This window comes from Bactrocera neohumeralis, chromosome 5 (genome assembly GCF_024586455.1).
Source record: "Bactrocera neohumeralis isolate Rockhampton chromosome 5, APGP_CSIRO_Bneo_wtdbg2-racon-allhic-juicebox.fasta_v2, whole genome shotgun sequence".
Classification (NCBI taxonomy): Eukaryota; Metazoa; Arthropoda; class Insecta; order Diptera; family Tephritidae; genus Bactrocera; species Bactrocera neohumeralis.
In genome coordinates, this window is record NC_065922.1 from 54,716,835 (window position 1) to 55,293,550 (window position 576,716).

Here is a 576,716-nt window from a genome sequence, read left to right on the forward strand (position 1 = left end):
CTATTTTTCATTTTTCATTTTACATTTTCGGAATTGTTTCCAATATTTGAACATCGTTGACGCCATCTCGAATTGCCAGCGCCAAAGCGTTGTAGTTGACGCTTTGCTGCTTACGAACGTTGTTGTTATTGTTGTTTTACTTGACTGCACGCTTAATGTTTCACAATAAATGTCATAATTGACGACGCTATGTTGTCATTTCAGTTTAGAAGGTTGAAAACGTATTTTGTTGTACAACAACATTACCATATTAATTGCCGATGCCGCAATGTGGCTGTCGATGAACTTCAGTATGCATGCTGTGTGTGTGTGTATATGTATATATAACGTTATATACAATATGTATGTGTATAAGAATGTAATGTGATATTGGACGCCCTACAGTTATGGAAATCCGGGGGACTTGCTGCGTCCAAAGCGCATTTATGCCACTGGCTTATTTGATGACTTTGTTGACGTTATTGTTGTTGCATATTGCCAAAAAGTAAAACGCCATAAATACGAGTACAATTCACATTGGCCGTTTATTGGCTTCGAACGAAGAGTCAGAAACGTCTGCAGCCTTTGAATATTAGTAAGATTGCATACATATGGACCCAAGTATATAATCGTATATGTATATGTACTATACATATGTAAGTTTGTATATACATACATACATATATGCCTCTATATCATTTTTAAGGGTGTATCCATTGATCTTCGAGTTAAGTATAATTAAGTTTCTAATGAGGGTTAATCAAATTTGTGCCGTAATTCGATTCAGCTTCTTCATTTCAGTCACTTTTCCTTCATTATAGTAATTTATTGTATATTGTTCCCTTTATTCGGCTCATTTACAGTTAGTGAGTGTGGAAAACAAAATTAGTAGTTTCGACAAAAATTCGATGTTAAGTATAGCAACGGCACGTTAACGTCCGTAAACTGTTTAATATGCAATTATTTCCGCCTTCGATCTACTTCGGTCGGACGACGAGTCTCACATTGGTGAGAAAGTCGCTGAGCGCTCATAATTTATAGTACCGAATTTCTAAACTGCAAGATAAATGTTTATGTAGTTTCTTAGTAGAAAACAACTTCTGTGGAAAATGTCTTTTTTGTGTGAATTTTCAGACCAATACAGCTCAGAATTGGGCATCGCAAGCGGGTCTGGGCTTGTATCCAGAGACAATGGAACTGCAAAAAAAAAAAAACATACCGCCTTGGAGGATCGCTTTGATAAACAGGACAGAACGCTCTCGCAAGGAACACATCAAGTACCTTGGGATAGTATTGAACAGCAAACCGCTGTGGAGGTACAATGTGGAAGAAAAAGTGAGAAAGGCCAGCAATGCAGGCACATGCTCAGCCCAACCTGGAGACTTTCTTCCCCTCTCATGCATTCACAGCTATCGTAAGACCAATTTTGTTCTACGAAGCAGTACTATGGTGGTTAGGCGGACGGAAATCTATCTACCGGAAGCCAATGGAGAGGGTTCAGAGGCTTGCTGCGCTGTGTTTAACGAGAACTCTAAGCATCACTCCAATCGCGGCGCTCGGACTAGTTCTCAACCTGTCATTTATTAACCTCTTCTCTGAAAAATGTACGACAAAACCGGCAGGGCGACTATTGGCTGCAGAAGAATTTACATATATGGAATCTTCGGGCATAGCTTGGCAGTCTGGTAGGCGCCGACCACCTGATTCTACTTTTCAACTGCGAAAGAAGATTCAAAGTAAAAAATGGAAAAATATGGTTGGCATAAAGGTATGTTAGCTTCGCGCAACACATTGCACATTTATGCAGATGGATTGAAAATGGAGGACGGAGTTATTGTGATAATATACTGTCCAGCGTTAGTTATAAGGTAGCACTTTAAACTGCGGGACCACTGCAGTATATTTCGAGCAGATGTCATTGCTATTGGGAAAGCTGCTGAGCTAGCTTCTAATGTATCAGCAGGATACTCCAGAGTTAACAACAACGTATACAGCCAAGCAGCAATCAAGGCAGTCATCTCGGTTCGCATGTCGGCCAGAAATGTCTTGGGAAGCTGGGCAGCAGTGGAGAGTGTTGTTAAGAACCAGCGATTTCATTTCCACTGGTCGCCAGTTTTTATAGCATCCAGTGCAATGAGATGAGATAGTGGACGAGATTGAAGAAAGTGCAGTATGACCCATGCATTGTCTTTACGTCGATCTGAAGAAGAGCATGGAATGATCTATCAGCCTGCAAAACTGCAAAGATCGTTTGGGAAAACAGCAGATCAAAAATGCGCAAAGTTCCTGTTCACTTTTGGTAGAATAGACTATAGGAACATGATTTGAATGATCACTGGTCATAGTGTGATGGCGGCAGACGCTTGCAGTATGCGGCTGACAGATCGAGATGACTCTAGAATATGTGCAGAGCAAGGTACAAGGGAAACAGTGGAGTACCTCTTGTGCACGTGTGCCGCACTAGCAAGGCAACACTTCAATCTGTAAAGAGCCCCACAGTAAGAGACACTGAAAGGGGTATCATTCTTCGTTCATTAATCAATGCTGAGGCCGCAGAAACTAATGAAATTTACTTCAAGCGCTGGCATTCTGAAAGATGCCTGTTTCTCATGAATTAAGTAACCGCACTCCATCTGGCATCGCTAAGGACCAAAACTGGTTTCTTCGTATTTCATGAACCAGACTAACCTAAAATGTACGAGTACTTTATATTTAATGAACTTTTTTTTCTAAGAAATAGTTGCTCTTAAAGCTTTCACTATATCTATTGGTAAAAGTAAAAAAAAAATTTAATTAAAAATATTTTAAAATAATTAAAAAAAAAAAATTAAAAAAAAAATTAATAAAAAAAATTAAAAAAGTCGAAAACTTTGCGAAAAAAGTTTCGTAGAATGAGGCATGAATTCTAAATGAAGATTTAGAATTTTTTCATTCAGACAGTTTTAATAAAGAATAATAATTAAACATCATAAATTCATATAAAAAGGGTATAGAACAAAAAAATCACATTTTTTGCTTTACTGAAGTCTACGCACCTGAAGCACTGACACCCGGTTAAAGTGCAAAAATACAAAATGAAGCGGAAAAGCTAAAAAGCACACACACACATACAAGCCTACAAATGCTACACAACTTTAATGCAGCCAAAGTGCTCGAAATGATATAATAAATGTAGATATAAAGTGTTATAAAAATAATGTAATAACCACAAAACCAACAAGCCACATTTATTACGCACACTACCGGTGTTCACTACGGTGGACAGTGAGAGTTGAAGCCAAATAAAAAAGCGCGGAGTAGTTAACAGCATCCGGAGGTGGCGTGAATGCACGCCAATGGCCTGCGGTTCATTGGAGCAGTGGAGCTCAAGGTTAAGTACGGCTGTGTAGGCACCTGTGGGCACACACGCACACACATACATGCAAATACACACTATCGCTTTATACGTGATGATATATGCTTAATCGGACGATAATAAAAATCATTGGGCGCTGCAATTAAATTCCATTTACAAAGTGCTGCGAGCGCATATGGAAATAAATATTTACTACTTTTTGTTGTTTTCTCTTTTTTTTAAATTATTATTTTAGTTAAATTGCGGTGTGTATTAATGTGGAAAACAAAGCCGCAGAGAATTTTTCAATCGCCAACACTTTTTCTTGCGGCTAATAAATTGCTTGCATATACTTAAATACTTATATATAAATACACACATATATATGTATGTATATATGTTTATATGTATATATATGTATATACAATATATGTGATTTTCACCACACGTGCTTCATTGCAAATATTTTTTCGCATACAAAATTGCTTTTGGGTTGAAAGTTCAAAAGACTTGGATTCGCATAATGCTGCAATTAATTACAATTAAGTTATTTATTTGGTTATAAATCCAAAAGCGCTAATTTTGTGTATTTTTGTTAAAGAGCAAAAACTCATAATTTATAAACAAAAGTATGCCTTGTAGAAAACACAGCTGTGATGGATGCTTCCAGACTGGTTTTGGAAATAAACTTTCAAGGTTTCTTAGACGAGTGAAAACATGTTTGAAAATTTTAAATAAAAAATTTAGGAAAGAAAAACCTTATAACGAGAAAAATTTTAACTTTAGTTGCTATACCACAAATATGAAATATTCCTTACAATCCAATTCAATCGTTCAGTTCGTCGTTATAACCAAATTTCCTGTTCGGAATCGTTGCGAATGTTCGAAAAGACTTGCGGTGATTCAGTTTTATTAAAAACACAAGGCCTACGAGTGATACGAAGCCTTTTGAACGACCTTTGACCTCTTCAAATGATGAAAATATTAGAAAACTGACGGATATGGTGCTTGAAAATCGTCAGGCAAGTGTTAGAGACATGGCAAGGGATCACCGACAACAGACTCGCGTTCGAATGATTTTGGGTACGAAACGCGTTCTTGCTCGACTCGTACTGATAAAGCTGAAATTTTTTCAAAAAGAGTACAGTAAACAGGTGTCTTTGGACACGCTTGATCGTGCGAATTCCGATCTTATATTCATGGATAGTATTATAACAGCCGATGAGGCATGACATGGGTTTATGAGTTTGACATGCAAACAAGTGAATAATCATCGGATGAAGAGAAAAAATGAGCCGAAATCAAAAACACCACGCCAAAGCCATGATGAAGGTGATGCTCCTTGTTTTTTTCTAGATATTCGTCGTTTGGTGCATCATGAATTTGTTCCGGAGGGACAGACAGTCAATAAGGGGAACTATTTGACTGTGTTGAGGAGTTTGCGTGAGAAAATCCGTCGAAAACGGCCGAAATTGTGGAAGAACAATTAATGGATTTTACACGATGATAATGCACCATCGCATCGAGCCATCATTGCGACCGAATTTAAAGCTAAAAAAACGCAATGAATATAATTGTTCAACCACCGTATTTAGCAGATTTTGCTCCGTGTGATCTTTTCTTGTTCCCCACCACGTAAAAAATTGGAAGGAAACAACACGATTGCCACTGGAGGCAAAAAATCAGGAAAAATTATTACAGGGGATAAGCCTTGACTCGTATCTCAAAACTCATTTATTTAAGTCAGTAGAGACGATTTATCGAAAAATTATCAAACTTTTTTGTTCATCGTTGAAATAACATTATTTAGACATTCAGTGACAAAGCGAACGAATTTTCGGCGAAAAATGTAATGTAAAAAATTTGTCAAAAATTAAAAATCGAATTTTTTCTGTCGTCACATAACGAGATTTATTTCTGATTAAGGGGGTATTCTGGTCTAGGATTTTGAAAAAAGGAAAGGAAGGATTTTTCAAAATTCGACTTATTTTCGGAGATACAGCCAATTTTGTGACGTGGCGTCCGTGTTCGCTAGATCATTTTTTTTATCTTAGTTTAAAAAATGCCTAAAATTCATGCGTCTAGACCAGAATACCCCTTAAAGAAATATTCTTAGTTTTTTTGATTTTTGATTTTCGATGAATCAATACCAACTTATGCTCACAGCGGCAGGATCATTTTTGAGACATCGAAGGAGATGAGGTACCATCATCGGCTAAGTTTTCGGAGTTTTTCAATCAAAAATTCACAAAACACTGCTTAAATATGGTAGTAAGCTTTGATATGCTTAATTGTTTAAATAATTAATATTAAAAAATAGTAAAAATACTCTTTTTTGAACCTCTGAAACCAAACTAATCTCTTAATGAATTAGAATCATGAAACTGAAGAATTTATTTTATACACGTCTTGTTTCTAACAAATACTTTCAGGTATGAAGGAAAACCGATGTAATAGAAACCTCTCAAATTAAAAGAAACTTGAGTTTTGGTTATAAAATAGTTATATATTAGTTATATATTGGTTATATATTGGTTATTTATTGGTTATGTACTGGTTATATCTGATTAAGCAAGCTCAAAATTTAATGCTGCATAGAAATAATATGATGTAGTGAATCGTACGCAATAAAGAATTCAATTTCCTTTTTTTTTGATACGTTGTTTTGCATTTTAGGTGACGGTATGTACATTGTCCCTCGTTTTTAAAACACCATTTAAGAAAAGATTCTGCGATTTTTTTCAACTAAAATATTTTGACAAATTTTCGTGCGTTTTATTTCAGTTTTGCCGCTGGCCAAAACCAAGCAGAAACAATCACAAAAAGTCGCAAATTACTTGTGAAGTGGAAAAAACGAAAAAAAACCAAAAACGCTAATTTAAATGAAGCAGTTTTGCCAAACATTCAAGTTGAATGACAATTTGATGCCATCTTAATTTGTCAAACACTTACCACTAATTATACAGTGTGTCACTTAATTACGTTGTGTTTGCCTTTTGGTCGGTTTTCCACACTTTGCAGCTTGCGCTTCTGCACGCTGCTGGTGAGCGCCTCGGTCTCGGTTTGGCTGGCTTGGGGATCTGGCGCGGTGTCATGTTGTATTATGGCAAATGAGCGCCGTCAACTAAAGTGTCATTCGTAACACTTAATTATATACGTATGTATGTATGTGTGCGTATAGGTGTATGGCAGTGAGTGTGAGGCGCTCACGCTGTGCGCTTTGCTGTCAGCCGTCTTTTTTGCGTATTTGGCGAGGTGACATTGAAGCGCTCAGCGTTGCATTCGGCGACACTTTAATTGCCGCGATATGCAAATTATGAGAGCTTTGCGAAAAAATCATTTTAATTTCTGCATTGAGAATGATTTCATACATTTTTTTTTTAATTTTTTCATTCCAAGATAATGCTTTTTCTCTCCGAAGGTATTTTACTTGTAGAATAAAATTTTGAAAGCAAATAAATGTTTTCCTACTTATAGTCTTGTAAAGCTGTGTAGCTTCTAAGTAGGATTATGTTTCAGTATCATCAGACTGGAAATGGGGTCGACCTTCGCTGTCCTAGTGCGGCTTCGCTCGAAAAGCACTAGCCAAGGGTAAAGACTTGCGCGGCTGTGCGACTATTTCAGTCTAGAGTACATCTCAATAGTTTTTTGAACAATTGCTCTTAAGAAAGCTCTATCCTGCCCCAGTTGGTGGATACTGATTTTGACGTGATGCCAATTCTCCAAGTTGTCTCTCTCCCCTCGGCTTTCCCGCTGAAGGTTGAAACATCATCTAGTTTAGCCAAACTTTGAAAAGCCGTCTGAATTTAGCGGAACCGATATTAGACATGAAATGTACTGATTCATACTTAAGAATTCTGGCATTGCAGAGAACCGGAGTTTCAACTGTCCTAATGAGATCTTCGTGATCTCTGTAACCCCAAAGACTAACCAAACTCAACTCTGCTCTACTTATTTATTCTCTTATAGTTTGCTCCCCGATTCCTTGTCAAATGTTCTCCTAAGTTCATATTTATAGTACTATCTGCATCGACATAGACATTGCACAAAAACTGGGCATCGGTTGGACACTAAATATTTATACCTTGAACAGGGTACTAGCATCGGTATTCCAGAAAATATGTCGAAAACTCTTTATATTTTGTACATACGTATATAACTGATCAGCGTGACGAGTTCAAGTCTGTCCGTCCGTCTATACGCGAATTAGAATCGCAGTTTTTGAGAAATCGATCTGAAATTTCTGAGATGTCTTTTTATCTCTAAGAAACTGCTTATTTGTTGAGACCACCAATATCGGACTACTATAAGATATAGCGGCCATTTGAATCGAACTTCGAAGTCCTAGATAATTTCGTCTATCTTGGAACCAGTTTTAACACCAAGAACAATGTCAGCTTCGAAATTTAATGCAGAATAATTCTTGACAACAGGCGATACTTCGGACTAGGTAGGCAATTGAGAAGTAAAGTTCTCTCCCGACGAAGAAAGACTAAACTCTATAAGTCACTCATTATTCCCGTCCTGCTATATGGTGCAGAGGCATGGACGATGACAAAATTTGATGAGTCGACCGAGGGAGTGTTCGAGAGAAAGGTAACGACGAATACCGCAGTGGATGGAACGATGAGTTGTACGAGATATACGACGCATTGACATCCAGCTTTGAAAGTATTCGACGCAGTACCCGCCGGGGGAAGCAGAGGAAAACTCAATTGGAAAGACCAGATGGAGAAGGACCTGACTACACTCGTAATCTCCAATTGGCGCCAAACGGCAAGAAGGAAGAACGATTGTAAACTCGGCTATAACTGTGGAGCGGTATCTGGACGATCAACATGAAGTTTTTGTAAGCAATTTTTTGTATTCGTGAAGGGTATTATAGCTACGCTGGAATCGAAGTTAATATTTTTTCCTGTTTCCATCTTTTTTAAGATTTTCAACTAAACTAGACGATCTCAACGTCTGAACATGCAATTTTTCTGCTCGCCACTGTACAAATTGTTGTTTATATGCTCACTAGTTGTGATTTTAATACGAAATTTATATAAAACATTCACTTTCGTTTGCGAATTAGTGCGAACAGACATTCAAAATATGAAAATGTGAAATGATTTTGTGGTTCAAGAGCGTTCACACCAACCGCGCTGACTTGCATGACGCATATCACTCAGCACTAGGCCTCGGCCATTATGTGCCACATACATGCTACATACCTATGCTTTAGTATAACGGTTCGGTAGAAAAATTTGCAGTTCGCATTTACGCTTTATGCGTTCGCAACAAGTTCGCCGTACCACGCCACTCACCACTCCCCACATAGTGCCTCCGGCAGCATTCGTTAGTCGCTTCGCAATAATATTTCATTATTTCTGACAATTAACACCTGCTGCGTAAATGTGCACACACGACACAGCGACACACACGAGTAGCGCGACATGATGGCGCACATTCCGCAGAACGCATAATGGCCGACACGCGCAGACACACAAACAAATTAAATAAATTTAGCTGTGAATATGCGCGTGTGTGACTGTGTGTCTTTGGCCAGAACTGCACTTGGCAGTAGTACTAGCTTTAATTTCGCACTAGTCTAACGTACAGTCAGTGTGTCGGCATGAAGGCGACTGCGAATTTCGCGCGAAAGAACGCATCTAGCTCTGCAACTAGAAGAAGACGAAGCAAAAGAAATGTACAAAAAAAGAAAAAAATAAAACAGATTTCAGCTGCCACATTTCTCGCTTCGCCAATGGCAACGAACTTTGCTGTTAGTCTTTCTTTGAATTTCTTTCTTTTGCCTTTGTTTTTGTTGCAGCTCAAAACTCAATGCTAAACACCTGACTCGACTTTCAAACCTAAACATGACAGCTACAACAAAACGCCTCTTAATGGTTACCATCCGTTCAGACAAGCGTTTATCCGCAGCAACACCCTTTTGCACCAGCAGCGGCGGCTGAGTGAAGACACTTTTGATTTCGCCGGCGCGCATTAACCTCTAGGCGGCAGCAGCAACAAGGGCGCAGTTATATAATTAGAGGCAGAATAATGAAAACGGATTACAATCAAAAATTAAGAAAAAGCCACTATACAAACAACCGAACGAGCACACAAAATAGTTGCGCATAACCTCAAAAATAAACTCAACAAGGCAGCAATGCGAGTGCATTGAACTATACGCTCATTTCTCTTCTAAAAAGTGTACGCCCAGCTGGTCAGTGATATTCTTTCTTGACGCGTTCTGAACTTTTATTGAATAGTTGCCCCCCAGTTATTGAAAAATGGCACTAAAATGGCCATGGGCTTTGAGGTGTATCGAGATGTGAATGAACACTTTGTTGCGCTAGAAAGAGGGTACATAACCTCAATCTATGTATGTATGTATACTGCTTAATATATTCCTATGCGACGGCTTTGATATGTTTATTTCATCAAGTTTTTAGTTTTGCTTTACTTTATAGCATGTTTTATGCTAAAATATTTTATTTATTTACAGAGTTGCCACCTATTACCGAATTATTTTAAATTAGTGGTAAAAGTTTTTTATATAAGAACGCTTTACAAAAAATATTTGGTGAAAAATTAATTTAAAAAAATATTTTTGAATAGAGTTGCCACCTATCACAAAACATTTTAAATTAGTGCTAAAGGTTTTATACTAAAGAACGCCTTGCCAAACATTGTGGGAAGAAATTAATTTCGACAATATACATATCTGATTAGAGTTGCCACCTATCACAAAAAAATTTAAATTAATGCTAAAGGTTTTCTATTTAAGAACGCTTTACAAAAAATACTTGTGGATAAATTAATTAAAAAAATATTTTTGAAAAGAGTTGCCGCCTATTACAAAATATTTGAAATAAGTGCTAAAGGTTTTCTATTTTAGAACGCCTTACAAAAATATTTGGGGAGGAATTAATTCAAAAAAATATTTTTGAATAGAGTTGCCACCTATCACAAAAACATTTTAAATTAGTGCTTATTATCCATTGAATAAGGCCTTACAAAAAATATTTTAGAAGGAATAAATAAAAAAATGTTTTTGAATAGAGTTGCCACCTATTTAAAGACCTAACGCTTAAAAGAGTTTTGTACAAAGTAATTCTCTTTTAAACATGTTGCTTATGTTCCAACTTTTTCGTAATTTCAGGTCATGCTTCAAGAAATGTGGCAACTTTCTTTTAAAATATGCTCAAATTAAATATTTGTAAAATATTTACTTTTCATATTTACATAGGTTGTGGTAATACACGCAGCAAAGAAATTGGCGAGTTTTCAACGAGCAGCTCTCATCAGCATGTGCACTATGAAGCAGATGTAATACCATGATACTCAAAAACTTTGCTTCATTAACAGCCGTGCACAAAGTCGAAAGGTGTATGACCACGAAAATTGTCTTCAAACTCAAAGAAGACTTAGGCGACTGCAAGACTGGTAACTCTGGAATCGCCGAACACTTTGATTTCATTCGAATATGTTCGGATTACTAGGTCGCCGAATCTTTTTTTTTGTCTATTTTCGGATGTCATACGTCCGAAGGAGGTAGGGGGGGATAAGGTGTTGATAGAGAAGAATTAGGGCGAACTGGTTTACAGATAGATAGAAGCATGCGGAAACTATTAGTGGAAAAGTATACTGTAGGGAACTGACGGTTGCAGAGTCTGTCAAACGGAAGTGGCTGCCATAATTGTAACAGGAGATCTACTGCTTCGGAATCCAGCCTCCATTATCAACTCGGATAGCAAGACGGCGATTGTAGTCTTAAGCTCGCTGACTGTACGGTCCAAATTAGAGGTGAGACTCCTTATCTCTGGCATCGAGTAACTTCATGGGCTTAGGTCCCACAGCGGTATTTTAGGGAAATGCAAGGCAGCTGCACTTACTAGATCAGATACTTCAGTTTCACTAGCTAAATCATAGAATGGGAATGGATAGAAGCTCCGTTGGGTACTTGCAGTTCACAACTGGATGTTTGGCCTTGGTCAGCATTGGTAAGCTGCTAGCAACTCTAGAGTCGCAAGGTTCTTTTGACCCAAGGTAAATCGTAAGCAGTCCAGTGAGCTTTTCTTCTCAGCAAAGTGCACCTTTAAATACTTGTGGGCATTATAAGTGGACCCTGTACGATCGGGATGTAGGCGGTAAGATAGAAATTTTAATCGGTGCTAATTGCATAAGCTGAAGAAGAATGAAAGAAGATGAGAGAGAACCATATTCTTCTCGCATGTCCTACCTGTGCGGGATCAAGACTAAAATTGTTCGGATCTCATTCTTTAAGACATCGATATCAAATAAAGGAAATAGAAATAGAGCAATTTTTTAAATATTTTTTCAAACTCTTTGTAAACTGATTTTCCAGTTCACCAGTTTCTGTTCACTCGTGCATTCGCTCTACCTGCGCAAAGTCATCTAAAAGCAATTGAGAATTAGGTTTACGACTCTCAGTGGGTCACAAGGTCAAGCAACAACTGGAAAACAATTAAAGAAAAATGCCAGCGGAATTGGCAAAACTGCTGGAAAGAGGACGGCAGAATTGACGATAATAGATGAGGCACTTTATGTTGCCAACAATTGCAGAATCATTTTAATTAAAACGTAAATTGAATGGTGAATGGCGGCCGCTGCGACGGCGTGCAGCTTGGCCACTGGCGGCAGTTCGATGCACTCGCTTGATTTGCAACTTAATTTTGAAAGTGTGGCAGTGCGGTTGCTAAGCCAGCAGTGAGAGTCAGAGCTGGAGCTGGAGCTAGCTGCAAAGCACTCGGTAATTTATTGGCTTACCGGCGCTAAATGCAAATGTGTGTGAGAGTGTAGTGTGACCGCTTAAAGCTGTCAAGTTCAAAGGAAGGCTGGCAAATCTTTATGACTACCGGCATGTGGGCAATAGATAAGTGCTGCCACTGGTGTAAAGGTGTGTGTGATTCTATGTTTGTGTTTACAGCCTGGTTCTCTAACCTGCCACTGCAGTCGCGCTGACTCAATTAAGCGCCTGGCATGACTTCTGTGTGCAACTGCTGCACACACACACATACTTATGTATATACACTTGAAATATTCAAGCTTGCCGCATAGATAACGATTCTCCAAATTAAATTTGGTGAAAAGATTATTGCTGCCACTTTGGTTAATCGCTTTATTTATAATAAAACCAGCAGGCAATAGGAACAGCTCAGGAAAGTGTCGGTGTATGCCACACTCACACACGCATACGTAGGCAATATATTCAAGCTTTGTTCTCTAAATGTGAAGCTGCGAGGGACTCAAGTGAAATCTTCAGAAAATTTATAGCGCACAGAACGCATTCAAATGGCTGTATATTTGTATGTATATATACGTATATAAGCATCTAAGTACTCGTGCAATCGTCTGCAAGCGCATTCATACACAACTACAACAACAATATATTATATTATGGTAGCCTATAATGCTTAAAATGCGCTCTGTGACTGCTGTGTGCGTGAGGCCGTGTGGTCCTCCTTCAGGATGAATCACGCGCTGCAAGGCGACGCATACAGAATAAGCGCGTTGTTGTGCTTTGTAATTATCACAACAGCATAGGGGCAACAAGATCAGCGCCAGAGTTGCCATTATGCACATGTTAGCACAGTTAGAAAATTCCATGTTGCCCGCACATATATAAATATAAAATATATTTATGCATGCAAAAGGTATGCAAAAATATGCAAGAAATCACGACTCTGGCGGGAGTCAACGCTATGCAAGCACACATATCAATCAAACATATGTACATAAAAAAAATATAAATACACAAAATCTGCAATGAGTAAGTGCGTTTGACATAGGAATGTTGGGAAGAACAGGCTTTCATACACTAATTGGTAACGAAGTCTGCTAAGAATTCTGAATCTGAATCATATGTGTGTATACAGGTACTCCATAGACGCAGTGTGTCATTTTAGGAACGGTAGTGGATTTAACTGTACCCTGAAAAATGGAAATATAGACCTGTAGTTTGCACACATCATTTTCTTTCAAAGATGCTGCTCATTTACTGGAACGGCTGTTATCGCACCACGACTATATATATAGTATATATAGTTGCTATACAAACTGAACAATCGAAATCCAGTGCTTGTATGGACAACTTTTTCATTTAACGAGATATCTTCAATAAATTTGGCACAGATTACTGTCTAAGGCAATGCTACAATCTTCGAGGAGTTTTTTTTTTCGATCGGACCACTATAGCATATATAGCTATCATACAAACTGAATTTTAAAATTCATGACCTTGTATGGAAAACTTTTTTATTTGACGAGTCTTGGTTATCGCCATAAGATCCGGATCGAACCAGTTTTGCATAAAGTTGCCATACATACTGACCGATTAAAATTAAATTCTTGTATACTAACTTGTTTATTTATGAAGGCTATTCTTTTTCAGCCGCTTTTATTTTTACTAGATATCTAGCTATCTCTTGTTATTCGTACATCTTTTACTTAGACCTTAACTTCGGTTCCAGTACCTTAAGTCCTTTTTTCCTCATTGCAATGATCGAATTTCTAACAATTTTGGCATCGACTTAATAACTAACCGTAATATGAGTTATGGGTTACCCATTCAAAAAATTTACATCAGCTCAATTTAGTATAATAGAGAGTATGATTCCAGCATAAGATAATCAGCAAAATAACTAAACTAGCACTATTAATAGCTACAACCAGTTGTTTGTTCGATTCGCCACCACTTAAAAAAGATTTGGCAAGTTAAAATCTTTAAGCGAGTGACTTGATTAACTTATTCAGAATAGACTCGGACATATCAAACAAATGGATATATAATAAGAATATTTTGAAACATGTTCTCAGACAAAATCTCAGACACAATACAACCATCTTAGGGATACACCAAGTGTGTTAAAAATTTGTCGAGTTACGATCTCCGATGACACGCTAAGAAAAAGGTCCTCTACTACTGCAGCTACTATTTCGAGCTTCTTTGCGGATGAAACCTAAAAACTAACAATTCTCTACTAGGAGATATTGCCTGTACAATAATCTACGGTCGAATAAAAGTAAAAAATTTACAAAATTGCGACTTTATTAAAACCAAAATTGAATTTTTCCCGCAATACCGGCCGTTCTTGGTCTGCGATAATTCGCTGTTTGGTCAGATCAAAAAGACTAGTAGATCATTGTATGGAGAGCATGCAAAAATGCATAAAAAATTCTTAGTGATTGTATCTTTGTCTCCGATTAATCACTTAAGCAAAATTTGAAAAATGTTGTTTTGAGAAGACGAGTTTAAAAACTGTTTGACTGAGCGTTTTCGATTTTAGCAGGCAGGCAGCAAAATGATTTGAGCTATCGATTTAAAATTTTATTTTATTATTTTTAATCGAAACATATCGATTTTTTGAAGCCACACTCGGTGTGCAAAATGAAATCGAATTTTTGTTCCAAGCATGATTGACTTGAAGAACTCTTAATTTATGTTGTTCCTTTACGTGGACTTTGCTATTTTGGCGAGTGTTCTTTTTTAGCTCGTTTAGCTAACTTATTCAGTTTTTAAAATAAGTGGTTCAGTTTTCAAATGAAACGGCGCAGATTTCATAACAAGTGCGAGTTTGAAAGGTTACTTAGAGCCTCCGCTTCATAAAAGAAAAATGTTTTTAAACTCAGAGCTTGCTTTTAGTGGTCGTAGTAACATTTGGTAAGATCTCGTGGAGAGAGTGAGCCTAAGTCTGAGAAAATATACACTTACATAGGTGCTTGGGCATTCGAAAGAATCAATGAAGAGGTGTATGTTATGAACACTGTTCAGCTTTATTGTGATCCAGTAGTTGAGTTGGTTAGCTCATTTGTAGAAACTATACAGATCGCTGAGACAGCCTGCTATAAAGGCGGTTAATTGCAATAGCACTAACTTGACGGTTAGGAATTTCATTTTCGAAATAAGTATAACTTACTGAGTTTAAATAAAGAAGCCCTTCACTTCTCATTCAACTCTCTTCAGCCATAAAATTGCTAACTCTAATTCTAGTGCACAAATTGACTCCACAATACAGTCAGCAATATCAGAGATTTATAGACACCGAGATTTCTTCAAAGAAATATGTTGGCATAATATATGTAAATATATATGTATATACATATGTATCTCTCTATCACATGCACTTCACCTCAGCGGCAGTCGAGCGGCGCAAGGCGATAAAGGTATGAGTGCCTTGCCGTGTATAACAATAACTCAAGTATATCAGCGCGTCTATCTATATGTATTACATACATATACAATTTATGAATATACATAGGTATGTGTTATGAGTAAGCGCAGTGGTGAGATTTATGTGCAGACATCACTTGCCGCATGCAAAGAGATAAATCACCCAAAGAGTTGCCACAATTACGAAGACGCCAAGCAACCGTAAGCGCAGTGAGTGACTGCAGAGTGGATAACGCATGTACATGCAACAGCAACTACAGCAACAAGCGAAAGAATGGAAAATAATTATCAAAGGAACAGAAAAGAAATAATAACTTAAATTGAAAATAATGCAGCAGATCAACAGCATTATCACGTGGCAGCCGCCGCCAATGCAGACGATGTCGCAGATGCGAGAGATAGGAGAAATGTACATGTGTATATATGAACAGTTATGTTGCTGCTTCTCATTGGGTAGGTGTATGACTTGATGACATGGTATGCAGGCTTAAGTTATGCTGTTGTTGCTACTGTTGCCGCGGCGATAAGCTGCCACAAGCAATCGTGCCACATTTCAATTTAAAAATTCAACAAACCACACTTTCGCATAATGCGCACTCCTCTCACTGTGATGACTTACTTAAAATTGCACAAATGCTTATATGTACATACATACATATACCCCGCACACGTATGGATTTATGCTTACACAATTATTGGCACGTTGTGCGGTCGCACAGCTCGCGCTCGGCTCACTTACCTGAAATGAGAAAAAGGGAAATTGATTAATGAAAGGTTCTTACGTGTGTGGCATGCAGCAGAGAGGACTACAAATAAATCTGTAAATGTATATGCGTGAGTAAGCTTTATATAAAAGGATAAATGTTCGTACATACATATACATTTGTTATATAGTATGTACTATATATACATACATACACACATCATATGTGAACATAAAGGCGGCTTTCATATAATCAAATATTTTGCCGGCAATCAAGCGCTGCCAGTTAGTTTTTTGCTTTCCAGGAAATTTGATACTTTTGCGCATAAATAGAGGAGTCTTCAAGATTTCAATATAAAATTCCTCTTCACAAATGGAAACATGTAAATTAAGTATGTTCACATGTTTCTGTCAAAAGCTAAAGATTTATTGCTGATTTTGTGAGAAAAATAAGTATATTGAAATACTCGTATCAAAATTATAGGATACAGTAGTGGAGAAAAATATTTAAAATCATAGCGAAGTAAGCGAAAACGTAGTAGGATTGGGAATAATATCAAATGAAACTGAAATAAAACAAAGTAAAACAAAAAGTACAAAAAGTGTAAATAAATAAGATATAGTGGTTCGATTAAAATAAAAAATGTTCAGAAATTGTAGCAATGCCCTGCACAATAATTTATGCTAAATTTCTTTCAGATACCTTGACAAACAAAAGAGTTTCACATAGACGGACTTAAATTCGATCGGCCAGTTTGTATGGCAACTATATGCTATAATGGTCCGATCGGAATAATTTCTTCGCAGATTGTATCATTGCCTTAGACGGTAACTCGTGTCAAATTTAGTGAGGATATCCCTTGAAATGAAAAAGTTTGCTATACAAGCACTCTATTCTGATCGGTCAGTTTGTATGGCAACTATGTATATGTTATAATTGGTCCAATCGGAACAATTTCTTCGGAGATTATAACATTGCTTAGTATAAAATCCTATGCTGAATCTGTCAGTTTGTATTGCAGCTATAGGCTATAGTTGTGCGATATCGGTGGTTCCGACAATTCTGCAGTGTTTTGGGCAAAAAAGTCTGTTACAGATCAGGATTTCCAAAACTGAGAGACAATTTCGCTTATATGTAAGTATATATCAGACCCACAGAGGGACATGGCTATATCGACTCTGTTCGTCACGCTGATCATTAATATACACACGATGTCTCCTTTTGCGCATTACCAATTTTGTGGTAACCTTAATATATCCTGTTCAGGAAAAGCTGTTGGCGGTTTTTACTGAACTGATTTTGATTGAACCACGAATTTGTTTAAAATTTTGTGTTTCAATGCCATGACGGCTATGGAATTATTCAAAATGTTGCAGAATAGTTTAAGGAAATATGCTTTATCAGAAATACGAGTATTTAAGTGGGGAAAAAATGCAATGAAGATCTTGAAGTCAACGAAAACTTGCCTCCTGTCTATCCCCAATCAAGAAAACATCGAAGAAGTTAAAGAAGCCAGGCTGAAAATCATAGTGTTGGCATCGGATAGTTAGCAAAGGATCTGAACGCCTCCTATGCATTGACTCAATATATTTGGGTAATGTTTTGATTATAAAGCATGGAAATGCTGGATTTGCACCAAAAATAGAGATTGCAAAGGAGATGACAATGGTGCTAAAGACCACATTCAGCAAACGCATCATTACTGGTATCAAGTGGAAGTGAATGAAGGGTTTGTGATGGGTTTGAGTCGTTAAAACACCAACAATCTAACGAATGGTGTCTAAAAAAGAGCTACAACCGAAAAAATCCAAATTCACTGAAGGCACGATAATTCAACTTTGCTTTAAAATAATAAATGAATAAATAATACATTTTTTTGTCAGTCCGAGTCATGTTTGATCATATGATATAAATTTATTTTTGTTGTCAGACTGAGTCAAATTTGATCATGTGGTATGAATATATGTATTAAGTATGTACTTTTTGTCAGTCCAAGTCAAATTTGAATATATGATATGTACATAGAGTATATACATACATACATATATTTGTTTGTCAATCCGAGTCAAGTTTGATCATATGGTATTAATATACTTTTTTTGTCAGTCCGAGTCAAATTTGATCACGTCGAATGAATATACTTTTTTTTGCTTCTCCAAGTCAAATTTGATCATGTGGTATGAATAGGCTTTTTTGTCAGTCCGTGTCAAATTTGATTAGATGGATATATGTACATTTTTCTTACCAGGTTGCTTCAGATCCCTGTCAAATGTAAAAATACAGCTCATTTGGTCCTCTTGCTCAAGTCTAAGGCGTTGCTATTTTTATTTTAGTTTCCTATTTTGTTAATGTGGGAAAATTCTCCAATTTTTTCTGAAAAAAGCTCCTTGTTTCAAAACTATTTTGTATTCTTACAGCTGAGTCTTTGTGTTTTTTGAATCACTACGACAAAGTACGAAGGCTTTACAAGCCACATATGGCAAAAGGTGCAACCATCATAATGAAGATACCACAATAAACTGTTATACATATGCATATACATACATATATATATATATTTAATTATTGGTTATATATAGTCACTATGTGTCACAGTAAATCATTATGAATGTCAAACAAAATAATATACCAACAAAAGCAAACAAATGCATAGCAGAAATACGCCAACTGCAGAGTATTAAGGACGCAAACATACATACATACTCATATATACATATTATATGTAACTATATACATACATATATAAAAGTATAACAAAACAACAGTAATAAACCGGGCATATGTACACGTAGAATCACAAATCAATATAAGTAGCTAGGGCAGAGAGCAATATAGTCGCCATGTAGTTTTAGTTAATGTGTATGTGTGTGTGGAAAAACATTGACCCGAATTTGCGTGCCGTTGTTAATTTTCTTGTCGCTGCTTTTTTTGACAAACTTGCACGCGAAGTAGACAGTAGCTAACAGCTAGCAAATGTTATCGCCTAGCGACAAACTAAGTGAATTCAAATGCTAAGCGAGTAGTTAAAATTGTCAGAAAAGGGATGGTTCAATGAAAATCCAAAAAAAAAAAGGAAAAACAAAAAGAAAAAATTATAAAATATGCATAGAAAAACTAGAAAATTGCTAAACCATTGCCTTACGTGGTAAAATTTATTATCTTTCAACATCGTAAAAGTGTGACGGGGGCGTATGAGCGACCTGTGGATTTTTAAGCAAATTAATACAGTGGATGAAAAAATTACAGTTACAATAGTGACGCTATTAATGACGTTAATGGATAATGTTTCTAAATCAAATATAAGGTTAAGGACAACAACTAAATTTGACTCAGATCCACTGTAATTTGACTCCACAAGTTCTAACCGCTACACGCAGGGCAAAGGAAGATGGGTAGGGAAGTTAGCAGTGCTTTTAGTACAAATTTAATTGCGTGGAAACCATTGCGGAAGTTAAGCAGCCGCCAAGCAGGTTATTAAGGGATAATTAAATGCGGTAAGTAGTTTAATTAGACACGAAGCGTAATTTAACGTTGTTGTGTAAGAATTAAAAGCAGCGCTTTTATCCAACATTTATGTATTTCGAATGAAATACTGAATCAATATTAAAATTGCATCATCTTTTACAATTTTAATTGCGTAATATTTCTTAGAAGTCGAAATTTTCAAAAACCAATTTCAGCTGAAAATTCGCATAAACTCGCATGTAATAATATTTAGGTTTTGGCAAAAACTCGAGTTTAAAATTAAGTGTTTACGAACAATTTTAGTGTGTTTGAGTTTCATTTAATGAATTTCAATACATATGAGAATTAACTGTCCAAAAACTCAATAAGGCGAATAAGTAGAGTTTAAGAACGTGTTTATGAATAATTTTGAGTTTTAGAACTTGTATTTTAATTTAGCATATTTTATTGTTAAACTGAGAGAACGGTCTAAAAAGCCAATATTTTGACCAATAACTCGACTTTAAAATTTCGTGTTTATGAACAATCTTCATGTTAAAGAAGTTTGGAGTTTAATGTAACTTAACTATTAAAAATTTAGTGTTTAAGAACAAATTTGGTGTTAAAGTAACTTGGAGTTAAGCGTAGCAGAATTTATTATAAAGCATAGAGAATGGTCCAAAAAGGCAACATTAAGACCACTAACTCGAGTTTAAGAACGTGTTTATGAAAAACTTTCAAATTTAAGAGACTTAGAATTCCATTTAAAATATATTTAATACAAAATAGGGAAAACGATCTAAACATACAACATTGTGGCCAATAACTCGAGTTTAAAATTCCGTGTTTATTAACCATTTTCGTGTTATGCAAACTTGGAGTTGAATGTCTTATTAAAAAACATGGAAAACAGGCCAAAAAGGCGGCATAGGACACTGAACTCGAGTTTAATATTTCGTGTTTATGAACAAATCTGGTGTTAAAGTAACTTGGAGTTAAGTGTAGCAGAATTTATTATAAAACATAGAGAACTTTGTTCCCAATAACTCGAGTTTAAGAACGTGTTTATGAGAAATGTTCAAGCTTAAGAGAATTGGAGTTCCATTTAACATATTTTGATATAATACAACATTGTGTCCAATAACTCGAGTTTAAGAACAACTTTTATATTTGAGAAACGTTGAGTTTAGTGAAATTTATACATGTGCGAATGAATTGTAGGAAAGTCAATTAGACGGCGATTTTCTCGAGTTTAAAAACGTGTTTATGAAAAATTTGCAAGTTTAAGAGACTTGGGGTTTACACCAATAAATGAGACTAATAACTCGAGTTTAAGATTTCGAATGAAGACAGATTTTGGCATAACTTTCATGAATTTATGTCAAACGCTTACGCTACATTCAAACTCAGCCATTGATAAACAGTAATGTATTGGAATTTTTAGTAAAGACACTACTATATCATCATCATTGCTTTAGCATTAAAGCATTTCGAAAATTTCACAAACTCTAGAATTTAGCACAAAGTCGAAAAATAAGAATTATAAACAGCATTAAAAAAATTATTTATCAAAATAGAAAAATATGCAACAAAATAACAAAAAATAGAAAAAAAAGATTATAAAGAGGGCAAAGTAAAAATAAAAAAAACAATATCTTAGCACGTTTCTTTCCGAATTAGTTAAGAAATAGCGCAAAAATAATTGCAGACCACACACCTTTTTAATTATCTAACTCTATGTATCTTTAATTATATACCAGTCCACATATTCAACTATATAAATAATTGTGTCCGTACCTTTTAGTATTCATGTCAGGGCATGCTACACATACTGGCTCTGTCAAAATGAGAATAAATAAAAACAGCTCGATAATAAATTTCACATTTGACACTTGTACGAGTATCGACAAGCGCACGACGACGCGGGGAATCGGCGAATTTGTTGTGTCATCTAATGCCCGCTTGACATTACAAGCCATTGGGAATTGTTTTGATGGAAGTATGACAGCTAATAATAATAATTGAAGGCAAAAAATAACTATGATTTACACAACTGACGTGTATAATGACAACAAAAACACAGATATGTACAAACATTTACCGCAAATTAAGTGAAATGTACAATTTCTCTAGGGTTCAAATGACGAGTTCAGTGCAAAATATATTTTCTCTCACATATTAGCAGCTATTTTTAGTGAAACTGGTTGCTTTATTTCGGGAATTAGCAAAAATAACTGAATGAATAACTGAATTTTTAACTACAATTTCACCGAATTCAATTCATAATAGTCAGTTTTCATAAACTACCTATTATCAGTTAGCAGGTTTACACTGGTGACCCAAAAGCTAATATCGGAACACAATATCACCGATATATAATTGAAATTCAGAGAGAATCCTTTTCTGCTGATAGTATGTCTATGTGCTACAAATGTGTTGATTCGGGTTAATACTTCCCTTAGCCCCCATATACCTATTATAAGAATTTTCGAGCTTCCGGCTGACTTTATACCGCATATATCGGTCAATATGTGAGTTATCTTAATAAAATTGAGAGATCTGATAATTCATTCGTTCTAAGAGAGAACAAAATTGGGTAAAAACTCGTTCTAGACCCCATATATGTAACTAACAAGCCTTATATACCCGAAAGTACTTCTCTGGCTTTAATGATTGCAACTTTCAAGAGCATAAATGTTCAATTACACCCGAACTTGGCCCCTCCTTACCTGTCACATTATTATGTTTAACCTGAATAATCCAATAATATCCAATAAAAAGCGATGGATCTTGAACTGAACTGGTAACAGAACGCTTTGTAGTATCTGTTGGTTACAGCACACTATTTGATAAACGTAATTGATAAGTATTTATAAAAGATAAGTCTCTGGTAATATGTAGGGCATGTGGGTATTAATAAAGGTAAACAAAGAGCGAGAGCTGGAGCCAGGCAACATAAAAAAAAATATATACAATATGGACTCTACATATCATATACTTATACATATTTATGTATATAGTACAACCTTTTCTTTGGCTATTCGCACAGCGAAATTCATTTATGACATTAATATTATAATTGAGAAACCAGTTTTTGCCTTGAGCACAGCTGGCTACTCGATTAACGATAGGCTCGATTAATGATTAGCTGTTATACTTGCTTGTATTCTTCGTTTTGTATTTTTTCTAATGAATACACTTCATCAGCTGTTTGCTAGTTTATCAATGCACACAACCAAATTTACAGCAAGGACAACAACCCGCTGAGCTCCATTTCAGTTTCAACTTCATTTAATTTTAATTTGGCATTAATGTAGTCAACTAAGGTTTTTATTTTGTTTGGTAAAACGTTCTAAATTAGCGCTTTAATCGAGCAAAGCCTGGTTAATTGTTGAATTAAGACTGTAAGTTGCGAAAAAGCTATAAACAAGCATAATTACAGGCTGAAAGTTGCGATTTTAAACACAACTTAAGAAAAGTTTTTGAAGAGTGCGAATATTTAGCATAAAGTCATATTGAGAAGATTTGTCTTACGAATATTCAGTATAAAGTCGCATTGAGAAGAATTGTCTTCAAATTATTCTAACCCCGTAAATACTACCAACATTTGATCCCAGCAATGCACATGCTCGTTCTATTAAAATTTTTCTACCTGAAATATGACCGCACGTGTGCTGATCAACCCTTCCACTAAGTCAACCGTTACTTTGACATTTGGACTTATTGCACAAATGTCAACATTTAAGGCCGACTGTAGTTTAAATACAATCGCCTGCAAGTAATCACCCTTAATTACCTCTACAGATAACGCATGGCACTGTTGTGGTCTCCTTAGTGCCTTCAACTGCTGTCAAGCAGTGTTTTGCTTTTGGAATCCGCTTAACCATGGAGACCTACGGGTATGAACCGTCTTTGGATTGCATATATTTAACGATAAAAATAACCAAATATAAATAGATAACCTTTTTTAAAAGCGATATACTTAACTGTTGGAATTATTGTCATACAAAGTAAATATTTACTTACACATACATACATGCATATGTATTTATGTGTGCACAATGTTGAGCGGAAGTTAATATGGACGCAGGTGTTGCAGAATTTCTTATCAACAATATCTTATTTATGGAACATTATCTTCACCATATAGACGAAAAATATTTTTCGACGATTCCATAATAATGTACAATGCATATTTTCTGTCCTTGGCACAAGCCAATTCGTAAAATTATTTGTTTTGACTTTCTAATGATAGAGAGAACAGACAGACGCGGTTTTTCACCCTCAGGGATACCTACACAGACAATCTTATATCAAATAAGACAGAACACGTCATAGAACTCAAATTGAAGTTTCCCTTTAACCAGAATCGCTCTCTCGGAACAAGGGTGAGTATTTCGAGTCTTATAAATAGACAATGATCTGGTCCGTCAGTACTTGCTAGTATGAACGAAAAAGATTCACCATTATGGGACTGTTTATCTTGTAAGACAGATCTCCAAAACTGCACTCGACTTTATAAGATTACAGACTATAGGATCGGCAAACTCTCTCGAAGAGATTAGACTTCAAATTGATGTTTGGTGTTAACCTATAAGAGATAACTCCTTGAAACAAGGATGACTGTTTCGATTTGTATAAATGGAAAATGGCAGTCTCATAAGAGAGATCTCCAAAACTGCTTTGCCAACCATCTCGACTGTGTAGGATTCCAGACTATCGGATTGGCAGACTTTCTCGAAAAGAATAAACTTCAAATTGTTTTTTCCTTTGAAACCGCATCGCTCTCTTGATACTAGGATGAGTGCTTCGAGTTTTATAAATAAACAATGGTCTCGTCATCAGTACTTGATGGACATTGTCCGTGCCCAAAAAACGTAAAGCTTTACTTTATAAATTTAATGTTTGAAGGAGTGTTAAATGATCGGGTGATTTTTTTGAGGTTAGGATTTTCATGCATTAGTATTTGACAGAATTTCAGACATGGTGTCAAAGAGAAAGATGCTCAGTATCTTTGACATTTCAAAATGAATAGACTTTATGCAAAAGATTACATGTGTTTCGCGCTATAGTCCGATTTATTGGCTCATTTCTGGTTGAACTTTAAGCAAAATTCATTTGGGGTGAAGAGCAAAGAATAAACTTCAAACTGTTTGGTGTGGTTTGTACGCTTGGAATCATTGGACCGTATTTTTTCAAAGATTGTTAAACGTTACGGTGAATGGCGATCGCTATCGCTCTTTTTGTTCTTGATGACATGTGGTTTCAACAAGATGGCGCTACATGCCACACAGTCGCGTCTTGGCCATTTTGAGTTTTATAAACCCGTAAACAAGAATGCGTAACGCCTTTCTATTTTTTGTGGGTTTTTTCTACGTCAAGTAGTCTTGCAACTATTCCAGCTTTGGAAGACAACATTCTATTCGAAATGTGCCCAAAAACGTAAAGACGCTTTACTTTATAAATTTAATGAACCAATCTAACGTTTGAAGGAGTGTTAAATGTTTAAAATCTAAACTACAAATCAATCATTATAACATCTGCTGTAAACCCTTTTATTCTTAAAAGATGTAAAAATTATATTCCATCTATTTCGGCTACCTGCATCTAACCGTCTTTGGAAGGGTTTTTAAGAATACCTAAAGATTCCGATTAAAGAGATTTCACACATCTAACATGACATTTCTATTTTTAGAGACGAGTTTCCGTATATTGTAAGACGTGAGTTCGTTAACAGCTACTTTTTAACCCGTTTCGATTATTAACGGCGACCTTGAGGAAACGAAATGCCAAAGCAAGAAAAGGTTTTGTAAAATGAAACAAACAGACACATGATTTACACTTTTATTTACATGTCGTCTTCAGTCAGTAGAAGCATAGAAGCATAAAAAAGTTAAGCGGATTACAAAACCTAAAAATTTTTACACCGAGACCCAAAGTAAATATCAACAATATTTTTCCCAACGCTGTGAACAAAAGCGCTCCTAAAACAAAACTTTCAATGTCAACAACAACAAAAGGTATGAGAAAATATGAAATCAATGATGTGTCCATAAAGGCAATGAAGACAGCACATCAATTCAATAAGAATTGTTACAAAATAGTATAATATAAACAACAATAACAAAAATAGTGATAAAGTGGATGTAAATGAATGTCAATCGAACGGCTAAACTTGCAGGCAAAGTGACAACTTTATAGATACATATGTATATTAAAACAGCAGTGTCAAAAAAGCAAAAATACACGTCGATATGAAAAGATAAGTTGTGATGTGATCAAGCTATGTAGTTGGAAATATGCATGCCCAATAAACGTTTTGGTTTGATTAGAGATTAAGCTCAAGAGAAATGGAGAGCTACTCAAATCAGCAACGCTGTTTCTCAACTGGACAAGGATACTTAAGATTATACTCTTTAAGAAAACTATAAGTCTCTTAAAGTCAAAAAACGTTTCAAAGCCTCAGAAAAACCTTAAAAAAAAAAAAAAATATGAGAACTTATAAACAATAATTGTCAAGGTTTGGAGGATAATTTGAAACTAATATTGGTTATTTACGTGAAAATGTTAAGGCTTCAGGGATATAAGAGGTTAAATTGATAGCTAACATATTTCTCAAGAGTATCTCAATCAAAGTCTTTTCAACAAAAAGTGATTATGACTATATTAAATTGGACCCAACTTGAGAAAACTAAGTTTCCAAATTTAATTTCATATTAAGTGATGCTCAAAAGACCAGAGAAAATTGAAAAGCATTTTTAAGGATTGGTGAAGTGATTCTCAAAAGTTCAGAGAAAACTGAGAACCGATGAGTGTTGAGAACTTGAGAACTATACCATATATTTTCAAGGATCGGCGAATAATTGCACAAAGATAGTGTATATATTCAAAATTTGTAAAACATGGTCACTTTACCCTCGTTGCGGCACGTCTTCCCATTATCCAATCGCCAAAATTTTTTGCAGAACATAATATTATACTCTAATGCAACTTTTGGGGGGGTGTGATGCCCTGTACGCTATATTTTTTTTTCTCCCGTATAGGTAAGGTGCACCCTAATATTCACAATATGATTATGCAGTGTTTGTTGGGTTATCTGGATCCACATGTCGGCACTACGTAGGTATGTTGCCCATTTTGACACATAAAATATTTATAGAAAGCAATAAGCTGTGATTTTGTTCGAAATGACAGGAATTTGCATCCACGCAAAAGGCGACAATCGACAGGCGATGGAGCTGCATAAGGTGTGCATATGATATACCATATACATATGATGTAAGTATGTAAATCTGTTATATGAATACTTCAAGTTTCACGGATGAGGCGACAGCTTATGCATATCCAATGGCTTTGACGGTTCTCCTCTCTATCTCTCTCTGCATAGTTAACTCTCACTACCAGCGGGGTGATGATACGCCATAAATGAAACATGATTGATCTGGGTATGTGGATAGTTAGAATGTAATGCATAAATACATATTATCAAAGTAAATGTGTTTATATAATCATATGCATATGAGTGCATGCATATTTTTCCTGTTTGGCCACTTGGCATGCAGAAATCGGAAACACGGCACAGAATCGAGGAATATTATACACTATTTATTTTATATATTTATATACAGACATGTGTCAGTAGATATGACTAAAGGAACTATGTACGTATGTGGCGAAATGTCCATAATCTTGGCTTGAGGAAACGCGAACAGCGTGTTTCAAGGAAATACAGTGGAGGGTGCGGAAATAAGAGAGCCTTTAACTGGGATTTAGCGAATCGAACACACTATAGTAGATGTTCAAAGAAACAAGTTGATCTTACGGGGAAATCTAGCGCTTAGCTGTGCTCTAACACAAGCGCATCTGAGTTTCGTTTGTTTTTTTTAGTGAGGAAATTCTTCTTTCGGTTCCAAAACCTTTTTGGTCACCTCTTGCCTTCCCTTTTTTAGTTTATCAATGCACACTACCAAATTTACAGCCTAGACAACAACCAACAGAGATGCTTTTTAGTTTCAATTTAATTTGTTCTCCACTCGGACTGACGTATGGAACGACTTGGGATATTTTACGTCAAAATCTTAAATTGGGAGCGTACAAAATACAGCTTGTGCAAGAACTGAAACCTCTCGATCTTCTCAAGCAACATCGCTTCGCTCTATGGTTTTCGAGCCAAATTTTCTTCAGCGATCAGGCCGTTATCTGTCTCAATAGGTTTGTAAACAAGTAAAATTGCCACATTTGGGACGAAGGGTAACCTAAAGAGATTCAAAGCCGTCATTTCATTCCGAAAAAACAACGATTTGTTGGCCCGTTGGAACCATCGGGCCATACTTCTTCAAAATTGATGACGGTGAGAATGTAACCGTTAATGGCGACCGTTATCGCGCCACCTTAACTGCCAATTTCATGTCTGAAATAGAAGCTCGTGACCTCGGCAACGGCGTCACTTCCCACACATAGCATAAATCAATGGATTTATTGAGAGAACACTTCGGTGAGCAAATAATTTCATGTTTTGGGACGTTTAATAGGTCACCAAGACCGTTAAACTTTTTCTTGTGGGGCTATTCAAAGTCTGAAGTTTATGCGGACAATCTCGTTGCGATTCAGGCCTTGGAGCAAAACATCACGCGTGTCATTCGACAGTTACGAGTCGAAATGCTCGAACGAGTCATGGAACATTGGACTCCACGGATGGATCATCCGTAGCCTCGGCCAACATTTGAAACAGATAATCTTGAAAATATAAATACCAAAGAATGTTTTTTCGAATGATAACAAACATTTTACATTAAATTTGAAGTTTTTGCGTTTTTTCTTTAAAAAAAAAGTAGGGAACCTTGAGGTGCTTAAAAAATTATCTACTTTCCACAAAAAAATCGCAAAACTCTCGTGCTAAAAATGATACATTCAATGACCGTACCTATATCCACGGCCAACGCTGTCTATCTTCGCACAAAGTTATGGTGAATGTATTTTAGCAAACCAACAGCGGCGCTGACGGCATATAACTAACTAATGCCTGATTATTGGACACTAAAAAGTTGTGCTTTTTGTTGTTCTCTTTCTATTGGAAAGCATTGGAGGCAGTGCGCAGACGGTGAATGCCTGGCTAAGTGAGGCATACAAGATTGATGATGTCGATGGCGCGCGACAACGCATCATTAGGTGTGAGCAAAGCTGACTCATGATGCGGTGGGATATCAATAACATAAGAATTTGTATAATGGTTAATGGCATACAGGTGGCAGAGCTGGAAAAAATCTAACAGTCAGCGTCGCCACTCAAAGTTGTGTGTGTGCGTTTTGGAGCTGTGGCGGAGCATATTATTAGAAATTAAAGCGTGATCATGTGATTTTTAATAATAGAAAAGTGGGGAATAAAGTAAGTAACAAAATGCAAACATAATTACGAAGAGTTTAGAAGTAATTATGGCCTGAAGTTGTGGTTAAGCTGAGCGGTAAGAGAGCTGGTAGGTAAATATATTTAAATTTTGAAATATTGATGACTATAGGTATTATCTAATAGACGCCAACGGTTTATTAAACCGCGAGATGTCAGTATGAATTACATTTTTTCCACATTTTAAAACTTTATTTGACAGTATCAGCCATCAGCTATGTTGTTTAAGTGCAGCCCGCAGCCATTTTAATGAGGCATTTTGACTGATGGCTAGAACGGCTAGAATAGTACAATCATCTTTATATTGTAAACTTAAGGTATTCGAAGTAAACAAGTCTTTGAAAAATTCCCATGCGGCACAAGCCTTACTTAGCGCGCAACTGGCCGCGACATGGAAGGTCTTTCAACCCCACCAACCACGCAGACAGGTATGTACTATACATACCTGTGTATGTATGTAAGTATATCAAAATGTCAGTAATGCTACTCGCTGTTGATCAATTTGATGGGCGCTATTTCGCTATCTTCCTGTTTCTGCCGATCAATGTCTCATTTTCTTGTTATTCTACGATCACTCGCCACTGCAGACATTTGAGTTTACATTGCCCATTTGTAATGGTTCTTCGAAAAGCGCCGTCCACTGGCGCTTGCTGGCGTACAATAAAGCAGCGAGTATGTAGTATACATTACAAAATAACTTCGAGTAATTATCTTGTCATTTGCAATTGTTGCTGCGTCAATTGCCGCTATTATTGCTGATACACTGTTGTGTCGGTTGTTGTTTGTTTGCTGCCGCAAAAAGACTATTTTCGTGCTATCGAAGCGTTCCACTTAAAGCGTAGCGCTTCACTTAAGCATATATGTACGTATATATGTATGTATGTACATATGTGTGTATGTATAGTACATAAAGTGCGTCTTCTATAAAAGATCTTGATCGATCGTTTGGTTAGTTCAGGTTAGGGAAATACCGTAACCGAAGCAGCGTGTGTTTTGTGCTACCGTTTATAATCGAGCTGCGGATGAGTGGTGCTTGAGGCAACTTTCAAATGTTAACTGGCGTTATTCAATGGGTACTTAAGTTCCGTTACCATTGCTGATTAATGTTAAGCAATTTATATTCTGTTCTTGAGATTTGGTTTGTGATTAATATTGTATTTCGGTGTATTCAATAGACGTGACAAACTTCCAAATAAAAAAAGTTATTTCTATTAAACAGAATGTTACAATCTCTGCCGAACACCACCGCCACTTGTTACATATTAAACTTTGGAATTATGATTTTTTTGTCAAGAACAGGCCGATAGTGCCTGAAAAACAGCATTTATATTCTGTTCTTGAAAAAAAATTTCGGTAATAATTTTCAGCAAAAAAACTTAAAAAAATATTTCTATTAAAGCATAAAATTAAAAATTTTAGAAAAGAAGAAAGAAAAACTTTGACAGAATTATAATTTGTAGAACAGGCCGATAGTGCCTGTAAAAAAAATCCGAAATTTTCAAACTTAAAATAGTAAAAAAATTACTAAACATATGTAAGTTAAGCTTATGCTTTAAAATGTGTATTTTTGTTTTGCCAGAAGGTTGCCAGCTGCTCGAAATTCGTAAACAAATTTCTCTTGAAATTACGCTAATACTTATAACTGAGATTAATGCATCAAAAATTTTCATGAGGGTTGCCACTTTTTTTTTTGAAAAAATTTTAAAAGAGTAAAAAATTATATGAATACTAATAAACTAAAAAGGCTTACGTTTTAAACTATATTTTTTTGCTGGAGGGTTGCCATCTGTTTAAAATACGTAAAGAAATTTTAACACAATACCCACTAAAATATTAACTGAATAGATTAAAAAGCTTAATGCTTCAAAAAATTTCATCAGGGTTGCCACCTATTTTTTTGAAATAATGAAACTAATATAATAAATAGTATTTTACATTGTTGATAAAGATCTTTACAACAAAAGTTCTTGCTTCAAAAATTTTCATCAGGGTTGCCACCTACCTTTTTTAAACAATGAAATCTATAAAATAAACAGTACTTTACATTTTTGAGAAAAATCTTTACAACAAAAAGTTCTTGCTTTAATAATTTTCATCAGGGTTGCCACCGGTTTTTTTGAAATAATGAAACTAATATAATAAATAGTATTTCACATTGTTGCTAAAGATCCCTACAAAAAAAGTTCTTGCTATTATTTGCATCGGGGTTGCCACCTTTTTTTGAAAAAATGAAACTAATATAATAAATATAATTTTACTTTGTCGATAAAGATCTTTACAACTATAAAATAAAAGTTCTTGCTTTAAAAAATTTTCATCAGGGTTGCCACCTTTTTTTAACTTAAACTGACAAAATAAATAGTATTTTATTAGGGTTGCCACCATTTTTTTTAATTAAACTGATAAAATTAATATTGTTGATAAAGAACTTTTCAAAAAACAAGTTCTTGCTTCAAACATTTTTAGCAGGTTGCCACCTGTTGCAAAATTTTAAAATAATGAAACTAATAAATAAACAGCATCTTGCATTAAATAGTTAAAGATCTTTACAAAATTATACAGTTGGGATTAGTTTTTTTTGAAATGTTGCCATATGTTTTAAAATTTTTTTGTTAAAAAATTTAAAAGATAAAAGATTTTTAGAAAAATTCAAACCAAAGAAGTTAGAAAACAAACTGAAATTATTTGGAGAAGCGTTGCCAGATGTTTAGATTTGATCTATGAAATGTATGAATTTGTTGAAATCTTGCGTAATGAGCATAATATTTATTAAATTGGTTTAGAAAAAACTACAGATGAGCATATTTTTATGGTTGCCATCTGTTTAAAATTTTCATAAAAGGCAAAGTGAAAATTATACACGATTTTCATACTGTGAAAATCAAGCCTTAAACTTTAAGATGCCTGAAGGATATATTTTTAAAAAGAGACTACCAGCTTTTGAATTTTTTAATGAATAAGCCTATCAAATAAAGTAAAAAAAGTATACAAGTTGGTTATCAAATTAAAGAAAAACGAAAGTGTATAGAAATTTGTAGTACAGGGATGCCAATTGTTGAAAATTTATATAACATAAAAATTTAAAAGATAAACGTTTTTGAAGGTAAAGAAATAACAACAAATATTACAAGCTATTTAGAAATGTACAGTTGTAATAATATTTGGGAAGAGTGGCCAACTGTTCAAATTTTTTTTAACATAAAAGTTGAAGAAATAAACGTTTTTATGCATATCAAACTAAATGTTTAAAAGAAGACAGTTTGAAATATGTACCTTTAAGAGAGAGTTGTCACCTGTTTCAATTTCATATCCATATTTTTAATAAAATAAATTAAATATTAGAAATTTAAAACTAAGAAGGTTTAGAAATAAAAATAAATATTAGAAGCTGGCTATCACATTAAAGCGATTTAGAAACGAGTACAATTGAAATTATGTAAATTTAAGGAGTGTTGCCAATACATTGAAATTTTTTTTAAATATAAAAATTGATAATATAAACGATTTTTAAAATATGGATATCAAAGGTTTATAAGAAGGCAGAGTATGAAATACTTTCGAGAGAGAGTTGCCACCTGTTTAAATTTTATATGCAATAATATTTATAAAATAAACAGAGTATTATCAAATGCGTCTCGAACCAAAGAGGTTTAGAAACTAAAAAGGTTAGATATAACTTTTGGAAAGGGTTGCCACTGTTTAAAAATTACATATTGTTAAAATTGAAATTTAAGAAAAATGTTTTTGGTGTGGTTATTAAACTAAATAAGTGTAAAAAGACAGTCGGAATTGTTTTTGATAAAAATTGCCAGATTTAAAAAATTTTTAAGTATTGAAACTGGTAAAATAAATGATATATATGTATGTATGTATGTATGTATTAAAATTTGGGGTAAAATAATAACTTCAGAAGAGAATATATATTATTTTTTTCGAAATTTGCTTAAAAATATCAAATATTATTTTTAATATTTTTTTAATTTTAATTTATGCAGATTAAATTTTTGGTTGAAACTTACATACACATACAAAGCTGCAACATTTCAAAGGCATAATTACAAACATAATATTCAACAACGGCATTATATACAATATACGCATTTTACGGTTAATTAACAAACTACCGACAATACTTAACGGATTAAGTCATTTCAGAAAGGTATGAATTTATGTATGCTTTACTGCGAATCTTTTGTCGGCATTTGAAATTTCAATGTAAGTTATATGCATAAAACGATCTGGGAAAATAATTCAGTAAGCCGAGCTTACTACCCACTCACACACACTCGCTACGAGTGATGAGTGAGTAATGCCTCTAAAGTCTAATGCATAGCCATCAAAGCAAGGTTAAATGGGCAAATATGAAGCAAACAAGTGTTTACCAGTTCATTGCAAATAAGTCTGTGCTGCGACTTTTACACGCGCACTAATTGAACAAAACAATAAATAAACAAATGAAGCAGACACACATACCCAAGCGGCTTATCTGATGCGCAAAAATCAAAGCGGTCGAGTGAAAATCGCCATTTCGCGTTGACTTCTGAGAATGGCGCAGAAAATGCGCCGATTTATATGAGAAAGCACGTACTAAGTGTAGCGGCAAGACACTAGCGCGGAGTTAGACTTAACTAGAGCGGCAGGCGGGCAAGTTTAGAAACAAAAACTCAGCTACGGAGCTATGATTTTATCATTGAAGCAGTCACACACATAAGCAAGCAAAGAAAAATTAAGCGCTAGAACAAAGCAAAGACGAATCTTGGACACAGACATACATATGTACATACATATATACACTTGTCATAATTGAGTGAAAACTTTAATCTTTATATTTTTTATGTAGATGTGTATAAATATCTTTGTTTTTATGTATGTACATATGTATGTATGTGTGTAGCCGCATAGTTCAAAAACCTCCGCTGTGTTGCATTGAACACGCTCCCACGCTGTCAGTGCCGCTGCGCAGCCGTGAAACGCGCAGCGTATATCGGAAGTGCCATGAAAAGCATCACACTAAAATGTGCAAACACATACATACATACATATCCGCATAGCACAGTTGAAGATATTTTCATGTTTCACCCTTGTGGAAATAGTGCGTCTTTAATTAATTTTATTACTGAACGATTTTATTAGAGATCGCTAAGCGCTCCTGTCCGCCAGCTGCGGCTGCAGACAGTCTGGTTATACTGAATACATACACATATGTTTAATACATATAAGCATATATCTACATATATACATATACATATATATGTTTGTTACATATTGCCGGGATAAAGGCGATTAAACGCTGTGCGGCGGTGATCTCTGCATGTGAACTTTTTATTGGATGAGCGGCGGCGGAAAATAAATTGCAAGTTAATGAGCTCAAGTAGCGATGACTTTGTATTTACAAACATGCATATACATATGTGTAGATATATGTATGTGTAGTACATACATACATATGCCGCATAGGGATGCTAGTGTTGTTGCGTTGATTATGGTCGAACGCAGTGGCGTAACTATTTATCAATCGATTAAGTGGCGGGTATTGGCATGAAAAACAAGCGATGTGTAGAATATTTCTAAGTTGCGGGTAAATATTAAGGAAACGTCAGAGACCCTATAAAATGACTCATAAATGATCAGCATGACGAGCTGAGCCGATTTAGTCATGTCCCTCTATCCGTTCGTCTGGCTGGCTGTCCCTATATACGAGTACTAGTCTCTCAGTTTATGAGATATCGATCTGACATTAAGCGCACGTCCTTCTCTGCTTAAGAAACTGTTCTCTTGTCAAAACCGTCGATATGGAACCACTATAGCAAACACCACTATACAAAATGATAGATCGGAATGAAGTGCTTGTATAGAAAACTTTTTCACTTCAAGGGTTATCTTCACAAAATTTGGCATGGGATATTACACCTAGGCAATGATGTAATCTCCGAAGAAATTGTTTAGATCGGGCCCTTATATCATATAGCTGCTTCACAAACTGACAGATCAACAGGTTTAATACCATTAGGAAGGAAAGATTTTAACGAAAAAAGGTTAAAAAAATAATATTTTGATGTGAGAATTTTTTTATTAAAATCAGTAAATTTTTTAAATTTAAGTCGAAATAAGGCTACCTCCTTAATATTTTAAAAACAAAAAATATAGTGTGTTTGGAACATAAGAAGATATGTTTATATCAAATTTCGTGAAATATCCTAACTTTTAGGAGAAGATTACAAATAAAAACGCAAAAACTTGGTGATTTGAATTTTCACATAAATTTTGAGGATATGTGAATAAAGTCCATATACAAAAGTTATAGACATTTTCATTACCTACAACATTGCCACATAATTTTTTTCTAAAGGACTTGCAGCTTGGACGAAAATTGAGATAAACTGTTTTTAACGCTTAAAAATTCAAACATTACTATTCCGGAACTCAGAGAGCCTGTTAAATAGTTTTCCTTTAATGTTTATTATTCTATTTTTCGTTTCCGATTGGTTTCATCCTACTATGAATTTTTTGTTTTGAAAAATTATTTACCCTGGGCTATTTTTTCTTGTAAAATCTTCACTTCTCTTCACTCTTTTTTGTAAAAATGTTTACTTTTTTTTGTAAAAACATTTTTACCTTTGTTTTGGAAAAAATTTTAACTTTTCTTTTGTAAAAATGTTCACTTTTTCTTGTAATATAAATTTAACTTTTTTTTTAAAAAAAATTTTAATTTTTCTTGATTCTCAGTTATCAAAAGTTTTCATTTTTTTTGTAAGCCATTTTCACTTTTTTCTTGCAAAAAAAATTTTCACTTTTTTTGTAACAAAAATTTCCAATTTTTCTTGTAAAAAATTTTACTTTTTTCTGGTAAAAAATTTTCACTTTTTCTTGTAAAAAAAATTCACTTTTTTTTATAAAAAATTTTCATAAAAAATTTTTACTTTTGTTGTAACAAAAATTTTCACTTTTTTCTTCTAAAAAATGTTAAGGTCTGTTTGTCAAAAATTTTCAGTCTTTTCTTGTAGAAATTATTTAATTATTTTTTGTAAAATTTTCACTATTTTCTTGTAAAAAATTTTCACTTTTTTAGAAATGCGACAATTAGCGGAAAACAGTTTAAAGCTACAGACGTAAGTAATTAAGTATTCAACAAGTTTTATGTAGACTTAGATTTCCTCTTTTATATACATATGTTTTAAGAGCATGCCTTAGAAACGCCCAAAGAAACTCTTTATAGATGTCATTCCTAAAAATGAAGGTTCAAAGATCAAAGTAAGATATTTTGTGAAGGCTTTAGACCAGCTAGTTATTCATAAAAGTTGGAAAAACTGTTCGAAAGATTTTAGATTTTGGTTGTCTTGCGTCAAAGAGAGGTATTGTTGTGCACACTAGAAATATTCTTGATTAAATTTTTTATTCTAAAAAAGAAATTTCTTTTTTAAAAAATTGTAAATAAAAAATTTAAGTTGAAAATTTATATAATATAATAAATATATAAAAAAATAAAAAAAAACAGAAAATAAAAAAGAAAATAAAAACAAATATAAAAAATTAAAAAAAAACAGAAAAAATAAAAAAAAATTACAAATAAAAATAAAAAAATACAAAAAATTAAAAAAAAAAATCTAAAAAAAAAAATATTTAAAAAAAATCACACTCCAAAACCTGCGGCCAACAAAACAGCAATCATAGTTCAATTATAGAATCATGAAAAGCATGTTCAAAATTGAAATTCAAAAATCAAATCTAAAATTATACGCATTTTCAAAATATTCTCAAATTCAAAATTGTATCAAAGTCAACTTAACCCACGAAATTGGAATCCGCCCCTGAGTTATGACCGCAGCACTAGCGTGCTGATAATGATGGGATATTGCTGCTTGACATTAAGCTGCGACGCATTTAATGTAATAAAAGAGAAAAACGATCAAATAAATAAACAATCAAGAGCAATAAAAGCTGGAGCACCGCCGGGGAGGAAGCCTGTGACCGGGGGGAGGGGCGACGCGCATGTGTGAACGATAAAGTGCTGAGCCCTAAAGCCAAGCGTGATAAGTGAACTTCAACGTTGTAGAGATGCTACGCAACATGCAGTTCCAATAATTATACACCAACACACACACACAACTGCATACGGTCATTTCAAGTTACATCGATGCAAGCGTATATGTTGCATGTACAATGTAAGTATGTGAAGCATATGACTGCGTGTCTGTCGCTGCAAATGCGTGCTGCACAAAGCGGCTTAGAAAATCGAACACTCTCAAAGTCCAAAGCTGGCATCGGCAGACACCGAGCTGCACTTACCCCCATGAAGCGCGTTGCATTCAACACATCGCCGCTATTATCTACTTAAGCTGCAATCTAGCGAGGAGGATGTCGTTGTTGTCGGCTCGCCCCGTAATCTTAACCCATGGCATGGCATTTTGTTTTGTACATTTCGAGTGCCGTTCGTTGGGCTTAGCCCCGCAACAACAAAAGTCGATTGTTTTTCGGATCGCCTATTCAGCTGGACGGCTCTTCGCGCCTAGTGGACTCCGGCCGCTAAGCGCTCCGTAGTTAAACTGTCAACAAGACATGTGCATAACAAATGTGGGGGGAGGGGGGTTTTGAGCTAGGCATTTCTACACTTGCAGCTTTATGTTGCTGGCCTGCCTCCTCGCGCGTTGACAGCTGAAGTGTCAAAATACACACAACGCTTGTCGACTCGAAGGTGCGCGATGTTGTAATTGTTGCATTTAACCTTGATTTTCGTTGCAACGAATTGAATGGGAAACTTGAAGTGACAGTAAGAAGATGCTGTAATTATGACACACAAACACACACACACACAGCGAGACATCGCACACATGCCACGAAGCAAAAGTGTTTCTGTGAGTGCTCGGCTCGGCTCGGCTCACTTTTGTCTTTGTCTATTTACCCGTTACATAAGCGTCGTCGCGCCAGTTTGACCCTTGTCAGCGCAAACATCTAACGGTTATTTAGGCCATTTTCGGCTTAATTTTATTGTAATTGTTATGTAATGAGATTAACCTAAAAACCGAAAATGATTGCACAAGGCGTTTCGTGGCGCGCTGTGTGGTGAATATGGGAAATATTTGGCTTGATCGAATGCGCATTTGTAACGAGTGCATATTTTCGCTCTTAATTTAATTCAGTTTAACTAACCGGCAGTTAAATGTACTCAATTGAATTTTGATTTAATATTTGCTTGTAATTAATTCTCATTTATAGTTAAGCAATTCGTAAGCGACTCCGCCCAAGAGCAGGGAGGGGCGATTTAATATTTGAACCTTTTATAACCTTTTATTGTGACTATAGTAATCAAATGTGCTAATTTACGTCGTCATTTACATAAATTATTCATAATCGCGATTTCAATACTTTCATAGCGGCAAAAAATAGGCGCCTAACAACATTCTCGTGAACCGCACAGATTTCAAAATGTTACATAAACTCATGTTAAGAATAAATTTCTCACGGAATTATAATTAAGTTCGCTAATTAATTAATGGAGAATGGAGTCATGAGTGGAAACTCTCGCAAGTGAGGAAAGTTCTCCGAGCGCCATTCACTTGGGAGCAGCCAGAAAGATTCTTTTGCATATGGCTCAAGTAGCTCACGAAATCCGGTCTTAGACCAAGTATCCTCTGGGTAGCCAAAAAACATCCGTTTGAAGGCGAGCTAAAAGTGAGAAGGCGAAGCATCACTCCCCTCCTCCCCGCTGGGTTTGTTACCCGCTACGTAAAAAACGCCCCATGAAAGATAAAAAACAGCCTCGGATGAGAGACCCTCCCTTTTGATGACGACCATTGCAAAACGCATTAAGGATTATGATTTAAGGACATGCACCTGGAATGACCGGTCCCTTAATCGGGAAGGTGCCGCTGTCCGACTGGTTGACGTCCTCGTAACAGTAAAGGCTGACATCACCGTCGTCCAAGAAGTGCGATGGACGGCACAAGGACTAAGACGAGATGGTCCTTGAGGCATTTATTTCAGTGGCCATACAAAGGAGCGCAAATTCGGTGAGTAATTCGTGGTTGTAGAGAGACTCCGCCGCCGAGTTGTGGTACACATCCCGACGGAAAAAAAGGACGATGTGACCAAAGATTTCTTCAATGAGCGCATGGAGCGCACCTGTGAGAGCTGCCCTAGCAACAATGTCAAAATCATGCTTGGCGACTTTAACGCCACGATGCGCAAAGAAGGTACATTTGACACAACGGTCGGCAAATTCAGCCTCCATGATGACCCAAATGGGTTGAGGCTGATCGATTTCACCGGCACCCGAAATATGGTTAACTGTAGTACTAGATTCCAGCATAAAAAATTCATCAAGGTACCTGGCTCGAAAAGCCACCAACCAGATCGATCATGTTGTGATAGACGAAAGACACGCCTCCAGTGTTTTAGATTTGCGTACGCTCTGAGGTTCTAAAATTGACTCGGACCACTATTTTGTTGCAGCCAAAATACGCACCCGCTTCAGTGCAGCAAAAACGCATGTCAGCAAACACAAGGAAGGTTCCACGTCGAGAAGCTGCAGTCACAACAGACAGCCGAACGATTTTCTACTCGACTTGCAATCCTGCTCTCTGAGAGCACTCATTAGCAACTCGGTATAAGGGAACTGTAGGACGGCATTTCAAGCTACTTACGTACAGCTGCAAACGAAAGCATTAGTTTTCGGACAAGGCAAAAGAACAGCTGGTACAAGGAGGAGTGCCGTGTCGTAGGGGAGAGAAAACAGACTGCCAACCTCGCAACGTTACAATCGACGTGCGGGTTAGGATAGATACCGAGAGTTGAAGAGGAAAGCGAGACGTATTTGCAGACAAAACAAAGAGAGCCCGAAAACCATAACTCTTCATTCCATGAGAGTGTTTTTTTTTCTGTTACAATTTTGTGAACTTTTTGAGGTTATGGAAACAATGCTTGGAAGAAGTTTTGATACATAAAGCTGAAGCACAAAACCTTTTAAATAAGAGAAGAATTAAGAGTATTTCTTAGCTAGATATTGAGTTTACAGTTTTTGTTGATAATTCGTGTGTGGTTTCCCTGAAATAATTCCCAGAAACCATACACAATAGTTTCCGAAAAATACTCGAAAAGGTCTGCATAAATTATTATTCCACACAAATTTCGCACATTGAAACTCTTAAGCGATTTTAAAATCTAAATCGCTATGAAAATTCAAAGTACTCATGCTAGCCGACAGCAGCTGAAAACATATTTGTAGGCGGACGTTTCATTTTTGCCGCAACGAAACGCATGAAATTCCTGTAAAATCTTTAAATACCAGAAAATTTCGACCGAACATATGTTTCGTATTATCTAACGCACACACATACAGACACACGTTTTCTGCTGGTAATAACAAGTACCATGGGGCTTAAGGATTTCGGCACACACATAGCAGGTGATTGCAGTTCAAGTGTAACGCGAAGCGGGTGCCAACTACGGATGAAAACTCAAGCGACGGAAAAGAAAAATTGGTGAACAGGCAAGTAGTTGATGTGTGGCACAAATGTACTCGTATACTTGCCGCATGGATATTTACCAAACAAGCGTACGAAAATTCCAAGAATGCGCCTGCCAACACACCCTGTATGGCGGAGAATGTTGAAGACAGCAGAGCAAATATTTTCGAGGGATCAAATGACACGACGCAGAAACTAAATATCAGAGCAAACAATTAGAAAATGACTGAAGTCATATTGACGTAACCCCATGGAGGAAGGTAGAGCAACAACAACAATAACAGTAACAAAAACACAAAAAAGCAAAAACAACAGCAAAAGCAGGAGCAAGTACAAGGCAAATGTCTAATAATCGATAAACAATTGTCTGCGTCTGCCACACATCAATCAACAACAAAATACCAATAAAAATAGAAACGACGCCGCCGCTCGGCAATAAGAGAACGACTTGGTATGTACCATGCAATTGGCAATCGATCAGCCACGGAATGAGCTAGAAAAAAATATGGACGCAATGCAGGTGATGGCGTCGGAGTTTGAGGAGGAGAATTTCAAGCTTTCAACAGATTAAAGAATTCTCAAAAACAAAAAAAAGGAAAAATAGTATAATAACAAATAAACACACATACATACTAACATATGTACGTGTATGTACTTGTATGTATGTATGTTTTGGTAAATGCTAGGCAATGTGCGCGCATGCAGTTGGAAGGCCATTGATGGATTACTTTATGGGAAATAGGATTTGAAGTGAAAGCGAAACCATTGAGTTTCGTCATGCAACGGCAAATTGCAACAGAATCCCATGAGATGCAGCGCTGCATACATGGAATTATATGTGTAAGATATGTATATGTATGTAACTACATGATTTTGTGTATCTACATGCATTTATGATTTTGTATATTTATATATACATATCTATATATGTATGTATATTAATGTGTTCAGTTAGTTTTTTTAGAAGATTAATTAGTTTCGAGCATTTTCACAGTTTTACTTACAAATACAGTACAAACTAAACTAAAAATAAGTAAAAATGCTAACTTCGACTGGAATGAAGCTGGCATACCCTACACTGGTGCATTTCTTATAGCAAAAAGGGTATAAACAGACCTTTCACTTGATTAAGAGCGATCAGTTTGTATGATGGCTATATGTTATAGAAGTTCGATCTGAACAATTTCTTCGGAGATTAAAGCGTTGAGCCAGATAATAATCCGTGGCGAATTTCGTGCAGATATCTCATCAAATAGAAAAGTTTTTTATACAAGAACTTGTTTTAAATCAAACAGTTCGTAGGGCAGCTATAACATATAGTGGTCCGATTTGAACAATTTGCTCAGATATTATAATATTGCCTTGGAAAATAATCCATGCCAAATTTCATGAATATATCTCATGAAATAAAAAAGTTTTCCATACAAGAATTTTAGTTGGATTAGTCAGTTTGTATGGTAGCTATAATCTATAGTGGTGGGATGTTAATAATTTCTTTTGAGATTATAGCGTTGCCCAAGACAATCACCCATGCCAAATTTCATGAAGATATCTGGTCAAAGAAAAAAGTTTTCTATACAAGAACTTATTTTTGGTTGATCAGTTTGTATGACACCTATAAGCTATGATAGTGCGATATCAACGATTCTGATAAATGAGCAGCTTATTTAGGTGAAAAAAGTGTGCACAATTTCAGAACGATATCTCGTAAACTGAGTGCTAAATCGACTTAGCTCGTCGCAACAACCTTATCCTATTCAGGCTATAAAACGACCAAAATTAAACCAAAAAACCAATAAAATACTAGGAAAAGCTGTTTTAGAAAACTGTGTTCCACATATAAAATTGGCCGGGAGTTGAAAAGTGCGGTAGTTGCAAGTAGAAAATAGAAATTTAAATAATAAAACTATTCATTGCTTTGCGAACGCCAAGCGGCAGACCGCGCCACAGCTGGTTTCTAACAAATAAATTGAAATTTACATACAGTCACACACACATGCATATATGTATATGTACATATATACATGTGTCTAACGTAGATTGGATATCCATTTCAATGCAACGTGCAACGTGCAACGTCGTCAGTGATCTGTGGCGATATAAATGACAAATTGAAAAAGCGATGACGGCAAAATCTACAATAGCTGAGCACATATACACATGCACACATGTATAGATAGTTATAAACATACGTGTGTAGATATATACAGGTAAACGAATATGACAGTGTAGTGGCAAGCAATCGGTTGCATGATGGAACTGCCTGAAAAGCAATTGTCATGGCAAAGGTTAGCACACACACATATACACAGCGATATTTTCAAACAACAGCTGTCATATACATACATATATACATATGTATGTGTATATACCCCCAAATATATTACTTTCCTGCATGCATTCAGCCAAATGCAAGCATTCTCGCAACGCTAACTCTCCGCTCCCACCGTCATATTCGAAATTAAAGCAACAAACTTGGAAATTCATTCATTTTCCTCTAGAATTTTATTTTCTTTTAATTTTGTAATTGATTGTATTGACTCTTCAGCAGCCCGAGTAAAATACTCAATGCCGCTCGCGCACTCCTTGCACCGCAGTTAATCAATATTCACACACACACACACATATAGCCTTGCATTTTCTGCATAAAAATGGAGGGAAATTGAACCGCCGGCAGCATTTAAGCGTTTGCTGGCATTTTTCTGCAGCCCCGCAAATTGGTAAATTAGCACAAATTCGTTGTGCGCCATTTACTTCGCAATCATTCACTGCCTCCTCTTCGGGGCACTCGAGAGAGCGCAAAGAAATAAGCAGAGAATGCGGCGCCATTTATCAATGCACAAGTGGAAGCGAGCTTAATTTAGACGGCTTTCTGGCGACGTCGCCCCTGCTCGGCGGCTATCACGAGTTTTCTTCTTTCTTTCTTATTTTTGCTTTCGTGCTTGTTACTGTTGTAGTCTTAATTAATGCTCTACTTTGCGTTTGCATTGGATTACAGAAGTTTGGGAGAACTCTATTAAATTTAAAACAATGAAAAAATTAAACCAATATACATATGTACATATTTATGGATTAACATATCTCCAGTGGTTAAAACAAAAATATCTCGAGCACTTCCTTTGCAGAGCAGGATTTGAGTGATTCTCTTATGGAAGTGCCCTAGCAAACGACAAGAGAATAATAAAACTCCTCGGCTTTCCTCCTTTCCACTTTGATAATGAAGCTAACACTTCTTTCTAATCAAGATCTTTTATGAATGTTGGAAACACTATAGTTTTCGGATTCGAACAGTTTTAGAATAAGTTGAGATCGCTTTGTTTCTGAATTTTTTTGGATAATTTTTTTTTGGAACACTTAATTGGATATTTCTTTGCAACAAAAACCTCTATTGATTCGGAGAGACCAAATTATTTCTTTACTTTGGTTGTGAAATTTGAGAAATCTTTTTCATATTTGAAGTTCTTCAGAACAGTTAGTTGCATAGACCATGTTAAGATTATTTTGAATTTACATATCTCGATACTTCCTCCGTAGAACACATACGAAATTAATCGCATTGTTGGATGGACACGTATTTGAAACAAACAAGTTTTTTTTGGAAACAAGTTTAGGTTAAGATCTCGCTGATTATGAAATGTTCGAAGAGTTTTAAAAACATCTTTGAAGTTCTTTCAAGTCTTGAACTTATAACTATTTGAAAGAGTTACTTCAAAATAACTTGCTTGGCAGATTATTTGAAACAAAAACCGGCAACGTTTTTTGGAAACAAATTTTGATTGGATTGTGTTGGGATCGCTCTGATTCTGAACTTTTTCGGAATAGTTTTAAGAAGATCACTCAGAAAACATCTTTGAAGTCATTGAGTAATAATTTGCTGAACATTTATTTGAAACCAAAACCTTTATCATATTATGAGACCAAATTTGCTTTGATGATGTTTGGATTGCTCCATTCAGAAATTATTGGATAATTTGAAAAGCACCTAAGAAATTCTGCGGAATCGTTAGATTTGCAAATTTACAGAGATACTAAATTTTTCCAACAGGGCTTGTGGTTTAAATGTTAGTGCTAGAGTTATAAGAAAAAAAATTTACATAAAATAATCAAACGTCAACTGTTAATATCTTTTAAACGGTTCTGTTTCCGAAAAGTTCATAAGAGAACATTTTGTAGAATATTAATTTACCTATAAAACCTATGAAATTTATATTTGATTATAAGAAAAAAATATATATTATACTCTAAGGCGGAGGCGAGAAGACTGCAGGAAATGTCTAGATCAGGGCTACTGGGAGTCATAGGCATCCTAAAGGATGATTACTCCTCTTGGACCTATCTGGTCTATACGTGGCTTATTGGCCTACCGGATTAACCTAACCTAACTTAAGACGGAGGATCTTCCCGTCACAATTAAACTTGGGGAAATTTCATAGATGTGTATAAAAACCTAAATTTCAAAGTGCGAAGCGAAATGCTCATTTTATATACTTTCAATAAACTTTAAAATTTAATTCACTTAGAATATTTTCTTACTCATCGTAAATAATTACGCTGTAATTGTCTTAGCAAGCTGATTTATGTCTTTAGAGCTTCTTTTATATCTTCAAAGCTCTAAACAAACGGCGTTAAATGCAAATTAAAAGTCGCACTCTTTGCAAAATTCATTCGATTAAAGCAAAACGTGTTGAATTAAGCGCTGAGTTGGTCAGCATAAACAGACAAGTATAAGTATGTGCATATATACATATGTATATAGATATGTATTGCTTAATACAAAGTTGAGACACAAAGATGCCGCTGAGCTGCGTCCACACAACGGTGATGTCATGCTGGCGGGCGAACCAGATTAAAACAATAATAATAATAATAAATAAAAGTGAATTAATACAAGTGGCTGGCGAAAAAGCGCTAAACTAAACTTTATATATATGTACATAAGTATATGTACATATATGTGTCTATGTAGATATGCATGCATGTATGTTCACATATTTGTATATTTTAGCTTCAAATTTAATTTCTGCTTTTCGGCAGTTAGCATTTAACTAAAGCTCATTAGAATGTATTTAAATTTTATGTGGAAAAAAGACAGCGAAGAAACTCAAAAGCTAATCAAATGTCCACTGAAAGTGTGAGGAACTTGAAAAGTGAAGCGCGAATGCTAAAGACACTATTTGTTGTTATTAAATTCATTCATATTTATAAGTAGATATATTTAGCATTAGACTATATACTATAGCTGTATGTATGCCTAACTCTTTAGCAGGCACAGGCATATATCTGCTTGATTAAGAGTTATGTAATATGTATTGGTATTTGTTTGTTAACGGCTTAAATGTTGGCCGACAGTGTTAACTTGCTGGATCCACATGTTTGTGCTAAGATTTCGGTTTACATACATTAATATATACATATATATTTTGTATATATACAAACTATTCATACTCATGCATAAGTCGGATTAGCCATTGCTAAGCAAGGGGGGAAAAATAATGCCGAGCTGGCTTAAAATTTCCTTGAAGAAATTTTCCATCAGAGCTGTGAAAACATACATATGTATATTCTATTTACTTTGGAGTGTTTGTTGTTGTTTGTTGAGATTTCAGCTTTGGTGTTTTGAAAATAAATCATCAGTGTTTATACTTTTGTACTAACTCAATTGAAGTCGTTTATTTTTAACAAAGTGTAGTCATACAGACTAGTTTGCAACTAGTTGCAATTGTATAAAAATCTCATTTGTAATGCCAACATTAAGAAATTATATATGTATTTCTTAATTCCAATATCTGATTTTCAATCCGAAATTTTTTAATAAAAAATTCGCGACCCTGAATTGTGTTTGTATTTTGATTACTTTGGAAGGGTATCACCCAGGTTTAAGGGGATATAGCCACTTGTGAATTTGAAAAAACAAATTTTTGGCATGTACATGTATGGAATGTAAATACGTTGAAAGTTCTATTAAACGGACGCTCTGTTAAGCGGACATTTCTACTAACCGGACGTTCCATTAAGAGAACATTTCCATTAACCGGACAGAGAGACTGGTTCTGCCAGTGCCCGCTATTGGGAGATTTCATTGTATATATATGTATATGTATATATATTTGAAAATATACTTCGAAAATATGAAGTTGATTCAGCAGATAGTTTCGGAGATCTAAGCTTATTTGAAAGAATATTTTAAGTGACTGTAATCGACTTTGAAAACGTTAAACGGAATATTCAGAGTCGCTGAGGAAAAGTACTTCGAAATGGCTGTACTGCTATCTTGTAATGATATTCATACTAGGAATTCATGGCCTCCTTATGGGGGTATTCTGGTCTTTTTTTTATTTTTTTTTAGTTATTTGTTAATTTTAGAAAAGTACAGAAAAAAATTAAAAACTAAAAAAAGTAAAAAATTTCAAAAATTATGAGCTGACGAAAAAATTATTTTAAAAATTTCCACGTGACCATACCCATGAATTCAACCCTCCTAGTTATCTAAAACCAAAAAAAAGGTTATTAATCTAGAATAATGTCGCAATGGCCGGAACTACGGAAAAGTGGGAAAATTTTTTTTTCACTAAATGGCGACTGACGGAAAAAAAAAGTTTTTTTGGATCACTTTTTCTGACTATTTCCAATTTTTTAAAAATAAAAAAAATAAAAATTTGGAGATGGGGCTAGTTCCAACCATAGACAAGCCTATAAAGAAGACGCCAAAGAATGTTCTTTCGACTGATAATAAACATTCGACGGATGTAACATTCAATTAAAAAAGTATGGATTACCCTTTATATATAAGACGACAGAGTTTGGCTACACTTTAGCACTCAAAACTGTGATAAAAATCTTCGTTGTATTTTGCTTTCTTTTTCTTTGGATTTTTAAATTGACGTCAATATATATAGTGACGTTTGTAAGTTCCCAAGTGTTCGCTTATGCATTGTTGTTATACCAACACGAGGCGTTTCTTGTTGTGAATTGCTTTATCAAAGGGAAACACTGTGCATTATCAGCTTCAAATTTTAAACATTTTTAGTTTCTGTTTTTGATAATCTAATATTGCAAACTCATTGCAGAAGTTGTTAAGTTCAACACAGTTATATTATAAATTTATGTATGTATGTACTTATATACTTCAATTTACAATTTAGAACATCGATAATTTACATTTTGAAGAGTCGGTAACCTGTAAGTAACCGATCAAATTTAAAAATTTTTCATCACTGACTGAAAAAAAAAACGAAATAAGGAAAGGTTTCTGGTTAGTCAAAATGGACAGCTTGTACTAACGTCTTCAAGCCGCCAAATATTTTGCTGAAAATAAATTTTTGACTATCCAAAATTCTATCGGCTACACCTAGAACCACTAATTCTTATCTTTCCATATTACTTTCACAAAACTCAATGAAACAGCAAGAACCTACAAACAAATAAATAGCTCTAACCAGTTGTCAGACGGCTGTTAGAAGTCTCGTACAAGGTGTAAATAGCCAAAAAGGTGCGTACACAAGCAGGGCGCTACATACATATGTATGAATGTATATTTCTTTGATTGTTGTGGGTACATACCTACGAAAAATAAATGTTAATATTTATCAAACATGCGTTGGGCGCTGTTGTGTTGGCATTAAGTGGCGGCGCGGAGGTGACCATCAAAAATAAACGGCGAAAAAGTCGAAATGTTTGCCTTTAGCCGCAAGTAAGCAGCGTTGTCTTTTTATATCGAAAACTTTTTTCACCTATTTCAATAATCCGACTGGGCGTCGTACGTTGACACAAGCTGCTTGTTGCTGTTTTTGTTGTAGTTGCACTTGGCGCTCGCACTTTGGTCAATTATCTGTTTGCTCGGGTGCTCTACGGCGCGTTTTTTGCTTTCTTTTTGGCGCTGGCGCTATTTGCGCAATACTTTTGGGTTCACAACTTGATTTTCTTTTATTTATTATTATTTACTTTTATTTTCTTGATTTTATGGCACTTCACTTTTCGACTACTTTTATTTAATCTTTACACGTTGTCGAATGCTTGGCTACTTTTGGTTTAGCATACAAACACCTTCTTCTTCACTGAATTTGGTCACAGCTATTCACGATTCTTGTTGCGCCAGCAATATGCTTGGCTTGCCTTCGCGACTTTTAATTTACTTTTTTAGTTTCTTTTGTTGTTTTTGTGTTTGTGTTGCAGGTTTATTTCCAGGAAAAAGTCATCAATGAATGCAATGAACTTGCTGTGTGCCTGTGGCCTGCCTGCCAGCCAGTGTCCGCTGTCCGCCTTTTTGGCCTTTTCGGCTTTCTGACAGTTTCGTCGTTGTTGTTGTATTGAATATTTGGCTGAAGAATTTTCTTCGTGGCTGCTTGCGCTTTTCGATTCTTATGGCTTTTTAGTGGCCAGTGCGGTTGATTTAGTTGATTTAGACACAAAGTTGCAGACAAGTTTGACTTTGGATTTTTTTCTTTTTGTTTTTGTTTCACTTTTTCGGTTTGTCGGCGTTGCTTGCCACAGCTGGTTAGTTGCGGTGAGAGGATTAGTATTTCTGGGCACGTCTGGGTTTTGGGGAATTTTTCGTTGAGACAACTTTGATGGCGACTCCTGCAACGAAGTTGGCGCAAAGTTGACAGAATTTTAATGATCTGGGTTTTTTTCGAATTTTTCAAAAATTATGCGTCTATTCTTTTTGTGTTAATAGACGCGCGAGCACTGTAGTTGTTATTGTAATTGTTGTAATTAGCACAATTTTCGAATTTTAAATGGTTTCTTTAGTTATAGAACATACTTTTCAAAATACTTGAAGGGTCAGAGTTCACACAATTTTGCTTAAAAAACATTCATATTAAGCTCTTTTATAATTTTTAAAATTTTTTATTTTCGCTTTTGGTTTTCACTTCCTTTTTTAGTGAAAAATAATATTTTGCAGTAATTGAATTTCTTTTTATTTTTGTTTCCTGCTTATTCGAGTTATTATTATTATTTTTACTTCGTTTCAGCTAGAAACCCCTTTTATGTACAAAAATATTTAAGCACTATTATTGCACTATCGCTTTTAATATTCAGAATTATTTCAAAACTCACAATACTGTACTCGAAAACACACTTTGCACTTACATATGTACATATGTACATATGTATGTATGTATATTCTTTGATATGTATGTACCTTCTTTTGCTTTTTATATTTAGCCACTCACTTTGTGCTGTTATTTCTATTTTTATGCTGCTTCTGGCACAACAACACTTTCCACTTATAAAAAATACTTTATTTTCACAGCATAAACAATTATTTTCCAACTTTTCACTTCCTCTTTTGCTGATTCGCAACACGCCACTGTACTCTAGGTAAGCAAATAGCTAAGTGCCTACTTCTATATAACTATACACATATATAGATGTGTGTGTGTGCATTCAATGTGCAACAGGCTGACAATCAGCAAAGCAGAATTCTTTGTGCTCACTCGCTTTTTCTTTACTGCCTTTTCTAATTTACAATTCTACAACACTTCACTGCACTACTGCTGTTGTTGTTGCTTTGTTCACTGCGCTAATATGCTAATATTTTTATTATTGCAAATTAACTGCAAGTTTAAGTAGTTTCTTCAATTTTGCCGAATTTTATTTGCATTCTTCACGAAATCTTCGCTTCACTCACTATTCACTTCTGCACGTTTAAGTAGTTGCTTAAATATATTTTCGAATATTTATTTCATTTAATTTGGAATTTTCAATAATTTTTGGTAACTTCTTCAATTTACTTAGCACTTCGACACGTTTTCATTTATCCGCGTTATAACATCTTATTGGGGAAGTTGATGTCTTCAAACTGTTCGATTGTTCAGCTATTTCGCTTTGTGCTTCCACTGTTGCTTTGCGTTGCTGTTGTGTCGGCGCTGGTGGTGGGTTCTCTCCGCGTTTGTTTGCCGCGCGCTCTTTGCTGCTTTTCAAGTTCGAATTTCGAAATTGCAATTTTGTTGTTGGTTTTATATGAATTATTTGTTGCTCTCAGTGTTTGAGTAAAGTAAAATGTAAGCTCTTAAGTTATATACAGTGGCGGTGAAGAGAAAAGGTAACTTAAAGCAATAATAATAGTACGAAATTTTTGATATACATGTATGTATATCATAGTTTTTGTAATATTTACAATAACACTAAAATAATTTGATTGGAATGGAGAGAATAACTAAAAGCCGAACACTTTTTTATGAGATTAACAAAATAATTTTAAATCGATGGCTCAAAGTCTTTGAGTTACAGTCTTCTAAAACGTAGTGTTTATACTTATAGGACTCACAGCTTGTCATAGCGCATCGTAAAATCATAAAATCATAAATTTTTACAATTGTTTACAAAAATATTGTTGGATTACATACACGAATGAGTTTACGCAATGTCATTTCTCAACGCTATGTTTTCGGTTCGTTATAACTCATAACTTTATGTGACTATATGAAACCCCTAACTATGTATATAACCAGGCCGATCAGTTTATCTTTAAACGAGTTTTTCTTAAAACTACTTTTTTCGATTTACTCATAGACAACTCATCCGAACAGAATAAAATTCTTCCGGTTTGTTTTTTTTTTTTTAAATTGAATCTAGCCATTTTGAAAAATCAATCAACTTTTCCTAAATACGCCATTTTGTAAATTTTTCGACCACAGTTCATTGCGCAGACAATATATTCCAATAGAGAATTTTTTTATATTCCTTATTTGCGTCCTCAGAGGTCGCATGTAACTCAAAAAGTGTTTACTTTTCATTATAATTTCTCCTCAAGTAACAAAATCCCTTTCTGCTTCGTGAAAGTTGGGCTTAAAAAAAAGCAAAAACGTGAGCTATTCAGACGTGATTTATAATCTGGTCTTTTTACTTTATTATAGGGAAAATCGTACGACTGAGTCTGCAAGGAACCTCTTGAGAGTAAGTAATTTTCTAATTTCGAAACAACTATTAACAAAAGTTATAGAAAAGGCCTGTAGTTGGAATACTTTGTAGTTGAACTAATATCATATTATTCTTGAGTTTCTATAATAGCACAGAACATTCTCTGAAAAGTTCTGTAACTGGAGTGTTCAAGAGAGAGGTTTCGCGAAAGATTTATGGTCGTTTGCGCATTAACAACGGCGTATACCGCAGTCAATGAACAATGAGCTGAACAAGATATAAAGCGAATCAAGCGATAGCGGCGGCGCTGGCTAGGATATGTTGTCCGGATGAAAGAGAACACTCTAGCTTTGAAGGTTTTCAATTCAGTACCCCCCGGTGGAAGCTGAGGTTGACCTCGAATCCGTTGGAATTTAATGTACTTTAATAATTGGAAAGATTTGGTATACCCGTGATCCCGTCGCCGATATACAGGGGAGACTTCGAAAAAAGTGCCTGGAGGTAGGAAGATTTTTCTGCTCAAAATTATCACAATTACAAAAATTGTTTATTATTACTATAGATGAGTATAGGTAATGATCGAAGAGGTGGTCATATTGTTTAGCATTTCATCATGGAAAGACTTACGCCTGAACTTTGAACTTGGACGAAGGAAAAAAAACTGATAATTGGATTCTTGGCAGACATTTTTACAAAAAAACTTTCGTCCAAGTCTTTAAGATTTGTATCTCAAAGACCTGTGAAAAACTTCATGAAGGTCGGTTGAGTAGTTCTCGAAAAATCTTGCCAATCGACTTCAAAAACACTGTTACGGAAAAAAAGCGTTTAAAGACGGCGCACTAAGCCTAGCTAGCCTCGCGGACACAAGTTCTCAACGCTGTATCTCCGAAACTATTACTCGGATTAACTTGAAAATTTAGGACAATATTTTAGAGGTGTTGTAGAATTACTACAATTTAACATCTTAATGAAACGTAGAGTTCGTGGTAATGTTCATTCATCTAATTTAGAAAAAACCAAAACTTTATTTTTTAAATGAAAACAACCTACCAATTTTCAACAAACCTTTTTTAAAGGCCATTTAATTATCAGCAAAACTTATTAGATTTGAGGGAGTTCAAATGGACTTGACTGCACAGTAGTAGTATCTACTGAGTTTGTCTGATCACAAATGCTTTTTGTCGTGAGCAGCACAAGCCCTGTACACTCCAACAGCAAACGCACTTACACTTATCAACAAATTCTAAACACAACAACAAAGAAGCAACAACTAAATTACCACCATATGTTGGCAATACATATTTACATACATACAAAAGTGAAGGCGTCACCGGACAGATGTTTATGCCAGCTAACTGTTATACCAGAAAAGAGCATACCAATTCGTATACAACTACGAAGCTAAGAGAACGGGCGCTCAAGAGCGAAAAGAGCGCAACGGTATTGCGTGTTCGAAAATTCGAAAATGCACTTTGGAATGTGCAGCTGCTGATTGCAATGCTGGGGACTTGCTGTATTTGTTGCTTTGTTCTTGTAAAAAACATCATGCAAGAGACAAGCACACACACACATACACAAACACATTTAATGTTTACACATTTGGCAGCAACAATTCGCATGCACTTGGAAGATAGCAGAATGGCGAATAAGTGAAATGACGGAAAGCGAAACTGTTGTGTGAGATGAAGACAGTGGGCAAATTGAAATAAAACAATTTACTCTAATTAAAAGAATATAAGTACGTATGTATGTTTGTATATACATATGTACATATGAATTAAAAAAGTACATAAGCAAGGCAACGCGACTGACGAATTGACGGATAGCAATCAGAGTTGGTAGTACATAAGGCATATCGAGGATTATGTGACATCGATTGTAATTGTAATATATTTGATCAAGTCTTGTATCCGGTGCTAGTTTCATTAGAGACATGCGTTTAAAGACTTGTCAGACCTAGACATCAATTACAGAACCTTGTGGTTGAACGTAAAGTCGGTCTTAAACTCTTATACTGATTATCAGTCAGGATCAGGGAGGACCTCTCCGAGCCGTTCGATACCAAACGAGCTTTCAGACAAGGCGACTCTTTATTGTGCGACTTCTTCCATCTACTCTCGGGGAAAATTCGAATTGCAGAGCTAAATAGAGAAGGTAAATACAACCTTCTATAGGAGTGATATTGATATGATTAGCGTCAACAACAACGTCGTTTGTTCTGCTTTCTCCAGACTGAATAAGGAAGCGAGGCGTATGGGTTTAATAGTGAACGAGAGCAAGACGATGTATTTCCTGACATCAAACAAAAAGCGTCGCATTCGACTTGTCTCCCACGCTACTGTTGACAGACATAACTTCGAAGTCGTAGATAATTTCGTCTGTATAGGTACCAGAGTCAACACCAACAACAATCACAATATCAGCCTTGAAATCCAACGCAGAATAACTATTGCCAACGGGTGCTACTTCGGATTGAGTAGGCAATTGAGAAGTAAAGTCTACTCTCGACAAACAAAGCCCAAACTTTACAAGTCCATTCCCGTCCTGATATATGGTGCAGAGGCATGGACAATGATAAAATCTGATTAGTTGGCCTTTTATTGTTCGAGCGAAAGGCTCTGCGGAAGATCAATGGTCCTTTGCGCATTGGCAACGGTGAATATCGCAGTCGATGGAACGATGAGCTGTCCGGATGGAAGAAAACACTCCAGCTTTGAAAATTTTCGGTTCAGTAATCGCCAGTGGAAGCAGTGGAAGAGGAAGACCTTTATTCCGTGGGAGAGATCAGGTGGAGAAGGACCTGGCTGCACTTGGTATCTCGAATTGGCGCCAAATAGCGAAAAGTAGAAAAGACTAGTCTCAAAAGCGGCGAATTTGGTTCGAATTAGATCTCTCGGAGTTATAGATTTGTATGTGTGACCGTTTTGTGAGCTAGCTTACTATAAAAATCCACATAGATCTACCGCTATTACTACCTCTCTAATCTCTAATTCTCTTTTACGAATTAACTCGAAACAAAATTATGAAAAAGGCGTTGCTCAATGTGTATAGTCCGCAAATGAGGCTGGGAATGGTCATCCCAGGTCTGTTGCTCATAAATTGGAAACTTAATGACTGTGACAAGCAAACCGATCAGCGGGAATAAACGAGGCGCCATGGGAAATGCGCACACAACAACAAAAAACCTTTAAAGACCGAACATGGGTAAATACATACACACCTCGAAATACATACAAATATACATACATAGGTACATATGTATTTAGGCACTGTCTGGAATTATTTAATACTGCCTCATAGTGGAACCTTAATAAAACCAAAACACCGAACTGCTGCTGATAGCCTACAACAACAACAATAAAATCGGTCACAGCAGCGCCAGCAGCTGATAGGTCCGTAAACAAGTGTAGCAAACAAGCGCACCAACAACAACAATAATGAAGTGCAGCTCATCACGTAGAACAAGTACAACATCAAAACACCGCTTGCATCACACAACCAGCAACACCGACCGCACCGCACCGCACCGGGCTCTACCCGCAATCAGTACCATCGCTCGGCAGCCATCAACCGCCAGCGTAATAGCCCAGCTCTGGCTGTCAGCGGGACGGTGGCGCTCTTGTCTAAAACGCTTCATCGGCTTCAGAACCGGAAATTATTGCATCTGCTGTTATGTGGCTGCCACATTTGTGCCACTTCTCCTGTTGCTTCATACTTTTTTCGCAGCGGCCGCTGAATTATTATTATTATTACATACATATATACAAACATAAATATATTTGTATATAGTTTTCTTACTTTTTATGTTGTTTACTTTGTTATACACACACTCACATACATTTGCTTTTCTATTTTCATTCTATGCCATTCGCTTTGTTTTATTTTATTTTCCTTTTGCATTTTTCCTTTCCAGAATTGTCTTAATTCCTCGAATTTTATTTCCCCCGTTTCATTCATGGAATCAAGAAAAATACATACACACACATACACCCTCTCATATATGCATGCAATGTGGCTGTGGTTGCACTCGAACGCCTTGCAACGTCAATATGTATGTGCAACACCCGCATACGATGCATTGTTGTTATTGTTTATCATAAATGTGTATATGCAATTGATACATATATATATACACATACAAATATAGCTTTGTAATACTATTTAGTGCAACGGAAGAGGCTGGTCCGTTCTGCTCCGCAAGCGAGGGTAACAACTTGCCACTTCGGTGTTGCAGCAGCTACGTCATGTGTCCTTTTCAAGTGCATGTGCTGCAGTTTACTACCGTCAAGACAAAATATATGTATGTGTGTGTGTATAGCGCGCTTGAGTCATGTGGCCAATTCAAAGCGAGAGATTAGGTTTCTGCTGCATAAAGCAGGATTATGATTTGCACTCTTGATTATTATTGTTGATTTGCTGATTGTGCATTTTTCTTGGAAGTCCTTGGTTTGGAAATCGTAAATTTACCAACACTTAGTCATAATACATTGTAAAAACATATATTTGTATATATATGTATGTGTTTATGTATTGATATAAGAAAAAAATACATAAGTATGAACATATCCCGAATAAAGAGTTAGAAGACGCAATGATTTACATCTTGTTTAAGAAGTCTATAGGCAGCCTACTACCATAGATCTCCCCAAGCCCCGTCAACGAACTGATTGGACCGTATCAATGTGGCTTTAGGGCTGGAAAATCCACAACCGACCAGTTATTCTTCATACGCCAAATCTTGGAAAAGACCCTTGAAAAGAGTACCGACACAAACCACAACTTCGTCGATTTCAAAGCTGCTTTTGCCAGCACGAAAAAGAACTGCCTTTGTGCCGCGATGTCTGAATATGGCATCCCTGCAAATTTAATACCGCTGTGTAAACTGACGTTGACGTCCTGACTCCGTCCGGAGATCCCTGAGACGTTCGATACCAAACTAGGTTTCAGATAAGGTGACTCCCTATCGTGCGACTTTTTCAATCTACTGCTGGAGAAAATAATTCGAACTGCAGATCTGAATAGAGAAGGTAGAGAAGGCATTCTATAAGAGTGTACAGCTGCTGGCGTACGCCGATGATATTGATATCATTGGCCTCCACAACCGCGCCGTTAGTCTCCAGACTGAATAAGGAAGCGAAGTAAATGGGCTTGATATTGAACTCCAAGACGAAATATCTCCAGTCATCGAACAAATAGTTGTCGCACTCACGACTTGACTCCCACGTTACTGTTGACAGTCATACCTTCGAAGTCCATTTCGTCTATCTTGGAACCAGCATTAACACCAACAACAACGTCAGCCTCGAAATCCAACGCAGAATACGTATGCCAACAGATGCTACTTCGGACTGAGTAGGCAATTGAGAAGTAAAGTCCTCTCTCGACGAACAAAAACCAAACTCTATAAGTCGATGGAACGATGAGCTGTATGAGATATGCAATGACATTGACATAGTTCAGCGAATTAAAAGACAGCGGCTACGCTGGCTAGGTCATGTTGTCCGAATAGACGAAAACACTCCAGCTCTGAAAGTATTCGACGCAGTAGCTGCTGGGGAAGCAGAGGAAGAGGAAGACCTCCACTCCGTTGAAAGGACCAAGTGGAGAAGGACCTGGCTTCGCTTGGAATCTCGAATTGGCGCCACGTAGCGAAAAGAAGAAACGACTGGCGCGCTGTTGTTAACTCGGCTATAATCGCGTAAGCGGTGTCTACGCCAGTAAAGAAGAAGAAACAAGTCCGTAACTTTCGACTCCTTACATACGTCGACTTCACAACTGAAGATACTTTAATAAGAAATTTCTGTTTCTCTAAAGAAATCACTGAAAAGGAGACGTTACGAGAAAAATATATTATCAGACGATGCGTCGAAGAGGTACATACTTTCATGAAAATCGGAAGTTTATTTAATTCCATTCTTTTTCTGCTTAATTTGAATTTGTTTTGCATATTTTCTGCTAGACACCATTATACATTGTAGTCTTTACTGCATGACTGATTGTTGCCAGCGAATACGAAAACATGTGCAGAGGAGACACTCACTCAGAAAAGTGTTCAATAATCAAAACAAAAAAATTTGAAAAATCTTTTCATAGCAGCCACATAACAAATTTAATAGAGTCATATAGCTGGTCGCCTCTATTACCGTAAGGTTTTAAACAGTTTGCAAAGGCTGATCTTTACAGAGCTTATCAATAAAGTGTGTGCTATAATATGTGAACCCATTTTGAATACGAGACAATTGAGCCGTTCCCACGACGGTCGGGTCTACGTAACCGGAACGGACCCGTATTTTTATCCGGAATTCTAAACAAGAAACTCTGCACTCAGCGCCACCTATCGAATTGATAAAATTTGGTGTACTAGTCAACAAGTTTCCATTTTACGACACTCTCTGAATTTTTATTTTCACAGTACTCTCGAGATCATCGAAATCATGTTTGATTTCTCGACTCTTGAAGCTGTCCACCCATATTATAGAAAGTGGCGAGTTTCAAATTCTTAAAATATTTTCAACTTTTAACTACCGAATTCGATCAAATCTGTAATTATGATTTCCTCATGAAAGTTCGCCACTCCATGAAAGAATTTGTTCAGTTTTCCCAGTAACTGTAAATAGCTATACAAATGCACGAGCAGGAATGATTTTTGCATACTCATATGCAAATCGCAAGTATAGCTCTTGAAATACACAAGAACATCTTGCATGCGAATACAACTTCCGGTCGCGCGGAAATCATAAAAGACAAAGCAAAAACCGACAAATTTATATATAGAAGCTTTGCTGGAGGTATGTAAGTACTATATATGTATCGAAAAACCCACGAGGAAATCTCAACTGCTGAGTTGAATTGAGAAATTCATAGAAAAGAACGACGCTTAAGTAGACATTTGTTTATTTTGGAGAAGTTATACTGTTTGAGCCTATATTGGACTATGACCTGTTATAATATCTAGTACAGCGGAGTACGAAAAATGTCTTATAAGACATCCTCTTTCTACAACTAGAATTTTTGGAGACCAGAGAACCGCCTTGATATTCTACGCTGGATAACTTGTGCTAACAAGTGCTATTTTGGACTGAGTAGGCAATTGAAAAGAAAAGTCCTCTCTCGACGAACAAAGACCAAAATCTACAAGACACTCATCATCCCTGTCCTGCTATATGGTGTAGAGGCATGGACGATGACAACATCTGAGGAGTTAACGTTGCGAGTTTTCGAGAGAAAGGTTCTTTGGAAAACTTATAGTCCTTTGCGCATCGGCAACGGCGCATACCGCAGTCAATGGAACGATGAGCTGTATGAGATATACGACGACATTGTCATAGTTCAGCGACAGGTCAGGTCGTCCGAATGTGTGAAAACATTCCTGCTTTGAGAGTTTTCGATGCAGTACCCGCCGGGGAAGCAGAGTAAGAGGAAGACCTCCACTCTGTTGGAAAGACCAGGTTGGAAAAGGACCTGGCTAAACTTGGAATCTCCAATTGGCGCCAAAAAGCGGAAAGGAAGAATGACTGGCACGCTGTTGTAAACTCGGTTATAATCGCGTAAGCGGTGTCTACTCAATTTAGTTGATTCCCAGAGGTTACAGTTCAAATCGGTTAATCTATTATTAAACTTAATTTTAAAGTTGGAGAAAATTTCGGGTCATTGCGCTCTACCTTATAATTTCTGATCTAATCCATAACCATCTCTAAGTCATGTTGGAGCATAGAAAAGTATTTATAATTAGAGAAGCTGTAGATCGACTGGTCCGAAGCGGAGTCTTCTTTAGAGAATTGTCGCCGATACAAGAGCTCACAACAAGTGAGCTCGACATTAGTTAAGATATGCTCAGTCTCAATATGAGCGACATCGAGCTACAGCGGAGCTTTCAGGAAAGGTACTTCAGTTTCACTACCAGTAGAACGAGGACAAGTCGGAGCATCACTGCCTTTCAACGGCTTACTTTTGGATGGTTGGATATCATGGGAGCTTGCACTTGTGAAGTGCAGATCTTTCTGGATCCATAGTTTCTAAGGAAAGTTTTAAGATCTTCAAGTTGGCCTTTTTACATTTTAAGAGTTTTAACTCGGGTTTCAAGCAGTAAGCTGGACACTTCTACTTGGTTGCGCCGCCTTTGAGAGATCATTGCTAAAACACCTTGAGCCTCGCATCTTCAGACATCCAGGTGAACTAACAGGAAATATAAATAAAATGTCTAAGTAGAGTTGAGATTAATACAATATGTTTTGTCGAAACACGAGATACAACAAGAGTGGATTTCTGCCTTAAAATGGACTGTCTTCAACACTCCAAATAAGCTCCACTTCGTTGGTAGCCAACCATAGACGTAACCTAACTCAATAACTGTCAAGTTAAGTTATACATTTGCCGCTGCTTTCTAACCGAGAACCAACTCAAACACAATCGTTTTACCCACAGGGTGGCTTGTTCACGCATGAATTCGCGAATCTACTGTACTCGTACATCATTCAGTCGGTTAGTGAAGTCGATGAAGTTAACACATTTAATACCGATGTCAGCAATGCTTGGCGGACAATTATTGTTGCGCGACAAGAATGCGCATACACATACGCACACACATACAGACATGTCTGTACATAAAAAACTATTTACTTTTTGCAAGCATGTTGCAAATGTGTGGGGCGCGTGGCGGAAATGCGAAAACAAAGTGTTTTATTAGTCATCCAAATGAATTGCTCTCACAGATCTTCCATTGCTCACATTTGTATGCCGCCCTGAGGGTAAGTATGTACACATCGTGACTGTCATGCTTAGTGCAACAGATAAAACTATTAAATTCCGGCAACACTGTCACTTGTCTTACGCCCATACGCCACCGTAGCCACCCACAGTCGCTATCTAAGTATGTGTCGGCAGTTATTTTGAGGCAACAGCTGTAAGTGATTACCGCAAGGACTACCCGGCGTCCGGCTGAGTGGGTGCCGTAAGCGAGTAATTTCATTGAAAATAATGAAATTTCACAGCTCATTGGTGTTTCGGTATTTTTCGGCGTGCCATTTGCCAGCTTTTGTAGCCGCCGCGTGCCTTGCTGAAAGACACGAACAAAAAAAGGTATTCCTGCCATTTCCTTTCAAATCCACAAACACACACATCCCCACTTTGGCAACGTACACCAAGTGAATTTGCCTTGCGTGTGCTTTATTCGTTTTCGTCTGCACGTACGCGATACGCTCGGCACTGGGTTGTCCGAGAACTTTGCTGGCGCTGTTGGCACGTCTGCCGCGGCCATGGACCCTTACGCAATCACAGTCGGCAGCAGCACACTATTATCACCAGCAACAGCCTCACGCGCTCCAACAACACCAACTCTTCGAACGCGCACAAAAATGGCATTACATCAGCTCCGAGTTTTCGCCAAAAGTGCTACGTGCGCCTTCAGCTATGCCGAGCGCTGTGCTCCTGTTCCACGTCGCACGTCGTTGTGCTTTTTTGCTCTCAACAGATGTTCGTCAGGCGCTCCATGTGCCACGTGTATGAATGTGGGTGTTTTTGTGTTTTATTTGGAGTTGTTTTCAGGAAGATGTGTTCGTCGTGCTCGTGGGAGGATACTTTAGAGGGTGGGTGGCTCTGCTTAGAATAATTAAGGAGTTTTCCGAAATCATTAAGTAGGCAAATTTGGGTTCCAATGTGCGCAGTGAATAATCACAACTCGCAATTATCTTCTTCTCCTCTTACTTCACTCCTCTTAGCTTGTGAGGGGTCGTGGTACTCGTCAAGGTCATCAAATCATAATTAAAGCAAAAATGAGTCTTCAAAAAATTATCGATTGCAGGCTAACGTTTGCAGAGCACAGCACAGGGGACAATTTTAGGCCCAGTCCTTTGGATCATTAGTTATGACGGAATACTAAAATTGTAAATGCCAGACGAATCATAAGTAAACGGCTACGCGGACGACATAGCAGCAGTAATCACAGTCCGAGAACCAGAGGAAACCTGAAGAAAACTGAATCAGGTCATGATTTGGACGGATTCATGGCTTAACTCGCATAACCACCAGCGTGCTACAGAAAAAACAGAGCTACTACTGTTGACGAACAAGCACATTCCTCTCGTGATAAGCATACAAACAACTAAGGATATTGTAAGGAGATAAAAAGCTGTAAATCACCTGGGCGTAAGACTGGACCTCAGATTAACCTTCTGGGTACAAATCCAGCCAGACGCAGGAAAGGAAGCGAAAATCACTCCTATCTTAGCAGCCTAATGGCCAACATAGGAGGGCCCACAGAAGAAAAGAGAAAGCTCTTAATGCTAACAACAACCAGCGTCTTAGTATATGGAGCAGAGAATTGGGCAGATGCGCTAAAAAAAGAAAACCGGCGTACAGTATTGGCCTGGGTGCAGCGGATCGCAGCCCTCAGAGTTGCAGCAGCTTACCGAACTGTGTCAGCTGATGCAATATTAGTCATAAGTGGTAATGCTCCTATCATTGACCTTCTAGCCCAACCATAAAAAGTGAAAATTAAAGGAATAAAGAAAGTCACGATACTTGCATGGCAACGAAGATGGGAGAATGACAGTCGCGGTAGATGGACTGCCAGACTTAAACTTATGGACAAGTTGTGAATTTGAGGAAGTCGACGTCTACACAACACAGCTGCTATCCAGACGCGGATACTTCAGAAAGTACCTTCATTAATGGTTGAAGTCGAAAAGCCATGATCGTTAGTGACCTGCAAATGGCGCATACTGTTGCTGTAACGGCAGCTCTAATGATACGGAAGACATTTTCCACCCCCTCATATTTTCGAATATATATTTACATATATAGTATACTAGCTGACCCCGCAGTCGTTGTCCTGCGTGAAATTATGTGTTTAGAAGTGAAGAAGTTGAATTTATTATTTCACTTTTTTTTCAATGTATCGCAGCTTGATAAACAACATTTTTTGGTTTCTGTTCCGGTGTATAGAAAAGATGGTTTTCCAACTCGTGAGCAGGCCACGTATATCTGGCCGAGTGAAAAACATAGCATTTCCAAATGTATACCATACACTATGCGACTATCCTTGTGTCTCAAACGCAATTTTCACTGGAAACTGAATACGTTTGAACTGAAATGACAAATCGTTGGAACTCAGAGGAATTCGTAGAATCAAGCATTCTGCCCCTTTGTATTCGATAGCTGCGTCACAATCAGTCAGGTTCCATTACACAGTTTCGTCGCCTGAAGATTGTGGAACATAATAACGACAGATCCAACTTTGAGACGCAAATGATGCGGTGGCATACCAAGCCTATTCAAAGAATTTAGAAATTCCACGATCGATCAATTTGTATGAGCGCAAGTCTCCCGGAATTTGACTTTGAATCTTCCAGTTTAAGTCAACAACATCGGTATTTTTGGCAGCTAACATTGCGCGTGCACTTAAGGAATTTTAGTTACGATAATTTGTCCAATGTCCGAATATTCGGGATGAGTTCATCTTTGGTGAATTGGAAAAGGGAAGATGGAATTGATATCAAACCATACGATGTAAAATGTCTTCGGCAATGTCATTTTTGTTCGTATTCCATAATTGACGCTAATTTGATGGCTGTTCATCTCGAAAAGTGTGCGAACTTCATTCCAGTGATTACCATGTTCCAGCAATTGTAATTGTAATTGTATGTATAATATCAAGATATTTCCGAATAGAGCAAGTTCTCGCAAACGGTTCACTGACGAAAGTTGAGAAAAACTCGTAAATGTTAATTTTGTTGCTGGGGGTGTTTTCTCTGTCTGTACTGTATTCTCTGTGTTGAAATAGACTATTTGGTCATTCTCCAAATTAACTGCGAGACGCACAACAGTCGGAAAACGTTCATGAATCGCAAAAGTAAATATCATACAAAGCGCTTTATTGCAGTTCACGTAACGACCGTATCGTTCAAGATCAGTAACCGCCCTGTTGCTTCCTTTGGTGACGTATTTACACACGTATTTTATCGATTACACCAAACTGCAATACGCAACATTGACATGACTTTTGAATGTGAATTAGACAACACTTCGATATGTTGTCGACTTCGATATTCACGCCTCTAAATTGAATGCTAAATGTTCTGCCATTGTCATCTGGTGAGCGACGCTGATACATTGGATATCCATCATTTCTAGTTTGTGTTTCCGAAAGAAAAGCACCTGGATAGTGTTTCGTACATTTATTGTCAGACATACAAACCGAAGTGGTATTGTGATGAACCATATTGGTTTCGTATAATTCTGCTTCTATCTCTGGATCAGGAATTTCCGCAAAAAATGATTTCATCAATTTGATTTGGTGTAACCACCATCCACCATCCAAAGAAGAATATGTGCGTGCGGCAAACCTCTCTTTTGCCACTCAACAGAGTACATCCAGCATCTAACAGCACCATATATATGTACCATATGTTGCTTTAAGATAAAGTTTACAAAACATCGCAACTGTTGTTTGAAAAGTTGTCCTCTGACATCGTGACGATCGCTTGCTGATTGCCCGCGATCCATAATTTCATTCGTATGTCATCGCATCCTGGGAATACTCGGTCATGTGCCATGGGCTGTCAATATACATACTTACGTTGGTGCCAAAACGAACGCGACCTCTTCGTGGCATCGTAACAAATTTCAATCTGTAATTGAGCACTTTGTGTGAAACACACATAACGTTTTCACGGAATAAATTTCAATAATTTTTTTTTGAATAACCGGAATAAAGAAAGCAAACGACAAATTTGACAATTGAAAAACAAAAAGAAAAAAGTTGAAAAAAAAATTTGTGTATGAAAAAAAGTTATTTTTTTGGAATTGTCCAACTTTCCGACTTTTCCTCACAAAAAGCATACGGTTTTTTTATTTCTAAACTTTCCTCGATCCACAGCGAACAACCTCTGAAAATTTCATCAAGATTGGTTCAGCTGTTCTCGAGCATTAGCGTTACTAACAGCATTCATTCGTTTGTATGGGAAAAAGAAAAGGGCTCTTTTTAGGGGTTTTCCGGCAATTATTCGAATTTTTTTCGCCATAAAAACCATCCTTGAGCCTCAACGAACATTTTAAAAAAAGAATTGGCAAAATTGGTCTAGGCGTTTTTGAGTTATGCGCCAGCATTTAAAATCATGTTCGTTTTTATTTCCTTTTTAAAATCGTATTTGAAAATTTATTTTCTTCATAATTTTTTTTTCGGAAAATTTTCCAGAATTTTCTTAAGTATTCTCCTTGTTTGGGCGGAGACCTGTCCGAGTTGGTGGTAATCACCGAAATCGGTCCAGGCGTTCTCCAGTTATAAGCGTAGTAACTAACGTCACTTTCTTTTATATATATAGAATAGATAATTCTCAGGGTTCTCATAATACGTTTTGAAGGGGAATACGTTGGTCATGTTTTCAGTAATTTTCACGGCATTCTACTCCTATTTTGGTCCCTGGTGATGATAACTTGCTAATGTAAGAATATTCGTAGGTAGTATAAGATGGAGAATTAATGGTCAGATCAGAATTATAGCTGATGCATATGGAAATCCGTATATATAACTCCGTAACTCTAGTGGTGCTTAAACTTATTTACTTACTCAATGTTCGAAAAACCTTGAAAAATACTCTGTCATTTTATTTAATTTCAAAGTAATGAACCACTTACCTGAAAGAAAAAAGAGAAAAAACAGACATGAAATATACGATTATTTTCAAATGGTTATTCATATTACATAAAACCCTCTAGACCAGAATTTTATCAAGAGAAATTAGTGATAATTATTATAAAAAAAAACTAAAAACAGAGAGTAGTTTTTAATTGTAGAGAAAAGACAATAAATACAAAAAAAAATTAAAAAGAGTAAGACCCTCTAAAAAGAAGACTGGCACTGCTCATTCATGCAACACGAAGACATCAAAAACAACAATGAACCAAAACAAAAATTGTATCTTTCAAGTACCACGGGTAATAATAGGTAGTTGTAGTTTGTAGCGGAGATGCCCCAAATGCGCGCACCTCGAAGATACACAAAACAAGATAGCGGCGAACAAATGAAAAGAACAACCACGACACACTCGTAGAGACCTACGAGCTGCATGAAGTGCGGGAAGTTAGTGAGTGTAAAAATATGTATTTTGTTTTTTTATTAAAAAAGAGAAAAAAGAAAAACAAATAGAATGGATATAAAAGCAAATCCTCAGCAAGACACGAAGCAGCAAACAAAGAGAACGAATAAGGGTTTGTATTATGTGTGAGAATGAAGTGCTGTTGGCGAAATGAATGAAATAAAGTAATATGATGAAAAGTGATAAATAGAGGTAAGCAAGAATGATGTGGCAAGATGCAATTGTGGGTAAAGAAATGAAAAAACAATAAAAATAAGTAGGAAAAGAAAAAACAAAATAAACAATTTTAATTTTTTGTTACAGAACAACAGTTGTAAGGTTCTATAAATGCACTTAAATGCAAACATAGACCTATATATCTTATATACATATAGATACTTGCAAGGTGCGTTCCAAAGTAAACAGGACTTTAAAAAAGAAACAGAACAAATGGTTCTTTTCGGCAAAATCAATTTATTTTATTCAAAATAGTCTCCTTCTGCTTCAATACAGCTTTTTGCACGGTCCAAAAGCATGTCGAACGAGTGTTTTAGCTAGTTGGCCGGTATGACCGAAAGTATGCGGTGCAAGCCTTTTGAATGGCCTCTATGTCTGCATAACGCTTTCCTTTCATGGGCAAATGCATTTTTTCGAAAAGGAAGAAGTCGCACGGTGCCATATCAGGTGAATACGGGGAGTGGTTAATGATTAAAATGTGATTTTTGGTCAAATAAACCTCTTTAATGATGTCCTTCGTATGTTGGATTCTGAGCAATTTTGGGTCGTCAGTCAATTTGTGCGGAACAAACCGTGCAAACATCTTTCGTAAGCCCAAATGTTCGGTCAAAATGCGATAAATCGATGTTTTGGAGATGTTCAATTCCATTTCCTTGAATTTCAATAATGATTTCGGCTGATTTTTGATGAATTCACGAACAGTTTCGATGGAATTTCCGGTGATCACGGATTTTGATTGGCCCACATGTTGATCGTCATTTATGTCCTCACGACCACTTTGAAAACGTTGAAGCCACTCGTGCACTCTGCTACGGGATAGGCGATCATCGTCATAAGCTTGTTTCATCAATTGAAACGTTTCGGTAAAAGTTTTACCAATTTCAAAACAAAATTTAATGTGGGTTCTTTGTTCTAATCTCATTTTCGCACCAATAATACAAACATGCTGACACTTAAAACGCAATAACTCTTCCAATCCATGAAATGTCATGAATTTCTCACTGGACAATCGATAAAGATAGCAGATTCTAACGCACCAGTCGACTATAGATGGCCACCACATTCAAAAAGTCCTGTTTACTTTGGAAAACACCTTGACCTATGTTAGTCATGTAAGCTTGTAGCAACTCAATGAACATGATTTGATGATAATTCGGTAAGAAAGCTGCAAATTGCCGCTACTCAAGTCTGTTGGAAGCAAGAAATCTTGTTGTTATTGTTTTAACATAAAGGCATATGTATGTATATATGTATCTATAAGTGTGTAGAGCCGTAAAAATATAGCCCTGATTTACAAACCTATAATTACTATGCAACCTGTTCTTGCACTTTGTATCCGCTTGGCGGTAGAGGTGTGAACTGAAATACCTGAAGGAAATATTTATTTTGAAGAAATCGGTTGGTCAGAGGATGGATGAGTGTATTTGGTAATTAGCAGGTGTGAAGTAGTAACAATATATGAATACGGTTTGAACTATTTGAATATGGAGACATTCTTATTGGCGAAGCGAGAAGCAAAGGTAAACGTAACGATTTCATTAGATCACTAAGAGAATACCTTCTCATCTTAAGCTTCAATTCTAGCAAGCCTTATGAAGTTTTAGCTTCACCTGTCACAAGTTTTTAGAATCACTTTGATTTCTAAAAACAGTCTTCAAATGGTGATACCGAAAATTGGCCCTATAAGCCGCACTTTCTTCTACCAGAAGCATTATTCAATGAAAGTTGTTGCTAAATACAATAAAAGCTCACAGAATCTTTGGGTGTCACCCAAGCGGATACATTCAAAAGCAAAGAAATCGGGGGCCATACGAATTGGAACCAAGAGACGCTGAAGGACGAGTTTGTATGCCAGATATGCGGTTAGAACGATACAAAACGAAGTCCTTTTCGCAAAGAATTGTAACTGGATATGAATGGATCCATTCGAATATCTCTGACGCCATGTTAATGATCTGTATTTGGTGAGATCAGAAGGGATTACGTCTAGCCGCAAACGAATAATTTTCCATCATGACAACCTCATTTTCCAAGACCGGTTACAGACTAATATAGTGACTAGAAGTTTCGTCTCGCCCTCCTTATAGCCCAGATGCTGAACATCCTCACTGGAATACGGTTCACATCACAACAGGGTTTCAAAAATTGGCTTCAATCATTCTTGGCCGCCAAGTCGGCGCAGTTCTTTTGGGATGGATGAATCAGTTTCAAATATCGAAACTTTAGATTCAAATGCAGAGGTATGCAGGGTTATCTACCGATATCTTGTAATTTCATATCGTGGTTATAGATAGTATGTGTGAAGTAAGTTAGGTTAGGTTAGTCTATAGGCTCATGAACCACGTTTTGGCCAAATTGGCCCTTAGCGATGCCAGATGGAGTGCCGTTACGTAGTTCATGAGAAGTATTCATGCTTTAGGATCACAGCGCTTGACGTGAATTTAAATAGGTTATGTCTTTATGACCTGGCACCCAGAACTGACAATTTTAAAAATTTTGGGTACAAACCTAAACAAAAGAATAAAATCGCAGTTTACTGGAGCCTATCCATGTGCCTACATCTACCCTCTTCCCTCAAATTGAAGGGTCTATAGGTCATTAGTCAAATCCGAATGGAGTTTATAAAAAGCTCTTTTATAGTGAAAATATGCTCTGAGCTTTGTCATTGCCTAGAGAAGAGCAATCGCTCAGAAAAATACCTTAGAGTATTGGTCGGAGCCGGATTTACGTACAGATCTTCGGAAGAGAGTGCGTATTTTGTCTTACCATTATTTCATGAAAGCCGCTTCGTGGTAATTAATGATACCCGATTGCATTCTTGTAAATATAATTATTTCATATTTATGAATCGTGATGGGGAGTGATCAACCACAGAGATAATCTTTATTGCATCTGTGCATTATATAAAAACGGTCATGGACTGATTGCTCAACATTTCTTGGAAATGCTTACAAGGGAACTTTAATGGACGAATGTGAGTGGCTTTTCATATTCAAATTGAGAAGATTCTACAAAATTTCTATATTTACAACAAAATAATGCCACACAGCGTATTCTCAAGGGCAATCTGTGTGAAAAACGAGAAGTCTTCTGCTTGCAAGTCATAGGCACATGTAAATATATATATATGTATGTAAGTAGTTTCCATGCCACAATATAATTTCTATTGTTTCACTTCAAATTGATTTATCACACGCATTTATTGTATAATAAGTGCGTCATGAGTTCTATCCTTTCAAGGACTTGTCTCGCACATAATTTATTACACGCGATCTGTGCCGACAATACGAAAATTGAACAGAATCATAGCGTCGCTGTCTTTTGTTATTGGTGTGGCTATATACTATACATATATATAGATGGATAGATGGATATAGAGAGTTTATAATAATAGTATTAAATTTCTTTGATTCTCCCCTCCCCTCAACAATTATGCATAATTTCTCGTCTTTGTATATTTCCGCGGATAAATAATAACCTTTTGCAATTGGTAGCGTGGCGCATGTTGCATGTGCTGCATACACATCTTCTTGCAACGTGCCGCAGCTGGAAATGGTAATTAGTACAGCTGTTCAACAACGTGGGTAATACCCTGTAGGGATGAGTGTGAGATGAAATGATGGCAATCGAAAATAGGATAAGCTGCATCTTTTTCAAAAAAAAGTTGTCGGACCACAGTAGCATATTTGGAAGCTGTGGTCTTTGATATTCGAAATTCATGGAGCTGACCTACAATGCATCTTTAGGCAATTTCAGAGTCAAAATCTACGTGTACAGCCAAGCAGCATTCAAGGCAGTAACCTTGTATCGCATTTCGGCCAGCAGTGTCTTGCGAAGTAAGGCAGCAGTGGAAAGTGTTGCCAGAAACAAGACCCTTCATTTCTACTGCGTGCCAGATCAGAAAGGCATCGAGGGTAATGAAATAATAGACGAGATTGCCAAGAACGGTGTACGGCTAACTCCCGAAAACGTGATCAACATTGGGAAACCCGTGCATTGTCTGTATGACGATCTGGACAGAAGCATGGTAAAATATATTTAAACCCGAAGGAACGAGCTGCCTGGGTAGAAAACTGTAAAAGTCATGAGTAAAATGGTGATTGGAATACTAACTGGTCACTGTATGGTGGCGCAAAATGGGGCTGACAGATAGAGAAGACTGCAGGAAATGTCTAGAACAAGCTACCAGAGAAAGAACTTGTGAACTTGTCCTTCATTGGCAAGACGACGCTGTAAGCAACTGGGCTTCCACGGTATGATACGCTGGATTGAGACCACAGGGTCTGTTAAATTTCGCGTCAAGTGCAGATATTCTAAAGGATGACTACTCCTCATGGATCTAGTAACTGAACTCCACCAAAGGACCAAAACTGGCCTACTTAACCTAATAGGACGTTACCGCTTTCTGCTGTCTTAACTTAATAATTCATCTAGTCCCTGTGTATCACTAGATATCTTAGACGAGTTCAAGATAGTGCTGTTCCTGGGACTCTCTCAAGCCAACTATCCTGCACTTGTATCGTCGCTACTTATGCTCTCATCTGTTTCGGATGTAATGTCAGTAGATTGTGACCTATCATAAGCTCTTGTACATGAACTTAGTGATCCTGCATGTCCTTAAGGATTCCATCTCGCCCTGATCCGTCTATCAGCCTTTTCGGAAATTTCATTGTATATCGTTTTTAGTGACTTACTTATTTCTATGTTGGTTCGGTAGCCAGGCGGTTGACAATTTTAAAAAGTGTCATCAGCTATTTTATTTCGCGGAGTTCCTTTGGGACCTTGAACCCAGTATACCATATATGCAACCGCTTTCAAATAGCTGCTACATGTACTGTCTCTCTACTTCTAAATTATTTTTCTACTTCAGACATTCTCTTACGAAATGGTATGTGAGATTATTGGCTTAATTGTCCGCTGGTTATCGACGTATGTAAATCATATATTGATCTTCTTATGTTGTTTTCTGCGTTGTACTATCTCAGCCGCTTTCTGACCGCGCAAGACTAGCCGCCATCCACCATTTTCATGTGACTTCAAGCCTTCTCTCCTAAATAAATATTGAGGGTATATGGCCAATGACTGCGTAATATTTTTAGCTCCCATTGCATTGGTAATTTATCCGTCTGTATTCCGATTTTTTTACGAATAGTAAACGATGCATAACACTCGTAATTCCTTGTTGCCAGTTTGGCTGGACGGAAGGTTTTCGGAGTGCCCCACATCTCAATAATCAAAAGAAACTGTCAACATAACCTTGATTTTTCACCTTGCTTTGACGTGTTTTTTCGGCTCCGGCTCAGCTTTGTCACCGTTATACGGTCGATTGATCGTCTATTTTCTGGGTCAGTGATATCGCCAGTAATAATACCTTTCATGACATCCTGGTAATCGGAAAGCATTGTTTAACAGACGTTAATGCGACGATGTTTTTCGAAAAAATTAGTGATTTTGGAACCAATCGTACTTTCACTTTTCTTAAGCCCAAATGATCTTTCAAAATGGTTTTTATTGATCCTTCCTATATTCCAACGATGCCAGTAAAATCTCTGACTGTTATTCTCAAGTAACAATTACTTTATTTTATTGACGTGTTGATCGTCAGTTGATGTTGATGGCCGTCCTGGACGTGGTTCTTCCTCAACGGATTTTCGACCCTCTTTGAGTAATTTTTACCAATCAAAAACACTTGCTCGCGACAAACAATTATCACCGAAGGCCTTTTCCAACATTTTGAACGTTTTTAATTAATTTTATGAAAGAAATATTTTTATATTAAGAAGAATGCATAATACAGTAAAAATTTCCTAAAGGTTGTTACTATAAGGTGCGTTGCATTGCTGGGCCACTCAATGAATGAGCGAGTGTATTGAATGCAAACGTGCATGGTGTTAATTGCTAGAGATTTACATTTTATATTGTTGTTTCTGTTATTGTCGCGACATTGCGCGAGTCCATTAAAATCCTGTTTTATCATTCGCCAGAATGTTTTAGTGCCTTATTCGCTTGTGTCCTTGCCGCTGACGTCTGATTTACGTGGTTGGCCATCAATAGTAAGAGCGCAGTTTGGCGTTTCGCTGCTTTTATTGCATTTCCTATCATGTCATATGCATATTTGGATATGTATGGATATGTGTTCATCCCACTATGGAACGTGCGCGCACTTTGTAATTACACACGTGTCTTTCCCCACACTCCGTTTTTTATGTTCTGATAGCAAAGTCACTTTGCCTCTTTTTTTATCTATGAGGCATGCACCAATACCATTTATTTTATTGCTGTTTTAATTAAATATGCAATTTCCTCTGCTTTGGCGGCGTATCATAATCAAAGCAGCGCGGCTTTATGTAATTTTCAGACGCCTCCAATCACCTACACTTACAACTGTATCTGCGTAGACTTGGAAGATATGCAAATGCATTGTGTATATTCTAATGTGGCGCTCTATGCACAAAGTGTGTTGCATGCAACATGCCTAGCGATATGGTAACTTTGAAGTGCAACACTTCAAAATCTATTAATTTTAAAGTGAGTTGTAAAGTAAAGGGTGTTTTGATAGGTATTTTTTGTACTTGCTTTACTAATAGAAATGTTTAGCACCTGCCTCAAAGCCGGCTTATTCCCGGAATTTTGGAAAAAACAACAGCTCGTTTTAATTGGTAAAGAAGAGGGAAATTCAGACCGTCCAACACCACATCGGCCTCCCTACATGCTTGACAGCTGGTAAACTTCACGAAAGATTGTTAAAACCACGGATAGCAAAAGCAATTACAAGGACAAGCGTCTTATGATTCAAACAATACGGTTTCAGATCTTGTAGGACAACAGTGGGGGCGTTTTAAAATGTCATGATGAATGTGGAAGGAGCTCAAAGATGATCCAACAAACTCAGACGAGTTTTTTTTCTCGCTACTCTAGATGTACGGAGAGCCTTCAACGGCCCTCAAAGGAAAAATATGTTTGAATCTTTGGCAGAAAATTTTAAAATACCTTCTTCTCTCTCTCTCTCTGAATTGTGGTGGTTTTTACGTGGCAGATCGCAAACCTTGCGCAAAACTCTGGGGAGGGATGTTTCACCTTCTCACTTCAAACGGATGGTTTTTTGGCCATCCAGAGGATACTTAGTCCAGATCGGAACTCGTGATCTGCTTGAGCCTCACTTAAAATAATCGTGACTGTTCCGTTCCATCTCAGCAGGCTGCTGGCGAACAGCTGATGACCGACATAGGAGAAACGGAAGCTTCTACAGTCGACCGCACTGAATGTCTAGTACTCTATAGAGCTTAGTTATGTGCAGACTTATTGAGGAAAAATAACAGGCGTAAAGCCTTAGAAAAAGTGTATCGCACAGCTGCTCCAGTACCCGACAGTTTCAGGCGAAGCGTTGAAGAAACAAGAAACAAATGTCGTCACTACAAATTAAGAATGATGGAACGATGGCTAAGTCGTTGGTAATGGCGACGTCATGGTAGATGGACGGCTTGGCTTATTAAAAATATAGAAAATTGATCCAGTAAGAATGATTATACCACACATATGATATTCGGGCGTGAATGCGGCTATTTTTAAAGGTATAATCTACTGAAATATGAAAAAACCTTTATTACCTTTAATTTTATACCAAGTGAGTCCCTTAAATACAACTCATATAAGTCTTATAAATTAAGATTAAAATTATAACCAAACAAACAAATCTGCACACAAATTTGGTTTTCTTTTTCAACAAAACAATTTAACTTCCATTAGTTCTCTTGGATAACCCTTTATATTGAACATATTCATACATACATATATATGTACACGAGTATCTCCTGCGCTTGCCTCGTGCTATTTGCTCTCAGGTATGTAGTAGGTAGTCATGTGCTTTTCTAATTCATATATCTTTACCATTAATCTTTGAATGACTATGGACTTTGTTCTTTACTCATTAGAATATTATTTGATTTTCCCCATTTACGAGTACATTTGTATATGCGTGCAAGCATTACATCTATAAATCTATGTTTAAAAGCCTTCAATAAAATCAATTAACATGGGTGCCTGTAGTATTTAAGACACTTATTAATTATATACATATGTATATACATATATGTATTATTTATGTAAGTACTCACTTCAAAATTTGAATGGGTTACCTATTCTTTCTTAAGTATACATATTTTTTTACATTTGCATATGTAAATCAGAGCAAACTACTTTAAATAGAGTTTGAGGTTTGCTGCGGAGGTTAATGAACTTCTATTCAATAAATTTTACACTCAATTTCGTGTAACATGTTCACACAGTTTAATTAACGAAATCGATTAAGATGTTAACTGACTCTATTAAGGACTTAAATGACTCATCAAGGTTGTTGTTCAGGCACCCAAATTATTGTATTATTCACGATTGAACCGAGTTTCAATAGTTTAAAACAGAAATATTGAATTTTTGAAATCAACTACAAAAAAAAACTGAATTTTTTATTTAAAATGATGAGAAGTTTTGAACTTATTACGATCATTCTTTTACGAAGCTTGAAAAAGAACTTCAGTAGTGGGGTTTTAGCGTCAATAAAGCGCCTAGCAAAAACCTACTACCTATGGTATTTTCCGCCAGTTCGCATTGATGTCTAAAGGTATGAGATCCAAGGTGTTTTAGCCAATAAGACAAGTATCACTAGGACAATTATGGAAATTTCAACTAGTTCTTTAGTTCCCTTGCGATTTATTTTGGGTTAGAAAGATTTTTCGACAGCATAGAAACCGAAAGATAGAGATAATTGAGGTTTTTCACTGCGACCTATGGCTTATTGTGCTCTCTCCTATATCACATATGGTCACAAACGTCCGGATCTTTGAATAATTCCAGGAGCTTCCTGGGGGCGATTTTGGTGATGCCATCCCTTTCCACGTAGATGGATCCCAGGGCCTTGAGCCTGCTTCTACAAATTGTTGAATAATCTAGAATCAGGTGTTCTGCAGTTTCATGTTTCATATCGCAAAACCGGCAGTTAGCGCTTAAGACTATGCCAGTGTTGGACAAGTGTTTCTAGAGCTTGCAGTGCAGAGTAGAGATCCCGACAAGGAGACGGAATTTAAATCGGGGGAGGTTGATCATATCTCTAAACCTCTAAACCTTGCTAGGTTGTAACCTCCCTATAGTAACTTGGCGTGACGCATTCCTGTTGCCTGCTGTCAGTGCCGTTCTCTCCCCATCTCTCCTCCTGTATGGTATGGGACCCCACCGCAATGCATGGTTGTGACCCCCATTATCCAGGAAGCCGCCATAGAGCGGGCCAGTTCGTCGGCCAGATCATTGCCTGCTACCTCTTTATGCCCCGGCACCGAGATCAGGTGTACATTGTTCAAAACTGATAGGCTTCAGCCTTCCTATACACTCCTCTACTAATAGCAATTGGATCTCATAAGCTGAGATCGCTTTTAGTGCCGCTTGACTATCGCTTACAAAGTCCGGCACTCGAAGTGTAACCAACTTCAGACCTTTCGCGCAGCTGTTGCACTGGAATCAGCTGTTTATAAATTTGCTGAATGACAGTTCGCAGTATTGTTCACAAGTGTACAAATGCGTTTTGCCAAAAGTGAACGCAAAAAAAAAGTGATCAGCGATGGAATTCAAACGTAATAATGTGATTGCTTTATATTTAACTGGAAAATCACTGCAAGCAATTGATCGTGAGCTCAAACACCTTAATGTGAATAAAGTTTTTGTTTATCGCACGATCACTCGTTACGACGGAAACCACACATAATGGTTTGGGCCGCTGTCACCGCAGATGGGCGCTGTCCAATTGTTTTCATCGAGCCTGGCGTCAAAGTAAATGCGACATATTATCGGGAAAGTGTTCTGGAGGCTGCTTTGAAGCCGTGGGCAAACAAACATTTCTGTCGCAAACCATGGACGTTTCAACAAGACTCAGCACCGTCTCACAAAGCGCGAGTGAACCAAGAATGGCTGAAAAACAACGTTTCGAACTTCATTACGACCACACAATGGCTCTCGAATTCACCAGATGCGAATCCAATGGATTATTCTCTGTGGGCCATTTTGGAGAGCAAGGTAAGGTAAGTAAAAAATACACCAGTCTCGACATGCTCACCAAACCCATTGTCCGTGAGTGGGCCAAAATACCGGCAAGTCACATTCGGGCAGCTTGCGATTCGTTTTTTGATCGTCTCAAGGCCATAGTTAAGGCAAAAGGTGGTCATATTGAGCAAAAGTGAATTTAAGATTATTTTCACACATTTTGTACTTTAAAATTAATAAAGATAATTTTCCAAACCGAATTTATGGCTTTTTTAATTGGTCGAGTGCCGGACCCTGTAGTATAGCGATACACTGGTTGCGATAGTTGCGTTGGAGATTGATTTATGCACACTGACTAATAGCAAATACTTCTGCTTGAAATATGCTCGAAAAATATCCCATTTGTTTGGATAGTTTGGTTTCTGAGTCGCTAATGTACTACTAGATGGTACCGCTACTCAATAGTAGGTTGAGCGTGGAATCACTCCACTCCTCCTTACTGCCGAGTGTAACTTTAAACTTCTTAGCGAAGTTACCCTCTTCGTAACGCTGACTCTTGGAAGAAAGGTCAGTGGTATTCCCTCCACTAAGGTTGCATTTGTTGAGATGACATTATCTTCAACTCTTACTTTGATGGCATTAACCTCGACTTAAAAAAGGCTACAATAGTCAGAGAAGAGAGAAAGAGATAGAAGTTTGTTGAATTGTACTTTACTTATGAAATATTTTTTCCACGATCATAAAACAAAAAGGAATGCAATTCACTCCAACAAGTCCGATACAATTTCATGTGAGGTTTAATTTTTCCATTATTTTAATTTCATTTTAATACGGTTTTTCTGTTTCCTTTTACACTTGTTTGAAATATTCTACATATATTTTATTTTCTGCCGCTGAGTTTCTGTGGAAAATTTCTTTCAAAATTTCCATGTTCCGAAAATTTCTATGTCTATAGTTTAGGTGTATCTTTCAATGATGTACAAAAGTTATTACACAAAATGTCCAAGTGTGTTATTGAAGTAGAGGTCAAGCTCTTATTCAACTTGCCTTTTGCAACTTAATATAATTCGAATCTCAAGGATCTCCGTTTTAGTACGTATGTATTTTTTACGACATTACAGACATTCATACATATGATAGTAATGTGAAGTTTCCCTTGAAATAAGTGTTTTCAATTAGTTTTGTGTGAAATCCCACCTGCCTGAAGTTGGATACATAAATCACCATGAAATTTCGCACTTCAATTTAAGTACTTGATTGAAGTCCCAAATGGCCATAAAAAACACAAAAGGATAAATGATTTTATTGCTTTTTGAGAGTCGTAAAGGAATGGTTTTGAAGAGTTTGGAAACTGAAGTACGCATAAAAACAATAAGTAATTTAGATATACATATATATATCTACATAAGTATAAGGATATCCAATGTATGACATAAGAACAGCAAAAAAACCTGTATTACTCTTATATTAAGACAAACGAGGTTGGGCTCATCTGTTTCTCCGCTGAATAGCCTGAATTTGGCTTGGTGTAACTTTTTTTTTGTTCTTAGATTTCTAGAAAATTTTAGTATCTGAATTTATATTCTATGTTGATTAGAGAGTATAATTGTTTAATGCAGATTGCAGTTCTTTATCCTATACTTTGTACTATAAAACTATTGTCAAAGATTATTTTGTATAGGCATTTGGTATAGCGACTAACAGAAGGTTTCAAGACCGGAGCATACTCTTGTAGAATCCCCTCAGGGGTGATCTAGTGACTGATGCCCATAGCATTCTGGAATTATGGAAAGAACACTTCTCAACCATGCTGAATGGCAGTGAAAGCATAATACCAGGAGATGGTGAGCCCAATTCTCTAATCGTTGACGATGGAGTAGACGTGCTATTGCACGACCATCAAGTTGTTCGAATAGCAATTACCCATCTGAAGAAAAACAAAGTTTGGAGCCGATGGATTGCAGGCTGAGCTATGCGAATACGGTGGCAAAGAACTGATAAGGAGCATTCATCAGCTTCTTTGGTAGGAAAAAAGTAAGCAAGTATGCCCGACGATTAGAATTTAAGTGTGCTCTGACCAACCAACAATGAGGGCGACTAAAAATTTGCGCCAATTACCATGGGATAAGCCTACCCAATATCGCATATAAAGTTCTATCGAGCGTACTGTGTGAAAGATTAAAGCCCACCGTCAACAAACTGATTGTACCTTATTAGTGTGACTTTAGGCCTGGAAAATCAACAGCTGACCAGCTATTCATCATGCGCCAAATTTTCACACACACCCATGAAAAGAGGATCGAGACATCACCTTTTCGTCGTTTTTAAATCTGCTTTTGACTGCACGAAAAGAAGCTGCCTTTATACGGCTATGTCTGAACTTGGTATAGCCGCAAAATTAATACGGCTCTTACTTTGCGCAATACCAAAAGCTCCGTCAGGATCGGGAAGGATCTCTCCTAGCCGTTCGATACCAAACGAGGTTTCCGACAAGACGACTCCCTATCGTGAAACTTCTTCATTCTACTCCTGGAGAAAATAATTCGAGCTGCAGGTCTGAATAGAGAAGGTACAATCTTCTACAAGAGTGTACAAATGCTGGCGTACGCTGGTGACATTGATATCATTAGCCTCAACAATCGCGCCGTTAGTTCTGCTTTTTCCAGGTTGGACAAAGAAGGGAAGCAAATGGGACTGCTAGTGAACGAGGTCAAAACGAAATATCCGCTGTCAGCAAACAAACAGTTACACTTGCGATATGGCTCCCACGTCATTGCTGACAGTCATAACTTCAAAGTCGTAGAAAATTTCCTTTATCTTGGAACCAGTAATAACAACAACAAGAATGTCAGCCTCGAAATCCAATCCAATGCAGAATAACTCTTGACAACAGTAGAGGCAATTGAGAATTAAAGTCCTCTCTCGACAAACAAAAACCAAACTCTATAAGTCACTCATTATTCCCGTCCTGCTATATTGTGCAAAGGAATGGACAATGACAATGAGTCTGCGCTACGAGTTTTCGAGAGAAAGGTTCTGAGGAAGATTTATGGTCCTTTGCGCATTGGCGACGGTGGTACGAGATATACGACGACATTAACATAGTTCCGTCCGAATCGTCCGAATGGATGAAAACACTCCAGCTCTAAGAGTATTCGATGCAGTACCCGGCGGGGGAAGCAGAGGAAGATCGCCCCTCCTTTGGAAAGACCAGGTGGAGAAGGACCTGGCTACACTTGGAATCTGCAATTGGCGCCAAACAGCGAAAAGGAAGAACTGACGACTGGCGCGCTGTTATAAACTCGTCTATAACCTACGCAAGTAAACAAGAAGAAATAGTTATCACTTGCAATCTAGATTTTTCTAGGAAATGTCAAAGCTCTGTCGAAAAGAGTTGTCCATGATTTCTGTCAGAATTACCAACTCACTGTCAAAGTTTCCGTCCCGAGAAGCATTATCTCTAAAATGTTTAATATGGTAAAAAACGATAATATGGACCACCCTATATATAGATTAAGTCAATTTATTGTTTATCACAGCCTACGTCTATTTGTAAGTGGTTGTAATACATAAAAACAAGCGGTCACAAAACTAGTAACCGCAGTTGAAATGAACGAGTGCATCAAAACGAAGTTATAATTAATAGAACGAAGATAAGAATGAATGGCGAGAACACAGTTAAGTAAATAAATTAATGAATGAATGAATAACAATTTGGATTTACTGAGGTGCAACAAGCAAATGTGGTGCCTTAAACGACCCAAACACATCCGGGAACGCACAAAAGCAACAAGAATCAGAGACCACACAACACGAGAAGAAGGGGTAATATATTGCAGTTAGCGAGACAGGAATAATCAACGTCAGTCGGCGAGTGTGTGTGTGCATGAGCTAAAGTGGTTTATTGGTAGGTGCCGATGTTTGAGGACTTCATATGCACTTCTGTGTGTACATATGTATGTATAGGATATACGAGAATGTGCTTAGCTACACACAGTAGACTGTAGACTCGTCTTCCCGCTTGTGGTGTCTGGCTGCAAGCCATTGACCACCGTTGCTGTTGTGTCGCCACCTTTATGCGGGTGTTTTGCGACCAGCAGCGCTGTGGACACTCGAGCATACCAGCATGCTCCGATGGCAATCCTGTGCATAGCTCGTAAATATTCATTCGTTCTACGTATAAACCGAACGTACTGCGTGAGGGCAGAGTGCCTCGGTGATACTGTCTCTGACGCTGGACGCTTTTCGTTCGTGTTGTGTACTTGTTGTTCCATACACATACATACAAACTAGCGTGTGCATCGTTAGCAGTGCTAAAATATCAAGTTTAATGCGGTGTTTAGTATGCCGGCGGGCAACTCTTGCTTTATGGATAGTGGGTATCAGGAAATGTCAATCGCAAAAATCTGCACGAGATTTATGGCGAAATCAAATTGCGGCGATGAAAAAACTGAAAACCGAACTGAACTGAACTTTACTCGTAAAAATATTTAAAAAGTGAAAACACAAAGCTCTGACATTTCAAGTTGCGCTCGCAAAAAGTAAAATTTTTCCGCGCTGCTGTCATTGGCAGTTAACATTGGCATTGTCAGGCGACTGCTTTCATCTTCGCTGCTCATTGATGAGCTATTTAAACAAAAAATTAAGCACAAAAACTCAGCTCAACTCAACTTTTGAAGCCTTCATTGGAGCTGTCATTTGCTGCAAGTGCAACGGCAACAAAAAACTGCACAATGGCTCGGCACTTATCGCCATTGTGGCTGGCAGTTGTTAGTGATGATGGCTGTGCCGGTGGCATGCCACACCAAAGCAATATTTATGTTTATCGGTTTATGTGTGGTTGGATGAAAGTGAAGCGGCAATCGATCTTGTGATATATTAGAAGGCGTTAACCTGTATGCTGCACGATCTCACTCGGTCGCCTCGGGCGCTGACGACATGAGGGCAAGTTGGTTGTGTTTGGCTGGCAAGTGAGGCATGCGTGGTGGTCTCTGTCGTAGCTGTTGCACCAATATCACTGCGGATGGTAGGTGTTGGTGGCAGATAGCTCTTTGAAGCATGTGCGGGTGAGTGGTATATACCACATAACTGTTATACATGTGTATGTACATATATACAGCTGAGCGATCTACATTTATGCGCTTAAGAGTAATGACTTTTGTAACAAAGGATTACGCTGTGCCTGAATCTTTAACTCGCGCATTCAGTCAATCAATTTTTTTTAACTTTTTTCGGGATATTACTTTGAATCAGCGATGCCATGTATTCAATATTTTTTGATTTGTGGTTTATGAGTATTATATTTAAGAACTAATCCAAATATAGTATATGTATAGTATATGATCTCCCACAAAACTTGACACCTCTAGTATTATCGCTTTTAAGTGTAGCCAAGTTCTTCTCCTCCTGGTTTTTCCAAAGGAGTGGAGGTCTTCCTCTTTCGTATTGCCCTCGTTCACTACCAGACTCATTTGCTTCGCTTCTTTGTCCAACCTGGAGAAAGCAGAACTAATGTCGCGATTGTTATAGCCAGTAATATGTATCAATGTCATCGACGTACGCCAGCAGTTGTATACTCTTGTAGAAGATTGTACCTTCTCTATTCAGATCTGCTGATCGATTTATTTGCTCTAGCAGTAGATTGAAGAAGTCGCATGACAGGGTGTCGCCTTGTCTGAAACCTCGCTACACATATTCAAAAGATTCGAAACATGAACTTGATTTTGATCGGTCAGTTTATATGGCAGATACGTTTTATAGAGATCAGAACTGAACAATTTCCTCGTAGATTTCATTATTGCCTTAGACAATAACTCTCTTCAAATTAAAAAGTTTTTTCACGCAAACACTAGTTGCGATGGTTCTATTTGTATGGCAGCTATATACTATAGATTTCCTATCTCGACGGTACCGACAAATTAGCGGCTTCTTGGAGAGAAAATGTGCAAAGAATGTAATCATATGAAAATCAAACAAAAGAGATTGATCTTGTGGTGAACTCTGGGCAACACAAAAAGCTGAATGTCGTGATAACTGTTGGTAGCTATAATTTTGAAAAAGTAAAGGATCCAGAATCTAAACCCGGAGATCAAGCACAGAAATCTTCTTGCCAACAAGTATTACTTTGGGATCAATAAGCAATTGGTATGTAGGTCCGTCACACGACAAATAAAAATTACACTCTATAAGTCTCTCTCTATTCCCCTCTTAGTATACGACGCAAAAACAAGGATGATGAAAAACCGAAATGAGAAAGCACTTCGAGCATTCGAGAGAACGCTTCTGGGCAAGGTCGAAGAAGATGAAACCATGAACGGTATGAGCTCTGCGGCAATCTGGATATAAGCACAATAGGTATCTAACTTTCAAACGAATGCGTTAGTTAGGGGATATATCGTACGTATGGAAGATTATGCTTTAGTGACAAGCTCCATCGACAGAGACCCTTGGATGGACAATGGAAGCAAGGGCGCCCACGTATCCAATTGAAGGAAAAAGTGCATAGAGACCTGTCTGCACTTGTATAACTGGCCTGACCTCACGACGGAAAGGGGCAGCTGGCGAAGTGTTCCCGGCCCAGACCGATCCAAAGTTTTTGTGCCAAAGAAGAAGAAGAAATCGGTATTTGCATACTGAGGAGCAACTGTTATTAGAAAATTCTATATTTTTCCTTAGAATATATAATACCATTAGTTCGGATTATAAAAGAGAGAGTGAGAAAGAGAGTAAAAGTGAATTAGCGAGATATAGTACATCTTCAAAATATTGTGGTTGTATGTACTTATACATCTTAATCTAATATGTAACTATGTACTAATTTATTATATATTTACATATATGATTCTATATAGTCAAATTTATGTACGTCTTCTGTGGAAACGAAACCAAATCTATTGTTTTCAGTAGAGTGGGTTATCACTGTGATAAGCCTATACACTAATTTAGTTCTATTTTTAGTGCAATTTTTATAAATAAATTATGAAATAACACTTTTTAAAAAGCTTCCGAAACTTAAATTATACAATCGACTTCGGAATAAACTTATAAATAACTAACATACATATGTGTTCGACAATCTTACGTTATCAGTAGAATTCTTTCATAGCACATAGCTTGCCGCAAACAGAAGTACATAATCGGTTTAGCTCGGGTCAAAGTTAAGTTAGCTCAGAAATAAAAGCTCTGGCCTCGAAACAAAAACGCTTCCCACAGTACTCAGCTGCTTGAGTACTTGCTTACCTACTTATCTACTCATTGCCACTCACACGCTCAGTGGCATGCATCACAAAACAGCTGGAATCTTCGAAATTAAACGCTGAACTTGCCGCTCGTTATAGCGCATTAAAAGCTTGTGACCCGTGTGTATACAATTATGCTTAGTGCTCCAGAATTCCATGAAATGCAGAGGCTTCTGCTTCTACGCAGCACTATGTGGTAAATCTTTGGCCCTCAAGAATAATGTGCTATAAATAATTATAATCTCATTTGTGACTTATCTTAATGAGCAAAGCTACTTAATGCACGCACACTTGACTTAACTTTGCTTTGCCGCACATTTTCTATGCTCGAGCTGCCGCGCGGCACGTTGTTGGGTATTACGTCGGACTGCGATGCCTCAAATTTGGGACAAGACCGCGGAACAAGCAACTGTCATGCCGGCTGTGTGTGCTTGGCGTACATCAAAGCTTATCTGTGCTCTGTTCATATTTGGTATGAAGTTTCGAAAATTAGTTGCGGAGCTGAAAAGTTCTAAGCCTTTAATTCTAAAATTACCCACTTACTTAACTATTGTTTATAACATATGTTTGTATGTTTGTGTATATGTGGTGTGTGTTTATAATTTAAATGATTTAGAAAGCCGTGACGAAGTTAGCGGAGCTTTGCTGCAGCTTGAAAATGGGTTGTGCTCGGGTATTACACCCAATTTACACCTTTTCAGATTATTTTCACGGTTAACCTTCTAAGCCGCTGTTAATAACAACAATTCTGATCCTACGAGGGCGGTCGCATCGGTACGGTACTTAGCCTCAACTGGCGATGGCGCCACTGTCGCAAGAGGAGTTTTCTAACGTAGATGGCTACTAATACTTCGGTTGCGGCCGAATCAGAATCGTGCTTCATTTGCATCGTGTGTTAAAGCGGGCGTGTCATGGATTTTAGAAAAATGGAATATCAGTTAATGAGCTTCAACATGGTTGTATATTGGGTTTTGAGGAATCACGGTCAATCTTCCTGAAAAGAGCTGCCATCAAGTATAACAAGAGAAAAGTCCACAATATCGTATTTGCATTTGCATATTGTAAAAACCTGAGATAGTAGGCCTCTCAAGAAATTGCGCGGGCCATACAAGTATACTGCATGAAGTATTGGCTATAAGAAAGTTCTGAAAACACTTCATGACAGCATTTGACCCTAGTTAACTATAAATCGAAGGAGTTTCTCCGTCATTTTGTGACCGTCGACTAAGCATGGATCTACTGGTAGACACTAAAGGCCAAGGAACATTCGAAAGACTTTACTTGGAGAATCTGCTCCGAAGAAAACTATTTTATCGTGCAAAAAATAGATGAATCCATTGGTATACTCAAGAACCCAAGAAACAATCAAAACAGTGGACTTCCTCGGAGAACCTGCTGAGAATAATGCGAAAACTGTCCTATTGTCCCAAAAAGAGAAGACCACCTTTTTTTTCTGGTTTAAAAAGGTGTGATCCACATCGACTACATGGTCCATATTGGGCGCCGGATTGCAGAAAACCGGCATCATTTGACCAAAAAAGCTTTGCCAAGAAATATTTGTACTCCTTTCAGCAGAAGCTCCGAAGAAGGCGAAATCTGCCCTATGGGCCGGCGTGTGGTTGACCACCAATTTCAGAAATTCACAATGTGTGTTATACAGCCTTATACTACCAGATTGGGGCCCGAACTGTATCAAAAACGACACCATTTAGCGAAATAATAACTGCTTTTCCACCATGACAATGCACCGAGTCACACCTCCGAAATCACTGCTGCCAAAATGGTTGAACTTTTGGTTCAGTCTTCCTTCGGGTAGAAATTTTGGTCGAATGACCAGGTCATCGCCGCCATTGAGGTCTACTTTGCAGACCTCCAATAAACATTTTTTCAGACGGACTGAGGAATTTGGAGCATCGTTAAGTCAAGTGTATCAAGCTAAACGGAGACTATATTTTTTGTTCTTTTATAGGCTAAGAACGGCACCCCTCGTATTCTTGAGTGTTAATGTAAATAATGGCTTGTATGACGCTTTGTTGTAAGCATGAAGCTTCGCAATTAAAGCTTTTTTACGAGTTGAAACCTTCCGCTGTCGCTTCGTGCCAACATACTGTCCAGCGCGTGGAGTTTGTGGCGAAAAAAGTTTACAAAATTAATTAAGTTCTGTTTTCAATTTGCAATACGTACTTAAGTAAGTATGCTTGTGTGTGTGTGTGTGAACATTTATTTATGCACGCCTGAGCTAAAGAATCGCTTCTTATTTGCCACTTTGCTACGTGGACACCGGCAAGCGGACGCCATAGAGCAATGGCATCTTGTGATCATGCCACCTCACCCCGCTCGTAACCTTAACTAACGAGCTGCAACACATAAGCGCTTGTAAAGGCGTAAAGCGTAGCCAAAACGATTTGCGATTATGCGGAACGCATGCCCCGACGCAAATAAGCCACAAGCAACTGGCCGCGGGCAACAAGTCCGACAACTCACGCTTACACGACATGCACACACACATTCTTAATGCTTGTAATTTCATTAAGAATTTCATTAAATAGAATTTAATCAATGATCCGCCGCCAATGTAAAGGAGGCGGACCTCCGATTTCGCCTGCGGCGAAGCGATCATCAACGCGTACGCGGATTGTGGTATTCATTACGCGATTAAATTATAATTACATGTCTGTGTGTGTATGTGTGTGTTTTGCATAAAAGTGCTGGCAATTAGAATGAAGAAGAGCTAAAGTGTGCGTATTGGCGCCAGTAATGGCGTCTTCTATGCGTTTTATTGCACAAGTCATGAGGCAGATTGCTCGCAGATATGTTGATATCTTTGTTTGTGTGTGTACAGTTGTCTTGTAAAGAACACCAACCGCCTTATAAGATTCTGGCTCGTGGCCATTTATTGCAATAAAACCATTTGCGCTGCGCTTAAACCCGAGATACTAATAGCTGTTAATGAGCTGGAATGTGGCGCATAAACATATGAGTATTATATAAGTAGATACATACATACATATATATGCAATTTGGCAGATAACAATCAGAGTGGGTCAATTGCAAGAAGCGGCAAAATCCAAGCAGCCAATAATGGGGGCGTTTCAATATCATAAATTTGACAACTAGATACAGTGCTCTCCGTTTAATTAAGTCTGGATCTAAAAAACGCCCGACAAACTTAAAATAATTCCCGATGTATGTATGTATATTGCAAGGTTATTATTATCTTAATTTGATGCGGGTTCAATGTTCCTGGCTTCTGTTGAATTTATAACTTGCGAAGGTTTAGCAAGAACTAAACATGTAAATGCCTCACCTCTACATTTGTTGTTCCTTATAGTCAACAGCAGTTTCCCGGCAAACCTTTCTGATATGAATTCCTTGCGCTATTATTATTTCTACACCACAATGCATTACTTAACACACACAAAATGCTCATCAATATTGCTTACAATACTGTTCCACAATGTAATATTTTTTAAACACTTTTACACACTTCACACTTTCTTTTCTCCCTTTACACTTTTTTCACTATTTTATAAGAAATTTAGCACATGTTTCTTTTCACATTTTCACACACCTCTGTTTCAATTTAAATTCTTTCCACACTGAGTATTCAAATATTTCCACACATTCGCACTAATTATTTGCACAAATTTTTACTTTTAATCGCACCAAAATTGATTATTTCTTTGAGTTATTAATGAATTTACAATTTTGTCCAACGATGATATGTAAATTTTTCTTAATGAAACTTGTTCATAACTGCACAACACACAAGTAACGGCGCGCACTCAGTGCATTTGCATGCATTGCCTACGGTTGCGCTGAGAATCATTCTCCTGCTCTCATTTGTTCTATTGCATTTGATTGTAAACAGTTGTGATTTTTGTTTTTTTTCTTTTCATGCTTGTGCCAAAGGTGAATGCTGCAATAGAAATTTACTTGACTTTGTTATTTAAAAAAAGAGAATATTTGCTTTAAGAGCAAGCAAACATATTTTATTACTGTATTGTTTATCGATTTAAAGTAATATTTAAGAGATTAAAGGAAAGATCAGTTAGGAAGTATGGAAATTATGAAATGAGAAAAGAGTCATGAGAGGATAAGTAAGACAAGTAAAGAAAGAATGAATAGAGAAGTGTATGTTGTTGGTAGTGGAGGTGCTAGCAAATGACTATATCAATTCAATGACAATATTTTCGCTGGCACATACTTATGAATGTGAATTACACATGAAAATAGAACAAAATTTAATTAGCAATGTAATTATTATATTAAATACGTACATAACTAGCAATCAAGAGCTGTAAATTATTTATTTCCTATTGATTTTCAATCCCACTCTTCAGCTAGTATTCCTGAAATGTCATAAATAGTGTTAAGAAATGGGAAAATGTATGTGTAAGTATCCGCAAAATTTTAAAAGTGGAACCTTTTATTTGGTTATAACCGTTGCCTGGAACTATAATTCGCGTGAAGATATCTCATTAACCAAAAATGATCTTTATAAAAAATTAGATTTTCATCGTTCAGCTTGTATGGCAGCCGATCTGTACCATTCCTTAGAACATTGCCTAATTGCTTTAAACAATAACCCATGACAAATGTTGTGAATATGTCTTGTCAGATGAAAAACTTTTCCTTCACTTGATTTCGATTGTTTAATTTCCATGGCAGTCAATATACATACATACTTATATGCAAACGATATACATACATAGTATTCTATTAAGAAAAGGATGCGTGTAAAGCTTTAGGCCGTTATTTTGAAACCTGAACGAGAAGTGCGCATATATATAGAGGTACAGACGGACCATTAGTTAAAAAAGAAGGCCTTGATATAGTACAGCATTTCTTCAAGAATCGTTGAAAGGATTCGTATTTTCTTGAATTCAATGACAAAGAATAAATTATATGATATTTGCACTAAGAGGTTTTTTAGTACGAAATCTTTTGCATAACCCGATCGCGCGAGATACATATTTCTATCCATACATATATTGGTAATATTAGGTATTTTAAAAGAGTAGTTTATTTATGTTAGTTATGTTTTTTAGTTTGGTAAAATTCACTCGAGTTTTTCTTATTGAGAGTCGAGATTAACTGAACCCAATGTGGCTATACCGTCACCTCTCTTCTTCTGTAATTATGTTTCAATCAACGAAATACAGTATGCCGACAGATCACGCGTGAGTCGTGTCAAGCTGTCATTTTATTTTTATTTATTTTGTCCAGTGAAGAAAATATAGCATCCGTAGCTGAAAGTGTACACGAGGACCGTGGAGAGTCGATTCGGCGTCGTTCGCAGCAACTCGGACTGACGTATGGAATAACTTGGCGCTCGACCTTCCCAAGCGACATCGCTTCACTCTATGGGCTCTTGAAAAGTTCCAAGAAGATCCGACGTTTTCGAGCCAAACTTTGTTCAGCGATGAGGCCCATTTCTGACTCAATAGCAACCTAAAGAGATTCAAGAGCTGCCATTTTATACAGAAAAATAACGGTTTGGTATGGTTTGTGGGCCGGTGGAATCATTGATTCATATTTCTTCAAAAATGATGCAAGTGACAATGTAACCGTCAATGACGTCCGTTATCATTCATAAGAGCCGACTATTTTATGCCTGAAATTGAAGCTCGTGATCTCGGTGACATTTGGTTTCAACAAGACGGCGCCACTTCCCACACATCGCATCAATCAATGGATTTATTGAGAAAACACTTCGGCAGATAATTTCACGTTTTGGGCCGGTTGATTGGCCACCAAGATCGTGTCATATTACACCGTTAAACTTTCCCTGTGTGGATATGTAAAGTCTAAAATTTCGGCGGTCAATTCCGCTTAGAGTCAGGCCTTGAAGCAAAACATTACGCGTCATTCGCCAGTTACCAGTCGAAATGCTCGAATGAGTCATCAAAAATTTAACTCAACGGATAGGCCATTTGAGAAGTAGCCGCGGTCAACATTTGTCTTATCTTTATTTGTTTAATCTTCAAAAAATAAATGTCAAAGAATGTTCTTTCGAAAGATTGTAAACATCGCCCATTAAATTTGAAGTTTCTGTATTTTTTCTTTAAAAAGTGGGGAATCTCGAAATCGATCGCCCTTTGCAACTACTATGTAAATATTGAATAGGTATAATTGGAGAATGGAGCTATGTGTAGTGGAGAATGTGGCAATGTATAGAAGTTCACGCAATTGAGGAAAGTTCTCTGATTCCATTCAAAAGTGTGAAGTGGCCAGACACGATTCTTTTACATATGGCTCAAGCAGCTCACGACTTCCGATCTTAGACTAAGAATTCTCTTGTTAGCCAAAAAACATCCGTTTGAAGTCGAGCTAAAATGAGAAGTTGAAACATCCCTCCACAGAGTTGTGCGCTGGATTTGTGACCCGCCACGTAAAAAAACACACCCAATGAAAAGAACGAAACAGCTTCGGATGAGAGACCTCTCTTTTTACGACGACCACTGGTTAAAAAGATTCTTCACCGAAAGAGGGCGTCTTGGTTATGTTAACCAGAACTTAACTGACAGATACGTGCTAACCAAACATTGAGGAAGTGAACAAATTGATCAAGCATTAGAGCCATCATCGGCGATTGAACACACAACAAATTGAAGGCTGACCTACACTGTCACATGCAGTAGAATTGCTTTCCTCAACGTGCACAAACTGTCTTCCGTCAGTGAAATGTGTAAAACATCACGTTTTATCGCAGATTTACAACCCCACATTGCTTTCAATGATATTGAATATTATTTGCTGGATTTTACCGGAGATAATATTTGTGCAACGCATGTCCTCCATTGTCAATGCTATCATGGACAACATCAGCAGAAACGTGCGGAACCGCAACTGGCTTTTAGCCAGCAACATTGGACGCTGGAATGCGTCACGGAATGTCACGTGAATGTATAAACGGAAAGCTTTACGAATGTGTGTATGTCTGTGTGTGATCGAAGTCCTGCCGGCGCTGGCAAAGTCAGCATAGTATTTACACATATACAAATAAGTACAAATGTATTTGTGGACTCATGATTGTTATCATCACTGTCAATTGTGCACTTTGTCGATGATCACAACAACTTTATTTGTAAACAAATCCTGTTTTGCTATTTTCCATTGAACTTGTACACATATTAACGCACATTTATTTAGAAGACAGTTGCGACTTCTTCTGCGAAATTTTATTGTATTTTTATATTTTATTTTAAATTTATTCCTTTTGCTTAGTCGCATTCATATACATATGTAGACAGGTATATACATACATACATGCAGCCGTATTGAGTACTATGTAGTGCAGAGGTTGTAACTATTTGCACAGCAATGAACTTGAATTGAGAAAGGATAATAACGGATTCAAGAAAATTGTAAATAAAAAAGAAAAAAAAATGAAAAGTGAAGCTCGGCGCTTTTCAAAGTCACAAGGATAAGCTATTGATTGAACTCTAAGTATATTGCGTGCACAATTTCATTCGTTCATTCAATACATTATTTGCCTTACGTTGCGCTTTTTATACACTGGCATGCTATTCAGATAAGCTGACAAGTGGCTACAGTTATGTGCATAGGAATAAGTACTCTTTTGATATTATTTAAAAATTGAGAAAATGTCAAAAAGTGAAAAAGTTAATGATACAGGTGAAACGGATTAAAACAAATTGAAAAGTGTACACTCTGTAGCAACATATTGCAAAATTATAAAAACAGCAGTCACTCTTTATTCTTGATTTCATACATAGAAATATGTATGTACATATGTATATGTATGTAACTTACTTGGTATTGTTGTGATTCTGCCTACAGAAAGGAATTCATTCGCGCACGAATTCAGCAGCAATCATTTACACTCTCTTTCGTACTCGCGCATAATCAGTTCTTTTAGCGCACAACCAGGAATAAAGGGATAATTAACTTATTCCAGTGTGAGAGCGCTTCAAAATTAGCGCTTTTTATAACATTTTCCAATATGGCCAGATTGAACAAAATAATAATTTTTGGTCATTTAAATTAAAACACCCAACATTTAGTACGAAAAAATTACTATATAGTGGTTATTTATTATATGGAGAAACTATTTACATCTTTTTAAAGTATATTCGAACAACTGACTTTTGACCTTTCAATACCCAATAACAGGATTTAAGCTTGTTAGCTCTCAATTATTAAATGTTTTTAATCATTTTCCAATGAAAATAATGCTATGATGCTTCAAATTACAAAACGTTTCATCAAATACCTTTAAATTTCACAAACTTATTTAATTTTCATTGTTTTACATTTTTTATAAGAGGTCTTGAACGATGCAACAAATCCCTCCGTTTACATATTTTTTGGTACGATTTCAATCTGGCCATCGCTCGTTTCCAATTGCTAAACGTCAAAACCTCCCCAATCCAGTCAACTGTCAAAGTTTAGGTGGTTTTGACGTTTAGCAATTGTGCTCTCACTTCCAGTAAGAGAGGAGTTGGCCATCTCTTTATCTCTGGCACAACTTTATCCAGACACTCAATGAATTCCAGTTGCTTTTGTTTTGTCTCATTCTCATTTCACCTGTCAATTATAATCATTAACAAGGGCCTTTTCAAAAATACATTCGCATACATACTTAAAGAATAAGTCGTCGTTTTGTTGTTGCCTGTTGCTAATTCTCTTTCTTGAAAGAAGAAAAAACGTTAACTTCGGTTGCACCGAAGCTAAATACCCTTCACAGGTGCATTTCTGTTAGTAACTATGTGTTCAGTTTGTATGTATGTATTGTAGCTATATGCTATAGTTAACCGATCTACACCATTTCTTCTGAGATTACATTGTTTTGCTTTAGAAAATAACATATACCAAATTTCGTAAATATATCTTGTCAAATGCGAAAGTTTTCCATACAAGCCCTTGATTCCGATCGTTCAGATTGTATGGCAGCTATATGTTATAGTGGTCCGATTTCGGCCGTTCCGACAAATGAGCAGCTTCTTGAAGAGAAAATGATGTTTGCAAAATTTCAAAACGATATCTTGAAAACTGAGGGACTAGTCCGTATATATACAGTCAGACAGACGGACAGACAGACAGACGGACGACAGACGGATATGGCTAAATCGACTCAGCTCGACATACTGATCATTTATATATATACTTTATAGGGTCTCCGACCCTTCCTTATGGGTGGTACAAACTTCGTGACAAACTTAATATACCCTGTTCAGGGTATAAAAATCGTTTAAAATACTTTTGTTTCACTTTTATTACTTCTCGAATAACTTTAAATTAGCTCATAATAGAAAAAAAATTAAACATTGCATATTTAATATAAATTCACGAATTCCATTGACTACCTTTGAACTACTGATTCACTCGTTAGCTGAAGCGGAACTGACGAGCATCAACGTCAAACGGATGTAGGGTTGCATATCTTTTTTATACTCTCGCAACAATGTTGCTAAGGAGAGTATTATAGTTTTGTTCACATAACGGTTGTTTGTAAGTCCTAAAACTAAAAGAGTCAGATATAGGGTTATGTATACCAAAGTGATCAGGGTGACGAGTAGAGTCGAAATCCGGATGTCTGTCTGTCCGTCCGTCCGTCTGTCCGTCCGTCCGTCTGTCCGTCCGTCCGTCTGTCCGTCCGCCCGTGCAAGCTGTAACTTGAGAAAAATTGAGATATCATGATGAAACTTGGTTCACGTATTTCTTGGCTCCATAAGAAGGTTAAGTTCGAAGACGGGCAAAATCGGCCTACTGCTACGCCCACAAAATGGCGAAAACCGAAAACCTATAAAGTGTCATAACTAAGCCATAAATAAAGATATTAAAGTGAAATTTGGCACAAAGGATTGCATTAGAGAGGGGCATATTTAGACGTAATTTTTTTGGAAAAGTGGGAGTGGCCCCGCCCCCTACTAAGTTTTTTGTACATATCTCGGAAACTACTATAGCTATGTCAACCAAACTCTACAGAGTCGTTTTCTTCAAGCATTTCCATATACAGTTCAAAATAGAAGAAATCGGATAATAACCACGCCCACCTCCCATACAATGTTTATGTTGAAAATCACTAAAAGTGCGTTAACCGACTAACAAAAAACGTCAGAAACACTAAATTTTACGGAAGAAATGGCAGAAAGAAGCTGCACCCAGGCTTTTTTTAAAAATTGAAAATGGGCGTGGCCTCGCCCACTTATGGACCAAAAATCATATCTCAGGAACTACTATACCGATTTCAATGAAATTCGGTATATAATATTTTCTTAACACCCTGATGACATGTACGAAATATAGGTGAAATCGGTTCACAACCACGCCTTCTTCCATTATAACGCTATTTTGAATTCCATCTGATGCCTTCTCTGTATAATATATAGTACATTAGGAACCAATGATGATAGCGGAATAAAACTTTACACAAATACGGTATTTGCAAAATATGTAAATGACGCATAATGAAATATCGATCATCACTGTATCATGCGAGAGTATAAAATGTTCGGTGACACCCGAACTTAGCCCTTCCTTACTTTCTATAAGTATATTTCTTAAATCAAGTAATCAGTTCATAGTTCCCAATGCAATATATTTGTATTTTTAAGAAAATAAAAGAAATTTCTCACAAAAACCTTTAAGTTTTAAATATTTTAGTGGAAATGCATTCATTTTCCGTTTCCCCTACTGTTCTCGCTAGTTCCGTTTCGGCGAATGAGTCAGCTGTTTGGCAATGACAAGTAATTTTTCTTTGTGACATTTAAAATTTGTAATCTGGAATAGTGCGCGCAGTTAAATGTTCAAAAAATCAATTATGTAATAAGTAACAAGTGCAAGGGGGGAGAAATTGGAGTACTACTAGGCCGGCTTTCCATATAACACAATATTCGTTTGCATATAGTTCTTATACTTTCCAGTGCGCAAATCAAGCACTAATGAATTTATTCAGTTAAAAGTTTATACTAATAGTGCCTTTCAGATATGTCGTCTCAAATCTAAAAAATTGTGTAAATTGAACAACAACTGTTCAAGCCCCAGGTACCAAATATGGGGACTCCAAAGACTGTTGCTAACTTTTTAGCGGGAATATCGGTCAAATTGTGGGATAAATTATTGTAAATCGGAGGAAGTACCTTTCTGATAATATTATAGTATGTGTTTATGTTGAAAATTTATTGAATCGGGTTTAATATTTTCCTTAGCTTCTAAATCTAATAGAAAGTTTTCGAGCTTCCGGTTCACTTTCTACTGCATACAAGATCGATCAATATGTGAGTTATTTGTATATTATATAAAATCGAAAGAAAATTTGTCCCAACCTTTTTACAACTAAGTAATATCAGAATTTTAGAACATCGGACTGGCTTAACACTCTTCTTCTTCTTAATTGGCGCAGACACCGCTTACGCGATTATAGCCGAGTTAACAACAGCGCGCCAGTCGTTCATCAAAAGGGGGGTCTCTCATCCGAGGCTGTTTTAACATTTTCATTGGTATTGTTTTTTTACGTGGCGGGTCCCAAGCCCAGCGCACAACCCTTGTAGGGATCGCCTTCTTTAGTATCGAACGATGTTCTTAGGCTAAACTTGGTCAAAGACCGGAAGTATGATGCTTAGCCATGTGTAAAAGAATCGTTTCTACACAGTGAATGGCGATCAGAGAACTTTCCTCATTTGCGTGAACTTCTACAATGACTCCATCCTCCTTAAATCGGCTTAACACTCATATAAGGATTTTCGAACATCGGATCGGCTTTACACTATTGAAGGTGGTACATATATACATATGTATATATGTAAAGTAAGGAAACTGAGAGAATATTTTATTCAGAGTGGTATTGCCAAATATATTTAACACTTGATCAATAGTACCCCAGGCCTAAAAAAGATTTTTAAATTTCCGCTTTGCCTTGTACCTAATATCAATATGTAATATATTTTGGCAAAATTTACTTGAATCTTTATTAGATATGCTATAATTTAATGCCGAAAAAATTTGACTTTAGTTCACGTTTATCATTGGATTCAAACTGTTGGTCGGTTACGTGTTCAGATTTAGTTATATACTTATATATTATAAATGTAGTTGCTATCAGTAAGTATACCTGTGAATCACATTGTATTATAATGATACGGTTTAACTGAATGTCATTTAAACATCATTTAAATTCGGGGAAAAAAATGTTCGAGTGAAAATTGTTCACAACATTTGTTTTTGTATGCAGACGATGCTGTATCAGTTCGTGTAGGAACAATTTTGGAGAAATTTCGCCTGATGGAATTGTCTCTAGCGGAGAAATGGCAAAAAGTGGTCGACCGTAGTACATATTTGTTTATTTATTTATAGATCACTGGTCATAAATAAATAGATTATAGAAAATACTTTTTCGACTACCCAATGAAATTTCGAATTTCGAATTCGAAGATGGAACCAACGTTTTACAATAATTGTTTTTGTAATAAATTTTAATTTTTTTGAAAAATTCTTAAAACAATTACAACATCCGGTGTGTTTAACGTGAGTCCCTGCCGGCGACGGCCTTATCCTACGTTGCTCAAATGATAGTGGATCAAATCAATACGTTGATCAGCGCCCCGAAAAGTGTGGAAAGGAAAATGCGATTCGAGTACCTTAACGACAAGACCACCGGAATTTGGATTTACTTTCCGAGGAGCCAGTCCGCATGAGCAGGTTAAAGCAAAGTTCCCTAGTGGTACCGGAATTAAGTCATCAGTCTACTACCAATAGAACTTCCATACTGCTTTGGACTGGTGATCAGGATATAACAATCAAAGCAAAATTATCATTTCCGCCTTAACCTTACTTTCTTGGTATTGTAGAGCGCTATCAACTCTAATATTTTTAATTTTTTAACTGTTACATTGTTATTCATTGTTTACATTGTATTTCCGATAAGTTCTGGGTTCATGACGTCATAATATTTAACATATTTAAATATTATAGATTCTTACGAATATATTCGCAGCAAACTAGAATTCTTGCATCGAAGCATAAAATTAAAAATAGCTCTTTCTTCTTCTGCATCAGTAAAAATATTATGTGTAAACAAGTAATGTTAGTGGTTTCGACGTAAAATTTCTTTGCGATTTTCTTTAACGATATTGCCGCGTGTTAAGAGTCAACGGCAATGCTATTTCCAACTTGCTTGCCACATGTTGCAAGCCATCAAATATTGGCCATTGATTGAATGCGCCAACATAATGGTATCGATTAAGTACGTTGTTATTGTTATTGCCGTTAAGCACATAAACCGTTAGTTTACCCTCTACCCTTTGGCAATGTGTTGCAAATAGACCACGCCACACAACTCGATTGTTTTGCGCCAAAGTAGATGATAAACAGCACCAAATGCCCGAGCATGAAGCAATGTGTAGACGCGAGCGTCATAAGAGAAGCATTAAAATTATAGCAGATAATCGTTTACAGAAACAACAACAATGGTCGCTGCTGTAGTGCCGAACAATGGCAACAGGACAGGCGAACGGACAGTGGAATGGGCAGAGAAATGTGCAACATCACGTTGTAAATGCAAGTTGCAAGCATTCAAGTGAAGCGAACGCGATACGATATTACACCGCTAATGCCAGCAGCGGCAAAAAAGACTAAGAGCGTAACAACAACAACACTATCAAAGAAGTAAGCAAACAAAACGCTTTTGGCGGGACTAATAAAAGACGTATTAAGCGGCCGTTTCTGTGCGTGTGTATGTGTAGTTTCAACCAATTGTATATATGTTTGTATGTAATAAATCGCCACAGGAAGAAAATTGAAAAATATGAGAAAATATTGAACGTGCAAAGCGTGCAACACGCTGCTTGCAACAACGACCGTTAATACTTTCCTATGTAGCTGACGGTTTACACCGAAGTGTGGTAGAGAATTGTGAACATAACTCACGGTTAGCGCATAAATACATACATACATACAAACATACACAGAGTCCAGCTTGCTTGGTTGTATTTTACCATAGGAAAGGTAAATATGTGTGTATGTGTGTATATTAATGCGGGTCGATCTCTAATTATTGGAAAATTTTAAGGACAAACTTCTCGTTTGGGAGGAGTTTCTTCAAAACTATCTTATACTTTGCTTAAGCAAGTCGTCTATGGTTAAACCGAAGCTTCAATACCCTTTACGAATACAAGAGATTCCATACAAGAACTTGATTTTGATCGTTCAGTTTGTATAGTAGCTATATATTATAGTGATGTGATCTGAACAATTTCTTCAGAGATTGTTCCGTTGCTTTTGACAATAATTTATGTCAAATATCGTGAAGTTTTCTCGTCAAATAAAAGAGTGTTCCATATAAGGTCTGGATTTTGGTCGAGCAGTTTTGTATGACAGCTATACCATATGCTGCCGGTATCGGCAGTTCCGACAAAGGAGCAACTTTTCGGGGAAAAAAGGACATGTGAAAGTCTCGGATCGATATCTCATAAACTCAGGGACTAGTTCGCGTATATACAAACAGAGGGAGAGACGAAAAGACTGACGGAAAGGCATACGAAACGACAGACGGAGTTGGCGAGAACAACTCACCGCATCACGCTGATTATTTATACTATATATATGTATATACTTTATGAGGTCCACGACGTTACTTCTGAGTGCTACTATTCAAGGAATAAAAATACTGTACAAAATCAATAATTAATCGTAAAAAAAAAACACAACTTTCGGGAAAACTCATTTAAGGAACTCTGAATAACTGGATCTGGAATAGTCAGTGTGGTATGGTGTGAAGGAACTCTGAATAACTGGATCTGGAATAGTCAGTGTGGTATGGTGTGAGTATATGTACATAGTTATATCTACATTAGAAATATATAGAAATATATTTTTTTTATCACTTAAGCAGATGATCGCCTTAAAGAGTTAAGCCAATCTAATGCCTTTAAAAAAGGTCTTAACTTTGACAATTTCTTCTGGGAGAGAAGCAACCCGAATCTGAAAGTCTATTGATCTCTCCTTTTATCGATCCAGCGGGCTTGGTATTAGCTCCGCCTCGGATCATGAGGAAAGCTCCTGCCTTTGCCAACTCGTCTGCTTTTAAATTTGACGTTTAGCTACAAATGGTAACATATATGACCACTCTTCGAGGATCAATGCCTTTTAAAAAGGTCTTAACTTTGACAATTTCTTCTAAAAACTCAGGACGCATCGTTTCTATTTGTGGTATCTAAAAACTCTTATAATATCAGGTTGAACCCAACAACTCATTACGCCATTTCTTTGTTGTATCTAAAACTCCTATATAATATCTCATGAAACCCTCACAAAACAGCAAAGTGCTTTGAACTAATAACAAATTTGTTGCCCCCTACGGATGAAACTTTAAAAGCCAATGGATAAGTGATATTTGTCTCAATACTCCTAGAGGAGATACATTTTAAGTAAGCGCTTCTAAGCTTACACGTGGGGTTCTTTGACTTCCAAGGATAAGTATATGTAAGACAAAAAAATCTTGGAGTCGCTATTCTTCAAGCACATGCGAGGTCCATTGGTCCAGTGCTAAAACGCAGATGCATATAAAGATCCAACTCAGTCCTATTCCGATGTAAGCAGGACAAGTGCGCCCCCAACTGGCCGATGGTGAACATTTATAGTTAGAAGGGACACTCCTTGACTTGCTTTGAACGCACAGTTAGCGAGCTCAGCGCTAGTACTTTACCCCGGAAAATATCGAATTTTTGTAAATCCGAGACTGACATAACTTCTAATTTGCTTTACATTTATGAAGAGTGAATGTAAAGTTGGGCCTAATTGAGTTTTTGGGAACAGGTCAACATCGTAAAATCGAGAATTTTAATTATGAGATTGTCAAGAATTAGTTTTTTTATGACGCTCCAATAATATATGTATATTTTTGTGTCTCCAGTCTTTCACTACACAAGTTATATATTATAACTAAACCCCGCCTAATGTTTCCACAGTCGCGGTCAACATAATAGGAATAAGAAATAATAATATCTAATTTTCTTAAAAGATAGAGCATTTCATCCACTTTTACCCCTCTTTGAGTTAATAATTTGCTTATATATTCGGTTGAGGTTGACACTTGAATGAAATTTTAAAGTAAAAATTCTAAAAAAAGCAAATACAAAAATTTATAAGCAAATTATTACTTTATGCAACCCTTCGCATAATATCCTCACCTGAACAGCCCTTCGCAAAAATATCTCTTACTTAAATTTCTCTTCTTTGATTTTCATAATAATATTTCATTATGCTCTGAACAGGGTAGTTTGCCACGATTTTTGTAGCACCCAAAAGGAAACGTTAGAGACCGCATAAAATATATACCTAATATCTAAAATATAATGCATATACCTGAATTATCATGACGCACTGAGTCCATTTAGTCGTGTCCAGCTGTCAGTCCGTCTGTATATATCCGAAAAAGTCTCTCATTTTTGAGATATCGGTCTGAAATTTTGCATTCGCTTTTTTCTTACCAGGAAGCTGCTCATTTGCTGAAACCATCGATATCGGACTACTATAGCACATAGCTGTCTCACAACTTACCGATCAAACTTAAATCTCTGTAGGGAAAACTTTTAATTTGACAGAGATATCTTCACGAAATTTGACAGCTCTTATTATCCAAACCATCGCTACAATATCCCTTGAAATTATTCAGATTGGACAACTATATCATATAGCTGCCATATGAATTGACCGATCCAACTCAAGTCCTTCTTTGGAATACGCTTTTATTTGACATGATATTCAGGAAATTTCCGAACATATTGTTTGGATCGAAATACTATAGCTTATAGCTGCCATTAAAAGTGACTGATTTTATTAATATATTATTATATTAAAGCTTAAGCGCAGCCGCAGTTAATGTTTTTTCACGTTTTGCAGTTATTTGATACCGACATTCCCATTATTTTGGCCACAGCTGTATTAGTATACACACAGCTAGCAGAAGACACAACCTTCCTTATAGACAATTTATGGCACTCCGTTTTCGGTGTTGCAATTGGAATCGTTATTGTTGTAGTTTTATTAGTTTCTAGCACTCAATGACACCGCGAACAACGAGCAATGGCATAATGTGAAATTGCAAATAAAGCGGCAGGATCATGGTCAAATATGCATATACATACATACATATGTACAATTGTTTATGAGTACTTTGCTTATTTCTATATGTTTCTGTTTATTCGAAATTTTGTAGGTGTGCGTTTGATTGTGGCTTCTATTTATTTGTACCTACAGGATATCCGCTTATGGCCCTTAAAGTGTAGGCGCACACATTTATCATTTATGCACATATTTGTGCTTTTTAATGTCCTCTCTGCGTCGGCGAGGGTGCGAAGGCGTTCAAGCTTGAAAAATCCACATAAATTATTTAGAGTCCAGACAATATGGCATATGCATCGTTTTTTATTAGAAGCCAGGCCGGCGAAGGCAACTGCACGTACAAGTTCATGCATGTATATATACATATCTACATACATACTTATATATATATGTATGTATGTATATAAATTAAGTAATCACCTACGCATTGCCGGCATTCAGTAGCAGTGCAGTGTACGCCCTCTTGTTTGTTGTACCCTTCTTTGCTGCAACGCGGTTGCAAGTTCATTGACAGCAGTAATTTGCATAATTAATTAACGGTACACATAATGAACAATTTCACGCCTGAGATAATTCAAATCTAATATGATGTCCGTTTAACACGTTACATGTACTTAATGGCTATATGCTTAAGTACATAAGTACTTACGGTGTGTGTTTATATAATTTAGACAAGGATGCAATTTTGAGTGCGTGAGAACAACTCATTTAGTAGATAAAATTATATAGTAACATATGTATGATGAACACTAAAATATAGCTGTATATAAATTATATCCGAATATGTGCCATTAAGAGGCAAATTTAAAAATTTCTTTAAAAAAATTGATGTTAACATTTAAAATTTGAAGGGATATGCTTGATGAAAATTGGCTCCGAGAGACAACGTCAAATTTTGTAAATATTTAAAAGTTTTGATACATTTTGATACTCGGAAATTGTAAATAAAACGTAAATATTTAATTTTTCATCGATATTTATGTTGTCGCCTTCAAAATAGTCCCCACCAGCTGTAATACACTTATGCTAATGATTTTTCCAGTCCTCGAAACACTTTTTAGAAGCCCTTTTTGGAATGGCCTTCAGCGAATTTTGTTTTATATCTTCGATCGACTGAAAACGGGTTCCACGGAGCGGCAATTTCAGTTTGGGGAACAAGAAAAATCACATGGAATCAAGTCTGGTGAATACGGTGGTTGATCGATGGTATTCATTGCTCCCTTGGCTTTAAGGGGCTATACCAGTGTGACGCATGAAAAATTAGGCGATTTTCGTGAATTTTTTTAAGGGAAAGTACACAATTGAATATTTCGAACTTTTGAGCGTAGTAAGGTATATTTGCAGCCATATTTCAAGATTTTTTTTTTTACAAAAATGTTGGCTGTCTTCGAAGGTGCCAAGAAAAGTGCCCCAACTGCTGACATGATTCCGGCCAGACGAGTAGCTGAAACAAAAAACTTCAAAAAATTTATTAAACTTAAAGATATTTCCTATACAATGACCTACGATCTATGAAAAATATCAAAAATTAACAAAATGGTGTAATTTTGAGAAAAAAATCATTTTTTTAGGTAAAAAATGGTCGTTTTTTTAATGCCAAATTGACAATTTTCAACAAATCAAAGGTCATTCAGATCGTAGGTCATTGTATAGCAAATGCCTTCAACAATACTCAGTTTGAATTTGAAGTTGATCGGTTAATTTCTCGTTTAGTTATGATGCCAGCACTTTTGAAAAATGTCGTTTCGAGAAAAACGCGTTTAAAATTTCACTCATATATGATTATACCTGCGAGCGGTCCCTCTTTAGAATGCTGCCATCTAAAAACTATTCGATAGGACTAGCAAGAAATGTCGGGCTTACTTGCCTTCTCTCTAACAATGGTCTGACGATTTTCAGAAACCATATCTTTCATTTTTTTAATATTTTCTTCAGTTGAAGAAGTCGAAGGTAGTCCAGAACGAGACATGTCTTCAACAATCTCTCGGCGGTCTTTGAAAGCTTTGTACCGTAAGCTTGTGGGTTTGATAACGAATTTAGCGGTAATGCTTATTGCCGAAACTGAAGCCCATCGAAAACACATACATATAATACTCTTTGCTATTCGCTTTATTGTTGTGTTCAAACTATTTGAAGCCCTCCATGAAAGTATTTATACTTTTTGTAGACAGACATTCAAGCTTTGATACCTGATGCATTCCAAGAGATCTTTCGTTTGTTTATCATAAAGCTCGCAGAAAAAGTTTAGAGCCGTTTCCGTATTAACTTCGACTTCGCAGTTGCGGCAAATATTGTTATAGAACATTTCCATTTTTAACGAATGTTCTCCAAATGGTCAATGCGGTAAGTCTGTATGTACTTTTCCTGGACCTATTTAATAACTTCTTAGTTCTTGTCTTGCCATATTTTGGCCATGTCTGCTTCACAATCTTGCATTTAGTTATAGACTTCCATCTGTTCTGAGCTAATATGATGTTATTTATTCAAATTGCGTATTGAGCTTCCACTTAGTCATTCTTAGTGAACACGGTTTTATCTCTGCCTCGGATATGTCTAGAGAGGCTTATGATTTGGCCAACTCGTCTGCTTTTTGTCGAAAATGTTCCTATGTCCGGGAACCCAAATATAGGAGTTGACCTATCATCGAACTTCACGCTTTAGTACTTTATGCTTAGTACTTTCCCTTTAGAAGATGTTAGCTGCGTGTGGTAGACGGCTGGAGAGGGAATGATATCAATATCCTTGAAGTATTCATTTTTGCCCTTTATGTATACTTGTATTTGAGATAGCATTCTCCTTCCCTATTCACGCTTAGAGGGAATTCTCAGTACTGAAATTAGGACTTTAGGAGGATAAATTCCGACCCATTTAGATTTATTTTGAGCTGGTACAGAATATTGCTATGTTTATAACTTTTCCTGTCCCAACTACCTATATCCATGATTCCTATAGTAGTAAATGTTGCTACTTTTCTTATGAAAACGTCTTTGGGCATTTGATGCTGGAGTATATTTAGCGCACATTACTTCATAGCCCAATTAACTCCTACGCCCTTTGCATTCTATTTAATTTTCAGATAGTACATTGCCCCTTAGTGTTAGCCACCAAACTAGTACTCCACATGTAAGAATTTGAGTAATGACGACTGTCTAAATTCACATCATAATATTCGGGTTTTAGGCTCCACTTCTTGCAGAGTAGCCCCTTGTACGTTTAATACGCCATATTAGCTTTTGTAATTCGTTGCTCAATATTCATTTTCCAAGTCAGCTTGTTGTGATTTCGAATTTTGGATATTTGCTTTAGACTATAGTGGTTCAATCTGAACCATATGTTCAGAGATTGAACCATTGCCTTAGACAATAATATACATAAGTATGTAGTATGTACGTTAAGCTTCGTTACCTTCGATATCTTATCGAATAAAATAGTTTTCCATACTTGAGTTTTATCTTCAGAGTTGTTTCGTAGCGACAGCAGAGTCGAGTCATCAACATAACGTATATTGTGTGTATATGTTTCAAATGTCTGAAAAAATTGTATGTATGTAAATTCTAGAATCTAGATGAAGCGAAAACTTGTATTTCCCCACCAGAAAGCGCCTCACCGCAAACACATGCCACAAAACGACCAACGTAAAAAAATCCAACTACATTTAGTTGGAAGGGGTAATTTTCGGAACAAAAAACAAAAAAGAAAATACACACCCCAAAAATAAGGATTGTTTTGATTTGTACATTTTATGTGATTTTTTGCGGCAACGTGGCTCTGTGTGCAAACATCTTGAACTGCGTAATTGCGGAACAGCAGGAAATGTTTATTGCAGGCTAAATATGCGCTGAAAAGCAAATCATTTCATAATAATTGAAAGCACGCGTTGAGTATTAAATGGGCGCATTAAAAAACACACGCACACAAACATACATACATATGTATATACATGCATTCATTCGAATCCCAACCCCCAGACTCTTTCAACGCTACCAAAAGGCGGACGTGCGTTCAGCCTTTAGGAAAACTGAGCAAAAAGTCAAGGGGAAAAGTTAAATTGCGGAGTTTATTTGCTTTGAGGCAAGGTGAAGTAGGGAATCGGGCGTTAGATTCCGCACTTTTTTTTTACTTTTTGTCACAAGGATTATGCGCGGCCAAATGTATGCAACAGATTTGCAAAATTAATATTATTCAAAAGCAGGATTTGTCGCACTTACTGGTTAGGGTAGACATGAATGATTAGAAGTGGTTGATAGTGAATTGGTGACAGCTGTCAATTTGACAGCGCCACCAGCGAGTGTCACTTATGAGTATAGCAGGCAGAGAGATTAAATTTGTATGCACTTACGAAGTCGTATACTTATGTAGGTATGTATATAAATACAAGGCGGAAGTAAATTCTCGAGTGCGCTTCTGGTTTCACTTAAAAGATCCAAGGATATTAGAATTTTTGCAATTCCGTTCTAGTGCCTTGTGTTTCTTATTATACCATATATGTAGGCTTCTTTTTAATCCTTCCATTGTGTGTCTGGAAGCCTCAGTCGTGTTTTTTATCTGCCCCTCCCTGTGTTGCTATCGATTTCGAACGATCGGCGTGATTGGATTGCCAATTCTTCTATTGAGGGTCGCGTATAATAACAAAAAGTAATCATGTGTACATACATATGTTGGGTATATGTGCCAGTAAAATAAATTTCCGCAAATCCCACGGATTACATTGCTGCTCTATTTATTTCTACAACAAACTATGTAATCATAAAAATTGGTTCAACGGCTGGTATAAATCAACTAATTGTTATCCTCATTGATCACTGACAGCGTCAGGTCGTAAATTACGAGTTTCGATTAAATAAATAAATGAAGTGGAAAATTTGTTTAAACGTTGAGACATTTTTTAGAGCGTGATTTTTAGGGTTGTTTTTCTATGACATGTATTAAAAGAGCAAGGAGTAAGAGAAATGATTATTTGTTGTAAAGGGATTCCATTTCGAAGTTCCCTACTTTTTTAAAGAAAATACACAGAAACTCCTAATTTAATGGGAAATATTTATTTTTTATCATTTGAAAGAACATTTTTTGGATTTTATTTTTTGAAAATTATCTCTTTCAAATATTGGCCGCGGCTGCAGACGGTCCATCCGTTGAGTTCAATTTTCGAAGACTCGTTCGAGCATTTCGACTGGTAACTGGCGAATGACACGCGTTATGTTCTGCTTCAAAACCTGAATTGAATTGAAATTGTCCGCATAGGCTCTAGAATGTACATATTTCCACAGGAAAAAGTCTAACGGTGTGATATCACACGATCTTTGCGGCCAATCGACCGGACCAAAACGTGGAATTATCTGCTTACCGAAGTGTTTTTTCAATAAATCCATTAATTAATGCGATGTGTTGGAAGTGGAGCCGTCTTGTTGAAACCAAATTTCGCCGAGATCACGAGCTTCAGTTTCTGGCATAAAATAGTCGGCTCTTATGAATGATAACGGACGCCATTGACGGTTACATTCTCACAGGCATCACAAACACATACTGCACCGTTGATCTGGATGAAATGGCAGCTCTTGAAATTCTTCAGTTTGCTCTTCGCCCAAAATGTGGCAATTTTGTTTGTTTGCATGCCCTTTGAGACGGAGATAGGCCACATAACTGAACGAAATTTGACCCGAAAACGTCGAACCTTCTTGGAACTTTTCAAGAGCCAAATTCCTTTAGGAAGGTCGAAGTTTTAACTTTGGGAAAAAGTTCTAAAGTTACTAGTTGAGTTCTACACAACTAACTCCCTTTAAATGCACTGATTTGATTTGAAAGTTTGGAAAAACAAGAAAAAACGTTAACTTCGGCTGCACCGAAGCTAATATACCCTTCACAGGTGCATTTCTTTAGTAACTATGTGTTCAGTTTGTATGGAAGCTATATGCTATAGTAATCCGATCTGAACAATTTTTTCGGAGATTTCATTGTTGTCTTAGAAAATAACATATATCAAATTTGGTGAATATACATTGTCAAATGTGAAAGTTTTCCATACAAGAACTTGATTCCGATCGTTCAGTTTATATGGCAGCTATATGTTATAGTGGTCCGATATCGGCAGTTCCGACAAATGAGCAGCTTCTTGAAGAGAAAATGACGTTTGCAAAATTAAATCTTAAAAACTGAGGGACTAGTTCGTATATATACAGACGGACGGACAGACAGACAGACGGACATGGTTAAATCGACTCAGTTCAACATACTGATCATTTATATATATACTTTATAGGGTCTCCGACGCTTCTTTCTGGGTGTTACAGACATCGTGACAAATTTAATTTAACCTGTTCAGGTTATAAAAAGGGTTGATGAATATAGAAAATACTATGATAACCCAAAATAAAAGTGCGGCCAAATTGATATTTTGGGAATTCTCAACTTTAAAGTCTTTTAAGCAAACCTCAATCTAATTTTATTCCTTCTTTTTTGAAGACAAGAGAACAAGCAGGCCTATATTAGCCGTCTTCGATTCGCCATTTCTCTAATCATTATCTTTGCGCACTGCTCTCTTGCCATGAAAATTACATGTAAAGCAACAAAAAAGTCATCGGTGAAATTCGTGTGAGAGAGCACTCACTAAAATGATATAACTGTTAACTTCAATGCTAACAAAATTTGTTTTGCATACTCGTATTTAGATTAGATTAGATACATAAATTGGATTGCACCGCGACCTAAGGTATATTGTACGCTCTCCTAAGTCAAAACGAATCCCTATTTGGAAACATGGAACCAAATGCCTTTATTTTTCGCCGGCAGACTGCAGTGCAGTCAATTGACAGGTGTTCTGGAGTTTCAGGCTTCATGTCGAAGAACCGGCAATTTGCTCAAGAACGAGGCCCATGTTATATTAAAAAAGTGCGATTTGGGCTTACAATGTCCAGTGTAAAAAGCGAAAAATAGCTTGAGTTTGTCCTTTGGGAGTTTGATTAGATATTTAAACCATTTAAGGTTGTAACCACCCATTTACAACTTGGCATGGCGCATACCTTGAAGTTGTTGCCAATACCCCTCCCTGCCCGCTCCTTCATCCTTGCGGGTCCTTTATGGTATGGGGACCAACCGTAAGGAAAGGTTCAGGTTCTACCATGTTGGTGGATACTGCGGAGCGGGCGAGCTCATCAGTCGTTCATTACCGGCACTTGATAACTATCTGATAGACTGTTCAGGCGTTCTATACATTCCTGCACCAATAGCGATTTGATCTCGTAAGCTGAGATCGCTTTGGGTGCCGCGTGACTGTCGATGAATATTCATCGAAGGTTTATCTCTACGCATCGACTTAAAGTAAAGATCTCTGCCTGGAACATGATTGAAAAAATTTCCATAGATATGGAAAGCTTGGTGAGGGGCCCTGCGACTTCTGTACCCACGGACGTTTTCGAACTCTCGGTGTACCACTTGACTGTACTATCTTTAAGTAGTAGCCCGAGAGCGGAATCATACCATTCAGCATGACTGCTGAGGGTAACCTTACAGTTTTTAACGAAGTTTACTTTTTTGGTAATGCTGTCCCTTGGGAAAAGAGCCAGTGGTGTTTCGCCATGCGCTGGGAAGAGACTACCTTACCTCTACCAAAGTCTTCTGCTGTCATTTGGAGCAATGTATGTTTGACTATCTGACCGATTAATAGGTGAAGCGGTGTGAGATCCAGCATGACATCTAGTGACGCCGCGAACATGTGCACATGGCATCCGCAACGCAGATGCAGGCGTATCGTTGCAGCTTCGATAGTTCCTGCCAAAGTCGGCGATGCTTTCGAGGCTCAAGCCGCTGCTGGCACGATTATGGTGTACAACCACCTGACAATCTTGACTTGCAGCCCGCGATTTAGCAACTAGCCGATTGCATACCATAAGTGCTTTTGACCATGGTCAGGTCAACATGCTGCTTCCACCGCAGAGAAAACAAAATTAAGGAGTTACTAAAACGTTTTTTGGCTCGGAGGGAAGAACTGATTTACCAAACGGGATCACAACACAATTGCCCATGCGTCAAAAAACAAGATGGCTTCCGATACCGATTTTCACAAAAACATTATATTCAGCAATGTAGCTCTCCCTTGGTTAAATGGGTACATTAATATCCGTAAATAAAATTGTCGCATTTGGAGTAATAATATCCCACCATCCATAATGGAGACGCCTTTACATCCTCATAAAGTCTCTGCTTAGTGTGGTGGAGCGACCTTCGGTTCCAACATAACGATCCTGCTATACAAACTTGAAGGAAACTATTGGTCAACGCATTATCTCGCGTCGTGGGCCTAGGGCGTAGCTTTCAGGGTTTGTACGATTTAACACCGCCGGACAATTTTTTTGCGGGGTTATGGAAAGTTGCTTGTTCACGCAGATAAGTTCGAGACGATTGTCGCCTTGGAAGATAATATTCGGGCATACGGATCCAAAATTCATAAAATAAGAGACCATGGTTTTTTTTCAACGGTGAATCTTTGTGCTTAGAATAAAATAAAATCGCTTTAAGTTGCAATAGTATGAAATGCTTGATTATAACCGAACTTGGCTCTTCCTTACTTGTTTTCTGTTGCCTTTACGACAAAATACCTCCGAGAGGGAATTCCTATGACATTAAACGAAACGACGCTTATAGTCTTATTATACTATGTGATTGCGGCTTATTATTTACGAAAATATTACTACCTAAATACTTTCTACCTTTTCTAGTAATTTAACTCTGTTGAAAATCAATAATTTTTTCCGAGAATTAATGTTCACACCCAACACTTATTAATAATATTATATTTTATTGCCACAACAATTGTGCAGACACACATGCCATCAGCAGGCCACACCACAAAGCAGTTACCCAATATAACCTCGGCATTAACAGAGTTCCAAAACAATAATAATAACAACACAAGCAATAGAAATTATATAAGCACTTGTCTTCACTGAATTAAAGGGCCACACACGTGCATTCGCACCTTCGAGCGGACAAAGCGGCCAAAGTACTTGAGGAACTTGCTCAGGTAACTGAGAACGCGGATGTGAATTCGTGGTGGTCCGTGGCCTACAGAGAAATATGAATTCAATTACATAAACACATACACGCACGTAGCATTTGTTGTTATTGCTTTTGCAATGGTTTTTATAGCTTTGATTGGTGAGTCCAACAGTTTTGCAGACATACGAGCACAATCGTACAAACATTTCAGAGCAGGCGAAGTCGTTGGTCAAGAATATAAATAGTCATTTGAGCTTTTCATAATGACAAGTCTGCAGTGTTGACGCTTCTGACGGTATTTATGTGGTGTGAAATGTCTAGACTTACATCAGTCATAATTATGTTTGTTGCAAAAAGTGTTTCGTCTAATATTTCCTTTAAGTGGTAGAAGCATTCACCTTATATTATTGCTTGCCCCATAAAAAATATAAAAAGTTCCTAAAATTTTCTTATTTGTTAATAATGAATCATTGCCACTGGGTCACTTTGAGCGGATTGGTATCTTAGAACCCTATGTCAGAATATCTAGCCTTCGGAAATTTCGATAAAGTAGTAAAATTTTTTGACTTTGTCGGATTTATTCCAAAAACCATACATATAATTTTATGGACAGTCACTGTTACATTATTAACTTGAAAAGGTGTAAGAGGTGGACCATTTTAATTTTTACACGCACAAAATACTACCTGCTTCTACTTGAAGGGTCGTGTTTCATTTTATATAGGAAAGTTATGAACTGTAGAAAATGAACAGGCATGAATCCAGACAGTAAGACCGAGACAAATTTTATCAAGAAACGAATAATGAGATCTGTTGATTCATGGCACTTATAAGTTTTATTGGGAATACCACCTTGTACTACTGAATGAAAACTTTACTGAAACATCTAGAATTGAGAATAGCAATAAATTAGGTTAGGTTAGGCAGCTTAAAATGCCGGCCATTTTAGTACCTAGAACTGCTATAAAATTGATCACAAAAACCCTTATGAATCGACACAGTGCTTAGAACCGATCACATATTTGTTGAATAGACCAATGTCAGTGTCGGCTACATTTTCAATAGCAACAATTTTATGAAGTTTTGGGACTGACGAACTTAAGTCGAGCAATATTAGAGATTATCGAGTATGTTGCATGAAAAAATTTGAAAGGTTTTAGGAAAGGCTTCGATAAGGCACGAAGAGAAATAGTTGATTTTACTGAATTCGATACCTCGCAGAGCTTTAACAGTATTAAAGATGGCGTAAGATGGCAACACCTTTAATTTTTAATTAGAATCTGAAATGACGAAGCATAACAACGATTGATAAAATGCATCCTTACTCTAATTGCATCCTTGTCAACAAGCCTGGATGGCTGAAGATATTTCTTGTAAAAGGTACCTCAAAAGAGTATATTAAGGGGTTACATGGGTATTTCTTCAACAATTTTTTTCTCATATAAAAATTAATAAAGAAATTCTGAAAACTTTGGAATAGAATATTTTGTCAAAAACCTCCGTCCAAGTCTTTAAGAATTGTATCTGAAATACCTGTGTAAAATTTTATGAAGATCGGTTGAGTAGTTCTCGAGACATCTTGCCAACCGACTTCAAAAACACAATTTCGAGAAAAACGCGTTCAAAGACGGCGCACTTAGCCTAGCTAACCTCGAGCGCACAAGTTATCAAGGCTGTATTTGCGAAACTTTTACTCGGATCAACTTGGAAAGTAGGACAATATTCTAGAAGTATTATAGAATTTAATAAGACAATAAATAAAATCGATTTTTTGAAACCCGTAAACCCATGTAATCACTTAAGTTTGTTACGACGTTTGTAACACCCAGAAGGAAAAGTCGGAGGCCCTATAAAATATACTAATGATCGGTGTGACGATCTGAGTCGATTAACCATGACCGTCTGTCTGTCTGCCTATCCGTCTATATATACGGTGTTTAGTCCCTCGGTTTTGAGATATCGATCTGAAACTTGCCCAATGTCGTTTTCTCCCAAAGAAGCTGCTCATTTGTCGGAACCGCCAATATTGGAACACTGTAGCATATGCCATACAAACCGAACGATCAAAATAAAGATTTTCTAAGGAAAACTTCAACTTGTGAAGGGCATTATAGCTTCGATGCAGCCGAAGTAAACGTTTTTTTTTGTTGTTTTACAATCAGTTCAGTGCACAGTCACATAAAAGTACAAGTATAAAACAGATTTTACAGTAATAAAGTTTTCAGGATGATATTTCTAGCTTTGCTCACATACTTCTTTTATAGTTTTGACATATTTTCATGTAATCGTTGAGAATAAGAAGAAAGTTTATACGCGTAATATGGGCTTAAGTAGCGAATCCATGATAATAGCAATAAAAACTTTATTTTTATTCAAGGTATATATAGTGTTCAAAATGGTAGAAGTGAGAAATGCGGTTAGTGATTCAGGACAGCGAGAGAATTTGGTCATGGAGTTCATGAGTTTCAAAAGTATTGTTAGAAATGTATGCAAGGGATAGTCTGTTAAGATATTTCACAATTTAGTAATCGATCACTTATGTATATTTGTGTTTAGATGTAATTAAATGTGAGTGAAACCATGGTTCATTATACATATATTCTACTCATATATTATACGTACTCACATGTATGTATGTATTCTTATACAATTATGGGTTTTGACAGTTTGAAAGTTCATTGGTTGTGGACTTACCTGTAAAGAAGAAAAAATGTATAAATTTAAAGTTACAAAAATCGCTATTTTATAAAAAAAACTATCATATTTTTAATAAAAAATTTAAAATTTTGTGTAAAGCCTATCTATACATATGTATTTTTGTAGGTACATACTTATAATTATTATATAATTGAATTCCCAAGCTATCAGCATTTTCATTTCAGAAATATTTCTTGGAATGGCATTTTTCTCATTTGCGGAAATTATAAGTTCTTTAGCCAACAGGGAACAGAGTACGTTAACTCCTGTTAATATCGCTAAAGGCAAATTAATACATATATACATACATATACACATACATATGTATGTATATGGTATATGTACGTAAACTTAATAAGTGAAGTATGCAGTGCGAACTGTTGCCTACCGTTCGTGCATCATTCAATGTGGCATGTCCTGCAGCGTTGAGGCTAAATATGTACATATGTCTACTGCGGGTGCAACGAAACCATTAAAAAAATTCTTCAATACTTTGATGTACAAGTTGTTGTTGTGAGTATTTCATGTCGCTGGTTTCATGTTGTAAGAACAGACTTGCAAACATGTGACATCCTACATACATACACTTAAATGCTGTTGGTAAATGTTTGGTCAGTGGGTTGGTCGAGCACGAAAGAAATTGTGAGTTTTTTCCTTTGTACAGTTTGTGTAATTGGGAGCAATTTGATTGGGTTATACAGGTAGCTTTATAACTGTTGCATACATATTAACACATTTCTGACGTATGGAGAACACTGCAGGAATTCATTATAACTTAAAATAAATATAGTATACTTATGTACTTTATGGAAAAAGTTAAGAGAGTTTTGTGACAAAAAAGTACCGGGATTATTCATTAATATTTATTTTGTCCCTTCAAAGAATCCTCAACAGATGTAATACACTTATGCCAACGGTCTTTCCAGTCTTCTATGTAAACACTTTTCATAAGCACTTTTTGGGATGGTCTTCAGCTCCTTCAGCAAATTTTGCTTTATCTCTTCGATCGACTGAAAACGGGTTCCACAGAGCAGCAATTTCAGTTTGAGGAACAACAAAAAATCCCATGGAGCCAAATCTGATTAATGCGATGGTTGATCATTACGTTTTGGCTTTAAATTCGGTCACAATCGTGGCTCAATACGATGGTGCATCATCATCGTGTAAAATTCATGACTTTCTTCCACAATTCCGGCCGTTTACGATGGATGTTTTCACGGAAATGCCTCACTATGGCCAAATAGAACTCCTTATTGACTTTCTCTTCCTCCGGAACAAATTATGATGCACCAAACCACGAATATCGAAAAAAGGAAAGAGCATGATCTTGATTTTTGAGCGGCTTTGCTTGGTTTCGATTTTTTTTTTTTCTCCTTTCCGATGATTATTGACTTGTTTGGATGTCAAACTCATAAACCCATGTCTCATCGGCAGTTATAATGCTCCTCCATGAATGAGCTTTATCGGTACGAGTGAGCAAGGACGCCTTTCATAGTCAAAATATCCAATCACAATATTTCGAACGGACTCTCGAGAGATGACGAGCTCTCTTGACATCTCTCTAACACTTGCGTGATGATTTTAGCACACCATATTCATCACTTTTTGAATATTTTCATCAGTTGAAGAGGTCGAAGGTCGTCTAGAACGAGGCAAGTCTAAAATCTAATTTTCAAAAGCGGAGATTTTTCGAAATTTTCATGAACCACTTGACGTGCTTTGACCCATATATGTACATTAAACTAATAAGAGGACGGGGCCACGCAATTTGTAGTAAATTGGCTTTCCAAATGGCTGCATGGCCTTCGGGGAGTCAAACGAACTCTTATTTTAGTAGATATTCAATGGAACTCTTGAAAATTATGACTGGAGATTCTGAATTCTCGGTTCATGTGGAGCTGAAGGTAAAATTTGAAGATACAATTGTACTAGTGTAGCTTTTATAAATAATTTCCATTTAGGCTATGAAACTATGACGGTAGACAATACTTTGGTTAAACCCCTTAAAATCATGGTTCCAGGTTTTCTGCCAAAATGTACCCGAGGGTCAATCCATTTGTGACAAAATTATCGATAAATGCACGCAACTAATACTTTCGTAGACCACTGATTTCCACTATCTTACGATATACTGCGTAGGCACTTGAAAAGTCCATCATTATCGATTTTCTGTGAAATTAAGATATTCATAGTAATGAATAGCTTTCGTAAGCTAAATGGTACCTGAAAACTTAATCATAAGCTTAAACGCAAATCGCAAATAATTATAGTGTCTTGCGCCTAATAGTTCCATCGATATTCTATACAAATGTATTTGCTTATTTGCGTTGCAACTTCATGTCGTAAAAACAATTGTTGCTACAAAACACCGACGATTTATGGCTTTTTCGTCAAAAAACGATCGAATTACATCAGTTCAGTTCGAACTGCAGTAATTCATAGCAATCGAGAATTGTTTGCAATGTATGGGGGGCGGCTATAAAATTTTGCACGAGTGCCTTGTGGCAAGTGTTTTTATGACAGCGGAGGCTGTAAGCACCAGTAAATAAATTTGTATACATACACTCATATGAATTTTTTTGCAAAATCGCGTGTTACATATTTATATACATATATACAATAGGGTGAGTCAAAAAATGATTACGACGAATTTCGTGTTGAAACTAGTCTAATTAAAATGAAAAAAAAATATCCCATGCAAGCAGGATGTGGCGCCAATTCGAAGAACCAATTGCAACCACGTCCTTCTCCACTTGATCTTTCCAACGGAGTGGAGGTCTACATCTTCCTCTGCTCCCACCGGCGGGTATCGAAAACGTTCAAAGCTGGAGTGTTCTCCTCCATCCGGGCAACATGACATAGCCAGCGCAACCGCTGTCCCTTGATTCGCTGAACTATAACCGTATATCTCGACCAGCTCATCGTTCCATTGACTGCGGTACTCCAATGTGCAAAGGGCCATTAATCTTCCGAAAAAATTTCTCTCGAATAGTTCTAAGGTCGACTCATCAGATGATGTCATTGTCCATGCCTCTGCACCATATAGCAGGACGAGAATGATGAGGGACTTTGGGTTGCCTGGTCATAGCGGCATCGCTGGAAACTGCAAAGCCGATAAGCTAGTAAGAGGGAGAACCCATACCTCGCTCACATCGGAGTAGAAACGAGTTTGATCTCCGTTGGCATCTTGCGATCCAGAACTGGTCTGGAGGAACTCGCGTTCACTTAGCAGGCAGACGACCAGTTTCTGTGTAACTGCGAGTTCTTTCTAGCCTACAGTAAAATGTAAGTGATCTACTGAACTGTTTTTCTTTACAAAGTGCGTCTTGCGTCAATCGTAGGAGTTCTTACGAGACTTTGTTCTATAGGTACGCATGTTGTAAAGCTAAAAGTCCAGTCGGACGCAAATTGTCAAAGTTTTATGGAATAAGGTGAGGTGGAAATATCTAAGCTTCTTCTCTTCCATTGTCCAGCCTTTGCAAGACTGAGGTTGAAACATCTGGGCAGTCATACCTTCAGCCAATCAGTAGTCATAGCAGAAACTGACATTTTCACCTCAAGGAATTTGTGATCCACTCAAAACATTTCGTCGATTCTTGAGAGTCTTCATGATAAATTATATAGGAACGCTGGACACCCACCACGAACCGACGTTCTAAGCTGTTTAAGTAAGATTCCTATTAACGATTTCTCTCGTAGCCCTTGGCCCACCCTAATGTACACATATCTACATACCATACAAATACATACATAGATATATGTATATGTACATGTAATGTTACGTATACATGTACTCAAGTTCCCCCGGTTGTGGGCAGCGGCGTGTGTTGTGTTGTGGCACTTCAGCTACTCACAAATTTTTTTGAGCTTTTTTCTTTGCATTCTTTTTCGCCGCAGTTAATTGCGCAGTTTCAGAATTAAACGCTTTTTGCAAAACAGTTGAGTTTGATCCCTTTTTCATTACAATATTTTTTGCAATTCGTTTTTTGCTGCTGTTCAAGCGTTGGAGTTTATTAATGCTTCTAGCGAAAACAACAACAACAAACACAACAACGTGTACAGCAATCATAATAGAACAATAAGCATAAACGCAATACAGCAACAAAGAAAAAAATAAATCCAACAAATTACAACAACATTGGCGAACTTAAGAGTCCATAAAAAGCGATAAGTTTCGAGCTTATTTGTGTAGACTTTCCACTTTCAGCAAGTTGTGCTGCAGATCGGGTTTATAGGTACCAATGTAAGACTAAATGCATATAAGCGCATACATATGTATGTATGTGTGTGTGTCTGTCTGCAAGTGTTTGAATTTGTTTTGAAATGCGATATTGGAGTGCGGTCGAGTGCGCGTGCGTCTCGTGGCGAAGGAGGTTATTACAAAAAGCGGCTGCCAACACACATACATACACACAAATACATTTGAGTAGCCATACACACATACATAAGTAATTAAAGTCGGTTTATGTTGCACAATTGCTTCTAAGTAAATGCAGTTAGTGCATTTGAGTAGGCGCATTCTACAGTTGTATGTCTGTCCCGAGGAACGAAATATGACTTCACATGAATTTTCAAGCATACACTGTGGGTTCAAAGCGGTGGTCTAGTTGGTGCAAAAATTAAAAATAAAAACAAGCAAAAACTTCAACTTCGGTTGCATCGTTGCTATAATACCCTTCTCAAATAAGATATTACCCTTAGAAAGAGTTGATTTTTATCGTGATATATATGTATGTATATGACATACTGAGGTTAGGTCAAAAGGTCAATCCTAAGATGGATCACATTTGGACAGCTTAGAACGACTGTTAGTTATGGAATCTATAAACTAATATGTATGTATATACTGAATCATATGAGCCGTATATAAAGCGCTTTGAGCCTGTCACAAATTTGTTGAGACGGCTTATATCAGTTTCTGCTCTGTCTTCTGGTTCGCCGAAGGTAAGATTTCCGACATGTTTCAGCCTCAGTCTTGCAAAGGCTGGACAATTGAGAAGATAATGCCTGGATGTTTCGACTTCACATTCTTCAAATTTTGACAATTCGCGTCCGATTGGATTTTTACCCTGACAGCTTGCGTGCCTAATGGAGAATGCCCAACGTCTGGTGTGTTTAACTTGGGTACCTGCTGACGACACCCTTACCCCACGTTGATCAAAAGCACAGCAGATCAGGTCAATGCGTTAATCAGCGCCCTAAAAATGCTAGGCATTTTCAGTTCCAATTGGCATTGGAGAATATACACACTAAGCACCTTGGTAGGATTTGAGGCCCATCTAAAACCTTTGCCATACTTTACGTCCGGCACCATGTGGCAATGCAACTCGACATCCAACTGACAAAGTGCCAGTTATTCCCGCCTTCGGGCTGTAACCACAAAAACCACGATACTTCCAGCGGCCAGTTCACATGAGCAGGTTGGACCATACCATTAGTTCCCATACCGCCCAGATTCGTAATGTTCGAGTACATTGGTCATTCTGCATTTACATGCATCCAGTCTTCTCTCCCGTCCCACATAAACAACCCGACCTATCAGATGAGCAGAAAAACCAGACTAATACAAAATCCGAGTCTGGTTACCCTCAACCTGACATTAACTTGCGTCACATACCTGATGCTGACTCTGTTCACTCGGAAAATCGGTGGACGACCGGCGACAATCTGCCCTTAAGCCGCATTGACCGTTTTTTCATCGATATATTCACCCCCAGACCTAAGCCCCAAGTATTTATAATCTTTAAGAATTGTCCTCCCGCAAGCGACCTTTGACCAGAAGAAGAAGGTCGTCCGCATACACACAACACTTACAAAGTTTCTCGAGCTGCTCAATCAGAGAGTCCATCATAAGATTCCAAATATATGGACTACAGATGGAACCCTGCGGGCAGCCACGAACCACTTCAATCTCCACACTCCCATTTAAGCCGACTAGAGAGGCCTTTCTGTCCGAAAAGTAACTCCGCCAAACTCCGTAACAAGATTCTGAACATAAAACCTTGTATCCTCAATACTGCGTCCTTTCCTGAACCCATACTGCCTACCCGACCACATACCCCGTGTTAGCTCTTTAACTTGTTCCACAATAACTTTTTTCAGCATTTTTCTAAGCACTGAAATGAGACCGATGCCCCGATAACAACGAACATCGCTCCTGATCTTTTCAGGGGACTTCAAGAGAGGAACAACTCCAGTACTTTTCCACTAGCGTGGAAAATATATCTCCCAGACGCCCTTATTATAAATGGCCTCTAGGTACTCTGAAATGAACTTCCACGAGCTTTTCCACATTTCTTCGCGCAAACCATAAAGTACTGTGGACCGTTGAGACTTAACCAGGCCAAAGGTGAACCCCAACTCTCCATCATCTTATGGAGGAACAGACATCTCTTGTGCTTGAGGTGTCTGTGCCTTCGGCCTGGGAAAGAACGCACCTAAGAACTCCAACAATTGCGGCAGGAGGAACTTTGTGCAGGGCAAGCAGTTCAACAGATCTAAGTCAGACAGATCTCGCAGTCGCAAAGGAACTACTCGTCGACCAGCGCCTGCTAAGCGCACGCAGGGTCTTTTGGTCCAGTGTTAGAATGCAAGACGCCAATGGAGCTCCAACTTGATCCCATTTCAATGTGAGCGGAGCTGAGAAGCTAGCCATTGCTAAATCAACTCAGCTCGTCACTCTGATCATACATATATACTATATTTATAATTTACAAGGTCTCCGATGTCTCCTTTGGGGTTTTAGAAACTTAGTGGCAAACTTAATATACCCTTTTCAGAGTATACAAAAAACGTTCTAAAAGTATGTTACCGGAAATTAACATAGAAAAACCTTAAGAATAGATGAAAGAGAAATGCTAAATGATACAGTTCATCACTGTAATCTCATGCTGCAAAACTTGTGAATGACGGTATAAATAAAGTTAAAAATTGTATTCAATAAAACACTGAGATACTCTCAGAGTCGCTTGCTTTTGTTTTTGTATTAATTGCAACACCAAAATAAAGTTGAATGAAGTTGTCGTCCAAGGCCTTGGAAATGCTTTTAATGCAACGGCAAGGCGAAAATGCAACTCGAAATGCTAAAACCTTCAGAAATATGACCAAATGGACTGCCATATTATTCACCTGCCTACACGGGCTCAGTTCGTGGATTTTGTGAGCAAATTAATTTGCGTTTCATCAAGAGTCGCATTAAGCCACAGCGCATTTTCAAAGCAAGGTGACGCTTGTCAACCAAGATGAATGCAAAAAATTACAAAGTTGAAGAAGTGAATGAATGTAAGCGTGTCAACTCGAGTGATGACTTTTTGCATTTGCATTTTGGTTCGTATTGCACTTCCCAGCCGGTCAAGTGGTGCAACAAGTGAGAGGATTACTCGCAAAAAAACGAAAACGCATTGGATTACAATTATGATTACTCATTTACATCAATTTATTGTTTTGATTTAATAACTGTTTTAACTTCTTAAGTGGTAAGCCAAATTGGGCACAAGGCTTTCCAGGGCATTAAAGTCAGCCAAAAGTCGAAAGTGGAAAACTTATGCGAGGTTAAGAGTATTGTCAAAAATGTCAAGTTGGTAATGGCAATGGAAATATGGACTTATGTACATATGTCGACTTGATTAAAAATATTAACTAATTTATTATAAAATATTGTTCAAGTCTATTGCAATTATAGTCCATCCTTTCTGAAAGAAATTATAGTATATACATATTTCCTCGTAATCTTTCTTTGCATTCTTGTGAAAATTTCAATATTCTTTGCTTTCCTTTAGTTGCGTTGCATTCAACCATTCCTCAGCTGCTCCAACATATTTATTTGCATTCGCATTGAGTTCAACTAAAAATAGAGACTTGCAAAGTCAATGGAATTTGCTAAAAATAAAGAGATATGTATTGCTGGAGGGTAACGGAAGATTCATGCAGCATTAAAGAGTATGCACACTGCGTAACCTCTGAAGGGCAATGACGGTGCAAAATAAGTGTTGCATTGTGACTTAAAGTACACATATGTATGTATGTACATTTTACAGAGTGTGTTTTTAGAGGAGAAGAAATTTTATTGCATTCGACCATTTCAATGAATATAATAATTTTGGGTCTTATTAAAATCACAGTACTAATATATTTTTCTAGCACAGCCCTCCTTACTTCTTCAATTGGAATGTTGGTTTCCAATGGGTTAGCCATAAGTTAGCTGGTCCATGCTGGACTGACTTGACGTTTCTCTATACGGTATACTCGTATAAAGGTGTCTGACGGAATAAAATCACAAGACTTATGTTTAGGTCGCCAGTTGACAGATTCAATACTAATTTCAGTTTTAAAGAATTATGTGCCAGGTGGCTTGGAAGATCTTTTTAGACTTGTTTGCACTTTAAACTTGTAATTTTATACGTAATCGTTAAAATTAGAAATGTTCTCAGTCATATCCAAACCGAAATGTGTTCCAAATTCCTTGCAAATTTCTTGCATAAAAGCTGAGTTTTTGAAATAAATTTCCATGTTTATTATATGTACGTCAAGTGTCGAAAAACGTTGAGATCTCAAACGGGTGTACATATGTATACCACTCAGAATTTTCTGTTCTCCGTTGTTATAGTGGTATGTTTGCCATTTTCCACTTTTTCCAAAAAAGAAAGGTAACCATTTGCTTGCAAGTGCTTCTTGCGCGAACAATTTTTGTTCCATTGGGCTCATTCATCACCTGTCACGATGTCATAGACGGATTTCGAAGCACCGCTGTCGTATTTTTCTGAACCAATCGACACGATCCTTTTTTCGAGCGATTGACAAATTGTGTGGTATTCAAAGTGAACAAATCTCTTTGTCAGTCAAATGTTCAGGCATATATTGAATGTATGTGTGTTAGTCTCATTTATGGCCAAAGTTATTTCAATCTCACAATAGGCATGATCATACAATAACAGTTTGCGCACATCGACAATAGTTTCCGGTGCAACAAAATAAAAAACAAGTAAGGAAGGGCTAAGTTCGGGTGTCACCGAACATTTTATACTCTCGCATGATAAAGTGATAATCGAGATTTCATTATACGTCATTTATATATTTTTCAAATACCGTATTTTTGTAAAGTTTTATTCCGCTATCATCATTAGTTCCTAATGTATACATATATTATACAGAGAAGGCATGAGATGGAATTCGAAATAGCGTTATATTGGAAGAAGGCGTGGTTGTGAACCGATTTCACCCATATTTCGTACGTGTCATCAGGGTGTTAAGAAAATATTATATACCGAATTTCATTGAAATCGGTCTAGTAGTTCCCGAGATATGGTTTTTGGTCCATAAGTGGGCGAGGCCACGCCCATTTTCAATTTTTAAAAAAAGCCTGGGTGCAGCTTTCTTCTGCCATTTTTTCCGTAAAATTTAGTGTTTCTGACGTTTTTTGTTAGTCGGTTAACGGACTTTTAGTGATTTTCAACATAATCTTTGTATGGGAGGTGGGCGTGGTTATTATCCGATTTCTTCAATTTTTGAACTGTATATAGAAATGCCTGAAGAAAACGACTCTGTAGAGTTTGGTTGACATAGCTATAGTCGTTTCTGAGATATGTACAAAAAACTTAGTAGGGGGCGGGGCCACGCCCACTTTTCCAAAACAATTGCGTCCAAATTTGCCCCTCCCTAATGCGATCCTTTTTACCAAATTTCACTTTAATATCTTTATTTATGGCTTAGTTATGACACTTTATAAGTTTTCGGTTTCCGCCATTTTGTGGGCGTGGCAGTTGGCCGATTTTGCCCATCTTCGAACTTAACCTTCTTATGGAGCCAAGAAATACGTGTACCAAGTTTCATCATGATATCTCAATTTTTACTCAAGTTACAGCTTGCACGGACGGACGGACAGACGGACGGACGGACGGACAGACGGACGGACAGACAGACATCCGGATTTCGACTCTACTCGTCACCCTGATCACTTTGGTATATATAACCCTATATCTGACTCTTTTAGTTTTAGGACTTACAAACAACCGTTATGTGAACAAAACTATAATACTCTCGTTAGCAACATTGTTGCGAGAGTATAAAAACCGTAATTTGTAAGGGCACCTCTGATTTGATTATAAAACTAGGACGTGAACCTGTTCCTGCTAAAGATATAATAACAATACTTGATCAGTATAAACGTTTTCGGAGCACCGAGAGGCATTGTGAAAATGGATCAAGTCGCTTGATAAAAGCCAATCACTCACCATATAACAACTACATAGGATTAAAATTGATAAAATTTATAACTCACTAGAGAAATACTTCAGGAGATTTGGATCTTAAATTCTACATTATAACCTCTTGGCACCCGATGTTTAAATGGAATAACGGTCGTAGCATCACTGATCTTTAGATGAAGTGTATATTTCAGGATTTCAACCAAAATTGGTTCATCACATTATCTCCACATACTTATGCTACATTGTGAAAATGGATGAACTCGGACTATAACTACACCTACGTCCCTTAGAGCACAATTTTAAATTATATAAACTTCTCTCATTTTACAATATATTGGGTAGTCGAAAAGGTCTGTTCGTATTTTGTCAATAGATGTCATTTAACCAAAAAAGTTGAATTCGGGGAAGTTGAAAAAAAGTTACAGCTGTTTAAAAATGTGTGAAAATAATCAAGAAATTCGCTATATTTTGAAATTTTTGTATAAAAAAGGGAAGAATGCTATGCAAGCCACCAATGAAATTTGTGAAGTTACGGAGACGATGCTGTTTAAAATTCGTGTAGCTCAACAATGGTTCGCTCGCTTCCATTCCGAAAATTTCGATGTGAAAGATGCACCTCGCTCTGGTCCACCTATCGTTGAAAAAGTCGATGAAATTATGTAAAAAATTGCTAGGACCGTCACATAAGCAGCCATGACATCGCTAAAGAACTTAACATTCAACATCAAACGGTTTCGAACCATTTAAAAAAGGCTGGCTACAAAAAGAAGCTCGATGTTTGGGTACCACATGAAATGTCTGTGAAAAATTTAATGGACCGAATTAACATCTGCGATTCTTTACTGAAATGAAATGAAATCGAACCATTTCTGAAGCGAATGGTAACAGGAGACGAAACGTGGATCAAATACGTCAATAATGTGCCAAAAAGACCATGGACCAAGCGCGGTGCAGCTCAACAAATGGTCGCAAAGCCATGATTGATGCCTCGAAAGACTATTCTGAGTGATTGGTGGAATTGGAAAGGAATAATCCACTATGAGCTGCTCTAACCTGGTCGAACGATTGTTACTATATTTTACTGTCAATAACTGATGATATTGAAGTAAGCAATAGAAAAAAAACGGCCAGAACTGATCAATAGAAAGGGTTTCGTCTTGCATAAGGACAACGCCAGACTACACACATCTTTGATGACTCGGCAAAAACTGGAAGAGCTTGGCAGGGAAGTTTTGATGCATTCACCATATAGCCATGACCTTGCACCATCGGACTACCATTTGTTTACGGTCAATGCAGAACTCTCTTAATAGAGTAAAGTTGGCTTCAAGAGAAGCCTGTGAAAATTAATTGTCGCAGTTTTTCGACGAGAAACCAGAAAGGTTATACACTGATGGAATAATGCCTCTAGCGAAAAAGTGGCAAAAAGTGGTCGACCAATGGTTCAATAAATTTCATTATAATATAATAAAATAAGTTGAAGTTTGATCAGAAATACGAAAAGACTTTTTCGACTATCCAATATGTATAAATTGAGAGGCAGTGATATTATTGGAAGAAAGCTTTGCACAAGAATTTGTAGTGGTTTTTAAAGTTTGCCATTTCACGTCCGAAATTAGCCGGGCGGCAACTTTTAATGTCGCCAAACACCAAAATGTGGGTCACAATGCATATAGCTGATTTTTTACCGCAAATATCGGTTCATATCTGAGGTATTTCTTAATGAAATTCTGAGGTATTTTTTACCGATAATAATGCGCCCTTGTATCAACAATGGGTAAAATCCGGCCAATATTTCCTTTAACCCGTATGTTAAATTTAACCACATTTGTTTAAATGTATACCCAATTTATTGGGGAACACTCACCACTGCTTTGATTAAAATGAATATATCTGTATTTTATGGTTTTATTTAACAATTTTATTTAAAGCACTAAGTTTGTATTTTAACAAGTTAATAAATATGATGCCGGTGCCGGCGATCAAGTTTCTTCGGATCGTGGTCGAAGTGCATAAATCCGGAACATTAGCGAGACAGTATCCGGCTGCTTTAGAATTAAAAGGTGAACGTTGCGCGCAGGATAGACGGCGATCGAAGTGTACAGCTGCAGCGCGGCGGAGATGGGCGGTGACGATGTCGAACGTTTTTATTACACCTAAAATGCTGTGCGTGAGATGGGTGTCGCAAAAACCTAAAGTTGAAGTGCTGTTGATAAGATGTGTACCGAAATGTGTCTGCTTGCTCGTTTTCCATCCTTTTTGATAAGTTTGTTGATGTATAGGCATGGTGAGTTGTGTTGTGGTGTTCTCAGCTGTGTCTATGATAAAAGTGTTTGGGAGAAGATGGGAAGGTCTCTACAACAGATGATTCTATACGCAAACTTTGATAGGAAGTTGTAAATTGATTTGAACAAGAATTGGTTTATGAAACTCGTGCTGGTAATCTATTTTCAACCGAAAAAACACCAGGCACGATCGTTCAATAGATCTATATGATAATACTTCCTCGGTTAATCTATCTATATAATAATAAAATATAATCTCTTCATAATGAAAGAGTCCCTAAAAGTCAGTATCTTAAATATGGCAAAAATCAAAGACAATGGCGGCTTTAAGAAGGATTATACTAAGCAACAACTATGCGAGTTGAGAAGCCATACTTTTCCTAGAGTATAGAGATAATTTCGTGACCTCAATCCACCACAACAACACTATATCAGTAATCAATTGATTGATCACTTGGGCGATGCATAGTTACAGATAAAAGGTATTGTTGGTCAAGAAAACTTTCAAAGAAAAAAACCAATTATTGTGGAAAAAATTCTCCAACTTAAACTGCTAACGTTGCCTCGCTTATAAGAAGAAAACAAAGCAAGAAAAACTCTACAAAGGCAATATGCTCATTGGAAGCGCTTGTTGCACATTACCACACAGTGGCAAAGTCAGCGAAACTTTTAAATAGCAATTTCTGGCTGACTAAGCAACTATGCGTCGCGAATGGGTTTTCGAACTTTGCAAAGGTAGCGAGGAAGGTGGAAGTGGAAAACAAAATAAATTACACATAAACTATTTAGGCATGAAAGCCAAAAGTTGGCAATAACTTTACGACCGACGTCGCATAACATTTCAACGAATTACAGACACACAACGACATACACACCTGGACCTAGATAGGTGCTAGTTTCCTTACATTCGCAGCTATCGTAACGCAATCGAACAGTCGTGGCAGCCCGCCCGCACAATGCCTTATCTGATCGTCGGCATTCGCAATGGAAAGTGAGTTAATGCATCGAACATTGGAAATCGAATTCATTCAATTGGGTTAAATTGCGAATAGTTGGAGATCAAATGGCTTTTTCTACCATTTGCGAGCGAGCAAGAATTTGGTCAATCGAACGGTCAAATGCCAACTGCGGCAAATGCGAATGAAAGTCAAGCCCAACCAGTTTGGGTAGTAAACAATCGAAATACTTAGAATGTGGCACAAATTGTTGCTCAATTTGGTGAGCGTGATGTTAATTGAGGGCTACCAAAAACTGCATTCTAGAAGGGTGAGCGAAAAACTGCCGACCGCATATTGCATGGCAGTTTAAGCCTTTAGAGAAACTGCCGCAGGGTTACAAATGACAAATGACAGATAAATAATTGAAAGGCTATTTCGGGGTGTGCGTTGACATATATCTATGTGGGTGCCACGCGAGCTCACATTTGTCGAAAAACAACGACGAGTAGATGAATCGGAACAGTGTTTGGAGAGGTTCAAGTGCGATAAACTCGAGGTTTTGCGTCGATATGTGACACTAAATGAAACATGGCTTCATCATTTCATTCCGAAGTCCAATCGACGGTGAACCGAACAGAAATTTACGTAAATTTATACCTATACCCTATTTAACATACAAGAGACCTTAACCGAGATCTAGTTAACCGAAAACGGAGGATATTTATCTGAGATTGTAGTGAAACATTCCTGGTCCAAACTTAAAAAAAAATATTGAAGAAACTGCGCGTAAAAACTTTTGATATGATTTGAACCTACCCCAAATCTGTTTAGAAACTCTATTTCTAGTTCTATGGGTCTTTGCGCATTAGCAACGGCGAATAACGCAGTCGATTGAACTATGACCTCTACGAGATATACGAGACAGCGCCTACGCTGGTTAGGTAATGTCGTCCGAATTGATGAAAACACTCCAGCTCTGAGAGTATACGGCGCTGTACCAGCCGGGGGAAGCAGGAAAGATCAGTGTTTGCGGAGCTGACTCGCAGCAAATCAGTAGTGAATCGCAAGCAGGCAGTTGAACTCCGTTTGCATTCTGCAGCAATTAGACAGATGTATCTGACATAGCATGCTCATCAGCATCCTGACCAACCAAACCAGTTGAGTTAGGAAGTATGCCAAAGGAAAGAAGTGGAGACATCCCTTCCCTAGTTAACTGAGGGCGAGGAGCTCAATAGGGCTCCGAGAAGCCCTGGATCAGAAGGACCTTACACGTATCGCACCAGTGTTCCACTATGTCCTGACCAACCAAACCAGTGTATCTTGAAGTAACTCGAAGTCAGCGGAAAAAAGTCGAGACATCTCTTCATTAGTTTCGCGTGTACAGTTCGCGGGCTCAAAACTAGTATTGCCGTCCTTTTATCTGTGGGGATAGTCAACTAGAATTTCACTAGAAGGCGGAATAAAATTTGTCTGCTATTATATTTTTTAGACTTTCAGTCCATTATGCTAAATGCTGCTCTTCCGATCGTGCAACAGATAATGCAAAAAGGAATCGCTTGAAATTACATAAAACATCCCAATCAAGCCATAAAACTGGCCAAAATTAGTACACAAGTTCACTCCTCTAATCATCAGGCAGTACATCAGACAGATTTTTGAATTTTATTTTATTATGCAATATAAAATTTTATTGAAATAATAGCAAAATGTATTTATTTCCGAAGTGTGTTATTTGATTTACAGATAAACCTTTAAGCTCTAAATTTTTATGCACCATATGCTTCCATAAAGCACCGCCTTTCGCCTCTCGAAGCGCGAGTGTGGCGCATATCTATGCATCTCGGCACTAATCTCCCACCGCCTATCTGTCTGACTGCATGTTTATTTGCGTTATCCGGCTGCCAGTTGCCGTCTGCCCGCGCAGTTGTGCAATTTTTTGAATGTTGCAAACAAAGATCCGAAAAAAAAGAAACCAACCTAACCTCACTCCAAATTCTTTCGGCACATTTGTTTACACAATTGCAACATTTTCGCCGTAAAAATTGTCAACAGGCATTCAATTATGTGAGCGTTTGCGCCAATAAAGTTGTCCGATTGCCAACAACACCCTCATCACACCCCCACTCCTTTGCACGCCTACTCAAGCAACAACAAAACATGTCGCTGTTTACTTCGACGCCATCGAATTGTGTCACATTCCATTTTCAGTTCTTTTTTATTGTTGTTTGTTGTATGTATGGTCTATGCTGTTGTTGTAATAATTTATATTGCAACGGTGTTGCAATTGCGTTTACAAATGTCAATAGTGTGCCGGCATTTTTCGGTGAATTGCCTGTTAAATTCATCAATTTCCAATCACTTTCCGATAAAGTTGACTTTAATTGCAACAAAAATAAAAAAAAAAACAAAATTGGGGAGGATTGTTGGTTTGTGGTAGTTTTTAAAGTTATTTTTCAAAATAAAAAGTTTCTTGTGTAACTCTAACTCGACGAATTCATATCCCAGCTGGAGTAGATTCTCTATTTATATTGATGTTTGGGGACGGCTTAAAATTACTGATTTCGAAGCTATCCTTCACCGGTATATTTCTTACAGTATAAAAGATCTTTATCTTGATTTATCGGCCAATTCGAAGGGATATATGCTACCGAAACACTATTGAAAAATATGCTCAGAGATTGTAGTGTTGCCTTGAACAATAACCCTTGCCAAATTTCGTGAAAATATCTTTAAAAAAAAGTTATCCATACATGGACTTGACTTTGATTGATGTTAGCTAAATGTTATAGTTGTCCGATATCGATGGTTTCGAGGGTGAAAAGGACGTGTGTACAATTCGAGATCCATATCTCAAAACTAGGGACGCGATCGCGTATAAACGATCATGGTTAAAACGACTCAGCTCGTAACAAATAAGGCCTCAATACTTGAATATTCTGTTCAAGATATAATAAGCTGTTATAACTGCAGTTTAAAAACCATCTTACAGCAAGTCCCTTACACTGGTTCTATAAGTTGAAAGAGTTGTGTCTGGGGTAAGTGAGTTCAAGAACCAGGTTTTCTGCGTCCACGGCGAAAATTCTGAACATTTTTAGTTGGAAATTTCCGCTTCTAACAGTTGTACAGAAATAATTTAATAAGCCTACATCGTAATTGAAAACAACATCTTTTTTCTTCAAATCGAAAATCTTCACTTATTGCATTAATGAGATCACGAACTAATGTATTGCTGTCAAATTCACTCCGACAATTATAACGGAACGAAACCTTCAAAATCTATATTTCAATCATACTTGATCACAGACATGAGATAGAAGTTGAAACTAAACCATTAGTTAAATAGCTCCACAAATCACTGAATAAGCGTTTAGGAAAGATAGGAGAGTGGAAAGAGAACAACCTTCCTAAGAGATAAGAAAGCTATCCATACTTGCAGCTATGAACCATCTAGGTTATACTGCTAATTGGCTAGGTTAGACTGTTAATTGTACAAAATAAATTCGTTGAGCAAAAAGTGATTATCATAGTATGAAGCACTATGACCCCCTTACACCGGTCCAAACTATCAACAAAGCATTTTTTTGATCCTTAAACGTCGTTTGTGACAAGCTATTCGTCAGAAAAGGCCGAATTTATGGGCGAAAATCTTGGTTCCTTCATAACGATAGTGCACTATGTCATATTGCATTGGTTCTTCCCGACGTTTTTGCCATAAACTTAACTCATATCGTTCCAGAACTCTTGTACTATTACCCTGATGTGGCTCCGTGCGAGTTATGACTATTCAACAAACTCAAAACACCAATACAGAGGTGCTGTTTGGGTACGGTTGAAGAGATAAAGACCGAATAGAGGAAGGTCTTGAAGGCTGTACTGGAAAATTACTATTCCAAATGTTTCGAAGACTGGAAAAAGCGTTGGTTAAAGTGCGTTTTATTGGACGGGTATTCATTTGAAGGGGATGAAATTGAGTTGAAAGAATAAATAAAGAACCTTTGATCACAGTAGTATACACTTAGTACCCATTTTGGTAGGGTGTATTCTGGCTTTTTCTCTTAAAATATTTGAGCTTTTATATCGATTTATCTAAATTTAAAATTTTCTCATCACTAAAAACAAAAATTTCAAGTCAATGAGTAAGGGTCAGTTCTATGGACACCATTATGTTGTCCAACGAGAGAGCATACAAATTTGGAATTCCTTCCACCAAACTTGAGTGCTGTCAGTGGACAAAATATTGATGTCGATAGGGTTAATAAGTACATATATCTAACTTGGTTAGCTAATAATATATTGGACTGTTGGCCACAAGACACCTCAGAGGTAGGACCAACATTAAGACAATAGAGTTTTAGGTTATGTTGAATATTTGTTGATGTTGTTGGACAGAAAAAAACATTTTGGAAAGAGAATGATCTTATTTCGTACCTCACATAAAAACAATATGTTTGTGTTTAGATGAAATTACAATACCTAGACTTTGGTATCCACTTTTGTTTCTTTGTTTTTTTAGACCCTATATAGTACGACATCCTACGTGAGTCGTGTATACACTAAAAACATTTCCTTTCCTATCATGCCTTTGCCTTGCCTCCGAACCGCTTTAGCGTTACATCAGGAAAGGTTTTCAAAGTGGACCAATTGCAGGTCAGTTTCTACGCACCCTGCGATTTTGTATTCAGCATCAAGCTGTTTGGCTCACCTTCTGTTGACTTGAATTCTCTGTGGCTGGAGGTTCTGTGTCCACATCTCTTTTTTAGTACGTAGTACATATTCCACAAAGCAGGTATTTTGCTGCCAGTTTTAGTCGCAGGCTATCATTTGTTTAGTAGATTTTTCGCATCGACTTATGTAAGCTTGTTTTTTAATATTCTCCGTGCTTCTTTCCATCGTCGACACTTAAAAACGGTATGGTTTGCGTTGTCTAGTGTCCAGTCCGTAAATACATGCAGTGCTTTCTGTTCGTTTCCCATGTTTTACAGATATTTTCGGAAATACCCGTGACCGGAGAGCATTTGTGTTAAGTAGTAGTTCAGCTCGCAGTGTTTCCTACTCCGTCAGATCTCTACCATATATCTTCGATTAGTTTAGCGGTCCATATTCCTTTGTGCTCTCTTGCCCACCGATTTTGCCAGAATTCAAATGTTTGCTTCCTCACTGGCTTAAGCACATGTGTATTTATATTCCATCATTCTACCATAGTCAGAGTGGTCTTCTCTCTTTTGCATGTAGATCTCTTGGAATTCTTCCTTTGATGATTAAAACCCTGTACCAGAAAATAATCGCTCACTCTTATATACGAAGTTTTGAACGACTGGTGAAGTGGTTTCTTTTATTTGGTACAAATCGCTGCAAATCGGTGACCAGTGTAGCTTCCAGTGAAATATGTGCCTGTTTTCATTTCTAAGAATGCTCACAGTTTCTAGACTCGGTACAAATATATTTCTGCACCGAGAAATGCAAGTTCAACTGCATAAATGTTATTGTGACAATTGTCGGCAGCAGCAACAACAACAAAACAAAGCGAACACAATAACGAAATCAAAGATGACTGCACAGCAAAAAAGCCAGAATAGAAGGGCAAATAACAGTAGAATGAAAGAATCACAAACACAAGCACACATACACCATCATATTTAGTTGCTGTTTTCTTCAGCTTACTTTTAGCTTTTATATTTTTATCGTTTTGCTTTCAGTTTAGCTGTGTTTTTATGTGTTGCAAGTTTTATTTATTTTTGCTTTTGTTATCTTGTTGTAGTTGCAGTTCGCATGGGTTTGTTTACCTCTTCAAGTTTTTGTTATGTCTGCGAGCGCTGCGGGCAACAATTCGCCGTAAAGAGAATTTGCTGCAACAACAGCATCAGTGGTTGTTAGTGCAACATGGCTAATGCAACACTAGATACAAAAGTGAAAGAGAGAGATGTTGCAAGATATAAAACTTTACACGATAACTTTGCTAACCTAACGTTTTCGCCGATTCTGACATATTGACGGCAATTTTTAAGATTTTTTTGTTCTGATAATTTTTTCTTCTCGAAATTGCTGCTCTTCTAACGAATAATAATTGACAATAATTTTAGCAGAACAATATGAATTTTTCAGACAAGTCATATGATTACGCTCATTCATCTATTCCAGGTACTATTATAGAAATATTTGGAGAAATCTTTTTCATTAAATTTTTTATTTGGTAATCTGTGTAGAAGGACACAAGTCGTTAAGTAATTCTCATAATTCATATAATAAATTTCGACATCTCTGCTTCTCCGCGTTACATAAACTTGAGTTTACGGCTTCGTGTTTACAATCAGCTGTGTTCTTTGTCGTCTGTTAAAATACTTTATCTTTAATTTGACATTCTTTTCTTTGCTATTTGGCACCAATTCCAAATACCAAGTAATGCCAGGTCCTTCTCCACCTTATCTATTCCTCGGAGTGGTGCACTTCCTTTTCCTCTGCTTTCACCGGCGTGTACTGAATCGAAAACCTTCTTCCTTCGAGGCAACATGATCTAGCCAGCACAGCCGCTGTCCCTTGATTCGCAAAACTATGTCAGTGTCGCCGTATATCTTGTACAGCTCATCGTTTCATCGCCCGCTGTATTCGCCGTTTCCATTAAGCAAAGGACCATAAATCTTCCGCAGAACCTTTCTCTTGACCACTCCTAACTCCGACTCATCAGATGATGTCATTGTCTATGCCTCCGCACCATATAGAAGGACGGGACGGGAAGGAGACTTGTATAGTTTGGTCTTTGTTCGTAGAGTAATTTTCAATTGCCTACTCAGCCCAAAGTAGCACCTGTTGGAAAGAGTGATTTTGCGTTGTATTTCGAGACTGATTTTGTTAATGGTATTGATGTTGGCTCTGAAATAAACGAAATTATCTACAACTTCAAAGTTATACGTCAACAGTGACTTGCCAAGTCGCGATTGCGATGATTGTTTGTTTAATGACAGAAGATATTCAGACCCATTTGCTTCGCTTCCTTATCCAGTCTAAAGAAAGTAGAACTAATGGCGCAGTTGCTGGGGCCAATGATGTCAATATCATCAACGTACGCCAGCAGCTATGTACTCCTCTAGACGATTGTATCTTCTCAATTTAGCTCTGCAGCTCGTATTATTTTCTCCAACAATAGATTGAAAAAATTATTCGATTGGGAGTCTCCTTGTTTGAAACCTCGCTTGGCTTTGAACGGTCCGAAGATCTTCTTACGAACCTTGATGGAATTTTTGGTATTGCTCAACGTCAGTTAACATTGTCGTAATAGTTTTACGGGGATACCAAATTCAAACAAAGTGACATAAAGGCAGTTACTTTGCGAGTGTGTGTGTGCCGATCCTTTTTCCATGGGTCTTCCAAGATTTGGCGCATGGTAAATACCTGATCAGTTGTTAATTTTCCAGGTCTTAAGCCACACTTATAAGGTCCAATCAGTTTGTTGGCGGTAGGTTTCAGTCTTTCACCCACTACGCTCGATAAGACCTTATATGCGATATTAAGGAGGCTTATCTCACGATAATTGGCGCTGATTGTAAGGTTCTTATTTTTGTGGATTGGGCAGAACACACTTAAATTCCAATCGTCGGACATGTTTTCAACCTATCATCTCTTGCAAAGAAGCTGATGTACATATGTACCTTGTCAGATCTTCGCCACCATATTTTAAAAGTTTGGCCGATAATCCATCCGTACCTCTCTGTTGTCTTTCAGGCGGATAATTGCTATTCGAACATCATCAAAGTCGGGCGATGGAACATCTATTCTTTCGTCATCGATTAGGGAATCGGGTTCGCCATTTTCAGATGTTACACTTTCACTTCCGTTAAAGCAGGCTGGAGAAGTCCTCCATTACTTCAGTATGCTCTGAAGAGCAGCCCCTAGAACATCCCTTTGGGTCCTACAAGAGTGTGCTCCGGTCTTGAAACCTTTTGTAAGTCGCCGCATCTTTTCGTAGAATTTTCGAGCATTACCACTGACGGCCAGTTTATCAAGTTCCTCATTCTACGTCATTTCGGCTTCTTTCATTTTGTAGCGATGTCTTAGATACATATGTATATGTAATCAAATTTTATAATGATACCTTGAAAAAGCTTTCCATAAAAGTACTTGATTCCGATTATTCAGTTTATATGGCGGTTATATGTTATATTTGTTCGATATCGGCGGCTCCGATTGAGCGGCTCCTTGTGGAGAAAAGTACGTATGCAAAATTTTAGTTCGATATTTCAAAAGCTGAGAAACTAACACTCGTATATACAGACAGACCGACGTATGAACAGACCGCAGATGTTGCCAATCGGTTACGAAAACGCTTCCCAACCTGTCGGTGGAGTCTTATTAGACTCACCCTTTGTCGGCTAGCACCTAATCGGAGAATATGTAATTTTCATAAGAATTAGCAAGGAATTTGTATATACTTTCATATATGTATATAAACATATGTATGTATGTATGTACATATACTTATACATATGTATGTAGATTCCAAAAAGTTATCAAATTACTCTCGCCTTGCTGCCGCTGTTTCTGTCAAAGTGTCATTCTAAGTTAATTTTTCAATGACACTTTCGTACTCATTACGTTTTCTATCGTCGGCATTTAGTGTTCTACTTTTCGGATACGCACTTGAAGCATTTGTCATTGCCAGACCGTTAGGCTTCCTTTCGAAACTGACTAAGCGACTATACGAACATTGCTATATAAGATATAACGATATATATGGTATATATATACATATGTATGTATATGTACGGCATATCAGCAATTTGCGTCGCACTGTTGCTTTCCATGCAGCAGCGAAATCCGTCACTTGACAACACTTTGTGGGCTTTACACAGCAAAATGTCTGCTAAACGTACACTTCATAAATCAACAACGTCAGCGTGGCTTTCCTCTTCTGCTCACTACTGTAGATATTTGCATCAGCGTTGCGTGTGTAAGCGCAGCTTGAGTTTGAGTTTAAACTGCAGCCGTAATGCATTACTCTTCTTGTGTATGTTTGCCTGCATGCAAAGTCTGCCGAGTACTAACAAAACGGTATTAAATGCATACAAAACTCCTTGAATATTTTTTGGCTTTTCAATGTGCCGTCCGTCTGTCTGCTCCGTCTGCTTTAGCACCAAACTGCACTGTCTGTTTGCTGTCTGTACTCTGTCTTCTGCCTGTCTGCAGCCAAATATCTTTCCCCCGGTAGTCTGTCTGTCTGTCTGTCTGCTTGTCTATTTGTTGGATTGTCAGCATGTCTGTCAGTTTTGTACTAGTTTTGCATTGGCAGTAGAACAAACAGGTAACATCAGGTAAATATTGGCACAGAAATTTACTCGCACTTGCAGTTAAATGGAAATTTAATTATAAGGCTGAGAGTAGGTGTATTTTTAGTAGACATAAGGTATTTGAATGGAAAAACTCAAAATCAAATAATGTTGCCAAAAGTACAAAAACTGGTTGGTTGTGAAATCATTGACTTACTTAAAAATGTTCTACATGAAAAGGTGAGTTCTTACAAGATGAGTTAAAAGGGAAAGTGAGTTTTCACAAAGTTATGGCCAAAATGAATTATATTATGAGCAAAAAATAGTAAGACTTTGTTCATATTTTTAAAATTCTTAATTTATTCTTCGAAATCTATCCAATCCAATCCTCGAAACAGTTGTTAAAGTCAATTTCCGGAATAGCGGTCTCAACATAACCTTGAGTTTTGACGTGGTTTTTTCGGATTCGACTCACCTTTGCCACGATTTTCGGCCGATTGATCGTCTGTTTCCGGGTCGTAAGCACAGATCTAAGACTCATCGCTAGTAATAATGCGTTTGATGGCATCCCGGTAGTTGGAAAGCATTGTTTCACAGACGTTAACGTCACGCCGTTTTTCAAAAAAATTGAGAGATTTTGGAACCATTCGAGCTTTCACTTTTCTTAGGTCCAAATGATTTTTCAAAATGGTTCTCACTGGCACTTCCGAGATTTTAATGATGCCTTAAAAACCGCTGGTTCGAAATGGGTTTCAGATCCCTAGTCTCTTAGAAAAATTGTTCAGAATGATCGGCAGAACATTTCCCACATACGCGATTACATAAAAAAAAAACACTCTAATGTAAGTAACTACAAAGGAAGTATAGGAAGCTTTCATGGGAGCCGAATATCGAAGAGAGAGCAAGAAAGGCATCGATTATTATCTTATATTGCTGTATAGGTGCCATTCGCAAAACGTGGGATCTCTCACTAAAAATGGTACTCTGACTCTATAAAACCATAGTCAAGCCATTATGTTCCACGGAGTTTGTATGTTGTGGAATGCTCTAGAAAAGACCACACTTGCAATTAAACTCGAGGGCGTTCAGCGGGTGGCGCTCATTAGCACTAAGATTCACCCCAACCATGTTACTTGACCATGTTTGACACATGGTGCCCATAAACATCCTCGGAAGGTATATGGCTGTGAAAGTTGCTATCAGACTCAGAGAATCTGAGTTCCTAAAAGAACACGTGTCTGAACACTCGGAAATCCTCACATACTTTGACTTCATACCGGATCACTTGGATTATGGAGTCCCCAAACCGAACTTTTGCGGCTCCTTCTCTGTCCATATACCGCCGAGGGAGTTGTGGCGCCCTAAAATCGCTATCATTAGAATGCTCAGTAGAATGTCAGTACTCCCGTATCCTCCTGTGTTATTAGATAGTTGGGCTTCGGGAGTTTAGCGAACGCTGGTCCACCATCGGTACATGCGTTGTCGCAAAATCTTTTTGGCCCAAGATCATTCGCAAGAGATCTAGTGATCTCTTTGCCCTTAGTTTGGCTAACCTAACTCCCTAGTTATGGGGGTTGTAACAAGTCATTTATTGGCGTCCATGCTGTATGGCTGGGAATCCTATCGCCTGCAGAAGCTGGCTTGAATACTTGGGAGCGCAGACCTTCAAACACCCCACCGAACTGAAGGGAATTTGTATTCGCTTTGAAGCATTTTACTACATTATAAGTTCGAACACAGGAGTACACATAGCGATCCACGTGCGATCTCTCTAGATTAGCCATGTAGCCTAACCTAATGTATGTACATACATACAGGTATATACAAGCATACTAAACCAGATCGTTGCTGACAGCAGAAACTTAATTAGAATTAATGTCACACTTGCCTTTGATTACTTTCGCACCCTGTTTGAATAAAATGCAACATGCCATATTACTTGGTTTGTTATTGTTGCAACTCATCGGCTGGTTTGTTCAGTCGCTTCTACCAAACGTTAGGTGTGCAGTTGTGACTTTATCTTCGTACGAAATTTTTGTTTATATTTGCACTCGCACGAACGTTTATTGTCAATATGTATGTGTATGTGTTAGTGTGTGATTGCCGGCAGTTATTTGTATGTTCGTTTGCTTGTTAGTTATGTTTACAGTAGTTGGGAGTTGCCAGCTGACATTTACTAGTTGGTTGTTAGTCCGTTGATTTTACTCGGTTTTTATTCGCGTCACACTCGTATGAAGCACACTTTACGGCGCGAAATTTCGTCGTTTTTCATTTCATTGCGAAAGATTTTGAGCTTCACGACCGACAATTGCTACACTTTAAGTAAGCAGCATCACGTTCGTCTTGCAACTGCAGTTCGTTTTTTCCCGCAGCGAACGCGAATGCTTCGTTAGTTGTTGTTTGTCGCAGATTTAACTTTCCGCTTTGCAATTAAAACGAAACGAAATGGACATCTTTGTTGTTGGCAACACTATTTTGTGGCATTTTTCTATTGTTGGCATTTTATACACTGGACATAATAGCTTCTAACGCTTTTTGATTTTAAAGAGTTCTTGTGGTAATGATAGTTTAAAGTGGTGCCCGGATAATGATATCTTCTTCTTCTTTATTGGCATATTGGAGATTCCAAGAGTAGCCAGGTCTTTCTCCACCTGGTTTTTCCAACGTAGTGGAGGTCTTCCTCTTCTTCTGCTTCCACCGGCTGGTACTGCCTCGAATATTTTCGGAGCTGTAGTGATTTCATCCATTCGGACGACATGACCTAGCCATCAAAATACCTATCCTATGACCGGGTTATGACCGGGACCCCACAATTAGTAAAACAATAATTTTAAACAATCTTACCTCGGCGTAGGTAGTGACCGATAAGATATCATCAAAAAGGCGAGGTTATCAGTTTTTTGAGGACGCAGGGCTGGAGCAGCCAGCAGCCGTGCAATCGCAAGATTCTTTTAACCCACGATAAATCGGAAGAGGTCTAGAGAGTTATTTGCTCGGAGAAAAGTTTACCTTTTATTGATTTTAGGAGTATAACAGGACACTGTTCGATCGGTATTCAGGCGGTAAGATTGAAGATTTTCTGGATGACAGCTGCGTCACCTGTTTGGAAGAAGGTCACCACATCCTCCTCAAATATCCTGATTTTGATAGATCAGGGCAAAAATACCTGGCATCTCGTATTTTTACTAGACATCCAGGTGAAATAACGAAAACATAATTACAACACCTAAGCGGGATAGATTCAGGCGGTTTTGCCAAAGCTGTCTACCTTAACCTAACCGAACCTAACTATCGCCTCTGTTTGTAATTGAACTTGAGCTGGCCCGTTTGCGGTTAATATTTGGAAATAAAAACCATCGGTTCCAAAATAAGAACTAGTTCCGAGGTTGGTAGGTGAACATGCCAGTCAAATCTGAGTACTGAAATGCTTCCGAATTTAGATCAACTCTCGATACTCTCTGCTAAGCTTTACTTTGATCCACCTCGGAACCACTTTTGCTTGCTTCCTTATTTTGGAACCTTTATAAAAACTAGTTCCGAGGTTGGTAGGTGAACATGCCAGTCAAATCTGAGTACTGAAATGCTTCCGAATTTACTCTCGGTACTCTCTGCTACGCTTTACTTTGATCCACCTCGGAACCACTTTTCCTTGCTTCCTTATTTTGGAACCTTTATTTTATATTGCGATATGAATATGCTAAACTAAGAAGTACATATATGTACTATATATGTATATAAATTCATACAGGCATACACATCTCATGATATATACCCGACTTCTTCGTATATACCGATGTATCCAAAATATGTTAATGTTATCGTATCGTCCATCAATCTATTGCCGTGATGTGACCAATTAGAGTTGGTATTGATTTCGCAATATTTGTCACACTTCACGTATGTGCATTAGGGTGGTTATAAAAAAAACAAATATGCAAAGGAAACGTGCTGTTTCGACGCGGTTGGACCATAAGGAGAGGTGTATCAGATGTGTGGGATAAGCCTGGTATGCAAAGAGGTGATTAGATGTATGCGGGGACTCGTTGCATGCTGAACATATATTTGATATGGCGGGGTCGATTCTGGATAAGTAGGAGTTTAACCTGCTACAGTATCTAGAACGAACGAAGCTGCGCAACGGTCACATTATATTCTCGCGGCAACTCGAGCTCGTCGTCTGCAATGGGTGGTGGTTTGACTCCAAGTACGCCATTCACTGACAGGGAGTCGGTGAAGGTGTTAATGGCTCCACTGTGAATGGCCGCCAGTGCATGTCTGAAGTCAGTTTCGTTGGAAATCAGATGAGCACATTGTTGGGCGTAATTGAGGAAAGACCTCATGATTCTCCTAAGAGGCGGTGCCGTTACAAGCAGGTGACTGCAGGGATGCTTTCTACGGAAGCACTCCAGCAGAAACTGCTTGTGGAGGAGTTCATTATGTTCCTTAACTGGAAGCATGCGGGCCTCACTGTGCAGATGTTCGATGGGAGACATCAAGAGGCATCTCGTTGTACTCCGGAGTGACTTATTCTGGCATGTCTGTAACTTCTTCGTCTGCATTGCTTGGCATCCAGGTGACCATATTAGTGCGGCTTAGTTAAGAACCGGTCGATTTAATCACGTCCGCCGGTCTGTCTGTATACTTGTATAAGCGTACTAGAACCTCATTTTTGAGATATCGATTTGAAATTTTACACACATCCGTTTCTACCAAAGGATTTGCTAATTTGTAGGAACCGTCGATATCAGACAAATAAAGCATATAGCTGTCATACAATTGAGGCTTAGAAAATTTCTTCTAGGGATTTCCATCTATTATTTAAGGATAACCATAATGCATTAACATATCAATCTATATACACTATAACCATATGTATGTATGTATGCATTCACTGACTTCAAAAGCTGTTTACAATTATATTTGTCTTATAGTTTTTTCTTTGCTTGCCCGCTACAGTCGGTGTGGTGCTATTTCTGTCAGTGACACATGTGCAACACGAAAACGCAAAATATTTTAGTATCTAAAACAAGCAACATTAGTAGCGGCAAACTAAAATAGCGCATATATATACACACATACTGGCATAGCATGGGAATAAACAACGGTGTCAGCGTCGTCACGATTGCCAAATGAGCAAATGGCGGCGTGGAGGAGATCTTGAACGGCATTTTGGCCAATGCAACGAATATTTGCGCCGTGCACTTTTTCACATTTCAAATTGCACACACGGAGTAAGTATGTATGTTTGCCAAAGTGCTTTAATTATGTGGACGGTATGCAAATAGCAGGCGAGTGCTTCAGTAAATATGTGTGTGTGAGTTTCTAATTAGTATGTGTTGAAATATTTGCGATTGAAATTGGGGGCATCGTGAAATATAAGAAGTATTATCAGTGCATATGCAAATAATACGAGACTCATTTGGAAAATTATATAAATTATTTGTACTATATGCAAAGGGTAAATTAATTAGGAGAAAACACATAAGAACATATAAAGTCTTATAAAACTGAGTTTGTAAGATCCACGATTTCAAAGCTTTTGATATCTTGCCTCAAATAAATTTAGCTTTTAGAACAACCAATAAATAATGGTAGGGTGCTTATCGCCTCATCAATTTAAAATTATTATCGGCGTGACTGTCATCAGACTTTTGAGATCTCGAGCTTTGAAGATAAGCTTCTGACAAGTAAGAGTCTGTTCAAAAACCATTTTTACTTTTTGTCTTAGGTCATTTTCGATGAGTTTCTAGGTTAAGTCTACTTTAGTACACTAGTCGCTTAAGGCTTATAAATCGACCTACACTTACTAGTGATGACATTATATTCTTAGTAAAAATCCTGAATGGAAGAGTTAGAAGTTCTGTTCTCCTGTCTGAAGTTAATTTGATAAAACTCGTTGAATCAATTTTCCTTCTCCACCATTAGTTTAGTGCCACAGGACTGCTCTTTTTATACTCTTGCAACCTGTTGCTAGAGAGTATTAGGAAAATTACGAGTTCGTAGATGGGCGTAATGGGACCACTACCACTACCAAAAAGCACCATTAAGAGAAAACCTATAAAGTGCCATAGCTAAGCACTAAATTAAGATATTAAACTGTAATTTGGCACAGGGGATCACAGTAGCAAGGGGCATCTGTAAGTGAAACATTTTGAAAAAGTGGGCATGGCGCTGCCCTTTAATAAGTTTAATGTACATATGTATGTATCTCCTAAGCCACGAAAGCTACAACAACCAAATTTCCCCAGCACAAATAGTATGAAAACTTCTACCTACAGTGTAAAAATGGATAAAATTGGAGGATAACCGCGCTCACTCCCCTTATAACCGTACTGTTAAAAAGTACTAAAGGCACGATAAATCAATAACTAAATACGCCAGAGACATTAAATTTTACCACCGAGCTGGTATGAGAGAGCTTTATGAGAACTGGTGTGAAAATTGGACGATGGGCGTGGCACCGCCGTCATACTGGATTGGTTATTCGTTATCATTTCGCCACATTTTCTACCAATATCATGCCGCAACCACCGCATTCGCCTGATTTACCTTCGAGTAACTTCTGTCTATTCAGCAAATTCACATGACCCCTCTGAGGACAACGTTTTGACTCAATTGAGGATATAAAAGCCGAATCGAAGAAGGCTCTGTTGGCCATCACGACAGAGGATTTTTCCAATTGCTATGATGACTGCAAAATTGGCAGGAGGAGAAGGAGATGAAATGAACAAAACAGTAGTATTATTAAGTGCTCATAAAACACTTCGCTTTTATGTATTTAACATATTCAGTTATTAGAATAATTTGCTTTCATTAAAAAACTATTATGAAGAATGGTATATTTATTATCTGTCTTTAAACATGCTGTATAAGTGAGTGGTCTAATACTGCCATATCGAACTATTCGCTTCGGGTCTACAATAATACAAATATTTTTGGGTCAGTATTTCTGTCAATTTATTTGAAGTTGATTTTTTTGGTTTTCAAAAATGATCTACCTTGGTCTACCAGCAGTATATGCTTTCTGCGATTTTCGTTTCATATTTTAGTGTTCAGCAAACACTTCTTCGTATGATCGTTGCACATAGTATAAAATATTTATTTTATTCAAAAAAAGTAGGAAATAAGTTATCTGCAAAATACTCACAAAAGTAGAAAGTGAAAATTAAAGGTCATCATAAAGAGTTTTTCTTCTCTTGCTTTGTAAAAGTACTTTTAAAATCAAATGTTCATTTAATCAATATATTATTACATTTTATTTATATTATTACATTTTATATTCAATAAGCATTTTAAAATATTTTCAGAGTATACAAAAAATCGCATGCGACTTCTTTCATTTGACACCATGTCGCCAAATTTCTGCTAATTCATAAACAGAAAACTTTTCAAGGACAACAGCTACCGTGATGTAGTAGACATGAAGCGAGTGCATCACTTCTTCGCTATGCTGCGATGAGCAAACGCAAACGAAGGTGGACAAAAACAACGGACACTTTCGCCACATGCAAACTCCAACTCCCCTCCTACAGCATCACCACTGTTAGGGAACTCTACACACTCACTACACATTTGCTCAGGGACAGTCAATTGGATTTTTTCAATCGCGATCGGTCAGCGGTCAAATTGCGCGTAAGTTCGTGTTTTGGAAAAAATAGTAATAAACGCGTTAGAAATTAATGGCAAAAGCGCTTTTTAATCATTTTGTGTAATTTAAAATCTTGAGTTAGAGCTGTGCAAATTAAATAAAAACTAAAATTAAGTGAAAAATTGTAAATGTTCTAGTAAAAGCAAAAAATGTGCGAAGTTTAGCGTTCGTTCTTTCGATGTTCGCCCCACGTCATTTTTCTAATTTATCAACAACGTCGTTCGTATAACAAACAAACAAATAATATCAATCCAGGTGAGTAATATACTTAAAGGGTGTTTATATACAAATTACTTTATATTTTTTAGGGAAATTAAATCTATTTTAAGAATTGATGAAATAATGTGAATTCATGGAAATGCAGAAATAATCACTTAAAATGCAAAACAACGTATCAAAAAACAAAAAATGAAATTGAGTTCTTTTTATTTCTTATGCTCACTACAGTATATTACATAAGTAGCATTAAATTTTCAGTTTCCGTTGGCAGATATAACCAATATATAACCTACACATAACCAATATATAACCACTTTATAACCAATACATAACCATTTTATTTCCAATCTCAAATTTTGTTTCATATGAATGGTTTCAATTATATCGTTTTTCCTTCGCTTGTAAACTTATACAAATTGATGTTACGTTATTTTGCATTTTGGTTGACGATTGGCAAATTTTCAATACTTTCATTTTTAATTTCAAATTTATTTCAATTAGAATAAAATTTAAGACTTTACTTTAAATTTATTTATTTAATTAAATTTAAAACTTTACTTTTATTTTTTATTTTAAGTAAAATTTTAAATTTTTTTAATATAAATTATTTGGAAAGTGTCATAAAATAAATTGCTCACTGACTTGAAAAATTTGGGAAGTGTTGTGTCTACTTATGCTTTAAGGGGTTATATCCACTTGAAAGTAAAATAAGTACACTTTAATTAAATTAAAAACACGCTTTTAATGCTTTGCAAGCTTAAAAGTCAAAAATAAATCTATATAAGTACTACAAGTAAGGAAACGCTAAGTTCAGGATGCAACCGCATATTTATACTCTTGCAACTTAAAAGAATCAAAAATACTTTAAGGTGTAAAAGGTCAACCAGAGGATTGAAATCCAAGCAACTATGTATACATATACATATGTACATATGTATATACTATATATATTTATCAACAGAACGATAACTCATTATATGAAAAAATGCCTTCAATATTTTTCAAAAAGTCTTGCATGGGATTTTAACCCATAAATAAATCAATGTTAGTGATGAACCAATTAAAAGTGTCCACTTTTGAGATTTTGCGGAGACTTATACATTTTTTTAAATACCTTTTCCTATTTCCAAACACAATTAATGACACTTCAGGAATACCAGCTGAAGAGTGTGATTGGGAATCAATAGGAAATAAATAATTTGTAGCTCTCGATTGCTAGTTATGTACGTATTTAATATAGAACTTCGTACGAAATAACTACATTTTTAATTAAATTTTGTTATATCTCCTTGTGTAATGCAAATTCGTAAGTATGTTCCAGCGAAAACATTGTCATTTAATTGATATTTATATTATATGCTAATACACCCACTACCAACAACTTAAACTTCTCTATTCATTCTTTCTTTACCCGTCTTACTTATCCTCTCATAACTCTTTTCTCATTTCATAATTTCCATATTGATCTTTGATCTTTTCTTCAATCTCTTAAATATTACGTTAAATTAATAAACAACGCAGCAATAAAATATGTTTGCTTGCTCTTCTAGCAAATATTCCCTTTGTTTATATGTATAACAAAGTCGACTAAATTTCTATTGCAGCATTCACCTTTGGCACAAGCATGAAAAAAAAAACAAAAATCACAGCTGTTAAAAATCAAATGCAATAAAACAAATGAGAGCAGGAGAATGATTCTCAGCGCAACTGCAGGCAATGCATGCAAATGCACTGAGTGCGCGCCGTTACTTGTGTTGTGCAGTTACAAAGAAGTTTCATTAAGAAAAATGTGCGTGCGAGTTGAACAAAATTGTAAATTCATTAATAACTCAAAGAAATAATTAATTTTGGTGCAATTAAAAAGTAAAAATTTGTGCAAATACGAGTAATTAGTGTGAATGTGTGGAAGTATTTGAATACTCAAGGTGGAAAGAATTTAAAGCGAAACAGCGGTTTGTAAAAATGTGAAAAGCAACGTGTTTCGTATAAAATATTGAAAAAAATGTAAATAGAGAAGAAAGTGTAAAGTGTGTAAAATTGTTTGGAAAAATATTAAATTGTGGAACAGTATTGTAAGCAATATTGATGAGCCTTTTGTTTGCGTGCGTGTTAAGTAATGCATTGTGGTGTAAAAATAATAATAGCGCACGGAATTCATACCAGAAAAGTTTGCCGGGAAAATGCTGTTGACTATAAGGAACAACAAATGTAGAGGTGAGCCATTTAAATGTTTAGTTTTAGCTAAACTTTCGTAAATTATAAATTCAACGGAAGAAGAAAGAGGCATCAGCAGCAGAAAATAATAACCTTGTAATATGTACATATATGTTTGCTTTTAGTCTCTGTAGTGCAAAATCGGCACAAAGAACACAATATGTTGACAATTTAGAAATTTTAGAATTGTGTTGCTACTACTTATTCAACGTATAGCATAACATAGAACTTTACAACTTCTTTAAGGGGTTACATGGGTTTCCTCGAATAAAAAACAGTCGATTTTTTTCTCTTATAAAAGATTAAATATTTTATTAGATTTTTTTATTGTTACAAACATACACTGTTAGCAAAGAAATTCTGTAATTTTCAAAAAAAAATATTTTAAACTCGCCCATTGCGACGCCATTTCCAGTGACCCCTCGGAAAAAAGATACGCCCACGTTGGCAGGATAACTCCTTCCAGGAGCATCTAAAGTGAAAAAATATGTACGTGTTTTAGTAAAAACCGTAACTTAGAACTTGGACTAAGGTAAAAAACGGAAATTTGGATTTTTGGCAGACATTTTTACAAAAAAAATTAAAATGTCTGTGAAAATTTCGCCGCATTTTTTTTCAAATATATATTATAATCAAAAAATAACTTCGTCCAAGCCTTTGAGATCCAATTTAAAAAAAAAATCATGAAGATCGTTTGAGTAGTTCTTGAGAAACCGTGCCAACCGACTTCAAAAACAAAGTTTCGAGAAAAACGCATTTAAAGACGCCGCACTTAACCTAGCTAGCCTCGAGCGCACAAGTTCTCAAGGCTGTACCTCTGAAACTATTACTCGGATCTCTTTGAAAATTTAGAAGAATATTCTATAGATGTTATAGATATTAATAAGACAACAAAAAATCGACTTTTGAAATCCGCAAACCCTACATGGGTTACCCCTTAAAGATTTTATCTCAAATATTTTTAAAATTTAAATGCACACGAATTAACTTCTTCTATAAACCGCATAACAAATGATAATATTTATATTCAGCGCATGCGTGGAGCAAGTTTTGCGTGCCGGCGTGTGCGTCGTAACGTAAAAGCACTTCAAACAGTTATCCACGCACATTGCCGTTGTCGTCTTCACGCTGAGCGCTGTCGTGCTGCTGTTGGCGCGCTTGTCACTCAATTAATTAATGATGTGCTGACAATTTTTCACAGATATTTTGACTCGCTGTATAAATTGTCCAAACGATTAGTTACTTTCGCGTTTATGGCGAAGCAAACTGGTTGCGGTAGACGTTTTTCGGTACAATGAAATATTGGTGAAAATTACGGTTTTATTAATTTCGACAATCATAAATGATGATAATAGTTGCTGCTTATTAATTCGCAATGATGCGAAAATATATGTCTGCGATAATTTTTTAAAAGAAGGTGAAAAGGTGCGCTGCACGCGGATTTGTGAATAGACAAAGCAAGACTTTCGAACAAAAAGTTGTTTGCCTTTTTTCTGGTTTTGTTTCCTTTTTTGTTTTTGCTTTTTTTTTGGATTTTTCTTTCTTGTTTTGTTTTTCTTTCTTTTATTTCTTTGAAGACTCGTACCATTACTTTCATATACGACTGTTTGTTGCATGCTGCATTAAATGTTATTATATTTGTTGTTTTTATTGCTGCAAATAACATATGCAATCATTTTTACAAGTCTTTTCTTTCTGCTTTTCCGCTGTGAATTCTCATTTCGGCAGCACCTTTAGCCACACATAATACCGACATGCCGCCTATTTTGTCTGCTTTTGACTGTTGGCTATTTTTGTGTCAACATTTTGGCCCCATTTGGCCTTTGCTGACCATTCGCCTAACTATCGGCCATGTCGTACATGAAATTCGTGAAGTGTCACTATTTGGCGGTGCAAATTTTCCGGTAGTCAGACCCTTAATGGCCAACCCAGCAGCCAAAGCTGGGCCAACACGTTGAAATAAACGCGAAAAAAGGGAAACCAAAAGCGAAAAAGCACAAAAGCAATGTGGCAAATGCGAGTGAAAGTGTTGGCACTTAAAAGGAGTTGCCACTAATGGTTGCACATAAAGAAAAGGCAAACAAATTGCGCTCGGACCGGCCATTAGAGGGCACACTCATACGCAATCAGTACGACAGCACGTATGAGTGACATTAATTAAGTTCGCAGCGCGACCTAAGCAATGTATACAATAACACAGCACAGCACAGCATGGCTTGGCATGCCATGCGGCATGGCAGCGCGGCACAGCACCTTAGGCAACCGTCAATTTAGTTTACATGTTTTGCAAATGAAAACTGATGTGTTGATATCGAAAATCATTGACGCGTCGCATTGAATTTGCATAATTTCTGCGCAGGCGCAACATTAATGGGCGCGCGCACAGTGGGAGTGCGCCGGTGTACGCCAGCCAACCAAATAAAACACATTTACATATGTAAATTTGTTGTTGTCATATATGAGTTTAAGCCACTTTGTTGCGCGCCGCCTTTGCTACTCCCACTGTTTTGCTGCCGCTGCTGCTGGTTGCCGCTACACATCCACATATCCACACACACACAAACATGCTTAAAAAGTACAAGTGTTCGCTTTGTACGTCGCAGCGTGTTGTGCGATTATGCAAAATGTGTTTTGTTGAATTTTTAATTAACTACAAAAGAAATAACTTAATATAAAACAATGGCAGTAACAAAAACTGAAAATAAAAACTAAAAATAGGAAAACAAAATACAAAAATTTAACTTCGGTTGTACCGGAGCTATAATACCCTTCACAGCTGCATTGTTGTTAGCAGAAAAGAATATAAAAAGATATTTGTCTTGATTTTGAACGGCATTTTGTATGGCTATAATGATCCGATCTAACCAATTTCTTTGGAGATTATAGCGATGTCTCAGATAATAAGATTTGTCAAATTCTCTGACGATAGCTTGAAAAATAAAAGAGATTTTCATACAAGAACTTGATTCTAATCGGTCAGTGTGTATGACAACTATATTATATAGAGGTCCGATCTGAATATTTTGCTCAGAGATTATAGCGATGTCTCAGATAATAATCTGTGCCAAATTTCGTGACGATAACTTGACAAATAAAAGAGTCTTCCATACAAGAACTTGAGTTTGATCGGTCACTTTGTATGACAACTATGTGGAATAGAGGTCTGATCTAAATAATTTCCTCGGAGATTAAAGCATTGACTCAAGTAATAATTTGATCTGAATTTCATGGCGATATCTTCAAAGGTAAAAAAGTTTCTCATAGAAGAACTTGAGTTTGATCAATCAGTCTGTATGACAGCTATATAATATATAGGTTCGATCTGAACAATTTTCACGAAGATTATAGCTATATCTCAGTTAATAATCTGTGCCAAATATCGTGTTGATAACTTATCGAATTTCTAATTTTTCCATACAAAAACTTGGTTCCGACCGTTCCGTTTATATGGCAGCTATATGATAAAGAGGTCCGATCTGAACAGTTTCTTCGGATATTATAGCGATGTCTCAGATAATAATCTATGCTAAATTTCGTAACGATAACTTGTAGAATTTCCATTTTTTCCGTACAATGACTTAAGTCTGATCGCCCAGTTTGTGTGGTAGTGACATATAGTATGTATGTATAGTATGTTATAGTATGCTATAGTGGTCCTTCGCGGCAAACTCGTTATAGCTTGTTCAGGGTATAACCATAACAAAACGGAAACAAAAACCGAAAGTGTGCAAAAACTGCGCAAATTCAAAAAGAGTACGTGGGAATTTTTGCATGGCAACTTGTAGCCGTGGTTTGGTCAAATCTGTTGCATTGTAATCCCAAAATGCCAAACTACAAAAAGTTGTATGTGTGTGTGTTTGACTTTTGTTTTTCCATTAACTCTGAATTTGTAAGCAAGTTTTTACCGTTAGCTGGCATTTATGATGCCCCTGATATGGCTAATGTGTAGCGTTTCGCAACTAAAATTTGCGTTTTTTGTTGCTTTTTTCGCAGTGTTGCAACACATCTGATATGCGAAGTACATAAATGTCGTACATGCAACAACATGCAGCATGGGTGCAACATGCCGCTTAGTTTGCATAAAATGTTAATTAAATCATTTAATTATGTCGAGAACATAAATCACAGCGAGTCAGTAATTATTCACCGGCGATAAAGTATTGGAGATCTCAGATAATTGACATTCATAACAAATTAATTTGTATCTCTGCGATTGGTTTGTAATCTTGCTGTTGGCGCTACCAGTGTTATGTATGTGTGTGTGTATTTGGCTAATAGGGTTTGCATGTCTACCCTATAAACCCATGTCTCGTTGGCAGTTATAATGCTCCCCGTGGATGTGGGATGGGAATTCTCACGATAAAGCATGTCCTTGTTTACAGTACTCTTTTTGAAAAAAATTCAGCTTTATCGTGACGAGTTGAGCAAAAACGTGTATCATAGTAGAGTAAAGGGAAAGAAATAAAGCGTACGGAAAACACAAAAAAGCAGCTTATACTACGATAGATGCACTAGTAGATCAGTCCACAGACCTGTTCTATAAGCAAAGTCAGCTCTCAGACTGAGGGAATCCTCCTATTAGTCGTCTGTCGTGTTAAGGGCCTTCTAAGTTGCGTGCTCCCATTCTATTTTGTACAAGGGAATTTGGAAATCTTTCAGAATTAAATATAAATTTGGTACCCAATATAGCTTTGCATTCCAGAGAACAGTGGGATAAGAGTGAGATAGACAGATACACAGGTATAAGGACGGATACATGGATGGGTCCAAACTAGATAATCGAGTGAGAGGTGGTGTCCTTTTCGAAAAATTAGATACCAGAATCGCCTTTCGTTAATTAGATCACTGCAATGTCTTCTAAGCTGAGATCACAGCAACTTAACAAAGCCTCCTTGTTCAAGAAATATATTTATATATATGCAGTTAGCCAACGGCTTAGAAATCACGTATGTAGGTCTCTTAGGCGATTTTTACGATGAGTAAAATTATTCAACAAAGAAGTTCCATTTTAATTTTATGTGCAGAATCAATTTTCTGGTGCCGAAACGTTCAGAACGTTAGAAAAGGCCTTCGGTGATAATTCTTTGTCGCGAGCAAGTGTTTTTGATTGGTAGAAATTAATCAAAGGGGGTCTACAACGCGTTGACCATGAACCACCAGGACGGCCATCAACATCAACTGATGATCAACACGTCAATAAAATAGAGGAATTGGTGCTTGGTGATCGACTATTAACAATCAGAATTGTAAGACAATTCGGGCCTAAGAAAAGTGAAAGCATGATTGGATCCAAAATCACTAAATTTTTTTCGAAATACATCGTCGCGTTAACGACTGTGAAATAATGCTTTCCGATTACCAGGATGTCATAAAACGTATTTTTACTAGCTATGAGTATTGGATCTATGCTTACGACAAGGAAACAGACGATCAATTGTCCGAATATCGTGAGAAAGGTTAGCCGCAGTCGAAAAAACACGTCAAAGCAGGTCAAAAATCAAGGTTATGTTGACGATTTTCTTCGATTATCGAGATGTAGTGCACTCCAAATTCCTTCCGACCGTCCAAATTGTCAACAAGGAATACTATTTGAGTGCAATGCGTCGTTTGCGTAAAGCTATTCGTAAAAAGAGGACGGAATTTAGGGCCGACAACTCTTGGTTTTTGCATTGTTTAATGAATATTTTTTATTGAATATTTAACGTTTCTTAATAAAAAGTGTAGAAAAAAAAACATTATTTTTATAATAAATTGAATATTTTATTTACGATAAATATGATGATTGATTTTGGTGAAATATATACCCCTTCTGTTCGATAAGTTCCTGCCATTTCCAAGGTAATTTCCTAATCTTGTTTCAAAAAAAACTCGCCTCCATTGCGAAAAAAAACTTGGAAAGTCGATTTTCACAAGACTCTCTTGAGATGAATTTTTCATCACAAAAACCTTTCGCTATAAATAGGAACATCACTTGGTGTTAGGTCCGGCCTATACGATGGATGCCAAAGAACCCTTGAAGCAATCTCTTCGATTTTCTAGCGTGTCCCTATGTTTCCAAGGGCGACGAGCACTTTAACTTTTAATCAATTTGAAGTCTAATACATTCATCATCCTACTCAGCATAGAAAGTTAAACAAGCGCTTTCACTACTGCAAATTAAAAAGTAAAGCTTTAGACTATACCCCCCAACTTCTAAATGAATAAATGAAAGATTAATATGAATTTGACCTGACCCAAAGCAAAAATCATACAGTTTTAGATACCAACACACATTCGAAGAATTTCTATATATGTATGTATGTATTTTAATTTGCAAGCGACAGAGCTAATTGATCAATGCTAAAAGTTGCTCTTGATTTTGCTATTTTCGTTAGCAAATCCATATGAGCGCAGACGAAAAATTTGTTTCGTCCAAAAACAAAAAATTGAAAAGAGATAAAAATCTCAGCGGGCAACTAGCAAATTGTAGCCAACTCGCACGTTGTTGTTGCACAAATGCACAAATTCAAATGTGGCAACATGCTTTAACCATGAACGGAACGGACAATGGACTACATTGGCATCGAATTCGCTCAACCAAAGCCAATAACAGGCGAGTACACACAACAACAGTGCCACGGCAATATTTTGCTAGTCACTCGGTGACTCACTGTGACTTTACTACTCGTATATGGTGCATATGTGCCGCTCGCCCCTGAAAAGTTAGCGGATATGTTGGTCCGCAGAGCTGGTGTGAGATTTGTTGCGCTTTAGCTGCGCTGCTCGAAATTTGTGGAAATTAATGGTGTCAGCAATTCAACGCGCTCATACATAACCACACTTTTACATATGTATGGACTTGCATACGAGGAATTGCTGTTTTGGTTTTCCGCTTGGGCCCTGACGGCTATTGCCATAGCTACGGCGTAACGGTGTTTGTCAAAATGTTGTTGACAGTTGGCGATTCTCTTCATGCTGCTGACATTGTGCGGTTTCACATTCAGCTGAAGGCGGAGTAGCGGTCTTATACGGTGATAAAAAATGTGCATATGTATGTGTGTATTCAATGATAGTGAGATATGTCGTTTTAGCACATTTTGTTGGCAGATTTCAATGCAAAAATTGTGAAAAGGAAGATTGTACGACGACAAGCGCGACGCTTGTCAAATTTGACTATTGTCAAAATTTATTGCCAACAAGTTTGACAATGTCACTTGTGTACATGATATTGATGGTGAATAGATAAAATTTGATATATAGCAGAGATTCATGAAATGCAATACTAATGGACATACATAAACATATAACTATATATTTATATATTTACTTTCACATATGCAATAGAAAGAGAGAGAGAGAGAGCGTTCGAAAGGAAACCTTCAAACCAATAATTCCGGTAATTTGTCCGAATTCGTTTCATAAATGATTTATGTACATACATTGTATATGTGTGTGTATGTATGAAATCGTGTGAGTTTTTAATTGTCTACAAGACAACCAGCAAAAAATTGTTGTACACTATAATAAAATTGTCATTAATCATGCATGACTACAACCGTAGTTTCAGTAAAAATTTCCTATATAAAAAATGAAAATCCTGCTGCAATTTTCTAGCGCGAGAAAATCGTTGAAATATAAAAATAATTTTTTTTTGTGGTTTTCGGTTTCCAAATGTACTATACATATGTTTTTGATAAAAATTCCGTCGCAAAAATTTATTGAAATATGGCAGAAAGGAACTGCATAAAATTCGAGCACCATGTGAGTGATGAATGAAAACTATAAACATTCCAGTAGAATTCAAGGGTCTTAATTACATACCATATACAGGGTGGGCCATCTAACGTTTTAAATTTGAATTATCTATATTTCGACATTGGAAACGTCAAATACCATTCGAAAAGTGACAGATATTCAGTAAAAAGTCTAAAATTTACGAAATGGGTCGCTATTCACTAGAAGAAAACTGGGAAATATTGAAAATTTGAAAGTTTGACCGAGGATGGTCAATTTTACGGAAAAATCATCTTTTCGGACGAGGCTCATTTCCACCTCGATGGTTACGTTAACAAGCAGAATTGTCACATTTGGGGCGCTACGTGCCATACAGCAAACGCTACACTCAATCTTTTACGCCCTATCTTCGAATATCGCATAATCAGCAAAAGAGGTGATGTGAATTGGCCTCCCAGAAGCTACGAGTTAACTCCGTTGGACTATTTTCTGTGAGGAGCTGTTAAAGATAAATGTTACGCCAACCATCCAGAAACAATTCGAGATCTAAAGTACGGGATTCAAGCTGCTGTAGCTGCCATAAGGCCTGAAACCATCGAGAAAGTACTCCAAAATTGGGTGGATCGGATAAGCTGCTGTAAACTCAGCCGTGGTGGTCATTTGTCCAACATTGTTTTCCACAAATAAATTTCATAAAACAACCTTTTAAATAAATGTTAGACCTTTGAAAAATATCAAGCCGTTTTTTCTTTATTGACTTTTTAAATTTAAAATTTTAGATGGCCCACCCGTTATTTGTAAATCAATTTGAGCTTTTACTATATAACGGGCAACCACAGCCCCCTCTTGCGATAATTTATTGATATTTTTTGTGATAATTTTCGTAATTCCAAACAAATTTACTTCAAGTCTGTTCTAAAACATATCTAAAAGTAACAATATAACAATTTTAGTATATTTTCTCTTTGGCAATTCGACATATTACCAATCCATATTCAAGCTATGCTATCCAGAACTTATTTTGGCTGAATATTTTAATATTTTTATAGTGAAAGCCCAAAACTAGTTAATACTTGGTGTATCATGGTTTAGACAATGATGAAAAAGGTGTTAAGTGGGTTGGTTGGTTGGTGGTTTTATGATCAAAGGGCAAAGAGTCTCCAGCATGCTCGACACATTTTTAATATGCCGGTCTTGCAGTATGAGGTTGACAGAGACTCACTTTAGTTTCGCGAATCAACTCAATATTCTGGTAGTGATTATTCTGCAAAGACGCTATTTACTGAGAAGGAGTCAACCAAAGTGTTTATAAATCATCTGTCAATTACGTTCAATACTTCTCTGAAGTCTAGTGCTGTGTGCAGTTGACGTAGGAATGTTTTCTTGATGCTCCTGTGAGTTGGTTCAGCTCCAAGTAGGTGACTGCAAGGATGATTTCTACGAAAAGAATCCCCGTTGTTTTGGACTTAGCAGGGATGAGCTAATTGCAGTGAAGAAGCGAGAAACGTCGTGAAAAAAGTCTCGAAAATATTTTAAGTAGTACTTACATAAGTAGGTAGTTAGGTAAGAGAGCTGGCTAAATTACCGCTGGTTGCGCCATTTTATACACTATCGTAAGACCTTATCTTGATAAAACATTCCATTGGCGTATTCAAACCATTTGGTGCTCTCAATGAAACTACTTTTTTCCGTTATGCTTTTTTTTAGATAGATATTCAAGGTTTGGTATATCATGCATAGCAAATTTTCGATGTCTGATTTTTGACAAAGCTGAGCAATCACAGAGGAAGTGAAGAACCGTTTCCTTGCTTCCTTCGAGTTTGCCGGCACGAGCTTTAGTGGGGCATTCTCATTTGTAACGCATGTTCTCCAATTAGGTAGTGCCCCGTTATGGTAGCTGTAAGCATATATGTATGTATATACTTTTCCTGGTCGTAAATAATAAGTCTTATTGAGCTCCCTCTTGATCGCTCCTGGCAGACATGGTATTGTCTCTGCTTCGGATTCGTCTAGAGGGGCTCTTGACTTAGACAAATAGTCGGCCTTTTTATTGCCAAAAATGCTATGATCGGGATAAGTCGAGTTGACCTGCCAGTGCGCTTAAAGTCTTTGCTTGTTTACTACGCTGGAGTTGATCTTTGGCGATGATAAGGCTATTAATGCCGCCTCGCTGTCTGGATAAATAGTTGCCTTCTATATCCTGTTACAGTTGTACAATAAAACTTCACAGGCCCTCTCAAGGGGTATAGAGGGTATTTCTCACCTAGAAATCCTCCTTGGAGGATATTGTCTAATTTGTTTAGATTAGTTTGATGCTGGTTCAGAATTTCGCAATGTCCATAACTCTTCCTATTCCAAGCACCAATTTTCTTTATTCGTACAGCAGAAAGTGTTACCATTTTACGTATGAATATATCTATGAGCAGTTGGTGCAGGAGCATGTTTAGCGCATCATTCGCACATGACTTAAATGATCCGGGTAACCTATGCACACACTGCTCTCTGAATTCCATTTAAATTCCTGATATTGCTTAATGCTGGCCAACAAACCAGTACTCCATTTTCTGTTAAGTATCCTTTTGGACGTGTAATACGCTATATAAGCTTTCCTAATACGTTTCTTAATATTCATTTTTTTCCAATTTAGTTTGGTATCTACCTCGATACCCATATACTTTAATGTGGGTAATATAGGAGTTGTAGTAGAAATTGAAGTTAGATAGTTTGGTTTTATTCGTGAATAGCATCAGTTCCCTCTTAGTAGCGTTAACACCTAGTCTATTTTTCTTGGCCCATTGGTGTAACCTCCGCAAGAAAGCCTCGATATCATCAACACTATGTGTATGAGCCGTTGAGTTGGAGCAGTTTACCGTTCAGTGCCCTGACCCGAGAGAAGCGAGGAAAGGACACCTCCTTGAAATCCCTCTGCTTTCTCCATGTTACTGAACCGTGTGCTGCTGTACTAATTCTGTTCATAAGCATCAATTGAATTCATCCATATATTTATGTAGTAAGTAGTGATAACAAAATTTGTTCAAATCAGTCATTGTTTACTCTCTTTGTTTTTGAGTAGTAAAGATAGAGATTCTCGAAGCCCGTTAAAAATATATCCATAGTTTCTTTTTTTTTATATTCTGTTCATAGAATCAAGTCAGAAGGAATAGTCAGAGACTCTTTAAAGTATATTTATAGAAGTTCAGCTTGTACATACATATATACGAGATTCTGAAAATTTACACACATCTTTTTCTTCTCAATAAGCTGCTTATTTGTCGGAACCGCCGATATGGAACTGCTGTAGGATATAGGTGCCATACAAACTTATCGATCAAAAATCAGTCCTTGTAGGGAAAACTATTTATTTTACTTGACGAGATCCGAGGAAACGGTACATTCTCCATAGAAATTGTTTAGATCGAAATACTATAGCAAATAGCTGCCCTACCAGCTGACCGTCTAAAATCAAGATTAAGACCTTTTTATACCATTTTATGCTATAAAATATGCACCTGTGAAGGTGCGGTCGAAGTTAACATATTCTCCTGCTTCTTGTTAATACTAAATTCATCCTGCTTGATGCACCACTTCCCCACTTGTTATGTTTGTTCTCTAACTTCTTGCCCAATAATTACTTGCAAATTTGGCCTCTTAACCAAATCCTTATCCACTTGAATTTAATATAAAATTAAAAAGTCTTTTTAAACCTCTTGTAATCCATCATTCCATTCGAGTTGGTTATGGTAGTTCATGCCTGTTGTCTGGTCAACACTCTAAAAGTTCTGACCAATAGTTGACAGCAATAGAAATTTTGTAAATTTTCTAAATTTTATTATTTATACAGACGTTAGCTTTTTAGATAACATTTTAGTTTTCTACAATGTTTTCAAACACTTATTTTGGAATAGTGAAAAAATTAACGGATTACTTCTTTCTTGTAATTAAATAAATTATCAGCTTCACATGTTAAATAACTCGAAAAATAAGTTCACTCGCTAGTATGTATTATGTTGCAGTACTTGAACCTGCTAAGCTATTTGTTTTAAATTTATGCGCTGACATTGATTAATGATAATTTAAGTGGACCACTTCTGCGCGCTATGATCGCCAGTCAGTGCAAACTCAAATGCCATTCTGAGCAAACAAGGAAGGAATGTGTGTGGAAAAGTGTGGGTGATTGTGCAATAAATGGCTTCAAATTAAGACCACAAAACAGAAATATTAATGCGATGGAAAAGCAAGTGCTTAAACGCATTAACTCACAGAATCGCCCTTAAGCGCTTTAAACGCAGCCAATAATTGGAGAAAAGTCTGCTTGAGTTGATGAATGCCTTTGCCACGGCATTAGGTTCATTGATGTTTTGAATGTTAACTATGTATGTTGGGTTGTGGTACGCAATCTTCCATTCTATAAGAACTGACTGCAATGGAAAGCCCTTTCCAGCTGTCAATGATGTCAGCGTTGCACTATGAAAGGGTCATAGCTCGCGCCAAAGTATCTCGGCACAAGTGTGTGCAAAATAGGTTTACAAATCAAGTTTATTAAAGTTTAAATGACTTCAATTAATGCACACGCGGCATACACTTAAATAATATAACTGCTGCGCATGCGTTAAATTACTTTACAATAGCAAATACATACTATAAAAGGTCGAATTAAATTTGCGCAAATAACCGATTAAAAACTCAGAAGGGATGGAACGGCCACAAAGTCGTGTTTACGCTGCTGCAGCGCAAATATTTTTATTCAAGCATAAAAGCCCTTACTACGACTAAGGCATAATAAATGTATTAAATTTTATATGAAGTTCACAAACGAGCGTGGTGAGCGCACGACCGCGTACAATTGGTATTCGCCATTTGATTGCTCCGCCAGTGAGTGTCACGCTTTAGCTGCACTTACTACATAATGCCCTTAGTCATTCGTCATAAAGCAGAAAAATGCTTTAAATTGCGGTAAACACATAGTAGACGTATTCGATTCGCCATTTCTTTGCTCGCTAGATTTGAGCGGTGCTCTCTTGTTAAAGGAAAATTACATTTGGAAGCGCAAACAAAGCTATCGTGTGGATTTCGACGCAAAAGAAGTTTGAAGTCTTATGGCAAATGCGGGAGAGCCGCTTACAAGTAGAAGGAAACTGCTCAAGGACACAAGACAATCAGTACTATTATATGGTAAAGAAATCTGGTGGGACTCAACACAGTCCGTACTATTATAAGGTAGAGAAATCTGGAGCTGAATACATTAAACCTGAAAGGCAGAAACGCAGACGGAAAGTACTTGTTAAGGTGCAGAGGACAGCAACCCGCAGTGCTGGTGATAAGCGGCGTCATCCCGAACTGGGGTTCTTCTAGATCTACTCGCAAAAGAGCGAAGACAACTCTGGCTATGGATGAAGGATGGGATATAAATACACACGTCCTTAAGACAACAAGTGAGGAAACAAACACTTAATGTCTGGCAAGATACAAGGAAAGAGCACAAAGGAAGAAGGACCGCTAAGATAATCGAAGATATATGAGATCTGGCACATTGGGAAACACGGCGAGGTGAACCACTTAACATTGATACTCTCATGTAACTGATTTTCAGAAAATATCTGTAAAACATGGGAGAAACAGAAAGTCCTACCTATGTCGTTGTATCTAACTAGACGACGCAAACTATACCGTTTTTAAGTGTCGACGATGGAAAGAAGCATGGAGAAATATTACAAAACAAGTTTGAATAACTTAAATGGAGTAGAAACAAGTAAGAAAGGGCTAAGTTCGGGTGTAACCAAGCAGTTTATACTCTGGAAACTTGCAAGAATCAAAGTCCGAGAAATTCCTTCAGGAAAATATATGTACGTTAGTATTGATCCGATTTTAAAATTGGCATCAAATTGCCTCCTACGTGTAATATGTACTACGTACGTAAAACGAGGAACATGGACTCAGACTCTGGGAGTGGTGCAAGCCGAAAATGCAGCGTTCGTTAGAGCAGAGGTACGCAATTAAATTCTGTGTGAAATTCGGTAAATCTGCGACAGAGACGTTTGATATGATCAAGCAGACTTATCCAGATGTTGCTTTAGCAAGAAGTGGTGTGTTTCGGTGGCGCCAGGCTTTTTTGGGGGGCCGGGAAGAGGTCGCTGATGAAGACGGTGCTGGGAGACCTGCGACCTCAACAAACACCGACAATGTGACTCGTATTTTGAAAGTTTTTAAAGAATTGTAACGATTGCACAGTGGTCGGTCTTGTATGGAATCAGCGGCCAAAAATACTTCCACTGCCTAAATAAAAATGAAACTTTTGTCAATCTTTTTAAAGTCTCCCTCTCCCGTTTCCCACTTCGACACCCCGCGGAGGTAACAAATTTTAATTAATTATATTAAATTAAAAAAGTTAATAAACGAAAAAAGGAATTTTTTGAATCTTAGTCAACTAAATCAAAAATTGATTTTAATAAAATTTATTTTCTTTTGCATGATAGTTTCTGTGACTGGTGATAAAAGGATCTAAGCTCAAAAGCATTCGGTTTAGCAAGTTCTGATTTCTGTTTGATCCGTTAGTTCTTTCGTATATGATGGAGTCGATACATCTTAACGTCCTTATTGCTTGACTCAGCTCTCAGCTCTTATGAGAGCTCTCCAATTGAAACTGGTGCATATTGAATAACATAGGGAGCGTGAATTAAAATTTTACGGACTGACGAGGGAAGATAATACCAGGAATATTTTGCAGTTAATTCCTTTGCAGGATCTAGCGCAATTCTAGTGCTTTTAGGGGTTTCATATTGAATTCGAACAGGACGGCAATAGCGGATGGACAAAGGTCTGCAGTTTTTAAAATTTGTTTGTGCTCTTCATCATTTTGCGATTTTAGTATTAGTTGTAGGGGGACATACATACATATGTCGTGACAAATAAATTATTGTCTTACAAATCTCTGGTTATATTTGCTCTGAGAATTGCCAACAAAGCCACATGTTCCTATTGATAATAGGTAATTAGAGGACTCATTCCGTTCATTAATTACATTTGTGACGCAATGTGGGTCAATAATTTTTTAATATCAACTTCAACATCAGATTCTGAGACCTTTATTTGCTCAGGATAACTGTTTTTCCTTTAAAATACCATCACAGCAGGGTAAAAAGTTAATATCAAGTTTTTTGCTAACGAAGCTTCTAGATACTGAAGCTTTATTAAATTTGCTTCGGTGATAAGTGATATTACTTCACAAATTTTCTAAACACCAAAATTCAAAAGTAAAATATTATATGTACATATGTATAGGCGTGAAAGTTTACCCCCATATGATGTGCCTAAATAAAAGTACGTATAAAACAAACATTTGATAGAAGAGAGAAAATGATAAAATGAAAACCAAAGCTAAAATATGTACATATATGTATGATGAAAAAAAACATAAAAAACAATAAAATATGCCTGAAAATACATGCACATAAATACAAAAAATTATATCGCATGTCTGGTAGAATAACATGAATAACAAAGAAAGTTGCAAAAAGTTGCAGCTGAAACCAAAAGCATAGACTTAGAAAACATTAACTGATATAAACAAACTTGATTCATTTGAGGGCGACACAGGGATCACAACTATTTATATATACCTTAAATCGATGTATGAAGAAAAACATACCATTCAAAAGGGCACTTATAAAACAATTGTTTTAAAATAGTAAAACAACGTATTATTACATAAAAACACTTTTTTATATAACATATACATTTGTTATCAATACTCATTTCGATTTATGGGGATTAAACACGATTTTATATTGCAATTTAATTTATTATAAGAGATAATTTTTAAGCTATTTTCACTGCACATTCCGCGTGTTTCTATTGTCACAATTCTCTCTCTTTTCGTAGCCCCTACGAATGGGATAGAGCAAAAATGTATTTACCGTTAGTTTTATTGGTGTTTTAAGAAATAGCTTTGACACAAAAAGTGGTAAATTTCAAACTTTTATTTATTTATTTTTGGCCTATGAAATCGACCAGTGTGGATTGGTTCAATCATTTTTTTTAAATCGACTCAGTCCTATTACTTTCCGGACAAACCCTGAATCTGAAACGAGGTGGCCATAGTATGGCGAAGCAATGATTGTCGGTGGAATGAGGTGATTTTTTTTCTAGACTCTACTGTGGTGAATATCTTTAATAAATCCATCTATAATTGGTAAAGGGCCAGTCTTTTTATGACTCGGCTAATGCAATTAAAGTCATGAATTTCTAACCTCAAATTATTAACTTTTCTGACTGTTGCGATATTTCACCGTAGGGTGTTTAAATTTAAATCATTGGGTGAGGTTAGTTCTACTTTAGCCATTCCATACTTTAGCCATATTTTAGTTCGTGTTTACTCATTATTGTTTTTTCTCCATTGTGCTTGTTGCCATTGTTTATCTATGTATTTATTTATTTATTTATTTAACTTACAAAGGCTCATCCAATGTAATCACAAAGGGCCCTCACGGTCCACACTGAATGCCGAAGCGGCCTTAATTAATTTTGGTGCGCTTTTGAACTGCGCCCTTTTTCCACATAATTTAATCACAAATGCTTTTTGTTTGTTTCTTTAATTCATTCGTAGATATTCGGCTATTTATTTTTACTCACTCTCCGCGTATTCGTTCTTGAAATAATTCTAATTCAATTTGAGCTAATGATTTAGTGCTTTTGGGTATTCCGTTTGGAGTCATGTAAACATTCGTGTTCGTGCATACTCGTATACATTCGTGCAACATACATATTGTCTATGGTCTAGGTCGATTGATTCACATGCTGTTTCGGCCCCAGTGGAGTTTCAACTCAAATGAAGAAGCTCTATTTAGATTCTCTCAATTTGTTTGTGTTCTTTTTGCTTGGATAAAATCAAATTTAATGATTTCATATATTTAATTGTTGTTGTATTTCTGTCATTTTGTACACCCACAATTTTCTGAGTTCATGTTTATTATATTTTTTTGATATACATACATACAATCTACATACATACAAGCAGACTTGTAATAAAATTTATTAATAGTTTTGAAATATTTGGCACTAAATTTATAACACCCAGAAAGAAACGTCTGAGACCTGTATATACGAGAATTATTCTCTCATCAACTATAGCATATACTATATTTTATTTGATGACATTTAGCACAGATTACTTCATATATAGTCAAGGCTACAGTAACTGAAGAAAATTTCGAAATGGGACTATAGCATACATATGTATACTTAGCTGGCATACTACTATAAGCGAAGAATAGTAAGACTTTGTTCATAATTTTAAAATTCTTAATTTATTCTTCAAAATCTATGTCGTCCCCTTCAAAGTAATCTCCCTTGGCTCCAATACACTTGTGCCAATGTTTTTTCAATCCTCGAAACAGATTACCGGTAGAGACTTTAAAGCGCGTAGCGGTTTACGTTCAACGTCTTCAATTGACTCAAAACGGGTTCCACAGAGCGATCGTTTGAATTTTCCGTTTAGACAGAAGTCACACTGGGCTAAATCAGGCGAATACAGTGGTTGCGGCACGGTATTGGTTGAAATATTGGGGAAGAATCAATGCAGTATGCGACGATGCATTACCATGGTGCAAAATCCAAGGGTTGTCGGTCCATAATTCTGGTCTCTTTTTACAAATACCTTCACGCAAACGACGCATAAGTCTCAAATAGTATTCCTTGTTGACAGTTTGGTCGGCCGGGAGCAATTCGGAGTGCACCACACCTCGATAATCGAAGAAAATTGTCAACATTACCTTGATTCTTGACCTGCTTTGACTTGGTTTTTTCGACTTTGGCTGACCACGATAATCGACCGATTGATCGTTTGTTTTGAATGATTTTGAAACCAATCGTGCTTTCACCTTTTCTTGCCAAAATGATCTTTCAAAACGTTTTTCACTGATCCTTCTGCTATTCGAACGATGTCAGTAAGATCTCTGACCGTTAATCGTCGATTCACAAGCTTCAATTCCTTTATTTTACTGACATGTTGATCATCAGTTGATGTTGATGGCCATCCTGGACTTCATCCATTGTCAACGCATTCTCGACCCTCTTTGAATAATTTGTACCAATCAAAAACAGTTGCTGTCAACAAACAATTATTACCGAAGGCCATTTCCAACACTCTGAATGATTCGGCATCAGAAGTTTGATTCAGCACACATAATTTAATGGAACTTCTTTGTTGAATAATTTCACTCATCGTAAAAATCGCTAATTAGAGGATACCGGGTGTATGAGCTGTGAGCTATATATGAGCCTGTACATTAGTAATAATATAATACTAATTTAAAACCCCGGAAGTACATCTATCATCAACGGGAGGAACCCCGGTGACAGAATTAAGTACTTAAAACTCATTCTAGACAAAAAGTTATCGTGTTACCGCAATATTGAGGAAAGAGGAATACACGTATACTTGTATTCATAGGTTGTCCTATACTGCTGCAGAGTAGCTATTGCTAAAAGATGGAGTCTCGTAAAAAGCAGTTCTTAGACTCTATGAAACCATGGTCAAGCCTATTCCATATTATATAAAATATTCTATATTATATAAAATTTTTGTATGGCGGAACACGCTAGAAAATACAACGCTCGCGAAAATATTGAATATTGCATATAGTACTGAAGATCATAGGAGTTAGCGGTTTGGCCACGAAAGATGCTTTCAAACTCAGAACACCTAGGTACTTGATGATTGCAAAGCACTCTGGAATCCTTACAGATTTTGATTACATTCCAAAATACTTATTAGACTGTTTTCGGCGCCTGACCACAGCAATATACTAGGCAAAGGCCTTGCTTAGTCAAGTACTTTAGGCTCACTAGTTGCAGAATGGGACGGGTAGGAGGAGCTCCGTTGGCTTCTTCAGTTTCATTACTGAATGGTTGGGTCTCGGACTAGCTCAGCGGGCGTTGATCCACAACTAGCAAATTTGCAGGTTCTTCTGGCGCAGGTTAAATCGTAAGAGTTCTAGTGAGATCTTCGTCATCTACAATATTCACCGTTTATTGGTTGAAAACTTCTAACTGAACACTGTTCGATTGGGATTCAAGCAGTAAGATTACACATTTTCCCGGATATCAGTTGCATCGGCTGCTTGGAAAAGATTAGAAAGATAATCTGAACACTTCCTATTTTTTTTAACGTGGTGAGATCACCGAAATAACAGGCCTTTGACCGGTTAAAATTCGAGTCAATTCCGCATCACTTGCTCTTAGAATATCCCGTCTTTGTCAGTAAAAGGCTAAAACAGTTCAGGCCTCATAATTTTAGCCATTCAGCTGAAATATCGGAAATAGAAATAAAGAGCTTTAGCAGATTTATGATCGGTTCAAGGCGCTTTTTCGATAGTTGATATCGAACTGAGTTTTTATCTGGCTTTCCAAAGTGCATAGAATGTGATCCCCCGCCAAATTGAGGTAGCAGCCATCTAACCGAACATAATCAACATTAAGCCTATTCGATTCTGAGATCAAGGTTAGTTTTCAACATTTTTTAATCTAAACTTTTAAATACGAATCAGCACTGTGCCAAAAGGAGGAATATACGTTCTTTACTATTCTCTTAAAGCAAAGACTATACTAGATCTTTAATATTGATAGAATATAAATTTATTATACTTAGCATAGGTCGAGTTGGGTTATATGCATATAAATCGTCAGTCCTTGATTTGCATACATATAACCCACCTTGACCTATGTTAACTTTAATTAAATCTATTAAATACCATATATCCGCAAAATAAGACATTTGTATACTGCCTTAAAAACTAGTTTCAATATTTTGGGAGAAGCAACTATTAAACGTTTTTTTTGTTATGTAAATGAAATGATTTTCAAATCACCAACATGTCATTGGCAAAATTATTTGTTTTCCCTTTTGAAAAAGAGATGCTCGCATTGGCTGTCAATTCATAATAATAAATATAACAAGCTTATGGACTCACTGTTTTTGGTTGTAACAGTAAATTAAAAACAAAACTGATTTGCTCAATTTTAGTTCAAATTACACGAACAAACAATCGTATTGACCGAACGAACTATTTTCGGCAACAAAATCGAAACGAAAAACATAATAATTTTTGATGGATGGACAGGCGATATAAATAAATTATAAAAATTTGCAAAAAAATGTTATTTTTGGAAGCGAACTCGTTTGGTAGAAGTGCAAAAGAGCAGACAAGAATAGAAAATCAAACAAATATATTTATAAAATGAGAAAAACATCGTTGCTAGACATTGGAGGTGTTCGAATGAGCTCAACACACTTGTCGACATGAGCACTGCCAAAAATAAAGCAACAACCAGTTCGAGCGGCCAAAGCCAAAATGAAAATGAATGGCGAACCAAAAAGTAAAAATTCAACTGGTGCTGGTGTGGCGTGCCAGCAGTCGGCCACCAACGGCATGACTCACAATTAGACAATTTTAGCGAGACTTTGATGGGGCGCAGGTTGATGTGATGCTTCAGGTGTAGCCCATACATATCATTACAAATATATATACATATATAAGTATGTTTGATTGTAGCGATGGGTGTGTTTAGAAAGTCAGTATTTTGAATATAGTACATATGTGCCTATTTAGACACATGAATATATACTTACATACATACTATACATAAGTATATACAGAGATAAGTGCAAAATATATACAAAAGTGCCTAAGTTGCTTCGCTGACTCATGATGCCACCAAATAAAACACATCAAGTTTGTAGCACCCAACCGATTTGATTAACTGTGTGCCAGCGCGCATGTGTGGCCAGCTACATGTCGCTGTTTGTGGTTGCGGTTTTTGAATGCAAAATGTCAAATTGACAATTAATGCGAAATGAATGCCCAAGCGGTGATGCGCTCATGAGCTTTGCTGTGATATTGTTGTTGTTAAACTGAAGGTGTGAGTGGTGGACAATGTGACGATTTGCATGTTGGCATACAAATGTTGGCTAACGGTATTTACAATAAGTATCTTTTAATGCTATGTGGTTTAGGGGAGTGTTTGTGCCGTACGTGGGCTGGGTAGAGGGAAGTTGCGATTTATCTCACTTATAAACCAAATAAATGGTCATTACAAAGTTGTATCTGAAATGGTTTTCCAACAATGAATGTTAGTGAGTTGGTCACGGTATCTCTTAGCACTTGCTAACATAATTGAGACTGTGAAGTCATTATAAAACAAATCATAACTCTACTCAGTGTTCCACTGGCGCTATTCAAATTTCAACAAGATGGGAAGGAGCATGAGTGCCACTTCACACTGAGTAGGCAACTGAGAAGTAAAGTCCCCTTTCGGCGAACAAGGACCAAATTCTACAAGTCACTCATCATCTTCGTCCCGTTATTACTAACATCTTAGGATACAAACCGATTTGATTAACTGTGTGCCAGCACGGCTGTTTGGCCAGCTATAAGTCGCTGTGCCAACAGCTCCGTCAGGATCGGGAAGAACCTCTCCGATCCGTTCGTTGCCAAACGAGGTTTCAGACAAGCCGACTTCCTATCGTGTCACTTCTTCAATCCACTCCTGGAGAAAATAATTGTAGCCGCTGATCTAAATAGAAAAGGTACAATGTTCTACAAGAGTATTGCTGCACGCCGATGATATTGATATATTTGGCCATAATCCGCAAATGGGTCTGGTAGTGAACGAGGGCAAGCCTCGAAACCCAAGGCAGACTAACTCTTGCCAGCAGTGGGAAGCAGAAGAAGAGGAAGACCTCCACTCCGTTGAAAAGATTAGGTGGAGAAGGACCTGGCTACACTTGAAATCACCAATTGGCGCCAAACATAGGAAAGGAAGAACGACTGTTCTTCTGTTGTAAACTCGGCTATAAACGCGTAAACGGTGTCTACGCAAATAAAGAAGAAGGTACCAGCTCCGAAAGTTATCACATCTACAACAAGCATTTGTACTCTTAGAAGAAGCAAACATCATCTCTTTTTGTAGTGGAGACATCGATATATAAAACTAGCTATAACCGTTTCGAATTGCTACTTCTGTACTCCGTTCTTTGAGCTCTGTTCCATGGAAAAAAAGTATATATGGAAGCAGCAACCATTTAGTTAAGTTCATTAAAAAAAGAGAATGTGTTAGTATCTCATTAAAGTGGCGATCTCAATTTGATTACAGCACTCTATTTGCTTTATACGAGTTGTTTGATCGATTAGTCTCGCTCTTGTGACGAATTGGTGATCGCTTATGTTAGTTACCTATGTATGCATGTGGCTTTGGTAGTTTATGTGTCATACTCATATACCATACTAATTTTAAAATTTTATTAGTTTCAATGTCTAATAATAAAAATAAAGTCAGAATATTGAACATTCATGTTGTGACTTCTATATTTTTTCAATTGTTTAGTGGCAATAATTTTATCATTTAAATGTATGCATATGTGTACCTCATATTATATTACTCACATTTTAATAGAACAACTCCATTATTATGTTGGCCGTGATGATGATGGTGGACACTACCATCCAGTGCGGATTTCAGCATTTGGAACGCCATCTCTTTGATTCTAGCAAAAGCTTATTTATGAGTTTGAATATGCACTTTAACATTACTACTTCACAAACACAAAAACACAATTTTCATTCACTTTAACTATTTAGTAGATATTCTTTTAATATATTTCGGGATTTCAATTTACTTTTGCTTGAAATTTCAAAATTCACATTGGATATTTATTGAGCACACCAAAAATGTAATCAACTATTTTATTTATTCAAATTTTGTATATACATTTTGTAATATATTTTATTATGAGATTTTTTTCTGTTTATTTTCAAGAGCTTTAATAACTTTAATAGAGATTTACACTGGAAATCAAATCATAACTAAATGTTTAGTAAAAATTTGGTTAACTTTTATAGTTACTTTTATGAGATCAGCTTACACTACACATGTATTAACTATTGTGTGAAGTAGAGACCACATTGAGTGAAAAACTCGGGAATGCAAAAGAAAAATGATTAAAATCATATAATACACAAGTTGTAGATCGTGTCCATATAATTTTTTTCATGGTACTCGTCACTTTGCTAGTTTTAACCCTTAAAAATTCAGCCACGCCCCTCTCTTTACTTTTTCTGACTTCAGTTTGCCCGTAAATCGTTATTCGTTTCATTTTTGTTCCTTTCTTTCCCTAAGATACTAACATATTATTCAGGAAAATTTTGGTCTGAAAACTCAACAATGCGCTATTCACCACGAACTAAGCATGTGGCATCATTTCGCTTGGAATTCAGCGCATTTCTTTTTATTTAATTGCTATTTTCATTAATTTTCGAAACCATCAACCCTTTCACAATTTTCCATTAAGTAATGAGAAGAAATGTGCAGGCTGCCGTCGATCACTTGCATTTCTAAATACATACTTTCGATCACTTGCATTTCGATTTCTTTGTGCAGCAGGGTGAAGCTGTTCTTTATCGCTAAAGGCCATAAGTGCCATTGAAATGCAATTAGAAGCAAAGAATGCAATATTATTGAGCAAAAATGCACAATTCACGAGCTAATCTCGATTACGGAACAAATGTGTTTCACTTCATTACTTTTACAACAACGACAAGCATGTCGGGAATGAAAATTCTTCTGGAAATACAATGTTAATGCTGACAGAAATTTTACTACATTTCGTTTTAGAAAAAATATTTAGAACCCAAATGACTCGTTAAAGGGAGGTGGCAGGGTTTAAATTCCATGAGACATTATCTGCTATCAGCTACCTGCTAGATAATATATTTGTCAGGTAAGCTAGAATAAACTCATCGTATGGGAGTTGTTCCAGGCTAGACTAGATTGAGTTAGTCGTTGTTAATTTTCTAACCGAGATTATACTTAGAGCTTTTCAAATTCTCCCACGTGCTTCCATAGGCTACCCAAAACATGTTGAGCTTATCAGAAATCAGCTAACGGCACTATTTTCAGTGCCCTGTAATTTCACTAAAGGCCTTTGCAGGCGAGAATCATGGTGTTTCAACCTACAACTTAGTTTCTTCTTTGACGACTAGGTAGCATCCAAAAATTTGCCAAACATAACCTCTTTTATTGGAGAGATTGAATTTCGTAGAGAACCTTTTACGTTTAATCATGACTGGGACAGCCTAAAATAGAGTGGATGGCGAGTAGCGGAACTTACAACATTCATACAGATGGATCAAAAATGGAGTGGAAACCCGATCCCAATTGCTTGGCGATGGATCTCAGGCGAACCTTCAAGCTTACGGGATACTGCAGCATCTTTCAGCCGGAAGTCTTTGCGGTAAGGAAAGCGACTGAAATAGCTAATAACGCACCTATTGCTCTGTGATGTATCTCAGACAACACCTAAGCCAACGAAATAACACAGTATCTTCCAACCGGAAGCCTTTGTAATCAGGAAATCTGAACAGATAGCGAACAACGCAGGAGATTATATAGAGGAGATCAATACTTGTATATACGGCGATAGGCAGGCGGCAATTAAAGCAATAATCTCACATCGCATTACGTCAGAGAATGTACGTAGAAGCAGGGAGGCGGTAGATATAGCGGCTACATATATACTGGCTTCCAAAACCACAAAGGAATTAGCGAAATATCTGATTGCCAAAAAAACCATCCATCTGACTACCGAACCGGTACGATATAGAATGAAAATTCCGAAAGGGCTGACAAACGGATCAGGGTGAGATGGAATATCTTAAGGACAAGCAAAATACATCTCGCTTACATAGTCTCGAAAGGACTACAGAACAGTTGTTGGCCTACTAGCATCACATAGGAGCCGGGTGGGCATAAGTAACAACGATACTGCTGTCATTCTCGGATTTATATCCGGTAAAGGATTGTCAACTCGGCACAATTCTGCCACTACAACAACAACAACAACAACGATACATGCAGAAAGTGCAGGGCAGTAGGATTGAGAGAAATGGTGGAGCACCTGTTTACATATGTCCAGCATTATCGAGCACTCGTCTAGATCTCTAGGTGCTTCGCAGTTCAAAGGACTACAACATATCACAAGTAGATGTCAAGTTGCACAAGAACCAGTAGGTCTGTGTGTAACGTGACAGCCGGTAACCTAACCTAGCTTGATTCGGAAGAGCCTTGCGAAAACTCAATTACTCAAGTTTGTCTAACGATCGCCATCTTGTGGAAGACCCAACCGTTCAAATAGATCGGTGATGAAACGCAATATTTTTTGTTCTAAGAAGATGATTGGCTATACTTACATATGTATCTTGCAATTTAAGGCATATGCCTTCAAGTTAGCGTTAGCTGACAAACTATGGATGGAAGAAGGCTTAGCCGTTATTAAGAACAAAAGCAGTCATTGTATTATATATTCTGGAATAGATCGATGGTCAACACAAAAAAAGAGAGTGCAAGCAAAAGTTATTTGCTCATCAGATGTTTAGTTCTCACCATCGCAAATAAAATGAAATTTTAATTTTTTTCCATTAAAATTAATTCACGAAAAGATTTATAATTTTTTGCCGTGCTGTCATTGCTCGTGTGTTACGAGTATATTGTTGGTGTTTTTGCCAATCCAATATATTAATAAATATTATCGTTTAATGACTGATGACACGACGCAACGCTGGTCATATTGCACAACAGTGGCTGCGTTCCAAATGCATAAGTGAGCGTGTATGTTGAAGCAATGAAAACGTCGATATGGCAACTATTGGTTGATTGCTCGCTTGCTTTTTTTTGTTGCACTTGTCGCTATGTACAAATGGCTGTAATTTGTAGCGATTTAAAGGTAATTAATCAGCCAAAATATGCTGCCAGCAGATTATCGAAAATTTGATTGTATGTGTGCGTGTGTATGTATGTATGTGTCAACAAAGCAAATATAATAAGCAAATGTGTGCAAGTTTGTACCACTGAAGAAAAATAGCACAAAAGGGAGACTGCAAATTGTTTATATTTTTGTTAATTTAATTTGCTTAGTGAAGTTTAAAAACCAGAGGCTAATGCTCGGTGGCAGAAAATGTATGCAAGAAAGAGAAATAAGCAAATGAAGTTGAAGTTTCGCGTGATTGTTATGAATAATCGGCATAGCCGGTAACACCCTCCATTTAGCTCCAACTCCAACTATATGGAAAACAAAATAATTTTTAACAAACATGCAAATACATAAACTGTATGTACATATATATATATACATACATATGTAGAATCATAAGGCCCTTGTTAAAGTGATGTTTTAACGGGTGATCCAAGTAGGGGTACTTTTTTGAATGGTCTTTTCTTGGCAGATCACGCGTGAGGCGTGTCAAGCTGTCATGTTATTTCTGTACTTTAAAAAGTAGGGAGCTTCGAAGTGGATCACCCTTTACCATTCATTCGCCATGATAACCGACTATTTGATGCCTGAGGTTGAAGCTCGTGATATCGGCGAAATTTGGTTTCAACAAGACGGCGCCACTTCCCACACATCGCATTAATTAATGGATTTATTGAAAAAACACTTCTGTAAGCAGATAATTTCACATTTTGGACCGGTCGATTGGAAAACAAGATCGTGTGATATCACACCGTTAGACTTTTTCCTGTGGGGATATGTAAAGTTCAAAGTCTATGCCGACAAACTCGCTTCGATGCAGGCCTTAAAGCAGAACTTGTGTCATGTGCCATTTACGAGTCGAAAGGATCAATCGAGTCATCCAAAATTGGACTCAATGTTGGACCACCTGAGACATAGCCGCTGCCAACATTTGAAAGAGATAATCTTCAAAAAATAAATGCCAAAGAATGTTCTTTCGAATGATAGTAAACATTTCCTTTTAAATTTGAAGTTTCTCGGTTTTTACTTTAAAGAAGTAGGGAACCTTGAAATGGATCACCCTTTAGTTATGAAATTTCTTTTAGTACAAAAATATGGCATTTAAAAGTTTAAACTATTTACTGTTACGCATGAATCCTTATGATCTATTTTACAAGGCTTTAGAGTATTCTCACTTTTTTGGGATTTAATTTGGGGAGATATTTTTTAAACTAATGTTAAATTTTTTCTACTAGAACTATTTATTGTCGTTGTATCCACAATTTTTAATAATACACATTCAAGTTCACATTTGACCCGGACAAGTCTACTTGATTAGGAGCAGAAGTATTAAGGCCATGTAGTTGTCGAAAAACAGTTCTCAGGCTATTAACAGAATGACGTTAAATTCCTAAAAATTAAAGAAACAGTGCTTCAAAATCATCGTGTTGGAACCAGAGTGATAGCAGAACATCTCATCAACTCTTATGGATTAACTCAACACATTTCGCTTAAAGTTTTAGGTATGCCTCGTGCCAAAATACTTAACTGCGCCGTCACATTCTAGTGTGGTTGTGACTAACTTTTTGGCCGAGCACGATACGAGAGTCATAGCTCAGACTTGTTTTTGTGTTCAAAACTGAAGAACCTCCCCCGGAAAATGATCTATGATTTAATTGATCTAATGAAAAAAAAAATGCCAGACAAGCCAACGGCATCGTAAACACAAATAGCTGGCAAACACTCAATAATTGTCATAAGGAGTTTAAACTTCACACGATCAAAAAACAAGTCGTACCAGTCTAGGAAAACCAATTTTATTGATTTGGTCCAGCCCGGTCCGAGTCAAATTTGATCTGGATACAAAACACTGCGCAACTGATTTAGAGATTGTTGCTTGGCTGGCAATATTTGATTGAATATGAACTAAAATTCATTCTGAATTGATATAAGAATATGCTGAAAGGAAAACCCAAGAAAGCATTTCTGGCTCCGCTACTGAAGGTGACATATTATTGACTTATATTACAAGCCCTAGACCAAACAAAGCTCGAAAAATTGACCTGTTCAAAAAGAGAACTTCGGAATTTTGTTAACTAGGGAGGCAAGTCGAAGTAAATAGTCGATTGTGTTTAGGTGTTGATAATAATAGTGATGATGAAATAATGTCGTGTTGTATAATTGGTGTAGAAGGAATATTTGGAACTTCATAAAAACCATATAGTATACATAGATACACGAATCATTTTGCATCATGCATCCTGCAAGATCAGAACAACGATTTTATCTGTCCGAAAAGATCCATTGAACTATTGGCTTTCAGTAAGTTCAACTTAACCGAGTTGTAGGGTTCTAAACGGATATTATAGAATAAGCCTATATGACTTTCGGTCAACAATTATCAAAGTGATCTCAAAGAAGGCGAAGTAGAAACTTTGCGCTACCTTTTCTTCGACTTTCCAGATTTCGTTTAAGTAAGGTTGTGTGTCCTGAAGTCGAAATCAGCTTTATTTACAGATGTTTTATAATCAGTTAGAACTTTTCTGATAATTAAGAAGCTTTAGATCCATATTGGAAAGTTTTTGACATAATAAATTATCAGTATCTCAACTAAACTAGTGTTATACCCTGGTAAAGTTGTGTATTATTGAGTTGTCTCAATTTGACAGAACAGAGTGCTGCGAGTACTGACGTGTATTTTGAAAGTAGACCTCATATAGTATTTCATAATATTATTATATATAAACACACAATTTCAATAATTGTTAAATTTTTTTATGCCATATGTCTACCATCTATATAAATTTCTTTGTATACAAAATACATATGTATATGTACGTATACATGTATGTTTTAATATTGTATTTTTTGTCGTAAAATTTTAATTTTGTTTCACATTTCAAATTTTCGCTTTGTCCTCTCTGCATTACTTATCAGTCGGCTTGTCTCTGGTAACATGGCCTAGTGCTCTCATACAAACGAACTTTTACAATTAAAAATTCTGTTTTTGTGCAGAGTGCTGTATCAATTTTGCGTTTTGCGCATTCCATTATCAATTTTTCAATAACACACTGCTGATAATGCAGAGGAAATTGTAGTGCGGAATAATTAGTGCAACAACAAAAGTGAATATGGAAATGAAAGTGAAATAAAACCAGAAAAAACATTAGCTTCGATTGAATCAAAGGTGTTATGCCCTACACAGGTGCATTTTTTATAGCATAAAAGTTAAATTTTGTGAAGATAATTTGTCAAGTAAAAAAGTTTTCCGTACAAGGACTTCAGTTACATATGTATATTGCTCAATGTGTATGGCAGCTATATGTTATAGTAGTTCGAACTGAGAAATTTCTTTGGAAGTTATAGCGATGCCTTGGATTATAATCTCTTCCAAATTTCATGAAGATATCTTGACAAATAAAAAAAACTTTCCATACAACGGCCTGAATTGGATCGGTCAATTTGTATGACAGCTATATGCTATAGTGGTTCGATCTGATTAATTTCTTCAGAGATTGCAGCGAGGTCTTGGACTATAATCTCTGCCAAATTTCGTGCAGATATCTCGTAAATTAAAAAGTTTTTTCTACAGGAACTTGGTGTGGACCGTTCAGTTTGTATGACAGCTATATGATATAGTTGTCCGATACGGGCGGTTCTGACAAATTGACAGCTGTTTGGTGAGAATAGGACGTATACAAAATTTCAGACCGATATCTCAAAAATAAATACGTACATATGTATATAGAGGCGAACATGGCTAAATCGTCACGCTGATGACTTATGGGCAAAGAATAGTAAGCCTCTTTAAATTAAATTTCGCGCGAAAACCAAAGGTTTTAGAGGGTCTCCGACGTTTCCTTTCGGATGTTAGGAATATCTTGACAAGCTTAATATACCATGGTGATGGTATAAATACAAACAATTTTAGTTTGTGCAAACATTAAAAAATATTTGTTTGTGTATTTGAATTACGTGGCCTTGACCAAAAGCCAAATTTAGCACCATAAAATAATTAAATAATTTTTTTCTAATTTGTCTTTGATTTTCTTGGTCATTTACAGTCTCCAAATGGCAAATTTATTGCTTATTTACACAACAAACGAGTAAAACGGTTCGTGGAAGAAAATATTATTTCAATGTGCATCAAAGGAATTCTTGGAGCGCCGCATTCCATTCTAAACAGATCACAAAATATTTTCTACCACAACAAACATGTGTCTTCTGCGAAATATTCACCACCCTGCACACCTGTGACGCACTCACCGATCGATAAAAACTCGCAGTTTATATGTATGAACTCACACAGACAACTATATTTCGTCTCGTATCGGAAAACTCATCATTGAATAAACAGAAAGGTAAGAAAACCACACCACAGAACAGCCAGTACAGGTGAAAAAAGATAAACACGCACGAAGGCAGCGACCAAGAAAAGTCGGCGCACTCGCTCGTCTGTCACACACGAGTCACACAAACGTCTACAAGTGCGAAAATGTCGCACCACATGCGGCGCCCGAACACGGAAGACTGCACGAGCGCTCTTCTTTTGTTTACAAATAACACTGGCGATTCACTTTATACACTTTTCATATATTAAATCTTGTAGACTCACTTTATTCTATACCCTTTAATTGAACTTATTCGAAATTTCTCACTTTTCTAATTCAAATGGATATTTATGCTCCAGTCACACTTTAATCAAAATCAAAGGCAACCCCAAATAATTGGAAAGGGTTTTGTCAGTTCATTGCTTCACCTGAAACATTCACTATTCACAAATTCACTATACACTATGCCTAGGCAGTTAGTTAGTGCTAATATCCGCTCGTTACATTTGCTCGTCTCGACAAGATCGATTCTACTGAATCCAGTAAACGCGAGCAGCCGTACGTCCGCGCCGCGTCCGCAGCATTCACTTTGAATTGTTGGCAAAAAGCGTACATTCATTCGTTGTTTGTGTTTACTGTTTACTGGCCGATCGCTGACGACGACGACGACGACGGCGACGACTCCATTGACGCGCTCCAATGCGGCACAACAAAACCAAACACACACCGCTCTGCCTACCCATTTGTTAGACACTTACACACATGCATACACACACACACACACACACACATCCATAAATAGCTACATATGTGCGGTGCTCATGAGTTTCTGTGTTGTTTGGCTCTCCTGTGGCGGTGCACTGCACCACCTTCCATCGCGTGGCGGCACACCGAGTCGCACCAATTCTCTCATGAACTAGCGAACCGGTGCTTTTGAGCATTTTTACTTTGTTGTTGTTGATTGTTTTTTTTCGCTTTTCAGCTTCTCTAAAAATCAAAAGCATTGCGCGCTGAAGAACTGTCTGCAATCGACGAGTGACACTGTAGTGTGACCAGTGCACAGTGTCTTCGTTTTTTCGCTGATCGGTTGGATTACTGCTCCAAAAATTTCAATCAGATATTACTTAACCTTCTTTAAATAGGAAAATTTGTGGGAGCAAACTTTGGTCGAAAACTAATTTTTATCAACGAGACACCTTTTTTGTGTAAAGGAAAGTCGACAGCTTGATTTGATAGTGACTGCGTAAAGTCTTTTCTCCAGTCCAAATTCAACGCCAACTCTTCTTATATAAGATTTGTTGCCCAACAAGAGTCACAATGTTTTAAACTTTTTGGAATTCTCATATCTAGGTTTGCTAAATATGGAAGATGTCCAATTTGCTTGATTGTTTAGTTGATAAGGGCATAAATCTTCCGAGTTGACAATTCTTCATCGAATAAAAATCCTAGTCCGTTCCGGTTACGTAGCTACCTTCTGCTGTTGTGGGAACGGGTTCAAAAGATAGGTCGAAAAAACCGCCGACTACCAACGATAGCTCTAGAGCAATCATTAACCTCATTGTGTTCTCAAGTGAGTTTTAAATGTGTTCCAACCAAGTATTAGATGTCGCTGGAGCTATATACTGCTTCAACTGGCTAAACACTGGACTTCCGCTGAAGTAATAGTCTAACCCTTTATTATAAACCGCGTCAAGTTGGTGTTTGAAGACCTGAAATTTCCGTTACTTCAAGCAAACTTGGAAGGAGTTGAGTAGTCATAGGCAGTTTAAGGAAACTGGTTACTCGCTCGCAACAGAGTGTTCCAACTTGTCTTGTAGCTTCTTTCTATAACATTAAGCAATGAAAATTCGCCTTGGTTAAATGGATCGACTTAATTGCTGCTCGGCGATCCACCTTCGTGTTATGTGGATTTTTAAAGTTATAGCTTACCTGCGTACTCAGATGATGTAAAATGAGTAACCTACTGAAACCTAAGTCTAAGAGGGTATTGTCTGCATGCGAAACCTAACACAGCGAGACCTAGTTTTGGGCCACGGATAGCGTTAATTGGCGCTTGACTGTTCACTAGCTTGTTTATGAACTTTCTGGTTAGAAGTCCACTTGTCCTACAATTACAGTTTCCAAAGCTAACAGTTTCAGGCAGAAATACTGAATTGTAGTCATATACATAGTTTGAAGCTACTACCTACTGCGTATGGATTACTAGAGAAGAAGCCGACGCCTCTTCCTATGTCACCTTTTGAATCGTCATTGAATATAAAAAATCAGGCGTTGGAACTGTCGATCACAGAAATCATTGATCCATTTTTCTCTACTGAGTGATGAACACGTCATGTTTTATTCCTCGTGGATCTCTTTTTCTCGGTCGCATTGCCGATTTAGCCCAAGTTCATTAACAAAGTCGAGTTTTATGCCCGTTGTGACTACGGGTCTGGCTCCAATGGTCGAAAATCATGAGCCGGCTGGTCGTAATCATTGCATCATACTTCAGTTGAACTTGTTTCTGTGTAGCTAAAGCTTTAAAGACATCAGAGGATAGCTTCAAAATTTAGCCCTATGTATTTAACAAATACTTAGGGAATTGGACTTCTTCGATTGATGTACAGTGAGTGTCATTGAAAATCGTACAGCCACCCTTTTTAAGTATTTTAGGGTCCAGTTCCTAACTACTTCAGATAATTCCAATTAAATATACTATTAGGCGTTTTATATTAACACTTAAATTCTTTTATTCCCAAAATTTAAAAATATTTAATAGAAATAACTAATAACAGCTCACTTTAATGCTCTTGGCTAAGTAATATTCAGTCAGTAAAAATCGTACAGCGCATATTTTTTCATTTTAAATGTAGAAAAATGATACAAAAAATTAATTTCATTGCTGTAAACTAATATTTAATATTTAGTTGGAAAACCTTTATTAGTTTCAGCAGCTTTTAGACGTTTGGGCATTGAATCAACCAACTTCTTGCAATAATCTGGGGATATTTTACTCCATTCACTTTGCAGCGCACACCAAAGGAACCTCCGCCATGCTTGACTGTCGGTCGCAAATTTTTAGGATCCATTGCAGTGCTGGGTTTTCTCCACACATTTACTTTTCCATCGGACATAAAAATGTTAAACTTAGACTCATCCGTGAATATAACATCATTCCAGAAGTCAGCAGGCTGCTTAAGATAGGTCCTTGCAAATTCAAGACGAATCTTTCGATTATGCTCTTTAATTAAAGGCTTGTTGCGTGCCACTCAGCCGTGGAAATCATTTTTTCTAAGCACTCTACGAATAGTTGAATCACTTACTTCCTTTTTTAAGTAAAATTTAAGATCTGTGGCAATTTTAGGAGCGGAAATGGTTGGGTTCTCCTTAACCTTCCTTATGATCCATCGTTCGTCAGTCGCAGTCAGCTTCTTCTTTTTTGATTTTTTTATCTTATTTGCCACCCGATTTTCATTTTTATATCTTGCAATAATATACTGAATAGTACTTCGACTCCGATTTATTATTTTGGCTATTTCTCCATACGATTTACCGTTTTTGTAATGATTAATTGCCAGTTCGCGCATATCAACAGTGGTTTGCTTCATTTTTCAAAAATTTTGTATATTTTATGAAAAAATTACTGCAATAAACACTTTAATAGAAAATATAAATCGATTAAAATCAGTACGTTCCAATTTCTTGATCTGAATTCGAAGAATAACCGAATTTTTCAAATCATTAGTCAGCTGTACGATTTTCAGTGACACCCCCTTTGACAAACTTTGGGCAATGGTGCTCCTTTGACATAAAAACGGGAAAAGCTTAAGAAATAATTCCCATTGCATTTTGCTCTTAACTCTATTACAAATGATAACAAGGATGAAATTTTTGATTTTGCGAAAAAAAATAGAGATAGTTAAGAAAACTTAAAATTTTACTTGCTGTACGATTTTCAATGACACTAACTTTTTTGTCTCGATCTCATATGAGATTCTATAAATTGTTTAATATTTATTACAAATTCCATTTAATTTTTATGGAGTGCTCTTTATACTTGCTTGCATCCATGTTGTATGCCAATGTCCTACAGGGCCTTAAGCTGGTTGAAGAAGTCTTCCCTTCATAATTTCAGTATGCTCTGGGCATCAGTCACTAAATCACCTCTGGGAGTTCTACAAGAGTATGCTCCGGTCTTGAAACCTTCTGTTAGTCACCGCATCTTTTCGTATAATTATCAAGCATTACCCCTTCGTACTCACGTATTTCGACCTCTCTCTTTTCTTTATCTGCAAATACGTTTCGATTTCTTCTTCAACTCTAGGTATCTGTCCTATCCTGCACGTGCTGCGGTTGATTGTAACTTTGCGAGCTAGGCAATCTGTTTTCTCTCCATCTTACCAGCGGTTCTTTTGTCTAGTTCGACAACCTGGTTTCGTTTGCGGCTGTACGTAAGGAGCTTGAAATGCCGTCTCACATGTCCTTTATACCGAGTTGTTGATGATTGCTTTCAGAGAGCAGGAGTGAAGTCGAGTAGAAAAACGTTCGGCTGTCTGTTGTGATTGCAGCAGAACCACCTCGGAGCGTACGCACGTCTAAAACACTGGATACGCGTCTTCCGTCTATCACGTCGATCTGGTTGGTGGCTTTTCGATCCGGAGGCAGGTAGCTTGCCGAATTTTCCTGTGCTAAATAAACATATTTCGGGCCCCGACGAAGTCGATCAACCTCAACCCATTAGGGTATGTTTTATCATGGAGGACGTGATCTTAATTATGTTATCGGGAGCAAATACTCATTTCTACCCAGATTTTTTTATAAAAATTTTGTTATAAACAATAAGAACAACAATATTATATTCAAGAATAATGGATCTCCTAGAATCTTGAATGAGGAACTCAGATGATATTCTTCTGCATTATGAAGAGATGTTGTATATTTGAGTAAGAGAGAGAGAGAGAAAAGAAAGTTTGGCAGCTTTTCTTAAAAAAAGAGGTTTTTCTTAAATTTTGTTGCCTTCAACTAATTTCCGAGATACCCGCACTTTGAACCACTGTTCCTTTGCAAGCTTCGTTACTCTTGAGAAAATTTTATTATTTTTGCTCTTTAACCACTTTTCTTTAGTTCTCTGGCTGAACCTCGTGTTTTGTGTGACGAGTATCTCTAACTCCAAACAAAGCGCAGTGCATTGTTTGATGCTGAAGGAGTTGGAAATATAACCCAGCAAATACAAGTCACTTCGTAAATACTTATATATACTATATGTATATATATGTCCTTGTGTACTTATTTGTACGTCTTCTATTATGTATGGTTGCATTTAAGTGGTTTATTTGTATTCAAATGGCTATGTATTTGCAGATCCCTGCAGGAAATTCCTCTAGCAGGCACTTATTGCCATATGCCTCTTCAACTATCTTTATAAAAATACCTTAAAAAACTAAAAAGCAAAATATTTGTAAACAATATTTTGTTCACAACATATCAATAAAGGGTCTAAAGTACTCAAGCCCTGCCTTGTTGCTCTTACTAGGCAACCTTAAGCCGTTCATAAGCAGTTCAATGCTATAAACTTCAGTTGCCGCAATGACATATAGTCACAAATCAACTGAATTGCTTTATTCTTCAACATTTTTTTTTTCTTAAAACAATTTCCTACAGGGTAGGTATGTAAATTCAAGTGCTGCACTCTTCACTGTATCTCGCGATTGGGGGTCGCAGCGGTGGCACTCTAAAAAAATCTCCATATTAATTTTGCTGTTAATAAAGCACACTTTGCCATAAATTATGATTTTGAAGATACATACTGTCTGCATACCATACTAATAGAACCACGTCTTCTTAGCTTAGAATATTCAATTATTCATTAGTTCCTTTCCGGTTGTACAGTATTTTCATTTATCATGTCTAAATGTGTTAAATTGGCGTTGAAATGTAAAACACACATTCACTAAGCAAGTGTGGTCCCGTCGTCTTTATCTTCAAGCTGCTGCTAATAGCCATAATCTTAAAGTTTCATAATACTGGGTACTTTTTACCTTGAACAGGGTATGTTAAGTTTGCCAAGATGTTTGTAACACCCAAAATGTCACCAAAAAGACCCAATAAAGTGTTTACCATCCGTCAAAGTCCATCAAAGGACTTTTACTAAAATATACGATTACTAAAAGAAATTCATTCCACTCTTGACTAAATACTCCATCAGTCCTACCACCTAAAATTATCAATTGATGTATGGTGTAAATATTTCCAACTAAGTCTCTTCAAGAAGACTTATATGTATATAAGATTCGCCTTCACCTCGCCTTTGAACTTTTTAATAAATATTGTATATCATACCCCGACAACAACAACATTTGAGACAGAGAACGTTTATAATAAATTATAAATTATGAACGTTCTCTGTTTGAGATTTACGTGATCACATTGCCTACTACAAAATATCGTTTCCTCTTTAATACTATAGAAATTCTTCTCTCATCCCATTTATCAACGTAGGCCGCTTTTAGGCGCAAAATTAAACACATTTTGAACACACATATTGAACAGTTTTACAGCCACTGCAATGATACGTACAAGAAAATACTTAACAGCTGGATGATGTCTTTGCTTTCGTTTACCGAACACACACATACCAACCTATGCTAACTCTTCCGACAACATTTCACACACAGGTGGCGCTGCACTGAACTCTAAGTTTTTTTCTGTAAACTCAGTGAAGAAATGATGTTTGTTGATGGCAAATTGCTTTAACTATTTAATATGGTGAATATATAAATATGTACATACATATATCTCAAAATTATGCTTTGGATTCATATTTACTCATAAGTACTACTCAGTAGCTCATAAAGATTTTTTTAATGCTAATATGCATATTTTTAGTTTATGCATAGGTAAAAATTCATCCATATACACATACAATTTAATTACAAATATGGATTCAGGATATTCATATATACATATGTTTGTTTGTATGTATGTTTTTAGATATGGAAAGTTCTTAGTTGCATATGCTCAAAGCTGATATCTGTAGACTTAGCAGTACAATTTAAAGTTGGAGTTAAGTTTAAATATTTTATGCCTTTTTGCTGTTTATATGTATGTATGTAGGTAGACAATCACATACATATAGCTCTATTTAAACTGCGGCAGGTAGCATAAGGTAGGGCGCCAAACCTTAAGCCAAATAATGTGAATACAGGACCTGTTAAGGCAACTATACTATACCTCACAGCAAATTCTATATGTGTGAACTGATTTCACTGAAATGAATTGAAGTAAGCGTAAGGAAACTAGAAAAGTTAAAATTGGCCTAACATTCCGGTGGGTAATCTTATTATGACATTAGGAAGTTTCGAAATCGGTGGAAATTTACTTAATCTGAAATGAATTGGAAACAACCTTATTCTGCATATCATAAAGAAGATGTCCGCAAAGAAAAAAAAAAAGCCGAGAGAAACATGCACCGAAAGCAAACTCTTAATCAAAGCCATGCAAAAATATTGCTTGGAGGATATAACCTGAAAAGGTTAAAGCAAATATTTAGGGTTAAAGTTATGATTTTGGTGGCAATATACTCATATATAGGACACGTCACGGCAAGAGAATTTGGACATAAACTTATCGGACTAATGTCGCAACTAAAAAATAAATATAGAAACACTGGAGCACCGACTTCTTAATATCTCAATAGAAGAAGGCGTATAGTTCTCGGGTTTCCAAATCCGTATAAACATCCACTCTGACCATCTTGAATTTATTAGAACGATGGGAGAAACATTATAAAGAGGGAATGGTACTATAGGATTCACGTTGTAGTATAAACCTCAACTAACTATTCTAAGCTCCGCCTCGAATATTATAAAAGTTATTTTACAATCTTGAAGGAAAAATATGAAAATATGTCATTAAAGACTAACTAACTTTATTCACGATACACCTACTGTTACTCTAATTCCGGCAGTTGTCCTCTCCTCCGACTTCTTCAACCAACCGATTGATTATTTGACTGTTTTGGAAACACATGCCTTCATATTGTCATATGACTTACTTAATTAAAAATATTTGATATTTCCAATATATCCAAAAAGCATATAATAGAGCCCTATTGATCAATGAGCAGCTCAGAAGTGAGCTCTTTGAACTAAATAACTCTTTCAAAAAGCATTTCGTGTTTGTGATCAACTAAAAGAACGAATTTAGTTTTATTGAAGTTGTACTTCTTATACGAGTTCGGAAAAGGTTGCGATAGATTGAGGTTGCGCAACCTTGCTCAATATGAATCTACGCAACCTTGTCTGCGAAGATGTTCGAGCAGCAAGCGAAGCGGTGACAATCGGCGATCGTTTGTTCGTTTTTTTCGGCACAGCTCGGCTTTTCTACCGACAACACAATGTTGCCATGTTTATGCTGTTGTTGTTTTTGTAGAACAATGTTTCAATTTTTGGTTGGTGAGACATATTCAATTAAAAATAAATTCTGTTGGGATTCGAACCTACGTGCTCGTCGTAACTTTTCAAGCGCTTACCACCAACACCACCATTGACACTTGTATTGCGTTGTCTCAATTATGGTTTGGTTATGCATAAAATAAATATACAATGGATCGCCGATTGTTACCTCTTTCCTTGCTGCTGTTGCGCATATGTATGTTTGTATGCTTGTTCATTATTGAAGTTATGCTTTTGTTTCTTTCGTTTGTCTTTCATTTCTGCGAATTCTCAACTATTTTATGTGCCCTTTTGTTGAAATACCCTGCGTTGGTCCATTTTTTGGAAATCGACCCGCGATGACGAAGTATTTTCGTTTTATCTGACAGCGTGAGGTTAAGAAGTTCATTTCTAATTTTGTCTTGTGGCATATTAGATATGATGTTTCTTCGAAAATCGTTCGCTTACAACGGATAAAACGACTTTGAGTGGTGATTTTAATGAATAAATTCCTTTTGGTTGAAATGCTCTGCGTTGGCCGTTGAAAAGTTAAGACTATACTTCTCAGGATCATTCATTCCTTTCATTTCTTCAAAGAAATCAATGACCTTTAGAAATATGCATATTTGCATTATTTCGTTGTCATTTCCATATTCGTAGCAATAGAATTTCTATGGCATAAGTAAAGTAATGGCCACCGATTGTCACCCCTTGCCGCTGTAGCAGCTTCGCCTACAAACATGCGTAAATACATATGTATGTATGTATACATATGATCGTGAATACATATCGACGCAGATTTTTGCGAGAAGCACCAGAAAGTTGTGCAATTTATGATTTTTAGCTTTTGCCATCATCGCGAAAAGACGACTTGTTGGCAAAGGCATGCTCGGGGAGATAATAAATTATAATAAATTTATAAAATGTGAATTTAAGTTTTCTAGTTTTGTTTCATACAAAATGATATGAATTTCTTGGAATATCACTAAGAAGTATAACTTCATCCGCGCGTAGGGACTCCACGCACCTTTTTTTTATTTGAATAGAGTTGCCATATATTAGGAGCACTATATTATATTTCGATATCTTAATTGATCATTAAGGGGCACACATAGTCTGATCGCTTAAAAAACTGATTTTTGGGTAAAACCCAACCAGACTAAAAGCCTCTCACTCTATTATGTCTTCTCTGAACCACGCTGTGCATGAATTCAAACATTTTTATTTGTGCAACCTCCGACACATCGTCACACAAATCATCGACCGACAGCTGCGATTCGTTTCCTATAAAAATCCTTGCATTCGTATGGAAGATGTTCTATAATTCTTTTTACCGCTTGATAGCATTAGTCAGTGACCTGCTAGCAATCTCATCAAAAGTTTTATGTCATTAGTCAGAGGCATATAAATTCTCTCTTTTTTCGGGTCTAATTTTAGGGTGATACCTGTTCCGGCTAATTCAGCTGATTCGTTGTTATCAATGATATCATTATGTTCAGTTACCCATTGTAGGTTTATCGTGAAATATACTGTTAGATCCACTAAAAGATTAAAGGATTTTTTTCGCTATCTTCGATGAAACCCTAAGAGACTTACGTGATTTCAAAGCCGCTTGGCTAAATTTATATATAAATTATTTCTTGATGTGAGCACACCTCTAGCCAGAAAAAGAAGGCTTTCTTTAGTTGCTGTGATCTCCGCTTGGAATACACTGTTGTGGTTTGGTTTGGAAGGCGATTCTGGTACCTAATTTTTCTGAAAAGACACAACATTCCACTTAATTATTTACTTTGGACCCATCCATATAGATCCCTTGTCCACCTCACCCTTACATAACGGACCAGCGTTATGAGCTGTCCAAGTGAGATCCCTCCCTTTTAAGATCGATGGATCGATCATTTAACCCAACCTATTCTACTATACCAGTCTCCAATTCTATCCAATTCTATCTGTACACCATTGCACTGTGCTTCTAAGAAGGTGCCCTCGAGGATGAAGTCCTCCCATTCACTTATGCTGCCCTGTGAAAGCAGCACACATACGATGTTTCATCACGATATCTCAATTTTGACTCCAACCATCGCTTGCGCCGGCAAACAGACGCATGTCTAGTTGTCAAAAAAACCATTATACCCTCTGCAACATGTTGCGAGCGTATAAATATTTTCAACAAAATGCTGTTACCGCTGTTCAGCCAGCCGCTGATTTATAAACACAACAAACTGAGGCCGATAGCGAGCAGGAAAATTGGACAACACGAAGAAGAATTGCCAAAAACTTGCAGTTTCGTTGCGAGTTAAAACTATTCACTGGTGGGCTTATGAGTGTATGTATGTGTGTGTGGACTAGGACTACTGATTTCCATAGTGAAACTATATAAATATAAATATGAGGGTGCATTCATTAATTTAATCAAGCGCATAGCTTAAAAACAAAAGCGCAAACAATGCAGCTGAAGGCAAATGCGCGACTGGAAAAGTGCACAAACACACAATAAAGATATATAAATGTACATATGTATATGAATATATAAAAATATATCGTTACCTAAAATGCAAAATAACGTAACATCACTTTTCATCAGTTTACAGGCGTAGGAAAAACGATATAATTGAAACCACTCATGTTGAAACCAAATTTGAGTTTTGGTTATAAAAATAGTTATATGTTTGTTATCATGTACTCATATGTATTGAAAGTGGAAGTTGGAAGAAGTTTTGGTTATAAAATGGTTATGATAAATGGTTATATATTGGGTATACATAGGATATACATATATGAGTTATATATTGGTTATATCTGTTTGGGGCAGCTTAATACATACAAGTATGTAATACAATGTAGTGACTCGTAAGTAATAAAATACTCAGTTTCAGTTATTTTGATGATACGTTGTTTTGCATTTTAGATGGCGATATACATACATACATACACATATGTATATATAAGCCTTCGGTTATGGCGCAGTTGTGGCATTTTTAGCCATTTTCAATGCATTGCATGCATTCCTCTCTACAAAATGTGTATGTAGGTGTGCTTATAACGGATTGTGCAAAGCACTTCCTTGCATTTTTGTTGGTTGTTGCAACATGACTGACACTGAGCTGACAGTTTTTAAAAAATTATGTTTCACATATAAAAGAAAAATCAGCGAAAGCCCTGAAAAAAATACAGAACAACGGAAAATCCCTCACACACGTGCGCACACACATGCAAATGGAGTGTGAAAATCAAGCGCAGTGCGAAGGAACAAAGCTTGTGACAACGGAAAAAACGAAAGTAAATAAGAGTGTAAACAAAAAGTAAAATGACATAATAAAATTTCATAAATAAAAACAAAAACAAACACATAGAAAATGAACACTTTACACGGAAAAGGATTAAACAAGAATAAATGAAAAACTGCACACACACTCACACACACAGACTAACATGTGCGCGCTTTGTTTACAATGAAAAGATTATTAAAACGAAAAAAGAAGAACGCATAAAGTGAAAATGAAAACAATAACCATTTTAATATAAAAGCGAAAAATACGACAACAACAAGTGTTCGTTAGGCTCATGCCCTCAACGAGGCGACACACACACGCACACGTACAGCAGTATCCAGGCCCAGCCGTGTATTTGTTGCACGGGTTGGCAGGCTAGCAAGTTGCCACTTGTGGGGCACGCTGCATGCACTCGAGTGCCGTACAAGAAGTCAATGTCCTGCCACGCGAACGCAGAAGCCAGCGGCAGGCTCGACCACTTGCCCGCCCCCCACACAGTTTTAGCAGGGGTAACGCTGTACCAACGAACTTGTGCTTTCATAAATTCTGCAGCGCTTTCACTCGGTGTTAGTTATTAGTGAAGTTGTTGACTTGAGTGCGTGTGTGCCATACAGGGTGTGTCCTCGCATATGAAATTCTAAGTGTAACAAGTTTTTTCAATTATTGGTTTTGCTCTTAAAACAAAAACAAAATAAATTATAACAGTAATTATGTGATATAAAATTGGTTTTCGTATTCATTGTAATTAAGTGTTTTTTCTACTGGTGTATGTGTGCATTCATCCATCCACGTCGAAAGGCAGAGTGACAGTAACTTGATAGGTGTTGTCCGCCCTCTGCTTCAGGCGTAGCAATCATTCATTAGTGTTTTGCTAAAGTCCGGAAACATAAAAAATTCTCCAAAAGGGTGGGGAGAAGTCTGCTAAGTATATGAATTTAAAAAAAAATAAACATTAGGGTGGGTCAAAAGTCAATGAGTGCGTTTTTTCCGTATTAATTGGTTGATAGCCGCCCCTAAAAAAGTCTCTTAATTGTAACGGGCAGGTCAACCGTCTTAGATTTTTTTGTTTATTTCTTATTATCATATAGAAAAACTCATTTCTTGCTACTACTTGACAAAATATCTCGTTCCAGAGAGGAATCTCATTCAAAGTTGATAATATCAATTCAAGTTGAGTATTATAGCACTAACCCGTGTGGAGCCTGGAAAAGAAAGAAAGCTTCAGCGGACATACACCGACATATTCGATTTAGGGGATCGCTGAAGTCTAATTGCAGCTTCTGTTCACCATAGATACGGCTGCGAGTGGGCGTCGGTCTTGAATCAAGCGGTTCGCTTTATAAATGTGTACAAAACTCTATACTACTCGCCTAACGTGGGCTGGACTTGGAACCCACCACGTAGTAACCATTCCCATTGAAAAAGAGACAGCAGCCTCAGATGAAAGACCTCACTTTTGATGACGGCGATGAGCAAACGTAATAAGGACTATGCACCTGGAATGTCCGGTCCCTATGTTATGTTCTTGTAAAAGTAAAGGCTGAAATAACTGCCGTCCACGAAGTGGGAAGGGCAGAGACGAGTAGGTCCTTATGACATTTAATAAATACAAATCCGGTCTGGGAGTCGTGGTGGGAGAAACAATCAATCGTTGGGTCGTGGCATTCACTCGAACGCGATTATGACATACATCTAACACGATGTCAAAATTTTGCTAGGTTTGATTTTAAGGTCAGGGGGGCCAAACCTCTCCTAATGAGTGATCGACTTCGACAGGGCCCGAAATATGGTAGTTTTAGATTTCAGCACAAGAAAATATATCAGATGATGACTGACATCAGATGGCAGAAGTGAAAGTCGATTAGAAAACCGTATAGTTCGGCTCTGATTGTAGCTACTCGACGTCACACCTTCTTTGTGTTTGTTGACATCGAGGACACTAGAGATATCCATCCATCATCACAACATGATCGAACCAGCTTTGAACTCTTAGTTCCGGAGAAATTCCGGTATAAGGGAACGGTGGGACGATATTTTATGCTCTTTACATACAGCTGTAACCATTGGTTTTTAGAAATGATGGAAGAACAGCAGATACGATGAGGACTGTCATCCGCAGTGGAGAGAAAGCGGACAGCCTACATCGCGATGTTGCAATGGTATATGTATGAAGAGCTTGGGAATATACGCGGCGACTAACGGAAGGATCAAACTCTTGTAGAATCCCCAGAGGTGTTCTAGTGGCTGATGCTCAGAGCATACTGAAGTTATGTAGGGAATACTTCTCCAGTCGAATACGATGGTTTGAATAGCAATTACCCGCCTGAAGAACGACTAAACGGTAGGAGACGATGGCCTAGCTCTTCAAATACGGCGGCGAAGAACTGGTGTATAAATCAGTGTCTTTACAAGATATGGTCGGATAAAAGCATTGCTCTATATCTAAGGTCTTATCGAGCATGGTATGTGAAAGACTGAAACCCAACGTAAAAAAACTGATTGGAACTTATCTGTGTGTCTTTAGACATGGAACCCTTCACAACTTCTTCGTCGATTTTATTGCCGTCTTCGACAGCACGAAAAGTAACTTTATCTAGGCCGTTATGAGCTTATACTTGGGGGTAGCTATGTATAAAAAAAGGTTTAAGAGTACCAAGCGAAAAAAATTGTATTTTTTGAACCACTCTATAATCCACGGTGACCAGATATATCTTTTAAACATTAAAAAGTTATAAAGTCAATATAATCTCATTTTATATATTATAATAATTATATAATTTAATTCAAAATTCTTATAAAACCGAAACTTCAATCAAAATTACTCGAGAAATATTTCCAAGTAGGTCGACCGGTCTAGCCATTTCGGAGAAATGTTCCTTCGAGCCTCTGTAAACAGAGTTTCGAGAAAAACGAGTTTAAAGTTTCATGAGCCGATTACACTTTGCGATCTGAGGTCAGCAAATAGCTACTCGTATCAGATTTGGAGATTACGGTGGATGAGGAAGTAATTCGTGCCCAATTCATAGATTATGGCCATCGTTTTCACTGTCTTGCGACACGGTGCAAATGCGGTTTTCGGCGATTTCGTCCTTGAAATGGTTAAATAACGCATTGTATTAGTCGTTGTTTATGATCTTACCTTTTTGAAGAGAGTCAGTAAATATTTTGCAATGCGCATCTCAAAATACAGACACCATATACTGGCCAGTCGGCTGTTACGTTTTTCTACGCTTTAGAGCGTGTTCATCGTGTGCAGTCCATAGGGATGACTGTCGATTGGATTTCGGAGTGAAATGATGCATTCACAGTCTTCGGTGCTCATTTCACCACGTCTAAACTTAGCATACCAATCCTTGATAGTAGATTTTCCTAGGGCAGTGTGCGGACACTCGTCATCAAGTCAAGTTTTTGCTTCAACTGTATTTTTTCCCTTCAGAAAGCAATTTTTTTTAGAAATTTTCTTTTATCCATTTAAAAATCATATGGATTTAATTCTAGTAGTGCCTTCTCTGTGTTAGCCCGGGGACATTTCAATTGTACTGTTATGTATACTATTCTATTCTAGCAAGTGGCTTAAACCTCTTAATATGAGTAACACTTGTACCTTGTCACCAATAGCTTAATTTAACAACTCAGAGAAGTTTTATTGAAGCTTTAAGAGAAGCGTTCTAACATTTTGGATTTAAAGACAAATTTTTTTTATTATCTGGCAACTTTAATATGTAAAGCACTTGGCTCACTTGTAAAACGCGCAAAGTACGCCCAAATATTGCGCATTGGAAGCTAACTGAAAAATATGAAAACTCAAAAAAAGTTGTCTCGTCATAAGCTGTTGCTTTTTGTGCAACAATTCGTGCACTCAACCTGCTTCCGCTTTGAAGCATCAGTTTGCCGTTACGCCTATTTGTTGTTGTTGGCGTTACTTACACGGCTTAGTTTGCGCCAGTTTGTGTTACTTTTTAAACGCTTATTTACTGTTATGCAAACACTTTCGCTGAGCATAAAAGCTTTGCTTATTTTGCACGCGTTAGACAACAACAAGAACACAAAAAGTGTGTGAGTGAGTTGCCAAAGGAATTTGCTCATGTGTGAGTAGTTGAGTCACTCACGCGGAGTTCGTAGCTAAAGTGGTCTCAACACGGCCACTTATGCCACGAAAACTGCGTAAGCGCCCGTACGCAGTCTGACCAAACGATAAGCAGGCCAGCGCCGAAGTGGTGCGCCATGGCGTATACGCAACTCAGTTTGAATGTTGTGTTTATGCACAAACAACAGCAAAATGCGTTGCGCAGCCGAGGGAGTATAATGAAAGCAAGTGCGAAAAAATACAAAAAAGTAGAAAAATAACAACAAACAACAACAACACAAAATATTTATAGCAGTAGCGTTGGCCAAACTAAATAATTCAGCTTAGCAAACGGCTTGTTGCCGAAGGGGTGCGGCATGCCATGCTGGCCGGCACAAGTAGTGGCAGCACACTATTTAGCTGCTTAAAACAAAACAAATAATAATAATGGTGCGCGGCAAAAACTGCCAAACCCAGCAACGTGCCGGTCGTGAGTTCGTTGAATGAATGCCGGTTGTTGGCGAAGTTTGTGGCGCAAGTGGATTGATGGGCGGGTGTGGTCGGCTGGCATGCAGTGCGGCGCGCAAACAATGCTGTTGCATGTGAGTGAACGCCCGAAAGTATGCATTTCATAAATTTCGGCACTCATAACCGAAATTCCGCAAAAAAAGCCAAACAGAAAAACGAAAATAACTAAAAACTCCAGTGAAACACAAAGAACGCAAATAAAATGTCGGAAAACTATAATTGCGGCAAATAGCATCCGGGCGAGTGCGCCGCACAAATGCACAAATGTAGCATACCCCACTTATGTGTGAATACGCTATGTTGCATGCAACTCGACATGGTTTTATGTTGATTTTGATTTGGCTTGCAGCCACACAGCGCAAGAAACAAACAGTCTTGCCATACTTGTGTGTTCTCCGCTCCGAAAGTAAAAACCGGCGGGGGAAAAAGTAATAATAAAAGAACAACAAAACGCCGAAAAAACAAAAAAAAACAGCAACTCTTGCATTCAGACGCAAAGTAATCAAGCGAATGTGAGCGCCGAATTTCGCAAATCTACATGCCAGTTGGTGGGTAATACACCAGCGCACAACAACAAAAAATTTTTGGGTTGGCAAAAACGTGAATAAATTTTTGTGTGAACTTTCCTAATTAAATGAAAATGAATTAAATTTAATTTCTTTGGCAAAAGGGGGGAGCGTGGTAGCCAAATGGAAGCCACAACATGAAATTCTAGCATCCGTCATACATTTCAACACTTGCGCGCACACACAGCCAAACGCATTCTGGCATGCAGACACTATCGGATACGTATAAATGCTTGTTTTATGTAATATAGATGATATATTAGGGTGGGGCAATAACAAAATGTAATAATTTTATTCTCAATCTCTTTTCATACAAGAACTTAATTTTCATCGTCCGGTTTGTATGGCAGCTATATGCTATAGTGATCCGATCTGAAAAATTTCTTTGGAGATTATACCGTTACTTTTGACAATAATTCTTGCAAAATTTCGTGTGGATAACTCATCAAATAGACAAGTTTTCCATATAAAGTCTTGATTTAAATCATTCAGTTTGCATGGCAACTATATGCTATAGTGGTCCGATCTGAAAAATTTCTTCGTATGTCATAGCATTACTTTGGAAAATAATTTTGTGTTGATACCGTGTCAAATAAAAAAGTTTTTCATACAAGCACTTGAATCCGATCGTTCAGTTTGTATGGTAGCTATATGATATAGTTGGGCGATTTCGTTCATTCCGACAAATGTGTAGCTACTTAGAAACAAAAGCACCTGTGCCAAATTTCAGATCGATATCTTAAAAAAATTTAAAAAATATATTTTCACGGTCCCTAAAAAAAAGTGTGGGTTCACCATAATACATATACTATGTACATATATCTGTGCGTTTGTGTGCGCGCAGAGTCTCTTGTATTTGTACGTGCCTAAGTAAACAGGCGTGCGCTTGTAAAGCGCCAAACATGCATACATACACACACATACATATATAAATGCGAGTCAGAACTTTGCTGCAAGTTTACCTTTTGGCATACTAATTATTCATGCGAAACCGCGAAAAGTCATTAAATTTATTTGCAGCAAATAGACTCGCTTTCCAAACACATGCCCATACATACATACTGATATACATAAAAAACATCACATACATATGTTTGTATGCAGGCAAGCAGCTGCCGATAGTAGCTGTCTTAATTACGTGTCTTCTCGAGGCAGATAGGACGACACACAGACAAGAAGTTGCAAGCTTTCGACTTTGGCATAATAAAATTAATTTCAAAATTAGTCAAACACACACATACACTCTGGAATAACTCATTTATGTCATTTATGTACAAACACACACACTCACATATACACTTATGTCCTGTACTAACACACAATACACTCGGGCATTTGCATTTTGCATGAACTCTCGTGAAATTTTATCTGCGAATGTCACAAATCAATTCAATCAATGCCACTCTCTGCCTTCCCCCGCTCTCTCACCCTCTCACTCTCGCCAGCCACTAATTAGGTTGATAAATAATATTAAATTAATATTTGATTTCATTATTAATGCCATCGGGAAATTCATTGGTTGCACACATAATGCCAGGAAAAATGATTATCGCCACCGATATTCGCCGAACGTCCATTAAAGGTGTCGTCGCTTTGTCCGAAGTGTAATGAAATGAAATGTGTTGCGTAAGTGATAAGAAGGACAAATGAGCACTGGTCAATTATGCACATATCTGATGTGTGTTTTTGCAACTGACTCTACTCTCATATATGTACATTTGTATGTTGTCATACATGTGTGTACAGTCGCTTTATGCTCTTTAGTGGGACACATTTAGTATGAAATTAAAAAAAAAAATATTTTTTTCTCCATATATCAACAGGTTTTATCTTCACATATAACAGACAAAAATTTTTAATCGATATCTCAGATACTTTTTGAGTTACAGCTTTCTAAAGTGTGGACGTTTACATAGTTTAATCAACACTATCAGTTCAGTGTTCTTCTCGAAGCAGCATTTTTCAATTTGCTACTTGGACAACTACTCGGAGGCAAACGATCCATTCAATATCAAATTGACAGTCAAAAACGAAAAAATTTTCTTTTTTTTCAAACACTGCCATTTTGCAAATACTTCATTTTTTCAACCGTATGTCACTGTGCGGGTAATATTTTGTAGTATTACGAGGGCTGCTATATATATTTCTGGCCTAATAATGAAAATAGGAATATTTATCAACGAAAATGGTTTTATTGTTTTTCAAAATATTCTCCATCAAGATTTTTACACTTTTGCATGCGCTCAAACCAATTTTCGAAGCACTTTTTCCACTCCGTTTGCGACTCCTCCAAAACATGGTTTTTGAATGCTTCAACAGCATCTTCTGCCGACGAGAATCGTTGACCACGCATTATTTTCTTGATGTGTGGGAATAAAAAACAAAGTCATTGGGTGCCAAGTCAGGGCTGTACGGCGGATGACCCATTCGACATTTTGGCCGGTCAAAAAGGCGCTGGTTTGAGCCGATGTGTGAGAGCTCGCATTGTCATGGTGCACAATGATTCGTCTTCTCTTGTTCGTTTTTCGAATTTCTCCGAAGACTTCAAGCAAACAAATGGTGGTGTACCATTCAGAATTGACCGTCCTACGTTGCTCAAGCGGAACAGTCGCCACATGACCAGTTTTGCCGAAGAAACAGGCGACCATTTGCTTCGAAGTGCTTCTTCCACGAACAACTTTCGTTGGATTTGGCTCGTCTTGGAAGACCCACACGGTCGATTACTGTTTTGTTTCGGGCTCATACACATAGATCCATGATTCGTCACCTGTGACGATCTTATAAACGTCTTTTGAAGCACCGCGATCGTATTTTTTCAGCATTTCTTTACACCAATCCACACCAGCCTTTTTTTGAGCGATTGTCAAATTGTGCAATATCGAATGTATGCTGGTGAAATGCATAGGCATGCCTCTATCTGAAGGTATGTTACATGACGGTCTTGCATTATCAGTTCACGCACGGCATCGATGTTTTCTGGCACAACGGCTGTTTTTGGACGACTTTCACGGAATTCGTCTTTGAGCGAGTGTCGGCCACGATTGAATTCGTTGTACCAGTTTTTCACAGTGCTATAGGATGGTGCTTCATAGCCAAACAAAGATTTTAGTTCATCGATGCACTCTTGTCGTGATAATCCACGTCGAAAGTTGTGAAAAATGACCGCACGAAAATGTTCACGAGTTAATTCCATTTTTTGGCCGAGATGAATTTTTTAATTCCCTGTAAATAAAACAATTCACGATTAAATGACAAAACGTTCTGAGTGATGTTATGCTAAAAAATGTCAAACTTTCCAATGGAAATGTCAGATTGCACCTGGCAGCACTTAGTGTTGCCTAGGCCAGAAAAAAATATATAGCAGCCTCCATATTAGTGTAGAGAATTTTTTTTTTTAATCTCATCCACTACTCATATGCATCAGGCTGCATGAAAAAATCGCATTACTTCTAAGGGAAAGCGCCACTATAAGTAGGAAAATTAGCTCGTGAAATATGCTACTGTCGCCGCTTCAAAGTATTCCCCCTTAGCCCCAATACGCTTGGGCCAAAGATTTTTCCAATCCTCGAATTAGTCGTTAAAGGCAATTTCCGGAATAGCCTTCAATGCACGTAGCGATTCACGTTTAATGTCTTCAATTTCTGGAATAGCGGCTTCCCCGGAGCGGTTGTTTGAGTTTGCTGAATGGCCAGAAATCACACGGAGTTTAATCAGGCGAACACGTTGGTTGTGACACGAATTTGACGAAAAACTCAAAAGTGCATTATCGTGATGCAAAACCCAAGAGTTTTCGGCCCTTAATTTCGGCCTCTTTTTACGACTAGCTTCGCGCAAACGCTGCATTACGCTCAAAGAATATTCCTTGCTGATAGTTTGGCCATTCTGAAGAAATTCGGACTGCATCACACCTCCATAATCGACAAAAATTTTCTACGCAACCTTAATTTTTGACCTGCTTTGACGGTTTTATCGGATCGGCTCACTTTTGCTCCGATATACGATGCAGTCGTAAGCATAGATCCAAGACTCATCGCCTGTAATAACACGTTTCATGACATCCTGGCAGTCGGAATCCAGTATTTTACAGACGTTAACGCGATGCTGTTTTTTCAAAAAATTTGGTGTTTTTAGAACCAATCGTGCTTTCACTTATCTTAGGCCCAAATGATCTTTCCGATATTCCAACGATACCAGATAGATCTCTGCCTTTTAATTGTCGATTCTCAAGCACCAATTTCTTTATTTTATTGACATGTTCATCATAAGTTGATGTTGATGACCGTCCTGGACGTTCTCGACCCTTTTTGAATAATTTACACCAAGAAAAAATACAACAACAACAAAAAATTATCACCAATATTCTATTGTATCCGACATGCTAAACGTTTTGCCATCAGAAATTTGATTCACACACAAAATTTAATGGAACTTCTTTCTTGAATAATCTCACTCATCGTAAAAATCGCCGAATGCACTTTATGTACTTCAGAAAGATAAGCGTACACCAAACACTAATGATTATTTTTATGTGACAGTTAGTAAAGATGTCCTTGACAATCATATCAATCTAGAAAAGAAAGTATTTCGAGGAATGGGTTTTCGCGCGAAATTTAAATTAAAAAGTCTTACTATTTTTTGCCCACCGTACCTAAAATATATGTATACAGGGGTAATACAAAGAAATTTTAATTTTTTATCAAAAATATGAATATAATATATATAGCATTATATTATATAATAATTTTTGTAACTTTAAATTAATTTTTTCTTCTTTACAGGTAAGTCCACAACCAATGAGCTTTCAAACTGTCAAAGTCCATAATTGTATGAGAATATGGTATATGTACATACAAACATGTGAGTACATACAATATTTGAGTAGAATATATAATGAACCATGATTTCGCTCACATTTAATTACATTTAAACACAAATATAAGTGATCGATTACTAAATTCTTGATTGGCTTAATAAACTATACTTTCAAAACTTATGAACTCCATGACGAAATTCTCTTATGATTGTAGAACAAGAAAAAAGACGTTTAGTTCGGCTACACCCAAGCTACTCTTCACAAGTTCAAGTTTTCTCTACAAAAGCTTAATATTGATCGTTCAGTTTGTATGGCATAAGTCATTGGCGGTTCCGACTTCTTTGGGAGAAAACGACGTTAAATTTAATTGCACATTCTTATTGAAAATCAGAGGTGTGCCACCTAATACCATCTTCAATGCTGTTCAAGCTCTGCAAAGTAGCAAATTTAAAAAAAAAAAGTAGCTATTTCTCTTCGTGCCTTACTGAAGCCTTTACTGAATCCTTTCCAATTGTTTCATACGACGTGGTCTTTAGAATCTTATGCATATGCAATATTGCACGCCTTCGTCAGTTCCAGAAGCTTCATAACATTTTAGCCATATGTTTGTCTTCGTTTTTGCTTGGAGATTCAGTTTTATCATCTCTCTTGGATCTCATAATCCGTTTTTTGAAACAATTTTTCTCGGGCTTGCAGTCATTTTTGCCGTTCTCACTGCCTTTACACTCGAACCATACTTATTTAAACTTACTTAGTCCCACTTGCAGTTGACAAGTTGTCTACATAAGTACGTTTACTTTTTTATAATTTTTCTATATGAAACAAGATACTTTTGTAGAAGCATATGTTTTTGCGGGCATATAATACAACACGGCGCAGAGTTCATAGACCTGATATCAAACGCTGCATTACTGTAATCAAACCTCTACTTTAAATAATATTGTATATAGTATATTCAAAAAGGTTGCAGTGGGCACAGGAAAACATCAACCATCTTTGGATCAATCTAGTATTCATAAATGAATCAAGTTGTGTATTGTTTAACACCTTGAGGTATTTTTGGCTAGGAAAAAGACAAAACCTTATTCAAAGGAGTGTTAAGCAACCCCAAAAAAATCAAAAAAAAATACGTTTACGGTTGTTTTACTGTTCATGTTCATTTGTGGTTTTGAGGCGCTTCACAGAACACTTAAACACCTTTAGATTGATAAAATTGTATAAAAAGGATTTACTGATCAGCTGAAATGCTTGCCGGCAAAATTAACCATAATTTCATACTGCAAGAAGACAAAGATAGGAAACAAAGGAACAGACTCTGTACACAATGGAAATAAGAGAACCATATTGTTAGTTTAAATTAGTCATCACAGTCACCAGATGCCAATTCAACTTAGAGTATTTGGACTTCAGTGAAAGCCAAAATATCAAGAAAACATTTAACGTCAACAAAAGTTTTTATGCGGCTACTGCAGCATATCTGGAGGTCAATTTCAGCAGAATATGCGGAAAATTTAGTTGCAGGCTGAAGTAGCTCAGATTGTTTGATTCCTTTCCAATCCCACAAAACAGCGGCTACGCGTCTAACCTTTCGAGGCGTCAATCCTGGCTTTGCGACAATTGTTTGAGTTTCAGCACGGTTGAATTATAATCTTTTTCGCACATTATTGGCGTATTTGATCCACGTTTCGTCTCCTGTTACCATTAGCTTCAGAAATGGTTCGATTTTAATGCTTTATTTCGTTTCAGCAAAGAATCGCAGATGTTAATTCGGTCCATTAAATTTTTCACAGACAATTCATGTGGTACCCAAACACCGAACTTCTTTTTGTAGCCAGCCTTTTTTAAATGGTTCAAAACCATTTGATGATGAATGTTAAGTTCTTTAGCGATGTCATGGCTGCTTATGTGACGGTCCTGGTCAATATTTTCCATAATTTCATCGACTTTTTCAACGATAGGTCGACCAGAGCGAGGTGCATCTTTTACATCGAAATTTCCAGAACGAAAGCGAGCGAACCATTGTTGTGCTACACGAACTGATACAGCATCGTCGCCGTAAACTTCATAAATTTTATTAGGACTTGCGTGGGATTCTTCCCTTTTTTATACAAAAATTTCAGAATATAGCGAATTTCTTCATGATTTTCACTCATTTTTGCGCAGCTGTATTTTATACAACTTTTATTTTAGTGAAGTGAATTAAAAACTCACCTTTCCATCACTGTATGATATGACACAATGGTATTGATAGCACTGCAGATATACGACAGCGACGACATCTATTGACAAAATACGAAACGACTTTTTCGACTACCTAATATTTTCTATAATTACAAAATTTTTCGCAATAAACAGTACCCACTTTGCTATTTATATGTAGTTCAAAAGGGCAGATTATCTTTATAGACTTCTCTTGTTCGATACAATTTCATAGCAATTTTGAGTGTTATGTTTCCATTTTCTATTGATATTTTCCATGGCGTGTTTTGAAATTAATTCACAATTTTCAAAGATTACAAACTCCTTTTTACTATTTTCAAAAATCCAGCTAATGTCAACAAAATTGCATTAGATCCGTTTGACTAAATTAGGTATTATTACTTAAATTCATTGAGTAAACTCTCTCGCAAATTTTGTTGTTGTTTAAATTTATATCTATGGACAGTGTAAATCTGCTATTTACATATGCGCGTCGATAATTTCATAAAATTTTAATGGGCTAACTGCTAATGTGTTGGCTTAATGCGTTTCGTATCGATCGCAAATGGTTTACTTTTCGCTTTTAGTTGCGATTCACAATTTTAATGCGCAGACAATTTTCAATTAATTGCCGGTAAATAAATGGCTTTTCCGCCAAACAACAACAACAATGGGTGGCAAAACCCACTCCCACAAACAGCTGGTCACCCACAAATGTGTAGTAATTGTATGCCAAGGCAAACAACAAATAAACGGCGAACAAACAACCGAGCGAGCCAGTCAACCAAAGAATCAACTAACTAAATAACTACAGACATTCGTTTAAAGCAAATGAATACGAAATTGAATGTCAAAATGCCAAACTAACGAAGGGAATGAATGCACAGCCAAATAACGGCACTGAATAGCGGCACAAGCCAGTGCTAAGCGCTGGTGCGCCTGCGTCTGCGCCTGCATGCGCGTTGGCGGCGCTGCCGAGCCGCTGAGCTGCTGAACGCCTGAACGATTGAATGCACAAATGCAATTTATATTCAAATGAAACAATAATAGCTGGTAAATCCGCAACAAAACTGCGGCTAAACAACATGGCAATAAAACTTTTTCGTGGTAAAACACGAACACAATTGAAACGAACACACAAACAAAGAACAAACACGAAAAAGCACGAATGAATGGCAAAAATAACGAAGCAACAACAATAGTTATATAAATTAATACTATTTGGAATTGTAAAATATAATCTAAAATGATTCGCGAGGCGTTATTGCTCACCAACACACGCACACACACCCACTCATACATACACAGACACATAAACGGGCGAACAGAAACTCGCTGTATGTGTTTAGCTGCAGGGCAGTGCAACTTTTATCAAATAGACAATAATAACAACAACAAAAACATCAATTGCTAAAACTACAAAAATAAGAATAACAATATTTTAATGCGGTTGCAACAACACTCAAAGCAGAAGCACTTGTTGTTGTATGACAAATGCTTTTATTTAGTAGACAACAATAACAACAACAACAAACAATAACTGTTACAACAACAACAACAGCATAACTAAATATAACAACAACAATAATAATAATTGTAGCTATAACAACAACAACAACTATAAGAACAACTTTAGATGTTGTTGTAATATAACTGTTTCTATGCAGTATACAACCAAAAACAACAACATTAACTATATCAAGTACTACTTCAACAACAAGAACAAAAACATTCACACAAAACCTCCTGTTGTTGTTAAACAAATAACAACAACAACAACACTGAGAACAAAAGCAGAGGTTGTTGTAATACAAATGTTTTTATGCAGTAACAACAAAAATAACAAATACTTTAATAATATCTACTGCTGGTTTAACAACAACAACAACTACTACTACTACAACAACAACAACAACATCGCTTAAAACACATCGCACACATCGCACTTGTTCTTGTAACACAAATGATTTTAACCATTTGACAACAACAACAATAGTAACAGCTACAACAACATCAAAAACAACAACAATACAAAGAAAAATTCAAACAGCAACAACACCAGCTAGCACAAATACGCCGCAACAAAAGCACTTGTTTTTGTTGTTGTTGTTGCAAAACTGCTGTGCACCCTCAGCGACATTCCCATAAACTCGAAGTGCGCGCGGCGTGTTCGGCAGTTCGTTAACAACAATAGCTACACGCGGCGGCAACAACAACAAACGCTCTGACATTATTCTAAAATTCGACAATCGCTTATCGTTTATTTGATGCAAATTCAATAGGTGGCTGATCTCCTAAAGCGCCAGTGCATTAAAATTGCACACACTCACACACATACCAAAACAATGGCAAACACATACACGTGGCGGCGACGACGGCGACGGCGACGGGGAGCAATTGGCTGATTGCAATTGCGTGAATCGAAAGCTAACTGGGCTTGCATTAATTTTGCAGCAGCGAATTACGAATGCCCAAAGGAGTTGGCGTCCATGTGAGTAACCGCCAAACTCACACCTTGAATGCAGCAGCAGCAGCCTTGCAACGTGGTCGGCGATAGGATGTACTATTAATGCCAGTGGATGGCTGTGGGCGACAATCAGCATGCGCCGCTTTACCCTACACACACACACATACCAAATGCAAGTGCGAACGAATATGTGCCGGCAGCCTGGCACACGCTGAGCACAAATGTCGGTGCCTGCTTGTTTTTGATTATGTGTAGGCGTACGAAGCTTTGCGTGTGTGTTTGCAGTGCTAGCTGTGAATTAGCTATCAAATGCTCATCAAAATTAACGTTATTAACGGAATGGCTTTGTGTTAGAGCATGGAAGTGAAAAATTAAAGGATTTTTTAATCCGTAATTTTCAACTGTGAATATTTAATGTTGACACAAAGTATATTAAGCTTTCTGTCACAATAATTTAAATGCGGGAAATATTGCATAATTTCATAGCGAAGTGATTAATTTACAGTTATCATAGCGAAACTGACTTTTATTTGGAATACTTGAGTGAAAATATTATGGGGACTCACAAGGCATTCGGGAAGGTTTAAAATTCATACACTTCTCCAGTTTTCGAATAAATTTACAGGGTTTGTCCGGAAAGTAATAGGACTGAGTCGATTTAAAAAAAAATTCGAAATAGGCATTACGGAAGGAATTCTCCGGAATAGCCTTGAGAGCCGAGGTGCATGCTGCTTGGATCTCCTTTCATCGGCCTTTTCAGGCAAGGAAACAAAAATAAAGTCTGTGGGGGTCACATCTGGGCTGTGAGGCGGCTGCTGAAGCGTTGGGATGCCGTCCTTGGTTAGGTAGCTGTGAGCCGGGGCGTTGTCGTGGTGCAACTTCCAATCGACTGCGATGTCTTGTTAGACCCGATTGATCTTTCCTTTGAGTCTCTTGAGGACTTTCACTTGGCGTTGACGGTTTGTCATTGTCAAAAAAGACAATGAGCATCGTTTTCACTTTGGATTTGCTAATTCATCAGCGACCTCTTCCCGGCCCTCCAAAAAGGCCTGGTGCTACCGAAATACACCTGCTTGATCATATCGAACGTCTCTGTGGCAGATTTACCGAGTTTCTGCTCTAACGAACGCTACATTTTCGGCTTGCACCACTCACAGAACCACGTCGCGCGAAAATGTTTGTCCTGACTCTCTAGTTGTTCGGAGACATCTGACCAGACGCTCGCTCGTTGGGAATACCCTCTACAGAAATCGTTCGGTACGTGCATGCTCCGAAGTACAGTCGCGGCGAAAGAAAATCAGTCCTATTACTTTCCGAAAAAACCCTCTACGTTTCTCGATAAATCAAAAAACAGTTGAGCCAAATCTTTAACAATGAAAATTGGTGCAAAAGTGCTTGAAATAGGACTATTTAATTATAGCCTAACCGATTTCGTAGAAACTCAGAACCGGTTTCTGACCGAAGAGAACAACCGGTACGTAGAAGTGCTGCTTCCATGGGCTCAATTAGCGCTGGATGCGCCATTTTGATGGACTATCGTTGCACCTTACAAACTAGCTGCCACATTTTCATCGACCAAGCCATTTGGTGCCTTCAATAAAACGACTTATCAAGGTTTGGTACCTGGTGGATTGGAAGAGTTCGATGTCGGATTTATGACAGAGCTGGGCATTCACAGAGGAAGTGCAGAACCGTTTTCTTACTCCCTTCGATTTTGTAGCTGCGGTAAATATTGTTATAAGGCAGATTCATTTTTAGCGCATGCTCTCCAAAAGGTCGGAGATCGTTAAACGAACTGTGTATCTTTATATAGCAATTCTGAACTATTTAATAAGTATCTGCCATTGTTCTAAATACAAATAAGGCTCTCATTTGAACGTTCCCAGCGTTACTTTTATCAAACCGTCTCTGATTCGTATAAAGGGATTCCCATCTTTGCCAAATTATCTGCTTTTTCGTTGGCAAAAATGTTCCAGTGACCAAATTATGGACAAGTGAAGTTGACTTTCCAGTGAGTCGGATGCCTTCCTACATTTTTTGACTACGCTGAAATGAGTCTTTGGCCACGACAAGACTATTTATGTGTATGGTATTCACGTAGTTCTTCAGTAGAACTCCTCAGGACTTCTTGGTAGACTCATAGACAGAGAGATATCGGGGTCGTTGTTATATATCCCTGCCCTTACTCTGCAGTCCATTTTCAACCCGTCGGTATGGATAGACGTAGTATCTTCTTCCAAAGAAAATGTTGTACCTCTGAGTGAGGAAGATTAAAATGAGGAATTTTCCTTTTATTCGTTATTCGCAACTTATGGGTATAACCCATAGTAACTGATAGGTGTAAATTTGGTAGGGCTCTTTCCATAATCTCACTGATTTCGAAAGGAAATAGCCCTGATACCATCAACACTATGTCGTCTGCATATGCTATAACTTTCATGCCTTTCCCATTGAGTTGAAGTGGTATCCAATTCAGCGCCTCCACCCACAAAAGCGTGGAAATGACACCACCTTGAGGAGCGCCTCTGCTTGCGTGTCTTGTTCGTGTGGCTGAGCCATTTCGTACTATAACCATTGAAGTAGTTGAGTGCTGGGCGTATATATCTTCGCTGTTTATAGCGTATAAGGTTCTTTTTACTTACTTTAAGGCCGTATTGGTTTGCTGTATTCGCAAGTAGTTCTGGTTGCTTCTCCACTGCGGTTTGCCGATTTCCAGGGAAGTGCGTTTTTATGAGTTCTTCTAGCGATTCACCTGCAGAGGAAGTCCACTCCAGTCCACTCATCATCAAATTTGTGCCTATAACTTTCATTTAAAGCTTTTCTCAAGTGAGTTTTCCGGATTTTACAGTCACCGTTCTACTAAGGAGGCGGTTTCCTCCTTTTGAGAACCAAGAGCGGTGCAGATTATTTGAAGGAGGTGGTAAAGACCTTATGTATCTTTTCCACCTCTTTATCTAATTCTTAAGCGTTATATATATTATGCTATGTTTTCATCTTTTTGTTGCTATTTTGGTGAATTTATCTCATGCTGTTCTTCTAGGGTTTCGGTATTATAGGGTAGTATTGGATTTCTCCCGAATGCTAGAGAGGATCCAAAAGTAATCAGACATATGCACATGGTTCCTCGAACACTTTCCAGTCATCAACGACCAGACTATCTGTTTCTGTTGAAAATTTAATGTCTAAGTCTTGCCCCGATAATAAATTTTACCGAGCATGGGAAAATGAAAGTGAGCTTATCGACCCCATTGCAAAAACTGAAAATGTTATTTAGAATATATTGTAAGACTTAGCGACTCAGCTCTGGTGTTTGTGTTGGAGCTTCCCCATATGTTGTGTCTGGCGTTGGCGTTACATCCTATTAGAATATCTTTCTTACAGGAGTATAAATTTCTATGCAATCAGAGAAAATCAAATTTATAGAAGGGAAACGAATTTTCAAAAGCCTCTATTATTGTTTTCCATCCAACTTCCTTTCGGTTTGAAGCATTGAAATAAGGTTTCAACTCAACCCAGCAAAAAAATTCGGTTAACTTGCTTTCAAACTTCAACTTGTTTTGGTATTTTCAACTCGGTGCCAGTGGGGTTGGTTAGGTTATGTTAGCTTAGATGGCTGGTCAAAGGTCGTAGTCCTTTGTGAAGCCATAGCTAATTTGCACAAGTGTTTAATTTCTGAAGGTATGCGCTCCCAAGTGTTTAAGTCTTGACCTCGCAAACGCGGGACAGTCAAAAAGGAAGTGGTGAGCTGTTTCCAACCCATCTTCTTCCATACAGCTTCTGCAGATGGCGTCTGGTAAGATTCCCAAACTTACAGCATGGACTCCATGGTACGTAATGCACTTGACTATGGTGTCGTAGACAGAGGACCACTTTCGGTGAGAGACCTCACCTTTTGCCAATGGCTCCTCTACAGTAGTAAAAGGCCATCGGCACCTTTTTTGTTCTCTTCGATATTCAATGAAAGCTTTCTGTCCGGGATGAGCCCTAGATATTTCACTGTATCTGTAGGTTGCAGACGGATGTCTCTTATTTGCGTCAGCGGTGCCACCGTAATCTTACATCTTCTAGTAAATAAAACCAACTCGGTTGTACTTGGATTGTTGGCGAGACCACTTCCGACTGCCCAATTTGAGTTGGAGTTGAACCGATGGAACCGTAAAGCGGTAAAAGTGTCACAAAAGAGATTTAAAATTATTCAGGGGTGTTTTGGAATCTGATAGTTGTCGGAATCAGAATTGAAACCGATCAAAAAAAGCAGTAGGTGTCATGAATTCAGACATTATTGGTTTGATATTCGAAACAGAATTTGTATCGGTTTTGGGTGTCACAGAAACCAATTTTATCGGTTTTGCTGTCAGAAACAAAGCAAGAAGATAGTCGCACACAGATTTGAAATGTAAGTTAAGAAATCGAGTTATTTTACTGTTACGAATTGATTTATCTTTATTTCTATAGGAGAAAACATAAGAATAAAGTACGAAATGTCTTAATTATTGAGTTTTGGAAAAAAATGCGGATATTTAAGGGGGGAGCTGCTTTAGAGGCTTGATGTTTTTTTGGAGGGAAAGAAATAATTGATTAAAGCGAAATTTCTAGGGTTTTTAGTTATATATTTAAACATCACCCGAGAATTTTTTGGATGCGAATTCTTTGATATTCTGCCTTAGGGAAGTGATTGCTCAATGAATCTCGCGTGTGTATTTGTCGGACAGCGGAAAGTATGCAGGTCGCAATTTCTGTCAGAAACAAAAAATTTAAAGAGATTCATATTTGTTTATACCTTATGTTCAAGTTAAACTAGGAAAATTTAAAAAAATAAAAAAGTGGTTTTTGGCCAAAAAAAATGTTACTTTATGTTGCTTAAAAATTTTATTATCAAACTTAAATTTTCTTAATTTTTTTAGTTTAAATAGAAGATAATTTAATGCCAAAGATAATAAACTTTGCCGCAATTCCATACGTTTAGTTTTTTTCAATCCTGCCCGATAATTAAGAAAAATCGTAAAAATGAAAAACCGAGTCAAATTTTTCGCTTTCTGCCCAAGCGCTCATATATCGCTCGGTCACTATTTCCCTTCTAGCTTCGACAATATTTCGAATTTTCATCTATAAATTCCATCTATAAATGTTATCTCTAAAAATCTTTCTTCAATTCAGAACTCAATAAAAACTTTAGTAGGACTTCTTCCAAATGTATTCATTTCCAAGTTTTGTTACATTAGTACACAGCTGATTCGAATATTGGTTTTGCATATGTTCGAAAAGACGAAAATCCAATCAGATTCTGTGACACCAATGAAAATCAATATTGGTTTGCAATTCTGATAGCTAAGCAATTCTGTCTTGGATTCCACAACACCCCTGATTTTTTATTTTATGCATCCAGAACTTTTTAAGTCATTTTAGTAATACTTGTTTACTTAGCTTGAGTTGTATGGTTGACAGAGTATGTGGCGTGTGTTTGAAATACATGCAACATGTGAACATTTTCATTATGCGAATTTCAGCTAACCGCAGCTATAATTACGAAAATGCCATTTATTCCACATTCATTTTTACGCAATTAATTGTAATATCGGGTGATTTTTTAAGAGCTTGATAACTTTTTTAAAAAAAAAAAAAAAAAATCTCATCGGTTCTTTATTTGAAACGTTAGATTGGTTCATGACATTTACTTTTTGAAGATAATTTCATTTAAATGTTGACTCATGTGGTTTCAACAAGATGGCGCTACATGCCACACAGCTCGCGATTCTATGGCCATTTTGAGGGAAAACTTCGGAGAACAATTCATCTCAAGAAATGGACCCGTAAGTTGGCCACCAAGATCATGCGATTTAACGCCTTTAGACTATTTTTTGTGGGGCTACGTCAAGTCTAAAGTCTACAGAAATAAGCCAGCAACTATTCCAGCTTTGGAAGACAACATTTCCGAAGAAATTCGGGTTATTCCGGCCGAAATTTTTGGACTTTCGAATGGACCACCTAAGACGCAGCCGCGGTCAACATTTAAATGAAATTATCTTCAAAAAGTAAATGTCATGAACCAATCTAACGTTTCAAATGAGATTTTGCAAATTTTATGCGTTTTTTTGGTTATCAAGCTCTTAAAAAATCGCCCGATACATAGCTGTCATACAAACCGACCGAACCAACTCAAGTCATTGTATGGAAAACTTTTTTATTTGAAGAGATATCTTCACAAAAATGGGTATGGATTATTATATCGGGTGATTTTTTAAGAGCTTGATAACTTTTTTAAAAAAAAAAACGCATAAAATTTGCAAAATCTCATCGGTTCTTTATTTGAAACGTTAGATTGGTTCATGACATTTATTTTTGAAGATAATTTCATTTAAATGTTGACCGCGGCTGCCGGAAATCATTTTGGGCAACCGCATTTCGGCCGGAATAGCCCGAATTTCTTCGGAAATGATGTCTTCCAAAGCTGGAATAGTTGCTGGCTTATTTCTGTAGACTTTAGACTTGACGTAGCCCCACAAAAAATAGTCTAAAGGCGTTAAATCGCATGATCTTGGTGGCCAACTTACGGGTCCATTTCTTGAGATGAATTGTTCTCCGAAGTTTTCCCTCAAAATGGCCATAGAATCGCGAACTGTGTGGCATGTAGCGCCATCTTGTTGAAACCACATGTCAACCAAGTTCAGTTCTTCCATTTTTGGCAACAAAAAGTTTGTTAGCATCGAACGATAGCGATCGCCATTCACCGTAATTGCGTCCAACAGCATCTTTGAAAAAATTCCAATGATTCCACCAGCGTACAAACCACACCAAACAGTGCATTTTTCGGGATGCATGGGCAGTTGGCCACCAAGATCATGCGATTTAACGCCTTTAGACTATTTTTGTGAGGCTACGTCAAGTCTAAAGTCTACAGAAATAAGCCAGCAACTATTCCAGCTTTGGAAGACAACATTTCCGAAGAAATTCGGGCTATTCCGGCCGAAATGCTCGAAAAAGTTGCCCAAAATTGGACTTTCCGAATGGACCACCTAAGACGCAGCCGCGGTCAACATTTAAATGAAATTATCTTCAAAAAGTAAATGTCATGAACCAATCTAACGTTTCAAATAAAGAACCGATGAGATTTTGCAAATTTTATGCGTTTTTTTTTTAAAAAAGTTATCAAGCTCTTAAAAAATCACCCGATACAATCACTTTTGGCCGTAACGCACACATGTCGGGCCCTCATCGATTTTGCGCGTACACCGGCGAGTTGGCGGTTCGGTGAATCTGCATAATAACAATTTTCACAATTTGGTGTCAATGTCAATAGCCTCAGATGTGGACAGCATGTGTCAATATTGGCAATGCAATCGCCAAATTATTATTAAGCTGACAAAGCGTTGCTTTTAATGCACTCTCTTTCGTGCCCAACAGCGACTTGCATACTAATTACGGTCTATATATTGGACCAAATTTGTTTATGTATTTGAGTTGTGGCTCAAAATTGATAGCGCTTAATTGAATTGTCACATATTTGGCAATTTTCAACATTTTCAAATGAATTTAAATTTCATTTTCAGGCGCCACACTCATTTCCGGTTTGTTTGCCTCTGCCGTAAATATAAATATACACCTATTATAAATATATGTCTCTGTGTATATCTCTGTGTGTGTGTGCTTTTAAATATTTGCGAAATTAGTCGCATAATTAATTTCTAATCGATTAGAGTAGTGTAATTTATGCGCCGCCATTAGTCGCACTGTGTAAGTAGTGGTGTAAGTTAAAAAAGACACTCGAAAAAACACTGGCACTACGAAATTTTAATTAGCTAATTAATTTAGCGGATTTTGGTAAATATATAAGCACTCAACGCCGTCGGCGTAGAAATTGTCTGTTGGCCTCTCAGCGTTTGCAAACTGGCAAATTATTGTAATAAAAAATAAGAAAATCACAATGGTCGCGCGGAGCCGACAATTTAATTAGCTTGCAATTTATCATGCAAAATGTTGCGTATAAAATTCGCAAGCGGATTCAATTAATCTGTGTTTTGCCATGTTAACCTAGTTTAATGAAGTTGGTTTAGTATACAATATCTTTAATTTGAAGTCGAACTCTCTTTCGAAAATCTGCCTATTCAGCCTTTTACCACTAGAGAAGTTGCGGATCAAGTAGTATTAAATTGCAGCCAAATACTGGCTAAAAGTCGTGAGTGCGACGGAAGTCAAACCACGAAAGATTAATGCCATAGATGTCTCCTGCCGTTTTTAGAGAATTGTTATCCAATCGAAGTAGCAAACCACACTCCATAAAGGGAGTATAACCAGCAAGTGGAATAAAATTGTTTGTTTGTAAAAATGTTTGAAGGGGCGTTTTATTTATTATCATCCCACATACTAAAAAATGTTCCCTGGGTTTCATTAAGGTACATTACATATAATCAACAATTATATGAAGTAAAGTCAGCTAAATCTCGAAAATCCTGATATTGTTGACATAGCCCCCATAGGTCAAGATTTCGCGCAATTTTATCCATTTTAGTCACAAAGATATTCTATAATTTTCATTGAGATATCTCAAATATTGGCCGATATATGCAGTATAAAGTCACCTGAAAGATCGAAAGTCTTTATATTAGTTATATGGGGCACAAGGAAGTATTGACCCGATTCAACAAATTTTTGACACACAGAGTTACTATTCTCAGAAAAGGATTATCTTTGAATTTCAATTGTATATCTCAGACATTGACCGATATTTCCGATCAAAAATCAGCTGTAGATACTGGGGTCCACCTATTCGGTACCTAGGGTCTTAAACAGTTTGGTTGAATTGTGCTATGTGGGAACTGAGCGTAGTTGTAGTCCAACTGTTACATAGCAATATAAGAAATACCAGGTATTAAATTTAGTCAAAATCGGTCGGTCGGGTCCCAAGTCCCCATCGTCCAATTTTCAGACTGAATCCCATAAAGCCCTCTCATACCATCTCGGAATTTGATTTATTGCGCTTTTAATAGTTTTAAACAGTACCATTATATGGGGAGTGGAGGTAACATGAAGATTTGGTCAAATAATCGGTCACAAGCGTCGATCGATGAGACGGTGCATTATCGTGCAACAAACGCCAACTCTCATCTTCGCGATATTCGGGCCGAACACGTCGAATACGGCGCACTAAGCGCTTCAAAACTCGAAGGTAGAATACCGCATTAACGTTTTGACCAGGTGGAACAAATTATTTGTGGACAATACCCTTGGAATCATACTATAAAAACATATCAGCATTGTCTTCACTTTTGACTTCTCCATGCGCAATTTTTTGGGTTTCGGCTCGGCCTTCCATTCAGTACTCTGGCGTTTCGTTTCGGGATCATATTAGAAACACCACGTTTCGTCACCATTCACAATATTGTGAAGGAAGTTTTTGTTCTTTTTGACCTCTTTAATGATGTCCTTCGAATGTTGGATTCTGAGCAATTTTTGGTCGTCAGTCAATTTGTGCGGAACAAACCGTGCACACACCTTTCGTAAGTCCAAATGTTCGGTCAAAATGCGATAAATCGATGTTTTGGAGATGTTCAATTCCATTTCGATGAATTTCAATGATGATTTCGGCTGATTTTTGATGAATTCACGCACAGTTTCGATGGAATTTCCGGTGATCACGGATTTTGATTGGCCCACATGTTGATCGTCATTTATGTCCTCACGACCACTTTGAAAACGTTGAAACCACTCGTGCACTCTGCTGCGGGATAGGCAATCATTGCCATAAACTTGTTTCATCAATTGAAACTTTTCGGTAAAAGTTTTACCAATTTCAAAACAAAATTTAATGTTGGTTCTTTGTTCGAAGCTCATTTTCGCATCGAGAACACAAACATACTGACACTTAAAACGCAATAACTTCAGTTCCAATCAATGAAATGTCATGAAATTCTCACTGGATAATCGACAAAGATACAGATGCCAACGCAGCAGTCGACATATAGATGGCGCCACCAGGGGGCGCTAGACTCAAAAGTCCAGTTTACTTTGGAAAGCTCCTTGTACTTGCGCTTGGTAAATTCGGTTGTTATAGCTTTTGTGGTTTAGGAGATATGTACGTTAAGCTTATTAGAGGGCGGGGTCAAGTTCACTTTTTCAAAATTTTTTTCCCAGAGGTGCTTCTTGCTGCTGCGACCTCCCGTGCCAAATTATAGTTATTTGGCCCTTAGTTATGGCACTTTTTTGATTTTCGGTTAATGATGTTTTGTGGGCGTGGCAGTGATCCGATGACGTCCATCTACGAATTCGTATTTCTTTTTTGTACTAAGGGCAGACAGATAGTCACCCGGATTTCAACTATATAACCAAGATCTCGATTAGTTTTAAGTGATTAGGCGTTTTGCAAATGTTATCCACCCCTAGAGAGACATTATATGTTATTATAATATATTAAGAAATATAAATTTGTTAAGTGCTACGTTAAATATTAGTCAGTGCAAGTGCTAAATATTGTACAGGCCGAGTGATCTCCTTGTAACTATATCATATCAAAAATATGGAAAATGACTCTGCTGGACTATTATGACAGGTCTATGGACCATGGTGCATTGATACACCTGTTCATCTGTCTGTGTGTATAAGCGCGAAATAGTTACTCAGTTTTTGCGATATTGATCCTCGCACACGTCCTTTTTTCACCAACTAGCTGCATATTTGTCGGAACCGTCGATTTTGAAACACTGTAGCATAGGACTATAATCCGAAGGGACTGGGGTGTACTCCGGTGATTTTGATCCATCTACTAAACTCAGCTAGCATCTTCCAAGTGGAAGTACTAGGTATAGAGAAAGTCTGTGGAGTTCTAATGAGTAACTGCGAGAGTATACAGAAAGCTTCTATATCCAAAGACAGCCAAGTGCCATTGTTAACCTTTTTGCTACCAAAGATTCATCTCAGCATTGTCAGCAAATGTAGGAAAGCTGTCGGAGGACAGTCTACATTGATGACGCTCTTTGTACCTAAGGGTACCTCAGCTGGTCCTCCAAGTGAACAAATAAAAGCAGCTAAGCCATCAAGTAAAACTGAAATGGATTTACCAGGTGGCATAAAATTCCGGAAGTCTCTCTAACCTTATGCGGAGGTTCACGCCCTACACATGTTGAAATACCTTGGGCTTAGCCTTGAAAGAAAGCTTTCATACTTTTAGAAACGAAATATTTAGGAGAGGGTAAAGAAGAGGCACCAGTTGTCTTCTACTGCTGTAGAACAGCTGAAGGGAAGAAGTGAGGACTCTTACCAAAGGTGTCAAGCCAATATTGTTCTATGGTATATACCTCTGTTGGAGGACACTCGAGAAGGCTACACTCGCTAAGAAGCTTAAACTAGTCCAAAGATCAGCTTTCATCGGCTTCTGTGGTTCTCTGCGAACAATACACCAACAATAGTAATAAATGCTATTTTACACATAGCACCCGTGGATATTGCCAGCATATGCATTGTCGCTGTAATGCTCAAAGATGCTGGGAATAGGAAGAGGTCCAAAGGTCCATTCTATTGCATCTCTGAAAACCTGGGTCACTACGTCGCACAGGCTAATCCTGGTGGCTGATTCCCTCTCACACAACGATGAGCTATATGTGGCCGAAAGAAAGTCCCGCAGTTGCAGGGGAACTTTTCTTTTCATCTTGCCACCATCCTAAGGGTTCTTATTGAACTAGATCCAAGGGGCATTCAAACTGTAAGGTTAAAAATTCAGTCGGATGCAAATTGTCAAAGTTGAAAGGAAGAAGGTGAAAACTTTCAAGCAATTTTTCCTCCGCTGGCTAGCTTTTGAAACATATCGGCAGCAATATCTTCGACAAACCATGAAGGGTAGCCGAAAATGACTGAGCCGCCTTAAATGGATTCAAGAGTTTCGTTTTGGTAAATTTTATAGTTGTCCTATATATGTATAAGCTGCTGAACTGAAATCGACCCTTTAAGCTTACCTAACCCTTATAATATTTCCCTCAGCATATATAAAATTTTGTTCGTTAATATAAATTTGTTTAACTTACGTGTGTAACCTTGAATTCTTCCGCATAAATAATAATTTTGAAAGTTCCAAAAATTTCGTTTCAAAAGTAAGCTTTCAGCTGATGAAACAAAAAAAAAATATAAAAATTTTGTTACCTGCTCAAGTGATGGTTTCTTTGCCAAAAAGTCCAAATAGAAAAAAAAACATGCTAATTAATTTTGATTTTTTATAATTTATTTAACTGTTGTTGTTTTTGCTTACATCGATACTTAAGTATTACTAATTTTAGTATCATCATCAATGCATTTTTGTGTATATTCAATTGATGCTTTAAGTTCAATATGCTTAGTTTATATGTGTTAGTAAAATCTGGTATATACAGTGCTACAATTAGATACAATATTTAAATTCCATTTGCAAAAGTCAAATTTAAAATATTTCCACATTCCACATATCTCAGCGCTCGCCGCTCACCGCTCATCTCTCATACATAACGTTTTTTTGTTTCGCATTTTTGTCATTTCATTTCAAATCGTTGGTGCAGTCTTTGTAATCATTAACTGGCATATACTCTATATATATGTGTATATGTATGTATGTGTGTTTATATATATCTATGTATGTTTGTATTTATGTTTGTTTGTGTGTGTGTATCTAGTTGCTACGTACAAAGTAAACGCAAATAATAAAGGCCTCACTGCTGTGTGCGCCGCGCCGCACCGCGCGTCTGCTCGGCACCATGCCCCGTCCGCGCTCATACGAAAAGCCCAATGTGATAAATCAAAAACACATTTGCGTGATTAGCGAAGTGAGGAAGATCGCAGCGTTTGATTGTGCGATACAATGGCGACAATAACATATGTACATGGCTAAATGAACTCGTATCTACAGCGCTGTGTATGTGTGGCTGTTTGTTGGCTGTTGTACAGGACAGTGAAAAGTAGCGCTGGATATCCCTTAAGCCTTATAAATTACCACCACAAGTCAGACAGTAGAGCAAACGGCGACAAACCGTTCAACAGAATGATCAGAGCAATATACATTCTACTTACAGCCAACCGTACAAAAGCGCACATACATAAATACAAATACATATATATATATATATCTGTATCTATGTATGATGGTTGTAATGCATATGCATGCGGCAATGCTTGTAAGTATGCCGATATGTTAAGTCATGTGGTCGCTAAGCCCGCAAGTCGGTGTTGGTCGGGCTGCTGGTTGAAGTTGAGCGGATATTAAGTGTTGCCGGCTGCCTGACTTGGCTGCTTCGTTAGTTAGCTGCTTGGCTGGCTGGTTGTTTGGTTGGTTGGTCACAGGCAGTACAACTCAACTCAAAAGCACTCGCTGCTGCGCGCGCGTTTCCACACGACGCCAGGGCGAGGGGCGTCGCGCGCGCATATGATTTATAGAAACGAGACAAATCTTTGATGGCAGAGCCATCAATTGTTTCACCTTGTCGCAATGTCGGCAACGGATGCGCTAATGCAATGCAGAGCACAGCAACAACACCAACACACCAAAACCAACAACAATAATGGCAACGACAACAGCAACAATAAAGACATATGTACGTATGCACGCCACCGCAAGCGCGCCAATCCAAGCCACTCTTTGACACCCATGGCACTTATTCCATTCAACGGCACTTCACCACTTTACCACTTCTTCTCGCTCTCGAGTCCATTCGGCCACTCCATTCGTCCATTCCAACTCATTCCATTCCACAACACACCAGAGCAGACAGAACAGCACAGCACAGCACAGCACAGCACACAATCAAGAGGCAGCAAGCACATCAGCAACAATGTTGCACTGACAAATGACACTTCACCAATTAAGGTCAGCGTTTTAAGCAGATTAATGGAATCGCCTTTGTACTCGTATTTTTCGTTTTCGTTTTCGTTCTTGTCTTCGTGTCTGTTGTTGTTGTTGTGTTGTTGTCTCCTTTCACATTTTTCATGGAAATTGGCTCACCTGTTATGCCAGTATCGTTAATGCTGGATGTGGACGTCGAGAAGCCGGGCAATTTGCGCCAACCTTTACGATTCCAGAAGCTGCGCGCTTTCGACTCCGTCGGTACCACCGGTCCCGGATCCTCGGCTGCACGTATTTTGGCGCAATTGAGTATGCGACGACCGCACGAGGCGCGCGTTAAGAAGCCCGAATTTAAATCATCATCAAGCGTCAAGTGATGCGGTTGCTTCGTCGACGACGAACGCTGAAAGGAGCGACAACTCTGTGTGCCATAAGAAAAATTGCAGGATGTCGACAATGGTGCCGCACTATTGGCCTGCGTTTGACGCGTGCTCATTATATGCGACAATGCGGCATTGGTTTTGTGTATGCGCAGACTGCCAATATAGCTGGCACCGCTGCTGCCGCTAAAACCGCTATCTAAGTCGGCCGCACAGAAGGCGGCATTTGTTGACGACTGCACCGGCGAGAGTAGCTCATCTGTGGGACCTACAGTGCCCAACAGTTCGGAGAGATTTCCATCACAGATATTATCGGCTGACGTGGAGGAGAGACGTAAGCTGCCAGCGCCTCCGGTGGCAACAGCGCCGATATTCGGCTGTCCGGAAGCGGTGGTAACGCTAACGGTGGGGGCCTCACAATTGGTCGGACTGCTGCTGGGCGGACTTTCGGGCATCAGCATGGCCTCCACGGACAAATTTAATTCGCCCAGTATTTTATGATGATGACTCTGTACGCGCCGCAATTCCTCCTCGACCAACGATTGATTTAGCGAACCGGCCGAATGTGATGCGCCCGTTGGCCGCAGATGATGATGATGATGATGGTTGTTGTGGTGATATTGCAGTGCCGCTTCATTTGAGGATATCTCTTCGTAGAAATTCTCACTGGTCGCACCCGCCATACTGCGCAATGTAGCGCTATCACATGCTGTGGCGCCACCATCTAGACCGTAATGCGCCTGGTAGGCATGACGTGCGGCCGGCGATGCCAACAATTTGTTCTTCTTACCCTTCGAGAGCAATGCGCGTATCGAGTTGGGCGGCGGCGGTGCATGGTGTATCGTGTGTGCGCTACCAGGTACCATCATTTCGGGCGGTGGTATGTTCGAGTGACGCATCGCGGCGCCCGGCTCATAATACGCATACGAGTAATCATGCTGCGAGTGCGGATGTGTGGCGTGCGCATGTTGATGCAACAGCTGTAAACTTGTGGTCTGTTGCACCGCAGACCATTTCGCGTCCGCGTTGAACAATTCATTTGCGCGACCGAGGGTTTTGCTATTGTGACGTGATGACATTCGCGTAATGTTTATGGGCTCCTGCTCGTCGCACACTTCAATGGCGTCCGGATCCGGGTCGGGGTAGCGTGGCAACACTTGTCGCCTGCCATAAGGGCTGACACCTATAGTCGTGCCACTGGTCGCCGACGAGGAAGACGGTGAGCTGGAGGCGGACGAGTGGTGGTTGTTGTTGGTGGCATTGTTCGCGGACGACGGGGTCAAAGTGGCGTTTACCGCAAGCGTAGCGGTGGCGTGTGTGGCTGCGGACACAGCAGGTGGCGCCAGTGGTTCCAAGTGCGTCAGTACATTGTCGGTGTGTTGTTGTGGATAGTGATGTGGCGGTGGCAATTGTTGTTGTAGTAGTTGTTGCTGGTGTTGTTGTAGTTGTAGCTGTTGCTGTTGTTGCTGCTGCTGCTGTTGTTGGTGATAATGCTGATGGTGTTGATGGTGATGCCCGATGGCATTCGCAGTCGCTTTGTTTGCCAGCGGTGTTGCTGTTGCTGCTGTTGTTGTCGCAGTCGTTGGCGCTCCTGACTTCGCGCTGGCCGTGGACATCGTTTTAGTGGCTGCTGTGGTCACAGTGGCGCCGGTGCTGGCCGTTGGCGTTTTCGGTGGTGGCGGTGGATAATCGGGCGGCGGTGGAAAATGCAAACAATTGGCGACCAATTTAGGTGTTGTTGTCGACACTGACGCCTGGCGATTGTGCTCCGCTTCCGCGGCGGCCAATTGATAGGCAATATCCCGCTGCTGCTGCAGTTGTTGGTGTTGCTGTTGTTGCAGCTGCTGTTGTTGTTGTTGATGCTGCAGCGTCAATTGTTGAAACGGATGTATGAGTTGTTGCTGCTGCTGCTGTTGTTGTTGTTGTTGGTGCAGTAGTGCTGCTGTTTTTTGCAACTGTTGTTCCTCTTGTTGCAAGAGCCTTTGCTGTTGCTGCAATTGTTGATGCTGCTGCTGCTGTTGCAGGAGTTGCTGTTGTAGTTGTTGTTGCTGCTGTTTGATAGTTTGCGCTTGCCGATGTACCTGTGGCTGTTGTTGCGTGTAGAAATTCTGGTTCGGTGGCAACTGCTGGCATTGCTGCTTCAATTGTTGTAAGTCCCTTTGTGCTCGGATGGTACGTTTGCTGCCGCCTAAGCAATTCTCCATGGCACATGTTGATATATGACAAAGTGGTGGCAATGAAGTTAACTCCCGTTCTCTCACTGGCTGGCTAATGATATGGCAGTTGTTGTGTTGACGTTCAAGTACTCGAATTGTACGTTTATGGCGAGGCGCCTCAAGTTCTCCTTCTCCTCACTTCTTCGCTTCAATTCCTTCTTTCTTCTTCCTTCCGCAGTCGCTGCGTGCGCTGAAACGAAGAAGAGAAATGAATTGCTTACAATAAATATAACAACTTGGGTTGATGGGGAAAATTGTAAATAGTCGTCGTTTGAATACTCGCTGCGCTGGCTGCTGCTAACGAAAAACAACATAGAATTGTATGTAACAAGCAGCTCAGCGTTGAGAAGCAATTAATTTCTTGTAATTAAGCGATAAAGACAATTCCGCAGGCTTTCAAATAAGCAGCCGAACGGTATCTTCTATTCGCATTGTCAATTTGACTGACGAGCGCGCGTTGTGAGACGAAACTGAAACTATTGTGCTTTAGTTGCTCGCAGCATGGCTCAGATACTGTTTTGAGTTAGTCAGATAAGCGTAGCTCATTTAAGTTTCTTCGACTTACTGACAATTTTACTGCCTAATTTTTAGTGTTATTTGCCAAAAGAAACGGCGATAAGCTCAGTTGGACATTTGATGGGTAAAAAGATAACGCGAAGTACACAGTTTTTCAGTTAGTGAAGGTTACTTTGCTTTAGGTCGCGAAAGTATTTTTATAGGTGGGGTAGGATTTCCAAGTAAAGTTAAAAATACAGAAAATTTTGCATTTTCTCTTAATTTCTGTCAAGAGGCTTAACCAAACCGACTGCAGATCCCTAGCTGCAACATTTCCTTATATAAACGGTGAAAACATTCTAACGACAAAATAAAAAAAAAAAAAAACAAAAATTAAAAGACTTTCACCATCGATTAGCAAAATCTATTTTTGGTATCTGTCTTTTATGGTACACCTTTTAAACTAATACCAATAATTTTTTCATAGTTCCAGTTTCTTAAATTTACAGATATTTAAAAATAATATGAAGTAAAAACGAGACTTATGAATCTTCTTTATTGACGAAGACACCGCTTACTCGGTTATAGATGATTCCGAGATTGTTTTCAACTTTCCATTAGGGCCTTTTTTACGCGGCTGGTCCAAAACGTAGCGCACAACTCTGGAGAGGAATGTTTGGCCTTCTTTATCGTTATTGGCTGTTCAAACATTTTAATATATGAAGCGAAGAGGGAAAGTACAGTAAAAGGGGTTAAGATTTTAAGTTTTGTAGAAAAATTGATTTACTTGAAGGTCATTGAATTCCATATATCTAGGTAGGTAGATTCGTAGAGAGGATGTCTGGCGTCATACCTTGACCTAAAGGAGGTGCATTGTCAAGCCGCCGGGACTAAAATCCCTTCACTATGTTATATCTCTGAGCTGCTGATGAAGTTCGCAATGCAAAAAGTTCACTTGTGATTATTTTATTTTTTGACCGATAGTTGCGATTATTTTTCTATACAAAGCTTTGCATTTGCATAGGAGATGTATGTACTATTCTTCTTCTACTTTCTTGACAACAACTTTTGCAGTCATTGTATCATGTTCGCAGACATGCCAGCTGCCAATTAGACTATACCCTGTTAGCACTCCTACCAGAGTTCTTAAGCCATTGTACTACTAAGGTCACGTTTGCCAGCTTATTGAGCAAGTTAGGGATTGATTTCTCAGTGGAATCAGCTATATTTATAACATGTTTGTCGATTAAATATCTACAAATAGCTAGAGTTATAAAAATTTGTTCTTTTTCGATGTCTAATTGTAAGGTGGTGTCTGTTCTGGCTAGTTCATCTGATTCAAAGTTACCTAATATTCTTAGTATCAAATATTCTTGGTAACTTTGCTAGCCAAAGCAGGCACCACCGAACTGGATCTTATGGCAGATTTATCGTGAAGTGGGATGTTAGATGTACTCAGAGTTCAAGGAATTTTTTGGAATTCTTTGATGAAACACTAAGAGTATAAAAATATTTCTTGTTGTGAGAATAGAACAAGACGGTTTTTTTAATCTCCACTCCGCTTGGTCTCCTTTGAAAAACACTGCAGTGGTCTGGCAGCCGGAGGGTGATTCTGGTACCTAATTTTGCTGAAAAAATGCCAGATTGGGCCTTCTGTATAGGTACTTGTCTTATGTCTCTGTTCTCCTCACACCTTTCACACACTTTTCTAAAAGGAAAGACAACATTGGGGACCCTGATAAACATTTCCTATGATAAAATTACTAAATATTGCGCTTACAGAGTTCATTTAAAAAATTGAATGTACAGTACACATATCGTCACCTAAAATGCAAAATAACGTATCATCATGGTTATATACATATATGGTGTAGTGAATCGTAAAAAACTCAGTTTCGATGTTTTTGATGATACGTTATTTTGCATTTTAGATGACGATATACTTTTCTTTCGTTTCCTTGAAAACAGCAACGACTTTGTGGCATACAGCAAAATAAATTTGCTTAAATTTTTATTACTTTGTTTACCATCTCGACTACATAGCTACTTATTGTTTTGGCAAGAAAGATACCTTAATTCTAGATTTTTTTTTTGATTTCTGCATAATACTTTATCTTCTAAATGATCCTACAAAAAGAAGTGCCAGAAGGGCCATATCACTAAATCGTTTTGACCAGTCAATGTCAATTGTTTTTAATAACTAATCTAGAAAATTTTAAATTTTTATTTTGTTTAAAATAATAAGAAACAATAATGAGTTTGGTCAAAACAGTCACTTCTTGGTGAAGAAATAAGGGTTGAATGCATAAGCAATTCGAAGCCCTATTTATGAATTTTTTACATCGCATTCATTGATTTGTGACACGGGGCGTTAACTTGTTGAAACAGCTCTTTTTTCTTCTTCAAATGGCGCCGTTTTTCACGATTTCGTTTTTCTAACAGCCTATTTAGAGCGTTCATTGTTTTTATCGTCTCGTTCAAGCTTAGCAAACCACTTTTCAACGGTCGACTTCCTTTGTGCAGAGTCCAATCTTCAATTATTAATTATTATCCAAAAACATAATATATGACGCACTTTGTATGTTGTTTACTAGTAAGAGATTACTCTTCGCTTTTAAAGACAAAAAAACACTAGCAAAATTTTTAAATACAATATATTTTACTCGCAACTATTTTATACCCTTTGGAAGTTGTAAGCAACCTATACGACCTTTATTTTTTGTTGAAAATCTTATGATGACCCACATTATAATTCATAATATCAACATTTATTGCACTAAATACATTCATTGAGTAGAGTGTGTTTGCTTTGAATTAATTGCTGGGAACCCTTTTCCATTAATTCCATCAATTTAATAAACCAATAATAAACTGTCCATATACGCCACCCAGGGCGGGGTTGTTTACCAAGCAAGTTGCTAAATTAAACCACCCTTCCGTTAGAAGAGCTAGAGCTTTGACGGTAAATGAAATTAAATGCCAGCGACACCCTTTCAATATTATTGACAAGCCAACACGCGTACATACATACATATGTAACTACAACAACACCAATATAGAAATGTTATTAATTCTCGCCGCAAAGTAACCCTTTTTTCATGACGCACCGCCCTCGCCGAAAGCGGCACGAACCAAATAATGATGGACGACTAATGTCTACACACATACAAAATAGTGACAAAAAACATTGACAAGTATATACATATGTATGTATTACTATATATCCCTCCTCAAAGTCAAGTAAAACTATTTAGAGGGAGTCAAGTATCGCCACGCCGCCGCATCGATATTCTGCCGACCCACAAGCAGTCCTGTCCTGTCATTGTAATTAATGAATTTTTCCACAGAAACCGTTAGCACGACAAAGCAACAAAGACTAAATTAAAGAGCGCAAAAACTGAAATAAATTAAGGAAAAAAGCGCGCTCCTCACTAACTTGCCTCAAACTACTAACGCGCCACAAATTCTATGAATCCCTAGCAATCAAAGGCAATTTGAACGCGCTTCGTATGATTGTTTTTATTGTTTGTTGTTGTTTTTTGTTTTTATTACGCTTATTTTTTATTATCAAGTCCGAAGGCGTCTACGGCAGTTGACTTTCAATAAAAAAGCGCTGCTAATTACGATTGTGAATCCGCAATGATACGCTGCCACGCACAAAGCGCGCGCGCACACAGCCACGCACACAATATAAGTATAAAAAATCGCTTACATGTAAATATAAACGTAGTTGTGTATGTGTATACAGCAGTGTGGGCATAAGCGCGAGATGGATGACTGGCTGAATATATGGGTTGACTCGGCGGCGGCGTTGGACTTGGGCTGGCGTGCGTGCACGCTTTCAATTACAGCCTCTTGCCGATGTAATGAATGAAAACAATTTGTCGTCACACCGCCAGCGCCTTCGCCGGCGACATACACCACTGCGCGCGCGACAGCTACAACGACAACAACATTGACATTAGCACAGTAAACACATACGCGCGCACTCCGCACGGCACCCACTCCCTTCTCTTGAGTGTGACTATAAAGGACTTCAGACAGGCATGCGGCTTTGTGTGAGAATAGTGCGCGCGTCAGCGCCCCGCGCCCACAGCTGGCAATCGACGCGCGCGCATCGTCTCGTCAAGCGCTTATACTCAGCGAGGTGTGTGTGTAGTGCGCGCAATCACTTGGGTGGGGAATTAGGAGCAGCGCGCACATACTCGTACATGTACCGCATGCCACATACTGCAAGTATGTAAAATAGTGTGCTTGTGCGCGTAGTTGTCGCACGAGCAAAGCCAAGGCAAAGATATAGGCGGCATTCATTCTTCTTTTTAGAATCGCTATGAATTGCAGTCAAGATTAATTGCTGCTAATTAAGAGCCTTTGGATTTCACACCACCACCAACACCGCTGCCACTACTACAACAGCAGCGTTCGTCCATCAGTCGGTGTATACAAAGCTAGTGTGGCATGTGCCTACACTACCGCTAGCATCTTTTACTCTAATCCCTTCGCCATAAAGTCTGCAATATGCCGTTCAATGCCCACAGCCTCAAATGTACAATATTACATATATTTGGGTGGAGTGCGTGTATCGCCGCTTCAAACAGTGTGTCATAAAAGTAGTGATTGAATCTGTTGCAAACTTTAAACTGAAAATAGATTTTTTTTGAAAGTGTGGCATCTCGTGAGACTAATAACGCCTTTATCAGACCTCGGAGACGGTCTTATCGTCCTAATAACATTGAACTTGGAAACTTAAAGCTTTTCAGAAACTCAAAAAACATCTTACTTGAATCAGGCTTGTTATTACCAGCCACCCGCCTTATATTATATACAACCTTTGTAGTGTGGTCTAAATTTGAGATCGTTTCTATGTTCTGTAAATTGTTATCAGTAGAACATCTACTCTTATGAACTTTAATCTCTTTTATTTGAAACCCTGGTAAATACATTCACTGTCGTAAATAAATCCTATATCTGGGAATGACTCGGAAAAGTTTGCTTGAGTGTCATTTACTAGAAGATACAAAATTCCTTATGTTACTGTCCCCTTGTTGGGAGGCTCTATTCTTCAGCCGGTGGACAGGCTGAAGTTTTGGGCCTTATCCTGGATTGGAAGCCCTCACAAACAGCCAAACAGTGAGGAGAGAACAAGAAGACATCGGTCGACTAATACTGTTGTAAAAGATCCATTGAAAAGAGGTGCGACTTCTCACAAAAAATGTTGTTCTGGCTCAATGAAACCGTGGTTGCGACAGTTCAAGTCTCTAAAAGATTTAAAGTTAGAGACAATTTTTGAGACTTGAGATGTTGTTCTGGACAGTCACAAAATCTATTACATTTCATTATTCAGAGATGTTTTTACACTTGAATGAAAATAAATATGTCGATAACAAATATTAAATTTTCTATAACATAGTCAAAACACATAATTATCAATGAAAATAAAAATATATGTTGACTTTGTTTCATAATATTTACGAAATTTATATAAAATTGATTTATTTTTAACCTTTTCGTGTTTGAGTTGCTTACAAAATATAAAGAAACGACAATCGATTAATATCTATGATGATCTCTATTCAGTATATTCAAAATGGCAGACAATAGTTCTTTTTAGTTTTGTGACTAACGCTAGAGTCTGTTTAGTGAATAGTAACTAGTCTCAAATTGAGACTTTGCCTCAAAATGTCTCAAATAGAGACTAGAGACTGGTTACAGAATCCCGCTATAAGAGTCATTATCTGGTGGTGGGCGTTTGGAAAAACCACACTGGCTAAGCATGAAGCATATTCAAAGAGCGTTCTTCATCTGCATCTTTGGTACACTTAGCACAACAACAATAAGGACACTCAATGCCATTCTACATGTTGCACATGGTTGGTAGCTGCTTTGATACTAATACTCGTATACTTAGGAAGCTGGGAAAATTTGAATCAAAGGGGGGAGGACACACTGAAATTCTTCACAACTTCGATTGTATTCCTTACAACCTATAGTTTACTGCATCGCTGAACCTTCTACAGGCGGTTCCGTCTCTGCTTAAACATTTGTGAGATTTGTGGGCGGGACGAAGCCGTTGGAAAAGGGGTGCAGTCACGTTTTTCACAAATATATCGGAGTTAAGAGGAAGGATAGGATCTTCTGATGTTCGGGAGTTCTACATCAACTCTAATCTCAGGCTACCAGAACACTCTAGCGTCTAACAGGCGGAGGTGGTCTTCAAGGTAGCGGTGAATATAGCGATCCGAAGTGTAGCTTTCTTCAAAGAGGTGTGCATAGCCGAACTACGAAGAGTGCATGACTTCCTTAGCAATAGCTTCAAGCCTTTTCATATTAGACTTGATTGTTTGCCGGGATTGCCAAAAATTTCAAACCCGATGAGCATGCTTAGGAGGGCATCCTAACCCAATTTCATATAATTGGAGGAGAATCGGTTATCCGATGAACCTATAAAGCTCCAGTGAGGTAGGTAAATGCAACCAAAACTTGTGCGAATGAAATAACTCAGTAGACACACTTTTAAAGAACCTGAGATATGATTGCGTCTTAATAAATTTGTAGTAAGCTCAAAACGCTTCGTTGATCTATAAGTTGATGTACTTTAAGGAAGTTTTGGGTAACACAAAGACGAAGATTTGTCCAAGTGAGATCCATTGATTTTGGATCAACCCTACGAACTAACCCAACTTCACTGAAGAGGTGTAACCCAAACAATTTTAAGAGGTCTAAATGCTTTTGCAATCAACATTCAAGTATCACTAAACATTTCGGCTCCTCATTGGGAATATTATAATTGTATACGTAGATTACCACCAGAAGACCGCAGATTAGTATACCTGAGTGCCAGTGTTCTTTCAAGCAATCAGGAAAACCAACCGCAGAAGATGGATCGCTCTTCGCCACGACAATGCAAACTTTCTCACATCGACTGAAACAACTGCATTTTGGAGCACTCCAAACATCACTTTGATAGGGTATCCATAGTAAATCCCTGACTTAGCACCGGACTCTACACTGCTACTGTAAGCTAAGGGGTACTTACATAATATGGGCCTAGCTTTTTGTTCGAATCGCCAGTTCTGCGACAGGGAGCCTGAAACTCCAGAACACCTGCTAATTGACTGCATAGCAGCCTGCAGACACAGGATAAAGGCACTTGGATCCATGTTTCCAAATAAGGATCACATCGCCTTACTAGCACCTAGCTGTATATTGGAGTTTTTTAATATGCTGGGGTAGGAGGGTCGTTGCGACTTAGGAGAGGGCGTAATGGTCCTTAGGTCGCAGTGCTGTCCTCACCTATGAGGATGACTGCTTTTTATTGCCGTGAACTAAGAGATTAACGTTTTTCGGCACCTGATGAGGCGGCTAATGCCTTCAGAACGCATATTGTGTAGATACCTCAATTAGATTGGCAAAAGTGCTTCGACAAATGCTGTATATAGACCTTAATGGAGAATATTTTGAAAACGATAAAGCGATCTCCGAAGATTACTATTTTTTTGTTTCTGATGCCAAAATGCTGAAAGCAATCCTCATATAGAGTGTGCTGTTTGAGTCATGTTTCATTGCAGTTATTAGTGGTATTACGAGTCATCAAAGTCTAATTGCTTATAGCCAAGTCAAAAATGTGACCCTGGGGACAAACAACTTACATTCCGGCCAGAAGTGGGGGTAAAACAAGCTTACAATAAGTTGCATAAATCTTGCCACTTTCCGCTGGCGATACTGACAGCCAAACAGCAAGAAGTGGTTGCCTTAAAAATTAGTCGCAAACGAGCGATAACAGAATTTATAGTCTGTTATTTATGCGACTCAATGCGGCTGTTCTTTTGCACACAAATGCATGCGCTTATTTTCTGGGTGTTATTTAGCCAATTCAACCAATTTAGCCGCAATCTGCATTACTTTTTGGGTCAAACTCATGCATAATCCTCACATTTGGCCCACAAGCGGACATTGATATGCGAATGCATGCGCCGCAACGGAAGTGTAAGAGTGTTACCTCATTTATATGCCATATGCCATGTGCTGCCTAATTTGCTTCGGTATTGATATTTACTACCCTTAATGGCGATATTACGAATTTCTTACAAATTGCGCTTTTGCCCCGCACAGCTGGGAATTGGGTGCGAAAATTTTTCTTCCACACTGTGCAATGTGCGAAATTTTATATGTATGTGTGAATTATATTATTGTGTTTGTATGTGTAGTTTGTGTGCGATGCTGTGTTATGTGTTGGCGACTGCCAAGCAAAATAACTTGACATGGTATTTGGTTATGCTAGAAATGTCATGAAGGCAAAACATGACATGTGTATGCCAACACTTACATGACTGCACCAAGGCACTCACACACACACACACACACACGAAAGCACGAAGAGTGGGACACAGACTAGCGCAGGCAGGCAGACTCCTTGCAACCAAGCAAATAGAATCGCCAGCAAATGCCAATTCACATTCAAGCATACCTACGTAGGTAGGTATGTGGTATGTGGCATGTATGAGTGTATGCGTTGCAGCTCAAGTTGAGTGTGCCACAAAGCATTCAAGCGATTTGTGCACTACTCCTTTTGCCGCGACTGTGTGTCTGCCGCACGAGCGAGAAAAAAGCACACACGAATTACTGCAATATATTCTAACTGTGGCAGAAATAGTGAATTGTAGACAAAGCAGCGGCAGGGCAACAACAAAAAAGTCAAGTGCCAACTATTTGCAGCAACACTAAATTGCCATTGCTGCAGCAATCTAAGCGGACGCGTTGGACGGCGAAAAAGTGTTGCAGCTCGTTAACGTTTTGCGTACAACAACAACAACAACAACAACAGCAGCAGCAGCAAAAACAACAATAACAAGTAACGACAACAACCAAAATAAATAACAACAACAACAGCAACAAGTAACAACAACAACAACAACAACAAGTATAACAACAGCGGCAACAACAAGTATAACAACAGCGGCAACAACGACAGCAGCAACAAGACAGCTTTAGTAGCAGCTTGCCACAAACGCACCAACGAACTGCGCCGGCTGCTCAAGTAACTGCTGTTTCGCTCTGTGTCTGTGTGTGTGTGTTTAGGCAAATTGCTGCTGTCTGCCAACCAGCCAGCTGGTTGTTGTGTTGTTGTCACTGTTGGTTTTTCTATTCCAGCAGCCATTAGTTATTGTTATTGTTGCCGCTGCAGTTGCTGTTGCACTATTTATGCTAGCAATTGCATGTGGCAGCGTGCACATGCAACCAGTCAACCAGTGACAACGCATCATTTGCCTGACTCGTTGCCTGCGTACAGCAATAATAAGAATAACAATAGCAACAACAACAATAAAAATAATAGCAGTCATAACAGCAGCACTAACAAATAGTGACAGCACACACACACATACACATACATGTATTGGAGCGTTGGAGATTTACGCGCATGCAACGCATTTGTCGCTTGCCTCCTGCCACGAGGTTGGCTGCATAAGTCGCAGCAACTTGGCATAATTCGATTTGTTGCAAAGTAATGCAATTTGGCTTTATAAGTAGCGGAGTTAAGCTGATGAATAACGGTAATTTGGCGCTGCTTTTTCAAATAGTTGATGAGTGGGAGGGAGTTTAAAATGGATGCCATGAAATATTTCTTGTGAAAATACCAAAAAGTTGGACTTTCTTGCGTAAAAAATGTTAGCATTTTAATTTTACTTAAGCGAAATCCTTTAAGGGTTATAGACGGCGGTGAAAGAGGCTTCCAGTCGCTCATCTTGAGACCCAGCATTCAATATCCAATAGTTCGACCGAATAGACCACGTCTCGCACGCAGTGAAGAAAATATAGCTGTCGATTCAGCGCCGTCCGCAGCAACTCGGACTGACGTATGGAACGACCTGGCGCATTTTACGTCGTGAAGAGTACGAAATACAGCTTGTGCTAGAACTGAAGACGCTTCCTAAGCGACATTGCTTCGCTCTGTGAGCTCTTGTAAATTTCCAAGAAGATCCGATGTCTTCAAGCCAAATTTTGTTCAGCGATGAAGTCCATTTCCGGCTGAATTCCATTTCATAAAGAAAAACAACGGTTTTGTGTGGTTTGTGGGCCGGTGAAATCGTGATAATAAACATTCCCCCTTAAATTTTAAAGTTTCTACGTTTTTCTTTAAGAAAGCAGAAAGTCAATATACTATATAAATGTTGATAGGCCGGATACTGTCCAATAGGTTAGCATGCGATGCAGCTAAATATTTTGTCGGACGTTCTTTGCCATGGAGGTAGGCGAAGTGGAATCATCTTGTCACTTCCTAGTCTATTACCCGGCTTTTGCTAAACTGAGATTCAAATACATATCTCCGTAGACACATCTTTGGCGAACCTACCGATGTGGCTGGGATTGATATTAATCGCCTCAATAAATTTAAGTTGAGCTCAAAAGGCTTCATTGATTTATGAGATGATGCTTTTTAAGCAGTTTTTGGGTAACGCAAAGGAGGAATATCTCTTCAAGTGAGTTCCGTCCCTTTTGGATCAACCCTATGACCTAAATTAATCTATTGCTATTTGGCCACAATCATAAGAGGTTTCGTTTCTGAGTTTAGTCTCATTTGGAATTCAAATAAAGCGAAGTGATTTTCTGAAAAGAAAAGCTTTGGAGCCATGAAATACCTTGAGGTACTGCTATAGAACACAGTGTTGCAAACTTAGCAAGCATCTAATGGGGTATGCCTTCGTGTTTTCATCGTCCGTGGACACATATTAGCCTTCATCGATTCGTCATTTCTATGCCCTCAAACTCTGGGCGTTACTCTCATGTAGAAAAATTCGTACGTAAGAGCAAAGCTGTAGGCATGAATTATGTCACTTCGGACAGGTCGTTTTTGAGTGCTGGCTGTCAGAGTAGTTGGTGTTCGATTCGCAACTCTCTAAGGTTTGTTCAACTGCAGACAGGAATTATTTTTCCACTTTCACATGAGGCCAAAGTCTATCATTGTAAAAAAATATATGCATAATTCCGTGAATTTTTAATCTTGTAAGCTCCTACTTGCTGCACCCGCAACAAACTTCGTTGGAAAGAGCTGCGGCCCGTGCAAGAGTTCGATGGAACAAATTCATTGCAGCGGGTTCAAGTGTTTACGAGTAAAAAGTGGTCTAGCCTAGGTATATGTATGCCTTTATATACAAGCAAAAGTAGACATTTATATACATATGTAGCAAGTGAAAACAATTCTATCCTAAATGCTACACGTAAAATCTATAATTACTACAATTTCCATGAACTTATTGAACCGCCATCGCAGGCGCGCTCGCAATCACGCGTTTTATGCGTTCGCATTTGTACATTTATTTGTATGTATTAGTGCGCTTTATGTACGGGTGTGTTTGTGTGGCATTTGCGCCAACGCGATTTGCGATTTCGGAATCGTTTCACGGCTTGACAGATGTTGATTCATTCATCTTTGCTTTGTGTTTAAGTGAAAATTCAGAGGAAATACTGGATTACTTGAATGGCAGCAATGCTGATGAGTTGGCATTGCAGCCAATTGCCGCTGTTGCTCCGGCTGCAGCCGTCGAGACCTTTTTGTTGTGCATACTTGTAGTAAGTCAGCAGTTGGCAAAGTGGCATGCCACACCAATTTACCAGTGCATAACTACAAGTAAATTCCCGCGTGTCTACATAAATTCAAACTCAAGTACTTGGCGGCGTGCAAAACATTTGCGCAGTCATGTGCAACATAATAGTATAGTGGAAAGATATACTAATTTTGGGTTACGTAAAAATTATAAAGGAATGAGAGTAATATTTTTACATAAGTTTGTAGTGATAAGGTATTATAGTTTGGAGATTTTACTAAACATTATTAAGTCCGAAAGCTAAATAAAAATGTTTCCAAAAAATACAACGGATAAGGAAAAAAATGTGGTTACACTATTTTTTAAATTTTCTGAAAGTTCGTGGCTAATTGATACGGATATATGGCAATAGTGGCCAGAGCTAATACGAAATATTTTCCGTTATTAAAAACAATCAAAGCAAAAGCATCTATGCTCCCACATGACACATTCCGATAAACATCTTCGATTCTTATAGCCCTGACAGACGACAGCGCTAATATGCATTAGCGGGCTTAATTTACATTTACTTGCGCATTTGACCCATGTTAATGCAAGTTTGTAATGCACAATAATTACTTGCATTTAGCGGAATTTACCAAATTTGAGTAGGCAACACTGCTCAAAAATGGCCGATTTTTGCTATTTTTTGACAGATGTCGCTTGAAGTCTACTGGCTCCTTTGCGTTTACAGCATCAGAGGTAAGCAGTTTTATATTGCTAATTAAATTATGTGCAAGTATATTAACAAAAACAAATTTAAATATTTTTAGATGGCAGAAAATAAACAACGCACAGTTTGCTATCCATTTTTCCAATATTCTTAACTTTTTCGCACACTTTTTTCGCATTACAATCAATTACTGCTTTTAATTTCACTCTATTATCTTTGAACCTAGTTAATAATAAACGTATTTTTTTCGTTAAATTTATATTGATTTTCCAAAAATACCAAAATTTCTATTAATTTATATTTATAATTTATCTTATTCATTTCTATTTCACTTTTTTTTAATAAATAAACAAATTTCACTGTCAGCTGCCTAAATGCACAAGTCTGACGTCTGTCACCATAAAATTTCGATGCGCATTAGCGTTGCTTAAGGCGCATTAATTTTGCTCGTATGCCAGGGCTATTAGTCTTCAGATACAACATCGAATCACTATTGATGCGTAGCTTGCCTTTTATATTTCGGGATTCGGGAACAAAAGTAAATTTTAATCAACGAAAAATATACTTTGGCATGGGTTTGAACTAGTTTTCGAAGCACTGTTGCCACTCTGATTGAGGTATCTCCAAAGCATGAGTTCGGAATGCATTAATCGCCTCTTCAGGTGTCGAAAAACGTTGATCTATTAGATTTTTCTAAGAAAGGGGATGGATCGGTGCAAAATAACGACTATATGGTGAAAAACTCGTCAAATCTATGTTTTGAGTGCTCAAAAATGAAGTTGATTCAGTCGATGTAGGAGATCTAGCATTGTCGTGATGAAGAGCGATCCGTTTTTGCCGGTTGGTTTTCATGATTTCTTGAAAGGCAACTGGCAAAAAAAATGGTTGTATACCACTCAAAATTTACTGTTCTGCGTTGTATGGTATCTTTGCGCTATGTTCAGTTTTTCTAAAAAGACAGGCAACCATTTGCTTGGAAGTTACGCACAAAGCGTAAACAACTTTTGTTGGATTCAGCTCATCTTGAAACACCTATAGTTTACAGTCGACTGCTGTTCACTTTCGGGCTCATTTGCGTAAATTCTTGATTAATCATCTCTCGACCAATCGACACGACCTTTTTTTGAACGATCGACAAATTGTGTGGAATCCAAAGTAAATAAATGTTTCCGGCAATCAAATGTTCAAGCCATATTTATTGTATGTATGCTGGCCCCACCAATCCCTATAGTTGTCTCAATCTTCACATGACGATTTGCAATATTACTTTGCACACATCATCAATAGTTTTCGGAACAACAACTGATTTTAGACGACCTTTCCGAAATTCTACTTGAATTGATATACGACCTCAATTGAATTCACCATACCATCGATATATACTGTCCTTCATGGAGCTTCCACGTCGAAAGTTGTAAATAAAATAAACGCGCGAAAATGCTCGCGATTTAATTCCATTTTTGGGTCGATAATAATATTTTAAGTTACTGTAAATAACACAAATAGCACGCGTATGTCAAATCTGAGTATGCAGACATTAAACTGTCAAACTTTACCATAAAATTGTGAGTTTCCATATTGCCACGCTAGTGTTGCCAAATCCCCTCATACATAGATATAAAAGGCAACCTGCTCAGAGTGCTCTCCAGGCTAACAAAAATAATTTGCAACATTTTTTGATGGTGTGGAAAGCAAGGAGATCCTATCGATAGGCTCTTAGAGCCTTTAAGAGAAATTCTTTGTTAAACAAACATAAGATGCAATGATGGCGGAAAATATTTAAAATGAACATGTATCATCATAACAATTAATGTTGTTTGGTTGGTTTGGCAGGCCATTAGTCGTCTTCAGTAAAAATAATGTATCATCAAACCCAATCGTCATTCAAAAGATGCTTATAACATGGAAGCTCCTCTCATAACCTGAACAGGGTCTAGTTAAGGGTTATGATGCCACGAAGTTTCTAAAAAGGAATCCCTAAAAACAGCATTCATAAATGATCAGCATGACAAACTGAGTGAATTTGTGAATTTAGCCAGCGGCGAATGCACGGGGCGGAACTACAGAGAGTTCCCTCCCCAAAACTTAAAAGTTATACTATACATTATTTCCATCAAAAGTCGCACTCCGCGAAGAAAACGACTTAGAGTTGCAAGTACAAAATTATATAGTTAACCCCTGAAACTGAACAATCAAGCCTATATTTTTAAAGGGTATTCGGGATTCCTTGTAAAGGAAGTTAAGGCTGTTTTCTTGTTTTTATAAACCATTTTTGTTATATTTGTTGTCCTATTCTTTCTATTCTAAAATAATATTATCTAAAGAATACATACATTTGTATGTGTTCATACTTGTGCACACCACTGTACTTTTACGTAATTCCTGCTCGCAGCAAAAGCTGGCATGCGGCTGTGCAGAAAACTAGGAAGCCCATACGAAATTCTTGTAGCAATGCTAGCTGCTTAGCAATCATGCCACATGCGCCTTCACACACTCACGCATGTTTGTATGTATGTATGTATATGCGTATGTGTGGTATGTACTACTTAACGACGACGCACAAGTAAGATATATTTGGCCCCTTTGTAATGCCTGCATTTAGACGCATAATTCCTGTTTCCTATCATTTTTCATACTCATCATACGCACAAGTCATACTTACATGCTTACGAACATATGTACAAAGCGCACAAAGCTTAACAAACTGCAAGTCATCATGTCATAACCGAGTGTGTGGGTTGTGCGAATGGCTGTCTGCAGCAATTTCTACGAATTTTCACGCACACAAAACACACACACACAAGGAGACATGTATGTATGCAGGCAAATGTGGACATAAGCAGACATTTAGAGATATGTATATAGACAAATATAAAGATATATATAGGTAGAGCTGTTATGTAAATATATTTATGTGTGTATGCATATGTGTGCGACTTCTTAGGGTGCGTGCACCGTCGTCTTCATCTCAATCAAGTCGAATGGAAATATTTGATTTTGTTTGATTTGGCTCATAATCTGCGTTGATTTTCAGCTCATTCTCGTCAAACATAATCCCCATACTTATCCACATGTTTACTACCCTCAATGGTCTACAGTGCCGTCACCGTACACCGTTATATGAGGCGCGCCGGCTTCGCAGTTAAGTTTGACCATATGCCATGCACCCTCAAATTGATGTGCTATTGCGTTTCATCGCTTTTTCCAACACACCGCACCCCGCGCTCCGCACCACACTCCACCGCATCAAGCAAGCCAAGCCAAGCCATCGCCTTGTCTCGCTGAGATTTCTTGTTCCTGCCCTTTTACGATTATCCGCTTATTTTTATTGAGTTTTTCTGGGCAGCGTGTGTGTTTGTGGCTTTGTTGTTGACAGGCTTCCTTAATTTTACGGCGTCACCATAAAGTCACTCAGTTGAAATGTGCATATCATGCCTGTGCATCGTAAAGTGTTCGCTTTAAACACTAATAAATTAGGGATTTTACAAACACAAAGCGAAAAATCCAATTTTCCTGCACTTACGCGCATGCGTGTGTGCTTGAGTGTGTGTATAATTGTTAACACCCGCAATGCGCTTAGGTTTGTTGTTGGCATTTGTCTATGTGCTTAGTTAAATTTTTCTAACCTCAACGCTTTTATCTGATTTCATTTTAAAGTGTTTGTGCGAATGCAATTTCGATCTTATTGCGAATGCTTAATGAAATCTTGCATGGACGAATTGTTTAGGGTTTTTGTCGCAGCGCTGCCAAAATGTGCCGCTTAAGCACCCCACCACACCAATGTCATATATTGTCATATTACGTATATTACGTAGTACTTAACGTGCGGGCATTAATGTCATGCCGTTATTTATTGATCCTTTTTGATTTAGATATTAATGGCTTTGATAAATATATTTGTGTGCCCTGCTAAAATACATGCCAATCGGGGGATAGTTATGTGTGAGTGAAATGTTGCCGGAAAAACTGAGCTGTCAAAAGGTCAACGGAGGTGATAACTTCGTTGCTGAGAAAGATGTTGTACGCTTTTTAACACGAGTGTCGAACATGTGTAAAACTCGAAGGTATAGTTTTAGCAATTTTCCAACAAAATATTACTGTAATATAATAATGCAGTGAGGAGTAATAAAAAAAAATGTGTGCTTACAATTTTGCTATTTGACTCGGCGAGCTTTTCTTTCATTTTGTTGAGTAGAGAGAGGCTTCAAATATTGGGTAGTCGAACAAGTATTTTCGTATTTTGTCAATCTTTGAAGTCGTATATCTACAGTGCTACCATTACCATTGTGTCATATCATACAATGAGTTTTAAGCTTTATTTAACAAAAAAAAAAATATATTAATTAATTCGGAAAAGTTGAAAAAATTACAGCTGTTCAAAAATGAGTGAAAATAATGAAGAAATTCTCAATGTTTTGAAATTTTTGTATAAAAAAGGGAAAGAATGCCACGCCAGCCACCAATGAAATTTATTAAGTTTACGGAGACGATGCTGTATCAGTTCGTGTAGCACAACAATGGTTCGCTCGCTTCCGTTCTAGAAATTTCGATATGAAAGATGCACCTCGCTCTGGTCGACCTATCGTTGAAAAAGTTGATGAAAGATTGACCAGGACCATCACATAAGCAGCCATGACATCGCTAGGGAACTTAACATTCATCATCAAACGGTTTTGAATCATTTAAAAAAGGCTGGCTACAAAAAGAAGTTCGGTGTTTGGGTACCACATGAATTGTTTGTGAAAAATTTAATGCACCGAATTAACATCTGCGATTCTTTGCTGAAACGAAATGGAATCGAACTATTTCTGAAGCGAATGGTAACAGGAGCCGAAAAGTGGATCAAATACGACAATAATGTGCGAAAAAGATCATGGTCCAAGCGTGGTGAAAATTTCAAGTGCCAATAACAAAGAATTTTGAGAAAGGATTTGGGCTTGCATCCATATAAAATTGTTCTCACGCATGAGCTGAAGCCATTGACCACCGTGGACGTCGTGAATTTGCCTTGGAGCAACTTGAAAGCGATAACGATATTTTAAGATAATCAGCTTCTCCGATGAGGCTCACTTTCAGCTGAGTGGTGAGGCAAATAAAACTGTTGATTCCGGTACGACGAAATCTACAAATTATTTATTAAAACCATTGCATGCACCTAAATGAACAGTTTTGTGTGGTTTTTGGTCTGGTGGAATTAACGGTCCGTACTTCTTCGGAAACTGGAAGCTGGTGACACCGTCACTATTCATGGAGAGCGGTATAGATAGATGATAGCCAATTTTTTATGGCCGAAATTGGAAGAAGCTGATCTTGGCAACTTCTGGTTGATGTTCCGAGAAAAGTTTGGTGATTGAATTACAAGGCGATTTCCAAAGTAAACAGTACTTAAAAAAAAACAGAACAAATGGTTTTTTTGTCAAAATCAATTTATTTTATTCAAAATAGTCTTCTTCTGCTTCAATACAGCTTTTGGCATGCTCCAAAAGCATGTCGAACGATGTTTTAGCTCGTTGGGCGGTATGGCCGCCAGTATGCCGGTGCAAGCCTTTTGAATGACCTGTACGTCTGCATAACGGTGCCATAACAGGTGAATACGGGAGTCATTAATTGATAAAATGTGATTTTTGGTCAAATAATCGTCCTTCGAATGTTGGGTTCTGAGCAATTTTTGGTCGTCAGTCAATTTGTGCGGAACAAACCGTGCACACACCTTTCGTAAGCCCAAATGTTCGGTCAAAATGCGATAAATCGATGTTTTGGAGATGTTCAATTCCATTTCGATGAATTTCAATGATGATTTCGGCTGATTTTTGATGAATTCACGCTCAGTTTCGATGGAATTTCCGGTGATCACGGATTTTGATTGGCCCACATGTTGATCGTCATTTATGTCCTCACGACAACTTCGAAAACGTTGAAGCCACTCGTGCACTTTGCTACGGGATAGGCAATCATCGCCATAAACTTGTTTCATCAATTGAAACTTTTCGGTAAAAGTTTTACCAATTTCAAAACAAAATTTAATGTTGGCTCTTTGTTCGAAGCTCATTTTCGCAACGAAAACACAAACATACTGACACCTAAAACGCAATAACCTCACTTCCAATTCATGAAATGTCATTTAATTCTCACTAGACAATCGATAAAGATAGCAGATTCTAACGCATCAGTTGACTTATAGATGACGCCACCAGGGGGCACCTTGTATTTTAAGAAATTATGACATAGAATGGCCTTCAAGAAGTTGTGACATTGAATGGCCTCCAGGTACTTGTGATTTAACACCATTACACTCTTCCTTGTGGGGTTAAGTTATTGGTCTCTAGCAATCAACCAGAATCTCTTCAAGCTTTAGAAATGAGCAGCGTGACAAGCTGAGTCGATTAAGCAAGTCCGTCCGTATATACGCGAACTAGTCTCTCAGTTTTAGAGGTATCGATCTGAAGTTTTGCACACGTCCTTTAGTTCCCAAGAAGCTGCTCAGTTGTCGGAACCGCTAATATTGGACCACTATAGCATATAGCTGCCATACAAACTGACCGTCCGAAATCAAGTTCTTGTAAGGAATTGTTTGTATATGTGAAGAGTTTTATAGCTGACAAGTTAACTATTTTACTTTTTTTCATAATTTTTGAACTAGTTGGCAACACCATAAAAATGTATTTTACTGATGAAACTTCTAACAAAAACTTTAAATTCAAACACGCAAAATTCCATCACTCAGTTTATGCGACATGTTGGCTCACATAAATCTGTTATTATTTTTTCTATTTAATCGTATTTATTTGAACTTAAAGCAATTTCGTAGTAATTCACATTTATTTGAATATTCGGTTTGTGCGCCACACGCACAGTTTGCACGTAAAACCGCGCTTCATTTTAATTATTGCCGTTTCGCACACACACACACACACACACACACACACACAAAACAAATATTCATATTCATTCATGGCCACGTCCGTTTCCACTTTTCACGTTATTATTTAAGTCCTTTGGCATTTCACCTCCAACTCCGACGAAAATGCCAAATAGCATTGTTATCTCTTTACAATGTAAATGCTCGAAATGCAGCTTATCCCTTTCTAACGGCGCACATAACTCACTTTTGCGCCACCAGCGCCCGCACCAAGCTCCAAGCACAGGCACCCGAGGAGTGTTTGCCTGCAAGTTTTTATCAGCTTTGAGTATTCAATTCCCAATTCCGGCAACGTTGTAGGGATTTATTAGAAGAAGAGTGGGTGCGTATGGGGGCGAAATGATGGATAAAACACAAACAAAATCAGCCCACTTGCCACTTCAGAATTATTATCTTCATTTAAGCCTCGAAGCGCGCGCGCGTATCAGCAGCGCTGGTTTTGCATTCCACCGAACGTACGAGAGTACACCGCTTGCCACATGCCACATGCCACACAACACATACCACTTGTGAGCGTTAACCGCAGAGTTTAAAATCCCCGAACAACGGTACAAACCGCCGAAACCAATTCAAACTATTTGCCACGACTTCGCTCAGCTTTTAATTTTTATGGAGCTGCAGTGCATTGTCATAGGTGAATACTCAATTGGGCGGACAATTGGACGTTGCACGAAGCCATCAACACATGTATGTATGTGTTTGTGTGTGTGAGTGCTTTGTAAGTGAGTGCGCTTGTTGTGCTGACTACGCGGATCATGAACCGAGAGCAGCAGCTGCGACTATCTAACTGCAACTTTTCAAAATGACTTCACATATCCACTTCCACTTCATATGTGCATGTGTGTGTGTGTGTGTGCGCGCGTAACAGGAAACGCAGTTTTTATTTAAGCACATTTAACGGTGGAAATTTGTAAAAAGTTGAAAACAAGAAATTATGCAAAAACAATTGTACAAAGTGCTGGATTTGAAAAAAATTCCGCAAATATTGGCAAATAAAGCGCAGAAAATGCAAACCGTTTGCAACCATAAAACGCTTTGCATGATATAAACAACAACACAACGAGGTATTAAGTTGTTATGGCCGAGAAATCGCAATCACTGCGCGGCTGCCGCACCGCCGACCCCCCCTCAGCTGTCACAGTCGCTCCCGTTGCGCATACAAAACTGACATTTAATTGGTTTAAAAAAAAGCTATGCGAGCGAGCTTCAAATAAAAGCTACAAAAAGCGACTTCAAACATGCTAACTAACAACAAAAAAACTTTACTATCTCGAGTGATTTCATTGCTGTATACCCTGCACACATAACCTCTATAATGGGTAAAGTGTAGGTATTAAATTTTTAGAAATAAACGAAAATGTAAAGAAGATTTCGTGACATAACAAGCTGTGTCTACAGCATTTCCTTCCTTCTTTCTTCATTTACTGGAGCATACACGGCTTACGCGTTTATAGCCGAGCTAACAGCAGAAGCGACTGGCGCTTTCTTTTTTCAATATTTGGCACCAATTCGTGATACGAACCCTACCTGAACTCTCCAACGGAGTTTTGGTTTTACTCTTCCTCTGTTTCCACTGGCGGGTACTGAATTGAAAATCTTTAAAGCTGGAGTGTTCTCTTCCATCCGGACAGCGAGACCTAGTCAGCGCAGTCGCTGTCATATATCTCGTACAGTTTATCGCTCCATTGACTGCGGTACTCCAATGTGCAAAGGACCTTTAATCTTCTGCAAAACTTTTCTCTGGAACACTCCTAAGGCTGACTCATCAGATGATGTCATTGTCCGTGAATTTGAACCATGGGGTTATGGAGTATAGTTATCCTTCTGAGTAAGCAGTTACAGTCGTACAACTATATCTAATTCCTACTCATACGTCCTAGCCGCGCACCTTAGAAACGTGAGTAACGCTTGTGTAAGATGCGGTAGCAACACGGGTTGTGTGGAGTCTGTGGTCACGGCTAAAAGAGAGCAAGCTTCAGCGGAGCCACTCCAACGTATTTGGTTTAAGGGTTCGCTGAAGTCTAATAGCAGCTTCTGCTCAAAAGCGTCTCTCTATAATAGTGTATAAAGCGAGTTTAGTCAGTGGTTTTAAAAAATGAACTCTTTTACGGGACAGCTGGAAAGAAGAGGGGGGTTACGGCTATCTCTTTCTCACTCTCTATCAACATTATATTTCATATGGTTCAAGATTATGGAAATCTTTCATTAAAGTGATAGGACCATTAAATTTGATTATGCTGGTCCATTTGATTTATGCCAACTGTTCGTTCGATTCGCCATAATTCAGATTGGTTGAGTGTTGATTTAGCCAAATTCATTAAATTTATGCCAGTTCGGTTCGGCCATCCTTGAAGTTTAGTTAGTGTTACTTAACCCTATGAGGGGGCATGCCATTAGCTAACGCCTGATATGACCAAATGGTGTTTTTGATGCGAATATACACCTTATCTCCCCCAAATGTCTACCTCATCTTCAAGTGGCACCCCCTGTTTAATACTAACGAGACTCTGACGAACTAGTAAAGGAAGAAGGCGTCTGTTTCGATCTGCTAGCCAAGAGGCAAACCGGCAGCCCTGGGTCCAGGCTCTGATGCAAAAGGCTAATCCCTTACTCTTCTTAAATGTAACAGATTACAGAAATGAAAATAAGCAAAGAAACTAATAATTCAACATTTTTACTGTTTTCGCACATTTTTACCGATATCAACAAAACTGACTTAGTTGTGGTCCTGTGTTCCACCTAGAAACTTGTGGAAAATATATGAGCCTTATGTCAATTGCTTGTTCGATTCACCACTCTTTAAGTTTAAGTCATTTTAATGCAGCTTTCGCAGTTTTATAAACTGACTCAAGATAAGCCTGTAAAGGACAAATAGAAACTGATTCAAGAGAGTATAGACAGTGCGAGCTGTTCGCCTTTCAATGCTGGATGAGCCGAAGGTTTTAAATTAATTGTATTAATTAATTGTACAGAAAAACCAAGGTACAGCATGAAAAAGGTTTCAATGATCTGTAAACTATTAAAACTCTAGATTTATTGCAGAATAGCGAGACATTTATGCTGATTCGGAGTATGAACTCTCTGTCGAATACTTAGCAGAGATAGGAGTAAATGAAACTCCTATATGATGGACCATAAGTCACTTACAAATCTACAAATCGACAAGGCGCATTGAGCTTCTCGCAAATTTGTTGAGACGACTAATGATAGTGGTAATAGTATCGAGAAAAAATTGCCTCAGTCTTACGCAGGCTGTACAACGGAGCAGAAAGTGTGTGTATGTTAACATAAGCATAAGGTTAGGTTAATTTGGTAGGCCAATAAGCCATGCATAGACCAGTTTTGTATTTTGCGATACCAGATGGAGTTCACTTGCTTAGTTCAAGAGGAGTAGTAATCGTTCGGCGCGAATTTTAACAGACTCTGCGGACTCATACCTCTGCGGACGATACCTCCTCCAGTGTATTATACTGTGGAGACACTAGATGCTTACAGCGTAGTCTTGTCAATGCGGGACAGGTGCAGAAGAGATGCTATATTGTTTCCCTGGTACCCTGCTCTAGGCATATCCTGCAGTTTTCTCGATTTGATAACATAAACATTACTTCTTTATAAAATCTTTTGAGATCATTTTTATTATGTATATGAGGAGCTGGTGTGGCAATGCCTTAATCAGACCAACGGTAAGGATCGGTTCTACTTGAGTAATCTTGAATGTACATTATCGACCTATAATTAAATACTGTTAATAATAGGGGTTTTCGAACTGCTGGATCTATGACTTAGACTATTTGCTGCCTCAGCGTGCATTAAAGCTGTGCTCTCGGCATTTTTTTGTGCTTGAGAGCATACATGGCACTACTAAAGCATTTGAATTCGAAAATGTCAACATTGAAAGGTTCATTCAGAGACCCTAAGATGGAGATAGGAAAATCAGTCTACATTGTATGCGAAACATTATCCGAAGCCATTTGCGCAACATAAACGAAAACATCTATATTCATACGCACATATATGTATGTCATAAAGCATTAAAATGCGAGATATGCAAAGAACAAAATTGCTAACTGCAAAGCAGGAGGGGCGAAAGCAGCACAGAAGTGGCACAAAAACCAAGGCAAATGTTAGTGTGTAGAGAGCGAGCGAGCGAGCGAGTGAAAAACACGCTAGAAAAATCGTTGCAACGCTGGTGGTAGTCATGCATGCATGCAACGGATTATGGTGCAACAAATCGCCTTACAAAGCTGCGGATAGCAATAGCATATATTTAGCCGGCAGTGTGGCTGTGACATGTGCCCAACTGCGTTTTTTTTTTTTTTTTTTTTTTTGTTTTCGGAGGGGGAATCTTCTAAAGATACTGCCAAGGTGAGATTGGTAGCATGCACGATTCATATTGTTCGTGATTTCTTTAATGTCCGTTAATGCCTTACTAAACCCTTAACTCCGGCTGCTGTAGCTTGTATTCGGACCTGCGGGACCGCCGTTAAGCACTAAAGCTGGGCGATAACTGCCTCTTCAATACCTACCTCCAGGGTTATTCACTTATGCTTCTGCGCTGCCTTTCTTTATTCTGAGTTCTTGGAGCGCTATTGCAGTCCACTCTTTCATTTTAACCCACAAAGCATGTGACTAACTATGCTGTCGGGCGTCATCCTTTCATTTGTTAAGTTTTCTATGGTCTCTCTCTCCACTGCAAACCTCGTGCAGAAGAAAAAGATGTGCTCTGCGTTTTCTGCGGCATTTCCATAGAAGAAATAGTATTCCCTGAAACAGCCATGGCCCGATAAGAACTGCGTTAAGTAGAAATGTCTGTCAATCCAGGCCGGCACATTCTTAATAAGCCTGTATGTCCATCTTCCTTTGTCTGCCGCGTCCCATTGCTTTTGCCACTCCTCGAGACTTGTCTTCCTCTCCTTTTTGCGCTCGTCAGCCGTTAGGCGCCTATTCATGGCTTTTGTTTTACAGTAGACTCTACTTAACTCAGAGGCCATTATATCCGGTGGCATAAGGCCAGATATGATCGCCTTGCGAACCGTTCTAAACGCACAGGCAACTCTAAGGGCGCATAACCTGGTCACAGATTTGGCCATATTGACACAGGTTTTTTGACGAAGGGCTGTCCCCCATATCGGAGCTGCGTACATAAGCATTAATTGGCTAACTTTAGCCAGCAAAGCTCTCCTTCTTTAACTTGGGCCACCAATGTTTGCCATAATTCTCGAAAGGACCGCAGTCACTTTAGCCGCCTTTCCACAGGCCTTTTCAATTTGCGCCTTGAAATTGAGCCTCGTATCGATCATAACGCCAAGGTACCTCAGTGAATTTTGCGTTACAACGTTAAATCCATCAATGTTCAGTGTGACTGTTTCTAGCCTTTTCCTGCTCGTGATGAGCACTGCCTCTGTTTTTTCTCCTGCCAGCTGAAGCTTAGTACTCGTAAGCCAGTCTTTGATTTTCGACACGGTCTCATTGCATATGTTTTGTATCTGGAAGAGCTCTTTAGCAACGATCGTTACGGCAATGTCGTCCGCATAGCCAATTATCTGTGCTTCTTTTGGCAGCGGTAATCGTAACACCCCGTCGTACAGCACATTCCATAATAGTGGGCCTAGTACGGAGCCTTGTGGTACTCCACCTGTCACCATGTAGGTTTTTGGACCTGTATCGGTATCATACAGCAGTAGTCTGTCAGACAGATAGCTGCTAATTGTCCTCAGAAGATACCCCGTGTGTGTTTGCCTCTAATGCCCTCAGTATATGTGGCCAGGATGCAGAGTTGAAAGCGTTCTTCACGTCAAGCGTGACCACAGCGCAGTATTTTTTATCTCCAATCCATCTGGTGCCCTCTATGGCCTTGGCAGCAATGTCCGTCACTTTTCCAACTGCGTCCAGAGTGGACTGATGTCTTCTGAATCCAAATTGGTTTTCAGATAAACCTGGAGACTCTTCTTCTAGGTGACGTTCTAGACGTGTGCAAATCAGTCTTTCCAGTATTTTGGCCATCGTGTCGATCATGCAGAGTGGGCGATACGCACTCGGCTCTCCCGCTGGTTTGTTTGGCTTCTGAAGAAGAACCAACCGCTGTTTTTTCCAAATTCTCCGAAAACTCCTCTTTTAGGCATCGTGAGTAGAGTTCGGCGAAGGCCCTCTTGCAATGGTTGATTGCAATTTTCAGTACCTTGTTCGGGATGCCATCAAGTCCTGGTGCCTTTGAGTTGCCAAATCTCTCCGCCACATCCATTACCTCCTCTCGTCGACAATTGGAGATTCCATCCCGGTTGGTACTGTTCTACTCGATTGGGGTTCTTGCGTTGGGAAAAGCGTTTTCACCACCTTTTCTAGGAGGGTCGGACATGTTGGAGCTTGACTTTTACCCCCTCTGATTTTCTCCATCACAATTTTGTACGCGTCACCCCACGGATTCTCGTCCACCTTTTCACAGTTCTTTAAAACTTGAGGACTTACTTCTTTTAAGGGCTTTCTTGATTTCCTTGCGTTTTTTTTTGAAAGTTTCTCGCAGTCTTGCATGGTGTGGCGTACGTTTCTTTGGCATAGGCGTCTCGCTTTATGGCATTCGCCTTAGTGTGCTGATTTCCTCGTTCCACCAGTATGCGGGCCTTTGGGTTATGTTGTGCTTTTTTCTACCCATAGCAGCATCACAGGCTTTACTTATGTGCTTCACTAGTTTTTCAGCCTGTCGGTCTACACTGATCGCATCATCTAAGTTCCCATCCAACATTAGTTTGAAAATTTCTTCATCTAGCGTTTCAAGTTTCCACCTTTTTCTGTAATTTTTTAACGCTGGATCGGATTTGTGATTGCTTGCGGATTTCCAGCATGATGGCCAGGTGATCGCTATGTGTGTAAAAGTCGCACAAGTTGCTGATCGTACTAGCGTGCTGGCGAAAGTAATATCTATTACCGATCCGCGTCCATTCTTTTCAAAAGTATTTCTATCACCGGTATTGAGTAGCACTGCGTCTAACATAGAAAACGCTTTGAGTAGAGCATTACCCCGCCTGTTTGTGTAGCTACTACCCCATTCAATTGCCCATGCGTTAAAATCGCCTGCTATCACGTTTGGTGTAGTAGTGAGGGCGTCTCGGACAAGTTCGTCAAGAATTCTTTCGTAATCTCCCAGCAGCACACTCGGAGGGATATAGCAGCTGTAAAAATAAATGCCACCTATTTTCGCTCGCGTATAGTAAGATCTGCCTACGAGCGGCTTATCTTGGAAAGCGTTGCCCCCACAGGCCCATATGGCAGCTTTGTTTTCCTTGTCGGAGATCCATGTGGCAGCGTTTATATTTTTGTACTGCTCACACACTATCGCCACCTCTACCTTTTCCTCAAAGATTGTTTGCTTCAGTAGATCTTGAGCAGCTTCACAGTGATTTAGATTAATTTGGACTACTTTCATTTTATCTTTTTGCACGCCGCTTGATATAGAGGACACTTCCAACTTCCTATCCGGTGACCTGTCTCCTTTTTCCCACTGCTTTTGCATGCTGCACACGACGGGCTTTTATCACATTCCTTTGCGAAATGCCCCTTTTCACCACACTTAGCACAGCATTTGCTTCGATCATCCTCGCTCGTGCATGCCCTCGCCAGGTGGCCATATTCCAGACACCTGAAACACTTTCTGAGGTTCGGCTTTTCCCTTATTCTGCATACCGTCCATCCAATCTTGATCTTATGGGCGTCAAGCAGCCGTTTTGAGTCCGCTGCGGGAAGGCTGATGACTGCCGTTTGCGTGCCCGCGTACGCCTGTCTCATGGTTTTGATCGCTTTTTCGTCAAAGGAATTTAGCTCTTTGATTTGTGATCGTATTGCCACCGCTATGTCTTCTTTAGTGGTTATTTCGTCCAAGTCTCGGATCTCCACTGATACTTCGTGGGAGGGCTCTTATTTGAGCTTGGTCGCCCAAACCTTGCATATCTCTTTTCGTATGCTCCTGTGTTCATCTGGGCCTTCTTCATTTCTAGAAGTATTTCGCCTTTTGCCGTCTTCCGGATCCTCGAGACGTTTTCTCCAAGTTCTTTCAGAGCATCATCCTTTTTCACGGCTCTAAGCATATCGCTGTACGACATGTTACCATTGCGGGCAATCAATTGCATCGGGCCTCGGACGTGGAGCAGAAACCGTCTTCTTATTCTTGTTTTGTGTTTTTTTTTGGTTTCACCTGTGTCCATTCATTTCCCTGTTCCTCTGCCTTCGGAATGTTTCCTTCATTCCTCTTCCACGCAGTGGTCCTCTTTTGGACTTCCTCTTGACTGGCTTTCTTTTTTGGCGGGGTCTTTCGCGTCTGCAGCTCGTCCTCACGGGGCCTTTTTGGAGTTGAATCCACTCCTGTGTGCCTCAAAGGAACATTTCGCCTGGTAGCTTTAATTTTGTTATACTCGCTTTGGGCGCGTTCATGGAGCTTTGTGACAGAAGTTAGCAGATCCCGGATCTGATTGTTGATCGATCGCTGAGGCAGTTTCATTGCTTCCGTTAGCCTCTTGATCATATCCCCCAATTCAGCCATAATGTCCCCTTCTGGTTGCGCTGGTTCCGCTCGAAGCGTGCTGTCTTGCAGCGCTGGTGGCGACGATCTCGCTCTTTCAGGCCTTTCCACGGTGAGCCCCTGTTTCGGTGATCGCATCAATCTTGGTGCGCGTCTAAAGGGATCAGCTCCGACGCAAAAACTACTCGGCGTTCTCCTGGATTGTTCCGCTTCTGGTGTGTTACTGACAGGGCTTTGAGTGCCGTAGCTCATCAAGCAGTCTTGAACACCGCTGCTTTTGTTTTTTTGTTTTCTTTGTTTAAAAAATTCTCCATTCGTTCGGGTGTACCGAGTATGCTCCTACCCAGTTCCCTGAGGCCTGTCCTTCGCTTTACCAGTCCCGGAAAACACGGACGGACCGGCGCTCGCCCGGGGCAACGCAGGCTACTACCCCTGCGCCCAATGCACACTCCCTGACCAGGGACCGAAGTGGCTGTTTACTGATACACCACGCAGCTGACACCTCGGCAGAGCAGGCTCACATCACCTTTTCCATCCTACCAGCGGAAGACATCGCTGTCAGGATAACCAAGGACTCCCAGTGCGCCGCGCTGTGTACCGGTCAAGTTGTAATATCAGCCGCACCTAACATGGTGAACAGACGCTGACCAGGAAGCCGCCCATTATGGGTCCGTCGCGCCTGGATTTGATTTTTGTCATCATGTCCAAACATGATGAGGGGACACATATTTCTGTGTGGCGGTGACGATTCGCCACAGTCACAGGAGCTTCAGCGGATTTGCTAGCTTTTATGTCGCATCCTTCACTCCTGCCGCTCCTCGTCGGGGATTGCTTATTCGTTTTGACTTATTTCGCAACTAACCTGCTACTACAGGCCGTTCGGCTATCCGCGACCTGCCGACCCCCCCGGTAGCTTAGAGCTTAGCTAGAGCGCCCAAAGTTTGTGTGCGTCCGTTTGTACGCGCCGGAGGACTCGCCTTCAGTGCCGACCGGATCAGTAGCACCGACCACCCAAGCGGTCAATTAAAGCGCTATCGCAATGGTACAGCCCACACCCCCAGCCAATTGACTAGAAAAGGTTACTCTATTGGCCGCCGGACGGACCGATGTCCCCGTAACGGTCCTGAGTCAACCGATGTGGCCCTGCACCGAATTGATCCGTGGGCTTAAAAAACTCGATACTACGACCGCTGGTCGGCCCAAGAAAACGCAGTCCCCAGTACTGGTTCTTTTTGGACACCCCCTTCATCGGGAACACCCCCTTCATCGGGTACTGCGTATGTGTTCGAGTGTGTGTGTGCGATGGCTGGCAGTGCAACACAGGCGGGCGGGCGGTCGGCGTATGGGGTGTACAGTTATCGATTTCATTTTTTCAATAACTTTGATATTTTTACGATTTGTGACGATAGCAATAGGATACGCTTGAATACACCTACGCACACACATGCATGTACATACATATCAACTTAGTAGTTGGCAACTAACTAGTTGGGGTTCATGCATGTGACTAAGATGCCGTTTTTTGCGTGCGTGGCGCGCAGCAGTGCAGTGGCACAGGCGGCTCTGGCGTGTTTATCGATTGGACGAACTAAATTATAACCAACAATGGACACGCAGACAGGCAGACGGTTCACGGTGTGGCAGCAACGGCTTCTGCTCTGCTTAGCCATTTTTTATGTGCCCCAAACTAAGGTGCAAAGCCAGGCCGATTGTTTAAACTCGTGTTTATGCTCGTATATGTATGAGTATGTGTGGGTTTTGAGGACCTTTGCGTGCCGTGTCGGTTCGTCAGCGCCGTCGATCGGTGTTGGCGGTAACTGCAACAGGTAATTTGAGCTTTAAATACACAAAATTTAAGTTCATCGTAAATTCCGCTGCTCATTTGCGTTATTTTGCCACGCGAAATATGATATGCTCAACAGTGGAAGCGCAGCAAAGCGGAGCACGTTGAAACAAGTACCTAAGCACAACAACAACAAGCAAAAAAGCACAACAACACAAACAAGTAAAAAAGTTTATTTTTCATAAGGATATTCGGATTTATAGCATTTGTGTGCCATGGCAGCCGTCGTGCAGTTGTGAAAAGAGCGAACACTAAAACAGCAACAAGGAAAAAGGAGGCAGGCATGGAAAAAGGTTGTTGTTTCGGTTGCTATTTGCCAACTGTCGGCGCATGTTTCTCGAATTAGTGTCTAAATTTAGCCACTCAACTACTTATTACCTACTTATTTTCAAACTTGCAGTCGGTAGAAGAGGTCGGTATTATGTTCGCGCTGTGCCGTAATTTGCTCGGCATGTGAACTTTTTAATTGCGCGGGAAATGAATAATGCGTCATACACACACATACATATGTACGAGTGTATTCACATATGTATTTCTATTAAAGAAAGTTGGTTATGGACTCAATGTGATTTTTTTTTGTTTTTTTTTGGAGTTGAAATTTTTTATTCAAGGCTTATCATAAATACCTCGCATGTTTAGTTTTATAAAGCCTGATCAGCGCTCTGTAAAAAACAATAACAAAGGGTGATCCAAGTAGAGGTACTTTTTTCAATAGCTTTGTTTTTTCAGTATTGTTTGGCATTTCATCATGGAAAGACTTCTGTTTGAACAACGTTTACAAATCAAATCGTTCGGAACCACCTTGAGACCCAGCATTCATTATTGGATAATAGTCGACCAAAGAGACCACGTCCAACACGCAGTGAGGAAAATAAGGCTGACGTGTGGAACGACTTGGCGCATTTTACGTCGATATCTTAAACAGAAAGCGTACAAAGCGGCATCGCTTCGCTCTATGGGCTGCAAGTTCCAAGAAGATCCAACGTTTTCAAGGAAAATTTTGTTCAGCGATGCGACCCATTTCTGGCTCAACGTGTATGTAAACATGCAAAATTGCTGTATTTGAGACGAAGAGCAATCTGAAAAGATTTAAGAGCTGTCATTTCATCCAGAAAAAACAACGGTTTTGATGTGCTTTGGGGGCCGGTGGAATCATCGGCCCATATTTCTTCAAAAATGATGCTGGTGAGAACGTAACAGACATTGCTGACCGTTATCACGCCATAATAACCACCTGATGCTTGAAATTGGAGCCCGTGACCTCGGCCACATTTGGTTTCAACTAAACGGCACCACTTCCCATGCACCAATCAATGGTTTTTTTGAGAGGACGCTTCGGTAAGCATATAATTTTACGTTTTGGGCTGGTTGATTGGTCACCAAGATCGTGTGATTTCACACCGCTAAAGTTTTTCCTATGGAGGATATGTAAAATCTGAAGTCTCTCGCTTCGATTCAGGCCTTGGGGCCAAACAGCACGCGTGTCCTTCGCCAGTCACCAATCGAAATGCTCGAACGAGTCATCGAAAATTGAACTCAACGGATAAACCATCTGAGACGCAGTCGTAGCCAACATTTGAAAGAGACAATCTTCATACTTACTTTTCACATAAAATTTGTAGTTTCTGCGTTTTTTTTTTCTGAAAAATGTAAGGAATCTCAAAATGGATCACCCTTTATATGCTATTGTGTCCGACAAATGATCACCCTTTTGAGGAGAAAGGGATATGTGCAAAATTTGCGTTCGATAATTCAAAAGCTGAGGGAGTAGTAGGCATTCATATATACAGACATACGGACATACAGTCGGGCATGGCTAAATCGACTCAACTCATCAGGCCGATTATTTATACGAGTATATAAGATCACCGACATTTCCCTCTGGGTTTTACAAGATTCCTGGCAGATTAAATGAGGATAATGGAAAATCGGTTACATACTAAATCATTAAATTTTACACTCAGACATAAGGCCGAGAAACGATTCGCTCCAAGGTTTACGAAACTGTAATATACCTAGCTTCATTTTATATCACCATAACAACCAAATGTACCGTTCCAATTCCTGGGTCTGTATTGGTACTTTAAGTTGTAATCGTCAAAGCTATGTTATTTTGGCTGAATTCAAGACATTAAACTTCTTTAGCTACGATTAATTCGTAAAAAGTCGGAATTAAGCGGAAAAATTGTATCATAGATCGCTGCTTGTAATATAGGGATATCTGTAGATTTTTTATTAAGAGCGATTATAATTTTTTTACGACATCCCTTAAGAGCTTAACAATTTCTGGAAACTTTCTTTATACTTGTTTACTTCAGTACTTTGATCAAAGGATATAATAGCAGAAAAGAATATAAAGGAACTATTAAAGTTAACCATAAATTAGTTGATTTATTTTGAAGTTTATTCGGATTGTGCGTCTACTCAAGCACATAAGCACAGGCGCACACACAAGGGTTAATATTTGAAGTTTATAAGCAAATGTAAAGCACACACACAAAAAAATAACTTTTCTGCCTCAAAATGTAAACTTTTTACAGCGCTAACTAAATGGACTACAAAGGGCTTACATATGCTCACACACATACCAACACATATGTAAATGTATACACATACATATGTATATATGAGTACATGCATTGCTATAAAGTTTGGCGAAAGTTCTTGTGGTACACGAGTAGTGAGTGTAGTTTTGCTCTTATTCTGCGAGCATAAGAAGTTAATTATATTTATAAGTTTGTAACATAAAGTAGTGTGGATGCTGTTTTCGTTTTTGTCATTTCCATTGTTTTCTTGCATTGTTGTTATCTCGCCTGGCATACTAAGGAAAGTTGAATCTTTGCCATTGCAAAAGCATGCAGTTGAACTTAAAAAGCTTCACATGAGTTAAGTTCAAACTTTTAATAGAATAAGCTTAAAACATACCACAGCTCTGAGGAGCGAGCGAAAATATTTAACACAATTTATGCTTGGCCTTTATCTGAAAAGGATTACGATGCATAAATATTTTTATTAATTGGTTCGAAAATTCGATTTGAATGAAAATTGGGTTTTAATAGAATGAAAGTGGCTTAATATTTTTTTTTCATATCACAAAAGTTATACTATGGAATATTTGAATATACTGCGGATCGGCAAAGGTATACTGCGGCATCTACTTAACTCATAACAGAATTGATAACTGTCTCAGGCTTTCTGGCAAAGTATTAGAGATTAGCGAATCGAACAAAACATGCCAGTTGTTCAAAAAAATTGGCAGCACTAGCATTGAAACTTTGTGCTAACATATTCTCTGAAAAAAGAGCTTATGACCGCGCCAAATAAAACTTAAGTTTCCCCTAAAGTTCTTTAAACAAATATACTTTATTCCCAGTCGTTTATTGAGTTAGGCTATGTAGGTCAGTCTGTTAAGCCAATAAGCCACGCATAAACCAGTTTTGGTTCTTTGTGTTACCAGAAGGAGTTCAGTTACTAGCTCCATGAGGAAATTTTAGCATAATCTGTGGCCTCACTATCGATATTTCTTCCAGTGTATCATACCATGAGGACCCCAGATGCTTACAGCGTAGTATTGCAAGTGCACAAAAGATGCTAGATTGTTTCCCTGGTGCCTTGCTCCAGACATTTCCTGCAGACTTCTCGATCTGTCAGCCCCATTCTGCGGGCATATGCCGCCACCAGACGTTGGTTTATTAAAATCGATGAAACCAGAAAAAAAACGTTTACTTTGGGTATGAATACATTATTATTCTGATTTTGAACGGTCAGTTTGAATATGCTCGGAAACTGTAGCAATGCCTTGGATAATAATTTATGTCAAATTTGGTGGAGATACCTCGACAAATGAAAAAGTTTTTCGTACAAGAACGTGAGTTTGATCGGTCAGCTGCATGGCTATGCTATGCTATGTCTTAAAATTGAGGAATTAGTTCGCTTATAAATCCAAGTAGTGAAAATAGCGAACAGAAGACGGCTTCTTTATGTCATACAGTTGTTCGTCAAATTTCGCTTTCCTAGTCGCCGACAGCAACACGTTTTCAGAGGCGAAATCTTTATATTGAACGAAAGGACTCGACGAAGCAGATTGATAACATAAGCGCTAAACACGTGGTAATAGGCTTCTATCCTAGCTGAGAAAGAAACTACAAATACGGAAAGCGAGACGGCGAAACGGTGACGATCAGGAATATTTTGCTATGCGTTTGGCGGGAATGCCAGCAAACTATATACCATAAGCTGCTCCCCAATACTCTTAACTCATGGACCGACTTTTCATGCTCGAATCTCTACTGAATCGCAAAAAAATCGATCGAATTCTGAAGTGGACGGTTACTGATGATGACAAGTGGTTCACTTACGACAATGTTAAGTGGAAACGGACGTGGTCGAATTGCGGTTAGGCAAAACAAACGGTTGGCCAAGCCAGAATTCACTGTCAGAAAGTATTTGCTGTGTGTTTGGTGAGGCCGGCAAGGAAACATCTTCTATGAGCTGCTCACCTACAGTCAAACTCTTAATTTGGATTTGTACTGTCAATAATTGGACCATTTGTAGTAAGCAGTTACCCAAACATGGTCAGCTTCGATGAATAGGAAAGGTCTTGTATCATCAATAGTGACTCACCAGAAGCTCCGGTAGCTTGGTTGGGAAGTTTTTATGCAAGCACCTTATAGTTATGTGGAGTTGTTCATGTCAATGGTGAATGATTTTGTTGGTGAAAAATTAGTCTAAAGAGAATGTGCGCTTATAAAATCGACTGTCCTAGTTTTTTGGCGATAGGGGCGTGAGTTTCTGTGAAAGTGACATTGTGCTAACTACTAGACCTTGTACTTATTTTGGTTATTTAGTAATTATGCAAGGGAGTCCATGATATTCCTAAGTAAAGTATTTACTGATTCAACTCAGAAACCATTTCACCATATGCGTCGTTGATCAAAGAGTTCCAAATGATGATGAGCGCCATAAATGATCGACTGAGGTGTAGCATAATTAAATATTCCAAAGGCGAGTAATTAGAAGACTAGGAAGGTGTGTTGACGCAGCGATGGAAAGCTCGGAAGAGAAAAAGAGAGAAAGAGATTTGATTTGGTAGAGTGCAAAACACTTCGGGCGACAGTCACTGTGATAATAATTAATGTTTAAACCAAATGAGGGTATATACATACATACATATGTATATAATATTTACCAATCCAAAGTTTTCACATCCAAATATATTCATTTGCAAATAGTGAAATTAGTTTTACTTCAATTGAAGTCTTTAAAGCAAACAAAAGCTACATATGCCCCGAAAATTCTTTGTGTACATTAACTTAGTCTACAAAAGAAACCGAGCAGAGCTCATCAAAGTGAACTGCTTAAGGAGCCTCCTTCGCTCACACGACCTAACAACTAAGCCAACAGGTAATACAGCAGAAATTATATTCCTGCCACAGCCATAAAACTGGCGAGCAATTTGTAAATGTTGTGTAGCATGAATAGGAGCGGGCAGCAGCGAGCAAATAACAAACAAACAATATTGGCCAACAACAAAGCAGTAAATTATAGCTTGAGTCAACAAATAAATAAATATGTACACATGTAAACACATACATACATACTTATGCACATATGGGTGAGCAAACGCTGCAAAGATGCTAGGCAAAAGCGCTGCCGATGCTAACAAGCTGAGTAGCTCAAGCAGGAATGGGGCTCTAAGGCAGTCGAAAGCTCCAGCAAGCAGGCTGCGCGTTGGCTTGCAAGACACAAGACACATGTTGGCCCCTTCATAAATATACTATACATATGTACATATGTATATGTATATAACGGGTGTTTCTTAGACGTGTGGTTTTCAATGAGACAGTATTTCTTTGGAGTAGGTTCTTTGGACAACTGTTACTTAATTTATACTCAATTTTTGCCATTTAATAATCAGCAGATCTAGACTGAAACTACATATGTAGTTCGTGCTAATTTATTACCAAATTAATGATTCGACTCGCGCGGCACATCGGGCGCTGCGTCTAACATAATACGGTCGACATAATCACCCAGCAGAGTACATAATTGGAGCAACTCTAGATCGGTTTCGCACCTCGGATTCCCAGAGATGCCGTACAATGTGCAACGAAGGCGCCATTGCAGAGAAAACTATCCAAATGAGTTCATTCGACATAGCGCACAATAATTGGAGCAGAGCCTATTCATTTTATAGAAGATTTTGCGCAGGCTTCTGTCTTATGGCCTTGCAAAATCCGACTCGTGCAAGAACTGAAGTCGAACGTCCATCAAGCGCGTCACATGTTCGGTGAACGGACCCAAAACGAGATGACTACCGATCACAAGTCTCAAATAAAATAAATATGTTCAGTGATGAAGCTTACTTTTGGATCCGTGGATGCGTTAATATACTAAATAGTCGCCTTTGGAGTGATGATACACCACAAGCCATTGTTGAGACGCCGTTACATCCTTAAAAAGTCACTGTTTGGTGTGCTTTAAAGGCAGAAGGAATCACTGGTTCACATTTCTTCGAAAATGAAGCACGCCAGCCATAATGTTATAGTCAATAGGGAACGCCATAAAGCCATGATGAATGACTTTTTCATACCTGAATTGGAGGATGTTGAAATGGACGCCCTTCGGTTCCAGCAAGACGTCGCTATATGCTATAGATTCACCGCAAGAAACAATTTATTGAAGGAAACTTTTAGTGAACACGTCGTGAGCATGTAGCGTGACCGTCTAGACCGTGAAATTTAACGCCGTTGGACTATTTTTTGTGGTGTTATGTGAAGTTGCTTGTCTAGGCCGTTATGTGCGAGACGATTGACGCCTTGGAGAAGAATATTTGGCGCGTTATTGCTGACATACGGCTCAATTGCTGCAAAAGATCGACGAAAATTGGGCCTCTCGGCTGGAATATATACGAGCCAGCCGCGGTGGTCATTTGCCGGAAATATTCTTCAAAACATAATGACAAGCTCGAATATGGATGATGGAGTTGGTGCGGGAATACACTGTCCAGAGTTAGGCATAAAGCAACCTTTTAAGTTGCCGGACCACTGCAGTATATTTCAAGCTGAGGTCTTTACTATTGCGAAAGCAGCGAAGCAGGAATCTAATGCACCTGCAGACAATTCCATAGTCAACATCTAGGTAGACTGCCAAGCAGCAATGAAGGCAGTAACCTCGTATCGCATTTCGGCCAGAAGTGTCTTGCGCAGCAGGGCAGCGATGGAAAGTGTTGCTGAAAGTAAGCCACTTCACTTTTACTGTGTGCCAGGCCACTAAGGCAGCGAATGAAATAGTGGACGAGATTGTAAAGAATGGTGTACGGCTAACATTGAGAAACCCATGCATTGTCTATATGATGATCTCGGCAGAAGCATGGTAAAGAAAATCAAAACCCGTTGGAACGAGCTACCTGGTTGCAAGACTGCAAAAGTCATGTGCAAAGCGGTAGATCAGAAGTACACAAAATTCCTGTTGACATTCGATAGAAGAGACTGTAGGAACATGATCGGAAAACTAACTGGTCGCTATCTGGTGGTGACATACGTCCGCAGAATGGGGCTGACAGATCGAGAAGACTGCAAAAAATTCTGAGAGCCAGGCACACGGAAACAATAGAGCATTTCTTGTGCACTAGTCCCGCATTGGCAAGACTACGATGAAAGCATCTGGGGTCCACACGGAGAAGGTATCGATAGTAAGGCTACAGAGTCTGTTAAAATTCGCGTGAAGCGCAGGCATCCTAAAAGATCACTACTTCTCTTGGACCTAGGCAGTGAACTCCATCTGCTATCGCAAAGGACCATTACTGTCCTAAGCGTGGCTTATTGGCTTACTAGTTTAATCTAACCTAACCTAATGACAAACTCTCATCTTTATGATAAAAAAAACTACTAATCTAAAAATAACACCCTTTATGGCAAATATGCGGCACAATTGCCATCTAAACGCTGCCAGGAAGCGAATATTTTCATGCTTAATTCTATTTATTTTTTGTTTTATTTTGCATTTAAAGCTTACGGCTTTGCTTTTTTCTCGCTATTCGTCGTTAAATACCGCAAGCCAGCGTTGACGCCAGCGACTCGTTAAATACGAGCGCTTGCACGCAGAATTTATTGGAATGCATTGCGGAGTTAACGGGCTGGCAGTATTTTTCAAAATCAATAGCTCGAATAAAATCTGAGCGTTTAGAAGGAAATCACCTCGATAAAGGATTAGTTATGGCGCTGCAGAATGAGCAGCAATGCAATGAAGTGCACAGCGCCGAGATGAAAAGCGATATGCGAACGCAACTACATAGCTGACTGACTGTCTGTCTGTACGTCTTTATGTGTGTGTGTAGAAGGCAGAGCGCGCAAGCCATTCAGCAAACTATGCGCCGCGAAATAGCGCGGTAAGGTGAGAAGCTCGCTGTTGCCAGCTCAGTTGCCGATGAACTGCCATGAAAAGGTATTATGGCAAAGGCGGCAAAGCAGTATTCGGTTTGATTCGGTCTATTGGCAGAAAGCAGCAAAGTTGCTTAAACGTTTAGCCGCATTTTAGCTCTGAACAACTGCGCTTAGGTAAAATACTTGCCAGGCAGGCAGCAGAGTTTACAAAAATTTACAAAAACCAAAACAAAAAGTCAAACTAAACGGCAGACAAAATCAGAAAAAGAATGCGCTGCGCCAATAGCGCTCGCTCTTCTCACGACGAGTGTTGTCCGCTGCGCTTTTAAATATCATAAAAATTGAACGTTTATATAAATATAAAATAGCAACAATAACGAGTGCTATCAGCAACGTTAAAGCTGCGCTGAATGCAATCAACCGCACAAGAACAACAATCAAGCGAGTATAACTATTAAATAGTGAGAAGTTCACATTTTCCCGTGGCACTAAACGATTTTTTATTTGATGGTATATTTTGTAACGCTTTATTGCCGGCGCATTGAGTTGGCCGCGCCATCCAGTCATCCAACCAGCCAGCCAGCCACTCAGGCAGTCAGTCCGGCAGTCAGTCCGGCAATCAGCCAGCCTGTTAGCCAATGCTAGCTACGCGTAGTGCTGGCGTGTGTTGCAGTGCCGTTGCGGCGGGTAGGGGTAGCGCGGAGCTGTGATTCAGTTCAATTTTTGATTTAGTATAACTGAAGCATTTATATTCATTGCTTTTGATTTTCCAGCTTTTAAGTGTGAAAAGCGATATTTATGCATTTCAACGGCTGTCCAAAGTGTTATGTCCATAAATACATATAGCACTCGTACATACATATATGTATATGTGTACAGAAAGCTTTACTATCACTTCTAAATTTCACGATTTCGATTTTGTATAAATTGAGACAAAAAAGTACTCGGAAATTGTAGAAAAAAAGAAAAATATTCATCAATGTTTATGTTGCCGCCTGCAAGGTAATTCCCACCAGAATTCGGAAAGTCCTCGAAACACTTTTCATAAGCCCTTTTTGGGATGGCCTTCAGATCCTTCAGTGAATTTGATTTTATCTCTTCGATCAACTGAAAATAGGTTCCAACCCGATAATAGTTGACTCGTTTGCATGTCCAACTCATAAACCCATGTCTCATCGGCAGTTATAATGTTCTCCATGAATGTGGGATTGGAGTTCGCAAATCAATCATATCCAAAGCGACCTGTTTACGGTACTCATTTTGGAAAAATTCAGCTTTATCAGGATGAGTAGATCAAAAGCGCGTTTCATACCCAAAATATCCATCAAAATCATTCGAACGGTCTCTCTTGCCATCTCTCTAACATTTGCCTGATGATTTTCAAGCACCATATCCGTTACTTTTTTAATATTTTCAACAGTTGAAGAGGTTGAAAGTCGTCCATAATGAGATACATATGTCTTCAATGATCTTTTCACCGTCTTTGAAAGCTTTGTAAGCTTGTGTTTTTGATACAACTGAATCAACATTTCTCCGAAACGACTAGGCCGATTATCTTGAAGTTTTTACACGGACTTCTTAGATATATTTGTCAGGTAATAATTAAAAAAAAAATATATTTATATTTCGATTTAAGCCATTCGCTCCCTAATACTGCCTTCCCTACCAAAGAAAGTTGGAAAGGGGAGTGTAGGAAATGGGCGCAGGGATAAGCAACTATACGGATGGCTCCAAAACTAGATAAATCGAGTGGTAGTGGCGTCTTTTCAGGAAAATCAGCAAAATTGAATACGATAATCGCCATCCAACTACCAGACCAACGCAGTGTATTGAAAACGGAGATCAAAGTAATTAAGGGCAGTTTTCTCGCCCGTTGCCACGACATTTGGGTCTACGTAACCGGAACGAACCAGAGCTTTTATCCGGTCAAGGACTGTCAAATCAGCAAAACACTGCCGCAACAACAACACAACAATATCCCTCTTGTTTTGACAAAGAATATGCTCAAAACAAGGAGTATGTTTATATAGTATACATAGAATTTCAGGCGGCTTGAAATCACTAAAATCTCTTAGAGTTTCATCAGAAGTATTGAAAGAATGTCTTGACATATTTCACGATAAACCTGCAATGGGTAACCGGACAGAATGATATCCCTGGTAATTGTGAAGTAGATGAAGTAGTCAGAGCAGGTCCCACTCTACAATTAGACTCCCGAAAAAAGGGAATGCCTTTGACTACTTGTATTATATTTAATCGACAAACATGTTATAGATACTCGTCTAGTTGAGTCTTGGTGGAGTCAATACCTAACTTGCGCAACAAGCAGACAGACTTGGCATTTGTTCGATCAGACCGTTTCCGACAAATCATCCATAGAATATCCAAATGTAACTGCGTATTAAATTTCTTTCGGATATCTCAAAATCTGACGAACAAATTTTTATAATCCATGAGAAACTTCGCCTTGAAAATCGTTGGCTCGAAACCGGTTTTAGACCTATAGTCTCTAAGGCAAAGTCCTACAGAATAATCTGTATGACATTTCCCGCAGACGTGATTTTCCTTTTCTTTTGGCTCCCTGTAAATCAACTCACTCGAATAAGTATTCACATAACCGAAGCGGCATTCAAAACAGGGTATAAGATAAGGTTGAGTCAACAACTCCTAAAAAAATTAGATCGCCAGATCCTTAAAGAACAACGAAACCTTTAGAGTTTGGGTAGCTTTGGCAATAAGCGTTCCACAAAATATTAAGCTGCAGCGCGGATACCTACTAGACAATACCTCCGTTCCTACGACAGTCGGGTCTAAGTAACCGAAACGGACCCAAATTTTTATCAGACCAAGGACTGACACCTCAGTGCCATGCCTCGAAATTACTTCAAGAATGTTTTCTGCCGCTACAACAACAATTAGACAATACCAATCAGAACATCTACCATTACAGCAAGGTCGACTAAGAGCCAGTAGTTCAGAGGACTTTTTACGTTTCGCTCTAAGGATCCCACACACGCAAAAGTTCTGGTTGTTGACCAGCGCTTACCGGTATCTTGGGGGGTCCATAAGTTCAGCACTAGAATACAAGAGGACAACGGGGTACCGACTGGCTTCTAACGGAATGAATTATACCAATTTCATTCAGGTTATGTAAGAGGTTTCTTATAGGAAGTCGGCCGCTCATTGTACTTAATTAGGACAAAAGCAGTTACGAACCAACTTTTCGTTTTTATATCTTGACCAGGAAAACTTTTGCAATTGTCGAGATATCCCCACGGTATGATACACTGGAAGAGGTATCGACATTGAGGCCGCAAAGTCTATTAAAATTCGCGTCAAGCGCAGGCATCCTGAAAAATGACTACTCCTTTATGATCTAGCAACTGAACTCTATCTGGTATCGCAATGGACCAAAACTGGTCTATGCGTGGCTTATTGGCCTATCAGATTAACCTAACCTAACCTATCCTAAGATATTTTTATGAAATTTGGCATGGATTATTTTCTAAGATAACGGTACCACCTCCGAAGAAATTGTTCAAATCGGCCTACTATAGCATATAGCTGCCATACAAACTGACTAATCAAACTCCAACCCTGACGCATAGCTGACCCCTTTCTTCCCCACCGCAAATATTCCTTACCCACGCCACTGAGCCATCAACGTTGAAGTTTGTCCTGCCGCTGTTGGAGCCCCAAACAAATGGTCAATTCACGAAACGAGTTCTACTTGTCTGAAATGGCTATCTATATGCACTTTCACACACACACAGGTATATTACGGTACATAGGTATGGGCATGTATTTATTTATACTTGCAACACTTCTTATTGCACTAACACACACACACACACACACATACATGCAGAAATATGCAGTTTGTGCACGGCGTTGTTGCAAGTTCTTTAGCCAGCTTCTGTGGCAAGTTTCACCCTTTGCTGTGCTGAGATTTTTTTCACATCCTCCTGCTGCTGCTACGGTGTGTTAAAAGGGGGCGTGCAACGTGCAACGCGGACAGATGAGCTGCTGTTGAGGGCATGTTGCACAGCAGCCGGCCGCAGCAACAGGAGAAATGCATGCATGTGTCGAGGAGGCACAGAGATAGTGAGAAGCAAGCAGTTATTGGTGCAACGGCATTGATTGCAAAATGCAAAAAAGAAGCAAGAAAATAGAAAATAATAAATACGAATAACAAATAAGAGAATAAGAGAAAAAGGTGAAAAAATTGGAAGAAACGAAAAATACACACACACACACACAACCAAACTGCTGTGTGTGTTTGCAAAAGCAATAAAATACGAATTGCATTGAGTTGTAGCTTTTGTTGTTCATTGTAGATGTTGTTGTTGTTGTTATTTGTGTTGGAGCTGTTATTTTATTGACTGTTGCTCTCTTTGATTTGCTTGCTATTGTTGGCGCATACATTGTTGCCACGGGTAACACGCGAGACAGCAGCAACAGCTTCAGTTACAGCCACACACACATACACTCATATACAAAACAACAGCAACAACACAGCCAGCGCCGGCAACTGCAGCAAATTTAAATTCAATGGGCGTACATTTGATGTGAAACTATTTTGTGCACTTCTTCCTTGCTTCCTTGCTTCCTTGCTTCTTCGCTTTTTTTTGGTTTTTGCGTAATGGCTAAATATATTTCCACAAATTGGTTAGAATTTGCAAATTTTTTGATTAGATTCGAGATAAATGCTATGAATAAACGAGTAATGATGTCATAGTGGCTCCGCTGTTGCGAGTCCATCAGGCAGCGCGTTGCAACTGCGAGATGTTTAGAAGGATTTGTAGCAAGTTTGCTTGCCAAACAAGTCATCATGATCTCTAATTTATCTAGATACATGAAATACACGCTCATTACTACTAGCCTTAAAAAGAATTAGGTTGGGAGAATCTTCAAGAAATTACAAAAAATGAATAAAAACAAAAAAGACCTTTACTTCGGTTGCATCGAGGCTAGCATACCCTTCACAAATACAAAAAGCTCAGTTTGTATGGTAGCAGTTTGTATAGTATTTCGATCTGAACAATTTATTTGGAGGCGGATGATGGATGGAGTCTTGTGTAGAAGTTCACACAAGTGAAGAACGTTCTGTGATTGCCATTCACTTGTGAGTGGCTAGAGACAATACTTTTACACATGGCTCAAGCTGCTCACGACTTCCGGTCCTAGACCAAGTATCCTCTGGGTAGCCAAAGAACATCCGTTTGAAGGCGAGCTAAAGTGAGAAGGCGGTAGATTCCCTCCACAGGGTTGTGCGCTGAGTTTGGGACCCGGTTGAGAGACCCCCCTTTTGATGACGACCTTGGCAAACGAATTAAGGATTAAGATTTGAGGGCATGCACTTGGAATGTCCGGTTCCTTAATTGGAAAGGTGCCGTTGCCCAGCTGGTTGATAAAAACCGACATCTCCGCAGTCCAAGGAGTGCGATGGACGGGACAAGGACTGAGACGAGTAGGTCCTTGTGGTATTATTTATTGTGGCCATAAAAAATGACGCAAATTCAGTGTGGGATGCGAGCAAAGATGCCTTCTAAGAGCGCTTGCAGTGCGCCTATGAGAGCTGACCCCGCCACGTTGTCAAAATCGTGCTTGACGACTTTAACGGTAAGGTGGGTAAAGAAGGTATCTTTGGCACAATGGTCGGTAAATTCAGCCTCCACGAAGAAACATCCCCAAATGGGCCCGAAATATGGTTATCTGTAGTACTAGATTCCAGCATACGAAAATTCATCACCTGGCTGTCTCCGGATCGAAAAGCCACTAACCAGGTCGATCATATTGTGATAGACGTAAGACACGATTCCAGTGTTTTAAACGTGCATACGCTTGGAGATCCTAAACTGGACTCGGAATACTATCTTGTTGCAGCGAAGATACGCACCTGCCTTGTAGAACAAAAAACGCACGTCAACAAACTCACGGAAGGATCGACGTCGAGAAGCTGCAATCACAACAAACAACTGAACGACTTGCTTTCCTGCTCTCTGAGAGCACTCATCAGCAACTCGGTATAAGGGAGGTTTGGGACAGCATTTTAAGCTCCTTACGTACAGCTGCAAACGAAACCATTGGTGTTTTGGACAATGCAAAAGAACAGCTGGTACGATGAGCTGCCGTGTCGCAGCGGAAATACTGTCTATCTCGCAACATTACTATAGACCACAACACGGTTTTAGTTACCCAAAATTAGCAAGAAACAACCTCTGACATCACAGTCTCAAAATGACTGTAAACTAGTGTTTGTTTCAACAGTTTCATAAAACTTCAACTATTCCCAGCGGATCATCTCGTAAGAATTATACAATGGGGAAAGCTGTGAGTTCTTCAATATTTCTTTTACGCGTGTCTGATAATACAGCCTTACAAAGAAAATGGTTGCCATATAATGTTGGGCATAACCAGGAACAAGAAGAAGACGTCATTATGTTAGTTAGAACATTCCAGTGTTGAAGGTTTTTGATTCAGGCATCCACTCCGTTGGAGAGATCAGGAAAATACTTGGCTGTATTTGATATCTCGTATTGGTGCCAAAAAGCGCAAAGAAGAAACGACTGGCGCGCTGTTATTAACTCGACTATAACCGCGTAAGCGGTGCCTACGTAAGTAAATAAGAAGAAGAAGAAGAATTATATCAAAACAAATTATTATTTTTCAAGTCAAAAGATAAATGAAAATTGAAATTCGACCCTTCAGCTGTATAGACTTGCTACTACTTATGAGAATGATAGCTGAATAAATCCATGGAAACGATAATTTTTGTAAGCTTCAATTATAGCAGAGTTCCCATCTTATATGCAGCGCCTTTTTTGATCATATAAGGAAACAGTTTGAGTGTCAACTGAATTCAACGAGAAAAGAATTGGTTCCACAATGCGACCTAGGCATCTCAGCCCACCAAACTCATATACTCCAAAAAATTCTATTTTGCTGAGGTAGAAAAGTAAGGACTTGTCTTAAGCTTAGATAGACTGTACATAATCAAGCAAAGTTACATGTCGTTTCAGACACTCTAAGCTGATTAACAACCTAGAAGTAGTAGAAAATACGGCAGTTATTCGAGGAGAATCAAAGTACTCCATACTAAGAAAATTAGGTCAGAGCTCGGACTTTCTAAGCAAGTTCAAACTCATTACTGTTAAATAGCATGCCGTTATATAAGTAATAATATAAATCTAACCGCAAAGGATGTTACGGCAATCGTTGGAACAGGTGGGCAATAAAAAAACGGACTTCAATTCCACCAGCGGCCTTTTGCAGAAGATCTGATTACCGTTACAAGGCATGAATATGACTTTAAAATTAATGCTGATTATTGGACTTTAATATTTCTGCAATTTAGTAATTAGGACTCATACTCAATCAAGTATTGCTTACAAACGCCGCGCAACGATTAAAGCAGAAAAGCTGTGCGCGGTGGAAGAGCGAACGGACGAACGGTGCACCACGCTCACCGAAACTATTCCAATCAAGTTTTATATCTTAAGTAAAACATTTATTATGCGGTTACGGCAAGGCAACAGCGCGTTGCGCCTGCAACTGCAACGCTTTTGCGACACGACGACGGCAAGCAGCAACAACATGCCAACATGCCAAGTTCATATCAAATTTTCGAATCAAATGCAAAAAATTATTTCCATTTAAAACATTCTTTGCCACATTTCATTTTATTTGCCGCGCGCGCTCGTCTGATCGCCTGACTGCCTGCCTGAATGTTCGTTTGTACGATTGCTTGTTGCTTGCTGATTCCTTCATTTAGTTGTTGTAATGTGTGCGAGTTTCTTGTTTTCATTTTTCGTTTGTTCTTTGTGCTTTTCCGTGCTTTTATTGTGGCGACTGCTTGCGCTATCCTTCGCAGTTGGCCACATGCTATTGACTGGTGCGCCTTTTTGCCACAATCGCAGCGCCTTTTTGTTGTGCGATTTGTTGGCATTGTTGGTGGTTGTTGCTGTTTGTTGAGGCAGTTGCATGCGTACACAATAAATTATTGTATTTATGGCTGAGCGGAAGATTGGCAAGGCGGCATAAGCTGGCAGCAGCAGCCGCCAGGACGGCGGGTCAGCAGCGGCAGTGGCATGCCAACAAATGAGTTGATTACAGAAGTTGGTCGAAGCGATTGCGGTTGAACGAGCGGCCAATCGCATGCAACAGACAGAAATAGCCGCACCGACAGGCTGAAAGACAGACAGACAGACGGACAGACAAGGAGACAGGCAGGCAACAGGCTGTGCGCAGTCAGCAGTGTGATTGTGTGATTGCTGCCCGCGGTTGGTATGCAAAAATGTGTTGCAAGGACAAAATTCTGTTGCACAACTGGCGCACACACAGCCACACGCACAACGATAAATATTTATTTAATAGTAAATTAGTGTTGCCGTCGTGTTCTTGCCTTTTTTACGGCTGCACACACACACAGAGACACATGCAACTTGATTGCTGATTGAAAATTGTCTATTTGCTGTTTGCCATATTGAATTAGTGGCATGGAAATGGCGAAATTCATTGCATGCCAAACCGAATGCAACAACAACAACAACAACAGCGGCGATGTTGCATGCCACAACAGCAACGCTTAGTGAAACAATTACGTACAAGAGATGCGTGCCACCGCGGCATGAGCACCGAACGACTAACAATACACAAATATTTGTGTTGTCGCATTGTTGTTGGTGCGCTTGCCGCATGCCACGGCAAAGCGTAAAAAAATGCAATGTGGCAAAGTAGTGCGCCATGCATTTGCAACACGCTTATGTGTGTTGCACGTCACAGCGCGCAAGCGAGATTTATACGTTTGACATCACAATACAACAACAGAAACAATAACAGAAATAGCAACAGCAACAGCAACATGAATGGCAACATCAAGCGGCAGCTGCAGCAGCCACAGAGACAAGCCATAAGTAGGCAGTCATCATTGCGCGCAGCAATTGTTTAGCCGCCGTAAGCTGGCTGACTGGCATAGCTGCCAAGTTGCCGCGCTGATATTGCCACATGCGCCTGGTGCGGCTGTTGAGTGCGAACAAGTAATTAGAAAATCGCATCCTAAAAATATCCAATCCAAAAGTATGTGTACTCGTATCTTTTCAGATGTGCAATTGCATTAACAGCGCCAACAACAACAGCAACAGCAGCAGCCACATGCTGACAACATCAGTCTCAAAGCGAGCAGCGATAAATTGGCAAAACAACGCGCGCGGCGAACAACGAAGTGTTGTAGTGGGGCCAAAGTGCCATGTACCAAACAACAAACTATGTGCAACATACACACACAGTCGCACTTAGTTAGATGCCAGGGAATGTGGCATAAACGTATGGGGCGGCGCGTCTCCACTCAGCTGCCACGTAAACGCTGCCGCGCCGCTGCACTCTTGCCAAACTTTCGTTTCGCGCGCTTCGTGTTGCAAGCACTTTAACTCGGCGGCAGTGTTTTTCAAATTTTTCCCCGCTTCTTCTTGTTTTGCTTTTTCGCTTTGTTTATGGCGCGGCATATTGGCGAATCGTGTACGCTGATAGAGCAGCAATGTTTTTATGAACACGAGTTTGCCTTATTAAAATACTAACGTGACTATTTAGCCCTCCACACCCGTGCGCTGCCTCCACTCTTCTTACATTTCCCACCCTCACTCACTATTGCTTGTTCGTTTAGTCACTGGTAATTTACTTTTCGGAAACACTATATTTACCGCTTTTATTAGGCTCGCAAAGCACTCTTGCGGCAAGGCAGCCACATACGCCGTAGGAAATGTGCTCGATTGCCTCGAGTCGGGGCTTTTTATGACTTAATCATCACCACGAACGAAGACTTTTTGGTGTAATGAAAACCAAAATGATTAAATGCTTACATCAAAGCCGATGCTTAGTGGATGGCATTAAAGGACACTCATGAGTTCTAACCAAATGAAAATGTAGGCGCAGACAAAAACATAGACGAATTCAGCATAAATTTGGTTACTAAAGCAAACACAAAGCCCACTAATCTTTTTATATGTACTCCAGATGAGCGACAGAGCGCTTGCACCGGTTGATACAAATTTATTTTTGGGGCGAATTACGCTTAATTGCTTTATGACATTTGAAATTTTCTGAATTTGCCGAAAGCGGTTATTGATCAATTGCGGTAAATTTTTTTTATTTGGTACTCACACTACGGGAAAAGAAGCTGCATTTTGTCCTCCTCCCATTAGCATATAGCATAGATCTGACACTAGAACAGAAAAAGTCATACTGCTTGAACAAAAGTCATTCTTAAATATTTCAAGATACTTTTTTGGAACACGTCATTAGCTTTATCATCGAACGATGTTCGTGAGCACTACTCAGTTAAAGAAATCATATGGAACACGTTGCCTTTTTTGAGAGAAAATCAAAACAAAAAGCGACGAAAACCATTAACTTCCGGACCGAAGCTGTATGACCCTTCAGAGGTGAGTTTCTTATAACATAAAAGGTTTAAGTTAGGTTAGGTCGTAGGGTTGGGGTTGATCCAAAATCGATGGATTTCATACGAACAGATATTTCTCCTATGTGTTACCCATAAACTCCTACCTACTTACACCAAATCTTCTTAGATCGATGAAGCGTTGTGAACTTACCACAAACTTACTAAGACGAAATATTTCAATTTGAGTCGGGTAAAACAGACGAAATAGCTGCGGCACGTGTAAACCTATTGGACTCTGTCTAGTCAGAGCAATCAAAATTTTGCGATATTGATTTTGCTAAGAACCAGTAGTTCGGACGATCTATTGCGGTTCACTCAGAACCCGAGGATCTCGCAGTCACACTATTCTGTTTGTTGACCTGCACTTGCCGAGCTCCCTTGAGGTTCTTAGATCAAAAGTCAGAAAGAAGGGGCCGTACATTTACTGCTACCTTGATGGCAGCCACCTCCGTTTGAAGGATATTGCAGTGGTATAGTAATCTGTAACCAAAACATACTGAACACTTCTCCAGCCTGCTAAATGGCAATGAAAGCATAACGCCAGGAGATGATGAACCCGATTATCCTATCGATGACAATGGAACGGACGTTCCATTACTCCACCATGAAGAAGTCCGAATAGCAATTTCCCGTCTGAAGGACAACAAAGCGGCGGGGCCGATGAATTGCCGCCCGAGCTATTAAAATACGGCGGCGAAGAACTGGCGACAAGGCGACTCTCTATCGTGCGACTTCTTCCATTTGCTGCGCGAGAAAGTAGTTCGAGCTGCCAAGCGGAATAGAAAAGATACAATTTTCTACAAGAGTGTACAATTACTGGCGTACGCTGATGGCATCGATATCATTGGAAATAAGAACCGCGCCGTTCATAATGCTTTCTCCAGGTTGGACCAAAGCAAAGTAAATGGGTCTAGTAGTGAATGAGGACAATGCGAAATATCTCTTGTCATCGAACAAATAGTCCTGTTGGCAGTCATAACTTCGAAGTCGTAGATAATCTTGTTTATCTTGGAACCAGCAGTAACACCAACAACAACTTCAACCTCAAAATCGAACGCAGAATAACTCTTGCCAACAGGTGCTACTTCAGACTGAGTAGGCAATTGATAAGTAAAGTTCCCTCTCGACGAACAAAGACCAAGTTCGACAAGTCACTCAACATTCCTGTCCTGCTACATGGTGCGAAGGCATGGGTGATGACATCATCTGATGAGTCGACGTTACGAGTTTTCGAGAGAAAGGTCTGTGTAAAATTTATGGTAATTTGCGCATTGGCAAGTCCGAATACCGCAATCGATGGAATAATGAGCTGTACGAGGTAAACGACGACATTGACACATTTTAGGGGAGGGAGAGCCTACGCTGGCTAGGTCATTTCGTCCGAATAGATGAAAACACTCCAACTTTGAAAGTATTGGACGCAGTACCCGCCGGTGGAAGCAGAGGTAGAGGAAGACATCCACTGCATTGGAGAAATCAGGTGGAGAAGGATATGACTGATCTCGAATTGGTACCGAATAGCGAAAAGGAAGAACGGCTGGCGCTCTGTTGTAAACTCAGTCTACGCCAATAAAGAAGAATAAGATACTTATTCAACTTATAAATGCCTGACATATTTCGTTCGTTGGAGGTTTTACGGATCTACATTTAAATGATAATACTCAAAGGCTGTAGAAGTAGATCTTTATGGCGAGAGGCATTAGTTTCGAATGTGCCTTTTGGTTATGGCAACTTTGAAATCTACAAAGCAGTAAAGAGTAATTTATTATTGACGCAATCACAACAGTCAAATACAAATTAGAAAACTGAAAACATGTTTATTTTATCGCTGAAACGCGATCAGCGCCTTGATACAGAGGGAAATGTAGTGTAAAAATGGATTCTGCTAACCTTTCGACGCAAACATTTTTAATTGGAATCTAACTCATTATAATTCTATTTATTTTAGCACAAAGCTATGCAGCCAATTTTCTCCTGATAAAATTGCAGCTACATACTTTCCGAGATACTTAGTGTGATCCCCTCAAGATGTGCAGGCACACACACACTAACAATTATCGTTAACTAGCAGGGAGATGAGCTAATTTCTTATGAACCGAAGCAGCACAACATTTTCTAGCTCATCCTGCGCTGCAGCGCCCGCGGCACAACCAAGCCAAGCCAAGACAAAGCGGAGCAGAAAAACGCTAAGCTCGACAAAAACAGCTTTTATGCGCAGCGCAGACGGACGGACGGCCATAAACTTTGCTACAGATGCGGCAGTTAAATGTGAAATACAGCTTTAATCGCCGCCAACACACAGTGGCAAGCAGGCAGTCAGCCAGGCAGGCAGACGGGCAGGCGGGTGGCAGCACAGAAGCAGCGATGCGAAGCCAAAGATTGCGATCTGTCGCAACGACAATGGCAATAGTACAACAGAAATCGTTGAAGTTATGTTTTTTCGGTCGGTCCGATATCCGTTGGCTGGCCTGGTAGCTGCCACTACTGCACTTGACTGCAGTTATCTTATTGTTAATCGCTTTTGCAGCAGCACAGCACAGCGTAAGCGCACAAAAAGCTATAAAAGGAAGTCGTAGATACTATAAAGCCACTCCAGCGCTTGGCAACTGCATGCAGAAGACCTGTGTATGCGAGAGTGAGTGTGTGTGTTGCGTAAAATCTTATGCAAATAGAAGTAATTTTTTTCCAACAACGTAATACACTTAATTGTGAGATTACGATTACGTTGATGAGGCTGACGCTGGCAATGGCGCTGCTGATGACGATGACGATGTCGATGGCGCGGTGACGATGCCATCGGTAATGGTAATGGGAATGCAAATGAAAATGGTACTAAGTACATTTTCTTTTTATGTGCGCGGCTTGGCTTGTATTGCTGCTGAAATGCCATTATGCGCGCACGTACCGCCAATCCCCTGCATTTTGGCAAACAAGAAATTACGCTGTACGTGCGCGCCGTGCATGGGGAGCGGAAATTGGCAGCAGATAGCGGCGCAGCTTCAATAAAAAGTGAAAGTAGCTGCTTGAGAACACATCTAATTGGCTGTAACAACAGCGGCGGCAGGTGGTGCGACGGGGTGGTATGAAGTGCTGCTGCAGTTCTTCAACATCAAATTCCACTTCAACTTCAATTTCAGTTACTGCAACCGCTTGGCGCGCCTCCAAATGCATACATGTACCTCGCAGTGTGTGTGTTTGTGCGTGTGAGTGCATGACGAAATTGAATTGACTGCACATATGTGCACGAGCCATTGGACTGTCCGGCATGTCGACCGTTGCAGGTGTGTGCCTCACTTGCGCCAGTCAAAGTTCGGGTTTGGCGTTTCACCTCTCAAATGGCCCCTGTCTCGCACTTTGGTCTGCACTTGGTCGCCTTGGCCCGGCTGTCTGTCTGGCTTCTGTTGCCTTTATTGCGGCCAGAGACTCAAAACACATGCAATTGCCCGCCTCCGCTCGCTTCATTGTGCACACACACACAAACGCCTCTTTACGCCCATCGACAATTTGCACTAACGTACAACACTCATACCACGCTGTATGCTGCATTAAAGCCTATCCGCCCCCTGCACTGTGAACGCTTTCAGTAAGATTAAGATTTCTAAGTAGGTTATATACTAGTGATGAATGCCTAAATATTCAGTCCCGATTCTGCGCATCCCAAAGACTCTGAGTTTTGAGTTCCTAAGGGCACAATAAACCATAGCTCGCAGTGCAATTCTCATATATTCCTCTTATCTGAGATCCAAAGCCGTTCCGCACGATGCTGCTAAAATTTATTTCACAGGTCCTGTGAATATTGTTATCCACGTTTATATCGATACTCAGCACTTTTCGAAAGCTCACTACTGTATATAGACTCCATAAAACCTGACTATGGTATATTAAGTTTCTCGCGAAATTTGTACCACCCAGAAGGAATCGGCGGAGACCCTATAAAGTATATAACGAGCTCAGTCGATTCAGCTATGTACGTCTGTCTGTGCGTTTATCCGTCTGTCTGTGACATATGCTGCTGTCATATACGCATACTCGTCCCTCAGTTTTAGAAATATCGCACATGCCCTTTTCTCCCCAAGAAGCTGCTCATTTGCCGGAACCGCCGATCGGACCACCACAGCATGTAACACATCTGTCATACAAACTGAGCCATCAAAATCCAATCCTTGTGTGGAACATTTTTTATTCAACAAGATATCTTGACGTTTTATAGTTTCCGTGCAACCGAAGCTAAAGTTTTTTCTTGTTTTTAGACCAATAATGTATTTAACTAAATTCTAATTTGGAACCTACTACCACCATCTTGAGACCCAGTATTCATTATTGGATAATATTCGACCGAATAGACAACAACTAGCACGCAAGGAAGAAAATATGGCAGCCATAGTTGAGAGTGTGCGCGAAGACCGTGGAGAGCCGATTTGTCGCTGTTCGCACCAACTGGGACTGGCGTATGGAAAGACATTTTATGTCGAGATCTTAAACTGAAAGTATACAAAATACAGATTGTGCAAGAACTGAAGCAGCTCGACCTTCCCAAGCAATATCGCTTTGTCCTATGAGTTCCTGAAAAATTCTAAGAACTCGTTTTGGAGCCAAATGCTTTTCATTGCCATTTCTGCCTCAATGGGTATGTAAACATACAAAACCGCCGCATTTGGGACGAAGAGCAACCTGAAAAGATTAAAGAGCCACCATTTAATCCAGAAAAAGAACGGTTTGGTGTGGTTTGTGGGTCCATGAAATCATGGCTCAATAGTTCAACAAAAATAATGTCGGTGAGAACGCAACCATCAATGGCGACCGTTATCGCTCGTGATCTCGGCGACATTTGGTTTCAACAAGACAGCGCCACCACAATATATCAATCAATAGATTTATTGAGAGAACACTTCGGTGAGCAGATAATTTCACGTTTTGGGCCGATCGAATGGGACAGAATCGTGTGATATCACACCATTCGATTTTTTCTTGTGGGGAAATGTAAAATCTTAAGTCTATGCGGACATTCCTGCTTCGATTCAGGCCTTGGAGCAAAACATCATGCGTGGCATTCGATAGTTACCAGTCGAAATGTTCGAACGAGTCATCGAAACTTCAACTCAACGGATGGACCATCTGAGACGTAGCCGCGGCCAACATTTAAAAGAGGTAATCTTCAAAAAATAAATGTCAAAGGAGGCTTTTCGAGTGATAATAAACATTTTCTATTAAATTTGAAAATTTGTGTCAGGGTCACCTCCTATAAAAAATTTAAATTATGCTGAAACAGGGTTGCCACTCGCAATTAATTAAAAAAAACATTCTACGTATGCTGAAATAGGGTAAAAAAATTAAAATTATGTTCAACTAGGGTTACCACCGACCAAAAAATTAGGATTAAGGATTTTTTAAACTAGAGAAATATTTAATTTGAATGCTAAATTGAAATGAAGACCTTCCCCCAATCAAGCTCACCAGCTCATTTTGAAATGTGTGCCGTGGATCCCGTCGGATTTCGATAACCTACGCCTATCTCTAATACTTGCACGTACCCACAATAATGTGGACCCACCAACACATGCACAAATATACATACTATATAGTTAGTATTATAGAGAGTGCTGCTTTATCATTAGTGGCGCTGCATACAGTCGCATTATGCCGAGCCACACAGGAAGCTAATAATGTAGCAACTCGTCTTGCTTTTGCACTATTTCTGCCACTTCTCTGCTTCATTGACTGCGCTCCTTCTAATGGGTGATTCTGCCACTTCTGCTTGGACTGCTACGACATGCATTTTTGTTTATTTTATAAACGCACTGCCGCTCCACAATACCGCCCTACACCCGCCTCGACTAACGAGCATTACGCGACGCTTGCAATTTTCTGAACTCAGTTTTTCTTCACTTATTTTTTCGCACTCATTTCCCTCGTAACTTCATATGCCTTGGCAGTCGCGTGCTTAAGCATTTGAAGCTCAACTACTCCCCCGCAGCAACAAGATGCGGAGAAAAAGGACGCACCCCTCATCTCCACTCATCGCCACTCATTTATTTATTCTTCATGTTGTTTGTTGTTGTTTTTTTTGTGTTCGTAGAACCCCACTTGTGACCCTCGCTACTGCTCGTTGCGTACTTTTGTACGCAACTCAGTTGTTGCTTCACAAGCAGGACACATGGCTATTGGCAAGGAAATAAGTTAGCAGCAAGAAAAGCGGACCGGAAAGAATAAAGCGCACCAATATGAAAAAGAAACTGAGGAGGGAAATGAGACGGCGGCGGCCTTGGGGTGAGCGCCGACGAGCGCAGAAAGGACTTCTCTCGTAAGAGTTTGTTGACAGGATACGCGTCCGCCTGCCTGCCTGCCTGCCAGCCTGCCAGCCAACCACCCGGCCGCCACATGTCTGCTTGTGCGACAATGTAGATGCCACATGTGTTGTGGCGCCGTGCTGAGTTTGCGAAAAGACGCAACTGACGAAGACGGGCAGCCGCATAGCCAATCTTTCAGTCAATCCTGCCGCAACAGCAAGACCAACAGTAACAACAACAAAATGCTGCAACATACTCGTAACGAGCGTACAAAAATGGAAACGTATGCATGACGAGATTGAAAAGGATATTGCCCGCTTAGCTCAGCCAAGTTGCAAGTACAGCGCACGGCTCATCCTTGTCCTCTCGACCGTCTGTGCCTGTGTGTGAACTCTTATATAAATGCATGTGGATCGGTGTGTGGCGCCTTTGTGTTGCGCTGCTACATAACAAGAAAATTGCAAAGATTTTGTCGACGTCGGCGTCGGCGTCACTTCGTTTCGTAATGCTGCTAGGGAAATATTGTTGGGGCAAGAAAAAATTTTACTTTTCTTAACCCTGTGACCAGCTGAAAGAAGTGGGTGCGAAATTGAAGAAATTGAATTGGCAGCGTCTAGGCAAGTTTGCCTTTTCCTGCATATACATATGTGTGCGTGTGTGTGTGCGTCCATGCATATGTTCCAGTTAGTTTAGAATGGGTTGCAATCAACGAAGATGCCGTCGCTTTAAAGAGAGCACAGCAATCAATGAGCGCCACACACACACCCACACACAAGCCAATGTGCGAAGAAATAGAAATACAAAAACAACAACAAAATTTAGCCTGCAAACTTAATATTGATGGAAATTAGAGCTGTGCGAAAGAGGCTTGGCTTTGAGGAACCCAAAAAAAGAAACCGAAAGGAAAATTTCCTAATAAATGGTGTCCTCTTGCGGCCTATATAATCATGAAAGAGCCATACATTATCAATCTTATGACGACCTTTGTAATTGTAGATTGCCAGAAAAGGAAAAAATTCACAACAACAACAACAACGGAAGCCAATTTGTTTGTGCTTGTATTTTTTATGAATACTTGGGGCGCTATTGTACCGCTAGTTCATTGTGTCTGTGGATTTCATGTAACGTCGGCATTTATATTGATTTGAAAGTAGCAGAAGAGTTGTTGCAACAATATAGTCCTAACTGTTTAATCACGCTAAAAGTTTGTCATAAAATGTTTGGTAAACTTTCGGGGTGCTTAAACGTGGTTTAACTTTTGTACCAACTGACTGAAAAAGTTGCTCACAAATTTGTTTTAATTTCGATTCAAAAGTGTCCTAGATCAAGAAAAACCATTGAAGATTATTCAGAAGCTCGTTAGTTTGCGCTTACAACTCAACGAAGAGAAGCCCCAACCGATCAAAGATTCTTTCTAGAAACGAGATCGGAACTAAATGTGATGATTTCAATGCCGAAATCAAACTGAAAAGTCTCTTTGGTTGGACAAAACCGAGAATTCGACATCCACGAAACAGCAACAACGACAACTGGCAACATACTAAGCCTAATTGAGTTCGTCGATGCTCCAAGCTATAAATACTCGAGTCTCGACACAAAGATAAAACTTATGGCATCGTCATAGGTACGCTTCTGCTGCAAATAGTCTGAGGAGCACTGACAGGGATCCTCATCTGGCTGCAACCAATGTATTATATGTATTATATGGTCATTTCAAAATTTTCGTCTAGTAACTCAAGTGATCTCAACTAATAGTAAATAAGTAATAAATCCAAATATTATATTAGAATTGGGTGACTTCTGTTTTGCTCTGCGGACGAACGGGCAAAACGTTATACGCCATATATCAAGTACTATATAAGTAGAAGTTAGATAAGGCTCCAACGTCGCTGCAAAATTGAAGGGAGGTGAATATTGGAAAGAGTATTTTACGAACGTGAGAAAAAAGACAGGAGCTCGGGAATATGAAGAGACTGACCGTAAAAGCGGACGAAAATATAACCACAAAGTATGGTAACTTGCAGACGAGTTCCTTCAAAATTAGAAAATGAGAACCGGTAACTACATTTAAGAGCATATCAAATTATACCCTTAACAGAGTACATTTGCCACAAAGTTTGTAACACCCAGATGGAAACGTCAGAGACTCTATAAAGTGAATATATGTATATGGTCAGTTAAGTCGCTTTTGACTGCCAGTTGGTCAGTCTGTCTGTATGTAACCGAACTAGTCCCTAAATTTTTGATCGATTGATCTGGAGTTTTGCACACGTCCTTTTCTTCTAATTGTGCGGTCAAAGCCAATTAAAGAGTGTCTGTCATCACTAGAAATGGCATCAAGTTACTTCATTATCAGACTCATTTGGGTGCCAGATGAGCTAACCAGAGGGGACGCACTTGCCCCGTTAACATCGAAATGGGACTGAGATCCCAGTGGCCAAGAGTAGGACGCAGGCGATGTACTGAACTAGTTATCCTTATCAAAGATCATCTTGCCACAATAATAGTGGACACTGCCCAGTAAGCATTTATGTGTAAACCTAAGAGCTTTTTGGATGCAAATTACCAAATCTATATAGAGGAAACATCCAGGCACTTCCTCATCCCTTATCCAGTCTTTGCAAGACTGAGGCTGAAACATCTCGGTAGTCTTATCGTTGGCCGAAACTAACACAAGCCGGCTCAACAAATTTGTGATGGGCTAAAAGCGCTTTGTCGATTTATAAGGGCCTTATGAGCTATTATATCAAAGTTTTGGGTACCAAAACCGGTCGGCGTTCTAAGCTGATCTCTATTGGGATTTTAACTTTTTTTCTTAAGAACCTGCTTATATGTCGAAACCGCAAATACCGGACAACTATGTAAAACAAATAGGAGCAATATAAACAAACCGAGCAAACTCAAGTCCTTGTCTAGAAATCTTTTTTATTTGTCGAGATATCTTCGCGAAATTATAGTAGTTTGTTATAATAAGTGATCCAAGAGGTACTCAAGCTGTCATGTTATTTTTGTTCAGTATTGTTTGGCATTTCATCATGTTTCTGTAAAGAGTGTGTTTCACGCGCTTCACTCAACTTATGGCCAACATAAACGCCCTACTGAGCGTACTATTCGGAAAGCCTTCACCCAACTTGAGACCCAGGATTCATTATGGGATAATATTCGACCGAATAAACCACGTCCAGCACGCAGTGAAGAAAATGTGGCAGCCGTAGCTGAGAGTATACACGGAGGCCGTGGAAATTCGATTCAGCGACGTTCGCAGAAACTCGGACTGACGTACTGAAGCCGCTAGACCTTCCCAAGGCACATCACTTCGCTATATGGGCTCTTGACTAGTTCCAAGAAGATGCGACGTTTTCGAGCCAACTTTTGTTCTGCGACGAGGTCCATTTCTGCCTCAATGGGTATGTAAAGAATAAAAATTGCCGCATTTGGGACGAAGAGTAGCCAGAAGACTTCAACCTGAGGTTCAAGAGCTGTCAATTCATCCAGAAAAAATTACGATTTGGTGTGGTTTGTGGGCCGGTGGTATCATCTGTCTACATTTCTTCAAAAATGATGACGCTGAGAACGGCACAGAAAGAACCGTTAATGGCGACCGTTATCGCGCCATGATAACCGACTATTTGATGCCTGAAGTTGAAGCTCGTGATCTCGGCTATATCTGGTTTCAACAGGACGGCCTCACTTCGGTCAGCAGATAATTTCACATTTTGGGGTGGTCGATTGGCCACTAAGATTGTGTAATATCACACCGTTAGACGTATTCCTGTGAGGATATATAAAATCTAAAGTCTATGCAAACAATCCGCTTTGGTTTGGCCTTGGAGCAAAACATCACGCGTGTGATTCGCCAGTTACCAGTCGAAATGGTCGAACGAGTCATTGAAAATTGGATTCAACGGATGGACCATCTGAGACGTAGCCGCGACCAACATTTGAAAGAGACAATCATCAAAAGATAAATGCCAAAGAATGTTCATTCGAATGATGTTTCTGTATTTTTTCTTTAAAAAAGTAGGGAACCTCGAAATGGGTCACCCTTAAATGTTATATAGACAATAAAAGACACTCTTTAATCCACAAAAACGTTTATTCCACCGTTATGTCGACTAAAATATGTAGGGAATCTCAACTTAATGCGCAAAAAGTCAGAATATCAAGATATATATGTGTAGGTGTATGTAAATTAGATTCCTTAATGCGAATATTTGCACATAACACCAACTGTCCATGAGCAAACTAGTCCATTTATGAGCTTGTTATGACTGCTGCACTGGGGGTTTACCCGCCACCGTCGGCAACACGCTCGTATGTATGCAAATTTCGGCATGTAAAAATTCAGCTGAACAAATTTTCGTTGAATTGCTTTGCATATTTTTGCAGCGATTTCTGTAATCTCAACTTCGGCTATAAATACGCTCTACATATGTGCCTGTATATGTGTACGTATGTATGAAATAACACTTGTGTGTGTGTTTGTGTGGAAGGCCTGCACATGCCAAGCAACACGAAACTTCCTTTCATTTCCTTTTATTTCTTTCGCCAGTTTCTCCGCAAATTTTTATAATAATATCAATGCATATGCGAGAGCGTCAACACACGGGCACACACACACACACATGCAGACGAATAAACAAATGTATTATATTATATATTTAGAAATGTCAATGCGTTCGCTGCGAATGCGAATATCTATCTATCTATCTGTCTGTCTGTCCGTCTGCCGGTGGCATATGTCATGTTGTCATTGCTGCCGCTGTTGTCGCATTTGTTGTTTGTTGTTGTTGTTGTTGTTGCTGCTGCCATTGCCGTTGATGTGCTGCGTTTGTGCTGTCGTCACGGCTGCCAAATGTGTTTCTGCGTTTCATTAAATTCTGAAATTAACGAGAATTTGTCACAAAGTTGTGCTGCCATGACGGATGAACATTGCAGGACCACACACAGGCGCTGTAAACGTCAACAGATCATGCTGCTTTTAACCATGTGCATGCATGTGAGTCCACATCCGCTTGATCTGGCGGTCTCTCTAATAAACTCAAACACCCACATTGCATGCGTATGTGTGTGTGCGGCTTAGTGTCCAGAAACAGCGTGAAAAGCTCGGTAACAGCCACGCCTTCTTTATCTGTTTTTTTGCGCGTCGCTGTACGGGTGCCAGTGTGGGTGTGTGTGTGTGTTCTTGTTTGGCAGTCGTGTAATGCCATTGAATGACAACTTTTACGAACGAATGACAAATGAATAAAACATTTTCCTGCAATTGCATTTTTAGACGTCTAACAATGTTTGTTTATCTGTCGTGATGGCTGAATTAGTGTGGGTCGCCAAAAAAACGTGAAGCAACGTGTCTTCGCCAATTTGGAAATAAATTATTATTTCGAAAAAACAAAAATAAAACTCGAAAAAGGTTAACATTTCAATGCTTTAGAATTCCGATTTGAACAATTTCTTCGGAGAATATGTGATTGCCTAGGATAATATCCTATGTTAAATTTCGTGAAGATTTCTCGTCAAGTGAAAAGATTTTCCATACAAGCATTTGATTTCGATCGTTCAGTTTAAAAGACAGTACTATGCTATAGTGATATAATAACGGCCGTTTCGACAAATGAGCAATTTCTTTGAGAGAAAAGGGCCTCAGCAAAATTTCTGATCGATATCTCAAAAACTGAGGGACTATTTCCTGTAACAGGTTTTCAATAGAGACGCTAGAAAAGCAGACCAATAGAGATAGCAAACGACTCCAAATTTTTTCCCGCTCTTTTGAAATTTCTCTTCAGTAAGGTTTGCCATTTCATAATGGTATACGATCCAACAACGAGTCGAAGTTATTAAAGTTTATTACTGAATTTCGGAGTCAGTGGCTTCAACTTTAAGAGCGCTACGTCCAATTTATGGTCGTCATAATCATCCTGTTAGATCAACAATTGAGAGTCTTGTGGAAAAACTTGAATCCACATGCACAATACAAAATGTTCCGGTGCCAGTGAGACAAAGAAGTGCCCGTAGTGTCGAGAATATTGCTGCCGCTCGCGCAACAATTGAGGAAGACCCAAATCAGACTCTCACACGTCGTTTTCAAACGTTTTGTATTTCTGTGTGGCGAATTTTGCAAAAAGATCTTCGCTTCATCCTTACAAGATCAAATTGACGCAAGAACTGCAGCCATTTGTTCACCAGAATCGTCGTATGTTCGTGAATTGGGCTGAGCATGAACTTGAAAATTATCCGGATTTTCATCGAAAAATCATCTTCAGCTATGAGGCTCGTTTCTGTCGGAATGACTTCGTCAATAAGCAGAATATGCGTTCTTGGTCAGGCAGCAACTCACACGTACTGCATGAGTCACCATTGCATCTCGAAAAAATTATGGTTTGGTGCGGTTTATGGGCCGTCGGCGTCATTGGGCCGTACTACTTCCGTGAATCGCTATCGCTCAATGATAACCGAGTATTTATGGAGCGAATTGGTTGATATAGACTTGGACAATATATAAAACCAAGTTTGGTGAACGTGTTATCTCCCGAAATGGCCGAGTCAATTGGTCATCTCGGTTGTGCGATTTGACGCCTTTAGACTATTTCCTGTGGGGCAACGTCAAGTCTATGGTCTATGCCAACAAACCAGCGACGATTGATGAACTATGAACTTCGTAAGAATATCGAACGTGCAATTGCAGCAGTATCGGCCGATTTATGCTTGAAACCCGTCGAAAAGTGGGTTCAGCGTCTGGACTTTTGCAAGCGTGCCCGTGGTGGTCATGTAAAAGGAATCAAGTCCATACATAATGGCATCGAATGTGCTTTCACAGGTATAAAGACTAACATTCATATCCAAAACCCGTTTTTATTTATTAAAAAAAAAAATTGTAAAGCTCTTACTGAAAAACCCGTTACTAGAGAACGGTGAGATCGATTTGAAAGTATTTTAATTTGAAACCAAAAAAGTGCTAGTCCAACATGTTGATTGAAAATTAAATAGCATGAAAGCTCAGTTTGAAACGAAGTGGTAGTGCTCGTGCTTTAAGTTTCTAGGACAGTAGGACTTATTTTGTACTAAAAACAGATCGCATGTAATGAATACTATTAAAAAACGGATCTTCAACAGAAGGTTTCTATTTCTATAAGACTTTAGCACCCAAAGTAACATAAAGAGCTTCAGATTGGCAATGATGGAGCGTTGCAAAGTACAAAATTTAGAACTTCTTTCATTAAAGTTGTGCTAGGTGGGAGTTCAATTACGGATATACAGACAGTGAGATTTTAATAGAGGAATCATAGCAGTTTCGCAAACTGTGGAATGAGTTTCATGATTTTCGATAGCTAACGGAAAAATATGGAGATTAGCTCATGTGTGTCCGAGGTGCTAACATTAAAAGCAAAGAGCTAAAGCCGAAAAAGCGTTCCCACGACAGTCGGGTCTAAGTAACCGGAACGGACCCGGATTATTATCCGTCTAAGGACTGCCAATATAACTACCGACCCGACCTAAAGAAAATCCAAGTAAATATTATATGCCGTAAAAACATACGTACTTCCTAAGCATAGTGGCTTAGTATAAACATATCGACGATAGAAAAGTTTTGAATACATTTAAAAGCAAACAACACGGTCGGTCGGGTTCTTAAGATGACACGTAAGCAAGTATCCCCGCATGGGTTAGTAAAAGTGTCGTACTGCGTCGCAACAAAGCATATATCCGCTGATTGTGACATTAGCCTATGGATTAATGAAGCTTTGACATAACGAATCAGCTATTGCTAGTGATAAATTGATTTTTATGAAAGCCATAACGAAAGGGACGCAATTAGATACAAATATACGTACATTGGTTTGGATATCTTTATGCGGACATATTGTGTGTGTGCTGTTTACAGCTTGTCAACTTGCTGATGGGCGATAGATTTCATATGAAAACGGCGTATGTAATGAGCGCAAAGAAAGTTATTGGCAGTTGGAGCTTGTTAAGTCACTTTTTTCTAGTTACTGGTGCATTTGATGGAAGCGAGATATTTTTATGTGCTAGTTAGATTATAGCTTTTGTTGCTAAATGAGTTTTAGGTATTGCAGGGTATATTTTGAAATATTTGGTTCATTATGAATAGAACTGAAATTACTTCAAACGGTATTAAAATAGCTAGTACCAGCCAGTGGAGCTTCTCAAAACTGAGATAGCGCAGATTCAGACATCAATTTTTGTATGTTGAGCCGTAAAAAATCGTTGACAGAAGTAACGAAGGGAGATAGGTCTCCAAAATCGGCGCCAAGCTATAATTAGCTGTGGTTGAGCTTGTTTTCCAACGATCCCGTATGGATTTTTAGATCCTACTTCTAGTATATTAAAATTTAGCATATTAAAATTTTGAAGCCTCAGAAAAATTCCAATGAAGGTTGTGAAAGCTTAATTGAGACTTTTCAGTGAAAGCTTGAAATCTTGTTTTAATACCATATACATATTATTTAATCGCGCCCATTCACATATTATAGTTCTAATTTTTGTGATTGACAAATTAAGTTTTTTTTAATGAAAGCTTGAAAGCTCACTTAAAGATATTTTTTATTCGCCCCCACTTCACTCAAATACGAAGATGCATAAATAAAATGAGGGTTTCATATCTGTTTATTAATTGATTAAAACTTTGATGTCTCAGAAAATTTTCAATGAAGCTTGATAAAGCTTTCACTTGAAAGTTATTCGTGTTTCAAGCACATTAATTCACCATTTTTTAGTTGAAGTTTTCATATAATCGTTTTCATTCGTGTATTTACATAAACTTCAGACACATTTATTGAGCTTCCTTTAGTGAAAGCTTGAAAGCTTGCCTAAAACTGTTTTTTAATTGCGCCGCCTTCACGTACAGTATTTTTAATTTTTGTGATTTTCTTGGCTTCTGCCTTGCTAGATGAGCTTTTTAGTGAAAGCTTGAAAGCTCGTTTCAAAATAGAGATAAAATGTGGGTTTTATTTGTGTTTACTAGCTGATTAAAACTTTGATGTCTCAGAAAATTGTCAATGAAGCTTGATAAAGAAAGTTATTCGTGTTTCAAGCACATTTTTTAATTTTTATAGTGGAATTTTTATGTAATAGTTTTCATTGGTGTAATTATGTTGACTTCAGATAGAGTTATTGAGCATTAGGGAAAGCTCGCCAAAGCTTTTGTGGTTATGTTGGCTTCTGGCTTGCTACTTGAGCTTTATTTAGTAAAAGCTTGAAAGCTCGTTTCAAGATGGCTTTTATTCGCGCTCACTTCACGCAAAATATGTTTAATTTTCGTACTTATGTTGGCTTCTGACACGTTCATTGAGCTTTCTTTAGTAAAAGCTTCATAGCTCGTTAAAAGATATTTATTAACCACGCTGACTTGTAAGTAAGAGTTCATTTTTGTGTGATTAGGTTAATTGAGCTTTCTTTAGTGAAAGCGTGAAAGCTCGCTGAAAAAAATTTATAAAAAAAATAAACAAATTTTTAGAGCTGCACAGTGAAAAGAAGCCATCAAGCTAATATTTATCACTTGCAACGCCTTTAATGGTTATTCAAAAGAGAAAAAGTAATTTTTGTTTCGCTTTTCGTACATTTATTACATTAAATGACACCATGCCACAATATTGTTGCATTATGTGGCATGCAGCGAATTTTTTCACATTAACTTGTGTCTTTTCCAAAAATTTTCCAAGGCGAAAGCAGTAAATAAATTTATTTGCGAGTAAAAATGTAATTTTATGCTCATAATCCTTACCCACTTCGAAAGCAGGTTACAGGGTTAACGGTATTTGTTTATTATATGCGCTGCAACTAACTCGCATATTTGCATTTGCACTTTCTCTATTTGCGCGCTGCTAGAATTAATAAAAAATAATGCCAGCGAGCTGTTGGGATGTCTAAGCTGGAGGAGGGCGAAAAGGAAAGGAAAGGAAAAGAGCGGAGAAATAAATGTGATACTGTGTTACCCTTTCATAAATAATTTCCAACATAAATTTTATACAAAATTTTTGCCAGACGACCCCCTAAGACAGCCAACGTGAGCTCTACTGCCGAGTGCATGCGGCTAAGTGTGTGCGGAGGAGGGTGTGAATGCAAATATGAGTTGCAAGTTGCATGTTGCGAGTATGCAAGTGTATGTGTGTCCGTTGCAGCGCAGTGCATGTTGCAGTGTCACAACATTTACTTTTGTGCATGTCAAAACTTAAAAAAGTAACACACACAAAAGTTCCAGTTGCTGCACTTTTCCTGTATACTTTCGTTGTTGTTGTTGTTGTTGCAATATGCAGCACGAGCGGGTATTTGTTGTGTCGTGTTTCTGTTGCTGTCAGCGTTGTATAATTTATGGTCCATCACCCCCGTTGGGCTGCTGCTGCTGCTGCTGCCGCTGCCGTTGTAAGCCAACGAATGCGCTGGCGTGTGAGTGTGTGTGTGTGTGCGTGCAGTGTTATGCATACATTTGCACACAAATTTATTTGCAATTAATGAATGTCAACACTGTCAACAAGTTTTTCGTTTTTGTATGCGGATTTAAATGTATAGTTGCCGACGGATGACGAGTTCATTTTTAGGTGTCGACCGTCCAACCGGGGCAAGGGCGTGTTTCCCACAAACACACAAGCACACTCGTAAAAATCTTTGCACTCGTCATATTACACAGCTCGCATATGCAGCGACAACTGAGAATATGCAGTTAAATAAATAAATAAATGAATACTTTTAGAAAATGCACAAAACTGTAACACAAAGCTCGAGTAGATTTACAATATACAGTGGCGGTAATAAAAATAGCAATATGGTTACTGATTGTTTTTCCGTGCTTGGAATATATGGCAAGGCTTTTTAAGCAAACAAGGCAATAGGTCAACTGCGGCTACATCGAAGCTATAATACCCTTCACAATTACAAAATATTTCTTACAAGAACTTTCATTAGACTGTTTGTATGGCAGCTATATGCTATAGTTGTCCGATCTAAACAATTTCTTGGGAGATTGTAGCCCTACCCTTAGAAATAAATTATACTAAATTTCGTGAAGATATCTCGTCAAATGAAAAAGTTTTCCATACAAGCACTTAATTGTGATCGTTCAGTTTGTATGACAGCTATATGCTATAGTGATCAGATATCGGCTGTTTCGATAAATGAGCAGCTTAGCTTCTTGGTGTGAGAAGGACGGCTGCAAAATTTCAGATCGATAACTCAAAAACTGAAGCACCCTGTTCAGGGTATAAAGAGTTCATAAGCTTTTACTTAAAGCTTTTGTGAACGCGACCCATTTAAGCTTGACACTGAACTTACAAAAGCGATCTTCACTACCGTTTGTTGAAAGAATTAGCAAAGACAGCTAAAAAGAAGGTCTAAGCTCATGCAGTCATTTCTATTTAGAAAAATTCTCCATTCGAAGTAAAGTTCTCTTGCTGAAGCTGGTTCCTTTTCTGTGACAATGATTTCTTTCTGAGTAAGGATTCAGGTTTGGATCTCCTTTTCCGGATTTCTGGAAAAAGGTTCATTTTCTAAAGTAAGGTCGCCTTACACAAGCAAGATATTATTTGTGGAAAAAAGTTATCTTTCTGAAACGAGATTCTGTTTCTAGTGCAACATTCCGCTTTTGAAGCAACATCAACTCTCTGAAACACGGATTATTTAAAGAGTAACAACAAGCAACTATGAGAGAAGGTCTAAAGTCAAGTAGCCATGCTTACTCAGAAAAATCCCATATCTGATACAGAAAGATCCTTGATACCGAAACAGGCTTTCTCTTATTCAGAATAGCAAGATTTTCATTCTGGAGAAAAGTTATCTTTCCGAAAAGAAGTTCTGCTTCTAATGCAAGATTCAAGGAGCTAAGAGAGAAGGTCTAAAGTTATGACGTCACGATACTAACTGATCGATGAAAATCAAGCCTTGTACAGAAAACTATTTTTTATAGAGATATCTCTTCACGAAATTTGGCATAAATTATTCTCCGGGACTTTGCTGCAATCTCCCAAGAAATTGTGCACATCGGGCAACTATAGCATATAGCTGCAATACTAACTGATCCATGAAAATCAAATTTTGTATGGAAAACTATTTTATTTTAAGAGATATCTTTACGAAAATTGGCACAGACTTTTATCCAAGGTACCGCTGTAATCTCCGCAGAAATTTTTCGGATCGGACGACTATATCATAAAGCTGTCATACAAACTGAACAATCGGAATGAAGTTCTTGTAAGGAAAACTTTTTTATTGGACGAGATATCTTCATGAAACTTGACATACATTATAACCCAATATATCGGTGTAATCTCCGAAGGAATAGTTTAGATCGGGCAACTATAGCATATAGCTGACATACAAACTGAACGATCAAAATTAAGTTCTTGAAATTCTACACGAATTATTACCTAAGACAATGGTGTAATCTACGAAGAAATTTTTCAGCTCGGACGACTATATCATATAGCTGTCATACAAACCGAACGTTCAAAGCCAAGTTCTTGTAAGAAATTTTCTTGCTACTATACAACAGATTTTCAGATATTTTAGATACAATTAAGTTTTTAGCACTAAATTCTTCTTTTCAATACAAAAAATCATTTACCGCCTTTTAGTGCTATTATTTTAAACGACACTCTCCGTATAATGGCCATTTGAGAGCGCAGTGAATTGAAAATGTTTAAATGCTTGGAGTGGCAGAGTAAAAACTTATCAAGTGATAAGTAAATATTGTATGAGGCAAGTGAATTTGCAAAAGAAATTACTCAAGTGGAAAGTAGAATTCGTAATAAGTGAAGCATAAATAAGTTTATTAGTTCCGAAAAATTGCAAAAACAAACAATATGCCACATAACACCTCTTAAGTAAATATAGAAATATGTTTGTTTTTCAAATTTTGCATTTCGCACATAAATCATGAAATGCCTCTTTTACAGCTCAAATGTCAAGCATATTTTGCAAACCGGCATTTTCGACACATACACACATATGTATATACACTTTATAACGACTCAATTTTTAATGCATTAAATGCGCTGAATATGTGGCCGGCATGCATTCGCTTTGTTGCCACACAGCACAGTGCTACGCCTAGCCAATTAAGGCCAACTCATTCATTCTAAAGTCTAATAAATTTATATGACCACTATATAAATTAATATGTACTTTGATATCGTAATAAATATTTACGTGCTTATATTTGCTTACTCAACACGCACACAGGCGCGCATAACAACACACACACAGACATGCAAATTTCCACACAAACACTTGCAAGGAACAAAAGACAAGGCGCAAAGCATAAAGCGCAAAAGCAATTGTAAAGTGTGGTGAAAGTACGAGAACTTGTGGCAGGAAAAGCCGGTGGTGCGGTCGCCGCAGCGCGCGCAGGTGTTGCTGCAAATGGGCGTCTGGAAATGCGTGACTTACATGCATAATCAATGGTTAGACGCAGGCTATTAATTGTCCCGCACACACACACCCACACACCCGAACACAACTACACTCGCACACACACGTACACCTACAAGGCGCTAGCACACAGCTACACTAGTAAAACGGTGCGAGTGTATTGTTTTAAGGCAGATTGACCGGACAGCCAGACACATAAATATTTAAATGCGCATGCAACAAGCGTTGCCACTATCAGTGGAATATAGACTGACTCTGGATTTGCATGTATGCAGGCAACAGTGTGTTTTAGTTCATGCGAGTGGCATTAAAAATTAAATAATTTAATAGTTTTCCAAATTTTGGACATTTTAAGCGCTTTTTAATTTAATGACTATTTCTCGAGTTTTAGGTGTTTGAGGAAGTCATGAAACTCTAATAAAAAAAGTGAAAATTTTAAAATTAATGACTAGAATTTATAGCTTTAGAAAAATAATAAACTGTAATAAAAACTATTTTTAAATAGTAAATGCACCACGAATTCCTCCTCCACTACAATTCATACTTTGATCTTTAAGCAAAGAATCGTCCATATTGGACTTAAGGGCACGGCAGGTGCGAAATGTTTTAAAATCGATATTTTTTTGTTTTGTGTTTTTCATTTTTTGATTTTTTCCGATTCTTGATTTTTGATTTTTCTTCGATTTTTTCCAATTTTTGATTTTTTTCGTTTTTTGATTTTTTCGATTTTCGATTTTTCGATAATCAATACTCTCAAAAGCAATCTACTAATATTTTAAAGCGACATTTTAAAGTGTTTTTGAGTTACAACCTTCTAAAATGTAAGTACTCAGTTCAGTTAGCTCCATAAGGTTATCTCCAAGCAGAGAGCTACGTAGATTGCCTTTTATACCGGAACAACAACAAATTTTGGACGACCTTCCCAAAAAATCCTCTTGGCGTAATCTGCGACCTCGATTGAACTCACCATAACATCGATAAACCCTGATCCTTGTTGCAACTTGCTCGTCAAAAATTGAATTAAGTTCATCTATGCACTCTTCGACGAACTAGTTCGCTCTGCGGCTGCTTCCATTATGATGGGGTCCCAACCATGCATTGTGGTGGGGCAACACACCATAAAGGAGTTGCTCCGCACGGATGAGAGAGTGGGGAGAGAACGGCACTGGCAGCAGGCAGCAGGAATGCGCCACGCGAACCTACTACTGAGAGTTACAACCTGGCAAGGTTTAGATACATGATCAACCTACCAAGTGACAAACTTCGTTTTCTTTTCGCGCTCTATACAGGGCACTGCAAGCTCAGGAAGAACTTGTCCAACAGGGGCATAGTCCCGCCGGTTTTACAACATGGAACAGGAAACTCCAGAAGACCAGCAATTTGTAGAAGCAAGCTCAAGGCTCTAGAATCAATTCTGGAATTATTCAGAGTGCTGAACCTTTGTGACCATATGTGCTATAGGAGAGGGCATAATAGACCATAGATCACAGTGCAAATCCTCAATTATTTTGTATGGGCCTTTCTATGGCCTTTTGATAAGTTAATCTACGTCGAAAGTTGTGAAAAATAATCACTCGAAAATGTTCGCGATTTAAATAAATTTTTTATTCCAGAATAATATTTTAAGTTACTGTAAACAACACAAATAGCGCTCGTATGTTAAAACATTATGTATGCACAACATCAAAAATGTCAAACTTTACGATACAATTGTGAGATGCCAGATTGCAACACTAGTGTTGTCACATCCCGAAATATAAAAGGCAACCTACATATAAACAAAGGCTTGTATATTTTAAGGCGTGAGATTACTTTTCCAATCGTTAAGTAAAACATATATAACAGTAGTTCTCATAGCTTTAATCGCGTAAGCAGTGTCTACGCCAATAAAGAAGAAGAGTTCTCATACACTTTAACAGGGAAGAAAAGAACTTAGAATAAATGAACAATGCAAGCCATAACTAAATATGCAGTTCAAAGCTGTACTCCAGCCTTATCGGAGCTATACTCTTTACATTTAAAGCCTTCTGACTAATATAATCTTTGAAAATATACTACAAGTACATATGTATATAGCTTGTGACAAGTATGAGCTATATTTTTGAATAAAAAAAGTTATTTAAAGTAATTAGTAAGGAGCAAGAGAAATCGAAGTAAGTTCAGAGAAAATATTGCGAAAGCCAATTTTTACTTAACGGTGGAATGGTATTACTCTTAAGATAGGTCAGATTAAGAGGTCGATGCTAACAGGGATCTTGTGGTACCTAAGATAAGTTTCCAAAAACTCTAAGAACCAAAGTTCAGAAATCCGGATATATGATGACACGTATAGATGAAAGATTCTACATTCATTAATTTTATTGAAGCTTAATAGATCAGTTAATATTTAGTAATTCGAAGTATTTAAAGATAATCAGCTTTTAATATAAACTTAAGCAACATTAATAAGAATATATGAATCGAGACAAAGAAAGGTAGTCAGTCCTGCCTACTTGACTTCGAAACATCAGTGAATAATTTCGTAGCTCCGTTATGCTCTCTACGAAGAAACAAATTGATGTTGCCTGATCAGTGATATGGCTGAAATTTATCAGCCTGCTTCAGCCATATCTTTCTTCTTAAGGCATATAAAACAGTCAGCAAAAAAGTCTAGCAACTTTGTCATTACTGACGGGAAGAGGCCACGTTCAACTGAGAAAAATTAGGAACATGAATGAAATTTCTCATAAACGACACCCCCAAACGTTTTGAGGTTGTGTATAATTTTGTATAGGAGGCTGATAATTATACTTCAATTACTATTAAATCAAGTAAAGTTTAGGGTAGGTTAGGTTAAGTTAGTTTGGTAAGCTAATGAGCCACGTACAGACCAATTTTGGTCCATTACGATACCAGTTAGAGTGCTGTTACTTAGGCCATGAGTACGTAGCCCATTAAGTGATACCTTTTCAAGTTTCAATAAATAGTAAAAATGTGTGAAGTCTCTACGTGCTTATAAAATATACCGTTATCTCAAGTTTACTAATAAAACGTCGCTAATTCTAAAACCAATTGCCATAGCTACTGAGGAAACCCCACATTGCTTCGGTTAATCATTTACCAGATGAATGCCAGTTATGGTAAAGCATGTACCAACTATTTTTGTAGAACTCTGTTGAGTTCCTATTACATAAATTCGACTGTCGTTGGACTAGACTGAGTTTATGGAAACTATATCTAAGAATATGGATATTAAGAGCACAACCTGCTTCAGAGTGGTACTATCCACACCGCAATTTTAGCCTTGACCTCGCTAACTGTGTGATGTATAGACTCCCTATCTCTAGCAACGGGTTACTACATGATTAGACTGGTTTAGATGCCTGGCAACAGTTGTGTTGCCGGAAACTGTAAGGCTGATTAGCTTATTAGGACATGTACTACAGTTTCAATGACTGCGGGATCGAAACGGGTAGGAACTCCGTTGGCTCCTTGCGGTTCACTCCTGCATTATCAGGCCCCAGACCAGCTCATATAGCGTTGATCAAGTACCAAAAGCTGTGCAAACAAAAGGTCCTTCTGGCTTAGGGTAAATCGCATGAGAACCAATGAACTCTTCGTTTACAGTCTAACTTTCAATGATTGTAGGAGTTTCAACTGGACAAAACTGGTCTAAAAGAGATTCATATGATAATATTTAACATTTTACCGGATACTAGTTGCTTCAGCTGTTTGGAAAAAGGTGACATAGAATCATCTCAGCACTTCCTTCTCAAATGTGCCGCCTTTGTCCGACCAAGGCTGAAACACCTCGAATCTCATACTTTTAGATATCCAGGTGAAGAAGTGGCAATAGAAATACAGCACTTAAGCAGATTTGAGTTAGATTTAAGGCGCTTTGTTGTTTGCTGATATCCAACTACCAGGGTGATGAATACGAGCGGGTATACAAGTTATCAGAGCCGTGTATAGCAGCCAAAAGAGAAAAAAGAGTCAAAAGCTTAACACTATGGCTGCAGCGGTGGCAAACCTCACTCAAAGGACGGTGGACCCACAGACTGATACCGGACATACGTGGATAGACAGACGACATGAGGACCGGGATTTGGACATGGGCGCTTTAGAAGTTACTTGTTACAGATTTCAGAGCAACATTAGTTCGAATTGTCCGACATGTTCAGAGTGCTTTAAAGACTCTGAGCATATATTCTTTTATTGCCCTCGCTTTTTAAGTGCAACGGAAAAACTTAAAACTACACTCGGTGGTAGTTTTACGGCGGAAAATTTGACGACACTTATGTAAGTGTCAGTCCACTGAGAACTGAAAAGCTGTCAGCGAAGCGGCAGGCACAATCATGACAAAACTGAGACATACTTGTATAGAGCAGATTAGGCGTTTGTCAGTCCGTGCCATGGAGGAGATTTAAGTGTATCATCACTCCCACGAAGTAATACTTAATCAGGTGGTTACGAAGTAGAGTCTGGAGTAGGTCAGGTTTAGCGGATTGAAGTGGATTATCCAACTGCAACAGTTTTTTATCTGGCTTCATGAAGGACAGTACATAATAGTCTAGTGTCGGTATTCTGCTTTGTCACGATACTATACTGTATCTGCCAGAATACCAAACTGAGACTCCTGATTAACAGAGTCACTAAATTACGATTGTGACAATTAGAGACATGAGACAATCGTGACAAGCAGAATACCAACATAAGTGTGATTCCCACCATGTCGAGGTATCAGTCATATAGCCTAACATAATCTAACCTATATGGACAGTGCGTCTATCTAACCCAAAATCGAATCATTAATAGAAAATCTCACAACACATCCACTTTTTTCAGAAGGCAACAAGAAGTTGGAGAAACTAGAGAGCCTTCAAAGATAATTAGGATTTTTAGACCTATGTACATATACATATGTATTGCTTCGAAAAAATAAATATTTTTAAAATAATGGCGCTTTAATTCTGCAAAATCTATTTAAAAGTTTATCACTGGTATTGTTGTTTTTGTTGCAACGGGTACCTAATTCAAGTTAGGATGGTAAGGATTAGATAAGTTACCGTTGTCCATAGGTAGGCATAGGAAACGTGCTGTTTCAACGAGGTCGGACCAAGGGGAGAAGGGTGTCAGATGTGTAGGGGTAGCAGGGCATGCAAAGGGGTAACCAGTGTCATGTGGGGATTCATTGCACGCTGGGAAGATCTAAACCCGTTTAGATCGGTAAGTCTTGGTCACTGGTATTATTTATCATCGGTATTTTGTTGAAAAAAAGGTATTTTTTTACCGTTAATTAAGTTTTATCGCCTACTGTTACAAAATGCACCCCTGTGCTTAAGCAAAACAAAGCATAGAAAAAATGAGCCGAGAAAAAGTGGCGTACTGGCATATGTTGCACTAATGACAATTTAAACATCAACATGCTTGGCTTGGGGTTTCGGCCACAATACCCAAGCGATATATCAAGTATACGGCCAGCAAACAACACACTCGAAAATTACCCATTAGCCTGACTGTTGAGCCTTGAGGACCTATTGTACAGGGTACGTACGGCGAGTCTACATGCGCTTGATTACTCAGAGCCATGCCACTACATTTGTTGTTGTTATTGTTGTTGTGAATGTGCACGACGATTGCTCGTATAGCGGTATACAAATGTATTTAAAGTGTGAATTGAATTTGTAAACTTTCAACACTTTTACACCCTTTCTATAATAACAATAACAAAAACAAACACACAAAAACAATGAAAGGCCAAAGCAAATAGAACCTTAAATGTCGAATTTGGAAATGCAGAGGATTGCCAGCGGTAAGCTGTCTGCCGGTACACGTAAGGCGAGCGCAGAGAAGGATAGAGAGGGAAAGAGAGAGAGTAATAGCGCAAGAGCGAGGGAGTGGTGAGAAGGCGGCGTGCGAGAAAAAACTGCATGCGCCCAAGTGAAGTGGTCACATTGGCTGGCTAGGCAAGTTTGTGAACTTAAACAAATTCGGGTTGGGATAATTCGTTTACGCTCAATTGAACTTTGTGCAAAAATTTATTGTATTTGCATATCTAGCTTGGGTGCTGACTGCTGCACACATACACACATACACAAACGATCACAGATTTTCATAAAAGGACAGGGTTGTATGTTGGGGCGTGAGTGTGTTTGCCTAACCGGAACCGGATGCAACGATAACAGCATTGTGGCCATGCATAAATTGCTTTTTCACTTTTGTGCACAAACACACAGACACCCGCTTATATGCATATACATACATATACATACATACATACATACAAACATATAGAAACGTATTTTATTGTACAAGACACAAATGCAACAGGAAGCGCACACACACACACATACACACATATTTGGCAATATGTATGTGTGTGTATGCGCATTGCCAGACGTGCAGCCGCAACTGGCGCAACAGTTCAACAGACATTCGAGGTGCAAATGGAAAATTTTCAAGATGCCCGGCATCAGCAGCAACAACTACAAGAACACGACGAATAACAACAACAAGACGAACAACAACAATAAAAAACGTACAACAACAACAAAAAAACTACAACAACAACAACAATTCGACTGACACACAGACAAAAAACGGTATAATGGCATGCCGCGTGAGTACATAAGCCGCATGGCACAGCTCGGCTCTGCTTTGCTTGTGGCGAAAAGAAAGTGCTTTCGCTTATTGCTCCTTGGCCTGACTTTTACTACCGGCTGGCATGCCTACGCCAGCCGCCACTTCCTGCCGCCAGCGCCATATTCGGCTCGGGCGCATAGTTTGCACATTTGCCTATTTGCCTGCCAGACGGCAACGGCAACGGCAAAGCCAGATTGCTGCTTGAGTGCCTAACTCCATGTATGTGTGTGTGCGTCTGTGTTCGTCTACAATAAAATGCAATAAGTGCCCTTCTTACGTTTTTTGCTGCAGCCACAAATTCGCAAACTATTTCAGGTTAGCAAGAAAGTGCCATCAACTATTGCACGCACCACTTGAAAATTAAATAACCCAGCAAGGCAATGGCAATGCTCGAGCGCCTGCATTAAGCACACCACCAACACCAACACACACACACACACAAAGCGAGAGGTGTGCATAAATATGCAAGTAAATTATGTAAGCTGCAGGCGGAGTTGCCATGTAGTTTTGCTGAAATATTTTCATATCCAACTTCCGTAAGTGCAAAAAAAAAAAATATTATAAATATACATATTACCAGCAGCAGCTGCCCCACTAAGACTGTCTTTCGGCGCTTGCGACGTGGCGCCGTTATGTAGGCCACTTAGCGTGTTTATCTTTCGACTCTGTCATTGATAAATAGTGAAGTTTTGTCAAGATGGATTATGCTCGTTGCACATAAATGTTGAATTACACACTTTCATACAGCTTGATAAGCATTTTATATACGAGTACACGACGTGCGTGGCTGCTACTCACGAAGTACTGTGTTCCGATACCGTGCGCAATATGGAGAAAATAGAAATAAGCATCTCTAGGCAGGCAACCTTAAACTTGTGAGTGCAACGTTCAGTTGAAAGTGTTGTTGTAAATATTGGTTAGAAGGTCCAGAACAACCTTAGAACTACATAAGTGAAACTTCGGTTCGTGAAATGCAGTACTAAAGCACGAAGTGAATGTCATACCACGGATACCATTGATATAACCTTAAATTACAACACACTGAAAAACGAAGTCGAAGCCAGTCTTATAAACACTATATTACGGCCATTCAAGAAGAAAATCTTTCGCTACTTGAACAAGGAAAAATATTAACTTCGATTGCATCTTCACAAATAAAAATTTTCCATAGAAGAACTTGATTTCGACTTTTGTGTAGAAGTATGTATTATAGTGTTCCGATCTCAACAAATTCTTCGGAGATTTCATCTTCGAATCAGTGCCAAATTTCGTTAAAGAAGTTTTCAATACAAGCACTTGATTCTATTCCGAACGTTGACTTTATATGGCAGCTATATTCTATAGCTTCAGCAGCTTCTTGTGGAGAAGACGACGATAAAAACTGGTCCGATATCGACTACCAGATATTCCAAAATTGTACCTAGAAGAATTCAAGATACTACGTAGAAGCTCTAACTCATAGCTTTCCAACTTGTGAAGAACGAATTATTTATGTTTTTTAACCCTTCTTTACCACCATCTTTTAAATCATAATCTGAACACTTGAGTAATTCGTCTATTTGTAGCTTGAGAATAGTTCCTGAGAAATTGGCTAGATTCCAGTGGAGAGTACATACTTCTTTAATACCGCCACAGGGGTATACATAGCTCATTGGTTGCTTGTATAGGTAGCATCCAATATTCTAATGTGTTACCGGAAAAATACCGTGAAACGGTTAGGCTACCAAAGTTTGGACTTAAAGGGCACACATGTTGTGATGGACCCAAAAAGCGATTTTTGGGAATAAAAAAAATAAAAACTAGTGCATAAAATTTTTTATTTAAATTTTTATAGTAGGAAGTAAATTTTTTCCGGCTACGATTCCAGCCTTGTCCGTAGATGATACCTCGGTTACTATAGGTTAGGTCGTAGGGTTGACATATCGATGGATCTCATTTGATCATATTCGTCCTTTATTCATAGACTCCTAACAGTGGATCACCAATCCTGACAGAACGCCGAAGTGATTTGCGTTTACTACAAATTTATTAAGCAACTTCGCTAGGCTCGCCAAAGGTGTTTCTACCGAGATATTTTAATCGCAGTCTGACAAAAGCCGCATGTGAACCTATTGGACAGTGTGCAGTCAGAACACCTACAATTGCGGCGAGATTGAATTTGTTCTAAACCAGTAAATCGGAGGACCTCCTATGGTCCAATCTGAACCAGAAAGATCTCGCAGTCGCACAAGTTTTGATTGTTGACCAGCGTTTGTTCAGCTCATTGGAGGTCCAAACGTCCAATGTCAGAACACAAGAAGGCATAGGAAACCCGACTCGCTTCCAAAGGGACAAAGTGGGGAAAAATGTGCTCTTCCGGCGATTCCGCTGTATCCGGATACGCGTACGAGTCTAATATGGAAAAAGACTAAAGCTTTTGTAATGAAGTTATGTACTCCTTGGCTAGTCTAGACCACATAGTCAGTTCAAAGCCAATATAGGATGAAGCTTATGAAAGTTGTCTACTAGAAGATATTGTCTTTCCATTGGCGTACGGTCAAAATGAGATACAAAACTGGCAAGAAAAAATTAATTTTGTAAACATTTTTGACCCTCTTTGATGTGCCAAAAATCGATTTTTGGTATATGGAGATCTATATAAGGATGTGTAAAATAGTGATCAGATCACTTGTCTCCGAGCAATCACTCAATAACATTTGAAAAGTTGCAGTCTTAAGTAAAAGAGTTTAAAAATGAACTGTTAAAGATTATTGAGCTTCGTTATAAAAGGCATCGAGTCACTTTGAGATAAGACTAGTATGGGTGCCACTGCGCAACCGCAGGTAATTGTAACGCTAACGAGTTGACAAGGGCAGGCACCCTAATCCCGCTTTTAAAAGAATGCGAACTTCTTAGTTGTGGAAGTGCTAACAGCCCATTGCGTTCACGGCATCCATGCTATAAGATTAAGAATCTTACTGTTATCGATTTCAAATTTGAGTTTGTTATTTTAAAAGGTAAAAACTATAGAAAAAAATCGAAAAAAAAAAGATTTTTCTAACTTCAGACTAGGTGCGTAAGAACGATCAGATGAGTTTCAGCTAGCTAAGATAAATTATGTTGGTGTTCCGTGCGGCTCGAAATCAACCCCCAAATGCTATTTTTAGAAGCAGTTGTAGACTATTTAGGATAAGATAAGTTCGCCCGCTCCGCAGCATTCACTAACATGGTAGGCCCTGAACCCTTCATCGCGGTTGGGCCTCATACCATAAAGCAGCTGATCCGCAAGGAAGAATCAGTAGGCAGAAAGGGGTATTGATAGCAACTCAAGGCATGCACTATGACAAGTTGCTAATATTGGCATACAACCTTCGCAGTTTGAAATGTGTAATCAACCTCTCTAGGAACAAACTTCTCGCTGAAGACACAGGCCACTGTAAGCTCAAGAAGCACCTATATAATATGGACTTAGCTTCTTGCGTAAATTGCCGGTTCTGCGACAGTGAGCCTGAAACTTTATAATACCTGCTAATTGACTGCATAGTAGTCGGCAGGCGAGGGATAAAGACGATAAAGAGATCCATGTTTTCAAATAGGGATCACATCGATTCAATAGCACCCAGCAGTATATTGGAATTTATCATTATGCTGGGGCTAAGGCGGTCGTTGTGCCTTAATAGGTGAAGGCACAATAAAAATCGGGTCGCGATCCTCACTTATTTCTTTTCTCTTATCTGTCGAATATCTGATCTTTACCCGGTTTTGTGAACAACTAGAAAGCGCCGCTTCGAGCATATCTTCATATAAAATTAACTCGATATTTTGTTTATGAGGAATGTGGATATATCAAAGAAAGTGATTGCCAATTAATTGCAACAAACAAATTTCGAAAACTATGTCCTATAAAGTGACGAGTGAGTACTCAAGAAAGCACAGCAGGCCACCATTTTCGCTTTGTAGTTACATTTACGCACATAAATAATGCTTTGGAATGGCCTACAGGCCCTTGTATAGCTGCCTTGAATGCCTTTCAACACGCCGCTTACAAGTTTGCAACATTGTAATGTTATTATTGCTGCTTGCTGGTTTTTGGTGCAACAGTTTGCAGCTGCTGCTGCTGCTTCTAGCCATTACAATACTGCCACGCACACATATGCACACCAATTTACACGTATACTTCGGTTGTATAGTTTTTGTGCGCTATAAAAGCTGAGTAGCGGCATATTGCAACAGTGCAAGGCGCCAGGCGAACGCTTGTTGCAACTGCTTTTGATATCGCGCACTTATTCTATATTTTATTTGCCACACTACATACACACAGAAATAAGTTGTTTAACTCACCGAAATTTCGTCGGGAACAAAGGAGCAAAGCGCGCAAACGGAATGAAATATCTGAAAAGGAAAGAAAATAAACAAGTCAGTCAGTGAAAATATAATTTTCTTTGCTTATGTTGCAAAATGTGGCATAATGTTGCCACGAATTTGCATTTGTCGGCAAAGGCGCTTTGATAGCGCCGAAAATGTCGAAAATGCCGGCACAATAACAACAACAGCAACGACAGTACTAACAGGCGCACGCCTCCGCCCCCTGCGCCGGGTCGTCGTGTGTCAAGAAGTTCAAGTGTGCAACATGAAGTACAGTTGAAGTATTTTAATTCACCTTTCGGCATTTCATATGTGCCAAACACACACACATTCAAGCAAACATGTGCGTCCATGTGTGTGTGTGTTTTTATAATAGTTTGGGCATGCTTTTGTGTTATTATTAGAAATTGCATGTAATTATCGTGCAATAAAACACACTTACACTGCCGTGCTGCCACTGCTTCTTCTTCTTCCTCTTCGTCTTCGCTTTTGTTGAGCAGCTTTTATGTTTTTGCTCCGCAAGCAGCGGCATGGAACTTTGTGGCAAGTCGAGTGCTAAGCGGCAAGGCGTTATTTTTCGTTTGGCTTTGTTTGCCTCGAAAGTTTGGCATTCATGCGAGTGCGCTGTTGTTGTTGCAGGCAGCATGCAAATGAATTAAATTAATTTCCATGAAAATTGCACAGCTCTAATTACATTGCTAGCAAATTATTAATTGGCCTTTACTCTGGTTTTGACATTTTAATTGCTTATGCAAAATAAAATTACATTTTGTAGCAATCGCAATCGCATTCGGGCGCAGTCGGCAGCCAGCGGCGAAAGTGCAGCAAAACTCAGTTGTAAGTTGTGCAAATTATTAGCGCATACTTTGAGCGCTTGAGCTGCTTGCCATCTCTGTCTCTAACGGATTCATACTTTGCTCTGTGGCAGCACTCGGTTTGGCTGCGTGCGTCCGTGTGTTGCACGCACATTTGATTAACTCGTGCAAAAACTGGAGCAGTAGAAGTTGTTCAAAAGCGAAATCAGCAACCGAAACTGAAAAGCAGTGATAACTGTATACAAAAAAGTGAAAAAAGTGAATTGCCACTTCTCGCTGCCAAAAGCATTAAGGTCAAAGATTGCAATGGTTGACCTTTTGAATTTTGTTCGAATTCGAAAAGCGAATTTATAACAACTTTGGGAGCGAGAATTTGGCTTGGTGTGGAATGTTAAAAACTCGCGCAAACGAAAATTTGACACACCTTTGGAATTTACTTTTGCGAGTTAGTGAAATCATTATTTGCATATACGAGCGATATAGATAAAGACCTAATTCATGCTTAATACCTACTAAAAAGTGATCCATTTCGAGGTTCCCAACTTTTTAAAAAAAGCACACAGAAACTTCAAATTTAATGAGGAATGTTTATTATCATTCGAAAGAACATTCTTTCGCATTTATTTTTTGAAGATTATCTCTTTCAAATGTTGGCTGCGGCTACGTCTCAGATGGTCCATCCGTTGAGTCCAATTTTCGATGACTTCTTCGAGCACTTCGACTAGTAACTGCCGAATGGCATGCGTGATGTTTTGCTCCAAGGCCCGAATCGAAGCGGGAGAGACTTTAGACTTTACATATCCCCACAGGAAAGTCTTACGCCAGACCAATTTCTGAAATTATCTGCTCATTCTCAATAAATACATCTATTGATGGGATGTGTGGGAAGTGGGATCACGAGCTTCAATTTCAGGCATCAAGTGTCGGTTATCATGGCGCGATAACGGTCTGCTTTACTATGACGGTTAATTCTCACCGGCATTATTTTTGAAGAAATGTAAACCGACGATTCCATCGGACCACAAACCACACCAAACCGTTGCGTTTTTCTATATGAAATAGCAGCTTTTGAATCTCCACACCTTTGCATGCGTTAGAACCGATTGTTGTTGTTGTTGTCCCTGTCCCGTTAGGGTGGTAACCTAATTCACGCAACGGTATGCCCTGGAAACGTGCCATTTCGACGTGGTCGGACTATAGGGAGAGAGGGGTGTCAGATGTGTAGGGTTAGCTGGGCATTCAAAGAGGTGGTTAGAGTCGTGCTGGGACTAGTTGCATGCTGGACATATGTTTGGTATGTCGAGGTCGATTCTGGATAAGTAAGAGTTTAACCTGCTGCAGTATCCAGAACAAAGCTACGCATGGGTCGCTCTCAATTTTCGCGGCAAATCGAGCCCGTTGCTTGTAATGGATTGGGTGGTGGTATGGGTGGTGGTTTGACTCCAATTACGCCATACACTGAGGAGAGAGTTGTTAAGGAATGACCTCTTGATGTTGCTAGACTTCAAGCAGGCGGCTGCAAGATGATTTCTATGAAAACGTTCAAGAGTGATACGCCTCCGGGATTGGTTTTCATGATTTTTTGAAAGACAACTGTCAGAAAAATATATCTTGGCAAATGCCAAATCTCAAGCCGGTAGTTTCATGTATTCCGTTGTTCCAATTTAGTGCAAATTGGATGGATGGAATGGAAAATATTATTATTTTTTTACTTTTCAATTTAGAATTTAGGCGAGAGAAAAATTCTGAAGCGGGGGACAGATGTTTAAATATTTGATTAGGTCTTTTTACACAAATAGTAATTCTCGAAAACCCGATTGCTATTTTTCTCGCCTAGGAATGAAAAAAAATTCATGTAACGCGCGAATTGTTCCACGGTCCAACCTCAAAACTACAACTGACTATAATTTTATTTATGGGATGGATCTTAATCACCTATCCTGGCTCATAGAATGGGACCTTGACATCTCCGCCAACTGAACGGGGTTACGCCCTAACAGTTAATCCGGAGGAAACAGAAATATGTCTTCATTAACCTCTGAGGATAAAACTATTGTTTCCCGAAAAAACGAATCTACAGGAACACATTGCAAGTAGGTCTTCCAAAGTCCATCGAATTTGAAACTCCTGCAGAAGAGTCATTTCCACATAATCAATTGGCTATACACAACTGCCAATCGTCCCAAATTGTATATGAGGCGGTGGTGTGGTGGTACGCGTTATCGAAAAAGCGCCGCATTAAACCATTGGAACAACCTGCTTGCTGACTAAAAGACTTTTTTTGTGAATTTATATCTTAAATATGGATTCAGTAATTTTATTCGGACCTTTTGTACATTACATTTTTTTACCTTGTAACCCTAACCCCTCCCTTAACACCATTAGACTACTTCTTGCGGGGATATTTGAAGTGATTGGTCTTTAGCAATAAACAACACTCTCTTCAAGCTTCAGGAATCAATATTGTATATGATCTTCATAATATACGACTTGATTTAGAGGCAAAAATACGCGAAAATTGGGTTAATCGAATTCGTTCCTGCGGAAGATATATTCAGAACTTAATTTAATCGATTGTAGTTCACATTAAATAAAAATGTATTGCATTTTATTCTTTTTTCTTTGAAAAAAAAAATTATACCACCCTGTAGGAATAGAAGGAAACGAAAAGGCAGACGAGTTGGCCCGCCCAAAGAGGTAACTGGGTGTTCCCTGGGTGTTTTCTGTTACCCTTTGAAGAAGTTACACCCAGATATATATTGAAAAGATTTTTTTCGCAATTTTGTATTTTGGATTTCCGTTGATTTTACAATAAAAAAACTTTCTCACCGCTGGAATTCATTCTTCCCGAGATCGGTAACGAGGTCAATAGAATCCAAATTTTTCAAAATAAATTGCCGATCGTTAAAGTACATTAAATTCTGTAAATGTACATTTTTTAATTTCATTATTAAATAAATGCCTTTTCAAAAAAAAAATCTCAAAACGTTTGCTTTTCTGACTTGTAAGAGGATATAAGAAACAATTTTTTTTCAAAACAATGAAAATAGTGTTGTTTCGTCTGTCAGATATTTATATGTATAAAAGTTTAAATTTTGCATTTTTAATCCAAACCCGAAGCGGTAACTCTTTTCCACTCAGCAAGCATTCTAAAAACACTTGCAGATAAATTAAAAGCAGCTTTTCAAACAGTTTAAGGCTGGCAGCAATGATATGTGAATTAAATATATTACCCAACCACATATACATACATATATGTATATAATATATACTATATATATTTTTTATATGTACTCTGGTAAAAGACAAGTTTCCCAACCTAATCAGCATAAAGCGAAAAGCATGCACTGGGGCATGTGGCATGTGGCCGGAGAACGGCAACTGGCTCAATTTCCATTAGCCCCAATTTGGGCTTATATAATTTATTTTAACGCTAATGTGAGCGTAATTTTTAATTAGCCCGAAAATTTGTCTAGCTTACCCACCCCACGATCCGAGCAAACACACACACATGCACACATATAAACACATATGAGCGCACCGCAGGTCCAGAACGGCATTATGGTGTGTTGCAACATGGCGCACGGCTGGTGGAGCGTGGCAACGAATCGTTTACGTTGCATTATTTAATAAATTGCTTTTGTGTCACCATAGATTTTAACAACACAATAACAGCAAAAACATTGCGGCAATTGTCACACGCATGCGGGTGTTTTTGCACCGACGCCGTGCTGGTTGTTGCTGCTGTTGTTGCACAACTGCATATGCTGCTGTAAAGGCAATTTAAATGACCAGCGCGCACTGCCGTCCCCAGCGCGCATGGTTGTGCGGTGACCGTGTGCTTGTTGTTGGCGTTGTTGCATATAGCACCACCGCTGCGCGCTGCGTTTGTGTTCAAGTGTAATATGCCACATGCGCCAATTTCAATTTGGCGCCCAATAAAACATTCATGAACACCTTTTACGCTATAAAATCCGCATCAGCGCCACGCTGGCAAGATAGGACACACACACAACGCCGGCGCGCACACTCACATCTACATACGTGATGGCAGCGCAATTGCTTTTGCAAGCGCACATGCCACATGCGCTTCTATCTGTCTGTCTGTCTGTCCTTGTGTATGAATATGCTTATGTAAATGTGTGGCAAAGCAAGCGTCACATTCGCATGTAGCATGCACACATACAAGCGCGCGCGCGGCAGTGATAAGTGTCGCCTGTGCAACGTGTTGGCGAATCTGTTGCTGTTGCTGGCGCTGCTGCGGCGCACTTAAAGCGACACCAAGTGCAAATTGCATTTCGGCAATAAGCAAAAGCACAACACCAGTGACAGCAGCGATTGCAAAAAGCCGCAACAACAACAACAATGCACCTTGCTGCAGCGCACACCCCACCGTCGGCGCGCCCCAAACGGGCGCAACATTTGTGTCAGCTGCGCGCCTGCTTGGCGGTTTGCACTTCAACAGCCACTTGCTGGCACTTGAGTTGCTGTTTTGTTGCGCAATTTTAGTTGAAATATTGTAATACTGGCTTTTTCTCTTTCATTTCGCCGCCGCGTGCTTCCATATAAACACACACACTCCCACAAACACGCATGTATAATTCACATTTGTTGTGCTTGTCTGCGTGTGCGGAGATCGCATTTCCGTGCGTTTCGTGGAAAAGCAGCTTAAATCTCTCAGCGCAATGGAAAGAACAAGCGAAAGCACGGCTTACACTTTCGTTTGACAGAAAAAGAATGCGAAATATTTTGTTACCCAGGAAAGCTCACTTAATGAATGCAATCAACAAACATGCAGAGAGTGAGAGCAATTGTCGAGTATACATACTGTAAATTAGTGACTAAGGCTAAAGTTGTAAGCAAATAAAGTTTGTGCACTTAGAGAGAATTTCAGGTTGCTGATGATCTTCCCCGAGTTCTCCTCAACTCTTTTAATATATTTTAGGCTAAGTTAGGTCGTCGGATTGATCCAAAACCGATCGATTTGAGCTTGACAAGAGCTGGGGGAGCTGGTCAATTACTAGCACTTGCACGCACAGTCGCAAGGTCTTTCTGTTTCGAGATAAATGCCAAGAGGACTGATGAGCTCTTCGCCCTTAGCAGGTAAACGTTTTTTTACTTGTTGAGGCTTTAACTGATCAATTAAAAAAGTAGCTGTATGCAAGTTGTCGAAGTTGTGCAGAAGAAATTGGGGTACAATTATTTTAACACTTCCCTAGAGTGTCCGCAGAGTGGACGCTTAGAGCCGAGTCGACCGCATTTATGCTCCTTATGCAATATTAAAACTGAAGCATATTGGAACACATACCTACCTACAGCCATGAAGTAGGTATAAGATATTTTATTCATAGACATGATCTAACTTTTAGAGTTTAGTCTATACCTACATTCGGTGACCAAAAATTAATGAAGCTGATTTTTGATAACCCGTTGTGATGTGGACTGTATTCTAGCGAAGGCGTTCTGTATCGACCGAAACAAATTAATGGGGTGAAAAGACAAGATAATGGGCTAAAGGGCTGGTAAGGTAAAACTTTCCAGTCACAGTTTTAGTGTTTAATCCGGACATTGTCATGATGAAAAATTATTGTAGAGTATTCAATCGTAAATTCCTGGCATTTTTCGGCAATGGCTCGCTTCAATTTGGATAGCTGCTGAGGTTACCGTTCCTTTTTAATAAGTTTTATTCGATATTAACGGCTTATCCAAGTAGAGGCCTTTCAATAGTCATTTTTTGACAGATCACGCGTGAGGCGTGTCAAGCTGTCATATTATTTTGGCTCAGTATTGTTTGCCAAAAAGTTGTTCACGAAAATTCACGTTCTGTAAAGAATGTGTTTCATGCGCTTCGCTCAACGTATGGTCAACATCGGCCTGAGACCCAGCATTCATTATTCGACGAATAGACCCCGTTCAGCAAGCAGTGTTAAAAATATAGCAGCCGTAGCTGAGGTTGTACACCAAGACCGTGAATTGATAAATCTTAAGTTGAAAGCGTACAAAATACAGCTTGTGCAAAAACTGAAACCACTGGACCTTTCCAAGCATAAAACAATGCATTTATTGAGAGATCACTTCGGTGAGCAGATACTTTTACGTTTTGGACCGGTGGGCACCAAGATCGTGTAATATCACACTGTTAGACTTCTTCCTGTGGATATATGTAAAGTCTAAAGTCTATGCGGACAATCCCGCAAAACATCATGCCAATCATCAGTCGAAATGCTCAAACAAGTCATCAAAAATTGGACTCAATGGATGGACCATCTGAGACGGAGCCGTGGCCAACATTTGAAAGCGATAATCTCAAAAAATAAATACCAAAAAATGTTCTTTCGAATGATAGTCAACATTCCCCATTAAATTTGAAGTTTCTTTGTTTTTTCTTTAAAAAAGTATGGAACCTCGAAATGGATAATACAGGGTTTGTCCGGAAAGTAATAGGACTGATTTTCTTCCGCCGCGACTGTACTTCGGAGGATATGATCAAGCAGGCTTACCCAGTTGTTGCAAGAGAACAAAAGACAATCTTCCGAGTGGCGCACGCCGCCGTCTCCTCGCCCAAAAAAGGGAAGAATGAGCAAATCCAAAGTGAAAACGATGCTTATTGTTTTCTTAGTATCAAAGGCATCGTCCACAGTGAATTTGTTCCTCCTAGACAAACAAAACATTGTTGCCGATTGGAAGTGGCATCACGCCAACGCCCCGGTTCACACCGCCTTTCTTGTGAACAGCTACCTATCCAAAGCCGGCATCCCAACGCTTCCGCAGCCGCCCTACAGCCCAAATGTGGCCTCCGGACTTTTTTTATTTCCTTGCCTGAAAAGGCCGATGAAAGGCAGGGATTTTGAGAGAACACAGGGGATCCAAGCAGCATGCACCTTGGCTCTCAAAGTTATTCCGGAGAATGCCTTCCATGACGCTTTCAATACTTGGAAATCGAGCCTATTACTTTCCGGACAAACCTGCTTAGCGCACCTCCCTGATCCCACCAAATAGACAGCATTTTTTTCGCGTCATGGATATTTGGCTTTGTTGTGAATTTGGCTTCACATCTGATCTTTTGCTTTTGTGTTGAAAAATATCTCTTGGCTCTACAATGTACCCCGCAGTTTTGAACGTGGTAAAATTAAGTGACTTCCACTACACTACAAGCTATTCTTGTGTTTGGTAACAATTTTCATCGAGGGTGTGCCTCCAGTTTCTTATCTTTAAACTTTCTTGGGCTTCCCAGGAAGTTTTTCGTCTTCCAAGCTGGAATTACGAATTGTATACCATATATGTATACTGAAAAGGTCGGACTTGTAGTTTTGCCAGAAATCGAGATAAACCTTGCTTAACCCTTAAAAATGTAACCAAGCCGCTTCTTTCCGATCTTAGATCGCCCGTAAATTATTTTTCCTTTCATTTTTGTTATTTTATCTTTCATTTACAATGGATGTCAGTCTATTTTTCCCTTTTTCTCTTTCGAGTTTTAACATTTTTCAAGGTCTAATACACTACATCTCTAATAAAGTACTTTCCTCTTATAACAAGCAATAAATATTGCTTGCCATTATTTGCCATTTCAAAGTCCTATCCATTTCGCTCCTCGCCACCAACACAAGCACCACAAATTGCGTCTTAAAAGCGACCTTTTCGGCTTTTATATACAATTATAAGTGTGTGTAAGTAAGTTTGTATGTGTAGCTAAGTTTGAGTGTGTGTTTGCGCTCAACATACTTGCGGGTGTATTAGTGAGAGCTCGCGCGATAAAATCAACAAGTTTACCAAAAGATTATTTTAATTTTTTCGGTTAAACTTTGTCGCGCCGGAATGTACTTCAATGGAGTGGAATGTGCACCCACTAAATACAAGCACTAAAACAACAACAACAACAACAGCAGTTAATAACAACAACGAGCTGTTGTCTAGTCACTGTGCTTTTGGCTTTTTGGCAACGCACCAAGAGCAAGTGCAAATGTTGAAAACAAAATACAACAACAACAAAAACAAACAATGCAATAACAACAACAATAAGGACAACAAAAGTGCAACAAAAAAAGCTGTTGCGCATAACAATGCCAACACAATGACAGTGCCACCGAAATGGTTGGCGGCAACAACAACACCAGGTGCACTACAACAACAACAACAACTACAATATCATCAACAAAACCAAATACAACAACAACTACAATAACAACAACAATCAGCCTGACATTTACTGCTTGCATATGTGTGTGTAAGCGTTGCATTGTATGTTCGTGCCACTTGCAACGCGCCATTGTTCTTGTTGTGTGTCTGCTAATGCAATCGCTAGGCTTTGGCTGGCTTTGGCCCGCTTTTGGCGTTAACATTGTTTGCCCTTTTGTTGCTCGGCTGTAATTTGTGCAAATTTCCATGCCACTGCCACCGTCAACGAAGCCCGCACTTACATTTGTATGTAAGGCAGGGGATATGTGGTGGCATATGCCAGCCAGGCAAACCGCAACTCGCCCCCGCTAAGCATACTCACACTTCGAGCGGCATTTTCGGAAGCTGGCAGCCATTTGCCAAAAACGGCAGACAAAATTGACTGCGTGGCTGCAACTTGACTGCCAAAAATGCACCAAACTACAGCTGAGAGGTACGCCTGTGGTCACGGCAAGTGTTTGCAGGAGGATGTGTGTGAGTGTGTGTAACACACATACATTTATATTAATATCGTTAACTGTAAGTAACTCCATGAGTGCGTGTGTGTGGCAGAGCTCTGGTCCGTATCAGCAGCAAAAACGCCTGCGACTTTGTCATTTGGCCAAGTTGACACCACCGTCCCACTGCCGACGCTTAGCAGCAGTCCAGACGCGTCGTTGTGGCAGCAGCAGTGGCATGTCGTAATTTCACCAACGCAGTCAGTTGTTATTGTATCACATTGCAATTATTTCGATTGCTGCTTTCGATTCGTTCATGCATTTCGATTAGTTTTGTTTCCTTGCTAAGTTGCTGGCTCTCCAGTTCGGGCCGTTAATGAGGCTGAACCGTTGGCTTGCTGGCAGCTCGCCTGCTTGGCTGCATGCTTGAATGCCCGCCTAACTGCCCTACTGTCTGCGGCAAGTAGTAATGAAATTTCACTCTTAATTTGCAGCAACACAAAAAACGGTGAAAAAATGCTTGCCCCAACGGGCGCCATCGTACGTGCTAAGGGTGGTCGTTGGCCGGTATGGATGTGGGTCAGAGTCGCAGGCGTAGGATTTCGTTTTTCGTCTCTTCGTTGGCTTCATTCGAAGTTTTTAATTCATATTGCCGAACTGTGGGTGTTTAGAAGTGGACAAGTAGTGGATATCAAGTGATGCTCGTTTCGCAAGAAGACAAAAAAGTTTAATTTGCTCTAATTGTGTAGGAGTACAAAAAGAAGTTAAACAATTCGGCAGCTCTGCTTCTGGTGCCGTAATTGAAATTATGTTGAGGGGGCGGTGCGAACACGTAACAATATTTTGCAGGTCAGCAGTTTTTCTAATTTAGTTTCACTTTCGTGCAAAAGCTGATAACATCAGGGGGCATTGCTAGGGGCATTCTTGGATGGTGAGAAAATTGCAAAACACTATAAAAAACACAAAAATGGTAATAACTACTAACAATAAATGTTACAAATTTCTTCTTATATATTTAAAATGCTAATAATTGAAAAAATATATTTCTACAACCATGGAAGTTCGTGCGAATTTTGAATGATGAAGTTATAAGTGAAGAGTAAATTTGATGATTGTCCGACCACTATGCCGAAAACCCAAATTTAATCGCACTAAATCGCTCAAAGCTCATCAGGATCGGAAATGACCTCTCCGAGCCGTTCGATACCAAACGAGGTTTCAGACAAGGCGATTCCCTATCGACTTTTTCAATCTACTTCTCAATAAAATAATTCGAGCTGCAGTACTAAACCGAGAAAGTACAATCTTGTATAAGAGTGTACAACTGCTGGCGTATGCTAATGATATTGACATCATTGGCCTTAACAACCGCGTCTTTAGTTCTGATTTCTCCACGTTGGACAAAGAAGCGAATCAAATGGGTCTGGCAGTGAACGAGGGCAAGACAAAATATCTCCTAACTTGGCACCGACGTCACAGTTGACAGTCATAATTTCGAAATTGTAGATAATTTCACCTATCTTGGAACCAGCATCAACAATAACGTCAACCTCGATATCAACCATACTGCGTTGATCTCTTGTCAACAGGTGCTACTTCGGACTGAGTAGGCAATTGAGAAGTAAAGTCCTCTCTCGACGGACGAGACGGAATCTAATGTACTACTATTGTAAACTAACAAGTGATATGCCAAAAGTTAAGATGAATTCTATAAGCTCCAAAATTAGATAAACCACTATAGTCGAAATTTATTTGAGGTCTTTCATAATAACTGTCAAAATATACTTCGTGGAATTAAGTCATATTCTTTTTTATTGGATTACGTTTCCTACTCTAAAAGTTTTTGTTTTTGTATAATACTTGCATCCAGTGCAGTTGAAACAATGTATTTAGTCGTGGTAAGCACAGGTGTCTACAGGCACAGTTCTATAAATAAAACATGTCATTCATTTGATGGATGGACAGATTAGTTATCTATTCTGTTTTCTAAAATGTTTTTCGTGTTTCACATGAGACACTAAACATGTTAACATATGGAATGCATTACTTCACTCAATAGGAGTGTTTGATACTTTTAGAATTTTACGGAATTTAAAAATTATCAACAAGGAAGGATGTATAAATATATTCTCAACACCTTCGAGACTAAATTTGAAATAAGAAAACTACCAAGAGAAGCCATCAGAATGTAGTGAAGTATTATGGAATATACTTTGTGACAAGAAAAAAACACTCGAAAATTGTTATTAAATTCCCTGGGTAAATTATATTTGAAAACAGGAAAAAACGTTAACTTCATCTGCACCCAAGTTAATATACCCTTCACAGGTGCATTTCTTTTAGTAACTATGTGTCCAGTTTGTATAACAGCTATGTATATGCTATAGTAAGCCGATCTGAACAATTTCTTCGTATATTATATTATTATGTTAGAAAATAACCTGTGCCAACTTTTGTGAAGATACATTGTCAAATGTGAAAGCTTTCCTACAAGAACTTTATTCCGATCGTTAAGTTTGTAAGCCAGCTATATGTTATAGTGGTCCGATATCGGCAATTCCGACAAATGAGCAGCTTCTTGAAGAGAAAATACCGTTTACAAAATTTCAAAACGCTATCTTAAAAACTGAGCGACTAGTTCGTATATATACAGACAGACGGACGGACAGACAGACGGACATGGCTAAATCGACTCAGCTGAACATACTGATCATTTATATATGTATATACTTTATAGGGTCTCCGACGCTTCCTTTTGGGTGTTACAAACTTCGTGACAAACCCTTTTCAGGGTATAAAAATGTATTTTGCGAGGTGAAGGATATGGTGCTTGAAAATCGCCAGGCAAGTGTTTGAGAAATGGCAAGAGAGCTCGACATCTCTCCCGAATCCGTTCCAATGATTTCGGTGAATATTTTGGGTATCAAACGCGTTCATGCTCGAAACGTCACGATAAAGCTTAATTTTGTTTCAAAACTATTACCAAAAACAGGTCTGTTTGGACATGATTGATCGTGCACATTCCGATCCCACATTCATGGAGAACATTATGACTCCCGAGGGGTAAAAATGAATCGAAACCAAAACAAGTAAGGAAGGGCTAAGTTCGGGTGTCACCGAACATTTTATACTCTCGCATGATTACATATTGTGTATAGTAGTAGTTCCTGAGATATGGTTTTTGGTCCATAAGTGGGCGAGGCCACGCCCATTTTCAATTTAAAAAAAAAGCCTGGGTGCAGCTTCCTTCTGCAATTTCTTCCGTAAAATTTAGTGTTTCTGACGTTTTTTGTTAGTCGGTTAACACACTTTTAGTGATTTTCAACATAAACTTTGTATGGGAGGTGGGCGTGGTTATTATCCGATTTCTTCCATTTCTGAACTGTATTGTAAATGCCTGAAGGAAACGACTCTATAGAGTTTGGTTGACATAGCTATAGTAGTTTCCGAGGTATGTACAAAAAACTTAGTGGGGGGCGGGGTCACGCCCACTTTTCCAAAAAAACTACGTACAAATATGCTCCTCCCTAATGCAATCCTTTAATATCTTTATTTATGGCTTAGTTATGACACTTTATAGGTTTTCGGTTTTCGCCATTTTGTGGGCGTGGCAGTGAGCCGATTTTGCCCATCTTCGAATTTAACCTTTTTATGAAGCCAAGAAATACGTGTACCAAATTTTATCATGATATCTCAATTTTTACTCAAGTTACAGCTTGCACGGACGGACAGACGGATGGACGGACGGACAGACATCCGGATTTCAACTCTACTCGTCACCCTGATCACTTTGGTATATGTAACCCTATATCTGGCTCTTTTAGTTTTAGGACTTACAAACAACCGTTATGTGAACAAAAATATAATACTCTCCTTAGCAACTTTGTTGCGAGAGTATAAAAACCACGCCAAAGCCGCTCAAAAGTCGAGGTGATGCTCATTGTTTTTTTCGGTATTCGTGATTTGGTGCATCATGAATTCGTTCCGGAAGGACACATGGTCAATAAGGAGTTTTTTTGGTCGTATTGAGGCGTTTACGTGAGAGCTTCCGTCGAAAACGGTTGGAATTGTGAAAAAGGAATTCATGGATTTTACACGATGATAAGAACAACCGCAATGTGTCATAATTGTGACCAAATTTAAAGCCAAAAATGCAATTAATTCCATCGACCAACCACCGCACTCACCAGATTTGGCTCCGTATGATTTTTTCTTGTTCCCCAAACTGAAATTATTGCTCCGTTGAACCCTTTTTCAGGCGATCGAAGAGATAAAACAGAATTCGCTGAAGGAGCTGAAGGTCATCCCAAAAAGTGCTTATAAAAAGTGTTTCGAAGACTGGACAAATCGTTGCCATAACTGTATTACATCTGGTGGGGATTTATTTGAAGTCGACAAAATAAATATTGATGTATAATTTCACAAAGTATGTGTACCGAGAGACCGGATATAAACTGATAGTTCGAAAATAAATTTTCATACACTTTAAAATTGGCATATATTAATTCAAATCCCCAAACAATTAATGAATGACATTGTTTTCCATGTCTATATATTCACTTTCCGATTTATGCCACTATTTTAGGCAATAAAATAGTAAAATACCTTGAACAATGCTTAACAAACATTTAAACTCGGCGCTGCTTCAGTAGCCTTCCGGAAAAAACAATTCCGTTTCAGTAACCAACACAAGCAAAATGACAATGATAATCCACAATAGGAATGAGTGTACTCAAACTTTATAAAAACGCGTAATTAGTTGAAGCATTTGTGAATGGTGATAAATGTTAACCGACAATGCGAATATTAACCGGATCTGGGTAATTTTAAGTATCCGATTAATTGTTAGTGCAACCAAATTCATAAATATGTGCATATCCCGGCAGTTCAATATTAAAATAGGCAGATAGTTTGCAATCAGAAATTTAAGACTGAATATGAACTAGTCCGAAAATGGTCTTTTACCATTTATTAAGAAGTTATTCTAACTAACTTCCACGGCTTATATAACTAAAGAGACAAAGCATAGCAGCTTTCTATACACTACGTAGGGTATATTGAATTTGCCACGATGTTTGCTACACCAACTGTGACGAGCTGAGCCGATTTAGACCGTCCAACTGTCCGCCTGTCTATATATTGCGTAGTCGAAAAAGTCTTTTCGTATTCTGCCAATAGATATCGTTGCAATTGTATATCTCCAGTGCTACCAATCACATTGTGTCATACCAAATACAAATTTTAATTCGGGGAAGCTGAAAAATAGTTACAGCTGTTAAAAAATTAGTGAAAATAATGAAGAAATTCGGTATATTTTGAAATTTTTGTATAAAAAAGGGAAGAATGCCACGCAAACCACCAATGAAATTTGTGAAGTTTTGAAGAGACGATGCTGTATCAGTTCGTGTAGCACTACAATGGTTCGCTCGCTTCTGTTCTGGAAATTTCGATGTGAAAGACACATCTCGCTCTGGTCGACCTATCATTGAAAAAGTTGATGAAATTATGGAAAAGATTGACCATGACCATCACATAAGCAGCCATGACATCACTAAGGATCTTAACACTCATCATAAACCGGTTCGGTGTTTGGGTACCACATGAATTGTTTGTGAAAAATTTAATGCACCGAATTAACATCTGCGATTCTTTGCTGAAACGAAATTAAATCGAACCATTTCTGAAGCGAATGGTAACAGGAGACGAAAAGCGGATCAAATACGACAATAATGTGCAAAAAAGATCATGGTCCAAGCGTGGTGAAGCTCAACAAATGGTCACAAAGCCAGGATAGACGCCCCGAAAGGTTACGCTGAGTGTTTAATGGGATTGCAAAGCAATCATTCACTATGAGCTGCTCCAGCCTGGTCGAACGATTGATCCCACATTTTACTGTCATGAACTGATGATATTAAAGCAAGCAATCTTAAAAAACGGCCAGAACAGATCAACAGAAAGGACTTCGTCTTCCATCAGGACAAGGAAAGACCACACACGTCTTTGATGACTCGGCAAAAACTGGAAGAGCTTGGCTGCAAAGTTTTGATGCATCCACCACATAGCCTTGATCTTGGACTACCATTTGTTTGGGTCAATGCAGAACTCCCTTAATAGAGTAAGGTTGGCTTCAAGAGAAGCCTGTGAAAAGAAATATCTTCACCAAATTTGGCACAGATTATTCTCTATTATTGTGCAATCCCTGAAGAATTTGTTGAGAACGGTCCACTTTGGCATATAGCTGCCGTTCAAACAGACCGATCAAAATCGAGTTACTGTATGGAACGTTTTGTATTTCTGAAGGATTTTATAGTTTCGGGGCAACTGGATTAAGAATAAAAATGTTTCTTCTCTAAGATACTGGTTTGATCAAAATTAAAAAAAATGTTTGGGCGCCATAAAGGGTCTTTCTAAGTGAAAATGCTAGCTGCTAGCACAGAAAAAGGTAATGACTAGTGGGGCCTCAGGTTCATAACAGCTTTCAATTAATTAAGAAGCAGGACTACGCTGTAAGCATCTGGGGTCCCCATGGTAAGATACACTGGAAGAAGTATCGATAGTGAAACCACAGAGTCTGTTGAAATTCGTGTCAAGCGCAGGCATGCTAAATGATGACTTGTCCTCATGGACCTAGTAACTGAACTCCATCTGCTGCAAAGGGCCAAAACAGGATCGTTGGCCTACCAGACTAACCTAAACTAATAACTACTACTCCAGGCACTACTTAACAACTAGTTCGTTGCAGGCATAATTTTAGTTATAAAAAAATATATATGTATGTGTATAAATATAAAGCTTCATGTTGTATGTGCGCTAAGCTTTGTAATATTTTTTTCTATGGACTGACTACAAACTTTTCGCTCGAAAAAATTTGCTTAAAAAACAGTTATATAAGCTTCATTAAGCAATTAATCATGTTCATACAAAAATAATATTTCGTTTGGCATTTTTCTGTGCAGAACTTTTAAACAAATTAAAGCTAGTATATATTAATACATATATATACATGCATATATAATATATATATATACAATATACATGAAAAGCTATTAGCACTGATGGCATTCGGTGCCATAAAAAGCCTGATCTGCTCTCTTTGCTTTTACCATAATTAAGCGAGCTCGTAATTTTTCGTCGCATTTGTAAAAACCGAAACCCTACCTCAACCTGCAGCGCCGAAAAAGCTTGTCGGAAAAACCGCTGAGCCATAGTTAACATGTAGAATTGCGCAAAAAGCGGCAAAACCTCACCTCAACTAATCAGGCCGCACTCAATCACATTGGAATCGGTGCAACCTCGGCAACCTTTAACAAACTCCATTAAACTTTTTAGAAACGATTCGATTGTCGCTTTGCTTTGTTTCGCATTTTTGTTGATCTTTTTGGTTTTCTCTTTTTGCTGTTTTTGTTGTTGTTGTTTTGTCTTATTTATTTGCATGCGAATACGAATAGTGTTTGGTATTCAAATTTTATGTTTTCGTTTTGGTTCGATAGCTTTGGATGCCGTTGTCAATTTGCATGTGTGTTTAGCTGTGTGTGTGTGTGTGTGTATGAGTATTTTTAAACGTGCTGCTTTTGTAAATGCCATATGCCAATTGTACGCGAATTACACTATTTATAGCGCAGATTTAAATTTGCATACATACACACACATATATATGTCTATACATATACAAATATATATATATTGACCGTACAAATCCATACCGACTCCCGATATATATCAAACACAAACGAATTTCCAATTTAATTGAGTCGCGCACATTTAGCTAGTTGCTTGCTATGGACCAACTACCGAACAACTTTGGTTTTTTGGTCGCAATGCGGCCATTGTGGCAAGTGTTGCAAGCAACTGTAGTACATAAAGTAAAATAAAGCAGAAAAGGGAAAAAGGTTGGCATTGCTATATCCGCCGCTGTTACTGTTTATATTGCTTTTATAGTTGTTGTTATTGTTGTTGTTTTCGTTATCGTTGATGCTGATTGTATTGTAATTCGGTGGCGAAGTGCAAATTGTACAAAAGCGACAAATTGTCAAAACCAAAATAAAAATTGGTTGTTAGTCGCAGCGCAGTGGTGGCAGCAACAACAACAACAGCAGTGACAACAGCAACAGCAGTAGAGGCAGCAACAACAGCATGAGCAACAACAATAGCAGTGGCAACAACAACAGAATTGACAACAACAACAGCAGTAGTGGCAGCAACATCGGCGGTAATAGCTTCAGTGGCAACTACTGACACAGAAAGAGCACCAAAATCGCTGTCAGCCAACCAAAGTTCAATCAGTTGCGGAGTTTAAGTACACGGGAGGTGAATCGAAAAATACCTTGCAAATTTGTTGCAAATATTTTGTTGGATTTTAATAAAATATAATGAAAGGTGACTATTATTGATTTCCTTTATTTTGAGAAATACCGATTTAAACAGAAAGCTGCTAAAGTAGAAAAAAACAATTGGTATAATAGAACTTCATATAAAGTTCAAATAAGAAACGGTTAAACTAGTCTAAGTGGCATTAAATTTCACTGGATAACTTTTTTTTCAGTATGGTGAATCGAACAAATAACTGGTATAAATTTTGAAGCCCTAGAAAAACGAGCAATTAAGTATACTAAAGAAATATAACTGGATAACTTTGTTGGCGAGTAACGAGCCGAACAAACATCTGGTATAAATGTAAGAGACTGGTATAATCACATAAAACTGAAATGACAAACAAGTAAGTACACAAAATAGGTATTAAATATAACTTTTTAGCTTTGTTGGGGAGTAGTGACACGAACAAAAAACTGGTATAAATGCAATAGACTGGTATAATCGCAGAAACTTTGAATGTAAAATTATTTAGTACACAAGAGGCATCAAATAAAACTGGATAACTTTGTTCGAAAGTTGCGAGCCCATCAGACAACTGGTATAATAGCAAAATACTGGCACATAATAATGAGCTCGAATTCAAAAATTTGAAAATACTAAATACACAATAAATAGAACTAAATACATTTTTTGGAAAGTGGCTAGCCGAACAAACAAGTGGTATAAATGGATGCGACTGGTATAATCGGAAAGAGCTATAATGCTAAGCAGTTAACTACTCGAATCTTGTTGGAGAGTAGTGAGCTGAACAAAGATCTGGTATAAATGCAGCAGTCTAGTCTAACCACGTCAAACTGATATATCAAACTATTTCGTATACTGAAGAGGCATTAAACAGAACTGGATAACTTTGTTAGAGAGTAACGAACAGAAAACTGGTATAAAGCAAAATACTGGTATAACTATATATATCTAGAATTGCAAATAATTTAGTAGACTAAATACGCATTAAATAGAACTAAATAACTTTGTTGGAAAGTAGCTAGTCGCACACATATCTGGTATAATGCAACAGACTGGTATAATCACATAAAACTGAAATTTGTAGCAATTAACTACTCCAGTCAGGCATCAAATAAAGCTGGATACTTTTTTTGAAGCGTGCTAATAGAACAAAAAAACTGGTATATAAGAAAGAGACTCTAAAATCACATAGACTTCGAATAGTAAATAAGTAGTTTAACCACTCTCGTGCTGTTAGTTCATACATATAACTTTTTGTTGCCTAAACAATCTAAATTTACAAACACAGCAAAAAACCCTTTGTTTATACCACTTTATGTGACTTATAACAGTTTTTTTTGGTACTCGATTTAGAGCAGAAAATGAGTGAATAAATGGGGTTTCTACAAATATTCCCTTCCCATTGGTGGAACATCGATTTGGAGCCGCGTATTCCCGTTTCAAGAAAAACAAAATAAAGTTAATGTCGGTTGCACCGAAGCTGAAATACCCTTCATAAACAAAAAAGTTTCCGTACAAGAACTTGTATGCAATCGTTTAATTTGTATATCAGCTATACGATATAGTGGTCTGAGCTGGAATATGTGTTCGGAGATTATGTTATTGTGTTAGGTTATTTCTGTAGATATTTTGTCGAGGAAACAAGTTTTCTAAACCAGAACTAGAGTTTGATCGGGCGGTTTGTATGGCAGCTATATGCTATAGTGATACGATATAGGCGATGCCGATAAATGTGTAACTGCTTGGGAAGAAAAGGGCACAATTTCAGAGCGATATCTCAAAAACTAAGGGACTATGGACTAACATACTTAAATATACTCAGCTGGTCACGTTGATTATTTCTAAATTTATGTGAAATCTCAGATATTTCCTTCTAAGTGTCACAAACTTCGTTCCAAACTTAATATATCCTATACAGAGTATAAATACTGTTAACTGAAAAATAAAAGTAACATATTTTTGAACCACCTCCAGCGAAATTGCAACACTCCATTATCAAATTTAAAACGACAAAGTCCGATTTTCGACCGAAATTCATTTGTTGTATTATTGGATTTGTGAGCTCGATGCCGATTGCTGTGAAAAACGAGTCAAACTAGCAATTTTAGTGATGTGATTGTGGTCACAGTGCCGTTGAACAATGGGCCGACCGCTGAAACGAGTCGAATTCGCAAAGCGCCCACTTCCACCAAGCAATCAACTGTATCGGTTAGGTGCCCAGTTTCAGTCAAATTAGAAGTCAAAAGTTGGCAGTCAGCACTTTTGGCAACATCAAAGTGAATGACCGCCAAGCAGCAGCAACACAGCAGCTGTAACATCAGCCGCCGCAGTTACAACAATCGCCGCAGCATTGGTTGGTGGCAGCAATAGCAATACGGCTCAGTTGACAACAATAATGGTGGCGGCGGCACGGTAGCTGCTGGCTGACGCGGTTTCCTACACCAATTTGCAACTAAATTAATAACAACTTCCCGCCGACAGGCAAGTCAACGGGCGCGCAAGCAGTCCGCAACACAAAAACGGAAGGTAGCAAGTGGCAGGGAAAATGGCTCAAGGGATTTGCGCGTTGCGCCGCTACATGTCCACCGAAGTCGAAGACGTTAAGCAAGGATTTAGATACGCTGCTTTTATTACAAAAGCCGGTGGTGGCAGCAACAAATACTTTGCATCTTATGCATGTCAAGTAAAGTAAGTTGGCAAAGGTGGCTTGGCTTTTGCGAGCGCCATTGCTGAGTGGGTTGCGCGCAGCCACCTTGCAGTCAGCTAGCAACTCCTACAACACCGACACTTGGCAGCGCAATGTTGTCCGCGTATTGAGCAGTAGTTGGGGCAGTGGCAACAACAGCAGCAGCAGAAATGTTGTTACCCTTGGGCAACACATTAACAGCATTCATAATTCCTAGATTTACTCGAGACCATCTTTTCCTCACTTTGTGAGTTCATTTACTGAAACGCGCCCGCGAACAGGTGAGTGCGCCGGGAGCGCGCGCGTTCACAGTGGCGGCGGTAGGTGGTGAATTCGCTTTTTATCTACCTCATTATTTAAGCTCGCAATGTGCTGCGCTGTCTGTGTGTGTGTATTTTTTAATTATTTCAAATGGGAACTACACACAATTATCCTTTTTGTCCTTACTTCAGCGCGAAGAATGGCGCAAACTTAGCAAAGCTAGCGCGCGCTCCCCTCACCACACAAACATACACAGAAACACACTCACAAAGGGGCGCGCCGCGGCACCGCGCGTACATGCAAATAATGTTGAATTTATGCAGGCGTATCGTACCTGGATAAGTGACATTTCATCGGTGGTGGGGTCATTCTTGAGCGTCTTGTCGTTTGCTGTATGCGCTTGAATTTCTTCTTCCTTACCTTAACTGCCATTTTGCTTGCCCCTTTTGATTTTGCTTTTGCTTTTGGTTTTGCTCGCCTGCCGCCATTCAGTGGGGAGAAAGTGTGCACAAAGCGGCGCGCACAAGGATAACGGCACAGCACGAGCAATGCGAAATAGCGCTTAGTAAGCGGTGAGTTGTGAGCTGCGAGCTGTAAATACTGAGCAGCCAGTCAGCAAGTTAGCAAGTCAGTCAGTCAGTCAGCAATGAGCGTTGCATAATGGTGAGCGGTGAACCAAAGCACATTGAATGGGTTTGGCGTGCATTGAAGTGCATTGCACCCTATACATATGAATTGCGAGCGTACATGACAAAGGGGCACGGATTAGTGGTTTGAGGGTCAATTGGAGGGCGTTAGAATACTAACGATTACACTCACTCCAATCTGCTACAGTGCATTGAGTGGAAAGAAAATAGTATTAAAAAATAAACTTTACTCAAAGAAAAGCATATTTATACAGGGTGCTTTTGAAATGCGATATAAAGGAAAAGATGAAGTACACAATGTGGAAAATAGAAGGAGCAAAGTAAGCGGAATACTCTGGAAGACCAATTTTGTTTAAGAGTTTTTGGACACCATAAAACGTTTTTAAGCTACCATATACGCTTTCTCTGGACTACCTTAATTCAGCGCATCATGCTTTTTCACTGATGGTACTGAACCACAGAAGGAAATACGTACTTGTCTAGTTCAAGTGTGGTGAATTTTAGTATGTTAAATTAAAGTGCGGTGAATTTGGCCATGTTTAAAGTTTAAATGTGGTGAATTTGAGTATAGTAAGTTCAAGTGTGGTAAATTTTGTTATGATGAATTCAAGTGGTATGAGTTATCCTTCGAGGAGTTTGGATTCAGGATATATAGTATGTCAATATGAAATAGAGTAGACTATACATATAATAACTATTTATGATGTAAAGAAAAGTGAGCCACTCATATTTGGTCAGACATCGCAATAAACCAAAATTAGTATTCACTTAACATTTTATACAAAGAAAGCACTACATAGCCGAAATAAACCAAGAAGCCCAGGTTAGGACTAACAGTACTGTGTCATGAGCTTTCGATTAATTCCCACAACAGAAATTGTTCCGGTTTTTATTGAGCCAAGGGCTGTTATTTCAATGATCTAACTCTGTTTGGATCGATAAGTAATAATTAATGGATATTGGCTCATACTGGTGACTACGAAATTTCAGCAAATATTCTAATAAGGCAGAAAAAACTTTCAGACCGACCGTTGAATTATATCATTTCTCATTTCGTTCTGGCAGACCTCGGAGAACTGAGCGCTTGATTCTTGAGCTCTTCATGGGTTGCCGGTTGAAGTCATACCCTTTTGAGCAGGAAGGCTTCTCGGACTACTTGCCTTTCACTGGGTCATTGGCCTTAAAAATAGGCCATTCTTTGGCAAATGAATATACTTTGGCTTTCGGCTGCCGCTGGTATTGTAACATTCCTGGAACTAGGCTTAGCTTCAGCTCAAGGGTTAGTGCCAGCCTTTGCACCTAAATCAAGCTTAGCTCCTGTCTTTACGCCGTTTACTTTCAAGCACCTTACAATCGCTACTCCCTTCTGGGAACAACTAGTTCCCTCCGGCTTCTTTACAGGACATTCGGCCTACTTTAATTCATTTTTGTTATTCTGGTGAATTTCTTGGAACCACGAGTGTAAGGGAACGTGTATCCGCTTCCTCATAACCCCCTTTACGCAAGTACCGTTTTCTTCTTACGGAGGGAGCCAAGTAAATGTAAGCTCCGTTCAAGACTGGGCTATTTGAGGGCCCCAGAGAAACTGATTCTCGTCACAGGTCGCATGACGCTTTGATTCAGCCCTTTTTGTACTCCCAACCATAGTAAGACTTCTTATTTGAATGCTCTGCCATTGAGGACTAACGAACACTCAACTAAGAAATCAGACTTTAGATATGTATATATCTCTCCACTGCAACAGGGCAAATTATTACCAGTCCATCCCTGTCATCAGTGCACGCGGAGAGAGTTCAACGGCCGACGAACAAAGACCAAATTCCACGGGTCCCTCATCATTCCCGTCCTGCTATATGGTGCGGAGGCATGGACAATGACATCTTTTGATGAGTCGGCCTTAGGAATGTTCGATAGAACGTTGTGCTGTACGGCAACATTGACATAGTTTAGGGAATCAGGAGACAGCGGCTGCAGCTTTGAAGGTTTTCGATTTTGTACCCGTCTGTACAAGCAGAGGAAGAAGCAGACCAGAGGAGACCGATGTATGAAAGGATTCAACATGGGCAATACATTGCTTTTGTTGCCGAATTATAAAAAATTGAGTTTTGAACTCTAGAAAACAGGATCCCACTTGTACAGGAAGTATTGTCGTCGTCCTGTGAGCAGAGCAAAAGCTATTAGACTTAGTAAGATGAGCAGTGATCGAAGTTTTCAGGGATGCAGCCAAAGCAGGAAAGAACTTCAGCTTATATATATTGAAAGGGAATAATATTGGAGCAGTTCGCAGAACTTTTAAGCTTAAGTGAACAATGGTCTTCAAGCTTAAAGAAAACGAGCTTTAAAGCTTGCCTTATTCATATTTTTTCCTATAACACTATTAAGAAGCGGAGAAGTGAATAAACGTAGAACCATTCAAATTTTTACAGTTTTAATGCGTTAAAATGCAACACCGTGCCACCCGACACTCAGCGCGGCTCAAGAGTGCAACAAAGTGCGTGCGTTTACGACTTCATTCGAGTGCGTCGGTGTGCGTATTTATGCGCAGTCGACAGCTACGCACGCACTAACAAATACGAAAGGCGGCTTGGAGGCTCTTAAAAATCACAGTCTCACACAGTCGGCTGCTTAGTTACGTACGCTGCGTGGCAACAAGGCATTGCCGGCTACTGGTCTTATTGCAACTTGCAACAACCGCCACAACTGCATGCGTTGCTACGACTGTAGTATATTTGAAGTCGCTGCTGCTGTATTGTGCGAATTAAATCAGCAGTTGCCAGCAATTTTTCTTTGCTACGAGCTGGCTTCCTGCCACAACGCGTTGCGCTTGGTACATGCTAAGTTCTTTGTGTATGTGTGCGAATCGGTTTGTTGGTAGTTGAGGTATGTGTTTCATAAGTTCAGTATGTGGTGGGTATTCGTTTGCGTTGGTGCGTTCACCAGCTCATGGGGTGCCATGCGGGTGTTATGGATACGTGTGGCACGCTGTGACATTTTTCAAGTGTCGGCTTGAACCCTCTCGTTTAGGTTAAAAATGATATCTTCTTGCATGTTGTGTGCACCCAGTGCCTGCTCATAAACACAATAGCGCACCCTAAAGTTATTTACATACAAACAACTACAACTCCTTTGCCCCACACACACACACACACACACACACGCCACATACGAGTACAAAAGTGTAGGAGTAAATGGAAATGTCCTCGCGTCCATATACACTATGCGCTTATAAATTCAAGTGTATCTGCTACGCACACCCACACATATATACAGACAACCATACACACACATAACGGCATATGTACTTATTACCTTCTTTCATGGAGCGCATGCAAAATTGCCATCAACGCTATCCTATCAGAGTGCACTCGGCATGAATGTCATCATCATCATCACCATCGTCGTCATGATCAGCTCACAATTCATAGAATCTTCTTCGTCATCATCATCAGCAGCAACGCCATATCACAGTTCCCTTCAAACAACATAAGTGCCACATTTAGATTTTCATGTGTTTGTTGTTTTAGGTGAAAGTAAATTGTTGCCTTTTTGAGCAAAGATACAATGCCATAACTACCTTTTCCTGCTAAGAGCTAAAGTAGGAAAACAAAAATGCTAAAACGCTAACAACATAAGAGCACAACGTTCACAACAACAACAACAACAACAACAACAAGAACAAGCACAGCAACGGCATAACAACAGCACTTGTTGTAAGTATTGAAATTAAGCAAACGGGGAATTGGGTGTCATTTCACCATCTGGGGTGTGAGTAGTTCAATGTACTGCTCCCTACTGTTGTGCATGGTTGCATTTCGAGTTGTTGTAGCGAGCTTTCAATGACGCGCCCACAACATGTGAATGCTTTATGGTAATTTTTCTTACAAGAATTAGTCTTTGTTGCAATTAAGAATCACTATATAGTATTGTGTATTTTATAAGCCAGAATATGACGCTTTATTTAAGCCACAAAAGCACAGCTCACACAAAAGTTTCAGAGCCCTGATCCGCAGAGACGTAATACTTCCAATCACTCGGTTATGACGGATACAGTAAAAGGTCAAAAAATAAACGAAACATAATTTTTAGGAGAACATGATTTTGATTGTTTAGTTTGTACGGCAGATACATATATGGTATAGAAGTTTGATTAGAGCACTTTCTTCGTGGATTGCCTTGGACGAAAATTTTTGTTACATTTCGTGATGTTATCTAGTCAAATAAAAAATTTTCTTAAAAGCACATCATTCTTTGTATGGTGGTATATTCTTCAGTGGTTCGATCTGAACAATTTGTTTCGATATTGTATCCTTATCTTGGACAATATCCCTTGCCGAAGATCGTAAAGATATATTGGCAATTGAAAAAGTTTTGCAAAGAAGAACTTAATTTAAATCATTAATTTGTTTGGCAACTGTAGGATATTGGAGTCAGATCTGAACAATTACTCCGGACCGTGCACCATTTTCATATAACAGGTATCTTCTTCGATAGCCCTTTATTAACATATTTATTCAAAAAAGAAACTGATGGAAGCTTAACGGTCAATGGCGACCGTTATTGCACCATTATAATCGATTATTTGATGTCCGAAGTTGAAGCTAGTGATCTCGGCGAAATTTGGTTTCAACAAGACGGCGCCACTTCCCGCACATTGCATTAATCAATGGATATATTAAGAGAACACTTTGGTGAGCAGATACAGTGTTTGTCAGGAAAGTAATAGGTTTGAGTCGATTTAAAAATATTTATTGAATCAATTGTTACATTTCTTTAAAAACTTTCAAAATAGGCTTCTTCTGCGTCACTGCAGTGCTGCCAACTCGATTTCCAAGCATTGAAGGCGCAAAGGAAAACATGCTACTTGGATCCCCTATGTCATCTCAAAGTGCTCGGAAGATTGCCTCTTTGTCTTGGGATCATACTCACAGGTACCGCTGCTTTAACGAACGCTTCATTTTCGGCGTGCACCACTCTTAGAAACACGTCGCGTGAAAATGTTTATCCTGACTCTCCAAGTGCTCGGAGACAACTGACCAGCCGCTCGTTCGTTAGCTAGGAACGCCCTCTACCGAATCCAGTCGGTACGCGCACGCTCCGAAGTATAGTCGCGGTGGAAGAAAATCAGTCCTATTACTTTCCGGACAAACCCTGTAATTTGACGTTTTGGGCTAGACGATTGGCCAACAAAATCATTTGATATTACACTGTTAGACTTTTTTCTCTGTGGGGATATGTAAACTTTAAAGTCTATGCGGACAATTCCGATTCCATTCAGGCCTTGGAGCAAAACATCACGAATGTCATTCGCCAGTTACCAGTCGAAATGCTTGAACGAGTAATTATACTCAACGGATGGATCCTTTGAGACGTAGACGCGGCCAACATTTGAAAGAGATAAACATCAAAAAATAAATGCCAAAGAATGCTCTTGCGAATGATAATAAACATTAACCATTATATTTAAAGTTTCTATGTTTTTTCTTCAAAAAGTAGGCAACCTCGAAATGGATCACCCTTTAATTAGGAAAAAGTTGGAAAGATTCCCACGGTTTCTATGAGAGAGAGAGATCTACCAAAAATTCTTACGTTAAATAAACAGATTTTTTTAAGTCAGGAGGCTTTGTGTTTCTTGAATTCTCACAATATATACATACATTACTGATACTATATCTCTATATACTATCCCTCTAAAATAAAAAATACAGTGTGTTTGGGATATACGAGGTTTTTATAAAAAGTATAGCGAATTTTAAATTATATTGGTACTCTTATCCCTTACTTACGTTATTAATAAATCTTTGACAGCTGTATTGCTTCAAAGCGTTTTGGTTCGTCCTCGATTTTCGCGTCAAAATTCCTCACTTTCGACCAAAAACAGATCAGAAGATGTTGGACTCAGTCCGCGATGACATAGGCCTCCTCCATAGGGCCATCACTGATGACGAAAATGAGGAAATCAAAGCTGAGTAATCTCATTGGAAACTGCCACATGAGCCAAAACCGAAAAAAGCGCGCCAAGTACGGTCAAATGTGAAGGTTTTGCGAAAAATTTTTTGATTGCATCATGAGTTCTAGCCAAAGGGTTTGGTCAATAAAAATATTATCTGCAAGTTATTCGCAATTTGTGGAAGAACAAAAATTGGCGTTTGCACCATGATAACGTCCCTGCTCACGCAACGTTGATTGTGTGCGAATATTTGGGCAAAACAACACACTAAACATGCTAGTAGTTACCGTATTGCCCGGACCTGACCCCCTGAGACTTTTTTGTTTCCAAAACTGAAGAGGTCCACGAAATGACGGCAACACGCTATGATTGAGAAGATAAAAACGAAAGCGATCGAGGAGCTAAACAAGGTCAAAAAATGAGTTTTTTAAGTGTTCTGAGGATTGGAAAAAATACAAAATAAAAACAAAAAACCAAAAAAAAATTATATCTTTAAATTTTTCACATAAAATGTCGAGGTTATGTGAAAAAGGTGTTACGATATTTTGATATTCTCTGTTTTTGAAATTAGCAAAAGTAAAAGAAATTTTTATTCTTTAACACTTGAAGACCCAATTGAATAGTCGATAATTGATAGTCCCTGCATTTTTAAAACTAATTTCAGACAATCAAAATATTAAATTTTGCGTGATTTACACTCACGAATCGAGCAACAATAAAAAAATCTCATTGCTTTGCTTTAGATGCAAGTCCAGTGTACCGCCTCCACCCTCACCCCTCGTCAGCGTGTGAAATATTAAATTATTATTCACCGTTAAATCAATTTGTAGTTATATTAGAAGAACAAACCGGCTATTCGCAGAATAAATAGTGAGATTTGTACCTCCCGACCATGAGCGCATTGTCTTCGTGTTGTCTGTGGCAACGTGCGAACTTCATTAGCCAAAGGCAAACCACGAACTAACTTATTTCCGCACTAGCCCTTTGTTTTTGTTGTTGTCTGTTGTACTCACGAAAACCGCAACCGCAATCACCAGCAGTGCAACTTTGACCGCAACTGCAACACCATGGACCACGACGAATGCCATGCAACACACCAACAATCCAACAATACATGGCAGTATTCATACGTACGTACAACAACAATAAATTACAATTAATAATGAAAATTTATGTATCGATAATGCTCACATGCACCATTACTAAGGTATTTAATAAATTTAGCCAAGTGTAAATGCCAGCTGAAATGCGACCATTCACGTGGGAATACCGTAAACGGGTTGAAATGTATATTTGTCGTGTGTAAGTAAGCTCGTATATTCCGACGAAGTAAGACGATGGAATTTATGCGGTGATATATTGCTTGCTTTAAAATTTGAAGCTTCAGGAGGAGAATGAATGAACTTATGGAATTTGGCTTCGAAGGGTGACACTAAGAGCAATTGTGGGAACATGAATCTTAAGGTAAGACATACATAAGTATTCGAAGAAGTTGATATAAGCCTTTTTATTGTTTGAATTGAAGAGCAGATTACAGGCACACAAAAAATCCAAGAGGTCGTCAATTTTACAACCGAAATCGAATTTATGCATCGCTGCGGGTCAAAGGCGTCATTTACGACTATGTACATCTTCTTCTTCTTAATTGGCGTAGACACCGCTTACGCAATTATAGCCGAGTTAACAACAGCGCGCCAGTCGTTTCTTCTTTTCGCTGCGTGGCGCCAATTGGATATTCCAAGCGAAGCCAGGTCCTTCTCCACTTGGTCCTTCCAACGGAGTGGAGGTCTTCCTCTTCCTCTGCTTCCCCGGCGGGTACTGCGTCGAATACTTTCAGAGCTGGAGTGTTTTCATCCATCCGGACAACATGACCTAGCCAGCGTAGCCGCTGTCTTTTAATTCGCTGAACTATGTCAATGTCGTCATATATCTCGTACAGCTCATCGTTCCATCGGATGCGATATTCGCCGTGGCCAATGCGCAAAGGACCATAAATCTTTCGCAGAATTTTTCTCTCGAAAACTCGTAACGTCGACTCATCGGTTGCTGTCATCGCCCAAGCCTCTGCACCATATAGCAGGACGGGAATTATGAGCGACTTATAGAGTTTAGCTTTTGTTCGTCGAGAGAGGACTTTGAGGAGGATGGAGTCATGTGTAGAAGTTCACGTAAGTGAGGAAAGTTCTCTGATCGCCATTCACTTGGGAGTGGCCAGAAACGATTCTTTTACACATGGCTCAAGCAGCTCACTACTTCCGGTCTTTGACCAAGTATCCTCTGGGTAGCCTAAGAACATCCGTTCGAAGGCGAGCTAATGTGAGAAAGCGAAACATTCCCTACATAGGGTTGTGCGCTGGGCTTGGGACCCGCCACGTAAAAAACAATACCAATGAAAAATAAAACACAGCCTCGGATGAGAGACCCCCCTTTTGATGACGACCATGGCAAACGGAATAAGGACTACGATTTGAGGGCATGCACCTGGAGTATGTACATACATTTCCAAAAAACCGCCGCGGCTCGAATAACTTATAGTAGAAAGGACTAATTTCCGACCATTTTTTTTCTTCCAAAGCATCATTCGTCTGCATATACAAGCGACCACAAAAACACTCAATAGTGTTTAATCGTACATTCTTTGAGATCACGCTACAGACCCACGACGGGAGATAATAAAGATTCTTTGCCCTACCGACCAACATCCTTCAATCAAATTCCCAGTAACCTTTTGGCCGACTTCATTTTTGGATAAATACGGAGTAATAATTCCTTCTTTCCATAGAGACTACTAAACGTAAATTCCTAAGGATGTATCGGCATCTCCACAATAGCTCGCGGTTGATCATCAGTCCCAATGCGAGCCTTTCAAGCATACTCTGCTCCACAGCAGCAATAGCACCTTCAGTGAGCACTTCACGACCACTCACCTAGAGTGGTGCGAAACCGATTCATGGTTGTTCGAATTACCGACTCGGCTGGGCGACTATTTGGCCGAATATTGAGTGAGTTGCGCGAATCATTACTTTGGTAATAAATTTTCACGATTTGCAAACAGTTAACCGCTCTTGAACCGTGGCTCACTAAATGAAACTTTGGCACTAATACTGAAAAGTCCATACAAGTGCTCACTCTAAGAAAGATTCTGTCTCAGTTTGACGAACAAGCAACTCATACAATAAAGCAATACTCAAACCAGTCTGGTCGTATGGAATTTAAATCAGGGGGAGCTCAGCTGATTCCAATTTTTAAGTTATTCAAGCCTTTCAAAATAAAGTTCTTCGCGCTATGTACCTCTTTGTGTTACAAATGCATGACGTGATCGATACCTAAAAACGTAAAAGAAACTATAGGATTCAATACTCATTACCTCTCTCGTTTGGAGAACCATGACAACGTACCGGCGATCCAACTGCTGGATACCTTCCTCTACACCATTACCTTCTTGACAAGATTCTTTAAAGAAACAATATTTTCAAACAAACCAAAACTGTCGTAATAAGCTCATTTAAAGAAGGGTTGACCAATGTATGTTTACCAATGTATGTAAAAGTATACTTTGTTCAATTTGTTAAAAGATCCCACAAAATGGGTGAACTATCTTGAAAACACAGCTTGTTCAAGAATTGAAACCACTCGACCTTCTCAACCGTCAATGCGGCGGCTGTTACCGTGCCATGGTAACTGACTATTTGATATCTGAAATTGAAGCTCGGGATCTCGGCTTCAAAAGACGGCGCCACCTCCTAAAGATCGCATCAATTAATCGATTTATTCAGAGATCACTTTGGTGAGCCGATACTTTCACGCCTTGGGCCGGTCGATTGGCCACCAAAAATTGTGTGATAACACTTCTTCTTCTTCTTAATTGGCGTAGACACCGCTTACGCGATTATAGCCGAGTTAACAACAGCAGTGATAACACACCGCTATATTTTTTTCTGTGGGAATATGTAAAGTCTAAGGTCTATGCGGACAATCCCGCTTCCCGCCTTGGAGCAAAACATCACGTGTGTCATAAATATTCCCCATTAAATTTGAAGTTTCTTCGTTTTTTCTTTAAAAAAGTAGGGAACCTCGAAATGGATCACTTTTTATAACATTCGACTCCACACTTTTTTTACTCGCTTGCGAAAATCATTCCGTGGCATGATAGCTACTTACATTCGGGTTCACTGCGTTGATAGCCAACATTTATAGCTGTCTAGCTTGACGTTACAGCCGCAGGATGTGCAACAATGTGCACGTACCACAAGTTGGCAGTAGTTGTTACATGCAATATACATAAATGCATGCTTGCCACATTATCCTGCTATGCTTGTGTAAAGAACAACATACTTGTTCGTATGAAAGCATAACTTTATTGATAATAATATTTATAAGGCAAGCAGTGAGGGATAACGAAAATGTCTTATGCGGTAAAAATGTACCAAAGAATGGGAGGGTGAAAATTCCACTTAAATCAATTTTGTAGGGAATTGAAAAGTTAGCAACGGATTATATGAAATTTTAATTTTGTGGGTTGAATGTGAATTTCAGATAACAACCAATATCCAAAAGCATTGTGAGTTTGAAAACTTTTTCATTCGAAAGCTAGTGAAAGCTCAAAGCTCGAGCGGAGTGAATTAATCAGGTGGCGGCTTCATAACTTATTTTGGTATCTCGTGATAAATTTTTTGCGATATCTCGATTGTTCCTGAAGACTTCTACGGTAAAGTTATTCATGAACTTTCATTCGAAAGCTGATGAAAGCTCAAAGCTCAAACGAAGTGTTTCAATTAAATGGCGTCGGCCTAATTTTTCCTGTTGGTCATTGTTTAGGAAGGATTTAACTTATTTTGATATCTTGTAAAAAATTTATTTATGGTATCTCGATTATTGCTGGAGCCAATTGTGCGCAATATATTCAATTTCAGGATTTATCCGATTCAAAAAAGCCCCACACGCTTAGGGTATAAAACCTACGGCACGATTGACCTCCTAAGTTCCACGACTGCTATATAAACATAGCGTTATAACTAAACACATAGAGCAGTTGCCACTCATTGCGTCGCACTGCTACGAAACTGGTTAAGTTTACTGCTGCAGTAGGCGCCACATGCAACAACCGATGGCCGGCTACCGACTACCGACTTGTGCACGTTTCCTTATCACACAAATTGAAAGACAGCCGCGCAGACAGGCAGTCAGTCAGTCAGGCCATCCATGCCACAGCCACATAGACATAATGCAAACACCGATATAGGTAAGTGTTGCTACTGCTGCTGCGAACGCTGCTGGTAGCTAGGCCAGCTCCTCGAGTGTGTGTGCGCTTGTGTGCATTCGCAAAGTGAAGGTTTTGCAGCCAATTACGACATTAATTTATGGCCAACAGGTGTCGATGATTTTGCTAATGGCAGCTGATGGATTCCGACTCGACGGACAGACACCGACGCTGACGGGTTGCAGCCACGGTTTCGGCACACAACCTCTGCAGCAACAGCGGCAGTTCGTGATGGCGACGGTGTCGACGGCGGCGGCGATGACACCGTATCATGTCAGCAATGCACCAATAATGTGGCTGCATCAACAACTTCCTTATCAAGTTTATAGTTATAGCTTTCGCTGCGTTGTTGTCGATGTTGTTGTTGTTGTTGACTCCGTGCATTCGGATGCCACCGTGTTTAGCATGTTTGTGGCCATTTGCGCAAAATTAACATAAATATCTGTAGATACATACATATATACAGACACTTTGCTGTGCTGCGCCCAAAGTGGCGTCGTCATCGCCGATAAAGTTACATAAATATAATTAACAATAATGTGACAACTTTTGCGGTCGCTCGCAATCAGGCACAACGGCCTACAGTTCCTTTCGTTTGTAGGCGACCAACCTGTCAGCCTAAAAGGTGGAAACGGCTTGACTGCTTGAGCCCTCCAGCGGAGATCTTTTTAACTTCCGGCTCATGAGGGGCATGGTTTCAAGGAGTGAGGAGTTAGTCAATAAGTTGTGACATGTATATTAGATTCAGATAACGAATAAGATAATACGAAAACCTTTGAGAACTATGCGTTCAAATCTTGTAAGAAGCATCATAAGATCAATGTAAGAAGACCTCAAATGCGATCAGGAAACCCTACACAGAATATGTCTTTACAGGCGAATACAAATAAGTAAATTCAATATTTTTCTCTTGAAAAGTGCCAAAAAGATCCGACGTTTTCGAAACAAATTTTGTTCAGGGATGAGGCCCATATCTGGCTCATTGGGCATATAAGCAAATAAAATTGGCGCATTTAGGACAAAAAGCATTCTGAAGAAATTCAAGAGCTGCCATTTCATCCAGAAAAACAACGATTTGGTGTGGTTAGTGGGTCGGTGGAATCATCGTTCCATATTTCCTCAAACAAGATGCCGGTGAGAACAAAACCGTCAATGGCGACCGCCATGATAACCGACTATTTGATGTCTGAAAATGAAGCACGTGATTCGGCGACAGTTGGTTTCAACAAGACGGCACTACGTATCAATCAATGGATTTATTGAGAGAACACTTTGGTGAGCAGATAATTTCACGTTATGGGACGGTCGATTGGCCACAAAGATCACCAAGATGTGTTAGCACTCCGTTAGATTTTTACCTGTGGGGATAAGAAAAGTCTAAAGTCTATGCGGACAATCTCGCTTCGATTCAGGCCATAGAGCAAAACAACACGCGTGTCACCAGTTACCGGTAGAAATGCCCCGAATGAGTCAGCAAAAATTAGACTGAACGGATGCACCATCTGAGACGTAACCGCAGGAAACATTTTAAAAAGATAATCTTCAAAAAATAAATGCCAAAGAATATTCTTTCGAATGATAATAAACATTGTTTTTTCTTTAGGTAAGGATTAGGTTTTCTTTTAAATAGGGATCCTCCAAATAGATCAGCATTTATATCTGAAACTGGCATCCCAAAATAAAGTTGCAGGGAACCATCAGAAATCCGATTGGAGTTCATAAAGTACCTACAGATACGTATTAAATAGATTAATAGCGGTTAGTTATAACCATCTTCTTTGTTTCTTTGAAGCATATATACTCGTAATACGCTGAGACGTTCTCAGACGAATTAGATTTTTCGTACCAGCACTACTTTTTCACTTCCAAAAAATAGAGACAAGTATATTATACAAGGTTTTTATAGATTCTCGTCTCTTTCTTTCATCTAAGAGAACAGTTTTCTTGTACAGTATGTTCAATATTTAGTCTTCCAAAGTCGATAAGTCAAAAGAAGGACTTTAGAATAGCGATTTAGACAGTTCTTCGTTTCAAGAGTTAGCAAGGATACAGAACAAAAGTAAGCACCGATCTTGAAGGTACCCAGGATTTAAGTTTTTGGAATCAATCGGCGCGTTTCTTGTCTTTAAATCAATATGCTGTATTTTAGTTCCGTGAAAAATGCCTTGACAAAGCATGTTGCATCTTTCTTTCTTTTGCTTCCGGCATTCACCTTTGGTCACGAGAAGATTTCACCAAAGACTTTCTCTTCGAAAACAACAAAAGACGTATTATAGGTTTCCAAATTTCATCCAAATTTCATCACTTATTGATAGGGGTATTATATAATATATATACATATGTATGTACATATATTTATTGAGAACATGAAATGATTTACGTAGACCTTTAGTCAGATAGTATTCAATATGTAATTAATTCTCGTATAAAACTGGCTTTAACCATGCAATATGTATAGTTGTCCAAAAACTCTTCGCCATTCCGCAGTTTTTAAAAATTAGATTATACTGGACGGTGACCGTAATTGAAAGGTTTTTCAATGTGTATTCAGGGGTCATATCGACTTGGTCATATTCATCAATTTCTGTCCCACAGGACGCGGAAACCGCAAACCGATAATGGACCTCTATTAGAGGATAGCTATGGGGACCTGTATTTAATCCTGACCCAAATTCTAAGTGGACGTATGTGCTTTAGAAGTTGCCTGTGCGGACTAGATCATGATATTAGTCCGAGCCGTCCAAAGTGTACAGAGTATATAGAAGACTCTTAGCATGTATTCTTTTATATCCCTCTTGAATACAAAGAAAAAACTAAACGCTACACACAGTGGAAATTTTGACGGCACTCATCTGTCAGTCCGCTGAGGAATGGAAAGCTGTCAACGAAGCGACAGTCTCAATATTGACAAAACTGATTAGACGTCCGTCAGTGCGTACCACAAGGAAGATTTGAAATGTTTTGACACACCCACGAAGTTTTTCGTGAAATCCTGTTTATTCTGTTTTCATAGTTGGTGAGATAATTTTCTTTTTGAGAAGTTGACATTTCAGATAATTTGAAGCAGAAATATCTTCCAGACTGGCAAAAAACTCTTTTTGGAGGTCCGGAGGTCTGAAGACGAGATCAAGGAGATCAAAAATCATTTGGAGAATTCCAATAAAATTCACAGCGAAGACACTTTCACACTAAGCATTTACGCTTGGTCTTTATATGCAAAGGGACTATACTCTCAAAACAATAATGAAAGAGTTCCTTCTCAGAGAGGTGCCACTTTTTCATGCGCAACTGTAAAACACTTTTTTATTCCTTTTTGCACATTATAATTGTTGTCGGCTTTTGCGTCGGCGCGCAGCTGCCTGCTACACGACTGCTTACAACGCGCCTGCGGCCTAATCGAGGCGTTGCGCTAATTGATTTTCCCGCTTAAGTTAACAACGCGTAATTTTCGTTGAAATGCCGTGCCGCCAACGCCGTCAGCTCTTTGCCACCAAACGAGCGCATGCTCTGCAACAACACCAACAGACGGCGATGAGTGCACGGTTAACTGGCAAGCTGGCTGGCTGGTTGGTGTACTTGATGTGTTTGTTTGTGTTGTTGTAGTCGGCGCGTCTGTTTGTGCAGAGCAGCAGTTGACCTCGTCTGTTGACAGCCAAGTAGGGAGGTGGCCTTTTAGTCTTGAGTGCAAGCATTACTGCACTTTTGTTGGTATTATGCTTACTTAAGTTGCTTGATTTTTTCTTGCCGCTGCTGCAACGTCGTTTTCGCTATGCTTTCACGTTAATAGCTAGTGCGGCATATTGTGTTGTTGTTGTTATTTTTGCATTCCTTGCATTCACGTTAAGTTGCAACGCGTGTCCGTGCACACGTCCGTCTCAGCGACTCACTGTCTCGGCGCGCCGCACCCTGCCGCCCCACGCCGCCGCGCAGCGCTGCCTGTGCACACGCGTCGTGCGCACATTCGTAGCGGCGTATCAAGGCACGTTGCATATTGGGCAGCGCGGCGCGGCGCAGCAGACGAGCGTCGGACATTGTTGGACGTTTCACATACATTGCGCACATGCACGTCATCTCGTCTCAACTTTATGCCTGTCCACATTTGTAAATGATCAGCTTCGCATTGCAAAGTGAAGGGCGACGCGACTGTGAGACATGTTGCATACCGCCTCGGCACCGCACTGTAATGCCGGCTGCCAGCAGCACCCTAAGTACAAACCACTTACGGTGGCAATGCCATCGCCACAGCCATCGCCTTTGCCATAACCAGAATCAGAACCAGAACCAAGACCGGCCGCCGCGCTAAGTAATTGATGCCTGATGCCTGATGCTTAAGGAATTTTTCTGCAATATGGATTTGCTATTAAGCAGATAAGTTTGTGAATATGCGGCCAAGTCTGCCGTCAAGCCGGTCAGACGCTCTGCTAAGAGTCTGTGTCGGTGTGTGTGTGCAATGCAAACGTTGCCAGCATATTAAGCAATTTCATGATTCTTAAATGCTCAACTAGCGCACAAAGCGTAACCGAGAAAAGAAAGGGAATCTAAAACGACGGAATGCATAGAAGGGCCCTGGCAGACGCTAAGTAGGGCAAGCCAATGGAGATTTCGTCAGGAATTCCAAATAGTTTTGTGTAATTGCAATTTGCTCTCCCCCGAGTTGTGCGCTGGAAAGCTTAGGAAACTTGAATTCGTTAGAAAACCATAAATTTTTGGTAAAAGTAAGCAGATAATTAACTTGGCCTTTCACCAAACACAAATCGGCGACACTTCTTACGAATTCTTCGTTTGATGTCCCAAATAAATAATTGCTTAATACAGAAAGTAGTGAATATGTCAAAATTTATTTATTTTTAATGAATACTAAGTACTTTCTATTTGAGCAAGGTTGTTAAGGAAAGAGAAAAGCAACGACGAGCAAGTAGCTACAGCCCGTACTTTAGTGTAGGTTAGTCACTTCGCTTTAGGTCGAAAAAAGCCGAGTCTAAAAAGTATCAATAATCTGCATGTACTTAAACATTTAGTTCTGCTTTCTCCAGCTTAATAAGGAAGCAAAGCAAAGGGGTTTAGTGAAGAACGAGGGTTAGACGAAATATATCCTGTCATCAAACAAACAGTCGTCGCACTCGCAACTTAGCTCCCACGTCACTGTTGACGGTAATAACTACGAAGTCGTAGATAATTTCGTCTATCTTGAAACCAGCAACAACATCAACAACAAAGTCAGCCTAGAAATCCAACGCAGAATAACTCTTGCCAGCAGGTGTTACTTTGGACCGAGTAGGCAATTGAAAAGTAAAGTCCACTCTCGACGGACAAAGACCAAACTCTAAAAGTCTCTCATTATTCCCGTCCTGCTATATGGTGCAGAGGCATGGACGCTGACAACATCTGATGAGTCGATGTTTCGAATTTTCGAGAGAAAAGTTCTGCGAAAGATTTGTGGTCCTTTGCGCGTTGGCCACGCGAATATCACATTCGATGGAACGATGAGCGAATTAAGAGACAGCGGTTACGCTGGCTTGATCATGTCGTCCGAATGGATGAAATCACAGCTCTCAGAGTGTTTGACGCCGCAGTATTCGCTTGTGGAAGCAGCGGAAGAGGAACGCATCCACTTCTTTGGAAAGACCAAGTGGAGAAGGATCTGGCTACTACTAGGATCTCCAATTGGTTGCAAACTGCGAAAAGAAGCAACGACTGGCGGGCTGTTGTAAATGTGGCTATAACCGTATATGCCAAAAAAAGAAGAGTTAGAACATAGAACTTTAAATATGTGAACTAGACGTAGCTTTGCTCCGACAGCACTAACAGGAGCGGCCTATTCCACGCTGTGTCTATTTGTTATCCCTGCGAAACTCATACGGTTACATGGAATAACGTTGAGCACAACCAAAATCAGGAAGGATCCCTCCGAGCCATTCGATAAAAAATTATGTTTTGGATAGAATTATTCCTCTAGTACGTGTTTTTCAATATTAAGCTGGAGAAAGTAAAACGTGCTGCTAAACTGAAGAGCAGTGGAAACTATCTACTCTGAAAGTGTAATGCTACTGGGGTACGCAGATGATATTGAGATCGTAACCCTAGCGTTTTCCAGCCTAGAAAAAGGAACGAAAGAGGTTTATTGGTAAATGAGGGCAAGACAAAGTATCTGGAGTATCTCCTCTCCGAGCCGTTCGATAACAAATTAGGTTTTAGAAAGGGTAATTCTCTCTCGTGGTACCGAGTATTCTAAAAACAAGGAAAAGTACCTGGAGGCCACATAGAAAGATTTTTCGCGTCATGCGAACTACGTCACTATTATCAGCTATTAATTTACAAAAGTTCAGAATATCTCGGTACCAGCCACCAATAATATAGGCCTGTAGATCAAGCGCCGAATAACTCTTACCAACCGGTAGGCAAAAAACAAATACGCTCTATATGTTTCTCATTATTTCCGTCCTATTATAAGGCGCAAAAACAGGACGATAAGGACCCCAGATGAGAAAACTAGGTCTTTGGAGCTCTACGCCGACATGGATATAGTTAAGCGCTTAAAAATTTACGTTGATTACGCATGTCGTTCGCATCGAAGACTTTTCTCCAGCGAAAGGCTTCCTCGATTCGAGACCAAGGTGTGGACAACGAAAGCACGGGCACAGGAAGTACTTTTACAAAATCCAGAATTGGTTTCAAGCAAAACAAATCGAACAATCTGGCAGAATTCTGAGATACGGCAGAATGCATAGCAAAGTTACAGCAGTTCATACAAAGTATTCATACACGCAGACTCCACCATATTTTTGTAGAGAATGCAAAATGAAACTATTATATATCGTACGCACGATGCTTCTTGCCATTTGGCTTTCGAACGAAGCGAGTATCTTCCAGAAGTATTAGTGGAAAGGGACTCTGATGAAATCGCAATCAAATAAATCAGATCAAGAGCCCACAAACGGTGCAGAATGGAGCTGAATACTATGAGCCAATGGTCAATGGAAAGTATTATACAAATTCTATTGGTTACTAAGGTGAGATGTTTATATTAGAGCGCTAAAAAGTGGCTGGGCATTCTTGGCTTAGGTGTAATTGATCAATAATGTCAAAATGATTTCACTAAGAGACTTAATAAGCGCTATTTGCTTCCGGATGTATATAAATAAATTACTCAGTTTGGCCTGAGCTTATCTTTATTAGTTTATAATTAAGAAATATTGGAAAAATGAAGCTGAAGTTATATGGGTTTCTACTTACTTCATGAAAGATGGAATTATTTTAATGTAAACATGATTGTTATTCCCAGCTTACCTGCAAAAAATGAAATAAAATTGAATTAATGTAAAATTTTATGATATACTATATGTATATGATATAAATAAGTATAAATCTGTGTAAATAAGTATACATACATATATCTAACGCATTGACATTACAGAATAAAAGGAATGGATACTGATGCCAGGACTGCGAATAAATTCACTTTTTGTAACAATTAGAGTGGTCCGTCAGCAATAATGCGCCGAATAGTATAATGTGCTCACCACAACTCAACTTCAAAAAATTGATTATTTCGTTGACCGTATGACATGAAGCGTAGTTTTGTTGGAACCAGAAGTCGTCCACATCAGCATCCTTCTATTCAGGCACGAAAAAGTCATTAGTAATAGCTCTACATGGTTCCCCATTAGTAGTATCCTTGTGGCCTTATGGATATGGAAAATGTGGATCAATGTCATTCAACCAAAAGAGAGCTTCATTGCTAAACAACATTTTTTAGTGAAAATCGGTATCGATTGTCATCTCGTTTTGGGACCATTCATCGATCATTCGAGGCGCTTGCTGGTCGTTCGCCTTCAATTATTACAGGAGTTGGATATTGTAGGGGCGCAAGCCTGGATCCTTACACAAAGTCGTCCACAAACTGGATGGCGCAGATCCAATTATTGCGCGCGTTGGCCGCTAGATTCATTCGGGTCTTCTTCGATACTCTGCTCCATGACAACAATAGTAACTTCAGTGCGCACTGTATGGGTTCCCTGAGAATACGCATTAACCACGGTGGTAAACGAAATTGATCTATTCTCGAATTACCGGATCTGCTGGGCGTTTATGTCTTCCGAATACCGGACGCATAAGACATAATATAATATAAATTTGCACAGGCGTTTAATTTCCACTCCCATCAGCACGGTGAGATGTCTGAAGGTATGCGCTCCCCAGTGTATAAGTCTTGACTTCCCAAGCGCGGGGAGTCAAAAAGATAGTGTTGCGTTGTTTCCACCTCATTTTCTTCCATACAGCTGCTGCAGATGAAGTCTGTTAGGATTCCCAGCCTTACTGCGTGGATGCCAATAAGGCAATGGCCCATCAAAAGCATCAAAACTAGGGAGAGGCTAGCCTTACTGAGAGCTACCACTAGATCTCTTTCGATCGAACTTGGGCCTTAATGTCTGCAACTTCGGCCTGGAAGACACTGCAATAGCCAGGAAGTCTGAAGCTGGAGTTGACAAGGGGCTCCTGTAAACCCCTTCACCAACCTTCCCACCAAGCTTTGACGTTTCCAGTACGATCTTGAGCTTTTCCAACGGTTTTTTTCCCCTACATGTTTCTGAATTCAAAATACTCTGAGTTTTCGAACTTCTTATTTGGAATTAATTTAAACGAATGCAGTGTTGTAGGAAACATCGAACCACAAGCTGAATCCTTGATTAACAAAAATAATCATGTTCAACGAATTGGATTAAATGATTAAGTATTAAGACCATTTAGCATGCTCATATTGCTAATTCTACAAAATCTACACAAAAGGCTTGTGGAATAATATCCCAATCACGTAAGATTTTCTCCACCATTACCCTGCCAGCAATAAGACGCACAAATTCCACACCGCCAAAGGCAATTAGCACTTGGAACTTGAAGAATCTCGATGGAAAATTTCTCCATTACCAAGCCCAAGCACGCAGCGGATTGCGAAAGTGCGAGCAGAAGAGGAGGATGCGGACGCAAAGTGGAACACACTTACCGGGAAAACAGCAAAATACACGCAGCACCCATTTGCGCACACACACATACTCAAAAACACATACATAAATACAATAAGAACACGTACGATTTGTTGTAAGAAAGAGTAAGATCGGCAACATGACGATAAATTGCAACAAAATTGTTGCACTTACAATAAACGAGCACAACAACGGCATTCCATCATGAATGCACCACGTTACACGTTAAGTCAATTAAACGTTGCTTCCGACTCGTCACACACACACACACACACACACTGACACTTACATTGGCTAGGCCAATACGCCGAAGAACAAGTTACGGCGCATAAACACACAATGCCAGCAACAGCAACAACAACAACAACAGCGGCAATAGTAAATTTATGCTGTCGGTGTTGAGTGCATTGCTGTTGTTGTTATTGTTGCTGGCGGCTGGCTGCTATGTGGCATTGTGGCAATGTAGTTGCTGACTTCTCGGCTCTGGCCGGTCTCGACTTGACTTGCGTTGACTTGACGCAGCTTAGCGGCGCGTACATGGCATGTGAAACGTTTTGCCGCAACAACAACAGCAATAACCACTCAACCACGTTGGCTGTATGTGTGTGTGACACTGCAGCAGGCGAAGTAACCTCGGCAGCACATCAAGTGTCGATGGAGTGTTTATTACGCACATGCCAGGGCAACACTTCGTCCAAACATTCTTCAAATTGTCGTGGCTGAAGAAGCCGCAATGCTGCAGCACTTCAACTGCATGCACCGTACACCGCTGCCGCCCGCCTGCAGGCCGCTAGCGTGCGCTCGGAGCAATCATAGTTGCCAGCAACTATTCAACTTTATAATAACAACCGCAATTGCAGCAAATGCCGGCAACAACAACAACACCGCTGCGCAACAACTCGAACTGCCATTACAGAAGCTTTGCTAAGCGACAAATGTTGCAGGGGCACACGAAAGAGCATACGAAGTGACAATCACTGCCATACGGTGGCACTGACTACTTGCAACAGCACTGTATTTGGGCAGCAGCCGAAAGCCGCAGTTATGAATGTGGCACGAACTCACAGCTCGATGCATGTAGTTGTTGTTATTGTTGTTGCATGGCACTCATATGCGGCATGTGCACCGCATACGAGCATATATAACTGCCGTGTGTTGCATGTAGGTATATTAGTTGTATTTACAAAATATACAATTTGATATTGCAGCCGCAACCGACACAGACACGCTGCTGACACGTTGAGCTGCTACGTGCGGTGAAAGTGAATCAGCAGTTGCCGCATAAACTGGCAGCGCATCAGTGCCGCACCACACCACAGTACCTGTTACCGGCAGCCTGTAGCATGCACCGGCCAGCCAGCCATCCATCCATCCATCCCGTCAGCCAGCGCGGTAGCCAGCCGTCCGAACACTCGTCCGTTCATCCATCCGCATCGACGTGTCTGATGCTGCTGCCACAGCCATGAGATTTGCGACGACTACACGAAGCTACTGGCTGCTGGCCGCGACTCGCGTGCAGGCAACACTCCAAGCTGTAATCGAACTACTCGTACACGTACTACTCTCGACAGACAATTGTATATACACAGCTCTCATAGTTGCCACAGCAATTGCACTTCACATACTTATTGCCACATCAACTGCCACTTGGTTGTTTGTATGACGTGTGCGCCTTTCTTACTTTCATTATGGCGCATACACGTTCCAAACTCTTTCAACTTACTCACGGTCCAATAAAAGAAATAGTACGCGACGTCTTGGCGAAGTTTGTGCCGCCGCGCTTATGCTTGCTGGCAGGCCGGCTTCGACAGCAGCTATTTGATCACTGTTTGCTTTGGGAGGGGGGTTGGTTAAGCGTTTCTAAATTGCTGTTAGCGCCAGGGCCGTAGTCAAGACATTTTCAGAAATATTAAAAACAGTTCGGCAACAGACTACAATTCGTTTCGGATTTTTTCAGATCTCGCATTTTAATGCTGGTTACGAAGCTTTGAAGCTCTAAACTGTTTTGGAGTCGCATTGATATTTCACGAGGGAAGGGTAAAACTACTTCTTAATAAAAGAACGAGTTTTTTGTCAACATGACCATTTAGAACTTTGGCTGCTAAAGAATGCACTAAAAGATTCAATGAAATTCAAAGAGGTACCAATATTCGGACTAAGCTTTAAAGCTCAAAACAATCGGACCTACTCGTTGTTGTTGTAGAAGAAGAATTCTGTCCAGTTGACAGACCTTGGCCGGATAAATATTCGGATCCGTACCGGTTGCGTAGACCCAACTGTCGTAGAAACGGGGACCCACTCGTCCAAATTTATTTGTATGCTTATAACGAATCATTTTCACATCAGCACCATTAAACTTATTTATCCAGTCTGGAGAAAGCAGAGCTGACGTGGTTTTTGAAGCCAATGATATCAATATCATTGACGTACGCCAGCAGCTGCACACTATTAGAAGATGATACCTTCTCTATTCAGCTCTGCAGCTCGAATTATTTTCTCCAGGAGTAGATTGAAGAAGGCGCATGAAGGGTAGTCGCCTTGTTTAAAGCCTTATTTGGTATCGAACGGCTCGTAGAGGTCCCTTCCGATCGTGACAGAGCTTCTGGAGTTGCTCAAGGACAGTTTACACAGTCCCATTAGCCTTGCGAGAATACCAAGTTCAAACACAGCGTAATAGAGGCAGTTCCTTTTCGTCCTGTCGAAGGCGGCTTTAAAGTCGACCAGATGTGTTGTGTGTCGATCTTTTACGACTTGGCGCATGGTGAAAATCTGCTCAATAGTGGATTTTCCAGGTCTAAAGCCACACTTATACGGTCCAATCAGTTTGTTGACAGGGGGCTTCAGTTTTTCACACACTATGCTCGATAAGACCTTATATGCGATATTAAGGAGGCTTATCCTACGGTAGTTGGCGCAAGTTGTGGGGTCGGCCTTTTTGTGAATTGGGCAGAGCAGACTTAAACTCCAATCATCGAGCATGCTTACGCCCGACTATATTCTACAAAGAATCTGATGCATGCTCCTAATTAGTTCTTCGCCGGTGTGTCTTAATAGCTCGGCCTGCAATCCATCGGACTCCGCCGCAATGTTGTTCTCCAGACGGGTAATTGCTATTCGAACTTCTTCATGGTTGGACAATCGTCATCCTACTTATTAGATACTTTAAGATTCCGAGCACACACTCCTGTTTACAACCAAAAATATTTTTATATATACAGATAGCACAGCGACTTGGAAATCAATGAAGTCTCTTAGGCTTGAAACGAAGACAGTGAAAGAATATCATTAGAATACCTTGATCCATGTTGGGACCTAACATCCTATTTAACGATAAACCCACAATGAATTCCAGAACACAGTGGTATTTCTGTTAAGTGTTAAGTAGATGAACTAGCAGGCATCACCTTACAATTCGACTCCCATAAACACATATACATACATATGTAATTCTAGATATACATATGACTACTAGAATATAGCTGACTCTAGATGGAGATCCTTAACTTTGCACAGCAAACTGGCAAAGTATGATATAAGAACTCCAGCTGGAATGCTAACAGGTCACTGTCTAATTGGTATGTCAGCAAACTGGGAATGCCATACAATGACTAATAAAACAGCTGTCAAGATATTGCGGAAAAAGAGACTATAACATATTCTATGCGAATACAAGGCAATTTTTATAGTAAAAGGAACCGAAACTAACGCTTGAGCGATTCTTGACGATGTTTCGGATATATTTGTATTGACGAATTTCATCTTGGGTACGGAATGGTTCAGAGAGGTCGTAATCAAGTGAGGGGATTTTGGTGGTTGGAAGTCACCGTCACAATGGGTCATCCAAGGTCCTAGGGACGTCATCAGAAATCGATTTTTCTGTATTGATGGACTTCATCTTGAGTACAAAGTGATTCATAGCGGTGCTAAAAGAGTGAGGTGAGTGAGTATAAAGCTATACAATAACTTTGAACTTCTTTGGCATTTCACTATTGGAACGAGTTTGACAAGTCAAAAAAATTATCATTAAATTTACTCACATTCTCGTTATAGATAGAGGTGTATGGGCGACTCGCATAAGGCAAGTTTTCGATGACTTGACGACTCAAATACTTATGCTGGTGATAGATTCTTAGATTTCATTGAAAACACAAAGTATCAAACAAACTTGTTATATAGCTAAGTGAGCAAAAAATACATAATGTAGTGAGACTTCAGGCACGTGGCAATATATCTTCATAGGAATAACTTTGATAGATTTTTGATTCATTACTCAGTGGTTAGTTCTCATTCTATGAATATTCAGCTGACTATCGCGTTAACATATTTTTAATTTTCTTTGCGCCAGTTGCTTGCAAGCTCTCGACCAATTGACAGCCCTCCACTCATGCTAATCCGTCCCTGGCACGCCCAAGAGTTTAGTTTAGTGGTTAGCTGGTTATTTATTGCGGATTCATGCTGTACACACTTTCCCAATATAGTTTTTCACCAGCCAGCCAACAACACCAACAGCTACGCAACGCATACCACTACAAGCTGCACGGCTTAATTGGTTTCCAATTAATTCCGAGTCCATGTTGGTTTGCGTTGCGTTGCATCACCCAAGCGATCAGTATTATAACCATTAGCTATCTTGAAGTAACCGTAACTCTTTGCTTTATTTCTTTGGCACTTTTTCACTGCATGTTTGTTCGCATTCTCTCCAACAGCCAACATTTGTTCCAGCAGCCAATTGTTGCCATTGCGCTGACCAGTTGAGCAGCTCTCAGCCACGCAACCACGCAGCCACTCAAGCACTCAACCACTTCCCATTTCTATGAGCCAATTGCAATTGATACATATCGCCAAAAAGCGTTGCCCCGCCGCACACATCGCCGCCGTGCCGCCGGTGTGTCGATAAGCGAGAAGCGCTATGATTTCGCCTGCCACAGAGAAGAGGCAACAGTGAGGAGAGAAATATAAACTGGCACATGCAATTATTTTAGCAGTATGAGAAGGGTGTGCGGGCGCTGGTGGACGCGTACATTGACTGCAGCGTAGACGAGTTAGTGCGAACACTACTTAGCCAGTGTTTATTTTATCCGATTAATTCGTGTGACGTAAAACATGATTTTAAAGATGGCGCTGGCGATATTCTATGACAACGTACATGTTCTGAAATTTGTGGAGCATTCTTGTTGCGCTTCCGGTTTTCGCGTAATGCCACGATTTATGCTACGCCGCGCTATGCGCTGCCAAGTTGTGTTGTGTGCTTTGGTCGTCGTCGCCGCAAGGCTTATTCTAACTAAGTATGTAAGTATCTATGGTTATTGTGTGGCTATGCGCCGTCATTGCTTTATGGTAGTAAAATTCAGTTTATGGCGTTTAAATGCCCACCAATTAGAAAACTTAAATTATGGTGCACTTTAGTTGAGGTGTTTACCGTACAATTTTACTATCTCTCCGGGAATGATTTTATTGGTTGGCGCAATTATTTTGGCGCCTCGCTGGCGTAAATTCCTACGCTTTAAGCCAAAAACACTTATGCACGGCTACTCTTTTGTCTGTTCGTTTATGTGTGTGTGTGTGTGCGTACCCAATTCCGAGAAAGGGATGTGCAGTGTGTGTCGATATATATCGTAGCATATAGTATAGATATATAGTGTTGGCGTAATAAACTTTGTGAAAATCAGTTTTATGGCTTTGTTTTCCTTTAGCCAAACGCTGAGTTGCTTCAGCAATGACTAATCTTAAGCAAGTAAGCGTGCGGAACTCGTTTTTACTTAAAAAAGGAAGTTAATGCAACTAGAGATAGTGGTATGACTGTTAAAGAGCATAACTTGAAATATTAGTTCTTGTGCTAAGAGCATAGCAGCCATTTAGTACTTCACTTCAGTCTGCGATAAGCTTCATGCAATTGGAAATTCTTTTACAAGTAATTCTCTCAGATCAAATGTGTTTCCTCAAAACTGACTTCAATGGAAATTGAGAGTAATTCGACCTCATCTTTAAATAATCACCCCAGATATTGGGGCATGGAGCCATGTGTAGGAGTTCACGCAAGCGAGAAAAGTTCTCTGAGCGCCATTCACTAGAGAGTGGCTCAAGCAGCTCACGACTTCCAGTCTTCGAACAAATATCTATGCTCTGGATAGCCAAAAAAACATTCGCTTGAAGGTGAGCTAAAGTGAGAAGGCAAAAGATCTTTCCGCAGGGCTTGGAACCCGCCACGTAAAACAAACTCCCAATGAAAAGGACAATAGAGCTTCGGATGAGAAACCGCCTTTTGATGGCGACCACGGCAAACGTATTAAGGATTACGATTTAAGGGCTGATATGTCCGGTTTCTTAGTTCAGAAGGTGCCGCTGCTTAGCTGGTTGATGTCCTCGTAAGAGTAAAGACTGACATCAACGCCATCCAAGAAGTGCGTTAGACGGGACAAGGACTCAGACGAGTAGGTCCAAAGCTGCTTTTTACAGCACGAAAATGCCGCTGTGTCTGAATTTGGTATTCCCGCAAAAGTACTACGGCTGTGTACTGCTTTATAATAAATATATAAAGAGCTGTCCTTTGTTTAGAACGCACAATCACAGCCAAACTGTCAATCCGAAGAAAATAGAAATCTGTCTGTTCACAAGAAACCCGCAAAAGGTCCTACTTGCTGGACGGGATTACAGGCGCAATGGAAAATACATCAACAAAGGCTTTGGAGGCTATTCTCCATATTCGGTCAGTATTTGTTCACTTAACTCTCATGCGGCAATGCTTACGACCAGCAAGATGGCATGATCTCACGCTTAACCTTGTTTGCGAACTCGGTCTAAATTGGCAATACGACCGAGAAAAGGAGGTCCATGAAGTATAAAACATGATGTTTTCAATACCGAGTAGAGAAGAATGGACAAATGGTGATCGACATTTCCAACAGCGAAATCTACAAGCATACGGACGGATTAAAGAGTGAAATAGTAGCAGAAGCGAACTGCGTATTAATCCATACGCAGAAAGTGACGCGTGGCGTGACTTCTGCTTTAACGAGCCAGTCTATAAACTTTTTAGTGGACAGCCAAGCGACTATTAAGGCAATCCGTAACACCAATACTAAGTCACACTGCGTTCGGTTATGCAAACAAGCATTAGATAGACGCTCAATAGATAGCTAGTTACAGAGGAATAGAAGAAAACAAAAAGACAGACGAATATTTCCAGCGTCTCATCAGCCTCCACGTATTACTCCGTACCCCGCCGTAAACATTTTTCTAATTTTCTCAAGCTGAAATCTGAAGGGTGCGTGCCCACAACTCCCCTAAGGACCATTCAGCTCCTTAAAGGATGGTTTGAAGCAAGGGACTCTGGAGGAACACCTCAGGTTTTGGAACACTAGCAACCGACAGCTACTTTGGTTGTTGATTGTGTACAGACTAAAAAGCTTCTACTTCTAGGCAAAAGAGGACTTAGTCATATTGTAGAGGTCATCTCAACAGAGACAACTTGGGCAGTTGGAGTGGAAAAAAATCAGGTTTTATACCAAATCCACTAAGTTGCTTAATTTGGTTACCGACCGAGAGCACAGTTGTTCCAATGACGACCTAAGTGCCGCCGCAAGTGGTTTGGCGCTTCTACGTGCCACTTTTCAACCAACCAAGAAATAGTAAATATCAACTGGAAAGAAGCGAAAGAGCTGTATAGCAGCTCTACTAACGGATTGGATACTTCTTTAAATGAAGCCGCATACCTAGGAGGTATATTTGGTGCTATGGATGGCTACCATTTCTACTTGAATGACACTACAGTGATCTGACAGTCTGAAACAAGAGTGGAATGAGAGCTCGCGGCAGAAGATTCGCCCGTCAAACTACCTATTGGACTTCGCTCCAACCGTGAAAAAAGCTTTCTGCGCTTCTTTTCCAGCGACTCCGCACCACCAGCATATGCGCGGAAAAAATGTCACTAGAAGTAGGTTCCGCGTCGCACTGGTCTATGAATGGATGGAAACACTCCAGCTCTGAGAGTATTCAACGCCGGGAGAAGCAGAAGAAAAGAAAGATCCCCACTCCGTTAGAGAGACCAGGTGGAAAAGAAATACGAGTGTACGGATCGAAAAGACTCAATATCGGAGATTTAATTTATTTCTAAATCAGAATCAGATATAGGTTTTCCACGACCTCAACATCTACTTATAAGATCTGGCAACCCACTAAGTAACTCAATCGCCTCTGTTTTGTTTGTTACCATTACTTCACTCAGCTCTTTAATAACATGCACCAGACTAACTGGAATATTACGACGCCCTCAACCGGCATTTTCGTTGGGCAAAGAGCATAAAATCAAATATGTAAATTTATTTAAGCTTTAAGTCGCAAAACTTCAAAACTAACTACAAGCGTAAATGTCTCCCACACTCACTCACACACACACAAACGTGCTCACAAACATTTATTGTTTTTATTGTAAGCTGTTGAAATTATGTGGCAATGTTGCAAGTTTATGGCATTAAGAATATTCCATGCATTTTCGTTGCTTCGTTACGCACAAGGTCTGCAAACAGGCACGGATGCGTGAGTGCAATGACGAGAGGTTGGTCGGTCGGTCGGCAACTTTCCGCAGGTTCATTTGTATCTAACTACGCGTATCTTTGCAAATTTTATTCATCCAGCCAGCGTGGTATAACACTTTCATAATGTTGCCACAACCACGCGACCGAGAAATTGTACAATTTATCAGCGTAAGCACGACTGCACACATCTCGCTACGCGCATATACGCGAAAACATACGCACATACACACTTGCACTCACATGAGCATTCCCTTCTTTTGGGGTATATCAAAGCTCACTTCCGCTAAAATGCATCACACACACACACCAACTCACACACATATATATGTGCGCAGTAATATGTGTTGTAACAGCAAAAGCAAGCATTTGTCTAGCATGTCTCCTGCCTAATGATGAAGCGCAAACTACCAGTCAAATGTATGCAACACACGTTGTTGCAACGCAGCCACCTTGTATGGCTGCATGTGTGTGCCTGGGCGTGAGCAGCTTCATATGCGCGGCAAATTATACTAATATGGGTTGAAATAAAACAAAGTCGCTGAAAAATTATAAATGAAGCAAGTAAGGGTGGCACACATACGATTGGAAGCGAAAGTTATAGACGAAACGTAAGTTGCATAAACAATTCAGTGATAATTGTAAGTTTTATGGGCATGGCTGGGGCTTACGATTGGCGTGCTCGAAGTAGGTTGCGCCACACCCATAAAAAAATATATAGTTACGAGTGTTTTTGCAGAAAAATCATCCCTGGTCTATATTTCTGTTTTGTTTCCCAAACATACCAAAAATACCGTTTAACAAGAAAAACCGTTAACTTCGTTCGCCGAATATAGTCATTCAATAGTTTTGAAAAGTACCGTTATGTACGAAGAAAGCTTGGAAGAGAGCTGATTTTCCATATTGTTATAGGTTAGGGTTAGGTTGAATGGTGGATCCTAGTAGGGATCTTACTTGGACTACTTAGAAGGTCGGTCCATTGTGGTACCAAGAACACACTAAATTAAGCATAAAGTCGCTCATAAATCGACAAAGGGTTTTTTTGAAATTTGTTGAGGTGGCGAATGTCAGTTTCGGCAATGCCTCATGGTTTACCAAAACAGTTTTAGTCTCTGTTTTGCAAAGGCCGGACAATGGCGAAGAAAGTGCATGTATGTCTTTACCTTACCTTCATCAAAGCAGTTTAGACCGAATGTCTATTGGTCAATATCTAGTAAGAACTCCTACGATTGCGGCAAGATAAACTTTACTAAGGAAAAACAATTCAGTAGACCTCCTACGTTCTACTCTAGGTCAGAAGGATCATCCAGTCGCACCTGCTAAGCGCTCCATAGGTCCAGTGCTAGATCCCAAGATGACAATGGAGATCCAACTTGTACCCACTCCGATGTGAATGATGTACGCGTGCCAGGCAAACGGATCTCATGATGAAAGAGCTTGTTGTTATTTCTTGTGAGGACACACCTTGATTAATTTTGACGAAAAGCCACCTAGAGAGAAATGTCCATCAAACCTTCCATCCAGTTGAACGTCGGTATGTGGAGAGAATTTCAGGAATGCAGTTGAACGTGGAGAGAATTTCGGTGTATCCTTTTTCGGACCCCTTCACAGACTTCCCTGAGTCTTAGAGCACTATTCGCAGTAATATACTTATTGGAGACGTTCAAGTAAACTAACACAATATAGACCATTATTACCTTGACTACGCTTTTGTAGATGTCCTCAACAACAATATAAGACAACCGATTCCTTTCTTACTCTCTCCTCAATGTTTGGCCTCCATGAAAGCTTTCTATCAAGGATGAGCCGCCTTAGGTATTTCACCTTATCTACATATTGAAGAGATCAGCTTTCGAATGAGAGGAGAGATACCCCTGAGATCTTATACTTCCTGGTAAATAAAACCATTTCAGTTTTACTCGGGTTGACGACTAAGCCGATTCCATCCGCACAGTTGGATACCACCTTGATATACCCTTTGCTTAGCTCGTAGATGGGATTTAGAAATTTCTCTTTAACTATAAGAACAACGTCGTCAGCATAGACTATCACCCAACTCGTACCAGAGTTGCAACGAATTAATTTTTACTTCAACTATCTTTGTTTTTTGGAAATTTCAGAAGAAGGAAGAAGAAGGAAGATGGAGTAACATTTTCTATGAGGAACAAGCATAAAAAAACAGTTTATATCCAATAAGATGGGGCTTTTGCAGACACAGAACTAAACAGTCTTCTCTTGGTGTGAGCTTTCTATGACAGATCATGCTGTTGTTTCCATTAACCTTCAAGATGAAGTTTTCGTAGCGTTCGTCAACAGTATTTGTTGGAAACGACATCTGCTGTAGCTATAGCCAAAAAACTAACGAAACGTCTTGTACTGGGGTATAAAGTCTCACTACGAAGCACTCTACATCGTTCCAGCTGCCTTCGCCTGCGCAAACAGATTTGCGCTCGCTAAAATTTTTGGCCAACGGCAGAACGGTGCAGTCAGCTTAGGTGAGGTGTGCGTCTTTAACAAAACTGCAAGTGTCAGAATTCTGACAGATTTCGACAGGCAGCGTACACGAACGCACAAACCGGTGCAATCGTCTCTCTGTCTCTCCGAAGCGTAGAAGCAACGCAGTGCAACGTTTGCCAGTAAATGTGTGCGGTAAAGCGCCTTAGGAACGCGAAAGTATACATCCGCACATTAAACACATAGATGTGGCAACATGCAACGTGCAACATGCAGCACGCATTTAGACAGCTTTAGTAGACCCAAGTGTTAATATAGGAATATTTAAGTGATGGTGATGAGTAGGAGCTGAAAGGTGTATTCACCACTTCTACGATTTTTCTAGTTGTTCACCGCAAATGTGGTGTGACTGCTTGTTGTGATTATTTTAAGGGGCACTTCAAGTACAGTGGGCACATTTGCAATTTCAGTTGGAATGGGAAACAATTTCTAATTATTGTTTTTTAAGTCAATGTGGACATTAATTTGCTTACGAAAACAAATAAACTGCATGTAAGCGTGCTTAAGTAGCTCATTTTTTTGTAAGATGCGCTTCAAATACTTGGTGAGGGTTTCTGGAGTTTGAAAAATATATAAAAAACATAAGTATCGTGTCTAATAATTCATTACATACGTATATGAGTTAAGGTGTTTAGTCCATTAACGGTACATAAACACTTCAAATCATTCAAATACCCTTTGCGGTTTGTTTCTTGAGAAACTTTAAAAAATAGATTTCAATATTTTAGGTATGGAACCACGACGTAGGTTTAATGGGATATCAAAAATATAATTTCACCAAAGTACTTATTCGGAAAATTCACTTGGAAACGGTATTAAAATATGAATAACCAAAAAATAACCACCTTAAAGAATAGTTACGACCTGAATTATTTCTGTATACATATAAGTTTCATTTTCTAGAGTTTGCTTTATATTTATTTTTAAAATGAGGCTTTTTGATGTGAAATCTCACCAAAATGGTATAGAAAATGCTTAGCTAACCTTCTGTAGTACAATAACATAGACTATCATTCAATAATTTCAACAAATCTTTGTTCAACTTCAAAATCATGATCTTCAAATACTTAACTTTCTTCTTTATTCTGATATTAAAAATTTTAATGTTCCAATTAAGGACTCCATTCTTAATTTCAGTTCAGCCTGAGTTTTAAGCTCACAGCCTTTAAGTTCTAACAAGCACATAACACATATATTTCAAGATCAATTTTTTAAGACTCATGGGCGCATTGTTAAGAAATATTGATAACTATAGGTCAACATTATCGTTAGTCGTAGATATGCCTCTCACAAATAATCAGTGATCTAAAATTGACCCAAAAACCTTTTCAAGTAGCTTTCTAATTTAATGAATCAACAAGAGTTTGGTTAATTTAGTAATTGACTAAGGCAAATGACTGCCGGAACCGTATGTGGTGCAAAGAAGAGCTTAACTATATATCTATAATCTTAAATTGAAGTCAGCATACCAAGGTACAGCTTATTGTAAAACCCTCAAAGGGTTTGACGTTCGTCTGTGTCAGTTTTTTTATGACCTTTTAAATTTTTTCCTTATCTTGATGCTTTTTCGCTTAGTTGTAACATTTTGGCAAAAACGTATTTTAACATAAGAACCACTATTATCTATTTTTCAATCCATTAGAGAGCTTTTACACACTATATTTGGTACCCAATTGTCGTTCACTATAACGAGAACGAAATTTTGTTCAGCGAGCCGTAGCTGAGAGTGTATACAAAGGCTATGGAGAACAAAATACGGCTTGTGCAAGAGCTGAAGCCACTTGACCTTCACATGGAAAAGTTATGTAAACAAAAAAATGAGTTCGCATTTGGGACGAAAAGCAACTTGAAGATATTCAAAAGCTGCTTCCATCCAGAAAAAACAACGGTTTGGTGTGTTTGTGGGTCGGTGGAATCAACGGTCCATATTGCTTCAAAAATTATTACCGTCAATGATAGCCATGGTAACCGACTATTTGATACCTGAAATTGAAACACTTGATCTGGGCGACATTTGATTTCAACAAAACGGCGCCACATCCCAAACATCGCATCAATTAATGGATTTAGTGAGAAAACACTTCGGTAAGCATAATATCCCGTTTTGGGACAGTCGATTGGCTACCAAGATCGTATGATATCACACCGTTAGCTTTTTTCCTGTGGGAATATGTAAAGTCTAAGGTCTATGCTGCCATTCAGGCCTTGGAGCAAAACATCACGGGTGCCATTCGCCAGTTACCAGTTGAATGGTCGAACGAGTCATCGAAAATTAGACTCAACGGATGGACCATCAGAGACGTAGCCGCGGCCAACATTTGAAAGAGATAATCTTCAAAAAATAAAAGCCAAAGAATGTTCTTTCGAATGATAATAAGTATTCCCAATTAAATTTGAAATTTCGGTGTTTTTTCTTTAAAAAAGAAGGGAGCCTCGAAATTTATCTCCTTTTAGCTACCATACAAACTGACCGATCAAACTAAAGTCCTAGTACGAATAACGTTTTTTTTTTTTTGACAAATTATAGTTACGCAATTCGGCATAGATTATTATCTAGGAGCTATAACCTCCGAATATGTTGTTCAGATTGGACAACTATATCATACATATAGCTACCATATCAACTAACCAATCAGAATCAAGTTTTTGTATAAAAAACTTTTTTATTTGACAAGGTCTCTTAACGAAATTTGGCACAGATAAGTCCCGAAGACAGTGCTATAATTTTTGAAGAAATTGGTTAGATCTAACATATATAGCATATAGCTGCCATATAAACAGACCGTTAAAAATCAAGTCCTTGTGCGAAAACTTGTTTGTTTGACAAGATATCTTGACGAAATTGGGCACATATTTTTAGCCAACATGCCGCTAAAATCTTTAAAAATATTGTTCAGATCGGAACACATTTGAATTTTTTATTGTTTACGATTCACTACGTCATGTTACGCATATGTAGCGTAAAATTTTCAGTTTCCGCAGTCATATTTAACCAATTTATATCCAATATATATCCTTTTTATAACCAATATGTAACTCTTTTATAACAAAAACTCAAATTTTGTAAACATGAAAAAAATCGATATTGAGTTTTTTAGTGCTTACGATTCACTAAATCATATTACATAAATGTGGCATAAAATTTTCAGCATCCGCTGTCATAACCAATATATATTCACTTTATAACTAATATATGTGACCTGGTCTACGAAAAGGGAGCTAACGTGCGAAAACTAGTTTTGGGAAAAGCTGTTAAAAATAATTACGTTATCTCATTAATTGTATCGTAGAAGGTTACAAATATGAAAAATTTTGTTTGAATATGAGTGGTTTCTATTGCAACGTTTTTTCTTCGCATATAAACTTATAAGAATTGAAGTTACGTTAGTTTGCATTTTAGGTGACGAAATAACTATTTTTGGTATGCGAAAAATTTTTTTTAAAGAAATTTGACTCTATAAACTTAAAGATTATAGTACAAAAGCTCAGATTCAGGAATTTTCTCAAAGAAGCTACTCAATTAAAGACCTTATATTCAGAAAAATTTCGTAATACATTAGAAAATTATTTTTAAAATTTTTATTTTCAATATTTCTCACTTTAGAAAAGAATATGAATTATACGGAATATATATTGAAATTGAATGTTAATTTTTGAGAATTTTTTTCAATTTAATTTTTGAAACAAAAATCGAGTTGTGCCTGAGGCTGCAAAGCGCGGCCGCCCAATCATTAGTAATCGCCACCTGAATGCATTAAAAACTTAAGAAATTATTAATGCAAAAATATTTATCATATTTTTATAAAAGAGTCCTCTGTCAGGCATATGTAAAGCTATAAAAGCGCATGTGTAGTTATGTTATGTTTGTGTGTGTGTGTGAGATAAACGCTTGGCTGAAATGCGGCATGAACAAATGAGGCTCGCAACACCTCCAGCAAAACTCGTTACGAATTCAATTTAAATGTGGTAAATTTACTTTTAGTGCTGCGATTTTTCACAAGACACACGCACACACACGCACATACATAGGCAAATAAACACGGCAGTGACGCTTTAGAGCAATGTAAATACAAAAGCAAATATAAACACATGCGTGGCAGTGAGGCACATATATGAGTATGTATGTGTGTTGTATAAACGTATGTGTGCATCTGTGTGCGTCAGTAGCCAAAGCGTGGATATAGCAAATGATTTAGCTGCCTTAGCTCGGATTCTATGATGTTTGTTGTTGTTGTTGTTGTTTCCTTTTGTTTGCCTGTCAATGAGGAAGTTGAAGTTGAGGAATTTCATTTGCCTTTGCGCCGTTACTTTTAATTACTCAATTATTGCACTGCTGTGCGTGTGTGTGTGTGTGTGGTGCACCAGGAAGCGTAGGGGAATTGGGTTTATGATTTCATTTCAACAATTGCCGCCCCAACAGCCATAAGTCTGCTCATCCTGGCTGCTGCGCTGCCCCCTACCTCCCTCCCCAGCTATCTCGGTCGTCGTTGCCGGCAATCGCTGTCATTTGAAATCTTCGGCATGGCAACGGAGCTTCCGCTGTGCGCCGAGGTGCCCACATTTTGGGTGGTCGTAAATTAAGTTCATTCTCGTTAGTACGTTTGACGCCTTGCACATAAATAAAAATCGCTGTTGAACATGCAACAATTGCCGCAAGTATACACAGCACGCCGAGCCAGCAACAAGCCGCAGCAGCTCAAACAGCTCTCAGTCTTAAAGGGCGGTGTGCGGCGCGCGGCGTAAGCTGAACTTGAGGGAACTTGATCTGGTGGTGCCTCGACGAGTTTTCGTTTTGGGGCGTGTACCAGCGCCACAAGGCATTGCAACGTAATCGCGGCGAAGTACCATCATTTTGTGGCACAGCGCGTTGCGTACACAAACACCCGGCAGAGTAGAGGCGAAAGACCACATTTCCGACGTTATAAATACACACACAGTTGCGCTGACGTAGCTGCGCAGCATACCAAGCGCGCTGTTGTTTGTGGCAACACATGCACATACACATACATATGTGTATATGCAGCGCGAGATGCTCGTGCAAAACGTTCAGAGATCACAAATCGCAAAAATATTAATTCGTGACAAGAGTTTTGTTTGCCTCCTTTTGGTGTCTCGGCGAAGTTTCGTTGTGTGCGTGAGTGTTTGTGTTGTGGTTGCATCGTTAGCGTTGTTCGTTTTTTTACCTTTCAATTGGATTGGAATGGTGTGGATTTTCATTAGCGTGTGCTTGTAAAGTGCATTTAACACCATCTCAAGAATGGATAAGTGCATCGAGGCAGAATGCTGGCAAGGGAACTCTACTTCGTTACGAAATTGCTTATGAAAAAGGCTTTTGTTACGTCATTGTAGTTATTGCGAATATTATAAGATACATATATATTCATAGCAATTTTAGATCAACCAGAATGCAGTCGGTACTAGAAAAATACAGGGTGTACCAAAAGTTGTTTTGCTTTTGAAAGACAAACTATAGCAAATATTTTCCCAAAATGTCGAGGTTCCCCTAACATTGACGAAAAGTACTGAACTGAATGAAAAATGCTACGTTTAAAGTGCCTAGGAAACGAAACCGTTCGTTGGTGTCTTAAAACTAGTTAGAAAATCAGTAACGTTAATTTACTTTTATAGTTCGTTCACGCTTTGTCATAATCGCGAGTTGAATGAAGAAGGTTTCTAACGAAAACTAAATTTCTTTAGGAAAGTTTTGTGCCAAACACAGGGTTGTAAATCCGTAAGGGAGTGCATGGATTTCACGGCTTCGAAAAATCGATTTTTTATAGTTACATTATAATATTTTCCGAAACACTCAAGTTGATCCAATTAAAGTTTTGGAGACACAGCGTTGAAAAGTAACGCGCTCGAGGTCAGTTACACATCCAGTCCCCTACGTGTTTTTCAGCTGTGTTTTCAAAGTCGGTTGTCGAGACTTCTCACGAACGACTCCACCGGTCTTAAAGTAATTTTACGACGTCTTCGAGATATAATAAACAAGATCCTTCAGGAACTTACTGTAAGACTTTTTTTATTTAATTCCAATTAATTATTAGAAACAAAAACAAAAACGTCGCGAAATTTTCACAAAAGTTTGCATTTTTTTGTAAAATGTCAGCCAAAAATACAATTTTCACTTTTCTTACCCACGCTCAATATCTAATTCCTGTTCTTAATTAAAGCACGTACTTTTCTATAATTCAGACGATCCTGCAAGAAATTCCGCAAGAAATTCTGTGTAACCAGTGCCTTTTCGCATTCTAAGCATATGACATATCAACAGGTAATCCACGTAGAGGACTTTTTTCAATAGATCACGCGTGAGAATGTCATGAATGTGAAGCATGTGTTCTCGCGTTCGTTCAAATTATGTTCAACATAATCGGCCTACCGAGCGTACTATCCGCAACACCATCAGCCAACTTGCATTCATTATTGGATAAAATTCCACCGAATAGACTACGTCCAGCACGCAATGAAGAAAATATAGCAGCCGTAGCTGAGAGTGTACACGATGCCCATGGAGAGTCGATTCGGCGCCATTCGCAGCAACTCGCACCGACATATGGAACGACTTGGCGAATTTTACGTCGAAAAAAATGAAAGCGCACAAAATACAGCTTGTGCAAGAACTGAAGCTGCTCGACCTTCCCAAGCGACATAGCTTCGCTCTATGGGCTCTTGTTCCAAGAAGATCCGACATTCTCGCGTTACATTTTGTTCAGCGATGAGGCCCATTTCTACCTCAATGGATATGTAAAAAACGGAATTACTGCATCCTAAAAAAGCAACGGTTTGATGTGGTTTGTGGGCCGTTGAAATCATGGGTCCATATTTCTTCTCAAATGATGCCGTTGAGAACGTAACAGTCAATGGTGACTGTTAACGTGACTTATAACCGACTATTTGATGCTTGAAATTGAAGCTCATGATCTCGACGACATTTGGTTTCAAGAAGACGGCGCCACTTCCCACACATCATACGAATCAATGGATTTATTGAGAGAACACTTTGGTGAGCAAATAATTTCACGTTTTGGGCCGGTCGATTGACCACCAAAATCGTGTGATATAACACCGCTAGACTGTTGCCTGTTGGGATATGTAAATTCTAAAGTATGTGCGGACAATCCAGCTTCGATTCAGGCCTTGGAGCAAAACATCACGCGAGTCATTCGCCAGTTGCCAGCCGAAATGCTTGCACGAGTCATCGAAAATTGGACTCAACGGATGACCATTTGAGACGAAGTCGCGGCAAGCACCAAAAGAGATAATCTTCGAAAAATAAATGCTAAAGAATGTTCTTTTGAATGATAATAAATATTCTTCTTATTCTTCTCTAAACTGTCTTTTTTGAAAGGATACCCGCACTTATGTAGGTGCTTAATCTTCTTTATTTCCGAGGTTCTACTAAACCGATTTTTACCTATTTTTATCAATTTACTCAAATTTAAAATTTTAAAATTAAAAAAAAAGTTCTGAAAAGTCAAAAGAGTGGTAAAAAACTTGTTTTTTTGCTTTTACAGGCAGTCGCCATTTCGCGAAAAAAAATGTGTCCAACTTTTCCGAAGAACCAGAGATTTCCACATTCGTTCTGGATACTCTTTCAGGTGAAGTCCTGCTTACCCAGAATCGATCCTGACATATCAAATATACGTGGAGCGTGCAACGAGTCCTCGCATTACTCTAAAAACCTCTTTGCATGCCCAGCTAACCCTACATATCTGACACCCCCTATGGCCCGATCCCGTCGAAATAACACATTTCCTGGGCGTACCGTCGGATGACCTCGATGACATCCTTTCTGAACGGGGACTACATAACCGTTACAACAACAACACTAATAATTTTTTCTTACTTTCAGATTGCCAGGTGATTTGAAATCACGGGTATGATTACGTGACTTCATAAGCTGCTAATTTTAGAATTTTGAATGTTTTTTCATTTCTTTCTGAAATTCTTATAATGTTAATACGTGTATATAGCTAATAAAAAAAATGTCTACCAAAAATACTTACTTTTTTTATTAGGCTTAAACTTTAATTATTTTAAAATTTCCTTATGATAAGTTAGGTTAAACTATTCAGGTTGTAATAAGCCGTCTTTTTTATTCCTCCAGTATCAGTTAGGTATTGGGATACACCAAGGAAGCCGACCTGTTTATACAGTTTTATTAGAGGTCTATTAGAGGTCACCAGAAGGTCATGTTTTGGAGTTACACTTAACCTTCAAAAGACACACGAAAAAATCACACGACTGTGGCAGGTATTACAAACTCTCCGAGGTGCAGCGCTAAATCGAGAAGGTACAATTTTCTATAAATCTGCTTTCTCCAGACTGGATAAGGAAGCTAAATTCACTGTTGACAAATATGATTTCGAAATCGTAGATAATTTTGTCTATCTTGGAACCAGATTAACATCAACAACAACTTCCGCCTCAAAATCCAACGCAGAATAACTCTTGCCAACTTACTTTGCTCTGAGTAGGCAATTGAGAAGTAAATTCTTCTTTCGACGAACAAAGACCAAACTCTACAAGTTATTCATCATCCCCGTCATACTAAGTATATGGTGCAGAGGCAGACACATAGGCGATGACAAAATCTGATGAGTTGACGTTAGGATTTTTCGAGAGAAAGATTCTGCGGAAGATTTATGGTCCTTTGCGCATTGGCAACGATGAATACCGCAGTTGATTGAACGAGATATACGACAACATGGAAATAGTACAACGAATTAAGAGACAGCGACTACGCAGGCTATGTCATGTCGTCCGAATGGATGAAAACATTCCAGCTTTGAGAGTATTCGACGTAGTAACCGCCGGGGCAAGCAAAGGAAGAGAAAGACCTCCACTCCGTTGAGAAGACCAGGTAGAGAGAACCTGACTGCACTTGGCGCCAAACAGCGAAAAGGAAGAAACGCGCGCTATTGTAAACTCAGTTATAACAGTTTAAGTGGTGTCTACGCCAATAAAGAAAGAAGAACTGTAGTGGATATTTTCATTGGTTTCTTGAGAGGGTTAAGGAAACTCAGTGGATATTTTTCAGATTTTCTCCGGTACCCAACATCACGATGCATCTCTATACCCGACTTGTCTCTTACTCTTCTTTGTGTCTCTTATTAAGGCGGTGCTAATGGCGTACGAAAGCTATGGACAGACTTTTCTAAATATTTATCAACTTTAAACTTGTTGATAAGTAATAAAATTTACAGTTACTATCAACAACGCGCAATTTAAGTTTCATTTTAGTATTTAGAAGTAAAAAAAAAAACGAAATTTGAAGAACTCAGCTTGGAAGCCAACACTTTTTCCGCCATCTTTCTTTCATGGAAAAGTGCAACAGCTTGTCAATGAAATCAAATTTGCGCGGCGAAGATGAAGTTTAGAACGCGGACGCAGCATCATCAGCAACAGCAGCCAGCGGTTGCTTGCTAGCAGCCGTTATGATGGCAGCAACTTTGCGAGCGAACGATTTGTGGCAAATCGCTTTTCAATACCGACTTTTTCGACGGATTTTCCGTTGCATTATTTAACGTTGTTCTTTTTGTATTTGTATTTGTTATTGCCTGGGTGCTTTATAACAGCAATTTTTCCAGCATTTTCTACTGCGGGTAATACCAATTTTTTTTTCAAATAAACAACAATAACAACACAAATGCTTTATCTGGCTGGCAGGCGAGCACAATTGCACATAACTTGTTGCCGCTTAGCGTTGTTGTAACGCATGCTTAGCGTGCATGTAGCGTGAATACTCGCGTGAGTGTGAGTGTTTGGATCCTAGTATGAGTGTGTGTGTGTGCGGGACTTGGAAGTTTTCCTAAACGATTTTTATGTGCACATTAACCGCGTGTGCCCCCCGCCGTTGTGGCGTCGTGCATCATAATTCATGCGCAGCGGCAGCGATTACCCACAACCCACACCAACTGGCAACAACAGGCGGCAACAGGAACAACAACAACAAATGTAATGGCAACAGCGATAATAACAACAGCAATGGTAACAGTAACAATAATAATGGCAAGAATGGCAAATCCGACAATGGCAGCAGCAGCAACAACAACAAAGCTAAGCGGCAGCATTGTATTGCTTTCTATTTTTCCACAGGATGTTGCAAGCAGATCATCATCATGGCCATCTTTAACGCCATTTATGCCACGCAACCAGCCGCACGAACGGCATTGCCGGCAACAACAACAATGACAGCCGCAACAATCGCGCTAACATTGTGGTGATTGCCAACAACAACAAAAAGCAACTCATCAACGAAATCCAACTGTGTACAATGAGGCAGCCGAAAAACAGTTACAGCCAGAACAACAACAAAACAAAAAATGCTGTGTGGCAAAGCTGTTTGCAAAAGCAAGAGCAACAACAAGCGAATATGATGAAAAAATGTGTATAAAAAGCAGAACCTCAAAGCTTGGCAAGCAATAAAAATTGTATAAATAACAACAACAACAACGAAATGCAAGAAAACAGCATGGATTTATTTATAACGGTTCTCAGTTGTCTTCACCGTAATTGTTTCCTTTATATATCCGCCATTTGTTGCCGCTACGTTTCGTTCGATGCTCTGCTCTGCTCGGCTCGGCTCCGCACATCAGCGCTTGGATTGAATTCCCAAACATGACACGCTCGCTCCGCCTGCATATGCACGCGCCTTTGGTCACTACCACCACCGGTCCCAGCGGGTTGTGGCGCAACTTTCTGCAACCTTTACAAAACTAACTCGCTTTTTTCGCCACATTTCCCGCTTGCCTTGTGTTGGGCTAACGAAAACCGCCGAAGATCGGCCGAATTAAAGAAATTATAACAAAGCTGCAAACTGCAGAATTGCGAAACGTCGAAACGGCAAAACTTGTTAGCAATGTGGGCGGCGATTTCTTGCTTATGAATTCGGCTTAGGCTTTTGTCTGCTGCAGCTTGCACTCGGCGGCCGAATACTGCGCTGCAAGCTAAGCCGCTTTGGAGTTTAGTAAGTAGACACGTAGGCTTGCACTTATTCACACTTATAAATATTTGTCTTCGGAATACAGGGTGCGAGCGATATTGTATTACTATTAAATATTTATTTAAAAAGTATGGTATTTATTTGAAAGACCAGTTTTACGCGATATCCGGGAGAGCTTCTGACTGACTAACGGCGGCGCTAGTGAGGCGCGCGATATTACAGCAACATCCACCCAACGGCGGCTTTACATGCTCGACTTAGCTCGACAAGCTGGGGGTTGGTGAATAAAATATGGCACGTACATACATTAAGTTTAATTTGGAAGTGAATATTTGAAGTCACACTAAAGAAAGCGGAATATAGCGCAGGAGCAAGCGACTCGCTAGCAGAACATACAACATCTTTACAGACGGATAAAAAAGGCTAATGGGGAGGGTGCCGGAATCTGTTTTACAGGGCTGGATCTCAGGCGACCCCTTTAGCTAACAGACGGATGAAAAGTTGCTAATCCACCCTATTAGAGTGCCGAAATCTGTTGCGCGGAACTGGATCTCAGGCGACCCCTCAATCTGTCTGCAATACTGCAGTATCTTTCAGGCGGAAATTTTTGCGGTCAGGAAATCGGTTGAGATAGCTAAGAAAGCAAAATGAAGTTTAGTCTCGGGAAAGCGGCTGAGATCGCTAAGAATACAGGAAACCATATAAAGAAGATTATACGTCGATATCCAAGCGGCACTAATCTCACATTGTATAACGTCAGGGAATATTCTTAAAAGCAGAAAATGTAGTGGCTGCCGGGAAGAGACTACATATATATTTTGGATTTCTAGTTACAAAATTGTGCCGGAAACTAGTAAAGTGAACGAGGGCTGGCAGACCGATCAGGGTGAGACGAAATGCCTTATGGACATGCAAGATCACTTAGTACTTGCAAAAGCCCCGATGATAAACACTCACGTTTTTTATTCACTCGGTCTAGAAAGGGCTGCAGGATGGTTGTTGTCCTATTGACAGATCACAACTTACAGAAACCAAATGCCAGAGGGATGGACTTTAGTAATGAACCTGGAAGCAGGCAACGCTTCTGTCCAGTATTATCTAGTCTCGTCTGGTCTTAGGTAGATATCTAGGAGACTTTAGTAACGTCCATTAAAGTAGGCATAAGAGAGACGCTGGAACACGTCCATGCTTTCGTCCAGCGGTACCTAGAACTCGTCTTATATATCTATGAGTTTAGTCCTTTGAACTGCGATGAAGTATCAAAATCGAGAAATCGAGTTTAGCTTAAAGCTCGCAGAAAACGTTGAGATCCGGTATCATGAATAACTCAGCTCAAATTATTGAACCCTCCGAGCAGTATTACTAAAATAAACTATGCAATAATGATAAAGTTCAAATTTCCGAATTTCATTTGAAACCGAACGCCTTTGCATCCATAGAAAAAACGTAAAAAAAAAAAAAAACAAATACGAAGACCTAACAACATAGCAGCGAACATAAAGCTTGTTGTCCGAGCACGAGCAACTCGGTGCGCACCTTACTTCCACGTCGTTTACTCGTCTACAAACTACGAACTTTGGCAACAAAAGTCGTCCTGTGTGAACCAGTACTAATTAGTTTGGGAGCTATTGAAATCTCGGTTTCTTATGCTCTTTATGCTTCTTTCAAACTGGAATTAAGTGAAAGTCCTCGCGAGATTTGGACCTCTAGCTGATCTAAAAATCACGGCGACCGAGAATTTAGTAAAAAAATTGTACGCGAACTTTTTTAATTCTCTTCAAACTTTAACGCAAAACAGCAGGCTACTACCAGGAGAAGATTTAAGCCCCTCAAAGTTTAGACTATATTTTCTTTGCAATCTCTACGGCATGAATTAACAGCCTGTTCCTATTAATAAATAAGTTAATACAGATACTTTAAGTCATAAGTTTGTCGGCGAGTACGTGCAACGTGCCGCAAACAACGCGAGCGCGCTCTGCTCTTTAAGGCCACACTTTATGAGCCCAATTGAAGATACTAATTTTCGCCGTGTTCGCTAAATTACCGTGCAATTTGATGTTTGCCAGACAGATTTCTGACTTTGGCTTTGTTGTTTCGCATTTTTTTCTTTTCACATTTATTTTCTCCATCTTTTGTTGTTTGTTAAATGAGTGTGATAATTTTTAGTGCAGAGGCAAGACTTCGGCGGCGGCTGCCATTATTGAGTGCGCGAAAACTTAGAAAACTTTCAGTCTCCGGCAAGGAAATGGCCTGTTGGTTGTGATTTAATGGCTGATATATATAGAGAGCTTTTTGTGTCTGTGTGTGTAGAAGACACTAGTCCTCGGTGCATGAATGGCAATGTTTTTGTAATCGCTTGTTTATGCGGCGCACTTAGAGGTGGCGTGGATAATCACGATTGTAATAAGACAATATTTATGATTCCGAGTGTTTAACTCGCATAAATTTATGAGTTTGCTGCGAAAATTAAAGTTTAGCAACTCACTGAGTTTGTGCTACAGTATTGCGTAGAAAGGAGGAATTTTAAAAGCACGTAATTCTACGAAGTGCTGTTGTTAGCATCTGGCGAACTTCACGAAAAAATATTGCTCAATATTTGCTTAAGTCTATATTTGTTTGTAGAAATATATTAACTCGTGTCGAAACCCCATAGGTGATCTAATTACTATTGTTCAGAGCCTACTGAAATTATCGAGGCAAACCTTCTCCAGCCTGCTGAATACTAGTGAAAGCATGACACTAGAAGATGGTGCACTCAATTCCCCAATCAATGACGATGGAGTTCCATTGCCCGACCATGAAGAAGTTCAAATAGAAATTACCATTCTGAAGAGCAACAAAGCGGCGGGGCCGATGGACTGCCGGCCGAGCTATTCAAATACGGCGGCGAAGAACTGATAAGGAGCATGCATCAGCTTCTTTGTAGAATATGGTCGGACGAAAGCATGCTCAACGATTGGAATTTAAGTGTGTTCTGTCCAATCCACAAAAAGGTGGATTCCATAATCTGCGCAAACCAACGTGCGGAAAGCCTCATCAACATCGCATATAAGGTTCTGGTCAACAAACCGATTGGCTTTAGACCTGGCAAATCAATAACTGACCAGATATTCACCATCCGCCAAATCTAGGAAAAGATCCATGAAAAGAGGATCGACACACACCACCTCTTCGTCGATTTCAAAGCTGCTTTTGATAACACGAAAAGGAGATGCCTTTATGCAGATATACAATTATCTGAAAAACTTATACTGCTGCGTCAGGTTCGTGATGGACCTCTCCGAGCAGTTCGATATCAAACGAAGTTCTTGGAGGCTTTTGGAGAAAATAATTCGAGCTGCAGAGCTGAATAGAAAAGGTACATTCTTCCAGAAGAGTATACATAAAACTGCTGGCCAATGACATCGATATCATTGGCCGTAACAACCCCGCCGTTAGTTCTGCTTTATCCAGGTTGGACAAAGAAGCGAAGCAAAGGGGTCTGGTAGTGAACGAGGGTAAGACGGCATATCTCCTTTCATCAAATAAACAGACGGCGCACACACGACTTCATAACTTCAAAGTCGTAAATAATTTCGTCCATCTTGGAACCAAATATTAAGAGACAGCGGCTACGCTGGCAAGATCATGTTGTTCGAGTTGACGAAAACACTCTAGCTCTGAAAGTATTCGGCGCAGTACCGGCTGGGGAAGCAGAAGAAGAGGAAGACCTCTACTCCATTGGCAAGACTAGGTGAAGAAGGGCCTGGCTATACTTAGAATCTCCAATTGGCACTAAACAGCGAAAAGCTGGAACGACTGGGTCTCTGTTATAAACTCGGCTATAACCGAGTAGACGGAAAACAGCTGTTATTCGATTTGTGATTTGGTTTGCCATTATCATAATGAACAGATTTACGCCGGAATAACGTTTGCAAATCGCGTCCAATATTCATTCGACATAAACGCCCAAAAGACTCCGTAATTAGAGCAATCATGGATGGGTTTCACACTTAATTTACTCTAAGGGATAGTTCGCATCCTTAGAGCTGCCGTATTGTGCGTACCAATGACGCTATTGCTGCTGTGGAACACAGTATCGAAGAAGACCATCCACCATAGCACGCAACAATTGGAGTTAGGCTCTTCCATTTTATAGACAATTTTGTGGAAGGATCTTGGTTTGTGAGCTTACTTATGAAAGAACTCGAAACCGAAAGACCATCCAGCGCTTTGCACGTTCTCTAAATGGGACCACAACGAGGATGTACCGATTCCGATTATCACAAGAAAATTTTGTTAAGTAATGAAGTACAATTTTGTTTGATTAGGTACGTTAATAGCCAAATATGTCGCAGTTGGAGTGATGATAATCTACAAACCATTACTGAGACGTCGTTATATCCTCAAAAAGTCACTTTTTAGTGCGATCTATGGGCAGAACAAATCATTGATCCATATTTCTTCAAAAATGAAAGCGGCCATAATCTTACTGTAAATGATAATGTAACTATAGAACCATGATTTATGAATATTTCGTTTCTGAACAGGAGAATGTCGAATCTTTGGTTTCAACACGACAATGCCATACAGCCAGCGAAGCAAACAATTTATTGAAAGAAACTCTTGGTTGAAACAAACTTGGGTCGATGGCTTGAGGTGTGGCCTCCAATCTCCAAGATGATGCGATTTAAAACCGCTTCACTATTTTTTGGGGTTATGTCAAGTCACTTGTCTACACAAATACGTCCGAGCCCGACTGACGTATTGGAAGAAAATATTCGGCGCGTTATTGTTGACATGAGGCCGTACGTTGTGCGCCTGTAGCGTGCCCTTAACACTGTTGAACTATTTTTGTGAGGTTATGTGAAATCGTTGCCTTTGCAGATGAGCTCTAAGCCTTTTAACAAAATATTCACCAATGTCTTTCAAAGTGGTCTAAAGAATATCAATATAATTACTATAAAACCAGATATACCCTGAACAAAATTCCGACACTTGCCAACTATTATAGGCATATTGTATTTTAATTTAACATTTTTGCATGAATTTGCGTAAGAGAAATATTCAAAGCTGAGTGAGGAGCAGCAATATATCTTCAACTTGGCAGTTTAAGCGCCTAAAGACAAAATTTCTCGGTCGCAGTAGGCGAACCAAATTTCGAAAAATGATGAATGCTCGAATATAAATAAAGCCATGCATTTAGGCTTGTCCTGCCACCATTTGTCAGCTGCACATACACACACACACACACATGCTTGAATATGTGTTGTGACTATGTGTGCACATACGAGCGAGATGACTTTTCCTTCCAGCAGTGCAGTTAATCCTTCAAGATTTCCAGACTACCCACTCGGCCGACATCATTATTATTTTTCGAGAGATTTTTATGCTATTTTGCTTGAAGAAACCTTAATTAATTTTCCGTTTTGGTACTTGAAACGTCTTTTTGGCAATATTTCAAAAATGCAGAGATCAACCAAGCGAACGGACAACGGGCCAGCGGCAGTGCGACAACCGGTTTATCGGCAGAGCTTACTGTGGCGCACTGACAATGGCCAGCACAGCACAGCACCTGCTGCTTCTTCTTGCTCATGCTTGGCCGCCACCGCCGCTTGGCGCTGACCACTTGTGCTTAAATAATCCTGCTTAAAGCAATTTATACAGCAGACAAAATTTCGGACAGCATTCACGGCAACTTGTTTATCTTTGGAAACGTTTAAGAAAGCAGAAATTTTGTGTGGCCGACATGTGAAATTCGAGCTGGCCGCAATGCAACGGCAAGCTGACACCAGCTGTGGCATGCTGGACAGCACATAACCGAGTAAAATATATAAAATACACAACTGTTTTATGAAAATAATTGGAAAAATATTCTCTGCATAAGTGCCTACAGACGTCTCCTAGCACGACCTGGCTTTTGGCGAAGTAAGAAAAAGTTGAGATATTTCGTGTTTCCAATCACTCGGCTGGCCATCAGGCGAAATTCGTGCATTTAATTTTCTTTCACTTAAGACAAAGTGGCATTTTGTATGTTACTGCAATCATTTGCATTCGTTTGACGGCCTCATTCGAGCGGTGGCACTCTTTCTGCCACCCTTAAATGCCCACACCCTCTGCTGGGCCGCAGCTAATAAAGTAAATGGTTGACATAATTTACAATTACCAGATCGGGTTTATTAACTTTTTATTGCTCTACTTTTCTCACTACGAAAAAGGTTTGATAAGTCAGCGGTTTTTGGAATTTGCCGCTTTCAGCCGCAAAACGCGAAAAAGTAAAATGTTATGACTGAGGCCGGTTAATTTCGACTTAAGACTTAATTATGCTCATCACTCCAAGTTTTGGGCTAGAAGGTCATCACTAAATATATTCAAAATCTTATTAGATACTTTGGGTTCTGGTTTACAGTCTCTCAGTATAAAGAACGAGAAATTAAGAGCTCGGGTTCAACAGTGGAAAAAGTCTGCGACTTAATACTATCGCAGGAATAAGTCTCTGAAGTCTTCCTTTCGGAGCCAACCCGGATTTTCTATCCGGTCAAGGACTGTCAGCTCGACAGAATTCTGCTGCTACAACAACAACAACAACAACAACATCAGATGAGCTCTGCTGTACGTTGCTGTAATGTGGTGGACAGGCTTACGAAAATCTATATACCGGAAGCTAATCGAAAAAAGTTCAGCGGGTTTTGCATACCTAGAGCTTTTAAAACCTCCGAAATATTTAAGAACCACTCAAAAGGCGGCTCTTGAATAAGGACTAAAACTGTCACCTGTATATCACTTGCTAAAAATTTCGGTGGGACTACAACTGACCGCAGGATAATTTATTTATAGAACCTGTGGGCATAGTTCGGTGTGTATTGGAACTTTGGTAGGCACCGATTTCATGATCTCACTTTCAAATGAAAAAAAAGATTCAGAGTAAACTGAATGAGTTTACAGTTCTTGGGCGGATAAAAATGCAGGTCCGTTCCGGTAACGTAGATCCGACTGTTATGGGAATGGTTCAAGCAGAATTTTTTTCCAATGGGGTAGTTTCTAATGCATCAACTCCACGGTTAACGTCTACGAAGACCAAGCAGCAAGTCAGGCAATAAACTCGTATAACGTCCAAAGTGTCTTGCGTACCAGGGTGGCAGTGAAGAGTGTCGCTAGGAACAAACAACTTCACATCTGCTGGGAACCAGGTCACTAAAGCATCGAGTGCAATTAGATAGTGAACAAAATTGCGTAACCGACATTGGTGAAACAATGCATTGGCCTGACGAAGATCTAGGCAGGGGCATGGTATGGAAGAGCGGAGGTCTAAACTGCAAAAGTAATGTGTTAAGCGGTAGATCTGGAAAACACGAAACTTCTACTGGCGCTCGATGGCAGAAATTTAGAAATATGGTTTGAACACTCTCCTCAGTCTGGTGTAAGACGGAGCTGACAGATCGAGGAAAGTGCGGAAAAAGTCGATATCAAAGGAAACAATGAAACATCTCTTGTGCAATTGTGCTGCAATTGACAAGGCAGCGCTTCAAGTATTTGGTGATACTATAAAATAATTTAAATTTCACGTCAACCACTGGCAGCCTAAATGATGACTATTCCCATTCCAAGGGATGACTACTATCATCCTAAAGGATGTATACTCCATCGACTACCTGAAAAGAGAATACTACAAGTAAGTACTTGTAAGTTCGCCACTATGTTTGTAACATTTGAAAGAAAACGTCGGCCTAGTCGCTCACTTCTTGAGATACCCACTTGCACACGATCTTTTCTCTCCAAGAAATCGCATATAGCATATACCTTGTTGCATTATAAACCGAACGATCGGTATAAAGTGATTGTACGGAAAACTTTTTCTTTGGACCAGGTATCTTCAAGTTTATTATCCAAAGCAATGCTATAACCTATGTAAAATATTCAGATTCAGTTGTCTGAATATTATATGTATAGTATATAATATTCAGACAACTATAGCATATAGCTGCCATACGTAGGTTGCTGTATATATTTCTGGCCTAATAATGTAAATATGCATATTTATCAATGAACATGTTTTTTTTTTGTTTTTTTTTTATTTATTTATTTTTTTTTTCGATTGCTGTTTTGTTTCGGGCTCATACGCATGGATCCATGATTCGTCACCTGTAACGATCTTATAAACGTCTTTTGAAGCACCGCGATCGTATTTTTTCAGCATTTCTTTACACCAATCCACACGAGCCTTTTTTTGAGCGATTGTCAAATTGTGCGGGATCCAACGAGAACAAACCTTTTTTACGGCCAGGTGTTCATGCAATATCGAATGTATGCTGGTGGGAGAAATGCATAGGCATGCCTCTATCAGAAGGTATGTTACATGACGGTCTTGCATTATCAGTTCACGTACGGCATCGATGTCTTCTGGCACAACGGTTGTTTTTTGACGACCTTCACGGAATTCGTCTTTGAGCGAGCGTCGGCCACGATTGAATTCGTTGTACCAGTTTTTCACAGTGCTATAGGATGGTGCTTCATAGCCAAACAAAGATTTTAGTTCATCGATGCACTCTTGTCGTGATAATCCACGTCGAAAGTTGTGACAAATGATCGCACGAAAATGTTCACGAGTTAATTCCATTTTTTGGCCGAGATGAATTTTTTAATTCCCTGTAAATAGAACAATTCACGATTAAATGACAAAACGTTCTGTTATGCTAAAAAATGTCAGAATATATATAGCAGCCCTCATACAAACTGACCGAACCAACTCAAGTCATTATATGGAAAACTTTTTTATTTGAAGAGATATCTTCACAAAAATTGGTATGGTTTATTATCCAAGGAAACAGTGAAATTTCCGAAGAAATCGTCCAGATTAGAACACTATATCATATAGCTGCCATACAAACTGATTGATCAAAATCAGAATTAAGACCTGTAAATACCCTTTTATGCCATAGATAGAAATATGAAGAAAATATAGCTTCGGTGGAGCCGAAGTTAACATTTCTCCTTGTGTTAAATGAGAGAATTTACTTCGAAATAAAAATAATCAATACAAGCCAGAAAAACGGAATGTCATCAAGAGTCAATTAATGATAAATGACATACAGAAAAATTATTAGCTAGACTGCTTTCGCTAAACTTCCGAATTCGTCCCGGAAATGCCAATCAATGCTAAATATTATAAGATCTAATCATGCAGAATTTCGAAATTATTATTTTTTTTTTCAAACAAGACTACTTTTCCGAACCTGCTTTTGTAAAGCTTTCAACATTAGTCACTAATATAAATCCAAGTCATTCACGAATTCATCAACACATCCAACAAGCCTCGCATTCCGATTTTTTATTTTATTTTTTATTTTCGCTTTCCACTTTTACTTTATTGGCAAGTACATGTCAAATAAACAAGTAAATGTATTATTTTCGCTCCGGGCAAGTGTGTGCGCTATTTGTTTGCGTGTGTGACTGCCCAACCTTTGACCATACAGAAATCCATAAATGTCATCAACGTCATTTCTATTAAGATTTATTGACGTGTGAATGAACGGTGCTCGCCTTCAATACCATTACTTTTTTTCACATTCATATTTCTTCCGATGCACAAACACACCCACAAACAAACAAATACAATAATGAGACACATGTGTGTGTGTGTGTACGTTGAACGCCAATTGGCATAATAAAAGCCAGCAAAGCAAGCCTCCCTCTGACCATATAACCGAGTATTTGTGATTTTTTAAATGCCGTCACCAACAGCATTCACTCCATTAATGCCATTAATGTGGTAGCCGAATGAATGATTCAACCGAATCTTTCATTTGAATTGTAATGTGCGTCATTTTTTCCGACTTCTGGCTGTCGCTTTGTTTGGTTGTGTGCGCGCTGCTGAAGCTGCGTCTGCGCAATGGCACCGCGTACACCGCAAAGCCTCATAAACATCAGCGGCGGCAACAACAACACGAATCACAATGGCAGCGCTCATCAGAAGCCGCAGCACAAAAGCAAATTACCTCTTCGCAGTTCACTTTTTATTGCCTCTTTCGCGGATTTTAGCAAATTGATTTAAATTGTAGCGTTTGTGCCGATTTTTACTGTTACCGTTGCTGTTGTTGTAGCAGTTGCCTTTCTTACTTTGTACGGCGCGCCTCCGGGTCCGGTCCGTGCCGGCGGTGTCTGTCTTGGCAGCTCAGCTTCACTGAGTGCTCGCTGGCTGACTGCTTGGCTGTCGCTTGTCTGTTGGCGGATTCCGGCTTCGCTCACCGTTCCGTTCGTGCGCCGCTTGAGTAACTGTGTCTGTCTGCCTGTATGCCTGCCTGTCGGCGAGTTATGGTTTAACAGTTGGCAATTGCGCGAAATTTATTGTGCAACCTTTGTTTTCTTCCTTTAAGATTTCTTTCCGTCTTGAATCCAATTGTTTCTTAATACTTTTTTTTTGTTTTTTTTTTTTTCTTGGGGCTTAAAGCTCTTTAGGAGCGTCATTAGCTTAAACGGTGTCATTTCTTGGTAGAGAATTCAATAAAAATTATTTTAATTGCCACTTTGTATGCATAAATTATACGCATATTTGCGTGTGCCGACCGCCAAATATATTTGGGTATGTGACAGGCATGCGAAAGAATCTTAGATTTATGTAAATAAGTGCGAAATTCGAAAGTTCCTGAGAAAACGATGCAAGAAACTTCTAAGAAAGCTTAGTGATATCTTTTTATTTTAAGTATTAAAAGTGATTTCGAAGAGACAATTAAGCAATTGTTTCAAGCCCGGCTTCGGAAAGAACAGGAATGAAAACCTGACAACAGCCACCCAGATTACACTCAAAAAACTGCTAAATGGTGAAAGCGACGGATGAAAAAGTACCCCGAAAATCCACCGTGACAAACTTGTCGTCCCACCAACCAACGAACTCATGGTGAAGACAGCTCTAAGACGGCTTAAAAACAACAAAATCCCAGGGTTCGCTGGACTACCGACTGAGCTATGCAAAGCCGATGGCGAGAATCAAGGAAAGGAGCATGTTCTATCTGACAACAGAGCCGGCTGCGCAGCCATTTCCAGGCAAGCAAAATAACCGAAAGAGGTTGGTCTTATGGCGAATGAGGAAAAGACACAACAAAGATAAATTTCACTAATAATTTTAGCATCGACAAGCAATATAAAAGTAATATGTTTACGACCCAGACCAACCTACGGTTGTAGTGCCAAATGAGAAGAAGATTTTGGGGAGACTGAACCACAAAGCCAAATCTTTTGCCTACGCATCAACGTTAATTCGACAACCGATATGGTCAAATTCATGATGTATGTAGGTTGGAGCTAAAATCAGTTAAATTTTCTCAATTCCATATACATATCTCACTTTCTCTATCTCCTCCCTTCCTTTGTTGTTGTTGTTGTTGTTGAAGTGGCAGAATTCTGCGAAGTTGACAGTCCTTGGCATAAAAAATTTGGATCCGTTCCGGTTACGTAAACCCGACTGTCGTGGGGACGGCCTCCGCTGCTTTCTTTATCTCCACTTTCCCTCTATGTCTATATATCCTTCATATTTCCCTTGCGAAACATACTTGTTAGAGCTCCGTATATTTGAAAAGGTTTCCAGATGTCGGATCAGATGTGCGATCATTGACTTCAAAAGACTTTGGAAAGACTTGTTTATGGCACGATGCACGAAAGGAAGTTTCTGACTGGGTCGGACGAAGAAAATGTTCGATCATCTGACGTAGGACCTACGGATATCTGTTTTCAAATGGAAATAACTGAATACAAGGAATTCGACCAAACAACCCACTAGTACCATTTCTTCTACGTCATGTTCAGTTCTTTTTTTGTGGATAAAGGCAAAATATTGTTTACATTTAACTGTGGACAATTTTGAAGATCCCATTACCAACAATATTACCAAAGTGAGCTAAACCGAATCTTGAGTCTCTAGATTAACTTTAATAAATTTTCAATGACGGTCGTTTTCTTTTACGGTGTAGGAGGGATGGAAATATGGAATCTCGGACATTTTCGGCTATAATGTGTCGCGATGGACCAATGAATTATAGAATTAAAATAATCGTCATCTGAATGAATACAAACTCCTCATCAGAACGGTAGTAGCTTCTTTTCAGTCGTACTTTTCGTTTACTTTTCAAGCGATGGATATGACTGAAACAGATTTAGCCTCCGCAGTTGTGATCTAAAAAAAATTCGGCTAAAAGACCGCGACGTCTGGTTCGAATAAATTTCAGCCGAGATGCACAATTTTTGACACCTTTTCCAGCAATTGGGATCATTAAGACAGAGATCATGTGCCGAATATTTCCTTTCAAAGCGTTAAACGTCAGTGGCTTATCTGTGTATACAAGCGACTTCATTTAACCCTAAAAAATGGTCGGACAGTGTTTTATTGCGCTCCAAAAGTGCACCATGGGATAAGCTTCCTCAACAGCGCATATAAGGCAGTATGGAGTGTACTGTGTGAAAGATTAAAGAACACCATCAACACACTGATAGGACCTAATCAGTGTGGCTTTGGGCCTGGAAAATCAACAACGGACCAGATATTCACCATGTGCCAAATCTTGGAAAATGGTAATCGAGTATGAAACAAGTAGCAGCAGTCAAAAAGACCAAACTCCAAAACAAGTATTGCCTCATTGAAAACCACACTACTAATAGACTCCCGTTATAGGCTCTGGATTTCAGTCATAAGCCGATGCAACTGCCAAACTTTGTTACGATTCGTCGTAGGTCGAGAGATTGCAATGAAATCTTACCATTTCGGAAATGGGACTTCGCATTTGAATTCCATTAGGGATACCAGATATAAAATATAGATTATTTATAAGCAACTAAAAGGTTAAAAAGCTAAAATCTCATGCTATTTAAAATATTGAAACAACTAAATAAAATGTTATACCTTAGAAAATCCAAAATAAGAATCTATTATTTCTAAAATAAATCTAAGTCAAATATATACTTCTGTATAGTATTATTTTTGACAAAAAAAAATCGCCGAAACTGCAACATTCAGCGGCAACTTCATTGTTATCATTGCTCTTCTTCCGCTTCTCCGTTGAACAAAAGGAATTCTCCACAGACGCCAAGTTTCGGTTACGGATGGTTTAGTTTGTGCAATATAATAATTCAGTTTACCGCAAATTAAACGCAATTTTGTGGTTGTTCTTGTACATATACATATATAAGACACATATACGAAGGCCTGCATGAAAACACAAGACACAAGTTGGCCAAGAATATCAACGGCTTACGGTTTGCGGCTTGCGGCATGAAAAGGAACGATTACAACTGAAACAATATGCTGTGCTTGCAAGATTTTGCTCACATGAGTCAAGTTAATGATGAGCTTGCTTTCGTTCAAACCGAAAGTATATAAAAGTAAGCAGAGATTTCTTACAAACACATGCGGGTTAAAATTATATTCAAAAGAGTTTTAGAGAAACAATGGCAAAGCAAGCAAGAAACTCGTTTCAAGAATAGCGAAAACATTTTAATCCCTTTAAGTGCTAAGCTTGGTTTGAGGGGGAGAGGCAAAGAGAAAGAAATCAGTGGATACAACTGTAAACTAGGTTGCGTTATTCTACCAAAGACTGTGGTAAAACGAAAATGACGATGAGTTCCAGCCAAAGCTTCTTTAAATATAGGTACTTCGAGCAGCATGTTTCTAACTTATATTCGAGATATAGATTATATTATATTCATCCTTATTAGAGAAATTAGGTTAGGTTAAACTAAATAATGGACTAAGCCAACTAACACACTAGGTATTTGGCATCCTTCTTCCTTCTACAATTGAACATTATGTAGTATAGAAAAAGTGACCCACATTAACTTTCAGACATGGTGTGAGGTCCTTGATTTAGCAAAGGAAGGATGGGTGAGATGATTCTACACCGTATTACTCTAAGCAACTTCTAAATTTGTCACGTAGGTTGTAAACCTCACATGCAGTGGATGTCTGAGGACGCGTCTAAGTCTTTAAAGAGGCCTGTTATGAGAACAGCGGGACCAAAATCACCAAACTCTATTATGCTCTGAGAATCACCTCGTGGAACCGTCGACCGATAGTTGCGATTCTTTTTCTATACAAAGCTTTTCATTAGCATGGAAGATTTTCTAAAATATCTTCTTATTCTACCTCCTGACAGCTGCTAAAATTACCGTTGTATGATATTCCCGATCTGCTGGCATACCTGTCAATTAGACAGCAACCTGTTAGCACTTCAACTACAGTCTTAAACTGAAAAGACACTACTCGATTGTGGTGTAGCTTAAGACCTACTAAATTTTACTCTTTGATGTTACATCCATCGGTTGGGATCAAGGTAACTTTCCTGCTACTGATTCTTGCTTCTTCAGAGCTGATGTCGATTGTGAAAAATTTTATGATCCCTCCAGCCTACCAGGTGCTTAAAGACATTGGTGCTCTACAGTTTACTACAGCATATTAAGTTCTTGCTCGGCTCCCAAGGTCATGCCGTACGAATTTGATCATCTGCATTCAGCGTACATTCTATTGGAACTTGCACATTCCGATAAGGCATTGAAATCTTTGTGTAACAGTTTTTACGACATCCTTCCAATGACTTCCATTCCGAAATGTGGAGCTCTGAAAAGTGTGCAACATAAGTTGGCGAGTCAGGCGAGCTCGAGATGATGGAAGAAAAAAGTGAATTGGCATGTGGAGCTCTGACAAATCTGCGGCAGCTTAATTTGCGTTCGCTTGTAAGCCGGACGAACTCAAGTAGCCAGAGGATGTCTCATCATCTCAATTTGATCTTCAGCCTTTCTTATTTTATGTTTCTCTTGATCACAGATCTCACTAGGTTAGCTTAGTTGGCTGATAAAATATCGCATCTGGACTCCTATATGTAGTTCTTTGAGAAGCCATAGAAAAGAAAATACTCTGTGTTCGAACTTATAAAGTTTCGATGGAATGAGTGAAGGTATGCGCTTCGAAGTGTTTAAGTCTTCACCTCCCAAGCGCGTGACAGTCAAAAAGGAAGTGTTGAGTTGTATCCACCTCATCTACCTCCATTCAGCTTTTGAAGATGGCGTCTGGTAAGATTCCCAACCTTTCAGCACGGACGCAACAGGGCAACGGCATGTTAAAAACCGCACAACTAGGGCCAGGCTAGCCTTACTGAGGGCAAAGAGACCACTAGATCTCTTGCGGTCGATCTTGGGCCAGAAGGCTTTTGCAACAGCGCATGTACTGATCTCCCTAAATACCACACCTCTCAGAGCAGTTATAAGCACATGGGGTTCCGAACATCTTTTATATTTCGACTTTAGACTTTTTATTAATGATGATGAGTTGGTGACAACAGACACTTGCAAATGACATAGCAACACCAACTACATGGACACGAAAAAAACCTAATTTAATTTTATATTGTGCAGAGCAGCTGCCATAATTTGCGCTAATTTATCTTGGCTTAAAGTCAGTCCAGTGACAAATGCACGACCGTGCCACCGAAAGCATATTACAATATTTAGTTTATGTAATTGGTTCATTAATTTTACGAAATAAAATATATAATATAACGAGTTTGCCGTTTATAGCGAATTCAATTATCATCAAAGCGGCGGCTGGGTTAGACCGCAGACCGAGGCCAATGAAGCCGGCAGCAGGCCATGAAGGGAGAGAACAGTGTTGCCAACAATAATGTGAAATTTAAAACAAAAAACAATTTAAGCCGCAGCAAACATAAAATGCTTATAAACTAATTAAGTGACACATACAAGCAAACATACAGAGAGGTGTACGTATGTATGTACATAGCCATGTAGATATATGTATGAATGTGTGAATGTATGCGTATTACGAGTATATGGGGTATATGAGAAGCAACATACGTTCGGAAGCAAATGAACATAAATATTTCACAGAGTTGCATGTATAGTATGTCAACACACATAACGGGTGATCCAAGTAGAGGTACTCTTTTCTATAGACATTTTTTGACAGATCACGCGTGAGTCATCTCAAGATGTCATGTAAGTTTTGTTCAGTATTGTTTCGCGTTTACAAATCGTTCAACTTTATTACCAAAAATTCACGTTCTTTAAAGAATGTGTTTCGCGCGCTTCACTCAACTTATAGTCAACATGAGCGATCTACTGAACGTGCTCTTCGCAACACCATGACCAATCTAGAGACCTAGCATTCATTATTGGATAATATTTTACCGAATAGACCACGTCCAGCACGCAGTGAAGAAAAAATTAGCAGCCGTAGCTAAGAGTGTACACAAGGACCGTGGAGAGTCGATTCCACGCCGTTCGGAACCAGCAACTCGGACTGACACATGGAACGACTTGGCTCATTTTATGTCGAGATCTTCAATTGAAAGCGTACAAAATCCATCTTATGCAAGAACTGAAGTCCCTTCTTCATCATCATCATTCAGATATATCGTTTCTCTCTGTGGGCGCTTGAAAAGTTCCAGGAAGATCCGACGTTTTCGAGCCAAATCTTGTTCAGCGATGAGGCCCATTTTTGGCTCATTGGGTATGTAGTAAACAAGCAAAATTGCCACATTTGGGACGAAGATCAACCTGAAGAAATTCAAGAGCTGTCATCTCTTAAAAAAAAACAACAGTTTGGTGTGGTTTGTGGGGCAGTGGAATCATTGTCCATATTTCTTGAAAAATGATAGCGGTGAGAATGTAACCGGCAATGGCGACCGTTATCGCATCACGATAACCGAATATTTGATGCCTGGGTTTGAAGCTCGCGATCTCCGCGACATTTGGTTTCAACAAGATAGGACCACTTTCCACTCACCGCACCAATCAATGGATTTATTGAGAGAACCCGCCGTTGAGCAGATAATTTCACGTTTTGAGACGGTCGATTGTCCACCCAGATCGTGTGATATCAGTGAGTGAGTGTGAGTTTTTCCTATGGGGAATATGTAAAGTCTAAAGTCTCTCGCTTCGGTTCAGGCCTTGGAGCAAAACATCGCGCGTGTCATTCACCAGTTACCAATCGGAATAGTCGAACGAGTCATCGAAATGCTCATTGGACTCAACGGATGAACCATCGAGACGTAGCCGCGGCCAACACTTGAAAGAGATAATCTTCGCAAATTAATGCCGAAGAATGTGCTTTTGAATGATAATAAACATTCCACATTAAATTTGAAATTTCTGTGTTTCTTTTATAAGAAAAAAGGGAATCTTGAAATGGATCACCCTTTACATGTATGTATGTATGTATGTAAGCAGAGACAAGTGCAATCAATAGAAGCGACACGCGTTGTGTTACAAGCACCGACCCACCGCTGACAGCCCATTGACCAACTACACCACTAACCGCATTGCCACCACATTCACCGCATTTTAGAAACTTTCATACATTACATACATACATGTAACTTATTTAAGCAAAAAAGGAAACATATAAAAATGCAAAAACAAAATAAATAAAATGCCAGCATTTTTCATCCAATAATTAATTATTTCATTTGCAGCGTGCGAAAAGTGGGCTGGGTCGATTGCTGCTGTTAAAGGCAGGCTAAGTGCCACACACACACATACTTATATATATACACACACCTAAACCGACATGAAACCACACATACACACACAAACAAACATATGCACTTTGCCCGCAACAAAGAAAGGGTGAAAGGCAGCCCCGCCACACAGCGTTGCCACACTTATTTATGAACAGCCAATGTTATTGTTGCAAATATGTGTGAGTTAATGGTGCAAATGCGCTTAATAACAATTATCTCCACTGACATATAAAACAAAAGCGAGGTGAGTGGGCAACAACCACACACACCACAACAACAACAATAAAAAGCGCGAGCGTAGTAATAATAACGCTGCAGTCATAAGCGAGCATAAAGCGAGGCAACGAAAACAAATGGCGGCAATACAATTAAAATGGCATGAAACGAAATTAATTGAACGTCAAAATGTTCGCATCGGAGCGCAAATGCACTTTAACCCTTGGCAAAGCGCACATGCCACACATACTCCGCTGCTGCGACTAAATCTTACTTAATTAGTGGTTATACCGAAAATTTGCGGTTTGACCTTTTTTCCACGAGCGTTCCACCTGTTTGTGTGTCTGTCTATTGCGTTTAATGAAATCAAATCTGTAACAAATTGCAAGCTGCGGTGGCCATGCTGCCACGCTGCATAGAGCAAACTTTCTAATTATCTGGGTTTGTATGTCAGTTGATAATGTGATGGACACATTTGCATATTTTTTCATTTTCGTTTAATTATTTTGTCATTCCGGATATAGAAATATTCAAAACAAAAAATTTGCTTTTGTTATTCGGTTTAACTGGCTTCCGATCGCCAAAATGTTGCAAATGGCGAATCGAACAAGCAACTGTTATATATTACATATACTAGCATAATAACACGGAGACATGGCAGCACTGAAAAATAATGAAGCGAATTTTACAAAAAATTTCTTCCTTTCACCAAGCATTGTAACGGGTGATCCAAGTAAAGGTCCTTTTTTCAATAGCCTTTTTTTGACAGATCACGTGTGAGTCGTGTAAGACTGTCATGCTATTTTTGTTCAGTATTGTTTGGTAGTTCATCATGAAAATACTTTCGGCTGAGAAACGTTTACAGATCGTTCAACTTTGTTACGAAAATTTACGTTCTGTAAAGAATGTGTTTCGCGCGCTACGCTCAACTTATGGTCAGCATAATCGGCCTACTGATCGTACTATTCGTAACACAATCACCCAATATAAATAGCAGCCGTAGCTGAGTGCCTACACGAAGACCGTGGAGAGTCGATTCGGCACAGTTCGCAGCAACTCGGACTGATGTATACAAGTGGAACGACTTGGCGCATTGCACGTCGAGATCTTTAATTGCAAGCGTACAAAATACAGCTTGTGCAGGAACTGAAGCCGCTCGACCTTCCCAAGCGACATTGCGGAAAAGTTTCAAGAAGATCCGATGTATTCGGATGTTCAGCAATGGGTGTGTAAACTTTCGATCCTTTAGTTGCGTGTTTTAGTAATCCGATCTGAAAAAAATTTCTTCATAGATTGTACCATTGCTTTAGGAAACAAATCAAGCCAAATTTTACGAAGATATCTCGGCAAAAAGCTCTCCATATAAGCACTTGTTTCCGATCGTTCAGTTTGTATGGCAGCTATATGTTATAGTGGTCTGACATCAGCGGTTTCGATAAAATAAGCAGCTTCTTGAGGAAAAAGAAGCGTTTGGAAAACTTCAGTTCGATATCTTATATGTATACTGAGAGATTACTTCGCGAATATAGAGTTAGAAGAGTTGACTAAAATTTCCAAAATTTTTCAAACAGCAAATATTATCCCAAAACTACTACGCAATATGCGCACCGAGCCGTTCCTAAAAAAGATGAATCTACGTAAGGAAAGAGAAGAACGAAGATTTTTATCAGTCTCAGTACTGTCAACCCATCAACATTCCTTAAAATAGGGTTCAGAACAATTTCAGAAAAAAGTCATCTGTTTCCAACTAGGATCTTTTCTGTCTTCCATAATTAAGTTCAATAAAAAAGTAAGAAGTGTATTCATAGACATTTTACGGACAGTCTGATGGGCATTAATAGCTTCTGTAGCAGAATTGCTTGTTCCAGACCTGTCCAACTTCCGCTAATTTCTATGAGAAATGGCGTTATGGCAGTTATCACAACACGACTGTATTGAAATTAACGAGGCAGCTAGAGAATCAACAAAGGAATATCTTTGATTTTGCTGTGAAATGTGGAAAATATTTAGGAGCTTATATAAAAGTGTTTTTTAGAAATGTTTCGGGCAAATGACCCCAGCGGCGCGGTCGTTGAGTGGAGCGAATTTCTGCCGAGAAGCCCACTTTCGACCATTTTATGCAGCAATTGGGGCCATATGTCATCAATAACGCGCCGAATATTTTCCAAGGTGTCAATCGTCTAAAGCTTACCTGAATAGACAAACGTTTTCGCATAACCCCATAAAAATAGATCAACGGTATTGAGGACACGCCGCAGGCCCATGACATGAGATAATGCGCTTACCAAAATTTTCCTACGTTGGTTGTATGGCATGTAGCGCCATTCTTTTGGAACCAAAGTTCATCGACATCAAAGTCATAATCTCAGCGTTCCAAATTGTATGTAACATTATGGCCGACTTCATTTCTTGTGTTGTATGGACCAATGATTCCCTCTACACACGCCGTAACTTTTTGATTACATCCCAAACAATAGATTGCAGATTTTCATCACTTCAAATGCCAAAATTTTGCTGATTAAAGTACGAATTCAACCAAAAAAGGTTGCTTAATCGATGAAAAAAAAATTCTTGTCAAAATCGGGAACGGTGGCCATGGCGTTTTGGCCCCATCCACCGAAGGAGCGACAGGCTTGATGGTAGTTTAGCTTCAATTCTTGCACGGGCTGGATTTTGTAAGCCAACAAACCAAATAACACTTTAAAGGTCTTTCATAAAGTGATGCATGGACTTCTTTGGCTCTTCTTCGATACACTGCTCCACAGCAGCAAAAGCGTTTGCGGAGCGCACTGTACAGCATCTCTGAGAATGCGTAGAATAAACTTGATTCGAAACCGATCCATGGTTGCTCAAATTATCGACTCTGTTGGACGATTATATCAACCGAATACTAGTCTTAAGCGCTATGCGTCGCGTGCACTGAACCATTATAAGTGCATTAAAATAATAAGTAACGGTTTGCAAACGTTATTCCGGAATAAATCTGCTCATTATGAAATAGCGAACCAAACTGAGTATAAATGAAGTAGCAACTGTCAAAAAGACGAACTTCGAAAGAAGTATTCCCTCACTGAAAAAAACCCGTCTTAAAAAACGTCATGTTGCTTGTCGAAAGTTCGACACTCACTAAAAACTCAACGAGCGAATTAAATATTAAGATCTGGAGATCACGATATCTGGCAGATAGTGGATCATGTGGTTTAAGGATCTATCGAGTGTACTGTGTCAAATATTAAAGACCATCGTTAACAAACTGATTGGAACTTATCAATGTGGCTTCGGACCACAAAAATCAACAACTGACCAGATATTCACTATAATAAAAAACCCATGAAAAGAGGATGGTTTTGACAGCATGCAAAGGAGCTGCTTTTATGCCGCTGATACCACCGCAAAATTAATACGGCTGTGTAAACTGACGTTAAGCAATACCAAAAGCTCCGTCAGGATCGGGAAGGACCTCTCCGAGCCGTTCGATATCAAACGAGGTTTCAGACAAGGCGACTCTCTATAGAGCGACTTCTTTAATCTACTTCTGGAGAAAATAATTCGAGCTGCAGATCTGATATTGATATCATTGGCCTCAACAACTGGATAAGAAACGGAATCATGTGAGTATGGTAGTAAAGGAGAAGTCGTAGCACTCGCGACTTGGCGCCCATGTCACTGCTGACAGTTATAACTTTAGCTTCGTATATAATTTTTTCTCTCTTGGAACCAGCATTAACAGCAACAACAATGTCAGCCTCGAAATTCAACGCAGAATAACTCTTGCCAACAGGTGGTTATTCGAACTAAGTAGGTAATAGAGAGGTAAATTCTTCTCCCGACGAACAAAGACCAAATTCTACAAGTGCCTCGTCATACCCGTCCTGCTATATGGTCCAGAGACAAGGACGATGACAACATTTGATGAGTCGACGTTTTCGAGAGAAAGAATCTGAGGAAGATTTATGGTCCTTTGCGCATTGGCAACGGCGTATATCGCATTCGATGGAACGATGAGCTGTACGAGATATACGACGCCATTGACATAGTCCAGCGACTACGCTGGCTAGGTCATGTCGTGCGTATGGATGAAAACACTCCAGCTTTGAAGGTTTTCAATTCGGTACACGCCGGTGGAAGCAGAGGAGGAGTAAGACCTCGACTTCGTTGGAAAGACCGGTTGGAGAACACTTGGAATCTCCAATTGTCACCAAACAGCGAAAAGGAAGAACGACTGGCGCGCTGGTATAACCGGGTAAGTGGTGTCTACACCAATAAAAAAGAAGAAGAAGGCAATGATTCATTGCATTATAATAATAACACTGTTGAGAGCTGGGTAACACCTCATTTATATGAGTGGAACCGCCCTAATGTCATTACTTACATACATACATACATATATGCGGCATATGCATACCTCAATATGTACATATGTACAGGTGTTTGTGTATATCATGTGTATGTTAAGCATTTCGCGTAGTTTTCGCATGCAAAGCTGCGCGCATGAAGCGACAGATGAGTGACGATGACTCCACTGAACAAATGTTGCTGTTGTTGTGGTGGTTTTTGTTGTCGCTGTCATTTGTTTGCATTGCTACCTTAAATGGCATGAATTCTTAAGCACTCACTTGCACAAAAAAGAACCACCAACACCACACACACACACATATGTCATACACACCGTGCAACACCTACATGCCACAAGCTTCCGATTGTGTTTATGTAAATATGAGAAATTAAAATTTGCACAACGTGCTCACTTGCAATTGCCACTTTTACTTGCTTATGCATAAAATAGCAGAGCCAACAACAATCAGATAACACTAACAATGCGAGCGAGTGCGACTATGCAACTCTGCATGGTCACATACATAGACGCTGCCACCTTCAAAACAGTAATTCGCCTACTGAAATGGACAGCGGTTCCACGGAGCTGTCGTTGTTGTTGTTGGTGCTGGCGATGAAGTTTTAGCGACGATGGCGATGGCCATGGCGTTGGTGACGTTGACGAGGGTGGATGGGTAAATGCTTGATCGGCTGGTCGATGGAATCGCTCGTCCTTTGCGCAAATGCTACCATAATCGCTGATTTTGTTGTGCGTATTAGTGTTGTTGTTGTTGTTCTTATTAGTATTGTTGTTGTTGTTGTTGCCGCCGTTGGTGATTATCATTTTATGGTATGTAAACAAAAGATATGAAAATCGCACTGACAGCTGCGCGAGCTTTCGGCGCCAATGAACACAGGCAGTCGCACCAACACACACACACAGGTACACAGAGGCACATACAATTAAACCGCTATCACAATTCATATTAACAGGTAACAATGAGAACAATGCTTTTGCACCGGCAAATAAATGCGTTTATGAAGCGACTTTAATGAATATATGTATATGCGCTCAGAGACAGACATACACACACTTGCGCTGCGCTGCGTCGCTGAAGGTGAAGTTGAAGTTGAAGGCGAAGTGCGCACGGAGTTTAGTGGCTGTCTATAATGTTGCATTCAGACAATATAATTGCATATTATGCTTGTACATTTGCCCACACACACACACATACATACACATGGTAATAACGTAAGCCGAGGTGAGTGTGTATGTAGACTTAACATAGATAATTTACCTTTATTATGTTGGGTGGTTATTGGCTCTGACTACCGTTGTCCTTTGCTCGTTTGCTGCTGCTGCTGCTGCTCCTGCTCACTATTGGCTGTCTGTCCGTCCGAAATCCGAATGGCGATTCGCTTGTCGTGGTAATTAGCGCAGAAATGCGTATGAAATTATGCACAAATTAATGTTGATGGCTGCAAAAAGGTAATAAGAGCCATGCATGTAGTTAGTGAAACGCTCAGTGACAAATGAAGTTATACACATATACATACATACACACATACATATGTACGTATATGTACATGCTGTTATAAACATATATATTTATTGGTATTTATACTGCCTGCAGACGCTATTTGTACACTGCTGGGAAAGAAAATACCTAATTTATTTCAATATTAATAGTTTCGCTGAAATAGGTGGCAACTATGTTCAGTTATGCAATATAAAAAACTATATATATGAGACACAGATTTTTAGTTATAATAACCTGCACAATTTAAAGGAGTTTCCATACAAAAACTTTATTTTGATAGTTCAGTTTGTATGGCAGCTATATGCTATAGTTGTTCGATCTGAACAATTTTTTCAGAGATTGCACCGAAGGCTTGGATAATGATCTATGCCAAATTTCATCAAGATACCGCAACAAATAAAATAGTTTTCCATATCAGGATTTGATTTTGAGCGGACAGTTTGTATGGCAGCTATATGCTATAGTTGTTCGATCTAAAAAACTTCTTCAGATAATTTAGCATTACTTTGCATGAAAATCTATGCCAAATTTCATGAAGATAACCCTACCAACAAAAAAGTTTTCCATACAAGAACTTAATATTGATCGTTCAGTTTGTATGACAGCTATATGACATAATGATCCGATCTAAAAAATTTCTTCAGTTAATTTAACATTACCTTTGATAATAACTTATGCCAAAATTTCATGTAGATACCCCAATACATAAAAAAGTTCTTCATATCAAGACTTGATTTTACACGGACACTTTGCATGGCGACCATATTTTATAATGTTCCGATATCGGCGGTTCCAACAAATGAGCACTTTCTTTGCGAGAAAAAAACATACAAAAAATTTCACATTGATATCTCAAAAACTGAGGACTAGTGCGGGCATAGACAAACGGTCAAAGTTAAATCGATTCAGATTGACACGTTGTTTAATTATATTATACAATATGTATTCTTTATAAGGTCCCCGATGTTTCATTCTGGTTGACAAACCCTTTTCAGCGTATTAGAAATAGTTTTTATAAGAGTTTGAACAGATGCTCTGAACCACAAACTAGCTATCATATCCGATTCACCTCTTACTGGCTATGTTCTCACTTGCAAAAACAAAAAATCTTTGTGAAAGCAACATCAGAGTTATCCAGCTGAAAACAATATAAGAGAAATGTAAAGAAATGTAATGCGATCTACAGCGTTAGAGTTTTCCGATTTTTCTACGGCGTGGACGGATCTCGAGCGCTAAGTTAACCCTATTTAAGATGGAGTAATAATAAAGATGATATGTGGCTATCATTTTTCGGGAAACAACTTCCTTAAACTAACTTGGTTAACACGACTTTTTGCACGACTCTTGGATAGTACAGAAGGTGCAATTTCGGTCTAATTGGGTTAGCCATTCATTAAAATGTTGTAATCATGGTAAAGTGGAAAACATACATCAAAAGTTTGTTAGCTCCATATAACACATTTGAACTTAAGTTTTAATAAACTGGCTCAATTTTTCAATGCCGTATTTAGTTTGGAGTAGTACTACTTGCCTAGTTGAGGATCAATGGGAAATCATAATTTGAATATCCTGCCTTGAATAAAAACAGCGACAATTAAAAATGTTTTGTCGAAACTAGTGGGTGATCCAAGTAGATATTCGTTTTTCAATAGCTTAGAACTGAAGCCGCGCGACCTTACCAAGCGACATCGTTTCGCTCTAAGAAGATCCGAAATTTTCGAGCCAATTATTTTTCAGATTCAAGAGCTACCATTTTACCTAGAATGATCCGGTTTGGTGTGGTTTGTGGGTCGGTGGAATCATCGATTCATATCTTTTTAAAAATGATGCAGGTGAGAACGAGTCAAGGGTGACTGATAACCGACGTCATGATAACCGACTACTTGATGTCTGGAATTGAAGCTCGTGATCTCGGCGACATTTAGTTTCAACAAGACGGCGTCACTTCCCACACATTGCATCAGTCATTGGATTTATTGTTAGCACACTTCGGTGAGCAGATAATTTTACGTTTTGGGTCGGTCGATTGACCTCCAACATCGTGTGATATCACACCGTTAGACTTTTTCCTGTAGGGATATGTAAAGTCTAAAGTCTATGCGGACAATCCCACTTCGATTCAGACCTTGGAGCAAAACATCACGCGTGTCATTCGCCAGTTACCAGTCGAAATGCTCGAACGAGTCATCGAAAATTGGACTCAACAAATGGACTATCTGAGACGTAGCCGCTATCAACATTTGAAAGAAATAATCTTCAAAAAATAAATGCGAAAGAGTGTTCTTTCGAATGATAATAAACATTGCCCATTAAATTTGAAGTTTCTGTAGTTTTTCTGTAAAAAATAGAAATATCGAAATGGATCACCATTTACAAGCGAGTGTTGCTTTAAGCCATTCGGACGAATACAGTCAAGGTATATAGTTTCCACTTCTTTAAGTCCATTTCATGGGTTATACTAGCCCTTCGTTGGCCTAAAACTCTCCGAATACATAACACAAATCCAAGCTATCGATTATTACCAACAAAGGTTAATATAATATTATTTAGATCGTTCTTAGTATTTCTTTTTGGACATTTCTGACGTATGACAGGCTCCAAGCTAGGTCTTTTCAAGGGTAAACTCAAAGAAACCAAAATGCTGCTATTTATTAAGTTTCAGTAAGTTACCTACGTACCTAACACTTGATCTCGACCAATAGAACCCGCTTTTCCTTGCTTCGAACGTTTTTGGTATATCCTTACGAGCTTTGATCCTGGTATGTATTAAAGTTAAAATTATCAAACCTTTTACAAATTGAAGCGAAATCCTTAAATTAAAGATCACAAATGAGACTTTGGAATGACATGGCAGACATAGCTACTTAATTACACTGCAAAAGTGAAGAACAAACTGCCTGGTAATCTACCTATGGAAGACTAGTAAGGTTTCGTAAAGCTTCGTGCTGATAATTTCAACAATTAAAATGCAATTTAAACAAATTTAGAAGGACTTCACATCCCATTTATCTATGGTATATACATATATATATACATACATATCTATGAGTTTTACATAAAAAAATTTTCTGAAGAAATTATTTTTTTCTTTAAATTTCTACATAAAATTATAATTTGTTGTTGCTGATACTTCAATATTTTACCAATTACTTAGTTATTAATATCTTTAGATCATAATTCTTCCGAAAATTTGAGACCAAATTTCAGACTGCTTGAAATATTCACCGCCACTGTATATAATTACAGATGTGATTATTCGACAACATGCAGTAAATGATTATTTTCGAAATATGTGTATGTACGTATGTATGTAAAGTCGTGTATGCACAATTTAATGAAATTGCCAAATTGCATTAACTCGGACATAACTTGTGTGCAGTTTAACGCTCGATAGCCGATGTTAATCCTTTTGATTAAGGCTGAAGACACAGTGGAGCGAAGAGCAAAAATACAATAAAAAAAATAATAAAAGAAACAAATATATTTAAAAATAATTAACTACGCAATTTCTCTGAAGAAAACATTAATTCATATTTAAATGCTTTCAACTGAAAAAAACTAGTTATCTACCAAGCAACTCCAGCAAGGTGTTACATCTTTATAGCGACATGTGGAGATCAAGTTAAAATACTACATATCTAAAAGATATGTTAATGGCGTTAAAATATGGACTCAATTACACATAAACGCCTTGTGTGTTTGCCATTATTATTGCTAAACTCTTATTATGAGACTGAGAGGATAAGATTTGGCGGGTCCACTCTTTCAAATGAGGCCAATTAAAAAACGATTATTCACTTGGCTGCTGACTACTAGTTGATTATATGCTCGTGTTGCACCAACTAATCATGGTTTTACGAGAATATCATGCATTATAACACATGTAAATTCAACAGTTATTAAATTGGATTAAGTCTTTAATGTACCCCACACAGAGAAAGTAATTATTTCTTTAACACACTATTGCAATATTTTGCACTGGAGTGTAGTCGTTGTACTCTCTTATTATAATTGAATAGTTTTTCCATCCTGGGCAGAATATACGAAGCTTGTAACACCCGCAAGGGAATGGCGGAGCCCTTTAAAGTAAGTATATATGTATGTGTGACAGATCATCATGATGAGCTGAGTCTATTTATCCATATCCAGCTTCCTGTCTGTATATAAGTATGCGCACTAGTGCCTCCGTTTTGAGATCTTGCTCTGAAATTTTGAAGACGTCTTTTTCTCTCCAAGAAGCTACTCATTCGTCGGAACGGTTGATATCGGACCACTATAGCATATAGCTGCCATATAAACTGATCGACTCAAATCAAGTCCTTGTAATAAAATCTGTTTATTTCAGTCTATTATCAGATATGTATGTATGTCTCGGTGGAGGGTGGAGCCTTCTACACTTCTTCATGCAAGTGAGGAAAGTTCTCTGAGCGCCATTCACTTGGGAGTGACCAGAAACGATTATTTTACATATGGGTCAAGCAGACAAAGCATACACAGAATTAACCAAAAAACATTCATCTCCAGTGTTGTGTCCTGGGTCTGAGACCCGCCTCGTAGAAAAACACCCCAATGAAAAGGACAGAACAGTTTCAGATGAGAAACCGCCTTTTGATGACGACCACTGTAAACGTATAAAGGATTACGATTTCAGGGCATGCACCTGAGTCTCTTCCTCGTAAGAGTAAAGGCTGACATCACAACCGTCTAGGAAGTGTGATGAACTGGACAAGAACTGAAACAAGTAGATCCTTGTGGCATTTACTACAGTGGCCACATAAAGTAACGAAAATTCGGTGTGGAATTCGTGGGGGGAAAGAGACGCTGTCGCCGAATATTGGCATTCACCGTGGTGAATGAACACCTAACCATAATGCGCTTAAAAGAGAAGTTCTGCAACACATCGCTAATTTTCGCCCCCGCCCCGAAGGAAGAGAAGGACTATGTGACCAAAGACGCCTTCTATGAGCGCTAGGAGCGCATCTATGAAAGTGCCTCCGCCACGATGTAAAAATCGTAATTGGCGACTTAAACGCTACGGTGGGCAAGGAAGGTATGACTGACACAACGACCGGTAAATTCAGCCTCCATGATGAAACATCCCAAATGGGCTGAGGCCACCCCCAAGCTACCTGACTGTCTCCGGATCGAAAAACCACCAATCAGATCGATCACGTTGTGAAAGACGGAAGACACGTCTCCAGTAGTTTAAACGTCCGTACGCTCCGAGGTCCTAGCGTTGGCTCAGACCACTATTTGTCGCAGCCGAGATACCCACCCGCTTCTGAGTAGCGAAAAACGCACGTCAGCAAATACAAGGAAGGTTCGACGTCAAGAAGCTGCAATCACAATAGACAGCCGAACGATTTTCTACTGGACTTGCACTCCTGCTCTCTGAGAGCGCTCAGCATTTCGGTATAAGGGAACTGTTGGACGGAATTTCAAGCTCCTTACGTATAGTTACATTCGACCACAACACGCACGTGATGAGATGGATACCGAGAGTTGATTAAGTGATGTAGGAGTAAATATGGTGGTCAACTCAGTCCAACCATTTCACTAAGCTCCTGATACCGAAAAACAGCGACGCATTAACGTCTGTGAAGCTATGCTTTATGACTTCCTGTGTGTCACGAAAAACATTATAACCAGCGATGAATCTTGGATCTACTATATGCTTACGACCCGGAAGCAGGCTATCAATCAACCGAATATCGTGGCAAAGGTGAGTCAGAGCCGAAAAAAATACAAAAAAAAGGTAAAACATCAAGGTTATGTTAACAGTTTTCTTCGAAATTTTCATCCGGTAGTTATCTGATAATATATCAAAATCCACTCTTCCAGCTTTAAACCCGCCGAGGTGAATTTTTCGAAGACACACGTAGGTTTCTATGTGTTCTTATATCAAAAAGGGGAAGCATTATCTCATTCTTCTTGATATACAAAAATTAAATAAAAAGTAAAGTGCTCATACGGCATTATGTTGAACATTCAACAAAAGAAAATATAGTATACTTATTCAGTTATACACCAACGAAGAAACATGAATATTTAATGCAAACAATAGATAATACAAATAATGCATATTACATAATCAAACGAAAAACGTCCTTGTTGATATCTTCAGTGGTGATATTTGCTCACCACCCCTATTTGTTGCGAGTACAAAAGGGCTTGCCACTTTGATACATGAGCGCAAATTTAAACCAAACAAAACGGAAATCAAGCAAGACTTTGCGCCACGAGCACATGGTTATATGTTATATGTATATATGTGCGAGTATATATGTGCTGCCATTTGTATGCGTCCTCCCCCCCTCTTTCAATATTTGTACAGCTGCCACGTATATCATTATTATTGGTTGATTTTATTTCACACAATTTTGTCTTTCCAGAAAGCTCTTTACAATTTTTATACCCAACGCATTGCTACGTGGAGACTGCCTAAATCTTTAAAGGAAGAACATATACCAGTATAAATTGAATATGTATGTATGTATATGGGTACAGGGCAATCAGCTCAACCGACTGACTGACTCCTAGTATTTTCTCTTACGATTTGACAGCTGTCAGTAGCACAGACTCCTTCCCATTCTACTAATAGCGGTTCTAGGAATCGCATTCCTTGCTAGCTCAACAGCTTTACAATTTCCTGCGATTCTGCTATGGCGCGGCACCCATGGCAGTCTCACAAAGACAATCGATGCTATTGATAGCGAGTTAGACATTCCCCCACGAACTCAGAACGCACTGTAAATGAGCTCAATTCTAGTGTCGCCGCTCTGCTATCTGAGTGAATGGTCACTTCTCTGAAGCAGGCTGCACTCCGGACCAGCGGACACCCCTTCTTTTGCCAATGGATCCCCTACAACAGTATGAGATAATCGACGCCTTGTTTTTGCTCTCTCGTCCATGAAAGCTTCCTATCGAGGTTGAGCCCTAGATATTTCACAGTATTCGCCGGTTGCAGACGAATGTCTTCCATTTGCGGCAGCGGTGCCACCGGGATCTTATATCTTCTAGTGAATAAAACCATCTCGATTTTACTTGCGTTGATAGCGAGACCACTTCCGACCGCCCAAATTTTTACGACGCTGGGGTACCCATGCGTCAACTCGTACACGGTATTCAGGAAATTTCCTTTCACCATCAATGCTACATCGTCTGCATAGACAATCACCCGGCAGCCACGATCCTTAAGTTTTTTAAGAAGGTCGTTAACGACGTAGAAGAGGGTGGGGTTCTCCAACTCACATTGCGTCGAGCGCGTGCGTTGCCCCATTCCTTTTCAATCACTCTGTAGTACTGAATGTGGTGTTTGAGGTTTGATTCAACCCTAAGACCGTCCAGAGCAGTAACGACTGCTTCTGGCAAGACGTTATTGAAAACTCCCTCAATATCAAAGAAGGGCCCATACTGGAGGGCAGTATCCACTGACTTGCTTTTACAATAAATACTTTACGCTCCTGATAAATAGTACCTCGGAATGCGCCTCCTTATGTACCAGTCTATCAGTCTCTCCTAAGTTTTGAGCGGGAAGGAGGAGAGGCTGATAAGCCTAAAGCCTTAGCCTTAACGTGGAAGCCCCAACCAGCCTTCGGGATGTACGTCACTCTGACTCGTCTCAAGGCCCCCAGGATTTAATTTAGATAGGTGCCAACCAGGCTGTTGCAACTGCGCTGATATGAACGAGTTGATCGCCGAGGTCAAATGTCGTTCATCCAGGTTAAGATAGGTTTTGGCTAGTTGTAAAAAAGTAACATAAAATTGTCAAATTTCGACTGAGGTGGAGTTGAATTATAAGTTGTAATAAGAACATTAAATTTCGGAAGCGATTGGTATGGTACGGAAACTACGGAGACCTTATAAATAAAACCCAAAAACTACTCATTAGTCGGAATCACCGATATCGGAGCACTATAGCATATAGCTGCCATCCAAACTGAACGATCAAAATAAGTCGGATGGAAATCTTTTGGACTTGACGAAATATCTTCACGAAATTTGCAACAGATTATTGTCCAAGGCAACAGTATAACCTTCGAAGAATTTGTACAAACCATACCGCTTTAGTATATATGTAGCTGCCATACAAACTGAACGACCAAAATTAGAAAAATGGAATCGAAGGCATGTACTCAAAAGTAAAGGGCTACATACATCACCTTAATATTCTAGTCGATGATGCTAAAATTCCGACTGTCAATAACCCTAAGCTTTTACATGTGACCCTCGCCAGCCTGTGCTTATTCACTCCTCACACAACCGCGATTATTGCTAAAGTCCAGAGCCGCAACAAAATCCTCAAGTCGCTTACCAGCAGCACATGGGGAAAATACAAAGAGACATTGTTGGCAACATATAAGGCAATCGGCCGGGCGGTCCTCAACTACGTCGCCTGAATGCAGTGAAACGCGGACGAGGAAGCTTCAGACACGTCAGAACACTACACTCCGGACTATAACGGGATGTCTATTGATGTCTAGCAACGAACATCTGCATAGTGAAGCCCATATGCTCCCAGTTAATGAGCATAATGAACTCCTCTCCAAGCAGTTTCTGCTGGGGTGCTTTCGTGGAAACCGTCTCTGCAGTAGCTCGCTAGCAGCGGAACCGCCTCCTGGGGATATCAAGAGATCTTTCCTTCACTACGTCGGCGACATACATAAGATAATATGCCAACCAGACCGCCCTGACCGTCATTCACAGTGGAGCCATAAGCACCTTCACCGATTTCCTCTCAGTAAATAGCGTTTTTGGAGTAAAATCATCTCCCATTGCAGACGAAGAACTCGAGTTCTCGCTAGAATCGAGAGCACCCTTGCAGGTGCAGGTTGAAATCAGACTTATCCAGAATCGACCACGTCACATCATATATATGTCCAGCATAGCCTACACATCTGATACCCCTCTCCTTATGGTCCAACTCCGTCGAAACAGCACGTTTCCTGGGCCTACCGTTGGATGACCTCGTTGACAACTTATCCGAGCCGTTCCACCCTAACGGGGATTAGATACCGTTACAGCAACAACAATTATTCAAATTCAGTCCTCCTTCGCAAAACTTTTTTATTTCACAAGATATCTTCACGCAATTTGTGATTTTGGGAATGGAAGTTACCGATGAAATGTTTTTGGACTATTTTCTCCTTTTCACTTGGAAGTTACGCTGTGAAAATTTGTACAAAATGCATGCTTTAGCATTGAACCTGCATTCCATAACGGCACAAACTTTCCATATTCCAACCAATTGACTATGAGTTTTATAATTCTTGGCATAAACGATTATCCGAAACGTTTAATATTTTATTCGCGTCGTAAATTCGCATTAACTTTTTCGCCTGCGCGGAGGGAAAAAATTGCTTTCTCGCACCCGCAGCCGCCGCGAAGTGATGAAAGGAAGTATTTTTAATCCAATATTTTGAGAAAAAAGAGCGCCCAGAAGAGTTGCACATTAAGGCATACTTATGCACACACACATATAGGTACAGATAAGTGTATTTGTGAGCGCGTCAGTATGTCTTAGTGCCAACTGCATACACAAAATTGAATTTCAACTTAAACTTTCGGCTTTTTTCGCATTTGCTGCGCGCTTCTTTTCTACTCTACTCGCTTCTCTCTACATCTATGGTATTTATTTTCCATCACTCTTGCCTTTCATCTTTAATTTGCGCTCGCAAACGATTGCAGTTATTACAAGGCGGCTTATCGGTGTCGGCAACATTGTGGTAGTGACTTTGCAGGCAATAATCTAGTGTGTCCGTGTGCATGTGTATATGTGTGTGCATACTTAACGAACTATGCATGTATGCGTGTGTGCGTTGTTGTTTTTGTAGTTGGTGTTGTTGCAATTGTTGTAGTTGTTGTTGTTTTACTTGTGGTTGTTGCAATTGTTGTTGTTTTTCTTGTAGTTGTTGTTGGCCGCGCTTTATTATTCTTCTTGTGTAAATTTTTTAATTGACATCATCTTTTAATATCCAATAAAAACTTAAGCCTGCAACGAGGCCGCACCTCAACAGCAGCCGATATGCAACGCCCGTTCCGCCCACACGCGCCACCTTCCAGCCAGCCTGCATGCCCGCCAGCTGTAATAACAACAATAATGCCATGCCAACCGACGTTTATGCTGATCTTATGCTGCGCCAAATGCCAATGCAACAACCAACAACAACAACAGCAGCAACAACATTCGGTTGTTTTCTTTTTGCCGCTGTCGATATTTTTTTCGTATTATTGCTGGTATATTTTATGTTTGCTGGATTTCGTATATTTGCTTGCGCGCTTCGGTTGCCGTTGTTGTTGTTGGCCAACTTAAGCTACCTTGCTCGCTGGCTGGCAGTTGGTGTATCGCGCCTCAGGCAAATTAACTTTGCACGCGTTGAATCTCCTTTCGCAGGCGGAAAAAAACGAGCGCGCGCTTCCCCTTCTCGGAACATCATAAATAATTGCAAAAGCATACCGATGGCGATGGCGATGGCTAGAGCGCGGCGCTGCCTTTAGAGGTGAGCGCTGCCGTGTGGGTGCTTGTGTGCTTCAACTTGCCCACATCTGTATAGGTATATGATTGCGCGCTGGCGAAAAAACGCGGAAATGCGATTAAAATGCGCACCACAGAAAGAAATGCAATTTCACAGGCACACCGATTGATGTCCGCATCCACTGGCATTCCCATTCGCATTCGCACACGCACACGCACACGCCCCGACGGTCAGTTGAGTTGGTCAATTCAGGGTCTCTCAGTGGCTCGCATGTGACTTTGAAAGCTTCGCGGACGACATATGCGCACGAACAAAAAACCGACGACGACGACGACATACGGTGGCAGGTTTTTTAAGCGGCACTTGATAAAAAATGACTAGCAACCATATTCGGTGATACATAGCTACATGCGAACGTGTGTGTGTCCGTATGGAATTGAATTAAATATAACTTAAGTATGCGACGCTCTCAACACGTCTTGCACAGTGAGTTTTTTCCTCGACTGTAACCTTGCTTTTGACAGAGTGACTGATGAACAGTAGACCTCATCTGATCGCGGGGGGGTCAGTTCTTTATTCTAGATTAAATGCTTCGCTGTGTGGTCAGTTCTTTTCGATTATATTAAAAGCCTTTAGAAGAAAATTTTAACGAAGAATAAGTTTCGATAAGACCAGCTCCAGGTTCTAAAGTCAGTCGAAAAAAGGTAATATTAATGAAACCGTGGATTAATTCTCCTCAAACTCGGGAGACTAAACTGCTAACTTAATGCTCTTCTAGCTCAAGAACTAATGGTGATCTTCAAAAACCAGCGTTGTATTATCGATCAATTTTGATTATTCGTCTATTCATGAATCAACAAATTTAGCGCGCAACTATCGTTATAAGATATAAGACAGCGTTTGAGTGATGTATCCAGTTATATCCGAAAAAGGTATGAGATCACAGTATTTTCTGCACTCATGGAGGGCGGTACTACGTCCATTGTCCGAATTTCACAGCAAATCCCATAAAGCCTTGCAATACCATTTCATAAAGGTAACATTAACAAAACCGCAAAAGTCATGCGCAAAACGGTAGATCGGAAGTACACAATATTCGTATTAACACCCGATAGAAGAGACTGGAGGAACATGATCGGAATATTAGCTGTTCACTGTCTTGTGGCGACACACGCCCGCAGTTTGAGACTGACAATTCGAGAAGACTGAAAATGTCTACAGCAAGGCACCAAGCAAACAATTGAGCATCTCTTATGCACGTCTCGCGCAATGGCAAGACTACGATGTAAACATCTGTGGTTCCACGGTATGAAACATTGGGAGAGGTATCGATAGTGAGGCCACAGAGTCTGTTGAAATTCGCGTCTAGCGCAGGCATCTTAAAGGATGAGTACGGACTTAGTAACTGAACTCCATCTGGTATTGCAAAGGACCAAAACTGGTCTAGCTCTTGGCCTACCAGCCTAGTCTAACCTAATTTAGTCTACTCAACTGCCATACTTTTGAGAAGTATTCTGAAGTATAAGAATCGATCCTATTTATTGCCATTATTTTGTTTTAGTCGAAGGTAGGAAAGGGCCATAATTTCTTTAGTAAAATTTATGATCGCAATCCACTAATACCTCGTTTTGTGAAGCAGAATCTTAAATTCAGACAGCTAATACAAGGCACAGGAATCGAATAATGTTAAACAATCTGCTGTAAGTAGGGTAGAAATAATACGAAATAATTTCTACGGCTACTAATCTTTCAATCTAAAATAAAATCGGCAGCTAAGGCGGAAACAACTCGAAAATCTTTTTAAAAATCAGCTAGTTGCTAATGTGTGTGAAATTAAGAGACAGTCGTCAGCGTATTGAAGCAGATCATGGCTTTATTGTGGCCACTCCCACTCAAACAGTTTTTGAACTCTGCTTTCAACCAACGGTGCATGGTTTTTGGGAATATTTCATTCTCGAGCAACTCTTACTTGATGAGCAATATTTTACCACTAACTGCCCTATTAAAGGGTTATTGAAGTTACGAAAGCCCTCTGGTTTAGAGTGGAACGTAAAAGGTTTGTTGAACCGTTAGAACCGTTGGAACCGGCCTTAGCAAGGTTCACATCGCCGGATGTCCTAACTGGACACTGTTCCTTTGGCATTTTAGAGAACTCAAGTTGTCAAACGCCAAGTGTAATTAGTAGTGAGCTTACGAGAAATCAGCCAAACGACAACCTAACCCTACAATCTCATCACAAACTTCATACCTTGAGTTTAAAGATATTTTCTAAGGTCGATCTGTGTCTAAGAATTTTTTCTAAGGTCAATCAGCCAAACCGATTGCTTCTTGTATGTGTAAAGTCGATAGACTGCTACGATATTACGTTTCGTAACAAAATTTATCATGCTCACACTATACTGAGGGGCAAAACTGTGACGGTTCAATCGACTAAAATATATATGTATAACACTTGAATGTTACGTAAACTTCTCGAATAGCTTGAAACAAATATGTTGGAACGTTGCACACCTATTTGAAAATTTTAAGCAAAAAAACTTTTTCGTAGTGAAATATCGAAAACTTTAGAAGATTAAGCTTGAAATATTTATTGAGGAGAGTTGCCACCTGTTTCAACATTTTAATTTAACACAATTGCTAAAGCAACGCAATATTGATTATGGGCTACCACCTGTTTGAAAAAATATAAAATAAAGTTATTAATATGGTGCAATATTGCTAAAGCTTATAACTCTGCTCAATTAAAAAAGTATTTTGTAAAAAAATTTAATTTAAATCAAAAAGGAATAAAAGGACAGAAATATAAACACAAACAAAATTTTGCAAGTAATACGATACAATAATGTTTAATTAAAAGTATTTGTATTTTTCTCTATTTATTTTTTTTTTTTCTAAATAGCATTATTTTGAAACTATGAAGTTTTAATACCTTAACTTGAAGTTTTCTTTATACTGCCAGCGTTGCCCATGACAAAAAAACAAATTAAACTCACTTTCGCGGCAATGTAAAAATGTTATAAAGGAGACTAATTTAAGCTTTATTGTAAGATATAATATTCGATTGAAAAAAATATCGTTTTTTTCATTTAAACATACGTTTTTTTTTATGTTCACGTTGACGTGCAATTAAAACAATTTTGGTACTAAAGCTGCAGTTGCCGAGTACTATTTTCACTCTCTCATTGAAAAAACTTAGCAGTTAAAATTGGCTTGAATTGCGAAAGCACTTCACAACTGATTTCTAACCAAAATTAATTGATCCAAGTGTGCTCAAAACATATCACTAATTGTAAATAATTGTAAAATTATTTTAAGATTATTAATTTTTCGCAGTCTTTACTCCAAATCGACGTGTCTTAATATTATTATACAAGTACATAGAATTTTATCAATGCTTATACTATAGAAAAACTGTGCCATTATTAATTAAATAAAAATTCAACTAAAATTTTACAAAATTTTTTAAGTTCTTTTGAAACAGCTCTAAAAATGAAATTTAAGTTTTGAATAAAATTATATATTCTTAAAATATTAAGTGTTAAATCTTTTTTTAATTTTTATGCGTATATGTATTTTTAATTATTTACATACATTAAAAAAATCTTAAAAAAATTTATTTTTTATATGTAAATTTACTAATTTATTAAGGGTTTAGTTTTATTCATATTTTTTTATTTATTAAGATTCATAATTTTTACATTAAACAATTAAAAATAATATTTGAAAAGTTTATATTTGAAAAAAATTTATTTTTTATATTTTATTTTAATTCATTTCATATTTAAGAAAATAAAAATCATTTAGAAAATATCAAAAATAATATTTTAACTTATATAAATAAAATTTTTAAAATAAATTATTGTATATACATATAAAATAAAAAGTATTGAAAAATCAAAAAATTACACAAGAATAAGTATGTATAAAAAATAATTATTTAAAGCTTTTTAAAATAATAATTATATAAAGAAATTAAAAAGTATTAAAAAAATGTTAAAAACAAAATTTAAATTTATAATAAATTATACGTTTTTTATTTTTATTTCCCATAATTTTTGTATAAATGAAATTTTTTTGTTTTGTTTTAAATTTTGTATTCGTAATATTCATTATTTATTGAAAATTAATAAAAAAAATATTAAAAAACATAACATAATTTTTTTGTTATGAAAAAAAGTTTAAAATAAGATATTTTGTAAAGAAAATAAAAATTGTCAGGAAATGAAATACTAACATTTTAATATTTAATAAATAATACATTTTTTAATTAAATTATTAACTTATTTTATTATGTTTTTTTATTAATATTAACTTAATTTCGAATTATATTTTTTCCAATTAATACATGATAAGTAATTAATTCTTTAAATTATTTCTCTTAATTTTCTTTATTTTTTTATATTCATTATTTATTTGTTAAGAAATTATAAAGAAAGTAAAAAACACAAATAATATATATAATTATTTAGTTTTTTATTAATAATAACACATTTTTTATTAACTTATCAAAAGTAAACTTTTAAAATATAACAAATAAATCATTTTTTACTTATTAAATTAATGATTTCTTTGTTAAAAAATTAAATAAAAGTTTTAAAATAAATAATTTCATAAAGAAAAAGAAAATTATCAAAATGTGTTACAAATAATGTTTTAAATTAAATTAGAAAATATAATATAGTTGACATAGCAAAAATTTCAAAAGCAATTTAAAAATGAAATTTTTATTACATTTTTATTTTTATTAATTATGCTATTGTATTTTAAATGATATTTTAAAAAATATTGTTAATATATAATGTATTATTATTTTTATATATTAAATATTATATTAGACTGTTTTAAATATTTTTTATTTGTTAATTGTAAATTATATATCTTCCTTTTTTTAAATAAAGTTTTTAATGTTTTTTGAATATTATAAAAGAGACATTATCAAAAAAAGGTTAAAATTAAAATTTTAAATTATATAACCAAATATAATATAGTAGATATAGAAAGAATAATAAAAAATATTAGAAATGCTTAAAATATAGAAATAAATAAAAAAAATTAACTATAATTTTTAGCAAATAATACTGTTTTAAATTAGATTATTCGTATATTTTGTGTTATTTTTTTTTATAATAAATATTTCTTTATTATTTTATATTAACTTATTAAAAATGTAATTTTGTATATTAAAATAATTTTTTTATTAATTTATTTATGCTCTTAATTTTTTGATTAAAAAGTTAAGAAAAAAGCAAAAATAATATATTTTGTATTATTTTTTATTTATTGATTTAAAATAATTAATCTTTTTTTTATTTTATATTAAATTATTAAAAATATGTTTTTAAAATGTTAAATTAAACTTTTTTAAATATTTTTATTTATTTATGGGCATTTTTTTATTAAAAAATTAAAAAAAAAATTAACATCATTTATTTTGTATCATTTTTTTTTTGTTTTATTAATTAATTATTTTACAATAACTTATTACAAAGTTTTCTTTGTATTTTACTTATTACATCAATTTTTTAAATATTTTTATGCTTAATATTTCTTTTTATTAAAAATAAAAATTTTATAAAATGTAAAATTATAATTTAATTAAGTAATATTTATAAAAAAAAAATTATCAGGAAAGTATTAAAATTATAATTTTGAACTTTTTAACAATTATTTTTTATTATAAATATTTTTTCTTTGTTTAATAATAAACAACTAATTTTAATTTTAATATTTTTTATTAAGGTACCAAATGTTTTTTTTTTAATATTAATGTATTTTTATAATAAAAATATTTTTATATTTATTACTATTTTTATTATTATTTTATTAAAAAATTAAAAAAAGTTAAAAAATAATAACAATAAATTTCGTCAATTTCGCACCACTGTGCGCCACGGCTTGAAAAGCCAAGCAAAACTTTTGCTAAACGGATTACATGAGAATCAAACGCAACTGCCAACATGCTGACGCACAACGCTACCGAATGCAGCAGCTAACCGTGCAAACACGAGCAAGCACACACATTCACATACTACGTGTGCAAGCATGTGTGTATAGTTCAGTGTGCGTAGCAAAGGCCACAGAAGCGGCAAATTGGAGTACACAGGCGGAAAAAATGATAACCCACCGATGTTGCCGTACCGTTGAAAATTATATATTTCTGCAAGTCAAACGGAATTTTTTAATAAAATGAAAAACTCGAAAAACGAAAAGAACAAACAACACGTGTGTGTGTTTGCTGGCAGCTCATGCGGCGCTCTGCAACGCTGCGGGGCAAATAAAAATGCTCCTGGCAAATGGTGCAGCATAAATATTTGCGTTGCGTTGCGTTGCGCTGCTCGGCAACGGATTAGTGTGTGAATTTTTAAAAATTCCATCATTTCAATGGGCGATTCTAGTTTTCTCACAGTGCACCGACGACGACCGTGTGGCAAGTGGGTTTTTTCAAGCCAACAGAGCGAGCGTACATACAAACCGTTTTTTTTTTGTTGCAACAGCATTTCACATACATATATATGTACATATGTGTGTGTGAATTCGTAAGCCACATGTGCGCCGGTGATGAATGCGAGTGACCAAAGTGACCGTTGACTGACTGTGTCATTGCTGTTGATTTTTTGATTTTTGCTCTTGCAACTATTTGAGCCATTTCAGTTTTTTGCAGTTAATGCCACCGCCGCCCTTGTGACTGCCTTTGTGGTTGTTGTTATTGCTGTTCATCGACAATGCGCTCTAACAAAGCAGCGCGCAGTTAACTCCTGACCAAAGCGACCAAAGCTCTGCGGAGCAGCAGCGGCGAGTGAGGGCGGGGGAGGTGAAAGTAAAAAAGTCAATGCGATGATGATGGACTTTCGACTTATCCATGCATCAAACAACAGCAGTAACAACAACAACTACAGCAATACAATGGCAACTGCAGTCAATAGCTTACCAGGCATCCATCCGTCGCAGCAACAGCAGCAGCTGCGTTAACCAAAATAGTTGCAACACTGCGAAATGTGCCACGCAACGCAACAATCAACCAAACGACGACGAACTGTCTTAGTTGCAACATGGTATTTGCTGATGATACTGTTATTGCCGCTGCTGCTGTTGTTATTTGTATTGTTGCATGGCATATGAGGCAGCAACAACGCAGTTCGCAAGTTCAAATGTTGCTGTGGTTTGCAGCCACAGTCAGTCACTGCCTGCCGTTGTTCTTGTATTCATCCGTCGCACCATTCTGTTGCTACCACAACGATGCATGTTGTTGTTGCTATTGTAGTATTTTTCTCATTGCTGTGTTTGTTTTTGTTTTTGTTGTTCTTGTTGTTCTTATTGTTCTTTTGTTGTTGTTGTTGTTGTGTTGAATTCCACTTGTTGTTGTTGCTGCTGCATCAACAGCTTATTGGTTCGGCGCAAACCCACAAAGCACGCTTGTCAGCGCGTTGCATTTATCCGCGCTCTGCTCCGTGTTGTTGCCACGTTGTGTGCATTTTCGCAAACTTGTTGTTGTTGCGGTTCGTTTTTTTTTGTTGCTGTGTGTGTTTTTTTCGCTACACCAATGCGAATGCGCATTATTTGCGCTGAAAAGCGCATAAATAAGCGAAAATCGCTAAAGCAAATGTCCGCATGTCCGCATATACTTGCAACATGTGTACAAACACAAGCACAATCGCTTCGATAAACATATAAAAATGTACACACATAATATTATTGTCGACGCTACGAATATCTCTGCAACTACACAATGACAAACAGGCAAACGGTACTTGGCGGATCGAATGCTCTATTGACAGAAGCGCGCGCGTTGAGCACTGTGTGACGTCCTGTTGCCACATTGCACGGCAAGAAACGGTACGGTGCAACGGCCATGGTTGAATGTCTTTCAACTCGGCAAGCTTCAGTTTTGCAAGTTAGAGAACTCAATATGGTTAAAGAAGCTGTGTGTTTCGTGCCTGGAAAATTGTTCTCGGTTCCAAAGCGTTCCTCAGAAGGTGTGTCTGTGTTTTCTAGATTGCGTAATTATTCTGTACAAGATGGGATTTATAGTCACCGAGGTCAAGATGGAATACTATCGACTCTCAAATAGTGAGTAAATTCAATTAAATGCTCGAACAGAGCAGTTGTCAATTAAGTATATTTATCCGAAACGGATCTAGATTTATACACGTTAAGGGACATCAGCAGGACTCCTCGAAATTTTTTTTTGGTCGATGTAATGTGTGGATGTAATGTCCAGATACGTTTTCGTCCGAATGGATGAAAACACCCCAGCTCTGAGACTATTCAACGCAGTACCCGCCGGTGAAAGCAGACGAAAGCCCAGATGGAGAAGGACCTGGCTACACTTGGAATCTCCAACTGACGCTTAACAGCGATAAAGAAGAACGACTGACACCCTGTTGTAAGCTCGGCTATAACCATGTAAGTGGTGTCTACGCAATAAAGAAGAAGAATGTGGATTAAGACAATTATCAATATCTAAAGCTGTGAACTGTGGCAGTGAATTAGACTTTAAAGAAAATACTACTTACATCTGAGCAGTCTTCTCAACCTCAGCAGCACTTTCCCAAGAGGTAATCAGCAGTTTTTGCGAACTCTGCTGTGTCAGAAGCGGAGGCCACATGTCACAGCAGATTATTACCATTAAATATATTCATGAAAGTGTTTCCAAAAAGCTTCGCTGACTTTTACTATGCGCCTTTCGACTTTTCCAAGGAAAGGCTTGTAAAATTCTTCAAACTGGCTGCTTACCTCAACGAATTCTTCAAAGAATTTCGTTTATATATTGAAATAAAAAAAGATAGCAATATCAGTTTGGGTTTGTAGCCATCGCCCGTTTCAGAACTTTGGTAATGTCAAAAAGAACTAAACCTATATCAGCCTTGAAAAGCAAAACTTCAGATCACTCAGATGCCACCCAGAAGATCACTTCAAAACAGACATCAGATCACCTGATCGCAAACTAGTAAACTATTTATATATCTTACTCATAAGGTTCGGATAAGTCTTACAGTGGTTTCATTAGAAGCTAATAGTATCATTCTAGCACAAAGAAAGGAAACGAAAGTACAGTATGGTTATCAAAAGGTTAGTTCTCGGGGTTCTTTATTTTATACGTATTTCGAAATGAGTTGCCCTCAAATTAGAAAGCAGTAAGACAGCCTACCGTGAAATTAGCTGCAGAGGAGCCAATGACAAAAGTTGGGGCTCTCACCGCTAATAGTCATCTGGCTCTATGACACCACAGCTAAAAATGTTCTATGTGGTCTTTATGTGGTAGAGGGCTCTAGAAAAGACCATACTTGCAAGGAAGCTCCGCGTTCAACTAGCGGTGCTCATCAGCATGTGTGCTGCACTAAGGTCTACTCCAACCATTCACCTAATGTCAGTTTGCATATTACTCGTAGTGACCATAGAAGTCGTTGGAAGGTTTATGGCTGCGTAAGTTGATATCAGATTCAGAAAATTTGGGTTTCTAAATGAACACATGTCTGCAAGGAAATTGTGGCTGTGTAGAAGCCGATGAGGAGAGGGGCATTGAGTTTCTTTACGAATGGGTCAAAGCTTGGGAGGAAGGTTAGTGAAAGAGTATATTTTCAGAAAATCTCTATCAACTTCAGTTTCATAATTCCTAATTCCAATTGCAGTGTTTTTCAAGCAGAGATAGCGCCAAATTTACTGTACCAGAGTGCAGTCTTCTTCAGATGATTGCCTAAATTCGTTATCAATAGCATCAAATCACTTTATGATAAGACTAATGTGTGGGCCTGGCCAAAGCGTAATCGCAGATAACTCAGGTAGCTTGCAAAGCTGACGAACCGGCAAGTAAAGGTACCCCTGCCCTTCTATCAATAGGATTAGGGCCGGTGCTCCACTCTCCTTGTCGTGTTCCACTACTGGATAGCTGGGTTTCACGGTAGCTTGTCCAGCGCTAGGTTCATACGCTGTGGGAAGATCATTTTGGCTCAACATCGATCGTAAGAGATTCAGTAAGCTCTTTGTCATCGGCGTATCAGAGTTGATGTTGTATGATTACGATTCTTACCGGACGCCACCATTTGGGAGCTGACACTTTCTGACAACCCACCGAATTTGTGGGAATAGCAATCAAACACGTAACCATAAGACGACCATTTCCTGACTTATAAGTCCGAATGCGGGAGTTCCATTTTTACAAAGAACTGCACATAGTAGTCCAAGTTCGATTTCTGAACATACCATCAAACCTAACCTAACTTACGTATGTGCCTATTATAAGATGACTACTGGATAGCTGGACTTCGCGGGAGCTTGTCCAGCGCTAGGTTGATGCGCGGTGGCGGCAAGATAACTTTGATCCATGATCGATCGTAGGAGATCCGGTAAGCTCTTTGATCTCAGTAAGACCAGTCTCTCCCTAGTTGTGAGAGCTCTAACAAGTCATCGCCATATCGGCGTCCTGTTGCGCTTCTTTCGCGTTTCAGTGCTTAATCGTAGTTCCTTGCCATCCACTTCCAGCTATTTTCCGCTCAGTGTAGGCGCATCGAGAAATTGTCCTAAACGCATGTAACATCGACTGTTTGTTCGATTGAATAGTGCATTGGCGCACGGTTGGTTGGACGATTGACCGACCGAACGATGCATTCATCCATCCGTCCATCCATCCAACCATCCAGCTAACGACGATCAGCTATTCCGTTGTCCGTGTCAGGTAGTATCGAGCTCGTATTTCTGGTTAAATGCTTTTGGCAGACGTCAAGTGCTCTTTCGCATTCGCATTACGTGTACACACACGCCTTGACGTATGAAATGTCACAGTGACATTTTCATTGTAGCAAAACAACTCGGCAAAACCCTTTGCACTCGCCCGCGCACCAAATTGACTGCAACAAACACAGGCACAGAGGCATATTAAAGCTACGCGCTGTTTGTGCGGCAAGTCCCTACGTGCCACATGCCTGTTTGTACGTGTGTGCGTGTGTTTGGGCCAATGTGATCCGGTTAGCGATTTCGTATGTGCAATTTTGATGGCATTCACATGCCTTAAATGGTGAAATTGCAGCGTTTTTGGCCAGTGAATTTGGTTTTATTTTTATTGCTGTTGCACGCTCGCCACTGCGGATGCTCAAACGCGAAATACGCAACAAGCAACGGCGAAATGTTGAACGTGTAGGACGCGTTGGCCATTTCGCATAACATAAATACATAACACACACACACATTGCATATAAATAATGCAACAGCGCCGCGCGGCTTAAGCCTTTAAACACGTGTGTATGCGTGTGTGTGTCTGAGCGTCGCATAAGTATAATTCGCCGTAATAATGCCCCAAAATGTTGCTCATTTTATCATATTGCATTACATTAACTATCAACCGCTGCAACAACAACAACACCAACAACAGCAGCAGCAAGCGCAACTATCAGCCGTTGCATGCAGCAATCGCACTGTGCCGCCCGCTCATTTGTCGGCGACGCCGTATTTTGTGACCACGCATAACAGCACACTAATCTGTGGCAACAGCGCGCGCACACAAAACAACTTACAACAACTTGCAACAACTAACAACAAAATGATTTATTTACCTTTTAATTTACATTATTCGATTTTCGATATTGTATGTTATCGTTGTCGTTGTCGTTGGCGCTTGTGTTTTGCTAATGCTTTACTGATTTAAAATTAATTTGTTGCCGGCAGCGTAGCGCCGCTGGTCACGGCCTGCTATTGTAGCACAGTTATTTAATTAGAGGCATAAACATGCGCATGTATCTTTGGTTGCATGAGTGTGTGGTCATTGCCGTTTGCATATTGTGTTGCAAGCTCACCTCGAAGGCTTCTGATCTTATGTGGCATTGCTATTATTTAGCCAACATGTTGTGCGGCGCGCACACTCATATTGTATGTTGCCACAGATTATGCAACATGGTTTTCATTGTCTGTCTGCGCTTGGAATTAACAGCTTCCTTATTAATGAGTACGCACTTAATATGCTAATATGCATAGGTACGTAAATCTTAGTGCGTAAGTGGGGATATGCAAGCATCTATTAGGCATCTGCGCGCACATACAGGGTTTCCACGGTGCACTTATTAACTGGCAGCAATGAAAGCTGCTTTGAGTAGGCAACACATGAAGCAAGCTGAATTGACTTGTTTAGCTTAAAATAAGTAGAATAAAACAAAAAGCGGATTTGAAGCTGAAATACCCTTCACAGGTCCAGAAAGCCTTACGATGTGTTACCCGACGTCTGCGTACAATGCCAAAAAACTGCGCAGCAATCACTTTCACCGATGAGAATGCTCCGAGTGTCATCAATCAAGCAAAATATTTCAAATCCATAGGCCCTGACGGTGATGCTAAGTCACCTAGGTTCGACAGGAGTGAGTTTCTTCACCAAGGTCCTGTCGCTGGCTACCGATATGTGGAAAATCGGAAGAGTGGTCCCACTACTGAAACCTGGGAAATCGCCAACAAAGGGGAGTCCTATCATCCAATAACTCTCCTCTCTCCAGTAATGAAGACACTTGAGGCTTACTCCCATCTGAGCCTAACAAATCACCAGCATGGCTTCCGAAAAGTGAACAACACCACCACAGCACTTAGCGTCATAAATGCCCAGATAGTTCATGGCCTCAACTAGAAACCACACTGCGAGAGGACGATCCTCGTAGCATGGACTTGTCAAAAACCTCTGACACAGTCAATCACACAACGCTACTTGAGGACATCGAAAAATCTACACTTCCTCCAGGGTTAAAGAGGTGGACTATGAACTACCTAAAATATCGAAAATCCCCCTTACTAAAATTGAGAAAAGTTAAACATTGGGTGCCGCAGGGTGGTGTCTTCTCCCCGTTGCCGTTTAACTTCTACATCTCGAAAATCCCTCAACCACTAGAAGAAATTTCTATCACCTCGTACGCTGATGATTGCACGGTAATAACGTCGAGCAATTGAATCCATGGCACGTGCTCAAAACTGCACTTCCTCACTGCACGGAGCCTTGCGCTCTCCCCACTAAATCTACAGCGAGTATATTCACAAAGCCTTAAGATTCCGACCCCTGCTCCTTCACTCCTCACACAACCTCGATTTTTGGCAAAGTACATAGTCAATATCACAAACAATATCTTCAAGTTGCTAGCCGGCAGCACATTGGAAAAAGCCAAAGAAACGACGTTGGCAACATATAAGGCAATCGGCCGGCCGGTTCTTAACTACGCTGCACGAATATGGTCACCTGGATGCAGTAAAACGCAGATTACATTTCACAATTACGGGATGCTTTTTGATGTCTCCCATCGACATCTGCGCAGTGAGGCCCGCATGCTCCCAGTTAAGAAGCATAATGAAGTTCTCTTTAAGTAGTTTCTGCTGGGGTGTTTTGTAGAAATCGTCAAAGTAAGCCAAGCTTGTTGAGAGAAAAGATCGTGGACAAAATTTCAGATAGAAGTCTTAAAAACTGAGGCACCAGTTCACATATGTAAGTAAGGAAAAAAGAGATCCTAACGAGCCAAAATCATACCGTCCACAATACACACCTGACACAGCAGAAAAGCTCTATGTAAGGCTACTTAAACACAGACTCGAAGCGGCTATCAACGAAACTGAAGGACTCCTGTCTAGACAAAACGGTTTTAGACCCGCAGATCAACTCTAGGAGCTATAAATGCGTTGTAGAAGCCATATAGCGTAGATGCCATAAATACAAAAGAGTAGTGTTGCTGGCGACTGTAGAAACGCGAAACGCGAAACGTCTCCAACAGCGCTAGATGGGTGGATATGAGCGACGCTCTCGAAAAGAGCTTAGTAACAGAAAACTGTACCAAATTAGAGAGGGATCACGACAAATAGCGGTCACGTCAGGAGTAGCAAAAGGATCCATTCTAGGCCCAGACTTATGGAAAAGTAGCTACGACGCTATTTTTAAACTTGAAATGTTAGACGAATCGTTAATTGGCTACGCGGACGACATTGTAGCAGTAATTACAGCACGAGACACAAAAGAAACGCGAAGAAAGCTTAATCAGGTCATAATAAGGACGCAAGCTTTGCTCGACTCACACAACATTCAGGTCGCTACGGAAAAAATAGAGTTACTTCTGCAAACAAATAAAAACATACCCCTCGAAATAAGTATGCAAACGACTACGGCTATTCTTAGGGTGCAAAAAGCAGTAAACTACCTAGGCGTAAGACTGGACCCCAGACTAACACACCGCCGTAGATTCCCTGGTTGGTCCAATAAACGCAGATTATTTAATCAGCGTCATGCTGGAGAGTGAAGCAAACTGGGGTATTATCCAGAAATTCGCAGCTCTGGTCGACCTATCGTTGTCGAATGAAATAAGGATTGACGCCTCGAAAGGTTATGCTGAGAGTTTGGAGGGATTGGAAAGGTATCATCCACAATGAGCTGCTCCAGCGTGGTCGAACGATTGACTCTACATTTTACTGTCAACAACTGATGAGATTGAAGCAAGCAATCGAGAAAAAAACTGCAAGAACTGATCAACAGAAAGGGCTTCGTCTTCCATCAGGACAACGCTAGACCATACACATCTTTGATGACTCGGCAAAAAAAGTTCTGATGCATCCACCATATGACCCTGACCTTGCACGATCGGACTACCATTTGCTTCAATCAATGTAGAACTCACTTAATGGTGTAAAGTCGACTTCAAGAGAAGAATTTTTTGTCGCAGTTTTTCGCCGAGAAACCAGAAAAGTTTTACACTGATGGAATAATGTCTCTAGCGGAAAAATGGCAAAAAGTGGTCGACCAAAATGGTACATATTTGTTTATTTATTTATTAGTAAAAATATAAAAAAAAAATTAGTTGAAGTTTGATTAGAAATACGAAAAGACTTTTTCGACTACGCTATATACAGTGCTTTCGCAACTTTTCTACACAAATGCTCCAAAATGACAAACTAGTTGGCTACTCCAAAATGTTTGTATATTAAACACCCTTTAAAAGTCACTTTATATATTATACCTTCTTTTAACCGCACACACCCACACACAAGCATATATGTACATACATATGTATTATTTAATGGGCCGAATGCACAGCATATATTCCCAATCTATTTCAGAAAGCATTAAAATATATTTCCTATTGGTCGAAAGCGTACTTTCCTGCACTTAAGTAACGTATGCAAATAATTTCGAATTTTACCCCACACACACATACAAATATGCACTAAAATATGCAACAGCTGAATGGCAGGAAAACTAGTGCGCAGACAACTGCATGTGCATGTGTGTGTGTGTGTGTGAGTTTGTTTGAATAAGCGTAAATTTAAATGTATGCATAGGATATTATAGAGTCTAGTTGATAGGCAAATTCCAATTATAATATTTAAGCAATTGGTTCGATCGCCAGCTCAAGCGCATTTATGGCTTTTCTGCTTACGGAGCGTCTGAGTGTGTTTGGGTGTTTGTATGGGAATGTGTGAGTAAGCGCTGTTTATTTTCCCAGCGTCTGCTGCAACAATTCTCATAAGGTGTGTCTTCCGAGCCGTTTAATTGCTTTAGAAATATATTTCACAAGTATTTGTATATAAGGGTGTGTATGTTATTATAACACAAACATACATATACTATATATATGTATGTACATTGAACTGTTTGCGTTGAAAGTCTTATCAAAAGTCAATACTTTTCGCAAGTGATTTTCGTTGAATTTCTAAAGTTCCATACAAAGAAGTAAGTAAATATATGCATGTACACATGTATATACATACATATGTACATACACACATACATACATATATTATATGTCATAAAATCACTTAATCTCCTTGCTCAGGCATTGGCTGTAGCAAATCCCGCCGCAAGTTGGCAATTGCGTTGACTCTTTAATTTAAACCGAATTGTTTGTAATTTAAAATAATTTCATGCACTCACACAAGCACACGCACACACATACGCCAACGAAATGCACAGACATGTGTGAATCGTTTTGAGAAATGAGCTCAAGGGCACTTCGGCAAAAATCACTCACCGTAAAAGCAAGAAAATTCACACACACACACACACACACACATACAAGCGCACATTTCTTTAACTTACGCTCAATCGACAATGGCAACGACAACGATAACAATTATTATGCGTCGATTTTATTTTATTTTTGCTTGATTTACCGGATCGTTACTTGTTATTTCTGCTGATTGGTTTTATTAAGCATATTATTCATGCAAATCATTTTAACACCAGCATTGCAATGTGTCAATTTTGATTATTTTCAATTTTCAATTATATCGATCGGCAAATCGACTTATGCGGCATATGTGGCATACATGCACACACACACATACGTATTGTACATACATACATATATACATACATATAAGAAATTTTAGGTAAATAAAATTGTCTTCAAACCCCATACTTATGTATGTGAGCGTACAAGACTCCGATTGAACCAAGAGTAGAGGCTTAAAATACTAAGAAGATCATGACTGATTTCCAAAAAAAAAAAAAAATGTAAAATATGTTTACATTTACAAGTAGTGAAAGTAAGAAAAATATCACGCACAATTTTGAATTCATAGAATTTTAGAGCGATAATCATTTTCGCGCCGCGCTCTCACAGGAGAGAGACAGAGAGAAGTATTAGTAATGCTAGGATAATCCACATTCTTTTGTCGAAAGCTCTACAAATTAAGACAGAATTTCGACACATTTTAATTATAGGTAAAAAGTGGGATAAGTTTCTTCACTGGAAAACAGAATTCCGGAAATGTAAAATCTACAATTTTATTACAATCAAACTTCTTCAAATAGCGAAATCATTCGACGAAATTGTGTAGCGCAAAAAGTTCCAAAACACTCGTAGTCATACTAGATCGCGACCATGATGAAAATTGAACCGATTCGAATAAATCTTGAAATCGTTTCGTGTAATATTTGGACGGCTTAAAGAGTTGAAAAATAGAAGGTTGCCAGCTGTTCAATAGTTTTGAAAACAAAAATATGTTCAGAAGAATTAAAATGCGGTTATCTCATTAAATAATCTTAAGAACAAAATTTAAATTATTTCTTAACTAGAGTTGCCACATGTTTGAAAATTTTGAAGAATTTTAAAACTAATGGAACATTTCAATATTGTCATAAAATTCAATAGATTTAAGAATGATTTTCATTGAAAGTACTTTTGAAAAGGGTTGCCTACAGTTTAAAATTTCACTTTTCAATAATTACAATAATTTTAAAAACAAAAAAATTTAAATTAATAAATATTAATCATAAAATAAATGAAATATGAAACAGAAACAAGTTGCCACATGTTTGAACATTTTAAAGAATTTTAAAACGAGTGGAATGTATCAATATTGTCATAAAATTCAGCAGATTTAGTAATAATTCTAAATAAAGTATTTTTGAAAAGGGTTGCCACCTGTCTAAAATTTCACTTTAATCAAATAAATAAAATATATACATACATGGTCATATATATGATAGTTATATTACGTATGCTGAAGGTGTGTGAATCCTTCTATATTGGAATATCTTTGAAAAGGGTTCCAACATAATAAAAATTTCAGTTTACATAAAAAATATAAGGTTGCCAACTGTTAAAAAATTTTGAATAATTTTAAAATCGATGCAAAATTTCAATATTGGCTTCAAAGTTTATAAAAATAATTTATCTCGAACGTATTTTTGAAAAGAGTTGCCAGCTGTTTAAATTTTTGTTTTAATAAATTAAACGAAATATAATGTTATTAATAGTTACAACATTTAAAAGGTTTCAGAATCCTTCTAGGAAGGAAATACTTTTGGAAAGTGTTGCCACCTGATTGATTCGACAAATTAAATAGAAAATTTAGAAGAAGACAAATAAATAACAAGATTATTATTATTATTTGTGAAGATCTTCAAGAAACTAGCAATTTAAAATATTTTTTGAAGTGTTGCCAACATCTGAAAAGTTGTAATTTAACAATATAAATGAAACATTGCAATATGAGCTTAAAACGCAAAACATTTTTTCAACGAGGTTGCCACCGGTTGGCAAATTCAATTCAATTATTTTATAAAATAAAAGCAATATCACAATCGGACACATCTTCAGTCAAGTCGCAAGAGAAAATCAGAAAAACAAATTTTTCCTGTTTCATAGACTAAGTAATATATATTTATAACAATAAAAAAGTATTAGAATTTAACAGAAAAAAGGTTTTGAGTAATATATTTCTCCAATGATGAAATATACGACGAATGTTGACATAGTTCATAATTAATAAGTAATATGTATGGACGAAAACACTAGAAAGTATTTTAACAGAAAAAAGAAGACCTTTTGAGTAGGAGAAATATATTTCTCTACAAAAAAGAAACGACTGGCGCGCTGTTGTTGGGTGGTAGTTTTTATAATCGCGTAAGCGGTGAAAAAAAATCTAGCCAATTAAGAAAATATTGAAAAATATTTAAATGTCGACTGGGAAACCTAAAACGCTCTGAGAGAGGGATTCACTATCCGAAAACTTAATATGGCTTAGGTTCAGACCACCAGTATTCATCAAGTTTCTGGAATATATTATTCTAAAGATCCAAAGTATGTTTATAGATTATACTAAAAACATAGACCAAAGGTAATAGCAACAAGCTCGTTTGGCACTTTCGTAAAATAGTGTAGATTTTTGTTTTTGCGAACAGGTACGATTTAACCCGATTCCTACCATCAACTGGAGTATACCAGACAACTCAGAACTGATTGTTTGAGAGACTTGTTGCCCGAAATGAGATTCTCCATAGTACCAAAATATTACACAAAAGTTCGCAATATTGCCCCGTTCCATGCACCTTAATCGATTTTTGCTCTTTATCAAAGCTAAGCGAGATTTCTACGACAAAAATGTTTTCACTTTTTCAGGTCACAAAAAGGGGGATAGAATTTATTTAGTGGGTTGTAGTTTTTATAATATTTTTAGAAAAAATCTAAGTCTGGTTTTGGTATGAAATTGAAGATAAATTTGTTTGTATTTTTTTGGAGCATTCTTGTTTATTTTGCCCTAAAATATTTCCACTGCACTAATTTGCTAAATCTGTTTGTTTATTTAATAATTGATAGCTAAGCTATGATATTAGTAAAAATAATGCAATTTGGCACCACTTTACTAAACGATAATTTTAAATTAAAATACCACAAAGTATACTGAAAACAAATAGGGAAGAGCTAAATTCGAGTGCAACCGAACATTTTATACTCGCGCAAATTGCAAGGATTAAGACCAGGGAAGTACCTTCAGGTATTAGTTATATGCTCTCTAAGGCGAGTTTTCAACCAATTTTATTCATTCTAAGCACAAATATGTACCGTTATAAGAAAACACATTATGTCAATTTTATTAAGTTAACTCACATATTTTGCCGATATATGCGGTATAAAGTCACCCGGAAATCTTTATATTAGATATATGGTGGCTAAGGGAAGTACTGAGCCGATTCAACCAAATTTTGATACGCAGATAAACCATTGTCAGGAAGCGATTCTCTCTGAATTTCAATTATATGTATATCTCACACATTGACCAAAAAGACACTGGGCCCACTTATTCAGTACCTAGGGTTTGATATACGCAATTTTTAGTCATAACGTGGCTCACCTCCAATGCACAATTCGTGCAGAGTTGTATGCTAATATATTAATTCATTCCTGATTTGTATACTGGAAAGTGAAAGTTTAAATGGGATTTAAAATTGTATTAAGTATAAATAGTAGATAGAAAGTAATTGACCTATGGTCAATTGTGCCCTCTCCTACATCACATATAGTCCACTCTGAATAATACCAGAAGCTTGCTGGGTGCGATTGAGGTGTTGTGATCCCTGTCCACGTAGATAGTATATCCTAAGGTCTTAAGCCCGCTTATATAAATCGCTGCGCAATCTAGAATCAAGTATTCAGGCGTTTCCTGTTTCATGTCGCAAAACCGGCAGTTTGCGCAAGAGACTATGCCCATGTTGGACAACTGTTTCTTGAGCGTGCAGTGTTCAGTATAGATCACGACAAGGGCACGGAATTTGCCTCGAAAGAGATTGATCATATCTCTAAACGTTGCTAGTTTGTAACCTCAAAACCTCCAAGTAGTATCTTGCCGTGGCGCATTCCTGTTACCTGCTGCCAGTGCCGTTCTCTACCCACTCTCTCCTCCATTCGGATTAACTCCTTTATGGTGTGGAACCCCACCGCAATACATAGTTCTGGCCCCATCATAATAATTTGTCGGCCAGCCCGGCCCGGCACGCAGATCAGGTGTAAACGGTTGCAAACTGATTCTATACACTCCTTCACAAATAGCGATTTGACTTCATAAGCTGAGATCGCTTTTAAAACCACTTGACTCGGAGCCGTCATTGTACCACTTGAAAGTGCTGCCCCTCAGTAGTAGGTCGAGCGTGGAACTTCACCTTACTGCCGAGAGTAGCTGTACGCTTCTTTGTGAAATTTACCCTCATCGTAACCTTTCTTCTTTTGGAAGAAGGACCAGTGGTGTGTCTTCCCCTAAAGCGTTTATATTGAGACGAAGTCTGTGTTGTATGGGAAATAGGTTCGATTTCGCTCATTTTCGCACTGTGACATAAAATGGGAAAATAATCTCACGTTCCAAATTTAGTCGAAATCTGTTGATCGAATTCTCAGATATGTAATGTCACCTAAAAGTGGCGGTACCACACCTATCATCCAATTTTGACCCCTGTTCCACCAAAGGCACAGACGGACGGACAGATAGTCATCATTTATATATGGTATATACATATAACCCTATATCTAAGTATCTCGCTTAGTTTTAGGTGATAAATATATACAACCGTTAAGAGAACAAAACTATTATTCTCTGTAGCAACATGTTGCAAGAGCATAAAAAATAATATTCTATTGTTACTAAAAAATACAGTATTATATTGTGTATATACAAATAAAATTTACTACAAATATACACATTTACATATTTATATGGCGAAAAAAGTAATAATTAATTAAAATAATGTAATTCAAAGCATAAAAAAGCAAATTAAATGGACCATAAAATGCGAAGTGTATGTAAATAATTGTGTAATCAAGCATATGTTGATGTGGAGCAACGAAATTATGGCGTCAAATTAATTACCAATAAGTCATTTTGAATATTTTTATGGCATTTGCATGAAGTTGGCATGTGTTAAAATGGAAAAATACAACAAAAAAGACTTTGAAATGATAAATGACAAAGCATTGAAAGAAATTCCTGCCACAAACAAAGAGAAATAAAGCGAGTAAATGGAATTTTTGTAATTTAATGCTGCCTTTATTTGAATAAACGAAAATAGAAAGGCTTCATTAAGCTTCTGGCATGCTAAGCAAGGGCTGCACTGACCAACTCCCCACTCACGCGCTCGCTCTCCCGCTCTCTGGTAGGAGTGAGAGTGGTATTTAAAAGTTAATGTTGCCTTGGACATTAAATGCTGGCAAATGGCGCACTCCTTCACTAAGTTAAGCACGAAATCCTGCACTACTTCAAAGTGAAATGTAACTATTGCCAGTATCGTTGGAGGTTAAGTGGAAGACTGCTTTGCTTATAGAAGGCTGCTTTATTCCTAATTCTATTTTATGTATACAACTTGTATTGTTTCACCTCTGGAAATAAGTTAAATTGAAGGTTGATGAGCGTAAAAGCATTTAATTTCACAAAGACAAAAAAAGTCAATTCTTGGACTACCGAAGGTTCAAAATATAAGAGTATGGAAGAGAAGAAAACATATGTATGAGCTTATATAAGCTTAGAGCAAATTAACTGAAAGGAAATTCGCTAAAGGCACTGAAGATGTGTCAGACTCACAAATTCAAAACGCAAGTTTCACGCAAGCTACAGGCCTCTATTAAAGCAGGCATTCACCGAGAGATAAAAAAGGAGAAAGAGGGAGAAATTTTCATAAAATCCCACGTACTTATTGGCAAGAAAGAAAGCGAGCAATCACTGAGAGCTACACAGAGAGAGAGAGAGAGAGAAATTCTCATAAAATCCCACGTACTTATTGGCAAGAAAGAAAGCGAGCAATCACTGAGAGATACACAGAGAGAGAGAGAATCAGAAATTCTCATAAAATCGCTCGTACTTATTGGCAAAGAACTGGGACAGTCGATTTTGACAAGTTCGCCATAGAAAGAAACGGATAGTAATCACTTGATGACAGTTCCAAACTATGAGGTGGATACATAAAACCTCCCAACCGAGCCCTCGTAGTTTCTGTTGAGTCACTCTGGATGTGGGTGCGCGCTGGCGTTCCTCTCCAATAGCCCCAAGCTGACCACTTCTTAGCGATCGGATCGTTCGGACGATCCAATTGTTGACAGCCCTGATAAAGTAAATTTTTTGGCCGAGACGACCATCAACTTTTTGTCGTTTTCGAAGCCGCTTTCGAAAGCACTAACAGGAACTGCTTATTCGACGCCATGTCTATTTGGTAACCCTGCGAAACTCATACGGTTACACAGAATGACGTCAAGTACAACCACCAGGTCCATCTAAACTGAGAAAGATCCCTCCAAGCCGTTCGATAACAGACTAGGCATTAGAAGGCATAATTCAGTATTAAGCTGGAAAAAGTAAAACATGCTGCTAAACTGAATCGCCGTGGAAACTATCTACTCTAAAAGTACAATGCTACAGGCGTACGTATGTAGGTGATGTTGACATCGTAGGCGTAGTGTTTTCCAGCCTAGAAAGAGGAGCGAAAGTGGTTCGTCGTGTGGTAAGCGAGGGCAAGACAAAGTATCTGGAGGCCACACAAAAGCTGCGTTAAAATTCGCAAGGAGATCTCCGAGCCGTTCGATACCAGATGAGGTTATAGAAAGGGTAACTCTCTCTCGTGGCGCTACCTACTCTAAAAGCAAGACAAAGTACCTGTAGGCCATACGCAAGGAATCTGTCGTGGAAACTACGTCATTGTTGGCGGCTACAAATTTGAAGAAGTTAAGGACTTTGTATATCTCGGAACCAGCGTAAATTCCACCAATAATACTAGCCTGGCGATCAAGCGTCGAATAGCTCTTGCCAATAGGGATCGGTAGGAAATTGATTGGCAGGTCTCTCTCTCGCCGATTAAAAATTACGTTCTATAAGTCTCTCATTATTCCTTCTCCAACTTATTATATGCTTCAGCGGAAGGCTCCTTCGGTTCGGGATCAATGAATGGAGAAAGTAAGCATGGGCACCCACGTATCCAATGTAAGTATTAACTGTATAACGACCTCTCTGCTCAAAATTGCGCAGGAAGCATTTTGTCAAAATCCAGAACTGGTTTCCAGCAAAACCTTAGGAATGGCAAATCGAACAATCAACAAAATAGCAAACCGTATATACAGAGCATAGATAACTGTCGAATAAAAGCGGCTATTACTTTTATCGATAGCTTAAAACACTGTGGATGTAGGTTTCTACTTACTTCATTAAAGATATAATTATTTTAATATAATAATGACCATTATTCCCAGCTTACCTGCAAAAAAAAAGAAACAAAATTGCGTTAATTAAAAATTTGATGGCAGATATAGATACATATATGTAGATATATAGGTCTAATAAAATAGTATAAATATAAAACAAGTTGAAATTACAGAATAAATTTAGTTCTATTTTGATATTTTCTTATTAATAACGAGTGATCCAAGTAGAGGTACTCTTTTCGCCCTCCGGCTCAATGGGCAAACAAGCACAATTGCCGCATTTGGAATGAGGATCAACCTGAAAAGATCAAAAGCTGCCATTTTATCCAAAACCAAAATCATAGGTCCATATTTCTTCAAAAGTGATGCTGATGAGAACGAAACCGTCAATGGCGACCGTTATATCGCCGTGATAACCGACTTTTTAGTGTCAGAAATTGAAGCTCGTGATTTCGGCGACATTTTATTTCAACAAAACGGGGACACTTCCCACATATCGCATCAATCAATCAATGGCTATATTGAAAGAACACTTCGGTGAGCAGATAATTTCACGTTTTGGGCCGATTGTTTGGCCAATAAGATCATGTGATAGCACTCCGTTAGACTTCTGTGGGAATATGTAAAGTTTAAAATCTATGCGGACAAGCCCGCTTCGATTTAGGCCTTGAAGCAAAACCTCATGCGTGGCATTCGCTAGTTAGCAGTCGAAATGCTCGAGGGGGTCATAGGAAATTGGACTCAACGGAAGGACCATCTGAGACGTAGCCACGGCCAACATTTGATTTCTCGAATAAATTTGAAATTTGTGTGTTTTCTTTAGAAAAGTAGGGAATCTGGAAAAGGAGCACCCTTAACAACGCGAGCTATAGATTACTCAAGCCATCTATTGGAAGAATAATGGATTTCTTTTTACTAAGATTTTATAGATGTCGTTGCAGTCGTATATCTCCAGTGCTACCAATCGCATTGTTTCCTGCCGTATAGTGTTGCAAAGGTGGGGTTTTAAGCTTCATTTAACCAAAAAAAATTTAATTCGGGGAAGTTGAAAAAAAAGTTACAGCTGCTCAAAAGTAACTGAAAATAATGAAGCAATTGAAATGTTTGTATAAAAAAGGGAAGAATGCCACGCAAGCCACCAATGAAATTTGTGAAGCTTACGAAGACGATGCTGCATCAGTTCGTGTAGCACAACAATGGTTCGCTCGCTTCATTTCTGGAAATTTCAATGTGAAAGATCTCTGGTTGACCTATCGTTGAAAAAATTGATGAAATTAAGGAAAAAATTGACCAGGACAGTCACATAAGCAGTCATGATTGACGCCTCCAAAGGTTATACTGAATGGTGGGATTGGAAAGGAATAATCCACTATGAGCTGCTCCAGCCTTGTCGAACAATTGATTCTACATTTTACTGTCCACAACTGATGAGACTGAAGCAAGCAATCGAAAAAACGGTCAGAACTGATCAACAGAAAGGGCTTCGTCTTCCATCAGTACATCGCTAGACTACAGACATATTTGATGACTCGGCAAAAACTGAGAGAGCTTTGCTGGGAAGTTTTGATGCATCCGCCATATAGCACTGACCTCGCACCATCGGACCACCATTTGTTTCGGTCAATACAGAACTCCCTTGATGGAATAAAGTTGGCTTCAGGAGAAGCATGTGAAAATTACTTGTCTTGTTTTACACTGATGGAATAATGTCTCTAGCGAAAAAATGGCAAAAAGTGGTCGACCAAAATGGTACATATTTGTTTATTTATTTATTATAATAAATATAAAAAAATAAGTTAAAGTTTGATTAGAAATACGAAAAAAATGTTCGACTACCCAATATTATATAAAAAAGACGGACTTTGTGTAAGTAATTTAAAGCTATCTTGGAATTTAAAGTTTCCAGTTTACAAGCTTTTAAAAAGATCTGGTCTAAAAGTACAAAATGCATTTTTAAAATTTTTATAAAAAATAGTATTTTATAAGAATTGTAATTTCAGCAGAAAAATCTCAATAGAAACGTGCAAAATTACTTCGAAAATCAAGCGAAAATGCTGACATTCATTTAAGTGTAAAATATCTGTTTCTAATTGCCAGCAATAACTGCATATTTTACTGTGTAAATTTAATAAGCCTTTGAGATCATTTTGAGAAATTTGATTTGGTTGGGCAGCATACTCTGCAGGCACTTTGAATGTCACAGAAAAACGACATTATATAAGTAATGTATGCACATATATATGTATGCTATAACTGTACTTATGTTAGTATGTTTGTATGTATATATACATATGTATATTGGTGCATTATTTCTCATAATGACGAAGCGATAAATGACTAATTTGCCAACTTAAAGTTTTTATTCATTTGAATCTGGAACACCCTTGCAGGCATGACTCTATGTCTTCATATGTACATACATATGTATATGTAGATATATGAATATATGTATATATAAAATGTGAGTGGCATGGAATGCTGAAAATGTTTCAAATTGCAAAGTCGCAATAAAATGGCTTAAGTGGCATTAAATGAAACCTAATGGAATTTAAGAAGCAGCCAAAATACACAAGACATACATGTATACATATGTATGGGTAAATGTGTGAATATACATGCATACATGTGCGATAGGTATACATCATATGAAGTCAATATATGTACATACATATACATATAAACAGGCGTAGATTGCAATCGCCTAAGTCGTCGGCATGTTTGGTGGCTTAAGACGTTTGTGAATCTGTAGGAACGCTATACATTATACACATACATACATACACAAACATACACATGTCACACACACATACATACACATGTAAACATATGTCTATTTACTTGTGCACTTCTTTATAGCTGTAAATCTACAGCACAAATGCGTGCGTACGCTCCACTGAAGTCAGCCGGCGAATGAGCGAGTAATCCTAATGGAAAACGCTCCGACTGCCTGCGATGTAAATTAAGAATTCATTTATAGGCGAGCTTAGCGCCGCAAATATGCAAACAGACAATAGCTGGTACAACGGCTTACTTCCATGCCAAATGTATGTAAGTATGTGTGTATTTACACAGGGCTTTCGGTAGCGAGCAAGCCTGCAGGCTAAGCAAGTATTAGCGCCACAAAAGATCGGTTGCGGAAAGTAAGGACACAGTCGAGGCGCCTACGTGGCTAGGTAAGTGGGTGGCAGTCACCATAGGCTGTTGCTGTTGTTTTTCTTGTCGTTGGAGTTGGCGTTGGCGTTGGTGGCGTTACGCTTCGAATTGTCAAAATTGCAATTGATATGCGTTAAGTCAGTGGTAGAGCTTAAGTCACATAAAGGGTGAATATAGGGTGCGACAATGAAGCAAGAATAATTGTAGTTGCTAGAAGAAAACATACTAGAGTTCATATCTTCGACGCAGAGGAGATATTTCAAACAGTCCTTTGCGCACTGGCAACGGCGAATACCGCAGTTGATGCAACGATGAGCTGCACAAGATATACGACAACATTGACATAGTTCAGCGAATTAGAGATAGCGGCTACACTGGCCAGTTCCTGTCGTCCGAATGGTTGAAAACACTTCAGCTCTGAGAGTAGATCAGGTGAAGAGGACCTGGCTACACTTGGAATCTCCAATTGGCGCCAAACAGTGAGACGGAATTACGACTGGTGAGACGGAAGTACGACTGGCGCGCTGTTGTTAACTCGGCTATAATGGCGTAAACGGTGCATACGCCAATAAGGAAGAAATAGAAGGGTATGTTAGGGAAGGTTCGCCGGCTGATCAAAAACTTGCACTTGGAATACGGCTTATTTGAGCACTTTGTGAAACCATAAAAATAAAATTGCTGGAGTCGATTTTATAGGTACGCCAAGCACCTTGTAGACAGTTCAGGTTTGCTCAGGCGTTTAATTCCCAACAGCTTCGTGGGATATCTGAAAGTGTGAGCTTTCAAGTATTTAAGCCATGATCTCGCAATCGTAGGACAATCAAGAAGAATGTGTTGCCATGTTTCTATATTGTCGTTCTCTCTGATAGAATTCGCAATCTTACAGAAAGCACGCCGATAGAGCAATGGCCTCACAACGGGGATAGCCTTGCTGAGGGCGAAGAACTCATTGAATCTATTGGCCCAAAAGATGTTGCGACAGCGCATGAACCGTTAATAGCTCTTCTCTGGTCAAGGTACCGCGAAGCCCTGAGATCCAGTAGTAGAACACATGAGGAGAGCGGGCACCGACCCGTTAACATTCTAGTGATAGTGGTGCGAGAATACCTTTCCTTGCCAGCTCGTCAGCTTTACAGGCTTATTACAATGTTAGATATCCTTAACCAGCTATGAATGCACGGTTAGTGGCTCAAAGTTAATATCACTTTTTTTATAGTAGATGGAAGCATCAAAAGCCGGAGTGTGAAACTTTAACCCGCTAAACCTAACCTACTCCCTACTTAAGACTCTCTTACGGAACCACCAGTTTCCTTCATGGGAGTGACAAGACATTTTACGTCTCCTCTATAGCAGGGACGGACTAACGCCTATTCTGCTGTAACTGTTTTTTTATTTAGTCATAATGGAAGTTGCCGCTCCGCGAACAGCTTTCCACTTGTCAGAGGATTGACGCACTGCTATCAGAGTGCATAGTCAACCCTAAAAGAAAATTTACCACAATCATGTGTTGAAAGCAGTGATTAAATTTTGTTCTCCGGATTTCCGAGAGAGAGTGTAACGTTTAATGTTGTTCAAAGGAAAGATTAGCTTCCGCAAACACTATTAAGATTTACTGCCTAATTAACTGTCCTTAACCGGATATAAATCTGGATGCGTGCTGTTTATATAAACCCTGTGGAGACAATAATGGCTTCTAGAGCCCCAAATAACACAGCCTTTTTGCAAGTATTATTTGATTCCAATTGGTCAGGTGGAAAGGAACATATTTTCCGCCTATGTGGGGTTGGAGACCGACCAAAAACCTCTACCGTGCTGTGGGTCCGACACCCGGCCGCTGTACGACTCTACACTGCATTGAATTTTCAATTCCACCTGCCTTAAGTTTAAACCACAGCCATCATAAATCTCCCCAAAGGGCCAAACCTGATGAGTAGTTTCGCGCGAACTCCACGGGCTAACTGCTTCCAGTGGTACCATATTTAAGTCTCCGTTCAGACTTCGTAGCATTTGCTACTACCAGTTCAGCACCCATCGAACTCAATGACTGGTGAGATTTGTCGCTTGAACTTCAAATGTCTTTTTGTCAGAAGGAATCTCATTCTAATTTTATAATATCGGTTCAAGCTGAGTATTACAATGTATCTGACAAGACTATCCCAAAATTTTGAGACAAGCCAAATAACAAAATGAAACGTCGAAGACCTCACAAAGTGTACGTATGAATAAATGATTCCTGCGACGAGCTGAGCAGATTTAGCCATGCGCTTCAGTACATACGCGAACTAGCTAGTCCCTCAGTTTTTGAGATATCGACAGAAAATTTGCCACACGTCTACTTATCACTAAACCGATTCTCATTTGTCGGAATCGCTGATATCGGACAACTATAACTTATAGATGACATAAAACTGACTGATCAAAGCCAAGTCCTTGTAAGGAAAACTTTTTTTTTGACAAGATATCTTCACGAAATTTGGCATGGATTATTATCGAAGGCAACGGTACAAACTCTGAAGAAATTGTTCAGATCGGGCCACTAAAACATATTATTATTTCTTTTTTTAGGTTGGTAGTACTGTCAGTCACATTTATGTCAAATTTCATGACAAAATATTCATTAGTGTTTGAGATACGTGTCGTTCGCTGCTAAAAGTGAATTTTTCGTTTTTTGCGATGTCGAAATTTGTAGTGCAAAGAATTTGCGTTAAATTTTGTTTACGGAATCAATTTTCTGCTGCGAATACGTTGAACCTTTGGTGATAAGGCTATGTTTAAAAAACATGTTTACAAGTGGTATAGAGAGTTCCAAGCCGGCCGTGAACGTGTCGAAGACGAAGAGCGTCCAGGGCGACCAACAACCTCAACCGACGAAGCTCACGTTCAATAAATCAAAGATTTGGTGTTGAAAAACCGTCGATTAACAATTAGAGACCTTGCTGATGAAGTTGGGTTATCGAAAGGCTCAGCCAATACCATTCTGAAGGATGTTTTGGGCCTCAAGCGCGTCAAATCTCGACTGGTACCGAAACCATTGAATTTTTTGGAAAAAAGGCGTCGCGTTGAAGTGTGTGAAACGATGCTTTCCGACTACCAGGGTGTCATAAAACGCATTATAACTGGCGATGAGACTTGGATCTATGCTTACGACCCCGAAACAACCGATCAATCGAGCGAATATCGTGCCGAAAGAGAGCCGAGACCAAAAAAATCGCGCCAAAGTCGCTCAAAAATCAAGGTCATGTGGACTGTTTTCTTCGATTATCGTGCTGTTGTGCATTATGAATTCCTTCCAATCGGTAAAACAGTCAACAAAGAATATTATTTGAGCGTTATGCGTCGTTTGCGTAACGCTATCCGCCTGAAAAGTCCGGAATTGTGGAAAGACAATTCTTGGTTTTTACACCACGATAATGCACCATCCCATGCTGCCCTCGTAATTCGTGATCATTTCGCCAAAAACTCAACCCATATCGTTCCGCAACCACCGTATTCACCTGATCTGGCGCCGTGCGACTTCTGGCTGTTCACCAAGCTCAAAAGACCGCTCCGGGGACACCGTTTTTATACGATAGAGGAGATTCAAGCCGCAGCGAAGACGGAACTGAAGGCCATCCCGGAAAGTCACTACAATCAGTGTTTCGAAGATTGGAAAATCTGTTGGTACAAGTGCATTGCATCGGGAGGGGATTACTTTGATGGGGATGAAATTGATTTGGAAGAATAAATAAAGAATTTTCAAAATAAATACAATGTCACCTTTTTTGGGCACAGTAGTAGCTGTCATAACAATTGACCATTCAAAATCAAGTTAAAGGTTAGTTATACCCCTTTTGGGCTATAAAAAATTCACCTTTGAAATATATTATAGCTACGGCGCAGCTAAAGTTGACGTTCTTCCCTTTTGTTCCCAAATCAAATAATCAAAATTAAGAAGTTACATTTTTTTGTCCAAAAAATCCTCACTCGCACTCTGCATTTTGGTGCTTCGACGAAGGGTTGTTGATGAGCGACTTTAACTGTGATTACTCAACAGCTGAGCACAGCTTGACATGTTGCAATAGTTAGTGATATACAATACGATAACTACTGGTTACCAAATGGATTAAAAATATGCTATTGGACATAACAGACGGACAGCTCTACTGGATTACGTCGTGAGCTGGGTTGGCAAGGCGACACCATATGCAATAAATATGCACAAATCCCAACCAGAATAGTGGATGACACATAGCACATCATAAGCGCAACACAGGCGCGCTTACTACAAGCACCACCTGATAAGTTATTTAGTTAATGCCGGCTAAAGCACCCTTTAAATAGACATTTATTTGCCGAACGCGTTGTCATTTGTGTGCGCCTTTTGTGTGAAATCGTATAAAAGTAAATAACCGTTCACAATTGTCTCACTTTATATATGAGACTATGTATGTATATTCGAGTGCTTGCCACATTCTAAGGCACAGAAGCCATTAGACGCCATAAAACGCTATGAAATACGAGACATGAGCAGCTTAAGCATTTTTTATTGTTTGCATTTATGTAGATGCGCATAGCAGCAGCGACTAACTGCACAACTTGCACGATTCCACACACAAACACACACATACACATATACACCCACTCATGCATATATACATTTATATGTGGCAGTTCAAACAACTCAGTCTGCGTCACAATTAGAAGTCGCTTTTCTCGGGCACTTTTCACATTTACAGGCTCACTGCCAGTGTCACTGCTGGCGCGCCGTCAACTAGTGTCACCACCGCGCAGCCCACCATACCCACACCTCCACCTACCACCAAACGGTGCGCCCACCCTCCTTTACGGCTTTGCCGCATACTGTGCCGCCTGTCTGCTGCTTGCCACATCCTAAACGCTACAAGGCACCACCCCACTTGCACTCAATGCAGCCAATTATATCGAATTGCCGCTGATGAATATAGTGCAAATTGATTTCCCCCCCGTTCATTTTTTATTCATCCTCCTCATCACGTTAATTCATTAGTTGACACTCAGCGCTGTTATGAAGCGACGCGGCGCGGCGTTTAGTACGGTATATGTGTTGGCGTGGTGGTAGGGTCGCGCGCGCGCGTGAAAGTGGGCCGCTCTTTATCATACCATCAATATCTATTAATAACTTATTGACGAGCTACTCCATTTGGGAATGTCGCCGCTGCGCTTGTTGGCACGTTGCTTTGATGGCTTTCTCATCCGCTCAGTTGCACGTATTGTTGTGCAACATCAAAGTGCAGTCACACATACACACGAATAACTAAAGAACAAGCAACTAAATATGATAGCTGATGATGGTGGTGGTGGTGCAGTAAACAGCGCAACTACTTTTCTTGGCGACATTGGCGCGCAATGTCAACGTCAGCAGTTTCACGGCGCTTGTTCAATGAACGCGCGCAAATGTCTACAATAATATAACTTTTCCGCTGCGCGCACACATACACACACGCGCGTACACAAAGCGCGACACTAATAACGCGCACCTTCCTTGCATTGCCATGCAGTCGCGTGTGATAATGCGCTTCATTGGTGCAACCTGCAACCGCCGCCGCCACCACTGCGCGCATTTCCTTGCGAAGGCATTTCAATATGCTTGGCAGTAAATATTTGTTTGTATGTAAGTCTGCATGTGCGCCTTCGTCGGCACGCAGCAACTAGTCGTCGCCGTTGCAACAGCTTGGCGGCTACTGGCTGCGACCAACACTTAAAGCTACTTAAGCTACACTTTTAACTTATCAGCATTGTAATTTTTCGCTACAACAACAATAATCAAAAAAATATATATGCACGTACATATGTATGTAGTTGAAAAATGAGTTGCAACAACAATGGCAGCAGCTTATGCAAAAAATATTGAAATTGCTAAGCTTAACACTTTTGACGCGCTGCAACGCGCACACAATGCGCTTTGCTTTGCCACATTGCACAATGCGTCGCGTTGAAGCCAAAGGGCATTCCTGCCACCGCGCGCTGCGTGCATGCATGCAGCGGTGGTGCTTGCAATGCCCGCCACCACCTTTCAGGTATGCTATATGTATGTGGTTGAGAACGCGCTCGAGCTCACCAAATATTTGAAGGCGAGTTTGAAGTTGCCCTGTGCGAAAAGCGAACAGTAATGCCAACATATTTATTTCGACTTTATGCAGTACTCACAAGAGCTTTTATCACTAGTGAGTTACGTCGTGATTTTGGACTACTTTGGCACTAAAAGAGAAATTTTGTTCTCTCAGTAGTTCGGCTAAACTAGCCTCATGCTGGACGGCTTTAACGTACGCTTTAAGCTTAGAAACATGTTCCTGCTGTCAGCGGAATCTCATACAGAAAAGTGTTCTCTGCATAACAGGAGCGCTAAGAACCACTTCAATAGATGGATCAAAGATGGCCAATGGAGTGGGAGCTGGAATCCATTGCTCGGAGCTGGAATCTATTGCTCGAAGCTGGAATCTATTGCTCGGAGCTAGAATCCATTGTTCGAAGATGGAAACCATTGCTGGAATCTATTGCTCGGAGTTGGCATCTATTGATCGGAGCTCGAAACTATTGCTCGGAGTTGGAATCTATTACACGAAGCTGGAATCTATTGTTTGGAGCTGGAATCTATTACTCGGAGCTGGAATTTATTGCTCGGAGTTGGAATCTTATTGCTCGGAGCACAATTCAATTGCTCGGAGCTGGAATCTATAACTCGAAGTAAAATCAAACATCTTAACACCGCAGTATCTTACAGGGCGAAGCTTTGAAGAAAGTGGCCAATATTACTAACAAGGCAGGAAACAACATAAATATGTCCAACAGATACGTCGACAGACAGGCGGTAATTAAAGCAATAATCTCACACTGTCTTACGTCAGAGAATGTCTTTGGAAGCAGGGAGGCCGTAGATTTAGCGGCTGTTGGAAAGCAGCTGCATATAAACTGAGTTCCAGACCACAAAGGAATTCCGAGAAACAAAATAGCTGATGAGTACATTCGTCTGGCTACCGAACCAGAAACACGAAAGTCACTAAAAATGGTATACAATGAAATCATCGAAAGTGCTGAGAGACGGAACAGAGTAACGAGGAATGACTTAAGGACATGCAGATCATAAAGGAATTCCGGTAAACGAATTAGTCGATGAGTCCAATCCGCAATCATAAAATTCTCTAAACACGAGATACGAAGGAATCTCCGAAAGACGAATGAGAGTGAGATGAAATGTCTTAAGGACATGCAGGATCGCCAAGATCACATGCTAGAGGCCCGAAGATAATCCGGCAGCTGTCTCGAAAGGACTGCATGGTGGTTGTTGGAATGACAGGTCACAACTTACTGGCATCAAATGCCCAGAGGATGAGCATAAGTAATTCCGATACATGCAGAAAGTGCAGGGAAGTAGGCGTGAGAGAGACGCTGGGGCATATCCAATGTTTCTGTTCTGTCTCATCATAGATATCTAGTACCTTCCCATTTTAAAATACTAATTGAAGTATCGAAATTAGATATCAAGTTGTTCTCAAAGAACCCAAAAAAGGGTTTACAATCTGTATGATGTACACCTCAGCTCAAATTAATTCGATCCTACAACTATCATTACTAACCACCAGTATGTCTAAGTATGGCATGACAGCCAGTCAATATAACCTAACCGAGGTTGTTCTCTAACTCAACTCTATATAAAATTCTCCTGACCTAGAGTGTTACTGTAGAGGCTAAGAAACAATTTAAATAATCTCGTTCTAAACCTTGAGGTTAGGTTATATGGCTCACCCCAAGACAGGATCGGAAGATGGGGTCATGTGTAGAAGTTCACGCAAGTGAGGGAAGTTCTCTGAGCGCCACTCACTTGGGAGTTGCCAGAAATGATTATTTTACATATGGCTCAAGCAGCTCACGACTTCCAGTCTTAGACCAAGTATCCTCTGGGTAGCCAAAAAACGTCCGTTTGAAGGCTAATCATCCCTCCTGAGGGTTGTGCGCTGGTTTTGGGACCCGACACGTAGAAAACGCCCAAAATGAATGGAAACAACAGCCTCGGATGAGAGACCTCGCTTTTTAAGACGGCACTGCAAACGTGTTAAAGATTACGATTTAAGGGGATGCACCTGGAACGTCCGGTCCCTTAATTGGGAAGGTGCCGCTGTCTAGCTGGTTGATGTTCTCGTAAAAATAAAGGCTGAGATTACCGCCGTCCAAGAAGTGCTATGGACGGGACAAGAACGAGTAGTTTCTTGTGCCATTTACTACAGTATATAAAGGAGCGCAAATTCGTTGTGGGATTCGTGGGATTCACCTCGGTGTATGAACGTCTAGCCACAATCCGGACAAAGCGAAGAGAAGGACGATGTGACCAAAGATGCCTTCTTGGCAACTTTAACACCAGGGTGGGCAAAGAAGGTATCTTTAGTACAACGGTGGGTAAATTCAGAATGCCAGAATTATCAAAAAAAAAAAAATAAATCAAAGAAGAACCAAGAAAGACTTACCCAACTTTATTAGTGATTGTAGTTTCTAAGCAAAACAAGCTTTTTCATGTTCTTTAAATAAGGTTAGCCTTAATTTCAACGCTTTGTTTAGAAATCAGCTGATTATTTACGACAATCTCGAAATTTGAAATTGGTACAAAGAATCGTTAGAAAATCAGAATATTGAGCATAACAAGCTGATGTATAGCAATAACCTCGAAAATGAGTAAAGAAAAATACTTTCAAATCACATCATTACTCAGTTAAAGCAGGCAACCGACAAAGTTTCCTACCGGGTCTACACAGACTAAAGTCAAATGTTAGTAATAGCGTGCTACTAACTTCGGTTCGTTGCTAGCTGGCCATTTTGCTCTTCGACTTCCACGACATTTACTACGAGTATTTTGAAATATTGCTGGCAAATGTGGCATATACGTGGAGCACTTTTACTTGCACCGAAGTGTACTGTGTGTATTTAGTAACAAGTAGCGCTGCATACTTCAACTATACAAACATACATACATACATTTGTGTAAGTACATACATAGTATATACGCTTGCGGTTGGTTTTCCAGTCGAGTTAGTGGTGCTCAACGCTACTATGACAGGCATGACAAACATATTCGCTTTGAAGATTTGCATAAGAATGTGAACTGGCGTGCCACAGACGCTTTAATTTTCTTAACCCATTTTCAACTAAGTTAAAATATTTTAGTTTTCGTCTAATAGAATTTATTCGAGCACAGCGCAGCCTTCCGCTTGCAGTAGTAGCTAGAATAGGTCGCTTTGGAACTATGGTTTATTGAATTAACGTGGTTGGCAACTCAAGTATTCTTTTGATCTTTTACCGTTTTTATCACTTCCGCTTTTCTTACTTGCGAGTAGTTGTGGCAATAACTTTATTTCAAATAGAAAAGTAGTAATATCTGCTTAAATGTAATAGTTTGTATATTGGGGTGAAATCTTCCATACTCAGGTGGGGTACCGTAGGGCTCCGTATTAGGTCCATTACTATGGAATGTACTAAACGATGGGAAAATCTAGAAACGGTCACCGCAAAACTCACTGAGGTACCTTGACATCATGATTGATACGAGACTGAATTTCAAAGCGCATGTTGAAAAAGCGTGTGGCAGGGCGGCTTCCGTAACAACGAAAAAAGGAGAGACAGGCGAGCCTGGCAGACTGGCAAAGACAAAGGGATGCGGCAGAAATAGGAAGATGGACGCATAGTCTCATTAGGAAGGTACCGGCCTCGATTGAGAGACAACACGAGGAGACAGACTTTTATTTGGCACAATATTTTACGAGGTATGACTTCCACAGATTTGACCCCAATGACGACACAAAATATTCATTCTGCGGCAGTGCCGATAAAAACGCTGAGCATATCTTTTTCTCCTACTCGAGTTATGTAGAGGACAGAATTATCATGGAACGAATAACAAACCAGAAGATGGCGCACAAAAACTTTATAAGACAATTAACGCTGTGATATTTGCGAAAATGAAAGAATGGGCCGCAATAGCGATCCAAAAAATCAGGATACGAGAACGGCAGCGGAGAATCTTAAGACCAACTGAATAATCCCATTAGGGAGTTCGTGAAAAGGCATTCTTACCCAGCTTGGTCATGCAAATTAATGGCCAAAGGCGGTTCGGCAGGTATAAATACAAGCTAAAGTAACCCGAGTTGAGGGTTTAGTACATAGGCGTACTGTTTCACAAGTCCCCTAAAGTTAGATAATACTAACTGGGCGTGATTCTGAAAGAGGTGCACCTTTAGCGACAATATGAATCGTGCATGCTGCTTTTTCTACAGCGGCATCATCTTAGGAAGCTTCCCCCTCCGAAAAAAAAAAACAAAATACAAGAACTTGATTTTGATAGTTCAGTTTATAAGGAACTATATGATATAGTATTCCGATGTGGAAAACTTCGTAAGATATCAAAAAAGGTTATTACCAAAAAAATCATGAAAAAAGACCACAAAATAATGTTGGATGACCGTAAAGTGAAGTTGATCGATAGTAGTTGATAGATATCATAACATTCTCGAATATTTGGGTATGAGAAAGCTCTGTGCAAACTGGTTTGTGGCTCACTTATGACCAAAAACAGCGACGAGTCGATGATTAGGAGCAGTGTTTGGAGATGTTCAAACGCAATAAACTCAAGTTTTATCTAGCACTGGATGAAACATGGCTCCATCATTTCACTCCGCAGTCCAATCCACAGTCATCCGAGTGGACTGCGTGCGTGCGTGGAAAAACGAAAAAAACAAACAACTAGCCAGATTATAGCTTCTGTCCTTGGGTTGTGCATGGAACAGTTTTTATTAACTACCTTGAAAAAGAAAAGACCAACAACAGCGACTATTACATACCGCATATAAATAAAGTGCTCTTGCGCCAAAACAATGCACCGTGGCACAAGTCACTAAAAGCGATGGCAAAAATCCATATATTGGGCTTCGAATTGCTTCCGCATCCAACGTATTTTCCAGATCTGACCCTCTGCGACTATTTCCTCTTCTCAGATCTCAAAAGAATGCTCGTTGGGCAGAAATTTTCGTCGAATAAAGAGGTAGTCAGCGAGGCCTATTTGAAAGCAAAGGATAAATCATGCGACAAAAATGGTATCGAAAAGTTGAAGTGTCGCTATAATTAGTGCATCATCCTTGAAACGAACTATGTTGAACAAAAAAACGATTTTTCCACAAAAAAAATGTGTATTTCTATGGTAGGACGGGGACTTTTCCAATGACCTTAACAATGAGCTTAACAAGGCTGTAGTGGTATGATATTGGCGGTTCCGACTAACGAGCAACTTCTTATGAAAAAAAGGACGGGCGCGAAATTTTAGACTATTATCTTAAAAATGAAAGATTAGTTCGAGCATAAAAATATTATTGGAATATCGCAGTGAAATTTTATATACATATGTTCATAGTACACGGTATAAACAAACTATTATATAATTAAAAATTTATTGTATATCCATATTAAATGTTGTAAACTCATTCATTTCAATCTAATTAGAAACTTAAGCACTAATGGCTTTGAATGCAACACTACATACTTGTGTGTATATTATATAATAATACATAATATCTATGTCTACAACGACATCTATAATACCGTTAAGTAAAGTAATTATGAGAAATATTTCCGACAAAGTAATATTTATTTACAGTTAGCAATTATAATATCTTGTCTGCTCTAATTTATGAACAGCCAAATCGAACTTTTTCTCGTCTCTCTCATCCTTAGTATACTTTTGAAAAGCTCCACTGGCCCAGTATTGCAAAGAAATTAGTTACTATGTGGCATAAATGAAACTAGGTTAATTGTTTAATTTTAAAATCTGATACGGATTGAAAGCTAATTGGTGAATAACAATAAAAATAAAAAAATATATACATATGTACAAAGGATATTAAAATGTCAGAAAAAGATTTGTGTTGCAACCAAAAAGTAAATCAATGCTGCTCAATATATGTACATATGTATGTATGTATGTAAGGAGCATTAGAATGGGCTGATTTACATGAAAGAGAACAAAAATCGCGAATGCGGGAAATATTCTTTAGATCATTATAAACGACTTTGTCTGAGGGACTATGGGTCTAAAACAGTCTTTTAGAGACTATAAAACTTTTCTTCGTGAACTTTGGAGATATTAAAATGAAATTTAGTCCGTAGGTGCAACTATATAACATATCTCCCATACAACCGATTTTTCGTATCTCTGACTCGAAACCGATTTTAGACCCATTTTCTCTTAGGCAAAGTTATTCAGAATCAACTGTAGAACCGTAAACGGGATTTTTTAGACAAAATCGACCCATTTTAACGTAGATACGTCCCGATGAGATGAAATATAACGTGGAGCGGATTTATGGTTGCAGTTTGGGGAATCGATTTCTGTGAAAAAGCGAATTAAATGTCAGTAAAAAGAGCATAAAAGTATAAGTAAAAGAGAGCAACTTCTCATGAAAAGCCTTTAAATCGGGAGAGGCTCGATATCGCCAAAAATGCAACCGGCGAACACAAAATTCCCCATATGAAAACTCAAAAATGAAATCCTCAATATAAAACAAAAATCCCAAACACAAAAAAAAAAAACAAAAAAAAATATTCAATATAATACAAAGTTTTCTAAAAAACTAGTTCTTCGGCAAAGAACGGAGGATTCTGATATACGGGATTTTTAATTTGGAGATTTTAAAATCAGGGATTTCATGCCGATTCGTGCATAGTTTTTATCCGGTATCTCCAAGGATGTTTGAATTTAATATTGTAACTTACAATGGCGTCTTCAAAATCTGTTACCTTTCAACTAAAAAGTGACCACACATTACCAAAGACCCAGTTACTGAATATGAGGGCCACATATAAGACCGCCGAGAATATAAGACAAATATCTCTGACATCTTCATAAAACTCAGAGAGAATCTTTACTTCATAATATGACCTTGTGTCAAAAATTGATAAAATCGGCGAAGTATTATATCTAGCGCCCATATACTTAAAATTCCGGTTGACTTTAAACCGTATATTAACGGTCAATATGTGTGTGTGTTCCAGTCTCTACAGCTTTTCGTTTCCTCGATCTGCGAAGCTCCTAGGTATCTAAGCTGATTTCCAGATAAGACCGGACATAGGAAGAGTAGGTGTTCCAGAGTCTCTATATCGTTTCTCGGAACGCCTTCGATCTGCGAAGCTCCTAGATAGCTAAGCCGAGTTCCAGATAAGGTCAGACATAAAAAAGGGACTGTTTGAGAGCCCCATCATCTATTTCGCTTGCCGGAACGCCCTCGATCTGCGAAGCTCCCAGATTTCAAAGCCGAGTCCCAGATAAGGCCGGAGACAAAAAAACAGGTTGTTCGAGAGTCTTATTAGATATTTCGTTTCCGGAAACGTTCTCGATCTGCGAAGCTCCTAGATAGCTAAGCCGAGATCCATATAAGACCGGGCATAAGAAGAGGAGGTGTTCGAGAATGTTAACAGCTATTTCACTTCCCAGAACGTCCTCGATATACGAAGCTCCTACATATCTAAGCCTAGTTCCAGATAAGGCCGGAGATAAGAAGTGGCGGTATTCCAGAGTCTCTACAGCTATTACTTTTCTCGGACCGCCCCTGATTTGCGATATTGCGATACTCTTAGATATTTAAGCCGAATTCCAGAAAAGCTGTAGCCGTCAAAGCAAAATTATATTAAAAACTTATAACTTTTTCGACTTTACTCATTTCCATTTTTAAAACACTTTGTAAGCAGGCTTGTCGTAAGGGATTAACGGTGGAAAACATTGCCTCGTATTGTGAGTTAAGAAACAAATCGGCGACTCGCTATTCACCGCAAATTCTTATGACAAGAATGAGTTAAAGTAAATTGAAAGGTGTTTAACAAAAGACCGTTATTGCAAGCAACTGCAGCTTAGTTGTAATAACTGCTTTTCCGTGAAGCATAACGTTTTGTAACAGTTGCCTTAGTTCCTTGCAGACACCTTTGTTGTTAGCGTCTACTATTTTTTCTTGCACCCACTGGTGAGGAGGGCCAAAAGTCACTGCCGTTCGTTGTTAGCCAACTTACGCAGCAGCGTTGGAAGACCAAGAAGACCAGGAAGAGACGATAGCCGAACGACATGGCATGACGCCGCTGGTAATTACGACCCCTTTTACACATAACACCAAGCAAACGGATTATTGAAAACTTCACTAATTGGCTTACATTTCATTTTGTAGTGTTGACCATGTAAACCGTTTCAACTCTTTACACATAATTTAATTTGCATGCGCCCAAACGATATTTGCAGAAACTTCAGTGTCGACCACGACAGCGTTGGCAGACGACGTGCCAGCCCGAGCGCCCCGCTCTCCGAACACAAACGAACGCCGGCCACATAACTGTACATATGAGAGCGCGTGTGTGTGTTCGATTGGTGCTTTGAATCGCTTATAGTGAATGGTGGATGGTGCTTGGTGGTTGGCGTGGGTGGTGTTTATACTGCACGACGAGTGTATGGATATTATAAATAAATGTGTAAACTACTAAGTTTCACCCAGCTCTTCAGTTGTAGAGCAAAAATAAAAAAACAACAATATCAAATCAAAACAAACAATACTAAAACTCCGGAAAGCCGAAAGCGCAAAACGAAAAAACAGCATATTGTTGTTTTCGCTTCCAGGAGGCCACTCAATCAAACGTGTTCCGTTGTTGCCACCAGCAACTTTACGCCAGCTCGCGGCTGGCTGGACGGGTCAGTAGTCGTCATCCCCATCGCCGTCATCATCGTCGTCCGGTTGGCTGTGTGTTGCGCGCAGCATTTGTGGCTTGGGCTTTAACGTTAACTGCTGCACCCAACACCGACTGCGCGCCGAACGAGTCAAACTTGAAACCGTATTTGTGCAACCGTATGAAAAATTCTCAAAAACCAATTTTCAATGCACTTCATTCACTCTCAACTCAACTCGATCCGCACGCCTGCCAGTTGTTTACCGACACCGATGCCGACACTGACGCCGTTACAACCACCCCGACAAACCCACACGCACATACAGTAGGCACACACATGCGCATTTAGCGCCCCCTGGCGCCCTTTGGGTGCCGCTGGCACTGAAAAAATACCGCAAATTCATCGAGCACTTTCCACTATTGTAGATTGGCATACCTCTAACTCAATTTTAACGTTTAGTTGACTCGAATTCTGAGTCAACAAGCAGCGACGGCAGCGCCGTTTGGCTTTTGCTTCAATTTAGTTTGAATTCATTCGGTTCAAGTCTGCTTTTTTGACTTTTTGTTTTTTTTTTCGTTCGCATGCTTTTGTTGGAGCACTGAATGCCGCCCGTCTGCCGCCTACCGCCTGCCGCCTCGTCTATGACTGGATGACAGTCGTTTGTGCTGCGCCTTTATGGTCTGGTTACAGACTCCTCAGCCGGTCGTGCGACCGCGTGTGGCACTCGTAGAGCATCGCATCGCAAAATGTAAGAAAAACGTGGCAAAACAAAAACGAAAACAAAAAGTAAGACACACCAACTATTACTTATTTAAAAACTCTATTACAGTATTCCCATTTCCACATCCTTTTGGGTTTCTCTTTTATTTCGCCTTATTTCCTCTATGGCCTTTGGTTTGCTCATTTTTGGCTCTGGCTGCCAGCTTTGGCAGCGGCTTTGACTTTGGCTGGCGCATCAACAATGTGTGATGTGTGTGCTCTTTCTGCAACTCAGCCTTTTTGGAGTTGCTTTCTGCGGTGTCGTAATGTTACCGTACATCAACGGCAACAGCAACAACTACTAGCAGCAACATCAACATTACCAACATTACCACCATAACCACCATTACGAACCGGCTGCTTCCCAGCGCTCCCCTGCCAAACGTTTATCAAATGCACGTACTGAGTCGCATTGCGAAGAGAGCGTGGCGTCGCCGTTTAGCGGCTGCCAACAAACATCTTAGCATACACATCAAGCAGCATCGCCCACGGAGAAGGTGACCAGATGTTGGAAATGTGAGGCATATGGAAAACAAATCGTCTTATTGAATCTGTACGGAAAGATTTCAGAAATATTCAAATTCAACTAGGACTGCTTCCTTCACCCTAGGACTATGCACCCAAACCGAATCGATAGAAATTATTTTTCCCAAATTGGTACAACCTTTTTTATGTTCGAATACATCGAAACTATTCAATAATCCAGCGAATGGAGCTCCAAAAATTAGCTCATATGTTTGGCATCAAAATTTATCCAAATCCTTGCTTTGTCAGACTTCGGCAAACATGAACTTTCACCGGATGTATCACTGATCGCAGGAGTAGCTTATCGCTCTTAGTGGACCAAGCCCGCTTCACTGTGTTCGTTAGACAATACAAGGAGGTCCTTTCGGGTTATTTTTACTTTGCTGCTTTCTAGCGAAGCAAAGGGATCTGGTAGTGAACGAGGGCAAGACGAAATATCTTCTGTCAGTCGTCGATAATTAACACCAACAACAACGTCAGCCTCGAAATCCAACGCGGAATAACTCCTGTCAACAGGTGATACTTCGGAATGAGTAGGCAATTGAGAAGTAAAGTCCTCTATCTACGAACAAAGATCTAGTTCTACAAGTCATTCATTATCCTCAACCACCTATATGGTGTAAAGGCATGGACGATGACAACATCTGATGAGTCAGCAAACGAGTTTTCGAGAGAAAGGTTCTGCGGAAGATTTATGGTATTTTGCGTATTTGCAACGACGAATGCCACGGTCGATGGAACGATGAGCTGTATGAGATATACGACAAGATTGACATAGTTCAGCGAATTAAAAGACAGTGGCTACGCTGGCTGATCATGTCGTCCGAATGGATGAAAACACTCCAGCTCTGAGAGTTTTGGACCGCCGGGAGAAGCAGAAGAAGAGGAAGATCTCCACTTCATTGGAAAGACCAGGTGGGGAAGGACCGACTGGAGCGCTGTTGTAAACTCGGCTATAATCGGCGTACGCGTAACTAGGATTCCAAATCTCCTCCCATTTTTTTCATTAAATACCATAGTTCTCTATAAAAATTCACATCTGGTCACCCTGCTATGCCAGCACTCCCCGTAGCATCGACAGCAGCCTTAATTGTGTGTATTTATGTGCATAAATGCCGATGTGTGTATGCGAGTGCGTTTAAAGCGAGCACATTTAAACTCGCAAGCGTGTCGGTGCCATCTTAATGGTCTGAAACAAGTTTCATTTAAGCAAATCTAAGGGAACTCCCCTGTTGCAGCTTATTTCCTATTTGAGCACATATGGCTGCCCACTTGAGAGTTGATATAGCTCTCTTCTGGACATTTATTAAATAAATAGTATGAACACAATGGACCAGTGTTTTGATTGAGTAAATTGGGAGTAAATTAAAAATGAGTTTGCTGGTGTATTGACAATTATGCGGGCTTCAATGTAGCTGTGTGTGTGTGAGAATGCATTGGATGCAAGCCGGATGGATACGTGAGCACATTTGCAGGTATACATACATACTGCTAACTACAGTGAAAAGTAACATACTAAAGAAAAATTAAAGTTATAGGGTTGCCAGCTATTTAGAAATTTAATTTTAAAAAACCTTATAGCAGAAAAACAATCTTAAATATGGATTTCAGGGTATAGAGATGAAATAAAACAAATATTTTCAAAAAGTGTTGCCACCTGTTTGAGAAATTATGTCAATAAATTTGATGAAGTTATACAAATTTTAATGTTTATGTGAAATGAAATGTGTTTCAAAAGTCTTAGGCACTTGAAAATGCTTTGGAGTAGAGTTGCCAACTTTTAATTTTTTTTTTAATTAATTGAATATATTGAATAAAAGGAACCACATATTTTTCATAAACTAAAATTTTAATGGCAGACTATAAAAATGATATAAAGAAAGTTTTTGTAAAAAGAGTTGCCACCTGTTTAAGAAATTATGTCAATAAAATTGACATAAAATAATAAAACTTTTATATTGATATATTTGGAAAATAATAGGCACTTGAAAATATTTTTCAGCAGAGTTACCACATTTAAACATTTTTTTTAATAATTGAATTTTGGTTTAAATTTTAAACCGATATTTCAAAAACTGAGGGACTAGAGTATGACATAGCTAAATCGACTCATCTCATCATGCTGATCATTTATATACATTTTTTACAGGGTTTCCGAAGCTTCCTTCTGGATGTTACTCTTCGTGGAAAACTTAATAAATCATATTCGGGGTATACAAACTTTTTTCGTATGATCTTCAAAGAACAGCAGTAGACTACTTCGAAATTTCAGGTATGGACTTCCAAAATTTCTTTCAGTATAGTCTTACGGGTATATAAAATATTTTTTTCGCTCTAATCAATAGAAAAACTATTCAAAAATATATGTATGTAGTTCCGAAGTTTCATTGGTTTACTCCGAATATTTTCGAAGAAATAGGCCCCAGAACCACTGCACTTCAGCGGCTGTATGTATAGGTACCAAAACTTTGAGGCTCGTTCCTCGAAACGGCTATGTAAGGCAAGCTATACCGATAGAGGAATATAGGCAGCTAGAAAGAGCATGTGTTTTCAGTTCATATGTTTCATATGATCTCAAGCCTTCTTTAGCTGTAGCTGGTACATTTACGGAAAATCATTTTTGGCTTTGCAGTGCCAACCAGCAATGGATGCATAGCGACTGAACAGTCTATCAGATCTTAATCAAGTGCACCACTGGCTGATGAGCTCGCCTGCTCCGCAGCTTCCACAAACGTGGTAGGACCCGAACCTACATATCATTGCGGTCATCATGCCATAAAGGAGCTGCTCCGCAAGGATGAAGGAGTAGGTAGGGAAAGGTATTGGCAACAACTAGAAGGCATGCGCCATTCCAAGTTGCTAATGGGTGGTTACAACCCTAAAAGGTTTAAATATGTAATCAACCTTCCCAATGGACAAACTCAGGCTACTTGTCGCCTTCTACACTGGCCATTGTAAGCTTAAGAAGCACCTATATAACATGGGCCCAGCTTCTTGTGCTAAATGGCGGTTCTGCGACATGGAGCCTGAAACTCCAGAGCACCTGCTAATTGACTCCACAGCTGTCTGTAAGCACAGGATAAAGGCCCTTGGATCCATGTCTCTGCATAGGGATCATATCGTCTTAATAGCACTTAGTAGTATATTCGAATTTTTCAATATGTTGGGGCTAAGTGTTTGGATCACGCTTCTGAAAGATAAGACAATGCGCCTCAAGTTATGTATGCTCCGATATATATTCACGCCATTCAAAAATAGCTTCGATACGCTTTTTTGCCTATGGACTGACAGCTTCAGTGGACGTGCACATTGTTGTTGTGCCTAACTGGTCTTAATTGAGCTCGGAAACGGTAAAGCCAGGCTCAAACATTGGTGATCCGTTCAAGCAATAAAATTGAGGCTTTGAAAAATCATTAAGCAACCAACGCTTTCGGACACAAGTTTGCGATCCATGGTAATAGCGAGTACAAAACCAGTGCCGGCAAGCAATATGTAAGTATTTTGGACCGGTTTCTAATCAAGCTCACTGTCTACCCACATGAGCAACGTACTTGCCGCACTTTGATATATGAATGTATGCACTATCTGTGAAACACACACTACTTGCCACGTTTACTAAAATTGGTGAGTACGCGCGTGTGTGTGTGTGTGTATATATGAGTGCTATATTGCGGCTTTCGGCGAACATGTGTTTACCGAATAGAAGTTGCAACTTTTATTCTTTCTCCGCCGAATTGTAATCACCATAGTCGTTAGCCTTAATGTTACCACTGGTGACGGCTTAAAGAAGCAGAGCCATCATCCAGCCAGCGGCTAGCGGTCCAATGGCCAACAACAGTCAACAGACAGTCGGAGAGTCGTCAAGTAAACATCGAAAACTTTTCATCATCAACATGAAAATAAGTTTGCAACCACATTCACATTTCAACACAGTTTTGCACAAATTGTGGCAACCGCAAGCTCGTCATCAACACGATTGCCTGTTGACTGTCTGTCTGGCTGCTTGACTGCACGGCTGCCAATTTCGTGCTACTTCTCTTCGTCTCTGCAAGCCAGACGTTGAACTACAAGCAGGCTGAGCATAAGTATGCTCGTAAGTACGAGCGCGATCCGAATAATAAGTACGGCGCCACTACCGCAAGAGATTTACTATGGTGTTGAGCATTCTCGCAGACCGTCAAAACATTACCCGAATTGAACTCCCAGTTTTGTTTTGACCGGTTGAGGGTGTGCTAATTGAGCCGGTAGGCATCTCTTACGGTGGCGTCGGTCATATTCTGTTTTAAATATTGGGCATGAGTAAACCCGACGGCGCAATGTGTCCCACGTTTGATCACGTTCAATTGTGAGACCACTCCCCAACAGTGTTTGAAGCAGTTTAAAGACAATCCGAAGGAGTTGCTGTGTCGTTTCGTGACCATTGTCTCAACTGAGACCAAGAAATAGTGGAAGAAGAAATCCTCACTCGGTCACTCGGCCGTTCCCATGACAGTGGGGTCTACGCAACCGGAGCGGGCCCCGAATTTTATACGGCTAAGGACTCACAGCTCAGCAGTTTGCCTCTTAACTATTTCAGGGTAATTTTCTGCTGCTAAAACTACAACAATTTCACCCTTTGTCCATGGTCCGAAGTTTGCAAAGACTCTCCTATCGATCAGAGGCATGATGGGCAACGTTTGGTGACCGTTGACGTAAGGTAAATGCCCTGGTACACAACAGAGACCAAGGAATAGTGGAAGATGAAGTCTTCACGCGACCATTCCCACGTGGGTCTACAAAACCGGAACGGACCCCAATATTTATCCGGCTAAGGACTGTTAACTCAGCAGTTTTCCTCTAAGTTATTTCAGGATTATTTTCAGCGGCTAAAACCACAACAACTAGAGAGTGAAGTAAATTCTCCGAAGTTTGCAAAGACTCTTCTATCGACCGTATACATGCTGGACACCGTTATTTCATATCAAGATTCACAAGGTGTGATCGAATGAGGTTAATCACAGGGATCCGCTTTGCAGACTTCCAGAAAATATAGTTTTTAAACGGTTTAAAGAAGATGAAGCATCGCTGGGTCAAGTGTAGCGACCGACAGCGAGACTATATTGAGAGCTCAATCGCAAGTTTTCCAAAATTTCCACTCTTCACTTTCTTGCTTCTGTAGGTTAAGTAATTATCGCACCGTCCTCGTGCATGTAAGTGCGTGCAACGCCACGTTGTAAGGAATGCGGCTACGCATAAGAGCGAACGCCTTCATATAACACGAAAAAGTGGTCGAAAAGTAAAAACGAAAAAAAAAACGAAAAACAACAACAATAAACAGTAATAATAAGCGCAAGAACACATGCTCCGCTTAAGCTTGCCGCCGGTCGGTGGCAACAACATACGGCTACGGCTGATTACTACACTTTATTGCTCGGTTGCCACACACTTCCACTTGCTGAGCTGAGCTGTGCTGATCGCTAGCCGCTGGTGCTACTTTGTTACCAATAACTATCCGAAAAATTGCTGTTAACCAAGAGTCAACTTATAAGCGCACTGCCGCTTCGCCACTCCGCCACAAAGTGCCATGCCTGCCATCTTTTCGTCACTATTTGACTTTTCAATTTTCGATTCTATCAGCAAAAGCGACAGCCAGCAATGCCACAACGACCACGACGCCTTCCGCCAGGCAACGTTTTGTACTCCGTAGCTGCTGTAGCGGTTGGCTTGCGTCGTGTTCAATCATGCTGCACGTTCCTGCTTGGTCTGTGTGCAGTTGACCACAATGAATTGGTTGCATGATGAACGAGACGAGGTGAAAGCCACTCTGCTCTGCTGCTGCTGCCGTAAAGAAGAAATTGATTTCTGGTCAAAGTGTGGTGGCACTTTTCTTACCACTTAACTGCGAACGGAATAGGAAATGAACATAATTCTCATGTTTTCAATATACTTTTCTAACATTTTTATTTTTTTATTTTTGTATTTTCACAATTTCTTCCTTTGCCTTATTGCCGTATTGCCATCTTGTTGTCATTTATTTTTGAAAAGGTAAATTTCCACATTTCTTGACCTTTGTGAGTTTGGGAATAGGGCAGCCGCCGTTGATTGCGTTGTGCGCTTGATGACCCTTTTTTCGGCACGCCGCATGCCCAACAAGTTATGCCGGTGCGAAGGACCAAAAAAACATCTCTGTGTGTGTGCAGACACTTATTGTTGAGTATTCAATTTATATGATTGCTTCAACTCGCACTCTCAGACCTTTAACGGTATTAATTTTTGAAATGCAAGCAATAGCTCTCGGGGACATATGTATGTTAAAAAGAGCGACACACACACACACGCATGAAAACAGACGTGGGCCTGATTCCTGTGCCCATTGAACTCTCATTGACTTAAGGGCTGGAGGCTGGCGGCCGGTTAGAGCGCAAAGGTGGAACAGGAAATTTGTTGTTTGCAAAGTGATGCGGAAATACTGAATTTCGAATTTCTAATCAATTACACCGAAATTATTATTATTACTATAAATAAAGAGACACTGCTGCCAACTTAAATGGTTCTTAGTAGGCAAATATCATATGAAAGTGTGTGAAGTAAATTGCTGCTTTGTCGGACAGCGAGCTCGCCGTGACGTTTGATAGCATAATAAATTAACTCTTCGTCTCGTGACGTTTCTAGAAATTTTAGAGCTTGTAAATTATTCCTAATTTCCGTCATTCATCTATCATCAACGCACTGCGTAGTAAAGCGCGCTCGGTTGCTTTGTTTTGTACACAAATTCTTTAGTTTTGTCCAGTGGTGGCTAGAGCGCGTGATTAAGACCAGCCTCCGGTGGAAATATATAATTATAGATTTTTTCCGCTCAAACAACCTTGAATGCTAAGCAAAGTGAAGAAGTGTAGACGCTGTGTACTTATATGTCGGCGCTTCAGTTAGTTGGAGGCGGTCATTTGGAACACAGGCCACGTAAAGCGCGTTCGAATATCCGCTACTTCTTTAAAATGTAAATTGATTAATGATCCCTATTTGTTAATTAAAGGCAAGTATGGTCAGTACGGTGTCGGCAAATGGAGTACACTGCGTGATATTCGAAGCATATTTGGCGCAAAACTGTTGAGGCTCGTTGAAACTCGGAGTTTGCAGTACACATTTTTAATGATAAGCCGACTTAAGCAACACTTTTTTTAACGTAATTAGTATGGGTTCCATATTATTTACTAAATTAAATTATCTAAAAAAAGGTGGCAACTCTACTGAAAAATATTTTCAAGTGCCATTGACTTTTGAAACACATATTTTTTAAATAAATTTTAAAATTAGAATTAGTTTATCAATTTTATTGACTTAATTTCTCAAACAAGTGGCAACCCTCTTCAAATATTTGCTTCATTTCATCCTAATAGTCTACCATTAATATTTTCGCTTAGGAAAAATATGTGTTTCCATTTATTTAATATATTTAATTAATTTAAAAAAAAAATAAAAGTTGGCAACTCTACTGAAAGGCATTTTCAAATGCCTATGACTTTTGAAACACATATTTTTTATATAAATATTAATATTTGAATTTCATCATCAATTTTATTAACTTATTTTCTCAAACAGGTGGCAACCCTCTTTAAAAATATTCCCCTTATTTCAACTTTAAAGACTGATATTCATATTTAAGGTTGTTTTTATGCAATAATTTTTTTTTTAAATTAATAAAATTTCCAAACAGGTGGCACCCCTATAACTTTATTTTTCTTTAGTATGTTACTTTTCACTGTCGTTAGCTCTGTACATATAATAAATAATATTTTTTTTAAATAAGGAACGATCAGATATTATTTTAACTGAGATTATGCCTTAACCTTACTTTTGGGAAACTAATTGAGTAGAAGTACATACGTTCCAAAATTAAAAAATTGTTGCAAGATAGGCTATTATTTTAAGTTTTTTATTGATTTTCTCTGTTTATTATATTTCTAAATAGGTGGCAGCCCTCAAAATTTCATTTATAAAATAGTGGCATCGACAACTACTTGTTTTCTCTTTTCTATTCTATTTCTAAATAAGTGGCAACCCTACAAATTTTATTTCTCTACACTAGTACATTTGTAGAGTCGTGCGCTGCATCAGATTAAGTAAATCAACTATTTTAACTGCAAATTATGAACGGTAGACACAAACAGACGTCATAACCTCACTTTTGGGAAATTGCGATGCGTGAAAATGCAGCGAGTTAATTTTTATACGCTGTATTGGGTGTACAAAGTTTGCCATGAAGGTTGTAACACACAGAGGGAAACATTGGAGACCTTTTAAAGTATATATTATATATAAATGATCAGCGTGATGGGCTGAGTTGATTTAGCCATATCCTTATGTCTGTCCATCTATCCGTCCTTATATACGCGAACTAGTCTCTCAGTTTTTGAGATATTCATCTGAAATTTGTAACACCGCCTTTTCTCTTTAAAGCGCTGCTCATTTGTTGGAACCGCCGATATCGAACTACTATGTCATACAACTGCCATACAAACTAAACGATCCACATCAAGTTCTTGTAATAGAGAACTTTTTCATTTGACAAGATATCTTCATAAAATTTAGTATGGACTAACTTTTTCAATTGACGAGATATCTTCATCAAACTTGACATAGATTACAATCCGAGGGAATGCTTTAATATCCGAAGAAATTGTTTAGACCGGATAACTATAGCATATAGCTACCATACAAACTGAACAATTCAAATAATGTCCTTGTATGGAATACTTTCTTATTTGACGAGATATCTTCACGAAAATTAACATAGATAATAATCCAAGGCAACAATACAACCTCCGAAATTATTTATCAGATCAGATCACTATATCATATAGCTGTCATACAAACTGAATAATCAAAGTCAAGTTTTTGTATGAAAAACTTTTTCGTTTGATGAGATATCTTCATGAAATTTTACATAGACTATAATCTGAGGGAATGCTATAATATCCGAAGAAATTGTTCAGATCGAATCACTAGCTGCCATACAACCAATATAACCTTTTATGTAAATAAATTTAAAACCAACAATCCAGTTGTTTAAGAAAAATTTCAAAATTATTTGTAATTTGCTATTTTATCAAAACATACAGTTGTGAGCATATTAATACGGGTAGGCCCCAAATAAACGGTAAATGTATAGTCAAATAATGGGTATGTGGTTTCCACTGCAAGCATACACACAACTCTTTTGAGTAAACAACAAACAAAGCAAGCGCCGTTTGAGCTTAAATTTGGATGGCTTTTCTACTTTTTTTACTCGGTGTATTTTCGGTCATCCGATCTTATTTTAGGCCATTCCATATTTTTAGCAATTTATAATTGAAAATAACAAACAAGCAGTCAAATGAAAATTCCATTTAGATATTTATTTTTCTATGCCTGCAAGCAGCTAGCTACTAAAAGGTACGAAAACAAACGCAAAACCCGGCAGAAAGGTCAAGGAAAAATGCCGATATCCATCAATGGTGGTTTAGAGCAACATGGGACTAGCAGCTACTGTCCAATTGAATTGAATTACTTCAAAATAATTCCATGTAAAACTTTGCCACGGTACATGCCATGCTGCGCCAGCAACTCAGCAACTTCCCGCACGAGTTTTATGAAGCAAACAAAAGCAGAAGGGCAAATAATAACAACAGCAACAGCAACAATAACAACAACAGCAGTAAACTTCAACTTCTATGGCTGCTTATGCCGCGCGCAAAAGTTGGTTCTTCACCAACGCATTACCACTTGTCAGCATTAAGCGCATACGATTTATAATCTCTCGAAACTTTTCTTTTTGCGCCAAGATTTATTGAAAATATAATGCGTGATTTTTTGTTAACAATTCATTTTTCATATCCTGCCTACACATACACACACACGCGCACACGCCCACAACTACACAAAAGATGCGGCGGAATGAAACAAAAGTGCACACACAAGCAGCGACAAATAAGCGTGTAGGTGTGTGTGTAAAAAACTAGAATTTCGAAAAAACATCACACAGCCAGCGGAAAATGTCAGACAACGAGCACGGCGGCGGCGGCGGTGGCGGCGGCGCTGTGAAAAATGGCTAAATGGGGTGGAAAACGACAACAAAACACACGCACACAGCGGCACACGCTTGACGCTAACGTTGACGACGGCGACATAGACGGGTACTCGCTTCTCATAAATAAGATTAGTCGCAGTCGCTTGAGCAGACGAAAAAAATTTAATCAGGGGCAAAAACTGCAAGTAACTGTAAGTCGGCGCAAATTCGGTAAGAAATAGATTGCTTCAAGTGGGTGGAGCACCCTTGCTTGCTTGCTTGGTTGGTTGGTTGGTTGGTTGGTTGACTGACTGAGGCTGAAACTGAAGCTGGGGCTGAGGCTTGGTGTGTTGTGTTGGTTTGACAGTGGCCTTCCCAAATATGATAAATAAATTTGTTGGTTATTCAAAATCAGTAAGCGTGACTCGGAAAATATTCGATAAAATAAATTTGTTGATGAATATGCACTACCCACAAATTACAGTCTGTCAGAAAAGTCGCTGTACGCAAGCATATACATATCTATAAAAAAATTTATAAGCAAGTATGTGTGTCTGTACATACATATATGTATGTCTGCCTCGCTTTTTCTGCAACCATAAATAAGCAAAAAGCATCCTTAACGCTCCTCATTCGCGGTTTGGCGTAGCGCTGTAATGCAGCAGCAGTTGCCTTTGTTCTTTGTCCGCAGCTGTTAGATAGTTTTCGTAGCCATTTAATTTCGAAAATTCGAAAAGAAGGCGGCTGACTTTATTGTAAATTTATTATATTTAAGCAATTTACTGCCAACGAAACACGCTGCCGGCCGGTGGCATTTGGCGGGTGGCGACGTTATGCTGATTTATGTTAATTTCCTTCTGAAAATTGTGATTTTTCATACACTGCGCTCGCAAAAAAAGAAGATTTATTGACTTCTGTTTTTTAGGGCTTACAGATGACATCAACCGATTTGGTTTAATGGTTAGAAATATGAAGCATTGAAATGCTAATAAATATTTTACAAATTTGACAGTTATGTCCTTGCTGTGGTGAAGACTTCATAGGCATATACATACATATAGACAGCAGTGGACAGAGAAATAGGAGACTATGAAAACTAACCAGTATTTCGAACAAAATCAAAAATATTGTTGATTTTTCCAATGAAATCCTTAAGTGGCAGACAAAAACTAGAAATCTAATAATGGGAAAAGAAACAATTTACTGAGTTCGAGGTAGTTGACTTAATAAATCCGAATTGATACGAAGTGTTTAAACGCAAAAAACATCACCATTCTGAATATTAACGACTTTGGGGAAAATATATTTTCGAACAACTGCAGTCAACCTCGCTAAAAGTTCTAAATATCTTTTGGAACTTGCTAAAATTTCAACAAAATATGCGCTTCACTGATTTTGAACACCTTTCCACTTCGACAATGTTTAACTCCTGTTTCTTTAACCTCTGGTCACAGCTCTTCAGACATCAAGTAAGTCACAGTATTTCGATAACATCACTCAGACTTTTAAACCGACTCCAACTCCACCCAGATGGATACGACGGCGACCGTATAAAATAGGACCTCCTAGTCCCTTAGTTCTAAAGAAATCGACTTGAAATATTTCATGCCCATATATATCCCCTAGAAGCTACCGTCGACGTCGATATCGGACCAGTATAGTATATACATACATACATAGCTGCCATTCAACCGCTCGAAATCAGGATAAAGATCTTCATAAAAGATTTAGCTTTAGGTACATATAGTTACTAACGACTAACAGAAGGTTTCAAGGCGGCGAAGAGCATGCATAATCTTCTTTGTAGAATATGGTCGGACGATTGGAATTTTAGTGTACTCTACTCAATCCACAAAATAGGAGACCCCACAATCTGCGTCAACTACCTCCTCAACATGGCATATAAGGTTCTGTCGAGCGTACTGTATAAAAGATTAGATCCCACCATCAACAAACTGATTAGACCTTATTAATGTGGTTTCAGGCATAGAAAATCAAAAATAATATATAGATATTCACCATGCGCCAAATCTTGAAACAGACCCTTGAGAGGAAGATCGACAAATCACCTCTTTGTCGCTGCTTTTGATAGTACGAAAAGGAGCTGCCCTTACGCCGCTATGTCTGAATTTGGTATCTCCGCAAAGCTAATACGGATGTGTAAGCTGACGTTGAGCAACGCCAAAACCTCCGTCAGGATCGGAAAAGACCTCTCCGAGCCGTTCGATATCAAACGAGGTTTCCCTAGCGCGCGACTGCTCAATCTACTCCTGGAGGAAATAATTCGAGCTGCAGAGCTGATTAGAGATAATCTTCTATAAGAGTGTACAGCTGCTGGCGTACGCCGATGACACCGACATCATTGGCCTGAAGCAAAGCGTATGGGTCTGGTTGTGGTCGAAGACAAGGCGAAATATTTCCCGTTATCAAACAAACATTTATCACATTTGCGACTTGGCTCCCACGTCATTGTTGACAGTCATAACTTAGTCGTAGATAATTTCGTCTACCTTGGAACCAGCATCGACACCAACATTGTTTTCAGCCTTGAAATCCAAAGCAAAATAACTCTTGATAACAGGTGCTACTTTGGACTTAGTAGGCAATTGAGAAGTAAAGTCCTATCTCGACGAACAAAGACCAAACTCTACAAGTCCCTCCTCATCCCCATCCTGCCAGAGGTATGGACGATGACAACATCTGATGAGTCGGCCTTAGGAGTTTTCGAGAGAAAAGTTTTGCGAAAGATTTATGTTGCTTTGCGCATTGGCAACGGCGAGTACCGCAATCGATGGAACGATGAGCTATACGAGATATACGATAACATTGGCATAATTCAGCGAACCAAGACGTTACTCTCTGACGATAAAAGATAACTCCAGCTCTGAAGGTTTTGATTCAACCGAGTGAAGTAAAGGAAGAGAGGACCACAACTCCGTTGGAGAGTGGAGCGACTAACTGACTGTTTGAACTGGAGATGCAAAACGAAGAAACGAATGGCACGCTATTTCGGCAATAGCCGCCTCAGCGGTGTCTAGGTCAGCAAAGAAGAAGAAGACTATACTTAGAATACTTCTTTAAGGAATTTTTGCTCTCGAAACTTGAATTTTTACAAAATAATCCGATCAAAACGTATGTACATAGGTATTTACAAACATTTAGTTATGTAAATATTTAACCCTTCATCCAACAGATGTGCACTCGCTGCACTTTTCAGACATTAAAATTCTTCTCGATATTTACAAATATGAGTTCTTAGAAGAAGCATTTCTAGAGGCAGAAGCCTAGGTTAATATTTATCTTAATTAGAACGAAAGAATGCAGTTTATTTACGAAGTCATACATAAAAGTAATTACAATTACTATGCAATAACAACAAACAATGAAAGATATCATAACAAGCATATGTGGGCACTAAAGTTGCCAGATGCAACAAAGTCAGCGCTAACGGTTAACTGCCTTAATATATAGCTGCTTAAGCAACTATTTGCTATAAATCATTGCTGCTGGCCGGCGCAATAGGTGAGAAATGCATTTTAGCATTAGCCCGACGTTTATAGTAACACTTAAGCATTCCACTGAATGGTGTTTATGTGGGCAAGGTTACTCAATTTATTGTAAAAGTCACTTTTAACAGCACTCCAGACGCTGGCAGTCACAAAGATGCTACAACAAAATGTGCGTAAGAAGACGCAGATCGATTGTTGCGCAAGCAAAGGCAGAAGGAGGGCAGAGGGAAGGCAGAAAAAAAGGTGCTCGTATAATCCAAATGTTTACAGACAGCGCCATGTGGCAACTGCCACACACATGCGACTACAAGTACAAAAACATTGCCACTGTGCGTTCTCGGCTGCATTTACTACTTTTTACACTTATCAACCTCAAGAAAACTGCTATTTTATGACGTTATTTAGATTATAATAGCAGATAAATCTAAACAGTGGTTCAACTTAATGACCCAAGTGGTTGCAGAGAAAGTCACAACAGTCTCCAACAGTCTCTCGGTGCTTGTTTGCTTGGTGTGTGTGTGTGTGTAAAAGCAGCTGCTTTGTTTTTCTACCTAACTGTAGGTCATGAAATGCCATGGAAATGCCTTGAAAATATGTGCATATCTCCGGTTTGTAAAATGAAATTAACGACAAGAAAATTAATGAGCACTTTTTTGTGGCTTTAAAGAGTTATGGAAATCAAAATGACATTTTTATTTGACTTTATATGAGCAATAATTTTATTTGTGCACTTAAATCATACTTCAACTCTTTCTTGCAGCGAACACATGTTTATTGTATTAGCATGAAGATTATGACAGAGCGGGAGAGAGAGAGAGAAAGAGAGACTTTTGAAAACAGGCTAACTTTGTTGTTGCTTACACTTCTTTAATTACTTGAGATGAAATAAAGCAATGCAAAGAGAGCAGAGAAGTGACGAATCGAACACGACAGTCAAGATAAGATAAGATAGATATACGATATTGATAAAGTCCAATATACGGTTAGGTGCGGTGAGGCGATCTCACCTCATCTCACTATTTGGAAACATGGATCCTCGGGCCTTTATCCTGCGTCTGCTGTGCAGTCAGTTAGCAGGCGTTCTGGGGTTTCAGGCTCCTTGTCGCAGAACCGACAACTAGGCCCATGTTGTATAAGTGCTTCCTCAACTTGCAGTGGCCAGTGTAGAATGCGACAAGTAGCTTGAATTTGTCCCTGCTGAGGTTATAATCCCTTCCTAAAGCTACTTGGTATGCGCTAGTCTTGGACTTGTTACCAATATCTCTCTCTGCCTACTCCTTCTTTCTTGCAGAGCAGCTTCTTTATGGTATGAGGACCCACCGCGATGAAAAGTTCAGATCTTACCATGTTAGTAGATGCTGCGGAGCGGGTGAGCCCATCAACCCGTTTATTTTCGGCTATACCTTTGCGACCGAGCACGCAGATAAGATGCACTTGGTTACGTTCCGCTAGGTTATTCAGCCGTTCTCTACACTCCTGCACCAGTAGCGATTGGATCGCATAGACAGAGACTACTTAAGACCCGCTTGACTATCGCAATGCTTATATGTACGTTCGTTGCGATAGTTGCGTTGGAGGTTTATCTCTGTGCACCAACTTATAATAAAGACTTCTGACTGAAAAAAGATCGGAAAACTTCCCATAGGTATGAAGAGTTTTGGAGTGTGGTCCTGCGACTCCTGCACCAATTCCCTCCGACGTTTTTGAGCCGTCGGTATACCACTGGATTGCATTATCCCTAAGCAGTAGCTCGAGAGTGGAATCATTCCATTCGTTCTAAGATTAACCTTGAACTTCATGGTGAAGTTTACACTTTTAGTAATGCTGTACCTTGGGAGAAGAGCCAATAGCATCACACAACTTAACTCTTTCATCCGCTGAGATGAGATTACCTTGAGCATGAGAGAGACGCTGGAACACCTCCTCTGGTATGCCCATTTATTTAGAACTCGGCTTAAATATCTAGGAGCTTCGCAATTCAAGGGACTGGATGAAGTATCACAATTATATATCAAGTTTCTGTTAAACTTCGAAAAAAAACGCTGACATCCTACACGACGTAAACTTCAGATTCTTTCGAAGATTATATTGTTTGCCTTAGACAATAATCCATGCCATATTTCGGGAAAATATCTTGTCAAGTGAAATTTTTTCATACAAAAATTGATTTTGATCGTTCAGTTTAGATGGCAGCTATATGTTTCAATTATCCGATATCGGCGGTGCTGACAAAACTTCTGAGCAGCTTCTTGGAGAGACGGAAACGAGAACAATTTAAAATTTTCAGATCGATATCTCAATACATGGGGGACTCAGTTCATCACGCTGATAATTTATTTATAACGGGTGATCCAAGTAGAGGTACTTTTTATAATAGCCTTTTTTTGACAGATCTCGCATGAGTCGTGTCAAGCTCTCATGTTATTTATTGTAGGGTCATCGAGGTTTCCCCCTAGGTGTTTCAAACTTCCTGGCAAACTTGACATAAAAATAAAGGCTAGATAGTTCTCAAATTCAAATCAACAACAAAAAGAACGCAACACATGTTTCACATCTTCAATATTAACAGTGATGTTTAATACCATCAAGAAAATATTAACAGAGTTGAGCATGCATCCGACACTGGCTTATAAAACATAAATTTAACTTGGCTTTCTATACCGTGAGATTTTATTGAGAATGATAAAACACACCTTTAAGTTAAGTTCTGTTATTACTCTATGAGTTAGAGGTATTTTCTAATGAGACAACTGTCAGTCACTAAACGAGTTGTGTGACTCATGCTTGTATAAACAACACTTAACTCGAAATGATAATACTTGTTGGTATTCATTTGGCTGCACCCCTATTTATGGATCTTCCGTTCCCCACTTTACTTTAATGTGCATGCTTATTATCTCTTTTATGTGGGCTAGAAGAAATACAATGACACTGATAATGTACAATATATGGAATTACAATGAAGCGCTCGTGCTTTTCTCAGCATCTGTGGCGCCATGCAGGCGCTCATTCATGCGTTTGGAGCATTGAAATGCTCTGCTTCAGCTGCCACTTGCGAACTTTGTTTTTCTTATATCAAAAAAGATGTTTCTTATATGAAAAAATATATTTCTTATATGAAAAATGATAGTAAGGAATTATTTGAAACATCGGCTAGTTGAAGTTGACTTTTGAAGAGCCATATCTTGACAAAAAGTTGCAAAAATCATCGATTTCGATATATACATATAAATACCTATCTGACTGTAGTAAATATGTTTCAATGCATAAATAATTTCAATAGCGTAGACATACATTCTTAGAAGGTACAAATGATGTGTAAAGAAGGAGAGTCAATTATGCCTTAGTTATAATAAATGAAGCTAAATTGTGTGCTGTTTTTACGACACAATAGCCGTCATCGATTCGCCATTTCACTATCGCTATCTTGTCAAAAAGTTTAAATAGTAGAAACAACAAAGTGATTGAAGTGAATCTGATATCGGAGAATATGCAAATGCCCCATTAAAATGGGGTTGAGTAAGTATTACTATAGGAAATGGTTCAAATGTGAAATAACTCACAAAATTAACAGCACAACATTTATTCTAAACACGAAAAACGAATTTATTTTTTCTTATATCATTTTCAGAGTTCAAAGGGTTACATGGGTTTATGGGTTTAAAAAAATCGACTTTTTTATTGTCTTATTCAAGTCTACAACACGTCTAGAATATTGTCCTAATATTTGACAGTCGAAAAAGTATTTTCGTATTTTGTCAATAGATGTCGTTGCAGTCAAATATCTCCAGTACTACCAATCACATTGTGTCATAACATATATTGTTGGAAAGGTGAGGTTTTAAGCTTCATTTAACCAAAGAATTAAATTAGCGGAAGTTTCAAAAACTAGTGAAGACAATTAAGAAATTCAATATATTTTGAAAAGAGAAGAATGCCACCACGCCACCAATGAAATTTGTAAAGTAAATGCTGTATCAGTTCGTGTAGCACAACAATGGTTCGCTCGCTTCCGTTCTGGAAATTTCGATGTGAAAGGTGCACCTCGCTCTGGTCGACCTATCGTTGAAAAAGTCGATGAAATTATAGAAAATATTGACCAGGACCGTCACATAAGCAGCCACGACATCGCTAAGGAACTTAACATTCATCATCAAACGGTTTTGAAACATTTAAAAAAGGCTGGCTACAAAAAGAAGCTCGATGTGTGGGTACCACACATTGAATTGTATGTGCAAAATTTAATGAACCGAATTAACATCTACGATTCTTTGCTGAAACGAAATGAAATCGAACTATTTCTGAAGCAAATAGTAACAGCAGAGGAAAGTTGGAACAAATACGACAATAGTGTGCGAAAAAGATCATGGCCCAAGCGTGGTGAAGGTCAACGAATGGTCGCAAAACCACGATTGACGCTTGAAAGGTTATGGTGGGAGTTTGACGGGATTGGAAAGGAATCACCTACTACTAGCTGCTCCAGCCTGGTTAAACGATTGATTCTCCATTTTTCTGTGAACAACTGATGAGATTGAAGCAAGCAATCGAAAAAAACGGCCAGAACTGATCAGCAGAAAGGGCGTCGTCTTCCATCAGGACAACGCTAGACCACACACAACTTTGATGAGCCGGCAAAAACTGGGAGAGTTTGGCTGGGAAGTTTTGATGCATCCACCGTATAGCACTGACCTTGCACCATCGGGCCACCAATTCTTTCGATCAATACAGAACTCTCTTGACGGAATAAAGTTGACTTCAAGAGAAGCATGTGAAAATTACTTGTCGCAGTTTTTCACCGAGAAACCAGAAAATTTTTACACTGATGGAATAATGTCTCTAGCAGAAAAATGGCAAAAAGTGATCGACCAAAATGGTACATACTTATTTAGTTCATTAAAGTTCAATTTAAAAATAAAAAAAAGTTCAAGTTTGATTAGAAATACGGCTACCCTATATTTCAAGTTGGTTCAAGTCTGCCAAAAATCCAATTCTCAGGTTTTTCTTTTCTTTCGTACAAGTTCTAAATTCTTAAAAAAATATTTCATTTTTTATATGAGAAAAAAATTGTTGAAAAAGTCATGTTTTTACCCGAGGAAACGAATGTGAGCCATTAAGGCATTATATCCACTTGCAAATCATAAACATATGCTTTTTGTGAAAAACATACAAATAAATAAAAATAATGTACATTTACAAAATTTAATACACTGTGAAAATTGGTGATTTATTTTGGAAAATTTTGGATTTTCTTGAACCCAAAGCTGATCACTAGGAAAACCTCCGAAGGTGACAGGCAATAAAGACGATGTTTCTGCTTTAAATTATGTCAAATATAAAAACCAAAAAAATGTGTGTTACTTTAAATGAACTAGCCATAATTTTGATTTTTGTGAAGTGGCGAATCGAACAAACAACTGGCATAAATCAAATATTCGCTTGTATTGAACTCAAGTGGATACCTTCCTAGTTGTTCGACACACAATGATTCTGAGGGCCGAGCATATTTGCAGGGCTCACAGGAAACGTAAAGAGAAGTGGTGAATGGAAGACAGTTATGGCTTAAAATCGTATATATTTATATGGAAAATATATATTTACAGCAGTGACTTCATAGCTCTGCTCAGCGCTGCGGCTATCTGGTAAAACCCTGGGTAACATTTTTTTAATACACCAAAGTAATATTTATTACAGATGTACATATTTATATAGTTATATATAAACAATATTAAATTACATATACCACCACATACAGCTGCAGGAGCAAATGCATGAGTGTACTCATATTAATAACATTTTAATTGCTTTTTATTCCTACTGACCTGCAAATCCACATTGAACGTAACGCGTCACGTCGCGTCGCATACCAACCGAGTCGTATAAGATGCAGAGGCAACAACAACTATAAAAAGTGGTGATAAATAAACGGTTGGCAAAAATCGCCTGCTGCAGAGAGATGGATGACCACTTCAATCCGGTGCGCATAAATTAGATTTTCATTATGAAACGCATCCGCTGCTGGCTAACTGCCTTACTGACTGCTGACCGACTAACAGCAACGCGGCTGTTGGAGCGACAGATATACGCATATACAGTATTACTATATATATTTGTAGGTATATAGATATTCGCACTTCAACTCTTCAATGGGTCTGCTCGACTTGGTTATAACTTTCAAGTATCTCACTAACGCGCGCACTAACACACATACGCGTTTTCACTGGCGATTTGTAACGCTGTTGCTACAAGTGTGTCGGTATGTATGTATGTATGTATGAACGGAATTACGCGTTAGACACTTTACACTTGTATGTATGTATGTATAAATATATGTGTGTGTTTGCATGCACTTGAGTATGAGTTTCTTTATATAACTATTATTTACACACAGCGGGGCTGCACATACACACGCACACACTGAGAACTCAGAATGGACTCAGTTCATGGGGGGTGGCACACATCGAACTAACACTAAAGTAAACTATTTTATTTTACTCGTAAGTACTTGTATATTTTATGCCACTATTTATTTTTTTTTTTTCTTGCTATTCCATCCACTCACTGCTTCGCCTGCGCTAGTTTAGTTGCCCGCTTTATAGTTCACACTAATTCAACACAATTTCCGTTAAATTAAATATGAAAAAAGTGCAATGGCACCCACACTAACGATGACTTTCCTTTTGGCCGCCGCCGTCGCCGTCTGACTTGGCTTAGCTTCGCATACTTTATGAAGTCGCCTTGCGCGCTACGATTGCGTTCGGTGCGTTTGCCTTTCATGCGCTACATTAGGTCCTTAAATGATGGCGCTCATGCGGCAGCTACTCTGCTACTGCTCAGGCTAGCTGTTTGCACTGGCTCGTTCGCATTTAAGCAAACAGTGGTGACAGTTATTACGACATTATGACCGAAACGAACGGCGCTGCATGAAGGAGTTAGATTAGTTGGGGCGCGCGGTACGGAAAATAGGCGAGAACCTTTTGCGACGTTCTGCGCTTGTGACGCTTGGCACTAGTTGCTGCTACTTATATCAAAAACTACATACGCGTCTAATGCGTAAGTTGCTTTGCGCGTTTGCGCTTAGTATTTGTAAAAAAAAGTGAACTTTTGTGACGCGTCCTCTGCACTTCAAGTGTCGTTGGCGTTGAAATATTGCAAACGCGTTGCGTTTTTGTTACTATAAATTCAAGTTGCCTTACGCGCGTTTTACGCTAAAAAATAAACGACTTATGTGCTTCGCCACCTACACAACACGAAGGTGGGCACGGCGCTTTCCAACTCAAACTCTAACGCCAATTCAAACTGCAAACTTGCGGCTGTGTGCGCGCTGCTGCCTTTAGCAGCTGCTGGCGGTGCTAGCGCGTGGCGTTAGTGCTGATGTTTGGTCACAGCGGCAACCGGAAACATTGAGTAAGAAAAATGTGTTGACGCGCGCCGTTGGTAGCGTTTGCGTAAGCTGAAAATTAGTTTAGTTTTCGCGGCTTCCGGACCAGCTATATACATACATATATATGTGTGTGTGTTGGTTCGTTACTTGAAGTTGGAATTTTTAACGCGACTCCCGACCTCGCATTGGCCAACGCGCTGACATTTATTGCTGCAAGCCACTACGCGCTTGCTATGCGCTTGGTATTTGCAGTGCCAACACTGATTTCTGCTTTTTTTTGGCTTGTTGCCGCCTGTGGCGCAACGCGTTGCTGTACGTTGTTGTTGATATTGCAAAAGTTTTTCACTTCGGTTTCTCCTTTAAATTCGCTTGCGCGGCGCAACAGGACCGCAAACCGATACAGTGTGACGTCGCTACGCTGCGGAAGTAGAAGTAGCGTGTTTGCGCTTCGCGCGCGTTTGCTACTTCCGTGATTGAGTTGCCCACTGCGCGCTCTATCTTCTACGTACATACGTCTTGTAGTTGCTTATTTTGCTGGCACAAATACACAGCGCGCGCGTGCGACTTTGCAGTGCTCCGACTTGTCTGCGCTACTTAGTTGACTTCCTTGCTGTGGCGCCTTGCCGGACCGCGCGCTTGCTTGCTGATAGGATTATTTGCGTGGCTTCGCCTCAATTATTCAGCGTCACCGCAACCAATGCGCCGCTGTTTGTTGTGTGCCTGCCTGCCTGTGCCTGTGTGTGCGCGCTGTCAAGTGGCAATTCTTCTGCACAGCATGGGCGTGCGGCGCTTATTCTATTGAATTTATTTGCCAGCTATATTCAATTTGTACACTTCACAGCAGTATAGGCAAAGCCGCCGTATAAATTATTAGTTAAACTGTGATAAATTGCGACACAATTCTTTAGTGCGTTCGTTTATTTCTTATATAGGTATGTATATGTAGAGTTATTAGCGCAAATCCGGTTAAGTCACACACACAGCTATATTTATACCAAATGTTCGTATACTTTAAATGGCTTAAAACCGCAAAGTTTCAGTGCGGCTGCAGTCCAAAGCTACACTTTTAAGCTTATTTTTGACCCACTGTGCTGGCGTTTTCCTGCTTTTTTGGCTATGTTAAGCCATGTAATGCGCGCTTTGCCACAAATATTTACGCGCAACAACAAACACTTGCACAAAATGTTTGCTTCATTAAACACCAGCGCAAAATACCAAACACACTTCGCGAATGTTTCACTTACAGTAGTTTTATTATTGAAATTTTTTCGTTATTTATTTTACTATTTTCGACCACAAATAGCTTTTGACTTAAGTAGGTGCGATATACAAATATTGAGCTGTTTATTTGCTATTTAAAAAAAAATTTAATTTTCATATTCTTTTTCAATTTTTTTATTTTTATTTTAAAAACTTTTTATACCAAAATTTCCATTAAAATTTTGTAATTGTTTTATTACTTTTTGTAAATATTTTATTTAAATTAAAAATTTTTTTCTTCCTATCTTAAAATTTTTTATACTTAATTTTAAATTTTTTTTAAATCAATTTTTAAATTTTTAACTTAATTTTAATTTTTTTTATTTATATTTTCAAATTTTTTATATTTAATTTTAACTTTTTTATTCTATTTTAATTTTTTTTTATATTCTGTTTCACTGTTCTTTATTTTTAATCAATTTTTTTATTAAAATTTTTTCTTTAAATATTTTTTTCGCTTCAGTTTTTATTAACAGCAATGTTTTGATACACCGTTTTTATATTTAATAAACAATTTTTTTTATTTCTATTTATAAATTTTGTAATTTATTTAATTTTTCACTGTTTTTTATTTTCATAAAATTTTTTTCTTCAATTTTTTTTTCTTCCAAATTTTTTCGTTAAAGTTTTTGTGAACAGCACCGTTTAGTGTTAATTTTTTTATTATTATTCTAAAATTTTTTGTATTTAATTTTAAATTTTTTTATTACTATTTTCAATATTTTTTATATTCTATTTCACTGTTTTTTATTAATACATTTTTTATTAAAATTTTTTCTCCAACATTTTTTCGCTTCAGTTTTTATTAACAGCAACCTTTTATTCACCGTTTAATTTTTATATGCGATTTTTATAGCGCCACAAAATTTTTTCACCATGAAATTTGATATAAGCAGCCTTTGTGGCATGTTTTTGTACATTGGAATTTTTCAGCAATTGTTTCTGGTACTCGCATTGTTATGCTGCTTGCTTTTTCATGACTGCATTCTTTCGTTATGTGACACACACACACACATATGCGCGTAGTCATCGAAATTTCCACAAAACCGTTCAAACAGCTCACCGTGCTGCTGCTGGCTGCTTTGAGCCGCAAAAAAAAACAAAAAACGCGCTCACACACACAACAAAATACCAAAAGGCAAACAAACCGGTTTCAATGTATTTTCAAATGTTGTTACTCGCTGCTGGCCAACTAGCAAGCGCACTCACTTTACAACACGCTCGCCACTGCTGCCGTGCAACACTTTTGCCGCTTGCGTCTCCGGTGCTGTCGTCGTCGTCACCGTCGTTATTGTCGGCACAGCGTAAATTAAATTCAATGGCAAATGGCGTTTGCTTGCTACCAATTCAAACGTAGCATTAAGTTTATATTTTAGTTTCTACACACGCTTTATTTCCACCAACCACGAATAACTCAACTCAAGTCCACTCACGACAACGAAAACTTGTAATTTATCAACTAAAAATCTCTGTTTACCGAAATCAAAAAGTCAACGCTATGCTTGAGCACGATATTGCCCGACCATGCCGCCGCACACAAAAACACACGTCCTATTACGAGCGTTGCCAAACTGACACTGGCCAGACAATTGAGACAGAGACTGAGCAAACTTGTCTGTGCCTGAACTGACTGCACTAACTGAACTGCCTGTGCTGTGCACAAGAAGACTCCAGCGCGCCGCTGACTCGCTGACTTGCTGCTGCTGCGTCGATTGTCGGCTGTCGCCTGGCGCTGTTGGCGTACGAAATGCAAGTTTTGCGAATTAACCAAACAACCCCACTGCTGCAAACATATTTGCACTGACAAACCAACACGCGAGCACACACACACTCGGGCGCACACGTACATTGGCGTTGAAATGCAGGAAGAGTTTCGGAGCATAAAGGAGCACAAACATGCGCAACACCAATAACAGAGAGTAACAACAGTAATGTCAACAGCGTGACGTTAAGGTTGGGTTGTGGTGTATGTATGTGTGTGGTGCTGCGCGAAGGTGGAAAAAATGTTGTTAGTTAGTTGTGGTGTTGTTGTTTTGTTAGTTTTTAAAACGAAATTATAGCAACGTCGGCATCATTGTTTCGTTCGTCCACAGCACGTACGCCGCCACCGTCAACACTTTATTACCAGTAGCAGCGCTGGCAAAAACAACATGGTACACCCTCAACTCACTCCACTACTGAGTCATCGTCGTCGACTTCGACTTTAGCTCCCCCATTTAGTCAAAGGCTTCGCTGGCTTCTAGTCAAACTCATAAACGTGCTGCTCTACGCAGACTCTTTAAAACACACAGAATTTGAACATGTAATATAACCGCGGCACATACTCTCACACACATATATGCGTGTATATGTGTGCGCTAGCTGCGGGCGCGTTTTAAGAGCGGAAATAACAGTGAAAGAGAAGCGCCCAGGCATTAATTTCCTACTTACTATGCTGTTACTGTGGGACGATATTACGATGGAATATGATAAAAACTACATAATTTGAGACAAAGACTCAAATTTCGTATTTAAGACTAAATTTATTATGCGGAATCATTGCGAGTGTTGGAAAAAGCTAACGATGATTCAGTTTTACGAAAAGCACAAGCTTACGAATGGTACAAAGCCTTCAAAAACGGTCGAGAGATCGTTGAAAACATGCTTCGTTCTGGACGATCTTCAACCACTTCAGCTGATGAAAATATGAAAAAGTGAAGGATATGGTGCCAGAAAATTGTCACATTAGAGAGATGGCAATAGAGGTCGACATCTCTTGGGAGTCTGTTCGATTGATTTTGGAGGATAATTAAGGACTCAACTCGTCCCGATAAAGCTGATTTTTTTTAAAAGAGTATCGTAAACAGGTCCCTTTGGACATGCTTGGTCCGAATTCCCACATTCATGGAGAGGATTATAACTGCCGATGAGACATGTGTTTATGAGTTTGACATGCAAACAAGTCAACAATCATCGGAGTGAACCCGTTTGCAGTCGATCGAAAAGATAAAACAAAATTCGCAGAAGGAACTGAAGGTCATCATAAAAAGTGCTTCGAGGACTGAAAAAATCGTTGGTAAGCGTATTACATCTGGTGGGGATTACTCTGAAGGCCATAAAATAAATATTGATGAATATTTTGCGCAGAATTTATAATATTTCCTATATTCCTCCAACATCCAGGTTATTCCGAATCATTAAGTTTTGATGCGCGTAAATTTCATTTTTTTTACATATATCTAAATTGAATTAATGCTAAATACTTCTTCATATCAAAAATATCGGATCTGATTTAAATCTTTTTAAGCGGTTAAAATTTGTCTTTAAGATGAACTAACTATCAGTCTTCCAAATAACAGTCCAATAATAACTGAGTTGGCTCGGAGCGTGACGAACCAACCGAATTCAGATAGATACAAGAATACGCTTTAAAATTTCAGAGTCAACAGCTATTAAATTACGAAAGGTATCGACCAACAAGCGCGCTGGTAGGACGCGGCTGGCGTAAACGAGTTTTTTTTAAAACCACGATTTTCGACTTGGTAGAGTCATAAAGAGGAAAAAATTAAGTAATCACCATCGATTTTTTAAAAATGTTCATCAGGAAGGAAAACCCCAAAGGTAGCGGCACATGCGGACGACATTGTCATCTTAATAACGGGTAGTTATGTAGAGATCATTAGCAGTTTTATGACCACCACTACAGTCCAGAATTGAGCATCACAAACGGGTCTGGGGTTGAACCTGGAGAAAACGGATCTGCTTGTGTTCACAACAAAGCACTAAATTCTTCTATGGAGGTTCCATTTGATAAATGGGACACAACTCACTCTCAAGGACCGCACCAAGTACTTTGAGGTAGTCTTGGACAGCAAACTGCTGTGGAAGCACAATGTGGAATAAAGAGTGAGAAAGGCTAGCAATGCTTTATATGCTCAGCACAACCTGGGGGTTCTCTTCCTCTCTCAGAGTGCATGAGAGATGCTTCACAGCTATTTTAAGACCAAATCTATTCTACGTACGGAAATCCACGTACTGAAAGCCAATGGAAAGGGCTCAGAGGCTCGTTGCGCTGTGCATAACAGGCTTTAAGAACAAATATTGACTGCAGGAAAAATTACATAAAAAGCTTTTGGTCAAAGCTCGGTGAGTAATGGTGGTTGGACAACTACATGAACTCACTTTTGAACTGGGAAAGAAGGTTCAAAGTATATATAGAAAAAGAAGGCTGGCGTAAAGGTATGTTAGCTATGCGCAACACTCTAAACATTTATACGGATTATTCGAAATTGGACGAAGGAGTTGGTACTGAAATATACTGTCCAGAGTTAGGCATAAGGCAACCTTTTAAGTTGCCGAACCACTGCAGTATTTTTCATGCTGAGGTCTTTGCGAAAGCCGCACAGCTGGCCTCTAATGCACCTGCATGCAATTCCAGAGTCAACATCTAGGTAGAGTGCCAAGCAGCAATGAAGGCAGTAACCTCGTATCGCATATAGGCCAGAAACAAGCGCTTCACTTCTACTGAGCGCCAGGCCAGAAAGGCATCGAATGCAATGAAATAGTGGACAAGATTGCTAAGAATGTTGCAGGGCCAACATTCGAATATGTGATCAACATTGGGAAACCCAAGCATTGTATATACGACGATCTCGACAGAAGCATGGTTAAGAAAATCAAAAACACGTTGGAACGAGCTACCTGAGTGCAAAACTGCAAAAGACGGTAGATCGGGATTCCTAAAATTCCTATTGGCACTAAATATAAGAAACTGTAGGAACATGATGGGAATACCAACTGGCCGCTGTCTGGTGGAGACTCACTCCGGCAGGATGGGGCTGACAGATCGAGAAGACTGCAGGAAATGTCTTGAGCAGGACACCAGGGAAATAATGGAGCATCTCTTGTGCACTTCTCCCGCATTGGCAAGACTATGATACAGTGGAGGATAGTGGATCGATAGTGAGGTTGCAGAGTTTGTAAAAATTCGCGACAAGCGCTGGCATACTAAAGGAAGATTACTTCTCATGAACCTAGCAACAGAACTCAATTTGGTATCGCAAAGCACCAAAACTGGCCTATGCGTGGGTTATTGGCCTACCAGATTACTTAACCAAACCTTACCTATAATTTCACTGTAATAGATAGTATGGTTTCATTCGAAACGACTGAGTGAATTTTAGGTGTGTGATTTAGTTATTATATTTTTTTTCATATTATTGAACCTGAAACCATAAATAGGCAGACTATATACAGCACACCGCTTTTAGCAACAGTGAAAAATTTACACATACTTTAGAAGGGAGTATACGTCATTTTTACATTTAGTTAAGTTCCGGTTAGATAATAGAAACAAACCGGGTCAACCTCTGAATTCTGTTGAAAATATGCGTCAATCTCTTGGTAAGAATTCTTTCATTTGATTTGAATTCTTGTGTGCGGACTCATTTGAAAACATAGTGATAAACTCATATGTAAAATAAATTGTTTCATTCATTGAATTTTATTTTCAGAAATACATATATATTATCAGGTGTGTAACAATTTTTTAAATTTGGCATTACACAAACCGATTCTTAACTTAAATACCTTGAACCGCTCTGGTTATGCGCCAAGAATAATGATCGACAAGTGTTTTCTAAAACGAAAAATAAGAGAGTAATGTTAACTATTTGTTTTGGTAAATATAAACGATAATAATTTTTAACTCTAAAATTAACTATTTTCTAAACTTTTTCTGACCGCACTAAGTAGTATGACCTAAGCCTACTATTCCAAATATTATATACTCCAACAGCGGATACTAATTTGTAAAAAAAAAATAATTGCAATTTCCTCAAAACCACACCACTGTGCAGCGCTCTTCAAAAATTGGTCGCTTTGTCTTTACTCTGCATTTCCATAAAAAACATACCACAAATATAAATATTTTGATATGCCTGCATATCATTTGCGTTACAATGACGCTTCAAAAAACCCGATACTCATCGACAACTGTAGGCACATGCGTCTGTGTACGTACATATGTACTATACTATATGTTTGTAGGGGCGTGCATACTCGCGTGTGTTCGTTAGGGCCAGAAAAACGTGTTTGGCTTCCTTTGCTCTGCCTTTTTTCCCGCCTCCGTTCGTTGCCTTTGCCTTTGTTACTGGTTTTTGGTTAAGTTCCCAAATCGCATTCTTCATCAGCACAACTCGTTTTCTGCGCGCTCTCACGCTCTGGCGATGTAAATTTGTTTCTTGCACTTAACATTAAGGGAGTGTAACATAAAATTAGAGTTCTCTTTAAGAGCATTGATTCTTAATTGTTCTTTTTCATACCTTCGACCACAACTTCGCTAATGTAAGATTGCTTCGTGTAAAGAGCGAACAGTTTGTTTGCTGCTTCGTGCTGCGTTTGGTGCGGTGGGGAGCGTTTGCGTTTAGCAGCTGTTTTGCATTTTCTTTTGAGCATAGCGTTTTCCACATTTTGCCGGCTTCCTTTTGGAGTGGTAGTTCGTGTTTAGTTTGTTTTTGGTTGTATGCTTTGCTAATGTGATTCGGCGTTTTGTGTAAATATGTATGTACATATGTAAGCATGTTTTTATGGGGTGTAAGCGATATGAGTGGGTGGTGGTGGCTGTGGAAAATTCCGTTTACTGTTTTGTTTGCGGGTTGTTCAGGGAGTTCGTCAATGCTGCCAGTCGGTTTTAATGAATGTAGCAAGTCAAAAGTGCCTGTAATTTTATGCTTCTGCAGTACAGGGAATGCCTTGATTGACTAATATGACTGCCATCAAATTGAATACTGTTTCTTTTTAACCTAGAATATCTGGTCGTATTGGAAATTTCCAGTTTGCTGCTGAAGTCTTTTGTTTCATATGAGCACATATGTATGTACATACATAATTCATTGTGCACCTTACGAGGTCTGTTTTAAAGGTCATTAACTTTTTCAATATTCCATGTGCCATAACATTACATGTCTACTACTGTTAACACCTTTCTGTATACACGTACACTGTTAAATTGAAACTCTGTTATTAGCATTGTGGGTTTATTACAACACACCAGAGACCAATAAACAGCAAATAAATTTGAATAGCCGAAAATGTATGCGGGCGAAGGTGAAGGTCATAGTGAATGTTAAAAGAGTAAATCTGAAACTGATGAATATTTCACCAACATAACAACGCTAGAATATACAAATTGGCAGTAGCGTAATACATAAGTATTGTTAAAGGCAGCTTAAGGCCGAACCTATTCTAGATTTTCTATGCTGTGCATATTTCTACCTGTAGAAAAATAAGAAGTTGTTTTATAAAATACTTGTTCATTGACGAATAAATATAATTTACTTATTAGAAATCATTAGTTAATTCGCCTTTATATTTATGGCTTAAAGTTTTATTCGGTTTCGCTGGTTGTAGAGTAAATTTGAACAGCTTTAGAAGAAATATACTTTATTCCATTAACTGTAAAATCACTTATATTCTACTGAAAATAATTGATAATACTAACAAAATATTTTGTAATAACTCTGAGGATCTTTGTTCAGGCTTCTGTGTTTGATAGTAAACTAAACTCTCTCTCAAGGACCGCACTAATTACCTTGGGATTGTCTTGGACAAAAAACTGCTGTAGAAGCACAATGTGGAAGAAAGAGTGAGAAAGGCTATCAATGCTTTTTATAAGCGTGTATGCATATGCACGGAACAACCTTGGGGCTCTCGCTCTCTCTCATACACTGGTGCTATAGAACCTTCGGGTATAGCTCGGGGGGTAATGGCGGTTTTGCAAGCACACATGATCCCACTTTTCAAGATGGTTAGCGTAAAGGTATTTTAGCTGCTCGCAATATTCTAAAACATTTAAACGGATGGCTTGAAATGGAGGATAGAGTTGCTGCGGGGAGTATACTGTCCAAAGTAAGGCATAAGTCAGCATTTTCAGTGCCGCACTGTGTTGCGGCTAGTGGAAAAGTAACTTTTCTCCGATTATTTTTTTCAGTGTTTTTAATTATACAATTTTGTCACAGACATTCCAAGTAAACAAAAAACACATAAAGCTTATTTTTATGTTGGCCCGTTGATTTTTAATTGATTTTAGAAGTCAAATATACAAAATTTTCACGAAAAGAGGGGATTTCAGGGCTGTATTCAAAATGATCGCATTTGATTTTGGTGGCAGATATTTTGATTCGGAAAAAAAATCTGCCTTCGGACAAGTATCTTCTGTAAAACAAAGGAATGTTGTTTGAGACATTTTCATATGCACCTTTTTTAGAGCGAAAACCCGATTAAAGGTCCATTTTCCTTTAAATTTGGGTTTGGTAAGCAATATCTAAGAAGTCCGAAAGAGTCCCAGTTCCAAACCACTACAGAAATGTTACATAATTTGTTTTCAACGAACTGTGAAAAAATCAGCGTAAAGCGATTTTAGTATATCACTCTCAGTATTTATTCCATAGAAATAGAACGGAAATCGGAATTTAAACATTTAAACAGATAGCTCTGAAAATGGAGGATAGAGTTGAAATAGATTTTGGGGAGTTTTTCAACAAATATCGAAAAATCATGAAAATTTGACGTTTATAATTCTTGTTCCTTTATTTAAAAACTAATCATAGGGCAGAAATAAAGGAAGAATTAAAATACATTTTTTTTGTAAATTTTTCGAACACTTTTTTTTTTTAATTTTGTGAAAATTTGACCAAAATTTTTTTCAGTAAATTTTTTTTTTTTCATATTTTGGGATTTCATTCTGACCAATCTGAGGTCTCATCGATACAATTAAAACAGGCAATATGATTTCCAAAAAATTCCGGTTTCGCAACACTGTGTGCCGGACCACTACAGTATATTTTAAGCTGAGGTCTTTGCTATTGCGAAAGACTCAGAGCTGGCCTCATATGCACCTACAGGCAATTCCAGATTCAACACCTACATAGACAGCCAAGCAGCAATCAAGGCTGTAACCTTGCATCACATATGGGCCAGATGTGTTCTGGGAAGCAGGACAGCAGTGGAAAGTGTTGTGAGAAGCAAGCAACTTTGCTTCTACTAGGTTACAAGAGAATTGAGGGCAATGAAATAGTGGACGAAAGAAATACACCAATAATGGTGTACGGCTAATCCCCGAAAACGAGATCATAATTGGGAAACCCACGCATTGTCTATACGATGGTCTGAACAGAAGCATGGTAAAGAAAATCAAAACCCGATGAAACGAACTACCTGTGTAATCGAAATACTAGTTAGTCATTGTCTGGTAGCGACACACGCCCGGAGAGAAACTTTAAGCATACCTTGTGCTCCGCATTGGCAAGACACGCTAGTCTAGTAGTACCACAAAGAACCAAAAGTGGTCTATGCGTGGCTTATTGGCGTACCAGATTAAACTAACCTAACCTATACTATACTATATATTATAGCTGTATAAAATACTCAATTGTGGGCAACTTTTTATTTAAGTAGGGAAAACATCAAAGGCCAAAGTGTGTAACTTTAAACCGCTAAACTTAACATACTACCAACTCAAAACTATCCAACGGAACCACCTGATTAAGTACTACTTCATGGGAGTGATAAACGTCTTATAAAAGTCTCCTCTATGATACGAACTGATGTACGCCTAATCTACTCTATACGTCTCGATTTTATCATAATTCAGGCTGTCGCTTTGCTGACAACTCTCAGTACAGTGTAGTTTTAAGTTTCTCCCTTGTAATTCCAAAACATGAGTAATAAAAGAATTCGTATTCAGAGTACTCTATGAACTCTGCTCTTTTGGCTTCTAAAGACGGCTCTGACAACTTGTATACTCGCGCGAATTAATCATCCTAGATGTCAAAGATAGCCAGTATGACTTCAGCAGTCTCGCCCGGATACCACAGGTTACTTTTATTGCCGACAGCCTTGCACTGTGCTTATTTGTCTGGCATATGCTTTAATATATAGTGCCTGTTTTCATATTAGAGCCGCATATAATACAACCGATCTCATTACCTTTTCGAGTAAACAATAGCCGGCTGAAACGTATGCAGCTTTTATTTGTCATTATTCTTGACAAGGCATTTAGGTTTAATTCGTTTTACCTTTAGTGTATTCTAGGTGCTACTGAAATTAGAGCCTTGAGTCAAATATAACATTGCAGAAACTTTAGTTGTGTGTGTCTTAAGATAATTGTTCCTCTAATTTTAGAGGATTGACCAATATTTCATAACTGTATGTAATAAACGCGAGTATTAGGTTATACATGGGTTCTACAGCAGTATGGCCCGATCTAGTCAAATAAGAACCATACCAAAGCGAAAATTGTAAAAGTTAGGAACGACTTTTAACATATGATCATCATCCCATGATTCCACCGGCCTACAAACCACACCAAACCCTGTTTTTTCTGGATGAAATGGCAGCACTTGAATCTCTTCCGGTAGATCTTCGTCCCACAAACGGGCTTATTTACATGCTCATTGAGCCATAAATTAGCCTTTTTTGTGTGACAGCTGTCACACCGCTGTTGTTTACCAATTTTTCAACTTCACTACGAAAATTCACGTTCTGTAATGAATGTTTTTCACGCTCTTCGCTAAATTTATGGTCAACATAATCGGCCTACTGAGCGTACATCATCACCCATCTTGAGAACCAGCATTCATTATTGGATAATATTCGACCGAATAGACCGCGACCAGCACGCAGTGAAGAAAATTTAGTAGCCGTAGCTGAGAGTGGGCAGGAAGACCGTGGAAAGTCGATTCGGTGCCGTTCGCAACAACTCGGACTCACGTATGGGTCGACTTGCCGCATTTTACTTCGAGATCTTAAATTGAAAGCACACAAAATAAAGCTAGTGCAAAAATTGTGATGATCCGACGTTTTCGAGCCAAATATTGTCTAGCGATGAAGCTCATTTTAGGCTCAATGGGTATGTAAGTAAGCGAAATTGCCGCATTTGAGATGAAGACCAACCTGAAGAGATTCAACAGCTGCCATTTCAATAAAACAACACGTTTGTGGTCCGTTGGAATCATCGGTTCAAATTTCTTCCAAAATGATGCCGTTGAGAACGTAACCGTAACCATTATTGCGCCATGAGAACCGCCTATTTGATGCCTGAAATTGAAGCTGGTGATCTCGACGACATTTGGTTTCAACAAGATGACGTCAAATCTCACACATCGCATCAATCAGTGGATTTATTTAAAGGACACTAGAGCGAGCAGATAATTTCACGTCTTGGGCCGGCCGATTGGCCACCAAGATCGTGTGATATCACAGCGTTTAACGTTTTCCTGTAGGTATATGTAAAGGCTAAAATCTCTGTGGACAATCCCGAATGAATTGAATTTTATGTTTTTTTTAAGGACCTCGAAATGGATCACGCTTTATATCTTTTGTGAAGTCAGAAAAGAACCTAACCTATAATCAAATCTCGTGTTTAGAACACGCGCCCAGGCGTTTTATTTGTTTTTTCGCTGTTTAAGTTCTGAGTAAATTTTATGTTTCGCTAATCTCTGACAAGTACCTATAGTTTGTCAAGCCATTCTAACAATTTTTAAGTTTTTTTATTTTGGTCGACCAATTGTTTTTCCTTTCAGGCCATTGCTAAGAGTTTTATCATATCAGTTTTGTTATTTTCATGTTGAGAATTTTTCGATTTTCCTAATTCTGCTTTACTAATTCTACGCAATTCATAATCCTTATCGTTTACATTCGCGCACTTCATAAGTTGCATAGTATTTTCTGCCGCCACCAACCTCCTTCACCGCCTACGAACTTGCGAAACTTCTTTGCAGCGCGGCAACTGCATTCATTCGCATGAATATAAATGCAAGAAAAAGCACAAGCGCATTTTCACAACTTTTCTCCGAATTTACGAGCGCTTTATGTATAATTTTTCTCTTTCACACTTGCCACTGCCACACTTTGCCACTTTTTTTTAGATTTGCTACTACGCCGCTTTCTTACCAAGTCGAGTGGAGTAGAGTACTTTGGCCAGCAACTAAAGTGACAACAACAGCAACACGAAAACGAAAATCTTTGCATTTTTATATTCACGCTAGTGCGATTTTTATCACCGCTCCCGAGTGCAAGTAATTTTTACACAAACTTCTTTCGTCTACTCTGCTACGCTGCTTCTTCCGGTCTTTGTTTTACAGCCGCAAAATGTCAAAATGCAACATGCAGCCGACAACAAGCGGCAGCGGCAAGGTTGCAGCAACCCGCATTTCCTACACAGCGAGGCTCTATATACATATGTACATATGTATATATATTTATGTGTGTGAGTTTTCGGCTATGTGTGCGTGTCTATATTACGCCAGCGCTAAGTGCTGATGACGCGCCACATTTTCTTGTTTTTACATCGTCATTCATGCCCCATCCCAGCTGGCACTGCTACTGGTAGCGCTGACACCCACCTCCCCTAAGCTTCGTGCTCCCTCTGGCACTGTCCTACCACAATGGTGCCGCTTCCTAACTACACGGTATTGCATTGGCGCTGCTTTAGTTGGCGTCGCGGCCCGGCAATGCACTTTATCCTGCCGCTATGCCCACACGTACTCGTACTACTCCGAGCCGTCAGTCGGTCTCGCAGTCGTGCTCGTGCAATGACAATGACATTCAGTGCCGTCAGTGTCGTCAATGCCGCAGCTCGCAGCCGCAAGGATGGTAATGAGGTGGTCGGTCGGTCGCTCGCTCTTCGTGGCTTTGCCGCCGCTTGGCCAGCTCAACGCTCTTCAAGTTATCAGCGGAGAGTTTTTTCAACGCTCATTCATTTTTTTATTTTTTGTTAGTTTTTTTGTTGTTTTTGCTCTTCTTTGTTTTTGTTATTGTTTGGTGCTTTTACTTTTTTACGTGAAACTTTAGTATTTCTTGCTTGGCAATAGAATGAGAAAAGTTTAAAAAGTGAAATGGTTTCTGTTGCATTTGCAACGAATGTAACGGAATGAAAGTGTTGCACTCAACAATGCTTGGTGGCATCATAAAAATGTTGATGCCGATGTCGCTGTGCTGTGTCATCCGTTCCAGCGACCATTGTTGTTCCTGCAAATATTTGCTGCTTGTGGAAACATGCCAGCTCAGGCAACACACACATACACATATACATAGGTATATAAAAACACATACACACATATGTTGTTCTTAGCTCGTTTGCGTTTTCGGTTTGTAAAATTGCAGATAGTAAACATAAAAGTGTCTTTCTTTTCAACTCCTTCTGTTTTTTATTTATTTGCTCCAAGTTTTCTAACGGCAATTTTTACTGCTCTTCGAATTACCACCGGATGTAACCATATCATCCACAGTTGGTAGTTGCTTCATTCGATTCAATTGAAATTCGTAGCAATGTAAGACGCTCACTTTTTAGGGGATATCGCTTGCCGCGCATAACGGTGCAAGTAAGCGTTGCCATGGTGTAAAGTCGTAACTATTTCCAACACAATGTAATGAGATTGGCACTGTTGCACGAAAGCTGCTGATGGTGGTGTCTTTAAAATCAACATTTCCTTAGAAATCTTGACAAAAGCGAAAACTCAAAGCAATAAATGCGGTTAGCTGTTTAGTCAAACTCTTGGGTAGTCGAAAAAGTATTTTCGTATTTTGTCAAAAGATGTTGCAGTCGTATATCTTCAGTGCTACCAATCACATTTTGTCATACCATATAGTGTTGGAAAGGTGAGATTTCAAGCTTCTTTTAACCAAACCAAATATTTTGAAATTTTTTTTATAAAAAAGGGAAGAATGCCAGGCAAGCCCCCAGTAAAATTTTTGAAGTTTACGGAAACGATGCAGTATCAGTTAGCGTATCACAACAATGGTTCGCTCGCTTCCGATCAGAAATTTTGATGTGAAAGATGCACCTCGCTCTGGTCGACCTATCGCTGAAGAAGTCGATGAAATTATATAAAGGATTGACCAGGACCGTCACATAAGCTGTCATGACATCGCTAAAGAACTTAACATTCAACATCAAATGGTTTTGAACTATTTAAGAAAGGCTGGCTACAAAAAGAAGCTCGATGTTTGGGTACCATATGAATTGTTTGTGAAAAATTTAATGGACCGAATTAACATCTGCGATTCTTTGCTGAAACGAAATGAAATCGAACCATTTCTGAAGCAAATGGTAACAGGAGAGGAAAGGTGGAACAAATGCGCCAATAATGTGCGAAAAAGCTTATGATCCAAGCGTGGTGAAGCTCAACAAATGATGGAACAATGTCTGTAGCGGAAAAATGGCAAAAAGTGGTCGCCTAAAATGGTACATATTTGGTTCATTATATTACGAAAAGACTTTTCCGACTGCCCAATATATATATAACTGCTTGGATTTCGATCCTCTGGTTGACCTTTTAGACCTTAAAGTATTTCCTGGCATTGATTCGTGCAAGTTGCAAGTGTATAAAATGTTCGGTTGTGCCCTGAACTTAACTCTTCCGTACTTATAGTATATAAATTTATTTTTAACTTTTAAGCTTAAAAAGCATTAAAAATGTGTTTTTAATTTAATTAAACTATGTTTACTTATTTTACTTTAAAGGAATATAACCCCTTAAAGCATAAATAGATACCACTTTTCCCAAATTTTTCGAGTCAGTGAACAATTTATTTTATGGCACTTTCCAAATAATTTATCTTAAGAAAAATTTAAATTCTCACTTCAAATAAATATAAATAAATTTTAAGTAACCTTTTAAATTTTATTCCAACTTTTTCAGCAGTTTTGAAATTAAAAATGAAACTATTTGCAAATTTGCAAATGGTCACCTAAAATGCAAAATAACGTAACATACATTTTTTAAGTTTACAGGCGAAGAAAAAACGAGTTAATAGAAACCACTAATATTGAAACATAATATGAGTTTTGGTTATAAAATGGTTATATATTGGTTATAAAGTGGTTATATATTGGTTATAAAGTGGTTATATATTGGTTATATCTGCCAACGGAAACTGAAAATTTAATGCTACTTATATATATGTAATATATTGTAGTGCGTCGTAAGCAATAAAAACTCAATATCTTTTTTTTTATGGTAAATTGTTTTGCATTTTAAGAGATTATTTCATCATTTATTTATGAATTCTTAAATTAAATTTAATTTCCTTAAAATATGCAAAGTAATTTGTTCACAAACACGCTGTTCTTACCTTTAAATTTTAAAGCAACAAATGTATTATTCTCCTGGACTGTTATTATTTGTTTGTTTGTTTATGAGAACGACGTTGTTGGTAAATTAGAAAATGCCGTTTGGCGACATTGAAATAACGAACGCTTGACTTCACATTTTACGAAATATATTTAAATAGAAACTATTTCACTAATTCACTAAAGCACTATTTATGAATGATATGCAATATGCTCCGCTATTAGCACCATTAACACATATAAACACAAACGTACTTATATAGAAAACAAAATTACCGGTGCACACTATTTTATTTCACTTTAAGCACATTTTTTGCTTTTACTAGAACACTTACAACTTTTCTCTTATTTTAACTTTTCACTTGATTTTAGTTTTCACAAAATTTGCACAACTCTGACTCAAGATTTTATATTAAACAAAATTATTTAATAAGCAATTGCACTCTTAATTTATAACGCGTTTATTACTATGTATTTTTCCCGCAACACGAACTCACGCACAATTTGACCGCTGACCGATCGCGATTGAAAAATTCCATTTGAGTGACTGTGAGCACAAGTGTAGTGAGTGTGAGTGTGAATGTGTAGAGTTCCCCATCACAGCGGTGATGCTGTTGTGTTTGTTGTATAAAGTGGAGTTTGCATTTGGTGAAGGTGTCCGTTGTTTTTGTCCACCTTCGTTTGCGTTTGCTCATCACAGCATAGCGAAGATGTAATGCACTCGTTACATGCCTACTACATTACAGTAGCTGTTGTTGCTTCTCCTTGAAATGTTTGTTGTTTATGAATTAGCAGCAATTTATCAATAGAGGTGTTAAATGAAAGAACTCGCATGCGATTTTTGTATATAATCTGAAAATATTTTAAAATGCTTATTGAATATAAAATGTCATAATATAATAATTGGAAAAGGACTATGAAAGAACTCGCGTGCGATTTATGTATATTCAAGAATCCGAAAATATTTTAAATGCTTATTAAATATAATAAAATATAATAAGGTGATTTGAAAAAGGACTATTTTAAACAATAAAGATTAAATGAACATTTGGTTTTAAAAGTACTTTTACAAGGTAAGAAAATAAGAAAATCTTTATGTTGACCTTTAATTTTCACTTTCTACATTTCTCAGTATTTTATCCTTAACTTACATATTTCTTACTTCTTTTGTATAACTTAAAAGATAATAAAAAAATTGTATTTTATAAAAAAAATAACAACAACGACTATAGGAAGAAGTGTTTGTTGGGGACTCAGCCATATGGCACAAAAATCGCAGAAATCATAAATTACTAGTAGACCAAAAAGATCATTTTTGAAAATCAAAAAAAAACTACATCAAACACTGAACCCAATTTTCGACGGTTTTCAAGAATAAGTCGGCCGATACTGCAGCAATTTTACGTTCGATATTCGTACGAAGTTCATCAATTGTCGCTGGCTTGTTGGCATAGACCATAGACTGGACGTAGCACCACAGAAAATAGTCTAACGGCGTCAAAACGCATGACCGAGGCGGCCAATTGACTGTGCCATTTCGTGAGATAACACGAAATAACAAAAATTTTGGTCTTGTTGGAACCACGTTTGGTCCAAGTCCATATCATCCTATTCGAGTCAAAATCATCACCGAAGAAGTACGGCCCATTGACGCCGCCGGCCCAAAACCGCACAAACCCCTAACTTTTACGGGATGACTCATCGCTGAAGATCATTTTCCGACCCATTGCTGCAACATTTTCAAGTTGTTATTCAGCCTAATTCACGAAAATACGACGAAAATTGCATACTGTTCCGGTGAATATTTTCGAAGTTACACCCAAATTTGAAAAGGCGTTTTAGAGTGATTGGAAGTGCAAGGCCAAACTTTAAACGCGTTGTTCTCAAAATGGTTTTTTCAAAGTTGGTGACACGAGCTTCGTAAATATATTAAAATAGTTAAAAGTGGACGAAATCTTGACCAATCGCCGACATTCGGCTGACTTTGCTCCATATGATTGGTGATTGTTTGTAAGGTACTTTAATGAAACCTAGAAATGTATGAGGCGTGATAATAGATTTGGAACGCAAAAAAATAGCGAAACATATTTTTCTTTGGTTACCTTGCAACAAATTGGAAAGAAATGTACAAAAAATTTTAAATTTTAGTATAGTATTTCTAAATTCTTTTACATATGACTCAAGCAGCTCACTACTTCCGGTCTTTGACCAAGTATCCTCTGGGTAACTTAAGAACATCCGTTTGAAGGCGAGCTAAAGTGAGAAGGCGAAACATCCCCTCCGCAGGTTTGTGCGCTGGGTTTGGGACCCGCCACGTAAAAAAACACCCCCAATGAAAGGAAGCAACAAGCCTCGGATGAGAGACCCCCCTTTTGATGACGACCATGGCAAACGAAATAAGGACTACGATTTGAGGGCATGCACCTGAAATGTCCGGACCCTGAATTGGGAAGGTGCCGCTGCCCAGCTGGTTGATGTCTTCGCGAAAATAAAGGCTGACATCACCGCCGTCCAAGAAATGCGATGGACGGGACAAGGACAGAGACGAGTAGGTCCTTGTGACATTTACTACAGTGGCCATATAAAGATATGATACTTGCGCTCAGTTTGGTGTTGGATTCTCATCAAAGCGAGGTTCTTCAACATATCGCTGATTTGCGCCCACGCCCCGACGGAAGAGAAGGACGATGTGCCTTCTCTGAGCGCTTGGAACGCGAATATGAGAGCTGTCCCCGACACGATGTCAAAATCGTGCTTGGCGACTTTAACGCCAGGGTGGGCAAAGAAGGTATCTTTGGCACTACGGTCGGTAAATTCAGCCTCCACGAGGAAACATCCCCAAATGGGTTGAGGCTGATCGACTTCGCCGGGGCCCGAAATATGGTTATCTGTAGTACTAGATTCCAGCATAAGAAGATTCATCAAGCTACCTGGCTGTCTCCGGACCACTGCCAACCAGATCGATCATGTTGTGATAGACGGAAGACACGTTTTCAGTGTTTTAGATGTGCGTGCGCTCCGAGGTCCTAACATCGACTCGGACCACTATCTTGTTGCAGCTAAGATTCGCACCCGCCTCTGTGCAACAAAAAACGCACGCCACCAAACAAAAGGAAGTTTCGACGTCGAGAAGCTGCAATCACAACAGACAGCCGAACGATTTTCTACTCGGCTTGCACTCCTGCTCTCTGAGAGCACTCGTCAACAACTCGGTATAAGGGAACTGTGGGACGGCATTTCGAACTCCTTACGTTCAGCTGCAACCGAAACCATTGGTTTTCGGAAAGTGCAAAAGAACAGCTGGTACGACGAGGAGTGCCGTGTCGCAGCGGAGAGAAAACAGGCTGCCTACCTCGCAACGTTACGATCGACCACTACACGTGCGGGATGGGATAGATACCGAGAGTTGAAGAGGGAAGCGGGACGCATTTGTAGACAGAAGAAGAAAGAGGCCGAAATGCGTGAGTACGAAGAGCTTGAGAAGCTGGCCGACAGGGGTAATGCTCGAAAATTCTACGAAAAAATGCGGCGGCTTACAGAAGGTTTCAAGACCGGAGCATACTCTTGTAGAACCCCCAAAGGTGATCTAGTCACTGATGCCCAGAGCATACTTAAATTATGGAGGGAACACTTCTCCAACCTGCTGAATGGCAGTGAACGCACAACACCAGGAGAAGGAGAACCCGATTCCCCAATCGATGACGATGGAGCAGACGTTCTATTACCCGACCATGAAGAAGTTCGAATAGCAATTGCCCGCCTGAAGAACAACAAAGCGGCAGGGGCCGACGGATTGCCGGCCGAGCTATTCAAACACGGCGGCGAAGAACTGATAAGGAGCATGCATCAGCTTCTTTGTAAAATATGGTCGGGCGAAAGCATGCCCAACGATTGGAATTTAAGTGTCCTCTGCCCAATCCATAAAAAAGGAGACCCCACAATCTGCGCCAAATACCGTGGGACCAGCCTCCTCAACATCGCATATAAGGTTCTATCGAGCGTATTGTGTGAAAGATTAAAGCCCACCGTCAACAATCTGATTGGACCTTATCAGTGTGGCTTCAGACCTGGAAAATCAACAACCGACCAGATATTCACCATGCGCCAAACCTTGGAAAAGACCCGTGAAAGGAGAATCGACACACACTACCTCTTCGTCGATTTCAAAGCTGCTTTCGATAGCACGAAAAGGAGCTGCCTTTATGCCGCGATGTCTGAATTTGGTATCCCCGCAAAACTAATACGGCTGTGTAAACTGACGTTGAGCAACACCAAAAGCTCCGTCAGAATCGGGAAGGACCTCTCCGAGCCGTTCGATACCGTGCGACTTTTTCAACCTGCTTCTGGAGAAAATAGTTTGAGCCGCAGAACTAAATAGAGAAGGTACCATCTTCTATAAGAGTGTACAGCTGCTGACGTATGCCGATGATATTGATATCATCGGCCTTAACACCCGCGCCGTTAGTTCTGCTTTCTCCAGACTGGACAAGGAAGCAAAACAAATGGGTCTGGCAGTGAACGAGGGCAAGACGAAATATCTCATGTCATCAAACAAACAGTCGTCGCGCTCGCGACTTGGCACTCACGTCACTGTTGACAGTCATAACTTTGAAGTTGTAGATAATTTCGTCTATCTTGAAACCATCATAAACACCACCAACAATGTCAGCCTAGAAATCCAACGCAGGATAACTCTTGCCAACAGGTGCTACTTCGGACTGAGTAGGCAATTGAGAAGCAAAGTCCTCTCTCGACAAACAAAAACCAAACTCTATAAGTCACTCATAATTCCCGTCCTGCTATCTGGTGCAGACTCCTGGACGATGTCAACAACGGATGAGTCGACGTTGCGAGTTTTCGAGAGAAAAGTTCTGCGAAAGATTTATGGTCCTTTGCGCGTTAGCCACGGCGAATACCGCATTCGATGGAACGATGAGCTGTACGAGATCAGCGAATTAAAAGACAGCGGCTACGCTGGCTAAGTCATGTTGTCCGGATGGACGAATGCACTCCAGCTCTAAAAGTATTCGACGCAGTACCCGCCGGAGGAAGCAGAGGAAGAGGAAGACCTCCACTCTGTTGGAAGGACCAAGTAGAGAAGGACCTGGCTTCGCTTGGAATATCCAATTGGCGCCACGTAGCGAAAAGAAGAAACGACTGGCGCGCTGTTGTTAACTCGGCTATAATCGCGTAAGCGGTGTCTACGCCAATTGAGAAGAAGAAGAAATGTGAACATAACTTTTTTTTATATTTATAATGAACTTTAATGACCCATTTGCAATTTTCCCACCAGAGACGTTATTCCTTCAGTATAAAACTTTTCTGATTTCTCGGCGAAAAACTGCGACAAGAAATTTTGACAGGCTTCTCTTGAACCAACCAACCTTCCTCCATTAAGGGAGTTCTGCATTGACCGATACAAATGGTAGTCCGATGGCACAAAGTCAGGGCTATATGGTGGATGCATCAAAACTTCCCCGCCAAGCTTTTTCAGTTTTAGGTGAGACATCAAAGATGTGTGTGGTTTAGCGTTGTCCTGTTGGAAGACGAAGCCCTTTCTCTTGATCTGTTCTGGCCATTTTTTCGATTGCTTGCTTCCGTCTAATCAGTTGTTCACAGTAAAATGTAGAATCAATCCTTCGACCAGGCTAGAACAGCTCATAGTGGATGATTCCTTTCCAATCCCACCAAACACTCAGCCTAACCTTTCGAGGCGTCATTTGTCGAGCTTCACCATGCTGGGACTATGATCTTTTTGTTCGATTTCATTACGTTTCTGCAAAGAATCGCAAATGTTAATTCGGTCCACTAAATTTTTCACCGACAATTCATGTGGTACTTAAACATGAAGCTTCTTTTTGCAGCCAGCCTTTTTAAAATGTTTGAAACCCGTTTGATGATGAATGTTAAGTTCCTTTGCGATGTCATGGCTGCTTATGTGACAGTACTGTTCAATCTTTTCCATACTTTCGTCGACTTTTTCAACGATATGTCGATCAAAGCGAGGTGCATATTTCACAACGAAATTTCCAGAACGGAAGCGAGCGAATCATTGTTGTGCTGCACGAACTGATACTGCATCGTCTCCGCAAACTTCACAAATTCCCTTTTTTATACAAAAATTTCTAAATATAGCGAATTTTTTCATTGTTTTATGAACAGCTGTAACTTTTTTTCAACTTCCTCGAATTAATTTTGTGGTTAAATGAAGCGTAAAATCTAACCTTTCCAACACTATATTGTATGACACAATGTGATCGGTAGCACTGGAGATATACGACTGCAACGTCATCTATTGGCAAAATACGAAAAGACTTGACAATGGTATTTCTGTGTGTCGAAAATGGGTTAAATCATGTTAATACTTCCCTTAGTCCCTATATATCTAATATAAAGATTTTCGAGCTTCCGGGTGATTTTATACCCCATAAATAGGTCTATATGTGAGTTATCCTAATAAAATTGAGTATGCGTTTTTTTCTTATAACGGTGCATATTTGTGCTTAGACGGAATAATATCGCCCTAGATCACATACATACAAATATGTATGTTTGTGAGTAACAAGCCTTATGTACTTGAAGTTACTTTCCTGGCCTTGATCCTTGTCAGAGTATAAAATGGCCTAACTTACGGCCTAACTTAGCCCTTCCTTACTTGTTTTTTATTTTGTTTAGTTTTTTTAATTTTTTTTTCTTATAATAAAAACATATATATTAAATATAAACAGAATACCGTAAAATTAAGCTTTTTACGCGCTCTCAAGCAAAAAAGGTTAATGTGCCACAATTAACGGATTTTGTGCTTTGTTTTTGTTACTTTCATTGTGCAATATTTTGTTTACTTAAATTATTAATTAATTAAATTATTGACCTGTGATATTAGCCAGCATATAATTATGGAAGTATCTGCTTTCTAACGGTGCTTTATTTATAACAAAACAAAAAACCAAAAGTAAACATAAACGAAATGGCAACTAAAACTGTGGCAAGTATAGGTATTTGTGGCTGTGACGTCATGCGCAAAGTGCAACAAAAAAGAAGGGAACAAAACAAATGCGCTTATTTACATTACAAATGATTTAAGCAGATTTGTTACACTATTTTTATTTCATTTTACACATTTGTACGCAACAGCGGCAACAACAACAACAAGCGCTACACGCAACACACGCAATGCGCTTTACACAATTACAACCGATAATTATTGGTTAATTAATTAAATAAATAATAATTACATAAATCAATTATTGAGAATTTACAATTATGCCGCTGCGTGGCACGTTGTTGACTCAAACCCGGCCGCCTGCAACACGAACAGCAGTGAGTGTCGTTAGCAGGCGTAAGGTTGCTCCAAATGAATGCTTTGCCTATGGCTTTGAATGTATGTGTGTATGTATGTATGTATGTTTGAATAAATGAAGGTAAATATTTGTGTGTTAATGGATGTGCATGAATGTTCATTTATTTGCTTGCGGTAAATAAAGTGCATGTGTGTGTGTATGCAATTATATCATTGCACCTACCCAAATATACAGACAAACATAAATATGTACGTACATACATACATGAGTATTTAGTGAGCGCTCGCAGTATTTGGTCACATCAATAACGTCATTGTAGCGCAACAATAACAAAAACAAACGAAAAAGGCTGCACTGCAACAGCGTCACTGCAACGCATACACACACATACATACATATAAGAGACCCATAGTAGTGTAGCGCTAAAGACGGTTTGGTTTGGCAGGAAGGTGCACCGCACCGCATCGCATGGCCATGGGCATGGCTTAGGCGGCGATGGCGTGCATGTCCGTGTCGAATATTACACACATTTACAATTTCTTGCACACATGACGGTGTAAATCATTTTCTAATCAGTAAAAGTAGATCGCACGCACCACTAAATTCTCAACGAACTAAAATACAAATAAACGCGCAAACAACAGACACACACATACATACATACATGCAGTTGCATGTCGCTGCGCTGGCGTACAAACGGACAATATGAGTACGTGTCTGCCGTTCAATGTGGCCGATACACCAATGTCAATTATTGTTATTGTAAGTTGGTGTTGTTGTTGTTTGTGTTGTAGCGTGTTTTGTTCGGTTGTGTTCATGTCTAAAGTGCTTCTAAGTGCACTTTACCCGCACAATATCAACAGCACAAGCAGACAATGTCGATAAGCCTCATAACGCATCCCAGGGAATCACATTGAACTGCTACAAACATACATACATACAAACAGACACCTAGCTGTGTATGTATGTATGTAGGTATTTCTACCTAAACATATATCGATTTGTAATGCAGTGCCGGTAGAATCAAATGACCACCATCACCGTTGCTTTCGCACAGTGTGTTTGAAGCATATAATGTAGAGCAAAAATTTTAGTCTCTACCGAAAATCCAAAAAAAGCGTTGCCATATGTTTTCATATTCTTTGTCAAAAAATTAATCAGCTGAAAAACGCAGCAATATGAAATTAAATTAAAAGGAAGAGGCAGTTAAAGCTATTTTTAAAAAGAGTTGCCACCTGTTTACTATTTTTTTCATCTACTTGTACTAAATTTATAAAGCAAATAAGAAATTACTATGTGTACTATGTATCAAAACAAACTAATAAATAGTCTACCAAAATTATTTAAAAAAAGCGTTGCCAGCTGTTATCAAACTATTCGTCAAAAAATTATCTCGATAAGAAACATAGCAATATGGAATTAAATTAAAAGAAAGAGACAGTTAAAAATATTATTATGAAGAGTTGCCACCCATTTATGTTTTCTTCTATTCTAATTGTACTAAATAAATAAAGAATTACTATGTGGTTATCATAATAAAGTAAATAAATTAATCTACCAAAATTATTTACAAAAAAAAACGTTGCCATCTGTCTTGAAATTCTTTGTCAATAAATTATTCAGCTGAAAAACACAGCAATATGGAATTTATTTAAAAGGAAGAAACAGCTAAAAATATTTTTAAGAAGAGTTGCCACCTGTTTATCTTTCCTCTATTCTTATTGTGCTATCTTGATAATAAAAAGAACTGCTTACTACGTGGTTATCAAAATAAACTAAAAGCTTTTTCGCGACTATACATACATATTTTTGAGCAGGGCTGAAAATATTTTTTGCGAAGTGTTGCCAACTGTCTATAAATTTGTTTAAATTACATTAAATGAAAAGACATTTCGATACATATACCAAAAGGCAAAATTGAAATTAAAGTTATTTCAGGAGAGTTGCCACCAATTCATACTTCGGCAAGGATTAAAGTTAAAAAGTACCTTCAATTTCATTAAAAATAAAAACATATACATAAAGCACCCGAAAGGTCGAAAATCTTTATATTAGGCATATGCTTAGGGAATTATAGACCCGCTCTAACCCATTTTTGACTCGCAGATAGATAGGCCACACCCACTTTTCCAAAAGTTAAAGTTAAAGTCCACAGGTGCCCCTAACCACTGCATTCCCCTGTGTCAAATTAGAGTTCTATATCTAATTTTGGTGCTTAGTTTTTGTTCTTTATAAGTTTTCGGTCAATGGCATTTTGTGGGCGTGTCAGTGGTCCGATTACGCTCTTCAACGAACTCCGCCTTTTTACCAAGGAACATGTGTACCAAGTTTCATCAAGGTTTTTTTATTTTTCGACTTTTTTTTTTTTTGGAGCAATGGCCCACACAAATGACTGCCAAGACCATGCGCCAGTCAACCAACAACGCTCGAAGAAGTCGAAAACAAAATTCAGCGCAGTGTAGCCGAAATGCTGCACCGCGTTACCAAAAATTGGCGTAAATGGGTAGAGATATGCAATGGCAGCCTTGGTGGCAGTTTGGCGGACATTTTTTCAAATAATAAATGGCATAAAATTATCTGCATAGCAAAAAACAGAACTCATTTTAACCAAATTTGTTTTATTTCATTTTACTTTTTTTATTTATGACTTAATCTCTCGAAAAAAATTGGTTTGGTCGAATACTCAGTAGAATTTTGTACAGTGGAATGAATATTGTTTCGCAATATTAAGTTTTTTTTCACTTTTGATATGCTCTAAGGCCAAAGAGAGTCATTGGCTTCCATGTTTCGACGCTACACGCCATACAGCCAACGAAACGATCAATTTATTGAAGCAAATTTTTGGTGAGCACATAACTTCGCGTTGTGGGCCGGTGTCGTGGGCTCCAAGTTCGTGCGATTTAACACCACAAGACTATTTTTTGTCCGCTTATGTGCAGTCCGTAGTCTACGCAGATAAGCCCTTGTCTTTATGATAAAGCAAAATTCTTGGGCATTTCATGAAATTATACTATATGCTTTTTAATTCATCTTGAAAATCACAGGTTTAAGAAAATACCTTTATATTACCCTCTAGCTCTGAGCCTGAAATGTTCCTATAAATCTAACAGCTTAATATTGTTTCTATGAGGGAAAATTATTGTTTTTTGATCATAACTTACCTTCTGGATTTCTACGTTCCTCTTTAACGATGTACTGCAGTATCGTTGAAATTAGCTTGGTAACCAGGCGCGGTAGCTCGGTAGGAGTTTTTCCAGTCTCAAGTACGTGTCATGTCAAGAAATATTTTAAAAATTTATGCAATTTTGCGTGAAGCATACTAAGATTTTTGAAACCATTGCTGTGATTTCGTAACCACTCAGAAAGCAGGCGCATGATTTTTAGTACAAGCATATTTTCAGTTGAAAAACTAATTTTTATACCCCGAACAGTTTTCCATAAAGTTTGTAACACCCAGAAGGATATGTTGGGGACACTATAAAATATATTTATGTATATATAAATGATCAGAGCGACGAGTTGAGTCGATTTAACTATATCTATTTGTCAGTCCGTACGTCCTTCTGTCTGGTCCGTCTGTATATACGTGATTTAGTCGCTCAGTTTTAGAGCTATCGATCTGATATTTTGCATTCTTCTTTTTCTCCTCAAGAATCTGCTCATTTGTGGGAACCGGACGGATAACTATAGATTACAGCTGCCATATAAATTGAACGATCGGAATCAAGTGCTTGTTTGGACAACTTTTTTTATTTGAAGAGATATCAACACAAAATTTTGTAGGAATTATTTGCTATGGCACCAGTGCAATCTCAGAAGAAATTATTGTGATCGGACCCCTATAGCATATAGCTGCCCTACTAACTTAACGCTCAAAAATAAACTCTTGTATGGAAAACTTCTTTATTTGGAGAGATATCAACACAAAATTTGTTATGAAATATTATCTAAGGCATTAGTGAAATATCAGCAGAAATTGTTGTAATCGGACCACTATGGCATATAGCCGCCTTACAAACTTAACGCTCAAAATTAAACTCTTGTATGGAAAACTTTTTTATTTGAAGAGATATAATCACGAAATTTTGTATGAATTATTGCTTAAGCCACCAGTAAAATCTCAAAAGAAATTGTTGCAATCGGACCACTATAGCATATAGCTGTCATATAAACTGAGCAATCGGAAGCAAGTGCTTGTATGGAAAACTTTTTTATTTGGAGAGATATAAACACAAAATATGGAGCGAATTATTATCTACGACAACTGCGCAATATGCGTTAAAATTGTTCAAATCGGACCACTATAGCATATAGCTGCCATACAATATTTCAAATTTGTGAAGGATATTTCAGCTGCTGAGCAACCGAAGTTGTTTTACCTTATTTCTTTCACCAAACTGACTCAAATAATTCTTATTCTACAACAAAATGTGGTACTCTGTACAGTAGTTAGCTTAAATGTTGGCGTTTTGTGAAGTAGCAGTCCTGTATTCTGCAAAAATACAATAATTAACTTAAAAAAAATATTAAAGCGATATTTATTTTATATACAAAATATGACTAAAAATTTTTATTAGCCTAAAATTGCTTTGCAAAATAGCCTCTCTACAGACAATACGAAAATTTTCAAACCAAAATTTTAATTCAATATTTTGTTGCAATGAACCCACGGTGCCAACGCCTCCTGCGTCGCTGCGGGGTTACGCTTATTCACATTGGACGGCATTCGTCTTGCTTGTAGAACATTTGTACGAGTGTTTACATAAGGATAACAAAAACAACAGTAAGTCAAAGAGAGCGCAACGCAACTCCAATGGTCACAGAGTGCGATTACGTGGCTGCGCGTTTGTGGCACCAACGCCAAACGATGCCAACTGCAGTCTGTTTGTCTCGCTGCCTAACCAGACCAACATTTATACGACACACACACACACTTAGAATGGTATGCGCGGTGTTTATTTGTTTGTTGGCAGCAAGTTGTGCCGAATTGATTTCAGTAGGTTGATGCTCATTGTATTAGCAGTTAGTGCGACTTTGGAAAGTTTGAAACGTCATGCAGCAACTGGTTTAAATTGTGGCATGCGATACACATGAGCACAAAAACTTTCAATAGCCAACAACAACAAAGGAGTAGAATGGAGTCAAATAAACAAGCATAGTCAAGTGGACGGACAGTGCACAGGCGAGCAGGCGGGCCGGCGGGCGGTCAAAATGTCAAGCAGCCGCACAGTGGTCGGAGTTGTGGCAAGTATGGCGCTTGTGCAGCGTCGGGCGGCAAGCGTGCGGCGACTGTACATATTTAATATTTGTTTACGCGCTGCCAAAAGCCATTCACACACACACACACAGGCACACATATAAACGTAAAAACGTGCGTGCATGAGTATTGTAAGGAAGCGCTGCCATTGCTGCAACAAAGCACGGAGTACAATGGCATTGCAACATTGCGAGTGGCTGTGCGAGTTGATGTCACGGCGTCTATGCAGCAGCGCGCTGCCATTGGCAGCAGCCAACATGCAGCACAGACACACACCCACACAACAACAACAACAACATTATATAAATATATGCGTGTGTGTGTGCTTGTTGCAGGAGGAAGTGGTCGTTTGGCTCCGGCATTCAACTTGCTTTTGACTTCTGAACACACCCACACACACGCACACGCACACGCAAGCGCTCACAAGCCAAAGCCAGCTATCTATTGACGAATCGAAAGGGAAAGGGCGTGCCACAAAGCATTGTCCTCTTGACTGCTCCACTGCATGCATGCCACACTCACACACACAACAGCTGTTGCAAGCACAAATTTAGTTGCGCTTGTTTTTCTGCCGCTTCGGATGTCGCCAACAGCATTGATGCATTTCCATTTCTCCAACGCAAAAACGAAAAATACTAAATTTCCTTGTTGCAACATTGATCCTCTTCCGTTGTGTCTCGCTGCTGCTGTTGTTGCGTGCTACTTGTGTTGTTTTCTATGCCAATTGTTGTTGTTGTTGCTATTTACTTCTACTCCAAATCGTAGCGTTGGTGCATTACTCCGGCTTTGTTGTTGTTGCAGTTAACTGCAGCCGACGTGACATTTTCCATAAAAAAAGTTCACGCAAAGTTTTTAGAGCAGCGCGCAACAAAAACAACAACATGTGCTGTTTACTGGCATCTTAGACGGCGGAAGCTGCGTTTTTCCTCTCATGTTTATGCCTGTTAAATAACAATAGTTGGTCGCTGGGACTTTGGCGTGCACACATGTGCGGGGTCATAAAGCAGTCAACTAACTGGGGTGGCTTCAAGTGGCGCTGAAATGCCGGGGTAAACATATTGTAAATAGTCGATTTTTTATTGGCTTAGTTTAAGTATTAAATTGTAAAAATAATATTTTCTACTTTTTTGCTGATGGTTTTGAACGCGTTACTCTACAATTTGTCAATATTTTCCTTTCTTTGTGGGTTTCCGCCTATTGGAAGTATGTACTTTGCACTACCAAGTCCTTCAACACTTAGACCTATATTTGTGCTATCAAAATCACATATCATTTTTAATACAAACATTGCTGTCAGGACACATTTACTGACAAAAAAAGTGAGAGGCCAAAATGCACGAGTACGAAGAGCTTGACAAGCTGGCCGACAGGGGTAACGCTCGAAAATTCTACGAAAAAATACGGCGACTAACAGAAGGTTTCAAGGCCAGAATATACTCTTGTAGAACACACACACAGTTGATCTAGTGACTGATGACCAGAGCATTCTTCAACCTCCTGAATGGCAGTGAAAGCATAACACCAGGACATGTTAAACCCGATTCCCCATTCGCCGACGATGGATTTGACATCAACGATCAAGAATAATCGAATAGCAAATACCCACCTGAAGAACAAAAAAGCGGGACCGATGGAACGGACGGAAGTATCCTCAACGATTGGAATTTATGTGTGCTTTGTTCAATTCACAAAAAGGGAGACCCGCAATCTGCGCCAACTACCGTGGGATAAGCTTGCTCAACTTCGCATATAAGTTTCTATCGAGCGTATTGTGTGAAAGATTAAAGCCCTGCTGACGATGGGATTGGATCTTATCAGTGTGGCTTTAGACCTGGAAAATTAACAACCAGCTAGACACTCACCCTGCGTCAAACCTTGAAATCGGCAATCAAAGAATTTTCTTTACTTCTGTGAACTTCTACACATGGCTCCACACTCAACGTTTTACCACGTTTACTCTAGTAGACAATGGGCATTCTCAGAGATGCCTAGCTGTGCGCAGCAAAGACCCTATTGTTGCTGAGAGTCTAATCAACTAAAAAAACTAAAAAACACTAATCAACAAATCTGAAGAAAAAATTTGCGACTGATGTGCTAAGAGGTCTGAGGGGTATTTGAAATGTCCTGATTACGAAATTGAGTTTACAATTATTCAAACACGTACAACTATTTCTGTCATTTTATCAATGGTGGGGGTTTGACCCCTACACCCCTATACTGCAATACAAAAAATCCCACGTGTTAGGGAATTTTTACTATCATTTTGGTTTTCTAGCAACACAAAATTAACAAAAACGGAGCTCGTAACATCTCAGTCGTAGCAAGAGAGTAATTGGAACAGTACCTATCGACATTATGGGCTTACAAAATCCAACTCGTGCAAGATTTGAAGCCGAATAACCAAGCGCGTCGCACGTTCGGTAGAAGGCCCAAAATTAGGTGGCCAGCGATCATAATTTTAACAAGAAAATTTTGTTCCGCGATTAATCCCACTTTTGTTTGAATGGGTTCGCTAATAAGCGAAATCGTCGCATTTGGAGAGATTATCAACAATAGCTTGTATATTTCCATTCCTTTGGCCTCTAAACTCAATGTGCTTTATGAGGAAATCATTAGCCCATATCTTTTCAAACTTGAATCCGGAGCTCGCTATGGAGCCATGATTGCAACAAGACAGCGCATACATGTCAAGAAACAATCAATTTATTTATTATTTTGGTGAGCGCATTATCTCACGTCATGGGCCAAGAACGTGCGGTTTAACATCGCTGGACTATTTTTTATTGGTTTACATGAAATCGCTTATATACACAGATAAGCCTGAGACGATTGACTTCTTAGAAGGGAATATTCGACGCGTTATTGCTGACATACGGCCTCGATTGCTGTAAAGAATGGTCAAAAATTGGCTCAGTTCGAATTTGTTGGAGTCAGCTGCGGCGTTAATTAGAAGCATTTTATTTTTTCTTAAATACCAAATTTTTAAAAAGCCCTCTTTGCTTACATATATAAAACCGTCCGAGAAATGTAGCTTCTTATCCACTAAGAAACATGCAGAAAATCATTCATTATTAGATAATATTCAACTGATTAGACCACGTCCAGCACGCAGTGAAGAAAATATATATTTTAGCTGAGAGTGTACACAAAAACCGCGGAGCTCGGCGTCGTTCGTCGCAACTCGGACTGACGTATGGAACGACTTGGTCCATTTTACGTCGAGATCTCAAACTGAAAGTGTACAAAATACAGCTTGTATAAGAACTGAAACCGCTCGACTTTCCCAAACGACATCGCTTTGCTTTATGGGTTTTTGAAAAGTTCCAAGATTATCCGACGTTTTCAAACCAAATATTGTTAAGCGATGAGGCCCATTTCTGGCTCATTGAGTATGTAGACAAGCAAAATTGCCACGTTTGGGACGAAGAACAACAAGAAGAGATTCAAGAGCTGCCAATTCATCCAGAAAAAACAACGGGTTGGTGTGGTTTGTGGGCCGGTGCCATCAACGGTCCATATTTCTTCAAAATCATGCCGGTGAGAAAGTAACTGTCAATGGCGACCGTTATCGCGCCAAGATAACCGACTACTTGATGCCTGAAATTGAATGATCTCGTCGACAGTTAGTTTCAACAAGACATCGCCACTGTGAGAACCTTCAGTGACGTTTTGGGCCGGTCGATTGGCCACCAAGATCTTATGATATCACACCGTTAGACTGCCAAAATAAGATTTTTTTATTAAAGAAATAGCATATGTTCTTTCTAAGTGGTAGTTATTTCTACTTGTGGTACTAAATTAAATTTCGAATACTTAAATTTTGTTAAGAAATTTGGTGTAAAATAGCACTGCACGAATTGCCTTAAATCACTTAAACTAACTCGACAATTTTTAATATATATATAACTGTATAGTTTGTCTGTGCAAATTCATCGGCTATGCCGTCAAACACCTGTGCTAAATGTACACATCACCGGGGGGAAAAAAATATTAAAATCATTTAATTTCTCAATTAAAAAGCGGCAGCGACACCCGCAGCAGCTGCAGCTTCGAACAACACAGCGACACTATCAACACTATTGATCGAGCAAATAAAGTCGCGTCTGCACTACAACTCACTTCACCGCCGGTAACACCGGCAAACACAAGCCAAATATGTAACTCAGTGCCATTGACTTCTATCCGGAGGATTTTTTCTGCTGCAACACTTTGTTTGCTTTGTGTCGGCGCATAAAATCCTTTGAACTACACTAAAAGTGCTGCCAGCGGAGCATATGCCACCTGCGGCACGGCACTATCATGGCGCTGGCAAATAATATGCCAATGAAAATGCAAAATAAAAGTAACTTTTAAGGAGAAAAAGCCACGCAAAAGAAAAGCGCAGATATTGCAAAAACTCAAAAACAAAAAAAGCAACAAAAAATCGAAATGAAAACCAAAGAAAAAAAAACAAAAAAGAATCGAAATGAAAACCAAAAACGAGTAGCAAGCGAAAAGCCTCAACTTCAAAAAGTGCACATGACTTTATGAATTTTTTAAAAATGTTGACAAATATGTTCATCATACGCCCAGGCGAACCCAGCACAGCGAGGTCGTTGTGTGAAGAGCAGCGCTTAACATGCAAATGCTACACAAGTACGTATGTATGTACATGCATATAACGGTATACGTGTAAGTGCCGCTATTATCTGTGCATGCAGTCAGTCAGTAAGTCAGTCATCATTGCCACACTGCTCGTTAGTCATCATCGCTGTCAGCGTCCCACAGTCGTCGTTGCATAGGCTGTCACGTAGCATTTACTGCATATACAGATTTGTTGCTATGAGTTGCACTTCATTTTTTATTCGTTTTGTGCGGCAAGTTCACTGCACTGCCAAAAGCCTTTCCGCCACACAGCGCAAATACAACGTGCATTGCACCTGCCCGCGCGCCGCTCACCACCCGAATCGTTGGATATTCACGGCAACCGTCGTAATGCTATTTACATTTTCATTCACTGCCGCATGTCAGTTTTACTATGCGCGCACCCATTTTCAAATGCTGGTGGCTGCCTGAATCGTTGCATTTTATTGTTGCAATTAATAAAAGAAGAGGCAGAAAAAAGTGAAACACGAAGTAAGGCAGCAGCAGCTATTCGTGGCATCCATGCAATCACTGCCACAACTGCCTGCCACATTGGCTGACACTTGCAGTCGCGTCCAAACATGAGCTTTTACGTCGAGCTTTTACTCACACTTTCGCAAGCGCACGCCACAGCACAACATAGCACGGCACAGCAGCGTCAACATATTGCACCGGCATTATCCTGCACCAGCACCCGTATAGGCACACTGCTGCCGGCCCGGCGTCATGTAACATCTGCAAGTTGCGCGCAGCTACTAGCGTGTATGCCGCTGCCGCGCTCGCCGCCACATTGGCATGCACAACAATTTGCTGACTTCAGTATGGCCTTAGTATGGGCGCGCGCGCGCAGGTATGAGTTGTGCGCGTGGTGGCGCCTCACACCAGTGCAGCGTTGCCCACGCGCCACCAGCTCCTTCGGCCGTATCCTTGTCAGCAACAGCGCCGCGCTGACAGTGTGCGCGCATAGTAGCGGCGGCACTAGTAGTAGAGTAGAGTAGTGTAGTAGTAAACTCGTAGTACGAGTGTAGTAATTTTGTGAATGAAACGGCAATGGCTGTCTGCTTCGGGTGGCGGCAATGCGCTGCAGTTGACTTTTATTTGTTTTCCAGTTTTTTGCCGCGCAACGTCTCTATTTTTAATTTATTTTTATTTTTTTCCTCTTGTTTTTTAGTAATGTTGGTTTTGTTTTAAATGTTGTTGCTGTTGTTGTTATCGTCAACGACTCGAGACTGTGCAGACGGGCGCGCACTTGACTGCCGCGCATTGCCGCTATTTGAAATATTTAATATAGTTAAACAAGTTAATTAGTCGCCGCTGAATGAATGCTGAATGATGCGCGGAGGCCTGCAGACGTTCAACTATGCAACGGCAATGGATGGCACTAACAATAATTGCAGCCAACTACAATAATAACAGCAATATCAGCAGTCGCCATATTAAGGAGTCGCGTCTACGCGTTGCATAGAACGCCGCAGACATTTTAAGTGTTGCTGCTTGGTGGTTCCATGGGTACGACATGGCGCGCGGTGGCATGCAGTGTGCGGCATGCGACGGCATATTTGTGTACTAAGTGATGAATTTTGCTGACATTGCGCCGTCTCTACGTCACTTCCGTCGCCGACGACTTTTTATCATTATTTTACATGAATGGGTGTTTTTGCTAGCTGCTTCTATCCGACTGGGCTAAAGTCGAGCGCAGACTCTTTAAACAATGGAAAATTAAAATTTCTTCATTCATTTCACTCTGCCAAGCGTCACAGCTGCCAATGCCATATTTTCTATTTTCTAATTTCTATGTTTCTACGTTTTGTTTTTGCTTAATTCTCCGCAGTTAGAGCTAACAGCAAAGTGTTTAGAATACTTGAATTAAAAGAATACATTTTTAAGCTTACTGAATTAAGCTCTTTAGTCACGTAATACAGTTAAAATCGTTCGACTGCAACGAAATTGTGTTACGCAACGAAAATCCGTCGCATTTGCTGTATACAAGACCCGACCGTAGTGAAGCAAAAACGAATTTAGCTATGCGTTTCTTTCGGAAAGTTTAAAACAGTTAGTAGGTTGCCACCCATTTCAAAATAAAACCAGAAAACCCGTTAACTTTGGCTGTGCCGAAGTAATAATAACCTTCACAGGTAGCATAAAAGAATATGAAAATATATTTATCTTGATTTAGATCGATCAGTTTGCTTGTATTGCTTGTACGTATATGCTATGGTGGTCCGATATGAACAATTTCTTCGAAGATTAAACTAATACCAAATTTCGTGAAGATATCTTATCGAGTTAAAAAGTTTTCCATACAAAGACTTGATTTTGATGGATCAGTTTGTATTGCAGCTAAACGCCGAACGTCAGGAGCAGCACAAGGATCCATTCTAGGTCCAGACTTGTGGAGCAGTAGCTACGACGCTATACTAAAACTCGAAATGCCAGACGAATCATACTCAATTGGCTACGCGAACGACATTGCAGCAGTAATTACTGGACGAGACACAGAAGAAGGCGGAAAAATCTTAAACAGGTCAAGCTACGGACGCAGGCATGGCTCGATTCACACAACCTCCAGCTCGCCACAGAGAAAACAGAGTTACTACTGCTAACAAACAAGCACATACCCCTTGAGATAAGCATGCAAACAATTGCAGATATTCTTAGGTCACAAAGAGCAGTAAACTACCTAGGCGTAAGACTGGACCCCAGACTAACCTTCTTACAAATCCAGCACGCCTCAGGAAAGGCAGCGAAGATGATCTCCCAACTGAGCAGAGTAATGGAGGCCCCAGCCAAGAAAAGAAAAATCTACTAATGTCGACGACAGCGTCCTATTATACGGAGCTGAGATCTGAGCAAACGTGCTTAAAAAGGAAAACCAGCGTAAGGTTGTAGCCAAAGTGCACCGCACTGCATCCGTCAGAGTTGCATCAGCCGAACAGTGTCAGGCGATGCAATATTAGTTATACGTGATTAGAGATTGAGAGCCGCGGCAGATGGACGGTCAGACTAATAAAAGATCTAAACTTATGGATAAGCCGTAAATTTGGAGAAGTCGATGTTTACACAACCCAACAGTTATCCGGCCACGGGTACTTCAAAAAGTACCTCCACAGAATGGGAAAAGTCGAGGAGCCGTCATGCCTATACAACGACGCGCTGAACATGCATTATTTGAATGTGTGCGCTGACAACGAGAACGCACCGCCGTAGAATACCTGGTTGATCCAATAAACGCGGACAATTTAATCAGCATTATGTTATGTTGGAGAGTGAAGCAAACTGGGGAATTATCCGGAAATTCCAGAAAATAACGCTACGCAGCAAAACCCAGAAGTGGACGCAGGTGCGTAGATATAAATCTTTGAGAAAAATGGAACGCCACCCTGAAGTAATGCAAATGTGGTCCAGGGTGGGCAACGGTTACTTAGAGGGTTTTTAGTGACCTGCAAGTGGCCGTTACAGCAACGGTATGTCATTTTCTACCCGTTCACCCGCAAAAAAACGCTTTAACGCGTCAATAAAATAAGAGAATTGGTGCTTGAGAATCGACGATTAAGAGTCAGAGTCCTTACTGGCATCTTTGGAATATCGAAAGGATCAATGAAAACCATTTTGAAAGATCATTTGCCACTAAGAAAAGTAAAAGCCACAAAATCAGTAAATTTTTTCGAAAAGCAGCGTCGCGTTAACGTCTGTAAAACAATGCGTCCCGACTACCAGAATGTCATGAAACGTATTATTACTGACGTTGGGTCTTGGATCTATGCTTACGACCCGGAAACAGGCGATCAATCGGTCGAATATTGTGGCAAAGGTGAGCCGAAGCCGAAAAAGACATGAAAATACCACGACAAAACATGTCAAAAATCAAGGTTTCTTCGATTGTCGAGGTGTGGTGCACTCCAAATTCCTTCTGATTTGCCAAACTGTCAACAAGGAATACTATTTGAGTGTTATGCGGCGTTTGCGCAAAGATATTTGTAAAAAGATGCCGAGAATATGCGCCACATTTTTAAATGTGTGTCTACCGAGTTATTTCAATCTCAGTCTAGCAAATGCTTTGCTATAGTGAAGCAAGTGACAATTCCACCTCGCCTCCTCCCATATAACTTTGACAAAGATACACTAAATATTTAGCCTTTCCGCGTGTATACCGATAGGACCTTGACCAGTCAGTTTGCCAGTTTGCTAAGTGCAAGTAGTTCGGAGGACTTCTTACGATCACGTTGGCCCACAAGGATCTCGCTGTCGCACAAGTTTTGGTTGTTTAGCAGCGCCTGTCAAGCTCATTGGAGGTCCATTGGTACAGAGGACATCGGACAACCGACTTGCTTTTAATCGCATGAAATTGGGGTATAGATGCCACCTCTAGCGGTGTCTCCCGACAGAAGCCTCCACATCGCTCATTTAATTTCGATCCAAAGGCAAAAGCTATTGAAAAAGTACCTCTACTTGGTTCCTATTATAACAGGCTAAACTTGTAACAGAACTTATGGCAGGACCTTACTACTCAAAGTTTATCATACATAAATTCATATATATTTACATCAAATTGAAATGGAAAATTTAATAGCATACTTGTTTCTCTGCCATCTACATTTTAACCAAGAGAGCAGAACCATAGAAAGAAAGTGGCGAATGGAAGGCGACTATTTAAAACGTTAAAGTAAAATAAAATGGTATTCACAATGATTGCTGCTTTGCCTAACAATGTTGCAGCGAGTCACTTAAAGGTCATTAACTTAAATTTAACTTCAAATTGGCAAGAAGCGTAAACTGAACTGCAAATTATGAAAATGCACATGGTATAATGATAAACACAACAATAACAAGAGAACAACTGCAACATAAACGCTGAAACAAGCGAGCAAAAAATAAGAACTTTGAAGTGATGCGAGCACAAACACACACACACTCACACACAAACACAGTTACTTATACTTTTTACTTATGCCTTTTTATAGGCCGTCAAGCGTGGAAAGGACGAAACTAACGGAAACGAAAGCGGCATAAATCCCAGCGCAAAAATATTTATATACACATTATAATATTGTTGTTATTGCAGCGCGCTTATGCGTATGTACATATGAGCATATATTATTTTTTGTTACACCAACATGCCTGGCTGTGTTCGTACAATGCTGTTGTGTGCTACACCCGCACTTCAGAGGATGATACAAGCGCGGCTGCAGCGCGGGAGCCAGTGTATAGCCTGGAGGCGTACAGCAGGCCGGTTGTGTTGTTGCCACGGCGGTGTCGGGGCTGATGATGGCATCACTTGCACTTGCTTCCACACGAGTGCACTGCACTGCAGCGCACCACATCATGCCGCGCAAGTAGCAACGCGGCGCTTTGGCTATTGACTTCGCGGCGCTTGTTGCCGCTGCCTTGCGCCTTGTTGCACTGCCTGCCTTGCGCTGGAAATGGAAATGAAAATGTTGGCGCAAGCAAACCAAGTAGTTAGTCAACTGGTGAAGGAACAAGCAAACGAACAGGCAGCCAACCGACCGACCGACAGCAATTCGCTCGCGCGACAGCACAAAATGCAAAGCGGAAACGGAACTGAGGGTTGACGGGCATGGCGGCCAACGAACAACGAGTAAAAGTATTTCACGCGCGCACACACAGGCAAACAACTATACACATGTATGCGTGTGTGTGGAGCAAATACAGCTATATTTATTTAAAATGCTAAAGAGTCAGCGAACGCGCGAAAAAGTTTGCCGCGAAATAACATTGCCGCAGCGCGCAATGCAAATGCAACGATCGACGAGGGGCGAGAGACGCCCCCTCAGCGCATAGCGACATAGTTGAGTGGACGAGGAGCAGCTTTAAATAAGCGAGTGCGAAAAAATTAAATTGAGCCGCTGCGGCGCGTAATTCATAAAACTCACAATGACAACAGTGTGGCAGCGGATTAAGATGCAAAACAAAAATCTCAACGGACGAAGCGTTCTGCGAATGCAACGCCATAAATGCATGAATTCGAACGAGTGCGGCATTTCGCCGAACGCTGAATGTCGAATGAGCGCGCGCGAACTGTGCGCTAAATGGCCGCTGCGGTGGGAATTTAAATTAAAAATTGCAAAAAAGGAGGAAAGCGAAATGCAAATGTCGAGAAATGTGAAATTGATAAACATCGTCTTATTAAAAAGTTCCAACCAACCGAGCAAACCTGCAAGCCAACACCAAGCAACGCTTCCGTCCGCTCGACCCACGCGCCCAACGCTTGCTGCAGCAAGTGATTACCACGAGTACAATCCCGGCAAGACGGCAAGACGCAAATAAAAGCATCAACGTCAACTCGGAAATTGATCATAAAGACCGATAAGAAAAGCAAAATTATTATTAGAGACACAACCTGGATGCCGGGGGAAAATGCGAATGCAAAAATAGAAAATACAAAAAACGACACCAACACACACTCAGACACACAGATAGACAATTTCGTTGAAACAGCTGTCGTGTTGCAGCTGCAGTAAGTTGCGAGCTAACTCCTGCAGAATGTTATAGAAAATCTCAAGCTGAGTAAATTGCAAATGGAGCGCCTTCACGGCTAGCCAGTGTCCATTGTCGCTGTGCGCTTCAGTTGGCAGTTAGGCGGGAGGGGTGGAAGAGTAAATGGTAGCAGATATGAACGAAATAATCAACGCCCGGAAAGGAGCTTAGCATGTTAGCTTGCCTTCATTGGAAACAGTGGCAAGTTTTGCTTTAAAGTGCGGAAAACTTATTCAGAAAGAGTCCAAAATATATGCAAAAGATTAGGGACTTAATGTATAGTTGATAGAAAGCTTTATTTTTCTAATTCCCCGAACGGGTGTTAGAAAGACAAGATTTCGTAATAAAAAACTGCTCAGACTGCTATTTGATTGCTTGACTGGGTGTAATTTCAGAACGCTTCCAAGATGGTTACCTGCTAGACGAAAACGAAAGTCAGGCGATTGTAAAATCCTCTCTCGACGTATAAAGATCAAACTCTATAAGTCACTCATCATCAACCATTCTGCGAAAGGTCCCTTGCGCGTTAGAGACGGCGAATATCGCATTCGATGGAACGAGATGAGATATACGACGACATTAACATAGTTAAGCGAATTAAAAGACAGCGGCTATGCTGGCTAGGTCATGTTGTCCGAATGGATGAAAACACTCCAGCTCTGAAAGTATTCGACACAGTACCCGCCGGGGGAAGCAGAGGAAGAGGAAGACCTCCATTCCGTTGGAAAACCCCATTGGAGAAAGACCTGACTACACTTGGAATCTACAATTGGCGCCAAACAGCGAAAAAGAAGAACGACTGTCGGGCTATTGTTAACTCGGCTATAACCACGTAAGCGGTGTATACGCCAACAAAAAAGAAGGTTTGTGGACCTGACACTAAGAGTTTTAGTTTTTTTGATTCCGAATCGATAATTTGTATGTCAAAGTTGCACCAAGCTTTGGAAGGACACAAATATCGACAATAAACTAGGAATCGTTGAGGAGTACGACTGTCATGAAAACACTATTTCCATTGCTCAGGAGCTGAACATTGCACAAGAAAGCATTTGGAATCAATAAATAAGACTGGATACTAAATAATGCAAGACTAGCACACGAGCCTCATGGACCGAATTTCCAGCCGAGAATTACAGCTAAATCGCAACAATATCGATCCATTTATGAATCACATAGTTAATATTACCTGATCAAGATCAAATCCTAATTCGGGCCTGTCAATAATAGGACAACTTGTCAACAATTGGTCTAAAGTAACAATCGCCTTAAAGCGGCCAACTGTGGCCAATATCAAAGACATGTTTTTCCGTTCAGAACAAAGCCAGAAAGTAGACATCCATATTGACTCACGAGAAGCTTTGATTGGGAGATTCCTATGCATCCGCCTTATAATTCGAACTTGGTGTTGAGTAATGACTACCTCATTCTGCCTATGATGAAAGATTTTCCTGATCAAAAATTCGCCTCAAGGGAAATTTGTGAACATCAACAGTCTCAAGTTTTTGCCAATAGAGGTGAGGGTTTCAATAACGACGGGAATATGAAATTAATTTCCAAATGATAATAAGTTATTGCCGATGCTAAGGGGATTATAGAAAACTTTCCAGAGATTTCAGTAGTTAAAAGGATAGTAACGTCCCTCAAAAGGTTTATTGGTTGCTTAATGTGTTTAGATTATATTTTCGTAGAAATGGTTTCATTGGATGTAAGGTTGTAGCCAATGCATATCTCTCATCTTCCTTCAATTTTCTCGGATCTCCTTCATTACGGCATGCAGACCTACTGATCTCGAACCTCAAAGTAAAAAAAAATATCTCCAGAACTTGCGGGATCATTGTTCTCTAAGAATCGTCAGACACTTATTTTTGAACCATTTTCCCGTAACAGACGTAATACGTATCATACGAACTAAAAAAGCTAATGTTGGATTCATCATATACAATTTATTCAGTCATTTGAGGTCCATTTGTGAAATTTGGTCAAAACTTTTTTTTTTGCAGGTCGACGACCATCGCCTGCCTGCCATCCATTTGATTCCTTCTGATTCAACGAACTTGCTCCTCACATCTTCTGTACTTTTAAACCTATCCGACTTTCCTAGACGTTTCAGAATAGCATTCTACTAGTCGTTAAGAGTCCCAGGGTTTTCGACATTTTTTCGAAAATCTCTAATGAATGATTTAGTAAAACCAACTTATAATATGAGACTTACTTTCTCCGTCGGATCTTCTTGGAACTTTTCAAGAGCCTATAGACCGAAGCGATGTCGCTTGAGAAGGTCGAGCGGCTATATTTCATGCACAAGCTGTATTTTGTACGCTTTCAATTTAAGATCTCGACGTAAAAGCGCCAAGTCGTTCCATACGTTTGTCCGAATTGCTGCGAACGCCGCCGAATCGACTCTTCACGGTCTTCGTGTACACTCTTAGCTTCTGCTATATTTTCTTCACTGCGTATTGTACGTGGTGTATTTGCTCGAATATTATCCAATAATGAATGCTGCGTCGCAAGATGGGTGATAGTGTTGCGAATAGTAAGCTCAGTAGGCGATTATGTTGACCATAAGTTGAGCGAAGCAGGCGAAACATATTTTTTACATCACGTGAATTTTCGTAATAAAGTTGGACGATTTGTAAGCGTTGTGCAAACGTAAGACTTTCCAAGATGAAATGCCACAAAAATACTAAACAAAAATAACATGAAAGCTTGACACAACTCACGCGAGATTTATCAAAAAAAGGTTATTGAAAAAATACCCAATACTTGGGTCAACCGTTATATAAAGTAGTATTCTATATTTTAATATGTTGAAATTAGCAAATCATTTCGCCTGCTACAAAACACTGTACGCCTCCATTTGCAGTTAGATTGACAACATAAGGTGCCTGTTGGCTGCTGGTTATTGCAACCAGAAGTACAAAAAACAATAGGCAGTGCACACCATCATTATCAACATTTTTTCGCCACACAATCTGCTAAACGAAAATTCGCTGCAAAGACCCACAATTTCCAAAACCAAATGTGCAAAAATGAAACACAACAAAAACTCATTCCGACACAAAAACGAAAAAACCGACCGAAACCGAATGAGAGAAATGAACAGGAAAGAAATCATTTGCAGTGGAAATGATCTAAACTCAAATTGCATTTGTAAGTTACAAAAGTCCGCACAAAGCACCCATTCTCACTCGACCAACGACAAGCGGCGACATATTGATGGTGCAAGTGCAGAGGTCAGCACAACGGACCGAGGCGATAGAAGTAGAAGTCGGAGTAGTATCTATGAATGAAATGACATTGCAACATTGCGCTCGGAGGCAACGAGCAGGCGGCGGCGGTGACGAACATGAAAAAGCGATTGTACTATTTTGCAGTTGTCCGCTTGAGCAGATCCTCACAAGCCAGCTGTAACTACTCTATGGTGACTCGGTGTGTCGCACGGTATCGATAGGTGTCTAGGTGCTGATGGTGTGTGTGTGTGTGAGTGAGTGGCACTGCGACGAAAGTCGTTCATTTACCCTCGAGCTGCACAAATGTAAACAGACGGTGGCAGTTGAGATCCGCCTGTGGCGCGACTCCTGTAATGAAAATGAAAACCGACACACATACAGGCACAACGGCATAGCACACTCCTTGATTAAATTGGCATCATTTTGTGGCTTGTTCCATTAGCTGATTTCTGAGTGTTTTACTCCATTTTTTCTTCATCTTTTTTCCGTTCTAGCCACATCTTGTGGTCGGCGCTCACCTGCTGTTTGTTTACTGCCGCTCTCCTGCGCCTCCCTCATATATTACCCGGTCCAAGTTTTATGTATGTATGTCTATAGATTGGTTTGTAAATAATGCCGAAGTCATTGCCACAGCCAGTCTGTCTGCTGGCCGTTTGAGGTGTTCGGTGATCAATAAATATAAATGAGTTTCGAAATTGCTAAATCAGTTCGCGAAATCACGCTCATCAAACAACTAGTGTTCTTTAATTATTCTTGGTAATGTTTTGTGGCAACCATGCGAAATCAAAGTTCTTAACGGTTAATGCGCTAAACTTTATTCCTTTGGCATTTTTACACGCTCTCTTGTTGAGTTGAATCGTCAGCATGGTCCCACAATCCCGCCAATTTACCGCTATTCAGTGTAGTTGTAGTTTAAGACATTTTTAGCATTACCCTCGTGTGTTTTTTCCGTTTTTACCGTTATTCTCTATATCCACTAGCTTACATTTCAACAGTTGCCATTGCATTTCCATTTTTATTTTTACTCTGTGCCCTTTGCTTCCTTCGCCTTTGACTTGTCTTTGCTGCATCAGCGACTAAAGCGCCACTGCTGGCTGTCCTTCGCGTCTAGTATTTCTTTTTTGTTGTTGGCTGATGATTGCTGCTACAAGTTGTATGCTGCTCAGCTGTGCGCTCTGCGTTTTGCACTTTACGCTTGAATATTGAAGTGTCTGCTTGTCGCTGCCGTTGCTCATCCTCGTTCGTTCGCGGCGCGTCGCATCATCTGGCATGTTGTTGCTGGTATGCGCTTGGCTGGCTGAGCTGGCTGGCTGACTGGTCGTTTGGTTGGTTGTTCCTTTGCCAGCTGGTGGCCAACTTCCGTTTTCTACTTTAATGTTGTTATCCGTAGTATCCTTTTGGTGCCACTAATTGAGACAAAAAGGATGCGGCGCAAAGTTTACTCTGTTGAAAGTGGAAGTTTCAATTTTTTCGCAATTTTTCCTCCCCAAATAACACATATCCAATACTCGGGCCAACTCACATGCATTTATAGGTTGTGCTCTTTTTAGCTTGCGTAAAGTTTCTGTAACATATTATTTTCGAATTGAAAACGGTTTCAATTTACTTAAACTAAACTAAATGAAGTGGTGTGCGTTTTTAATGACTTCATACCATAAATTGGCCACAAAATTGCGAAAATTAATTGAAATATCAAAAAATTCAGAATTTTAACAAAATTATTTTGAGGCATCCTTTCAATACTTTTGCTTTATATATTGAGGTTATAACAACTTACTCAAATAAATATAAGTCTTCGACTTGAATATCAAGGCAGTATCAGGCGAAGTATACTTGCAAGTGGCTCTAAGCTATTGAAACTAAATTATTCCGCTGCGTCAATGACACTTTCATCTTACGGCCTTGTTTGACAGATCACGAGATTTTAAATTGAAAGTGTACAAAATACAGCTTGTCCAAGAACTGAAGCTGCTCGACCTTTCCAAGCGACATCGCTTCGATTCATGGGCTCTTGAAAAATTTCAAGAAGATCCGAAGTTTTTGAGCAAAATTTTTATCTGCGATGAGGCTCATTTCTGGCTTAATAGGTATGTAAACAAGCAAAATTGCCGCATTTCAGACGAAGAGCAACCTAAATAGTAAAAAGATTCAAGAGCTACCGTTTCATACAGAAAAAACAACGGTTTGGTATAGTTTGTGGGCCATTACAATCAGCAGTCCATATTGCTTCAAAATTCCGGTGAGAACGTAACTGTCAATGGCGACCATTATCGCGCCATGATAACCGACAATTTGATGTCTGCAATTGAAGCTCGTGATCTCGGCGCAACTTCTCACACATCGCATAAATCAATGGATACGTTTCGGTGAGCAGATAATTTCCCGTTTTGGTCCGGCCGATTGGCCACCAAGATCGTGTGATATCACACCGTTAGACCTTTTCCTATGCGGACATTCACGATTCGATTGAGGCCCTGAACTCACGAACAGTTTCATTCGCCAGTTACCGCTCGAAACGCTCGAACGAGTCTTCGAAAATTGGACTCAACGGATGAACCATCTGAGACATAGCCACGACCAATATTTAGTAGAGGCAGTCTTCGAAAAATAAGTGGCAAAGAATGTTCTTTCGAATGATCATAAAAATTCCCCATTAAATTTGAAGTTTCTGTGTTTTTCTTTAAGTGGATCACCCTTTAAAGTACTATAAATATTCGATCAACGTAAATGTCTAGCAAAGTTGGTACAGTGCGCACCAAAGACGCTATTGCTTCTGTGGAGCAAGGTACAGAACAAGAGCCGAATGAGTCCAACCGCCATCGCGCGTACCCATTCGAGCTGCGTCCATCCACTTTACAGAAGATTTTGCAGAATGATCTTTGCTGGCGAACTAACAGAATCCAACTTCTGAAAGAATTGACGCCGAACTTAATTCAGATTTGGCTCAACACGAGATAGCCACCGATCACAAGAAAACTTAGTTCAGTGAAGAAGCTCACTTTTGGTGGAATGGGTACAGTTAAAATCCAAATTGTCGCACTATTTGGAATGCTCTGTTCTCGGGGTGGAGGGAATCATTGTCAATCAGAGGCAATGAGGAATGCTATAGAGCCCTGGTTAATAACTTTTTCGCACCTGAATAGGAGGATGTTGATGTGGACGACGCTCTTTGGTTCTAACAATATGGTGCTACATGCCATACAGTCAACGAGATAACCAATCAGCGCCTCATCTGCAGTCGTGGTATGTGACGTGGCCTTCAAGATCGTTCGATTTAACGCCTTTCTACTATTTTTTGCTCAGTTATGTGAAGTGCTCGTCTACGCAAATAAAACCGAGACGATTCATGTCTTAAAAAAGACTATTCGTGGCGTTATTTCTGACCTATGGCCCTAAGTGCTGCTAGTCGAAAATTGATCCTCTCGGTTTGAACTTATTCGACCCAGCCGCAGCGGCGAAATTTATGTTTAAATTTTCGATTTTAACCTATAACAAGTAAGGAAGGGCTAAGTTCGGGTGTCACCGAACATTTTATACTCTCGCATGGTAAAGTGATAATCGAGATTTCATTATTCGTCATTTAAATATTTTTCAAATACCGTATTTTTGTAAAGTTTTATTCCGCTATCATCATTGGTTCCTAATGTTTATACTCGTATTATACAGAGAAGGCATCAGATGGAATTCAAAATAGCTTTATATTAGAAGAAGGCGTGGTTGTGAACCGATTTCACCCATATTTCATACATGTCATCAGGGTGTTAAGAAAACATTATATACCGAATTTCATTGAAATCGGTCTAGTAGTTCCTGAGATATGGTTCTTGGTCCATAAGTGGGCGGCGCCACGCCCATTTTCAATTTTTAAAAAAAGCCTGGATGCAGCTTCCTTCTGCCACTTCTTCCGTAAAATTTAGTGTTTCTGACGTTTTTTATGAGTCGGTTAACGCACTTTTAGTGATTTTCAACATAACCTTTGTATGGGAGGTGGGCGTGGTTATTATCCGATTTCTTCCATTTTTGAACTGTATATGGAAATGCCTTAAAAAAACGGCTCTGTAGAGTTTGGTTGACATAGCTATAGTAGTTTCCGAGATATGTACAAAAAACTTAGTAGGGGGCGGGGCCACGCCCACTTTTCCAAAACAATTGGGTCCAAATATGCCCCTCCCTAATGCGATCCTTTGTGCCAAATTTCACTTTAATATCTTTATTTATGGCTTAGTTATGACACTTTATAGGTTTTCGGTTTCCGCCATTTTGTGGGCGTGGCAGTGGGTCGATTTGGCCCATCTTCGAACTTAACCTTCTTATGGAGCCAAGGAATACGTGTACGAAGTTTCATCATGATATCTCAATTTTTACTCAAGTTACAGCTTGCACGGACGGACGGACAGACGGACGGACAGACGGACGGACAGACAGACATCCGGATTTCGACTCTACTCGTCGCCCTGATCACTTTGGTATATATAACCCTATATCTGACTCTTTTAGTTTTAGGACTTACAAACAACCGTTATGTGAACAAAACTATAATACTCTCGTTAGCAACATTGTTGCGAGAGTATAAAAATAGGGAAGTATCAGAATCGGATCGAATGCTTGCCTTGCGCTCAAACGCTCAACAGAGTTTAAAGGTTTAGTACGTAGGCAAGTTCGACATATTGCGAAATATATGTACATAGATCGAGCGTTGTCCCGAAAGAGGTGCACTGAGCGTACGGTATGAATCGTGCATGCTTCGGTAAAACAAAAAAAAATACTAGTTAGCAATACATTTAACCATTGTTTAACTAAAGACCATAATAGCTGAAAAATCTGCTGAGAACTACAAGGAACAGCTACGGAAACGTTATGATATGAGCTATCAAGACTTTCAGTACTTTTTCAACATAGAACAATGATAGCTGAATAAAATACTCAGCTATAGAGAGAAAGGTTTTATAAGGAAATCATATACATATGTATATGTACGTTCCGTGGTAGAGCTAAGTAATTATCATGATGAATTTCTTATGATAGTGATTTACGAATAAGGAATAATCTCTGAGTAAACTGAAACTGATGGGGCATATGTTACAAATCTCTAAATGCTCATATCGCCCGAAATTGGTGGAAGTTATTCAATAAGTTGAGACATGGCTAGAAATTTACCTAAAAACTCGTAGCTTATTTTCACCTCCGTGTTCAAGAAATTAAGTCTTATCAGGAAACTACAACACCACAACCTACACAGAGATTACTAAGAACTACGAAATGCATATTTATGAAACTATTTTTCGAAGAAAGGTTAAATGTTCAAGCTTTTTTGAATATTTCAGAGCTATCTCTCTTCAGAAAGCTCCTATATCTGCCTTCGAGTTTCACCAAAAATTTTTTATTAAATTTTCAATTTGCAAAAGTTTCACGTACCAACTGTTTGTATTCTCGGAAAAAAAATGGTTTTTGTTCGATCACGCTTTGGATCACCACAATTGGTGTGAACTTATTAAAGTCTTCGCGCACGTCTCAGATTTATATTAAAATATTCTAATGATAACTTCATGAAAAAATTCTTACACATATGGTACAACACGCTCACCCAAGTCCACACAAACATAAGTATGTAGCAGTAAATATTTATGAATAACTGTCAGTGGTATTTTTGTATGTATGGTAATTAATAAAGATTGAAAAAGGGTTCGAAAAAACAGTCGATTGCAGGCCATTGCGTCATGAATATAAATTCTTATTATGGTATTTACATATACACACACGTATGTATGTACATATCGCCATATGTATAAACATATGTGACTTATGCGCGTCATAAGCAACGACGCATTCCAAAAAGCTTATTTCTAGATGAAAACATTCACTTACATATGTATGTAAGTATACTACATTTACGTGCCTTCATGTGCATACATATGTACGTTGGACATTAGTGAAATTATAATTTTTCTCTTACTTTCAAAAACCGATCGAAAGGTAACAGAAAATGTCAACATACTCACGATACAGTCAGCTAATGTGCGCGTACGCGTATGGGTTCAACCCGATTTTTTCTACACATTTTTGTTTAGAAATATCCGTACATTTCTGCAAAGTAATTGAAAATACTCAGAAAATCTCAGGTTTGAGATAAATTACTTTGTCCAAGGAATGGTGGGATTTTTGGTTTATTGAATATTGAATACTCGGCTTTGCGAATATGTGAACATTTTTTGAGGATTTGGAAAATTCGCTTAAAATTATGGAAATTGTATAAGGACATGAAGACTGGTATCGATCGAGATGAACAGAGGACATTAAAAGTGAGAAAAGTATAAGCAGCTTAAAAAAAATTATGAAGATTAAGAAATTATGGTAACTCAAGACCAACTCATAATTCTATTTAATAAATAAATTTCCCCTAATAAATTCAAATAAGAAGAAGCAGCCAAACATGCGTTCAATAAACATCATCACAAGGTCATATAAGGCATAACATTTAATAACCTCTTACTCAGAGATATAAAATTTTACACCCGAGATGCTATGAGAGGGTCTTGTGGGAACTGGAGTCAAAATTGGACGATGGACGTGGCACCGCCCACTTCTAAGTGAATGATAATGGGAGAGTGTATTTTGCTCATAATAGTGTATCTATCCTAAAATAGATAAAAGTGGGCGAAAACTTAACCTATCTCCCATATAACTATTAACAGGATTTTCGAACTTCCCGCTGACTTTGCTCCATATTGTTGGTGATTGTATGTGAGGTACCTTAATGAAATCCAGGGAACATTTTTTAGTATGAGTCATGATAATAGATTTGGAACGCAAAAAAATAGCGAAACACGTTTTTCTCTGGTTACCTTGGAACAAATTGGAAAGAAACGTACGAAAAATTCAAAATTTTAGTATATTTCTCACAAAATAATGTCACGAATAAAAATTTGATAAGTAGCCCGCACTCCGACGAGATTTATCAATTTCTATGTGGACTTACATATGTAAATATAACGATAAATATTAAACGTGTAGCAAGCCGCAATAGCTCTATCAATATTTAGTATACAAAGCTATAAACGTTTGAATGTGAACATACATACATAATATGTATGCATAGTCATTTACTACTTTTCCAACTACCAACAACATACACTTCTCTATTCATTCTTTCTTTACCTGCCTTACTTATCCTCTCGAATCTTTTTTTCTCATTTCATAATTTCCATACTTGCTAATTGATCTTTCCTTATACTGAATTCTCTCTTTCTCTAAAATAATAATAACAACAACAATAAAAATTTGCAGTCATTAGTTTTAAGCTCATATACATTATGTTAACATCCTAGCTGTAAGGATTGGAAATTGGTGAATTACATATGTATGTACATATGTATATTCATATATAACATACATAAGTAGATATAACAGTTTTAATATAAAACGGATGTAAATACATACAGAAGTACATACACAAGTATGTAAGTATGTGCTCATCCTTACCTTCTATTGCCTGCATATACATATGTACTTATACATACATACATATTAATTTAATTTCTGTCAATTAATCGTACGTAAAAACACTTTAAAATCACTAATATTGATAAATTTCTCACTAAACTTACATTTACTACTGCATATATGTATGTATACATAGGATTGCTGTTTTCAGGGGAAAAATTATATGTTTTCAACAGAATAAACGCGGGTAAGTGCACAATTATTTTTTTTAAAAAATGCACAATTCTGATAATCTTTTCCAAAAAACTATAAATTGTTAACTTTTGGATTTTTCACAAACTTTGATCTCAATCACGTACCGACGCGCCCTTACCGACAAACGACTATCGGAGAAAACAGAAAATGTTAACGATCATGAATGAAAATGCATTAACATTCGGTCATTCAATTGCACTTATAATTTTCTGCAGCGCTGCTCACCTCCTTCGTGATGACGAGACAGTAACTGTTTTGTTGTATACGCAAATATGTAAGTGTGTAACATTCATACACTGTTGTGCATGCTGTAACGAAATTACAGGAGATCACTTGGCGGGTTTGCAGTAACATAAAACGAACAAATTACATTTCTTTGTTGTTTGCTCAGGATTATAACAGCAATTACAAATAGTTTGTTAACATCAATGCTAATAAAGAGTGACTTTTCTTATACTTTTTCAATATGTTGCTAAGGAGTGTAATAGTTTATATGTTTACATACTTATGTATAAGGTTATATATAAATCTTCACGACGACGAGAAAAACTGAAATCCGGGTGTCTATCTGTCCGTCCGACTGTTCCTGAAAGCTGTAACTTTAGTAAATATTAAGATAAGTATATTGATGGAACTTGGTAAACATGTTCCTTGGAAGAAGAAATTTGATATTGTAAATGGGCCACAGAAAGCCATTATTCGAAAAGATTTCAAGTGTCATAACTATGGTACGTCGAAACTGTTATTTGGTACAACGAGTCGTATTTTGAAGGGCACCTCTTGTCTAAAAATCTTTAAAATATTTTTCCCGCCCCTAAAAGGCTTAATGTACATATACATATGTATATTTCTAAAACCACTTTGGTTATATCAATCAGGCTTGCACAAGACAAATTTTTTCAATGACAATGTGAAAATAGGTGCAAACGGATAATAACGGTTTTGTTGAAAACTACTAAAAGTACGATAAAACACTAACTAAATATGGCAAAGACATTTCGTGCGCTTCGCTCAACTTATGGTCAACATAATCGGCCCACTAAGCGTATTATTCATAGCAACATCACCCATCTTGAGACCCAACATTTATTATTGGATAAAATTCGACCGAACAGTCCACGTCTAGCACACAGTGAAGAATATATAGCAGCCGTAGCTGAATTGTACACGAAGACTGTGGATAGTCGATTCGGCGCCGTTCGCAGCAACTCGGACTGTCGTATGGAACGACTTGGCATAGTTTACGTCGAGATCTTAAATTGAAAGCGGACAAAATAAAGCTTGTAAAGATCTGGAGCCACTCGACCTTACCAAGTGATATCGCTTCGCTCTATGGGAAAATTTTGTTCAGGCCCATTTTTAGCTCAATTCAAGATTCAAGAGCTGCCATTTCACCAAAAAATAACAACGGCTTGGTGGGGTTTGTGGGCCGGTGGAATCATCGGTCCATATTTTGTCAAAAATGATGAATGAACGTAACCGTCAATAGCGTACGTTGTTGTGTGATGATAACCGACTATTTGATGAAATTGAAGCTCGTGATCTCCGCGACATTTGGTTTCAATTTCACGTTTTGGGATGGTCGATTAGCCACCAAGATCATGTGATATCACACCATTAGACTTTTACCTGGGGGGAGGAACCTCGAAATGGATCACCTTTTACTTATTGTCTACAGCAACGCTACAATAATTGAAGAAATTTTACAGATAGGACAGTTATGTACATACTTATGTACTTACATATATACATATGTAGGGGAAGGTGGGGAATGTTGGAATGTTGAATAGCGGGCCAGCGCGATATTTTTTCCCTAGTATAGGTTGACAGCTGCAACCAACTGTCATCGGCTCGTCTCATACTAAGCTCAGTTTCTATATAGCACTCGAGCTGTGAACACGTGTTATAACCTCTCTGCGACAACAAAAAAAGAAATTCGACACTCCGAAAGTTTTTTTTCAACTCTGTGTACAGTTGATTTTTTTCACATTTTCCAATAAATTCATCCAGGTAAATATGTTTATAATATTAGTTGAGCCATTAGCCTTCACACAAAAGAAATTTTGCACGAATTTACATTGTGTTCATTATCCACCGCCATTTTGCAAATATGCGTTTGGGGAATCTCGGGCCAGCACAATAGTTTTTCAACATTTTTAGTTATTATGCCGCGGTACTATCCCAAACAAGAGAAAATTGTTGATTTCGACAACATTTTGGAGGCGATCAAGTCGGTGAAAATACATCACAACAGCGTTCGACAATCTGCGACGGCACACAAAATTCCGAGGACCAACCTGATGCGTTATATTGCAGCATTTGATGGTGCGAACATCGACGTTACTACTGCCAATGCCGATGTAATGAAGAATTTGCTGGCTGAAAGCACGACGATGGGCACAAAAACAGTGAGATCTGCTGGTTTCTTTCTTTTTCTTTCATCGAATAATAAATAATTTTTTTTTATTTCAGATCTTCAACATCGAACAAGAGAAGGCGCTGATAAGCTACATTCTCCAGGCCAGAGACATCAACTATGGAATTAGTTTGATGGAGCTTCGTAAGCTCGCGTATGAATTTGCTCGCAAAGTTGGCGCGTCGTATCCGGATCCATGGAATGACAATCAACAGGCGAGTAAGGATTGGCAGTTGGCGTTCATGAAACGCCACAAAAATTTGTCACTGCGAACACCAGAGCAAGTAAGCCAGAGCCGTGCGAAGCGATTCAACAAAGAGAATGTCGATGCATTCTTTGCCAACCTTTCATCCGTTCTCGGTAAGACGCCGTTTGAACCTCACCGAATATGGAACATGGATGAAACCGGGTGCTTGACCGTGCCAACCAGACCTGTCAAAACCATCGCGCGCAAAGGACAAAAGCAGGTCGGCTCATCAACATCTGCCGAAAAAGGCACCAATGTGTCTTTGGCTTTGGCCGTCAGCGCTAGTGGCCAGTCTATATTGCCATTCTTCCTCTTTCCCCGAGTAAACATGAAAGAGATTTTTATGACTCATGCGAGTCATGGCGCTGTTGGTGTTGCGAACGGTTCTGGTTACATGAACTCTGACGTATTCCCTCAATTCATGCGTCATTTCATCAAGCACACCGGTGCTAATGCCGATTCGCCAACCATGTTGCTGCTGGACAACCACGGTTCGCATTTATCGATCGAGGCGATAGATTTGGCGTTGGATCATGGCATCACGTTGCTGTCTTTTCCGCCGAAATGCACGCGCAAAATGCAGCCGCTAGATGTTGCGGTATTTGCACCATTTAAAGGCATGATAACCGTGAAGCATGATGCATGGAAAAAGTCCAACATTGGTGTCACTTTCGATCTGCATCATGTGCCGCTCCTTGTCGATCAGTGCCTCGATGTTATGTTAACGCCGAAAACCATCAAATCCGGCTTCCGAACAACTGGCATCTACCCGTTCAACCCGCAAATTTTCACTGAAGTTGACTTTGTCGCTTCGGAACTGAGCGGCGAAAATTTGTTCGGTGACAAAGAGAAAGACGCCGACAATCAACGTCGAGTTCTTGCCTCTGGTGATGCCATTGTGACTGCTGCGAATGAGGAGGTGTCAACGTCGGAGGCATCGACAAGTGCCCCAGCTTCAACAAGTGGTGCTGCATCATCGTCGTTGTCTCTTGTTTCGGCTCCACAGCTCCGTGATGCATTGAAATCGGTTGGCCCGTTGAAATTGGGCACACCTGCGCCGAAATCAAAACGTGGCCGCAAGACAATGGAGTCAACGATTTTGACATCGCCTGAGGTTGTCGCAGATCTGCGTGACAAGGCCGAAAAAAGCGGCAAAAATTGACGAAGGCAGCCGATGAACCAGCAGCCAAGAAGCAAATCGTGGCAAATCGAAGACGCCACGGAAGAGAAGCCCGTCTCCGACCGAAACCGACATCGAAGAGGACTTCGATTTTTGCAAGATTTGCAAGAAAGAGATGCCGAAGCACGAGAATCGTCAAAACACGGCCCATTGCATCGTTTGTGATCGAGGGGTTCACTTGAAATTTGCCGGACCGAACCCGAACACTTACACCTGCATCCACTGCGAGTCGGAATAATTTTTTTCGCCAATTCCTATTTTTCTTATTATTTATGAATCTCTCTTTCATTTCCATTGATAAATAAACATTTTTCATCGGTAACAATCATGTTTTAAATTCGCGTGAAAAATCGCAAAATCAGGTTTTTTGCGCCAATGGCTATAACTTTTAAATTTTTGTAGAATTTTATCAAACCAATGTTATCAAAAGGAAGGTTACGACTCGCATTACAAATCCATGCTTTGGAATTTTCACAAAAAATAACTTTTATGTGACTTACCCTATGTATATCATATAACATATCAAAATCAAGTTCCTGTACGGAAACTTTCTTATTTGTGTATTTTCTGGTTTTCCATACGAAAGCTGGTTGAGATACTTATGATATCTGGGTTACGGATTTGAAATCGTCATTAAAGTTCCCTAATATCCTGTACCCACTCTCCAGAAATGCTGTTGTGCAGTGTGATATTTCATATTTTTGTTACACAGTGTTATTGTTAATAATAATTTGTAATTAACGACAGGGCGCCGATGCAACCAATGAACCGTTTAATTGAGTAATAACCCATATACATACATATATAAGTATGTATATATTGAATAAAGGTTTGTATTCTACAGCAACACATGGCAACTACAAATTCAATTCCTATCTATCGCTGAGTAGAGTTGAGTTGAGTTCAGGCGAATGGCTCGGTATAATAGAATGCTTAAGCCTTCATTGCAGTGTTAATTCATGCATTCCATAGATGCCAATCGACAGAATAGTTATGTACATACAAATAACAACAAATACTACATCTACAACAACAAAACAAACAACAAATCAATGAAATCGCAAAGAAGTTGTTGGAAAGCTAAACAATTAAGAAATTACGAGACTACTTGGCTCGCTGCGTTCATGGACTACACTAACGTGCAATGGATATACATATTTACATAGTTATATACATATGCATATAAAGTTACTTAGATATATTTACTTATAGCAATATATTTTTGTATTCACAATTGCGCGGGTAAATGTAACTGACAATTGTGCACCACTCAATTCAAATATAGTAGATACAATAGCTTTTCAAGTGGCCAACGCATTCAATAAATTTAAACGAAAATCTGTACAGTGTTGGCGAAAACTTAAGCAGCTTTTGGGAATATTTTTCGGTAATCACAAAATGATAGTAAAACGTGAGCGATATCTCAAGCGATCCAGAAGAATATCAGAAACAAGAAAAAGCGTTGACTTCGGTTACACCGAAGCTGTAATGCCCTTCACATAAAAAAGTTTCCAGCTCGTCACAATGATCTTACACCATGAAAAAAAATAGTAAGACGTTGTTCATAATTTTAAAATTCTTAATTTATTCAGCAAAATCTATATCCTCCCCCTCATAGTTATACCACTTGGTCCTAATACACTTATGCCAATGTTTTTTCTAATCCTCGAAACACTTCTTAAAGTCAATTCCCCGAATAGCCTTCAATGCTCGTAACGATTCAAATTTAATGTCTTCAATTGAATCAAAACGGTTTCCCCGTAGCGGTCATTTGGGTTTGCTAAATAGCCAGAAGTCACACGGAGCTAAATCAGGTGAACACGGTGGTTGCGGTAGGATATTGGTTGAAAATTTGGCGACAAACTCAGGAAGAATCAATATCGTGGTGTAAAAACCAAGAGCTGTCGGAACATAACACTCAAATAGTATTCCTTGTTAACAGTTTGGCCGGTCGGAAGGAATTCGGAGTGCATCACACCTCAATAATCGAAGAAAATTGTCCTGGTAGTAGGAAAGCATTGTTTCCCAGAGGTTAATGCGACGCAATTGTACTTTCACTTTTTCTTCGGCTTATCTTAATGCAATATTCAATATACAATATATATTATGGAGACATCTAGTGAAAATCAAGAGTACCCAGGTCTGGTAAAAGAATACGCAATTGTAGTGTGTACTAAGCTTCCGCTTCAATCTAACGAACGAGGTTCTTCTTTATTGGCGTAGTCACTGTTTACGCGGTTATAGCCGAGTTTACAACACCGTTTCACTGTTTGGCGCTTTGATATCATTGACCTCAACAACCGCGCCGTTAGTTCTGCTTTCTCCAAACTGGATAAGGATGCTAAGCGAATGGGTCTGGTAGTGAACGAGAACAAGACGAAAATACTCATATATAAGGCAATAATTAGACCGACCTGGTCGTATAGAATCCAGATCTAGGGCAGCTCAGCTGAACCTAATTTTAAAGTTATTCAAGTCTTTCAAAATAAAATTCTTGGCAATATAGTGGGAGTAATTTTTATGTGAGAAACGACGTTTCCATAGAGACCTAAAGTTGTCCTCAACAGTGGAAAAGATTTGTTGTCCTTACATTTCTCGATTGGTGATCTACGATAAAGTAGTTGCGATCCAACTGCTGAACAAAGAAGACTAAAAAGCACCACCGGTTAGTCCTCCCCTTTCGATTGAATTAACCTCAATCTCTCACATTCATTTACGCAAATTTTAATATTAAACAAAAAAATATCGACTGCAGACTTTTCACCAACGGCTTTCCGACGCTATCTAAAAAGCTCGAAGGCTGAAAATACTTTCACATCGACAGGCATATTTTATTACAGTAAACCGTAAATTACCATTGGAGGATGGAGCCATGTGTAGAAGTTCACGCAAGTGAGGAAAGTTCTCCGAACGCCTTTCACTTCGAAGTGGCCAGAAAATATTCTTTTACATATGGCTCAAGCAGTTCATGAATTCCGGTTTTAGACCAAGTATCCTCTGGGTAGCCAAACATCCATTTGAAGGCTAACCATCCCTCCATTGTGCGCTGGTTTTGGGACCCGACACTTAGGAAACGCCCAAAACGGAAAGGAAACAACAGCCTCGGATGAGAGACCCTCTGTATCCTCTGGGTAGCCAAAAAAATATCCGTTAGAAAGTGAGCTAAAGTGAGAAGGCGCTACATCACCCCCAATGAAAAGTAGAAAACAGTCTCGGAAGAGAGACCTCTGCAAACGTGTTAAGGAGGGCAAGTGTCATATCCAAGTGTCCCATCCAAAGCGCCTCCCTGATATTTTGCAGCTGTGGAAAAGCTGGTACCCTATAGTTGCGGGAAAAGACAGCAAAAGCTTCGCCCGCCAATGGCATTAAAATGCAGAATTCTCGCGCTTAGCTTCAGATGAACTGCTTCAAAGCTGCGTAAGTTTTCACCAATACTGTGTGTGTACTCCTGTAAGTTCGCAAGTAGCGAACAATAAGAATATTAGTCGGTATGTAAGTATGGCGGCAGTTGTCCAGCGTAGCGCGCAATGCAACGCGATACAATAACTTTCCATCTCCATTCTTTTGCGCCGCGCACATTCACCGCTTCTTCACTCCTTACTTGCGGATATGATTTTACTTCTGGATGATCACAATCAACAGAACACAGCCGAGTCCGGGGACAGTTGGCGGGCAGGGAGCTGACAACAACTGCGTTTATTTATGAGCAAAGTTTCTGTAAACAACAAATTGCTGGTGCACATTTTATTTTCTTCGGCTGAACCATGTTTTTTGTTGTCTTTCTTGTTGCTGCCACTGCCATTGCCATTGCCTTTACAGTTGTTTCTGTCGTCTCAATTGTTATTGTTATTATTGTTGTTGCTATTGCTTTAGTTGCTTCGGCGTTTCTGCCGCTGATTAACGATCATCGATAAAGTACAAAATTGTCATGTTACGAGGGTGAATTTTTACAAATTGCCATTAAAGCAGCGCAAATTATGTTGGCGATAGTGTAAGAGGGTTTTTAAAAAGCTGCCAGTGGACACAAGCGAAATGCAAAGTAACGTGAAGTAAAGGAGCCGAGCCGAGCTGAGCTGAACTCGACTGAACCGAAATTGGCTGGTTGTGGTTGAAATATGTGAAGTGGACAAAAGACAGCGAGCGCTGTCGAATGTGGCGAGTTTGTGGATGGTCGTCGGGAGGAAGCAAAGACGGTAAGATTGGAAGAAATTTACTTCGGTTATCGTATCTGGACGAAGTTCGAAAGGGTGGCAAGTGGAGTGAGACAGTTGGGTGCGCTGCTGTAATTCTTCTTGCTTTGTTTGCTTTGTGCAAATAACTGTTGATCTTAATCTGCTTTAATTTGGGATCGCTGCAGATCAATCTTTTTGTGGGTACTCAATTGTTGCTGGCAGTCTGTTGTATTGCTCCATGTGTTTTTTGTGCATTGTTGTGACAAATTGTTGTGGGGAAAATTGGGTCAATTAATAGCAAATTAAATTCAAATCAAAAATATCATCAATCAACGAATTAAGTGAGCCAATTGGAAGGAGACGCTACTCATATACATAGTTACGCTAACAGAACCATACATATTTATACATATATTTGTACATACATACATATGTACATAAGTATGTACATACATACATATATCTTTAGTTGAGAATATGTGACGGAAGCACTAAGAAAATTTGCTCACAATGAATAAATAGCAACACGCACAGTTTCTATTGGTAGTGACGACGTAGTTCAATAGATTCAAATCTGGGCTTCCTGACGGCTAATTATCTGAAGCTATAAAACCAGGAATATTGACTTTAAACAAGGAGCAGAGTCTTGCTGTAAGATCTCCATCGAAGGGCGTATTGCTTAACTGCTTTACACGCTTTACGAAATATCCTATTGGTATACCAATTTGCAAAAGTGGGTAAACAAATTTTATCGAAATACTAAGTTTTTTCACAATCAAGATTAAGATATACAGGGTGGGCCAAAAGAAACCAAGGGATGTAAAAGTTTAACAACTTCTTCGTTTATAAATTTGTTTTATCTTTTCTTTCAGATTATATAATATACAAAAGGGAAATTTTTTTACACTAAGTATGAAAAATGATGTCTCTTAAATGACCGCCGTTTTCAGCTTCGCACTGATGGGCTCTTTTTAGAGCATTTTCCATAACATCTTTCAAAACTTGTGGCTGTAGCGTTCGAATTTCTGCACCAATGTTTGCCTTGAGTTCAAGGATTGTCTCTGGCTTGTTCACATACATTCGCTCCTTCAAATAACCCCAAAGAAAATGGTCGGGTGCTGTCAAATCTGGCGATCGCGCTGGCCAAATAATTTCCGAATTTCTGGAAATTATTCGCCCTCCAAAAATTTGACTTAAAAGTGCCATTGTGTCTCGGGCAGTATGGGCAGTAGCTTCGTCCTGCTGAAACCACATACCAGGTCTGTTTTCAAGAGCAGGACGTAAAAAATTTTCTATCATAAACCGATACCGCTCTCCATTTACGGTTACAGCACTTCCATCTTCATTCTCGAAGAAGTAAGGCCCAATGACATTTTCAGATGTGATCCTACACCATACTGTACACCTGATGGGGTGTAATTGGCGTTGATGAATGGCTCTTGGATTTTGAGAACCCCAGAACCTACAGTTCTGCTTATTAACATTCAAATGAAAATGAGCTTCATCACTCATAATCAAATTTTTAATAAAGTTGATTTCATTTCTGGTTAACTGCAAAATTTAGACGTTGCCGATGATCTGCGGGTTTTAGTTCTTGCACCATTTGCAGCTTATATGGGTATAACTGTAAATCTTTTTTTAAAATGCGCCGTAGTGACGTACGAGACATTCCTAGCTGAGCAGAACGCCTTCTGGCAGATGTTTCTGGTGCTTCGTTAACACTTTGCTGTACTCGTTCAATATTTTCCGCAGTGTGACTTAAACGTGGTCTATCGGTTCGAAGCAAATCTGTTACGCTGCCATGTTGGTGATGACGATCAACTAAGCAACGAATCAGTGCTTCAGAGGGCGACATTCTGACGTTAAAATGTCGACGATATGCTCTTTGCGATAAAATAAATGATCTCTGGTTTAAATAACAAAATTCTATTGTTCTGGTTCTCTGTTCAGTTATTTACCTTTCTCCAAGTGTTGTCTATATAATCTGAAAGAAAAAATAAAAAAAAATTAATAAACGAAAAAGTTATTAAACTCTTACACCCCTTGGTTTCTTTTGGCCCACCCTGTACATACATACATAGATCTTTAATCTTCATTCAACATCTAAGGTAAAACTTACTAGAAAAAACTAGCAAAATGTTTTCCGTTGAATGCGAACCCATGGTCAGTTAAGTTTTTGTATTCAGTTATTCATATAACGGGTCTGTTTTTGACGTATGGTTTCGATGAGGCAATACTTTTATCAGAGTAGATTTTTGACTGCTAATACTTGATTGGTGCTTGAGAATCGACGATTAAGTGATAAAAACCCACAAGCTATTATTTAGACGCTGTCACATCCTCAGGATGTTATGAAAAAAACTTAATGTTGAATGGTGTGCATGCTTTCTTTTGATTGAACGGAAGTGATGAAAACCCACAAGCTGTTGTTTAGACGCTGTCACATCCTCAAAAACTTAATGTTTGGTGTGCTCCGCATTTCATTAAGAATCAAGCTAGCCATCATGTTACAGTCAATGGGAAACGTTATATACTTTTTCGTCTCCGAATTGGATGATGTGGACGATCTTTGGTTTTTTTGGAAAAGGTGCATTTCAAAGCTTCAAATCTCTAGGAAAAATAAAAATAATCTTATGCTAGTTTTAGAGAATATACTTGATTTTGAAAACGCAATTGTTTAAAATGAAGCTAAGCTACTCATCGCTGCATATGACTTTTATCATGGTAATCGATGCAAAGGCCATCGCGTTCTACACAAAAAAACCTTGACCTTGTGAGAGAACAAGGTACATGGTCTATACTTTTATTGTAGCTTAATCTTTAACATATTTTTATACATCACTGATATGGGTTGGATCCGATTCAGAAAATATTGTATAGACTTTAGCGATGTGTAGACTTTAGCGATGTTTTCTGGGTTGTCGAATACTTTTCAGCGACCTAATAGTTTGGGGTTACCCCAGTGGAAATAAACACTTCTATGGTACATTTACGTGGAAAAAAATTGTCAAGCGCTTTTCATTGTGGCATTTAAGAAACTCTAAGTTTGATATTTCCTTGCTTAACATGTTTGCTATCAAAGTTGTCAACTGTGAAGCCAAATTTGTCAGTTAGATGACCAAAATGTTTAAGAATATGACAGTTTCTCTGTTCTGTCGTGTGGAACACCAAAAGAGTGGTGCTTAAAGTGATTTGAATATGCTTTTTTGATAAACACCAAAATAAAAAGTGTTAAAAAAGAATTTTTATCTGGCGCCATTGGCATTAAAGTTCACAGCTCTCGGAAAACAAGCCATTATATTTCATTGTTTTTATTTTCAAATAAATTATCAAGTCGAAGCTATACCATTTACATATCAAAAGCTTGCAAAGTATTTCAAAAAAAGTTTCTTATGAGTCACAAGAGCTAATTTTTCCTTTGGGAAAATTTGAAATCAAGATAACACTGATTGTTTATTATACATACTATTTGTTTGTACAATGGAGGGAGCACTTGAACTTCCGTTTTGTTGTCTCCAGCAGCCAATCAGTTGGGCAGACATTAAGCAGGCAGTGAAGTGAACGAATAAAAAGTGACCAATTGCCGATGTCGAATATTAGTTGTTTGAAGTTGAAGCTGAAGTAGATGTTGAATGTGCAATGGACCGGAGCCACAGTAGACCGCTGGCCACTTACAATCAAATTCCTTCACAGCTTTTGTGTGAATCAGTGACACGTTGTCAGGCGAGCGACTCGATGTTGTTGCTGTTGTTGTTGCGCTGCTGTTGAGACCCTTATGTTTGCGGTGCATGGCCCAGTATCCGACAACCATTAGCTAGCGTCAATTCATTTATTTGGAGTGTATGCTCTTCACTCTTTGTCTTCGCTTTTATTTATTCAAGCCATTTAATTTTTTATTTCCATGTTTCTTCATTGTGGACCGAAATACACTTATTGCGCTGTCATTTTTTATTTGTTTCTTGGTGTTTTTGTTTTTGTTACGGTGGTCGCACAACATTTCTACGAGTGCAATTGATTGTCATTCTACTTTTGGCATCAGAAAACAACGACAACAACAACAGCAACAGTAAGGGAACAAGAAACGAACAACAATGAAGACAGCTAATAGCAGTAGCAGGCAGCAGTGACAGCCGTGGCAGGCGTACACAAACGTCCTTCTGCAACAAGAGCGCATAGAAATTGCATAAGCAAACATGCCACATGCGCCACAAAGGCCGCGCACCGCGCGCACCCAGCAACTGGACAGCTTGCACCGCCAGTATGCTCGATCAGCATATGAATTGAACGGGTTTCGGATTACAGCGCCACCAGCTGAAGTTCTGAATGCCTGCCTCCCTGCTTCCAGCCTCGAAAACTCCTCGACTTGGCGGTCTGGCGGGCGGGTTAGGTGGCTGTCGGCGGTCGGCTGTTGTGCTCCTCCAGCTCAAGTGGGTCCTCCTGAAGTGTGTGCTCTCAAGTGTAGCTAGCTATCCGTGGGCAATAAAAATTCGTCGAGTGCAGCAACTACAACAACAACAGCAGCAGCGGCAGCAGCAGCAAATAACACCGGTGGAACGGAGTGTCGCTGTTGCTTACATAAAAAATAATGTGGAAGCATTGCGAAGCAATGGCAAAAGTTAAAGAAGCAGCAACGAAAGAAATATCTGGAGCTGAGCGTGGCAGACAAAAGCTTTTTCTTTTCACTTGAATTTATTTAAGTTGTGATTTCATTTGGCGCCATCCGCTCTGCGCGGACGCGGTACCGATTGGACGATTGGACGTGAGCTCCAAAGCACGGGCAAAGCGGGCAATCGCCATTAGGAGCAGTCGAGCGCAATTGCTTTGAACAAGCTGTTATTTTTGGCGCATTTTCTTTTTTCTATTGTTCGGTTTTATTTGCCGCTTTTTACTCGAGCAAATTTTTTTTTAAGACACACACCGATTTAACTGTTTGTATTCGCTTTCTTTTGTACACGATAACATTCAAATGTGAGTGACAGCCAAGCAGCGCAATGGAAGCTGCGCATTCCATCGAAAACTAGGAAGTTTCTGGTAAACTTTTACAAGCGTTCTTCGGTTTCACTCGAGACAACTGGCCGTTGATTTTTACCTTTACGCAGTTTTCTTACAAATTCTACAAATTCTGCCTAAGTGCTGTAAAATCTTGCTGAACTTGTTCCTCCGTTTCTGTTTGGGGCACACTGACTTTCACTTCTCGCCCGTTGTTGTAGTCCATTTTTATAATATGGGAAGAACAAAGGTTTACATTTAATTTCATTTATCCCTAGAACTCATAAATATCATGAAAGCATAAATATTCAACTCAAGAAAGGAGCAAAGTATCAAAGTTTTACCAATGGTCATTATTTCTTCTTTGTTTTTCTTTTGACAAACTCTAGGGCTTAATACTTAAGTGCCGTAGTCGACCTTAGAAGTACTTACGCATATATTCCCAAAACACAGATGTTAAATATTCCCAGTTATCAAATTTCTATTTTAAGAGATTGACTCCTTAGAAAATAGAGGGGTTCATACCCGCAAAGCTTGTTGACATTTAACAAGTGATCCAAGTAAAATACTTTTTCCAATAACCTTTCTTTTGACAGATCACGAGTGAATCGTGTCAAGCTGTGATGCTAATTTTGTTCAGTATTGTTTAGCACTTCATCATGGAAAGGCTTACGACTGAACAACGTTTACAAATCCTGCAACTTTATTACGAAAATTCACGTGAACATAATCGGCCCACTGAGCGTACTATTCGCAACATTATCACCCAACTTGAAAACCAGCATTCATTATTGGAAAATATTCGACCGAATAGGCCATATTCAGCAGGCTGCACATAGGAGCATTTACCCTCAAAAACCGGACAACCGATGGTACTCAAAATTGATTTTTTTTGTTACCTAAGTAACCGTTCTACAATGAACCGATTAAATGAATGACCTTCAGGTCGCTATATTGCCCCACAAGTAGTAGTAGACTTCGTTCCGAACGCACGTGCTTATTCGCGAAACTCTCCATTGTTCTCGAAATTGCAAGTGGTTTTTTTTATTGCGTGAACGGAATTCTTGAAAATATTTTTATGGATTAAGGACAACATGTATGTATTTAATATTAATGATATAAAAATTAATTTAGTTAATGTATTATTATGTTTTTTCGGAAAAACAATGAATCATTAAAAAAACTAATTCTTTTTTTAATTTTTTAGAAATTAGTGTTTTTGTTATAGTGTTGGGCGAGGTCGAGCTATGAATTATTTTTCCTAGTAAACTACAGGGCTTCTACTTAGCATATAAGCTTAAACATTTTCCCCGAACTACAACCACACCTATTTCCCATATAACACAATTTAAAATTCCATTTGATTCTTTCACTTTCCAATACACAAATAAAGAATTAATTAATATAACGGAATACAATTTTGCGGTAATAATTCCCTTAAAGTAAGACACCTTTTGACCAATAATTGTCTAAATCCAACCAAAACTGTTCAAGTCCCTAGGTACCGAATATGTGAACCCGATCCCTATAGTTGACTTTTGACCGAAAATATCTTTCAATGTGTTAGATATGAAATTGAAACTCACATAGAATCCTTTTCTGGCAATAGTATTTCATTGTGTCAAAAATGGGTTGAATCGGGTCAATACTTTCCTGAGCCCTTCTTCTAGGCCACTTTATGTTGGATATATCCGCCAATATTTGAGTCATCTCAATGAAAATTGCAGCACATATTTTATCCAAAACAGTGTATCTTTGCGCCTAAAATAGATACAATTGCCCGAAAACTTGACCCCTCCAACACAACCCCCCCACTTATATATACACTTGACCTTGCTCCATATGGTTGCTGATTGTATGTAAGGTACCTAAATGAAACCGAGGGAACATTTTTTTGAGTATGTGGCATATTAGTAGTATGTGGGATGAGCAAAAATAGATAAAATCTGGTCGGCACTACGCCCTTCTCAAATATATTCAATATAAAATGTTCGGTTTCACCCGAACTTAGTCCTTCCTTGCTTGCTTTATTTTAATATATTGCATTATTATATTTAATCATGCATTTGTATTAATTTTCATTCATTAAATCACTTTAAATAATATTGTCCGGTTTTTGAGACCAAATGCTCCTATATGCGCTGTGTAGAAAATATAGCAGCTGAGAGTGAGATTTCCTCTTAAAAAATAGGGAACCTCGAATTGGATCACCCTATATTATCCCAAAATGTTGAAGCAGAATATTTCCTGTCAGTGATTGATTAAGGAGTTTGGAAGCCAATCTTTATACCAGAATGATATGATATCTAAGATAATCTAAGATATCCCCACTTCAAGCAAAAATAACACGGGTATTGTCACTTGCGAAGCGAATTTATTTGGCGAAGCGAACGCTTTGGCGAACATACCCTAAATTTGCATTGTGAATGGCGAATGAACGTATTCGCTAAAATATGTCGTTGCCATTCATGAAAAAAGTAGCGCGTTCATCCGAATTTGACATTTGTGTCATTTATACTTAAAAATATTTATTATTATATCAACTGAAATTCGAAAATATGTTTATTAACGCGGATCTGTATTTTGAGGATAATTACGATGTGGAAACGCGAACTAATCTTCTTCGACAGCGCCGTTTTATTAGAGATAATTCTAATCCTACAGAGCTACCTAACACGGTGTATGTATCCAGTTCAATTATAACGAATAATAAGAAGTTTTTGTTCAATGTGCACGTATTTGTAGATTTGTTGCGAATTTCCGCTTAAACGGCGCATTTATGTAAGTATGTGCTGGATAAAATCAAAGACAAATTTCATTGTCGGATGTCGTCTTCCATAACGCCGATGTTAAAATTGTGTGCCGCGCTCAGATTTTTTGCACATGGCAGTTACCAACAAGCTATAGGGAATGAATTTCAGTTGGGACTTGCTCAGCCAACAGTTTCCCTTATTTTAAAAGAGATCATACCCATTTTGGAAAATGAAATTTGTCGTACCCATATAAACGTAGATATGAGTGAAGAAGAAAAGCAGCAGGCAAGAAGCAAATTTTATTCAAGATCGGGAATACCAAATGTAATAGGCTGCATCGATGGAACCCATATTGCGATTTATGCTCCTACCACAAACAAACACCTCTATCTAAACAGAAAAGGATTTTTTAGCATAAATGCAATGATTGTGAGTTTTTATGAATTTAATACAGTAAAATTGGTATAAAAATTTTATTGTATTTTTATTACAGGCTTGTGATCATGATATGAATATCCGTTTTGTGGATGCTAGATATGCTGGTTCTACACACGATTCGTTCGTATGGAACAATAGTTCTCTAAAGGCATGTTTAGAGTCAGCGCATCAAAACGGAGATCAGAACTCTATTTATTTAGGTATTCACAATATTTGACTACTGCGCAAGTTTAATCTTGACATACATATCAATATTGAAAAAAATAAAATATTTGCAGGTGACTCCGGATACCCACTAAGCCCTTATTTATTAACACCTTTCCGTCATGCAGAATCTGGAACTAGGGAGTCAATTTTTAATAAAAAGCACTCGAAAGCGAGAAATGTTGTTGAACGTACGATCCGTTATTAATATATGCTGTGCCTTGCACAACATTTGTAAAAAATTTAGAATCGGTGATCCGGAGGAGGCTGAAACCTTCTTTGATGCCGTTGTACCATTGGAACCAATTAATGAAAATGGCAATGGTTCACCAGGAGAGCGCCGCAGAAGACAAATTGCTGATGCTTTGATGTAAATGAAACTATCCCGACTTCAGTGAATAATATATTGCATTCTTTTATTTTATTCAATACTTTGAAATTCAATATTACATAGATAATAAATATATAAAAATTACAAAAACTACATGCTTTTAAATTAAATTAAAAAAATAACAGATTCAATTCCGTCACTTACAATAATAAAGTAAAAATAAATTCATCACATGTTTTCTTAAAAAAAATATCAATTCAAGTTAAAATATGAAATAAAAAAAAATCATCACATTCTTATGAAATAAACTATAAACTAAATTCAATCTATTTACAAGCACCCTATTTACCCTATTTTTTTTGCATTTTTAATTTTAAAATTTGTAGTTTTATTTCCATCTTTTCTCTATGTCTTTTTTTTTCTCTAAATTTTCTTCCTTCTTCCTTCTTCCTTTCTTCTTTAATTTTCATTAATTTAATTTCTTCCTGTTTCAATTCATATATTTTTCTTGTATACCTTGCAACTTCATCAATTTTTTTTTCCATTCTTGCCATTTTGTTGGAAAGATTGTCTTGGACTTCGGCTTGCTTTTCCAACGCTTTCATCCGAATTACTTCACGTTCCTCTACTGTCATTCTAGGACGGCTGCTTGAGGATTGCGAAGCCAAATCCATGGCTCGTTGTGTTTCCTCGGTCGTGCGCTCTTCTGGCTGAATTTCTGTACAATTTACCGCACTTTCTATTTCATTAGAGCCATATGCCAAGCCTGTAGGATGTACAGCCGCCTGAAGGTGAAGAAGCTCATCCACACTTTGCTCCAATGGAGATAAACTTTGCTGAGCATAAGGTCCTCCTCCTGTGGCAACAGTTTCGCGTCGGTTTGTCGCTATTTTTTTTTAGTTTCTGTTTATAATCCAACCAAACCTAAATGCTACACATAAGTAACTTCAACCAAACAAATTAATTAAATTTTTACCTTATTCCACTCGCGCCCGTTTCGCAATGGTGGACCAATGGCATTGAGTTCGGCAGCGAACAGGTCCCATTGCTCTGCCCTGCTTTTCTTTGTCGCTCCAAAATTCCCCATTCCTCTGGCGACGTCCGGACTATTTTCCATTAACGCAACCAATTTTTGGAATTGCTGCGTTGTTGTACGTTTTGTTCTAGAAGTATCGTTTTGTTAAATATAATTAAATAATTACAATAGCTCAAATAAAGATCAAAATTTACTTACGTCCTTTCCATTTCAAATAGCGAATAAAAAATGCATTCGTTAAATTTTGACAGTAATGTCGAAGCGAATGCCGTTTTTTCGCAAGCGGCAATACCAGAAATTTATTTTCGCCACTCGTTCGCCATTTTCTGGCGAATTCGTTACAGATTCGCAACTTACAATTCGCCACGGCGAAACTCGCCAAAATTTTCATTCGCTTCGCAAGTGACAATACCCGCCTAAGTCTTGTATTTTTGTTTCTAGAAACGAACGACTGTACGCATTTTAGGAAAACGGAAAAGTAGCGATATCGGTCGGGGATTCGACTTTTTCTTGAAAATCGTGCAGTAAAATTAAAGAGCGGGACTCTTCTTCTTTGATGGGGTTTCATCGTGACGCACATAATTTTTGATGAACCAGGCCTAGTGCACCAAAAACGGCTACAAGGGAGGATACCGTGACAAAAGTACACGATCAACGTACAGATTGACCGCCGATTAAAGGTCTCGAGATAGCTGATATATTTGGCATCTCAAAAGGTCATAGAGTTCATAAGTCCACATGAGAAATCTATGTACGTCACAATGAGTAACACGTTTTTTCGCTTTGGACAAGAAGCGCAACCGTAAGACCATTTCCCAGCATTATTTCATGTGATTTCAGAGCATCGAATGAGTTTCTGCGTAACCATCGATGAAAAAACGAACCGCTGGTACATTGCAGAGACTATGGAACACTCGAAACAATGAACTATTCCCGAAGAACATGTAATGCAATAGACGAAGACTTATCGATTGAAAAGTTAGTGGCCATCATTTTCTGGAGTTCACAAGTTTAGTTTAGGACCACTTCAGTTTTCAAATTATGTGCTGGTCACCGCAAGCGCCAGTATCTGACGTTACGTATACGAGGTATTCAGAATAATGGGTAAATGTCCCTTCGTGGATTTGGAATTCCAATTGTCAAATTATAAGGCTTGGAGATTTTCATCTGTCTTGTAAAACGTCGGCGCTCTCAGGTTCTCTGGTCATGCTTTTTGAAAAAAAAAATCTTTGATCAATTTCTTTTAAGGAATGGAAACCGCCAAGCTCTAACCTTAGCGGCTACAGACAAAGTGAACAATTATAATACAGCTGAAAATTATAGAGTACTTAATACTAATAAAAATTGTTTGGTAAATGGTCAAATCCGCGAAATTTTATGAGGGTCGAGACAGCATTGATGACAAATCACGGACGGCCATCAACATCAACACTGATCACTGAATGATCAACACGCCAATGAAATAAAGAATTAGTTGCTTGAGAATCGACGTTTAATAGTCAGAGATCTTATTGACATCGTTGAAATATTGGAAGAATCAGTGAAAACTGTTTTGAAAGATGATTTGGGCCTAAGAAAAGTGAAAGCACGATTGCTTCCAAAAACACTCAATTTGTTCAAAAAACAAAAACACGATGTCTAGAAAAGTATTATTACTGGAAATCAAGGTTATGTTGTAAGTTTTCTTTGATTAAGAGGTGTCCTGCACTCTGAGCTCCTTCCGACCGGCCAAACTGTCAATAAGGAATAACATTTGAGTGTTACGCATCGTTTGCGCGAAGGTTTTGCACCATGACAATGCCTTGGCATACCGCATTGATTCTTCGTGAGTCTTTTGCCAAATTTTCAACCATCTTCGTGCCGCTACCACCGTATTTGACTGAATTAGCTCCGTGTGACTTCAGCACACTCAAGCGATCACTCTGGAGAAATCGTTTGAGGGCGTTAAACGTGAATCGCTAAGCGCAGTGAAGGCTATTCCGGAAATTGACTTTAACTACTGTTTCGAGGATTGGCCAAAACGTTGGCGCAAGTATATGTATTGGGACCAAGGGAGATTACTTTGAGGGGTACGACATAGCTTTTGAAGAATAAACTAAGAATTTTAAAATTGTGAACAAAGTCTTACTACGTTTATTGAACTCATGAGATAGAAATATAACTTCAAAGTTTTATTCCTTCAAGTTAAATACCATATAATTCACTAAGAGCTAGCTGTTTCTGCAATTCGATGCCACTGCATAAAAGCATTCGTTACACAAATTTTACAACCAAATTCTCGCTTTTGTTCGTGATATTTCGCCTACTTTAATCCGCTGCAAATTCCACTCAAATATTATTTCGCGCGCATATCAGCTGCTTTCGCACACAAGTGCCGCATTTTACTATTATTATCTGCGAATTTCAAGTCGCGCACAAGTTCACGCACACGCTCACACTTAGGCACACATACATAGATTTGACGCAATATTTCTGGATTTCCCATTCAGTTTAGTGACATTTATGCAGTGGCAACCAAGCCATCAGCTACCATTTTCTCATCAACAGCCATCATCTTACGGCTATGCATGCCCGATGATGCCGGCAAACTAACGTCTTCAGCGCGCGCCGCTTTAATGGCAACTCCTTGGTCCTTGCGCTCCTGGCCAACATGCCACTTTGCTTGCATGTGCAATTCCCACTTGTGAAATCCAATTTTATGCTCAAATCCGATTAACGCCGTCAACGATCAGCAACAACCACAACAACAAACACACGTACACAATCACAATGGCAACAACAACAAGAATGACAATGCGAGAAATTGTAAAAGTACTCGCATAACAGTAACAACAAAGGCAAGCGTGGCGTGGCATGGCAGGCAAATGCCAAGTGACAAAATTTATGACCGGATGTGAGCGTTCAACGCCATGGCGTGAATGCATTTACCCGCACCAATACACCTCAACACCTCGCTCGGCACCTTCGCCCCCAATGCAGGCGCCCGCGGCGCGTCGGTGTGGGGGCCGTCACAAAGTGGACAACGGAATGCAACACCCGCGCGCCGCAAATGTGTATGTGTGTGTGTGTGTGTGGACTTGCGTATTTGCTGCTCTGATTCATGTGGCACTTATAATGCAAATGTTGCATTATAACATTGAATGGACACACTTGTGTGTGAAATAATTGGATTTTAGCTAATTTAGATTTTTATTTTACGCTCAGCCAACTGATGACGCAGCGCCGGCAACACTAGAAGCACCAGCAACAGCATCAAAATGCAATTTCAAATGGTTAGTAGGTTGTTAAGTGCCAAACGCTGAACGTATTGCCACATAGCAACAACAGCAGCAAAAAACAGTACAACAACAACAACAAACACTGCAATAACAACAACAAACTCCGCAACAACAACGCTATATAATCCAAATAAAATTGCCTTAAATTGAGCAACGAGCGTGTCATCTCCACCGGCCAGTCACCATAACCGCCACGGCTGCCACTGTCGCTGCCGCTGCCGTCACAAACGTCGCCGCTGCAGGGTAATTAAACGTCGCACTTACACAATGTGGCCGGTTGGTTGGCTGGCTGGCTGTTTTGTGATGCAATGTGCTGATGAGCCAGTGCTGGGCACATGCGAAATTTGTAATTGTTGTTCGTGCAATCCGAGCAGGTGACCCAACGCCGGCGTGTCCGCTTCGAAGGTGTAAGGTATCTAACTAGCAAAATTCGAGTTTGGTAACGTAATTGAGGATGTGTGCGTATGGAATTAAAAGAGTGTATAGAAAATGTTTATGATTTGGGCCGCATATTTCCTGAAAGGAATGGTGCTTGAAAATCGTCAGGGAAGTGTAAGGGAGATGGGAAGAGAGCTCGACATCTTTCGCGAGTCCATTCGAATGATTTTGGTGGATATTTTAATGGTAGCGACTTCCTGATTGCGACACGATATTCAGTGAAAAAGTGGCGAAATGACCACGGAAAACCAATACAGTATGGGATGGTGCATTATCGCACTTCTTTGTTCAATAAATTTAGAAATAGTAGAAATCGAAGAATTCACTTTTAGAGCCTCACAAAACGACGCGTATCTCAAATACTAACGAATATTTTGACGTGAAATTCAGCATAGATGTGACTTACAGTACCACCAACTTACAGAAAACAAGAATTTACCGATTCGAAAAACACGCGAAGTATAAATTAAAAATTCACCTTTCAGACTGTTTGGTTGCCTGACCAGTGCGGTATTGCAGGAAACTGTAAGTTTGACCAGCCTGTTAGGACAGATACTTTAATCTCAATAACAGAATCAGAATCAGAACGGGTACGAACTCCGTTAGCTTCTTCTGGTTATTTACTAGACTGTTTGTCCTAAGCTTCGCTGTGCAGTGGCAAGGATAAATCGTAAGAGGTCTAGTGAACCTTTCGCTCTGATCAAAATGCACCTATAAATGGTTGTAGGAGTTATAACGGAACTGTTCGATCGGAATAAATATGGTAAAACGACAGCTACATCAACTGTTTGCAAGAAGATGAGATAGAATCATCTCAACACTTCCTTCTCGAATGTTCTGCTTTTGTCAAATCAAGGAAAAAACACCGGGAATCTCAACTTTTAGACATTCAGGTGAAATACCAGAAATAAAAATAAAAGGCCGAAACAGATTTTTGATAGGTTCTGGGCATGTTGCCGATAGCTTATCCAACTACGGGAATTTTTCATCTGGCTTCAGATGTAACTGTACAAAACAGTCTAAGTGTAGTCCCCCGCCATGCTGAGGGATCAGCCATCTGATCTAACCTAACTCGGCTGACGGAAAAGTATTTCTCTAGCTGCCCCTCTTAGTACTCCAATACCACTTGATCATGAAATTGGTAAATAATACAAACTTACTAAATTTTAAAAGTAAATATATGTCTGACCTTTTGACTAGATCGTCCCTACATCGAAAAACTTCGGATATTACAAAATGCACTAAATCTCTATACAACTGCTTTTTGATTTGATTGAAGAGGATATTTAGTGTATTAATTGAAGACCTTCTTCACAATTTAAACCCTTAATCGTACTAGTATTAACACATTTTACATTTACCGACGGAACACTTTGTTAATGTCTAAGGGGAATCATATACGAAGTTTGGAAAGAAAGTGAACGGATGAAGTACAAAATGTGCGCTGTCGCAAAAAATAACGTTTCTTGTGTATTTCGCCCAAAAGTTATTGCTGCGAGAAAATTAAAACTTTTATGAATCGATCCAATGCGGCAACAAGCGAGGCCATGAGACCGTGAGACCACTCCTCAGCTGTGTTCGGCACTATTGAAGCGTAATCCGAAGGAGTTTTTATATCGTCTCGTGACCTTAAACACAACATGGATTTACCGCTACAATCAACCAATGGACTTCATCTGGCAACGCTGCTCTGAAAAAGGAAAAAATCATCCTGCGACCGAAAGGTGATGTACGAAGTTTTCTGAGATTCACGAGTTTTAATCTATATATATTGACTGCTTGGAAAAGTGCAAAACGACTACAGGGATCTACCATGTTGAATTATTGGGGCGATTTAGCGATGAACCTCTCTTTGTATCCAAACAAGTAAACAATCACTCGCCGGAAAGAAATTTAAGTTGAATGGGAAGATTATCGCCGCACCGAAGCCTGTGTACTTTTCGGAATTTCAGAACATGGGTCAGTTGTATCGCTTCACCAGGAGCATCTCTTGTTGACGGATTAGCTATGGTGAGAAATAAAGCGTTGTTCTTTTGTGGACTAAGTTCATATATCGCTATATCCTACTGTGAGCAAAGTAAAAGCAAAGTGAATTTTTCGATTTTACAAGGGTTGGTTTTGTTGAGCAAGGAACTTGCATTATTTTTTCTTAAGGGAACAAATGTTCTTTTGCGAACCTGTTGAAAATGTTGCGAAAAACCTTTGGTGATCAAACTATGACACAAAAAGGCTTATAAGTAATAAAGCGAGTTCGTGCTCAGAACGTCAATTGTCAATTGACAATAAGAGACCATGCTGATAGTAATGGAAAATCATTTGCCTTAGCTCAAACCATTTTGAAGAGTGTTTTGTGCCTCAAACACGTCAAGTCTGGATTGTTGCATAATCGCTATTTTTTTTGGAAAACAATCGTCCCTTAGATTTGTGTGAAATTTTGATGTCTAACTATCAGGACCACTTCCAAAGCTGAAATGGTCGCAATTATGGACGAACAACTCTTGGTTCCTTCATCTCCATAATGCAATATGACACCCTGCACTGGCACTGCTTCTATGAGACTTTCTTTTAACTCGACTCATATCGTTCCGCAACCACCGTATTCTACTGATTTGGCGAGACACCGTTTTATCACGATTAAGGAGATAAAAACGAAATCGAAAGAGATATTGAAAGGACATATCGGAAAAAGACTATACGGCTTCAGGAGATTAGGCGGGGTATATGGTCGGATAGACAGTATGGGTTCAGGAAAGGATGCAATATAAGGGATGCATGGTTTTAAATATGTTCAGAATGTTGTTAGGGAGAATGTCCTTGACATTTGCTGACCTGCACATTTTTCAGTTCAAGGGGGTAGTCAAACGCTACCTAAGAGTGCGGCGATCGGAATAGTTCGTATCTGCCCGGAGGGATTCATTTGGAGTCTATATATTTGGAATATCTACTCGGGCAACTCGAGGCCTCTGTAATTGTGCGTATGCGGACGACCTTTTACTTCTGGTTGAGTTAGAGCGGTCGGGTGTGTCATTCCTGCGGAATGGTTGGATTTCCTATGATGACGTGAAGATATATAGGGAGCAAGAGGCTTCTAGATGACAGGTCGGGTGACTTACGAGCACATCCGGCACGTTAAGTTTGCTATTGCTTACGGGGCAAGGGCTGCTGACTGCGTTTTGCGCGGGTCGAGATTTGGGTGCATGTTATTGCAGAATGTCCGATGTACTCGGACATTAGGTATCTGAATAGTATTGGGAAGAGCTGGACTGATGGACGTTTAGAAGTTGGCGGAGTGATCTCCACTAATAGGAATGCCGAAAAGTTAGAGTCATATTAGTTTGGTTAAAACCCGAATGCGGGAATGTCAATTGAATGTGGAGTTGTTTTGCAAAGCAAAGTACAGCAGAGATTTTAGTTCAACTTACTTTCGGATCACAATAGTACGAGTATAACGAGCAAATTCCTAAACTTTATCTTATACTTAAAATGTTGAACGTTTTAACGCAGAGACAGCTTCTGACTTTTCATTATGACAAAAATTGCGATTCATTATAATCTAGTTAAAAAAAAATAAATAATAATTAAAATTATGTTAGCAATATCTAGGACAGTGAGCTATTTTCGAATAACCCATTAGCACACAGCCGAATACTTTTTAAGTATGTTCGTGCATGTGACAAAACATGTGGCCTATTTGGGAGAGTGCCAAGCCAGCTACACTTGGCCGCCGGCGCCAATCGGATGTGCTGCACTGACTCGTGCCGCAGCAGCGGAGATGGGACACTCAAAAGCCGGACATTGGCCATACAAATGCCAGCAACAACAAGAACAACAGCAACAAGGTGCAAAAGCCAACAGAGCTGGGCGCGCCGACACTAGTCAATGTCACGTGGGCAATAATATTTGACATCCGCAAGTGAGTGCAACGCAGCGCCACAACCAAATGCAATGAGCATAAATTTAACACAAACTGACATTTTGCTGCATTTGCGCATGTTGCAACGTCTATTTATACACACGCACTTACTTTTTTTTATTAATTTTTATTTATTCATTTTGTTTTTTGTCTGCGTTTTGTGAGCTTTTTAATTACTGACAAACAAATAAAAGTATGAATTAAAAATTGAAATGAAAAAACCGAAGCAAAAACATTTCAAGGCTCACTTCCTCTTGGCGCTGTTATGCAAATGCCGGGCAGCGACAACAACAACAACAACATACAACTTATGTGTATAAGCGCATATAAAAGCACAGATTTTTTCACACAAAAAACGTGTATTTGTGTTGGTGTAAATTTGTATGGCAATGTTTGAATGTGTGTGTTTGCTTGTTCGTTGCACGTAGCATGCCTGCATTGGCAGTTGAACCGCCCATTTTAAGACACTCCTCTTTGCGCAAACAAAAAATGCTCCTTAAGCGTTTGCAGGACCAAGAGCACAGGAGAGCGTGAGGGGCGGATGGTGCCTGTCATCGTCATCTGCATTTGCATCTTTAAGGACTGCTCACCCGCTTTGCAGCTGCTTTGTGCATGCCACACAGCCACATATTGCTTAAACACATACATATATACAATCATATTAAAGGCGCTGAAAACGTGAGATTTTAAGCTTGCGTGTGTGTGTGATATTTGTGCTTTCAAATTTAAAATACCAAAGTTCGCCACCATTTTCTTGCCGCTATTACCACCGCCACAGCAACATTGCTGTCAATACAGTGTTATTATTGTTGTTGTTGCTGCCACCGCTGCCATTACTCCAATTATGAACATTTTTATGAGCTCATCGCCCGCGCGTCCGCGCTTTTGCCGGCGGCGTTGCCACGTTTTTTCCCGCCAACATCGCTTCATTCGCAATTTCGCGTGTCACACACAATTACTTCAGCCCTGCAAGTGTGTGTGAGTGTGTATGTGATTCCTGTTGATTGTTGTTGTTATTAGAGCAATGAAGTGCCTTTCGCGGAACACACGCTCCCGTTCGGCAGTTTCACTCAACGTGGGTGTACAAACATATGGATGTATATATGTGTGTGTGGCATGCAACGCGTTGTGGCACATAGGATTTGTAGATTTAGCTGCAGTGGCGCTGTTCGCTGTTTCACCACGTACTCGCTCGCTGCTCGCCAACGACTTGAACGGCTTCAACTCCTTCAACGTCTATTGCCATCTTGGGAACAATGGCGCTGCAGTGACAACGCCAATAATGGCCAGGCAGGCAGTCGCGTTGCCCGGCATCCATGCAGTCAACAGTCAGTCAACATAAAATTCGCCATGTTGCGTTGCATTGCGGCATTTGTGTGGCGGATATTGTTGGAATTTCATGTCCGTCATCGCTTACGTAGCTGCGGATGTATGTATGTATACTCGCATGTGTGTGTGTGCATGAGGGTACTCAAATAAATGTGCATTAGTCTGTGTTATTTGTGTTATCCTGTCGGGGAATGAGGTAATTTCTAAGCGAACATCAAGTAGGTATGTTGTTGTTATCGTTAAGAGTATCCATTAGAATTCAACGAGAAGTAAAGTAAATAGCAGCTAAGAAAATTAAAGATTGTAGCGAGTTACTTTAAGAAGCAGTCTTTAAAATGTACTTAAATAAACGAAAGCAGATATGATCAAAGCTGCATCTGCTGCTTATTGAATCTTAACAGCCGAGATGTGTTTGTTTTCCGCCAAAACCCATATAAAGGGTGTTTTTTCGACAGTTGTTTGCCAAGAAAAAAATAAAACGCATAATAATTAACGTTATGACCAAAACCCAGCCCTCAAGTATAGTCCAAAGGTATTAACTCGCATGATTTTGAAGACCACCTCACATGCCCACGACTCGAGATGATGCGTACACCAAAAGCTTTCTTCGATAAATTGATTGTTTCGTTGGCTGCATGGCATATAGCGCCGACTTGTTGAAACCAGAGGTCATCCCCATCAACATCCCCAAAATCAGGCACGAAAATGTTCACTAATTATGGCTCTACGAGTATAACGTTCCTCATCGACAGTAACATTACGAACGGACTCATTTCGGAAAAAATGTGAACAAATGATGCCCTCTGTCCAAAAAGTACACGGAACAGTGATTTTTTGAAGATGTAACGGCTTCTCAACAAGGACATGAGAATTATCATCACTGCAAATGCGAGAATTCAACCACAAGTAAGCTTCAGCGCTGAACAAAATTTTTTCGCGAAAATCATCTCTTTTAAGGCGCTTTCACCGAACATCTCTTGATTGCCGTTCGGCTGTAATTTTTGCACGAGTTCGATTTTGTAAGCCCGCAAACCAGGATCTGTCAGCAAAATCTTCGACTACTCTTCCGGCTTCGAGAAGCTGCAACAACAACAGACAGCCGAACGATTTTCTGCTCGACTTGCACTCTTGCTCTCTGAGAGCACTCATCAGCTACTCGGTATAAAGGAATTGTGGGACGGCATTTCAAAATCCTTACGTACAACTGCAAATGAAACCTTTGGTTTTAGGAAAAGGCAAAAGAACAGCTGGTACGATGAGGAGAACCGTGTCGCAGTGGAGAGAAAGCAGACTGCCTACCTCGCAACGTTACGATCGACCACAACACGTGCGGGATGGGATAGATACCGAGAGTTAAAGAGGGAAGCGAGACGCATTTGCAGACAGAAAAAGAAGGAGGCCGAAATGCGTGAGTACGAAGAGCTTGATAAGCTGGTCGACAGGGGTACTGCTCGAAAATTCTACGAAAAGATGAGGCGTCTAATAGAAGGTTTCGAAACCCGAGCATACTCTCTTAGAACCCCCAGAGGTGATCTAATGACTGATACTCATAGCATACTAAAATTATGAAGCTAACACTTCTCCAGTCTGATGAACGGCAGTGAAAGCATAACACCAGCAGATGGTGAACCCGATTAGCCAATCGATGACGATGGAGCGGACGTTCCATTACCCGACCATGAAGAAGTTCGAATTGCAATTATCCGTCTGAAGAACAAAAAACCGGTGGGGTCCGATGGATTGCCGGCCGAGCTATTCAAAAACGGCGGCGAAAAACTGATAAGGAGCATGCATGCATGCCCGACGATAGGAATTTAAGTGTGCTCTTTCAAATTCATAAAAAGGGAGACCCCACAATCTGGGAAACCTACTGTGGGATAAGCCTCTTCAACATCGCATATAAAGTTTTATTGAGCGTAGTGTGTAAAAGACTGAAGACTAGCGTCAACAAATTATTTGAAAGTCGACAACTAACCAAAATTCACCATACGTTAAATATTGGAAAAGACCCGTAAAAAGAGGATGGACACACACCACCTTTCGCCGATTTAGTTTGAATGAGATACTATATATGCTTAAAAGAGGAACAGAAAGTGTTAAAAAGCTCAAGGTTAGGTCGGAAAGAACTTGGATGTTCCGAATATGGATCCCATCATGATGTAACTAAATAATTAATTGAACCCTTAAGCAGTATTAATAAAATCGTAGAGACCCTGTGTGCCACCTAGGCACTAAGAGAAAAAATGTATAAATCGCAGCAAAATGTGGCCGTTTAAAATTAATTGTCTGTGTTAATAGTAATAAAAACAAATTTCGTTTTTAAAAACAGAATTACAATTCGATGAGATATGAGCAAGCAGTTTCCAACTTCAGCCATATCACCACTTTACTTTTTTGTTTATAAACAGACTTCAAAGTCATAAAATAGCCTGGATACATAAATATTTATACACATATACGAGTGTAGATATGTAAATTGATGTGCATGTTGGTCATAAAAATATGACATAGTCGAAAAGTTGAACGATAAATGTCCACTACCCTCAAATAATCAAGATAAAGTCCCAATGGTCATTGTCAAATGACATTTCGTGCGTGTAGCCTAGGCATACAACATTGATTTGCTTTTATCTGCATTGTCCTTTAATGACTTCACTCAACTCATTCACCAGCCAAATGCAGTGTAAACTCCATTTGGTGACTACACCACCGCACCCCACTCCCGTCTGCCACGCCGGCTGGGCAAATCTGAATGAGACGCAACGCTTGTCTCTGCATACGCAATTAGTCACGACGACCTGTGATACGGTCAGTTGTGATTTGTAGGTGCAACAGGACACTACCACTCGCATTCACTCCGAGTGTTACGCTTGACGCGCTCAGCTTGTAACGAGGTTAACAAACGTCGTACATATGTACGGACAGCCGTCGCTGTAGTGACCGATTTCGATTGAGTTTAAGCGGAAATTTTGGCAATTATTCTTGACTACTATGTGCTTTCTTTGAAACCGACGAACCCGCTGCTTACGTCCATGTGAATTATGCGAGTGTGGGGATTTCTAAAACGAAAATGCCGAAAAAGAGTGTAAAAGACTGGGCTGTAAAGGTGGTCGAAACGTTGACCATCTTTCGGCGTAGTTTAATTTTTCAAACGAAAGAGTTTTTTCAAAATTCCACCTTACATGGTGTACGGTACATAGCCGAGTCCGGACGTCCGGTGGGTGAAAAGTAGGTGAAAGTCAATCAAATTTGTGATAAGATTAATAGCGTGTAGGTGAACTAAAAGGAAGACATAAATCGTTTCTCTTGTAGATTTATGTGGTTTTGCTTTACAACAATCGGCGCTGTGACTGCATTGGTGATAATTATGAGTTTGTGGGAGAAATTTCAAACTAATCCAACCATCACAGGTGAGTATTTTTATACTAACGGAAGATTTTAATAACGAGTATAATAGTTTTGTTCATATTTCTTCATTAAAATGCATGGAAACCAATTTTCGAGTATACTCAAGTAATGTCAAAAGTACCGGATATTGTGGCCTTTTCACCTGACTTTAAACGGTTTATGTTGGTGAAAATGGGGGAAGTAAAACAAAGTGATCATTAAAGGCTTGCTAAAATAAATTAAATTTTGTAGATTTGAAGATAGATGATATTTATCCCAGACTATAAAAAATAAATTCTAAAAGGAAATGTCTATATGTAGTCTGGTATTTGTGTAGTCGAAAATAAACCTATTAGAGGGGAAACCACTCTCACTACCAAATTTTTAATTTATGAATTACTAGCTGCCCCGCAGCCGTTATCCTGCGTGAAATTATATGCTTTGAAATGAAAAAAGTTGAAATTATGTTGTGTCGAAAATGATTTATTTTCGATTTTTCTACATTTTTTTAATATAGCGCAGCTTAATAAACATAATTTTTTTGATTTCTGTTCTGGTGCGTAAATATACAAAGAAGATGGGCTTCCAACTCGTCAACACGCCACATATATCTGGCCAATTTTCCCTGGAAATTGAATACGTTTGAAATTAAATGGCTGTCCTTTGTATTCGATAACTGCGTCATAATCAGTTGGGTTCCATTACACAGTTTCGGCGCATGAAGATTGTGAAACATAATAATGACAGATCCAACTTTGAGACGCGAATGATGCTGGGGCATACCAAGGCTCTCCAAAGAATTTGGAAATTCCACTGGATAATTTACGGTTTCGTCTTTCTTGTCAAGACGATCGATCTATTTATATGAGCGCAAACCTCCCGAAATTTGACTTTGAATCTTCCAGTTTAAGTCATTGACATCGGTATTTTTTTCAACTAAAATTGCGCGTACACTCAAGCAATTACAGTTACGATAAATAGTAAAGGTCGGATAAACATTCGTGATGAGTTCATCTTCCGTTGAAGTGAATTGACAAAAGGGAGGTGAAATTGATATCAAACCACTGGAAGTATCAACCGAAATTTGCCTATTTCCAATTCTTAGCGAATACAATGTAAAATGTCATCGGCAATGTCAATTTTTCGTATCCCATAATTAACGCGAATTTGAAAGCTGATATGTCGAAATGATCTTCGCGAAAACTATGCGAACTTCAGTGGCATGCGAAGTAACTATCGCATTGTCCTTCGTCTGTTTCCAGTGATTATCAGGTTCCAGCAAATGCAACTGCTGGCATGCTTCTCAAAAAGTTGCACACACTGTACCATTCACAATACGCAATGACTTAAATGAAGTTGAACCGCGAGACGAACAACAGTCGGAAAACTTTCATGAATTGCAAAAGTAAATATCCTACAAAGCGCTTTATTGCAGTTCACACCCATTCGATACTGCTGATCTCATATCGTTCAAGGCCAATAACCACTATGTTGATTTCTTTAGTGACGTACTTGCAAACGTATTTGATCGATTTCACCAATCTGCAATATTCAACATTGACATGAGTTTTAAATGTGAATTAGCCAAAAGTGGCGAATATGGTACGATCCATGTGTTGTCAACTTCGATGTGTTGTTAACGTCGATATTCACGCCTCTAAATGCTAAATGTTCTGCCATTGTCGTCTGGTGAGTGACGCCGATACAGTTAATATCCATCATTTTCCATTTCCGTTTCCGAAAGACAAGCACATGAGTAGTGTTTCGTGCATTTATTGTCAGACATACAAACCAAAGTGGGATTGTAAGGTTCGCAAGGTCCATGAACCATATTGGTTTTCACCACTTCGTATAATTCTGGATCAATCTCTGAATCAGGAATTTCCGCTGAAATGATTTCATCAATTTGATCTGGTGTAATCACCATCCGCATCCAAAGAAGAATGTGTGCGTGCGGCAAACCTCTTCTTTGCTACTCAACAGAATACATTCAGCATCTAACAGCACCATATATACCATAGGTTGCTTCAAGATAAAGACCATCAAACATCGCAGCTATTGTTTAAAAAGTCGTACCGTGATATCGTTACGATCGCTAGCTGATTGACCGCGATCCATAATTCCGCACGTATGTCATCGCATTTTCGGAGTACTTCTTGCCTTTCCTTGGGCTGCCATACGTTGATGGCAAAAAGAACGCGGACCAATATTAGCGCGACCTCTTCGTGGCTTCGTAACAAATTTCAATCTGTAATTGATCACTTCGTCTGAAACACACATAAAGTTTTCACTGAATAATTTTTAATAAAAAGGGCAGTTTTTAGGGGTCTTCCGGAAATTATTCGAATTTTTCTCGCCGTAAAAACCATCTTTGAACTTCAACGAACATTTAAGAAAAAGAATTGGCCAAATTGGTCCTGGCGTTATTGAGTTATGCGCGTACATACAGTTTGACGATTCATTTTTATTTATATACTTATGTATGTAGATAGATTATAATTACATATGTACACAGCTTTTTATTATTTTGAATAACTGCATTTTGAGCGCGTGGCAACAATACAATTTATCCTATCTTCAATGTCAACATCCTCAGGGTACTAAGGATTACGTGTGCCATGATATGTCAATTTTGCCGCAGTTATTTGCACGAACAGACGGATATGCGGACAAACAAAGATCCAAAAACCATTTCGCTTCCCGAAAATCTTGATGTTTTTCATTTCTTTCCACATTGTATGAAGTATCTTTAACGAGCTAGATAAAAAATTGTTTTGTTTTGAGATGTTATTTCCACAAATTGTAAGCAAATTAACAGTGGAAACAAGCTCTCGAATCCAGATTTTTACGAAAAGTTGCGGCGACTAACGGAAGGTTTCACGACCGAAGCATGCTCTTTTAAGACCTAAAGAGGTTATCTAGTGGCTGATGTTCATACTGAAGTTATAAAGGGAACATTTCTCCATCGTGCTGAACGGCAGTGAAAGTGTAACATCTGGAGATCTGACGAACCCGAAGACTATGGAATAGATGCTCAATTGCCCGACTATAGCAATTACTCGCCTAAAGAACAACAAATCGGCAGGGGCCGATAGATTACGCTATGCCTAACGATTGGAACCTAAGTATACTCTGTTTAATACGCAAAAATCCAGTCTTATTGAGCGTAGTATGTGAAAGACTGACTGAAGCCCCCCGCAAAAAAAATATTTGGACCTTATCAGTGTGGATTTAGACCTGAAAAATCGACTATCTACCACATTTTCACCATGCGCAAATCTTGATAAAGACCCGTGAACGGAATATCGACAAACAACACCTCTCGTCGACTTTAAAGCTCCTTCGACAGCACGAAAAGGAACTGTCTCTATGCCGCTATATATGAATTTGGTATTCCCGCAAAGCTAATGCGGCTATATGAGCTGTCGTTGACCAGAAGCTCTGTCAGATACCAAGCGAGAACAAGAAAACTCTCTATCGTGTGATTTCTTTCAATTTTATATAAAAATGTACAACTGCTATTGATGATATCAATATCATTGACCTCAACAACCGCGCCTTCAGTTTTGCTTTCTTCATATTGGATAAGGAAGCGAAACGTGTGTGTCCTGTTGTAAACTCCGACAAGACAAGATATCTCTAATCATCAAACACGCAGTAATCGCACTGGCGACTTGGCTCGCACCTCACTCATGACAGTCATAACTTTGAAGTCGTACTTAATTTCGTCTATTTGAACCGGAATCAACACCAACAACAATATCAGTTTTGAAATCCAACGCAAAAGCACTTGCCAATAGGTGCTACTATGGACTGAGTTGGCAATTAAGAATTAAAGTTCTCTCTCGACGAACAAAGGCCAAATTCTACAAGTCCCTCATTATTCCCTTACTGCTATATGTTGCGGAGGCATGGGCAATGACATCATCTGATGAGTCGACTTTAGGAGTGTTCGAGAGAAAGATGTTGCGGAATATTTATGGTCCTTCGCACATTGACAACGACGAATATCGCATTCGATGGAACTATGAGCTGTACGAGTTATACGACGCCATTGACATAGTTCAGCGAATTAAGAGACAATGGATATGCTGGCTAGATCACGTCAATGGATGATATCAATGGAATGATTGATAGTTACCTCTTAAATGGAATAAGTCACCTCCTTTTAAACAAATTATTCATGACTATTCTCAACTGTCAAAATATTGATATCTACCCAACACGTATGCCTTTTATAACTTCGAATATTTATACCAATATCTGGTATTATCTTTATTTATATATTTATATTGTGGAAAACTTTTATATATTTATAGGTTTGGACACTGATTTCCATAATCAAAATGTAGTCTTTCCCAGCACAATTGTCTGTCCGGAAATACCGTTCGACCATGACAAAGCTTACGATTGGGCATACAGAACATTATCGTGAGTAGAAAGCGACAATGGAACTCGCTCAAAAGGTTTCCGTTATGAAAATAGATCTCATTAACAGAAATTATGATCACCCCACGGCAACTATGATCGCACCATTTCTTGAGCTTTTAACATCATTAAACTTCGACAATGTCAACGAAGCTTATGCGCTCTCGACATCCATCTCGGCAAATATTTTGAAGGAAATTAACTTGAGAGAAGCTGCATTTAAAGTAAGATTTAGCAGCCTACACAAGACAAGGCTTCTGGATATACAGATTTTGATTTCGTTCTTCTTCAGGTACACATCAGCTGCGAAGACACCTTAACGGAATGCAAATACCGCGATGAGCCTATATCGTGTTGTACACACTTCGATCGAGTTTACACAGAGCATGGCATTTGCTTCGCTTTCAACAGTCGCTTCAAATCAGATGCAAAAGAAGAGTAAGTTTCAGGCAAGAATGAGAGACATATAAGATCCGTTATTTACAATCACACTGGGTGGATCAATCAAATTATTTTCAAAATTAATACAGTTAGAATAATGTGACCTAGATTCCGATTCGGAGCGAAGAACTTAAACGATCAATCTTGAATTCTATCATTCTTGGGTTTCAGTTTTAATTAAAATAATATAAATACCGTTATTTGCTATTATTAAGACACGCCTTTGGTTTTTTTTATTAAATATTTATTTTCGAAATTTTAGTGTCAATGGAGCGGCGCCACATGATCTTTATGAGACGGATAAGAAATGGGCTTTATATTTCGTGCCGAATGGTACAGCTAAGGTAAGTAGAAATCTGAGTTTTCACAGATTAAATGTAATGTAAATTAAGTTCAAATGAAACATGTTTTGGTATTTTCGTACATTAGAAGAATACAGAAGGTATTTAAAAAGCTACATAATTAACTGAGTAAAACTTATTTGATGAGCACTACCGCTTCACAGGACTTTGAAGATATGTTTGACCCGTCTAGTATCTAGACGATGGAACTATGTGTAGAAGTTCACGCAAGTGAGGAAAGTTTTCTGGGCGCCTTTCAATTAGGAGTGGCCAGAAACGATTTTTTTACACATGACTCAATCAGGTTACGAATTTCGGTCTTAGACCCAGTATCCTCTGAATAACCAAAAAATACCGAAACATTTCTTCCCAGGTTTGTGCGTTGGGTTTGGGACCCGCCACGTAATAAACCACCCGCAATGGAAAGGATAGCCTCCTTTCGCAGCGAACGTATAATTACACTCAGCGACAGTCAAGCGATCTCTACGTACGAGATCAAATCGCTATTGGTGCAGGAGTGTATAGAACGGCTGAACAGCCTATCGGATCGTGAGCAAATGCACCTTATCTGGGTGCCCGGTCACAAAGATATAGCCGGGAGAACTGACTGATGAGCTCGCCCGCTCTGCAGCATCCAACCTTAAAGGGTTTAAATATGTAATCAATCTTCCAAGGGACAAACTCGCTTTCTACACTGGCCATTGTAAGCTCAAGATGCATTTATATAACCCGGACCTAGCTTCTTGTTGTTGGTGTTGTAGCGCCAAATTCTGCCGAGTTGACAGTCCTTGGCTGGATAAAAATTCGGGTCCGTTCCGGTTATGTAGACCCGACTGTCGTGGGGTCGGCCTAGCTTCTTGTGCAAATTGCCGATTTTGCGACATGGAGCCTGAAACTCCAGAGCACCAGCTAATTGACTGCAGATCAGTCTGTAGGCGCAGGATAAAGGTCCTTGGCTTGGATCCATGTTACCATATAGGGATCATATCGCCTCAAAAGCACTTAGCAGTATATTCCAATTTATTAATTTGCTGAGGCTAAGAGAGTTGTTGTGACTTAGGACAGTAATAGACCTTAGATCGCGGTGTAATCCTCATTTATTCATCTAATATAATTTAATCTACTTCATTTATTGTCTATCAAGGTTTTCATTTTTTCAAACGAGGAATATTTTGGCAGCGACTTCAATGCACAAATAGAGTGGGAGGATAATCAGAAGGTCGAAGCACGTATCTCCAAAAAGAACACCTATACCACAGACGACGCCCGACAACTAACAATTGGGTAAGCGTGCGGTATAATCATTACTAAATATTACAAATTTATTTCCAACAAAACAGTCAGCGGAAATGCATCTTTTATGACGAGGTCAAATTGCAATACTTCCCCGAGGGTTATACATTCTCCTCCTGCATGAAGGAGTGTCGGATGAAGCGCGCCATTAAGTTCTGCAAATGCAATCCACCATTTTATAAACCGATACGTAAGTCTTCTTACTACTTTTAAGGCTCAAATTGAATTCCAATTGCGAATTATTTTGCAGCGAGCGTGCCCACATGCGGCGTGTCTGATCTGTTGTGCTTGGAAAAGAATAAGGCGAACATTACGAATATACGGAATTGCATGCAATGTGAATTAAGTTGCTCGAAGACGGTCTTTAATATTGAGAAACTGATTAAAAAGTACGTACACAAGCAAAATTAAATTTTAATTACTTCTTTTAACTATTTTGATTATAAGATGCTATGTATTTCATGTTTCAGCACCGAAAAGACCGATGACACTGGTGTTTTAGTGGAATTCCTTACGTGGCCTATTATACGTTATAAACGGGAGGTACTTTTCGGTTGGGTGGATCTTTTGGTGTCCTTCGGTGGTATTGCAAGTTTATTTCTGGGTTTCTCGCTGCTATCGGGTGTGGAGATTATTTATTATTTCACATTAAGAGCCTGTTGCATGGTGTACAAAAATAGGGTAAGTCGAAAGTAAGTCTCGAGAAGGTGATATACTACATATATATTAAATATGCAAAATAAAATTTAAATCTACTTCGAAAGAGTATTGTATATACATATAATGTAAGCATACAGAGGAAGAAGTTTTTCTATTGCCCCTTCAACTTACTAGGTTCAATGGAACATGAAGACATGTTGCATCAACCGTTCCCCCGACAATCAGGTCTACGTAACCGGGTTTTTTTTCAACTCGGCAGAAATCTATCGCTACAACAACGACCTACAGCATCAACTTACTTGGTTCAAGGAAATATGAAAACCTTTAGTATAACACTAGATAACCACCAAAGAGATGTTTTTAGCAAAACATAAGTTGTTGTAGTTCCCTGAAGTAATTATGAGGAATGTTGGCAGTGTTGGCTATATGAAAAGGCGAATCTGTTCCGGATCAACTGCCCTGAGAACGATGCACCACCAAAGAGATATTTTTAGCAATTCATAAATCAATAAATTTGATCTAGACTCAACCCTGACAAGCACAATTTGAAAATTTGTTCTTCATGATCGTAGCAATCTAGTCGCCTTTCTCTTAACCCATTCATTTCACGATACCTATACAAATGCAATTGTTGTTGCAACGACTACTGCCGAGTTGGATATAAATCAATAAATTTTTAAACCGGTTACAGAAGTTCAAGTTCAAACGTTAAATAACATAACACAATACAAAAATATTTCATAATAATTTTGGAATTTTGTGTATTTTTTTAATCCCAGCAAGAATTATATGAAATCGAAGAGGAAATCAAAAGAAGACCGCCACCAGCAATCAATCTTTCACTGCGCATTATGTCCTATGTTTCAAAGCCTGCACCACCCGGAGTAGATCCTAACTTGATCCGGAACAATTTGAATAGCAAACAACGTAACGAAAAATCCATTACACTGAGTAAACGAAACAATTTTAATATGAATGTACCAGAAAACATCAAGGAGATCAACCGGCGTCGAAAGGCCGATAAGGTAGTACTATATATGTACATATGTGTGTTTAAAGTACTTAACGAAATGCATTTTAAACATCCAATAGGACTATACCGGATATTCAAAAGGGCTCTACAAATCTACAAAGATAATACCGCAATACACCGATTCGAACGACGAGTGGAAATATGGACAATATCTACCCTGATCACATAATCATAAATAATTTAAAAGAAAAAGCTTGCAGTTGATATCACGATATCAGAAAACGAATAAAAAATAAGAATAATTAAATAATAATGTATTAAATACTCACACAAATTCAAATTGCACATAATATCAGCAAAGTTTTGATGTTCTTTCCTTGCAAAGGTCAACAAGTATATTTGGACAGTATATTTCATATAAGCATTTTGCCTTAAACATTACGCTTAACTTTTTTCATAAATTACACTAATAAAGTTTTATCACAGCACAGAAGAGTTTATTTTAATAATTTTCACAACTTTTTGAAATTTGTTCTAGAATCTGAATTGCCGCTTTTTGCGTCTTCTTTTATAAATTGTAGCATGCGACATCTGCTGGAAGCTCTATTTCAGCTGTTTTCGAATCCAATGCATAGATGTCGCATGAAGCGCTTCGCAAAGAAGAGACGCAAAAAGTAAAAACAACACAAATTATAAAGTCGGTTGATGGAATGTGAATGAAACGGTAAAGCAAAAATTAGAGAAGCTGAAAAGTTCAAGAACTTGCTCTACTTGGATAAAAGTGAACGTTAAAATATATTTTTAGTGCGTTAAAAAGTGAAATATGCCGAAATTAGAATACGATTAATAAAACTCAACCAAAAACAATTGAACAATATTGTTCGGTTAGCAAAGGGAGGTGGCTACTAGAGTGTGTTGCGCTTTGGCCTGCTGGCACTTATTTTTTTACCTGGCAAATTGTGAAACTTGGCAGTTCGCAAAGGCGTTGCGATTATTGTTAATTAAAAAGTACATAAACCGAAAGCAGGTTAATTTCAATAAGATTCAGTGAAGTATTGCAACGTGTATTGTGCAATTGCGCATAAAACAAAACGTGTGGTGCTCAGACAAGTGAAACAAAGTAAATATAAATATTAGGTAAAGAGGAATAAGAGGTGCACGCGGAGCGGAGATGCCCTTTTATGGACTCTATATACCCGGAAAGGAAGGTAAACAAATTTTTCGCATTTTTAATCGAAAATATACATAAATACAACTGTGAATATAAAAAAAAAAGTATTTGGGAATGTCAATTCAAGCAACGAACTTTTACAAAATTGTATTTGTTTCCATGCTTACGTCCAAGTATGTATATTTTGCTTTAAAGTATTGGCTAGCTCATTGAACTTTGATAATATCTATTCGCAAATAATTTGTACAATATTTTCTTTGTTGGTTGCAAAAGGTACCTGCACAGCTAACCGGCTTTCAGATGTAGTGGCAGGTTTTTGAGATGGCATACGTCTTTGTACATTTTTGTAGCTATATTTATGTATATGTCAAAGTATCGCCGAGCATGTATACCCCGGATTTTGTTTACATTTTCTCAGGCATAATATAATTAGTATTTTGTTAATTATTTATTTCAACTAATTAGCCTTATTAATATATTTATTAAAACTCAATTATTGATGTTATACATACATATGTATGTATACCAATAGTATTAAAGTTAAAAGAGTTAAATCAAACACAACATTGTTCAAAATTTTTCTATATTTTGCAATAACAGTTGCAATAAATGTCGTGTCTTTATCTAGTAAATAACATATGTATGTATAAATATAGGTATGTAAGTAAATATATTAATACATATGTACATACATAGATATAAATACACTCTTCCTACGACTGTAATAAAATTGCATTATCTGTTTTTATTTATAACATTCACCTACGCATATTAACACTCTGGTGTTAACATTTTTGCTATCAGTAATGCTTTTCAATTATCTATACATATAATAAGATGCGTTAATTTTGTAATTTACATTTGTAATTTTGCCTGTGTTACACATAGTAAGCAATTTTTTATTACTTTAGAGCTATTTTCTAATTGCTATTCATTTCAGTAAGTTTGTGTTGTATTTGTTGTTTAAAACGGGTGTGCTCAATAACATCGACATCACGATGACGTGATGATTTGCGACTTGATGACGAAGAGGTGTGTCAGTTCAATTAAAATAAAGTTCAAATAAGTAATAAAAGATTGTAGAAACTGTGTTACAGTTGTAAACACATTTGTTTCTATTCACATAATGTTAAGGCTATTATTTGCATTTGTAGAAATATTTTGTTTATTTCTCATTTGTGCAAATGTAAAAATCTAAATTGATTGCCGTTTTTCTCATAGCAGAGGCAATAACAATGAAGTAATATATACAGCTCATTTAAGTTCATATTTGAACACACCGAAGGTCTTATACATATGTACATACATATATCTATATAAATAAGTTTAAAAATACTCATAGTGTTTGTAGCGCGTATGTAGTATTGAAAAACATCTTCTACAATATTGTAGCATAATTATTAACAAATTGTCGAAAAATACTCTTTGTTTTAGTACGCATGTTCCTAAACTAAAAAAAAAACACACAAATTACACCTTCCCAAAAGCCGCTCTCACACATTGACATATTGAGTATTAATTGACGCGGCTTTAGGCTCTGCCATCAACCATATGTTTGTTTCCAATGTTTTTGTTTTGATTTGGATTTTTATTTATCATATCGCATTATTGTTTTGCACCTGTTTTCTTTGTTTGATTTCGCTACCACTATTCACTCGCACTTTTTAATTATCGCCTTTACGACACACTCTGCTTGCTATATTAAGAGTGCTCGCGTCCGCCACGAATTTTTGAAAATTTGCCAACAATTTGTGATGTGGTAAGAAAACACGCGATTTCGACGTTTTATACCATTAAAAAGAAAAAGGAAACGATTAACGGTTGTCTGACATGATCCCAACACAATTTACAGTTTTAATTGTTGTCATGCAAATATAATGACCCAATCACCATATGCATCAATCTTTGTCTCTTTATAGCTGATATTCCACATGTGTATTGTAACAAGAGCGAAGCGCTGGATGTGCTGAAATTGCACAAGGAGGCACGTTTACGTGAATTCAATAATGAAAATGATGCGAATAAATTTGCCAACACTGGGCATGAAGTGGTGGCGCCACCGCGGCACGCCGATGGCAAATGTATGTATTGCGGCAACAACACGTATAATGAATTATTTTCATATTTTAATATCTCAATAATTTTCTTATCATAACAGCATCCATTGCAATGGAAAAGGCGGCATTTCGTGGGCCTACCAAACAGGAACTTATTGAATTTCGAAAAATTATCGAGTCCGGCGATTATGAACGTGTGAAAAGCATGATTTGGGATAATCCACGTTATTTGGTGAGCGCTGGTGATACACCCACCACACTAAAGGAGGGATATCGTTATAATGCTATGCACATTTGTGCAATATCCGGCAAACCGCGTATTGCTGAGTTGATTTTGAAAACAGTAAGCGATACAAAATTTGTGGACTTGCTTACGGGAAAGAAGAACGACGAAAAAATGTGCAAGGAATTGTGTGTGAATTTATTGGACTACTATTTGAATATACCAGAGAAGGGTCGCAGTGAGACGCCACTACATTTCGCAGCGAAGACCGGTGCATTTGAAATGGTGGAGCTGTTGACTACTTTCCCAGAGTGCAAAATGACTCCCAATTCGGAGGGCTTATACCCCAAAGATGTATGTACTACAATTTTAGCGTGTGAGATATAAAAATAATGGAATTTTTCTGCAGATCATATGTTCACGAGTTCCAAGTGCTACGCCAGAATTAAAAAAGAAGATTGAAGTATTGCTCGAGGAACGTTTTTACGTGCCCGTTTTACGCTCCGTGGACAATGCGGTACCGCCGAAAATTGGACAACCGTTTTCTGCCAGCAATCCACCGGTAACAAATAAAAATATTTTAACTTCTCATTTACATTGAGGTTAAATTTTAGTATTGAAAAATTGTTGAAATTTTTAATATTTTAAACTTTTTAATTTTTTTTGTTTTTGGAAATTTGTTCAAATTTTTAATATTCTACTCTTTTTTTATTTCTTCTTGCTTTTGTTTTTCAATTTATAACCAGAATCTCAACTGTGATCCACTGAGCCCAGAGGTTAAAATAGAAGCTTTAGCCGGTCCAATGAATAAGGACCAGGCCAACGTAAGTTTTGTATTATTTTATCGTGCATAGAACAGAGACTTATGCTTCTTGTTGTTTAGCAATTCTGCCGTCGTTGGAAAACGCCACCACGTCTAGGTAGCAGCGCTGGCTTGTCGCCGGTTACTTATAATTTGTTTATTTCGCCCGTTAAAACGCGCTGCGTTAATGGCACTCCTTCTAAGACATCACTCGCTAACATCAGTAACGGCAGTCCTACGATCAGCACACCACTCGCAAAAGCCAATCGCCGCGCCTTGTTCAATTCCACTCCACGTCGTGCGAGTTGTGAGGTAGTCAACGAAAATGGCGTCGCCAATGACACATCTTCGATAGCTGATAAACAGAATGGCAATCATAAGAATCATGAGGAAAGTGTCGAAACTAAAAATACTACCTCGAATTCCACAACAACAACAACAATCGAACAAGAAAAGAACAATAATAGCCGTGAACAATTAACCTCGCAGAGCACGGACATCAATATTTTAAAGAATTTAACATCGCAAAATACACCAGTGTTACAAATGAAACGTGAACTATTCTTCACCTATCGCGATCCTAATCCTAGTACACCAGTCGAGCGCAAAGCGCCCGAAATTATTCAACCCGCTAATACCTCTGTGCTCGACGAGCTGGATATTAGCGCCATTGACGAAAATAATGAAAACCAGCCGTTGGACCAGCCGCAGCAGCAGCAAGCAATCAAATTGAAAGGCAGCATGCTAAAGACAGCGCTGTGCCGCAAGATGCCGCAAATGAAAGATAATTTCAACACTTATCGTGATAATAGTACGGCCTCCACACCAGACTCGGACTGTTGTAATGATTCGATGCGCAGTTTGTTGTTGAACGATCCCGTCCATTACGACAGTCCGGGTTTCAAAGAGCGCCACATCAAAATCACAGATACCGAAAAGGGCTTGGAATTAATTGGACGCGAATTGGCAAAGGAGCAGAATGTCGAATGGCGCGAGTATTGGGACTTCTTGAATTCCTTCATCAATATCGCTTCTGAGGACGGCTTGAACAAACTCGAAAACTACTTCGGCCAGCGACTCAAAGATGAGGAGATGACAAAGAAAACGGCGCAAGCAATGGCGAAATCGGCTGTAATTTTAGACAGCGTTTGCAATGCACTGGACAAATTGCATTTTCCGGAAAATGGCAGTTTACATGATTTTCGTAATGGTTTCAATAATGATCGAACGCGCTACGCCAACATGACTGGCACCGGTGAGGTCGCCACAACGGCGCCACAGTCCACAACCCCTTACACATGTGTTGAGAAATCGGTGCAAGTGTTCGCCAAACGCATGACGAAGACCATTATACACAACATGGATAACATGGTGTCCATCAATGACACACTTCTGTCTGAATTGAAAAGACTGAAATCGTTAATATGTAGTTTTAAGGAGGACACCCGATTCCTAAATGTCAATTTCTCCAAAGTACATTCGAGAATTGGCAATTTAATTTCAATTTATTTGGCGAACTCACAAGAGGTCACGCCAGCTATGAAAGTAAAAGTGAGTAGAAAGCCTTAGCATAATAAATACCAACAATAATAATTAATGCATATTGCTTTCGACAGCTTCAGGGTATTATCAAACACATGCTTGCGCCCGGTGAGCGGCGTGAACACATCGAATGTGTTTGTTGGCGAATACTTAACATGTTGGAGTCTCCAAGTAAGTGTCCTTTCCAAGTGCAAAACAAATATTTACACTAAAAAAATTATAAAATTAATAAATGCTTACTTTCAGCTGCTCAAATACTGCCCGAACAACTTAAAACCGAGGAGATGTGTTCGCACGAGTGGGAGAAGGAGCGTGAATGCGAGTGCCAATGGGAGACTAATCTCAGTCGCAAAACAAGTCGACGAAATCGTATGGAGGCGCGTTATCGCAGTCATCAACAAGCTAGGCAACATCATCAGCAACAACAACAACAAGATACACAGAAATCGCAACAAACTAATGCAGATAATGGCATTGAATGGCGTGATCCTTTGCCATGCACTGACGCAGAGACCGTCTCACTTAATGCCAATAATGCCAAAGAACAGTGGCGCGATCCCGTTGATTACAATGAAGGCGGCGAGCGGTGGCGCGATGTTAATATACGCGACGAGTCGCCAGACAACGATGTTTTTTGGGTAATAATAGCGATATATATGTATTGTGGTATATTTACTTTGCATTTTGGTTTAACTTTTAGATAGTTCTAGGAATCTAAACTTTTAGTTAATGTGGTATATAATTTCTTAAAATAAATTCTTATATAGATAACTTAAACCTGATATTAGTTTATTCATGAGCTTTTGTATAATTTTTCAGTCCGATTTTGGTGACACTGATTCCGACAATGAAGAGGAAGTGTGGGCCACGCCACCCGAAAGTCCATCTCACTGGAGTCTATTGGATGAACCTGTGGTGGAAGCATTCAAAATATTTATTTATGGGTAAGCAATTAATTCACCCCGCCAATTAGGGTTCTGTCTTATTTACTCTGGATCTGGTGATAAATAACATATTGAAAGAACTCGAGGGACAAGGCTGTCGGGTGATAGTCTTTGCAGATGATGTAACTCTCATGGTGAAAGGACAATTCCTAGCTACTGCTTACGAGTTGATACAAGGGTATCTCAATGTGGTAGCTGCCGAGCGAAAAGAAGTGGCTTAGCTATCAATCCAAATAAAACTGTACTGGTTTTATATAACCAGGAGGTAAAAAATCCCTTATTGGGCAGCTCTCGCCTTCATCCTGTCGAAAAGGTGAAGTACTTGGAGGGTGACAAAGATATTGGTTACCTTGTATTGTTGGGAAGTAGTGGGGACTCTCACTAAAAGTTGTGATTTGGCTTTGCGAAACCGTAATTAAGTCAATACTGTTCCATGAAATCCGCTCTCACTGGAGAAGAGGCGCTGTGAGCTTCTTCATGGAAGGATCGAAGCTCAAAGGGAAGGTTGGAGGGGGAGTCTTCTCTCAGATTGTCAGACCACTGCTACGACTCGCTAACACTGAGCTCAAAGCCAATCAAAGAGTGCATGACCTCACCAACTGTAGCATCAATCCCATTGGAACTCACGCGGTAAGGCTAAAGATTTTGGAGAACGGACCCGAATTTTTTTTTTTATCCGGTAAAAGACTGTTAACTCGGCAGGATTCTGCCGCTATAAAAACAACAACGGAACTTGGCATAGGCCGAACGTTAACGTTTTTTTTTCTGATCTAATCTGTCTCATGTTACGTTATTTTATGTATAAATATTCGATTTAACATGGAAATATTTTCACTAATGTTTTACAAAATATATATTTTTTGTTTTAGAAATGAACCGACGAAACGGGATGTCGACGTACTGAATGCCATCATGCATATCGATATCGATACCACAAAATATGCCAATATTCACTCGTGGAAAACGGCTATGCTACGCTTCCCGAAAGAGGAAATGGATGCGTAAGTGATATGCATATACATAAAATATATATTATAACGTTATAAAATAATATATAAATTGGCGTTAATATACCAGGAAATGAGAGCAGATGTATGTATGTGTGAAAGAAGTTTGTTAGTCCCAGTTTAAAAAAAAAATAAAACATGCGAGAGGAGAGTGGGTTAAATGTTTGAAATTTTGGTTTTACTTGTACTGTCGTCTTTGTGCTGTGGTATGTATTTGTGCGTGTTCTATGTACTATATAACTTTACAACAATTTACATATACAACAATAACGTACTCGTATGTACTTTACAGTTTTCCATCGCTATCCATTGTAAAGAAGTCACACTCGTTTACGTCAACGCGCACACCGACCCGCAAGGAATTTCCACTAACGCCGTTCGCACAACGGCAGTCCATATCGAAAAGTGTTACCAGCACACCGCTCACAGCCAAGTTGACGGGAAGATCGGCATTTCCAACACAACCACAACAGCATACAACAGCAATCACCAATCAACAGCGTGCACTGCCAACAACAGCGAAGCGGTTCTTTGCGCGTCAAACGCTCGCCAACCTCCTGGCACCATTCCACGCCAACAACACACACTAACAACTGCTGTTCCAGTTTTCGTTTTACACTCGCTCAGTGCGTTCGTTTATATCGAAATTTTGGCTGTTTTCAAATTGATTTCACTGCGAATTTACTAGCTGCGGCATCTTCATGCGCATTTTGTAAGCATAGAAATGCATTTCGCGTTGGCTTATTTTATTATTATTAATTTTGTATAAGTTTTTTTATTATTTTTTTTTTTATTGAAATGTTCTTTGCAGTTACTCCAATTAGTTACAAAAACAAAACATGTTAAGTGTATGAATTTAAAAAAAAAATTCTAAAAACGAAATGTTCTCCTTAATTACATAATTATTATTTAATTACACTTACTATGCTGTATTTGATTCGAACCGTGTTGCCACATGATTTTATAGTATTACACTGTTTAAATATTTAGCTGCCCATTTATACTTGTCTTTGAGAAACTTAATGAACGTTACGCAGTTAAAGGCTGATTTTTTAACTTATATACTATACATACATACATATATGAATACATTACTATTATATAATTGAATTTAATGCAGTGTCAACTAATGGCTAATCAAATATTGTTGCGTAAACTACTTTGTCCTTTAATTGCAATTCCGTCAATACAATGTATGTGTGTGTGTGCAAGCATCGCATGTTGGGCTTGATAAAATAATTATTTGAAAAATTAAAATACTTAATAAAAATGTGTTTCTGTATACAAAGCTATTTAAATGCATTAAAATTCTGTTTATGCATAAGTCGAAACTACAATATTCTGATAATTCAAATAAAATATTTTTTTAATAATAAATATGTGCTCAAGCGAGGCAGAATAATTAAAATAATGCAGTTATTATTTATGAAACGTGAATGAAAAGGAAAAGTAGCTTGGTCATAGACCTTAAATTTATATTGGTTCCCACAACAGTCTGGTCTACGTAACCGGAGCAGATCCGGATTTTTATCCGTCCAAGGACTGTCAACTCGGCATAATTCTGCCGCTAGAACAACAACAACAACAACATTGGTAACTTATCCAGTAACATGGAATCTGGGAAACCGTTATCGTGGTTTTCTAGTCTAAAAAATCGATTTCTTTCTATTTCTATTCAAGAATATGTCTGCAAGCGGATTTTTAAAAATTCAAAGTATTTTCGGAGATATATGATTTTTGCAGACCCGACACACTGAAACGAGCGAAAAACGCGTTTTCGCGAAGCTGTGTCTTTTAAAGCGATAACTACGACTTTTCAGGCTCTACTGAACCGATTTACATGAAGTTTTTGCAGTCCTCTACAGACTTGTCTATATCTGGAATTATCCATATATCCAAAATTTAATTTTTACACATTTAAAAAAATTGAAACAGTCAAAAAATGGTGTTTACGGAATCGGTGAGAAAAAGTCGTAATGAGCTGAACCGATCGACTGGAAATTTTAAACGAACTTCTTAGATATATGTAAAGAATCGAAAGCATATGATAATTTCCTTTTTTTAAGCCACTCTGAAGCGTAAATTTTTCACAAAAAACTACTTTGTTTTTGAAAGTCGCCATTTTGTCAAAAATCTAAATTTTGACTGGTACTCGATCATTATCTGTATGGATCTATTGTAGTCGAAGTCACTCTGTAATCGAAGTCAGTCTTGCTCAAGCTTAAGAGCAACTAAAAAATATTTCTCCGAACTTTCTCGCTTATTCTCTACCGCTCCTCCAACACTTTCCCACTAAATCGACCCTCACCCTTTTCGCAAACTGATTAATATCTTCGTCGATTTCGCGAAATTTCCGGTAATCAACATCCACGAAATACTGGGTGTTACATTTGAAAGTCTGTTCTCCACTGTAGCTGTTGTGAGACACTTACACTCGACGGGATTTTCGACCAAAATATAAGCTGGAACCAAATTCACAAATCACAAGAATCTGCAGGCTTCAGATATTAGAAAATATTAACACTCATAAAAGCCCCCAAAGTCATCTAACTACATCTAGTTTACCGTCTAGACAGTTAGTACGGTGTTTTTGGAGAAGAATGGCGTACAAATTGATGTCGTGAAACCCTATTCTTATACGACGCCCAATAAAACTTCACTGCCAATTTACCTAACACTTCAAACCCACTCATCTAAAATCTTGGTTTAATCACGGCTTCGGAATCGTTAAAAATGTTGTAGAAGAGTCTACATTAGTACGAACAGAAGTGTTCCAAAGCATACAACAAAAGTCGTGAAGCCATCAAAATCTTGCCTCTTTCGAGTCGTCCATTCACCTCTATTAATCTTTGTGTTTACAGTAACTTAAAATATTCATCTTGGCCTATTTTCGTCGTTCATTAATTTAGCAACTGTACATTGCAGAACTTAGTTCGATTTTTGGCGATGAAGTTTCATCAAGTACCAGTGTTTATCCATGATATGGTGAATTCAATCGAAGTCGCAAATCACTCCTAGACGAATTTCGTGAAGGTCGTCCAAAATCTATTGTTGTGCCGGAAACTTTTGATGCTGCGCGCAAAGCAATATTGGAAAATCGTGATGTGGCTTATCGTGAGATTGAGACAACTATAGGCCTTAGTCGGTTCAGCTTACATTGAATATTGCATAAACATTTGATTGTAGAAGGTTTGCTTACAGAATTTGTCGTTCACGCAAAAAAGGATCGTTTCGATTGGTCTAGAGAAATGCGAGAAAAGTAAATTCTGAGTGGTATACAACCATTTTTTGCCTAGTTGTCTCTCGAGAAGTCAAAAAAAACCAACCTCCAAAAACGGAACACTTTCCCACCATAATCCACTGTGAAGTTCTGACTTGACACCGAATGACTTCTTTTTATACCTGTTTGGAAAAAATTAACTAAGCCGTCAACGATTTTCAACACATGAAGAGGTGGTTGATGCGTTCAGAACACATGTTTTGTAGATACCTCAATCCTCAGAGTGGCAAAAGTGCTTCGGCAATCAAACGCATGCAAAAGTGTATGGATCTTAATAGAGACTATTTTGAAAAATATACAGCGATTTTTGATAAATAAAATTTGTGTTTGTTCTTTAATCTCAAAATATAACCTTTTTTATGTTCCCTATGTGGCTTTCCAAGCTGTTTATTTACGACGCAAAAAGTTTGTCTGGCGGTTTTTACCATGAAAAAATTTAGGAAAGAGTTTGCTTGAAATTTTGTGATTCCAATTTAATCACGTCTACGGAATCGTTCAAGCTGTTGCGGAAATGTTTGGGGGAGTCTATGTTATCACGAACACAAGCATTTGAGTTGATGAGGGGGCTAAGCATCTGGATGACCTCCGGCTCAAATGTTATGACAGCATAAATGGCCTATGTCAATGGTTTGCTACCATGAGATTAGAGTTGGCTGAGTTGAAAACGGAAGTCTTGCTCATAAGCACAAGGAAGGTTGAAGAAATGGTATCACACCACAATAGGGGAATGCGACATTATTTCACAGCCGCAGCTGAAGTATCTGGGAATAATACTGGACTCCAAATTAAAATTTAAGGAACACCTGGCGTATACTTTGGGTAAAGCAAACAAAATATATAATTCCTATACGAGTAACAAGTGCTTTCCGAGCGATAACAAGCGACGCTACTAAAGTTCATTGTCGTCCAAGAAGACGAATTCCCGCGATTAAACCAACTACCAGAGGCGTCTGTTGGTGTAAAAAAAAGGAGAAAAGCAAAAGCATCACATTAGGCAGCGACGGTAGCAAACCTCAACCAAAGGATGGTGAACCCACAGACTAATCCCGGACCTATATTGGTGGATAGATAGACAACATGGGAACTTAGACTTCCACCTAACCCAAATACTGTTTCGATTCCATAACGAACTTAGTCCGTACTGTCCAGAGTGCATAGACGACTTTGAGCACGTATTTTTTCAATGCCGTCGTTTTTCAAATGTAAGGGAAAAGTTAAAAACTTCACTTAGCGGTAGTTTTTTGGTGGAAAATTTGACAGCACTCATGTGTCATCTGGTAAATGAAAAGCCATCAGCGCAGCGTCAACTCTAATTTTGACAAAACTTAAACATATATGTACCTAATATAGTATATTAGGCGTCAGTCAGGCCGCATGACAGATGAGACGGAAAGTCTTTTGGGAGTAGGCTAGGTTTGCGGATTAAAGTTCCGCACTCCGGTTTTCAATGCTCTTTCCTACTATAAATAAAACCATTTGAGCCATTGAAATATCACCCTCTACTAATGGCTAATGTACATATTTATAAGTTAATTTTAGAATAGCGTTGGCTTTAAAAAGATTAAACTAATCATTAGCGTAATGTTTAGTATAAGGCTAACATATTGATTGATGTTTCTCAAATAATAAGTATAAACCAAATTTACATAATCCAATAACAAGGAGATAGAAAAAATATATTCCACTTTAGTAGAAAATATATTAAATTCCACTAGAATTACATTGACAAGCATACCACTCTCAGGCGCATTCCTTATAAAGTGTTATTTCTTTAAAATTCTCTCTATAAAAATAAAAAAGTTAATTTAAAAAATCTCCAGAAATTCGTGAGTTTTAATTATCTTACTTCAACCGTAAATTGAAATAGCTGCTAATTGTTTAATAAAAACAAAATAACAGTTACGTAATGCACACCAATGCTTATGTGATTTTCGGTAAGCTTAGACTGTTAGCCGGAAGTGTTGGTGCTAATTTGCTTAAAAAACTTAAGTAATTAAGACAAGACTGGAGGGATGCTATGTTTAATATAAACAATCATGTAGATATGTATTTATATTTATATGTTTGTATTTATATAGATTTGGATATGTATACATATTATGAGATGAATGCGTTTGACCTTAATTTTGGAGAACAACTTGCGTTAAACATAGTTTGTACATATGCAAAGTGCTTAGTTTTGTGTTGGGAAACATTTTAATTGCTGTATTTAATGGTTTATCAACTTAAATGGTTGCAGAGTAAAACATCTGTACCAAATGTCACATCAAAATAATCATTAATGATTAGTATACGCTTGTCTTTCTGAAGTACATAAAGGGCATTCGCCGATTTTTACGATGAGTGAAATTATTCAACATAGAAGTTCAATAGTTTTAATAATCGCTGCAAAATCTAATTTTTAATAAAAAGTGAAAAAACTTTGACTTGTGGACAACTATTTTAAGTTTTTCACTGAATTTAGATGTGGAAAAGTTTAAAAATTTTCTTCAGATTTTTTTTGAACTAACATGAATATATTTTCATAAAATTAAACTTTTTTAGCATCGTTTATTAAAGATATGTCTATTTTTCCTGAACCTGTAGCAGGCTTAAAACACATTTAAGAAATAAAACTACAACACGCCTGAACGGAATGGTCTCTTGAATATCCATCATCTGACGGAGGAAGAGATTTTAAATGTTATGGCCTTAAATAAAAGAAGATTAGACTTCAATTTGTGAATAAAATAATGAAACATTGTCTTTTTACCTAAAACCCCCCCAAATTTTTTTCCTGCGTTCGCCACTGAACACATGAAATATTTCATAAAATTAAAAGCTGACATATTTTTCCTACCTGTAGCATACAATTTCTAGAACAAAATTGATTTTATTTTCTCTTTCTCATCATCTACTGATTGATGGCAAAAAATTTTGAAAAATTATTTTTTAATAATCGTTTAATATCTACACAATATGTATGTCTAATTATACTTATGGCAATATCATGCTCTTGAATATTTGCAGGAACTATTTTTGCTTTTAATAAAAAAAAATTAAGTTTACGATCCCAAAGCACATAATGTAGGCAATTTAAAAATACTTTTTATTTATATATCTTAAATATAACTCCTAAACGGATTTTTAAAACTTCAAATTATTTTTAAAGTTATGGCCGTTTTAGTCATGGCAACTCGGTTGGTTTAATCTTAGCTTAAAACTTTGAGAGGTTAGGGTGTGTTTCAAAATTGAATTTTTTTTTGTAATATTAAATATTAATAGTAAATTGTGCTTAAAGTATTCTTATAAAATTCAAAACGATCTGTGTAAATTTCTAAGCGATAGAGTCTTTGGAAGTGCCGTCAATCAGGCAACAGTTTCTCAAAAAGTTATTCAGCGATTTTGTTTAAATCTTATACCCATCTTTGACATACAATAATCTAGTTATTGAGCGAAGGATGTTTTTTTTATTATAACGAGGTTTTTCGATCCATGTATGTTGAAAAATTTCCCAAAAATATGTTTTTTGTTCAAAATTTATCGAAAATTCTTCCTTTATTCAATAACGAAATTTTTCCGTGTGCTAACGAAATATTTTTAATGCTAAAGGAACCAATTTTGAGTAATGTGGTCCACGACAATGTTGAACGCCATGGAAGATGAGTTTACAATGGCTGAGTTTTCGGCACTTTTAAATACAATTTCACAAAATATTGTTTAAATATGTAACTTTGATATGCTGAATTGTTTAAATAAAATAAATGATTATATATATTAAAAAAAATAAAAAATTACCCTTTTTGAAACTCTGAAACCCACCCATCCCCTTAAACAGGGGTTTCTATAGGTATCTCTAGTTCTAATCTGCCGATATACTTGAACATTCAAATAAATATTTTTTAAATATCTCTCTATCATATGAATGTACATAATCTTATTACTAATAAGTAATATTTTTTAAAATTTCGTGAATCAATTTACCTTTTATTTTTGAGTAGCCGCCACTTTACGATATTTTTTGTGTGCTCTTGAAATAAAAATAAAAATTATTTTACGTGAATTGATAGTAAAAAAAATCATTTATCTTGCATCAATTACCACAAACCGCTCGAATTTCAGGCTTCTAGACTAGAATGCACCTTTAAAAAACACTTGGTATCATATTTTATTTGAATACTAAGGAAGAACAGCACTAATAAATACTATTTACTCTACAGCGAAAAAGCTCACCAAAGGAAAGCAATAAGGAGCAGAAGCGTTGCGTACGCAGCTTACAAATTTATGGGTAGACACCTGAAAGGAGTTTCATATAAAAATTCATCAGGAAACACTTACCTTGTATTAGAAATCTCTACACATCCTGTCATTGTCTTTTTCTTTATTTTCCACACAGAACTTTCAAATCTTTTCTTTTTGAAAATGCACAGCGACCACTGACTACACTTACACACTTACACACTTTCCTAACCTAAAATCTATAATTGCACACTTTTCAAACAAACCTATAAGAAAACACTGCACTCACATTTATTTCACTTAACTACACACTCACGATTACTTAACTTTCGGTTTTTAAACAAAAAACTTTTATATTTTTCACTATTTCCCAGCAATAACGGAATTTCATCTGACGCGCACTGATTTTTCTACGGAACTGACTAAATGGCGGCGGAACATGGCGAAGCACAGTTTTGCACTTCCCATTGGACATTGGAAATATATCCATTAGTTTGCAGCCTTCCGTGAGAGCTTAAATATAAGAAATAGATGGCACTGAAGTATAATTCCTCTCAAAACGTATCAAGTTTAGTTTAAATTTATTTATATTTTGAAATAAAATGGACTTAAGATTTTGAAAAATTACCTCACCAAACGACACCAGGATCAAATCAACTTTAGTTTATTAGTTTATCTTTCAATTGACGATCAATTTTTTTACACGCATAATGACAGTTCGTTTATCTTTAATATGTGTATGCCCATGCAGTGAAAGCGGGTCAATCTTAAAACAATCTCCGCTAGGTGGCACCTAAGCATAATAGTTATCACAGGTAATTGCTATATATGGACTCGGTTCGATCAGAGAACTTAAAACATATACTTTACGTTCTCTGAGTGGAATTCCAAAAACAACAGTTTAGAGTCAGCGTTATACAATTGAGTTTAAGGGATCGCCTCAGTGTGACTCTCGAAAAATCACTGATTTTCGCTATTTTTTTTTTTAATGTTGGAATTAACTAATCAGTCCGATTTTTTATAAATAAATACATTCGTGACGAATACAAAATGATTTTTTTTTTATGTTTATTTATTGGATGTATAATTGTTAGATAAATTTTTGAAGTGACACGTAAAAATAAGGTCCTGTACGATGTCCACGAATGCGGCTGCAATTTCAGTCTAAAACAAAAGTTTCAAAAAGAATATTAATTAAATCGATTTTTCGAAAATTTTATACTAGACGATCCCTTAAATTCATATCGTGAGGACTTTAGAGACTTAATATTCTTGTACAAACAGTAAGGTAAGGGCCAAAAATAAATAACATCAGATCAATAATACCGCTAGTTAAATCACCACTAGGTTGCATCGTAATTTTTAATTTTTTTATTTACCCGACAAAGTTAACTTTTACCTGCTAAGCTGTGCACGTTCTACAAAGATAATAGAATATAATGAAGAACATTAAATGAAACAAAACAAAATAACACAAGAAGCTGAAACCACCTGAAACCTGAAAACGGTCAATAACAATTTAAAATAGAGCACAAAAACAATATTAGTTAATAAATAGGAAAACACAAGTTTCACCAGAAGCTAAATAAATTACTATCAGATGCGCTTCAGCTGAATAATAATTCACGAGTTGTCTATTCTTTACGATCTACAAAATGCCGTAGAATCTTTGAAGTGCGCAAGGTCACAGTGACGTGTTATAAAATATAAAAAAAATGAATTGTTTTAGTTTCATTCTTATTTTTTATTTCTATTGGCAAAACTTGAATAAGAGCCTTAAAATACATATACATTAATATATACATACATTTTCGATGTCGTATAACACTTATTACTACGATAAACAGGAATGATCCTGAGTCATAACTGCGTTATATTAAATGCAAATAGTCGGTACTAACTTATCACCACTTCCTGCATCCACTAACTTATAGAACGGGTAAATACATGTTATTTGGTTTACCGGGGAAAATTTCATTATCATAGTCCGGACGTGGTTTCTGATAGCCATAACCATTCCCACTCACGCCATTGCTCACTTCATGCTTTTCATAGTTATAACCACCGGTTACGTTGTCTTTATCCCCATTGTATACGGATTCGGTGTTTACTTCCGCTTCCGGCTTATCTGTTCGGTCAACATCACCGTCAGTGCTTCCGTTATCTTCAATGCGCTCAGTGGTAAAGGTGACAGGTTCGGCAACTTTTTCGGTGGTCGTGACAATCGCTGGCTGTTCTTCGATAACAGTGCCGATTGTGGAGCTCAAAACCGTCTCTGGGGTGGACTCGACTTCGGTGAAATATTTTTCGGTTGTTGGTGTTATTGTCGATTTAACAGTGCTGATAGTGTTCGCCGTAGTGCTCACAAGAGACTCTGTGCTGGTAGCGAAATTACTTGTAACTCTTTCTGTTGTTCCAGTGAACACGGGTTGTTCTGCAACTAATGTCGGCCTAACGCTGGTAACACTCGCCGTAGTATCAACAATCGATTTCGAAGTGGAGCTGCTGTATGACGGACTACTTTCTGTCTTTGAAATGCTTGAAACTTCTGCATTTGGTTTTGTTGTAGAGCTACTCAAACCTTCTGTTGTTGAACTAACGAACGAGTTTTCTGTAGTTGTTGTGGTTGTTGAGTCTCGGCTATTATCAACGGTGTTGCCAGTTGAGGATTTTGGAGTATTTGTTGTAGACTGTAGCGTAAAACCTATATTTGCCTCTTCGGTGGTTGTTCTTGGTCTGGCCGTTGTCCTGCCTGTGTTGAATTTAAAGCCAAGTCCAAAACTACCGCCAAACTTTCCACTGCCAGCAAGATTACCACCGCCGCCAATATTGCCACCGACACCAATATTACCACCAGCACCAGCGCCACCGCCAAAACTCGATAGCAAACTATTTATAAAATTCAATTTGTGGCTTATAATATTCATCGGCAATTGGAAAATACCACCGAATGCCGAAGATGTTGATGAGGAGGAGTATGCCGTTGAGCTTGAAGATGAAGTACTGTCAGTGGATGGTGCTGGAAGAAAAGGATAGGTCTTTTAAGAGTTACCGAGTTTTAAAAATTAAGACCTAAGGTGGTAAAGGATGTAAAAGGAAACCGAAGCTATATTTTCTGGTGAAGGCCCCTAACAAATTTTTTTACTGAAATTTCTTGAGCAGACAAACCTTAAAACAAATCCAATCACACCGTGTCCGTTAGAATTTCCTCAAAGGTGATATTCAATAACAATTCAAATTCTAACAGGGTCCAACCTTGGCGGGTAAAAAGCTTTTAAAAAAATCTAGGCTTATCCATCAAAAATATGCTTATGTGCTTTTTTCCTATTTTTTGGCATGTCAAGAAAGAAGTTTCAAGTTGATTCGTCTACCACCAAATAGCTTCTTCAAGTGACACCGTTAGAGTAATATCCAGAAAATCCCTTCAACTAGAAAAAGGTGGACCTCGATGACGGCGAAAATCTCATCCGATCACCTTAGTTCGCGGTACATAGGACTTACATACCAGCACTAACTCATACCTGTTTATATTCCGCCTTTCTTTTCGCTGCAATCAGCTGTAAAAAGTTGGAAGCGTCTCTAAAAAATACAACAGAGAATTCTTCTTGGATGTAGCATCTTTATAAGAAAATGACGATGTTGTCCTCCAAATTAGTATATGCTCGTAAGATTTCTATGTTCACCTCATTCGACTGATTCAAAGATTGATGATAATTATTGATATGTATGTGCATATAACTCCACTAACATAGCCCAGTATCATACACTCCGTACGTACTAATAATTGCATCGAGGTAAGAAAATACTTCTAAAAGCGACTGATGAAAGGCTAAATCACCAAGCCGTGAAAAGGCTTATCAATGAATCCTCCACATTAAAACATAAACAAAACTGATAACGATACTATGAGAGGATTCTCGAACAATTGTTGGGACCTATTGGGTAGTTGAAAAAGTCTTTTCGTATTTGTAATCAAACTTCAACTTATTATTTTTATATTTATAATGAACTTTAATGGACGAAATAAGTACCATTTTGGTCGATCACTTTTTGCCATTTTTCCACTAGAGACATTATTCCATCAGTGTAAAACTTTTCTGGTTTCTCGGCGAAAAACTGCGACAAGTAATTTTCACAGGCTTCTCTTGAACCAATCAAACTTACTCCACTAAGAGAGTTCTGCATTGACTGAAACAAATGGTAGTCCGATTGTGCAAGGTCATGGCTACATGGTGGATGCATCAAAACTTCCCAGCCAAGCTCTCCCAAAGATCTTTGGGTCTGGCGTTGTCCTGATGGAAGACGAAACCTTTTCTGTTGATCGGTTCTGGCAGTTTGTTTTTCGATTGCTTGCTTTAATCTCATCAGTTGTGGACAGTAAAATGTAGAATCAATCGTTCGACCAGGCTGGAGTAGCTCTTAGTGGATGATTCCTTTTCAATCCCTCCAAACCCTCAGCATAACCTTTCGAGGCGTCAATAATGGCTTTGCGACCATTTGCTGAGCTTCACCACGCTTGGACCATGACCTTTTTCGTACATTATTGTCGTATTTGATCCACTTTTCATCTTCTGTTACCATTCGCTTCTGAAATGGTTCGATTTCATTTCGTTTCAGCAAATAACCCCAGTTGTTAATTCGGTCCATTTCATTTGGTACCCAAATATCGAGCTTCTTTTTGTAGCCAGCCTTTTTTAAACGATTCAAAACCGTTTGATGATGAATGACTAGTTCCTTAACGATGTCATGGCTGCTTATGAGACGGACTTGGTCAATTTTTCCCATAATTTCATCAACTCTTTCAACGATATGTCGACCAGACCGAGGCATCTTTCACATCGAATCGAACTATTTTTGTGCTACATGCACTGATACTGCATCATCTCCGTAAACTTCACAAATTTCATTGCTGGCTTGGGTGGCATTCTACCCTTTTTTATACAAAAATTTCAAATTATAGCGAATTTCTTTTTCGACTACCCATGTGTACCATACATTAATTTGTGTTAGTTTGTTAATAATAATTCTTCACTACCTTTCGCTTTCAAAAATTTACCACCGGTTTGTGAATACCACTTTCATTCATTTCAATTAAAACTTTCGCCATCATATATGTAATTGCTCATATATATTTACAGCCATACATACCTCTCGTCGTCAAAACGAAGAAATTCGGGGGCAAGAAAAGAAATGGCTTCGCTTCAGCCTGTTGCCACAGGGCCGCTGTGGTGCCGAATAATAGCAGTAACATTGCAAGTTTCGACATATTTATTTTTCAATTTTAAAAACGTAAATTATTCAATCGAAGAATTCTACTTCCGCCACTATTTTACTACTTCTCTTGCGGCTGCCTTCACAATTTGCCAAACAATTTCGTACTAATATCGAGGTTTTGGTAAATTAGCAACTTAAACCGCGGCCAAACCGCGAAGTTAGAGCAAAATTGTATAACAAAAGTGAGAAATATCTTAGCAGGTGTTTATGGCTGTATGTGTGTGTGTGTTGAGGTGTTTTAGTGCGAATGAATGAACATAAGCCGCAGAGTTGAGCGAAATCAATGGTTATTTGCATAGCTAGCACTATTCTTACCACATCTCTTTCATCTCCTTTGCTTAGAGTTTTTTATGTTTGCCATACCTTTTGTCACCTCTGCATGCATGTGTGTACGTACGCAGATTTGTTTGTACCTGTGTGTGATTTGTGAATTCTCAAACAACGCGATGAGCCATGTTAAGTGATTTTCATTTTTGCATAGACCTTCTAGACTAATTATGGTTATTAATAAAGCACCTCGCCAAAGTTGTAGTATTTTTAATTTATTCATAAATGATAAAATAAACAAACCTCAACTCGTAATAAGTTTATTACTCTTACGAATTCTTACAGTGTTAGTAACGAGTGCGTGCCCGATGAGGCGACAATTTCAGACTTCAATTGCGCACCTTTAACCTGCGCTCAGGTACATTTCATAAGAAATGCTTTCTTAGCTCTAATGGTGGTCAATGACTGCTGCTTTTTTTGTAAGAAATATTTTGGATGGGGTTGGTATCGTTCTTTGTATATAATTGGTAGTTCACACTAAATTCTGCAGGAAGTTTGGTCGAATTTCTACAGTTTGGTTTGTGGCATGTGACTTGGTTTTATCCGCCAAATGACGGCGCTGCAAAAATTGAATGAATTTATACCAACAATTTTTTCTAGACAGAAATATACTATGGGGCATCGAAGACATGTATTAAATCCAAATTCTACGGAAGAGAAGGCGCTTTCTCTAACTACTTTTCTCTTTCAGCAAAAATTGTCTCAAATACTTCATATTAAGCTGAATGAAGCATATTTTCTATCAGAGATATTAAGTTGATTGTTAAAAATAAAAATTTCCCTCAGAAGTAAACTCATTTCAAAACGAACTCTTTTATATCAAACCTACTTAGAAGTGGGTGACCATCAACTACCTCTATATACAAAAACTGAACCAGGTTTTCTCAGACTAGTTCAATTAAATTAGCGATCTACTTAGGTTAGGATAATTCAAGTAGTATTATATGTTGCAATGGATCTGCGTTCGTCTGCCTTGGGATGACTTAAAAATCTATCCAAAAGTTGTAAGGTTATTGTTGCTGCGTGTGAAATAAAAGTCTTCATCTTAACTCAACCTTAATTTGGTGTAACAATCAAGGATTCTTAACTAAACTGAATCTTAATAAAAATCTTTTGGTAGAGAAAACCATTGAAGCTATACTTGAAATTGTTTGGCTTTCTCTCATCATTTGTGTCTGTCTGCCTACATACATACATATATATTTGTAAAAAACAGGGCGTCATCATGATATGTTGGATCTGATAGATTATTAGCAACTAAACCATGAGTCTCTAAATTAATATCTCACAGCGACACCGTTATGTTTTTGAATCTAATTTACTTTGACCTGAAGAGTTGAAGTCGAGATTACCTCGATAATTGATCAATTTAATGGGCTGCTTCATTCAGTCAGATTTCTGGGTTTTGTTTTGTACACCTCTTGCTTAGCATAACACCTTAAAAAAGTCTGGTGCAGTCAGGTGAAGCGACCTTTGGGGCCAGCGGAAGGTGGAATTTTTTGATATTAATTTGTTTTCGAATTTTCGTTGGAGTTCCTCAACAACCGGTCGGGCTATGTGTGCAGAGTCTCCATCTTGCTTGAACCAAATGCTATTGATCGTCTCCGTCGCAGTTCTGGGTAAAGGAAACTCATTCAACATCTTTAACGGTGTCCATTGACAGTTGTTGTTACTCAGTTTTCTTCAAAGAAGTATGGTATGGGACTCGTTCTGTGTTAAGTTTCGTTTCGTGTTTTACTTCTGGGTTTGACCCACTCCATAAATGGCCATTCTGCTGGTTTACATTTCTATTTAGATCAAAATGAGCCTCATCGTACATAAACAAATATTTTTTAAGTTATCTTCTTCTTCGGCTATTTCAATAACTTTTTTTGGGAAAATTCCAGGCTAATAGGCAAATCTGTTGGATTTAATCGGCTTGTTATTTGAACTTTGTATGGAAACAGATTTAAGTCATCATTAATTATATGACCGTCAGCTAACTCCAAGTTACGCCGATAAGTTGCTAGTTGTAATTCTTTGTCCAAGCTGACTTGAAATCCCGTCTGAATTCCGTTTGGACGCAAAAGACGGACTGCAAAGCATTATACCGCTGCCCTATCCAAAAGCTCTTTTCTCTATTACAGTTTGTTTTTATAGACCGATTGATATACTACCCGGTATTTATATGATCAGCGTGATGAGATGAGTCGATATTGCCATCTCCGTCTGTCTGTACGATAGTCCGTCCGTCTGCATATATGTAGATTAACTTGTCCTCTGTTTTTGAGATATGAATCCGAAACTTTGTAAACGTTCTTTTCCCCTCAAAAAGCTGCTCATTTGTCCGAACCGCCGATATCGAATCAGTATTATTACTCGCTATATATTATCGGAGTGTATTATTGGAGCACTATAGGATAAAGCTGTCATACAAACTGACCGATCAAAATCAAGATCTTGTAGGTAATCTTTCGTATTTTGAAGGTTGTTATAGCTTCAGTACAACAGAAGTTAACGTTTTTTCTTGTTATTACAACATTTAAGTAATTATTTAATCGCCAATTGGTACACAGAAACATACAAAGTTACACAGTTTTTCTTAAGCCTTTGCCACAGGGCATATTTTTTACTTCTTGAAGACACAATTAGCGCTAATTACCCATTTATAGCTATGACGAGATAATTTGATAAATAATATTAAGTCTGGTAACTTGGGTTCAAAAAAGAGATTTTTTTTTGTTTAATTTGAAAGTAAAAATGTCTTGAGAATATACTGTGAAAATTACAGACAGAAATTCGAAATATTTCAGAAGTTATAACGAGTTTCCTAGACCGCCTCGGACTCCAACTTTTAAGGTCGACCGAACTTTAAACGCGTTTTTCTCAAAACATTGTTTTTCTGGTCGGCCTGAGTCTACTGAACCGATTGCTTTGAAATTTTAACAGGTTGATCTACACACTTATAGTTCTCGTCGGTACTAACGAGAATTTTTTTTCACCCCTTAACCCCTTTTTTCCGCCATTTTGTTATTTACCTTTGAAATTTAACTTCAATAGTTCCGATCAGAATGACATGTCTATAGATTAAGAATAATCAAGAATATTTGATTCCAGATAACATCAAGAGTCAAAATAACCTGGCCACCCACATGCATTTTTTTTTTGAGGTTCCAACTTCGAGTGACTATAATAATAGTAATAAAGTATTACATTTTTTCAAATAATTTTTTTTTATATTTTCAATATGTAAATAAAAACACTCTAAATATTCAAGATAATTCATTTTTATTTTTCTATAAAAAAACACCCTCCAAAGAAATCAAGAAAATAGGCATAAGTTACCAGACTACTACCTTAAGTATAAAAAGATCAGATCTTCAAATTAAGCTTGAATTTACTGCTTCACCTTTACTTACTCTCTCAAAAAACAAACTAAAATCAAATACATATGTATGTAAACACTCGTTAAATTAACATATACATATACATATATTACATAACTATAGTAAACTAAACAAAGTTCGCTGCGACATTGAACTTGGTATTACTTGGCCACAAACAATTTACAGTCTTTGGCTGGCAAAGCCACGGAAGCGAAAGCGAACGAACTTGAAGTCTTTTGTTTTTCGACAAACAGTCAGTCGAATTTGCATATTTAAGCTTTAACATTGAAATTATGTTATTTAACAGTAACGAAAGAGCTTTATGTGTGCGCATTTTAAATCCGAGCTTTTCCTTGTTTGTTTACTAAATTATTTCTAACCGCTTTATTTGGATCACTGTGAGATAGCAGTTCAAACTGTTGCGGAAGATATTGGCCAATTTCATCTATTTAAAATTATATTTTAAGGAGCAAGCATAAAAACAAATTCAATATTCCTTAAACATATAGAATATATTTAAATTTACTAGTAACTTTTATGCATATTCAGATGAGATTGTTTGAGACCATAAATGGACTCTCAACTAGACTTTTGATGATTTTCATTCTGAGACTTGTGCCGAACCTTATATTGACTTTGATATTACCGACACATTTCAATTGACTATTTACAAATCAGATCGTCGAGCCTAATTCGAACTTTAACTTAAAAGTAAAGAGTAAGAGGTTAGGTTGTAAGTTTTTGAAATCTTAGAAATTTCACTTCAATAAAGAAAATATCGGAGATCCTATAAAATATATACATATATACGGAAATTGAAATATTTAATTATTCATATTTATTTTGGTGCCTTCTAATTAATCAAGACCCATTTCTCATCGGCAATTGTAATGCTCTCCATGAATGTGGAATCGGAATACGCACGATCAAGCATGTCCAAAGAGACCTGTTATGGTACTCTTTTTGAATAAAACTCAGCTTTATCGGAACGAGTCGCGCAAGAACACGTTTCATACCCAAAATAAACGGACTAGCGAGAGTTGTCTAGCTCTCTTGCCATCCCTTTAACAATTGCCTGACAATCTTTAAGCACCATATCCTTCACTTTTTTAAATATTTTCATCAGTTGAAGAGGTCGAAGAACGTCCAGAACGACGCATGTCTTCAATGATCTCTCGGCCGTCATTCAATGGTTTGTACCACTCTTAGACTTGTGTTTTTCATAAAACTGAATCCTTTTCCAACATCCGCAACGATTTCGCACAGGAAATTGGGCAATTTAGGCAAATTATTATTTAGTAACCTTAATTTGACTTGAAGTTTTTTGTATCAAACCAAGATATACCAAAGAATTAGCGAAACGTTTTCCGTTGGATGCAATACTATTGGATAGTTGAAAAAGTCTTTTCGTATTTCTAATCAAATTTCAATTTATTTTTTTATATTTATAATGAACTTTAATGAACCAAATATGTACCAATGTATGATCTAGCGTTATCCTGATGGAAGACAAAGGCCTTTCTGTTGATCAGTTCTACCGTTTTTTTCGATTGCTTGCTTCAATCTCATCAGTTGTTGACAGTAAAATGTAGAAAATCAATCGTTCGACCATGCTGAATCAGCTCATAGTGGATGATTCCTTTCCAATCCCACCAAACACTCAGTATAACCTTTCGAGGTGTCAATAATGGCTTTGCGACCATTTGTTGAGGTTCACCACGCTTGGACCATGATTTTTCGCAAATTATTGTCGCATTTGATCCACTTTTCGTCTCCTGTTACCTTTCGCTTCAGAAATGGTTCGATTTCATTTCGTTTCAGCAAAGAACCGTAGTTGTTAATTCGGTCCATTACATTTTTCAAAAAACAATTCTTTGTACCAAACATACGAGGTTATGTTGAAAATCAGCTAAAAGTGCGTTTTACGTCAGTTGCACCAAGGCTTTTTTTTTTAAATTGAAAATGGGCGTGGCCTCGCCCACTTATGGACCAAAAACCATATCTCAAGAACTACTCAACCGATTTCAATGAAATTGGTTATAATTAACACCCTGTTGACATTTTGTACGAAATATGGGTGAAATCGGTTCATATTTTAAATTTATAAATATTTTTTTTTTTGAATTCCATCGAAGATGCCTTCTCTGTATAATATATACAATGATTAGCGGAATAAAACTTTACACAAATTAATGAAATCTCGATTATCACTTTATGGTTCGGTGACTTGAACTTGTCTTCCTTACTTGTTTTTTTATATTTTCAATATGTAAATTGGAAGACACGTAAATATTCTAGATAATTCATTTTTATTTTCCTATAGAAAACCACCCTTCAGAGAAGTCATGAAAATAGGCATAAGTTACCAGACTACTACCTTAAGTAAAAAAATATCAGATCGTCAAATTAAGCTTGAATTTGTTGCTTCACCTTTACTTACTCTCTCAAAAATCAAACGAAAATCAAACACATATACATATATGTATGTAAACACTCGTTAAATTAACATATACATATACATATATTACATAACTATAGTAAACTAAACAAAGTTAGCTGCGACATTGAACTTGGCATTACTTGGCCACAAACAATTTACAGTCTTTGGCTGGCAAAGCCACGGAAGCGAAAGCGAACGAACTTGAAGTCTTTTGTTTTTCGACAAACAGTCAGTCGAATTTGCATATTTAAGCTTTAACATTGAAATTATGTTATTTAACAGTAACGAAAGAGCTTTACGTGTGCACATTTTATATCCGAGCTTTTCCTTGTTTGTTTACTTAATTATTTCTAACCGCTTTATTTGGATCACTGTGAGATAGCAGTTCAAACTGTTGCGGAAGATATTGGCCAATTTCATCTATTTAAAATTATATTTTAAGGAGCAAGCATAAAAACAAATTCAATATTCCTTAAACATATAGAATATATTTAAATTTACTAGTAACTTTTATGCATATTCAGATGAGATTGTTTGAGACCATAAATGGACTCTCAACTAGACTTTTGATGATTTTCATTCTGAGACTTGTGCCGAACCTTATATTGATATTACCGACAAATTTCAATTGACTGTTTACAAATCAGATCGTCGAGCCTAATCCGAACTTTAACTTAAAAGTAAAGAGTAAGAGGTTAGGTTGTAAGTTTTTGAAATCTTAGAAATTTCACTTCAATAAAGAAAATATCGGAGATCCTATAAAATATATACATATGTACGGAAATTGTAATATTTAATTATTCATATTTATTTTGGCGCCTTCTAATTAATCAAGACCCATTTCTCATCGGCAATTGTAATGCTCTTCATGAATGTAAAATACGCACGATCAAGCATGTCCAAAGAGATCTGTTATGGCACTCTTTTGAATAAAACAGCTTTATCGGAATGAGTGGCGCAAGAACACGTTTCATACTCAAAATAAACGGACTAGCGAGAGTTGTCAATCTGCAACTTTTCAATATCCAACTTTTTTAAATATCGAGCGTATTGTTCGAAGAACGTCCAGAACGAGGCATGTCTTCAAATGATCTTCGGCCGTCATTCAATGGTTTGTATTTAGACCAAATCATAAAACTGAAGATTTCCAACATCCTCCTGAATCCTTTTCCAAAAGATTTCGCACAGGAAGAGAATTCGACAAATTATTTCTTTGATATTTTTATCCATTGACTGCTTTGTACCGACACAAGCAGCTGCTGTTAACAAACTTTTGATAGATCGCGCTCACATTTGCATAGTAATTTCCCACCAAAGCAAAACGGCTGAAATATCATTTACTATATCATCCGAAAAGCTTTTAGCTGACATCGAAATCATATTATTACCTTAAACTTTAATTTGACAAGACAAGATATACCAAAGAATTAGCGAAACGTTTTCCGTTGGATGCAATACTATTGGATAGTTGAAAAAGTCTTTTCGTATTTCTAATCAAATTTCAATTTATTTTTTTTATATTTATAATGAACTTTAATGAACCAAATATGTACCAATGTATGATCTAGCGTTATCTTGATGGAAGACAAAGGCCTTTCAGTTAATCAGTTCTGGCCGTTTTTTTCGATTTCTTGCTTCAATGTCATCAGCTGTTGACAGTAAAATGTAGATTGAATCGTTCGACCATGCTGAATGAGCTCATAGTGGATGATTCCTTTCCAATCCCACCAAACACACAGCATAACCTTTCGAGGCGTCAATCCTGGCTTTGCGACCATTTGTTGAGCTTCACCACGCTTGGAGCATGATCTTTTTCGCAAATTATTGTCGCATTTGATCCACTTTTCGTCTCCTGTTACCATTCGCTTCAGAAATGGTTCGATTTCATTTCGTTTCAGCAAAGAACCGCAGTTGTTAATTCGGTCCATTTAATTTTTCACAGACAATTCTTCTGGTACCCAAACATCGAGCTTCTTTTTGTAGCCAGTCTTTTTTAAATGGTTCAAAACCGACAAGTTCTTTATCTATGTCATGGCTGCTTATGTGACGGACCTGGTCAATCTTTTCCATAATTTCCAAACCAAAGCGAGGCGCATCTTTCACATCAAAATTTCCAGAACGGAAGCGAGAGAACCATTGTTATGCTACACGAACTTCACAACTTCACAAACTCCATTGGTGGCTTGCGAGGCATTCTTCCCTTTTTTATACAAAAATTTCAAAATATTGCGAATTTCTTCATTATTTTCACTCATTTCTGAACAGCTGTAACTTTTTTCAACTTCCCCGATTTTTTTTTTTTGTTAAATGAAGTTTAAAATCTTTCCAAGACTACATATGTATATGGTATGACACAATGTGATTGGTAGCACTGGATATATACGACTGCAACGACATCTATTGATAAAATGCAAAAAGACTTTATAAGCTATCGAAGTGGCTTAAAACTTTTCCATCTCCTCATACTAGGAGAAAATGAAAACGCGTATTATTTGAGTGTGGGCTATGAACCTTCGAACTGTATTATCATTATCCTTGTCAACAATTGACAACGATAAAAACACTCTCAGCTCGTTGAAAAAGATTTCTAGACTTCTTAAGCATCTGTTCGCATTTTTGTATCGGCGTGGATGATATATTTTTAAATTAATATAAATATGTAATCTGCCATATGGATATGTGATCACAAGTTAAACTTGAGTGCCATAGCATTGATCGGGGCATTGCTTTGGCTCTGTGCTATTGTGGTTAATTCACAACTAAGTTGTTGGCCAATGGTCAATGCAATTGACATAATCCATGTTAGGCACAAAAACGAAATACACACAACTATATATATCTGCATATTGGAATTAAATATTTTTATTGTCGTTATAAGACTTTAACAGCAGTAGGTCAATTTGTAGTGAATAATTGTGATATTTGCATACTTGCACAAGTGCAAAATAATGCCATCAGACACAACAAAAACAGATTTTAAAGAAACATCGCAGACTTTGGCCATTAACCGGCATCTGCGATGTTTCACTTCGATGTCTATTGATTTTTTATCCTAATTATAATTATGTTGTTCTAAGTGTGTGTACACTTTGTCGGAACAATTATATACTTTATGTAAAGCACGATTTTTTTGTATTAATTAGTTTTTATCTAAGCATTCCCTCATTTTTTGTATGCTTCATAAATTTTTATTGTCATAATGGAATGATTTAAGCGAGAAATTTGCCATCAAACATACTCTTAATTCATCGAAATATTTTTTTTTAGGTGGTATGACTGTCAATGACATCTGTGTCATACGTGATATCAAA

The 576,716-nt window shown here is 38.6% G+C and overlaps 5 protein-coding genes, 1 long non-coding RNA gene and 1 pseudogene across 11 annotated transcripts; 5 read left to right on the forward strand and 2 right to left on the reverse strand.

Annotated features, from left to right (window-relative positions):
• The first annotated feature begins 143,882 nt into the window (after positions 1-143,882).
• LOC126757931 (uncharacterized) lies at positions 143,883-314,622 on the forward strand. The gene is made up of 3 exons (XR_007666802.1): positions 143,883-144,484; positions 174,041-174,337; positions 314,477-314,622. It is a non-coding gene; the product is annotated as an uncharacterized LOC126757931 (long non-coding RNA).
• LOC126760838 (small nucleolar RNA U3) lies at positions 183,071-183,211 on the forward strand (annotated as a pseudogene).
• On the reverse strand, positions 212,813-485,066 carry LOC126757908 (homeobox protein prospero-like). Of its 5 annotated transcripts, none has more exons than XM_050471830.1 (5): positions 484,370-485,066; positions 464,364-464,412; positions 383,370-383,550; positions 296,484-296,534; positions 212,813-217,207 (listed from the first exon to the last, which is right to left on the reverse strand). In XM_050471830.1, exon 5 carries the CDS (start codon positions 217,003-217,005, stop codon positions 214,447-214,449), a length of 2,559 nt encoding a protein of 852 aa, XP_050327787.1. In that variant the 5' UTR covers positions 217,006-217,207; positions 296,484-296,534; positions 383,370-383,550; positions 464,364-464,412; positions 484,370-485,066; the 3' UTR covers positions 212,813-214,446. The 5 variants fall into 5 exon arrangements, with proteins under 5 accessions (XP_050327787.1, XP_050327789.1, XP_050327788.1 ...); XM_050471832.1 differs by lacking the exon at positions 484,370-485,066 and adding an exon at positions 473,910-474,413; XM_050471831.1 differs by lacking the exon at positions 464,364-464,412.
• A 25,607-nt stretch (positions 485,067-510,673) lies between these two features.
• LOC126759308 (uncharacterized) lies at positions 510,674-513,131 on the forward strand. Its single transcript, XM_050474044.1, has 3 exons — positions 510,674-510,916; positions 510,981-511,493; positions 513,099-513,131. Exons 1-3 carry the CDS (start codon positions 510,674-510,676, stop codon positions 513,129-513,131), a joined length of 789 nt encoding a protein of 262 aa, XP_050330001.1.
• Positions 513,132-538,064: 24,933 nt separating this feature from the next.
• Positions 538,065-547,235, forward strand: LOC126757912 (sodium channel protein Nach). Its single transcript, XM_050471838.1, has 12 exons — positions 538,065-538,460; positions 538,545-538,642; positions 542,939-543,050; positions 543,118-543,271; positions 543,340-543,485; positions 543,751-543,832; positions 544,974-545,113; positions 545,170-545,312; positions 545,373-545,511; positions 545,593-545,803; positions 546,562-546,807; positions 546,875-547,235. Exons 1-12 carry the CDS (start codon positions 538,303-538,305, stop codon positions 546,974-546,976), a joined length of 1,731 nt encoding a protein of 576 aa, XP_050327795.1. The 5' UTR covers positions 538,065-538,302; the 3' UTR covers positions 546,977-547,235.
• Positions 547,236-547,467: 232 nt separating this feature from the next.
• On the forward strand, positions 547,468-555,793 carry LOC126757906 (ankyrin repeat and LEM domain-containing protein 2 homolog). 2 transcript variants are annotated; one of them, XR_007666794.1, is made up of 12 exons: positions 547,468-547,963; positions 549,846-550,007; positions 550,085-550,560; positions 550,616-550,768; positions 550,953-551,030; positions 551,090-552,559; positions 552,625-552,721; positions 552,797-553,188; positions 553,370-553,494; positions 554,364-554,495; positions 554,572-554,707; positions 554,794-554,882. XR_007666794.1 is itself a non-coding variant. In XM_050471826.1 (11 exons), the coding sequence occupies exons 1-11, from the start codon at positions 547,927-547,929 to the stop codon at positions 555,089-555,091; spliced, it is 3,420 nt and encodes a 1,139-aa protein (XP_050327783.1). In that variant the 5' UTR covers positions 547,468-547,926; the 3' UTR covers positions 555,092-555,793. The 2 variants fall into 2 exon arrangements, 1 of the variants encoding a protein (XP_050327783.1); XM_050471826.1 differs by lacking the exon at positions 554,572-554,707 and having other exon boundaries at positions 554,794-555,793.
• An 8,134-nt stretch (positions 555,794-563,927) lies between these two features.
• Positions 563,928-567,265, reverse strand: LOC126759309 (uncharacterized). Its single transcript, XM_050474045.1, has 2 exons — positions 567,148-567,265; positions 563,928-565,018 (listed from the first exon to the last, which is right to left on the reverse strand). The coding sequence occupies exons 1-2, from the start codon at positions 567,263-567,265 to the stop codon at positions 563,928-563,930; spliced, it is 1,209 nt and encodes a 402-aa protein (XP_050330002.1).
• Between the last annotated feature and the right edge of the window lie 9,451 nt (positions 567,266-576,716).

What these genes read in the sequence shown, in the direction of transcription:
- LOC126757908 (XM_050471831.1), bottom strand. Translation starts at nt 217,005, where the DNA reads ATGGAGAATTGCTTAGGCGGCAGCAAACGTACCATCCGAGCACAAAGG.
- LOC126759308 (XM_050474044.1), top strand. Translation starts at nt 510,674, where the DNA reads ATGCCGCGGTACTATCCCAAACAAGAGAAAATTGTTGATTTCGACAAC. An exon ending in CGACGATGGGCACAAAAACA is followed by an intron (nt 510,917 to 510,980) that starts GTGAGATCTGCT and finishes TTTTTATTTCAG; the next exon opens with ATCTTCAACATCGAACAAGA. An exon ending in CATTCTTCCTCTTTCCCCGA is followed by an intron (nt 511,494 to 513,098) that starts GTAAACATGAAA and finishes AATTAACGACAG; the next exon opens with GGCGCCGATGCAACCAATGA.
- LOC126759309 (XM_050474045.1), bottom strand. Translation starts at nt 567,265, where the DNA reads ATGTCGAAACTTGCAATGTTACTGCTATTATTCGGCACCACAGCGGCC. An exon ending in CTTCGTTTTGACGACGAGAG is followed by an intron (nt 565,019 to 567,147) that starts GTATGTATGGCT and finishes CTTTTCTTCCAG; the next exon opens with CACCATCCACTGACAGTACT.
- LOC126757906 (XM_050471826.1), top strand. Translation starts at nt 547,927, where the DNA reads ATGCCCTTTTATGGACTCTATATACCCGGAAAGGAAG. An exon ending in AGGGCTTATACCCCAAAGAT is followed by an intron (nt 550,561 to 550,615) that starts GTATGTACTACA and finishes ATTTTTCTGCAG; the next exon opens with ATCATATGTTCACGAGTTCC. An exon ending in TTTCTGCCAGCAATCCACCG is followed by an intron (nt 550,769 to 550,952) that starts GTAACAAATAAA and finishes ATTTATAACCAG; the next exon opens with AATCTCAACTGTGATCCACT.
- LOC126757912 (XM_050471838.1), top strand. Translation starts at nt 538,303, where the DNA reads ATGCCGAAAAAGAGTGTAAAAGACTGGGCTGTAAAGGTGGTCGAAACG. An exon ending in TGGGCATACAGAACATTATC is followed by an intron (nt 543,051 to 543,117) that starts GTGAGTAGAAAG and finishes TCTCATTAACAG; the next exon opens with AAATTATGATCACCCCACGG. An exon ending in GCCCGACAACTAACAATTGG is followed by an intron (nt 545,114 to 545,169) that starts GTAAGCGTGCGG and finishes CCAACAAAACAG; the next exon opens with TCAGCGGAAATGCATCTTTT.